General features: G+C 38.5%; 1 protein-coding gene and 1 pseudogene across 2 annotated transcripts; both read right to left on the bottom strand.

Moving 5' to 3' along the window:
• Nucleotides 1-160942: 160942 nt before the first annotated feature.
• Nucleotides 160943-193103, bottom strand: LOC101518731 (dihydroxyacetone phosphate acyltransferase-like; annotated as a pseudogene).
• A 55625-nt stretch (nucleotides 193104-248728) lies between these two features.
• On the bottom strand, nucleotides 248729-543148 carry PPP3CA (protein phosphatase 3 catalytic subunit alpha). Of its 2 annotated transcripts, XM_004594298.3 has the most exons (14): nucleotides 542472-543148; nucleotides 395717-395917; nucleotides 315667-315791; nucleotides 306160-306271; nucleotides 305047-305192; nucleotides 299788-299927; nucleotides 292441-292518; nucleotides 290834-290928; nucleotides 280241-280366; nucleotides 278187-278261; nucleotides 260717-260801; nucleotides 257504-257601; nucleotides 254439-254468; nucleotides 248729-251361 (listed from the first exon to the last, which is right to left on the bottom strand). In XM_004594298.3, exons 1-14 carry the CDS (start codon nucleotides 542527-542529, stop codon nucleotides 251165-251167), a joined length of 1566 nt encoding a protein of 521 aa, XP_004594355.1. In that variant the 5' UTR covers nucleotides 542530-543148; the 3' UTR covers nucleotides 248729-251164. The 2 variants fall into 2 exon arrangements, with proteins under 2 accessions (XP_004594355.1, XP_004594356.1); XM_004594299.3 differs by lacking the exon at nucleotides 254439-254468 and having other exon boundaries at nucleotides 542472-543142.
• Between the last annotated feature and the right edge of the window lie 33568 nt (nucleotides 543149-576716).

The following is a 576716-nucleotide window of genomic DNA, read 5'->3' as shown; positions in this document are numbered from 1 at the left end:
TCAGCTATATGTTGGCAGCGAAATACTGGGCAAATGAAGACTCTATGATGGACTGTATCAATCAGTGGATGACCTCATCGAGTGAAACTGGCAGCGATTCATAACTGGAGAACTATTAAAACCATTTGAGCAAGGATCTCAGAGCATGCCCCACATCCGGGACTTGGGGTGGGTGGGAAACTGGGTGGGGCTTCTCCGTCAATATCCCCCTTTACCTCAAATACATGATGAAAACAATATGGACATAATACTATTACTCACATCCCTATACCCCCTGAACCTTTTTTTTTTTTTTACCGTAATTAACTATGTAAAGATTGTCAACAAAAATACAATACAAAAAAAAGAACCCTCTCATTGTCCTTAAAGATTCTACAGCCTCCTAAGAAATAAACAGGCAAATAGACTATTGCAATAAAAATCGTTACACAGGGCAGGGTTATAGTACATTCCCTTAAGCTACCACTTTTGACATTTCCATTTCATGTTAGAGTGTCAGGAATATTATCAACACTATTTCTGATTAAATTTTCTTCTAGTTCATCTCAGATACAATAGATTATGAACCAACTACATATGAGCACCAGTTCATGTTCTAGCCATGCCACTTCCCATCCAGCTCTCTACTGTGGCCTGGGGAAACCAGTCAAACAGGCCCAAAGCCATGGGGCCCTGCACTCATGTGGGAGACCTAGAAGAAGCTCCTGGCTCCTGATTTCAAATTGGTTCAATTCTGGCCGTTGCAGGCACTTGGGGAGTGAACTAGTGAATGGAAGATCTTTATCTCTATCTCTCTCCTTCTCCCTGTAAATCTGACTTTCCAATAAAAAATGAAATAAGAATTGCTAGGAACTTGCAGGACAGGGGAACAGGAAGATATTATAGGATGATCAAAAAATTTCAGTCTAATAAGATAAAGATGCTTTAAAGATCTACTGCAGAACATTATACTTAGAGTGAGCTATAATATATTGTATATGTAATTTTATTAGAATGATTATTTCTGTAATAACTTATCAAAAAATATAAGTACTATTATATAATTACAAAGGAAGTGCTATAAGTACTCAGGAAGAGAACTACTGACCTGCAAATGTAGTAAGAATTATTCCACAGGGCCTGGCGCAATAGCATAATGGGTAAAGTCCTCAGCTTTAACGCACCGGGATCCCATATGGGAACTGGTTCTAATCCCGACAGCTCCACTTCCCATCCAGCTCCCTGCTTGTGGCCTGGGAAAGCAGTCGAGGATGGCCCAGAGCCTTGGGACCCTGCATCTGTGTGGGAGACCTGGAAAGAAGTTCCTGGCTCCTGGCTTTGGATCGGCGCAGCTCTGGCCAGTGCGGTCACTTGGGGAGTGAATCATTGGATGGAAGATCTTCCTCTCTGTCTCTCCTCCTCTCTGTATATCTGCCTTTCAAATAAAATAAATAAATCTTTTAAAAAAAAGAAAGAAACATTCCACAAGTAAATCTGGAACTTGATACTGAAGAATGAAAGGATATGCTGCATCAGGTGACTAATCAATGGCTTTGTTGCGATTGCACCAGTGAGTATGTTGTTGGACATCCAAAAAGAAACCTATACATTTATTTCTTCTTCAGAATGTAAATATTCTCCCATGCTCTGGTGAAACATTGGAGCTTCCTTTAGGGAGCAGAGAGAAAATGTATTTCTAAGGAGGATATTTCAGGGTGATTTGCTTCCTAGGAACTGATAACCTGGAGAAGGAATATGAAAGATGCGTGGATGAAGGGGAGTCTGCTGAGGAGAACAGTAAAAACGCTACTCCAGTGAGTCACAAAGAAGGTGAGAGGGCTTGTGGGAAGAAAGAGATTGGGAGGAAGAAAAAACAGGGAATTGAATTACAAAAATTTGGTGTCTAGAAAGAATGTGGTGCTCTAACAATAGGTAAGTGTGGGAGATTATTTTGCATCCCATTTACAAAAAGATAAAACAAAATTCCAATATTATTTCTCGTGAAGTCTAACAACAAATAGGATCTCTCTCAAGTAAAGTATAGTCAGTAGATTTGTGGAAGCTAATGAGTGACTTAATTAAGGCCTGAAAAGCATCCGTAGGATGAGATAAAGGGACATCCCTACTAAATGTTCTCCTTATATAGAATGGTATGGGCATTATTAATAATTTCTCCAGACATTTCCCATCCTAATAAATTACATGAAGGTTCACTTTAATATTTGAACCATCTTGTCAGATAGCACAATCTGGATTATCTATTTTTTATCCAGTGGGGGGGAAAATGGCTAGCCATGACAGGTTATTAATCCTTGTGTTGACTTCAGGAACAGTCTTAGAACTGAGGCTTTGCTGGAACAGATTGCTTTCTGAGACAGCAGATGGTTTGGAAATCATCGGCCATGACACATTGAACTGACTCAAAGCTCAATTCTCCCTTCTTGCAGTGGTGACAGGAAGGGCACATGTGGGAAATTAACTCTTCTGGTTTGACTGTGGAAGTGATGCCCTGCTTGGTCACAGCACAAGCTAAAATCAAAAATGAAAGATAAATGAGAACCAAATGGTAAGTTCCTAATTAACTCCAATTTACTTCATGTACATTGTTCTAACACAATATCATTGCACATGTGAGCAAAGTCGATTATGCATTTCAAGGCTTGGTTTTATAATTTCACTCCTGAAGAATGAGACAATCAAACAACAGAAGGAGTACATTAAATAGATACTTGGACTACAGTAACTCAAAGCAAGGTATCAAGTAATTGAATCTAGTCAGTTTATTCAGAGGAGGATGCAAATAAGCAATGTGGACTTCCTGAATGAGCTCCTCCAAGTGAAACGCCTTATAGAAAATTTGCAAATATTCAGGGCTGTTTAATAAAGTCTGAGAGTAGAGGACTGTTTACAATGATTTCATATTTCTATTTGGCCTATTATTATTATTATTATAGTTTTTAAAATGTTTCCCCTGACATCCTTCCTTCCTGTGTAAATGAATATGTCCCAGAGATACTCCAGTAAATGAGATGAACTAATGTAAAATATTAAATAATTCATGTCCTTGGAAACTACTGAGCCTTTTTAGAGAAAACAAACCAATGTTGTAACGGAGAGCAAAAACAGGCATCTGCATATGAAAATACCTGAATCATTTTCTTTGAAACTTAAATATATGCTCACAAAGCAAAAGAAAACATGTTAAGGGATGTTACAATCACCACATAAAATTAATAGTGAGAACTAACAGGGTATTGATTTGATTTGGGTTTTTTTTTTTTTTAGAAGAAAGGGCAGCTCATTTCTCCAACTTTGAATTATTTCTATGCCGTTAAATTAAACTGGAGTGAGAGTAGCAGATGAGCTGGTCAGGCGGGACGTGAAACAATGCCATGAACAGAGTGGTACATATTGTGAAATAGGAAAGGAGCATGAAATGAATAAAGGCCTGTGAGATTTGTGTCCAAGTCCTAACAAATTCTGTCAGCTCTGAGTTTGGGCTTTTTGCATAACTTCTCAGGATTCCTTTTTTCCTGCCAGTAAACATATATAATATCAATTGCACCAGGCTACAATGAAAACTATATTAGTTAAAAAGTATAAGAAGGCTGAAGTGTCTTGGTAAAGACAAATTTGGAATGTAGCTGACATTCCTTTCAATATAGAACCCTGTATGGTCAGTGTTGTCCTGAATGCAATTTCCAAATGTCACTCCAGCAGTAACAGAAAGAGTGTAAATTAATGGGGTTGTGAATTAATTTTGAAGGCAACTTTGACGCTGGTAACATGATAAGTCTTCATAAAACTTCAGTGGGTTTCAGTTTTTTTCATTTATACAATAAGGACAGTGACACACCTTATTAGAAAGTTTCAGGGATTAACTGAAATGACTTACATTAATAACAGCAATCCCAAGCGTATGAGAGATTCTAAATTTTATCTCTCATCACATATTGGCTTTCTTTACCTCAGTGCAGTGGTGATCATTTCATCTGTGACAAGGAACAAACAAAAGAGAATGACTTTTCTTTCTAGCAGAGTATCTCACCATGAAAGTAAGAAAAAAAAAGCCTGTACGATTTTCCATTTAAACATTCCTTGAAAAATGATTTGTCTCAGAAGAAACTCTTGCTCTTTTAGCAAGGAAGTCAGTGTGATTTCAATTACTGTTTCAGAAGCAACACTGACAGCTACCACTGGTACCATTTCAAACATAGGAAGGCATCAGAGATTAATCAAAAGTCATCAGTAATTGAAGGATAATCATCAAGTTTGAGAAAGTGAAACTGCTATTGCATTTGTACAACTTCTTTCTCATAGGTACACTGTGTGGAAAAGCTGAGACACAAGCAGAAAGCGTTACTGGCTTCCCAAGTTAGAACACAAAATTTGGAACTGCTGGAGTCCTATTAAAGGAAGAAGAGAAGAAAAACGCTTCATGACTACATAAATCATCTTGAGGCCCTGGGATGAAAGTCATATTCCATATGCAACAAGGTGACATTGAAGGGATTTTGTAAAAGTTATAGCTACAAGGATAAGGAGAGTGAGCCAAGGTTTCAACCGCTACCTACAGTTCCAGAATTGTTTGTAGCCAAAGATAACTGAACATTAAAGTGAAAATCAACAGTACTAACAAGTAGATATCAGAATTCAAAATGTCTCCAATATATTACTTATAAGTTCAGAATATAATACAAAACACATTACATATGAATAAACAATGTAACCAAAGTAAACAGTAAAGTGAACCTAAATCTGACATGTTCAAATAAAAAGTTATTTCAATGTTATGAAGGACTACTAACTCAAACAGAAGACAGTCAAAATGGCTAAATAGAAAGAAAAGCACTATAGGTAAGTGAGAAATACTTAAAATGAATAAAATGGGAATTCTAACATCTAAAATTAGAACATCTTAAATGAAAATATCCATAAATTCCAGGATATATAAAAAGAACAAGTTGAAAGTGGGATGAGTGGCAGTGTTGCAGAATAGTAGTTGAACCTACCACCTGCAATGCCAGGATCCCAAATGGGCACTGGTTTCAGTACCAGCTGTTTCACTTCCAAACCAGTTCCCTGCTGATGTAGCTGCAAGAGCCCTGGAAAATAAACTCAGCATATGATATCCTGATATCTACATCGGAAACCCAGCTCGTAGCTTCCAGACTCCTAGTTTCAGCCTGGTCCAGCCCTAACCAGCATAGCAAAGTGGAGAGTGAATTGATACATGGTAGATCTCTCTCTGGACCTCTCTGTCTACCTCCCCTTTTTTCTTTGTAACTTTGTATTTCAAATAAATCAATAAATGTTTAAAAGAAAGAACTTACTTTGGATCAGCATTTGACACAGCAAGTTAAGTCACCACTTGTAATGTCAGTATCTCGTATCCCACTGCCAGCTTGAGTCCTAGTTATTCTACTTCCAATCAAGCTTGTACTAATCTGCCTTGAGAGGCAGTAGAAAATACACTAGGTACTTGGTTTTCCTCATATGCACATGACTGATCAAACAGAGTCCCAAGCTTCCAGCTCAGACTGGACCCAGTCCTTGAAAGTATGGACATTTCTTAATTTGACATTTAAATACATAAACAAGTAAGTAAAAATACTTTTAAGAAGGTATAGTGGTCAAAAATCAGATCATTAAACTCAAAAGACTAAAATTAGGTACAAGGTCTCAGGAATAGTGAGAAAAACAGACACAAAAATGTGATCCATATGTGCAAAATTGACATTCTGAGACTTGATTATTGGTCATAGCCTTTGGGTATACACTTGAGGAGTAGTGTTGTTGTTGTTGTTATTGTTTTCACTCATTTTTGTTGAATTTGTTATCTAATGGAACACTAAGCCTGTGATTGCAAAATGAACTGAAAGTATGGCATTGTAAAAAAATTTTTTTTAAAAAAAGGAAGGAAAGAGGAAGGTGGGTAGAATTGTAGGCAGGAAGGAGATAAAAGCTATCACCATGCTACTAAATCTATATTGTGAAATACATGAAGTTTATTCACTTTGTATAAATAACATAAGTTCAAATATTCAAATTGGGCAAAAGATCTATGCAGACATTTTTCAAAACAAGAAATACATAAAAAAATTACCAGAACCATTAGCTGTCAAAGAGTGCAAATAAAAACCACAATGAAGCGTTATCTCACACCAGTTACAATAGTTATTATCCAAAAGTAACCAAAAAAATAACAAATTTTGGCAAACAGGCCGAGAAAAAGCAACAGTAACATCCAGTGGGTAGGAATACAAATTAATATAATTTTATGAAAGATATTATCGAGATTCCTAAAAGCCTAGCAGTGAATCTACCATATCACCCCATTGTTCCAATTTCGAGAATATATCTAAACAAAATTAAATCAGCATATAAAAATGATATGTGCACTCCCGTGTTTATTGCAGACCAACTCATAGCAGCAGAGACATGGTATCAGCCTCGGTGCCCATCAACTGAAGACTGGACAAGAAAATACGGAGCATTACTCAGCTGTACAAAGAGAACGGGTTCCTGGCATTCACTACGAATGGACACAACATTACACTAAGTGAAATCAGTCAGACTCAGAACAGCAAATATCACTGCCTTTCCATTATCTGTGGGAGTTAATGTATATAGACAGAGTGATAAAATCACACGAATATCTTATCATCTCTTGTACAAATCATTGTAAATATTGTCTTCCCTGAATTATACCTTCTCTTCTTAACTCACTTTGTGATCCTAGTCTTGCGTTCCCTCATTATGTACCATTAATATCCCCATTTTCAGGAAAAAATAGAATGTATATGTATAAATACAATATTTACTTATGAAGAAAATATGGTTAAATGTTAAAAATGATTAAATCTGAAAATCAAATCTTTTCTTTATTTATTTATTTATTTATTATCTGTCTCTTCCAAACCGGTCCTATAAAATCATTTTTATTCAAAAACTCATAATCAAAGCATACCAAATAATAAATAATAGTTTATAGCTCAAAAACGTTCACTAGTAAACAATGAGTAATAGGCAAAAAAATAAACCACATCATAGATAAACTGCTGAAAACCAAAGAAATAATTATCTTGAAAATACGAAGTATTTAAATATACAGGAAAATGAGTCATTGCATAAAGGAGGAAAATGATTAAAATGATGACTGACTAACCAGAAAGAAAAAAAAAAAACCTGGAATATATGTCAAGTGTCAAAAGAAATTAGATTTAGCCATCAATCTAGAATTCTATATTCAGCAATACTACCATTTGAAATATATGCCAAAATAAAGATATTTATTAGAGACACAAAACCAAGACTACTTATTGCTACATGAATTACTTCAAGAGGAAAGACATGACACCGAAGGGAAACACAGATTCACTGAAACTTAAGCAAAACAATAATGATGGAAAAGATGTAGACAGACACTTTATTTTCCGTAATTTGTTTAAATCTCTTTTTTACCTAAGAAAACCCAAGAATCTATGTAGAATTTATTACCCTTATGGATTTAACCTACATGCAAAAATGACAATAACATAAAATGGAACAAAAAATGGAACTAGATCCAGCATTAACATTTTATTAATAGACACTAGATCCTCATCTTGCATGCACCAGAATTTCATATGGGCGCTGGTTCACATCCTGGCTGCTCCACTTCCCATCCAGCTCCATGCTGGTGGCCTGGGAACGCAGTAAGGTTGGCCTAAACCTTGGGACCCTGCACCCATGTGGGAGACCTGGAATAAACTCCTGTCTCTTGGCTTCGGATTGGATCAGCTCCAGTCATTGCGGCTACTTATGGAATGGACAAGCACACGGAAAATCTTTCTCTCTGTATCTCCTTGTCTCTGTAACCTGTCTTTCCCCCCCAAAAAAATAAAGAAATCATTTTTAAAAGTGCTTTACCCTACCATTTTTATTTATTAATTTATTTCTTTTTGAAACAAATTATTTGTAAAATCATGATGTGTTTTTTTTTTGTTTGTTTATTCATTTATTTGAGAGAAAGTTCTAGAACTTACTTCCCAGATGACAACAACTGTCAAGTTTAGAGCAAGCTGAATCCAAGAGCTTGGACCTTAATCCAGGTTTCCTACAGGGCTGGGAGGACCCCAATTCCCAAGGAATCAATGCAGTTTACCAGGCTATGCATTAATACAAAGCTGAATTTGGGACCTAGAGCTGGGTATCAAGCACAGGTACTCTGTTATAGGACACAGGCACCTTAACCTCTATGCCACATGCCCAACTCTTCTTCAGCCAAATTTTGTCTCCAAGGACACAGAAAAATAGTTTAAAACATGAATAAGTAGTTCAATAGGATACTTATTTGAAAAGCAGAATGATACACAATGAGATAGAAGAGAACAGGGAGGATAGGAAAGGGAGAAAGAAAAGAGAGGGGGTAAGAGAGAGAGAGAGAGAGAATCTGTCTTCTGGTTCACTCTCCAAGTGTTCGCAACAGCCATGCCAGAAAACAGGCAGAAACCAGGAGCCTTGAAGTCCAGTCAGGTCTCCCACATGTGTGGTAATGACCCAAGTGGCTTCTACCGTCTGCCTCCCAGACAAATCTGCAGGAAACTCGCTCAGAAGTGCATGGGGGACTTAATCCCATGAACTCTGATGTGGCCGAACCCAGTTTTAGTTTAAGCTGTGGCACAACAGCTGCTTCATAAATAAATTCATAAACTTAAAAATATACATCAGTGGTTTCTGAATTACTGAGCCTTAATTTCTTGCTAAAACGGAGCATTACATGACCATTCACATATTTGAAGAATGAACAACATGACCAAATTCAGAACCAAACCCAGAAAGACACCTTTGTCAGTCCCCAGTGAGGTTTGTTTCTTGTGTGTGGTGCATGTACCCTGTTTGTTTCCTGCAGTTGTTGAGGTGACTCGGTTTGCTGTCTCTGTGGATTTGAAATTCCCAAGTTCAGTCAGTTACAAGTTCCATAAGAGTGATTTTTAATGAAGTTAAAATGTATAAAAATGCATGGAACCAGTTTACTAAACAAAAGGAAAGGAAGTTTAATAACATCAAAATACCTGAAACTGAAGTGAACTTTTGTTCATAATCTGTTTCTCCATGCTATGAGACTATTATAAAGATGTCTGTGGGCAGACGAGGAACGCAAGAAGAGGACCTACTTGGTCCTGGACACTACAGGTTGCTGGTAAAAGCCACTTGGGTTTATTGCTGACAACCAAGCAAAACGAGGATGGCTAGAGTTCCTATCATTCATTCTCTCCTGCACTTCTCAAGTATGAACAGATAAATCTTTTCAGAAAGCTTGAAGCTATAATAACCAAAGTTATTACCATAGCAACAAAGCAGGACTATGTAAAACAAGGAAAGGAAAAATACTCTGAAACATTTAATCTCAGGTGAAAATTGCCCAAATTTTATGAAATGCTATTTTTTGATCCGGATGTTTGTGTTAATACAAGGAGGTATTTAAAATGGAAACTGGTTGGATTATGTATTACATACGATAGAAGAATAGTGTGATAAAGCTGTGATTTAATTGCAAATCAAATGGCAGCACACAGTGTCAATGGAGAGTAAATGGAGGCAGTGTTGACTCACCTGATGAGTCAACATCATCCGAGTACTTTGCTCCTAGCAACAACTGCTTCTGCAAGCAGCTGCTCAATGCACCTCACTCAGTGAACACCTGACAGCATACGAACAAGTAGGAATTGCATGATCGGCAAGTATCGTCAAGAGTTAATGACATGAATCACATGGTTTGACATACATTTGGTAGGTCTTTATTTTGGGCATTGTGTACATCATTTATATTATATTTTTCAGACTTTTCAAAACGAGTTTGGTGTTTTCTCAATTGCTATGAAACTGTTCTCTCATTGTGCCATTGTAATTACAGAATTTTGAGTATTAGATCTCCAGCCAAAATACTCCATTGGAATGATGGAAATCTATTTCTGCATTTCACATTGAGAAGATTCATTCCCTGGAATTCCTTGTTCTGGGAGACAACAGCTGCTTTCTAACCACTGTTTCTTTTATATGATGTAATTGTTCTATCCAAAAGTGAAAAAGGTTTGAAGTCTTTTTACCAATGGTCATTTACTATTTTTTTTTATTTTTGTTTTTATTTTTGATGATGTTTACATAGCTGACCAGAGTGGGAAGGGTTGAGAACTGGGGGAAAGGGGGTGACACCATTGTTTCCAAATTTTTGCTTTCTTCCTCCTGTATTTGGGGGAAGGAGGGAGATTAGGGGAGAGGCTGCACCTAGCCTCCCAACCTCCCCTGTATCCAGGGATAAAGATTGGCCACCCAGGACCATTCAAGGGTCCCTGATCTGGAACATGCTCCCAGGGATCTACTCAAGTGGTTTCAATAGTTCTGAAATACTGTCTATCTCACTGATCTAAGGATGAGAAAATTCTGCCAAGGTCCATCTGCTGACACAGTGCATCCCAGAGACCCCCATTTGCCCAGATATTTTCTGTCAACACTTGGCTGCAGTAGTGAACCAATTTGTTCTCCTCTCCTTGCTCTGCTATGGCAACAGATGTCCTCTGCAGGGCCCAATGGATTGCCATATCCTCCATATGCACCTGAGCATACCAGCCACTACCCACTACTCCTGCTTAGCCACTGAGGAGGTCCAGTTCTGACACCTGCAATCCATGGTCAGACCACAAAGCCTAAGATTCTCCCCATGATTAGTTCTGAGTCCAGCGATTCGGTTGGAGGGGTCCCTGGAAAAACCCTGTCTGAAGTGATCCCAAACCTGACTCATGTGTGCTTGCCAGTATGGGGTCCAGTTCTGTCAGTCATCCACATCAGCCTACACACATAAACTGGTGGTTGAAATTGCTCAGTCAGTTCTATCTCCAGCCCCATCCCTCATGTAAGAAAATAAATGCTGTGGCTCATCTCAACTCTGCCAACCACTCACTCTGCCCTTCCATACACCAGCAAAAACTACATCCTAGTCAGAACAACCCCAAAAACCCCACACTAAGCCCACCCCAAGACTGATTCCTGTGTTTAACAGCACGTGCAGTAGACTGACCCTATCCCACATTCCATTCAGTTCTTGTGCACATCAATGGGTATTGAAGCCTAGTTCAACTGAACCAGTCCCACTATCCAGATGACACTCATGTTAGCAGGTGCCACTGGCTGTCTAACCAGGCCCACCCCTAGTCCTGGTTCTCTTGCTCATCAATGGGGGTTGCAGCCTATCAAAGAGTTGCTCACAGTTTCCCTACTAGTCTGACTCCCACTCCCAGATCTTGCACTCTTCAGGAGGTTCAGCGATCTAGCTTAACAGGACTTGCCCCCAGTCCCATCTCCTGCCAGCTTATGCTACAGCAAAGCCCAACCAGCCTGCACCAACTCTGGCTGATACATATACCAGTGGATAACATGGCTTAGCCCAGCTTGGTTCTCTCCCTAACCTAGTTCACATGCAGACCAGACTCACACATATGCCAACGAGTAATGCAACTCCACCTGGTCTGGGCTACCTCCAGCTTTGGTTCTTGTGCTCACTTGCAGGAACTGCATCCTGACAAAGGAGTTCTCCAAGCTCCTCTATTAGGTCTCTTTCAGTGCACAACAGTAGTTCCTTGGCCCAGCCTGACTCAGTCTACCTCCTGTTTTAGCAGGAACAGTGGACTTGGCCATCTGACCCACATTCATTCCAGTTTTTACTGTTGGGTGTTACAGCCCAGCTATACCTGGTCCATTCTCAGACACAGCTCTCAGGTATTTCAGAAGATGCTGAGATCTAGCCCAGCCCGCCTTACACCCACCCTTACTATCACCAGTGCTAGTGTGTATTAGAGTCAAGCCCAGTATGGCATACCCCAGACTAAGTTCACGTCCATGTTGAGATACTGAAGTCATGTTCAGTCCAGATTGCCACCCCCATTCCAATTCTCATGCTCACCAGAGGGAACTACAACACAGCTGTGTTGTCCCCTTAGATCCCTAATCTACCCTGTTCCCAGCCACTGATTTTGTGCTAGCCAGTTGTTCTAACACAGCTCAGCATCCTGTCCCTTGCCACCAGATGCTGCAACCTGACCTATTCTGGCCTGCCCCTAGTTTCAACTCTCACTGGCAATTCCTGCAACCTAACTATGTCCAATATGCTAATATCCTTGGCTCTTGCGAATGGTAGGTGTGATATAGCCTAACCCAGCATGTGCTACACTCCAGCCTGGCTCCTATACATGCCACTGGGCTAAGGTTTGGCCCAGCCCTGCCCAGTCCATCACCTCTCCAGAACAAACTCAAACACTCACCAATAGGTGGGCTACCTTGCCTGGCCTGACCAACACCCAAGTCTCAATCACATGCTCTCCTGCATGAGCTATATCCCACCAGGGGATTTTCCCAAGTTCCCCAACAAGGCTCACTCCTAGACCCATAAATCACATGTGCTCCAGGTGCTAGGTTCTTACCCAGTATAGTCTGCCTCCTCTGTCACAGCCTTTAATTGACCTGTTGGATGATGTGGCTTGGCCCCATCCAAACTGCAGTACCCATGAGTGTTGGCGGGTTCCATGGTCATGCCTAGTTTAGCCCATTACCACCCTCATCTCCTAAACAGACTAGCAAAAATTGCAGTTCCACTGGGGTAGGCCCACATATCCCCCACAGAATCTAACCTAGACTTGGTTCTCTCACTTCCTGGTTAGTGGTATGGCCTAGCCTAGCACTGCACCAATCCAACCCATGAAGATCCTCCAGTTACCCCCTTCCAAAACCGCTCGGTCTCAGCTGCCCCACTTGCCTGCCTTGTTAATGGAAGTCCCTCAGAAGTCATTCCTCACCTACAACATGCTCCTTCAGTGGTCTTCCATCCCACACATCTCCTTAGACCCTATCCTGATCAATTCATGGACCAAACACATTGGGAAATTCCCAGGCTCACTCCACCTGTCTAAACGTGATTTTCCAGGGCACTAGATGGCCCTATGGATGCCATCCCCCGGCCCCCCACAAGCCCACACCCCCCAGTCCCCAATGAGTAAGCCACTGGACTAGGCTTGTGGCACACAACAAAGCCCCAGAGCCTGCTACCTGGACTGGGCTGGGTCTGTGGCACACAATCTTTTTGTTTGTTTGTTTTTTTCCAAGTTATTTTTCCATAGACCAAGGTATCTCCCCTTCCACCATGCTCCCTTTCTCCCCACCCCAATGAAACTGTTAAAGATACATTGACAATAGGATGTTGGACTTTCCAATTTGTCTATACCTACAGCATCATGATAAACTTACATAGCAGAAAATGGACTTGTGACTGTGGGTGAAGAACTATACTGTTGTAACAGATGGATATTTTCTCAACTCAAATTCTGAAAACCTCAATTTAATGGGTGATCCATGTTTCTGTACTTACAAGCACTCTGTTTCCTGGGAGACAATAAAATTTCAATAATTATGATCAGGCAATATGAAAGCCCAAACATGACCAGGCCCAAATGCGCACTCACTGCTCCTCAACATTGCTTTTCATGCTCCACAGGGAAATAGTTTCCAAAAATCACTGGTAAAAAGCAAAAATGTTATGTTCAGTTGGAAAAGAGAGATGGATGGAGACTTTTCACCATAATTTAGAACACAAAGCTCAGTAAAATCAAACTAATTACCTTTATTTCCCTTGTATTCTGCCACCACGTGTAGTTTAATTGCTTCCCTTTCTCCCCTATCTTCCCCCTTCCTTTGATTGTACTTGCCCATAGCCTAAAATGGCATTGTTCAATAGTTACCACTAAGTATGCCTGTTAAGTAAATAAAATTTAAAATCCCATTTCCTAGGCCTACTAGTCACATTTTAAGTGTTCAACATTCACATTGGAAACAGCTACCATATTGAATGACCACAATAAACATTTTCATTATTGTGGATATTTTTATTGGACAATGCTCATCTCAATAAGTATAAAATCCCATTCTTCATTAAAAAAATGGGAAAAGTCTTCCCAGCCTGGCAATAATTATAGCTGTGGATGGTAACAGAACGTCTCTGGGTGATAGAGTTGGACAAGGCAATCAAATGTCTAGACATGTGGCAGTAAAATAGAGTAATAGAATTAGGGGGTGGGAATAGAATAAAAAAATTATACACACAAATGCTAAACTACAGGATCCTGTTACACTGATACAGTGGAAACAGTAATGCAGCATTAGAAGAAAATTTTAGAAGAAAAAAATAAACAGAAGTGAAGAATACCACTTAGCTGAAGGTTATATAGACACTCAAAGATCCTCTGCTCAGTGAAATGTTGTAAGCTTTTGAAAAATATTCAATGTCAGAAAATGAGGAGAAACACTATTTAGAACCATAAATTGTAAAGAATCACTATTGTTTGGGAAGATGGTGCTAAATACAGAAACAGCTTGTCCAAGGCCCACTAAGCTGACAACATACGATTCATAAGTTTCCCAATTCTATACAACATTCAATTTTCTGATTTGATAGCTGAGGTTTGTGTCTGCTTCTACTTTGTAACAGTTTGCCAAACACAATAAAAAAAGAAAAGAAAATGGCAGGTTAACTGAATTTCTCCTAGGTATATTTTTATTTTTGCAATGGCTCCATCTGCAATTTACAAAACAAAAAATAACAGAATTAAAGTCTGCTATATAAGCCATCTGCTATTGAAGGTACTGTGTTATTAGTTTCTATACCTATTCCTAAGGTAGTTTCCCAAGATACTACAATTTCAAATTTAAGAACCCAGATTTCAGTCTTATATATAGCAGCAAAATACTAGCAGTGGAAATCCTATAATACATACTTTTTAGTTTTGTATGTTTGGATGTCTTTATATTTGTAGCAAAGTCATTTTGAGGCCAGCACGTGAAGATGAAAGAGTAGAGTGGCACTTCAATTATTGTTAAGCAGGAAAGAGATAACTTTTTTTTTTTTTTTTGCTTGGAGTTTTCCACTTTTAGCAAGAGTAGATTGTGAGAAGGCAGTGCACACTGTCAGTTCCAGCAGGTTCAATTAATTGTTGAAACCAAACAAAAATAGCCTCTCATGTCCCCATTGTTTTGCAGCTGTTGACTTCATAATGCTGTTGTCTCCCTCCATATGACTAATAGTCATGATTGCCCAGTTTCCCGTCTTGACTTCCTCTCAGAAGTTGTCATGTGTCACAGGAAGAGAGGGCAACCCTCCCAGAATTTCTTTCCTGGCTTTTTGAACACAGCTATCCTGGAGTACTCGGCTTTTTCTCTAAGTCTCTGGATTGCTTGACCCATTTGGACTCAGAGGCTGTGTTTGTGAGCAAGCATGCTTCAGTCATTTGATAAGGCAGCCTAAGTGGCTTCCTGCTTCAAGGAGGTCAAAAAGATGTGAGTCTAAATAGATAATATGTGTATCTTAAGTCAAATACATCTTCTTTCTTGAAAAATCCCATTTTGTTTCTTACTGCTTTTTGTTGAACAGAGGTCTAAACTATTAAGTATATATTCTCCCAGAATTTGCTAGCTACCAAATGAATTATATCACATATATGAAGAATCCCATGTAACTGAATAGCAAAACTCTAGCAAATTAACTCTTCAGAAAATGAAACTAAATTTCAAAGTAAAGTGGAAAGATTAGTAATACAATCGTAAAAGTGCCATGCACAAAGACTCAAGTACATTTCACATAAAGAGGTTGTACATGTAGAAAATTATCTGGAATATATTAAACTTTAGATGGATGTTTGTGGTGTTACAAGACTGATCAGCTGATTTTACACATAAATCTAGTCATTTTAATCATCATGCTTCTCAGGGAAACAATTAAGGGACTACCAGTGTCATTTTTGGTTGATGACAAGGACAAAATGAGAATGTTGTTAAAATCTACATCTGAAATCTAGCTGCTAACAAATTCAAAAAAATAGGGGTAAGTGCCATGGTTTAAGGCTAAGTTTCAACCTATCTTCAGCACCCCATATTGGTGCCAGTTTTAGTTTAGTCCTGGCTGCTCCACTTCTGATCCAGCTCCCTAATTATAACCTAGGAAAGTGGTGGAGGAGAGCTCACATCCTTGGACCCATATGGAAAAACCAGTAACAGGCTCCTAGCTCCTAACATCAGATCAGTTCAGATCCAGCTCTTGTGGCCAATTGGGGAGTGAATCAGAAGATGCCTCTCTTCTCTGTTACTCTGTTTTTCAAATAAAACATAAAATAAAGCAAACCTTTTAAAAACATCAAACAAAAATGAAGTACTTGGCCCATTTAACTGGCTTAAGTATCTAGTATACCTGATCACCCTTTATAAACACCATCCCAAAGATGTTAGTGAACAATATTATCAAAAAGTGTCCTATTCATTTCATCTGTATAATAATTTAAGCAAAAGATAACACTGGATACATTTAAATTGAAGAGGGTAGGAATGAAGCCGCAAATAGGATTTTCAACAACTGTGTTGCAATAACAACTTAAGTTCATGAAAGTTTATTTGGTTCTTGATTAGCATTGCACAATCCATGACTGGAGTGGAATATATAGTCCTTCCCTCCCCATACTGGATTGTAAGAAGCCTCCTGTTGGCCATGCCAGAAGGCATACCTCCCCTGGTAGGAGCATATTCACCATAGATCTTAGACCAACATAGTACCATAGAATCAAAACTTTTCTGCATCAACATGGTAGATGATCTTATAATCTTGGAGATTAATGATCTGCAGATCATTGACAGTACACTGGCAGCTACCTTTTAATGTTCCTGCGGCATACAATGGCATTTACATTATTTTACTCATAGCAACTAATATCCTTTAAATTAGCATTAAAATTTATTCTTTTTTCTTCTTATTTTTTATCTTTATTTATTAGTATTATTATTATTATTTTATGATACATTTCCATAGGCTCTTTGGATTTCCCTTATCCCCTTCCTTAATTCCCCCCCACACACCAAGTTCCCCTATATTATTACTATGGTTCTTCATACACAATCATATGTCCATCATTGTGCGCATGGACAATGGCAGAGGGTCCAACATTCTATTATCAAGATACAGTAAACAGTTTCATTGTAAGTCCATCTTTGTCTGGAAGTGGAAATTCATACTACATTGTATCTTCACATCTGGGTATGATGGACTCCATTTCACAGATGCTGTACATCCCCTCAAATGAAAAGTCATAATACAAAATCAACAACAGGAAGAAAAGTAGAAATTTACAGTGCCATGGACTTAGAATACATGCTGCTAGATATGATAGTCACCATTACATAGTTACTATACATCCTCTTAAATGAAAAGCCACAAAACAAAATCAACAGGAAGAAAAGAAAAAGAAATTAGCAACACCATGAAGTTAAATAACATGCTACTAAATGACTAATCTGTCACTGAAGAAATGAAAAAGAAAATCAAGAACCTTCTTGAAGAAAGTAATGCTTCTGTATGATCTGTGAGTCACTGAAGAATTTAATGAGAGGAAAATGTTTTGAAAAGATAAACTAACAAAAACAAAAAATCAAAACCCATGAGATATAGTTTCCACTGATTTTTGTTGGTGAAATATGTCTCTTCTAGACAATAAATAGATGGGTTTTGCTTTTTTAATTCAGTCTACTAATCTATGACATTTGATTGAGCTTAAGCCATTTACATTGAGGGTTAATATGTATGGATGGCAGTTTGATTCTTTTATTTTAGGAATGGGTTGCTCATTGGTTTAGTCCTCTGTTGTCATTTTACTGGTATGTTTTTCCCGTTTGCCGTTGGTTTTCTTGGGTGCTATTCCTCTTTGTCAAGAGAACATCTTGAAGTATAATTTGTAGGGCAGGTTTGGAAGAGGCAAATTCTTTTAACTTTTTTTTACTATGGAAGAATTGTCTTTCATTTCCAAAGACAAAAGAAAGTTTTGCTGGATATGTTATCCTAGGCCGAAAATTTTTTTCTTTTAGAATCTGGAATATGTCACTCCATTCTCTTCTTACCTGTAGAGTTTCCTATGAGAGATCTCCTGTGAGTTTACGTGGCATTCCTTTATATGTCAGTTGACTTTTTTACATGCACATTTAAGGATCTTTTCCTTATTATGTTCAATTCAAGAGAGCTTGGTGATCATGCGTTGTGGTGAAGATCGCTTTTGATCAAGCCTGTTGGGAGTTCTGTGCCCCTCCTGGATCTTGTTTCCCAATTCTTCCTCTAGATTAGGGAAATTTTCCCTTCTTACTTCATTAAATATATCTGTAAAATCAGCTTCAAAGTCTTTCTTCACCTTCTGGTACTCCCATAACCCTTAGATTTGGCCTCTTAATTGTGTCTTTCAATTCTTGAATACTTTTTTTGGGCCTGATCCAGCTCTGCTTCCAGCTTTTTGTTTGTTTGTTTGTTTCCCCCTGATGACAGGAAATACCTTCCAATTCTGAGATTCTTTCCTCTGCTTGCTTCATTCTATTTTGGAGACTCTCCACTGCACTTTTAATTTGCTCTACTGTGTTCTTAATGTCTGATATATCAGTCTTGATTTGCTTTATTGTTGCCCTTTCTTGTGTAACATAGTCCTTAAATTCTTTGAACTCTTGTGTGTGCTTCTCATTGCTGATCAGAAGCTTTAAAATGAGTTTTTGAATTCCGTGTCCCTCATTTTCTCGATGTCTTCCTTAGTTACCTCTGAGGTTGGCATAGGTATATGCTCCTTTGCAGAGGAGTCTTCAGTAATATTCATTTGGCTTTTGTCTCTTCTTTTGCTTTTGGTCTTTGTACTTCTGGTTAACAGAGTCTTCTCCTTGGGGCAAGTTTCTAAGCTGTGTCACCCACAGGTCTACAGTTCAATTTTACTTACTGCAGTTGGAACACAACTCTTCGCTTATAGCCAATTGTACCACTCCTTCCAGCAAGTTCCAGGTCTGGGTTCTTATATTAGATTTCCACCATGGTCTCCGCAGCCCCAGCTCCTGACACCACTCTCTACTTCCTGTGATATCATGCTGAGGTTGCACTGTTGTCTGTACAACCTTTCTCCCACTTCTGGCTGGAGCAGGTTCCAGGATAAGGGAGATGCCAGGTGTCGTTATTAGCTAGGTTGTTGTTGGTGCTGATCTTGTCAGAACCTGTTGGACGTTAGGTCTGAGTGCCACATGGACTTATTTTGGCGCATACAATGCCACAGTTGGTATTATTTTCCTGTGGGACCGGTGCATTCCACTGAACACAGTGAGTTCTTGTGAGCTCAGCACATGCGCAGTTCACTGTTATCCCCTGCAGTCCTAAAGCTTCTGCCACAGTGCACAAAATGGCACCTGACGTGCCACTACTAAAATTCTTGATCTACTGGGTGATAGGTCTGAGGGCTACCCAGACCTGTCTTGGGTGGAACCTGTAGAATGCCACATCGCTGCAGTTCACTGAGTCAGAAATGAGTTCACTCCCAGCTCAGTGTATGCTCAGTCCTTTCCCTCGCCACTGCCTCTTTACTCAAAACGATGCCCAATTCGGCTCTAGGGGTCTGACTGGGTTCTGAAATCCACCCTGTTCTCATACTGCCTGTCTGGGATCTGCTGCTCTGTCTCTGCTCCAGGTCAAATCAAAGAGACCAGCAGGGTAGACAGTTCTTTTTCTGCATTTACCACCCAACCTCCCACTGAAAGTCCCTTCCCACCTGGTTGCTGGTGGAGTTGGAGTTCTGGCTGCTGGTGGAATTGAGATTGCCATTAGCTGAATGCCGCTGGAGTATCAGTCACTGCAATACCACATTGTTGTTTTTGCTGCTATCCTGTGTCTGTCAGTCTCCAGGTACCCCTCTGCTGTTGTTCTGTCCTTTCCTGTCTCCCAAAATGTGTCCTCTCTTCCTCATCCTGCTTAAATGTTTCTCTGTCCATTTAAACGTGTCCTTACCCTATTCTGCCAGCCTGAGTTTTTAAAAATTCATTCTTTTTGTGCCCAGAACGATAGCCTAGTGGTTAAGTCCTGGCCTTGCATGTGCCAGGATTCCATATGGCACCAGATCTAATCCCGGCAGTTCTGCTTCTGATCCAGCTGCCCAGTTGTAGCCTGGGAAAGCAGCAGAGCACAGCCCAGAAACTTGGGATCTTGTACCCATGTGAGAGACTTGGAAAATGCTCCTGGTTCCTGGCTTCGGATTGACACAGCTCCAGCCTTGGCTGCCACTGGAGAATGAATCAATGGATGGAAGATCTTCCCCTCCTCTCTGCATATCAAAATAAATAAAATCTTTAAAAATTTATTCTTTAGGTTTATTCTCTCTGAATCAAGCTAATGAACTATCAGCTAAGAGCCTTTTAAATTATAACCTGACTGTGTAGCATTTTCTAATGGATAATAGCTCATCTAGGCAAAATGAAAACCCAAAAAGAAGTGGATTAAGTAAAGTTAATTAAGGAGAACAGATTCCAGGTCATTCTTTGGAGTATACTTGGAAAACCATTATTAGGACCAAGCTGTCCCTCTGGAACATATAGCTCTGATCAAAAGGTTTTGCCTTAATGTCTTTGACAAGAAATCGAACTGTAAGCCAGATGCAAGGCAAAAAGTAGCATTGAAGACAGACACCATAAATCTGTTTATTACCTGTGTTACCAATACGGTACAGCATATTCTTGACAGTAAGAAATTGTTGAAGTTTTTCCACATTTTTTCTTAGAAATTCCATTTTATGGTTTTAACGAGCAAATATTTTCTGATTGCCTTATATATGCAATGTTTAACATAGATACTGGGAAAATATGAAGATAGAAATGTTAGCATCCAAAGAACTTATAGCATAGAGCAACATCACCCATAGAACTCCCAGTGTTGATGAAAACCTCGAGGTGCATTATTCAGTCAGATTGCCACATGACTGTGAGGCTGGTATATATGAAAATTTGTATTTTAATTGTAGTTGATTTAAATTGAAATAATCACATGGGGTTACTGCTTACCCTTGTAAATTTCTTGGTCTAGTTGGGGGAAATATCAAATTGTTTACTTTTATTACTTAAAATTTTGTAAAATTGGTCATGTTAGAAAATTACCTGGGCAAATATGATGTATTCTCTCTAATGTAAATCAACCTTCATTCAAAACACAAGATATATATATATATATATATATATATATATATATATATATATACACACACACACACACAATGTATCTTCACTTCTTGGTATGCTAGTCTTCTTTATACGGTCTTCTTTATACACACACACACAAACATGCATATATACTATGCATCTCTACTCTTGAATAAAAGATAAACTTCCAATGAAAGTATTAACTATATCCTGACTTTCTACCATTCTCTATTACTACAGTGTCAGGATACCCTTAAATAACAGAATGGTGGACTTGTGACTATTGTTGAAGGAATATATTAACATAATAGCCTAGGAGAAATCAGTGGGAATGAGGGGTAAGGTGGAGGGTGGAAGCAGAAATCACTGAGCGATGGAAGTGATTACAAACAGGGAATAAATTTTACATACGTAAATTTGTCTCTTAATTCAAGTTTTTTTATGTTCATCAAATAAGGTTTTCAGATTCAATAATTTTCTTCATTGGATCATTCTTTTATGCTTTTAGTCATCCCATCTTTCTACCCTTGTATTGAGTAATACCAATATTGCCACCTATAGGTCAAAATGATTTTTTAGTAGTTTTACCTAATGAAGATGAGAACAAATTAAAATACTTTGGAGAATGGATCATAAATCCTTCTGTATGTGTGAGTTTAAAGGTCTATTCTTTCATCTTTTTTCCCCATTAGTTTGGATGGAATGCTGTGTTAAAGAAACTATACAAGTTCCTCACTTTTAGATGGGTTTTGTTTTTTAATCCAGTCTATTAATCTATGATGTTGGATTAATGAGTTTAAGCCATTTACATTCAGGGTTAATACAAATAGGAGATAATTTGGTTCTGTCATTTTAGCAATGAGTTGTTCATTGATTTAGCCTTCTGTTGTTATTTTATTGGGTTGTTCTTCATATTTGCCTTTGGTTTTGGTGGCGTTTTTCATTTTCTCTGTCAAGAGGACATCTTTAAGTATCATTTGTAGGGCAGGTTTGGCATATTCTTTTAACTTTTCTTTACTGTAGAAGAACATAGATTAATAGACTGGATTAAGAAACAAAACACATCTGTTTGTTCCCTACAGGAGACACATTTCACCAACAAAGATCAGTGGAAACTGTATCTCATGGATTTTGATTTTTTTCTTTGTTGGTTTCATCTCTTCAAAACACTTCTTCCTAATCAAAATCTTCAATGACTCATAGATCATACAGTAGCATCATTTTCCTCAAGAAGATTCTTGATTTTCTTTGTCATTTCTTCAGTGACACATCAGTCATTCAGTAGCATGTTATTTAACTTCATGGTGTTGGTGCTTTTTTCTTTCTGTTGCTGATTTTGTTTTGTGGCTTTTCATTTAAGGGGATATATAGTAACTGTGTAATAGAGACTATCATATCCAGATGTGAGGATACAATGCAGTATGCATCTCTACTTCCAGACAAAGATGAAACTGCTTACTATAACTTGATAATAGGATGTTGGACCCTTCTGCCATTTTCCATGCCCACATTGGTAGATATATGACTGTGTATGAAGAACTATACTAGAGTAATGGTATAGTGGAACTCAGTGAATGGGTGGATTAGAGAGAGGATAAGGGAAATCCTGAACTGTGTCATAAAATGATAAAAACAAAAAGAACTTCAATTTAAGAGCAATAAAAAAAGAAATGTCGCAGTTGTTATAATATCATAGCTGATTCACAGCTCAGTTCCTAGTATTATAACATTTCGTTTCCTGAAGACTTTTTTGTCTCATAACCGTGAAGAATAAAGGATGTGGACAAGCAAGAACAAAGTGAATTAGCTCATTGAAAGACGAGAAAGTTCTAGGTAGATATGAGTGGCACCAATACGTGTTTCTACAGGAGGAAGTTTGTCGCATTTGTCAAGATATCTTTATTGCTGTTCTTGATATTGTTTTATGGCTTTTCATTTAAGGGAATGTATAGTGACTGTGTAATACAGACTATTGTATACAGACATGAGTTTACAATACAGTATGCATCTCTACTTCCAAATCAAGGACGGACTCCCAATGAAGCTATTGGATATAACTTGACAATAGGATTTTAGATTGTCTGTCATTGTCTGTATCCACAATGTCAGGAAACAGTCACATAACAGAATGCTGGACTTATGACTGCTTATAAAGGACTGCAGTATTGTAATATTGTGGGGGAAATCTGTTGGGGGAAGGAAATTGTAGGGAAGGGACAAGGGAAATCCCATAGCCTATGGAGTTGTATCATAAAATTCAAAATAAAATAGAAAAGAAAATTTTTTTAAAAAAGAAGCTACACAAGTTCCTCACTTCTAACCAAAGATGACAATCATCATTATGCATCATGCATAAATTTCATCCAGGTCTCTCAGCTGGGTAGCAGGAGTCCAAATGTCTGAGTTATCCCCTCATTTCTTTCCCAGGAAAATTAGCAGGGGGCTGGATCATAGGAGGGGCAGCTCAGACATAAACTGGCACCCAGTGTGACAGGTGGCAACTTTATTCACTACACTACAACACCAGCCCAATATTCACATTTTTCTCATCTTCTACAGTCCATCTTTTGCAGTTAGCCATCATCGAATCACTTATATCTTTTTTAGGTAAATGTACCAAGCATGATGCAGTCACTTCTGGGAAGAAAATTTAAGGGTCACAGTACAACATGCTACACTGCCATGTCCAACCTTAAGAAAACTAAGCTGTAGAAAAAATTTAACCAAGGTAGTGATTGACCTCAATAAGCAGAGACCCCACTAACATGCAGGAATGAAAGTAAAGCAAGAAATGACACTGATTTGATTTAGCCCCTGAGATCTGGGGATTTCTTGTTAGTGCAGCAGATCTGGTTTAATCTGAAAAATATACTACGTAGTACAACTCTTCAAAGTGTCAAATGATGCAACATATCCTCAAAATGAACTTTATTACCAGAACTATGTTTTGGGGGGCCTCCATGACTACCTTGTCATTTAAAAAAAAACTTTGACATTTTGGTAAGGCAAAGCTGAATGCAACAAGAAGCAAAATAGTAGTCAAGCTGGAAGACTTTAGTTCCTCAACTGGACTGAAGACAATAAAACTCTTGCAGGCATCCAAATACAATAGGGTGGTAACTATACATGGTATTGATTCACCTCCCTATCATGCCCTCCTCAGCACATCACTCCCATCAAAGCAATTACACACTGCTCTTGCTGCCCTCATAGGACTGGAAATTCATAATGTGTATGTCGTCTCACGTACTAGATGAAGAGATCAGTTCAAAGTTGCTACTGTTTTTCCTGAGAAGTTTGTTCTTTTCCTTTGCCTTCTGGACAACAATGGAAGGACTAAATTATTATTAGTAGGATTTAGGTTTTACTTCAGTCTCAAATGTGAGTCCTAATCTCTCTATTGAACAAACTAGAAGAAAATTATTTTGTTAGAAATGGACTAAAGGAAGGCAAAATTAATGATATGCTGGAGGACATAAAATACCTCTCTTTCTGACCAGGGATCAAGTTTCTAAATAAAGAAAATATCACAATGTCAATTTACTCTTCTAAAACAATAAGAAGAGAAAAGTCAACATGAAATCACCTCTAAACTGGCTGAACCACATTTTTGAAGACTTTCCAAGTCACCTTAATCTTTAATCTCTGTAGATATCCCACCTGCATAATCCTTGAAAAACCTAATCAGTGACAGTTTTGACTTAATCAAAAAGAATAAGAGGATGTTTTTTGCTAAAGCAGTAAATTACTCCACAGAGTAGAGATGATGGGCAAAAAGACAAAATCAGGCCATTCTACTCTGATATGTTAGTCTGTTCCAATGCTAGGGTCATTGGCAGAAAATTTGGTGGGCCTGGTTCAAGGCTTGTATACATGAGAACAGAGTAAGATGAAGTTTCATGCTCTACCAAAGGTCCCATGTTGGGAATTATCAGCGTATCTCTTGATTTAAAAAAAACTACCAACATATGTCTAGTACCATGGAAAAGGATGGAGGGTAGAACAAAGTATGCAACTCTCCCGGCCAAGCTTTAACAGCAAGTATCTGGGAGCACGAAAATGACAACTGTAATTTTGTATAGCGAAGTCTAGAGCTAGAAAAGTTATCATGGTATTACACAATAATGAAAAGATCAAGTATTCAAAAAATCATGATAATACTAAGTGTATGTATGCTTGGTGACAGAGCATCAAATACCTGAGGTAAATTGATAGAATTGTGAGGAAAAATAGATGATCCCATTATTATACCAAGTTTCCACATTCCTCAGTGACAAACAGACGCAGCACAGAGAAAACCAAGGACATGTCTGAACTCAAAACTGACATCCGTCAACTGAACGTAATGAACAATATTAGCTGACTTTCTCCAACATCAGGTGACTATACATTCAACTGAAGCATATATGAAACAGTTAGCAAGATGAATCACATTATAGTTCCTTGCTTTTAAAAGGTAATTGTGTAGTTCCTTACAAAACTATACCCTTACTAAACGATCCCCAGTGGCCATGCTCCTCGCTACTTACACAAAGAGTAATAAAACTTATCCACAAAAAAGAAAAAAAACCTCACACATGTTTGTAGCAGCTATTCATAACTGTCAACATTTTGAGAAGTATCAATGCATCCTTCAACAGGGAATGAGTAAATAGACTGGGTCCCTGATAATGGAATAGCATTCAATACTAAAAAAGAAAGAAAAGGGGAAATAATCTTAACTGTGTATCATTAAAGTGAAATGCATCTGACAAGGCTGCAGTAACTAGGAAATCACACATATGGTACTCTGAAAATTATGTAAATTCTTAGGTAAAACTTTTTTAGATAAAACTCTCAAGTAAGAAGGTCAGTAATTCCCTGGGCTTTGGAGAATAGAGGAGATGAATAGATAAAAAACATCAGCGCATTTTAGGACAGGGAAATCATGACAGCATAGTGTATGGTTACTACATATAATAATGAATATAGTGGTGGATACATGTCATCACACATTTACCCCAGACCATGCAGTGAATAACAATAGTATTGAATTCCTCTGTGGATATTAGCTGACAATGGTTTGTCTATCACTGTAGGATTCTGAGACATAATAATGCATCATCTGTTGCAGAATATTGACATTCAGGAATGTTATACAAGTAAGGAGGTAGGAGAAGTAGAAGAACTCCGTAATTTCTAATCAACTGTGTTGTGAAACCTAGACTTCTCAAAAAATTCTGTTTTAGAAATAAAAGTTAAAAAGTAAGAAAATGCTGCAAAACAATTACAAGGGAAATACTGAACTTGCAGTGTCTCATCAAACAACTATTTTCATGGAAATTTTGTATGCATTAAATCAGCCAATTAATGCCATCATTAATGGCTATAACACACGGCTAAAAACCAATTTTACAAAATAAGGAAACATATGACCATATTTCAGTGGAGGAGTCTAGATTCATTAACTTTACAGGGAGGACTCAGCTTTAAGACATTTTTCAAAAAAAAAAACCAAATTCAAATGGCTAATTGACATATATTTTAAAATGCTGAGACTTCCTAGTGTCAGGGAAATACAAATGAAAAATACACTGAGGTTCCACCTAACTCCACTGAGATTGGCTTACATTCAGAACTCTAATAACACTTGCTGCCATGGATGTGGGGAGAAAGTTACCCTCCTTCATGGCTGGTGAAGTGCAGGCTAGACTTCCACAATGGAAGTCAGTATGGAGAGTGCTAAGAGAGCTGAAAATTGACCTGCCATATGACCCAGCTATTCCACTCCTGAGAATATACCCAAAGGAAGTGGAATCTGCATATGAGAAAGGGATCTGTAATGCTATATTTAAATCAGCATAATCGACAATAGCAAAGACATGCAAACAACCCAGATGGCCGTCAAAAGAGGAGTAGGTAAAGAAACTGTAGTATATCTACTATGTGGAACACTAGACAGCCATTAAAAAGAATGAAATTCTACCACTTAAACAGAATGGTCCCAGCTAAAGACTATTATGCTCAGTGAAATACATCAGTCCAAAATGAACACATATCATATATTCTCTCTGACAAAAGGCACCCTTCATGCAAAATACAAGATTGATATCCCTTTCAATACTGTTTTACTACATCACAGGGCGTTTTGATATTTTGTTTTTACTCTCATTTCTTCAAAATGTTTTTTTTTCTTTTTAATTTCATCACTGACTTATAGGTCCAACAGTAGCAACATTTTATTCAAGAAAGTTTTCTATTTTACTTTTCACTTCTTCAGCAACACATTGGTCATCTAGTAGCATGTTATTTAACTTCATGTTGTTGTTAATTTTCTACTTTTTCTTCCTTTTTTGATTTTGTTTTATGGCTTTTCATTTAAGAGAATGTATAGTAACTGTATTAGAAACTATCCCATCCAGATGTGAAGATACAATGCAGTGTATATCTCTGCTTTCAAAGCAAAGAAGGGGTTCAAATGAAACTGTTAAATAAATCTTGACAATCGGATGTTGGACTCTCTGCTGTTGTCTATGCCTAAAATGTCAGGATATGCTTAAATAGCAGAATGATGGACTTATGACTGATTATGGAGGACTATACTATTATAATGATATAGGGGAAAGTGGTGAGTGGGAAGGCATTTGGGGAGGAGGAAAGGGAAATCCCTTCATCATAAAATAATAAATTTAATATAAAGAAGAAAAAAAGAAAGTTGTAAGAAAGTGGGCAAACAACCTCAACTCAGAGTAACTCTCTCCTCCAATTTTGCCTATCTTTTAAATTAACTTCTTAATTTATACCAAGGGAACAAATTTCATGTGTCTCATGCTTACAATTTTAGGAGCATAGAACTTCCCACCATAACTTCCCTGCCTTCCTCTTTTACTGCCACCCTCAGTGCTCCTGCTTTTCTTGTATTTCCTTTAATTTTTGTGATAACATACTGTAAAAATCCTTTAAAATCATAAGCTTTAATATCCTCTAAATAGAGAATTCAACAGCCAGTATTAAAAACATTGCTCCTCAAAGGCCTCAAGCTGTCAATTTCACTCATATACTTTTTTTTTCATATTCTATGTATTAGCTACCACAAATCAGGTAAAGCATAATATTCTGTTATTTGGGGACTGGTGAATTTCACCAAGAACAAAGGTCTCCAGTTGTATGCATTTTGTTCTGAAGACAGAATTTCATTTCGTGTTATGGATGACTATTATCATATACATTTCTTATTCAATCATCAGTTAAGCTACAATAAGCGTGATGCTACAGATAAGTCTTTCGTATGCTGATTTCATTTCCTTTGGACAATTTTCTAGGAGTGAAATGACTGGGTCACATGGCAGATCTATTCTGAGACTTCTGAGGAAACTCACCTGAAAAATACAAGCAAATAATATGCAATGTTCTTTTGTTTGCCTGTATGCTCCTCTGTTCATTATACATGCTACATAGTTAAGTACACTAAGTACACTTATACTGTAAGTATATTGGTTCCAGTGACAGATTTTTATACCTCGAAATAAGTATCTGGGCCCAGTGTGGTAGCCTAGCAGCTGAAGTCCTCACCTTGCATGCTCTGGAATTCCACATGGACACCGGTTCTAATCCCGGCAGCTCCACTTCCCATCCAGCTCCCTGCTTGTGGCCTGGGAAAGCAGTGGAGGACAGCCCACAAACCTGGGACCCTATACCAGTATGGGAGACCTGGAAGAAGCTCCTGGCTCCTGGCTTTCGGTCGGCGCAGCTCTGGCCATTGTGGCCACTTAGGGAGTGAATCAAAGGACAGAAGATCTTCCTCTCTGTCTCTCCGCCTCTGTGTATATCTGCCTTCCCAATAAAAATAAAATAAATCTTAAAAAACAAGTGCTTACTAGTATAATTATGAGTCAATAGAATATAAACAATAATGTAAAAAATACAACAAAAAATAAATAAAAAAACAACGATGGCTGGGATGAAGCTATGAAACACTACCGTAAAGAATGTGTAAATATAGATATGCCCCAATTTGAAATATAAAATTGAATCACTTGGAGATTTTCATGAATCTTAACATGCTTTTTCTAATTAATACTTACAAAATCTTAAAACAAGCAAAAAACTGTCCAGGTGACACATTGGTCAATCAGTAGCATGTTACTTAACTTCGTCTTGTTGTTAATTTTCTACTTTTCTATCTGTTGTTTATTTTTGTTGTACTGCTTTTCATTAAGGGAATGTATAGTAACTGTGTAGTAGAGATTATAACATAAAATGAGAAGATAAAATGCAGTGAATATCTCTACTTTCAAAGATGGATTCCCAATAACAGTGTTGAATGTACCTGGACAGAAGGATGCTGGACTCTCTGCCATTGTCCATACCTACAGTGTCAGCATACCCTTAAACAGCAGAGTGACAGCCTTCAAACTGATTATGAAAGACTATACTGTTGTAGAGGGGAAATGAGTGAAGGGGTGGTGCGGATATGGGGCAGAGGAAGGGAAATTCTGGAGTCTATAGATGTGTATCATGGAATAATAAAATACATTAATTAATGAAAAATAGAAAGGATGTTTTTCCTTAGATGTTATCAACACTATAATATGTAAGATCTGTAATTTTTTTTACAATGGCAGATAAAGAAAACCAGTGAAAAACAGAAAATCCATGTGTACAACAAAATGTAATATTTATAAAAGATAACATTAAGCTAATAATGAGTGAAAATTTCATTGATGGTATTTGAAAAAAGGGATAGCAAAAGAAAAATGTCAAAGTTATACTAGGCACCAAAAGAAATATTTGTTGGCACTGTGAAAACACAGTATGATCACTTATTTAACTTCATTTGTTGTATTATTTTTGTTTTATTTTAAAGGCAAAGAGACAGAACATTTTTCCATTTGTTGTTTCACTCTTTAAATAACTGTCCTGCAACAACCAGTTTTGCTAAAAGCCTCAAAATTAATTGGCATCTCTCATGTGAGTGGCAGGCTTAAGTGCTTGAACTATCACCCACTGCTTTCCAGGGTACACATAGCAGGAAGGCGGAATTGGAAGTAGAGCTGATGCCTGAACCCAGCATTACAATATGAGTTCCCATGTGTACAGTGTTAACTGTTGTACCAAATGCCTGTCCCCCCCAAAAAAATTCTTAATGAGGACATAAAAGTGTTCTAAATCTCCGAATTTAAAGTCATTAATGATATTAAAAATAAGCTTTTACAAAGATTTTATATACAAAAGAGGATATCAAACTACTAAAGGAAAAGATAGGAAGCACACTCCAAGATATAGGAACAGGGAAAGACTTTTTAGAAAAGACGCCTAAAGCAACGGCGATCAAATCCAAAATGAACAAATGGGACTATATCAAACTAAAAAGTTTCTGCACAGCAAAAGAAACAATTAAAAAAGTGAAGAAACAACCTACAGAATGGGAAAAAATTTTTGCATTCTACACAAGTGACAGGGGACTAATATCTAGGATCTACAAAGAGCTTCAGAAACCCAAGGATAGTGAAAAAATAAACCCTGTAGCAAAATGGGCAAAGGAAATGAACAGATGTTTCTCAAAAGAACAGATACAAATAGCTAATAAATATATGAAAAGATGCTCAGGCTCTCTAGCCATCAGAGAGATACAAATGAAAACCACCTTGAGGTACCACCTAACTCCTGTGAGACTGGCCTACATTCAGAATTCGAAAAACAACACATGCTGGCGTGGATGTGGGGAGAAAGGTACCCTCCTTCACTGCTGGTGGGAGTGTAGGCTAGTACAATCATTGTGGAAATCCATATGGAGAGTGCTTGGAAAATTGCAAATAAACCTGCCATATGACCCAGCAATCCCGCTCTTAGGAATATACCCAACAGAAGTGAAATCTGCATACGAGAAGGGGATCTGTAATTCTATATTCACAGCAGCACAATCCACAATAGCAATGACATGGAAACCAGATGTGCGTCTAAGGAAGAATGGTTAAAAAAACTGTGGTACATCTACTCAATGGGATATTATTCAGCTGTCAAGAAGAACGATATTATTCTATTCAAAACCAGGTGGTCCCAACTAGAAACTATTATGCTCAGCGAAATGAGTCAATCACAAAAGAATAAATACCATATATTCTCTCTCATATAAGAAAGCCAATATGGAAAGGTAGAGTTCATCAAGTGCGCATGGAGTTCTGATCTAAATATAGATTGCTGCAAGTCAGGTCCCACATCAAGAGATGGTGAAAATTCTCTGTTCCAGGCATGTTGGCATTTCATGGATGAAGTAACAGCAGAGTATATTTAGCATGTTGTGAACATGAATATGGCAAATTGGCAGTTTTCGTCAGTTGCTGGCAATAGTTTAGAGTGATGACAAATATTATTTTGATTTTTTGTGTGTTATTTAGTTATGCGGAAAGTGTATGGTAAGCAGTCCATTTGATGGTTTACTAATTTCCTTGTTGTTGAAAAGTCCGAGTTGATTATGTATTTAATATGATAACAATTTGTGTGCTGTGAATTGCATGAAGAGTTAGGTAGGGCAGAGATGATGCCTACTAAATGTACAAAATGGATTGATGAGATTAGCCAGTTAAATCTTTTCACCAGTAAGGCACTCAACAGCCCATGAGATATTTATTAAAAATGTCAAGTAAATCCTTTTATTTTTGTATCATAGTGTCAAACAGCAGTAAAATAAACATGTCAAGATCCTTAATCTACTGCTATGTTTCACTGTAAAATTTACCTTTGTTAAAATTTGCTTCTGTTCAAATTTGTTGAGATCGCACGTAAAAGTATCCTAATATTACTTTGGCTGGTATTTTCTAATTACTGTATAATATTTTGGGAATGTAAATTTTATTTGAATGTCAACTACAGTTAAGCATGTGCCGTTTGTTTTTCTTGCTCAGGTTTTGTAATTTGATTGAATGTTTTTATTATAGTTTAATAAATGTTTGCTTTATTTAAAAAAAGAGGAGACATTGACTGTGTGAAGATATTGCGATTAGTTTAGCAGTTAAAGGATCAGAATTCCTTGAATTCTTACTATGAATTCCTAAAAGTTCCGACAAAATAAAGAATTCCTGCAAGTCAAGCATCTGACAGGACAAGAAATTTTGAAAATATAACTAAACTCTTTACAGAAGTTACATTCTAAAGCCAGGTAAATATGTGAAATAATTCACAATTTAATCTCAGTAGTTATCAAAGGAATTCAAATATGCAATTGGCCCAAATTCCTAAGTGATAGTATCCTGAAATGTTGGTGAATAACTAAGGAAACAATCTGGTACAGCTATATTGGGAAATAAACTTACTATAAATTTGTTGCAAACTTACATACCTACATCCTAGCAATAATACATCATATATATAAGGGCCCAGTGCCATGGCCTAGCAGCTAAAGTCCTCACCTTGAATGTGCTGGGATCCCACATGGGCGCTGGTTTTAATCCTGGCAGCTCCACTTCCCATCCAGTTCCCTCCCAGTGGCCTGGCAAAGCAGTTGAGCATGGCCCAAAATCTTGGGACCCTGAGTGGGAGACCTGGAGGAAGTTCCTGGCTCCTGTCTTCAGATCGGCGCAGCACAGGCCATTGTGGTCACTTGGGGAGTGAATCAAAGGACAGAAGATCTTCTTCTCTGTCTCTCCTCCTGTCTGTATATCTGACTTTGCAATAAAAAATAAATAAAATCTTTTTAAAAATACATCATATATATGTACATAAGGAACTCTTCTTGCACAAGGAGATATTTAGAAAATTGTCCATATCAGAATTATCCATAATAGTGAATGACTTGAAACAATTTAGACATCATGAGTGTGGTGAATAAATAAATGGCAATAGTCACAGAATGTACTGGAAGACAATTGTATATAAAATATGACTCAGAAAAAAAAGTGAATTCATTCTTTGACAGATAAACCTGACATAGCCACTAAGAAACCAAGAGTAAGTCAGTGAAACCATCAAAACTGCTGATTGCATATGACTTTGCAACATTTGAAATGACTTCTTCCAAGGACATCTGTCAATGTGTCACAAAGAATAAAGCACACATCATGTCAGCACTTCTGGATCTCTCAGAAAAGTACTTCAGCTCAAAGCATGATTGGCAGTTTAAAAGTTTAATTTCTGTAGTGTCTTCTTGAAGTATTTTTAAAAAAGCTCATCATGTTCCTTATGCCTTCAAGTGTCCTGTTTTGTGATACAATCAAGCGTAACACTATAGCTCCTGTTCACAGTGATTATTGCCTTGTAGGTTTGTGTTGACCCCATCATTGACTATAATACTGAAAGGAGGAAATGCACTCATTAAGGCATAAGAAAGACTTTATTCCAATTAGTCATTTCTGTGCCTGAGAAAGAACTTACATCATGCAACTGACTTGCATTCATGACTAAATTTAGACATAGATAATCTTTTATCCTTTGGGACTGAAAGAAAATGGGGAAAATAGCTTGTTTTCTTCCCATTGTAAATACATCATCTGAAAATGTACCAAAGAAAGTCAACAAGAAATATGCTACAGAGTACTGTATAGGTATATTCTTTCTTTCCTTTTTGCCTCATACTGTTGACTCACAAATGAAAAACCTAGGTGTAGTTTAGGCTGAATAGTTTAATTTTCTTTTTCTTCTCTAAGCATCTATTCATCACAATTTCTGTACTTCTGGCATCATGTTACTTGCAAAACTAATTCCATGAATAGAAGATAAGAAACTTTTCTGCTTCAATTCCTATTTAGTGTTTGTTACTATCCATAAGATATTGTGTCCTACACACTTATTAGCAGTTTTACTGAGAATCTAATAATGCCTTAAGATATAAAGTACTCTTTCACTATTGGCCTGCCTCACCTCTTATTCCTTTGAGTGTGTAATATCAACTGATCTTTCATTCCTTTTCTTTGTGTGCCCCGAGAGATGATGTATTATATATTATTCTCATATTGGTAATTCTCATAATTTTATTCAGAAATAAGAAGGTATAGAGTAGAAATAATACTCAATTTCTCAAAATTCAGCCCAGTGGGAACAAAATAAAAGCAGCAGGACGGCTGTTGGATTTAAACCTTTAAGCTTCTAAGTCCTTAAGTCCCAAACCAAAAGCTTTATAGTCGGAAAGCAATTGAGTTTGTAAGGAGTTACACTGTCCCTTCCATGTTGTCTGCAGCAGTTGTAACAAATTAACATTGGACCCTGCAGCCAACAACCCTGATCTCAGTATTCAACCCCCGGGAAAAGGCCAACTTTTCTTGTCCTTAATTCACTTTAATATAGACTCTCCTGAAGATCCTGGCATAGCTTTCTCATTTGTTTATTGACCTCAGCATGTCCTATAGGTCAGCCTAACCACAATGGAAACTGTGAATTGTGTGAGTTTTGTTTTTTTTACATAAGAAGAGAATATTGAATTGTTGCATATCTAACAAAACACAGAAAATCTACCTCTATGAGATCAGTAAAGATGCTTCCATTTAGCTGATACTACCATGAAAGCTCCGGGTGAGCTGACCAGTAGCTTCTCACTATTTCAAGCTAGCAAAAAAACAGAGGCTCCTCTGGGCCATATCTAAGCTGAACTGTATCTACTATTGCTTAAGTTGCAGCACACCCAGCATTCTGAGTATAATCAAGTTAATTTTAGAAATCTAGGCTATTCATGTGAGTTATCTCTAAGTAGTCAAGTTTTCTGCTACTACTGCTGTGATCCTGTGCCCTAGCTGAAAGCAATGAGCATAGAAATAGACATCCTGGCTTGAATTCCAGATTGCTATTTATATGACTTTGGGAAAGTTACATCATTTCCTTTCTCTATAAAATTGAAATGACATTACACTTGGGACTTTATAAAGAATGCACTTGAAATACTGTGTAAAGCACTCACCAGTGTGCCGAGCATCTGAGCTACTATTTTTATAACTTTCATTGTCATCCTTTGCCAATACTGATTTATGCAATCATTAGGTACCTTGTCCTGTGTTCTCAGAGTCTGAATAATGGTCGACATTCATCTCTTTTAAGATTTATTTATTTTGGCCCCAGCACAGTAGCCTAGCTGCTAAAGTCCTTGCTTAGCATGCCCCAGCATTATATATGAACGCTTGTTTATGTCTTGGTGGCCCCACTTCCCATCCTGCTCCCTTCCCATGGCCTGGCAAAGCAGCAGAACACAGCCCGAAGCCTTGGGACCCTGCACCTGTTTGGGAGACCTGGAAGAAGTTCCTGGCTCCTAGATGTGGATGTGCTTGGGTTTGGGAAATCCTCTCTCTAACTTGCAGAGACTTCATGCAAAATTAAAACCACACCAAGAACTCGAAAGAACTTTTTTCTTTATTGAAGACTCCCACTTTTTTAAAATAGATTTTAGTGTATCTTAAATGTTCTACTATATCTAAAATCAAACACTAACATTCATTGAACAAATAAGTGTTCATTCACACTAATCACTTTAATGCTTTACATCAGTGGGTTTCAAACTAGTTCCTGGTTCTGTGTGTCAGCATTGCTTTTACCCAAAGCATCTCTAGTCTTCTCTTTGGGAGACTTGGTAATATCCCACTCAATGGGAACAATACTATCAAAAGCCATTACGAGCAACTTCACTTGGTTTTACACATTTCTAACATGAGTCTCGGAAAGACTAAAATGTCTAATCCTTTTTTCCATCTTACATACACTAGCTATTTCTTTAGAGATGTGGGGAATAGGAGGGTACCTAATGGCATTTTTTTTGGAAACTCTCTATTAAGTATAGAACATACCTAATTACAAACAAAACAAGCTCTCACTTGCAGGCCCCGGTCTCCCAAGGATTAACTCCACAGCTTAGCTTGTTTCTCAGAGGATAACAGGATGGGCAATTTTGGCCTGATACATCTAGCCACTGGCTTAACCACAAGTTCCTGCTTCCTATTTGTCAAGTTATCTGCCAAGGGATTGGATAAACACTGGGAGGAACTCAAGGGATTTATGGTGGCCACTTGAGGATTGGATAGACACTGGGAGGAACTCAAGGGATTTAGGGTGGCCACTAGAGGATTGGATAGACACTGGGAGGAACTCGAGGGATTTAGGGTGGCCACTTGAGGACTGGATAAACACTGGGAGGAGCTAGGCAGAGTATAAAAGAAAGCCTGGAGTTTCAATAAAGATCGATCGATCATTTTTTCGCATTTGGCATTCTGTGTACTACGTGTTGTCTTGTGTTGTCTCACTGTGTTGTCTTTTTTGTAACCCTAGTCCCTCCGCTCGGCTCGGGGTACGTGGCGACGCGGGTGTTGCCAACACTCACTAAAAGATGCTTATTTATGTTCTTTTCACATCACCAGATCTGGATCACCCCTCTTGTTATAAGGTGTTAATAGCCTCTAGAATTTCAGTTAACCCCATCTCCAAAATAATCATTAGAGATGAGATTTACTCCCCATTAATTTTTGGCTACACTGAAACCTAAATTGACTATCAAATAAATGAAATGCTTTCTTTTGAAAAAAAATTAAAGAACAAAGAATTCTATATCTTAATCAATCATTTAGTTGCATAGAAAATAGGTTTTTCCCTCAATGGAGTTTGAGCTAAGAGGGAATAATGAGAAATATTAAATTAGCTGTTATAGGGATTTGGAGGTATCTATTTTCTTTTTTCCCCCACCATCTTGTACCATGTTTATGAAACTCAATATTAAAAAACAGCTAGTGCAAAAAAAAATCCACCATTGGAACCCTTTTGGAATTTTCCTTAAAGTTATGCTGGTTCATGGATTGTTTATTAATTAATCAATTGTGTTTACTAGGATGTTTATCTCAGCAATATCTGTAACAGCAATAGATCCAACACGACTTACATGTAAAATAATAGAGCACTACTTTCCACTTAAATTTTTAAAACACGTGTTATAGGATAGAATTGATTATAAAAGGTATCATCTAGATTCAGTGGACAAATTTAGATATTTATTTATTTATTTTTAAAGATTCATTTATTTTTATTGGAAAGGGGGCAGAACGATATAGAGAAGGACAGAGAGAGAGAAATATCTTCCATCCACTGGTTCACTCCCCAAATAGCCGCAATGAGAAGAGGTTGTCAATTTTAATACAGAACAAATCTTAATTTTTTATTAAGAAAAGATGAATAACTAGCATATATAAAATACCCCCATATGCTTTTACAGAGTATTTGCATACACAACACATATATGCAATAAGGGCAAAAGACTGACAATATTGGCTACCTGCAACAAGGAACGTTGGTGAATTGACACAGGAAGATTTCATTTCAAGGCTTTAGAATTTTGTGTTGTGTAAATATTTTAATTGTGAAAATTAAGGAGTTGATATAAAAATATGCTTATATCTTTGTATTGTTAATATACTAACAGTACAAAGGTAATGCAATAATCTCAGAAAAATATGAAAGAGTTTTCCCATTTTGGTAAATATCTAAGTGTAAGTATTCTCTTTTCCCCACAGACTCATCAGAAAGTACTGTTTGTTGATTTCTATGTATAGTCCTTTCTCACCAGTTAGGTGGTGTCCCATTGAGGTTTTTATTTGCATTTCCCTAATTACTGGAAAACTTGAGCATTATTTCATGTGGAGATTAGCCCTTTCAATTTCATCTTTTGAAAAATATCTGTTTGTGTCCTTTGTCCACTTCTTAACTGAGCTACTTGTTTGCTATTGTTAAGTTTCTGGAGTTCCTTATAAATTGTGGATATTTGTATCGTATCTGTGGTATAATCCCATTCTGTTAGTTATCTCCTAATTTTATTTCAGTACAGAAGCTTGTTAGCTTGATGTGGTCCCTTTTGTTTATTTTTGTTTTAAATGCCTGTGATGTAGGGGTCTTCTCTAAGAAGTCTTTGACTATGCTTATGTCTTGCAGAGTGTTCCTGATGTTTAACTCTGGTAAGTTGATATGTTCAGTCATACGTTTAGACCCTTCATCCATTAGGACTGCTTTTAAAGGTAGAGTGCTTGTTTTTTGTTTTTGTAGGCATGTATTCAAATTTCCCAGCACCGGTTAAGGAGACCATTTTTTCTCCTTGTGTTGATTTCAGTTTGCTTGTAAAAAAGTAGCTGATTGTAGATGTAGAGGTTCACTTCTGGGATTTCTATTCTGTTCCATTGAACTTCAGATCTATTTTTTTTCACAATACCAGGCTGTTTTGCTTACCACTGCCTTGAAGTATGTCTTGAAATCTGGTATTGTGATACCTCCAGCTTTGTTTTTATTAAGACTCATTTAGCTACACAGGGTTTCTTGCATTTCCATATGAATTTTAACATAATTTTTTCTAACTCTGAGAATATCATTAGAATATTTATTGGAATCACATTGAATCTGTTGATTACTTTTGATAATTTGAACATTTTGATGATGTTGATTCTACCAATCCAATTTGATGTCTTCTGTTACTTTCTTTAGTGTTTTGTAATTTTTTTTTCATCTTTTACATCCTTGGTTAGATTTATTCCAAGATATTTGAGGGGTTTTTTTGCTTGTTTGTTTGTTTGTTTTTTGGAGCTATTGTGAATGAGACTGATGTTGCAGGTTCTTCCTCAGCCATGGAATTGTTTGTGTATACCAAAGCCATTGATTTATTCATGTCGGTTTTGTATCCTGCAACCTTGCCAAATTCCATAATGAGTTCCAGTAGGCTCCTAATTGAATCTTTTGGTTCCCCTATATAGAAAATCATGTCATCTGCCAACAGGGGTAATTTGACTTTCTCCTTTGCAATATATATTCATTTGTTTGTTTGTTTCCTAATAGTCCTGGCTGGAACTTCCAGTACCATGTTGAATAGCAGTGCTTAGAGTGGGTATCCTTGTCTGGTTCCAGGTATTAGTGAAAATGCTTTCAGCTTTTCCCATTCAATATGATGTTGGCATTGTCTTTTTCATGTATTGCCTTGACTGTGTGGAGGAATGATCCATTTATTTATGCATAATTTGCTTAAGGTTTTATGAGCTGCTTCCTTTGCATCTTTTGGGATCCATTGTTTTTGGGAATGTAAACTAATGCAACCACTATGGAATTTAGTATGGAGATTCCTCAGACAGCAGAAAACATACCTACCATATAACCTAGCCATCCCATTTCTGGGAATATAGCCAAGCAAAATGCAATCTACAAATCAGAGAGGTACCTGCAAACCCATATGTATAGCAGTGTAATTCATTACAGTAAAGATTTGCAAACAACCTAGATGCCCATCAACAGATGAACAGAAAAAGAAAATATGGCACATTGACTCCATGAACTATTACTCTGCTATAAAAAATGAATGAAATCTTACCATTTGCAACAAAATGGACCCAATTGGAAATTATTATGCTTAGTGAAATGAGCTAGACACTAAAAGAAAAATATCATATGTTCTCTTTGACTTCAGACAACTAATACACAGAATACACACACACATACACACACACACAACTCTAAACTCTACTAGGGAGATTAGCATGCTGGGTAATAGCAGATGTATACAACTAGCTCCCAGCTAGGCAACGACTTAATGACTGGATTCTGATCATGCACATGGGATACCTAGATTGATTTCCAAGATCCTTGCTTCAACCTGGCCCATCCCTGGCTACAGAGGACATTTGGGGGATGAAGTAACAGGTGAACAATTTCCCTCTGTCTCTCTTCCTCCTTCCCTTCCTTTTTTCCTTCTCTCTGTTTCCTAATGATGCTCAAACAAGTAAAAATTTACAAGTGGATTTTCTTATATAAAACATTACGTATTCACAGGCAAAATAATTCATGCCTCTTAAAAATTTCTGTAGATTCTTCTCTCTGCCTTAACTCAGTCAGATCATGATCTGATTAGAAGTTCATCAGACTGGAGCTCTTTATATACCTTCTGATTCACATAATCCAATGGAATGATCTGCTTTCTCTTTCCTGCTGAATGGAGTAGTCAAGGTGTGTGCTTCTTTCTACCCTATGGCCTATAATTAAAATGTTTTCTTTCTTCAATAGCAAACAAATAACTACACAATAGGATGAATCGTCACTTCTTAACTGCTCTATTCCCAACAATTGCGTGCCTACATTGTAACTTAGACTTATCAATAATGAGAACACAGAAAGAGAACAGAACATTTGTTGCATAATTTAAAGTAGTTGTATATAACGTAAGACCCTATATCTTCAAGGCATGTAAAAAAACATCTAAAGAAAAACCCATGTAAATATTAGATATTTACTAGGCAAATAGAAAGATGAATTTAATATAAGCATTAGCTTACTTTTAGGCTAAAATGCTATGAAGGAAATATGACTATTTATTGATCAGATCTGTTGCATGCATCCCATGTCACAGTGCCTTTATTCAGGTCCTGAATCCACTTCTGATTCAGTTTTCCAGTAATGTACACTCTGGGGGACAGTAGTGATGGTTTATTTCTTGGGAGCATGCGTAAATATTGGGCTCCTGGCTTTATTCAGGCCCAGTCACAGCTATTGCTGACATGTTGGGAGTAAGCCAATGAAAAAAGAGTACCTCTCTCTCCCCTTCTCTGTCTAGCTCTCATTCTTACTCCCTCTCTCTTTCTCTATACATGTATATCATTCAAATAGATAAAAATAAATTTTAATGTTGAAAATATAAAACTACGGGCCCGGCGGCATGGCCTAGCGGCTGAAGTCCTCACCCTGAATGTGCCCAGGATCCCATATGGGTGCCGGTTCTAATCCCGGCAGCTCCACTTCCCATCCAGCTCCCTGCTTGTGGCCTGGGAAAGCAGCCGAGGACGGCCCAAAGCCTTGGGTTCCTGCACCCGTGTGGGAGACCTGGAGGACGTTCCTGGTTCCTGGCTTCGGATCGGTGCAGTACCGGCCATTGCGCTCACTTGGGGAGTGAATCATCGGATGGAAGATCTTCCTCTCTGTCTCTCCTCCTCTATGTATATCCGCCTTTCCAATAAAAATAAATAAATCTTAAAAAAAAAGAAAATATAAAACTAACAGTTACTAGTATATAAACTTAATCTGTATTTATTAACTTAAACTATTAACTAAATCTGTAGATTCTCTAATCAAAGCATAATAGGAAGGAAAGATTGAGAATGTCTTCCCTTGTCCTAGATTCATCTCTAGGATAACTGTGGTATCTAGGGATAATTATTGCATATTAATGCTAGTCTGTAGATGTAAATGGCAAGCAAAACCTCTTGTAGATTTATCCAAGTGCTGCTAGTCACCTCACATCTTAATATTGGCACTCCTGCATACTGCTAAAAAGCTTGCATATTGTACAGTGGTGCCAGGGTGTAGGGTTGCATGTGGGTTGAAATCTACCCATGCTCAGAGACCAAGCTGTGCCTGCAAAGCTGTACTTACATGAAAGGAATTCCTTTGCATAACTAGCAAATACTACTACAGAGGGTAATGGCAGTTCTGTTCATCACCTTAATATACACATACCTGACCAGATAGTCTTCTGTTTGGATCTGAAAATATGTAAGCCTAGAAACACTCTTAACTCAGGCATTCAATTATAGAAATTTCAAAAGATACCAAAAGAAATTGTGAAGCTTCCCTCAAGACATGCACACCACACACACACACACACACACACACACACACAAACACACCCCTACAGATATGCATGTTGAGATAGAGAATGGATTCTGATACAGGAACAATATATTCTTATATGGATCAGGTTAATAATATTAGTTGCCCTGTTCCAGGATCAGGCATTCCATCCTAGAACGTGGGAGAACTCCAGAACCAACAAAGATACCCTGCTGATTCTGTGATGCTCTTGGATATTAGGATACATTTGGATTTTATGACCCAAACAAAATTAGCCCTTCAGAGTTCAAAATTGTTGGCCTAATTCTTCCACTCTGTTTGTTAATAGTACTTTGAACTTACTAAATAAGACTGTGATTTTTTTAAAATGACTAGAAGAACCTAATCTTAAAGCATTCGTTACCCATGAGTGTCTTCCAACAGCTTGTACAGTTATCAAATAGTTATCAAATATGGGTAAGAACAGACTGTCCAGTAAGCGGACTTTTCATTTTTCATTTTTTAGTTCATTCTCACCGCGTCATTTACTAGATTCTATTGCAAAACTGAGTTATAATATTTAGCAAAAATGTCCCTATTTTCTTACTCCATGTTTGATTTTTCTTCTTTTATAGAAAGAAAGCAGCTATATTTCATTGTTGTTCTGTCTGGTAATGAAGTGTTCTCAAAGCACTAACTCTTTTTTCTGAACTATTCATTTACCGCATCCAAACAGCAGCTATTCAGGCAACTTCTCAGCTTCTCTTGTCCTTGGTACCCTTATCAAACATAAAGGCACACACACACACACACACACACACACCAGCAAAGGCTCTAAAGAAGAAATCTACTTTTTGATAGACTTATTCTCTATTTCTCCAGCAATTAGGACTGAGATAAATAGAAGTGTTGTTATTAGAATTGGACAGAGAAGCAAATGACACTGTAATGAAATAATCGAGAACTATGTGGAAATTCTGAAAAGAACATATGTTAGGAAAGAAAAATAAATGGCTAACAATTGACATCACTATTTTATACTGGGTTGTCTGTTTTAATAATAAAATAGTACAGGAGTATCTATTTATATACCATGTAGCTTGCTGTCTGTTAAAAGAAATAATACAACAGCATTGTAGTTACTATGAAATATTTTAGTGCCACTAGAAGTGAAAATAGAATTCAAGGGTCCTGTGCAATGGCCTAGTGACTAAATCCTCACCTTGCATGCCCAGGATCACATATGAATGCTCATTCATGTCCTGGTTACTCCACTTCCCTTCCAGCTACAAGCTTGTGGCCTAGCAAAGCAGTAGAGCACAGCCTAAAAGCCTTGGCACCCGGCAGCCACGAAGGAGAACTGGAAGAAGGTCTTGGTTCCTGGCTTTGGATCGGCATAGCTCCGGCTGTTGTGACCACTTGGGGAGTAAACCAGCAACTGGGAGATCTTTCTGTCTTTCCTTCTCTATATACAATCTTCCTTTCCAATAAAAATAAGTAAATATTTTTAAAAACAGGACTCAAAGAGTAAATGGTCTTTAGTGATCAGAAAAAATTTAATGAACATGAAGGTGCATGAAATGAATTTTCAAAAGATTACAATTGAAATGAATGAAAGACTAGAGAAAATCATTTCTTGCAGGGATACAGCATGAAAAAACAATCTACAATATGTTGCAGAGAGCAAGGAAGATCACCCTTGATACAACAGTAGGATGTTAGGAGTCTTTATTGGTCAAGCTTAAGGGTAACGGTTGCTGCTATACTCCAGGAACCACCAACCAGCATGATTCTCATCCTCTCATCCTCTAATCAGATTGAGAGGTGCCCAGTACAAACACAGTTTCTGCTCTAAGTGCAAAACATTCAATTATCCAAGTGGCAGGAGGCAAGAAAGGAGTTTCCACAGCCCAGAGTTTCCATGCAGTTAATTAACCTAAAAAGCAAGGTAGGAGGCAGGAGACAGAAGGGGGGCTGGTGGGCGGAGACTCTGGAGTGATTTCTATGCTGTCAACTAATTTGAATGGGTGGGAAGAAGTAGGAAGAATGGGGCACTGAACCTCAGTTTCTGCACAGTCCCTACTGTTAATTAACCTGGCAAATGTGTGCTAATGATCAACTGGCTGCACCCCATCACAAACAGAGCTGAAGAAAATATGTGGGAGAAAAGAGAGGTGATGACTAAGCCAACAGAAACAGACACTATCCCATAAGATAAGATTGCATTCCTCAGATTGTATAATGCTGTAGCCATCTCTGTCTTCTTATTCATCTAACAATAGGAATTACACTATCCTCATTTAAAAATACACATTCATTTGTCTTTCTCAATCAGTATGAGTTACTTGTCTGCCAATAGTGATGTGTTACTGATGATTTCTTTGGTGGAAAGTAGAGAAACAGAAAATAGCTCAGTGTTCAAGACAGATTATTATTTTTTTATTTAAAAGATTAAAACATCAATGAGGTACCACCTAACACCAGTAAGACTGGCCCACATGAATAAAAGCACCAACACTTGTTGGCGAGGTTGCGGGGAAAAGGGAACCCTACTCCACTGCTGGTGGGGCTGCAGGTTGGTACAGCCTCTATGGAAATCAGTATGGAGAACATTCAAACAACTCAAAATCAACATACCGTATGATCCAGCAATAGCACTCCTAGGAATATATCCAGAACACTTGTTTTATGAGAAACCAACATGTACTCCTATGTTCATAGCACCACAATCAGTAATTGCAAAAACATGGAAGCAGCCAAAATGCCCATCAACAGAGGATTGGATAAGAAAGCTATGGTTCATCTACTCCATGGAATACTACTCAGCTATTAAAAAAAAAAATGCAGTTCTTTGTGGCCAAATGGGCCAAACTGGAAACCATAATGCTAAGGGAAATGAGCCAATCCCAAAAGGTTAAATACCACATGTTTGCCTTAATTTAAGATGATATGATGTTATGTATAACATGTTATGTTATGTATGTTATATGTTATGTATAAACTAAAATTGAAATGTCAATGAGGTGGTCACAGAAAGTGGCTAAGAACTCGCATTTACTTTTAACATATTGGTTACTCATTACTATGTCAATTAATTCCATAATGATGTAAATTTTTGCTGATGGTACGTTGGAGCTTTCAATTGACTGGGATGATACTCTGCTGGCTCTGTCTTCGGACCAGAGAGGGTATACCTAAGAAGCCGTTGAACTTGACTGGACAATAAGATGCTGGACTCTATGTTTGGTATACGCTTGCAATGGGGGAATCTCAACTGAACTTGAACTGTGGTTATGCAACAAGGTGGAGGAATCCACCATGGTGGGAGGGTTTGGGGAGGGGTGGGGAGAATCCAAGTACCTATGGAACTATGTCACATAATACAATGTAATTAATTAAAAATAATAAATAAAAAAATAAAAAAATAAAAAATAAAAAAAAAAAAGGTAAGATGGGAAGCAGATGTTTGCCTCAGTAGTGAAGCCACCTACACCTCATACTGTTGTTCCTGGCAGCAATCTTGAGCTCCAACTGTTAACTCCAGCGTCTGCCAATGCACACCCTGGGAGGCAGCAGTGATGGCTCGGCAAGCTTGGTTCCTATCACTCACATAGGAGACATTGATTGTGTTCCCACCTGCAAACTCTAGCCTCAGCCCAGTGCTAGAAATGGTTGGCATCATTTAAGGAGTGAACGCATCTATCTCTCTCTCGTTCTCTGCCCCTTTAATTCTGTTAACTAAACTTTTGAAAGGTAAAAATATGAAACCTGATGACTACCCAGGGTACTGGAGGGGAGGGGCTGGGTCAGGCTTCAGCCCAGAGCAGGAAGGGCCACAGGAGCCAGTTACATCTCCAGCTTGGCGGGATTCCAGCCGACCAGTGACGCACTTGAATGGACATTCCTTACCTAACTAGGGCATAGACAGCCCCTTTGCCAGCCCCCGTGTGCAGAGGGGTGTAAGACTCCCCAACACATATCTCGGTTGCCCTTTGCACTTCCTCCCGCGTCCCTCCGCACTGCACAAAGGGTGCTCGGGGGGGGGGTTTCCAATAAAGCTTCCCTTACAACTTTAGACAAGTTGCTGATGTTATTCCACCTGCGGATGGTCGGGGGTCATCATCTAACAAAACCATTGTCCTAATCGCACTGCAAGAACAATAAATGTCTTGTGTAAGATTGGGAACCAGTGTGCCTAGCAAAGTAATTGTGAGGGCCACAGATGTCCACTAGTTCTGAGAATGAGAAGCCACAAGTCTTCACTTGAATGCATCTGTAGAGCACATGTCCAATCATGAGAGTCATGGACAGGAAGTTGCGTGTCTCTTCTAGTAGGGGAAATGAGAAATATGCTAAATTGCATGGTTCTAAAGAACAGTTTCGAAGATGTATTAAAAGTAAAGCCCTTGTTGAACTTGACTGGACAATAAGATGCTGGACTCTATGTTTGGTGTATGCTTGCAATGGGGGAATCTCAACTGAACTTGAGCTGTGGTTATGCAACAAGGTGGAGGAATCCACCATGGTGGGAGGGTTTGGGCAGGGGTGGGAGAACCCAAGTATCTATGTAACTGTGTCACATAATACAATGTAATTAATGAAGTCAAATAATAATAAAAATAAAAAAAAAAAGTAAAGCCCTGCCCTTTTTAATCTGAGGCAGCAAATTTAATTTCTGTCTCCATAGCCCAGTTATAAGCCTTTTCAAAAGCACTGACTAAAGAAATGATTTTGTGAGAGTGGTTTGGGGCCCGGCGGCGTGGCCTAGCGGCTAAAGTCCTTGCCTTGAATGCCCGGGATCCCATATGGGCGCCGGTTTAATCCCGGCAGCTCCACTTCCCATCCAGCTCCCTGCTTGTGGCCTGGGAAAGCAGTTGAGAACGGCCCAAAGCCTTTGGGACCCTGCACCCGCGTGGGAGACCCGGAAGAGGTTCCTGGTTCCTGGCCTTGGATTGGCGCGCATCAGCCCTTTGCGCTCACTTGGGGAGTGAAAACATCGGATGGAAGATCTTCCTCTCTGTCTCTCCTCCTCTCTGTATATCCGGCTTTCCAATAATAATAATAAAACCTTTAAAAAAAAAAAAGAGTGGTTTTGATGTCGACCTCCAAGACAGATAAAGCCCTGCAAACGGAGGTTTGGCGCCATATTAGATGCTCACTCCCACTTCTTCACTTCGGTTACTTCCACATTCTTTGTACGTTTCATGAGTCAGCTCCTGGTTCCTAGTAAGGCCTCCAAAATGTAGACTTTCTGTCCCTTCTTCAAACCACATCTCCCCTAAACCCTAACAGTTAATTCACCAATCCCTAATGGCCTCATGTGCCCACTACTCACCCCACTGATAGGAAGGATACATTCCCTTTGTTCTCCCACTCCTCCCTTCCCTCTGCCAGGTACCACCACCTTCATTGCTGAAATTGTAATTGAGCGTAGTCATTAACAGCTCGCTCCCGCTTGACAGCGGACAGGGCACAGAAAAGGAGTTCCTGCACCCCGCGTCTCCTCACTCCTCTCGTGCCATTCAAGTTGATTGAAGGCCTGAGAAGTGCACCCTGCCCCTGCCTGCCGCACATTCAGAACAACAGACAGCCCTGCGCACCTGGCCCCTCCTGCCTCCTACTGTACTAGATTAGGTGAACTACAAGAAAACTTTGGACTCCGGCAACTCCCATCCTCTCTCATACACATGGAAGCTTTGTTTGTACTGTGCGAGTCTCATTTGATTGGAGGGTGAGAGCTTAAAACCTCCTGACTGGCGGCTCAGTGCAGTGGCTTCTGGAGTGTAGCAGGAGCCGCTGTCGTCAAGCTTGGACAATACAGACGTCTCCTTCAACTCTACACTTATGTCCGGCATCACCTCTCGCTCTCCATAACAAAGTTAAGACCTCATGTGTGACTTAGAGCATCTGGCTTCTTCGGGTTTGTGGCAATAAAAGCTAACTATTCAGATTGTGTATACCTTTCTGGAGCTGATCCAAGGACAAGGTGACGTTTGTTTTGTATTGGTTTTAGTGTTTTTGACAATGACTTTTCAATTGTGTGTGGGCTTGAAGAAAGCCAATGCATGCCAAAGATTGATGCTAGTGACAGCTTTGGAGACTCCTGGCATTTGCTCTCTAGTCCTCTGATATTTATGCTTCCACCTGGAATGTGTTGGCTCATACTCAAAGCTACAATTCTTTATGGCACCGTACTTGGCAGAAGAGTCTTGTCTGACTTGCTAATAGTGACACTATGCTCTTATCAGGTAGTTGAATCAAAGGAAGGCATAAATGTATTCTTTGCAAAAACCTGCCTATGTTGGAGCCAGGGGTACTCTCGGCAGGAATCTGTCAGAGAAAGGATCCCGGACACATGGAGGCTGTGGTAGATGGTGTTTCCACATGTCACTTCCTGGATCCTCAAAATGCAGCACCCGGAATTTAATACAACCGTATCTTAGTTCCACATTTCACATGAAACCTGTCCAACTGATAACCTGACCAGGATAAATGCCACCTATCTTTTCTATTTTTACTTTTTAAATTTTCCAAGATGCCTTTAATTTTCTACCTTACAAAGAGTACGTTTTTCTAATATGTTGACTTTATAGAGGTTTTTAAAATGGTTGTAGGAGATGTATAAAAAAAATGCTTTGTGAACTAGATTTTAAGGGATAAGAATTAGGAAGCTAATGTACTTTGAACACGGGTTGCCTTACAGATACAATCAAACATTTACATTGCAAGATTATAAAGTAATAGTACTAACACACTTGAAACTTAATCAAAATATAGTGCTTAGAAGGTGGGCTTACTGGCACAGACTTAGGTCATTGGGGTGGGCAAGGAACTTAGAAAATAGTACTGGCTGGAAGTTATGCAATTCAAGTTGAGTTGTGGGGGGCAGATATTTAACATAATGATCACGATGCCATTTGAAATGCCTATATCTCATACTGGAGCTCATTGCTTCAAACCCGAGCTCCACATTAAATTCCAGCTTTCTGCTAATGCATAGCATGGGACGTAGCATATGCCACCCATATGAGATGTCTGCACTGAATCTCTTACTCCATCAACCTGGTCAATCCTTCCATCCGTTGATTGACTTTCTTCCCAAATGTTTGTTACAGTGAAGGATTGTCCAACCAGGGAATTTACTCCATTTAAAAGAGTTACATTTCAGCTGGCAGATCAATGCCACAAATCCATGAAGCTTAACTTCTGGAGACACAAGGGTCAGCGACAATAATTACAACTGAAGAATCTACATGGAAACTACACTACTGAGCCCACTTGAAATAAACACCAACATAACCCAGCGGATACTCTAGAACACAATGCCAGGAGAGAAATAGGAAAGCCATTTCTATTTTACTGTGAAAGCCACTGACCAAAATTCATAAAGGCAACTCATCACCAGATGTGCAAATATGAACATGCAGGCACAAGATAACATGATGCCTACACAGAGTCATAATGCTTTTCTACCAATAGAGCCCAAAGATAAGGGAATTATGTGGTGAACTACCTGAAAAATAATTCAAAATACATTGAAGGAGACTTATCAAAATACAAAGTAATACAGACAAGCAGTTCAATGAAATAAGAAAAGCAAGGAATGATTTGAATGTGATATTTAACGAAGTGATTAAGATAAAAACAGCCCACAGAAATCTTGGAGGTGTAGATCAGCTTAATAAGTGGGAAAAAAAAGTACAATCAGGAGCTGCAACCAACAACAGATCAAGTGGAAAGACTTTCTGAGGTTTAGACAGGGTCTTTTTTTTTTTTTTAATGTAGTAAGACAAGAAGGACACTAGTAACAGATAAAACAGAAGAATAAAGAAAGCTTGTGAGCTTTCCATGAGACATATGGCACTAAACAAGTAAATGTTTGCATTATGGGTTTTAAGAAGAAGAAACGATTAGAAAAATGAGCTAGTAATTTAAAATGTACCAAATCTAAGGAAAAATACTACACTCCTATACAAGATATTGCAACAATTTTTCCCAAAAAGGACTTCTCTTAGGCATCGTACAATCAAACTGTCAAATCTTCAAGACAAAGGAGGAGTTAAAGAAGAAAGAAGAAAAAAAAAAATCAAGCCTCTTCATTGACAGCATATTTTGCAGTAGAAATCTTACAAGACAGAAGAGCATGGCAAGACACATTCAGATCTCTCAATTGAAAAATAACAATAAACAAACAAACAAACAAAGCTGAAGTAATTCACAAGCTGGAAAATGGCCTTACAATAAATGTATAAGGTAGGATTGAAAACATAATTGTCACTGCATTGGAAAATTACGAAAGTATGAAACTCTTCGAACCACAGAAAGATTAAAAGAAAAATTAAGCATTATCAATAGTGAAAATCACCAAATCACAAAGATAAAGAAAGGAACAAAAAAATGTGGAAATGTAGTGGAAAAAAAAAGAACAAAATGACAGGAGTATGTATATCAATAATAGGCTTGAAGATAAGTGGATAAAAATTCCGCAATTAAAAGATTTGGAATTGGAGCACACCAAATTAAGCCACCATTTGCACCACTGCGGTCTGTGTCTAATGGCTTGGTTGAGTCTCAGTTGAGCCACTGCCAGTACAGGCTACTGTTAGTGTATATGGGAAAGATGTGGTAGATGGAGCAAGCAGTTGAGCCCCTGCCATCTTCATAGAGACCAAGACGGAGTTCTTGTCTCCTGGCCTCTTCCTCACCCTACCCTTCTATTGTAGCCATTCAAGAGTGAACAGCAGGATAGAAGTTTCTCTCTGTAATACTGGTTTTCAAATACATAAATAAATATTTACAATAGAGGAAAACTGCACAGATGTGTAGAAATACAATAAGATAATAGAACTACTAACTGTTCAATGAGAAAATATGATGGAAAAGTTAAATTTTCACTTAAACAAATGAAAAGGAAGATGCTATCAGAACCTATGGCCTTCAGAAAAAGCTATATTCAGGGAGCTTTTCGTAGTGATGTACACCTATATTCAAGCAGCAAATAAACGAAAGTCAAGGAATGCCATGTGCATTGACTAGAAGAATTAACATTGTGAAAACTTCGGTATCACAAAAGTGATCTACAAATTCAAGGAAATGCCCATCAAAATGGAAAAGCTACAGGAAAAAAATCCTGAAATGTATATATTGTTATTAAAGTTCTTAGTAAAGACACTCAATAATCACTCATTGTTCTCTTTCTAGACAGTTCAATTTAACAGATGCATCAGTAAGGCTAAGCCAACGTGTATCATGATGAAATTAACTCATTCAGCTAAAGCAATTAAATTTTTTCTTTCTCACTCATGACTTCTGTTCCTTACAAGTTAATTAGGAACTCCATACCTTGTGATTATTCATGGATTCAGGCTAACAGAACAGATTTCATAGCAAACATTTCTAGTTGCAGTGCTTGGGTGATACATTTCTAGGGTATCTTACATCTACAATTATATATTTCTACCCGAAAGTGGCCTACACTACATCTGCTCACAACACATTGGTCAGAACTAATTAACAAGGCCAACAAAAAGACAAGTGGTGGGAATAACAAGTTTCCCATTCCCAGAACACAGACAACCAGAAAACTGTCGCAAGCTGCAGAAAGTCACAAACTGTGATTGTTTTAGACAATTTAAATGTTCCCTAACTCATTAGGCCATGGAGAAATCTTGCTTCAAATCAAGCAAAGTTTCTGTGAGTTTATTTTTAAGAACAAAGAGAAGCAATTAATCGAGGAAAGAGACGGTTAGGTAAATTGGGCACAGAAAGAATATAGCTAGGAATCAGCCAGTTCTGGAAGGAGTAGTTCTGGAATATCAAATGCAAATGTGAAGATAGAGCATTTTTAAAGATTGTAATCTCACTAAGAAATTGCTAGAATCACTAGAATTTTTCTTTTTTAAGTATTTATTTATTTGTTTATTATCTGGAAGGCGGATTTAAGGAGAAGAGATAGAGAAAGGGATCTTCCATCCACTGATTCCTCCTCAAAGGGTCACAACAGCTGAAGCTGAATCAATCCAAAGCCAGGATCTGGAGGTTTTTCTAGAGCTCCCGCATGGGTGCAGGGAACTGAATACTTGAGCCATCCTAAATTGTCCATAAGCAGGGAGATGGATTGAAAGTGGAACATCCTGGGTACAAAATAGTACCCATGTAGAATGTTCACGCCACAGGAAGTGAGTGGATTAGTGGAAACGCTAGAATTCATAAGTGAATTTTTTATTTTCTGTTCTCTAATCTAAAAAAAATTAAAATAATCACTATTTGAACATTTATTTCCAAGATGATTTCACTGAAATTATTCTACAGGATTTCTGATTTTATGAATATTCAACTTATGGCTCTGAGAAACATACTAAGCCACTTTACCAGTTGGTGATTCAGTAGGCAAGGAGCTCATGATATAGAGTACTGGAGGTGGTATGACCAAAAACGACTAGGTGTTTGGTGCATCAGATAAAATGCCTCTTGGGCAACCTACATCCTGAATAAGTCCTGGAAAAGCAGTGCCTGGTTCAAGCCCCAGCCTCTTTGTATCTGCTCTAGCTGCCTGCCGATGTATATTAAGGGAGGCAGCAGAGGACACAGGGATCTGAGTCTCTTCCCCAAATATGAGAAACCTAGATGGAGTCCTGGAATCCTAGCTGTTGTAGCCCTAATTGTTGTGGGCTTGGGGAGTGAATCAGTGAACAGAAGATAACTCTGTCTTGCTCTATCTTCTCAATTCTCTCTTCCACTCCCTCTCTTTGTTGCTGTAGCCTTCAATGAAATAACTACAGAAAAAGGGGACAAAGAGTAAGAGAAGATAAAGGAGAGAGGATATGGGTACCTGACCAGGAACCAGGAAGTAAAATCCTATGGCTCCAAGGCTCCTAGGTCACTATTGCAAAGTAGCAGAATCTGTGAGTTGCTTTGACTTCTTTTAGGCATGATTTCTTGCACTTATGTTTTAAAGATTTATTTATTTTTATTGCAAAGTAAGATATACAGAAAGGAGGAGAGACAGAGAGGAGAATCTTCCATCCTTTGATTCACTCCCCAGTTGACCGCAACGGTCAGAGTTGAGCCAGTCCAAAGCCAGGAGTCAGGAACTTCCTCCAGGTCTCCCAAGCGGGTGCAGGATCCCAAGTCTTTGGGTTAAAGATGTTGAGATATACCTCAAGTTTTTCCAGGACTTATTCAGACTAAAAGGTGTGGGACAGCAAAGTGGACTTTGTCACATGTGACAGCATCTTGCTCTATGAACCTAGGAGCCAAGGTGTTACAGCAGGATTTCAGTGTTCAGCTTTGATCATTGTCAGGAGCAGCAGATGGCGTTTGTTGCATCAAATTGCCTGGGTGTCTACTCTAAAAAGAATAAACTGGTAGTGTTCATTATTCCTCCTTTGGTTCTCCTACTCTAGGCAAATCCTAGAAGCTCCAACATCAGGGAAACAGACCAAGTTCAGCAGAATCGGCTTAGGACACAACAGGTGCATAATCCCTGCCATGTAGTTTTTCCAATTGTGTATTCTGCTTTTTGTGTTTCCACTTCTCCTAAAATGGGTATACTGTAACATTGCCTTTTAATGTCCAATTTTTTTTTTTTTTGGTCTTTCAACTAAGCCACTATTTTGAAAATGAGATTTCTTCCTAGGAAGAAAACATTTCCTGGGAAGAAGTTTTTGGCAGCTGGTCCCTTGACCAACATCAGAGGAGACAATAGCATTGTATGATATTGTAAGGTTGAAAAACTAATGATGTTTTTATGAGATCATTAACCTTGAAGCATTGCCAATGTGTTCTCACCAAATACTGGGAGGGACTGGAAGAAGTGACTCTGCTTCTCCCCCAGGGAAAGTGTCTGCAAACATTTCTCACTGATTTGTGTTATGAATACAACTCTGGGCAGAGCTCAGAAATGCTGGCACTGTTTACGAAGGGAGTTCCTGCTTCAGTTCTCCCATGCTCACCCCCATCCAGATAGCTCCTGTTAGGGGTCCTGCCTCAGCTTGACAAGGCCTGGCTTCACTGTCAGAGAATCACACTTTTCCCACTCATTCGGGGTACCACCTATAGGGATACCATATGCTTCCCTGGCCAGGAGAGGTTTCTTGCCTCCAACAATGAGCATAATATTTGGAAGGACTTGTGGTCAAATTTCCATAGCACATCAACTTGGCAGTAAGACTTTCCAAATTCTCTGTTCACCTGCCAGCAGAATACACCAGAAGTAGAGCAGATGGGTGGACCTTTAGAGTTGGCCTTGTTTTATTCTTATCAGTTTCCTGATAATCATGAGGAATTCAGGAGTTAAAAAGCACAAAACTCTGAGATGGCTTTATATGGACCTGGACCAAAGGAGAAGCACACATTTAAATAAACAGTCGTGATAGATGATAGATAGATACATAGGTAGGTAGATACATACATACATACATACATACATACATACATAATGGAGAAGTAGAGAGAGAGACTAGATAGATAGATGCAGACAGATTTATTTTGAACCTGAGAAATGCTATGACAAATGTTACCGAATGGGTGGTCCTGAAACCAAACAGGGTATCTCCTGAGTGTGTATTAGAAATAAATAATCTGAAGCTCTAGTCAAAATTTACTGAATCGAAATCTAATATTTTAGTTATTTAGACACATGTTAAGATTTAATAAGCAGTACTCTGAGACACAGTAATACCTTTTGGAATTTATAAATTGAAAGAATCAGGGATTTGGGGCCCAGTGGCGTGGCCTAGCGGCTAAAGTCCTCGCCCTGAATGCGCCAGCATCCCATATGGGCGCCCGTTCTAATCCCGGCAGCTCCACTTCCCATCTAGCTCCCTGCTTGTGGCCTGGGAAAGCAGTTGAGGACGGCCCAAAGATTTGGGACCCTGCAGCCGTGTGGGAGACCTGTAAGAGGTCCCTGGTTCCCGGCATCAGATTGGCTCAGCTCTAGCCATTGCGCTCACTTGGGGAGTGAATCATCGGATGGAAGATCTTCCTCACTGTCTCTCCTCCTCTCTGTATATCTGGCTTTCCAATAATAACAAATCTTAAAAAAAAAAAAAAGAATCAGGATTTGAAATTGAAAGATGGGTTCATGTGCTTCTTTTAAAGATTTATTTATTTTATCGGAAATTCAGATATACAGAAAGGAGGAGAGGCAGAGAGGAAGGTCTTCCATCCACTGATTCCCTCCCCAAGTGACTGAAATGGCTGGAGCTGAGTCAATCGGAAGCCTGGAGCAAAGAGCTTCATCTGGGTCTGCCATGCAGGTGCAGGGTCCCAAGGCTTTGGGCCGACCTCAGCCATGCCAGCTTGGGTAGAAGCATCCAACAGCACATGTGAGGTCCATTGCAGGGAGCAGGCCTGGTAGGGGAATTTGTGGAACTCTCCTGCTAGACACAGCTCCCACTGGTGAACACAGGAGCCAGGACTGGAAGCAGGCTAGATGGAGCTGGGCTGAAACATCCATTAGCCTATGTGTGAGCTGAGTCTGGTGGCAGGCCAGGCAAGGTCTTTCCACAGCCCATACTGGCATGAGTGAGATCAAGGACAGGATGTAGGTCAGGTTGGGTTGGACTGCAACATCCACCAGTTCACTTATGGGCTGGGTTAGGCCAGGTTGGGCCAGGTGGGGCTAAGCTGCTCAACTGCTAAGCTGCTGCACCTACTGGAGAGAGCTGGTATTGTGAGTGGTCTATGCTGAGCCAGGCTGTAGAATTTGCTGTTAAATGCCAAGACTGGATGCAAGCCATCTCAGACTGGGACACTGCATTTGCTGGCACACACAAGATCCAGAACTGGGAGTATGTCTTGGAGGAAAACATCAGGGACACACTTGCCTGGATGCTGCCTCCATTGGTGAACATGAAAGCTTGAACTGGGGTGTTTTATTCTGGTTAAGGGCCAGACTGAACTAGGCTGCTGCACTAACTAGCTTGCATAAGAGCCAAAATGGGTGCAGGCTAGCCAGGCTAGGCAGCAGCACCAGCTGGCAGGTGCCAGGATTGAGTGCAAGTCATGTCAGGCTGGACTGAAGTACCCTTCCCATCAGGAACAAAATCCTGGCCTGGGACATGCCTGGTGGGGAAACTAGGGGATCTCCTACTGGCCTGTATCTACCACTGGTGAGTATAAGAAGCGCTGAGGGAAGGCCAAGCTGAGCTAATTCACAGGTATGTGCAAGAGCAAGATGGAGTAAGGAGTGGGCTGGGCTAGGGAGCAAGAGTGACTGGAATGTGCAAAAAATGGAGCTGGAGGAAGCAGCCTGACATGGGTTATTGGAGATCACCCTGATGAGACTGTGGCTCCTGCTGGTATGTGTGAGGACCAGGTCTGTGGTAGGCTGCTTGGTCACAACACCTGATTGTGTGGGATATGGGGTAGGGGCAAAACTGACCAGGTAGCTTGCATCTACAGGTATGTGCATTAGTGGTGCAGGTGAGAAATTGCACTTGACTCTGCACTGGCTGGCACACACAAGTCAATTCTGAGGTCACCCCAGTGGATATTTCTTGGAGGACTGCCTGACTAGACTGCTTGATTCAGACCCTGGCCACAGGGAAAATCACAGAATGTGTAGTCTGGGATTGGAGTGCATGTATTGGAACTGGTCCTCCACTGCTGCTGATGCCAGTGTGGTAGACAGCATGTCCAGATACACACAGCGGGCATGACAGCAGGTCTATCTAGGCCAGCAAGGATGTCAACTGCCTCATCAGAGGATGGAAAGCAGAATAAATTGGACAATTCTCCTGGCCAAGCTTTGCAGTATGTTCCTGGGTCTGTGGATGCACTAAGGTGGATTTTGCCAACCAACAGACCTTGAAAAGATTTTCTCAAGCCTGGAGCAATGAAACCAATAACTTCTCAAAACTACCAAAACCACTCCAGTAACACTCTCAAAACACTCATCCCCACATCAAGGTCTCTAAGGTGATATCAAATGACTGTGTCCCATCCCCAGGTGCTGATGTAGTTATGGCAAGGAATAACTCCCTCTTCCTCCCGCCCCCGATATGTCCCACCCACCTTCTTCCTCACCTGAAACTTCCCACCCTGATCAGAAGACCACATGGGGATTCATCCCTCTAGATTATGTAAACAATATTAAAAGGAAATATTTTTTATATTTTCATTTTGAATTTTGAATTACGTGTTACAATTTCACATAGGCTGGGATTCCCCCCAAACTCCCACCCCTGACAGATTTTCCCCATTTTACTAAAATAGTGTGGTCCTTCATAAGGAATCATAATTCTATTAGTGTCTTATTTAAGTGTACCCCAACATTGTTGGTACAGACAATGTCAGGCAGTCCAGCATCCCATTGTCTACACATTTCCAACAGTTTCATTGGGAATCCATCCTTTGTCTGAAAGAAGGGATGCATGTTCCATCATTCCCCCACATCTGTATATGATAGACCCCAGTACTCCATCACTATACATTTCCATAATTGAGAAGTCATGAAACCAGGTCAACAACTGGTATGAGTTAGAACAGCCACAACAACAACATCCACAACAAATTTCAGCACTGTGATAAAATGCGCCACTGAGTAACCAACACATGAGTGACAAAAAGGGAACACAAAAGTCTCTAGGGAAAAATGATGCCACCGTGTAATCCATGAGCCAGTGATGAATTTGACAAGAGAAAATGAATTATTTGGAATAAACAAAGCTGAAATTAAAAAAAACACCAAAATGCATGGGATACAGCCAAAAAAGCAAACAAATCACCAAAAAAAAACAGTATGGATCGGATTATTGAAGTTACACTTACCATATTGGTTTCCTTATATAAGAGAGAACATATCGTATTTGTTCTTTTGTGATTGACTCATTTCACTGACCATAATGGTCTCTAGTTGAGACCATCTCATTGTAAATGGTGTAATTTCATTCTCCTTAATAGCTGAATAATATTCCATGGATTAGATGTATCACAGTTTCTTTAACCATTCTTCTTTGGATGCACATCTGGTTTCTTTGCATGTCTTTGCTCTTGTAGGTTGTACTGCTGCAAATATAGGATTATAGATCCTCTTCTCAATCTTTTGTTTTAAGGCCTATTGCACAGATCACTGCAATGGAAAAGTAGAGTTGAATCTCACCAAGGACTCTGAGAACTAGTGTAGAGAATGTGTCTCAGATTCACTTCAATCAGCAGGCAAGTGATTGCTTCGAGAAGGTCTACTTCCTTGCACTTCCAACCTGGATAACACCTTGTGTAGTGGACACTAGACAACAGGGATAGCCATGAATCTAAGAGCAAATGTTTATGTCAGTTGAGAGTCCTCAGGAAAGATCCACAGTGGAGAATTGAAGCACTTATTACTGTGGGGATTCAAAGACAGTAACTCTCCTTATAATGTTTTTTATTTATGTAAGAGAAACATATTTCATGTATTTACTATATACAGTTTTAACAACATGATACTTCCCTCTCTTCCTTGTTCCCACCCTCCTCTCCCTATTTCATATTACTTTTAAATTTAAAAAATACTTATCTAGATTTATCTGAAATGCAGATTTACACAGAGAAAGATAAAAACAAAGATCTTCCATGTCAAATGGTCTCAAAGGCCAGAGCTGAGCCAATCCGATGCCAGGAACCAGGAGCTTCTTTAGTGTCTGGCACATGAGTACAGTGGTCCAAGGTCTTGAGCCATTTTCTGCTGCTTTCCCAGGCTGTAAGCAAGCTACTGCATAGAAGATGGAGTAGACAACATAGGAACAGGTGCCCATATGGGATGCCAACACTACAGCCAAGAAAATTAGTCGGCTGGGCCACCATGTTAGTCCTATTTTTTTTTTTATTTTTATAATGACATACCTTCAACTTACTTTATAATCAGAAGCTTAATCTTATGCTCAATAAATAATTGGACAAGTAGTTGTAGAAAAGGAAAATCTTAGCTATGTAGTACCTCTTTGCATATGAAATATAAAAATAACGTTTAATATAACAGCCAAGACACTGTTAAAAGATTTAACCAAAAAGCAAATCATGACAATAGTTACTTCAGTAATTCACTGAGATGCTCTATTCCTGGATGGATAATATGTTAGGATGAAACTGATCATATAGTAGACTTCAAACCGTTCTCAATATTAGCTATCTTCTTCAGTGGTTTTAATCATTAAGTTAAATATGACATACAAAGATTTATAAATAATGTATATTTCTGGTTAAAATTAAACATGTGCTTATAAAGCCAAAGTTCCATTGACATCCATTAAATAACAAAATAGTTATGATAATATATGCTATGTATGGGAGATTGTATTATTTTTCAAAAATATTTTATGCTTCCTAATAAGAGGAAAATATATTACCCTTGGCAAGAGAATTGATTTGATCAATAAAATGTGACTGTGACTGACACTAAACACTTTCAAAAATGCAGTAAGAAAGATTTTTTTGGTTAGCCACTTGACTTTTCTCTCTGTCAAATAGAGAGATATGTCCAAATAGATACTGTCCCAAATAGATATATGTCCCAAATAGATGCTGCTCACCCTTCTATACTAGGTTTCAGTATGAAGACAAAATGGGACATCAATCTGGCCCAACAGGTATAGAGAAAATGGACAAGAAATACATTTCTATTATTTAAAGGTCACTAAAACTTACAGGGTATTTATTTTTCAGTATAATTCAGTCTCAGCTAAATGACTGACCATGAGTAAAACAAACAGACTCAGACCTGTAAGTCCATAATGCAAATTATATAAGTACAATTAGCTATTATCTAGTCAAAATACAAGGTTGTTACGTCTCAGGAGAACCCAGAAACGGTATTCAGGCATAAGTTTTAAGCAATAATGCTACCTATTTAGAAAAATAAAATAAAATTCCTACACATTATTACCCAACAATATATATGATTTTTTCGAAAATTTAAAGCAACACCCTATTAAAAAGAAGTAAAACCATTATAAGTTAGTATATTTTTCAATGTTATTACAGTAAAGTATCATTTATTTCAATATGCAAATTTAGACATGAACAGACATGCATAATTAAAAAAGAAACACAAGGAAATGAATGTACAGAAGTCCAGGACATTACTGAAATCAAAATCAATGCTAATACATTTAGTAATGGAGTCAACTTGTCAAGTCAATGAAGAGAAAAATAACCTCATCTGAAGGAATGATACAAAGATAAATTGAAGGCTGTCAAGCAAAGACAATGGAGGGGCTGGCGTGTGACTGTGCTTAAATCACAGTTGGAGACACCCACACGCTGTGCGGGAATGCCTGGTTCCAGTCATGCCTACTCTGCAGCTAATCCAGCTTCTTGTTAATCTACATCTTGGGAAGGCAGCAGATAATGACTCAAGTACAAGAGCCCCTGTCTCCCACACCAAAAGACCTGCTAGAGTTCACAGATCCTGACTTTGGGCTGGTCTACCATATGGGAGATTTCACTTTGTCTATCTCTCTTTTTCTTAGCTTTTCAAATAAAATAAAAATAAATGCACTTTTAAAAAATGAAATATAAGCATGTATTTTTCACATATAGATGTAGCCTTGACTTACAAGTATTATGTTAAGTCACTCTTCATATAACATGTTCTAGAGGTAAACAGAAAAAGGACAACAGGAGACATATTTTAAAATCTCAGCATGCAACATTTAATACATGCATTTCTTTTATTTTCAATAATTTAGGCATATCATGGAATAGCTGGAATTTAGTTGAATTTTAAAGGCATGATCCTGAATAAAAGAAAGCATCTCAAAAAGGTTATAAACTGCATCATCCAATTCACATGCTTTTTATAAACTCATTTATTCATTTTCATTTTATTTGAAAGAAAAGAGATCTTCTATTTTCTCTCAATAGCAAGGGCTGGATCATGCTGAGCCAGGACTGTGGAATCCATTCCAAGTGTCTAACACTTTGAACCATCACAAACTTCTTCCAAGAATGGGCAACAGCAGGCAGTTGGATCAGAAGCCAGTTTCCCCCAGATTCAGGCAACGCACTACTGCATGAGATGACGATACCCCAGGTGACAATCTAACCGCTGGATCACATGCCTATCCCAACATGACATGCTTATCAAAGACACAACTGCATTGACCTTGGCAGTAACTAGGTTGCTCATCACCAGGGACTTCCCTAAGGACAACCTGAAAGAGAGTTTTGAGCCTTAGAACTGTTCTGCACCCCAATAGTGAAGGTGGTCATATGAAACTGCTATATATGTTAAAACTCATTGTGTTATTTGACACACCAAACAAAAAGGAATCAATTCTATGTGTGTCAGTTAAGTTGACTGCAATTTTGTTGGAGTTATCAAGGAAAAAAGAAAACAGAATCAGCTATTATAGTAAATACATAAATTTATCATAAGGAATTGAACTGCATGATACAAAATCTGCAGTGTGAGCCAGTAAACTGGTGACCAACAGAGCAAGTTGTACAGTGAAGTTCAAAGACAGTTCTCCAGGATCTCTCTTTGAGGAAAATCAGTCATTTTGTTCTATTCAACTTTATCCACCCACTTTGTCCATAATTCACTAGCTTAAATTTATTATCCAAAACACTTTCCGTGAGGAATCAAGATGGTGGAATAGGGTAAGGACACGTTTATACAGATGGAAAAACATTTGACCAGGATGAAGCAGAGAGGACATATTTCAGGAAATAGGAAAGGACAGAACAACAGCAGAGGGGTACCTGGAGACTGACAGACACAGAAAAGCAGCAGACACAATGGTGTTGTGTTGCAAAGACTGATACTCCAGGACGGCGATCTGAACTCCACAGCAGCCGGAACTCCACCAGCAACCAGGTGGGAAGGAACTTTCACTGGGAGCTCTGGTGATGAACCCAGACAAAGAACTGTCCTTCCTGTAGGTCTGTTTGATTTGACCAGGAGCAGAGACAGAGCAGCAGATCTCAGACGGACAGTACAAGAACAGGGTGGATTTCACAGTCCAGTCAGCCCCCTAGAGCTGAATTGGGCGCCATTTTGCGTAAGGAGGAAAGGGCGAGGGAGAGGACTGAGCATGCGCTGAGCTGGGAGTGAGCTCATTTCTGTCTGGGTGAACTGCATCGATGTGGCATTCTACGGGTTCCACTGAGGGCAGGTCTGGGATAGCCCTCGGATCTGATGGCCAGCAAATCAAGAACTGTAGTGGTGGTACGTCAGGCACCATTTTGGGCACTGTGGCAATAGCTTTGGGACTGCAGGGGACAACAGTGAATTGCACATGTGCTGATCTCGCGAGAACTTGGTGAGGTCCAAGATTGCACTGGTCCCGCAGGAAAATAATACTGACTGTGGCATCATATGGGTGAAAATAGGTCCATGTGGCACCCAGACCTAACAACCAACAGGTTCCAGCAAGATCAGCACCACCAACAATCTAATTGTATAGGACACCTGGTATCTCCCTTATCCTGGGACCTGCTCCAACCAGAAGTGGGAGAAAGGTTGCAGAGACACTGGTGCAGCCTCAGCATGGTATCACAGGAGGAGGAGGAGAGTGGTGAGCCAAGAGCTGGGGCTGTGGAGACCATGGTGGAAATCTGACATAAGAACCCAGACCTGGAACTTGCTGGAGAGAGTGGCACAAGTGGCTGCAAGCAAAAAGTTGTGTACCAACCACAATAACTAAAATCGCATTATAGACCTGTGGGTGACACAGCTTAGAAACCTGCCAAAAGGAGAAGACTCTGCTAACCAGAAGTACAAAGACCAAAAGCAAAAAAAGAGACAAAGGCACAATGGATATTGCCGAAAACTCTCCTGCAAGGGAGCAAAACCCTATGCCAATCTCAGAGTTAACTGAGGAAGACAGAGAAAATGGGGCACACAGAATCCATAAGACTCATTTTAAAGATTCTGATCAACAATGAGAAGCACATACAAGAGCTCAAAGAATTTAAGGAAGCAATAAAGCAAATCAAGGCTGGTATATCAGAAATCAAGAACACAGTAGAGCAAATTAACAGTACAGGGGAGAGTCTCCAAAACAGAATGAAACAAGCAGAAGAAAGAATCTCAGAATTGGAAGGTATTTCCTGTCACCAGGGGGAAGCAAACAAAAAGCTGAAAGCAGAGCTGGATCAGGCCAAAAAAAGTATTCAATGAATTGAAAGACACTATTAAGAGGCCAAATCTAAGAGTTATGGGAATCCCAGAAGGTGCAGAAAGAGAAGCTGAGTTTGCAAATGTATGTAATGAAATAATAAAGGAAAATTTCCCTAATCTAGAGAAAGAATTGGGAAACAAGTTCCAGGAGGGGCACAGAACTCCCAACAGGCTTGACCAAAAGCGATCTTCACCACGACATATGATCATCAAGCTCTCTTCGATTGAGCATAAGGAAAAGATCCTTAAATGTGCATGTGAAAAAAATCAATTGACATATAAAGGAAAGCCAATTAAGCTCACAGGAGCTCTCTCACAGAAACTCTACAGGCAAGAAGAGAATGGAGTGACATATTCCAGATTCTAAAAGAAAAAAATTGTCAGCCCAAGATAACATATCCAGCAAAGCTTTCTTTTGTCTTTCAAAATGAAATAAAATTCTTCCATAGTAAAGAAAAGTTAAAAGAATTTGCCTCTTCCAAACCTGCCCTACAAATGATACTTCAAGATGTTCTCTTGGCAGAGAAGAGGAATAGCACTTACCAAAACCAAAGGCAAATGGGAAGAACATCCCAGTAAAATGACAACAGAAGACTAAGCCAATGAACAACCCATTCCTAAAATGATAGGACCAACATAACACCCATGTATATTATACTCTGAATGTAAATGGCTTAAGCTTAATCAAACATCATAGATTAGTACACTTGATTAAAAAACAAAACCCATCTGCTTATTATCTGGAGGAGACACACTTCAACAAAGATTAGCGGAAACTATATCACATGGGTTTTGTTTCATCACTTGAAAACACTTCCTTCTGATTAAATCATTCAATGACTCGTAGATCATACAGTAGCATCATTTTCTTCAAGAAGGTTCTTGATTTTCATTTCTTCAGCTTCACATTAGTCATTTAATAGCATGTTATTTAACTTCTTGGTGTTGTTAATTGCTTTTTTCCTGTTGTTGATTTTGTTTTGTGGCTCCTTATTTAAGGGGATATATAGTAGCTGTGTAATGGAGACTGTCATATCTAGTAACATGTCATGTAACTTCAGGCATTGTAAATTTCTACTTGTTGATTTTGTATCACGACTTTTCATTTAAGTGGATGAACAGTAGTTGTGTAATGGAGACGGTCATATCTAGTAACATGTCATTTAACTTCATGGCATTGTAAATTTCCTCTTTTCTTTCTATTGTTGATTTTGAATCATGACTTTTCATTTAAGGGGATGTACAGCAGCTGTGAAACGGAGACTAACATCCAGATGTGAGGATGTAGTGTGGTATGCATTTCTGCTTCCAGACAAAGATGGACTTACAATGGAACTGTTTACTATATCGTGACAATAGGATTCTGGACTCTCTGCCATTGTCCAGGCCCGCAATGATGGATATATGACTGAGTATGAATAATTATATGTTAGTAATGACATAGAGGAACTGGGGGGGATGGAACTGGGGAGGGGATAAGGGAATATGAAATGTACTATAAAATAATAAGAATAATAATAAAATGTATTAAAAATCAGTAATTGCAAAAACATGGAAGCAACCAAAATGCCCATCAACAGAGGATTGGATAAGAAAGCTATGGTTCATCTACTCCATGGAATACTACTCAGCTATTAAAAAAAACAAAATGCAGTTCTTTGTGGCCAAATGGGCCAAACTGGAAACCATAATGCTAAGGGAAATGAGCCAATCCCAAAAGGTTAAATACCACATCTTAATTTAAGATGATATGATGTTATGTATAACATGTTATGTTTTGAATGTTATATGTTGTGTATAAACTAAAATTGAAGTATAGGTGAGGTGGTCACAGAAGGTGACTGGGAACTCGCATTTACTTTTAACATATTGGTTACTCATTACTATGTCAATTAATTCCATAATGATGTAAATATTTGCTGATGGTATGTTGGAGCTTTCAACTGACTGGGATGATACTCTGCTGGCTCTGTCTTCAGACCAGAGAGGGTATACCTAAGAAGTCATTGAACTTGACTGGACAATAAGATGCTGGACTCTATGTTTGGTATACGCTTGCAATGGGGGAATCTCAACTGAACTTGAGCTGTGGTTATGCAACAAGGTGGAGGAATCCACCATGGTGGGAGGGTTTGGGGAGGGGTGGGGAGAACCCAAGTATCTATGTAACTGTGTCACATAATACAATGTAATTAATGAAGTTAAATAATAAATAATTTAAAAAAAAACACTTTCCAACCTTGAATACAAAATCCCCAACCATCTTTGTAATTTCATGTTATTTAATAGGCAAGGAGATTGAAATGGGATTGGAAAAAATAAATAACAGATATATTAACCTAAGTATAACTAAATAAACTTCAATAAAACTTTTATATTTGTTAGCTTTCCACTTCAATACTTAAAAACCATATAATGGAAGTAAAATATTTCTGAATAGACTTTAACAGAAATAGGTGATACTTCTTTATTTTGTCACTCTATGAGTTTAATGTTTAAGTTTAAATCAACCTCTATTTTGAATAAAATTCACCGACTCCTTCATTAGTGATGATTGTCAATTTGGAGGGTAGTGTGTTTCCAGAAACTGTGTGTCAGAACTCTGCAAAGATACAGTTTTGTTATGCATGTTTCAATTAACAGAGTCATGCAAAACTAAGACAGCCTGTGTATATTCAACTGTGACAGTTACAAATGCAAGCTGTAATAGGTGTAGGTTTTATCAGCTCTGATGCCATAAGTAGCATTATTGCTATGTCAATTTCCAAAACTGTAAATCATTTTTGGTAAATTAGCAAACATAAAAATTTTTTTCTTGGTCTTCATGCTACTTGCTTTCCTAGAAATTTTGATATATAGTAATATGTACAAAAATGTTTTATATTTATATACATATCTCTGGATTCCTATCTGCTAAATGACAATACAATTCCCACCCCATGCACCTTCCCATACTGTGATGTATGAAAATCTCAAAAATTTCCCAGACCCTTTTGAGGAATAATGCACTCCAATGGACTCTCCACTTACCACTTGAAGAACTGGTGCAGGAGTTGCAGTACAGTGAGTTAAGGTGTTACCTAAAATGCCTGCAGCCCATATAGCATGCCAGTTGAAGCATAGGCCACTCAGAATCTAGCTTTCTAATAGCTCACATTTGGAAACAGGAGGATGGACCACACGCCTGGGCCCTTGATTCTCCTACAAGACCTGAATGGAGTTCCTTGGACCTGCTTTCAGCCCTGAACATTGCATCCACTGAAAGAATTCATCAATATCAAGATCCTCTCTCTCCCTATTTCTTTTGCCATTCAAGAAGATGAAAATAAACATACTTTAAAAAAACTAACTTCATTAAGACTAACTACTTTGTATTTCAGCTGAATTTCAGAAAATGTACTTTTATTATTTAATGGCAGCAAAACAAATAACTTAAGGTTTAGGAAGTCCTGGCATTTAATCCTCAGTTAAAATTTCTCATAGGTCCTCAGTCCACAACTCAGAAAAAAAGAAAGATTTCTTTGGTTCATTTTATACAGCAAAGGCTCAATAAATTTAATTGAAGTCTGCATCAGGTAAAATTGGATTGGTTTAACAAAAATACTGACATTACTTATGGTAGTTTCTAAGCTAATACTAGTAAAAGGAAAATCATTCATTTAAAATTACAGATTTTCATTCTTCTTTTCTTGCTTATTATTTGTTTTTCACTGCTATGTTACATGAAAACCAGTAGCTTGGGGAAGACATTTGGCCTAGCAGTTAAAATGCTGATTGAGATGGGATGCCTTCAACCCATTTTGATGTACCTGGATTACAGTTCTGCCTCTACGCTTGATCTTTCTCATTTTCTTTCTTTCTAATGCAGATGGTGAGAGGCAGGAAGTAATGACTCAAGCAGGTGTGTCCCTGGACACAGGAAGAGACACTGACTGAGTTTGCAACTCAAGGCCTAGGTCCTGCTCTAGTAGTCACTTGGAGAATAAACAGACAGTTGTGAGCCCACTAGCTCTCTATCTGCTGTCACAATTAAAAAAAAAATCTTAAGTGACTCCTAAAAACTCTATTGTCAAGGTAACAAGCTGAGAAGAGCCTTTAGGGGAAGGTTTTTAGTTTTATACAAATCAATCTAACGACATAGAAAGTGAAAATGTTAGCTTTGAATTCAAAAGTTAAATGAGCTGTGTGATTCAGCTCATTGACAGCAGATAGTCTGTTATTTCTATTTGTTTAGGTGTAACCATTTCGCAATTTATATTTCCATAACACATTGTCAAGAAACTATAGTTATGATCCATGTATATTTGTGTTAGCCTAGTAAACTGACAATTTATTACTGTAGTTATGCTTCTGATAGTCTCACTAATTTTGGATTATTCATTTGTTAAAAACTAGACAGCCCTTTATTAAAAGACATACTGCCATGATTTCAGGGAAAAATAAAGGAAAATAAGAGAATGTACTTCTCAATGATTGTTTATCACTTGTTAATTAGAGAGCCCCTGCAGCCATTCTCTATGTCGAGAACTCTATTTTTTACCCCCCTCAGGAATCAGCAGTTCTTTGTTTTAATTTATTTTCCTCTTAAATATCTCCTGCTATTTAAGCAATAAATCCTTCTAAATCAGTTGTTAGCAGCAGTTAATGACTGGTTGGTTAATTAATAGCTCAAAGCAAAGCTGAGGGTGTTCCCTGCTCTAACAAACCAACAGATTCGAACTGGAGTGTTATTGTTACAGTGCCCTGTAATCAGTGGCTTCTCATAGCCTCATTGCCATTTATTAGTTTAACTAAAAAAGACGTGTTGAATAGTAAAGAGATGACAGGTTTACAAAATCAATCACAATAATATACAAATTTCTAAATTATTTGCATATCCAAGGGAATCATTATTTCCATAAGGTGTGTCAGGAAGCGGGGAGGGGGTGAAATATCAGCTTGTGCTGCTTAGTGAATTCCTGTAACCATAGCAGTTTGCTTTTTCAGTCCTCCAAGTCTCTCAGCCAGGTGTAGCTGCAAAAGCCTTGTGGCATTCCAAATCCCTCCTTTTGAAAATTGTCTTAAACACAGAGCTCACTGACAGCAGAATCAGCTAAAGGATGCTGCACATTCTCTGCCAGAGAAACATATGGCTTACTTAGTGACATCAGACATGCCTTTGTTACAGCTAATAAAGAGAATACACACTTAATAATTATGGCTAAAAAGCAAAATGAAACTCCTGGATTTGATTCCTAACACATTCCACCTTATTTTCACTCGGCAACTTTGTGCTTTGCATGCTAATATTTTTAATAATCAACCTAACTGACAAAGAAAATGGATATTCATCAAATCCATAATGTACTGCAATGCTTCAAGTTTTGTCTTTAGTAGAAATACATTTATAATCATGTTGCAGGAAAATAAATTTCAAGAAGACATTTTGTGATTTAGTAAGCAACATTTCCATTTTTCTATGACCTCTCTTCAACCTCAAGTTCCTTGGGTCAATATGGGTCAGATGATTTTGGATACATCATTTACTTCTCCGTGTACGTACAAGACTTTGAGATACAAACACAAATAATACCAAAACTAGTTAAGATGGAAGTGTATTTTTCCTTCTGTATTTCAATATGATAAACTATGAAATAAAAAAATCTCAAATACCAATTTCAAACGTGTCAAGGGCTTGCAGACATGGTAAGGGAGGAGAATAGTGGTGGAGCTGGAAGTAAGTGAAGGGCAAGTATAACCTGCTCATGGATAGGAAATATTCAAAAGGGGCGAAGATGTGAGTGAGCACTTGCAAAAAAAAAAAAGATGAATATTAAATAGATAGTATCATTCTTCTTGACAGCTGAATAATATTCCATTGAGTAGATGTACCACAGCTTTTTTAACCATTCTTCCTTAGACGCACATCTGGTTTCCATGTCATTGCTATTGTAGATTGTGCTGCTGTGAATATAGGATTACAGATTCCCTTCTCATATGCAGATTTTACTTCTGTTGGGTATATTCCTAAGAGCAGGATTGCTGGGTCATATGGCAGGTTTATTTGCAATTTTCCAAGCACTCTCCATATGGATTTCCACAATGATTGTACTAGCCTACACTCCCACCAGCAGTGAAGGAGGGTACCTTTTTCCCCACATCCACGCCAGCATGTGTTGTTTTTCGAATTCTGAATGTAGGCCAGTCTCACAGGAGTTGGGTGGTACCTCAAGGTGGTTTTCATTTGTATCTCTCTGATGGCTAGAGAGCCTGAGCATCTTTTCATATGTTTGTTAGCCATTTGAATCTGTTCTTTTGAGAAATGTCTGTTCATTTCCTTTGCCCATTTTGCTACAGGGTTTGTTTTTTCACTATCCTTGGGTTTCTGAAGCTCTTTGTAGATCATAGATATTAGTCCCCTGTCACTTGTGTAGAATGCAAAAATTTTCTCCCATTCTGTTGGTTGCTTCTTCACTTTGTTAATTGTTTCCTTTGCTGTACAGAAACTTTTTAGTTTGATATAGTCCCATTTGTTCATTTTGGATTTGATCGCCGTTGCTTTAGGCGTCTTTTCGAAAAAGTCTTTCCTTGTTCCTATATCTTGGAGTGTGCTTCCTATGTTTTCCTTTAGTAGTTTAATGGTTTCTGGGTGTAGGTTTAGGTCCTTGATCCAATTAGAGCTGATTTTTTTATAGTGCGACAGGTGCGGGTCCTGCTTCTTTACTCTGCAAGCTGCTATCCAGTTGTCCCAACAACTTTTATTGAATAGACCAGGTTTTTTACCTGGATTTTTTTCTGTTTTCTTGTCAAAGATTAGTTGACTATACATGTGTGAATTCCATTCTGGTGTTTCTATTCTGTTCCACTGATCTTCTTCTCTGTTTCTGTACCAGTACCAGACTGTTTTGATAACCACTGCTCTATAGTATGTCTTGAGGTCTGGAATTGTGATTCCTGCAGTTTGATTTCTATTTTTCAAGACAGCTTTAGCTATTCATGGTCTTTTGTGATTCCAGATGAACTTCTGTATCATCTTTTCTATTTCTGAGAAGAATGTTGCTGGGATTTTGATTGGGATTGATATTATTCTATTTAAAACCAGGTGGTCCCAACTAGAAACCATTATGCTCAGTGAAATGAGTCAATCACAAAAGAATAAATACCATATATTCTCTCTCATATAAGGAAGCCAACATGGAAAGGGTAACTCCAGTAGTCCATTGAGCATCTGTTGGCTGTTTTGGCTGTGTCCCAGATGTTTTGATGTTTTTATGTTGGTTTGTTTGCTTCCAAATAATTTCTTTTCTCTAGTGGAGTTCATCAAGTGCCCATGAAGTATGCAATGGCAACATACTTCCTAAGAGACTTCTGTGTTTCCATTTAGTTAAGCATGTGCTGCCTACTCAGTGGCACATTACTTAATCAAGGTGCTACAATTTGTTGTTGACGTTGTTGCTGTTGTTATTCATGCTGTGATTGATGTGGCTGTTATGAAATGATGTCAATCTGAAAAATAGTTTAAAAAATGTTCTAGATATGAGAAAAAAATGTCCTTGGTATTTTGAGATTGCAATAAGCTTGTAAATTGCTTTAAGTACGATGGGCATTTTGATGATATTAATACTTTCAATATATAGGAATTTGATTTTAACAGATAATTTTGTACTATGAATGCTTATTGTTAGTACAAGGTGTGAAATATGGCTTTTTGTTATTGTTATACTTTTGTTTTCAAAAGATTAATTTTTCTGGCCAAAAGTCTTAATTATTTTAGAGGTAATCTGTGACTACTTTGCCATGTGTGTGTTTTTCCTTTCTTCCTGCGTGTTCCATGAGGAAGATATTCTGACTTTGTAGATGAAACATGCTTATGCTTTATTGTACAAGAAGTCTTGTGTTTTTAAAGCAAATAAAGGTGTTTAAAAAAAATAAATAGATAGTATCAGATGTAAATCCATCAAAGGCCATGTCCACCCTGCTTCATTTGTTCTCAGAAGATCTGAAACTAATGTGTTTAGATGATTCACAAGGGAATAAGTTTGGGGGACTCAGATTTTGTGTCACCTGTTCTCCAATAGGAATCCAAACTATGGTTTTAGGCTGTTCACCAATGTTTTATTCAGGACTGACTGCTCATCAGAGTTTCAGTGCAGCTATATTTTATTATTTTCATGATTTCTAAGATCTCATTGTTCACTGAAACTGCCTTAGATTGCCAAGATAAGCAAAACATGCCGATTAAGATTAAATAAATTAAGATTAATAAAATTCCAGCAAACTTTCTACGGAGATGATTATCAACTTTAAAACTTCTAATATTAAAAAAAAATGACTTTTGAGCTAAACTAAGCTCCCACTAGATTACCCTCACATGAAACTACCTGTAATAATATCAGCTTAGAAATATGCTGTTCCCATTGAAAATATAATGGGTATTCTTGACTCTATATTGCTTCAAACATCCTTCCCTGATTTAGTGAAAGAAGATTTACTTAAATACTGATAGGGATTTATTTTCTTAACTTTATCACTACCATTAATGTTAGTGGATAATAACTTCATCTTTTTGAGAAGCTAATCTAACCTAAATGCTGGACTTCATTTCATTTCATCCTAACAATAAGCCAACCCGGTTGTTAATATAGTATATATTTGATTGTTATGAGGGACACTAAAATGCAGAGATTGCATGCTACTTAGCAAAGATCAATTGTTAACAGTTGGCAGAGTCTGCATTCAGGCACAGATTTACCTGATTCCACTGATCTGTTATGTATCATGAGCATCACTGATATCAGAATTTTATATCTGCCTACGTGAGTCCTATTCCTGATAACATAACCATACATTTTAGTATGTGCAGTTCTAGCCTAAAATGATATTTGTTATTTGCTTTCTTAAATTCTATCCCTTTCCTAAATTTTATGCCTTACTCCCCATATCTGGAGAAAAGGAACCATAGGATATAAAACCACCTTATTGATTTCTGCAGTCTCTTCTGAAATAAAGACTTGGTATCGATACTGAATCAGAGATGATCAATGAAACAGAATAAAAACAACAGAAGAAAGCCCAAACATGTGCAGCCAACTAATCTTTGACAATAATTTAAGGAAAGATTGGTCTTTTCAACAAATGCTGTTGGAACAATTGATATAGCCTACAGAACTAAGAAGCAGGTGAGGCCCCCATCTCTCACCATATACAAAAATCAGGTCTAAATTCATCAAGGACTGAAATCTACACTCAGAACCATCATACTATTACAGGAATATGTAGGAAGCACTGAACAAGCTACAGGAGTTGGTAAAGACTTCTTAGGAAAGTCACCAAAAGCACAGGCAGACAGAGCAAATAATAATAACAAAAAAAGAACAAATGGAACTACTTCAAACTAAGAAGCTTCTGTGCAGCAAAAGGAATGATCAACAAATTGAAGAATCAATCAAAAACCTCACTAAATGGGAGAAAATCTCTGTATATTACACCACTGATGGAGAACTAATATGTACAATTTACAAAGAGCTTCACAAACACGATGACAGCAAAACAAACAGCACTGTGAAGAAATGGGTGAAAGAAACAGACATTTTTCAAAACAAATAATTCAAAGACTAATAGATGTAGGAAAAACTGCTCAGGATCCCTAACTATCAGGGTAATACAAATAAAAACCACACTGAGATTGGCCTACATTCAAAAATCTGCTAACAACACATGCTGACATGGATGTCGGAGGAAAGGTACCCTAGTTCCCTGTTGATGAGAGCGTAGGCTAGCACAACCACTATGGAAGTCAGTATCAAGAATTTTCAAACAACTGAAAATAGACCTACCATATGACTCATCTATCCCACTTATAAGAATATATCCAAAGGAAATGAAATCTGAATATGAGAAAGTAACTTGTAATCCTTTATTTACAACAGCACAATTTACAATAGCAAAGACATGGAAACAAACCAGATGCCTATTGAAAGAGGAAAAGATAAAAGAAACTTGTACGTACACTCTATGAAAAAGAATGAAATTCTACAGTTTGCAACAAAATGGCCCCAAATAGGGAGCAATATGATCAGTAATATAAGTCTTCCCCAAAGGGCAAATATCATACGCTCTTTCTAATGTAAGGCAAAATTCCTGCAAATTATAAGATCATTAGCTATATGTATATATATATATGTGTATATATATATATATATATATATATATATATATATATATGGAGGAACTGTATAATGGAGGCAAGTATATTGTGAAGTAAAGATACATTGCAGTATGCATTTATAATTCTGAATAAAAGATGGACTTCTAATAAAAGTATTAAATACATCTTGACAATAGGATGCCGGACCATTTAAATATATCAATATCAAGATATACTTAAAAAAAGAAGAATGTTGGACTTGTGACTGTTAGTGAAGGACTATATTATTTTTTTAGGGAAAAACATTGTGGGGGAGGGAGAATGGAACAGGTAGAAGGGGAAATCCATGTGCCTAAGGAACTGTATCATGAAATATTAAAAAAAAATTTTTTTTGAAGAGTCATATGGTTGACCCTGAAATAGAATTGCCCATCTCAAATCTCTTCTTCACAACAGCATAGAAATCTGTGATCAAACAAACTTTTCAAAAAATGCTATTGTGCAGGACATATACTCAAGTGCCATAGGAATGTTCAGTCTTTCTTTACTATGTCCAGTAGGATTTCATGAGAACCAACCAGCAAATAAGCCTGCAGAGAAATGTCTACTAATTTAGCAGAAGGAAGACTGTACAGTTTGTTAGTGGCATTGATGTGTGAACAATGCAATAATGTGAAAGTTAACAAATCTTTAGGACTTCTAAATGATCTTTAATGTAGTTATATCATAGGGTATAGTGTTCTCAATCTTACACCTACATTTGATAAAAACAGGGGAATTAACGCTCTATGATATCTTATTTGTATCTAGTGTAGTTTCCTTTTTCAAAGGGGCTTTTGTTTGATGTCCACCACCTAGACATCTCTGGTTCAAGACAGGCAGGCACAATAGTCTGGCAGAGTTAATTAATGAAGGACTGAAGAGCTAAGCTGACCTTTGTTTCTGAGTCTAGGAGTAATGAGGTAAGGCTCTATGAGTCATAACAAATCACATAGCAGTGCTTCACTTGGTTAAGCTTTGTTTATGTTACATAACAATGCAAAAAAGAAACAAGGCATCCACAGTAAATTGATTTCCTGCACACAGCTATACTACATATGTGGCCTTTGAACCACATTAATTATTCTTGTGGCTGCAAATATTCAAAATATTGCATTGGTTGAAGTTAATACAATAAAAATAATTTTTACACATTTTTACATTCTGCAAAATTGCTCTGTCCATTCTTTTTCGTGAGTGATTACATTATAGTTCATAATAAGTTTGATCTCTACCACATTCTATTCAAATTGTATTTTCTATTCCTTCCCATTTATCCATTGGCAAATGACAACTCAAGAAAATGTTGAAGAATAAAAGAGGGGGTTGGCATTGTTTTATTAGTTATTTCTATTGGAGTAATATTTTGCTTGGTCTGAATTTGTGTAGTAGGACCACTTTCTTTTATTATTATTATTATTATCATTACTATTTTATTGTGTGATACAGTTTAATAGGCAGTTGAATGCCCCATCTCCCTCCCCAAGATCCCTCTCCTCCCCACCAATTTCTCCTCTAGTTTTATAATGGGTATCTTTCATGACCATTCATAAATCCATCAAGCTGCCATGGCAGTGTCTCTCGACAATGTAGGCATAGACTATGTTGGAGGGTCCAGCATCCTGCTGTCATATCATCTTCAGCCATTTCACTAGGAGTCCATCCTTGTTCTGTATGCATATATACTGCTCTCTGACTCCACCTCTGAACATATCAGCTTCTGCTACACTTCCATTATGCATCCTCTGAATACAGAACCAGTGTACACAGTCCACAATGGGGAGAAAAATGGTAAACTTTCATCAAAGTGAATTTAACGAGCATGCAACAAAAATACCTATGTGGTGAAAAAGAGTATCAAAGAGCTTCATGTCGGAATAGACGACAGCATATGACCCATGTGGTGCTAAAGAAATTATAACAAAATTAAAATATCATTACTCATGGGATGTAGCAGTAAGAGTGATAAAAGGGACATTAACAATTTTAAGTTTTACATGCAATCAATCTCTTATGGATGATCAGTTGATGACTCACATCATAAGAACTGAGAAAAAATGAATAACCAGTAAGTGCAAAAGGTAAAGTTCACTGGAAAAATAATTAGATTTGACACCATAAAGCTGCAAATTGAAATAAGAAAGAGCCATTCTCTGAAAAGTTGTGCAAAACATCCCCTACCCATGTTATCACTGAGCATCACCAGGGCAATCTCTTAAAATTAAATATGACTCTACCTTTGTTGCTTAGTATAAATGTGTTCTGTTGATTTTTTTCCCTTGATTCCTAGTAGTCTGCTCTCTGTAACATCCTTCGACTGTGGGGTTACATGAGTTTGTTATTCTTTTTCTTTTGTTTTTATTGTTGTTGTGTGTTTTTTAAGATTTATTTATTTTTATTACAAAGTCAGATATACAGAGAGGAAGAGAAACAGAGAAGGAAGATTTTCCGTCTGATGATTCACTCCCCAAGTGAGCCGCAACAGCCGGTGCTGTCGATCTGAAGCCGGGAACCAGGAACCTCTTTCAGGTCTCCCATGCGGGTGCAGGATCCCAAAGCTTTGGGCCATCCTCAACTGCTTTCCCAGGCCACAAGCAGGGAGCTGGATGGGAAGTGGAGCTGCCGGGATTAGAACCAGTGCCCAGCTGGCGCTTTCAGGGTGAGGACTTTAGCCACTAGGCCATGGCGCCGGGCCCTGTTGTGTGTTTTTGATGTATGTTATCTTTTATTACAGCAAGCATATGAAATCTGACCTTTTGGAATTAGCTCATTTCCCTTACCATAATGGTCTCCAGTTAATCCCAATTGGCTGCAAATGATTGTATTTCATTATTTTTAATGGCTGTGTAGTATTCCATTGGGTAGATGACCCACTATTTCTTTATCCAGTACTCTGTTAATGGGCATCTAGGTTGGTTCCATGCTTTTGCAATTATTGATTGTGCTGCAATGAATATAGGAGTGCATGTTGCTTCCTCATGTATTAGGTCCTTTGAATAAATTTCTAGAAGTGGTATTGCTGAATCATATGGTAGGTCAATTTTCAGTTGCCTGAGTATTCTCCATACTGACTTCTACAGTGGTTGCACCAGCCTGCAATTCCACCAGCAGTAGAATAATGTTCCTTTTCTCTGCATCTTTGTCAGCAGGTGTTGGTAGTTTTCTGTGTGTAGGCAATTCATACGGGAGTTAAATGGAACCTCAGTGTTTTTATTTGAATTTCCCTTATTGCTTAGGGACTTGGAGCGTTTTTTCATATGCCTTTTAACCATTTGGATTTGCTCCTTTGAAAAGTGTCTGCCTATTTCCTTTACCCATTTCTTGACCTGTTTGTTTTGTTGCTGTGATTATTCTGGAGTTTTTTTGTATATTCTGGATATTAGCCCTCCACTTGCTGTGTAATGTGCAAATATTTTCTCCCACTCTGTTGGTTGCTTTTTAACTTTATTTATTGTTTCCTTTGCTGTGCAGAAGCTTCTTAGTTTGATGTAGTCCTATTTGTATATTTTAGTCTTGACTTCATTTGCTTTTGATGATTTTTCTAGGAAGTTTATGCCTGCACCTATATCTTGTAGAGTATTTCCTACTTTTTTTCTAAAGGTATGATGGTTTCTGGGTATAGGTTTAGATCATTTATCCATTTATCCATGTTTGATCTTTGTATATGTTGAAAGGTGTGGATCTTGCTTCTTAATTCTGCAGGTGGCTATCCAGTTGTCCCAACAACATATATTGAAGAGATATTTTTTCCCTGTTGTTTTCTGTTCTCTTGTGAAAGATTAAATGGCTATGCATGCGTGGGCTCCCTTCTGATGTTTCTGTTCTACTCCATTGGTCTTCCTCTCTGTTTCTGCTCCAATACCAGACTATTTTAATAACTACCACCCTATAATAGATTGGAAGGTTTGAGACTGTGAGCTCTTCAGCTAGGTTCTCATTCTTTAGGATGGTTCTGCTAGTTGAGGTCTTTTGTATTTCCAAATGAACTTTTGTATCACTTTGTCTAGCTTTGTGAAAAATGTTCTCAGTATTTTGATTGGGATCACATTGAATTTATACGTCGCTTTTGGTAATATGGACAAATTGGTGATATTGACTCTGCCCATCTTGGAACATGGCATACTTCTCCATTTTTTAAAGTCGTCTTCTGTTTTTTAAATGTTTTGTATTTTTTCTCATAGAGATCTTCCACATCTGTAGTTAGTTTTATACCAAGGTTACTCAGTATCTTCCCTGATCTTTTGAAAGGTACCATAATGCTTAGTTCTTTTTCAGCCTTGGAGTTGTTTGCAGAAACTATGGCTGTTGATTTCTGTTTGTTTATTTTGTACCCTGCCACTTTCAAAAGAGGATGGACAGAACATCAGTGGAGGAAGCATACTCCTTGGTAAGTCTATGTTTACCTGTAAGTATTCCAATGGGTGTAGAAGTTTGAAGCTCAAACTAAATTATGTCCCAGACAATGGTAGAGGTATTCGGTGCCATCTATTCAATTAGGAGAATTACAGGTCCCATATCATTATCCATACAAAGTCTGAGAAAGAAATCAACCACTCTACTCCCTTTTATGTGACTATGAAGCATAATAAATGTGCCCTAGTCAAGAAACATCACAAAGAAAAAATCACAAAGAAAAAGAAGAAAGAAAAATCACAAAGAAATCTTCATGATTTATAATAAGCTAGGTCTCAGACTAAAAAATAATCTTTTCTAAGGAGCAATTTTCCCAACTACAACTGTCCAAAGGCTATGCAATTATAGGCACCAGAATGTATCCTGAAAAATTAGAAATATGTTACTAACCACAAGTAAACTGTTCACTTATGGTGTCACCAAGTAGTCTCAAATAGGCTCTGCCAGGAGGAATGTTTTTACTTATTTGTGAGTGAACCAACAAATGGAAGATTTTTCTCTCCCTGTCTCTCTATCTCTGTGTAAGTCTACCTTTCCATTAAAAATAAGAAAATCTTTAAAATAAATTAAAATCCAAAAAATATTTAAAAATAAGTAAAAAAAAAAAATTCTACTTCCAAGGTGCAGCTAGCGTGTGCTAGCCTAACCTCCAGTCTTTTCCATTCATTTTTGACTCATTAGACGGTGTGGAGAGAAAGACAGTTTCTGGGCTGGATGTGGCTAGGTAATCACACACTTCACATCTGTGTCACCTTGAGGATGCCCAGAGGGAGAACTTCATTACATGTATGCGTCTCTTGTGCCAATCCTAAGACAGCAATACAGAAGCCAAATTATTTTAAAAATATAAATCAAATTTTAAAACAAAAATATTTGCTTAAAAACATATTCTATCTTCCTGCCTATACAAACATCCTTCAAAACCACCTGAAAAACCAGAGTGGAATTTTGAGTTCCTGGGAAGGCCACAGGCTCACATTTCTATGTTCTGGGCTGTGAAACCATGGAAAGATATTTTCTCAATCTGCTCCAATTTTCCAATAGGACTCCAAAAATGTGCACATGAAAACATGAGCAGAATTTGTCTGCTTTGGAAAGAAAGGCAGTATTATCTGTTTTACACTTTAGAAATATATCTATTCAACATAGTTTCAGTACTCAAAAAGTGGGCTATGTTTTTTCTTTTTTTATTATATTTTTGACAATCTTTACATAGTTAAGTAGGGTAAAACGGTTCAGGGGCTATAGGAAAGTGGGTAAGACTATTATGTCCATATTGTTTCCTTCTTGTATCTGAGGTAAAGGGGGATATTAATGGAGAAGCCCAACCCAGTCTCCCACCCACCCCAGGTCCCACATGTAGGGCATGCTCCGAGGTGCTTGCTTAAGTGGTTTTGATAGTTCACCAGTTATGAATTGCTGCCAATCTCGCCACTCCAAGCACGATGAGGTCCCCAAAGAATCCACTGATTCACGTAGTCCATCATAGAGTCTCCGTTTGCCCAGTATTTCACTGCCAACATATAGCTGAGGTGGTTGATTGACCTGTTCTGTCTTCCGTCTTTTCTTGGTTAGGGTTCTGAGTCCAGCATTTCGACTGAGGGGGATCCCCAAAGAAACTTTGAGGTGTTCCCAGACCAGATTCTTGTATGTACTAGCAAGTACAGGGCCCGGCACAGCCCATCTACCCAATCAGCTGGTGGTTGCATTTGCTGGGTTGGTTCTGTTTTCAGCCCCAGCTTCCACTGGAACCAATGGGTGTTGCAGTCCAGCCTTGTTCGGCCCAGCACATACTCGGCCCTTGCATAAACCAGTGGGAGCTGCAACTCAGTCAGAGCGACCCACTGTGATGTGATGGGCGTTGCAGTCACATCCGGTACATGCAACCTCACCTTGGCATTCCGTATTGTGGACTGGTTTTTCTCGCAACTGAACCTGGCACAACCCACACTCTGTTCTGGTGCTTGGATTTGCCAGTGGATGACGTGAACTGATTTAGCCTGGTATGCCCCTTGTCCATGCCAAATGTATGCCAGTGGGAAACTTTCCATGACCTGTTCTGGGCTGTTTCCTATAATGTTTCTGCACTTACCTGCTGGGTCTGTGTCCTGTCAGAGGAGCTGCCCAGGCTCCTCCATCAGAACCCCTCCCAATGCCAGATTTTGCGCATACCAGGGGGTCTATGAGCCAGACCTACTCAGTTCACCTCCTGTCCTAGCAGGAACAGTGGCTTTTCCTGACTGGCCTTCAACCCAAACTCATTCTTGCTGTTGGATGGTTCAGCCCAGCCACGGTTCATCCATACCCACATATGGCTCACACATGGCTCAGTAGGGATTGAGACCTTGCCTAGTCCATCCCATATCTGCCCTGGTCCTCCAGGACACTGACAGTGTTGGAGTCTGGCTTGGCTCGGTGCATCCAATCCCAGTCCACACTTGTGCCAAGGGAGACTACAACCATATCCTGATCAGAATGCAGCCCCCATTCCAGGCCACGTGCCCCTTGGTGGGAACCTCAACTCAGCTGGGGCTGTCCCCTTAGCTCCCCAACTGGGCCTGTTCCCAGCCATAGATCACGCGCATGCCAGTGGTTGCTCTGACTCAGCTTGATCAGCCCCTCACCTGTCCCAACCTCTGCCTTAGACACTGTGACTTAGCATCCCTGACTCACGCAGAGCAGTAGGTGCAACAGCCTAGCTTGGCATGACCTGTGCTCCATCCTGGTTTCTAGTTTTGCTTGTAGGCTAAGGTTTGCTCAGTCCTGCCCAGTACATCCCATTCCATTACCAATTCACACATTAGCCAGCTGTTGGAGCTACTTTGCCCAGCTTGTCCGACCCCCAGGTCTGGACCACATGTTCACCAGCGGGAGTTATGACTCGCCAGGGAGTTTCCAAAGTTCCTCCATTTGATCCACTCCCAGACCCGGTTCTCATACATGCTATTGGGTTTTAGGTCAGTGCCCAGCGCAGTCTGGCCTTCTATTTGGCCCTGTATGAGCTGGTTGACATTGCAACCCAGCCCAGCCCACACCCTATTCAGGATGCACATTCGGGTGCTGTTGCCTTGACCAGTCCAGACTGTTATGGGTTCCTTTACCTGTGATTGATGGTTATCTCCTTGGTCACACCTAGCTTAGTCCGTCACCGCCCCCCCCCCCTAGAAAAAAACTCTTAAGCTAGCCAGTGGGACTAGAATTTACACAAGGTTTGGCCCACATATCCCCCACAGAATCTACCCCTGTATATGGTTCTCGAATGCTAGTTAATGTCATGGTCCTGCCTACTGTGACCCCTGTGCTGATCCATCATCATGCCAGGTAATAGGACATCCTGCTGGACAAGCCCCGAGCCATAGCTTTTGCATGGACTAGTGTTTGGGGGTTAGCATTGTTCAGTGATTACAAGTTTTTCAAAGGAAGAGTTACTGTCTTGGGAATCTTTACATTGGGTTCAACATGGAGCTACCTAAGCAGCAATTCGAAGAACCAAAACCCCAGAGTTTTCCAACCAGGCATCTGCCAGGCAGAGCCTGGTGCCAAATGGCGCCCTGGCCACCCGGGGACAGCTCACCACATGCACGTGGCGGCTGGAGCCAGGATCCAAGCAAGATGCCCCCAAGCCCAAGGTCGCGCCCCCCCCCAATCCTGTCCACTGTTCAATGAGAGTGACAGGTCCCCGGACCACAGGCCCGCCCAACCCAGCCCCGGAGACTTACCCCAAGGTAGCAGCCCCTAGAGCCCAGGCCGGCCCGGGGACAGCTCACCACGTGCACGTGGTGGCTGGAGCCAGGCTCTGAGCAAGACGCCCTGTCCTGAGGCCCACTGGGTTATGTCTTATTCTGAGAACTTAGAAAAGTCAGCTCAGGCCTGAAAATAACCAGATAAATATGAATTAACTAGACTGAGCAAGGATTGGGTTAGCAGCAAGCATAGCAGAACAATTTCTTGGCTCTCCCATGACTTATCATTGCCACATGGAAGTATTGGTTTCGTGCTCTAGTACACACTCTCCAAGTGTGTTATGGTTGGCAAAAAGACTATTTTTTCCTAAGGAACTTTCTGTATGGAAAATTCATATTGCCTATTTTTCCTCAGCTTGATTTAAATGTTCTCATTATTTTTGTTAACTGATTCTTCCAATACCTTTTCCTATACCCTGCAGGAATCTAAACAGATTTTTATAGGAAGATGAACTTTTTCCTTCAAGAGACTACTTATCTTATTCAATGGCCCAGGATCAAAAACTTACATGTGATCACATTATTCATGTGCTTTGAAAAATTACACACAACTTTTTAAAATGAAAAACTAAAATACAGTTATTTACAGAGACTACAGGGAAGCAGGAGTTCAGCTTTATAAATGAGCATTCAGCTTTATAAATGGGAAAACCACGTTCTCAGTAGAGCTGCAGTTTCACTTGTCTGTCTAATGCTATCAGGAATTATCCAGTCAGCCTTCTCCTGCTTATCACTAATTTATATTGAGTACTCACTAGGAGAAAGCCTCAACTTCGAGTTCATTATTGTATTTATGTCCTCATAAAACTTCAAGGTCTGCATAGGATCAGAAAGCTGCAACCCTCCTCACAGGAGAGTACTGTCAGAGACTAGCAGCTTTGCAAGAATCCCACAGCTAATTAAACATTGCTGCCTGGCTAGCAAAGGGTCTAATTCTATGTTCTGTGCGGTGTGTAACTCCATGTTGGTACCCAATAAATGTTAAATACAAATAATAGCTATGGTGGTAATCAGAATTCTTTTTCATATAAACTTGTTTGTCTCAACCTTGTTTTTACCCTGTGTCTTTTTGTAATTGTCTGGCATTTTCCCTGCTGTCCTTGTCTTTTTTAATTATATCCTACCGACATGATTCTTAAAGCATCTTAAAGCAAATGGAAGAAAGGCTTAATGCTTTCTACACAAAAGGAGCAGCAGGATGCAGGTGCCTGGCAGTCTGAATAATAAACTCAAAGGGACTTGGCAGGATCTTGCTGCCCTTCCTTACAATTGGAAAAAGAGAAGGTAGGGGAGCATAACAGTACGGGGGGAGACAACGGAATTACCCCAAAAAAGATTCCTGGGAAGGGCAAACATTTTGTTTTATTTTCTTATACATACGAGTATAAAGAGAAGTATAATGGGAATGAGTTAGTACACGATAATAATTCACAGCTGCAGTACAAGGCATTTGGGGAAGAGGTAAGAAGACGTGCGTGTGAATGTCTTTAATGGACAGATATTTCCATGTTATGCCAAACACATGTTTGTGACTCAGGGGAAAAACACACAGTTGAACCCATCTGCATGATCAGAGTTGATGCTGCTGATCAAAAACTCAGATGTTTTTAGAGAAACGCGGCCATGGTTGTAGGGATTCACCTCACAGGATTTTGAATTTCTGAAGTCACATAGACCTGAGAATAGTGAGGCTATGTTAAATATGAAAGCACAATTAAGTCTGACTTAGTGCAGTGGGTATTAGTGATAGCTTTGGGATGGGGCTGCTTATCATGTGGATCACTTGAATAGAGTTGCTCTGGCTGTAAAAGAAGCTTGAAAACATGGGATAGACTCTAACCCCCAAGTACGCACATTGCTTCCTGCATGTAGCCAACTTGCAAGCAAAGATTCTGAATCATTTTACAGCTTAGGAAACCAGCTACAAGAAGAGGCATGTGGGCTTCATTGTGGCATAGTACATTAAGTCAGTTCCTGACGTGCTCACATCACATATGGGAAATTGTTCATGTCCAAGGCTGCTGTTTTCCATCCAGCTTCCTCTTGTTGGCATATGAAAGCAGTGAAACTTGGCCCAAGTGCATGTGACCCTTCTCTATGTGAGAGACCTGAATGAAGCACCTGGCTCCCAGGCTTGGCCCAGCCTTGGGTATTCTAGCCATTTGTGATGTGAACTATTAGATGAAAACAACTACTACTTCTTCTTCTTTTTCTTTTTCTTCTTCTTCTTCTTCTTCTTCTTCTTCTTCTTCTTCTTCTTCTCTCTGTCCCTTTTGCCCTGTATCTCTCTCTGTCTCTTTGTAACTCTGATTTTTGTAATAAATACACTATTTGAAAAAAGAGAATGAGTAACGATTATAAAGTCATTAGAGCCAAGCCACAGTTTTCATGTGGTCTCTCTGGCTGAAAGTACTATCCCTCCTGTTTACAACTGCTAGTGACTGAGTTGAGAAAAGAACACAAGTTAAAACCTGAGTCCATTCTGTTCTGGCCTAGATGGGAATGAGACCCACACAATGTGATTCTGAAGAGGGGGGATAAGAGAAGACAGGAGAAGTGAGGTCTTCCAATATGGCTAAATAGTGAGATGTTAACATTGATCCCAGTTGGAAAGGTATGATGAAAAAAACAAATAATCATGTTCCCAGGGGAATGGATTGGTAGAAATTTTCGATGTACAGTAAATACAACAAAATAGAGACACAGGGGATAGCAAGGAAAGAGAATAGGACATCACTCCTGGCCATACCACCAGCCATCCCTGCATCTAAATGGCCAATTCATGGCTAAGAAGCACGTCAGGTTAAGTTGAGAAGAGGTTATCATGGCTCTTGTCACCAGCAGAGAGAATCTGCATTCTCCTCTGGCTTCTCATTTGGCCTGGGGAACTGCCTAAAGTTTGGATGACTATTTTGCTGCATGATGGAAGGATATATTTCCTGTGTCTTGTCACCCCACCAAATTGACAGAAACACACACAGATTTGCTATGGTGGAGTCACAACAGAGCTCTGTTACGACTCATGGACAGTGGTCAGTCCTGAAGACGGATAGGACAGCGTGCAGTGTGGAGAGTAGATCTCACATACCTCATGACAGTGGGAATCCTGGGCATAGGTGACAGAGCGAAGGATATCACGGGTTTTGCCTTTCCCAGGCTGATTGTGGAGACTCAGAGCTCCCTGCATGCTGGAGCCTGATCTCATGGAGACATTGGTTGGAAATACTGTGGTGAACATTTCTCTGGATGATGTGCACACCTGGCTGGGTGGGATATACTTGCATTATGAGCTCACTGTAGGCTGTCAATCAGCTGGTTCACACTGAAACAGAGAAGTGATGAAGCTATGGAAACATTAGCTGCCTTCAGTATCCTCAGGGGCATACCACCATGGAAATAAAAGAAAAAAACAGAAGAGGAGAGGCGAGAAAAGAAGAGAAAGGAAGAGGAGAGGAGAAAAGAGAGAAGAAAGAAAGAAAGAAAGAAAGAAAGAAAGAAAGAAAGAAAGAAAGAAAGAAAGAGAAAGAAAGGAAGAAAGAAAGAAAGAAAGAAAGAAAGAAAGAAAGAAAGAAAGAAAGAAAGAAAGAAAGAAAGAAAGAAAGAAAGAAAGAAAGTGAGGGGAAAGGAGAGGAGAGAAGAACAAGAGATGGGAATGGAGAAGAGGAGGAGAGGAAAGTGGAGGGGAGGGAAGGGGAGGGAAAGACAGGAAAGGGGAGAGGGGAGAGACAAGAGGAGAGGAAGGAAAGATAATTGTGGCTGAGGAAGAACTTGTAAGATCAACCCTATTCATAAGAGCTACAAAATACTTTGGGTTAAATTTAACCAAGGATATGTAACGTAACTACAATAAAAATTACAAAACATTAAAAGAATGAAATAGAGAAAATGGAAAGATCTTCCATATTCTCAGATTGGAAGAATTAATAGCTCATAATATTCATACTACCCAAAGCAGTTTAGACTCAGGACAATCCCAATGCACATACCAAGAACATTCTTCATATATAGAAAAAAAATCCCAAAATTTATACGGAAACACAAAAGACTATGAATATCCAAAGAAATATTATGCAATAAAAACAAAGTTAGAGGCATCATAATACCAGATTCCATAGCATACTATGAGCTGTTACAACCAAAATAGTCTTATTGGCACAAAAAAACAGGTGTGCAGAGCAATGCCACAGAAACTAACCCATATGTGACTATGTAACCTACAATGGACTAGTATTTAACAAGCTGAAATTGTTACCTGTGGACATGACAATCTGTTCAACAAATGATGTTGGGACTATTTGATTTCCACATGCAGAATCATTAAACAAGGCCGCTACTTAGTCTCTATACATACACAAAAACACACAAAATCAACTCACAATAGATCAAGACCTAAGACCTGAAACCATAGAACTACAGGCAAAAAACAGGAGAAACACCAAAAGAAATTAGCAAAGGAATGTGGTTTCTTGGAAAATATCCCAGAAACACAGGCATAATAAAAACAAAAATAGCGGCTAAAGTTCTCACCCTGAAAGCGCCAGTATCCCATATGGGCGCCAGTTCTAATCCCAGCAGCTCCACTTCCCATCCAACTCACTGCTTGTAGCCTGGGAAAGCAGTAAAGGACGGCTCAATGCTTTGGGACCCTGCACCCATGTTGAAGACCTGGAGGAAGTTCCTGGCTCCTGTTTCTGGATCGGCAGAGTACTGGCCATTGCGCTCACTTGGGGAGTGAATCATCAGATGGAAGATCTTCCTCTCTATTTCTCCTCCTCTCTGTATATCTGACTTTGTAATAAAAACAAATTCATCTTTAAAAAAATAAAAAATAAAAACAAAAACAAACAAACGGAATTACATCAAGCTAAGATGCTTCTGCAGAGCAAAAAAACCCAAAAAACAAAGCAAGCAAAAAAAACCACTCAAAAAACTGAAGAGGCAACTAAAAGAATGGGATAAAATATTTCAAAACTCAACTTTTGAAAAGTGATTAATATCCAGAATACATAAAGGACCCATGGAAATTAACAACAAAGCAAACAATCCAATCTTGTGTTATGGGTGCTGGATCTATGAGCCCCAAGGATGGGGGGGGGGTTCCAGTGGAGTTGGGTCACCTGGCCCGGGTTCTTGGGTTTGCTGTATGGTGGGTTCCAAGTCTGTGAGCCTCAGGGGTGAGGAGTCTGGTGGGACTGGGTTGCCTGGCTTGGGTCCTTGCACTTGTCTATACAGTGGGTCCTGGGTCCTTGAGCCCAAGCGGTAGAGGGTCTGGCTCAGGCCAGGTCACTTAGCCTGGGTGTTTGGTCTTTGGTCCATCTGCACAGTGAGTGCCAGGTCAATGAGCTCTGGGGGAAGGAGATTTGGAAGTGCCCGAGGCACCTAGCCCAGGCTTTTGCGCCCACCTGTAAGAACTGGCCCTCCTCAGAGGAACAGAGTAGTGGACGACTGGCTCAGATCCACATGGAGAATATGGCAGCCCATTGGGATCTACAGAGGACATCTGTTACCATAGCAGAGGAAGAATAATAGAAAAAATTGGACAACTACCCCATTCAATGATGACAGCAAATATCTGGGTGAATGGAGACTCTAAGGTGAACTATGTCAGCAAATGGACATTGAGAATGTTCCCTCATCCTTAGATCAGCAAAATTGACAACATTTCAGAACTACCGAAACCACCTGGGCAAAACCCTCAAAGCATGCACCACATTAGGACTCTGGGTCAACACTGGGTGGCCATGCCCCATTCCCTGGGTACTGGAGTGGGTGGGAAGCCAGGTGTGTCTTCTCTCCTTGACTCCCCACTCCCCCCAGATACAGGAAAAAGAAACAGAAACCTGGAAACAATGAACACATCCGCTTTTCCCTAACCTTTGATTCGTTCCACCCTGATCAACTAAATAAGCATCATTAAACATTTTTAAAAAGAAGTAGACAAAGGATATGAACAGATGCTTATCAAAGGGCAAAAACAAATAACCAACAGATACAAGAAAAAAACCTTTGCAATCATTAACTTCAGGGCAATGCAAATAAAAACTACAATGAGGGCCAGGTCCAGTAGCCTAGCGGCTAAAAATGTCCTCACCTTGAACTTGCTGGAATCCCAAATGGGCACCAGTTCTAAACCCAGTAGCCCCACTTCCCATTCAGCTCCCTGCTTGTGGCCTAGGAAAACAGTCAAGGATGAGGATGGCCCAAAGCCTTGGGATCCTGCACCCATGGGAGACCCAAAAGAAGCTCCTGGCTCCTGGCTTCAGATTGGCAGTTGCAGTCACTTGGGGAGTGAATCATCTGACGGAAGATCTTCCTCTCTGTCTCTCCTACTCTCTGTATTTCTGACTTTGCAATAAAAATAAAATAAATCTTTTTTAAAAAAGCTACAATGAAGAATCACTTCATCCCAATTAGACTGTCATCTAAAAATCAAAAGTAAATAAAAATCAAATGTGTCAAGGTTGTGGAAAAAATGGTATCCTAATGTACTGTTAGAGTACAAATTGGTATACCCATTATGGAAAAGATTGTAGAGATTGCTCAGAGAACTAAGAATAGATCTACCACAACTATCCCATTTCTGTGAATATATCCAAAGGAAAAGAAGTCAGCATATGAAAGTTATCTGCACTCTCATGTTTATACCAGCTCATTTCAAATTTGCTAAATCAGTGTAGGTATCCTTTCAATTGATGAATCTCTAAATAATATATATTACACACGCAATGGAATATTACTCACACAAAAGATATAATCCTGATATTTGTGAGAAAATGGACTAAATTGGATATAATTATGTAAAGTTAAATAAGCCCACATAAAAAAGATTTGAAAATCACATATTTTTCTTTATTTGTGATAATTAATGTATGGACAGCATGCAAAATTAAGCTGATGTCTTACTATTCATTATGAAAATTTATGCCTATTAATGTGTATAAATATAAATTTTATAGTTATAAATAGTATTTATAAAGATATAAATAAAGTTACTCTGAATCATACCCTGTGAATGACAGTGCCCTCCAGTTTTCCATGGTATAACAAATGAAATGGAGAGGTAGGGAATAATCAGAGTACGAGAAAAGAGTTTTTTTCTTTTCTGAATTTTGCTATTGTTTATGAAGGTAGTAAGAGGACAAAAAATTCACTTTTCACAATACACATGTGCATTTCTTGGTATGAATACTATATTTCTTTTTTACTTTTCTGTTTTTATTAAGATAAAGAGAACTGATTTAATGAAATTTCATTTGTGCAGTTCGAGCAGGCAATCACACTTTCCTTGTTGGTCCTCTGCATTCCCCCAACTCAGCCCTGTTCTTCCCTCCTATGACTGTTTGCCATCATCATAATAATCAACTTTAGATTCAAAAATTAATTTGCCACTAGTCATAATATTCAACAAGTAAATCACAATAAAACCACATTTCCTGTGTAGTGTAAACACAGGCAAAAAAACAGCAATTCTGTTCCACAGTGACCATTTCACTCCCACCTTTTCATATGTTCTGTATTGCCAGACACATTGCAGAGAAAACATGCCTGATTTTTCTTTCTGAGATTGGCTTATTTCACCAAGTATAACAGTTTCCATTTGAATGCATATTATTTTATTGTGGTTGAGTAGCATTCTATGGTGTATATATACCACTTTTTGTTTATCCAGACAACTGTTGATAGTATCTGCGTTGATTCATTATCTTAGATAATTTGAGTTGAGTTGCAGTAAACATGTTGTACAATCTATGGGGTGAGGCGAAATCTCATTGTGGTTTCTATTTGCATTTCCCTAATAGACTAATGAACCAGAAATTTTTATTTGTTGACCATTTGTAATTTACCTTTGAAAACTGCCTCTTCATGTCCTTTGCCCACTTTTCAGTTACATTATTTGCTTAATTGTTGAGTTCCTTGAGCTCTTCATAGAGCCTGGATATTAGTCCTCTATCAGTTGCCTAATTTGAAAATATTGTCTTCCATGCTGCTGCACACCTCTTCCCTCACTTGGAAGTTTCCTTTGAAGTGAGAAAGTTTCTTAGGTTGATATAATCTCATTCTTTTATTTTTTTCTTCAATTGTCTGTGCTTCTGGAGTGTTTCTTAAGAAGTTTTTGCCTGTTCTTATGTCTGGTAGAGCTGCCCTGATGCTTTCTAGTGACTTGAAGGTATTTGTTCATGCATTTGGATCCTTTATCTAGAGTTGACTTTTGTATAAAGTGTAAAGTAGATTTGCTTTTTGCACACCATTACACATGGAGATCCAATTTTGCCAGTACAATTTGGTAAAGAGACTATCCTTTCCCCCTTAATAGATTTCATTTGCTCATTTTTATTTGTCTACACTTAAAACAGTTTTTACTTAAAAATTTATTGAAAACCTGACATGGTGACCTAGTGGCTAACGTCCTCACCTTGCATGCACTGGGATCCCATATGGACAACAGTTCATGTCCTTCATTTCCAGCTCTCTGCTTGTGGAATGGGAGGGCTGTGGAGGATGTTCCAAGCCTTTGTACCCTGCACCCATGTGGGGAACCCAATAGAGATTCCTGGCTCCTGGCTTCAGATCGGCCCAGCTCTGGCCGTTGCGGCCACTGGGGGAGTGAACCAGTGGATAGAGGATGTTTCTCTGTGTCTCACTTTCTCTCTACACATCTGCTTTTTCAATAAAAATAAATACATCTTTTTAAAAATTATTGAACTATGGTATAAAATTACAAAGGAAATCCAGAGCAAACAATAAGAATATTAATGAAAAAATAAAGACAAATCATTACTTTTCACAAATATCCCTAAAAAATACAAAGAAGAATATTACAGAATGATTAGGGGATCAACTAAACAAGAAGAAGTGGTTAAAGCAAATATATATGAACCTAGTGCCAGGATACTTGGCTATTTAAAATAATTGTTAATGGAACTACAAGGAGACATGAGTTACAATACAGTAATAACAGGTGGCTTCACAAATCCACTTGCAATATGGATTGAAAACTAACAAAGTTATAGCAGAGCTAACCTATGCTAAGGAATAAGTAGACCTAGTTGATACCTACAGAATATTTTATCCCACAGTTGCAGAATACACCTTCTTTTCATTAGTGCTTTGGACTTACTTGAGGGCAGACCACACGCTGCATCATAAAGCAGGTCTCATCAAATGTGAAAATTTTCCACCTCTATTATTTAATGAAATAGACATGTCTGACCCTGCATGCTTTTTAGTAATGTGTGCGCTGGTAACAATCAAATGATGGATAGAATGGTTGGATCCTTTCCTCTCTGGGGCAGGTCTAAATGAAGCCTTTGCGTTCTGTCTTTGGCCTGGCCTAACCTCAGCTGTTGTAGGTATGTGGAGAGCACGCCAACAGAGGGGAGTCCTCTAGACATATGGATCTTTGTGCATTGCTCTTTTTTTTTCTTTGCCTTTAAAATACACTAAATTACATGAGCTATTTAATACTATACTGTAAAATGAGCTTTGTGTTATATAATTTTCTCAGTAATGGCTAATACATGTTTTCATCATGTTTAAAAGAGGTTAGGTTATACTTTGATGCTTGGTCGGTTACATACATCAAATGCATTTTCAACCTTAGGTATTTTCAACTTGCACTGAGTCGGTTTATTAGGACATAAATCCATTGTAATCTAGTAAGCATCTGTATAGACATGTGGTTTAAATTCCATTAATCATGCACACCTGTCAAAGCTTTGATTTGGAAGTGAGCTGTTAAAATTAGGAAGTTGTACTTCATTATTTTCTGATGTTATTACACAGCATGGAAGCTGTTGGTAGCAACAGCAACCATCTAAGCTTGTTCAGAGCTGAGTTTATCTGAATGCTTCTCAATACTAGACCTGTATCTCCAGGTCTCCCAGTGATTTTGTGAACAATATAATATTCGTTGATAATTCCTATTGTGTTTAAAGTGTTATTAAGTTCAGTAGAAACAATGCAGCCTCATTAATATATAGACTAATAATAAATTCATTTTAATGTATTGAACAATACCCATAGTTCACGAATGTGGAAACATGCCACCAAAAACAAAGGAAATAAACTTCAAAAACAAAGGCAGAGAATGTAGAAACTAACCCTAATAAATCTATTTATAATCACTTTCTAAGTGACAGAAAAAATGAAAATGAAATTTGTGTATATAGTTCTAAATTAACAGATGGAAAATTATTACATAACACTCACACTCACCCAAAATCTTTCAAGTTTTTTATTTTCTTTGAAGCCAGGAAATGACTGCCATAGCAAAGCTCATTTTATGAAGTGTGTGAAAGGAATCTGATGTTTCAACTGGTATGCATAAATTAACACATATAGCAATAGGTGTAATTACCTAAAAACAGGGATTCAGTGTTCCTCAAACTGGTTAAAAACGTAAAACATATAGCATTTTTAAAAATCTAAATGTTTTATAACTAACTCCTCCATGTTACATACATAATGCTCAACCTGCCACTTGAAATCTGACCAAAAAATGGCATATGAAAAAAGAAAAAGTTGAGAAATTTTCCCAAACTAGCAAATCAAGTTGCAAAGAATATTTTATTGTCGGAAGTTCAGGTACAAATTGTCTTACAGAAGGCTAATATTTATTTAGTATATTTAAATTATCACATTACATAAGGCAACATCATCTCCATGCCTGCATTGGTGCTTCCTCCCAACATCCTACAAAGAAAGAGGGTGAGAGGTCTGTAAGGCGGCAAATCTAAAACCTCGGCACCTCATTCCCATGCCTTTATCTTCCCTTCATTATCACAGCAGTTCTGTCCCGACAAAGGAGCTTTGAGCAGTAGCCTCTTGCCCATGGCAACTGATGTGCTTCTGATCAGACCCTGCTCATCCAGGAGTAAACTTTTAAAAATCATTTTTATGATTTTCCATGATACAGTTTTTGGGTATCAGACTTCACCATTCCACATCCTCATACTATTTCCCCATGTATTATTACAGCAATATATTCCTCCAGAAACAGCTACAAGTTCAGCATTCTGATACCCACACATACCAGGACTAAGAAAACCTAACATCAGATTACTGAAATATATGTAACTGTTTCACCAGGAGTCTTCCCTTTATTCAGCAGTAGTAATGTATACTACAAGGTATCTACCCTTCCCAGTATGCTAAGCTCCATTACGCAGTGAATCTATGAGAATATATGCAAATATTTTTTCTATCTATCTGTCTGTATTTTTCTGTTTTGCAGGAATGTTTCCTTATGTTGGAGAAAACATTCAATGTTTGTCCTTTAGGGATTTGCTTATTTCACTGAGCATAATGTTCTTTAGTGGGACCACTTTGTTACAAAGAGTAAAAATCCCATTCTTTTTAATGGCTGAACAGAATTACATGGAGTAGATGTTCCAATGTTTCTTTATCCACTCCTCTTTCAATGGGCATTCCATGTCTTCGCTAATGCTATTGTGTTACTATAAATATAGGGTTGCAGGTCACTTTCTCATATGTAAGCTTCACGTCCTTTGGATATATTCCCAGGAGTGGGATAGCTGGGTCATAAAGTAGGTCTATTTTCAGTTGTACAAGCACTATCCATACTGACTTCCATAATGAGTATATTAGATCACACTCCCACAAACAGTGATGTAAGGTGGCTTTCTCCACGTATTTGTGCCAGCAGGTTTTGTTAGTAAATTTCCAAATGTAAGCCAATCTCACTGAAGTTAAGTGGAACCTCAATGTGGTTTTTATTTGTATTTCCCTGAAAGCAAGATGTGTTCTTTTAAAAAAACGCCTGCTCATTCCTTCCCTCCTTTCTTAACGGGGTTTGTGGTTTGCTGCCACTGAATTTCTGAAGCTCCTTTTAACTCCTGGATACTAGTCGTCTATCTGTTGTATACTGTAGAAAGATTTTCTCCCATTCTGTTGGTTGCTTTCTCACTTTCTTGATCCTTTCCTTTGCTGTACAGAAGCTTGTTGTTTGAAGCAGTCCCATTTGTTTATTTTGGCGTTGACTGCCTGTGCTTTTGGCAACTTTTCTAAGTCTTTACCAATTCCTATGTCTTATAGAGTGCTTTGTGTGTTTTCCTCTAATAGCTTGATAGTTTCTGAGTGGATATTTAGGTTCTTGATAAATTTAGAGCTGATTTTTGTGTAACGTGAGAGGTGGGGCCATCTTCTTAGTTCTAAAGGCTGCTATTCAATTGTCCCAACAGCATTTGTTTAAGAGACCAAACATTTTCCTTGGATTATTTCCAGTTCTCTTGTCAAACATTAGTTGGCTGTACATGTGGGGGCTCACTTTTAGGTTTCTATTCTGTTCCTTTGACCTTCTCCATTTCTGTATGATAACAAGACTGTTTTGATAACTACTGCCCTGTAGTATGTCTTGAAGTCTGAAATTGTAATTCCTCCAGCTTTGTTTTTATTCTTCCAAATAGCCTTTGCTATTCATGGTCTCTTGGTTTTCCAGGAAAAAAAATTTGGGTCATCTTTCCTGTTTCTCAGAATGTTGTTGGGATTTTGATTGGAATCACATTGAATCTGTATATTACTCTTGGAAATATGGACATTTTGACATTGATTCTACCTATTAACAAGCATGCCAAATCTCTCTTTTAATGCCTTCTTATATTTCTTTTTTAGTGTTTTATAATTTTCATTATAGAGGTTTTCCACATCTTTGGTTAGGTTTATTCCAAGGTATTTAAGATTCTTTCTGCTATTTTAAAGGTGATTATCCCTACAAGTTCTTTTTCAGCTGTAGACTTATTTGTGTATAATAGCACTAACAATTTATGTTCACTGGTTTTGTAGCCCGATACCTTGCAAAGCTCTCTTATGAGTTCCAATAGTCTCTTGATTGAGTCTTCTGGTTCTCCTTTATAGACAATTATATCATCCACAAACAGGGATAATTTTAATTACTCATTTCCAATTTGAAGTTTGTTAATTTCTTTTTCTTGCCTAATAGCTTAACAAGGACTTCCAATTCTATGTTGAAAGCAGTGGTCAAAGTGGATACCCTTGTCTAGTTCCAGACCTTAGTGGAATATTTTACAGTCTTTCCTACTCAGTATGATGCTGGTGATGGGTTATCCCATATACTGCTTTTCTGTGTTTTAGGATGTCCATTTTACTCCTATCTTGCTTAAGGTTTTTAGCATTGAGTGGTGTTGGATTTTATCAAATGCTGTCTCTGCATCTATTGAGATGATCACATTTTGGTTTGTGTATGTTAAACTACCCTTGCATGCCAAGGATAAAATGCACCAGGCTTGGGTAAATAATTTATCTGATTATTTCTGGATTCTGTTGGTTGTAGGATTTTTGTGTTTGTCAGGGCTTTGGTCTGTAGTTCTCTTTTTCATGCTGCTCTCTAAACTGGCTTTGATATTATAGTGATGTTGGCTTCATAGAAAAATTCAGAAGGGATACCTCCTTTCTATTGCTTTGGATAGCTCGAGGAAGATTGGAATACATTACATTTTATATATTTGTTAGGGTTTCCCATCTGAAGCCATCTGGTCCTGGGCTTTTGTTTGTTGAGAGGAATTTAATTACTGATTCAATCTTTGTCCTGATTACAATGTTTAATTACATAATGGTTCAGGTTTGGTAAATTGTATGTGTCCAAAAATCTGTCCATTTCTTCTAGGTCTTCCAATTTGTTGGAATGTAGTTGCTTGTAATAGGTCCTGAATATTCTAAGTGCCCAAAGTATCATTTGCTATATTTCCTTTTTCAGCTTTGATTCTATTGATTCATATCTTCTCCTTCCTTTTATTGATTAGTTGAGTTAGTGGGGGATGTATTTTTTGTTGATTTTCTCAAAGAGCCAGCTCTTTGATTCATTGATCTCATGTATTGTTATTTTGGTTTCTATTTGGTTTGTTCCTTCATTTATTTTATTTCTTTTCTCTGTTAATCCTTGCATTATTTTGCAGCTTTGCTTTTCTAGCTTCCTGCAGGTGTATTTTTAGCCCAATCTCCTATGTCTTTCCAGTGTCTTGACAGAGACAGTAATTGAAATGAACTTTAGTCTTAAAATTGACTTGTTGGGGCCCGGCGCCATGGCCTAGTGGCTAAAAGTCCTCACCTTGAATGCCCCGGGATCCCATATGAGTGCCGGTTCTAATCCCGGCAGCTCCACTTTCCATCCAGTTCCCTGCTTGTGGCCTGGGAAAGCAGTCAAGGACGGCCCAAAGATTTGGGACCCTACACTCGCATGGGAGACCTGGAAGAGGTTCCAGGTTCCTGGCTTCGGATCGGCGCGCATCGGCCCGTTGTGGCTCACTTGGGGAGTGAATCATCTGATGGAAGATCTTCCTTTCTGTCTTTCCTCCTGTCTGTATATCTGACTTTGTCATAAAAATAAATAAATCTTTAAAAAAATTTTGACTTGTTGGTCTCCAGTTTTACTTCATGATGGTCTGAGAAGCCATATGATATTTTTCATTTTTTTTTAATTTGCTAAGGCTTGTTTTGTAGCCTCTATTGTGATCAGTCCTGGAGAAGGCTCCATGTGTTGATGTAAAAAAGGTGTATTCTGCATCTGTAGCATGAAAGGTTCTGTAGATTTTAAGTAAGTCCATTTGTTCAACTGTCTAGGTGAGCTCTGCTGTTTCCTTGCTGAGTTTCTCTCATTGGTCTGTTTACTGAAGTTAGTGCGGTGTTTAGGTCCTCCAGTATTATTGTATTGGAATGTATTTCTCCTTTTAAATCTGTATATATTTGTTTCATGTAGCTAGATGTCCCGGTATTTGCGGCATATTAATTTAATATCATTATTGCCTCTTGATAAATGGATCCTTTAATTAATATCTGGTGTCCTTCTTCATCTCTTTTAATGCTTTTCATGACACATACTGACTTATTTGGTACTAGAATGGCTACAGCAGATCATTTCCCCTTTTCATTAGCCTGGGATATCCTTTTGCAACCTTTCCCTTTCAGTTTCCCTGTATCTTCGTTGGTGAGATTTATTTCCTGTAGGCAATAGATTAGATGGGTTTAGTTTTTTAATCTGGTCTACTAATCTGTTTCTGATTGATGAGTTTAAGCCATTTAAAATCAGGTTTAACGTGTGATTTAACCCTGTCATTTTAGCTTTAGATTTCTCATTGTTTTATTTAGATTTCTTTTGTTTTATTAAAATAGTCTTCACTTTTCCTTTGGATTTGGCAAGTGTTATTCTTTATTGTCTGTCTGTAACACATCATTAAGCAACATTTGTAGGGCTGGACTGGTAGAAGCAAAGTCCAAGGGAATTCCTTTCCTCTAAAAATTTGATGTCACCAAGAAAATACTAGTTACATGATTCATTTTCCACTTGAGATTTTTTTTCTTTAGTTCTTCCAGGGCTGAACCTCTCTAAAAAATCTTTAATTGGTCTCAGAATGATCTGGCTCAATCTGAGTTCTCTGTCCAACACTCCAAATGTCTTTTGAATTTCTAGTGTGTATTTCCCATAGACCCTGACATAGTTCTTTTCCTCTTTCTCAAATCTGCTTCAATCTTGAGGAAGAAAGACAGGGCTCATAAATTGATTCTGATTTTGTTTTTCATTTAACTCTACCAATTTCTTTTCCTTAGTGAAGTGCTCCAAGGATACCAAAACAATAGGCCTAGAATTCCCAAACATCTAAAGGTTATTACCAAGCTGTAGGAATACAAGTTTATGTATTATTATCATGTATATTTACATACTAATAATATAATATATGTACACATTTAATATAATATCTGTACACATTAACTGAAATGTTACAAGCACAATTGTAGTGCCATATATAAGTGACACATGCTATTCACTTAATAAAAAGTGTTTTCAAGTTTATTGCATATTTCTCATTGTAAGGTAGTGGATACGAGTATCATCCTGTTGTTACAGAAGGATCAAGTATTAGTAAGGATCCAAAATATCAAAAGATTCACTCAGTGACACACAGTCAGTTGAAGGACCTGGGCCTCAATCTTTAAAACATTCTAATCCTAAGCTTCACCCTCCTGAAAAGTAATCAACATTTAAGGAAAATATGGTAAGCCTAATCCACTGAAATAACCTTAACCAATGATATTCATTCATACGTATTAGCCAAACAATTTCTGACAATTCAGTCTTAATGAGTTTTAAAGATCAGAGCAGGAAAAAATTTCATAAGCAAACAAGTTATTTATTCTCTGAAGTCCAAGACAACAACGTTGTGGTTTTGAAAAGCTCTAAATGTTTCTAGACAGTCTGAAGTTTATTTTTCTACATTCTCTATTACACATGATTGAAGCTGAATTACTGAAAGACCGATCAGAAATGTTTGTATGAATGTGTAATCTAAAACATTTGTTCTCTCTGACATGCAAAAGTTTATTCATTTCTTCCTACATAGGACTCATGCTACCAAATTAAACCTAAGCAGCTTATAGTAAAAAGTACAAATAACACAAAAGGCTGGAACAGAACTAAGTATGTGATTGGGAAACCCAGAGAAAGGAAGGAATTACTGTGACTGGGAGCAAGTCTCAACAAACTATAGTCCATGGGCCAAAAGTGGCACACCACATGCTCTGTACACAAAAATTTATGAAACGAAGACACACTCATCAATTTACACAAATTCGGTGAATTCCTTTGTGCTAGAAACACAGACTCAACTAGCACTACATAGACTTATTTAGGTGCACAGAATCTATCATTTGGGAAGAAATCCTTTGTAGATTACATTTATTGACTACGCATGTGCAATAATTGCTAGTTTTTATGGAAGCATAGAAGAACCATGTGTCACTGGACAGATGTGCAAAAGACAGAAATGAGAAAAAATAGCAGAAGGGACTGAGGCATACATGCAAGCAGTAGCTATTGCCAATGGATGATACAAGTAGCCAGCTCAAATGCGAGACTGATATTGACAACTGAGGGTACAGACATTTAAAAGCACACTGATACACTTGCGGGATGTTTTATGCTAGACAAATTAATGTTTCTAACAAAGAACCTTGGTGACAAGACACTAAATATGTAAGCCAACTGAATCCTTGTGTCCTTGAATCCCAATTCTAAATATAGTATAGAAGAATATAGTTCAAAAACAAAAATAAATAAACGTTCTATTTTTTTTGTAATTGTGTAAGAGCACTAAAGGGATTCCATTTGCAAGAATACCAACTCTTCTGATTGGCTGATATCTCTTTATCTAAGAAAAAAAGATTTGCTTATTTATGTGAAATCATAGTCACATAGAGAGGAAGAGAAAGAGCTTTCATTAGATGGTTCTCTCCCCAGATGCCGGAAGCCAGTTGAGTCTCCCAGGTTGTAGGCAGTGGCCCAAGCACAAGCTTTTTCTTCTTTTGCTTTTTCAGGGCATTTACAAGAGAGCTGGATCACAACTGGAGCAGCTAGGACACAAAGAATCTCCCAAATGGTATGTCAGCATCATAGGCAGAGTCTTTACCCACTATGCCACAACAGCATTGGCAGACACTTAAATGAAGGAGAGATGAGGATTAAGGAAATTTTTCCCAACGGTATAAAATATTTGCTTTGTAAAATATTTCAACATCCAAACTCTGCAAGACAAGCACACACATACACATACATACACAACTGCAGAAATTGGTGCAGTTGTTAGAAATGTAGTACGCTGGAATTATTCAGCAGGAGACTGTGATAAAATTCACCCCAAATCAAGGCATTTTAGCACTTGGCTTATCTGTAAGTCACAAAACAAACAGAAAAAATGGAATTTAAACTCCCACTCTGTCATTAGTTAACTGTTGAGTCTCAGACAAATTCCTTTAACCACCAGTATTTGTCCTTTTCAAAATGGGGACTATACCTTTCCCTTCAAGGCCACAGGAGGGATAATGAATGTATACATACAAATGCACTAAACAGAACTGAATACATTGTAAGCACTCAATAAGTGCTGGGTATATTTTGAAAAAAGAATATCCTATATCTATGAACTAAGCTGTTATCATTTAAAATCTTCAAATGAGAAGTCACCTCTATTCTTTTTTTCTTCCGGGAAATAAAGCTGTCTTAGAAGAAAAGCTGTAATTTGGTTCCGCACAAAGTTTTCTATTCCTGAAATAATACTGAGGTTATAACACATAGGCATTGAGAGTATTAGAAAATTGAGTATCTAAACAGGGTACTTTGAAGTAATTCTAATTACATTGTATACTCACATCTTATTGCCTTGGTACAAAATAATTAGACTCTTCAACACAAGATTTCCAAGTACCAAGTCAGCATGACTGAAATTATGTATGCTAGGTAAAGACGAAGTTTGGTGTTTTAAAATCCAGTTTCTTCTCTTGATCACAAAATCAACAGTTAAAACAAGGAATTCTAGCAGCATACAATAGCAGATAATCCCACTATGAGGGGAACAAGATGGGAGTAAGAGTGACTTAAACATTACAAACTCACCTGAAGATCTACTAATTTTTATCTGATATAAAAAAACAATTAGTAGTATTTATGTTTATCTTGGAAAGGAAATTAAGTGTCCTTCTATCAATATGCAAAAATTTAAAATCAGCATTCATGACTTTCCAAAGATTATGTATTTCAACAAATTAAACTCTATAAATAGTAGGTATTTATTTCTATGCTTTGAAAGGCAGGGAGAGAGGGAAAAAAAACATTGCCTCTCAGCCTTTTGGCTAAGATCAAGTGTGGAGAAAGGAAAAAAATGGAGTAGACAGAGTTCTTCCAACTATTGTTTAACTCTATAGATGTCTACAACAGCCATAAACCATGCTTCCTATGTGAGTGACAGAGACTAAACTGCTTGAATCGCCACCTGCTGCCCTGCAGAGCGCACATCAGTGGGATGCTCCAATCAAAAGCAGAGTCAGACCGAAAACCGAAGCAGGCAAATATGGACTTCCAATGCCTTAACCACTGTACCAGTTTCACATGCCCTAATTCTTAAAACTATTATTCCCTGAGGGAAAAAAAAAATACTGGTCATGTTATTCTGATTGGCAAGAAATGATTTATTTGAATTGATCTTTTATTCATGTTGATGTCTCTGTACCTTTGTTCCTTCTGACTGTGTCTTTATACTTTCCAAAATGTGTTAAGTCAACAACAATTTCTGACTTTCTTGCAACTGAGCAAGACAGATCACAACAACAGTATTGAAAAATTGAGCAAGATAGGGACAGTGTGTGTGTGTGTGTGTGTGTGTGTGTGTGTGTGTGTAACCTTGTCTTGACCCTCTCCTGAAACTTTAGTGGAACTTCTCCCTTGACACTTTAGTGAGGGCTATAAGCCACAGCTTGTCATTAACATGACCACTTTCTCCACAAAACCACATACATTTACATGCTCTAATTTTACTTATTTTTGTACCCCTCTCTTCACTGGGGTTGATTTTCTGTAAAAACTATTGTTGGCTAAGATCCCATGACCAACGATTTATCACTTCTCTGCACCTTCTTCTTCAGCTTGCATTTCAAGCAAATCCTCGTGTTCCTTCTCTATCCCACACACTGACACAGAAACAACACTATTTTTTTTTCTGCTTCCAAAAGTTTGCATAATTGCAAGAACTGTGTGTGGGAGCTGTGTTACCATGCTGCCACATGATGAAAGGCAATGACAATTTTTGTAATTCTGTTCCCATTTAGAAGCACGACCTGATACAATTACAGAAACAGACCTCAGAGAATATGTATGGCAGAGGTCACAAATTCAAACACCCCTTGAGTCCTCACAAGCAATTTATTATGTAAGATGGTTATAGATAAGCCAACAGAGCAGTAACTTGACAGCAATCACTGACAATTAAAGAAACAGTTCTATCCAGTGCTATCTGTGAGTGAGCCAGATTCTGCCATAGTGCCTGTTTGCCCTACGGCCTCAGTTCTGGTCAAACTGCTCTCTTCCTCCTCTTCATTTAAATCTCTTCCAAGATATTTAGAGGTGAAATCAACATGTTCAAGGAAAATGAAAATAAAATGCTTATTTTGGGGAGAAAATTTTGAAATCCAGGTTACTAATGTCTTTTAAAAGTTGGTAACAGGGACCCAGCTCAGTGGCTCAACAGCTAATTCTTAACTTTGCGTGTGCCGGGATCCCATTTGGGCACTGGTTCATGTCTCAGGTGCTCTACTTCCCATTCAGCTCCCTTCTCTACCCTGGGAAAGCAGTGGAGGGTAACCTAAAGCCTTGGGACCTGCACCTGTGTGGGAGGTCTAGAAGAAGCTCCTGGCTTCAGGTTGGCTCAGTTCCAGCCATTGCGGCCATTTCAGGAGTGCACCAGCAGATGGAAGATGTTTCTCTCTGTCTCTCTTCTCTGTAAATCTGCCTTTCTGGCAAAAATAAAGTAAATATTTAGAAAAAAAAGTTTGTGGAGGGGTAGATGCTTTTCATAACCAGGTAAGATGCTGATTAGAGCATCTTAATCCGCTTACATCAGAGACCTAACTGGGTTGCATTCTCAGCTCTTACCCCTGATTCCAGCTTCACACAAATGTACACCCTATGAGGCCTAGTGAAGGGCCTGGGTACATGGGCTCCTGCAATCCGCAGGGCACACTGGTTCAAAGTTACCAGTTCTCAGCTTTGTACCAGCACAGGGTCATTGGGGGAACGTGGAGAGTGGATCAATGAATTAGAGCTCTGTCTTCCTCTTTGCCTCTCAAACAGTTTTCTAACACTTAAAGTGTGTGGCAAATATGTATCACCAAAGAATCATGCATTATTTTACAAAATTTTTTACCCCAGGATAAACTGGCAGGGGAGGCCCAGCTCACAGCCATGTGCGCTTTCCAGGCAACTGGCTAGTGCTCAGGGATGACAGAGCGTGGTATGGTGGGAAGAGGGCCAGGACTCCTAGCTTAACCAAGCGTTTCATTAGCGCCTCTCTCCCCAGGTCTGCACGACTCCGTCTGGACCTCTAACCCCTGATCACCCTCCTCTTCTGTGCCCCCCTGTTCCCACGAATAGCTCCTGCTCCCACAAACCTGAAAACCTCAGATGGTACCACAGCCTATGGCACAGGGGGGCACAAGGGACCACCATGTGTGGGCAGGCACAAGGACACGCCTCTTTGCAGCTCTGAGGAAGATGGGGACACTGTGGGGACAGGGAGACGCCCCTCACCAGGTCTCTGCCAGGCTCCTGACTCTCGGGCATTGTCACTCACTCTGCAGCCCCAGTACTTCCCAGAGCCCCCTGCAGCAAACTTGGCCAAGGAAACTGCACAGTGGTTCTCATTAGCAAACAGGTATGAATAAAGAGGCATCCCATCTCTCCAGCAACATGCCAGGACCCAGCTGCCTACAGGAGCCTGTACAGGTGACAGACCCGATCCCTTGAATTTTCTACTTTTCCTTGAACTTAATAAAGCATCCTTGTATTCTTTCCATTTCATCTTATATAATGAAGTACTGATGTCACTTCAATGGTAAGAAAGTTCTCTGCTTTTCTTTTTCATGCCCACTATCTAATCCAAGGGAAAGACCTGAAACAAAAATAGTTTCAGGAATCATTTAATTCATTTTTTTATATACAGTTATATAAAGGTTATAATCACCTTGGGTTTTTTCTTAGTATGGAAGCCTTCTCTACCTCGAAAACTACAACACAACCAAAGAAACCATCATTTTGAATATGTTGGAATAGTATCATTTCCATGGCCAAACACCTAAAGGGAATTGAGTCACTCCTTAGGCTCCCTCTAAATTCATTATAATGTGACAAAGTTTATTAGCATTTTGTGTTCAGTTAAGATTCCCTATCTATTACTCCCATTTGAGTTCATCTCTTACATTAGGCAGGTTTGCTTATTATTCCAGACACCCACCACCGTTTCTTAATTTTGGCTCATCTTTCCTCTTTATCTTCCTCTTTATCTTCTCCTAAGGAGTTTCTTTATTATTTCCTTTCCCTAAAACTATGCCCCTTATTCCTTCAAAACATTGTCAAGTTCAACTGTGATGCAAAAATCTCAGACAAGCTGTACAGATGTTGATCTTATTAACCATGCAAGTTTCATTTCAGGCTTCTGCAATATGGATATTTGTGCTTCATAGAGATGCCCATGATTACTGGGATTATACAAGGAAAAGCAGGGATTAGTGAGTAAACATGCAGAAATTAGGCTTAGGCTAGGTATACAGCTCTATTCCTTACTAACTATGTAGCCTTAGATTACATTTTTTGAAGATTTATTTACTTATTTGAAAGACAAAATTATAGAAAAAGAGAAAAAAACAAAGTATCTTCCCTCCACTGGTTCATTCCTCAAATAGCTGCAATGCCCAGGACTGAGTCCGGTGAAAGTCAAAGGACTAGAACTCCACCCCTGTCCTCCCTGAAGCTATTAGGGACCTAAGTACATGGGCTATATTCTGCTGCTTTTCCAGGCACAGTAACAGCGAATTGGATCAGAAGTGGAGTTTCCAGTATGCAGGTGGCAGCCCAAGCCACTGTGTCACAACACCAGCACATACTGTAAATATTTATTCAATCTTCATTTCTGTCATTTCTGAAATAAGAATTGCATCATGACAGCCAATCATTTATTCAGAAAACATATATTAAGCAGCTAATTCTTGTTGCAAATTGCCAACACTGCTAATAGCATATCAGTAGAAATAAAAAATCTACTTTGATATCATATATATTAAGGTTTAGTGAAGTTTAGTAAGAATAAATTAGACAATATATTGGCACAAAGCTTCTTACCTAGTAAGCATTGAATAAATATTAACCACTAAGGATGTTTTTTGACTAAAACGTTATAGTGATTTGAAGGAATTAGAAAGTGCTAAGCACAGAAAATGCAGTATGATCCTAAGCCTGCCTCTGTACGGATTTGGTGAGGAATGAGTTTGGGTGGCTACATTGAAAGGCCTTATCGTAGTTCCTGGACCACAGTTAGTGACTTAGTAATTGCTAGTTCAGTTGTTGTTGCTGTTAGAAATGAAAATGTTCAACATATTCCCACCTTGAGCCTGGTACGAGAGAGTTCAGCTTTCTTAGTCTCTAATTTTATCATCACTAGTGTCTTATGCTGTCTTGAAAATGAAGGCTTTATGCTTCATTAGAAAAATTTCACCCTTGTCTCACCACAGCTATCCTTGTTATAATTTCACCATTTTAGTCTAATCATGTAATAATCATGAATATTTTTCTTAAAAATGCCAATCATCAAGCATCTATGCTAAATGTGTCTAAGCCAATTTCAGCCCAGTCTTTTAAGCAAAGTGCTGCCTATCCAGAAAGTAGAGGAACCAGAACAAAGCCATGTGTCCCAGAGATTCCATAAACACTATTGGAAATTCTGCCTATATTGTTTTGTTTAAAAACGAATTGTAAGAGAAGCCTTGATATCAAGTAACCACTTCTTTTTTAGAGCAAGGTCTCTAGGTTTATGCCCTTGGCTTTGAGATATGTAGTAAACATGAAAGTTAAATTTGTTTCACAGATAAGTAACCTAAAGGCAGAGGTAGGATGAGTTTGAGAAGCTGTCAGGTGCAATACTACACCAAGCTTGAGACGGCGGAAACCTGTGTGAGGCTATCAATGATCTCATCTGTGTAGGTCTCCTGACAAGCTCTCAACTCAGCTGCTTTCTGGGAAACCTGCCCACAAAACGAACCTGGGCTTCCTCTCCTTAGGAACCATCACTCTGTTCCTACCACCACCCTTTCTCTCCTTCCAGTGTGCACAAGTCATCTTTCTACTCTGAATGGATTGTTGTCTCTTTTTAATTTTTTCCCAAACATTGTTATCTATGCTTCGTAGGTCTACTGAGGGCCTGAATGTTTTTATTAGTAAGAGACAGAGAGAGAGAGAAAGAAAAGGAGAGAGTTAAAGAGATTAGAAACTCTCTTGCCTTTCTACTTTGCCTCAACTTTTAGTTGAAGCAATTCAACAGACCCAGTTACCTGCTTGAATTAAAAGAGTTAAAATGGTGATGAGCAGCAGAGGATTGGAAGAGACTAATTTAACCTTTCTTTAAAAAATTCTACCATATTTCCATAGGATGCAGATGTTTGAAACATGTTCTTGCTTTGGTTCATGTCATTGTATTTCACAGATTCTTTAAACTCACTATCTGTGGTCATTTTCTACCTTAAACCCACACAGATATTAAGGCTTATCTCCAATCATGGTTGTCATATGGTCTTTAGTGTCTTTTGAATATTCAACTAAGAGATGTACACATTTCCTCACATGGTATGTGTATAGAAAAGCAGTTTAGTCTAATGGTTAGCAGTGAACACTAACACCTAGCTTTGTCAACCACTGGCTGGGTGCTTTTGTACAAGCTTGTTAACCTCTCTAACCTTCTATGAATGTACAGGATAATAGTATGCCAGTCTCCAGGAGGTTTTTTTTTTATGAGGATTTAATGAACAAGTGAATGTAAATGTTAATACAGGATCTCTTACATGGTACACCTAATAAAAGTGAGTTTCTCTTATTATTTCTGAATTACTATCCATGAAATTTTGATATTCAGTCATAGCAACTAGAACATTTTGAGAAATTTTTCAAGACTCTTAGTATTGAAAATTACTACATAAAAATTTTAGTGTAACCTTTATCATTATACAAACATGCTTAGCGGGCATGAAGTCTATGCCATATTCTTTATGCTTTTGTAAAGTTTCTATGTTAATCTTTCACCTCACCAGTAAACCTACTAACCACTAAACCTGTTATCTTCTCCAAGACACCTAGTTGGAGACTAGATGGATACCACTCCTGCACCTATAGATGACTGTTTAACTAGGGCAGTGGAATAAATAAGCAAAATAAAATCTTGTTTCTCAGCATGGCCCATTAATAGCCATAATCTGTGATCCCCTATGCTCTTTCCTTTTCCAAGACAACCTGAGAACCATGTTGTATGTTGATTACCAACAAACTGGAGTGAGCCCTTAAGCTACCAGTCAGGTCCCTGCATCACCTAGCTCAATATGTTGTGCTCAGAATCCCAACTTCCTGCTAATGTGTATCCTGGGAGGCAGCAGATTATGGCTCAAGTAGCTGGGACCCAGCCTCCCATATAAAAATCCTGGAGTGAGTTGTTAATCCCAACTTTAACCTGGTCCAGTTTAGGGTATTAAAAGTATTTAAGGCATGAATGTGTAAATAACAGTGCTGTCTCTCTCTCTCTCTCTCTCTCTCTCTCTCTCTCTCTCTCTCTCTCTCTCTCTCTTTCTCTCTCTCTTTCTCTCTCTCTCTCCCTTTAATTGTAAATATGCACCCAAGACACAGGTGCTACAATATGGAACATGCCTGGGCTTCTTCAGCATAACAGGAACTACTTTAAATTTTATTGAAGACAAGAAATAAACCCCTGTTTTATTCAGTTTCTGGTTTGGATTTGTTAAAGTAGCTATTATGACATTAATTAATTCACTTAAGAGGCTAAGTAATTTCACTAAAGGCATGCACCTTACAACTGGGGATGCATGTGCTAAGTCCTCAAGTCCATGTTCTGACATCAAGATAGACCACAAAAACCAGAAAGGCTTTGTTTTAACTACCAAGCTATGTAGAGTAGCAACCATTAGAAGGGAGTGAGGTTGAAACATAGAAATGTCTAAATAGCATTGTTTTTGGAAGAGAAAATATATGAATCAGTCGATTCATGGGCTCTGGGGATTCTCACACCTATCAGCAGATACTCAGGCAGTGGCAATTTAGTAAGAAAACAATTTTGCCTCCAAAATCTGCCACTGATTGTCTAAAATCTGTAGTTCTAATGCTCTTTCCATGGGGCATGGAACGAATGATTTGTATGTTTGAAGCCTCTAATAAGGTTGGTAATGGTCTTATAGGCTCACCACGGAGCTCTCACACCTCTAATTGAAAATCAAGCTTCAGATGGGACAGAGCCTATATATATTCTGAAAGTGCGTGCTCATTGTGGCAACCGCTTGCTTAGAAGAATCCCTGTACATTCTCCCCGCCTGAGTCTCACCAGGCAGGCTCATCACCACTTGATTGAACAACAGCATAGTCAAGCCCAAAAAACAACATCTATTACAACAATTGCAAGCATTCACATGGCACATTACAAATAATGAAGTGTTATCGAATGCAGAATCTCAGCATCTTTGGATACAGCCTTTGGGATGCTCGGCAACATGCTGATAAGGTTCCTAAGAATCAGTGAAGTTAAGTGAGTCGGCAAGAGCACAATAAAATGAGATATAAACATTGGCCTCTTAACTCCAAATCAATCTTAAGGCTATTGCAGCTCTCTGGGTCTGAATTCTCAGGGATCCTAGTAAACTTGCAGCAACAAAAATCAATAAAACTGACTCACATTTCCAAATGCTAAAAGCTGACCCAATAACAAAACAATTGTAGCCTGTGGATGAGGATCTGTTCAGGGGTCACCCCCTCCCCTGTTTGCCAGATGCCTCAGGGGCACTGTAGCCCGTCTGCTTCTGCCAGATTCAGTCCCTTCACACCTGGACAACAGAACTCTCCCAGATTCCTCTTATACCTCGATTTGGCTAAGGTCAATAGATAGAACACTGGAGAAGGTGAAGAGCAAATGGTTTTCTCCACTCTGCTATCTCCCCCAAGGCATATCCCAGGAATATTTCTCCATACCAACAACAGAATCAGATTTGTGATTTTCCAAAAGTTTCGTTACCACCAGCTCAATCTCCACAGAGAAGAACTGTGAATCTGTCTTCCCACCTTACCACAGTATGTGGTGAAAAACACATCCAAAGATGAGCTAAAAATACCTGAGCACATGGATGACATTCATGGTAACGACAGAGCCAGCGTTCTGCACAACATGTCAGTCCTGATGAGTTAATTGCCCTAATTGAACATTAAGTGCATTGCAGGAAAAGGGTATGTTAATACATGAGACTTTGCTTTTTCACACATAAAATATAACTGCAAATGGAGGCTTAACATCTTAGGAAAACTTGTGCAAAGATAAATTTTAAGGACAAAAAAGACACTCAGATTTACAGATGAGGGTGTCTCATGAATAAAAAATTGTGCTTCATCAATTTTAGAAGAGTAAAAAAAAGGGAGTATTTAGCACAGTCCTATGTCTTTCCACTCAACATGTATTAGTGGAAAGAGTGAATGTCCTAGGATCAGAAAAACCTGAATTTCAAATTCCTCTGTCTCTCTTACAGATCATGTAGTAAGAACCATGAATTTGAAATTCTTGGTTGTTTCTTTTTTTAAAATTGTTATCAGTCTTGAGTTGTGTATATTGAATGTTGAGAATAAGGTTTACTTGGGCTGTTTGAGAAATTAAATGAGGTGATTCAAATGCACGCATTCACAGAACCTTGAGTCCCACTTAGTGCACAGTAGTTTCAGAAAAGCAATCATGCTTAAGTAGGATCTCATTGGCCCCATATAATTACCTTTCACCATGGAACTGGTCACATGACATCATCCAATGGTAAAGTTTATTTCCTGGCAGACATTACTTCTTATTTATTCATCAGTTACAACTGAACTGGCAGCGCCACCAAATATGTTGCTAATGAAGTAAGATTATTATTGGGAAAGAAAACAAACCAGGGGCATTCCACTCTCTTCAACATGAACACAGCTGCTTCATCTCTACTTTCAGGGCAGGTATCAGAGTTTTAACACTGCCAAAACCCCTTGAACTTGACTCTCTGGCATGGATGTTTGGCCTAGTGGTTCAGATTCTGCATCCCACATCAAAGCACTTGGATTCAGTTCTCAGTTCTGGTTTCTTACTGCAGCTTCCCACCAATGCGTGCCATAAGAGGTGATAGTAATCCCTCAAGTGTGTGGATCTTGGCTACTAAAGGGGAAGACCAGAATTAAAGTCAGTTTTCATCCCGGTTGAGCCCCAGCTGTTGTAGTCATTTGGATAGTTAAGGAGTGAACAGACAATCTCCACGCAAATAAACATGTTTAACTGTAAAAAATAATAATAATAATAATAAATGGTTGATTTTTACCACTCAATAAAGGTGATACCAAGTGTGGCTATTTTATGAGGCAAATTTCCAGAGAATTTTCACATATCCCATCACTCAATCTGAAATTTCACTTCCTTATGTGGACAGGAACTTTAACCACATATGAGCAATTACTCCCATATATATTATCCGGCATTTTAATAAAATATAAGTATGTCTTCTCATGTAATTTTATAATTTACATAACTGTAAGATGCTATCTGTACCAGATGTTCCCACCCCTTGGTGTACACATCTCGGTGTAAATGCCACCATAAATATGGACAAAATCTGTGAACATGATGGTATAATCACTCTGTGACTGTTACATTATACAAAGGCTTAGATATAACAGGTTGGCAAGATACTCTGATAACACTTTGAAGATGCAAGCTGCCACATTTTGAGAAGGCCACGGTCTGGTGTAGGAACTGCAGAAAATTAATAGAAGCTGAGATCAACCTCTGGCTTGCAACCAGCAAGAAAGCAGGTATCTCAATCCTAGAGCCCCAAGGAAGTGAATTCTACCAATAACCTGAATAAATTCAGAATGAACCCTGTTTCAAACGAGAGAATACAGTACATATCTTTATTCCATCCTGAACAGAGCATCTATCGATATAATGATGGGCTTGTGACTCACAGAAATGTAAATAATGCATGTTATTTTAAACCACTGAGTTATGCAGTATCTTGTTACACTGCATTAGAAATCTCATGGAGTGCTTTTTCAGTCTTCCTCTACCTTCTACGTCTCAGTTGGTATTACACAGATTTATATATATGTTTTGGTATTACTATTTATAAAATGACATAATATCTAGAATTTTGACACAGTCTTTCAGTATGTCATTTAGTGTTTTTTTAAACATAAGTAGATACGTAGGTATTCAGCATGCCCACATTTCTATATTGTATGTCCACGAGAAAATATCAGGAACAAAAGCAATATTTAAGTTACTCACAGAAATGAAAAGTATGTTTGTGCTGGATAAGTAATAGACATTTTTCTTGTCCCATTTGCTGTACCTTCTAACTCCCAATTAATGTGTCCGTATTCCTTTCTTTGCACAGCTGGCTGTGGTTGCAAAGATGGCCAAGGATGCTAACCACTCAGGCCTTGGATGTACTGTTGGGAGGAATCCCTTTATCTCTAATGCCACTAATTCTCTGACCTGTGTTACCCCAGTTACCAGCAGAAAACAAAATGACCATAAAATCAGCTGTTTGTGAAACTCCCAGGAGCAAACGCAAGCCATGTTCACTTTGATATTTGCACCAAGAGTTGATATTATAAATCAGTAGGAAAAAAGTTAAGCAAAATAAAATATATATGCTGTTAGGAGTCTACACTGAAATAATTGATGCATCTATCTATGTGTTTTTAATCTGTGAAATCTTTCACTGGAATACTTCACGATTAAGAGTGATGGTTGCATTCCCATTTAAATTGAAACAAGTAGATGCATAATATTGGCCATTTAGAATAAAACTTTCATTACCAGTATTTGAAGTAGACCTTGCAATCTGCTTCATGAGATTACTTTAGATTTCTGACCTCTCATTTTTTCACTTGTACAGATATAATGATGATGCCTAAATCACATGATTGTTTCCAAAATTAAATGAAGCAATGTCTATTAAACATCACTACTCTACTCATAGGGAAAGGGATTCTAACAAGTCAATTAATCCTAGAAGTTTATTATCATTTCCCAAGGAGAAAAATTAGCCATTCCAGACAAACTTGAGCATCTCAAGTCTGGTGATTGTTATTTAATGTTATAGGAAAATCAGTTCATACATGCAGAGGTAAAGTATGAATATTTATTAAATACCTGCCATTTGCCAGATCTAATCCATTGATTTGTATTACAAATAGGGGATATCAAGATTTACGGGAAAGTGGGAATCACTGACAAAAGATATACAATTTATTCTTCAAGAGAGATTTCCTTAACTTAAAGACTGTCTATATAAGTTATAATAGCAGCTATTTGGCCATCCGGAAGAACTGAACGTCCTAGAAATATATTCATGACAATGACATTCCATTGGAGTATTAGTTTCAAAGAAATAGTTGTTTTCTCAACTGGCTTTTTTTTAAGAACAGAAAAATCAGAAAGAGCCAAATTGTTATTCTAAAGTGAATATCTAATGATTTCTTGGAGAAATTTTTGAAAAGTAATCATTATTCAGTGAGAGAAATGAACTGGGGCACTGTGTCAAAGGAGGGCTTTGATGAAGTTTTCCCATCCATTTATCCTAAACCTTTTGTCCACTTGCTCAAAACACTCTCCTCGTAAACAGCTATTATCATTCTTTGTCTTTCCAGAAGGCCCACAAGCAAAATCCTTTGAACATCTGCCTCAAATTTTCCCATAACCATTGCTCTTGTACTGTTACCTTTGACATTGACAAGACCATTTCCCCTCTTGGAAATCATTTCTTTCATTTTGTCTTTGGGATGTTACAAGTAAAGCCATGTTTTCTCCCCTTATCCAATTCTTAAGAGAAGATGCCTCTAAATTGTAATTCCATTGGTTTCAAATTCCCATTGAGTGATATGTTCTGATCTGCAGCTGATCAGGGCACAGCAATTCTGATAACTATCAAACAGAAAGTTCGCTCAGCTTGAATTTTTCAGCCAAAATTGTGTAGATGAACCATTCCAGAAGTCTATGCTTTTGGGTAACTTTTATGGTGTTGATCATGAGTCCTCATCAATTCAAGCATTCACAAGATTAACTTTTATTTTGTCACAGATAGGCATGGGTGATCCACCACCGAATTCTTTATCTTCTATATCATTTATTCCACCCTAAAAATGAGTAATTCACTTATAAATTGCTGAATTCTTTGGAGTATTATCTCGATAGATTCATAAAACATCTGTGATTTTACCAGAGTCCCAGCCAAGCTTCAGTGTAAATTAGGTATCTTCCTTGCTACAATTTTAACACAATTCACATTGATCTGATAGAGATCCTTTTCTTTTTTTTCTTTCTTTTTTTTTCTAATGAAACTTTTTTATTATATTTTTGACAATCTTTACATAGTTAATTAGGGTAAAAAAAGATTCAATGGCTATAGGGAAGTGGGTAAGACTATTATGTCCATATTGTTTCCTTCATGTTTAAAGGGGGATATTAAGGGAGAAGCCCCACCCAATTTCCCACCCACCCCAGGTCCCGCATGTAGGGCATGTTCCGAGGTGCTTGCTCAAGTGGTTTTGATGGTTCACCAGTTATGAATTGCTGCCAATCTCGCCACTCCAAGCATGATGCGGTCCCCAAAGAATCCACTGATTCACGTAGTCCATCATAGAGTCTCTGTTTGCCCCATATTTCACTGCCAACATATAGCTGAGGTGGTTGATTGACTTGTTCTGTCTTCTGTCTTTTCTTGGTTAGGGTTCTGAGTCCGCCACTTATATTGGAGAGATCCCCAAAGAAACTTTGAGGTGTTCTCAGACCAGATTCTTGTATGTACTAGCAAGTACAGGGCCCGGCACAGTCCATTGACCCAATCAGCTGGTGGTTGCAATTGTTGAGTTGGTTCTGTTTTCCGACCCTGACTTCCACTGGAACCAATGGGTATTGCAGTCCAGCCTTGTTCGGCCCAGCACATACTCGGCCCTCACATAAACCAGTGGGAGCTCCAGCCTAGTTGGAGCGAACCACAGTAACCCCCACCAGGCCCGCCCTCTACCCTGGTTTGCCAGTATGTTTAGCAGTAGTCCAGTCTGTCCCACACCCCATTCAGCTCTCGTACATGTTGATGGGTATTGAAGCTGTTTCCTTCTAACCAGCTCCACTATGCAGCCCACACAGATGCTGTTGGGTATCTGTCTAGCCACCTCAGCCCCCTGTCCTAGTTTTTGTGCCCTCCAGTAAAAGTGGTAACCCAAGAGGGAGGAGCCCACTATTTCCCTCCTACGCCTCTCCCACTCCCGGATTATGCACTCTCCAGGTAGTTCTGTGGTTTGACTTGACAGAATTAGACCCCAGTGCCAGCTTCTGCCAGCTGATGCTGTGACTAAGCCGAAACAACCCTCACCCACTAATTGTGTTTGCACCAGTAGGAATAATTAGCCCAGCCTGGCTTTTTTCTGATCTGGTCCACATGAGGCACACAGTTGTTGTAGCCCTGCCCAGTCTGGTCTGCCCCCATCCCAGTACACACTCTCCAATGGGAGGAGCTGTCCAGTAAGGGAACCACCTCTTATTCCCCTGCCGGCTCTGCCCCCTCCATTCCTGGTTCTCACGTGTGCTGGTTGGACACTGCAGTCACATCCAGTACAGGTAACCTCACCTTGGCATTCCGTATTGTGCACTAGTTTTTATTGCGACTGAACCCAGCTCGACCCTCTCTGTTCTGGTGCTTGGATTTGCCAGTGGATGACGTGAACTGATTCAGCCTGGTCTTCCCCCAACCCATGCCAAATGTATGCCAGTGGGACACTTTCCATGACCTGTTCTGAGCTGTTTCCTTTCATGTTTCTTGTGCTTACCTGCCAGGTCTGTGTCCTGTCAGAGGAGTTGCCCAGGCTCCTCCATCAGAATCTCTTCCAATGCCAGATTTTGTGCTTACCAGGGGGTCTATGAGCCAGCCTACTCAGTTCACCTCCTGTCCTAGCAGGAACAGTGGCTTCTCCTGACTGGCTTTCAACCCAAACTCGTCCTTGCTGTTGGATGTTTCAGCCCAGCCATGGCTTGTCCATACCCACATATGGCTCACACATGGCGCAGTAGGGGTTGAGACCTTGCCTAGTCCATCCCACATCTATCCTGGTCCTCCAGGACACCAGAGGGTGTTGGAGTCTGGCCTGGCTCAGTGCATCCAATCCCAGTCCACACTTGTGCCAAGGGAGGCTACAACTGTTTCCTGATCAGAACGCAGCTCCCATTCCAGCCCATGCTCCCCTTCGTGGGAACCTCAACTCAGCTGGGGTTGTCCCCTTAGCTCCCCAACTGGGCCTACCAATGATTGCTCTGACTCAGCTTGGTTCAGCCCCTCACCTGTCCCAACCTCTGCCTTAGACACTGTGGCTTAGCATCCCTGACTCATGCAGACCAGTAGGTACAAGAGCCTAGCTCGACATGGAGATCCTTTACAAATTGAAGTTTTTACCCTTGTGCTTGCCTAAATCACGACCTTGTGGAGGCATATTATACCTAGTCAGTACTCACTGATCTTAGTACAAAAAATGTTGAAATTAGAGCTGATACCATAGTATAGTGGACTAAGCCTCAACCTATGGGGCCCGGATCCCATATAGGTGCAGGTTCAACTGCTCCACTTCCAATGCAGTTTCCTGCTTATGGTCGGGGGAAGCAATGGAGGATGTCTCCATTCCTGAGGACCCTGCATCCACATGGGAGACCTAGAAGAAGCTCATGGTTCTTGGCTCCTGGATTCAGATTGTCCTGGCTCTGGCCATCACAGCCACGTAGGGATTGAACCAGTGAGTGGAAGATCTCTCTCTCTTTCTCTCTCTCTCTGTCTTCTCTCTATATTTCTTCCTTTCAAAGTAAAATTTTAAAAAATCTCAAAGAAGAAAATATGGCATTGTGGATAATTTTCTTTATAGTAAACATTATTCACGAGATTAACATCATAGAACCAATAAGTGGCAGCTCTTCCATTCATTGTTGTATCAATTTTCAGAACCTAATTATTCATACTTTTCATCAAATGACTACTGTAACTTAGTAATAAATACTTACGTAAGCCATATTCACAAGGTTACATGACATTCACAATGTGCTAATCATGCCAATTCTTTCTAGTTTTCCCAGCCACAGCTACTTCTCTTTTTGTGGATTGAATTATGTCCTCCAAATACATTGCACTGAAATCCCCACTACCTAACTTCAAAAGGTGACCTTATTTGGCGATCTCATCTTTACAGAGATAGTCAAGTCATTAACGTTGGCCCCAATCTAATATGACTGATGTACTTATAAAAAAGAGAGTTGGGACACAGAGGTAGACACACATAGTAAGGAAATGACGTGCACAGATATAGAGAAGACAAACATCAGTAAGTCAATGAGAGAGGGCCAAATTAAATCCAATCCTGCCATCATCTTACTATTGAAGTTGCTTCCACAACTATGAGACAGTAAATTTTATTGTTTAAGTCATTCGGTTTTTAGTACTTTGTTCAAAACAGTCCTAACAAGTTAATATATTCCTCCACTTTTACCTTGCATATTCTTTGTTTGAGAAGTCATTGTAATCATACTCCAAGTTTACATTCAATGATTGTCTCAAGCAGTAGGTTACAACTTTAGGCTTATCTGAATGGGAGCTTTTATTCCATCTTTTTTACCTTATTTCCATCTCTCATTCTATCTCTTTCCTAATGTACATTTACCCATGGCTAGCAGGAATCATTCTGTGGTCCTATCACTGAATTTCTCTAAGAAAAAGTCTTTACAGAACATCCTGACAATGATTACATAACCCTAAAGAAAAGCAACAAGTAAGGCTATGCATACTAGGAAAAAAACTGGGGAATCAAGGAATGAACCAATCTCAGTTGACTAGAAAGTTCATACCCCAAGAACCAAGTTAGAGAAAATCAATGTGGACATACTTTGAAGTGCCTTTGGAGAAAATTGAACTTTATTCTGCAGCCATGAAGATCAGTGAAGAGATTTTGCTATTGTTATCTTCTTTTGTGTGGAAGAGAATTTTATAATGGTTGGTGTCCTTTAAGAATATACATTTGGCTAAAGTTTTAGGGGATAGATTGAAAAAAGGATCAGCCATGAAGATAAGGAGGTTACAAAACAAGTCTGAAGTATTAGCATATAAATAGTAACGATGCAATAGGAATGGGAAGAAGAGGATAAATGTTCAAAAATCTATATGATGGGCTCGGCAGCATGGCCTAGTGGCTAAGGTGTATCTTGAGGGGAAAGAGTCACTGCTTTTGGAGCATGACAATGTTCTTTATGCTATGAAAAGAACTTGCTTGTGCTTGTTTTAGGTTGGTTGAACAGATATTCATCTGGGCAACCAGAATGTATATGAGCATATATCCACACAGACACTCACATTCACACACATTCCTACAAGGTTTCCTGGAACTGTACTAGAAATGAGTCACTTCCTCAGTAATCTTCCTGGATTCCATGATGCTTACTAATACGAAAACATAATCTAATTAATAACCAGTCACCCATATTAAGAGAAGTCCTTAAAAGTCAAAGTTAACATTACTAGATTGCCTTCATGTAGAAACACATGGGAACAGTCATGGTTATAGTAGAAGGACTGCTGACCTCACATTAAAACCACTTAACTTGTCTAAGACCTAGATAAGCCATTACTTGTTTTCTGTCATTCCTTTCCTTGGACACATTTGATGCAGACAGAACGAAGAAGATGAGAAAATGACAACTGAAGAAAGCAGGAAACTGTCACTCATTTATCAATGGCAACTGAGGATTTTCAACCGGCAGAACAGATCTTGTCTCTGGCAAAAGCCCATATACAAGATTGTGAACCTCAGGATTCTGAACATGTTTCAAAAACTGTCACATCTCTGAAAATGAGATATATATGTATACAGGCCCTAAAAGCTATAAATTTATAATTTCTTGTTATATAACATCCCTAAATCTCAGTTCATTTTGAAGTCATCCTCCCAAGGTACAAAAATCACAAGGTTTTCACGAACTTCTTGGCCCAACCTCATGTTTCAGATTAGGCCAAGCAAGCACAGGACTTACTACAGTCTTGAAATGAAAATGTTTCTTTTCACTTTAAGAAAAAGAAATATGAAAAGAAACAACCTTTGAAAATGTTGATAAAATGTAACTTTTTTCTATAATAATATTCTGGCATTTATGACAAAGTTCCTCTGTTACTTACAACTTCCAGTGAATTTCATTCTTGGCTTAGTTACAACCCAGACAACTGACAGGGGAGGGATATTAATATGTCTCTGAGCAGTAAGCGAATGGTTTTTCAAGGAAGACAGAAGCAATGAGTGTTTGGAACACATCATACTTCAATGAAATCCAATTTTCTCTTACAGGTTTCATTTAGTAGCAAGCAGGTATCTCATTGCAATGCTTAGATTCTAATAGTGTCCATAACAGAAAAAAAAAAGACACTCAGCAACATGCTTAGGTTTTTCATGCTTGCAAAGGTGCTTTCATCTTTTCCAGTTCTAATAAATTCTAACTGCTGACAAAAGACTTCAAACTTCTAATTATTTGTAGAGAATTATGTTACCAGTAGTTTTACATATTCATCATGTATGATCCCTCTGGGTTTTATAGAAGAACACCGCCAGGGTTTTTTTTGGCAAACTGAGTAATACTTCATAGCAAATGATTCAGTGATAGGGATGGGAGTTTTCTACAGTATATGACATTGGAAATATGGATATTTTCCAACAAGGAAACATTATAAGGTTCCAGAAACATCACAGATTCAGCATATATCTAGTGTGCATCTATTGTATATAAGATCTTCAAATATTACACTACCTAGTCATGAAATCCCCTTAGCCTAACTGGAATAATAGGTGTTATGATTCATATAAACTTTTTCTTTTAAGTCATTGAAATACTAAGGAAAAACATCATGCATGGATAATGCTGTTTACGGTCACTAAGGTATCTCGTTGTTCCATTTTGTAGCCTATTATCATCAGATATACCCACTTTTAAATCTGACAGCTGAAAGAAGAAAGAAAGAAAGAAAGAAAGAAAGAAAGAAAGAAAGAAAGAAAGAAAGAAAGAAAGAAAGAAAGAAAGAAAGAAAAAGAAATTAATTTTCCAACTCCCTTGAATGTATTGTGAGTCTGTGGTAAGTTCATTAGCATTCTATTGACAATTTTAACATGGCTGAGTGTTAATCAAATTTGAATCTACATAAGTCCAAAATTAGATCTCAAGTAGTCTCTGTATTGTACCTAAAACATACCTTCGTTGAGGGGAGATCCTAAATTTATTTATTTGTATTTCACCTATATGTAATAAAACCTCACATATTTTATAACATCAATAAATCCCCAAAGTAACCCAGTAAGTTACATATGGGTACAGTTTGTGATTATTGATGCAAAAAGGCCATAATCCAACAGGTAAAATGTGTTAGAATTTGAATCTGGCAATGATATGTTAACAGATGAATTTCCTGCACCTGTTCTTGGAAACCTTGCTACTTTAGCTAAGTTTATTGGACAAACCATCTACATTAAAAAGTTATGTGTTTAGTAGCATGTACCTTAACTCCGTGATAATGTAATCTTGTTTTGTCATTATAATTCTTGTTGTTGATTTTATTTTATGGCTTCTCGTTTAAGGGAATGTATAGTAGCTGCACAATAGAGACTATCATATCCAATTGTGAAGATACAATGCAGTAGACATCTACTTCTAAATCAAAGTTGGACTGTCAATGAAACTGCTGGATATATCTTGATAATAGGATGCTGGACTGTCTGCCATTGTCTGTACCAATAATGTCAGTACACACTTAAGAGAATGATGGAATTATGACTGCTTCTGAAGGACTTTGTTATTGTAATAATGTGGGGGAAATAAGTTGGGGAGAAGGAATATAGAGAAGGAGGAGGGGAAATCCCAGAGCCTATGGAAATAAAAATCCCAGAGCCATAAAAGTAAAAATAAAATAGAGAAGGAGGGGGAGAGCTACATAGGGAATTCTGTAAAGACAGTGAAATTAAGCTTATCAATGAATTTCCCTCTAATATAAAGGTAATCACAGAATCAAGGTAAGTGTAACAAAAAGTTTCTGGGACTTTGTGATCAAACTCACAGCAATAGTGCAGTAAAGAACTGGCCAAAATGTACCATCTTTTACTAGCAATGATATTGTAGCATGAAGCATGATAAAATAATCATTCCCCACGCCCTGTCATAACAATAGTAATGAACTTCAGGAAAGATATTTTAGCCTATAGTTTTAATTACATAATAGCATCTGTTTGATTTTGCAAAAATATGCAGGTATTGTTTGAGAGAATGGGGCTTGCAACATTCTGTCCGTTTGGTTGGTTAGGTTGTTGCTGTTGTTTCAGAATAAGAAAAGTAAATGCTGGTGGATAAAATTAGCATAAATTTGGGCTTAAACAACAGCATCATGTACTTCTCTGGGTGTAATATATTTTTCCTTTTTTGCATGTTACAAAACTAAACAGACTTCTCCTTACGACCTCTTCCAGGTCCCTTCTTCTCCTCCCTCTTCTACTACACTGCTGGAGGGGATGATTGGCTTGGTGGATCTAAATATTCCCAGTTCTAATCACATTGCTCCAGAAGTTGCTAGTAAGATTGAGCTGTGACAGATTAGAAACATCTAAAAATTTTGTTTTCAGGGAAACCATGTTCTCTCTTTTTTAAACTCCAAGATACCTGCAGGAGAGAGAAGGAAAGCCTGGTAATGCAAAGACCTAAAAGGCTAAGCAGAAATGAAAGGAATGATGCTTTTTCTTGTTGGGTAAGAAAAATTCTTGGGAGTTTTCCTTCTACACGATAGAATGGTGCAGAATTGAGGCAGCAGTAGCAGGATTTCATATCTTGGTTTTATTAATCTGCGTGTGCATTGTGCTGTGATTAGCAGAAACTGCGAACTTATTGAACCAGAGCTTCTTCAACTACAAGGGAAGAGCAAATCAATGTCCACAAGGATGCCCTGTTCTCATCTCCACCTCCTTTCCCTCACAACTAGTACTAGTAACTCTGTTGGGCAACTGTACAGTTGTGATATGTATAAGAGCAGGAGCTACTCTGGGTCTCTTTCTTGCTCTCTCTCTCTCCCTGTTTGTGTGTGTGCAATAATGTCCCCTCCCAAACTCATCTTTAAATTTTAGTTGCTATAATAACCATATTAAGAGGGAAGATTTATTAAGAGGGAAGATTTAGGCTCTGTCTATATCTTCATGAACAGAATAACAGTTATCTTTCTATTTTTGTAACAGCATCTCAGTCCATTTTCTGTTATTAAAACAAAATACGAGAAGATGGCTAATGCATAAGAGTTTGCCGAGCTCATGATTTTAGACTTTAAAGTCCAAGATTAGGGCTTTCCATCAACTCAGTCTCTGGTCAGGGCCTCAGTGTAGATAGCCTCACCCTGGCAACATGACCACAATGTGAGTCAGAAAGGCACAGAGACTGAGGGTCCAGACTGGATCTTTTTATACTTTCACAGGAACTAACCAGTCTTGTGTTACCTCCACCTCTGCTGAAGATGATGACCAGGGCAAACTAATCACCTCTCACTGGGCTCCACCTCTTTGAAGCTCCTTCAACTTTCAGCATCACCACAGTAGAGACCAAGCTTCCCTCAAAGCACAACCAAACATAATGAGAATAAAATAAATTAAGTCTCTCTCTCTCCCTCTCTCTCTCTCTCTCTCTCTCTCTCTCTCTCTCACACACACACACACACACACACACACACAGAGATTTTCAACAATGGTATTCTATCCAGAAAGCACAATAGCAATTTCATAACCAATGACTGAAAGAGGGGAAAGGAGATGATGACAAGATAGAATTGTGAAAGTGTTGGACCATTTCTGAAACAATCACTCTGTAATAGATGACTTGCGCTGCAAGACAACAAATATCACATGCTTTTTGTACCGATTTGTCATACAAATCCTATGTTCCTTCTTTTTGGTCATACTTAGGTCAAGTGCAATACTAATTACATCTGTGAGAAAGCCATTACACTTTGCAACAATGATAACACAAAAAGCTTATTTTTGCCAAAAACTACAGAATCTGGTTTCACTAAAGCTGGTCTGGTCACTTGCTCTTCCCTCTTAAGGATTGACGGAAAACTTACTTTTACCCAAGGCACTTGAGGAGAGATAAATTAAGGCTGCTAAGACTTTGATGAAAATTGAGTAGTTTTCAGGCTGTGAATGATGTGATTTGTGGCTGGAAACCTTGATGAGAGCTTCAGTTGCAGAGTTCCACCACCATACATAGAGTCTGGGCAAACACTCATTTTCCAATCCAACCTTCACTTACAGAAACCTCTTTGATTTTAATTGTAAATGATCTACTTTGATTTATTCAATAGTTTTGCATTTTCCTTTGTTATAACCAAACATTTGCATTTCAAATATTTTTAAAAAAAGAAAGCAAAGAGATTCTTAGTTCATTCTAAATGAAATTTCTGAGTTTTTATAATGCAAATTTTTTGTGGTTCATATGTTGCTCAGGAATCTTCAGTGTTTCATATGATTCCAAACTTCTTTTGCTTAGAGAAACTCATCATAGACTAAGCTCTCTGGATTTATTGCTGATTTTCTTTCCACAAATTTGAATTATATTCAGCCAAAAGGAGGAATTTTTAAGTTGGAAATTGTGCCAATAAAACCCATATGTAATCTGAAATTTGGAGTTTAATCAGTGGTTTCAACTTTTTCACTAGCTAAATCTTTATGCCTGAATGCTCAGGAGACAACCCTGAAGTGTCATTAACATAATTGTGCAGCCAGCAGTATTAAGAGGAAGACAGGTCTTGGCTGAGGTCCAGCTCTGCCACTAACTATCCCTGTGACATTGATCCCAGTTATTTCATTTATAGGAGCCTCAGATCTTAGCTCTCTCATTTGAAGTTTAAAATGATTGAATACACATGCAGAATGCATTGTCACATACCTGAAACATGATGAGTACTCAAGAAGTCTTATTCTAACCTAATGTTATCCATCCTGCCTTATACTTTCATAGAATTTGAATGTCTGTCATTGACAAAACCAAATTGGTACAAGAATCCTTAGCAGAAAGATTGAGGTTAGCAATCAGCAGAGCAGTGCTTTCAACTTTCTGAAACAGTGGAACTTTTAAGCTAGATTTCTATATTCAACTAAATTACTCAAGTGATGTGTCAATTTCCAGCTGTCAAAAGTGGAACACACTTGTTGTCAAACAGATTGGTACCCTGGCACAATGGCTCAGAGGCTAAATCCCCAACAAGTAACCACTGGGATCCCATATGAGCGCTGATTTGTGTCTCAACTGCTCCACTTCCCATTCAACTCCATCCAACTCCCTGTTTGTGGCCAGAGAAAGCAATAGAAGATGGTCCAAAGCCTTGGGACCCTACACCAATGTTGGAGATGCAGAAGAAGCTCCTGGCTCTTGGCTTCAGATTGGCTCAGCTCCAACCATTGCAGCCATTTGAGCACTGAACCAGTAGATGAAAGATTCTTCTGTTTCTCTTTCCTTGTGTAAAATCTGTATTTCCAATAAAAATAAATAAATGTTTTTAAAAGAATATAGATATTTTCTATTTTGACAATGTAAAAATTACAATTGAGATGATAAAATCTACAGAGAAAAAAGTAGAAGAATCAAAAGGAGGTGAAAAATAGGAGAAGTAAATCACAAAACTGCAATGTGAAATTCAAAAAACCTAGGTAATTTGATGAAATAAGAGATAGATATGTTATACTCTGAGTTACAAAGTGATCAATACATGAAACAAAAATATGCTCTATCATCCCGAAAGAAGAGGTGGGGTGGTGGTGGTATAATGGGGCGAATTTTTATTTGTAAAAAAAATGAAAACACAATTACATAAGCATACTTACTGAAATTATAGGAGCAAAAAACCAGAAGAATCAAAATCAAATGAGTTAAAAATTGTTGGCTTAAATAACAGGTCTATCATCAGAATGGAATGTACCAGGGTATACTTATTCTACTTTCTGAAATTGTTTAAGAGTTTTGTGAATGAAGATTTGTGTGATATAGGCTGGCATTGTGATGCAGCAAGTTAAGCTGACATATCTTAAAAGGGACCGTTGGGATCCCAGCTGCTTCACTTCCAGTGCCGCTCCCCACCAATGTACCTAAGAAAGCAGCAGAAGATGGCCTGTGTCCTGGGCTTCAGCCTAGCCTGGTGGTGGTCACTGCACCCGTGCGGGGAGTGAGCCAGTGGTCAGATCTCTCTGTCTCTCCCTCAGGTTTTCTCTCTGTCTTTTTTCAAATGAATGAATGAATGAATGAATACATACATACTTATGTAAAATTTTTACAAGCATTTGTAATAAACTTCACAGATTTAAATAAAAATCCTAAAATATGAATTCTGAATTCAGTACATAGGTACCAGTCTCACAAAGTAAGGTTTTGAGATTGCATTCAATTTGTTTGTGTGGGTTTGAAAATTGGCTGACAGATTGTAAAATAAACAGCAACATGTTAATATTTAAGCTGGTTGTGATACTGCTTCAAGTTCGTTGAATGCACGACTTAAACAGTGTCCTCTCTAGGGTGATGATTGAACAAAAATTTACATAATGACATTTTTTAATTCCCTAAAACTTTAAGGCACCCATCTCAGCTACAATTGAATCAAATGGATTTGGAAGACATCCGATCTCTGGTTAGACTTAAAACATGAAAAACAACCTCAAGTAGGCAGTCTTAAAATAGTTCAAGTTAACAAATGAAATTTCCTTTGCTTTCCTTATTTGTTTCACTTTTTAGATGGACTATTGGTAGAAGAAAGAAAAGGCAAAGAGCCTGCCCCTCCAGCTTGGAAAGAAATGCCATTAGAGACACAGAAAGGAGGCTGTCCATGGGAACAAGTGTCAAAGAAAATAGTGATGGATGGGTGCTCAGACACAAGTTCACATCAGCATCCTGCAAGTTGTTAGCGGATGAAATGCATTTCCTGGGGTGGATCATGTAGCCAATTAAAGGTGAACATTGTTCATACCTGTTCCTTTCCCTAAGGCAATGAGGTTTGACAAAAGTGAAGACACTAGAATATAAGTTGTAGGTTGCTTTGAGAATCTGACTTTTTATTCAAAAAGCCACTGCTTTAATTATGTGCAATGCCTCAACTCTCCACATGTAACAAAGAAAAGCTGCCCCCACACAGTCTTCCCACACTTTGAAAGGTGCCTTTCCTCAGAGACAGGGATTGCATTAACAAGAGATTTTTCCCAACTTATTCAGCAAACTAAAAAAATATATAAGAATATTATGGTCGTTCAGCCTATCACCTTCATTCTAAATAAAATATAATTAATTTTGAAGTTACTTGTGGGAACAGCTTTGCAGCACTGCAAATAAAGCCTGCAATTCCAGCATCCCTTAATAATTAGGTGTCTGTTGACATCCCAGCTACTTTAATTCTAATCCGCCTCCCTGCTAATGCCCTTGGAAAAGAAGCGCAACATAGCCCAATCTCCATGCACCCACACAGGAGCCCAGGTGAAGCTCTGGCTTCAGCCTGACCCAGTGCTGCTTTTGCCACCACCTCAGGAGTGAACGAGGGGATGGGAGAGCTCATTCTCTCGCTTCTCTCTCTTTTCTTTCTCTCTTTCTGTCAATCCCTCTAAAACCCTAAATTTCAAAATAAATACATTTCAGAAGGTTACTTGTATGAAACAGATCTGAAAGTCTTTCTCAATAACTCAGTTCAATAAATCTATAAACTTGAGATCACATTCATTCTGAAAAACAGAGATGTGGGAAATGTTAATGCCCATGAGATATTATATGTGGAAAGAGCCCCTGCACTCACATGAGAGACCCAGGAAGAGGCTCCAGGTTTCTGGCTTCAGATCAGCTCAGTTCTGGCCACTGCAGAGATTGGGGGAGTGAATCAACAGACAGATCCCCCTATCTCATTCTGTCTCTCCTTTCTGTAAGTCTCTTTCAAATAAAAATAAATAAATCTTTTAAGAAAAGACAGGGAAAATTTATCATTTTGATACTTTATTGTTTCATAATTTCTTTTAGTCTTCAATTTCTACAGCAAGGTCTAGAATAATGTAAAACTCTTTCCTGTTTTTAAGGGAGCATTTAAGTTTGTCCCCCACTGTCTAGATGAACTAGCAGAAGATCAGTTGAACAGCAAGGAGGCAAGCAAGCTGATTTCTTTTTTCCTATCTTATTTCTCTGTCGGAAGTTAGTGTAGTTACTGGGTCAATGAGCTTCTGGAATCCATCAGAACACACACACACATTATTGTACATGTGAGCTAACATAGTGCCATAGGTTAGAGAGTCAGAAAGTTAATAATGTCCACCCACCAGGTATGTTGCTTGGAGAAGTCTGAACACTCTTAGGGATACTCAGGTTACTTCCCTACAAATAGACTCCATGTAGATAACCCAAGAACTAGAAAAGTACATAGTGTTATGTAAGGAAAATGCTACACACTGTTTTCACGGTTGGTTTTTCCACTTATGTGGGAGTATCCACAGACAAAAATAACAGCACTAAATGCATATATGGTAACACATATTAGTGATACCGTATTAAAAATTCATGATGTGATGCCTAACACATTTACAATGTTCAATCAATGACATTTCGCAAGGAAACACCCCGTTGGCTAAAGAAATATATTTCCACTTGTAAGGTTTATTTCTCATTTCACTCAGCTGAGAGAAAGAGTATAAGACATCCCACTTTTACAGTATATACCCCACTTTTACAGTGTATACCCCACACAACATTGGTGTACAAAAGGAGAAGATACTAAATTATATCTTTTGTTTGCTTCTCACTACCCACTCTGTACGAGATCTCCGAGCGCTTAATCTTGGTTTATAAAACATGATATAATAACAAGAGCCAGAGACTTAGAATGAACTTGACTTAGGTCTAAGCTATGCTCTGCAATGACTGTACCTTATACACTTAAGGCATCTATGACACAGAAATATTAGTACTTCCTGCATATAACTTTTGTAAGCCTGACATCACAGTGCATGTAAAATGGATCCTATAAAATGTCACCTGCAGGGAGTACTGAAATGTTTGGGGTAGTCTCTGCTGATAGAGGAGATGAGTAATTAGCTTTCTACCAGAAGAGTGGTGCTTACAAAAGCATCAGCACTGTCTGCTACAGTCCCAGTTAAAATGGCCAAATGGAGCTGTCCTCCCACTTAGAGTTCAAGTTAAATTCAAAGGCACCTTAAGAGTGCACCTACTGTCACCATTTCCCCAACAGTCAAATGGCAGACCTGTTACTGCCTTTTTTTGCAGTCTCATTCCAAACCCTCAACTTGTGGCTGCCTTCATTACACCCTGCAGTCTCTAAATTGCTATGCAAGATTGTTAGGAGGCTGCATCTGTGAGAACATCGTGGGATGCTGTATGTGTGCGTGTATTTGCACAATTAAGTAATGTAGAACTGGATTAAACCAGAAGGAATTACTTTTTCCCCTCAAAAAACATATTTGAGCTTTTAAAGCAATGTATTCTGCTCTCCTGCTAGCAAGGAACAATGAAACCAGAGCATTGCCTTCCCAGCAGCTCTTGTCTTTGAATCATGCAAAGCAGAAATGATCCTCAGCTTGTAGGCAGCAGCAGTCTCCAGAAGCTACAGGAACATTGCCAAGAGCCCTGAAAAACCTCCACTGCTAATTGGTAACCGGCTCATTAGTGATACGTTAGAGAGTCAGGTTGTCATTGAAGAGAAACGAAGGAGAACGGTGGGCGCTGTAGCCTGGAATTAGGTGGTGGGAGGGAGGGATGGTTCCTGCTCCTCATAGGAGCATTGCTGCTAATTTTCTCAGATGCTGTACTCAGCTGCCTCACGAGGCACTGAGCCTTGGAAAGCTGCCTCCACTATTCCTGAAATGCCACTCTCTTCATCCACATTAGGAGAAGCCTGTGGTCATTGCTAGGTACCCCAGATTAGCTTTGCTTACCTCAATGACCTTTTAATAGATTTTGGAACAAGTGTCTACATTTTTTCTGTAGCTAACTGGCAATGTTTTGTTTTATATCAGTTGACAATTTCATTGGCAAATAACCTCAAAGATAATTGTGTAAACATTAAAAGCCCACAAAAAGGAAAATGAGTTGAATAAAAATTTTAAAAATACTAGTTACATCAGGCTAACCCTCTGCTTGCAGTGCCAGGATCCCATATGGCTGCTTTACTTCCCATGCCACGGCCTGAGAAAGCAGTGGAAGATGGTCCAATGTCTGGGGACCGAGCATCCCAAGAGGAAAAACTTGCAGGACATTCCTTACTCCTGGAACCTGGCTTCAGATGAGCTCAGCTCTGGTTGCTGCAATCAGTTAGGGAGTAAAGCAGCAGATGGAAGGAAGATCTTTCTCTCTCTGTTTCTCCTTCTTTTTGTAAATCTGCTTTCCAATGAAAGCAAACAGATTATTTAAAAAGTCAATGTGAAACAATCTGGGAATGACCTTGGGATACAATTCTGGAGTAACAATGTGACTCATGTGATGTTCACGTAAAAGGTATTTTGGTGAGCTTAAAAGTTCATGTTGTAAATTTTCTATTTTTCTTTGCCGTTGACTTTGTTTTAAAGTTTTTCATTTAAGGGGATATGTAGTAACTGTGTAATAGACTATCACATACAAATGTGAAGATACAATACAGTGTACATCTCTACTTCCGAATCAAAGATTGACTCCCAATGAAACTGTTGAATGTATCTTGACAATAGGATGATAGACTCTCTGACATTATCCATGCCTACAATGTCAGGATACACTTAGATAGCATAAAAATGGACTCATGACTGATTGTGAAGGGCTATGCTATTTTAATGTCATGAAAGAAATTAGAGTGTGGGGGGGGGGGATGGAACTTAGGGAGGGAGAAAGGAACTATGGAATTGTATCATAGAATAATAAAGGAAATGCTATTCTTCTACCTTGTAGCACTAATCTTCTATTCATATAGGTGCCATTTCAAGTCTCAGATAGTCCACTTCCAGTCCAGATCTCTGTTTACATACTGGAAAAGCAGTGGAGATTGCCCAAATTGTGGGCCCTTTGAGTCTCCACATGGGAGACTTGAAAGAAGTTCCTGGGTCCTGTCTTCAAATTAGCTCATCTCTGGCCATTGTGGCCTTTCAAAAAGAAAAAGTCTTCAAGGAAAAAGCTCCAAAGGATATCTGTTGGACAACTTCTAGGAAAACCAGTTTCCATAATGAAGAGATATGGACAATGAGTTCTTGCCACTAAGCCTACTCATTTCTCTTCTAACTTTGAATAGACTTGCATGAGCACATGGTGTTTGGCACTACGCTACAGCCACCATGTGTGCCAATAGCAGACATTTCATCCACTGACAATGGCAGAAAAATGAAAAGTGTAAGAAACCTTGAAGTCATTTTGTTCAAGTGTGACATTTCACCTCCTAGCCCTAATTTTCTTCATTTTTTTTTTTTACTTTTTTAGCTTCCCTTTTTTTAGTTTTATTTATTTACATGAACCAGCAAGAGAGACAGATAAAGGTGTATAGAAACTGAGAAGTCCTATACATTTTTATTTTAGGGTGAATGGATTTCATATCTATCATACATAGAAATTTAGGATCGTAGTGAGACTTTCCAGCTTACTATCCATTCCTCCCACATTCCTACTTCCTTTATTATTTTTTCTTTCAATTGTTACAGTGGCATATTTTTATTTTACAGGCTTAATACTCTACTAGGTAGATAATCCCAAAAAATCATCATCAGAAAAAAAGAAAGAAAGCACACACTATTCCTCAGGAACATAGACAATGGCTATAAGCAACAGCCAAACCTCAAAATGTTCATTTCACTCCTCCACATTACATTTTCTGTACTCCATTTATTAGTTACCACAAATCAGGGAAAACATGATTTGCAAGTAACTTATTTCACTAACCATAATGGTTTCCACATGCATCCATTTTGTTAGAAAAGATAGACTTTTATTCTTTGTTATGGCTGAGTCATTTTCCACAGTGTATCTAGAGCACGTTGTTTTTATATTTCATCAATTGGTAGATATCTGAAGTCATTTCATATTTCAGCTATTGTGAATTGGACTGCATATACATGGGAATACAGATAATTCTTTCATGGGCTGATTTTATTTTGTTTGTGTAAGTTCCCAGGAGCAGGATAACTGAGTCATATGATAGATCTATTCTCAAATTTCTGGGAAATTTCCATAGTGTCTTCTATAGTTGTTCTGTTAGTTCACATTCCTACCACGAGTATATTTACTCCCTTTATCCATATTCTTTTCAACATGTGTGGTTTTCCTAATTTCCATATTAAAGCCATTCTAATCGAGGTGAAGTAATACATCACTGTGGTTTTTATTTGCATTTCCCTGATGGTAATTGACCCTGAGCAATCTTTTTCATATGTCTATTGGCAATTTGAATTTCATTCTTTGAAAAATGCTTATTCCTGTTCTTAACTGGATTGTTTGCATTGCTGTTAAGTTTCTTGAACATTTTATAGAGCTCTATCAATGGCATAGTTTGTAAATTTTTGTCCCATTTTGTTGCCTGCCTCTTCAGTTGGTTGATAGTTTCTTTTACAATGCAGAAACTTCTTAGTTCAATGTAATCACGTGTGTCTATTTTTGCTTTTATTTCCTATGCTACTGGGTTCTTTTCCAAGAAGTCTTTGCCTATGCCAATGTCTGCCAGAATTTTCACAATGTTTTCCTCTAGCAATTATATATCAGGTCAGAGGTTTATATACTTGATCCATTTCAGTTGATTTTTGTGGAAGATGTAAGATATGGACCTTGTTTCATATTTCTGCGTGTGGAGATTCTATCTTTTCAGCACCATTTGTTGAGAAGACTGTCCTTTATCCCAAGGGCTGGTTCTAACTCCTTGGTTGCAGTTGTGTGGCTGATTTCTGGAATTCCTGTCTACTTTTTATGCTAGTATCAGGCTGCTTTGAATATTATTGCTCTGTAGTACATCCTGAAATCTGATATGGTGATACTTCTGAATCTGATTTTTCTTAAGCAGGTGTTTAACCAAGTGGATAGGGCAACTGCATCATCTGACTGTCTGATTTGACAGATCCCAACAGATCCTTTGGCCACACTTAGGAACGATGCTACTTCTTCTTCCTCTACCCAAGAGTCAATTTTGCCAGGCCTCCTGATCGGTGCTTCCATGTAGCTTCATGGTTATCACCATTTTTGGCTGCTGCTTCAGTGGTAATAATCATAGAGGTCTGGTATAGTCCATCCACAGCAGCCTGCATTGTAGCCTGCATTGCTGCAAAATCACCTCCAGGCAAGATAGCTTCAGCTTCTGAAGCTTCAGGCTCCCCATTGCAGTAGCAGATCTGATGCTTTCCTTGCCTTCAGGCCAGTTTTCCAGGTCATGTTTTCCAGCTGACCATACCACACAATAGGGAATTCCTGATGCAGACTATAAAACTGTGTTTTAACAGTTACATTGGAAGTCCAACTTTTATTTAAGAATAAAAATGCATGCTGCACTGTATCTTTACTTCTCCTTATGCTAGTCACAAGACCATCATTCTAGTTAAGTGTATCATGGCATTGTAGGTATACACGCGGTATAAAGTCCAGCATCCTATTGTAAACATATATTTAACACTTTCACTGGGATTCCTCCTTCTACTTGGGAGTAGAGATGCATACTCAAATATACCTCACTGCTTGCTATACTCATCCTCATTATACAGTTCCTCCAGGTGAATACTTTTATACATGTTTACCAATATGTATCTATTTATTTTATATTTTACATAAAGGTTTCCTTATATCAGAGAGTATAATGTATTTGTCCTTCTGGAATTGGATTGTTTCACTGACCATAATGGTCTCTAGTTGGGACCATTTTGTTGTAAATGGTAGAATTTCATTCTTTTTAATGGCTGAGTAGTATTTCATGGAATAGATGTGCCACAGTTTCTTTATCTATACCTCTTTTGATGGGCATCTTTTGATTGGCTTAATTGTAGACTGTGCTGCCATACATATAGGATTAGAGGTCACTTTCTAATATGCAGATATCATTTCTTTTGACATTTTCCCAGAAGTAGGCTAGCTGGGTCATATGTTAGGTCTTTTTTCAGTTGTCTGAGCATTCTCCAAACTGGCTTCCCTAGTGGTTGTACTAGTAGTATACCCTCCCACCAACAGTGAAACAGGGTACATTTCTCCACATATCCATGCCAGCAGGTATTGTTACTAGAGTTCTGAAAGCAGACATCTCACTAGAATTAGGTCGAACCTCAATGTGTATTTTATTTGCATTTCCTGGTAACTAAGGTGTCTAAGTATTTTTCATATGTCAATTAGCCATTTGAATTTGTTCTTTTGAAAAAAATCTCTTCCCATTTCCTTTACCCATTTTTATGTTAAATGTGTCTTGACAATATTATGTTGGATTTTCTGCCATTGTCTATACCTACACTGACATGATACATACTTAAACAGCAGAATAATGGATTTTGACTTTGCTGAAGGACTATACTAATGTAACAATAGAGTGGAAGTCAGTGCAGATGAAGGGAAATGTGGAGGGTGGAGCGGGAAATCCATGAACCTGTGGAGTTGTGCCATGAAAAATTTAAAAAAAAAATTGTGTTTTGCCTGCCTTCAGAGGTGCTCCAGAAATGTTTACAATTTCTCTCAGCTTTATAGCCATCAATGGATCAAAATTCTTTCTTGTGGTTGGGAACTGTACCACATTATTTTCTTTGTCTTTGGAACAGATCATAAAATACACCCTTTGTCATGTATGCAGCAACAAGATCCCAGCTTCATCATTGCCTCACTCCCAGAAGCCTGTCTTCGGGACTCTGCATGCATTCCTTGTTTAAATATTGACATCAAGCACTAAACAATGTTTGGTTAATACAAAATAATATAGCTAATTAAGCATTAATATTATTTCCTAATGTGATCTTTCTGATCTTTGCAAATAGAATTTGTAAGTTATTTAGTAAATGTTTTTCAAGAAAGTTTTCTAAGGTCAAAAACAGCATAGAAGATAAACTTTGCATATCTCATTCTAAATTTAGAACTCATTTACTTGCATTTTATTTGATAAATGTCTTCCATCTGCTATTCACTCACTAAGGTCTGCTATGCCCAGAATTGGACCAAACCAAAGCTTGAGCCTGGAATACCATTTGGGTTCCTCATGTGGGAGACATGGACCCTAATATTTGAGCTATCACCTGCTGCTGCTAAGGGTGCATATTAGCAGGTAAGCTAAATCAATACCATAGGAGTTTTGACTCAAAAGAGGCACTTAAATATGAGGTTTGGGCATCTCAAGCAGTATCAGTGTCTGAGACAAATGCCAGCTCCTCTCTTCACAGATTTAAACCAGTTGCCTTGATGCAAATTTTATTTAAGTCTTCTTTTTAAAAAAGATTTATTTATTTTTATTGGAAAGAAAAATTTACAGAGAAAAAAGAGAAGGAGAATATTGTCTTCCATCTGCTGATTCACTACCCAAATGATCACAATGGCTAGAACCAAACCAATCAGAAGCAGGAACAGGAGGCTTCTTCCAGGTCTCACACATGGTTGCAGGGTTCCAAGGCTGTGGGCCATCTTTCACTGTTTTCCCAGGCCACAAGCTTTATGAAATCTTGAGTAGGCCTCGTGAATACCCCAGGAAAAGCAGATAATATCTCTAAAAATTACATAACCACTGGAAACTTCCCAAAACATCTCATGAGACTCATTTCCTGCAGAACATAATTTGAGAAATCCTGATTCAGTGTTAAATCTAACCCACAGACAGTAAATGTTTAAGCTTTTCCATACATTTTCTTTGAACTAAAAATACTCTATTGTGTTACAATTATTTGCAATTTGACCTTGCATTCAATTGTATTTTTATTCAGCCATCCTTTTATGATACTCTGGAGTTTATAATATTAATGTGTGTCTTGGTCTTCTGGCTTACTTTAAATAAGTCTCTAAAAATGGGTTTCATACAGTGCATTACCTAGAGACAAAAGACTTCTATGGGAATGCCCACCCCCTAAATTGGAGTGTGTGAGTTTGAGGACCAGGCTGACTCCCAACTCAAGCTTTCTTCTACTGCACACCTGGTAAGTGGGGACTCCTTTCTTGGTCTCAGCCACCCACATATGAGACTGGTATTTGGTTCCCTGTTTCTGATTTCAATTTGGTCCAATCACTCCTATCATGGGTATCTGGGGAGTGATCTTACAAGTTAGAGATCACGGTATTTGTTTCTCTGTGTGTTTCTTTCCCTCTTCATTTCCCTCAGTTAAATAATGAAAATGCTAATACCACTGCCTTTTGTGCTGGCAGCCCAGGGGCAGCAGGTTACTGGAAACCTTGGGGCATGGGCTTGCTGGGGGCCTGGGAGATGGCACAGGTGGAAATAAACAGGGATCTGGGGCTCACTTCCTGGCAGGCAGGCAAGTCTGGGGATTTCCCCATGTGTTTGGTCCTAGGTGGGGTGAAGAGAGAAGAGGGAAGAGCCCTAGATTAGCATGGCAGCATGGTGTGCTGGTGGACCAGATATGCAGAATATTGAATGGACCTGGATCTTGGGTGTGTGGAGGGGCAAGATCCCAGGCCAGCAAACATATATTCCAGGAGCTTGGTACACTAGTGGACAGCCAGAACACCACCCCACGGGAAGATGGGGCTTCGGAAAACCAGGCTGTGGATTGATCAGGGAAGGGGCTAAGGGGATGTGTTGGAGAGAAGACTCCTGAAGGAGTATGTTGCAGGTGCAGAATGACTTCTGAGGGACTTAAATAAAAAAAGTCGTTGTACTTGCAGGAAAACAAGAGGGCTGAGACTGAACAATTTGGAGAGGGGAAGTTGGAGGGCCTTTATGGGTCAGGCTGATGCACCAGCGTATGCAGGAGATCCAAGCTGGTCTAGTTAGCATGGACCACTGCCAACCACCACCCATTAGTACACACTAATGCTAGGGCTGGAGCCTACCTGGTAGGGCTAGATTACGGTACCTACAAGTGACAGAACAGGGAATGAGTAATGTTAGGCTGGGCCATGACACTAACCAACATGTGAGAGAACCAGGACTAGGGGCAGACTCTGTGGGGGATATGTGTGCTCCCCCTTGTGGAACTGCAATTTTTGCTGGTTTGTTTTAGAGCTGGGGTTTGTGACAGGCTGAGTTAGGCATAACTATGGAACCCTGACACTTATGGTTACTGGGGTTGGAAACAGGACAGGCTGGTCCAGGCTATGGCACCCACAAGCATACCTAGGAAGAGGGTGTGGGACGGGCTGGGCTGCAACATCTACCAACTCATGCAAAGGCTGGAACAGAGGGAGCAGACTATGCTGGGTAAGGATTTAGCAGCCATCCACACATGTGAGATCTGGTTCTGGAAGTAGGCCTTGTTTGGGAACTTGGGAAACTCCCCTGGTGTGATGTGGTTCCATCTGGTGAGCATGTGATTCAGACCTGGACATGCCTGACCTAGGTATTGGTCAGGCTGGGTAAAGCAGCTCCACCCATTGACAAGTGTGTGGGTTGGTTCTGAATGGGGATGGACTGGGCACAACTGGGCCAAACCTTAACTCACTGACATGTGCAGAAGCCAAGCTGAAGCACAGGTCACTTCAGGCTAGATATCACACCTACCATTTTTCATGAACCAGGGATGGAAACAGACTCGGTTGGGCCAGTCTGCAGAATCCACCAGCAAGAGTTGGGATTGGGGGCAGGTCAGCACAGGTCAGGACAGAAAAGGTTGAAGCATCTGATGGCATGTGCAAGATCTGTGTCTGGGAATAGGCCTGATTGAGAGGCTAGAGGAACCCCCTGGCTGCACTGTGGTTCCCTCTGGTGAGTGTGAGAGCCAGAATGGGGTAGAAATCTGGGCTGGGACATGACTGCAGTGTTCTATAAGGGATATTTTAATTATTTGCTAGTGATATTTATGTCTCCTTTTTAAAAAAAGATTCACCTTATTTTTTGTTGGAAAGTCAAATATACAGAGAAGAAACAGAGAGGAAGATGTCTGTCCACTGATTCACTCCCCAAGTAGCTGCAATGGCTGGAGCTGAGCTTATCCAAAGCCAGGAGCCAGGAGTCTCTTCTGGGTCTGCCACATGGATGCAGGGTCCCAAGGCTTTGGGCCATCCTCCACTGCTTTCCCAGGCCACAAGCAGGGAGCTGGAGAGAAATGGGGCTGCCGGGATTAGAACCAGTGTCCGTGTGGGATCCCAATGCATGTAAGGCAACGACCTCTATCCAATAGTCTCCTATGCTGGGCCTTGTTAAGTCTTTTACATCATTACTGATTTCTCCCTCTTTACGCTCAGCTATTGGTAAAATATTAAAATATTAAACTTGTATTAGTAATTTTCTTACATATCTACTAATTTTTGTCATGTATTTTTGAGTCCTATCATTTGGTGTTCACATGCTTAGGATTTTTATTTTTCTTTTGTTGACTTCATTTCTTTGTTATTCTAAAATAACACTGGTACCCTGCTAATTTTTTTTGCTCCAACTATATTGTGCCTAATATTAGTATAGTATATTGCCTTTATCCTTCTACTTTTTATATACTAATGGCTATATACGTACATATTAGTTATTTTTTGACAAATTTCAATTTTCCCTCTGACAAGGCTATGTACAGTCTTGACCTGTTAATGAAACCTTTCTAAATTAATAAAACAACTTTTATTTGCAAAATATCTTTTATGCAAGGTTCGCATCATTTTAATTTTTTCAGTGTAAGTGTATTTACATTTCTTACTGGTCTTTTTATAAATAATGTACGGAATTGTCTTGTGATTAGTGAATGGCTTTTGATTTCTAACTTTTCTGTGTTAATTAGATGAAATTTAGGCATTTCTATAATGTTGTACAGATGAGACACCTCACACCTGGTCTGCATGCAACTGGAAAAGGACATCAGCCTCAAATGAACACAAGAATCCAATGTATGTAAAGGGAGAGAGGTCTAAAGGCTGTAGCCATGTGTGGGTTATACAAATCATCAGTACCTCCAGACTTTCCATGGTTTACTTGTCCATGGCAGGCCGACCATGCTCAGCAGCTGATTGCTGAATTAAATGTCCAAATCATAGATAGTACACTAGTACATGCGCATTAATTACCATACTAGGATAGATCATTCAGTGTTGTTCCACTTAAGTCACTATCCCCCAAATCTCCTCTTGGAGTTCTTGTAGCTCTAGTTGATTGACTCATGGACCACCAACCAGAGAAGCTGTCCTTTTGTATTTGCCCATTATTTATTATCTATCTTTTCCTCTGTTCAGGAGTAACTAACTTCCTTTAACTCCAATTTTTTTGTAACCATTAATTCAGGCATCTATTCAAAAATAGTATCAAGAATAATTTCCAGCTTAGAAAACAAAGTCATGGGAAAAATACAGGTGATTTATATTTTAAAAAAATAGCAAGAAAGGCATCTAATTAACAGCATAAGAGATGAGTGCAATGGCATAACTGTTCAAGTTGCCACTTGCAACTCCAGCATCCCCATTTGGGCGGTGCTTTGAATCCTGGCTCCTCCACTTTCAATCCATCTCCCTGCTAATGCATGTTGCAAACAGTGAAAGATGGAGCAAGCTCTTGGGGCTTTGCCTGAAGCAGAGCTGGGTCAAGCTAAAAAATTTACTCAAGAACTGAAAGATACTATTAAAAGGGCAAATTTAAGAGTTATGAAAGTCCCAAAAGGTGCAGAAAGAGAAACTGAGGTTAAAAGTGTATTCAATGAAATAATAAAGGAAAATTTCCCTAACCAAGAAAGAATTGGTAAACAACATTTGGGAAGGGCACAGAACTCCCAACAGGCTTGATCAACACCGATCTTCACAAAGACACATGATTATCAAGCTCTCTTCAACTGAACATAAGGAAAAAATCCTTAAATGTGCATGTGAAAAAAATCAATTGACATATAAAGGAATGCCAATTAAATTCACAGGAGACCTCTCACAGGAAACTCTACAGGCAAGAAGAGAATAGAGTGACATATTCCAGATTCTAAAAGAAAAAAATTGTCAGCCCAGGATACCGCACCCAATGAAATTTTCCTTTGCCTTTGAAAAATAAAATAAAATTCTTCCACAGTTAAAAAAGTTAAAAGAATATGCCTTTTCCAATCCTGCCATACAAATTATACTGAAAGATGTTCTCTTGACAGAGAAGAGGAATAGCACCCACCAAAGGCAAAGGTAAATGTGAAGAACATCCCAGGAAAATAACAACAGAAATCTAAATCAACTAACAGCCATTGCTAAAATGACAGAATCAAATTATCACCCATTCATATCAACCCTGAATGTAAATGGATTAAACTCATCAATCAAATGTCATAGATTAGTAAACTGGATTTAAAAAACAAAACCCATTTATCTGTTATCTACAGAAGATAAAACTCACTAACAAAGATCAGCAGAAACTATATCTCTTGGACTTCAATTTTTTAAATTTCGTTTCATCTCCTCAAAACACCTTTTCTGATCAAACTCCTCAATTACTCATAGACATCAACAGCATCATTTTCTTCAAGAAGGTTCTTCATTTCCTTTTTCAATTCTTCAGTGACACATTAGTCATTCAGTAGGATGCTATTTAACTTCATGGCATTTTTAATTTCTTTTTTTCTTCCTGTTGTTGACTTTCTTTTGTGTCTTTTCGTTCAAGCGGATGTATAGCAACTGTGTAATGGAAACTGTCATATCCAGTAGCATGTTATTTAACTTCATGGCATTGTCAATTTCTGTTTTCCTTTCTGTTGCTGATTTTGTATTGTGACTTTTCATTTAAGGGGATGTAAAGTAACTGTGTAATGGAGACTGTATATCCATATGCAGTAGGCATCTCTACTTCCAGATCAAAGATGGGTTCCCAATGAAATTGCTAACTTTATCTTCACCATAAAATGCTGAACTCTTGGCCTTTGTTCACGTCCACAATGATGGACATATGACTGTGTACGAAGAACTATACTATAGCAATAATACAGGGGAACTCAGTGGCATGGGGAGGTAACTTGGGGAGGGGTTAGGAAAATCCCAGGGTCTATGGAAATGTACAATAAAATTATAATAAGAAGAAGAATTTTAAAAAGTTAAAATACATAAAATATATGAAACTCTGATGATTTTCTTTTACATTGCTTCTTTAAAAACCATTGTATTATCTAATTATATATCCTTCTGTTTTGTATATTCCTTTGTTATTTATAATCTGACTTGCCTTTCACTTTAAAAATAGGAAAGATTGGCAGCTGTAGCTTTTTCACTTGGACATGCTCTTTATGCACAACTTTGCTGCTGAGCTCAAAGAAACAAAATCAATATGCAACTGAAGTGCAAGCTTCCTCCAAAAAGTCATAATTCAGGTAGACAAGAGATCTTTTGTTTCAATATACTTATTTCTTTATTATTTTTCTGCTTTAGTATCAATCTCTATTCAATACCATAATGTCCAATCTCATGCCTAAAATATACAAACCTGATATTCTCTGCCTAGAATCTAGCTATTCCCTGTAACTTTTCTTGGAATTAGCAAACAAGTGAAATCATATTCTGTTCAGACTAACTCTCTTTAGTGTCATCATTGCATACCCCAAGAGCATAAATTTGCAACTGTACATTAAATGTTTCATTACAGTATGTGCAGCCTGACATGTTGGGTTTAGAGGTGAAGAATTATTGCAGTTAGTACCATAAGCTGTCTGTCTCTTATTTTAAAGAGACCATCAACGGAAAGCATTATGCACAAAAATAATTTAAATAACATCTGCTTCTGTCACTGATACAATCCTCTTAGAGACAACTGAAAGGATAATCATTTTTGTCATGTGAGAATTCAGTGTTCTGTTCTAAATGGGTTAAGTACATGCAGTATCAGAACACACAGGAAAGTCAGACTCGGAAAGTATGAATAGAAGACAGTTCAGCTATGAGCCTTTCAGTCTTATTTCATAAAAATAACAAAGTAATCCACAGAGAAACTTTTTCTGACAAGTTGTTATTAGACCAACCAAGCGTGAGGGTTTGAATCAGTTCTCTGGGCTGCCAATCATTACAGACTTTCTGCTTTAATTTTCTCTACCCATAATAACAATCATCCCAAGGATGTGGGCTCTCTAAAGGTTGGTAGCAAATTTATCAAATGGAGAATAAGAAGAATTTGACAGATGGAGGAAATGGAATGTTCAATAAATCTGAGAAAGGCAAGATGGGCTTATGTCTCTTATGTTCTACTTAATACTAAGTGCTTAGCACATAGCATCACCTACAGTGACACTTAATCACTGATCATTAAGTCACTCACTCATTCATTCACAAAACTGAAATATGTTCATTCTATGGAGGGAGGACATTGAGGCCCACATCATCAGTCATCACCTTTTTAGAAAGTCTAGCAGGGATAGAAAGATGAGGGTCAGTGATTGCATATTGGAGGAGTATTCCACATGCCAAGAGAACATTGAGACAGGGCCCACTAACATTGCCCAAAGGAGCTTCTAAAGAACAACTCAAATTTCCCAGATAGAGACGATAGAGAATTTAACAAATGGGAAGAACACACTAGATAATGAGAGATAGATGAGGTTCTCACACTTATGCACCATCTGAAGAGCATTTTGCAGCATATGCATGTAGGAATAATAATAGAACATGCAGGTGAGGTGTGTGAGATCAAATTGCAAAGGCCTTTGTACATTGCACTAAGGAGTCTGGTACTTCCGTTCACAGAAAGCTATTACCAAGGGGTAGGCACTGTGGTGCCGTTTGTTGAGTAACCACATGAGACACCTGCATCACATCTGAACTTTTATGCAAGCCCCAATCCAGTGTGCTTCTAATGTGCCTGGAAAGACATCTGATGGCGAGGCCTCTCTCTCTCTCCTTATCTTTCAAATAAGCTGATTTTTTTTTAATTTTAAAAGAAGGCTTTTAAGATCAGAATTAGAGCATTGCAATTCAATTTTTGAGTTGATATGAATTAATAAAATAGAAGAAGACTCATTAGAAATTCCCAGCATCATTTCAGTCAGTAAGTAGTGAGGTTAAATCTAGGATCTGGGGATAAAACAGAATTAAACCGACAAAGTTCCAAAATTTTGTGAGGATTTTAACCGGGACAGCAGAAAAGCATGATGAGTCCTCCAGTCATTCTCTTAGCTCTGTCTTTCGGGTCCTTCTCATCCAAGCCCTGACTTCTCAGAATAATTGTTGCTGCTAGAATACAACCTTGGTCCTCATTGTCAATTGCCATCATCCAGAGCATTGCTACATATGAAGGAATATAAAAAGTCAGAACTTGTCTTTTACCTCAAATTTAGACAATGCCAAAGCACTAGATACTATAGGGTAAGTGAAGCCTCCACTGCAATCACATTGTAGGTCAATTTCTCTCCCTGCACAACCTTTCCTTCCTCACTCCCTTATACAGGTGTCCCTCAGAACCATCACCTAAAATCTGCATGCAATCTGCCACCTTAAATTCTACTTACAGGGAACCTAATCAAAAATAATCAGGGCCAGGACAAGTCTTAAGCAACAGCCTATGAAGCACAATGTGGGAAATAACTCACTTGTCAAAATAAAGCAGTACAATTCTCTTGCTAGTGGTAGGTGAAGTACAAACAGTCCCTGGCATGCTTTGACAATGCAGGCACGGAATTATCACAACAGGTAATCCAGGATGAGATTACCAGGGGCCACATGGTAGAGAGAACGAGAAATACACTCCTTATTGGAACAATGACTAGCTGCACACTGATTGAGTGGAGAGATAACAACAAAATAAAGATTATTCATCAGTTCAAGATAAAATGTAAAAGTCAGCATGGTTCCTTGGCTGCATTTTAAATTTAACTCCCGGAAGCTGGAGGTCAGAATTAAAAACGTCAGACTGTAAGTGGAGCAGGGCTTCAGTGAAGGGGAAAATTCTTAGCCTCACAATTCTCTTACTCCAAGGCCGTGACCAAAAAATGGAGACAATAATGCAGACAGTTTAGAAAGGGAATATATATGAGAATGCAGTAGACTAAGGGACATACATGCTTTTCAGAGCACAACGAGTCTGAGACAAAGGCCACCAACCTCTGTTACTAAGTGGTAGATTTTTTTTTTTTTTTTTTTTTGCTTAAATGCCATGTAAAGGCTTCCAACAATGGAAGTGACTTATGCCACTTGACTTCTTTCTTTCAGAAATTACATTGTGGGTTGAAAATCAGACAATAAGAAAGATAAAATCCCAACTCAGGTGCTCTGCACCTGCTGTGAGAGGAAAGGAGATGCAAAAATGTGGGTGGCTAACTGCCAAGAGCTGGAGAGTATATACAAACAGGATGAAAGGAACCAAACATCATACAGGGACCTGGGCCAGGAGTGCCAGATACTGCACATGGAATTGAGTCCTGAGTGTGAGCTACTGCATAGATACTACATCCTGAGTCTGGGACACTGCCCACTAGAGAAAATCAACAACCATTCTGAGATACACACGTGTTATAATTATCTTTATCTATTCTGAGCTTTGTATTCTTTTTTAAATTAATGAATTGATTTATTTTATGATACAGTTCCAAAGGCTCTGGAATTTCCCATCCATCCCTCCCTAGGTCTCTTCTCCCTACTGCTTCCCCAATTTTATTACAATAATATAGTCCTTCAACAATAGTCCTACGTCCATCATTCTGCCATGTAAGTGTATCCTGACATTGTAGGTATCATGCATGTACATACAGTCATCTAGAGGAGCTGTGTAATAGAGACTATCAAAACACAATGTGAAGAAACAATACAGTGTGCATCTTTACTTCCAGACAAAGCTGGGCTCTCAATGAAACTGTGAAATATAAATTGACAATAGAATGCTGGACTCCACTTTTCATTCTTCTATTCTTGTTTGTTTTGTCTGCAAAAGCTCAGCTGAAATTATCAGTTTGATGAACCCCTATGTTTCTGGTGGGAGCAGACAAGAGCTTGGTGTCAGGAACATGTTTCAGGATTGAAACAAGAGTGAAGTGTCTCACCTTGTCTGATGCTCTCAGGGAATTTAAAACACAGGCAAATCCATAGAAATAAGATGTGTCTCATCCCAATATGACCTGATGTTGAATTCCTGGAATGCAAATGCAGTGCAGGTCTGAAACTCAAGAAAATCCTTCAACATTAATAATACCTAGATATTTCCTAGTTTGTTCCTCTTTGTTTCACATGGGGAAGGAATCTTCAGGCTTACTCTTCCTTAGGTTCACAAGTTGTGGAGTGAGTGAATTCTGAGAACACTACAAAGCAAGGACATGTTGTTATCAGCATCAGAACAGGCTCGGAGTGTAGGATAGAAACAGAAGACAGACGAATGCTGAGGGAGGGGATCTGGAGTTTGGCGTCAAGAACAGAAGTGGAACGCTTTAGGGAACAATGGCTCTGCTTACGGCTGCAGATGTGGGGTCAGCACTGTAACATTTATTGTTGTTGCTTATGAAGAATGCTCCCAACGTTCTCATTTCACTAAGAAGTTATTTAAATGCAAAGAATTCAAATTACCTCTGGGCTAGAAGCTGATTTCTCAAAATACCTCCACTAAATGGGTCTACATGGACTTTATTTTAATGAAGAAATATTATATATTCATATAGCCATATAATGGGTTATTTCTGTGAATGCTGTTTGCTAAATGTTATTCCTTGATTTTAGTGCCCAATTTTCTTTCATGTTACAACCTGAGAGTATAATTCTAACTTTAGGGAGTTATAAGGGGGAAGGGAGGACAAAACAAGTTGCTATAATGTGGGATGTGCATCAGGTAAGTGCCAATGAGATCATCCTGCCCTAAATGAATCAAGTTATCAGATGTTTGAGAACAAAAATCGGTGCAATTATGAGTGGTAAAACATTAAATAGTTTGAAAGGTGCATGTCTTAGCAGTCCTCACTATGCTTATTTTTTGAGAAGAAACTTAACAATCTCACAAAAAAATAGAATCTGCCACATTAATCTATTTTAATGGATTATTTATAATTTATAAAATCGCATTTTAATGCATGAATTTATGCCCAATTATATTTAAGTAAAAATTTCATTCAGATGATTTAGTGGGGAAAGTGCTTGGCACAGTGGTACACACAGCTTGGAACACCCACACGTCATATCAGCGCACCTGCATTTGAGTTCCTGGTTCATTTCTAGAGCAGCTTCCTGCTAACTGACATCCTGGAGGCAGTAGACGATAGCTCAGCCAATTGTGTTTCTGCACCAGTGTGGGAGACTTGGTTAAGTTTTGAGTTCTCGGCTTTGATATGGCATAACGTGAATTACGATGGGCATTTGGGGGGAATCAGAGTGCAGAAGTTCTCTGCCTGTTTCTCAATCTCTGTGTCTCTTTCAAACAAAATTAAAATACAGTTTTATTAACTTGTTTTGTTTGTTTGAAGTGAACAAATTGCACATATTTCACAGCACAGATTTAGGAGTTTAGTGAGATGTTCCACTCTATCCTCCCTCTGCCCATGTGCCCCAGCCAAACTGCTACTTCATTCTTTTTTTTTTTTAAATTGTAAAGCCAGATATACAGAGAGGAGAAGAGACAGAGAGGAAGATCTTTCGTCCATTGATTCACTCCCCAAGCGGCTGCAACAGCCAGAGCTGAGCTGATCAGAAGCCAGGAGCCAGGGGCTTCTTCTGGGGTCTCCCACACAGGTGCAGGATCCCAAGGCTTTGGGCCGTCCTTGACTGGTTTCTCAGGCCACAAGCAGGGAGCTGGAATGGGAAGTGGGGCTACTGGGTTTAGAACTGGTGCCAGGATTAAAACCGGCGCCCACATGGGATCCCAGTGCATGCAAGGCAAGGACGTTAGCTTCTAGGCTACTGCACTGATCCCTACTATTTCCTTCTTTCATTTTCTCCCTCTCTTTTAATTTTTACAGTGGAATATTTTAATTTCAGTATAATCAGAAGCTTATCACTCCAATGGGTAAATAATTTAACAAACAATAGCAAAGAAAAAAACACTATTCCTCAAGAATATAGATGAGAGATGTAAACAATATTCAAATCTCAAAATGTTGATTTCTACCATACACATTTTTTTTAAGATTTATTTACTTTTATTGGAAAGGCAGATATACAGAGATGAGTGGTCACAATGACCAGACCTGAGCTGATCCGAAGCCAGGAACCCAGAACCTCTTCTGCGTCTGCCACATGGGTGCAGGGTCCCAAGGCTTTGGCCCATCTTCGACTGCTTTCCCAGGCCACAAACAGGGAAATGGATGGGAAGAGGGGCTGCTGGGTTCAGAACCTGCAGCCATATGGGATTCCAGTGCGTGCAAGCCAAGGAATTTAGCTGCAAGGCTACCACGCTGAACCCACATTACATTTTTTGTACTCTGCATATTAGTTACCACAAATCAGTGAAAGCACATGAGGTTTGACTTTTGGGGAATGGCATATTTTACTAAGCATAATGATTTCCTGCTACATTCATTTTGTTATGAAAGACAAGATCTCACTTTCGTTGCTGAGTAGTACTCCACGGTTATACATAAATAAAAAATTTTAAAGTGCAGACTTAAAAAAGAACAATAAGTTCTTGAATAAATACAATTTTACAAGTTTACATTAATATGGATTAAATTGTCTCTAGTCTTAAATTGCCTCTAAAATTTACCTACCAATACTTAGTTTGTGAAACAATACACCGAACCATAATCCAAGGGTTCGTGAGCAAGGGGCTGGAGACAGGAAGAGGATAAAGGTCACAATGGGCAAGAAACAGGGAACCAGAGAAGTTCTAGAGAGAAGCATGTGTTAGGGAGGGAACATGACACGAAATCCACATAACTCTTCTCATATTTAACTTTCTGAATTTCACATTACACAATCTCAGCGTTTCAATCCAATAACACCTACTTATGCTTACAATATTTTTCATCATATCAAGTTTCTATAGTGGCTCTAAACCATAATTTTAGTTTTTCCGAATAAGCATTGCATTATTTAAAGGTTTGATATATTCTGGCTCTCCTTGTAACCAGTTTAAAAGTATATAAGCATGTTACAAATAATGTGCTGAAAAGTGACATAAGGCAATGTTATTATAGAAAAGGAACATTTTTGTTTAAGCAGCCATGTATCTATACCTTTAATTCGAAGAGGACTGTATTGATAAGTAATCAACCCTAATTCAGATATCTCTATTCATTCCTTAAAGCCACATACCTTCCTTTATCCCCTAACTTGTCACTTATCTAATGTGAATTTTTGAGTAGTTACAGAATCCAAATCTTTAATCTGGATGAGATGACAATAAAATTCTGTTGCTTCCCATTCCAATTTATGTCTTGTGTTTTTGTCTCCTCTGATTCAAACCAAGCTGCAGCCTAACTGATCTTGGACTTTTTGACTGGGCGGTGACCTCTCCAGCTTAAAAAGGCCTTTGAAATGGTCACACCAAGAGTCCATCCCTTCATCACCTCTGTCCTGAGACTTCTTCCCCATTAGAGGTATCAGTTTCATCAAAGAAAAGCATACGCTTGAATTATAAATAAATGCTGAGTGAGGCTCATAGAAAGTGCATTTACTACAAATTATTTATTGTTGTACTTGAAATCCAAATTTTACTAGGTTTCTGTATTTTATCTTCATTCGTAGAATTAGGTTAGTGGCTAATAGCCCTCTATCTTGCTAATGTGGAAAATTTCTCCCATGGTGTTCCTGATAAGCAAACTATTTTCTGACTCTGTTAACTCTAGCGCCTTACTTGGCCCACCATTCTGAAAAGTTCTGTATGTTTGGCATAATTCACCCTTTTCTCCTCCTGCCACTCACTCCCATGTGTCCTCATTTAAAGGAGTTGGTAAAAGTTGCAAGACGCAGTTATTATTCCAAGCCTGCATAGAATCTTAAAGCATATAATCCATTGATAGCATCCTTTTTTTTTTTCTGGTTGCAAAAATAATACTTGTTCATTTAACAAAACTGGGGCTATCCAGATGAAGTAAAAGCTGGGGCTCTCTAGACAGAATAAAAAGGGAAAAATTCATATTATTATCAAGGTTATCATTAGGACCTATCTTATAGTGTTCACTTACTTAGTAGTTGTAGCCTAGAATGGGAAAGGTCAATGTTTCATATGAATGAAAAGGTTCAAAGGGATGCTCCTAGTGGTCAATGAAGCATTGCATGTTGTTACTTAATAATAACAGGTATAAAACACAATAAATTTAAATGAGCATTCCTTCACAGTCTTTGAGTGTTGTGAGGCTTGAGATCCACCTTTCAGGCCACTTGTTCTGCTGGGAAAGGTGGATGGTCAAAGTTTACTCTCTACTTCACTCGACATTTTCCCAATATATGATTTACCAGATATTTCCTGTCTCCAAAGCTGTTTTCCACATTAAATAATCAACCTTGACAGCGTATTAAAGAACACATGTGTGATTGATGGACAGTGTCATAAGCACTTGGTTTTGAACTTGCCTAACACCACAGTGATGGGATTAGGGGCAGGTTGGGAATTTAGAGGGTGTGTTGTACTAGTCAGCAAATTCAGAGCTTCTAAGTTGCTCACTGTTAGAAATTCATCTTGGTGTGTTAAATATTTTTCCTATCTTATAGTGCAATAATTGGAAGGCATTGATTCTCTCTTCCTCTCCCTCTCCCTCCCCTTCCCCATTCCTCCCTTTCCCTCCTCTTCCCCTCTGCCTCTCTCCCTGTCCCTCCCATGCTGTCTCCCCATGCCCCCTTTCGCTGTCTCTCTCCATCTCCCTCTCTCTTTCTGTCTCACTACTAAACATATTTCAGAGGATCTTTACTAACGCTGAAGTTGCCAAGGACAATAATGGAGTAACTTTTCTATACCTAATGCAACATTGTGAGAAAACACAAAGGAGAGTGACACATTATCACATTTGAGCAAGACAGTTTCTTAGCAGAAGATGACACTTCTCACTACATGTTGTTTCAGCTGCGTCTTCTGAGTAGTTGCTTGTATACAGTTCTTATGATAAGAATAAACAGAGTATAGGGGCAGCCCTGTGGCAGAGCATGTAAAGCTGCTATAGCACCAGTATCTCATATGGGCACTGGTTCCAGTCCCAGCTGCTCCACTTATAATCCAGCTGCCTGCTAATTTACCTGGGAAAGCAGCAGAAAGATGGTCCAGGCCCATGTGTCCCTTAATCCACATGGAAGACTTGGAAGAAGCTCCTGGCTTCAGACCAGAGCAGCTCTAGCTATTATGCCCATTTTGGGAATAAATCAGTAGATGGAAGACCTCCTCTTCTATCTCTTCTGCTCACTCTGTAACTCAGCCTACCAAATGAATAAATAAATATTTATTTTTAAAAAGTTTTTTTTAAAAAGAATAAGCAAAGTATGCCTCCTGGTTTACTTTCAGCCAGGTTGACAATTCATATGCTTTGCACAAACTGAAGAATGAGTGTAGATGTGAACAAGTCTGCCGAGTGTTCCAGAAAGTTGTGTTGGACAATTCTCCCATAATTGGCATGGTCTACATCTCACTTCATCCCTGTTTTACCCTGCAGTCTTGGCAGGCTTTATCTGATCCCACCTCTGGCAATTTAGACTTGGTATCTGTAATTGGTCCCACTGGGGTTAGTTTCCCAGATCCACCTAAGAGACTTTGATCAAATTCTGACTCTGCTGGGCAGACTGCCTCAGATAGTGGAGCATGTTCTAATCCCATTCTCTTATGACTTGGCTGGTAACTGGGCCAAACTGGCCCAGAGACCGTGACAGAACACCCTGTGTCTTACTGAGACTCTCTGATTACTGAATGATATTCATTCCTCATTCTGCTCATCTTGATGTTCCCTACAGGGAAACCAGAGCATTCTATGGCTAGGAAAAGTTACAGTTAAAACAATATATAATACCTTTAATGAAAAACTAGCTGGCACAAACAAACTTTGGAGTCTATGTGGTTATTGGAAACGCAGAGCTCTTAAACAGCGATTCAGATGACAGCATTTCTGTCTCAAGTTACATAGCATTTGTTTTAAGGTCTTGTGCAAAGTCTCACTTTTTCCAAAGAAAACCACTAGGCTTCTCTTCACTCAATACCAAGTCAAAATTGAGCATATTCAGTTCCATTATTTCATTGAGAAAACAGAGGCTGCTGTTATTGACCAGGAGCTGGCCCCTCTCTGAGACCCCATTAGGGAATTATGCAGCCACCTGTTGTAAGAGACATGAAAGTGGTAATTACTAACCATCAAAGTGCTTTGACTAAGATGGCAATTACAAACAGATGAGTTATACAACAAACTATTTTGTTATCAACTGTATATAGGGTTCCCAAATTTGTGACATAGATGTTCAAAAATCGTTTTTCTCCTTTCTTTGCACTAATAAGTCTTAATTTCAAGGGCTTCTAACTTATTTCTTAAAAGACGTCTCTATCTAGTCTATAAGATCAAGCAGTCAACAGAGAACACAAGAGAGTTAAGGAGCATATTCAATACCACATGGCAGGAGGCCTAAATAAGAAACATTCTAGTCTAGTGGGAACTGCCACAGTTTTGGCACCAACATGATCTAGGTTTGATCCATGGCTTCATTAAAAAAGTTCTAATGTACCCATTTTATTGCTAACATTGCACACCTTATAGGAATACATCTATAGAGAGTAAACAAACATAATAGATCAAATCCAGTATCCATTTTACATCAGTGCCCATTTGTAAATAGAAATTTTTCATAAGAGCGCATTAGAGAGACTCTGAGAAGATCCCTAATGCCCCTATTCATAGGAAATCCAAATTAAGATCTTGACTTTGACTATCTGCCTAGTCCAGCCCTGATACTTCAGATATTCAGGGCATAAGGTAGCCAACTTGAAATCACACCATGTTTCTCTCAACTAGATCTATAAATGTGTAATTTAAAGATGTAGGTAATATTTCAATGTTCAAACCAGTTTGATTTTTGAATCTGTGCCTTAAACTTTCCCATCACTTACCTCATAATATACAATGAGATATGTTATATGTTATATTATATAGCAAGTGGAATTTTTTTGTAGTATCTTTAGTTCATTTACTTTTATTTTGTTAATATAAAAGGGGTCATTTTCAGACATTCCATGGGCACTGTTTCAAGAGTAAACACTTCTCTCACTGCACTGTTCTCCCCCAGAACCCGTCTCTTCTTTCATTTCAACAATATTTACAAAGGCATAATTTTTTTAATCTTATTTTCATTGGAAAGTCAGATATACAGAGAGGAGGAGAGACAGAGAGGAAGATCTTCCATCTAGTGGCCCACTCCCCAAGTGGCCGCAATGGCCAGAGCTGAGCCTATCCAATGCCAGGAACCTCTTTCAGGGCTCCCATGCGGGTGCCGGATCCCAAGGCCTTGGGCCATCCTCTTCTGCTTTAGCAGGCCACAAGCATGGAGTCAGATGGGAAGTGAGGCTTCCAGGATTACAACAGGTGCCTACATTGAATCCCAGCACATGCAAGGCTGAGGACTTTAGCTGCTAGGCTACCGCACTGAGCCCACAGGCATAATTTTAATTCATGCCATACTCACAAGCCAAACATAATGGTTTCTAGTTGAATCCATTTTGTTGAAGAAAACAAGATTACATTCTTATTCTTATTCTTATTACTATGATGATGATGATCTTTATACGTAGTTGATTAGGGCTCAAAGGGTCAAGGGCTATAGGAAACTGCCAAGCAATTGTCAGCTCCAAGAACAAGTCATACCATATACTCATATTTCCCTGCTGAGAACAAGTTCAAGGATTTCAATAGGTTCTGGGGAAATGATATTAAATGGATCATGCATGTTTCTGCATCTCTGTGAATTGTTTTATCTGCATAGGAGAAGATGGAACTTATCATATACGCAGCAATTGTGAGTAACTACTGAATAAAAATCATTGAATATAAATTGGAAATAAAAAATGGAGTATGATACATTCTTGGATTTAATAAACACAAAATCTGATTCAAAAAGCAACATAAAGAAATCATTATGATTACCAATGTTGTGGGAGAAAAAAATGGTTCTCCACTCACCAATGTTCCTAACCTTCTGTCCAGATTTGCCTTCTTTCCTCAAGCTGAAGAATATCATTTATCAAAATACATGGCATTTTTCTCTTCCCTGCTGTTTGAGCATACCAAAGAACATTCTAGTCTTCTGCACCGATGTGACCCACTCTATTGTGAGCACTTCCTCTTAAAGTTTTTGCTTTCTTCTTTTTTTGTTATTGTTTTAATTTATTTGAATGCCAGAGTTGAGAGAGTGAGACATCTTCCATGTGCTGGTTCACTTTCCAAATGTCTACAATGGTCAGGGCTGGGCAAGGCAGAAGTCAAGACCTTCATCTTGGTGTTCCATTCAGGGCTCCAAGGATTTGGGGCATATTTTCCTGCTTTTCCAGCACATTAGCAGGGAGCTGGATCAGAAGTGGAATACGTCTCAAATCAAAGCCTACATTGGATTCAGCTGTTGCAGGCCATGTCTTAACTCACTACATTATAATGAAGGCCTCAGAACTTTCTGTTTATTAGGCATTTTTCTTCACATTCATTATCATCTTTATTTTCATAGTAGCTTGATGCGAATTAGTTATCTGTGTTTTAAAAATGAGGCAAACCATAATCAAAAGTGAAATCGTTCAAGATAGGCTCCTGATTCAACTCCCTGCTTGTGGCCTGGGAAAGCAGTAGGGGCTGGCCCAAAGCCTTAGGACCCTGCACCCACACAAAAGACCTGAGGAAGCTCCTGGCTTCTGGCTTTGAATCTGCCCAGCTCTGGCTGTTGCAGCCATTTGGGGAGTAAATCAGCAGATGAAAGATCTTCCTTTGTCTTTTATCTCCATAATTCTGATCTACCTTTCCAATAAATAAATAAATCCTTTTTTGAAAAAAAAAGTAGAGTTGTGATGGGTGTTAGAGGGCAGAAAGGTTACTAGAAAATAATCAGAATTACCACATTAGCTAGAAGGGAAAGAAGCTAGAATATTTGAATCGAGTCACAGTCACAAGACTATAGACAACAAAATTTTGAATTTATACATTAATGAGCTATTAGATCATGCTATCTAAGAAAAAAAAAAGGTTTAAACATAGATGACATGACTGTCTTCAGTAAGGCAATTCCCAGAGAAGACTAATAGTTGGGAAATGTCAGCAACACTTCAAACAGTGGAAGAAAAGTCCTTCGGTCTTGAATAGGAACTTTGGTTGTACAAAACAGCAAACACCTCAGAGGCTAGTGGGTCAGACTTCCAGACAAATTCATGCACATTTGCAGCCATTTTATCCAAATATTCACTATGGTCATGGATTACCTTTTCAGAAAATATTCAATTTTCTTGGGCCTAGCGCGATAGCATAGTGGTTAAAGTCCTCGCCTTGCGTGCGCTGGGATCCCATATGGTCACCGGTTTTAATCCTGGCGGCCCTGTTTCCCATCCAGCTCCCTGCTTGTGGCCTGGGAAAGCAGTGGAGAACGGGCCAAAGCCTTGAGACCCTGCACCTGCGTGGGAGACCTGGAGGAGCTCCTGGCTCCTGGCTTTGGATTGGCTCAGCTCCAGCCGTTGCGGCTGCTTGGGGAGTGAAATATCGGACCGAAGATCTTCCTCTCTGTCTCTCCTCCTCTCTGTATATCTGCCTTTCCAGTAAAAATAAATTTTTTTTAAAAAAAAACTAGAGAAAATATTCTATTATAATAATATTCTATTGTAGTTTTTGAGGCAGCATAGCATCTAACTAAACAAAGAAGAGTAAATTAAGAGCAAGATAATATGGTTATTTGGCTACTGTTACACAAGAAATCAGTCTCATAGGCAGGAGCCTGCAATTTCAAAGCCTTTATTTTCACTCTCCTGCCATGAGGAAACACTGAAGAATAATTTCATTTCACATTTATGACTAAATCTAGAAAGCCCTCTATATTTTACCCCATTCAAAATTCCCACAAATTTGCCTGGGTTGTCGTTTGTCTTTTTGTCAAAGATTATTTGGCTGTATCTGTGTGGGTTTCCTTCTGGCGTTTCTATTCTGCTCCATTGATCTTCCTCTCTATCTTTGTGCCAGTACCACGCTGTTTTGATAACCACTGCCCTATAGTATGTCCAGAGGTCCGGAACTGTGATTCCCCCTGCTAACTTCCTGTTCTTCAGGATAGTTCTAGCTATCCGTGGTTTTTTGTGCTTCCAGATGAACCTTTGGATCATTGTTTCCAGATCTGTGAAGAATGTTTTGGGCAATTTGATTGGGATTGCGTTGAATGTATATATTGCTTTTGGCAGTATAGACATTTTAATGATATTGATTTTACCTATCCAGGAGCATGGGATATTACTCCATCTTTTGAGGTCTTGTTCAATTTCTTTTTTAAGCAGATTGTAGTTTTCTTCAAATAAGTCTTCTACATTTTTGGTTAGATTTATTCCCAGATATTTCATACTTTTCTCTGTTATTTTGAATGGTATCTTGCTGGTTAAGTCTTTTTCCATCTTGGGGCTGTTCGCATACACTATGGCTGTTGATTTTTGTTCATTAATTTTGTACCCTGCCACTCTACCAAACTCTCGTACAAGTTCTAGCAGTCTCTGTATTGAGTCTCTTGGCTCTTCTACATAAAGAATCATATCATCTGCGTGCTGCTGGGACAACTGGTTGATAGCCTGCAGAAACAAAAAAATAGATCCACATCTCTCACCATACACTAAGATCAGATCTAAATGGATAACAGATCTAAACCTACATCCAGAAACCTTCAAACTTTTGGAAGAAAATGTTGGAAACACACTGGAACACTTAGGGGTAGGCCCTCACTTCCTAAAAAAGACTCCAGATGCAGTAGAAATCAAGACCAAAATAAACAATTGGGACCTCATCAAACTAAGAAGCTTCTGTACAGCTAGAGAAACAATCAACAAAGTAAAAAGGCAACCCACAGAATGGGAGAAGATCTTCGCACACGACATAGGTGATAGAGGGCTAATATCCAGAATATACAAAGAGCTACAAAACAACCAAAATGTCAAAACAAACAAGCCACTCAAGAAATGGGCACGGGAAATGGGCAGACACTTCACAAAGGAACAAACCCAAATGGCAAATAAACATATGAAAAAATGCTCTCAAGTTCCCTGGCAATAAGGGAAATCCAAATTAAAACATCAATGAGGTACCACCTAACGCCAGTAAGACTGGCCCACATGAATAAAAGCACCAACGACACTTGTTGGCGAGGTTGCGGGGAAAAGGGAACCCTACTCCACTGCTGGTGGGGCTGCAGGCTGGTACAGCCTCTATGGAAATCAGTATGGAGAATATTCAAACAACTCAAATTCAACATACCGTATGATCCAGCAATAGCACTCCTAGGAATATATCCAGAACACTTGTTCTATGAGAAACCAACATGTACTCCTATGTTCATAGCAGCACAATCAGTAATTGCAAAAACATGGAAACAACCAAAATGCCCATCAACAGAGGATTGGATAAGAAAGCTATGGTTCATCTACTCCATGGAATACTACTCAGCTATTAAAAAAAACAAAATGCAGTTCTTTGTGGCCAAATGGGCCAAACTGGAAACCATAATGCTAAGGGAAATGAGCCAATCCCAAAAGGTTAAATACCACATGTTTGCCTTAATTTAAGATGATATGATGTTATGTATAACATGTTATGTTTTGAATGTTATATGTTGTGTATAAACTAAAATTGAAGTATAGGTGAGGTGGTCACAGAAGGTGGCTGGGAACCCGCATTTACTTTTAACATATTGGTTACTCATTACTATGTCAATTAATTCCATAATGATGTAAATTTTTGCTGATGGTATGTTGGAGCTTTCAATTGACTGGGATGATACTCTGCTGGCTCTGTCATCAGACCAGAGAGGGTATACCTAAGAAACCGTTGAACTTGACGGGACAATAAGATGCTGGACTCTATGTTTGGTATACGCTTGCAATGGGGAAATCTCAACTGAACTTGAGCTGTGGTTATGCAATAAGGTGGAGGAATCCACCATGGTGGGAGGGTTTGGGGAGGGGTGGGGAGAACCCAAGTATCTATGTAACTGTGTCACATAATACAATGTAATTACTGAAGTTAAATAATAAATAATTAAAAAAAAAAAAAAAATTCCCACAAATTATCAGGAGTTTCCTCTTTTCCATGAAATTTTACAATTTAAACACAAAATAACACAGTAAAGCTAGTTCTACCTCTGATGTGTGCAACAGAGTGAGCTACCAATTGATTTTTCACTTCAAATATATTAAAAGTGCTAGACATATTGTAATAAAAACACTTTTAAGTACAGTTATATTCTAAGCAAAGTACATTGCCTGATGTTAGAAACTAAGAACTCAAAACTGGAGCAGTAAGTGATTTCTACCCTTCCGTGTTTCCACATGGATGTCGCAATCAGACACAAGCCTGAAAGGCTGAATTTCATGCTTGGTAGAGGAGAGAGTGACAGCCATCTTCCCAATGGCTGGGCACTGTTTCCGTGCATTTTACATAAAGCCATGAGCTGAGAAATCATGATACATTCTTGAAGCAGAAATTAGTAAAAGCATCACTGTGCTAGGGATACGGCGTGGAAGCTAATTACCACAAACAGTGGGCAGGAAAGAGAACGGAGAAATCCCAAACCCATCTCTTTCCTATCTAAAGCTCCTAAATTCCAACTTGGGCAATTAAAACAAAACTGAGTCAGAACTGGCAAGCCTCTCAGTCTCAGGAAAACATTCTTTCAAGGATGATTCACAAACAAACACTAAGAGTAGAGGAAGAAACCGCCGTACAGTCACAAATGCAGTGCAATGAAGAACTCATACAACAAACACATAATACAGAAATCTGGAAGATATACTAAATTAAATGCATTTCAAGTCAAATGGGTTAATAAAAGTTTAACCACAAATAAGATGCAGGAAAACAACGGACAAACTTCACCTGAATTAAATCAAACAAAATTTGGGGGCTGTAAACACTGGGGATAGTGACCTAAGCTTTCACTTGGAATGCCCAAATTTCATGTCAGAGTGCTTCTTTTATATTTTGGCTACTCTGCTTCTGATCTGGCTTTGTGCTTATGTATATTCTCAAAGGCAACAGAGGATGGTTCGAGTACTTTTGTGTCTCTGCCACCCACAAGACAGATCCCAGAAGGATTTTGGAGTTCGTGACCTTGGCCTGGGCAGGCCCTGGTGAATTTAGACATTTGAGGAATGAGCTGGTGTGTAGAAGTCTATCTCCCTCTCCTTGTTTCAAATAAAATGAATATAAATATGGGTAACAAAACCTTGAAGGGAACTTTACATAGACTACTACGTGCAATAGAGAAAATAATCAATGAAATAGAAGATATATTTGCATGAAGTGTTTTGGTTGCAGAAATGATAGAAAATCTCAAAGAGAAATTAATAGGGAATATAGAAAAGTTTCGGGGATGTAGAAAATACAGCTGGCATCGCAGAAGGAAGTAGTAGAGAGAAGATGACCATCACACCATTTAGATTCTTCCTGGTGAAAATGCAAGACTAACTTTAAAATTTTTATGAATTATGATTGATGGGGGAAATGATATTGCAGCCATTTAATTAATCCTGCTTTTTGGTTATTTTGCACAATTAAAAATTCCTTTGTTTCAGTGATTTTTTCCATTGCTGACCATCTAAAAATAGCGTATTTTTCTAACTTTCACCAAGTTCTCTATGAAATGTATCAACTCAACCACATTAAATGTCAATTAACACAGTAGAATGAAAAACAGGTGTCTGAGAAATCATTATAACGTCATTGTGAATGGATGCACAAACTGCACTTCATTATTGATAAAATGTAGATATTCAAAGCTTGCATGTTTAACCTCCCCTTTAAAGGTAATGGTGACATGTTTATGATGAGTGAGAAAGTAATTATTTTATGAAAAAAGCCAACCTGTAGAAGGAACATTTGAGCAAGAATATTCCAAATTGTTTCTCTCATTATTTTCCTGAAGATAATGAATGTCACACAAAAAACTGCAGCACACTCTTTAAAACATTTTAATAGGATCTTCAACTTGAAGTTTGAAAAGTTTTTAACCCGTTTGTTAAAACATGTTTTGTTAATGCAACACCTCATCTAATTAGCCTGGAGGAAAAACTGAGTTATAACTGAGATGGAAATTTCCCACAAGTAACTTTAAAATAACCAAGGATCAGCATGATTGGTGAGTGGAAGTTACTGACTTAATGAGCACAACCAGTGTGTTTGCACCACTTGCTTTTGCTTTTGTATTTTCTTTGCAATGACATTTTAGCTACACAAGCCATTTAAGTCATATTGCAATAAACTAAACCATCATTTTGTTTATCACAAAGGACTAAATCAGATTTCTAAATAATGAAAGATAATCTGTCGTGTCAATCTGTAAACATTGTTACTACTAATAAACATCTTTTAACTAATTTCATCTTTATTATGTACATGAAAAGCATTTGACGTTTTATAATATATGTGTTAGTACTTATACAAATAAATACACATGTATTGCAGGTAAAAGCTTGAAGAGTTTTAGCAATTAAACTCTGAAATCTGAAAGGACCGGGGATCACTTCTTACCAATCTTTCTATTAAATGCTTCCCCTTGATGATGTTCATGATCTTGATCATCGGATCCTCACATCTGAAATTGTGCTCATATTTTTAGTGGGGTGAAGAGAGTAAATCTTACAGGGAAAGCATATCATTCTCCTCTACAAGCTGAAGAAACAACAACAACTCATCTATTCTTGACATATCAAAAAAATACAGAGGGGCTCTTTTCATTGGGCAAAGGTAGCAGCCTAGAAGTACAATGTGCTTTCATGTTTCCTGAAGTCTTATTGGGCTGAAGAAATGGTAAGGAAAGTGTGGCCATCAGAACACCTGATATCCAAGACAAGCTTGGTACAATAGAATGAGTAAGCTCCAGAGCACAAGGAATACATGGTTTCCAAACACATCAGTAATGAATTTGTTGGAGTTAATAATTGCCTGGATGTTCAGTAATCAATCTATAAAGTAGAAATAATAATTCCCAAATAACAAGATTACAGAGAGTGACACAAAAAATATATTCTGCTTTCTGAACTTAGGAAATGATAAGCCCTTTAAAATAGGAACTATCCTTCTTCAGATAGGAAAATTAAGTCCTTCAGGAAGGAAAATTTAGTCCTGCAATAAAAGTGCATTTTAGCATCCAGGGAGATTTTTTTCTTCTCTCATACCTTCTCTTACCCTCTTCCCTTTGATGTACAGACATTCATAGTTCTTTTTGGTATAGTTGACAAACAACAATACCACATACATAAAGGGCACCACTTGGTGATTTCTGAAACATCTGTACAGTCAAAAAGTTCTACACAATAGAGTTAATGAATATACACATAATTCCCAAAAGTTTTTCATGCTCATTTGTAACACCTCCTTATTTCCCTGTCCACTCTTCTCATCACCAGACAATCATTAATGTGTTTTCTGTCCTTATAAACTCTTTTGCAATTCCTTTGATAATGAATATATAGATTAAGGAGAATTTATAATTTAACAGGATTAAATCTTATGATTCAGAAACAAAACACATCTCTCCATTGATTTCTGCACTCATTTCTTACAGCAATATTTTATAGCTTTGCTGTATAGATCTTGCACTTGTTTTATCAAATCCATGCTCCTATATTTCATATTGTAGTGCTATTGTAAATTACATGTATTCAAACTCGAATGCATGATTTATATTCCAGAGTACAGGAGCACTATGCATCTTGTACAGTGCATATATACTGAATGATCAGCTCTAATAACTTATGTAAATTTCATGACTTTCTATGTTGATAATTATGTCCTCTGTGAATAACCACCATTCTATTCATTTGTGATTAATATGAAAGTTCTTTATTTCTTCATCAGAGAATTTGCAGTACTGTGTTCAATATAAACGATGAGAGAAAACAAGCATGGAAACACTTGGCTGTCTACTCTTTAATTAGGACAGTAGATATAGGTTTTCCCTGAAAGTCCCATAGCAGATTAAAGAATTTCCTTTTTATTCCTAATCTGACTATATTTTTATTTTTAGCTAGTGCTTGTATATCATCTACTGAGTTGATGTGTGTGTGTGTGTGTGTGTGTGTGTGTGTGTGTGTGTGTAGATTTTAGAAGGCTGAACTACACTGATTTTCAAATGTTAAGATAGTCATTTTACACTGGCATTCAGTATGGGCACCAGTTTGTTTTCCAGCTACTCTACTTCTGAGTTAGCTCCCTGCATATGGTCTGGGAAAGCAGAAGAGATTAGCTCAAGTCCTCGGGCCTCTATCCCTACGCAAGAGGCCTAGAGGAAGTTCCTGGCTCCCATCTTCTAACCGATCGGCTCAAGCCACTTGCGGTCATTCTGGGGAGTGAACCAGCTGCTGGCAGATCCATTTCTGTGCCTCCTTCTCTTTGTAACTCTCCCTTTCAAATAAAAATATATAAGATCCTAAAAATAATCTTGCATTTCTGGGATAAATTCCACATGATTATAACATACTATCCTTTTTATACACTGCTGGATTGAGTTGAACATATTGTTAAGAATTTTTGCATTTTATGAAGTTCATTGTTTTTATTTTTCTTGCAGTACTTTTTTAAGGTTCAGTACAAAGGTAACACTCTCTATAACGAGTTAGGTAGTAGTGCTTTTTCCTCAATTTTTTAAAAAATTTGCAAGAGTATATTCTTTCTCAAGTATTTGACAGATGTCATTATTTAAGATACTTTGGTGTTTTCTTCATGTCAACAATTTTAATGTAAACTTAAAAATATTACACAGATCTAAGACAATTCTTATTTTACATTTGTATCACTCAGTGAATTTATTCATTTCATCTAATTTGCAGATCACATTGGCACAAAATTGTTCTTTTGATGCCTCATTACTCATAACAAATCTAGAAATCTGTAGTAACGTCATCTCTCTAATTCATAATTTTGGTGTCTTATGTGTTTCCATTTTCCTTTTCTGATTTATTTCTATTGCAAAGGTACATACATAGAAAGAAGAAGACACAGAGAAAGTTTTTCCATCTACTAGTTCCCTTTCCATGTGGCCTCAACGGCCAGAACTGAGCCAATCCAAAACCAGGAGCCAGGAACTTCTTCCTGGTCTTCAGCATGGGTAGAGCATCCCAAGGCTTTAGGTTATCTTCCACTGCCATCACAGGCCACCAGCAGAGAGCTGAATGGGAAGTGGAGCAGCCAGGACGTGAACTGGCTCCCATACCGGATGATGGAGCTTGGAGGTGACAGATTAGCAAATTGAGCCAACACCATGGTCCGAGAGATTTGTTAATTGTACTGATGTTGTGAAAAAACTACCTGTTAGTTTGATAGATTTCTGTTTTCTATTGTATTAGTTACTATCACAACTTCTGTTATTATGTGCTCATTTGGTGTTCCGATTGATCTTCACATACTGTTTTATCAAAATACTTAATTAAAACTTTTATTTAAGAGAGGCATTTTCTATAAATCCTCTGCTAATTAGTGGTGTATTGCCAGTACATTGAAAACTCATGTTTTATTTTTGGTTTTATTTAAAATGCTTCCATTTGGATTTTTATTTCTTCTTTTTTTCCACAATTTAGAGTTGCTTTATTAGTTTTCAGATATTCAAGAGTTTTAGATGTCTGTTTTTTATTTAATGTTAATATTACTGTGGTAAGAAAACATACTTTGGACAACTTGAATTCTTTAAACTTTTTCAAGAATGATTATAGGTCAAATATAACCTCCCTTGGTAATTTTCCAATGAAAACTTGAAAAAAATGCAGGCTTTTTTTTTTTCTTTTGCTTGTTAGAATATTCTCTAAATGCCAATTAGGTCAGCTTGGTTTGAGTCTACCAAATCTTTAATGATTTTTCTATTTTATGAATAATTGAGAAAAGAATACATAAATCTCTGATAATTTCTACTTGTAGTTTCACCTGCTTAGGCTAAATGGATGCAAAAAAACTGCTTTGCTAATTTCCCTGTACCTTCGTGGGAAACCTGGAGGAAGAAGCTCCTGGCTCCTGGCTTCGGATCGGCTCAGCTCCAGTCGATCCAGCCGCTTGGGGAGTGAATCCGTGGATGGAAGATCTTCCTCTCTGTCTCTCCTCCTCTCTGTACATTTGATTTTCCAATAAAAATAAATAAATCTTAAAAAAAGAAAATGAAGGTGAAATTCTTGGCTCTAGAATCAGCTTGGACTATCTGGAGAGTGAACCAGTGAGTGGAAAATTCTTCCCCCCCCCTTCTCTCTCTCTCTCCTTCTCTTATCAGATAACTATTTTTAAAAAGATAATTTAACTCATCTCTAGACTTCTCATAATATATAATAAAATGTGGTTCTATGTAAGAAAGTTATACTGTATTGGTTACCAAATAATGATAAGGAAGAATACTATACTTGTTCAGTACACACACAGTTTGCTGAATGTCTTCAATCCGTAGTTGACTGATTCCAGAGATGCCTAAACCACAAAACCAGAGGGCCAGCTCTATGCTGAATTGCACACCCTACCTGTTTCTGGCCTTCCCAATTTCCAGTTCTGATACCCTGAGACTGTCCCAGCTTCTCTCACTGTGCTGGGACCCAGAAACTCAGTGTCATAGAAACAATCCTAGTGCTCATTCCATATGTTTCTTGGGACTCACGAAGGTGTGAGTTCTGGTGCTCATGTCTCCTGCTATCAAACCAGTCCCTGTTTTTCACCTTTGCCACAGGTGTGGATAAATCTGTTCCTTATTTTTCCATCTTTGCTACCTTTCTTCTCTGTGTCTTTTTATATAGAAGCCCCTTATTCAGTAAAGCATTAACCTTTTATTAGTCTAAAAGAAACTATCTCAAACATAAAAAAGAAATAAAAGAAGAAAGAAGGAGGATGAGAGGGAGAGGTAACAACATATATTCTTGGAATTTTATCTACAAACCACATTGAATCTTTCAAATACTATTTTTTGTTTATTTGCTTTAAAAAGATTGCTTTATTTTAAAATACAAGCTGTTAGATACAAACGCCCTTTAATGCCCATGGTAGTGGGGAAGATTACACTGATTGATCACACTGATCATTTCTTTATCTCTGTAAAATTTATATTGTCAAAGTCATATGAAGGAAGACAATCCCTTCTTTTAGTTCCCTTTCGTTGTATCAGCAGTCCTTCAATGATAATAATTATGTGAACAACTTTTCCATAATTGATGATTATTATTGAAATTTTACAAGTCTGATTTGCCTTTGGCTAACTTACATCCAAGCATCTCTTCTAATTTGGTGGTGGCAGGTTCATTCACAATGAATATATAATCATTATTGACTGTGTTCTTCTGTGCCACACCAAGCCTCACAGAAACAGGTATGGCACTTTCTGTATACCAGACAAAAATGCATCATAACAGTGAGAGGCGCCTTGACTAAGAAGCTGCCTTGTGAAATTTCTAGCAGTAGCCAAGTACTATTTCTCATTGAAGTGGTCTGCTTCTTCTTCTTCCAAGAAGTGCATGCAAATTATATAATATCACACAAACGGTGTAAAGAGTCCACTTCATCACCCAACATTTCCTTTCTCTGCATCTATACTGTTGCATATACTCCTTTGCATCACTCCCCATTTAAAAAGCAGGTAGCAACCTTTTTTGACACCGATGTGCTAGAAAGTACGTCTATCAATCACATTTAACTCTCCAGATTTTAATTTGAGAATCACCTGGCCTTTGACAGAGCTCTCTGTCTTGGAAGGCTAAAGGATGTGGGACTGGCCAACTGCTTCAGCAGGTTCATTATCAGGTCAGAAGAGAAGTCCTCGGATTGCCTGAGTTAAGCCTTTCAGCCATAAAGTCTTTTCTGACAGAGTGTTGAAGTCAGAATATGGCATTCAATTTGTAGAAGCATCATTTTGTAAGCAATGTCTGTGACAAAGGTGTGCATGCCCTCAGGCTGCTCCTGACAACTGCCCCTCGGAACTAGGTTATCTGAACTCCTACTCATCCCCACCAGAGGCCATAGAACAAAGTGACCCAGAGATTCCATAGTGTGTATAAATGCTTCCAAATCTTTCAGAAAAAAATCCTCTGGCTTTCAACCACCCAAATGTTGATTCCTTTGGCTTAGGAACTCCTAGAAAGAGCTCAGTTACATAAAGAATTTCTTCCAACATCTTATCACAATTGATGCTAATTGGAACAAGGTGGGTATCAAAAATCTCCCTTTGGGAAAATGTTTCCATTATAATTCTTAGGTGACCAAATTTAGGAGTCAGTGTTTTGGCAGAGCCCCTTTTATTCCCTTTGAGAAAAACTTGAGCAGGAACATAAACATTCCATAAGATGATTTTTGTTTTTACTTATTCAGAGAATACAGCTCAGGAGAGGTTATTGCCACAGAAGGTACAGCCAAGCAAAAAAGCACCCGACCTTCTACACCCATGCCAACCATCCTCATCCCCAGAAAGTCCACCACTGCATCTGTCACCAGCACAAGCAGATCATGGTTGTATAGAAGTGCCAATGTGAGAAAGTCACAGTGACAACAGGATGCTCCCTAGTTGGTCCATTGTAGTTTTCAAGTAACTTCTACATTTACACACACTTTCGAGAAAATTTATTTAAATATTTTGCTCAGGGCAAGGCCAAAAAAACCAGAGTTCCCAACTGTATTTTTCGCTAAATTTCTTCTGAGATCTCACAAACTTTTTTTAAGATTTTATTTATTTTTATTGGAAAGGCAGATATACAGAAAGGATGAGAGACAGAGAGGAAGATGTTTCATCCACAGATTCACTCTGCAAGTGGCCAAAATGACTGGAGCTGAGCCTATGCAAAGCCAGGAGCCAGGAGCCTCCTCCGGGTCTCCCACATGGGTGCAGAATCCCAAGCCTTTGGGCCATTCTCAACTGCTTTCCCAGGCCACAAGCAGTTAGCTGGATGGGAGCGAGGCTGCCAGAATCAGTACTGGTACCCATATGGGATCCCAGTGTGTGCAAGGCGATGATCTTAGCCACCAGCTTACCATGCCAGGAGCATCTCACAAACTTCTCAGAGAACAAGCTGTAGTGATTCCATGGAAAACTGTTATTGACAGTTTTATTCTATCCTTTCAGTATTGAGAGCACGTTTTTTTTTTTTTTTATCATTGTATGATACAGTTCCATTTGCCCTTGGATTTCCCTTATTGCCTTCCCAATTTCTTCCCAACTCACTGAGTTCCACTATATCATTCATATAGTATAGTTCTTCATACACAGTCATATGTCCATCATTGCGGGCATGGACAATGGCAGAGAGTCCAGCATCCTACTGTCAAGATATAGTAAACAGTTTCATTGGGAGTTCATCTTTGATCTGGAAGTGGAGATGCATACTACATTGTATCCTCACATCTGAATATGATAGTCTCCATTACAAAGTTACTATATATCCCCTTAAATGAAAAGAAACGATACAAAATCAACAACATGAAGAAAAATAGAAATTTACAACACCATGAACTTAAATTACATGCTGCTAGATATGATAGTCTCCATTACTCAGTTACTATTCATCCCTTTAAATGAAAAGCCACAAAACATAAACAACAAGAAGAAAAAAATTAACACCATGAAGTTAAAAAACAAGCTACTGAATGACTAATGTGTTGTTGAAGAAATGAAAAAGAAAATCAAGAACCTTCTTGAAGAAAATGATGCTACTGTAATATCTATGAGTCACTGAAGAATTTGACCACAAGAAAATCTTTTTAAAGAGATGAAACTAACAAAAAAATCAAAATCCATGACATACAGTTTCGCTGATCTTTGCTGGTGATATATGTCTCCTGTAGGCAACAAATAGATGGGTTTTGTTTTTTAATCCAGTCTACTAATCTATGTTTGATTGATGAGTTTAAGCCGTTTATATTCAGGGTTAATGCGAATACGTGGTAGTTTGACTCTGTCATTTTAGCAACAGGTTGTTCATTGATTTAGTCTTCTGTTGTTATTTTACTGGGATGTTCTTCACATTTGCCTTTGTTTTTCTTGGGTGCTATTCCTCTTCTCTGTCAAGAGAACATCTTGAAGTATCATATGTAAGGAAATTTTGGAAGAGGCACATTCTTTTAACTTTTCTTTACTGGGGAAGAATTTTATTTCATTTTCAAAACAAAGGAAAATTTTGCTGGTGCGATATCCTGGGCCAACAATTTTTTTTGCTTTTAGAATATGAAATGTGTCACTCCATTCTCTTCTTGCTTATAGAGTTTCCCGTGAGAGGTCTCCTGTGAATTTAACTGGCATTCCTTTTTATGTCAGTTGATTTTTTATCATGTGCACATTTAAGGATCTTTTTCTAAAAGAGAGCTTAATTATCATGTGTTGTGGTGAAGATCTTTTGGTCAAGCCTGCTGGGAGTTCTGTGCCCCTCCTAGATGCTGTTTCCCAATTCTTTCTCCAGATTAGGAAAATTTTCTCTTATTATTTCATTAAATATATTTTTAAACCCAGCTTCTCTTTCTGTACCTTCCGGGACTCCCATAACTCTTATATATGCCCTTTTAATATTGTCTTTCAATTCTTGAATACTTTTTTTGGCCTGATCCAGCTCTGCTTGCAGCTTTTTGTTTGCTTCCCCCTGATGACAGGAAGTATCTTCTAATTTGGGGATTTTTTTCTTCTGCCTCCGTCATTCTATTTTGAGACTCTCCACTGTACTTTTATTTGCTCCACTGTATTCGTCATTTCTGATATATCAGCTTTCATTTGACTCCCAGTTCAGTACTCACCCAGTCCTGCCTGCATAACACTTGCCTCCTTAAACGAAATGGTGCCTAATTCAGCTCTAGGAGGTGGACTGGTCTATGAAATCCACCCTGTTCACACACCATCTGGGACCTGCCGCTCTGTCTTTGGTCTTGGTCAAATCAAACCAACCAACAGGATAAGCAGTTCTTTATCTGGGTTCACCCCCAGAGTTCCCGGTAAATGTCCCTTCCCACCTGGTTGCTGGTGGAGTTCCAGCTGCTGGTGGAGTTCAGATCGCCGTTAGCTGAATGCCACTGGAGTATCAGTCACTGCAACACCACACCATTGTTTTTGCTGCTTTCCTGTGTTTGTCAGTCTTCAGGTACCCCTCTGCTGTGTCCTTACCCTATTCAAACATCTTGATTCCCCAAGAACACTTTTTTTTTTTAATACTGCTTGGCTTGTGAGGTATAGTAGCCTTGTAGACAAGAGGTAATGGCAATTCATTGCAGAATTCAAGTCACTGGCATGCCTCCTTTCTTCTAAAATATTTTCAGATTCATCCCAGTTAGTAAGTTCTGCTCTTTCAAGTAAAGAAAATGGCAGCTGAAATTGCTGAAGGTAATAAAGAAATAATTCGATGAACCAGAAGAATCCATGTACAGCCATCATCCAGGGTGCGGCCTGATTTATTGTTGGCTGCTTGCGAGGCCAGTTCTTCCCCACAAGAAGGTCCAACTTCATTTAACTCAGCAACACCATCTGTGAGTACTCCCCAGGACCCTGACCACTGCCATCTTAACCAAGACTGTGGAAGACTAATTAAAGTTTTAAGTAAGCTTTTTAAAACTAAAAAAAAAAAAAAAATGAAAATGTTAGGTGACCTTCCCAAGGTTGCCCATCCTAGGTAATAGGTCAGATGTATCTGGCAGGGTTCCAAGAGGAAAGAAACAGAATTCTAAGAGCAGGGATCATTCAGAGCACAAGAGTCCATAAGCTCACCTGATATGCAGGCAGATGAGGAGAGCAGGTCATGAACCTGGAAAAATAGCAAAAGGCGCTATTGCGTGCAATTTTCTTTTACATAATCATCTGAAACTTATTTTTGCCCACAGAAATATCAAGAAGATTGGAAATACCAATCAATCATTTGCAGACATTTGAACCGGTTCTAGAAACCACTTCTACTTTGTTTTCATAAGTGATTTACTCTATTTCTACCACAAAAGAAACATCGACCTTAGTATTTTTATTATGAAGATATGGTTGAGGAAGTAAAATTAATATATTCTAGAGACAGTTGATATTTTACATTCACAAGGAAGAATATGATAATTTATTAAAAGGTGCCTTTCTTGGTGGAATTAATTTGTGATTCAAGCCAGTCAGTTCAATTTAGTTAAGTCTTGCCAGTCAAACCTAAAAATGTCACTGCCTAAGTCTTAGAGGGATAAAATACAGTATGTACAAATGACAGGAAGACCTGCATGTGGTCTTTTAAAAACTATGAGACTCATTCTGAATTCTAAATGTGGTAGTCAATCTTATTTGGTTAAATACCATTTGTAACACTGAGAAGGTGGTAGAATAGGACTAGTTGGGCCTGGCGCGGTGGCCTAGTGGCTAAAGTCCTCTCCTTGAACATGTTGGAATCCCATATGGTCACCGGTTCTAATCCCGACAGACCCGCTTCCCGTCCAGCTCTCTGCTTGTGGCCTGGGAAAGCAGTTGAGGATGGCCCAAAGCTTTGGGATACTGCACCCATGTGGGAGACCTGGTGGAAGTTCTTGGCTCCTGGCTTCAAATCCGCACAGCACTGGCTGTTGCCGTCACTTAGGGAGTGAATCATCGGATGGAAGATCTTCCTCTATGTCTCTCCTCCTGTCTGTATATCTGACTTTGCAATAAAAATAATCTTTTTTAAAAAGGTAGGACTAGTTACTTCTACCTATTCTAAGGAAGGCTTAGAGCTTGACATCAATCCTTCACAATTTCAGAGTGCATAGCAATACACTCAGGTTTTCAAACACAAAACTTTTGCAAATATCTCATGGGAAAAAAATCTTCTGTGCTAATTACTTATGCTTCTGGAGACTTTTAAAATGAATATATCACAGTGAATTATGCTAGCAATAGATAGATGGTTCATTTATAAAGTTCATATAAATGATGCATTGGGAAAGGATTTTTTGTTCTGGTTGATAAGTTAATCAAATGCAAGATGGCATAAAGCAATTCAGCATAAATCTTCCACAGAGCACTACTTAGCCTCCCATCACACAGGTAGGGAGAATATTTGTCTGACTATTTCCAAACTCTTCCAATAAATCTTTGATTAAGAGAACCATATCAAGGTAGCTGAAAAATGGCTTGTTTTTCAGAACTCTTCTAGTAAATACATTATAAATGGCACCTCAACTCTTCGACAGCCTGCAAGCAGGGACATTTAAGCCTTCAGCGAGAAACATACAGGAGTCAAATGGAGAAAATATCTACCCTGGAGGTAAAGTTTCCCAATATTACCAGAAGTTCTGCCTTATATAAGGCAAAGGGAAAAAATATACTAAGACCAGGGTCTATAACACTTTGAAACTGCAAGATTGAACTTTTTTATGACTTAGGCTGAATACCAGATTTATTAGTATTGGTGTCTGTAAGCACAATAAAAATATATATTACTAACATTCTCAGATACTCAATATAGCCTGGGATGCCTAACTCAAAAGTAACTTTCTCTTTCTCTCCTTATAATTTCAGGAAGAGAAAATAGAAGTTCTTAGTAGCTGTGGTTTTACTACATGGGTGCAAATGATTGTGATCAGGGCATGTATGTACATGCAAACCAGTTGTTCTTCAGACTAATATACCTTATACATCCTGGTGAGGTGACTATAAAAAGTTCAATCATATGTGCTTTTAAAATTACTAAAATGGATATTGTACATGATGTGTCCTCTGTCATGCATCATCTCTGGAATCAAACTATGCCCATGATGTTCAGAGAAAAAATTCTATATTAACTTTTTTCCTTAGGATTAGGAACATCTAACTTACAACTAAACTTATCATATGTTTAGCCATAAGATATATCTGTTTGATTTCTGTCTCCTCACAAAACTGATTCAATGACTAGATCTGTAGTTTTGATGAGCCCATCAGCTCATTATAGGAGTTGATAATTAGTGAGAGAACCGTGTCCAGGACTTCTCATCTATTGTCAAGTTGAAGCCACACAATGAGTCTTTTGTGGCAGCACCTTTGCACCATAAATATGAGCAAACCGAAAGCCAAGAGAGGAGAGCAACAAACTTAAAAACAACATTATCTGTGTGAGAGCTGAACTAGAAACTGATCCTGGTTTCAATGAAACCCATATTCTTTCTGTCTCATTTTCATTAAACTGCTAAAGGCACTAAAGCAGTGTGTTTCTGTTTCTGCATATAACAAACTATGGCACTTAAGTTCTGACGTAGGAGGTTGAAATTTGGGGAGATAAAATGCTTCATGTTAAAGCTTGACATTTTCAGTATGAATTGTCCTATCTTTTCAGATTACCTGTTTTTCCTCCTTAGGTGAAATAAACCATGCGTCATTGCAAATCCTAACTTGTAGATTTAAACAAGAGGGTCCCAAACTGCATGCATAAATCAAACAAAGATTTGCAACTGCTTGTTTACTTAGTGCAAAAGAAAAAAGGTAACATGACATTAAATTCCCCTAACAGCTCTACTTCGTTTTTAAAAACATATTTCTCTGAACATTATATACTTAAAATATAAAAAGGCTTTTATGGGACTACCAATTCAAAGTAAAGAGGCAAAAGATCAGAATAATAAAGAATAAATCTTTTTCTATGTAAAATATATATATATGTATATATATATATACATATATATATATATTACTTGGTTTGACTGCAGAGTAATAAAGCAAGTAATATGACTTTCCTGCCATAGCTACAGTGATTTCTCTGTGTCTTTTAAAAGCAAGATAACATTTATCTTTTCTGTCTGCTGTTGCATTCAATTAAAATATGATCTTTAGTAAATTGACTGAATCACCTGGATCTGTTGCGTGTATTTAAGGCTTCACATATGCATCCCTCACCAGATTTCCATTTGGGGAAAATTAACCATTCCACAATTTAATTTCCTTCTACCAGAATGTCTTTGATTCCTTTTCAATGTTGAATGAGGAAAAATATTGATATCTCCAAGGGTCTAGTTCTTTTGATACATTTGAATTTGTTTGCTAGTCTTCTTCATTACTTTTTCTCCTCCACTCTGAGCAGAGATTGCATACAATTTCTCTGAAAATGGATCAGAGAAGGTATACTATCATCCCCCATGAGTTGGGGCTTTACTACATAGGGCTCCTGATATATTTTATCAAATAAGTTAAATCTGTAGGCCAGAGTGGAGATCAACTGATATTTCTCTTGAGTAAGAATCTAGGCTAATTATTTCCAGCTTTGATCTTATTGCTTTGGATGCCTTGACTGTTAGTGTTGGAGAGCTTCAGAAACCATTTAGGTCAATGTCTTCATTATTCTAACAATGAAACTGAAATCCAGATATTTGAAATGAAAATAGTGCAAGCAATTTAACAGTAAAACCTAGAGCGCCAATCTTTCCATGTATCTAGGGATTTGACTACATAACGGTAATGCCTCATTCACTTTTCTCATTTCTGAAAATTTTTGTATTTTCTTTTAGTCTCCTGAACACTAAACTAACTACACAAATACATATGTTATCACTATAAGACATATTATTCTATTTTCTAACCCTTCAAAATAGGGATGAGTCAGAGAAAAATAGAGTTGTATTGTTGCAGTTAGCTGAGTGTAATAACATAATTACCTACTCATGCACATTTATGGTTGATATTCTGGGAGCATAGCTGGACAATCATAGTTCTCTGACATCTGGTCAGAAAAGCACTGTAAGAGCTTTTCAAGGATTAATAAAAATGGTGGATGTTGAGTTTAATTGACTTTTCTGGTAAAAAAAAGACCTCATATCAAAGCATGCAAGATCAGTACAATTAAAAGAAATGCCTTACAGCTGTAGTTCTTGATGGCACAGAGTGATATTACTGGACATGATAAATGTCAGTAACTGAGCTGAAAAAATATTCAGAATATTTAGAAACTGTACAGATGTTTTAGGAATATTTCAACCAATATATTTAGTTTGTATATTCTATTTTGTATTTATATGCAAGTTGTATACTCAAGATGTGAATAAATTTCAAGTGAAAATTATAAATTGTAGTTACATTCTCAGGATTTTTTCTTTCTAAACAGCACACAAACCAATGAAAAATGAACTTGATGAAATAATGACTGTATTTACTTTATATGCAACATTGACTAGAGAAAGGGTCCAAGGCATGCTTTCAATCATAAGAACATCTTACAATCAGGACAGATAAATACAACACAGCAAATCCTTTGTAATTGTGATAGATCATCACGGATAATTAAACTGTATCAAATATCAGGTACATTCTATTCAACGCAGAGAAGATTTTGAGAGATGATGCCTTCTTGCAGGAAATCACTAGTCCATGAAATATGCATTGGATTTCAATAAGCCGATTGAAGATTGTAGGGATTTGTATAAATATTCTTCATCATTCAGGTCAACCAAATTGACTATGGATGACAGGTTGCGTAAGGCTGCTATATGCCCTAATGCATCATTATGCAGTATGTAAACTGCACTGAGGCACCTGGCTGAGTGAGGACAGAGGTAAGGACTAATTCCAGCCTTTATTGGCTTATCAGACAAAACATCACAGTGAGTAGATTCATTTATTATATTTTTATTTGAATGGTAGAGAGCCAAGAGAAAGAGAGAAGCACGGACCAAGTCAAAATGAGAGCTTGAAATTTAATCCAGCTTTCCCATAAGGAAGACAAGGACCTGACAACTTGAGCTATAACTGGAATAAGGAACAGAGCCAAAACTCACATCAGCCACTTGATAAAAATAAGTAGTTATGTCAAGTGGTTTCTCAGCCACTGTACTATGTGCCTGTTCCTCTGCCTTTCTGCAGTTGACCCACTCAGTGTTTGTATCCTTGTGCAGATTCTACAAAGGTACAAATTATGCTAATATAATTAAAGATGACAGATATTTTAGGCAGTCACTATTGTATCAATTTAGGGAGAAAAAATTAAAGCTGTTATGGGAGTGGGTAGAGTGTTGGAAGACTTAATAACACAAAATGTATGCAAAGTTATTAACAAGAAAGAGAATTGCAAGGATTGGATCACACAATACAGTTTGATTACTGGGGGAGGATGTGGTAGATCAATGCCCTGGAGAGTGCAGTCTGAAGTCAAGGCTTTTGACTTGTTCGTAAAAATGATTATTTGAACTGTAAATGATGCCCAGAAACTGGAATTTGCCTGACATCTAATATCTTCATGGTAGCACAGCCTAGTCAAATAGAAGAACAAGCAATTCTTACCTACATAAACCCAATTCTTACAAAATTTTTAATTCTAGACTATAATTACGGGAATACTGTACTAGAAACAGTGCTGAAAAGAAGAGCATGCCACATCATCATGGAGGCAAATGATGTGAGAAGGACCAATTGAGGACTGGAAGGTCAATGGGTTTTCTTAGAGATGACCAATATGCAGTAGGAGAGGAATACTTCATCATACTCATTCTGTGTGATGAGGAAATCACAACGTCACAAATGAGGAATTCAGAGGACCAAAACCAGTAGGAGTTCCTGAGAAATGAAGACTATTCACTAGACTGGGAATGTCTCCTAAGTGCTTTAAGTTCCAAAACAACACAATCATCTTTACATACAACAGTTGCTTTTTAAAACAAGAAATATTTGGAAGGCATGGTGGCATAACAGGCTAATCCTTCAGCTGCCATTGCCAGTCCCATCTGTTCCACTTCCTGTTTTTGGCCTGGGAAAACACAGTAGATGTCCCATGTCTGTGGGCTACTGAACACACATGGGAGATGCATTTTTCTGGCTCTCAGCTTTAAACTGCTCCAGCTTTGGCCACTGCAACCATTTGGAGAGTGAACTAATGGATAGAAGGCATATCTATCTATCTATCTATCTATCTATATTTCTTTCTTTCTTCTTCTCTGTAACTCTGACTTTATAAGTAAAACAAAAAATATTTTTAAAAGAAATATTACTAATTATCAAAGAAACTATCAAAAAATTTAAAAAGACACTATCAATCTAAAGATGGTAGGGGAAATGTGACTGACTGCCTGAAGTACAATAATTATTCTATGAATGCTAAAGAACCAAGACATTAAAATGTTAATAATTGATTCACTTTATCTGTTCCACGTTTTTCCAAAGATCTGACTGTATTATTTTCTCTCAATAGAATGTACCATGATCTCATTTTATGGAGAGGATGGATCCATCGTTTGACTAAAACCATGACAAGTTATATTTTTCCTGAAGAATAAGCAGATAGGACCTGGCTGAAATCAAGAGATCTGAAACTCAGTCCAATTATGAAGCAATGACAGAGAAAGAGAAAACTGAGGAGAGATGAGAACAGATGATTCAACTACAAGCACCAGGAGGAGATTCAACATAACTTCTAGGACTGTAGAAAATAGGCAAGGTCATAAAAGATAAGCCCCATAAACAAACTTCAAGTCAGTGAAATGTAGCATCTGCAGAAGTAGGCAAAAGGCATCAGGAAGTCCACTGACAGATAGAAGGTGCTTGAGTTCCTTCAGGAGGGGCTGCATTTACTAAACAAGGGAAAGCAAAGTCAAAGTGTGGCAAAGTCAAAGTGTGGCAGGTCTTAAGCAGGCTACTGAAACTCAGGCACATGGACCCAAACGGATCTAGGCTAAGTTCAAGGATGTGAAGGCAAGGAAAACATTGAGCTTCTGCAGCTATACAACCAGAGGTAGAGGGCATGGGAATTACACACAAAGGAGAAAGATTACACTGTCTACAAGGCAGCTTTCACGTTATGGGAATCACCATCCCTTCATCCAACCCTCATTTTCCTTACCTGTAACATGGGACAACTATACTTTCCTCATTATAGCTATCAGTTATATTGTTAACTGAGAAAGAAAATCACATATGGACATACACAAATATCCGGTCATTCAGAAGATCTTGAAGGAAACACATCTCATCATTGTCAATGGTAACAACGCAAAAGAGAATGGGAGGGAGTACTATCCTATTATGCACCGTTCTTATTCTTTAAATATTTTATGATGTGCATGTACTTGTATGTGAATTCTCGAGAAAAACAGACTTTGAAAGACCTAACTCAGGAATATCGTGAGATCTCAACAAAGTAATGTTTGTAACAATGGGAGGGGTTGCGGGTGGGGAGGGAGTCACAAGTTAGATATTGACAAACGACAGTGTTGTTTTTGTCACTCTTATTTCTGTGGCTAGCAAAGGAAAAGCAAACATCCACACAATTTGTAAGAGCACAGCTTAAGGAAAATAAAAGCAAAAGTGCAGTTAGGAACATAAACAAGCTATATTTAAACATGAGTACTGAGAAGACTGTGAAATGACTGCATATTTAAGGCAGAATGGAGTCCACCTGTATAGGCTTCAAGACAATGAAGAGATTGAGTTTATTTCTGAGGGTGGGAAGAGATGTGGGGTTGTCAGCAAGGCATGACATGAGAATCATAACAGCAGTTGGGAGACCAAAGATCTAACAATACCAACATATCTATCTTCTGTTACAGAACGTGTTGGAGATTTTCTATTCTATGCTCAAAGACTGCAGCAGGCAGAAGTTGTGTGAGGTCCTATAGGAGAAAAGCAAGGGAATGGAAAGGAAATGTGAATTATTTACATTGTGAATTTGTTATGAACAAGAGGTGGGGTGCTGTTGTGCTTGTGTAAGGTACTCCAGTCAGTGCTGTTTTACTCATATAGTGGTCAAAATAAATGATCCAGCTACTCCTTTCCCTCAACTTCCTCTTGGGGATGACATGATGCTGACCCAAGCATGTGGTCATTTAAACACTCCAAGGGTGGGTCTATGGTTCTTTATTCTCAGTTCTTTCTGCTTTCTTGGAATGGGATTCGGGGGAAGGCATAGTGCGATGAGTACAGATTTCTGCTATTGATGGTTATAGGGAATTACGGATTTACACCATCATGTGAAATACCATGGACAGATTTTGTGTACCATGACCTATGACACCAACAGAGTCATTAACTGCCAGGTAGCTAAGGTCCCTAGGTTCTTTTAAGTCTGGTCTCATATTTTTGCTTCCCCCCTCCCTACTTTTTTTGGTCAGCAAAGTTTTCTACTGAATAATGATCTCTTGTGAATTTCTCCCACAGGGCATAGCCTGTGTCACAACCTCCTCTTCAACAGATTACCCTGTCCTACCCTCTTGACTTCTACTTCCATTTTCAGGACACTGGTACATTTTTCTTTTGTCAGATCCTCATGCAATCTGCATCTTGTAAGACCCACTCAGTCATAAGAACCATACGAAAATTACTTCCTACCTGTTATTAAGTGTGTTTCTTGGCACACTCAACCTTGTCTTGGCCAGTATTAGCATAGACTCATGAACGCCATCTGAATAGCCACCTTACACTCCTTGACCCCATTCATTGACCATTTTTGCTTCTCTTGTAACTCCTTGAATAAACTTTCGGGTATGAGTCAGAGTAGAGAAAAAAATAGCACGGCAAATTCCCACAGGAGTGAGGTTTTATCTATCCCAGTCTCAAGCTTTACAAACCAAAACACTTAGCACAATTAATTGTATATGGCAGAAAAATATCAGCATCAGAAAACTCAAGCACAACAAAGAGGCACGCCACGGAAGAAGTCTGGAAAGAATCATCTTATGGATCATGGATTCTTTTGGATTTTATGGACTTACAGAGACACTTAGAGCATAAAGTAATTTCAAATAAGTAGGCCTTGGGTAACAATGAAAAATGCTTTAGCTTTTGCTTGTAAAAAATACAGTCATTCAGTAATATTTCATGTTGATCAACAGAAACTCATTCAGAAGCTCATCAGCCATCTCAATCCTGAAGCCAAAGATTAATAGCCTGTTCTGGCTACCCTAACATAGTAACATAGACTAAAAGGTTTAAACCACAAGCACTCACTTGGTCATGCCTACTGGTTGGGACCTCAAAGAAACTTCAGTAAGCCACAGTGCATCCTGAAATTTCTTTTTGTGACTTGTAGACAGATGTCTTCTTCCTGAGTGCTCCCCTGCTCTTCATAGGTGTATATATGGGAACAGGGAGAAAAAGAGAGAAAATATCAATTATCTGTCTTCTTTTGAGGACACTATTTTTGTCAGATCACAGCTTTACACTCAGGACTTCTTTGAACTACTGCTTCTTCCCTAAAGGTCCAATCCTTATACACACTCAACACATAAGCTAGGACTTCAATCTGTAAATTTGGGAGAGGGGAACAGAAAGACATATTCAGCACGCAACAGGTGTCAGAATGGAATGAACTTTCTTTTTTTTTTAATTATTTAATTTATTTGAAAGTCACCATTACAGAGAGAGAGGGAGGCACAGAGATATCTTCCTTGTACCAGTTCATACTCCTCCCACAAATTGTTGCAATTTTCAGAGCTGAGCCAGGCTTAGTTTAGGAGTGTTATTAAACTCTCCCACATGATAGCAAGGGCCCAATTACTTGAGCTATTTCCTCTGCTTTCTCCAGGCCATTGGCAGGGAGTAATCAGTTCAAGTAAAGGAAGACAGCCTCTCAAATGGTAGTTTTTCCTGCTAGACTACAAAACTGAGCCTAGATACAACATTCTAACAACATAAACAATATTTAAGAATTTAGAACTATGATTTGGCCTTTAGCACATTCCAAAATCTTTGCTTTAATAAGAGTATGGTAGGATTTTAATCAACAGAATATCAGGGAGGAAAAGATATGCTATCAATGTTGAGTCAGTTTCTCTAACAGCAGGAATTGGTAGTATAGGAACTGGATAATAGCTCTTATGGAACAAAGAGCAACAGGAGAATTGAGTTATGGGAGGGAAATTGGGAGGGAAAGCCAAGAAATTGACCTATTGAATTGAGAGAAAGTGTTTTAGTACTTGACATTTTCCATCCCACACTTTCAACTCAAAGATCATGAGCGATCTATTGGATTTCGTTTGAAACTCATGAAGGGGATAAGCTGATAATTGCTTGCCATCAGAGTGATTGCACCCTTTCTGGAGGTAGCAAGCCTTTGGAAATGTGTGGTAATGCTTGGAATTAAAGCCATCACCTCAAAGTACCCATACTTGATATCCTTATTGCAAAGGAAAGTTTCAAGGGTGGAGGATTAGTCTCATCCAAACACCTGTAGGATTCATCAATTTGCCTAAATCTCTGAAATGATCCTGCATTATTACATGTTGCTATTTATTAAATCAGTCATATAAACAATTATTAAATCCCTATTAAATATAGAAAAGTTGAGGTCAATCAGCATGAGTAAGATGTGGAACTTCAAATAATTCATAATCTATAAAGGCAAGTATTCAGACAACAAAATAAAATCTTTTATAATACATACTGTAAGAGTTGTGTAAGTAAAACATAGGGAAGAAATCCATTCAAACTGGGTGAAAATAGAGGAGAGGGTGTCACAGAAAACATTTGAACTGAGATAAAAGGACAATTAGAATATCAGCAAGTTGCCATTGTGCAGTCCTAGAGAAAACCATTCAAGCAGAAGATACATGCCCAGAGGATGAGAGTACAATACATGTGCATTTCAACCAGCACCACATGCAAAAGATAACTTTAGGTGAAATTTGAGATGTAGGTGAAGACTAGATTATGAAAATTCTTGGATATCATTCTGAGAAATTTAGAATTGATCTGTAGGAAATGAAAAGTATCAAAGGATTTTATTCCGGGAAAATGAATATTTAGCTAAGGAGCATTGTGCTAGCGCAGAAGAGAGAAGACAAAAAGCATGGTAAAATAAAGCAGGGTCAAACAGGCACTGAAAGTACACCCACAGTTTTCTAACTGGGAAAACACAGAAGGCATTCTGAAGAAGAAATCAACCTACTGCAATCATGGATATTTTTTTAAAGAAATCAAACATCACAACATCACTCATGTCTTCATAAAAACAGATTCCATCATGAACTCCAAACTTACGCAAACTTTACTTATGCAAGTAAATTCACACTTTCGGCAAGATAAATACGTATTTGTTTCTCATAACACATAGGTATGACCTTGTCCCAGCAAAGATGATAGGAAACTCCTCTCCTAAATTGCTTAACCTTAGCCAAGAAGTTACAGACTTAGAAAAGTTGCAGACAAGGAATTCACAATTCTTGAGCCCAGGACAATAGCTCACTTGGCTAATCCTTCTCCTTCAAACATCAGGATTCCATCTGGGTGCCAGTTCATGTCCCAGGTGCTCCACTTCTCAAGAAGCCACTTCTCATCCAGCTCCCTACTTGTGGCGTCAGAAAGCAGTATGAGATGGCGCAAAATCTTGGGACCTTACACCTATGTGGAAGACCCAGAAGATGCTCTTGGCTCCTCCCTATTTGTGGCTTAGGTCCAGTGGCTGCTGCCATTTTGGGGCAAATCAGTGGGTAGAGGATCTTTCTCTGTCTCTCCTTCTCTCTGTAAATCTGCCTTTCCAAAAAGAACAAATCTTTTTTTTTTTTTAAAGAAAGATCATTTTAAAAAGAACTTATAATTCTCCCCTATTTTTTAATTAAAGATTTATTTTATTTTTATTTGGAAGGCAGAGTTACAGAGAGAGAAAGATAAGAGAGAGGGAGAGAAGCTCTTCCATCCTCTGGTTCAATGTACAAATGGCCTCGAGGGCTGGAGCTATGCCAATCTGAAAACTGGAGCCTGAAATTTCCTCCACAAGGATGCTGTCCCAGAACACAAGCAGGATGCTGGACCAGAAATGGAGCAACTGAGACAGGAACTGGTGCCTATATGGGATGCAGGCACTACATGCTACCACGGCAGGCCCCCTAATTCTCACTTCTGATAGGAGAATGACTTATGTAAAATTAATTCTCATTCAAAGTTGTTCGTAATTAAAAATGACAGTAAATTGACAAGACCCATATGAATTCTCCTGAGAACATCATTAACACAAAGGGAGGCCATTTTATTTGAGTCATCACTCACTTGCCTCCAAAATAAAATATCCACCTACAAATATGCTTCCTGTTTCCTAGCTTCCTTAGCACAGACTCACCTGGCATTGGCCCACAAGGTGCCAGTACCTCTTTTCCTGGCCTGCAACATGAAGTTTAAATTTAAGGAACTTCCTGAATCTAAAAGCAAGCATTTGCCTGCATTTTCGATTCATGGCATTTTCGTTTTCACTTCATTTGCATTTCATTTTCATTCCAAAGCATTCCTGGAAATCAGGCTAAATATAAATCACACTTTGCTTTAGGTATCTGAGGGCTCGTTTCTTACAATGTGCCTGGTAATATGTCAGAAGAGATACAACAGTAAACCCTTGATCAAAATGTACTTGTCAAATTACATTCTAAACCCTAAAATCTGTTCTTTAAACAAAATTTTATTTATTTTTATTGGAAAGTCAGATATACAAAGAGGAGAAGAGACAGAGAGGAAGATCTTCCTTCTGCTAATTCACTCCCCAGTGGCCACAATGGCCAGAGCTGAGCCTAATCTGAAGCCAGGAGCCAGGAGCCTCTTCCAGGTCTCCCACGCAGGTGTAGGGTCCCAAGGCTTTGGGCCATCTCAACTGCTTTCCCAGGCCACAAGCAGGGAGCTAGATGGGAAATGGAACACCTAGACACAAACCAGTGCCATGTAGGATCCCGGTGAATGCAAGGCGAGGACTTTAGCCACTAGTCTACCACACCAGGTCCCCAAAAATCTGTTCTTAAATGTGTGACATAATGGTCATACACATACCCCAGGGTACTAAAAATATGCAGAGAAAAATAAAGAACTTCAATGTTAATATTAAGGAACAATAACACTACAGTTAGTATGCTGTCTATGACACTAGTGCCATTTGTAATAATACTCTCGTAGTTGACTGAAGATGGGATGGAAGTGGATGTTTAAAAGACCTGTTCAGAAAATTAAACATAATTTCCATCACCTTTCTTCCTTCCTTCTTATTTCTCCTTCCTATTCCATTACCCTCCCCTCTTTCTTTCTTCTGTGTTCCTGTTTTTCTCTGTGTTGTTTCACATTTCAAATGATTGGATAAATAGGATTTTTTTTAATCCACAGAAACCCTATTTGCTGAATACTTTCATATTTCCAAAACAGTCATTGTATACAGCAGCAAATGTTTTCATAGGTTTACTTATCCAAAATATATCATGTAAATTGAGTACTAGGTAGCTTTTTGTAATGAGATTCTTTCAATAAGCATGATGACTTCAAAATCCATCCATGCTGCAGTGTGAAAAGCACTTTACCGATTCTATGACTAAATAATAGTCTGCCACATTGCTGTACCACATTTTGCTTATTTATTCATTAATGTATGGGCACTTTATTGCTTATGCATTTTGGATATTATGACTAATGATGCTGTGAGCATTTAGTGTATAAGAAATAGAATATATCAAATAAATAATCTAATAATGCATCTCAAGGATTCATTAAAAAGAAAAGATGAACAAGAAACAAGAAGTAAAAAAAATTACAGCAAAAATACATGGTATTGAAACTAGAAAAACTACAAGTTGCAAAAAAATGAGCCTTTTTTAAAATAAGATGAGCAAAACGAACTTTTAGCCATACTAGCAAGGGAAAACGAGAGGAAAAACAGGGAAAATTAGAGATGAAAAAGAAAACATCTTAAATAACTTGTGAGGCAATATCTTTTGTTGAAAGAATCCTTTGATCATTATATAGTGTCTTTCCTCATGTCTTGTAACATTTTCACGTCAAAGTCTATATTATATGATATAAGGATGTCTATACCAGCTCAGTTTTCCTTTCCATTAACCCGGAATGTCTTTTTCCATTCTTTCACTTTCAGTTACCACATAATCTTTATTGGTAAGATGTTTCTTGTAGGTAATGATAGATGAGTTTTGTTCTTTGATCCAGTCTGCTAATCTGTGATGCTAAATTGATGAGCTAAAGCCACATACATTTAGGATTCATATATGTAGTAGTTTGGTTCTGTCTCTATAGCAATGGATTCCTTATTGTTTGATTTAATCTTCTTTTGTTTTGGTTTTTGTTCTGTTTTGCAATTTTCTCCATGTTTACCTTTGGTTTTAGTAGGTGCTCTCTGTCAAATGAACCTCTGTAAGTATTCTTTGTAGAGCAGGTCTGGAAGAGGCATATTCTTTGTGCTCCTCTTTACTGTAGAAGAATTTTATTTCATTTTCAAAGAGAAAGGTAAGCTTTGCTGCAACACTGTTCTGCTGTCTCTGCTGCTTTCCCATGTCCTTGGGTTTCCAGGTATCCCTTTGCTGTGGTCCTGTCTTCTCCTGTTTCCCAGGATCGTGTCCTCACACCTTCACCCTGGCTAATTCTGCATGTGCTTAAAATTCTGTTTTAAAGGCCTTTTCATCCAATGTTCTATTGGTCTTTGTAATATTTACATTTGCCAATCAGTTAATTGTTGAAAGACTTGAACAATCTACAGTAAGCTGACATATGTCCCCCTTTCTGCTTGCCCCCCACCCTGCACAGAGATCTTGATTTAAATATATCACACTTTAAAAATAATGCTGTATTTTTTCTGGCAGGTGGACCTTCTGTAGTACCCAGAAGAGATGCGAGTGAGAAAAGGTCTGAAAAATCACTGGAATCTAAACGATAGTCTTTTCCAAAAAATATTTAAATGAAAAAAATCATTTTTAGCATTGTCATTATAATGCAGAGATAACTCTTCCTAAATTCAATGGTTTGAAAACTTACTGTATGTCCACCAAAATATGTAAATACACATTAGTGGCAACTTTTTCAAAACAGTGTACCTACTTTATATGCTTTTCTGTTTGGGGAATCTGAAAGCTATGGATTCACTTTTCAGGAAGAGATATTGTGAACCAATGAGGAAACTTTACTTGTATTAGTGTCCAAAAGTAGTTCCAAAATCCATAATGTGTTAGAAATAAATATAGTCACTTCAGATTAAAAAAAAGCTTGACACCTTAAGTGATTCCCTATAAATGACTTGCCAAGTTATTTGTGATTTGAAAAGCATTTAATATTACTGCTTCTTAGAAAATTCTAACTCATCACTTATCAAAAACTTGGTTAATAACTATTTAGAATCATCTTTTTCTTTTTTAAAAAAGATTTGTTTGTTTTATTGGAAAGGTAGATCAGATTTATAGAGAGAAGGAGACACAAAGAGAAAGATTTTCCATCCACTATTTTGCTCCCCACATATCCACAATGGTCAGACCTGAGCCGATCCAAAGTCAGGAGCCAGGAGCTTCTTCTGGGTCTCCCAAGTGGGTGCCCAGGGCTTTGGCCCATCCTCTCTTGTTTTCCCAGGCCAAAGCAGAGAGATGGATGAGAAGTGGAACAGCCAGGACATGAACCAGTGCCCATATGGCATCTGGTGTTTGTATTGTGAGAATTTAGCCTTTGAGCCATCGTGCCAAGCCCCATCTTGGATCTTTAAAATAATGGAAAATTTGTTAGATGAGCCTTTTATGAACAGGACTAAGGATTCTTTTTCATTTTAGCTAGCATGTTTCATTAACTGATTAAAAAAAGAAAGACTAGATAGACCAGAGTATAAATCATACCTCATAGTTAGCAGCTGTAAATAGAAAATATCAAATGTTACTGAGAATATGAAGCTCCTGGAACTACAAAGCATTGCTGGGAAAAAAAAAATACAAATTAGTAGAATAACTCAGAACACTGGAATTATAAATTCGAACAAATTAAATACCTAGTTTATGCCTCAGAATAATTAGTTCAAATGGTCATCCAAAATGTATGAGCTACAATATTTATAAATGGAAACATGATGCCTCTTATCCTAATTAGTAAGAACACAGGTAAATAAACTTTGTATGTTCAAAACAAGTCCTACACAGCAAGAAAGAAAAAAGCAGATTACTGATACATGTAAAACATAGATTACTTTGCCAGACATTGATGATGAGGGGGAAAATATCAGATATATGGACATTATAGCTCCATTTATATTACATTCAAGAGCATTCAAAACTGCAGCCCTATATTTACAGCAGCACAATCTACAATAGCAATGGTATGGAAACAACACAGATGCCTATCACAAGAGAGATTAATAAAGAAACTGATACATCTGTTATATGGTATACTACACAGCCATGAAAAAGAATAAAATTCTACCACTTGCAACAAAATGGACCATTATGTTCAGTGAAATAAGCCAATCCCAAAAGGACAAATAGTATATATTCTCTCTTAGATAAGGTAACTTTCATGCAAAATACAAAATAAATAGATATCAGGTAAACATGCTTATACAAATATTCACCTAAAGGAACTGTGTAATGGTGACTAGCATACTGAGAAGTGAAGATACATTTGAGTATGCATCTCTATTCCTGAATAAATGGACTCCCAATAAAAATACTAAATACAAGTTTACAATATAATGCTGGATTTTCTACCATTGTCTATACCTACAGTGCCATGATACACTTAATTAGAAAGATGATGGTCTTGTGACTGTTGCTGACAAGCTATACTATTATAATGATATGGGGGAATCTAGGGGGAGGGGAGTAGGTGGTGCAAAGGGAAATTCCTGTGCATATGGAACCGCATGTGAATTTCTTTAACTTTAAAAATAAACAAATACATAAAGATTTGTCAACACTAAAAAAAGAGCAATCAAAACCAAACCAAAGCATTAGAAATTTATAGTAGTGTTTTCATTTCAGGGCATATTTATGGAAAGGGACAGGAGAGTACCCAGAAGAAGTAAAGGCATTTTCAAACTTTTTCCATTGTAAAGGAAATGGCTAAATCTTTTCCACCTGTAGTACAGTGGAGGCATGGAGATTGTGATGCGAATGTAGTCACAGAGCCACATTGCTGGAGAGTTAGGAGAGTTAATTCAAATGTAAGACACTTTTATCACTGCTTTGATGATAACTTGAACCCAACTCAAAGAAAAAAATTATAAACAAGATTTAGAGACTACAGCTTATATTTGCAATCAAGGGATACTTCATATTTTTCAGATTTTATTTCTTGTGGTATCTACAAACTAATTTCATATACAAAAATCAATCAATATTCAAGTTCAGCAAGACCAAACTAAGTCATATGTTAATTCAATTCTACTTGGCAGGCTTTTACATAATCCCTAGGTGAGGACTTTTAACAACAAAAATCTGTTTTCAGTACAATTCCTAGAACATTGCTAGCATTCAGCTGATAGTGTATACTATAATTAATATCAGAATAACAATAACACATAAAGAGAATATAACACCTCTTGCAGTTTGCAAAAATCCTGGATTTCAGCCAGCACAGATCCTTAATTTAGAATTAGCAGTGGCAAAAGAGATTAGAAAGTAGCAAGAACAATTATATTCAATAAGCTTACAAATTTTGCCTTAATATTCAGGGGGAAATAAGCTCTCTCACAGCAGACAACTAAATGAATCAGCATGATTTTGTGATCTTCATGTGTGTAAGTCTGGGCATGCACCTGAAAATGATCAACAGTATTGATACCTGGGGTAAGAGAGGAAGAAGAAATAATAAAATACTTCGCAACTGAAAAAATTATTTGTGCAACCAAAGAAATGAGTGGTTGCTTAGTCCCAATGTAGGAGGAACTGCTGGAATAACAAAGATTAGCAAACATTCCCCAAAGATATAACTTTTTATTTCTCCTCTCTTTGGAAAGAAGCCAGTATTCACTCTACAATCCTCAAGTCAGTACACTTCAAATTTTGCCAGGGAAAAAAATATATGTATATATATTCTGGCTCACAATTCATAGGAGCATTTGTCAAGCCCCAGAGTAAAGAGGATTTCCTCCAAACTCAGATTTCATCTGGAAGCCTCATTTTACAAGGCTCAATCAGTGGTGCCCAAAGTGTATCACCTGAGTAGCAACATGGCTATGACCTGCACTGTTAGAAACACCGCAAACAGCAACTGACAAACCATCAAACCACATCCAAGTTATTTCTCATCAGTTCCAAATCATCTTCCCTCACTAAGAACTGACCTAGATCTCTTATGATGTTGCTATAAATTTCTCTTCCTGCTGTTTTTTTTTAATTTTTATTCATGTTGAAGTCAGGGTTTCTATTTACCATTTTACACAAACATTCTCCCACTAGAGATCATTAAAATATTGAAAGAGATGTGTTTACCTCAAAATCTTGTCAAAATCCACCAAATCTTGTTACAGTCACCAAAAAGGACATCAGATATTCTACAATTCAATTCTGAGCAATGTTCTGGAACATAGCACCACACCAAGTCCTTCATGTCAACACACAACTCTGTGCAGTTGGTGAATCTGCAATTAACACATCTCTAGGCAAGATTCTGTCTATGGCTATGGCATTGAAATTTTCATTTTTATTTATTTCTTATTATTTATTTTGGTAATCTTTACATAGCTGATTAGGGCACAAAGGGTCAAGGGCTATAGGAAAATGAGCTAGACCATTGTTTCCACATCATTATTTTTTTTCTAGATTTGGGGTAAGGGTGAGATAAAGGAAGAAGCCCCACCCAGCCTACCAAACCATCCCACGATTCCTTACTTGGGGCATGCTCCAAATGCACTGCTCAAGTGGGTTTTGATAGTTCAACAGTTCTGAACTGTTGTCAATCTTACCATTCCAAGAATGATGATATCTCTCCAGAATCCACTTGCTGACCCAGTCCACCTTAGGGTCTCCGTTAGCCCAGATTTTCATTGCCAACACATAGCTGGGGTAGATATTGATTTGTTCTGTCCTTCATCCTCTCTTGTGGCACCAGGTGTCTTCTGTCCTATCCTCCATGTGCACCTGGATATGCTGCCCACTGCTCCATCCGAGCCTCTGAGGAGACTCAACTTTGACACATGCACTCCATAGTCAGATCATGGAACCTGTACTTCTCTTCACGGTTGGGGTTCTGAGATCAGCAGTTCATTTGGAGAGATCCCCAAAGAAACTTCATCTGAGGTGATCCCAAACCTGATTCCTGTGTGTGCATGCCAGTACAGGGTCTGACACAGTCCATCACCCCAATCAGCTTATGCATATGTTGGTGGTTACAATTGCTGGGTCAGTTCTATTTTCAGCCCTGTCTTCTGCATGAATCGATGGGTATTGCAGTTCACCCTGATTCTACCCAACACACACTTGGCCTTCATGCAAATCAGTGGGAGCTGCAGCCTAGTTGGAGCAACACACAATAAACGCCGCCAGTCCTGCTCCCTGCCTTGGCTCCCATGCCTGCCAGTATGTACAGCAGATTGGTCCAGTCTGTCCCACATTTCATTCAGCTCTCACACATGTCAATGGGCATTGAAACCTAGTTCTACCCAACCAGCCCCACTTTCCAACCCACACACATGCTGGTGGGTGCCATTCTGTCTAGCCATGCCTGCCCCAGTCCTCTTTCTTATGTTCTCCAGTGAGAACACTATTTCCCTACTGGGCCCACTCCCACTCCTGGATCATGTACTTTCCAGGTTGCTGTGAAGTTTAACTTGACACAATTAGCTCCCAGAGTCAGCATCTGCCAGCTGATGCTAAGGCAAAGCCCAACCAACCTTCACCCACTCTGATTTATGTTTGCACTAGTAGGAGCCATCAACCCAGCCTGGCTTTTCCCTGATCTAGCTCATGTGAGGCCCACAGTTGTTGCAGCCCTACCCGGTCTGCTCTGCTCCCAGACCAAATCATGTTCTCTAGTGGGAGTGGTGTTTCTGCAGCGGAGCCTCCATATTCCCCCTACCAGCTTTGCCAATAAAATGTTGAGGAAATAGTTGTCATGGGAAATACTTCAGCCAAAACCTTAACAAAGTAGGTAAAACTTTTCTACCAACTCTCTGGATACCAACTAATGGGAGCTCTGGTCCCAGAATAATATCTTTCAAATTTCACTGTGCAGCAGAAATACCTAGAGGACTTTTTTAAACTGCTGATTGCTGGATACCTTTTAAAAATATTTTATTTTAGTTTTTATGTTGTTTACATAGTTGAGAAGGATATAGGCCAATGTATGGAGAAAGGAGGGTGGGACACATGTTTCCAATTGTTTTTCTCCTGTGTTCACAGTGGGAAAAGGGGAGAGGGGTCACTCCTTACTGGCAAACTACATCAGCACCTGGGGATGGGAGATGGTCATTTGATGATGCCTTAGAGACCCTGATGAGGGGAGGAATATTCCAAGGGTATTATTTGAGTGCTTTTGGTAATTCTGAAACAAGGTCTATTGGTTGGCAAAGTTCACCTTAGTGCACCCACAGACCCAAACACTTTCTGCCAAAGCTTGGCTGGCAGAGATATCCAGCCTGTTGTACTTTTCATCCTCTGACATGGCACTCAGTTTTTTCTGCTGGCCTGGATGATCTGACTGCCATGTCTCCTGTATGCAGCTGGGTATGCTGTCCACTGCATGGGCATCAGAAACTAAGTAAGCCCAGTCCCGATACATACGCTCCAAGGTTGATTCACATATCCTGTAATTTTCCCTATGACTGAAGTTTGAGTCTATCAATCTAGTAGGAGAATTCCCAAAGAAGCTTCTCCTGGGATGACTATAGACCTGACTCTTGTGTGCACAAGCTAGTGCAGGGTTCAGTTATGTCCATCAGCCACATCAGCCTATGCACAGACCAGTGAATGCAGTTGCTTGTTCAGTTCCACCCCCAGCCACATCTCCCATGAAAACTGATGGTGCTATAGTCTATCCCGGCCCAGCCAACACAAATCCAACCATTATGTATACTAGTCGGAACTGCAACCTAGTCAGAGCAATCCCCAAGAACCCCCCTGCAAGCCTGCAAGTCTCAGTTTCTGTGCATGCTGGCACATGCAGCCATCTATTCAAGCATTCCCCACATCCCATCTGGCTCTTGTACATACCCATTGTTTGGTAGCTTAACTCATCTCAACCTACCATCACACCCAGCCCAGATGTATGTTTACCGGTGCTATTACCTTGTCCACCCTGGCCTACCCTCAGCCCTGGCTCTTATGCTTAACAGTAGGAGCTGCATCCGAACAGAGGAGTGCCCACAATTTCCCTACCAGGCCAACTCACAACTCCAGATCTTGTGTTTGCCAGGGCCACTGTGATCCAGCCAGACACAACTTACACCAGGTTCCGGCACTTGCCAATGGATGCTGTGGTGAAACCTGACTGGCCTACACTTACTTTGGATATTGCATATGCCAGCAGATGTGCTGGCATAGTCCTGTCTTCCCCAATACCCAACTCACATGAAGGCCAATGGGTTTTGCAGACCTGCCCAGTCTGGTCTGCTTGCATTCCCAACCCTCATAATCACCAGTGGGAGCAGTGGTCTAGCAGGAAAGTCCCTGATGTTCCCCTACCAGCCATGCCACCAGCCCTGGGTCTCGTATGTGCCAGTAGGTGCTACAGCTCAGTTCAGCATGGTTTGCCTCATCTCAGCAGTCATGTGAACTGGTGAGTGTTGCAACCCAGCTTGGCCCAGCCTGCACCCCATCCTGAGTCTTGTACCTGCCCTTTGTTACTGAGAACTGGCCCAGATTGGCCCACCTTCAGATCCGGCCCATATGTATATAGCTGGGTACTGTGGCCTGGCCTGGCCTAGGCTACCCCCAGCCTCAACTCTCACACTCACTACCAGGAGTTGTGGCCTAACAGGTGAGTTTTTGAAGTTCTGCTAATAGACCAATTCCCAGCTCTGGAGCTTGCACGCATCAGTAGGTACTCAGCCTGACACTGCCTAGCTCCAATTCCAGCATTCATGTGGGGTACTACCCCATTGGCCCACACCATTTCTGGATTTCATAGGTTGGTACTACAGTCTGCCCTGCCTAGCCCACCACCAAACCTGGCTCTCATGTGTACCAGAGGGTGTGCAACCTAGACTGGCCTTTCCCATACCCACTCTGATTCTCATGAGTGCCGGAGTGTTCTGGGACTTAGCCCAGTCAAGGCAGACTCTGAACCCAGCCCACACATGTCAAGGCTTACTGCAGAGATGTTCAAAACAGTCTGCCCTCAGCCCTGGCTCTTATATTCACCAATGGGAACTACAGCCTAGTGGGGGAATCCACTTAGTTCCGCCACCAGGCCCACTCCCAAACCTGGATCTTGCACCTGCTTGTGGTGCTCAGGCCCAGCCTGGCTCAGCCTACCCCCAGTCCCAACTCTCACCAGTGGGTACGGTAGCCTGGCCCTGCCCAGACTGCCTTCTTTCTTGCCTCTCATGTGAGCCAATCAGTGAAGTAGCCCAGCCCAGTGTGGCCCACACCTTGTTCTGGTTCCTGTATGTGCCAGTGGGTGTTAAGGCTTGATCCAGTCCAGCCCAGCCTAGCTCAGCCCACAGAGATACCAAATAGAGGTGTAGCCCTGCCTTGCCTGGCTGACCCCCAGCTCCAGCTCTCATCCTCATCAGTGGGAGCAGCAGCCTTAGGGGAGATCCACAAGTTCCCTACCAGAACTGCTCCCAGACCTGGATCTTGCTTGTGCTGGCAGGTACCAGGTTCCTGCCTGGCATACTCTAGCCCCAGTTCTACTTTTGCACATGCGGGGGGGTGCTGTTATCTGGCCCACCCTAAAACTGATCCTCAGTTGCACCCATGGATTCTGAAGCCTGGGCCAACCTGGCCTGCTCCCAACCCTTGTTCCTGTAAATGTCAGTGAGTTTTATGGGCATGCATAGCTCTGCCCGTCACTACTTCCAGATTTCATACAAGCCAGTGGGTACTGCAGACTCACAGCGGTGAGCCCACATATCCTCTACAGAATATCTGCCCCCCAGACCTGGTTCTTTAATGTGCTGGCTGGTGTTATGGCCCAGCCTTGCATTGCCTGTCTCCTGCCCTGATGCACACTGGCAGGTACTGTGGCCTAGCCCTGCCAGACAGGTGCCCAGCTTTAGTTTTTGTGTGCAATGGCAAGCAACGAATGATGTCACCAAGCTCAGCCCAGGTCTCCCACATAGGTAGTGCATTGGTCTGATTCAGACATGCCCTCCAGTTTCTCCTCTCTAAACCATTGAGTCAAGCAGGTAGGGTTGATATTCACAAACACTTTTGTGACATGAACAGCTACCACAATGGGACGAGAAAAATCTATGTATTTTTCAATTTAGATCTGAGCAAGCTCCACAGATATGTTCAGCAAATATTTCTTTCATGTGTTCTAGGCTCTATTCCAAGTTTGGGTTACAAAAATTAAACACAAAAAACAAAAAACAAACAAAAACATTGAATGGAGACTCAACAGTTTAAATCCCAATGGTGAAAGACAGGCATAAACAAGTAAATTTACATCTCTATATTCAATACAACAAAATGGAATCAGTAACAGAGAATGGTAAATGCATCTATGAACTTTAAACTGGATTGAGTTATCAAAGATAGTTATAGACAAAAATTATGCACACATGTTTTTCTGGTATAGAAAATGGGGGATGGGAGAGTCTCTGGTTCTGGCATTTCTCAGTAGGTTCCCATAAGAACACCTTTGCTTTGCCCATGTTTCCTCTGACAGAACACTTCAGGATGAAGCAGGCATGTTGACTTGGCTTCATCATCCAGTAGTGCATGCATTCTATATCCTTGTACTACCAGAGATGAAGGAAGACAGGTTCAACTCTGTCAGAGCATTTGGCCAATCTCAGAAGCCTGCGCAACAAAAATATGCTCCTGTTTTTGCCATTTTCTGTTCCTTCCTATTCCCCATTTTGAGCTTATCTTTTTAAATATTCTGACCAGCATCCTGCTTGACTCAGGATAATGTATGAGCTAACAGTCTCAGCTGGTTCACATCATTCACTATACGGCAATAGGTAAGTCTTTGCTAAGGCTATTCTCTAAATGAGAAAGTATTAGTGACTGCTTCATACCACCAGGAAAATTTCACAAGACAAATGAATATAACATATTTACATTGGAAAAATGTCAAAATCATGCAATTTCAATAAAGACAAAAATATATTCAATAGGGTGAGGAAATAGGTCAGTCATAGAAAGAATATTATGATTTAAAACCATAGGGTAAAAGTGTTATGGATTTTAGAATTTTTAAATAATGTTATTGTGGCAAGCAATTGAAGTTAAGGGGAAAAAAAGAAAGAGGGCACAAGTCAAGAAACTGAGTTAATTGTTGAATATAGTAAAGATGGTGATATTAGGAGCACAGCATGAAACGTGTTAAAAAATGTGAAATCAGTTGATGACCCTCTAAGAATATGAGTTTTTTAGTTAGATTCCTTTTAGCATAGAATCAAACATCACATGGTATTTTCTTCCTTTTTGACACCTATCTAAGTTGTAATTAATTTAACTTACATTTATACTAATGTTTATCTCCCTGTAAGATACTAAGCTTCTTGAATTAGTACCAATTATATCTTGTTTTAAATTTGTCGTGTTCATTTGTAAAATACACAGGTAAGTGGATTGTTGGAAGGACAAATATCATCTACATCCAGAAAGACAAGCTTCCATAATGAAGTCAACAGAATGAGTATCTGCAGAACAAAACTGTACCCAAGAATCCAGGATTCCTGAGGCATGGGCTACTCACTTCCTCCATACCACTTAAACTATCCAGGGATAAACATTTAACCTAGCAGGAGGTTAAATGCACTTCCCATCTTCATCTCAAATGTTTGGATAAATGAATGGGGTGCGATAAGGAAGCAAAAATGTTACCTATGTCTGTCTATCTATGTCTCTCCATCTCTTCTTCCAGAACACTGCTTCTGTATTCTCTTTTGTCTGAAGTTGTGTCTGCGCATTTTTATTTAATAGTACATTATGTATAATTCTGTGATTATCTATAGTATCTGACTCTCCCTCTATTCAGTCATCTTATAAATATATAAGTTAGCTAACTAATTAATTCAAAAGACTGTGAGCTAAATAGTGAACAAATTAGCACCTTTCATATGAAGGGACTCTCGAGGTTTTAAACTTTAGTCACAAAAATGACCATTTAATAACTCACAGATTCTTGCCACTCTATTAGATTGTGAGTACTTAAAAAACCAAATGGGGGAGTCTTTTAAAAAGAACATTCCTGTAGCATTAAGCAGATGCAATGTCAGAAACAGATGCTTGAATCAGAGGACATTAAGTTCAGCACATGTAAGTGACAGAAAACTGTTTCTCCCTTGATCTTCTTGGCCATAATTTGTTTTGGCGTGTGCACTGATATGATACTATTTCAGACATTCTGCTTATCGGTACCTGCTTTTGGGAGGTTGATCTATTTGATCACCGACCATAATGTGAAAAAACAGAAGAGAAAACACCTCAATAACCGAATACATTCTAGTGAAGAATGTGGCAAGAAGGTTTTGGGGTTTTGTGCCTTATGTTTTGTTTTGTTTTGTTTTGGGCCACAATTAGTCAAGACTAAGCTTCAGCCTGGGTCTTATTGATCCTCTTCAGTCCCCTATGGTCATTTCACCTGGAAATATCCCTGGCATTGATCTAACAGGTGAGCAAGAGACTAACTACAGAGTCATGGAAACTATACCTCAACAGTATTAGCTGCTCTCGCAATAGTGAAATAACTTTCATTAATATTGAGTTTTTATAAATGTTCTTATAACAAATATACACATATATATACATTCTAACCTGTGCTTGTGTGCCTTGTATAAATGTTAAACATCTTCCCCACACTTCAGTCTCAAAGTATGACTCTACAACAATACTGGTGAGTCAGGTATGGGATGGGAAAAAGTATAATTGGAAAGCCCAACAATCTTTAATATTAGGAATTTATTTTGGAAAATGTCATTTTAATGAGCATTGTCAAAGAAATTCTCTAAAAATGAATTTCCTTGGTTAGGATATTAAAGTTTTTCTCTATCCTAAACAGTAGATGTGGGTGGCTGTTCTGCATTATTTTTTTTTAATTATTTATTATTTAACTTCAGTAATTACATTGTATTATGTGACACAGTTACATAGATACTTGGGTTGCATTATTTTTAAAGTTGGATAGCCAGCTTCTGGGAGAAGAAGTGGGGTGGGGGGGAGAGTACACCTAATCATGTAGAGATAAAACAATGTTTTCTCTAAAAGAGATGGACAAAGAGGGAGATTAGTAAAAACAAAGGAAAGCTAGAGATACACTCATGATCAATCAGTGGCTTGCAAACTGCTTCTCATTTTTCAGCCAAATAGTTAACACAAGGAGTTAGATATCACATTCTGCATTTGGATGGGGTATTGTGTCACCATGGTAACTGGCTTTGCTTAAACATAGCTCTGCAAGTACGTACAGTCCAAATTAGCTACAAGAGAGAAAGATACACACACAACATGTTCCTTGAGATTATGTAAAATCAGCCCAGTTTTTGAAGCGAGATATTTAGACTCATGTTTGTAAATAAACACCATTTCTTTCAAATGTTCCTTTCTAGATAACCTGTCTCTGATACCTTCAATTGTTATGATCCTGAAAACAATATTACAGAAAAAATTTCAAGTGGTAATCAGCATGTGAAAAGAATAATTTGTTTATGCTTGCTGATTTGTCCCTAAGCCTTAAGTATGAAATATGAATTGTATAATCTACCACTTTAGCTTCTTACTTTTCAAATGCTATTTTATTTGACTCATCCTTATGGGATATTTTGGATCATTTTTCTTGAAAGATTATTCCCCAAATAGCATTTCCACTCCCACTAACTCCTCCTTATAATAAAACCGTGAAGAAAACAACTTAGGGAAATTAAAAGAACTTTGAAAAAGAAAGATATCCAAATCAAGAACTATCTCCAGCATTCCTTTAATATTTTTTACTTGAAGATTGTCTAAATGAAAAGAGAAATGATTTGCTATTCCAACTTCATTATGTGACACTGCAAAAAGCACGAGATTTCTTTGTGTTTATCAATTTTCTGTTTCTGTGGTTTGGAAAAAATTTTTTTCTGAGAAGTCAGATCAAGATGATACAATTTGGGAGGAGAGTTATCATTTGTTCTTTTCAAATTTCAGGACTACCTTGATTTTTTTTACTCTAAAACAGCATAGAATTTATAGTGTTAGTGGACTTTAGGTAAAGAAAGGACAGCAGATCATGATATTTTCCCCCTCCTAAACACCAGTGGACCTATCCTTATGCACTTGGTTACTTTCAAGATGTGTTCATACATTTTATCCAATGTCTGCAGCAGTGTCCTTCTGTTTAAAAGCAAATTACTACCATCATCTGAGTCCCAGTTATGTGCTAGGTGCTGCTGAGAAACTCAGCAGGTCATGTCCTCCAATTTCCACAAACCTTTGCACGTTGCCATCTCCTTGGCAGAAAAGGAAAATATTGCGCAGATAGTAATTTTCTCTGATTTACACAGCCTGTAGTTCAGCAGAGCCAAGATGCAAAAGTGGATTTAGAAACGCCATGCACAAAAGATACTCCAAGGACAGGTAAAAACCAGTGCGGACCTTCGCCTGACCAGCGGACCTTCGTCTGACTCCTGGACCTCTGCCTGACCCCCGGACCTTCGCCATATCCCCGGACCTTCGCCCGACCCCCGGACCTTCGCCGTGCCCACATTGCCGGCTCTGCTGCCCGCGACAGAAGCTCATGCCACCCTCATCTTATTTGTGGGTTGCTACAACAAAACATCTTAGACTGATAACATAAAGAATGGAATCTTAAGACTCGGAGTACCTGCGCTGGACGGTGGTAGCAGGCGAACACCTGGCTTTCCTGGCACAAAGAGCTCTTGTGACTGACCTTGTGACCGGCTGGGGACTCGCTAGCCTTCGGGGCCGTGGGCTCTGGTGGTCCGGACTCCAGCGATTCATTTCCAGTGCTGGCTGGACATCCGCCGGTGGCCTCCGCATGGACGTTGTGACTGCCGGGTCGGAGCCTGGGTCTGTGTGCGGGGTTGGGAGGGCGAGTGTGGTCCGGGACCTGACAGTTTGAGCTTGGTGATTGGGAACAGCTGCACGTGGAGGGAGTCGGGGACTCGGGGGGCCACCTTGTGTGGAGAGGCGCAGGGCGGAGTTGACAGAACGGCGCACAGGCCCCTTTCTGACTGTTTGTGCGGATCTGGTCTGGGGGTGGAGGGGGGCACTGGCTCTGTTCCCTCTGGGGTTGGTGTAGTACCTGGAGCTGAAAGCTAGCAGCTGCGGTTCTCCACCTGGAGCCAAATCGGGTAGCAGGATAGCAGGTGTGAGCCCTGAGTGGAGATCCAGAGTGGGTGTGTTGTTGGTTGATTGCGCAGAGCTGAGCCCACGGCAATAGTCTTGCAGCCTGGGGGGTCTGTGTAGTCCCTGGAGCTGACTGCGACAGCCCCCTGATCTTTCTGGCCACCAAGTTTGCCCAGGACGACCTCAGGAGGTACTTAGACGTGTTGGCTAGCAGGGGGTAATAAGCTCAGTCCTGCCTATAAAATCAGTGCCACGCAAAGCAATTATTTAGGACAGTTGTGTTTCCTAAACCCAGGGTACTGATTGAGTATTAAAGTTAATTTATACACCTGAGGTAACAGACCAGAGAGATGTCGTCAAACAGATTGACAATTTCAAAAGGAAAAAGACAAGAAAAAAACACTATGAATGTTACTAAAGTCTCTCCAACAAAGGAGCAAAAGCTTCGCTCATTCTCAGAGTTAACTGAGGAAGACATTGAGAAAATGGAGGACAAAGAACTTAGAAAACTCATTGCAAAGCTCCTGGTCAACAATGAGAAGTACAAACAAGAGTTCAAAGAAGAAATAGCAGTAATACATCAAATTAAGGCTGATATATCAGAAATGAAAATCACAGTAGAGCAAATTAAAACTACAGTGGAGAGTCTCAAAAACAGAATGAATGAGACAGAAGAAAGAATTTCAGAATTAGAAGATATTTCCTGCCATCACAAAGAAACAAGCAAAAAGTTGGAAGCAGAGCTAGGTCAAGCTAAAAATAATATCCAAAAATTAAAAGATATGATTAAAAGGTCTAACATAAGAGTTATGGGTGTTCCAGAAGGTGCAGAAAGAGAAGCTGGGATTAGAGGTGTATTCAATGAAATAATACAGGAAAAATTCCCTAAACTGAGCAAAGAATTAGAAAATAATATACAGGAGGGCTACAGAATTCCCAACAGAGTTGATCAAAAACGAATTTCATCACGACACATGATAATCAAGCTCTCCTCAGTTGAACAAAAAGAAAAAATCCTTAAATGTGCATGAGAAAAAAATCAAGTGTCATATAGGGGAACCCCAATTAAACTTACAGCTGACTTTTCAGAGGAAATGTTACAGGCCAGAAGAGACTGGAGTGACATATTCCAGATTTTAAAAGAGAAAAATTTTCAGCCCAGAATAACTTACCCTGCAAAGCTCTCTTTTGTCTTTGAAAATGAAATAAAATTCTTCCACAATAAAGAAAAACTTCAAGATTTTGTCTCATCTAAACCTGCCCTACAAATGATATTCAAGGAAGTTCCTATGAAAGAAAAAAGAAATAGTAACCATCAGAAACAAAGGCAAATGTGGAGAACATCCAACTAAAATGCTAACACAAGATCTAATTTAGAACAACAAACCGCCAAAATGACAGGACCAAATTGTCCTTTATCTATAATAACGCTGAATGTAAATGGCTTAAACTCATCAATTAAACGCCATAAATTGGAGGATTGGATCAAAAAACAAAATCCATCTATCTGCTGCTTACAGGAGACGCATCTCACCAATAAAGATCAGAAAAAATTCAAAGTAAAAGGGTGGAAAAAGATATTTCAAGCAAATGGTAAGGTAAGACAAGCAGGAGTAGCCATTCTTATATCAGATGACATAGACTTTGATGTGAAAAGCATCAAAAGAGATAAAGAAGGATACCATATAATGATCAAAGGATGCATCCAGCAAGAAGAGATCAGCATAATAAATGTTTATGCTCCAAATGCCAAAGCATCCAGTTACGTGAAACAAATATTAATGGGATTAAAGGGAGAAATAGACTCCAATACGATCATAGTGGAGGACCTTAATACCCCATTAACACAAATGGACAGATCAAAAAACCAGAAACTCAGCAAAGAAACAATAGAACTCATTCAAACTCTAGAGCAAATGGACTTAGTTGACATCTATCGAACCCTTCATCCTACTGACAGAGAATACACGTTTTTTTCATCAGCACATGGAACTTTCTCCAGAATTGATCATATCATAGGCTATAAATCAAGCCTTAGCAAATTTAAAAAGTGGAAATCATATCATGCACGTTCTCAGACCACCAAGGAGTGAAGCTTGAGACCAAGAATGCGAAACACCAAGGAAGACCTACAAACATATGGAGGCTGAACAATATATTATTAAATGAGCAATGGGTTAGAGAGGAAACCAAAGGGGAAATTAAAAAATTGCTTGAAACAAATGAAGGCATCAGCACAACTTATCAGAACTTATGGGATACAATCAAGGCGGTGCTGAGAGGAAAGTTCATTTCAATTAATGCCTACCTCAAGAAACAAGAAAAGCACCAAGTAAATCAGCTAATCTTACAGTTGAAGGAGCTACAAAAACAACAACAAAGCAACCCTAAAACTAGTAGGAAAAAAGAAATCATCAAAATAAGGGAGGAAATAAACCAAATAGAGACCAAGAGGACTATACACAAGATTAATCAATCAAAGAGTTGGTTCTTTGAGAAAATCAACAAAATAGACTCCCCACTAGCTCGACTAATTAAAAAAAGGAGAAAATACAAATTAATAGTATCAGAAATGAGAATGGAGATGTAACAACAGATACCTTAGAAATACTAAGAATCATCAGGAACTACTATAAGCAACTATATGCGAACAAATTAGAAAACCTAGAGGAAATGGACAGATTTTTGAAATTATACAATCCACCAAAATTGAATCAAGAAGCAATTAACAATCTAAATAGCCCAATAACATGCACTGAGATTGAATCAACAATTAAAGCCTTCCCAACCAAGAAAAGCCCGGGACCAGATGGCTTCACTGCTGAATTCTACCAAACGTTTAAGGAAGAACTAACCCCAATCTTACACGAGCTTTTTCAAACAATAGAAAAAGAGGCAATTCTTCCAAACTCGTTCTATGAAGCTAGTATCACTTTAATACCAAAGTCAGAGAGAGAAACAACAGAAAAAGAGAACTACAGACTGATATCCTTGATGAACATAGATGCAAAGATCTTCAATAAAATATTAGCCAACAGGATCCAACAATATATTAGGCAGATTATTCACCCAGACCAGGTGGGATTCATCCCAAGTATGCAAGGATGGTTCAACTTTCACAAAACAATAAATGTGACACATCACATCAACAAGTTGACTCATAAAAACCATATGATCCTCTCAATAGATGCAGAGAAGGCATTTGATAAAATCCAACACCACTTCGTGTTAAAAACCCTAAATAAGATAGGCATAGAAGGAACATTCTACAACATAATCAAAGCAATTTATGATAAACCAAATGCCAATATCATACTAAATGGGGAAAGACTAGAAGCCTTCCCATTAAAATCTGGAACTAGACAGGGATGTCCACTCTCACCGCTACTCTTCAATATAGTTTTGGAAGTTCTTGCCAGAGCTATTAGACAAGAAAAAGCAATTAAAGGAATACAAATTGGAAATGAGGAATTAAAATTATCGCTATTCGCAGATGACATGATTCTCTATATAGGAGAACCAAAAGACTCAGTCAAAAGACTATTGGAACTCATAAGAGACTTTGGCAAAGCAGCAGGATACAAAATTAATGAACACAAATCAATGGCATCCGTGTATACAAATAATTCCGCCACTGAGGAAGAAATTGTAAGTACAGTTCCCTTTAAAATACAGGAAAGGAATCTTAAATACCTAGGAATTAAGTTAACTAAAGATGTGAAAGACCTCTACGATGAAAACTATAAATCATTTAAAAAAGAAATAGAAGAAAATCTTGAAAAATGGAGAACCTTACCATGTTCTTGGATTGGCAGGACCAACATCATCAAAATGGCCATATTACCAAAAGCAATATATAGATTCAACGCAATCCCAATCAAAATCCCAGCAATATTCTTCTCAGAAATAGAAAAGATGATACAGAAGTTCATCTGGAACCACAAAAGACCACGAATAGCTAAAGCTGTCTTGAAAAATAGAAATCAAACTGCAGGAATCACAATTCCAGACCTCAAGACATACTACAGAGCAGTGCTTATCAAAACAGTCTGGTACTGGTATAGAAACAGAGAAGAAGATCAGTGGAACAGAATAGAAACACCAGAAGGGGATCCACACATGTATAGTCAACTAATCTTTGACAAGAAAACAGAAAACAATCCAGGTAAAAAACCTGATCTATTCAATAAAAGCTGTTGGGACAACTGGATAGCAGCTTGCAGAATAAAGAAGCAAGACCCGTACTTGTCGCACTATACAAAAATCAGCTCTAATTGGCTCAAGGACTTAAATCTACACCCAGAAACTATTAAACTACTAAAGGAAAACATAGGAAGCACACTCCAAGATATAGAAACAGGGAAAGACTTTTTAGAAAAGACGCCTAAAGCAACGGCGATCAAATCCAAAATGAACAAATGGGACTATATCAAACTAAAAAGTTTCTGCACAGTAAAAGAAACAATTTAAAAAGTGAAAAAACAACCTACAGAATGGGAAAAAATTTTTGCATTCTACACAAGTGACAGGGGACTAATATCTAGGATCTACAAAGAGCTTCAGAAACCCAAGGATAGTGAAAAAATAAACCCTGTAGCAAAATGGGCAAAGGAAATGAACAGATGTTTCTCAAAAGAACAGATACAAATAGCTAATAAATATATGAAAAGATGCTCAGGCTCTCTAGCCATCAGAGAGATACAAATGAAAACCACCTTGAGGTGCCACCTAACTCCTGTGAGACTGGCCTACATTCAGAATTCGAAAAACAACACATGCTGGCGTGGATGTGGGGAAAAAGGTACCCTCCTTCACTGCTGGTGGGAGTGTAGGCTAGTACAATCATTGTGGAAATCCATATGGAGAGTGCTTGGAAAATTGCAAATAAACCTGCCATATGACCCAGCAATCCCGCTCTTAGGAATATACCCAACAGAAGTAAAATCTGCATACGAGAAGGGGATCTGTAATCCTATATTCACAGCAGCACAATCCACAATAGCAATGTCATGGAAACCAGATGTGCGTCTAAGGAAGAATGGTTAAAAAAACTGTGGTACATCTATTCAATGGAATATTATTCAGCTGTCAAGAAGAACGATATTATTCTATTCAAATCCAGGTGGTTCCCAACTAGAAACTATTATGCTCAGCAAAATGAGTCAATCACAAAAGAATAAATACCATATATTCTCTCTCATATAAGAAAGCCAACATGGAAAGGTAGAGTTCATCAAGTGCCCATGGAGTTCTGATCTAAATATAGATTGCTGCAAGTCACGTGCCACGTCAAGAGATGGTGAAAATTCTCTGTTCTAGGCATGTTGGCATTTCATGGATGAAGTAACAGCAGAGTATATTTAGCATGTTGTGAACATGAATATGGCAAATTGGCAGTTTTCGTCAGTTGCTGGCAATAGTTTAGAGTGATGACAAATATTATTTTGATTTTTTGTGTGTTATTTAGTTATGCGGAAAGTGTATGGTAAGCAGTCCATTTGATGGTTTACTAATTTCCTTGTTGTTGAAAAGTCCGAGTTGATTATGTATTTAATATGATAACAATTTGTGTGCTGTGAATTGCATGAAGAGTTAGGTAGGGCAGAGATGTTGCCTACTAAATGTACAAAATGGATTGATGAGATTAGCCAGTTAAATCTTTTCACCAGTAAGGCACTCAACAGCCCATGAGATATTTATTAAAAATGTCATGTAAATCCTCTTATTTTTGTACCATAGTGTCAAATAGCAGTAAAATAAACATGCTAAGATCCTTAATCTACTGCTATGTTTCACTGTAAAATTTACCTTTGTTAAAATTTGCTTCTGTTCAAATTTGTTGAGATCGCACGTAAAAGTATCCTAATATTACTTTGGCTGGTATTTTCTAATTACCGTATAATATTTTGGGAATGTAAATTTTATTTGAATGTCAACTACAGTTAAGCATATGCCATTTGTTTTTCTTGCCCAGGTTTTGTAATTTTATTGAATGTTTTTATTATAGTTTAATAAATGTTTGCTTTATTTAAAAAAAAAAAAGATACTCCACTCATGTCTAAGGTGGCTGATTCTAACCATCAGCTGACAATGTTTCATCCACACCTGACTAAGCTGGATTTGGTACAACGTTTCCTTAAAAGCATCACTGTGATGGAGGATCATTACTGTGATCCATAATAGGACCATTGGGAGGAAGGAAGGCTCTTAACGGAACACATAACTCAAGTCATTGTTATTGTCTTTTTTCATGTTAGAGACAACATTGAGTGGATGTCTCCATTTCTACCAAGACAGGAACACACAAAGCACTTCAGAAAGTTCACAGGAATCAGAAAAGTAGCTGTTTCATGGACTTTTTTGGATGTTCTCATATGAAGGGATTTTAAAAAGTGAATACACCAAATAAATATATCTTTTTTGTTTGTTTTTGTTTTTTATTTATTTATTATTTTTAATTCATTAATTACATTGTATTATGTGACACAGTTTCATAGGTACTTGGATTCTCCCAACCCCTCCCCAAACCCTCCCACCATGGTGGATTCCTCCACCTTGAGCTACTAAAAGTACCTTGAGTAACCCTTTCTTCTTTCTCCAGACCTCAAACATTTAATTGTGCTGAAATATTTCTTGAAAACTATTTAAGGGCTTGAGACAGTCAAGTATCTATATGAAATGAGGAAAAAGACAGTACAGCTGTGTAGGAGTTTCTCAGAGCATACTATCAATAGCAGAGTCCAAAGATGTGGAAGCTGCATTGAAGGAAAGGTGTCTGTCTCAACCTCACACTGTACATTGGCCCAGGAGCAGGTGGAAGACACATGATAATGGTAGAAGCATGGCCTCATAAGGCTGAGGGGTAGAGAACTCAAGTCTGTTTTCTCTGAAAAGCACCAGAAAAATTACACTGATGTGACCAGCATGTGAAAGGCAGGGAACCTGCAGGTCTTTGAATGCCGGAGCTCAGAATGACCTCAAGAACATCCCAGAAAGTCCTGCAGAACTTCTTATGCAGTCCTCCCACAGGCAACTGAGGAGGCTTGGTCAGGGGACCTCTTGGGGAAGACCTCCAGTTGGGCACCCCACCTATTCTTTCATCTATAATGTCTGCATTTGTGCCAGCACTTTTGAAGTAATTTCTTAATTATTTGAAAGACAGAGATACAGCTACAGGGAGACACAAAGAGATTGTGTGCTCTTTCATCCACTGGTTCACTTCCCAAATGGCTGTAATAGCCAGGCCTAGGTAGGCTGAAGGCAGGAGTCAGCAACTCTATCTCAGTCTCCCAAATGGGTGACAAAGACCCAAGGTTTTGTGCCATTATCCACTGCTTTTCCAGGTGTATTATCAAGGAGTCAATGCCTCAATTATACCCAAAGTTATGGCTACTGTGTGCCTGGAGACCAATCTAATATAGAGATCCTATGATTATTTATTATAAGATGAGAGTTGAAAGATCAGCTTTCTACGCAACATGGAGCTTCTAAGGGTAGACTTGCCAGAGTGCTCTCTTAGGAAAGGACTGAGCCCCCCAAAAAACAAGTTACATGTGAAGCAGAATAATTATTTATGTTTTTAATTCAAAGCAAGAAGCTTTAATTGAACCAGAGAACTGAAATTGTACCAGCCAGGAGTGTGAACCCAACCTATGAATTTTTCTTATCGGAAGATGGAAAAAAATCCATTTCCCTAATTAATGTGCAAATGCTCCCTAAAAATCAGTTGCTGTAGTTTGAGGTAACAGGATGCTTTAAAAGAAAAAAACCACCATGGCGGGCATCGTGACATACATGGTGGGTAAAGCCTCTGTCTGTAATGTCAGCAATCTATATAGGCACCAGTTCATTCCCAGCTGCTCCACTTTTAACACAGCTTTCTGCTGTTGTTCTGGGAAAGCAGGAAAGGATAGTCCTGGCTTGGGGACTACCAACACCTATTTGGGACACTGACATGAACCTGCTGGCTCCTGGCTTCGGTCTGGCACAATAGTCCCCATTGCGTTCACCTGAGAAATGAGCCAGAGGATGGAAGATCTCATTCAGTCTTTGCTGCTTTCTCAATAACTCTTATTTTCCAATAAGTAGACAAATCTTTAAGACAATTTTATAAAAGAAGCTCTAAGGTTTTTTGAGTATGTGTTTGCTACCTAAAGACATCGATGGATAAGGCTAATGTGAGTGTAGGTGAAGGATGAATCCTGTGTGACTCCCAATGACAGAGTCACCAAACTTCCTGGCAAGCTTGGGGACTGAGACCTGGCTGTTCGGAGGGGAGAGTCCGTATGATCTGTTTGGGTTAGATTTATTCATCAGCCCATACGGGCTGTTCGCATAGAACATCACTTACTGCCATACGCCAATCCACACAAAAGCTATGGTTGAGGATCTATCTGGCAGGGTTGGATCCCAGCACCTGACTGAGTGTAGGAACAGAGGTGAGTACATTAGGAAGGGTCATGACACCAACCAGCACATGAGAGAACCAGGTTCAGGGGTAGATTCTGCAGGATAAATGGGCCTACCCTGTGGAAATACAAGTCCATCTGGTTAGCTTAAGAGTTGAGGTGGTGATGGATTGAGCTAGGAACAACTGTGGAATCCACCAACACTCATCGGTACTGGGGCTGGTGACAGCATGGGCAGGTCCTGGCTGCAACACCTGCACGTGCATCCTACCATAGGGTGTGAGGCGGGCCAGGTTGCAATATCCTCTAACTCATACAAAGGCTAAGACACAATGGCAGGCTAAGACAAGCAAAGACAGAGTAACTGCTGGAGCATGTAAGATTTGGGTCAGGGAGTGGACCAATTTTATAGAATAGTGAAAATGATAAGGAAAAATTGTATCTCTTGAGGATATGGTTTTATTCTGTTGAAATTGCTTTACTTTAGGAAATAATAACATTATTAGAAGCCTGTTATGGTGACATGTATTGCTCCTGGGTAGAAATTACAGCTTTTAAAATCAAAAATTCATGCGAGTTCTATTGAGATTTTGCTGGACCACGTCAGTCATATAGACTGATCTCTGTGTTCAGTCATCTTGCTAAATATATCCTTCCCTTCTTCAGCACAGGTTGCTCAAATCATCTTCCAGCTTCTGTTTTAGTACTTCATTGCCTATTTGTGGCCTTTGGGGCTATAATAATTTGCTAAAGATGACATTTTTCTTTTGAAAGCAAATGACCTAAGATGAGTAGATCAAACCTCTCCACTGGAAATAGTGCATCAATTTAGTGTCTTGAAATAAACAAGGTTAATGAATAGATGCATTCTATGTAGTCTAATACAATTAGTTTCAAATATTACCTGGAGGAAGTCAAGTTGTTGGCTGCAAGAACAGCATCAGGTAACAAGCTTCATATAGGGCCCAGCGCGATGGCGTAGTGGTTAAAGTCCTTGCCTTGCACGCACCGGGATCCCATATGGGCGCTGGTTCTAATCCTGGCAGTCCTGCTTCCCATCCAACTCCCTGCTTATGGCCTAGGAAAGCAGTCGAGGATGGCCCAAAGCTTTCGGACCCTGCACCCACGTGGGAGACCTGGAGGAGCTCCTGGCTCCTGGCTTCGGATTGGTTCAGCTCCGGCCATTGTGGCTGCTTGGGGAGTGAACCATTGACGGAAGATTTCCTCCCTGTCTCTCCTCCTCTCTGTATCTGTCTTTCCAATAAAAACAAATAAATCTTAAGAAAAAAGCATCCTATAGCCCAATTGTTAAATCATCCCTCTTCGTTAGAGAGAAACAATGGAATTTCCACTTTAATCACAGTGGAAGCTCAGGGCTGATGTGCACTTTCATCATAAATATTCACTGGACTCCTGGGTTTCATCATGTTCTCTGAGGTTCCACCTTTTACATAAGTCACACAGAGGAAGTCTGTTTTCTACATAGCTGTGTTTCCCCAGACTACAGTGTCAATTGGAGTTTTTTTTTCATTAATTTTGTAATAATATTTCTCTTGTCTTGAATCCTGTATTGATTTTGGGGAGACATTTGCATCCCGCTTCAAATGCCCTAACCTGGAAAGTATCTATTGAGTATCTGTCTCCCACAATCATATGTAATAAACACAACATTTATAGCCATTAACCAGATTCTTCTGTCTTTCCAGCATATTCCTTATTTAGATACTTTTATATGTATCATTACATTCTTCAGGGTCTCATGGAGACAACCTACATCACAACCCCTGGATAGGGTACTGTTTGCAATTCTTTCCTATCAAATCATACTGTCTGGCCATTTCGTGGTAGTTCATCCTCTAAGGCTAGACTTATCTTGCTCTACTTGCTGCTTCAGTGCCCAGATGTCTGCAACATTCACAGTAAGAATACAATTTTTGCCTCATGTGTGGGTAACAGGGAGCTAAGTACTTGAGTCGGCATCTACTGCCTCACAGAGAATGTATTAGCAAAAAGTTAAAATCCAAAGTGGATCCAGTACCTGAACCCATGGACTCTGGTATACAATGCAAGTATCCCAAACATCGCCTTACCCATTTTGCCAAACATCTATCCTATGAACTTCAAATTGAATTGAGTGTTCTGTATTTAGGTAATCTTATCTGAAATATGAGGATAGTACAAAAGGTTCAAGAAAAATATGGCATTAAAACTTAAGTTCATTCTACTGCAAAAAAACTAAAATTCTTTGTTGATGAAACTTAGCTTTAAAATAGCTTTTTGTTTATGCATCAATTATCTATAGTTATCTCTTCCATTTATTTGTCTATCAAGTATTTATCTGTCGTTCTATTTTTATAGATTGCACAGCTAAGTCAGGGAAGTTCTAGCCAATTTACCTGAGTATCAGAAATGTAGTAAGGTCTTTTACTTAAAAGATAGGCATCCATTCTGGGACCTTTCCCCTTCATACATTTGATTAATATACCCTCAACCCCAAGTCCCAAGTTCCATGAACTTTATGCATTGTCTTGATTGTTTTGGACATTAATTAACCAATAAATCACCATACTTGTTATCTCTATTCATCACTCATTGTTTTCTCTCTGCCTAGGGATGAGTCAACTGCCAGTAGCAGGAATTTGACCCTTTCTTTTTCAACAATAGAAAAATTAGGTCAATCAAGTAGGTGGCATAGAGTAAGGACATGTTTAAATGGACAGAGAAAAATTTAATCGGGATGAAGCAGAGAGAACACATTCCAGGAAATATGAGAGGACAGAACAACAACAGAGGGGTACATGTAGACTGACAGACATCGGAATGTAGCGGACACAACGGTGTAGTGTTGCGGTGACTGATACTCCAACAGCATTCAGCTAACAGCTATCTGAACTCCACCAGCAGCAGGAACTCCACCAGCAACCAGGTGGGAAGGGACTTTCACTGGGAGTTTGGGAGGTAAACCCAGACAAAGAACTGTCCGTCCTGCTGGTCCATTTGATTTGACCAGGAGCAGAGAAAGAGCAGCAGATCCCAGATGGGCAGTGCAAGAAGAGCGTGGATTTCACAGCCCAGTCAGCCCCCTAGAGCCAAATTGGGTGCCGTTTTGCGTAAGGAGGCAAAGGCAAGGGAAAGGACTGAGCATACGCTGAGCTGGGAGTGAACTCATTTCTGACTCAGTGAACTGTAGCAACGTGGCATTCTACAGGTTCCACCCAAGACAGGTCTAGGTAGCTCTCAGATCTGATGGCCAGCAGATCAAGAACTCTAGTAGTGGTACGTCAGGCACCATTTTGTACACTGTGTCAGAAGCTTTAGGATTGCAGGCGACAACAGTGAACTGTGCATGTGCTGAGCTCGCGAGAACTCACTGAGTTCCGTGGATTGCACTGGTCCCACAGGAAAATAATACCGACTGTGACATCGTACAGGTCAAAATAGGTCCGTGTGGCAACCTAAAGTCCAACAGGCTCTGACAAGATCAGTGCCACCAACAACCTAGTTATATAGGACACCTGGTGTCTCCCTAATCCTGGGGCCTGATCCAACCGAAAGTGCGAAAAGGTTGTACAGACAACGGTACATTCTCAGCACGGTATCACAGGAGGTGATACCATGATGCGGATCACAGGAGGTGGAGAGTGGAGGTGTAGAGTGGTGATCCAGGACCCGGGGCTACAGAGTTCTTTGTGGAAATCTGACATAAGAACCCAGACCTGGAACTTGCTGGAGAGAGTGGCACAAGTGGCTGCAAGCAAAAAGTTGTGTACCAACCGCAATAAATACAATCACATTGTAGACCTGTGGGTGAAACCTGCCACAAGGAGAAGACTCTGCTAACCAGAAGTACAATGACCAAGAGCAAAAGAAGAGACAAAGGCACAATGGATATTACTGAAAACTCCCCTGCAAAGGAGCAAAACCCTATGCCAACCTCAGAGTTCACTGAGGAAGACATAGAGAAAATGGGGACACAGAATCCATAAGACTCATTTTAAAACTTCTGATCAGAAATGAGAAGCATATACAAGAGTTAAAAAAATTTAAGAAAGCAATAAAGCAAATCAAGGCTGATATATCAGAAATTGAGAACACAGCAGAGCAAATTAAAAGTTCAGTGGAGAGTCTCCAAAATACAATGAAGCAAGCAGAAGAAAGAATCTCAGAATTGGAAGATATTTCCTGTCACCAGGGGGAAGCAAACAAAAAGCTGGAAGCAGAGCTGGATCAGGCCAAAAAAAGGATTCAGGACTTGAAAGACACTGTTAAGAGGCCAAATTTAAGAGTTATGGGTGTCCCAGAAGGTGCAGAGAGAAAAACTGGTTTTACAAATATATTTAATGAAATAATAAGGGAAAATTTCCCTCATTTAGAGAAAGAATTGGGAAACAAGATCCAGGAGGGGCACAGAACTCCCAACACACTTGATCAAAAGTGATCTTCACCACAACACATGATCATCAAACTCTCTTAAATCGAACATAAGGAAAAGATCCATAAATGTGCATCTGAAAAAAGTCAACTGACATATAAAGGAATGTCAATTACACTCACAGGAGATCTCTCACAGGAAACTCCACAGGCAAGAAGAGAATGGAGTGACATATTCCAGATTCTAAAAGAAAAAAATTTTCGGCCCAGGATAACATATCCAGCAAAGCTTTCTTTTGTCTTTCAGAATGAAATAAAATTCTTCCACAGTAAAGAAAAGTTAAAAGAATGTGCTTCTTCCAAACCTGCCCTACAAATGATACTTCAAGATGTTCTCTTGACAGAGAAGAGGAATAGCACTTACCAAAGCCAAAGGCAAATGTGAAGAACATCCCAGTAAAATGACAACAGAAGGCTAAACCAATGAACAACCCATTCCTAAAATGACAGGACCAAAGTACCATCCATACGTATTAACCCTGAATGTAAATGGCTTAAGCTCAATCAAACATCATAGATTAGTAGACTGGATTAAAAAACAAAACTCATCTATTTATCGTCTAGAAGAGACAACTTCACCAACAAAAAATCAGTGGAAACTATATCACATGAGTTTTGTTGTTTTTGGTTAGTTTCATCTCTTCAAAACACTTTCTTCTGATTAAATCATTCAATGAATCGTACATAATACAGTAGCATCATTTTCTTCAAGAAGGTTCTTGATTTTCATTTCTTCAGTTACACGTTAGTCATTTAATAGCATATTATTTGACTTCTTGGTGTTGTTAATTTCTTTTTTCTTCCTGATGTTGATTTTGTTTTGTGGCTTCTCATTTAAGGGGATGTATAGTAGCTGTGTAATGGAGACTGTCATATGTAGTAACATGTCATTTAACTTCATGGCATTGTAAATTTCTATTTTTCTTTCTATTGTTGATTTTGTATTATGACTTTTCATTTAAGGGCATGTACAATAGCTGTGAAATGGAGACTAACATCCAGATGTGAGGATACAATGCAGTCAGTATGCATTTCTACTTCCAAAGATGGACTTACAATGAAACTGTTTACTATATCTTTACAATAGGATTCTGGACTCTCTGTCACTGTCCATGCGCACAATGATGGATATATGACTGTGTATGAAGAACTATACTTTAGTAATGATATAGAGGAACTGGGAGGGGGGGAAATCGGGGCTTGGATACGGAAAATGCCAGGAGCCTATGGAACTGTATCATAAAATGATAATAATAAAAATAAAATAAGGAAAAATTAGATCACTATTTTCCCCACACCAGCCATTACTGTATCCTTTTCCAATGAAACAGTTGAAACTATGCTTTACACTAAAAGGAATTGTGAAATAATCACCCTACTGTAAACTCATCAACTTTGAGAAGTGGTTTAACAGCCCCTCCCACTCATCATCACCATGAACAGAAATCCGTTTCCTTTTATCTAGTTATTTTCTAAGATGTGCGCATTTGTTGGACCCCGCAATGTGGCCTCCTTTAGAACAATCTTGTCTGTGACAGACACAGTGGTACAGCAGCCTAGCCCTGGGGTAACACACTGCCTGCAGTGCTTGCATCCGATATGAGTGTCAGTTTGTGCCCTGGGTGCTCTACTTCTGGATCCAGCTCCCTACTAATGGCATGGGAAAGAATCAGAGGATGGCCCAAGTCCTTAGGTTCCTACACCCATGGAAGAGACCCAGAAAGGGCCCAGCACGGTGGCCTAGCGGCTAGAGTTCTCACCTTGTATGTGCCAGGATATCATATAAGTGCCAGTTCTAATCCCGGCAGCTCCACTTCCCATCCAGCTCCCTGCTTGTGGCCTGGGAAAGCAGTCGAGGACGGCCCAAAGCTTTGGGACCCTGCACCCACGTGGGATACCTGAAAGAAGCTCCTGGCTCCTGGCTTTGGATTGGCTCAGCTCCTGCCACTGCGTTCACTTGGGGAGTGAATCATGGGACAGAAGATCTTCTTCTCAGTCTCTCCTCCTCTCTGTATATCTAACTTTGTGATGAAAATGAAATAAATCTTTAAAAAATAAAAATAAGAAGACACCCAGAAGAAGCTCCTGGTCTCAGCCTCAGATCATCCCATCCCTGGCCATTGAGGCCATTTGGAGAATCAAGACTCTAAGTCTGCCTTTCAAATAAAATAAATTTTTTTAAAAGAAAAAAGAAAAAAATTTCATCCAAGGAGAATCCAACGAGGCTGAAGAACCTCTTATCTGTAATCCTACTATATTTGGCTTGTGTTTATTAAATTAAATCCCTTTTATTTTATCTGTTCCTGAAACTCAAAGGTGAGCTGATTCATTTCATTGCAAAACATTTCTATTTAGCAACTACTGACTAAAAGAAGCCATCAAAGGCTTGAGTGCTACAGAAATACAATCTGAAAAGTCGGGCTGGGACCTTTCAAGTTCTGTTTTTGTTTAGATGGGAGCCCTGCCAGTTAAGAACCCTCTTGCTGCAAGGATTCTCCATCTGTAGGCAGCAATCCATCTGCAGAAACAGAGCATGACTACATACTTAACTTGCCTTTCCAATAAGGAACCATATGTTCCCACATGGCGTTCTTTTGTCCCAGTATTAGAGCAGGGATTGCAAACCAGTTTCTAGTCAATTCTTAGAGCATTATGTTAAAGAAACTGTTCAGCTCATGTTCTGGCTTTGTAAACAGTTTTATACTGATTGGTTGTATTTTCCGTGGTTGGATGTTTGAAAAAGGTACACAAGCCTCGTATTATGGGCATACATTTAGACCTGATACAGTAACCTATTGGCTGAAGTTCTCTCCTTGCATGTGCAGAAATCCAAATAGATGCTGGTTTGAGTCCCAGCTGCTCCACTTCCATTCCAGTTGCCTGCTTGTGGCCTGGGAAAGCAATCGAGGATAGCCCAAAGCCTTGGGATCCTGCACCCACTTGGGAAAGCTGAAGAAGCTCCTGGTTCATGGCTTCACATCGGCTCAGCTCTGGCCATTACAGCTACTTGGGGAGTGAACCAGTGCATGCAAGATCTTTATCTGTTTCTCCTTCTCTCTATAAATCTCCATTTCCAGTAAAAGTAAACAAATCTTTAAAAAAAAAAAAGAAAGAAAAAGGGATACATTGAACACCTTGGTTAGCAACTAATTCCATATTGCTGATATGAGAAAGCAGTGATTCTAGCAGGTCAGTTTTATCTTCTCTTCAAACTAATTGACGAGTATGCTAGCTAAGCAGAGAGACAGTGTTGCCTTCTCCCTTATACCCCTAATCATAGTCATTTAACGATGGCTTGAACTATGGTTTCAGTGTTTACATCCTGCTGCAGGCAGTTTGGAAAAAATAACAGCTAGTCTTGATATGGAAGAGCAAGGCAGACCGTGCCTGGAATCTTGACTTCACGGACTGCCGACGCCTGAGACTGAAGTCAAATTCTATTGGCAATGATCCATGAGTGAGTAAAAGTCTAAGAACACAGTTGGGGCCTGTGGGTAAGGGTCCACAGTTGTGCAACAGTCAGACACCACAGGACTGTGTGCTTTAGGATATCCTTGAGACATTCATGTACTAACTTCTGTACTTGAGTCACAATGCTGCTTCCTGATCATCAGGCATTGGATGGTTGATGTCAACATGGGGCATAACTGTCAACATTCATGCCACATCAACTCGTGTAATTTGACTCTCCAAGTAGACCTACAAGGTGGACCTCCTTCCTCAGAGAAAGCAGCTTCCCTCTGACCACATGCTTTCTGTAGCCTTTATCCTGTGTCTGCCTTATTTCTTATTTTCTTAATTGCAAAGCATCTCCTCTCCAATCCTGTTCTGTCACAATGATCGTGGTACCTCCTCACCAAAATTTGCATGTTGATGTGCCACTCCTTTGGTTAGGACAGCTTTATAGTAGGGCATTCAGGAGATTATATTATTAAGAGCAGCTCCCCTCCATCATAAAAGTAATCCATGCTCTTATAAAGGACAACCTTTGTACCTTTTCTTTTGTGAAGACACAAACACAAGGCCCCATCTGTGAACCAGAAAGACAGCCCTCAACAAACATCCAGACAGCTGGCCCCTGACCTCGCATCTCATATTCTTCAGAATCAGGAGAATAAATTTTCTGTTGTCTACAAGTCACACAGTTTATGATACCTTTTATAACATCCCAAAATAGCCAAGACAACTTACTATACAACTAATTCTGCATCTGCTTGCTCACAGTCATATAAAGTGCATCAAATCCATCTTTACACTACATGTAGTCTTGGGCTAGAGAAATTGTTGGATGTGTGTTAAAGCAAGAGGAGAGCTCAAAGCCATTTTCCTCTGCATGTCATATTCTATACTAAGAACCCCATCCTCAGATTCCTTGAACTGCCACTCCAAACTTATAAACGTTTAATGAAATACCCTTTTTAATTTTGCTTATTCTATTTCTACCTAGAATCAGATGTTTCTGTAGAGATCGGCTCAATGTAAACTCAAGTGACAGTGAACACATCAAACTCAGCTCACCACTGTCGTCCATGTGACAAGCTCTTTCAGAACACATGATCCGACTCAAATGGATTGCTCTTTCTAGAGTAACTCCTCCGTTCTCCTGCAGTTTTCGTGAGTTTTTCCAGACCGGTTAATTCCATTAAATCCAGTCTGGGATTCCCAGGCAGAATTTGCTTAATAAATGGGAGAGACTCAAAATGAGAAATTAGTTGTTCAAAGGGACTTTTTTGACTTCCAAAAAACTGAGGTAACTTCATATTGACCTGGAAGTTTCCAGAAAGGTTCTTTTTAAGACTCCTAGAAATGGGCCTTGGTAGTTTCTGTTTCAAATGTCTCCTTAGATATAATATTTCCAGTTCCCCTGCGGTGCCAAGATATTAACTCTACCCTTGAGTGACCCTCCAGAAACTAGTAGAAGCAGGTTCTCAGGGAGTAGTAGCCTGGTAGTAAGAATAGTTTTCTCTTTATTGAGTGCCTGAGGTTGACCTAGATTCTGTGGTTGATTTGGAGTTTCTCTGGACAATGGCACTGAAGAAAATATGAATGATGGATGGGTTGAGTTCTAGACCTCACTCACCACATCCTGTACTCTGCCTATGTTTGAATCAGCCAAGAAAAATGAACACAAGTGCCACGTGGGCTTAAAAAAAGAAACAAAGAAAAGAAAAGTGCAGTTTTAGTCACAAGTCCTGCAAATTCTCTGGGTAGATATGTACTCTTTGAGTAGACCCACAAGTCAGAGCAACAAAGCCATTATATCAGTTAGGAAATCAAACGCTGGTGAGATAGAAATTAGGCTCAAGAATGGATCTTCACAAAGTTCTTAGAATTGTTGATTATGGGAAAATGATGCATGGGTTTCAAAGTCTTTTCACCAAAACAAATGTATCTTTTATTTATGTTTTCCATGAAGTTCCTTCAAATATCTGAAAAATCCAGATTTTACATTTTTATTTCCCTAGGCTAATGATACAGCCTTCCAGAGTGACAAAAGGTATCCAACTTAGAAATACCATTTGGAGAGTTGCCCTTTGCTGTGAGCTGCCATGATCTGATGCAAAAATTGTTTAACACAAAATACCTAAAACAAGTTTTCACTCTGCCATTTAGAGTCTCTCTGAAATTCACTGCCTTTAACTACAAAATTGAACTTTGTGCATATGTAGTGTAAGAGCTATCTAAAAATAACATTTGCATTTAGCATTTTTTACATTTTGAAAATTTATGAACATATGTCAGTGCATGAATGATCACACATGATATGATTTTTTAAATGTTTACCCCATTACCTCAAGTTTTTATCATTTCTTGTGGTGAGAACATATAAAATCTGTTATATTGAAATGTACAATACACAGTTGTTATCTATTGTAAGCATGCTATATTACAGACACCACAACATTCTTCCATTAGAACATTATTTTCACCCCATCTCTGGCAAATACAGTTCTTGCTCCATACATGAGTTCAATTTTTAGAAATAATATATATTTCATTTCACATAAGGAAAGTGACATGTTTTAATTAGTGCAGTTTTCCTTTTTTAAAATATTTATTTATTTTTATTGGAATGTCAGATATACAGAAAGGAGGAGAGACAAAGAGAGGGATCTTCCATCCAATGATTCACTCCCCAAATGACTGCAACAACCAGTGCTGGGCCAATCCAAAGCCAGGAGCCAGGAGCTTCTTCCAGGTCTCCCACATGGGTGCAGGGTCCCAAAGCTTTGGGCCATCCTCAACTGCTTTCCTAGGCCATAAGCAGGGAGCTGGATGGGAAGTGGAGCTGCTGGGATTAGAACCGGCGTCCATAAGGGATCCCAGGGCGTTCAAGGCGAAGACTAGCCGCTAGGCCACCGTGCTGGACTCTGACTGGTGCAGTTTTCAATTTCTTAACTAGCAGATGACATTGCAGGGAGATACATCAACCTGCCACCATCTTCATCAGTAAAACAATCTGTTTTGGTGTTCTTAGGATGCTCCAATCATCAAAGAATATTCAGAATATTTGGCAATGGCCCAGTGAGACCCATTAACTCTAAACCTGGAAAAATGACGCAAAGCACAAAACAATCAGAGCATGAGGAGTTTTCTCCCAAACCATGAGCTATGAAGAAAGCATACACTGAAACAGAAAACAATCTCAAAGAATACTCACACACTAACAAAACAAGGATGCTAGGTACTCAGGCCAGCATGACCTGGGTCCTCTTTGTAAAAGCATGTCTGTGGGCATCTGGGGAGATTAAACCCTGGCCAGGTGACCAGTGTACCAATGGCACCAGGCAAAGCTCTCGGGTCACCTTGTGGTACACTCTGGGGACTTGGGATGTGGGCTTACAGAGGGTCTGGGGGATGGCACAGATGGGAGTGAGCAGGGAACTGAGGGTTCATGTCCAGGTGAGAAATGGCTTCTGAGGTTCTTCCATGGACAAGGCCACTGTATTTGAGCAGGGCTAGGTCACGGAACTCACCAATGAGAGTTGGAACAGAGAACGAGTAATATGAGGCTGTTCTGTGATATTAACTAGCACATGAGTGAATTCAGGTCTGGGGGCAGAATCTGTGCGGGTGTATGAGGGCTCATCCATATGCAACAGCAATCTCCATTGACACCTGCAAGGTTTGTGGCTGGGGACAGGCCTGGTTGGGGAACTAAAGGGATGCCCTGGCATGGTTGGGGTTCCCACTGGTGCAAGAACCAGAATGGAAGCAGTAGGCTGGGTTGGTGATGGCTGTAGTCTCTCGTGGCAGGTGTATGGACTGGGGATTGGAGACTGGGAGTTGGGAGCAGGGGTGGGAAAAGAGTTCAGCAGAGCTCAGGTCATCTGGCCTGGGTTCTTCGGCTTGCCTGTATGGTGGGTAGTTGTTGGGTTCAGTGGGGCCTGGGTCACCTGGCCCGGATCCTCTGGCCCAAGTGTGTGGTGGGTGCCAGGTCCATGAACCCCAGAAGCAGGGGGTCAGGTGGAGCCCAGGTTGCCTGACCCAGGTACTTGAGCTTGCCTGAGAGGCGGGTGCTAGATCCATGAGCCCTAGGGGCAGGAGTCCAGTGAGGCCTAGGTCGCATGGTCCCAGTTCTGGGGTCTACCTCCATGGTGAGTACCAGGTCCATAAGACCCAGGGACAGGGGGTCTGCCGGGGCCCAGGTTGCATGGCCCAGGTCCTTGGACCTGCCTGTGTGGTGGATACCGGGTCCATGATATCCTGGGATGGGGAGTCTGGCAGGGCCCAGGTCATTTGGTGGGAGTCCTTGGACCCACTTGCACAGTAGGTGCTGGGTCTGGCGGGGCCTGGGTCACTTATTCTGGGGACTTGGGCCCACCTATAAGAATTTATTCTCCTCAGTGGAAAAGGCAGAGTAGTAGACGGCAGGCCCTGATACACATTGAGGATACGGAAGCCCATTTGGGCCTGTAGAGGACATCTAGCACCACAGAGGAAGGAGAGCAGAGCAAATTGGACAACTACCCCAACCAAATGATGACAGCCAGTATCTGGGTGAATGGAGTCTTTAAGGCTGACTATGTCAACCAATGAACACTGGAAGGGTTTCTTCATCCATGGATCAGAGAGATTGACAGCATGTCAGAACTATGCCAACCACCTGTTGGTATGTGAATGTTAAGTAATGAACAAGAAAAGGAGACTAGTATATGTTCAAAGGGTTCCTTTAGTCAAATCTTCTGAGTACTTGAATGAGATGGTTATGAGCCATAAAATCAATATGAATGTTGGTGACACTTACCAATCTAGAGAAATGTTTTTTATAAAGACATAAATAGAGGACATCCACAAGAATTTGGAATCAGACAAGGTATTCTAAATCAGTAACACCACTATAAAAATGACATAGCTAGAGAGGTAAATGTAAAATAGCTAAAAATGGGTCTAAAAATGAGGAAGATGAGAGAGGGAGAGCAAGGAGGGGAAGAGGAGAAGAATGAGGAGGAGGAGGAGAAAAAGAAGGAGGAGCAAAAGGAGGTAGGAGGAAGAGAAAATAGAAGGAAGAGTGGGGATAGAGGAAGAGAAGTGGTGCTCCCTGTCACTAGTTCACTGCCCAAATGCTTACAATGGCCCCTGGCTGGGGTTGCAATCAGGGGCCAGAAACCAAATCCAGGTCTCCATGTGAATGTAAGGAACTCTGCTGTCTGAGCCAACACTATTGCTTCTCAGGGTCTGCAGCACAAGGAGGCTGGAATCAGGAGTCAAAGGCAGGTGTAGAACCCTGGCTTTGTGAAATGCCCTCTCAGTAAGCTTTTGTGGCTCTTCTCCTTAAGCATCAAATATTATACCAATGTTGAGTTTGTTTTTTAGTCAACATTATTCCTCGTTTCAGTACAATGGCTGTAAACGTCTATATTACCAAAACTTAAATGTCTGACAGCCCTCTGCCAGGAGACATATTTAGCCATAGAAAAAGTTCAGTTCTAAGTTCATTGGCCCATCAAACCAAAGAAATATAAAACGTATGTCTAGATTTTTCTCTCCAAAACCTAATTATTTTTTGCCCTGATCTTTTTAGAGCATAAATTGTACCACTTTTCAGCCAGTTACTCACACCAAAGACTTAGTATTCCTATTTGGCATCTTCCCAAATTTAATCTATCTTCTGCAGAGTTTTGACATGGCGCAGGATCTGGAGGGATATGTCCCTGAATGCCAGTGCTGAAGCTCTCGTTTCCTAGTTCCATGCCATGTTCCTTGAAAAGCTAATACCAACTTGCTTCGTGAGAAGGACATTGTTCTGAGACAATTAAACATTAAGGGTAGAAACAACTATGTACAGTAAATCTGTAGTAATTATATTAAGCTGAACTTAAAAATATTTTGTGTGTCTGTTATTTCATAGGTTTGAAATGCTTAAGAGAAAAGGCATATTTGAATTATGGATATAATTATAATAATTACCTACACCTGTGACATTTCAAGTTTAAACTGTAAAAATGTTTATCACATATTTAAAACACTGTGTATCTATGAGTCTACATCATTAGAGTTATTAAGAGGTACGAAGATTTGTTGGCCACAATATTGAAATAATGAAAAAATAATTAAGTATCAAATGCATATGTGAAATATAAAGCAATATTAGGTCTCCTTAAAAGTGATTATTTTAATTCATCAGATCTTTAAGCAGAAAAATGAAGTTTTAACAAACTGAGTATTTTCACTTCTGTTCACTGAAAGGTGTAAAGAGACACAAACGCCCTTGTGCGGCACATTAATAAATAAGTGCCTGCCATAAAGTTATTTCTGACAGGTAGTTATTGAATGGAAATTTGAAACCAGAGCTATCTGAAAGAAATTTATAACCCACTGGAGATATAGGTATAGAATATAACAATTTATTCAATAAAGGTATGAACAAAGCTTTTATAGAGTATCAAGGTAGTGATATGTCTTATTAACCTTAAAATAGCAACCACAGAGTTGCACCCTATTACATCCTATTGCATCCCTGTTTGTGTTTGCTGGGCTGTCACACCTGAGAAGCAGAGACACGGATTTTACGGTAGCGGCATTTGCTCTGGAGAAGGGGTCTGTGTGCTGGACTGCCTCAAGCCACAGACAAACACTGAGATTTTACATTTGTGACCAAGTCGTAGAGAGAATTTCTTCACAAGCACTCCCTTGTATATTAACAACCAATCCTACTGATCATATTGCCAGTTTGATCAAGTGCCATAAATATTGAGTTTTTAAGCTTGGTGACATTTCAGATTAGACCTTGCTACTCTTATTTGGACAAACTTGCAGATCCAAACTTCGACCTTTCTGCTACTCCATGTAAGCTTTGCCTAAGCTTGTAGATCTAAGGTTGAAATGTTATGGTATCAGATGCTCATCTAGTACCACTTTATAGGAATCTCCCAGAGCTTAACCATTGGATCCAGGTCCTAGTACCAATTTTACACATTGAAAATGTTAGCAGGGTTAAAATACCAAAGTCTTCTCCAAACCAGACCTGGTTCTCTTTCTTCAGTAATCTGTATTTCTATGTTTAAACTTTGTGGATGCATCTGTTTTGAGTTACATAAATATACTAAAAAAAGCATTTTGTAGCAGGAAAATTTATGCATTCCATATTCTCACAGCTTGAAAATGGCCAAATTTATTCCCTTGAATAAATGCTCTGGGGATAAAATCAAAAGAACAACTCCAGAGCAGTATTTTGAGAGTTTTGCTAGCATCAGAGAAGGTACATAAAAATAGACACATGTCTATAGCACATATATTCTCATTTTTATTTATGCTGAGATAGGAAAAACAACAGAGATAATTCCAAATGGCTTGATTCAGAGTGGTTTTGGCATGAATTATACTTTATGCTAATATTTATACTTGAATATGGCTTTTTAAAAATATTCTTGAATTCAGTTGAAAGAAAATGTGAGAATTGGAAGAGCTCCAAGTGGGGTCATACAGGACACAGATTTTGTGCAGCACTTGTGTAACTGCTAGAAAATCCACATCATCAGATGGCATAAACATTGAGACCATCCGCTATCGCAGCTGCTGGCCACAAGGAGGGATGAATCTCTGACAATTTCCAGTTTCGGCTGCTTTGAGGAGGATGCGAGCCTGAGGCGGAACTCCTTCATCCACAATCTTGTCACCTTGCTCTGAAAGATGCTACAGAGAATTTCAACTAAGGGCAAAGACAGCGAGTGAACTGCAAAAATGGGGTTCCAGGGAAGGACTGCAGAAATGGTTGGAAAAGTTTTGATGCAGAGGTAGGGTGTGCTTGCAGTTCCAGAAATCCCTGATAATTTCCCAAAAGAAACCCCTAATCTCAACCATTAACTGGTTTCTACTCCTGCATCGTAGTACTTGAAGCTTTCTGTGAGCTCCAGTCCTCTGAGATATAAATTCTTACCCACAGAAAGCAGGGAGTCAACTCCTCCACCCCTTCCCCTATCTCTGTGGATATGCCTCATCCAGGAGCAACTGATACTGCCTTGTGAAGAAGAGCTTACACTTTCCTAATTTTGTCCTTTGGATACTGGATTCAGGATAATAAATGATGAACTTCAAAAGGTATGAAAATTTTGTACCCTTCAGTTTTAAAATGAATTTTGAGGAAGGGGATTATTTTTAAACATGTCTCTGTATAATAACTGAGCAGAAAGTCTCCAACTGTCAATGAAGGGGAAAATAAAGAACAGTATCACTAAAAATATCTATCATCAAACTCAGTGCAAGAGAAAGTGAGGGCAAAACATTTGAAAATAAGACTTGCCAAATTGCCAACGATAACCACACGATAGACTCTTCTTCCTCTTTTTGTTTTGAGGCAAATCCAGAGGCTGTTCTGTAGAAGGTCATGTGTGAGTTCTCTGTTATAAGCAAGCACTTTTCACTTACATAGCTTCTCCTATTCTGCCTCTTTTCTTGGATTTCTCAGGTGCTGGGGTCCTCGCCTTATCTGTGCATCTTATGTTTCACCCACCCTTCACTAATCTCTCTCTTGCTGGCTACTTTTGAAAGTTCCATTCCCATTAAAAAATCAGGTATCTGTCCAAGCCTGGGTGATAAAAAGAAAGTAGAAAAGGGATCAGCCTTTCAAATCAAAGGAGAACAAAAATTATTTGATATAAAATTGGAAAAAACAGCAATGCAATGAAATTAATAATAATAATAAAAAAAAAAGAAAAAAAAAAAAAAAAACAGTTGACATTCTCGAGTTACAAATGCCATTATTATTTCCAGAAATTCCTTAATGAATTTTCAGTTTTGCATTTCTATTGCTATATTTTTCTGAATATCTATGTATTATAAAAGTAAAATTAGTATTATTTTAAATGTGATTCATTCTTATTATGGTAATTGTATTTCACTGGAAGTATTCAATTTGTTATATTATTATAGATTTTATAGGTGTCTGAATACTGAGCTGGCAAACAATTTGTTTATGTTACAAAAAGGAATGTTACAAATCATATAACAATTTACAATGCAATCCAGCTTAAGTTGAAGTGTGCTTGAATGCACTTCACAAAACATACACCATCTATATTTCTAAGTTTACCAATATTAGCATAAGTGTGATCAGTTTTACCTCTCATTGTATCAGTTGGGATTAACTGCCACTGTTTTCATACAGAGAGTGAATTTGAAAGCATGGAGGGCATTCAATCAACACATATGTTTCACCTTTCTTGCACATTTACAGGCTAAATGAACTGCAAAGCAACTAATAGCTTGCCCTTCAGCTCCTAGAAATAAGTCACTGCTTATTTCATTAGAAATAATTTCATTATTTTCATTAGAAGAGAAGCAGATTTTTCACTTGTCTGGATTTCAAAACTTCTTGGAACAACATTTGGTAAAGTACAATTTGACCTGCAGCTTCTCCCCTCAAAACCGACAACTACATACCTCTAAAATTGGTTCTTACGTGCATAAAAATACGTTCCTTCAGTTTTGCCAATGATTTTTTTTTATTTACTGAGCAGAATTTGCTTCTCCAAATCCCTGAGGATTAAGTGTTCATCTATAGATAGCCTACGGTACTTGAGTCCTGCTCAAGCAGTGTAAATGTTTCACAAAGTTTAGAAGCAGTGTGAAGTGGACATACTTCTGTTTCATTCTTAAAAATCTTTAACATTGCTCATCAATCAAAACTTTAAGATGCATTATGTATTTGGATACTTCACATATATTTTAGAATTTAGGAGTAACCACTATAAACAATCCTCAAATAATTCTCACCAACTACGAAGCTCTATTGATTTAGTTCTTCTATGCTACAAGTACTAATTAGTTTAAATTTTGTCTTTGTTTCCGATTGAGCTTCCTGCTGACACACATGGGAAGGCAGTAGATGATGGCTCAAGTGCTTGGTCCTTGACGCCCATGTAGGACGCCCAGATGGAGTTTTTGGCTTCTGCTTTCTACCTAGCCCAATCCAACACTTGGGATATTTTGGAGTATAAACCAGTAGATGGAATGTCTCTCTCTTCCTACCTCTCTCTCTCTCGCCGACATCCCTAAAAATAAGCAATTATAAATTTAAAAATAAATACAAAGATATGATTTAAAAATCCATTCCTGAAAAGCTCACTTTTTTTTTTAGGCAGGATGTGATTAAGACCTGCCACCATGTGAAAGACACATGCAATCTCCACTTTGGCATGACCACATCCAAGCTGTGCCAGGCATTTTGGGAGTGAACCAACAGATGGAAGATCTCTCTCCTTATCTCTCTGTCTCTCTGTTTCTCTCTCACACATACACACTTACTTTTCTCTCTCTCAAGCATATGAAAATAAACATTTTTCTTAAAAAGGAATGAAAAATACAACATAAAGCAATTCATGTGTGTGAAGTCACCATAAGAAAGACATGTTAAGGAACAAACCCAAATGGCAAATAAACATATGAAAAAATGCTCAAGTTCCCTGGCAATAAGGGAAATCCAAATTAAAACATCAATGAGGTACCACCTAACGCCAGTAAGACTGGCCCACATGAATAAAAGCACCAACAACACTTGTTGGCGAGGTTGGGGGGAAAAGGGAACACTACTCCACTGCTGGTGGGGCTGCAGGCTGGTACAGCCTCTATGGAAATCAGTATGGAGAACATTCAAACAGCTCAAATTCAACATACCGTATGATTCAGCAATAGCACTCCCAGGAATATATCCAGAACACTTGTTTTATGAGAAACCAACATGCACACCTATGCTCATAGCAGCACAATCAGTAATTGCAAAAACATGGAAGCAGCCAAAATGCCCATCAACAGAGGATTGGATAAGAAAGCTATGGTTCATCTACTCCATGGAATACTACTCAGCTATTAAAAAAAAACAAAATGCAGTTCTTTGTGGCCAAATGGGCCAAACTGGAAACCATAATGCTAAGGGAAATGAGCCAATCCCAAAAGGTTAAATACCACATGTTTGCCTTAATTTAAGATGATATGATGTTATGTATAACATGTTATGTATGTTATATGTTGTGTATAAACTAAAATTGAAATGTCAATGAGGTGGTCACAGAAGGTGGTTAAGAACTCGCATTTACATTTAACATATAGGTTACTCATTACTATGTCAATTAATTCCATAATGATGTAAATTTTTGCTGATGGTATGTTGGAGCTTTTAATTGATCGGGATGATACTCTGCTGGCTCTGTCTTCAGACCAGAGAGTGTATACCTAAGAAGCCGTTGAACTTGACTGGACAATAAGATGCTGGACTCTATGTTTGGTATATGCTTGCAATGGGGGAATCTCAACTGAACTTGAACTGTGGTTGTGCAACAAGGTGGAGGAATCCACCATGGTGGGAGGGTTTGGGGAGGGGTGGGGAGAATCCAAGTACCTATGAAACTGTGTCACATAATACAATGTAATTAATGAATTAAAAATAATAAATAAATAAATTTTAAAAAAAGACATGTTAAGCGCTGACTGCATGTATTTTAAAATAAGAGAATAAAATTAGTAATATGAGTATGTATGAGTATCCTTCTCAATAAATCAAGCTATTGAGGTATATAAAATTGACAAATATAAAGCCATATATCAATTTTAAAATTTAAAGTGATTATGAATCCAGTAGACATACAAGAAGCTAATGGGAGATGGGCCCAGCATGGTAGCCTAGTGGCTAAAGTCCTGGTCTTGCATGCCCTATACCTGGGTAGGAGACCCAGAAGAAGCGCCTCTCTCCTGGCTTCAGATCAGCTCAGCTCCAGCCATTGTGGCTACCTGGGAGTGAACCAGTGGATGAAAGATCTTTCTGTCTCTCCTCTCTAATTTCTTCTCTCTGTCTAAATATTCTGTCTCTAAATCTGACTTTCCAATAAGAATAAATCTTTAAAAAGAAGGTAATGGGAGATTATTACAAATAATTTTATGCAAGTAAATTTTCAAGTAGAAATAAAAATACATATTTCACCAAATGACATTGGAAAAATAATTTTAGATCTGTCAATCCCGTATCTCTAAAATGAAGCAGATTGGTACTTAGCTCATCTCACAAATAAACTATGCGAAATTGATTCTGATTTTGCATCCAGAATATATACATGTAGTCTACAAATCATTTTTATAAGCAAGAATCCATTGTAATAGGAACAAGGAACACAAGCAATGACTTCACAAAAGAGTATATCCAACTGGCCAGGAAACCTGTGGGGAAATGATCAGTTATTTTTTTTATCCATCCATTGAGGAAATTTCAATAACAATCTCAATGAGACACCAGAAAATGCACCGAAATGGCTATACTAACCAAATAATTAGGAAGGGTATAGACAATATTGTCTATACAACCTAATATTAAAGCATAGAATAAGTGAGACATCTTGCATGGGAATACTTATAATACTATATGCAACAGTCCTAAATTAGAAATAACTAAAAGTTCATCAACAGCAGGATGAATAAATAAATTGCAATATATAAATCAAGTATTATTCAGGTAGGTTTTGGAGAAAGACTACTTTGAGGAGGGCTTAATAACCAGCAAGTGCTTCACAGAGTCTTCTAACATTCTGGAAATGTGTATTTCTGTGCCTAAGCAATGTACACAGGTATCTTCATGTTACGATAATTCAAGCCGTATGTTTTGTGCAAATTCATCTAATAAACTGGCCGAGAGAACTCACTGCTGTGAAAATATTCAACAGAACATTTCCCACTCTTCTATGGTTTCATACTCCAGTGAGTTTTCCTTTGAGATCTTTCCAAGCCAACCTTCCTCTTGAAAGGCATGTTAAGGGGTTAAAATTTGGATTACAAAATAATCACTGGATCTAGATAAAGCACTAAGCATTCTCATGAATTATTTAGTTCTATAATTTCAGCTTACTTTGGCTGCACATGCATGCCAGATAAAACACCCATTTAGGTTGATGCCAGTTAGATTTCTCGTTTAAATTCCCACTTCAGAGTGCTGACTGCTGCAATAGCATTTGGATCAAGTTACCTAGCCAAGTGATTTGAGTGTTCCTGCTGATCAGTCCTGTAGTCTGGTTTGGACCACGGTTAAAGAAAGGGACGGGAGATGAATGACAGATTTTGTGCGGCTCTGTCTGATTTCTTCCTTTATTTTTTTCCTTTGATGACCCCCAAAATGACCTGTTATGATGCAGGAAGAACTTTTCTTTTTGAAATGGTTGGCATGTTTTGCACAGTTCATCCTCATCTGGTTAGGGGAAAGGGAGTGATATTGTCAGGATATTAAGAAGTAATATATTTTAGTTAGAGGCATTTCTTGAGATAGGAAGATAAATTATTTCTTGTTAGTTGGGATAAGGAACGCTTCCAATCACATGTGTCCAAAGTTTATGCTTGACACTATGAAGGCTATTCTGGGTGTAAGTTATACATTCCCCCAAATAGTATGTGAGAGTATGTTTTCTGTTACTGTAACAAAATACCTGGTGCTGCTAATGTGAATAAACAAGAGGTTTATTTAACCCACCGTTTTGGAAGCTGAAAGTCTGAGATTTGACCCCACCAAGACAGCCTCTGCCACCGAGCTAATACAATGTGGCATTGCAGCACAAGTACAAGTGAGAGGGAGCTCAGAGAGAGAGAGAGAGAGAGAGACGAAGCTGGGCAGCAGGGAGGGACAGAACACTTTGAAACATACTAATCCTGTCACAAGGGGGTATCCCATTACCTATTAAACTGTGTCACATAATACAATGTAATTAAATTTAAAAAATTGTGTATATGGAAAAAAAAAAAAGAATTAGGCAGGCTCTCAAGAGAACCACACTTGAATTCTCTGAAGACAGCAGCCCCAGTGACCTAATTATTCCCACAGGCCCCGCCTCTCAAAACCCTCAGCCTGGTCCCAAGACAGCTTCACCGAGGACCAAATTCCAATGCTTGAATTTTAGGGAAAGGATGGTGCAAATCACATTCAAATGTAAATATTATAAATATTCTTTTTTTTTCCTCCAACATTCCAATAGGCAATACTAAAGGACTGTTCAAAACTGGCCCCCTGGGTTTCAGCCCTAGGGGAGGAAGGTAAGGAGAGTGCCCTGGCTGCTTGCTCTCCACGGGCACATCTCTCTTCCTGCTATTCAGGGTGTCTCTCCCATGGCCTTGGCCTCCTCCATACCTCAAGGGAACTAAGTGGAAGTTCTCATTTCCTCCCTGGGAATAAGAGTACTCGTGCCTTTTAGGAACTGTATTTCTGCTATAATGTACCTAGCTTACTTTTCCCTCTGGGACAAAGTCCAAGTTGTGGAAACCTGCTCGGTTTGTCAAAGCAGGGCAGGAACTCTGCTGTTCTGCATCCATAGTTAACACTGGAAAGCCCAGAACAGGGCTGGGCAGGGCTGACAACAGAAAAGATGAGACACTGAATTCCGGACAATGGAGTCCCCTCTAGGAACTACTGGGTGTCTAACCACAGCTGACTGCAGTAGGTGAGCAGTAGGGCTAGGTGCACATGGCAGTCGCTAAGTCCCACCATGCCAGGCAGTGTTGCTCTGTGACCAGTCCTGAAATTCTCTTTCGAAATAAGAAAGTGTCATTAAAATCTGGGAACATCTCAGGCTCTCCCTGCAGGTCCAACCGACACATTGAATTAAGGGCAGATACATCATGAGGCCACTTTGTGTAAAGGTAAAATAACGTTTTAAAACTATATTAATGGGTTTAAAGCACTGAGGCAGAACAGAGCTCCACACAAACCCCCGGTGACATGTGTGCAGAACCAGATCTGGTTGGAAAGAAGGTGAAAGAAACAGAAACTGTAATTGTAGCCAGCAAAATAAGAACGCTGATTGGAGGAGCACTAGCCAAACTTCTACCATTAAAAATACCAGAGCACAGCTGTCAAAAAGGGTGTTGGGACGAATTGCCAGAGGTAACTATTACATAAGGCAGAGCCTGCCCTGCCAATCAGCCAGAAACCACGGCTACAGCTTTCTGACTGCAGTTATCAAGATAGGCAAAGTTAACACTGTTTACCTGTTTAAAACTCTACCAGAAGGAATTGGTTCCCCCACAGGGCAGCAGAAATACACAACAAGACAAGGGTGATCTCCAGGGAGTGTTAATTCCACTCTGTGGGTTAAGAATTTCAGTGCAAAAAAATGCAGGCAAATAGCCTTTTAAAAATCACTGCAGTTTTCATGGGAGCGAGGGTAGGTAGGAGTTTTCCTTGTAGTGGCAGGTTTCTGTTATGCAGTTGCACATACATTTTTTTTCAGCAGATAAATGTCATTGAAATTGTTGTTCATTTTTAAAAGATTTATTTATCTTTATTGGAAAGTCAGATTTACAGAGAAAAGGAGACAAAGAGAGAAAGATCTTTCATCTGCTGGTTCACTCCCCAAGTGGCTGCAATGGGCAGAAATGCAAGCCAGTACAACCACTATGGAAATCAGTATGGAGAGTACTTAGAGAATTGCAAATAAACCTGCCATATGACCCAGCTATCCTGCTCCTAGAAATACACCCAAAGGAAATAAAAACTGCATATGAGAAAGGGATCTGTAATCCTATATTTGCAGCAGCACAATCTATAATAACAAAAACATGGAAACAATCCAGGTGCCCATCCAAAGAGGAGTACATCTACTCCATAGAATATTACTCAGCCATTAAAAAGAATGAAATCATACCATTTGCAACTAGATGGTCCCTACTAGAGACCACCATCCTTAGTTAAATAAATAAAACCCAAAAGGACAAATAGCATATATTCTGTCTAATATAAGGAAACCATCACGTAAATGAGGCTTTTGTGTTTTCATCAACCATGCATTGGTTATTCAATGGCATTTTTTTTGACTCTATGATACTGGTTTTTTTCCTTTTTTTGTTTTGTCTTTGTTTTAACTTCATATCTGTTGTTGACCTTATTTTGTGGCTTCTCACTTAAGGGAACGTATAGTGATGCAGTAATAGAGACTACCATATCCAGATGCGAAGACACAATGTAACTTGCATCCCTACTTTCAAATCAAAGATGGACTCCCAATGAAACTGTTGGACAATCTAGACAATGGGATGCTGGACTGTCTGACATTGTCTGTACCAGCAATGTCGGAGCACACTTAAATAACAGACTGATGGAATTATAACTCCTTATGAAGGACTACACTATTGTAACAATATAGAGAAAATCCGTTGGGGGGTTGAAATTGGGGCAGATCCCAGATCCTACATAGTTGTACCATAAAATTCAAAATAACAATAATAACAAAAAGAAATCATATGTAGATTGTTTGAATATAACCAATATGTTAGGCTCCTGAAACAGCAGGAACTTTTTCATTTTTTTTTAAAGATTTATTTTATTTTTATTACAAAGTCAGATATACTGAGAGGAGGAGAGATAGAGAGGAAGTGGAGCTGCTGGGATTAGAACCAGCGGCCATATGGGATCAAGGCGAGGACCTTAGCCACTAGGCCACGCTGCCGAGCCGAATTTTTTTCATTTTTAATTCATTTGTTTTAAAGGCACACTTACAGAAAAGATAGAGGAGACAGAAAGTGAGATATTTTATCTACTGGTTTGCTCCCCAAAGAGCTTCATGGTGGTAGCTGGACTGGCCAAAGCCAGGAGCCAAGGGTTATTATAGGTATGCCACATGGATAACATGGGATCCAGGTCATCCTCTGTTGCATTCCCAGACACACCAGAAGGGACCTGGATCAGAAGTGGAGCAGCTAGGGCTTGAACTGCTACCCAAACAGAATGTCAGTTCTTCAAGCAGTGGCTTAACTTGCTGCACCAGAGTGTGGGGCCACAGTCTACCAGCATTCCATATGGGTGCCAGTTCCAGACTCAGCTGCTCTGCTCTGCTTTCCATCTAGCTTCCTGTCGATGAAACTGGGAAAACAGTGCAAGATGTTGAAGTGCTTGGGCCCCTGAACCCACACGGAGGACTGAGAAGCTCCTGGTTCCTGACTTCTGCTTGGTCCAGACCTGGTAATTGAGGCCAACTGAGGAGTGAATTTGTAAAAGAAAGATCTCTCTCTGTCTTTCCCTATGACTTTCAGATAGATAAATGAGGCTTTAAAATTAGAATGGAGTTGAATAGCTGGCAGAGACACAGTCTCTGGGTGTTTTATAGTTTGGGGTTGGGCGTTGTTCCTACTGGAAAAAAAAAGAACTGAGCCAGTTTGAAGCCAGGAACCAGGAGCTTCTTCTGGATCTACCATGTGAGTGCAGGCTCCAAAGCTTTGGGCTATGCTCAACTGCTTTCCCAGGCAACAAACAAGTAGCTAGAATGGAAGTAGAGCATCTGGGATACAAACCAACACCCATATCAGATCCTAGCACATGCAAGGCCAGGACTTATCCTCCTATTACAGGACACAAGTGAAACGTCTTGCCTTTTACTAATAGTTCTTCCAACGATAACCCTGCATGCCTACATTCCATGGTACATTGATGCTATGGTTTTTCTCCTTTTTCTCCTACAGAATGAGGAAATCAAAACTAAGTGGGAACTATGTTTCATTTGTCTCGTGTATTCCCAGTGCCTGTTGAGCAAGGAAAAGAGATACACAATGACCCCAGCAGACTTCAGCCTCCTTCCTCTTCTTGCACCTTGAAGAAAACAAAGGCCACATAAGCTTTCTCATTTGAAGACATAGAAAACTAGAAGAAACACATCTGGAAGACAAGGGCATCACAGCTGTTTCAGGGCTTTGTAGTACCTGAGGCACTGTTCTCTTTGTTGCTGCTTTTTTGACATTTGGGTGAGAGTGCTTCACAGCTTCTATATGGAAAGATTTGAGAATGAAATCCTGAAGGATTAAATCAAGAACAGGAAGGCTCATAAACTGTTTGATTTCATGGCCTTTGCCCAAATGGATTTCATTTTTTAAAGCCTGTTGGCAAGGCATGCTTCAAGATGTATTAATGCAGGAAGAACATTTAGATAAGTGCAAACTGGGGACTTGGTTTCCATTAACAGGAAATGCAGAACCCTTCCAAAGAAAGAAGGGCTCCTGGACACAATGTAAGAAAGACATTGAGAGAAGAAATCCAGATTTAACCATAAGGATAAAAAACATGAAAACAATTCCTTGCTGGAAAGACATTTGAAAATTCTGAGATCTGCAGGCCAGAGTTTGCCATTTGGAACTGGCAAAGAAATAAGAAACAACTGACGTTCATTTTGCCTTTTGCCACAAGTGTGATTGCTTTGTGATTCTTGCCCAAAATCTCTAAGTGAGATGCTTGGTGTGTTTTCCAAAGTTGTTGCATCTTCATAAGCCCATGGAAGATACCACTGGCTCTTTTTCCTTTCTTTCCTGTGGAAAGAGATTTAGAAACCACGCTGCTTTGAATGATATGCTAAAAGTAAACTTTGACTTCCAACATAGGTAATAAACTGATCACTCTTTGTTAAAAAAGTCACAGCTTTAAAAACAGTGTTTTGTGTTAAGGAGGCCCTATTGTCTAGAAGAGAATATACGAGAGCTCAGGAACTGTCTTTAAACAAAAACGAGGAAGAAGCATATACACTAATGCAAGCATAGTTTTCATTCTCTTCTTCGTCCTGAGACATGCAAGTAAATCATTGAGAGATAATGGGGTGCAATATATCTTAAATGTCTTCTACAGAATCTACATGTAGTCAGTTTGGGGGTGAAGGTAAATAAAGAGACAGATGAAGAGAGACTAAACCCAGGAGTTGGGAGCTCAAATCAGATCTTCCCTGTGGGTGGCCAGAGCCTGATCACATGAGCTGTCACTGCTGCCTCCAGTGCATCTTAGGAAACTGGAGCAGATCCAGGAATCAAACTCGGGCAGTAGTATCTGAGCCTCCAGGCCAAACGCTCAGCTCTATTAAAACTCTTAGTTATCAGTTGAGTCCTGCGTCTCTCCTTATTTTTTGTATGCACTGGCATTGGACTTGGAATACATCAAATTACCATTTTATGGGACAAAAATGATCAGATACCAGCAATCACTTTATCCCAATAATAAACTAATTTCAAAGCAATAGAAATATTGTCTATGTGAGATCATTTTACATTTCGTCTTTCCAGTTCAAATCATTTCTTACCATTCCAAAAATAGACAGCTATGCCCATTTTACAGATGTGAAAATGAGACTTATGAAAGTTAAATTGACCAAGGACAAATATCTTGTAGGTGGAAAAGAAAGGTACAGCTCAAAATGGGTTGTGACTGGAACAGCCAGGTTCCACTACAATTCTGATGTAGAAGTCAGCTAGGTCATTTCCAACAAAACCAGGGGTTCTGATGTATCATGGAAAATATAAAGAACTTACACACACTTGCCAGGATTCTGCTTGGGATGAGTGTTATTTTGTGGCGGAAGTGCTTTGGTAGACTCCATGTTTTGAGGGCCAGTGGTGTGCAGACTGACAGCAGCTAAGAGGTGCACCCTGTGGGGTGCTGCAGCATCACCCCGTATTTCCCCTGTGCAGCACTAACACAGCCTTGCCATCCAGGCCACAGGTTCCCAGGGCAGGGCATGAGTGCCCTAGTTACAGCAGTCGGTTCCACAGCTCACCAATGGTTTGCAATCCATATCGAGCCCTGGGGCCTGAAAAACGATCTGGTACACACAGACTAAACCTGGTTTGTGATTATGTGCAATACATGCATATATGTATATGTTGCAAATGCTCAGAGTAGTCAGTGCTGTCAAACAGTTACGTTAAGCAAGTCCTTCACAGGGAAAAATGGCACATTTTGGCATTGAAATAGCTGAAAGCATATTGTGGCCAAAGATCCAAAAACATTAAAAACATCCCCAAGTGTTTCCCAGCCAGTCTTATTTTTCCACTGCTTCGAAGCCACTAACCATACTTCTCAGCTGCATTGGGGCGTCAACAACTGTTCCTCTCAAAATCCGTTGCTCCTAGCTGGAGCAAAACACACAGACTTGTCAAAGGAAATTGCGTGCAAGGAGAAAGGCTTGTCTCCAAATCTCCACTGTAGACAATCATCAGAACTTTAGATCTAAATTAGGTAAGGAAGCTCCCAAGGCTTATTGGCAGAGGCAATTCAATTCGTTCGACTCCACCACATTTGTCCTTGTTATTATAAAATTTAGATCTTGATAACGTGAGATGATGACCAGATAGGCCAAAAAAAAATCTCAGGGGAAAAGTAACACTATAGAACAGAAACATTACTCATGATGTCATACATGTAACCTTCCATCCTAACATCTCATCTGTTTCCTCCAAGCATATTTTTAGCAAGCATACTAACCAACAAAAGCAGTCACTCAGAACAATTTTACCTAAAAGAAATGGCCCCTTCTCTCCTCCTTTTACACACTTACATAGTCACATGTCCTTGGATTTTTAAAGCTGAAAATGTTGAACCAAATTATACAATGAATTTAGGAAGTAGAGTGTAATGAACTTCTCCTCATCTAATAATACCACCTAGGTAGCCAACAGTTAAACTTCAAAATGAAATGTGCTGAATGCTGAGACATGTGCATACAGCTTTTTGTTTTATTCAGGTTGTGGGTCTGCAAAAAGATTACTGTATAGGGGTGCATGCATAGAACTCCATGCACACTCATGCTGGATTTCGGCAATTAATGGCAGTGACATTTTCAATTCTTTGTTTCCATACCCTGCATTGATTTTAGAGATTAATACATGGAATTCCCCTAAACAAATGAACTATTGGGTCCCCTAAAAGATTGAAAATTGGGTCTGGGACAGTAGCCTAGTGGTTAAAGTCCTCAATTTGCACGCACCCGGATCCCATATGGGCAGTGGTTCATGTCCTGGCAGCCCCACTTCCCATCCAGCTACCTGCTTGTGTCCTGGGAAAGCAGTCGAGGATGGCCCAAGACCTTGGGATCCCCCACAAGGAAGACCTGGAAGAGGCTCCTGGCTCCTGGTTTCAGATTGACTCAGCTCCAGACATTGTGGCCATTTAGGGAGTGAATCAATGGATGGAAGATTTTCCTGTCTTTCCTCCTCTCTGTATATCTGCCTTTCCAATAAAAATAAATAAATTAATCTTTAAAAAAAGAATGAAAAGGCACTCAGGCTGAACCATAGCAATATGCCATGAAAAACCTTTCTTCATAATTAGTCTTTATTCAAAAGGAGGTTTTCTGTCTTCAGGGCTCCACGTGACAGCCAACCATTAAGAGATTCTGTCTTCCTTTGAGATGGGGTGAAATGTAATTACAGCCCAACTTCCCCTCACGTTTTCTTAGCAGCCTAGAGAGCTCTAAGACTTCACAGCATCTCCCTCCGGGTTGTGTGAGTGAAAAGTCACTTGGGTAAGGAGACTGGGGAGCTCCATATTTCTTCTTTTACATAAATCTTAATCAAAGTGAGGCCAAATCTCCATGATAGACAGGATAATCCTAAGCCGTCCTCATTAAATACCTCTTCCTCATTCACACATCCAGCCCAACTCAGTGAGCCTAGGAAAATAGCAACTAGCAATGTCAAGGATAATGCAGCAAGCTTTCCCATGTAATACCCCCAGGCAGGAGACAGCATCTGCCAATAGGCTTTGGGAGCTTACCTAGCATGCCAGGGAAGTTTCCAACATTCTACATGTCATTTAAATGCCACACAATCATTTGTTTCACTGAACCTGGTCTTACATTTAACCAAAAACATGTTGCCTTACTTACCTGGCATGGCCCAGTCTAAAGCTGCTCAACTATGTTTCCAGTGCTAAAGTTCAAAGTTTGCAAGTAGGTATTCCAAACCATACAGTCCCCCTGTGCCTAGAGCCCAAGACCACATTAGAAGTTTCCCAAGATACCTACGCAGATAAGGACACTTCCTACCAGGAAAAAATTACAGAACTCTGGAGAAGACCATGTCTATCAGCTGGCTCCATGCTCTGGCCCAGCTACAAGTGTTACAAAGGTCATATTTACTTATTTGGTGGTTTTAAAAGGTGTTTTAAAGTTGGGCATTGCGGCAAAATGGGTTAGGCAGATACTTGGGATGCCCAATTCCCATATTGGAATGCCTGGACTTGAACCTTGCCTCTGATTTTGATGAAACTGACCGCTAATGTTGACTCTGGGAAGCAATGGATGATGGATACATGAGTCCCAGCAATCAGCTTGGAAAAACCAGATGGCGTCCTCAGGTTCTGCGCAGCCCAAGCTTAGCTGTTGCAGGCATTTGGACTGGGAATCAGTAATGGAAGATCTCTCCCTCTTTCTCTCTCTCTCTCTCTATTTCTCCCTTGCTCCTGCCCTTCAAGGAAAAAAAAAAGTAGATTATGGTACCATTATCAAGACAGCAAAGTGTGGTGGAAATGCAGATCTACATGTATGTGAATGCAGCATGGTCTTTCATTTTTATTTATTTATTCATTTTTGGCTGATCAAATACGAAGGAATCTGAGCTCATTCCAGAGGACCAGCAGGTCTAGAAAACAATAATGAAAACAAAGACCATTTGCTCATGTCATTTCCACCTCCCCCACCATCTTCTGTATTAGACAAGGCTTTTCAAGGCACAAATGCATTTTCACAATAGTTCCAAAATAAAATCTCACATCTCAGCATTCATCTATTGTCCTATTTCATCAGCCTTCTTTCCTTTTCCCCTAATTTACACAAACAACTGCAAGGTAATTGAGAATCTGAAGTCTTAAAGGAATTACCGTTCTTCAAAATTTAATAGCCAACATCTGTGCTGTATTCTTTTGAGCATTTGGAAGAAGAAAGTTTTTATTAGTAATCAATAAATGCCAAGGAAAATACTGAAACATCCCCATCACCTCGAAGATTGGCATGTGGATGAGGAAAAGTCAGTGCCTTCCACAGTGCAGAAAGGAGAGTATGCAGAAATCCTACCAGGCTAAAATGTAGCACTTATCAGAAGATTCTTGTAAAAAAAAAAAATAAGTGCTGAAGTATAACTGATAACGTGGGGTGGCTGCTTGGCCTAGCAGTAACATAAGTTAGGACACAAACATCCCACACTGGGATACCTAGGTTGGGCTTCTGGCTCAACTTTTGATTCGAGCGTCCTGACAATGCAGCCCTAGGAAGACAGTGTTGACGGTTCAAGTAACTGAATTCTGGCCACCCATGTGGGAATTTTGGATTGAGATCTTAGCTCTCAGCTTCAACTTGGCCCAGTCCTGTTCACTGCTGACATCTGAAAAATGAACCAGCGGCTAGGGTGTCTCTCCATCCCTTCCTCCATCCCTCTGTGTGTGTGTATGCCGCTAATATGTAACTAAATAAATAAAATAGAAAATTAAAATATAAAATTGTGATAATTTTTCTTTAAAGATTTATTTTAGTCAAAAGGCCAAGTGATGAGTAGAGAGAATCCTCCATCCACTGTTTTACTATTCAGGTGGCCACACTGGCCCAGGCATGGGCCAGGCTGAAACTCAGAGCCAGGAACTCCATCCAGGTCTCCCATGTAGGTGACAGAAAGATCTGCTATTCAAAAGTTTCAGTCCCCAAATGCCTACAGTGGTCATCCAGGTCTGGGCTGATGTGGGAGCCAGGAGCTGGAAATGCAATCAAGGCATGCCAGGAGGATGGCAGGAACCCAATGACTTGAGCCAAGACAGCTGCATCCCAGGATCTACCTTGGCAGAAGGCTGATGTCAGAAGTCAGAGCCAGGAAACGAACACTGGCCCTCCAATATGAGATGCTAGCATCTCACCCACTTCACTGCTTGCCTTCTGCAGACTAAAAATATTTACATTGTATGTCATAAAAGAGAGTAGTCACATCCATTAGAAGTAAACATTGATATAGGTACTAAAGAAGAAAGATCTTAAAAAGTTCTGAGGAAAAATAAGTTTATGTACTATATGCCTATTAAAAAAGTATTATACATACCAACATAAACATGTATGTAACTTATTCCCAGGAGGAAAAAGACTAGAAGGCAACCATAAAATTTCCTTATCTTGTTTCAGTGAAGAACGTCTTTATTTCATTCTTTCATTTAAACTTTCAATCTTTCCCATCAAATACATGTCTTAAATAGTCACATACCATGCAACATTTGCTAAAATTCATTTTGAGAAAAATCTTTGAATTTATATAACAGTACAATAATAAATTAGATTCCCAAATAATCTGTGGTTTAATTTACTAATTCTTAACATTTTCCCATAAAAGTAGGCTGTGAATGTTACTGTGAAATATTTTCAATGCAAAATACATTATAAAGCGGACACACACCAACAATCCGTGAGCATGGTTTCAGAAACAGAGACCACCACCCTCAGAAAGAAGACTTAATGACAAATGCTTACCATTGATTAAGGTATCCAAACCAAAACATGAATGGTATCACTGAAGCCATCCTTGCAATTCAGGAAAAAAGCAAATTATACTGTGTAGGTGATGGATTGAACACATTCCAAATACAAATGAGAGCGTTAACTCTGAAGGATAAAAATAGTCTGTTTGTGCCTATAGCAAAGTCTGTGTGATCAGTCTTTGCTTCTGCATGTGGCTTCCTGCCTGTTTCCTTTATCGCAGAGCCAAATCCTCCTCAAACAACACAAGGTTCATAGGGCTCTGGGAGGAAGACAACCATGAAGACAAAAATATTTGATTTGAATGTCACCAAGATATTACCCTGTTTAGAAAAGACTAATGGAGAGAAATGGTGTAGGGACTCAGCCTAAACGCCAAAACAGTTCTCCAAGGCCAGTAGAGCAGATAGATTTATATTTCATTAATTTTTTTCTAAGATGGAGATTTAAATATTGCTTTTGAGGAGATCCAAATAAGGTAGTCTCAAGATGTCATTTGTAGTTGATGCACTGAACCTCTGTGTCAGTTCCGCAACCCCCACGTTTCTGTTTCAATGCTCCTGTAATGGAAAGTTTCCCATGCTTGCAGACTCATCTTAGTGTCCATCCCTAGACAACGTAGTATCATGTGCCCTTTGCCCTGTGTCTGGACATACAGCAGGTGTTACTGTGTTCTATGTACTAGCATGCTATAGGGATTTGGGAGAGCTTATGTCACCAGCATAAAGCCCTCAGCCAATGGAAATGGAGGATAAATACTTTCAATTCCTGGTACTCAAGGAAGGAAGTAAGGATAGGTCGGTGATGTAGTTGGTAGTTTTCAATTGCCTAGCAACTTTTTCCCTCTCATTTGTTCCCTGTCTCCTACTTTCTGATGTAAACTATCAACAACCCAAATTAAAATGCTTATTGTTCTTTTTGTATATAACAAAAGGTCATGGACATGAATGAAATGTAAAGATAAATTAATATGTTACATAAAAAATCCTTTTATAACCCAAGCATTTTTCTAATATGCCCTTTCCATAAACTTTCAGACTGTTTTGTATTTAATGTCTGCTTTATTTAAGGCAAATGGGGCTACCACTGTTTGCTTTACCCAAGACCCACACAGCAGGGACCGTGCTTACATTATCACCATTTCATTCTCAGCCCAGTCAGCATGATAACTACAGCAAAGAAATGTTAACTTAGAAAACAAAAGCAAAAGCAAGTAAACTTTTTAAAAAATCCTAAAAACTGAAACTCTGAAATGAAAAGATAAGGAATAACAATAAAATCTATTCCTTATTCATGTTTAAAAAGTGCTTCCTTTGTAATTACATAAATAGCAACCAAAACTCCTTTATTCACCTTGTCTGATTTCATAATAATTATCCTGAAATTTAAAGAAGAACCTGAACATCCAGAAGGAATCAGTTCAAATCTCAAAATCAAAACCATAAAAACCTAACAGGCTCAAATCTCATGCTCAGAACATTTCAAAACAGTTAGTAGGATCACATTCTCAGTTGTCTACATCGAAGTAGCATGGTACCAGTGGGCTAGGGGCAGTCCTCTCACCTTAGTGATGTGTCCTGTACAGGACATGCACCATGCATTGCTACTGCTCACAGGTTAACTCCTTCCCTCCTGGACTGGATGTACCCCGAAGAGCTGCTTTGCTTGTTGGGCAACCCCTGGAGCCAGAAACACTGGGCTTCTACCCTGGCAGTGGGCAGAGCTCAGTGGTTATCTGCTGAGTGACTCACAGCACTGCCGTCTTCACTTGGATGGTTTAATGACACTGTTCTGTATTAAGGATAACATCTGATAGGAGATACACAGATGGAAAAGCAGCAATGAGAGAGAAAAGGGAATAGAAAGGATGGGGGGAGGTCTGGGAGAAGGGGAAGACACACGAGGTAGGCGGGGGAGGGAGAAGGGCAGTCCAGGAGAGAGCAGCTTCTTTCTCAGCACCCTCTACCCATCGCTAGGAATCGAGTGGAGAACAGAAAGATTTCAGAAAATGCATCCAGAAAATGATTTTCCTTCTTACATCCACAGACAGATAAAATCAGAAAAAAAGAATACTTTTTCTCCAAACGGAACACTATTTAGGAAAGCAGCTAGACTATATTTAGAAGGAAGCCTCATACACCCTTAACTGACTCCTGATTTTTCTTATTGCCTGAATATTTAGCAAGCACAGTTAGTATGTTTACAGAGACAGTTTGCTTCTATTTATAAATGTATCTAAAGAGATGTAGCTTGTTCTGTCTCCTTTTCACACCTTCAGAAGGTGAAACAGACTGTTCTCACATCTGGCCTGAGGAGAGAATTTTTACTAAGTCAATTACTTGATTGGTTCATTAAGCAGTTTCTAAACTTATCATGAAAATAACTGGGAGTTGGGCTTGGCAGTGTGGCCTAGTGGTTAAGGTCCTCGCCTTGATCCCATATGGCTGCTGGTTCTAATCCCGGCAGCTCCACTTCCTCTCTATCTCTCCTCCTCTCAGTATATCTGACTTTGTAATAAAAATAAAATAAATCTTTAAAAAAAAAAAAAAAGAAAAGAACTGGGAGCTAGTTCTCAAGACCCTCCACATCTAATTTGGTTGCTTCTTGAATTTTTGTTGGAGACATTACTTCCTTCAACATTTCCCACCTTCACCTCCCTTTTTTTGGAATGTCTTCAGCATTCCGGCTGGTTTAGTCTGGGAGTCATGGAATCTCACAAACGCTTTTCTCAAGTCTCTGCTGGTTGGGGATTCAAGCCCACTTCATTTTTATTGCTCTCCGAAGGAAGAACTCCCCTCTAAAATGATGAGGATCCTCTGGGTTTGGCCAGAGCTGAGCAAGTTTAATTCAAGCATTTTTGTTTTTCAGTTTGTCATTTAGAATTCTATCAGGTGATTTGGGCATGATTATTCATTATTTGGTCCAACGAAATGTAAATATTATCAAAGCTTTCCTCTGTAGATGTAAACATTTGTGTCTTTTTCCTTCTTGAACGATCTCTGCTGTGTGTGCTTGTGTTTGTGTGCCTGTGGTTGGGTTGCGTGTGTGCATGTATCCGTAGGGGTGGGTGGGCGTCTGGGGGCAGGGAGTATGAGTTCAGAGGAGTGCTTCCCGAGCTGGGCCAGCCAGCCAGTCCCGCACTGCCTCGTGTGTCCTCCCTGCTGCTGCTGTCCTTTGATGACTTCTACCAGCTGAGAATGGCTTTATTTTTATATCTCCTTTTTGATCAGATTCCATATTTCCTCCCACAATTCTCCATCTCATGTGAATATTGTCTGGTACCTCTCCCAGTTGGTTATTTCTTTTAATGCCTGATGAGCAGAGCCCTGAGCATTGCCTTATCCATTACAGGGGTCTCTTATGCTAGAAAATTCCCTTTCATTAGTTCACTGTAGGTCCCACTATTCACTCCAGGCTGTATCCACACTCAGGCTTCTAGGGAACAAATTGTAAATTACTAGTGAAGATTACTTGTGATTAAATCATTCATTTTTTCCAATTCAATAGATATGTTCTAAACACCTAGCCTGAGAAATAACTGAATATTCTTCAAAAACTTGGATATTTATGTGCATGTTGAATTCTAGCAACTGCTCCACGTTTGTATGACATCAGATGGACTAAAGGAAAGTGTTATTAGAGAACTCATGGGATTGAACCGGAGACATCCTACTTGCTAAATCGAAGGAGGGATACCTGTCTCTATTGGGAAAGAATTGCCTCTGTAAAGACAGTTGCTCAAAGGTTAACTCAAAAACATTTGAGCTATAATATCCCATTCTAGCACACTCTACACACTGAAGCAGTCACTTGCAGAGAAACACACTGAGGAACCATAAGAAGGAAGGAGAAACTCAAAGCTGTAGGAGCTAGTAAGAGGAAAGGAAGATGGCCAAGCCACATGGGAGTGTTGGCCAAAAAGCTCAACTGGTAGGCTGGGACTGCCAAGTGACTGGTAAATATACAAGAGGTGGACAAGGCAAATGCTCAAGTAATTTTTTGAGGAAACTGCAAGAGCTGTGTTCTTCTGCTATTTAGATGAAACATTTAACCTGGTAAAGCAGTTGTGGCTTTTGTCTGGAGTTGTTAAAAGTTTTGTGAGCAATTCTTCCTTGCAATTTCAGCTTCCAATGTATTGTGTATCACTACCACATCACATTTGCTCCAGGATGTCCCTCTGAACAATGGGAGGAGAAGGCAGTTTCCTGGATGTGGAATTACCTTTTATCAGCTGTCTCTATGTAACGACACTAACAAACTTGTCTCATAATTAAAGCAGAACAAGGTCATAATTTTAGAATTTTTACTATTATTATTTAATTTGAAAAGCAGACTTACAGAGAAACAAGACAAAAAGAGAAGTCTTCCAATCACTATTCACTCTCCACATGGCTGCAATGGCCAGAGCTAGATTTGTCCAAAGTACAGAGTTAGGAGCGTCCTCTGGTTTTCCCAGCTGGGTGCTGGGACCCAAGGCCTTGGGCCATCCTCTGCTCCTTTCCTAGGCCATAAACAAGAAGCTGGATAGGAAGTGGAGCATCCAGGACATGAAATGGCACAAATACGGGATGTGAGTGCTGCAAGTAGAGGATCAGACCACTGTGTCTCAACTCCAGCTGATTTTAAAGGAAATTTTGCCTTATAAATTACTGGTGGTTTTAATTGTATCCATAATTACTGGAGCAGTGTTTAGTAACAAAATCAAGATATGAACATATAGCAATTATAAAGAATCTAAAATGGAATGACAAAATGTGAATATTAAGGTAGACAGCTTATGGCTATAAAGAGGTGAGATATAAAAAGCATGAGTCTGGAATATGTGTGACCTTCTTGCAGTGGCAGTGCTATGGGAAGGAAAGATTGGAAGCTCTCTGAAGAAATGAACCTGAACAAAATCTTAGCAAAAACAAAAATTCTTGAAGTTTTGAGAAGTATCTGGAGGCAAAATGATTCAGTGTTTTCATGTGAAATTCTAAGTATAATAGGGAAATTTTCCTCTATTCCTTTTTTGTATATTTAAAAGTTTGAGAGGAGCCGATGTTATGGCTTAGTGGGTTAAGTGAGTTAAGCTGCATCCTGTGTAAGCGCTGGGTGAGCCCCTAACACTCTACTTCCAATCCAGATTCCTGTAAATGTGCCTTGAAAAGTAGTGGGTGATGACCCTCGTGCATGGAGCTGGATCCAATTCCCACTTTCTTTTGCTGGGCCCAGCTCTGGCCGTTGAGCCCACTTGGGGGATGAACCAGTAAATGGAAGATCTCTGCCTCTTCCCACCTCTCTAACTCCGCCTTTCATATAAATCAAATAACTCCTTTTTAAAAAGCTTGAAACAACTTCTGTAATCAATGTAGTTGCAAAGAAAATCGTTAGGTGTGAAATTAGACTTTTTGGACCCGGCACAATAGCCTAAGTGGGTAAAATCCTCATCTTGCATGCATATTCCATATGGGCACTGGTTCATATCCTGGATTCTCCAGTCCCCATCCAGCTCCTTCCCTGTGGCCTGGGAAAGCAGAAGAGGATGATCCAAAGCCTTGGGACCCTGCACCCACGTGGAGACCTGGAAGAAGCCCCTAGTTTCAGATCAGCTTACCTCTGGCCATTGTGGCCATTTAGGGAGTGAATCAATGGATGGAAGATCTTCCTCTCTGTCTCTCCTCCTTTCTGTGTATCTGCCTTTCCAATAATAATAAATAAAACCTTAAAAAAAAAAAAGAAATTAGACTTTTGTGCTAATTTAAAACACAGCAAAACTCCACCTTTTTTTTTTTCAATTTCTATTTGATGACCTCAGTGGCTTAATTTACACATAAAATCTATGCTTTACAAATGGCCTGGGTAATAGGAGGTCAGAAACATTTCCTATGAAATAATTAACCACCTTCTAAGATGGTTCTCCAACGTATCAATTGTGTTCAGGACACAGGCTGAGAGAATTTTAAGTGGCAATGTTTCTCACAAGGGAAAAAGAATATTGCACAGAAATTAAAACTCAGAGAGAAAGGAAAAAAAAATAGGGCTTCAGCACAGATGGCCTGGTTTGTGGTGGGAAAGGAGGTCAGCAGCAATACAGCGTTTGATTCCGTTTCCCAAATGAAAAATACCTACGTTTTGGCAGGAAAAGTCTGGTCTTCGGATTCAGCCAGGAGGTCAGGTCAGAACTTTATCTTTTAAAGAAATAAATCACATAATTGGTTGCTTGAAAGTAATTGAAAGCTGGCACAACTGAGGAGGCATTTCCCCTGAAGACTCACTCCTCTTGACGTTGAGCAAATGTCAGAAGCAGACATTAGAAGCCTAATGTTTGTCTTCTAATTCTCAAAGCCTTTATTGTGTGTGTTTCCGGTGGACTTGTGTACATGAACTGCCCAGGCTTGTGTAAACGGCTCATACCAAGCTGCCTTTGACCACTGATCCCTTAAATGGAAGCAGCATTGCAGAAACTATTAGTGCACTCAAAATAGCAGGAAGGGTGGGAACACGGGTGTGTAACCCTAACAGAGCCACAGACCTCTTTGTATCGTTGTCGTTTTTCATTAGCATTTGATTTTTGTTAATTTTGTAATGGTATCCACAGGTCCATTGGCTCCGTTTTGATATATGCGTCTGAGTTTGAACACATTTATAATGTATAACCACTGCCAAAACCTGGTTAGGCATCATTTCCATCCCACCAAGTAAAAATTTGCAGAAAATACATCATATGAAAAAAATGATGCATGGAATTAATTTTTTTTTTTTTGCACCAGGATAGACGCATTTTTCAATCCTTCTGTCCATAAACCTTTTGAAGTACCCTCATATTCAGGGCACGCGTTAGTGTGGAGTCTTTTGAGACTGGCAGCTGCTGTGTGGTGATTATCTACCACGTTTCCCCACATTCGGTGACACTTTAGTTCCCCGCTATTCATTCTAGGCTCTCTGCTGTGAGACTTCACAAGGATGTATGCTAAAACAGAGTGTCCCCGTTGAGGCTGAAGGTAGGTTCATTTCCTGCCTAGGATCACAGAAATTATGTCTCCTTCTGAGGCGAAGCTTAAGCAGGTTTGTTAGGAGGCCCCTTTATAAGGCTGAACATTTTGTAATGTTGAGTTCTCCGACTATGACAAAAAATCCACCGTGAATTTTTCTGGGTACATCATTGCATTGTGTTCCTGGGTTGGTCAGAGGCCCAGGATGGACACAGAAAGGGCTTTCTTCAAGTCGGACTGTGAGTACTAAAGCCTTTGTCTCTGACCCAGCAGTCTCCACTTACCTTCGGAAAAAACACTTGAGTTATTTCACAATTCCATGATTTTAAGTAATACAGCCAAGCCAAGCACATTCCTCTGTGGGATCTGGAGTGGAGGTGGGGACGAGAGGCATAGTTGTCTGTTTGTCTGAGGTAAATATCTAAGAGCATGATTCCATGGCCACTTTAGCCTAACAGTGTAGGCTGATAAGAAACTGCTTATCAGAGAGGTTTGATCATTTTTAGATCAGGTCAGGAATGTCTGGGAGTTTCAGTGGCTGGCATCCGTAGAAGCACTTGACGTTACTAAATGGTGAGTGTTGTTCTGTGCTTGCAGGGTCTCTCGCCATTCGGTGTGCACTGGTATCTGACTGAAGTCTTAATTTGTGTTCTCTTCCTCCAGTGCCTCTGAGGTTGACCATCTTTTCATGGGCTTGTCATCTGCAAGTCTCGTTTGGTATCTTCGAAATTCCTCATGCTGAAACCAATTTCACGTGGAATTTTGGGAGATTTATACAGATTTGAATATTTTCTCTTACATTATTTTTCTCTCATTTTCTTAATAATATTCTTTACAGAGCAATATACATATATGTGTATATATATAATTTTGATAAAGTCCAATTTATCAATTTATTTTCTTTTAGAACTTGTGCTTTGGTGTCAGAGATGTTAATTCCTTGCCTAACCTAAGATCACAAAAATGTTCTATGCTTTCATCTAAAAGCTTAACATAATGTGTTTAAAACTTACATCTGGTCATTTTGAGTTACTTTTACATTAGTGCTGAGTTACCAGTCAGGTTCATTATTTTCTGAAAATGGATCCTCAATTGCTCAAGCATAATTTGCTGAAAAGCTTATGTTCTCTTTATTGAAAAATTTGTACATTTTTAATTGATCATTTGTGATCTGTTTCTGAACTGTATTCTGTTCTGCAAAAATTTTTTTTCACTTCCACATTCTTTCGATTACCATAAATTTAAAACAAATTTTACAATAGTTTAGTATGAGTCCTCAGACTTTGACTCACATTGCCAAAATATTTTTGGCAATTATAGCTACTTATTCATTCGTTATAGAATTTAAAATCAGTTTGTCTATATCAACAAGTAAATTGTGCTAAGGTTTTGAGTGAGATTGGATTAAGCTATAGATTCATTTGAGAAGAACTGACAGCTATGTTGAATCTTCCGATCCATGAACTCAGTATGTCTCTTCTTATTTTAAGGTGTTATTTCTTTAATCATTATTTAATAATTTTTGCTTTCAACTTGATGGAAAAAGTCTATTATATTTGCCCAGATCCTTATGATTATCTCTTCAAAATGTACCTGTAACACATCCCTATTTCTGCCAGTTTTGAACTATATAGTCACACATTTTCTACAGTCCTTGTTAAGGTGCTACAGTGTTGTGCTGTACCAAATAAAGTTGCCACCTGTGACATCAATGACATCTGTCCAAGACCTTGCTGCTCCATCCACTATCTTGTTTTTTTCTTGATCTATTTATTTTGTTGAGGATTTTTGTGTCTATACCATTCCTAGGAAAATGTCCAAAGGAAATGAAATCAGCATGCAAGAGACTGACCTGCAACCCTATAGAGCAGCACAAATCACAACAGTGAAGATATAGAGGCAACCCAACAGGCCTTTCAATCCAGTTATCTACTAGTGCATCTTGGAAAGCAGCAGTAGATGGCCCAAGTGTGTGAATCCCTGCACCCACGTGAGTAACTCAGATGAAACTCCTGGCTCCTGGAGTTATCCACTGTGGCTATTTAGGGCAGTGAACTAGCAGATGGAAGACATTTCTCATTCTGTCACTCAAATAAATAAAAAAAATAAATCCCAGACACAAATACTTCCATATGAAAAGGTCCACCTTGACTAAAATATCGTAAGTATGTTTTAGTTTCTCTTCAGCTAGATTTACTATGACTGTCAAGATACTGGCTACATAATCACCAAGCAATTAGCTGTACTTTAGCTTTGTTTTCCTTCTGGGTTGCTTTGGTGATATTTCCCAGCAAGTCAGCGTCGTGTAAAAAACTGATGACAGTCGGTGCTTTGAAACCACAGGACGACCCAACAGAAGAATCATGTCACTGGAAGAATGAAAAGAAGATGGGTCCATGATGATAGTGTTAATTCACCAAGCGAATTCTGAGATCGTTTGGTTCTAGATGTCCTTGTTCAGTAGTGACAAATAACTTTCTTCCCCCTATGGATCCACCTTCCTGGGAATGCACCAGATGCTGCTTTTTCCTAGCAACTTTTCCTGATGACACAAATAATCACAGGATCTTCAGCTATGGGTTAAAGTATTTATTATAAGCAGTCATGTAACTCAGCATGCTGATTAATACTGCAAGAAGAACTCACGTTTAGTGATTGCTTATTTTCTGCTGGGCAGGATGCCAAGTATTTCATTTGTATTATTTCTTTTAATCCTCATTGTCCTTTTTAAACTCTTAATAAAATATGAAAGCTTAAGAAGCTTAGAAAGTTTCTCAAGGTCATACAGACATTTGGCAAGTTGCAAAGCTATAAACATTCCAATCTGGGTCTAACTCTGGGCTGGAACTTGTACAGAGTACCTGCCACAGAAGGCAGCATGTGTAAACTGCTATTGCATTGTAGGACAGAGTAAGTCTTGAGTTGATTGTGCATTTTGTTTGCTGGCCATCTGTGCTGCACAGAAAGCCTGCCCGTTGGCACACCTGGCTAACTGCAGGTTGCACCCTGTTCGATGTGTTAGGGCTCTTTCCTGTCCTCCCCTACCCCTATGCCAGGCACAACTTTCTCCTCTCTGAAACATGTCCAACTCTATTAACTTTGTACTAGCCCTTTCTCAACTGGGATAAATTAATTCTTACTAAGATGTTAGCAGCTGATAATAATTAGCGGTTATGTTGATGGCTATTGTGTAACAAAGGTTTCTTTTCTCTCCCCCCCTTTTAAAGGCAAAGTATATTTGTTATTTACTACATAGTTTTGTAGGTATGGGGGTTGTTTCCTCTTCCCCCTTTCCTTGTTGCCTGTTTCCCCCTGAATGATGCCAGTGGTGTAGTTCCTGAGGAATAGCTACTTTCTAAATTTTAAATGTATCACGATATGGTAGATAAAGGTAAAGGTAGAAAATCCAACACAGGAGTCTTAAAGAAAGTGTTTTTGAGTAATAAATGAATGAGTCTCTCATGGTCAAATTTCAGGAACATTTTGTGTTAATTAAAGATGACTTATATTTCATCAAAGTCATGCATCATTTAAGAGAGGGCGTACTTGCCCAGTGTGGTTTTCTCATTGTCCAGAACCTTCAACTTAGGCAAACGTAGAAGACAGAGCTTACTCACTCTAAGTAGCCTCTGGACACAACCAAGAGACAAAGCAAACACAACATGTATGAGGCTGCCATTAGTATAACAGCACATTGCTTCCTAGTAATCTTTATTTTAGAATTAGCAGATGGGCAGGGCCATTCCTCATCTTTGTTCCTTTGTATTCCTCACCACACAAATTTCAATTTAGAAGGTTTAATCTTTCATCTACAAAAAGAACTCTATGAAGAACAGCAATAGTAGCTACTGCAGAGAAGAAAAATGGCTGATCCAGCACCAGTCTAATCTAGTTTTTAATCCTTGAAGAGACAGATGGAAAACTGGGTGCTGAGTTTGAACTCCATGACAGACAGGGCACTCTGGAGGTGGGCAAAGAAGACTGTGGACAGCAGGTTGTTTCTGTGTGTGCACATGCGTTCATGTGTATACACATGCATTCATGTGTGTGTGCAGTCAGAGCTTAACTGGCTGAAGCAAAAGCAACTCTGCAGTTTCTACAAAAGTGAGTGACACCCCGCCGCCCTCATTGGGTGGTAAATGGGATTGGGGAGGGGCACGACCTTAGGCCTGGGAGTTTAAACTTCCAGCAGCCTCCTGGCTGCTGGTGGGTCTCAGGACTGGGGGTCTCATGCCTGGATCCGAGATGCCAGCTACCATGTGCAGGTGGTGAGCTGTCCCTGGGCAGCCAATGCACCATTTGGTGCCAGGTTCCGCCTGCTGGCCTCCCAGCCTGGACCTCTAGGATTTTGGTTCTTTGAATTGCTGCTTACGTAGTTCCAGGTTGAACCCACTATGCTTCTGGGATGTGAATCAATCCTAAAGATTCCCAATGACAATAACTCTTCCTTTGAAAAACTTGTAATCACTGCACAATGCTAACCTCCAAACACCAGTCCATGCAAAAGCTATGGCTCAGAGCTTGTCCAGCAGAATCATATCCTGTTACCTGACATGATGATAGATCAACAGAGGGGTCACAGTAGGCTGGGCCATGACATTAACTAGCACTCGAGAACCATATCCAGGGGTAGATTCTGTGGGGGATGTGTGGGCCAAACCCTGTGGAAATTCTAGCCCCACTGGTTAGCTCAAGAGTTTGGGTAGTGATGGACTAAACTAGGTGTGACCAAGGAGCCTGCCATCAATCACAGGTAAAGGAACCAACAACAGTCTGGACTGGTTAAGGCAGCAGCACCCAAAAGTGCATCCTGAATAGGGGTGGGGTGGACCAGGCTGCAACATTCACCAGCTCATACAAGGTCAAAGGGAAGGCCAGACTTTGCCAGAACCTGGCCTAAAACCCAATGGCATGCATGTAAACTGGGTCTGGGAGTGGATCAAGTGGAGGAACTTGTGAAACTCCCCTGGCAAGTCATAGCTCCCGCTGGTGAACATGTGGTCCAGACCTGAGGGTCGGACAAGCTGGGCATAGCAGATCCAACAGCTGACTAATGTGTGAATTGGTAATGGAACAGGGTGGACTGGGCAGGACTGAGCAAACCTTAGCTTACAAGCAAAACTAGAAACCAGGATGGAGCACAAAACATGCTGAGCTAGGCTCTTGCATCTACTGCTCTGCGTGAGCCAGGAACGCTAAGCCACAGTGTCTGAGGCAGAGGCTGGAACAGGTGAGAGGCTGAACCAAGCTGGGTCAGAGCAACCACTGGCATGCGCATGATCTATGGCTGGGAACAGGCCCAGTTGGGGAGCTAAGGGGACAACCCTAGCTGGGTTGAGGTTCCCACGAAGGGGTGCGTGGGCTGGAATGGGGGCTGCGTTCTGATCAGGAAACACTTGTAGTCTCCCTTGGCACAAGTGTGGACTGGGATTGAATGCACCGAGCCAGGCCAGACTCCAACACCCTCTGGTGTCCTGGAGGACCAGGATAGATGTGGGATGGACTAGGCAAGGTCTCAACCCCTACTGAGCCATGTGTGAGCCGCATGTGGGTATGGATGAGCCATGGCTGGCCTGAAACATTCAACAGCAAGGATGAGTTTGGGTTGAAGGCCAGTCAGGAAAAGCCACTGTTCCTGCTAGGACAGGAGGTGAACTGAGTAGGGCTGGCTCATGTACCCACTGGTATGCATGAATTCTGGCATTGGGAGGGGTTCTGATGGAGGAGCCTGGGCAACTCCTCTGGCAGGACACAGACCTGGCAGGTAAGTGCAGAAACATGAAAGGAAACAGCCCAGAATAGGCCATGGAAAGTTTCCCACTGGCATACATTTGGCATGGGTTGGGGGAAGACCAGGCTGAATCAGTTCACGTCATCCACTGGCAAATCCCAGCACCAGAACAGTGTGGGTCAGGCCAGGTTTGGTTGCGACAAAAACCAGTCCACAATATGGAATGCCAAGGTGAGATTACCTGTACTGGATGTGACTGCAGCGCCCAACCAGCATGCGTGAGAACCAGGAAGGGAGCGGGTGGAGCCGGCAGGGGGATTAAGGGGTGGTTCCCTTGCTGGACAGCTACTCCCACTGGAGAGCGTGAGCTGGGAAGGGGGCAGACCAGACTAAGCAGGGCTACAACACCTGTGCGCCTCTTGTGGACTCGATCAGGGAAAAGCCAGGCTGGGCTGATTATTCCTACTGGTGCAAACAAAATTAGAGTGGGTGAGGGTTGTTTCGGCTTAGCCACAGCATCAGCTGGCAGAAGCTGGCACTGGGGTCTAATTCTGTTAGGTCAAACTACAGAACCACCTGGACAGTGCATAATCCAGGAGTGGGAGAGGCCTGGGAGGGAAATAGTGGGCTCCTCCCTCTTGGGATACCACTACCACAGGAGGGCATGAAAACTGGGACAGGGGCTGGGGTAGCTAGACAGACACCCAACAGCATCTGTGTGGGCTGCATAGTGGAGCTGGTTAGATGGAACTAAGCTTTAATACCCATCAACATGTACGACAGCCAAATGGGGTGTGGGACAGACTGGTTACTGCTAAACATACTGGCAAACCAGGGTAGGGGGCAGCCCTGGTGGGGGTTATTGTGGGTCGCTCCAACTAGGTTGGAGCTCCCACTGGTTTATGTGAGGGCCGAGTATGTGCTGGGCAGAACCAGGCCGGACTGCAACACCCATTGGTTCCAGTGGAAGTCGGGGTTGAAACCAGAACCAACCCAGCGATCACAACCACCAGCTGATCAGGGTGATGGACTGAGCTGGGCCCTGTACTTGCTAGTACATACAAGAATCTGGTCTGGGAACACCTCAGACAAAGTTTCTTTGGAGATCTCCCCAATCGAGCTTCTGACTCAGAACCCTAACCAAGAAAAGACAGAAGAAAGAACAGGTCAATCAACCATCTCACCTATATGTTGGCAGTGAAATACTGGGCAAACAGAGACTCTATGATGGACTACGTCAATTAGTGGATTTGTCAAAGACCTCATAGTGCTTGGAGTGGCAAGTTCGGCAGTGATTTATAACTGGTGAACCATCAAAACCACTTGAGCAAGAACCTCAGAGCATGCCCTACATCTGGGACCTGGGGTGGGTGGGAAACTGGGTGGGGCTTCTCCCTTAATATTCCCCTTTAAACATGAAGGAAACAATATGGAAATAATAGTCTTACCCACTTTCCTATATCCCTTGAACCTTTTTTACCCTAATTAACAATGTAAAGCTTGTCAAAAACATAATAAATAAAATAAATACTATTTACAAAAAAAAAGTGAGTGACACAAACCTGAGGGTACAGCTGATGAGCTGGACGCATTAGCCCTTTGGAGAAATAACTTCAATTATCAACTTCTTTGACAGACCAAATTTTTATGCAAAAACTTAGGCTATTATTCTCCTAAGCACTGACCAGAAAGACCAAGCAATACTCACATCAACTGCCGATTTTAATGTCAAATGTTTATTTCTATGCCATAGTTGCCTCAGCACAATTTGTAAAAGAAAGGAATCCAAAAAAATGATTTTTTTTTTTGTCAGGATATTTTCTCTGCAGTTATAAGAAAAGAAAAGAAACACCTCGGTACCAGAATTATTATTTCTTTCACATCGTTCTAGTAAGTTGCATCTAAATATTTTCTGTGGATATTATTTGTTTTTAGGACGGAAAAAATTCCACAGGAAAGAAAATGCTTGGAGCCATTAAAATAAACGTGGGATAGTCTTTATCAGAGAATATATCTAGGACATCTTTGTGTTGGTACACTATGCCACTAATTGCCATATTCTTATTACTTAATATAACAGGCTTACTTTATTACAGAAAACAAGTGCACTAAAAATGAACAATGTCAGAAACATATTGAGATTTGGTGTATCTTAAATCTTCAGGTGATTAGATATAAGCTGAAGCACAGCTATACAAATTTTGTATCTGTACAAATGCAACTCTCTTCTGTGATGAAATGCACTTAGTAGCCTCGTTCATTTTGCTCTGGCAGATAGGGTGTCCAATACAACTGAAACAACCTGATAACAATTTTTTTTTCAATAAAATGAATGCTCCGGTTTCTTAACTGGTTCTCCCATTTAAGGGAGCCAGAGACGGCACTGGCTCTTTAAAACAGATCTCTCTCATCTGGTTTGAGACACTAATCCACCAGGATTCTTACAGCAGAAGTAGGCACCACACCTTAGCTCATGAGGCCCTTAGAAAGAGGCCTGTCCAATAAATCTGCGGCGTGTGGTGGTGGGCCAGCACCGAGAGACGCCATGGTGGATGTGCCCATAATCCCTTCAGCCGACTCAGTGAAAGGATGAGAGTTCTTTAAGTTCATGCACGTTTTATTGAGTAGTGATATAAAATGCTTTTTCTTTGTCATTGTTACAAGTGCATGCTTTGATTGCCAACATTTCAGAAGTCAAATTACAAAGGCAAGGCTTTAGGCTGTAGTGAATTACTTGGGCACTTATACAATTGTTAAAAAATATGAGTGGACTTTTGTTGTGGTTGTTTTCAGAATGAACCAGTTGTAACCCGTAACTGATATACAAAGGGAAAAAAGTGAAAAAAGTACATATTTTGTGGCACATGACAGAACAGAACAAAATAACTAAACCGTTATGACATTAACAGTTACCATGCATTTAGAGCTTCACATGTAACTACAAACTTATTTAAATTTCACAAGGTTTGCTAAACATGCTAACCGTCTATGTGTGCACTGACAAGCTTATGTTAAAAACTTTTAAGAATACTCTCCCCTTTTGATTTTTTTCAAAGCTTTTTTGATTACAAAATTTCAAAGGCATTAAGCATTTTAGAGAATACAAAGTACGCCAGTATACATACATTTCCAGTATACGTCAGACCACTAAGCGCATTACAGTCCCATACAGGCCGATACAGCCATTTTTTTTTTTTCTTAAAAAACATGCATAGGCAGATTTTTTGTTTTTTGTTTTTTACAGAATATAGATGCTTTATCACTGTACTTAATATGGTGTCTTGTTCACTATACTTAAAAATGCACCACTCATAAATATTTAATTCAGCAAGCCACAACCAAGACTTGATTTATCAACAAAACCCCTAGTATAAACAGCAAAAAAAAAAAAAAAAAGATAGATGTAATGATTCCAGTTTTTTTTAAACTTAAAGAAAAAGATATTCATTGCCAAATTAATAAGAGAATTGTTCTCTGGAAAGAAGGGCATCCAAGCACACTAAAGGAACCTGAGGTAAGCTTATCTGCACAAAATTAAACTGTCCTTTTTGGCATTTTAACACATTTGCAACATCCTTTTTATTTTTTTTTTTCTTTTTCTGTTTTTTTTTTTGTTAAGACTGCCTAATTCAGTTTATAGCCATTGTCTGACAAGAGTAGCAAAACATTATCAATAAATAGTCCTTATTTAGTTTGTACATCATTTTGTTAAAAATGTTTGATGTCATCCATTTTTAGTGCTGCGACTGTAAACGTACAATAGAGTAAGAAATTAGACAAAGTTGTCATGTCCAGTAACAGAATAAAAGGCCTTTCATTAACCTATCTAGAATCCCCAATGCAGTAGGAAAACGTGTTCATTCCCCTAACATTGCAGTATATACTAGCATTAGCTTTCTTTTTACAATTTTTTTTCTCTAGAAGCATTTTTAAAAGGCATACCCAAAAGAGGTGTTTCATCACCACCCTCACTAAAATATAGTTATTTATCTCTCTCCCTCTTTCTCAATGATAGTGTAAACTGAATCCAATTCCTGGCCCCCAGAGCAAATAAGCTACCGTCAGAGGCAAGAACATCCAACTGCAGATTCGCAGCCATCCCCATTATGCCCTGCAGCTCAAAAAAAAAAAAAAAAAGAACAGGAAGTGGTCACTGGATATTGCTGCTATTACTGCCATTGCTGTCCGTGCCGTTAGTCTCTGAGGTGAGAGCCTTGTTGATGGAGTTAAGGTTGGCGTCAGAGGGCATGGCATCTCTTCGAGGCGGCATCCTCTCGTTAATTCGGTCTAAGCCCTTGGCCTCCTCGAAGCTAGTGATCTTATGTTGTGGTGAAAATCCTTTGATAGCTAAACAGAAAACCATTAAAAAAGAAAGACAGGGTTAGTCAGAGGAACACAAAGGACGAACTGTCGCACTGGTTGATGTTAGAGACTTCGCAGTGAGAGGGAATCCTTTAGTGAAGAACAAAGCGACGGGACCTGAACACAACACAACGGACTCCTTACCATACTCGGAAGTAACCAAAAGGTTTGAAAACAGCCAATGTCTCTTGCCAACCAAAATGTCCTCTTCAACTTAACAAGATGTAAGTAAACATTTCTCTTGTCTTTGTAAAAGTTTAAATCAAAGAAATCCCAAGTGGATATGTAAAGACAGAAGTCACTTCCAGGGACAGGCCTCCAGGGGTGGCTCAGACTGGTCACATAGTTATTAGCATGACTGCTGCATCATGTGCCCTGACCTGGACAGATCACTGTGTATCCTGTTGTTGCTCTTCTGTTGAGCTAATAATGGCAAACTCAGTAGGACCACCATATCTGCTCTAGCTAAAAATCTACTAAAGGGCTACCAGTAGCAAGGAAAGGAATAAACTTGGGCATTTCCAAGTCATCTCAGAATCCCAGAAAGACCCCACTCAACAAACAACTTGATGGTGACATGAGAAAATGAAACCATCAACTCCGGCCTCCCAGCTCCATGGGGAAGGCATGTGGAGTAGGTGAAAAGGAAAGAGGTACTCAGAAAAATAAAGATCAGATCACCAGCTAGAGAAGCGTTGCTTGCCCTTCAGCAGTGAACAAGTCAAACTGATGTTCATCTGGTGTCCATGACTACTGATAGCAAACAAAAATTCATTCTTAGACAATCAGTGTGATGGTTCTAGCACAAGAGAAAAAAACCCTTTCATAATTTTCAGCAGAAAGAATTAGACTGATCCCACTGATTTTTAGAACATGAAATTTTCAAAGCAGGAGCAGTATTTTCTTTCTTTTAAGTAATTCTTGGTGTGCTCCAGAGATGGATCAAGCTTTTGTACAAAAAATTTACTAACTTCTTCAGTTGGGTGCATCAACTGGTGGGCTGAAACTAAAGGACAGAACTCTGGAACCAATGACATCAGTTTGCTTTATTCCCTGTGAAGTGCAAGGTAGGTGTTAAGGGCCAATCACCAGTGCTGAACTGGGCTGCATCTCCATGGCTAGTTAAGGTCATTTCACAGTGAGTTTTTCCTCCCCACTTATTTTGGGGTGAGGAAGGTAAAAGGAGCTTCAAGCTGAAATTTCGCCAGCTACTCCTTCACGAATATGCAGTGTTTTCTGCTGGTCTGGGTGAGATTCTTACAAGATATAACAGTTACTCCAAAATTCATTAAATGGTGAGAAATAGTTTGTTACCCCCCTGCACTTTAAAAGTTAGCATAATGGTGATTAGTCAATTGTGAAAGAAAAAGGATGGGGAAATGGGAAAAGACCAAGGCCCAAAGCAAAGCTTCTTAATTCTTCTCTAATTTGGTAGTAAATTGCAAAATAATAGAGCTGTCTAATGAGCACCCACCCTGAAAAGTAACTCAGTCATTTTGAGGGGCAAAGTAATACACAAAGAGGAACTACTCTTTTTCTAAACCACTGTGAATATTATTTCACCATCATAATAAGTACAAAAAGTTTGTCATCATTATAATTTATAAAATAATCTTACTCATCAAAATGGTAAATGTGAAGGCTCTTGGCATTAAGAAGCCAATAGGGTGGGAACACAGACATTAAAACCTTAACTAGAATTGGGCTGGGGCTCCATTTCTCATCATTTTCTGTCCATTCAGGTATGGAAGAATGTGCTCTGCTGTAGTTGCTGGTCAGACAATGGGTATTAGCAATTTACATTGGTAGTATACTTAACACAACACAGAGTCACAGAAACCACAGAAAACAGCCAAACTATCAACAAGAATGCACACTGCAGATTAGAATTTGCCGAGAGGAATAGAGAATTCCCACATAAATAGCAGTTTGCTCACTGCTATTTAGGAAGCAGTTGTATTTTCTCTTACAGTGCTATCATTTCCCCTATCATATTCAAATCATGTAGATTGGAAGAAAAATGGCACTTTTTACACCATACCAAAGGACCATATATATATATATACATATATACACACACAATTTTGGGAAAAACAAAGTGATCTTGCAAGAACAAAATACAACTGAAGAATTTTGTTTTAAAGGGGAACTTCAAATTTTACTTTTTAAAAATTTCCAGAGGATATGACAATATATATTTATATACAATATTACAAACTATTTTGACATGTAGTTCTCTCATAATCATATATTTAGAAAGCACTCAATTAAAAAGCAGTTCAAATGGGTCACCTGTCGTTCCTGAGCAGTGCTGGGGCACAGTTTGAGATGTATACTTCTTAATTTCCCCTGTAGCTCCTAGCACGGTGCCTGTGCAGGTCACTCTGCCAATGTTACCCGGCTGAGTGATTCCTTGGTACTATTTATCGTTAGGGGCCACTTCCCAGTCACACAACACCTTTAAACGCCTTACAATGTTCTGCTGATGCTAACTGTCCCACAACTACCAGTGGACTAAAGTAAAACAGATAAGGCTAGCAGAATTATCTCATACCCCACTGTTTCATATTGAAAAATTTTTAGAGATATAAAATAATGCTGAACTACAACAAAGCACTATTCAAGTGAACATTTTTATTTACTCTAAAATTCTGAAGACTTGCATTAATAAAGCTATTCTTTATTTTTTCATTTTCAGTGCTACCTGAAAGTCATTTGAGGGAGGAACATGGTTCAGCTCACACTACAATTTTCTGTGTTAATTGTCAAAACAGCTGCCATAACCCCAACGCACATGATTAAAGATATATAATCCTTTGGTTTTCTGTGATTATGCTAGGTTCATTGTAGACAAGTCAAACATAGCTTTAAGGGAAAAAAACGAACAAACAAACCATAGAAGGACACTTTCCCCTTTAAAGCAAGAACATTTGGGTTAATACTGAGCCACAACTGTTAGCCCAACACCCACACACTCTGTACAAGCTACAGCAAAAAATGAATACACCCAGCAGAGCCCTTATCTGTTGTAGGTACAACAGAAAGGGGACTGGCCAATTTACCTTCATCAGCCTCAATAGCCTCAACAGTAGCTGAAGAGAAGAAAGGGGGTGCAAAATGAATGAGAAAAAAATGAGCAGAGGATTTTTTTTAAACTCTAAGAATAAATCAGCGACGATCAAAGGAGCTAACAGGATTAATGTTCCTAAAGTGCTGAATTCGGGCACAGACAACAAAACAGAAATGCTCAAAAGAAAGAAAAAAAAGCACAGAAAAAACAAGTTCTAGTTATGAACCAGACACACCTATGTGAGTGAACTGCCTTGGTTTCTGCTCACGAAGCAAATGACAAAACGAATAACCCTTAAGGAAAAACGTTCAGGAAAGTTTTCTTTTACTACTTGGAGTGAATTAATACGGGATTGGGTGAATGTAAAAATGCTTTTGACTCACACAGAGGCCTGGAACACCTTCCCTGTGCTTGCTCATTTACGATTTCAAAATGTCAGACCAAATAATGGAACTTTAGCTGATGCCATAGTGTCTGTGGGATAATTCACACTACTTAACATTAAATAATACCCTTTTCCTAATGTGATGGAAAAGCAGGGGCATGTAAATTTAAAGAAAGAATAAACTCAATATATCTAAATTAATAACACATGGGACTCTATAATGACACAATGGAGCTGTGTTCAGTGGAGCAGCGGTGTAGCAGGAGGTTATAGGAAAAAGAAAACAGCAAAGGAAGGATCATTATTGAGACTTCTTTGGTCAGCAATCCCAATGAACATTGGTTTTGTTTTCATTAGTGGAATATCAATTTGAGAAATGAAAATCTTGAACTATTACAAATCAAGTGGGTAACCTAGCAGTAGTGACAATAGTTCTACTAGTACTGTCAACCTAAAAGTGGAATACAATCTCAATATTTATGTATGAAATTTCATGCAGATATACTGAAATAGCACAGTTCAGAGTCAGAATTTTAAAAGCCTATTGCTTTATCAGCTGATTTTGTATATAACGAGGTCAGGGTCTGCATTTTTACTACATGGCTGTGTGTGTCTTGCTCTGCTATTAAAGCTAGTTGTTACTTCACCAATTAAATGTTAAAATGCACAACTTCTCTGTAACTTTAAAATGTCTAACAGTAAAATGCTACCACTTAAATTTACATTTTATTTATAATTTAAGGTTTTTACAGTCCAGCAACTGTTCAATATGAACTAATGTACTTACAGTATATTCCAGATTCACTATGACCAAAGTGGAGAATGGTTTCCACTCTAAGGAATACTACTCTAAGTAGTTTCCCCTTTGATACAAATGGAATGGGTTTTTGAGTTTCATTAAATATGTGGTTTACAATAAAGACTAAGTTTTTGAATTCTCAGGGCAAGTGAGAGTCCAAGTCATGTATCATGTATGTAGGTGTGTGTATGAGACAGTTTTCAACACAGAATATCACAGACTAATGGCCTTACAAAGGGAAAGAAAAACCTGAGTAACCTAAACACAGGAAAATGTCTGAAAATGAAACAAAGAACTGTAAGAATGTAAGTTCATAAGTAAATAATCTGGAATCACAGCATTATGGCCATATTAGAAATACATACGGTGCACTACTAGAAAGTAGCATGGCAGTACTATGGAAGCACATGAGGTGAACAGTTTCCGAAAGCACACTTGCTATGTCTTAAAAGCTTATCAGCAACTGTAGATTTCGGTCAATGCAACACACATGTATTTTGTAACTATAGGACTGATCCATTTAAGATAATGTTGTCATGAGTTTGTCTACTTTGGTGGGAAAACTTTTGTGTTTATATAAAAAGTCATTAAGATGACTTCTAACTAGAAATTTAAAGTGGAACCTAACTTCAATAATATGTATTTCCTGCTTTGAACTAAGAGTTCTTATCAATTTATCAAAACTCTTAAGTCACTGGTTTTGGAACAAATTCAGGTGAAAATACAAACACCTATGCCTAACGTAGTGCTGCTAGCATGGATCACCCAGGAGTAAATTTCATGTTCTTGAAGTTGACAATCACTCCTGATGATCACTAAGTATGTGTATACCATGAAATCTGGAGGACACAGGACTCTTCTAAATTGAAGGCAGGAGATAGAAAAGAAAATAAGAAAGCTTTGGAGAAAGATACAGGGAAATTAGCTAGAGGCTGAAATTTGCTTTAAAACCATTATAATGTACTTATTTTTGCTGTTAATTTTTAAGATATAATGAAATGACAAACTTTCCACATGATCTTGTTAAAATTATGGTATTGGCATAAAATGGATAAGAAAGAAAAACAATAAAAATGAAAGAATATGCAGAAATGTGCTGTGTGACAATGTAGCTATTAGATAGATGTGGCTTTTTAAATTAGATTTAATTAAATGGAAAAAAAAGTTAAAATTTTAGTTTCCCAGTTTATTTGCCATATTTTCAATGCCGAAGTCATTTGTTGACAGTGTCTTCTATAAAGATATAGAAACTTGTACTACCACACAATGTTGTGTTGTACAGCACTGGTTTTAAAATTCAAACACTTTTAAAAACTTCTACCTTCCAGGATCTGTAATCCAGCATTTTCTAACTAGCAGTGTAGTTCTAGTCAGTCTCTTCTCATATTTTGAATAAACAGAGAAAAGATCTATGACTTCCAAATTTATTTAGCTGGGAAACAAGACTATATTTTTCTTATATTTCTCCCATTTTCCACTAAAATCTAGACATGGATGCAAACTAATCTCTCTGTGTATGTTTACTCAAACATGTTGCCTTCACTTTTATTGCAAATGTAATTAGAACATTTCAGTAACTGATTGGGTCAAAGAAGTCCAATCTAATCCTGCATGGTTGTAACCTAAGGCAGTTGTCAGATGCCTCAGTTGGCACGTGTGGGCTAATACCTGGATGAGGGGAGTGGAGAGCAAGACAGCACCCCACAGTGAATGAGGGAGCTATTATGTTGAATATGACTCAACAAACTGCTCAGGGTTTCAGCCCTTCTTGAAGTCATGGAGAACTGAAGATCGAGAAGTAAGCAAGCCGGGGTTCGAATGATGGGTTGATTAGGGAGCTCTGGATGAACAGTCAACCTCTGGGCTTGCTTACCGCTTTGCAGGGTCTGCTTCCCTCCAGACAGCACTCCGCTGGGGAGCATGCCAGTCGGGGTCAGGCCTTTCAGCGTCAGCACACTCTCACTCTCTTCTCTGTAGAGCACAAAGGCAGGAGGGGAGGGGTGGGAGATGAACGTTTAATTTGGTAACAAGTAAATGACTCAAAGGGGAAAAAAGGTACATAACCACCATATTTCTCTATATGCTGGCTCTCAGAATTGGTTTTTGCTCCTCCAGCATATCTTAGGTATTCAGAAAGAGGTAATGCCAATGGCTATGATAAAGTTTGTATTATATAACTGTGCAACTATATTCTCTGCTAATTACTGAGCACACACACATTCACACACAAACTTTTCTGATCATGGAATCAAATGTCAGGACACAAAGTATCTTCCCTACATTCTCCAGTATATCCTTAAGTAGGCTAAGAGATAGCTATGTGGAGAGCAGCTCTAAGGTTCTCACCAAGGCACAGCAGAAAGAAGTAGAGCTGACTAGACCTGGGAGGGAAAACCAGACAGCATGTGGGAAACAACAAACAGATCAACAGAAGAGCCATCGTTAAGGAACCAGGAGCTATATTCAGGGGACTTTTAAGGAGTTATGACATTACATGATAAATGTACAAAATAATAGCAACAAGCCTAAAAAGCCAATGATAACATATCCCAGCTTTTCTTTTTCAGCCACTTCCCCACTGATCTGTGAATATAAAACTATTTTACTATTCATTATGAGAATTGTTTGTAACCATTTTAAGTATATAACTCTTTCAATTACATTTATTAAGCAGCTAGTATTTTTCTACATAAAAGATACTGCATTCTTATATAACAGGGAAATATTTCTAATGCATTCATAAAAATGTAGTGTTTAACATGTGTAACAACCCACATTTTTATGAAAAAATATGGCATGACCAAACCAGGATTTCTGAACTCTTTCTCAGAAATGGTACTATTTTCAGAATCTGTAACTCTGAAACTGAAAATTCTAACTACTCACAATTTCTTAAGCTAAAAGGGCCACAGAGTCTAGTATTTAAAATGCACCTCACAAAAGGATACCACTCACATTGCTCTTGCTGATTTCCCTGTTAACAGCAATGCCTTCACCACTATTTTCTACCTACGAAGAATTGGGCCAACTTCCATGGCTTACTTTAGTAGCAATCTCTTTGTCAACATCCCATTTAATGAAAACACAGGGGCTCTTTCCTATCTGATGCCATGGCACAAAATCTGTTCACATCTTTAGTGTACACTCTGTTGTCTTTTATTAGCCTCTCATCTCCATGCCTGCCATTGGCACTCAGCATCAGAACTGCCTCATTCAGTTCATGACACACACTTCATGCTCAGTCATTTCTCAGCTTAACTTCCCACTGGAGATGATCCCTGTGTATTTTGCATACCAGAGTGCTTCAAAAAATTCATGAAAACAAACACTTTTCCCATGAAGCTTCTGAAGATGTCTCATACTACAGTCGCTTTTGTTACTGAAACACAACAATGTATAACATTTTGCCATTTTAACAGTCCACATTTCTTCCGCAAATAATTAGATGTCAACTAGCAGGGAAGAGGCGGAATCTACCAATTTTAAGACACACAATTCCAGAGCATTCCTACTATTGCCTTCAGGTTGCTTAAAATCTCACTAAAACCTTTTTCTTTTCTTTTTTTTTTTTTTTTAAATTAGGAAAGGCTTCCCTGGGGGCAGGCATTTAATTCAGTTTTTAAGGCACTGGTTAGGACGCTGGTGTTCCATAGTAGAGGATCTGGCTTTGATGTTGACTGTGGGGCTTGACTCCACTCCAGGTAGCAGTGACGGCTCGCATTGCTGGGCTTCCGTCATCCACATGGAAGACCTAGCTGAAGAGTTAGGCTCCCAGCTTTCAAATAAGTATTTCTTACTAGGATTAGGCACCTTGCATAGATCAGCTCTGCGTCAGCCCCACAGGACACTCACATAATCACAGATGCCTTCTTGCAGGTCCTCAAAATCTTGCTTGTTTTTACTTCAAGATCGCTACACTTGCTACTGCCTTTGATTTGAACTCCTGTTTCTTCATGAAGGTCATCCATACTTGCTTGAGTGAGATTGCTCAGAAAGGTTTTTGCTGATCATAGACTAAAATAATGGTCCTATCTCCCGCTTGCTATTACATACAATGTGTTTTCTTCCTGATACCTAACCAGTGCTTTAAGTCTTATTATATTTACTAACAGCATAAATGAGAGTCTTAATGAGTTTACTTTTTGACTGTAGAGCAGAGGCAGCCTCATGCATTAATCCGCAGGAGTTATGACTAACTTTGATTTGGTGTCTTTGAGGAAGGATGGTAATATGTTTTCATCTTTCTTCTCATGGCTTCCCTGCTTTTGACATCAAGTCACTGTGTTACTCTCTGTGATTATATGAAGAAAAATCAAAGGCCCAATGTAGCTCCTCTTTGACAAAGAATGGAGCAAAAAAAAAAAAAAAATCCAGCAAAATTCAATCATGAAATTATCCAATCTACAGCCATGTTCCCATTTATCCTTACTAATGTGTCTTATTGTGACCTGGCTGAAAACTCCTTCTACATACACATACCATATTTGAAAATAACCTGTGGACAGACTCAGTTACTGTGCATTATCCAGGAATCAGTCATTGAATTTAAGTACAGTGAATTTCCTTCAAGAAAAATGCCTGTTCCCTAAATTCCATGCTGAACAGCATCATTGCTATCATTTAAAAAATACACTATCATAGAAGAACAAAAGCATTAAGTAACTTATTTTCAATGATTCATTAAGATAATATAGATACACATGAATGGCTTTATGGTTGATGCTTATTTCCCTGAAAACTTGTAAAATGTGCCTGATAAATGCATCTTTTACCTCACAGAATGAAAAGAGATTACAGTAGCCTTTTTATGTTTCATAAAATGTTATTGTAAGATAAGTGCCTCAAAATCCAGCAGCAAATAGAAGCATAAAATACGATGTGATCCACTTACAAATGCATTCTTTACAAAATCCCTTTAGCAGACAGCATGCTAACTAAAGTAGTGAGGAACAGGTAATTCAACTAAAAAGCAGTAACAAAAGAAAAGCCAATGTTTTAATCAAAAAGTCAGATAATCACACCAGCAGATTTTTACCATGTGACACCTCATGCCACTGAAAATACAACAAAAGGAAGAAGGTCCCACCTGAGGACAGAGAACACGCGGGCCATCTTGCCGATGGCGCGGATCTTGTTCCTGATCACCTCCTTGCGGGCCGCAGCTGTTGCTCCTGTAATTGGAAAACAGAGTTTAACAGTCATTGCCCTTTTATCTGACTAGAACTCTTTTATCTAATTATAATTCCAGTAATCTGTAAGCATAACTAACTACATTAAACAAAATCAGTTCCCTTTTTCCTATCAATGAACAAAATGTGTAAATCTATGCTTGTGACTTTCAATATTGCCTGTGATGCCTGAGTGGTTTCCACAAGCCAAACAGCAGTCTTGGGATTTCCAAGAGCAGGTGGTTAAGGAACTAACTGAAAAAAACAAATTATTAATCAGATAGGGTTGGGTAGCCACCCTCGTTCTCACCATTCTCCAAGTTTCCCTTCCGCCGCACTTAGGTAAGGACAGAATAAACAGGCAGGAAGGGTTAAGCAAGCCACCAGCATCTGCTACTCATCCTCATCTCCATTCTGAAGAGACTAATTTTTAAATTTTTTCTTTCAAAGAGTGGAAAGCAGGAAGCTTCTCAATTCCCTATGTTCCTGGGAACATCACCTGTAATACTTCATTGCTATAAAATATCTGTCATTGTACTTGAAACTTTTATTTTTTGGTTGCTTCATGAATCACAGAGAAAACAAAAATTGACATCATTTTCTTAAAACTACATAGTTAAGGGCCTGGTGAAGTAGCTTAGTGGCTAAAGTCCTTGCCTTGCATACACTGGAATCCCTTATGAGCATTGGTTAATCTCCCGGCTGCTCCATTTCCTTTCCAGCTCCCTGCTTGTGGCCTAGGAAGGTAGTTGAGGATGGCCCAAAGCCTTGGGACCCTGCACCCAAGACCTGGAGGAGGCACCTGGCTCCTAACTTCAGATCGGCTCAGCTCTGGCTGCTGTGGCCTCTTGGGGAATGAACCAATGAATGGAAGATTTTTCTTTCTATATCTACTTCTCTCTCTAAATATGAATTCCCAATAAAAATAAATAAATCTTAAGAAATACTGTTTTTATTTTAATTACATATTTTAGTTGGAAATAAATTCAACAAAGAATGATGGGAGGGCCTGGCGTGATGGAGTAGCAGCTAAAGTCCTCGCCTTTAAACGCGCCAGGATCCCATATGGATACAGGTTCTAATCCCGGCAGCCCCGCTTCCCATCCAACTCCCTACTTATGGCCTAGGAATGCAGTCGAGGATGGCCCAAAGCCTTAGGACCCTGCACCCATGTGGGAGACCTGGAAGAGGCTCCTGGCTTCAAATTGGCTCAGTTCCAGCCATTGCAGCCGCTTGGGGAGTGAACTATCGGATGGAAGATCTTCCTCTCTATCTCTCCTCCTCTCTGTATATCTGACTTTCCAATAAAAGTAAATAAATCTTTTTTTTAAAGAAATGATAGGAAAGGATTTTATCTTACTAGTCTGCAGCTCATACAGAATACCTCAGTTTATTATATGACTCCAAGCTCCTCATTCCAGCCTCCCAGTAATGTTGACCCTAGGATGGCTTAAGTGATTGGGTTTCTGCCACCTACATGGGACTCATGCATTGAACTTCTGGTTCCAGATACTGTGGACATTTGAGAAGTGGACCAGTTGGGTCAGAGCTCTTTGTCTCACAAAAAAAAAAAAAAAGAACCCCCTAAGACCCAAGAATCGCAACAGATATATTTCAATTTTTTCCCCAGTAGATTCAGGACTTTATATTTAATAAGTTTTCACAAGTTAGGGCCAGCTGTTACCCATAAATGTCATACATCTATTATTTCATACATTTACTTTCTTTCTGCTAAATAGACCTTTGATAAACATCTAAATCATGCACACATAACATAGCTGACATGAATCTACATCTTGGTATGATAATTCTTTTTAAGAGATATATATTTCGTTGGAAGTCAAAATACAAACAGATGGGGGGTGGAGAAGGAGAAACAGAAGGGGTTGGGGATGAGAGACAGACAGAGAGAGAGAGAGAGAGAGACAGTGAGAGAGAAGGAGATTGAAAATCTTTCATCCACCGGGAGAAGCCAGGCCAATTCCAGGAGCCACAAGCTTCCGTCTCCCATGTGTGCGGCAGGGCCACGCAATATAAATGATAACAAATCAAGCAAAGTGTGTATGCGACAAAAAAGCAAAGCTCCAACTCACTAAATCAAAGTTACCTGATCAATGTTGAAAGACATGTATTTTATTATGTAAAGAAAGTTAAGCATGGATTTGTCCAGTTACATTTTACTGCCTACTACATCTTTCAAACTAAATGCTGCTTTATTGCAAATAAACATTTTATTTTTAAAATATCTGAAAGATAGACAATCAAACTGACAAGAGAAAAACTTTTGATTTGACTTATTTCAATGTTTTCAACAAGCAGGGAGGGACAAGGCCAAAGTGGGAGCCTGAATTCCAGCCGGGTCTCCATGGCAGCACACATTACCATGAAAATGGATCAGTAGAAGACAAACTGGAAGCCTAGCCAAGCACTCCAATATGGACAAGGAAATGGTAACTTAACTACTGCAACTTAGCATCTTCCCCTATTTTCTGTGTTCTAAATAATATTATATGGTATTTAACTATTTCACACTATTTTTCTTCAATTCTAGGGGAATATTTGGAGAAGTATAAACAGAAAAATACTGCCGAAGAATAAGATAATCATTTTTCTACATGATATTGGTGCTTACACAATGAGATTATATTTTAATTCTACCACTTCTATTAGACATAAATATTCTTTTCAGATAATATCGACAATGTTCCTAATTTGAATAATTTAAATGCTGTTTAAACACGGTCTATGCCACAGAATATGATCCAAGACCGTAGTCTACAAACACTAATTGGTGTATGTGTTGGTCTTTTAATTTGTGATATAAACAAGCTTTCTAACCTTTTTGAAGGAAAGATTTCTGCCATTTCCCTAGAGGCTTTCCACAAATGCAATTTGGAATCATTTTTACTGCTAGGTTCAAAAAACAACTACTCCAATACGACCACAAGAAAGAAAACTTGCATCAAGACAGACACAATTTTGAAAAGGGTATAAAGGAAGACCTCTCTTGGTTCTAAGAAACGAAAATATAATGGGCCACTACCTTTGCCTGGACAGGCTACTTTACATTGGGTGGTGCCATGCACAGCATCATATGGGCAATCTACAGAAGGTGAATGCCACTTTGAAGCTGGCTTCTTCCTGTCTCCCTCTGACTTGAAAGCAGTCCACATTTTTGTCCATTTCTTCCTCTCTGGGGCAATCACACTAAGGTAGGTGCTTTTCAACATAGCCAATGTGAACACTTACTAATACCAGCTAATTTGCACAAAAGGGTGGAGGAAGTTTAAAGCCATTGTGAGAGACAGGAATACTCTGTGTATATATAGTTGTATCCTCAAGATATAATGAAGCAAATCTTATTAGAGCACTTACATGCCCTCCTTCCAAACACTCTTCCTAACACAGGTAGGATTTACTACTGTTTTAATAAAATCAGAATATGTTTATTCAAAAAACCAAATAATCTGACTTACAGACAACAAAAAAGGACATTAAACCTATTCTATTAGTTTTGTTTTAAGGATCACCTTCAACATTTTCTAAATAATCAAAATCAAACTGAAATTCCTAAGATACAATTATCACTTCGTAAGATTTTAAAATAACCTATCAAAATATCTGAATTAATCAGTAATTACATTTAAAGAAGTTGAACAGCAGGACAAAACTTTATTTAGAATCTCAATAACTTTGTATAGCTGGTATTCTTGGTTTCTAGTGTTTTCCAGAGATTAAAGTTCCGTGAAAAAACACTGCATATTCTCATTGCACAAATCAGCTGAAAGATCAAGCAAAGTACATACATTTCAGAACTTCACTATCTGCAACATATTCAGATGATGTCGTATTAGACATTGTTCAGATGTCAAAGTTGCAGAAATGTGGCACAGAAGCAGAAATAAGTATTCAGTGTTTTAAATAATAGGGACATATAAAACTCATTTTATATGGAAACTATGGTAATCTCTTCATTGAAAAGAATTTCATAGCTTATTTCAACTTAGCCCAAAATTGGAATCCAATATTTCCTATTAACAAAAATCACTAATTCATTTTCTGTTTCTAATCTCAATAATTGTCACATTTTTCAGACAACCTCACAATGTTCTGACCTTTTCTTATGCCTGGGGTATTATGTTACGATTTCCAGAATCTAAGCAACTCCACACAGTCAATTTTCCTTAAAGCAGGGGAGGCTCATACATAGACCAAGGGAATCTTTAAAGATTTGCTTTAAAAGCATGTCCTTCCTGCCCTTAACTCAGCATCTTGCTGATTTCTCGTGAAGTCTTAAGATATCCATGTAAGTGGCCTGCTGAGTGAGTGCGGCATCCCCATCGCGTAGATTTCAGCCTCCTAGAGGAACTGGAAAATGGCAGCTGCATCACACAGAGAAAGAAGGCCTGAGTGCTAGGTTGAAGAGAGTCTTACCCAGCAGAACCTGCTGCACATCACAGTGCTGCTGCTTCTGATTCACACTTACCGCGACAATTTACCATCCCAACGTCCTCACTCTTTACTGAATCACAGGTACACATACAGTGTTTTGTAGAACACAACTTGTTATTGACAACAATACATGCATTTACTCATGCAGCCCAGCACGCCTGTGAGTCCTACGCTATACAGTCAGTTATGTGCAAGCAACAGATACATAGATAAGGCATGGTCTCTGGTTAAGGAGATCATCTGCGGTGTGTTTTGGATGTGGGTCAAGTTTGTTCCTCAGCATGGTGATGTAAAGAGGTAGTGGGGCCTTTAGCAGGTGAGGCACAGTGGGAGGTCAGTGAACGTGCTGTCTTGTGAAGGAACGCATACAGCTCCGTGGGACCCTGGTTCATTCTTGTAAGAAGGTTATTATGAAACTTAAGCCTGAGCCCTGAACTGTCCATCTGTCTCACACTGGTATCTTCTACTCTTCTATGCATTTCAATCACGAAGCCGCACACTCACCAAGTCACATGGCCAAGGGGAGCTCTCTCCAGAATTAGATCTCTCAGGTCCAAACTGTTGTGATCACCTTTTCTTTACAAAGGATACAACTCAAGGTATTTTATTATAACAGAAAACAGACTAAGATCATGTAAACCACTACGATACACTGTGACAAACATTACAGTGGTTGGAGCAGGGGTGTGTTGGCTTCTGTCAACTGGCCAGCCATACTGTGTGTACTTCTTCCTAACTCTACAGTTGGCAAACTCAGTTTTGTGGCTGGGAATCTATACTACGGGTAGATTTTACATTGAGGAAACTGGCAAATGCTATAAATCAGTCTTCCCCCAAAAGGCAGGTTGTTAAACATTTGATAGTACATCACTGGAAGAAGGTGATAACAGCTTTCAAGGACAAGAAGACTTCTCACTGAAAAAGTAAGTATCATGAAGGTCAAATGACCGTCAAGGAGTAGAGAAAATAATCATTCTTCATAAAGAATTGTCAGACATGTGTAGGCAGCAGCAGTCCCTATCACGTTCAGACAATGAGTCAATGTCCACTGTGGAAGGAGTGCAGGTACTCTGGGGTGAGAAGAAAAGCAGGAAACATCTGAGACTAGCACAGCAGCACATGCAAACAAGAATTTTAGACATTAGCATCTGTGCAATGAGATAAGCTGATTTTGCCAGACAACAACAAACACAGCAACAAAGCAGAAGGTTGATATAAGGGTAAAGGGGCAGAAAAATGACAAACCTAAGACAAATGTGAGCTGCAGAAAGTGATGCATACACTGTTGATGAATATATGGTTCTTTCAGCTTCATATATCTAAAACACTTTAGTAAAATGTCAATAAATGACAGTGTAGATGGAAGAAACTCATTTCTCTGGGAAGAAAGAGAACCGCTTTGGGAAGAGTTCTCATGTCATCTAGCCCTTCCTCCATAGATAGGGTGGATGCACTGGCTTGCTAAAGAAATGATAAAGTTCTGTCTGCAGTGACATTTTTCAATATCTCCTTGGGTAATGTTTATATATGTACACATATATATATACACACATAATATATATTATATTTACACAGTTCAATATATTTCTGCTGGCTTCAATACATTTTTACAACTAGAAAAATTAAGACACTACATGAAACCTGCACACAAATACAGTAGGAATATTTTCATATTGCTAGAATATGAAATGGATTTAAAAAATCATTACTGAACTTTTTTTTAGTGGAAAAATTAGCATGACTTTTTAATTCACTACTATTCTGACCCCAAGTCTTTGGCTGTCATTTGGCTTTCCTTTTCAAAAGGCTTGACACTTATACACACATATTCACAGCACATATACTTAAAGGATATAATTTACAAAATAAATTTTGCTGGAAGACTAAACTTTCCTTTGTAAACTTAACTTAAATCCTAACAACAAATTTTTAACCATTAGTATTTTTCCAGTTTGTTAAAAGTTAGCGAAGTTTCCCTCTATAAGAATCTATTCTATTTGAAAATAAAAATCTTATGGGTCACCATTACCAGGCAGACTTCAGATTCCTCTTTAGATTCTATTTTTTGGCAAACAGATCAATTACGAAGTTTGAATAAAGGTTACTAATGGAATGAAGTGCTCTAGTATTTTGTTAGGCTTTATAAAAGACAAAAATGGTTTATATTTTCATTTAAAATCAGCGACTTCAAAATACAAACAATGTGAAAAGCAGAACATGACTTCAAGTTTAAAGAACACTTTGTAAAATCTGTCCTAACAAGTTTTCCCAGTATTGGTGAAAATCATATACGTGTAGAGCACCTTCTTTGGAACAGGAAGTAAATCTGAAGTAAATCGCACGCGATATTTGCTAATGTTGCTTCCTTGTATTTCCATATGAAACCTTGAGTTTCCATGTGCCAACAAAGCGATGCTGTTCAGAAGTTATTTAGAAATGATCCCGGTTTTGCCCCAGGTTGAGTTGTGAGAGGTACTTTAGTACATTTTACCTCATTACCAGGAACTTAGTCTGGATAATGTAACGATATCATTAAGTGCAGGATAGTTGCAATTTTTATTCATTTTGTTACAAAAGATCATAAACAAAAACTATTTCTGCTTACACACTTAAGTAATTGTAAAGGATAAAATATTGTAATTATCATCCTCATAAAATGAAATTGTTACATTAGATATAAACAGCACAGAAATATAGCAATTTGATATTCATTCATTTGAAAAAAATCTAGAAAAATCTTCATGTAGGACTCTTCCTATTATTACTATTTCTGAACTAGTATTTCCATTTCAATTCCTTCAGAGTTTTATTCTTATATATTATGTATTTGAACTTGAAACAATTTTGTCACCACAATGTACCTTGTTACAGTACACATTTAGACATTTCAGTTAAATGTATTTTTTATTCTTAAAAATAAAATTTAAATATTTTAAGACATTTTAAAATTTAAAAAAATTAAATTCTAAAAATTAAAAAAAATTTAAATTTCTGAAACAATTGGTTCTATGGTTTCAAAACTTCTTTGGAAAAAATACCATAATTAATACTGTATTACTGTTTCATGATTGAACTAGACAGCAAAATATTATAAGTATTTATAAACATCTAAAGTATAAAGAACAAAAAATGTATCATGTTTCTTTTAATGAAAAGAAAGGTACAGTTATAATACCTTGACTAAGGAGACTTCCTATGCAGTTAAAGTTTTTTTCTTTTTCAAAACTGGTTTTGTTTATTTATTTTGAAAGAATTACAGAGAGAATCTTTTATCTGGTGGTGTACTTCCCAGTTGCTACAACAGCCAATGCTAGCTATAGCAGGCAGAAGCCAGGCTGTGCTGTGGGTAAGGAGAGGCCCAAGAACTCGGGTCATCTTCCTTTGCTTTTCTCAGGCCAGTAGCAGAAAGCTGGATAGGAAGTGGACCAGTAGGGACACAAATCCGTGTTCAAAAAGACTCCAGCATCACACAAATCAGCTTAACTGCTAAGGGACTATGCCAGTCCTTAGATAGTATGCTTTTCAAAAGTTTGCTTGTAGTATATACCAGAGGTTTTCATAATAATGTTCAAGTGCTCATGGCTAGGGAGAACTGTGCTTCTGTTAAAATAGGATTAGTCCAGCCAAGAAAGAGGAGCTGCATTGCTTCCCCTCTTGCTAGGTCCCACCCAGATCTCAGGAAGACTACCATTAAGTAAGAGGATATATGAAGGCACAAGACCCAAGAATGAAGTGTCTTTAAACATCACTTGAAACATCACGGGTAACCCCAGTACATCAACATTTCAGTCTGGAGATTGTTTTTTGTTAAGAATTAGATGACTGGGGGCAGCATGGGGTGCTGAGGTTGAGTGTCCACTTGGAGCAACAACCAGTTCTGATCCAGTTTCCTGGAAAATACCCTGGGCAAGGAAACAGATCATGGCCAAATACCTGTGTCCTTGTCTCCCATAAGGAAAACCAGGATGAAATTCTTGTTTCTTGGCTTTGGCATGGCATGGACGCCTTTACAGTGGCTATTTCAGAAGTGCATGCTTTCTTTTTTCCCCGTTTCTCCCTATAGCTCTCCATTTAAATCAATCTATTTCTCTTAAAAATAAAAGAGAATAAGATTACTCAGTTTCTAGAGTTGTTAGAACTGGCCAATGAATATGAGAATACTCTGCCCATTCACTTTAGGGACAGTGCTGGTTAGATCTAATTCAAAAGACTAACTATTGGGCTCTGCAGAGTTGTTCATATATGTATGTAGCTTATTATTTTAGGTAGAAAAAAACACCTTCAGGATAACAAGTGGAGAAACTACTGTAAAAATTTAAGCTTCTGAAAATTAAATTCTTATATATTTTAGAATATCTAATTTGAATTCTAATTCTACTACATTGCACAGTGAAAGGTTATAAAATTGGAATATAATAGCCATTCACTCTAAACCACATATTCTGAATTTCTTCCATATGTTTTTTAGCTTTACTGAAATCTCAGCTTATAATAATGTCTGCAATGGTGTGATATTTGGCATAAAGACATTTAGTCTTATATTTCACTTTGAAAGCCATTGAAAGTTCTTTCAAATATGAGTTTTGAAAATAAAAAGTCTATTTGGAGGGATGGATTTTAAGGTTGGTATAGCATAAGTTATGTTTTTGCTCACCTCTCTGTTGTAAAACACAACTGAATATTTTGAATAGGAAGTCTTCAAAATGCAGACTACTGCTCCCAGATGTGCAATTACTGGCATTATTTGGCTATTTTCTACTTAGAAAATTTCTAGAAAATTTTCTACTGGTGATTTCATTTACCAGTTCTAATGTGGTCCTTGCACTGTTGTTCCTGGTGATGTTGTGTTCCATCTGTTCAATGACTCCTCCACAGAGCATAAAGGATTGACCAAAAATGTAACTTTAACAGGGATGACAACTGGAGACTTCCTAGCAGTTTAGAAAACCCCCATCAGACTTTCATAAATAGATCACATATTTAACTCATGCCTTAAAAGAAGGTCATCCCAGTTTGTTTATGGTTATAAAATTCAGAAGTTAACATAGCCTGTAAAACCCTAACTGTACCAAATCCTTTACCATGACTGAAACACATGACATTTATAGGCTAACAGTAGAAAGTGAAAACAAAATGGAAGGGATCAGTAACTGTCAGGTTAATAACACTGACTTACTATGTAAGAGGGAAGCAATCACAATGCTTGGGTATCTTTCACACGAACAACTCATTTGGATATAAATGGGGGCTAAAACCACGTTTATTAAGGACCTAACTTTGCTTATTTGCTTTGTGCTGTAAGAATGCAATAAGACACTTAGTATTTATATACTTCCCAAATATCAGAATGATGTTTAGATGCTATATTTAGAATTACACAAATTGGATGAGAATAGTGTACAAAAGTAGCATCATATATGGTTATTTATTTCATGTGCTGTATCTAGATAGAAAGTTAACTGAATATTGTATGTAGCACAGCTAAAAGCAGGCTCAAAGAAAAACGACAACTCCTTTCCTGATGATGTCGCAGGCACTGGTGTTCAGTGAGCTGATCTGAAACTAAGTCACCCAACTTCTGCTACTGCTATTTAGAACTGAGACAGAGTATTTTCTTACTTCATGGGAAATGCAGTACGGTTTTGCTCAAAAACAAGAAGCAGGAAAATGTCCATTAGGTTTTGGTCAATTACTATAGAAGCATATGTTAAAGATATAGAACATGTCTGCTTAGATGAATCAGAAATCTGTTAAATTCTTTATGTGGTGGAGAATTAATTCTGTGATTACAAACTAAACTGATCATATCACAAAAATCAATTTGGAAAAAAAGGAAGAGAGAGGGAAGAAGGATATTACATTAATATATCATTATGTGCTTAAAATTGCATATTATGAAACACATGAAATCTGTCATATTTAAGTAAAAATAAAATTTAAAAGAAAAAGAAATGTTATTCAGGCACAGAACAGCAGAGAAGAGCATGGCTGATTTGAAATATTTGCAGAATGAATGTCCAGAGGCCAAAGACTATTAAATGCCCTGTCTCCTCTGTGCAGCATTAAGTTTATGTATTTGGTTCACATACTTCTTTTGAGGCACATAGGTATGATGGTATAGCCAGGACAGCGTAACAACCTGTGTTTGTGCTCCAACTCCTGAATCTTAAAGAGTGATAGCTTAGACAAGTTACTGTAAGCTCACATTCTTATCCATAAATGAGGAATATTCTGAAAGCTTTATTTGCACTATTTCTGATAATCCTCATAATCGCCACATAAGGATAGTACTTCCAGCCTCTGTTTTGCAGAGGAGAGATAAAGAACAGAGACAGTAATAAGGCCATCACCTGGCAAGTTAGGATTCATTACAGCACTAGGCTAGCTGATAAACTCCATACATAGGTGCAGGAATTAGAGAGGTAAAATGGTCATTTTCAGTATTCAACAAACACATGCGCCACATCCTGCGTTTTGGCATGTGGTGAATACTCAAAAGTCCCTTTTATTATTGAGGAGAAAATGCCTGGTGCCAGATGTGCCTAGTTCAATGCTTCTAACAGTTGCATTTCCCTTGTAAATTGAAAGACTAAATGTGTGATCTTGGCATCAAGCTGCCCTGAGACGGGTCCCCATTTGTTCTTTGTGGCCACCAGGCAAAAGGCTGAACCCCAAATGATGGCACACTCATAGGTAAGATCAGCAGCATGGGTGATGTGGCTTGTTCTTCCCCCACAAATGGACTATCCTAGAAAGACGGGCTGAACAAACAGAATTAGTATTTCTATTTCCATCGAGTTTTAAAGAAACAGTTTCATAGTTTCTCTTGAGCCAAGAATAAAGAGGCACACGTGATACATTTTGGAAGAGCAAAATATCTAATAGAAAAATCTGTGTAAAATTTAAATTTTCTGAGCATTTATGATATTTTTTTTAGTGTAGTCTTTAAGTCTGCAGAGATTAATTCCCTTAAAGGTGGAATGTTTTATAAGTATTACATTCCCCAGAACAATTCTGCCTTGTCCAAGCAGTTAGTAATTATTCTCATAAAAAGTACAATCATCAAATTGAGAGCCTGCTTCAGCATTCATAGAAATCATGAAAGCTGTTAGAAAAAGGAGAATATATCTTATATTGTGCTGTTTTCAGTTAGCTGATTTTGCCCAGTTTTTTTTTCTGCAGATTTTCCTCATGTCAATTGCTCTGACCTTACAAAATCATGTATATAATACAAACAGAGAGCAGGATCTTAATACCTGTATCACTGCATCATTTAAGTCAGGATTGTAAGTAGTGAAAAAATATATGCTGGCTAACTTGGTATTATGCTCGGTCAAGGCTCCAGCATGTCTACAGTTGTGAATATGATGGAGATCATATGCTACCACCTAGTAAATATTGATGCATGCTATGTTTCAGCGTTAATGACATACTATACGTAAAGATTTATTTCCTTTTTAAATTATGAGTGTGATATAAGAACCGGTTACCTGTGATATAAAAGGAGTAAAGTAGAAACAGTGCATTGATAATAACAAATATGAATTAAGTTTTAGGCTGAACACTAAAATATTGGTCAAATGGAAAAAATAATAAACTGGGAAGACAAGAAAAAATATCTTTCCCAAAATACTTAACATAAGTACTCTTTCTTTATACACACACACACACACTTTCCCTTTCCTAATCACATCATGAAAATTCAGATATGATTTAAACAACAAGAGAATCTTATAGTATTAAAAAGACATCCATCTTTGCGGTTAATTTTCCTTGCAAATTATACGGATTTCTCACACAGCCAAAATGAAAACTATTTCTCTTTTGTCTTTCTGAAAATAGAAGAGGACAAGAAAGATCTTTTTCATGTTGATCCTTCAATATGAACTAGTTTATCTCACTCATGCCCTGAATTTTATGTTTTTGATTTATTTGGTGTTTTCATTTTTTGTTATTATTATTTATTTTTTTGGTTATTATAAACATCATTGTTGGCTTCCTCTCAGTAACCTAGTACTTGATACCCATGTCATGGTTTCAGTGCTTTCTTTTTCTGATCAGACTTGCAGCTCACATGAGCTTTTCTGTCCTAAGGGTGAACACTGTGATGGCTGCTGACTGCACTGCTACACAAACCTGAATCTGGTGCTCTCTCCCGTTCACTGCTGTGTTCCTTGGCTGTCTTTCTTCTCCAGCCTCACTAGCAGACATGGATTTCAAGGATTACTCTTTCATTGTTCACTTCCTTCTACGTAATTCACTCTTTGGTGCAGTTATAACTTAATTCCAAGACTCTGCCAGCAGCATAGAATTCCTTTCCAATCTCTAGGATTCCATTTGTAAATTCTACTTAGGCACAGCCAGAGTTGCTTGAGTCAGTTTTGCTCAAACTCATGTCCATAATGGAAGTCACCTATTCTGGGAACTTTGAAGTGTTTGTAAATGCCATCTTCCTCTGGGCACCTAGGTTTGAAAAGTAAGGATGGGTTTCCCTTCCTTCGCACCTTTGTCAAAATCCTGTGTAGTCCACAGTGCTACTCGTTGAAAATCTTTCCTGGGCATCTCCTTTTGATCTTTTTTCTTTCCATTGCCTTTGTCCCCATTCAGACACTCCATTCAACCTTGAGGTAACTTGTTAAGATCCTGACTTTGACCATGAGTTTTGATTTGTTCTCTTTCATCCTTGTGAGTTTGAGAAGGTGTCTTTGTTTCTCCTCTGCCAATCTACTTCAAGTTGATGCTTCAGGGAACAGAGCATAAGAACTGCATTGCCATTGCTTCTCAGGGCACTAGAAGCAATTCTGCGGCTCTATTATATATTTTTTAATGAAAATAACATATACCCCATTTCTCCAAAATAACTTCCAAGTCTGCCAATTATTACAGAGAAGACAACTGTGTTCTTTCGGACTAGCAAAACCTGAAATATGGGAGACTGAAAACTCCTTTGAGTATTTTTGAGTACTATCAGTTCTCATGAAAACTGCAGAAAAGCCCTAAGCTAACATTCTTAGTAGACATGTTGACAGACACACAAAGAAGGGACCTTTATGATGTATTTTTCAGAGTTGTTTATTAGTGTTAAGTGTCCCTCACCCGATAGCCATTTTTTTGCACTAGATCACTTTTTGCACTAGGTCAAACATTTGGCATGGCAAAGAAATATCTTTGTAGGAAATAACATGACCAAATCCTTACAGAAGCACTTCTTCAAGGACCAGTGCAATGCCATGTAAATCCCACTAATTTTCAGCTGTGCAATTTAAGAAGTTTTTTTGTGACTTTTGAAAGCTAGACCAAAATAAGTAGGGAGACACACTGGAATCTGTGATATTCAACATGAGGAATTATCTAATAATTCAAAGCAGACTACGGAGATACTGTTCTTGTATACAATCTGGACGTTTTGCAATAGCAATGTAAGAATCTGCTCTGATCCCATATTTAGTGACTTGTGTGTGGTTAACATTAGGATAAGGCAAAAATTTGACTAGAGGGTAAGAGTTCTACCATGTGGTTTGCTCTTTAGTTGGAAGTAGAGACATAAATTCTAATTCAATATAAAGTCTTTCCAGTGTGGCTTGAAACCGTATTTGGCTTGAAATGTTTTTACTATTTTTTTCTTTCTTATTCTATAGGATTTGGGTTTCTCTTCTTAACCCTTTCAGGCAGCAAGACTCAGCACATATTATAGTCTCAAACATAATTTTTACATGGAAAGATGATCTCACAGTCTATTTCGGGGCCTAAAAGAAATTTCCATTTTTTTCCCCCTCACAACAGACTTAAGTTTATTTTTTCCAGCTATTTCCCAATGACAGAGGCTTGAATCTGTGAGTACAGAACTCATGGGCATGAGAGCCTGCTGTACAGAACACACACTCCACTGTTTCACCTGTGCATAGGGTCCCATGTGTTAAGCCCTAGCATAACAGCAGACACCCCAAATTACCAAAAAATTCTAACTATGAAACTGTCATTAGGTTTCTAGTGCTTACCACTATTCCCTTATTAAAGTCATGAACAATAAAAAGAGCTCTGTAATGAGTACTACTTGATTACTCTCAGCTTCCTCTGCCCCCCAGCAATCATTTTGGAATCACTTAGTAATCCTTAGTCTGAAATGAGACTTCTTCATTTATGAGGATTAACTAGTAAATGAGATTCATCTTTCTTGAATTTATTTCTTCTCTAAAATGTCTGGGTAAATAACAACAGCCAATTGAAACCAGATTCCCTATCATCCAAAGTCACAACTGGAAATAGGAAATAAATTCCCCAGTACATGTCAAGTAGACTGGTAAAGCAGAATCTTTGGCCGTCTACTGTGTTCAGTTTATAGGATCAACAGAAGTTTCATAATTTTATTTTCAATATCAAAAAACCATAGGCCAAGTAAAAACAGCAATCCTTTTGGGGGGGGGGGAGCATTGCCTATCAAATTCCTTAATTTATAAAGCAGAAGCCAACCAGGGGAGAGTCATAATGTACTTTTTTCCTGCAGAAGCCAGTGTGAGCCAGAAATGTTTGACTCATTCAGATATACAGGTATTTAAAACACAAGACATCTGTATCATCTAGGAGAAGACTGAAGTTAAGTAGAATGAAGTTGTTTTCTTTGCCTTGATGTTTGAGGACAAAGAAGGGTATGGAATCTATTTTACATAATTTTTTAGGGAAGCTAAAATAAATGGCTTGCACATTAATGTTGCTCTGTTTGAAACACACATGACACTATTTCTGAGCGAAATATTTCAGACCTTGAAACCTCAAGTGTGGAAAGTTCAAAAATCTACACATCTGTACACTAAACTTACTGAGTTTTGCTCATTGCTAACACTGTCCATGGAAACTTAACACTAGTACACTGTGGCTACGTTAGAGAAGGATTGGTGATGGAATGATTGGGGAATCAAGTGAAGAGCTTGATTAGTACAAGTTGTATTACAAGTACTGCTTTATAGTCTGTAAATATGTACAAAATCTTCAATATAAAACAAAAAGAATCTTACAAAAGTAAAAAATGTGAGTGATCTGTGTATTTAAAAAAATGTCCACATATTTGCTGTAGTTCCAGTGGCTATTCTTAAGTTAATTTTTACCCAGTAAAAGTTTTTTACTCTTAATTTTTTTTCCTTCCTCTATTATGCCTCTTCAGCTCCCGCCCCGTGAAAACAACACAGAGAAAGCAAATTGAGTGCAAGCGATGAAGACAGGAGGACACATAACAGGCAAGGGTTACTGACAGGTCAAGAATAAATTGTATAGTACACATTTTTCCTTCTTCTTAGAGGCTTCCTCGCTTTTTAAAATAATTGCTACCCAGCAAGATGATGGACTCTCTGACAACGTCCATGACTATACTGTCAGGAAACACTTCAATAGCAGTATGATGGACTTGTGACTGCTCATGAAGGACCTCCATCGTAAAACTAGAGGGGAAATCAATGGGGCTGGGGAGGGAACTTGGGTAAGAGCATAGGCAACTCCAGAGTCTACAGAACTGTATCATAAAACAAAAGTTTTAAATGTGAAAAAAAATCAAAAATTTTGTCACTTAATATTTATACATACTTATAAAGATATATATAGAGAGTCATAATAATCAAATTGTGGCAACCAGCACCTTGGTTTCCTCAAACATGATCTTTTCCACATGCTGGGAGACCCTGGACTCATTATTTTCTAGCTATTTTGCAATATATCAAAGAATGGTATAAACTAGATTTATCTGTGCTACAAGCACGAATTCCTTGTAATCTGATATTCACGCCTAACACATCCCTTTTAGCCACACACTACCTAAGTCTCTACTGACCTCTAGTCTATCTTCTCGTAAGAGAGTGACATTTTTGGCTTCCACAGATGAATGAAGGAGTATGCAAGTTCAATCTTGGTGCACTTTAAATTTATCATATTATGCAGACCTTATTTACATGTGTGTAATAACATTTATACTTTACTTATGCCTGCAACATTAGGTAGTACGCATTTATAGTTATGACCTATCCAAAGTCTACATAAACATTAAATCCTGTCAATTGGTATCAACTTGCAGAAAGTGCTGCATTCTCTTTTTGATTTATCTTAGTGCAGTCTTCAATGGTAGCTAAGTGTAACCTTAAATAGTAACTCTCACTACAGTATGGTTTCTCCCAGCACCTTCATCCTTTGCTTTTCAAGTTGTCTTATTTTTATTAGTATCATCTATTTACATATCAGTCTCTGACAAGATGGCAATTTCTTAATGAAATAGGTCTTTATCTTAAAATGAGGTTTTCTCTTGTGTATTCCACCTCTAACTACATTTTCTGAACAGTTTCCACTTATTTTGAGGTAATTTGTACTACCCAGAGTAATTTTTCCTTTCATATAAATCCCTCTTGGGACTTTTGTCCTTGATATAAGAAAGTATAGTCTTTGGGAATAACTAAATGTCAAATACTATCTTAAAACATTTTAATAACCTCCTCATTGCCTGCTTATTTTTGATTGTTAAACACATGAAAATGACTGATTTAAAAAGTTACCAATATATCAATGTGCATCAACAGATTACCAAACAAAATCTGAATAACTGATAGGAAAAACTCAACTAAAGATTACTTAAAGAAGTTGCCCAATAAATGGCAATAACTGGTAGAAAGTAGTTTATATTTATACTGAGAATCCAAAAAATGTTACTTAGTAATGTAATGTACTGAAAGAGCATTATATAAATAATTTAATACTTCAACAATGTTCCCAAAGTGATGGGAAATCTAAGGCTTATGCTTCTTACGGCTCTTTAATGCAATCAGAAGACAAAATTCTATCATTCACAATAGCATGTTGTGATTTAAACACAATGGAAATCTCAGTATTTTAGAGAGCTAGCAATGAGATGCCAAGTAACGGTTGGCAAACAGCATCTGCACAAAGGAACAAGCTTCTTACCATCAAATCCATCTTCTTCTGACCCCAGTTCATCATCTGAGCAGATGTTGAGCACATTTACCAGCATCTCAGTCACTAGAAAAAGAAATAGAAAGAAAAGCACAAACTTTGCTTATAACCTGGTACCATTAACAAAAAGACTAGTGATAGATAATATGTCCAAACCAGTTAGTATATAGAATCCCCCAAAAGTGGTTACTATAAAATGTACATCCTACAGGCTTTTTGATTCTATACTATCATTATCAAATTATTAGCTCATTCCTATCTAGAATACTGATAACATTTCCTACTTGTAGATCAACAATAGGCAAATCAAACATGGGATGTGGATATAAGATGAATATGCATGGAAGAAAATGTTATTGTTGAATTTTTGATTATCTGCATAATGAAGATATTTGAACTACATTATACTAAATTTCTACACAACAGGGAAGAAACAAATACTGGAATTCTTTTTGCCTTCTTCAAAAATACATACTAATTTTCCAGAAACCAAGAACAAAAAAAATGGCATGTTTTTTTTTTAATTTCTAACTGATTTAAGAAAGGAATGCATTGATAAAAGCATCACTAAATTTGACTCCTGAACAAAGATTCTCAAAAACCTGAAATATAGGCAAATTAGAAACTGAGTTACATAAATATATGATACTAGTATTATCTGAAAATGTTGGACACAGAAGAGCTACCTTACACTGATGTGTGTATGATTTACATTTAATGTCTTTTAAAAAGTTTTTCTAGAAGTAAAAATAAATGACAAGTAAAATTTCAGAGTAAAATATCAATTCTCAACTTTAAGTTGTATTAATGTATTAATGCATTATTTCCTAAGAAATGCTCAAGATGTGAGTAATTGATGGAAACTGAAGTGCTCAGCAGTTTTTAGACAAACACTGCTTTAGTTTCCACAAAAGCTGATCGATGGCACCAACACCTGCCAGTGACTTGATCAGTGCAGGAGAGAGTCAAAAAGGACTAGGACTGGAACATTTATCAGACACCATAAAAGTTTACTTTTGACCTGTTTTGGAATTCAAAGCAAAGACTTCTTTGCAAGTGAACAATTGCTGTCCTTTGTAATAATCATTTAGAGCATTTTAATAGAATTTTAAAGAAGTACAAATACTGTAGAGTAAAAGCATGGATTTTTTTTTCCCCCTAAAACTCCTCACAGGGCATCATTAGTCTAAAACCTATGGGAATTCTTGTCTTCATTACAGTATCTGATCAGCCACTTGGGAGATGTGTGGAGAAATGCCTGAGGAAGCATATAAGTCTATCATTGCTAGGTCTTCCATCTACTAGCTCAGTTGCTGCAGGCTTTCCTTTCAAATGTAGGCTGAGGTTTAGGTCAAACTATGAAAGCAAAACAAAGGGGGAAAAGAAGGAAGATAGGAGGGAGCAACAGGAGGGAAAAAAAGCAGATGAAAGGAAAAAAAAAGACTACTGCTGCTCAAAGAGAGATCAAGGAAATAATTGTTACATGTAAATTTGTCTAATTTTATGTATCCTATATAGTACACTAATGTCTACTGTTTTAATGTACTTTATCCCTATTCTAATATATGTGTATATATGTTCTTATATACATATGAAAATATTATAGTCCTAAGCACCATCAAGAAATAATTCTACTATCAGCTGAGTAAGGAAAGTGTGGCTAACTCTTTAACTGGGTAGATAATTTGTAAAACAAAATAATACAACAATATAATTGAAGTACAGTAAATGGGGTAAGAAGAAAAGTAAAAACTGTTTTAAATCAGGTAAAGCTCATTTCTTATTTTTCAGAAAAATATTTTGAAACTGCAGAATTCCTTTCAAATAATACTTATTTCTTTCATGTGCTTTAACTTGTTCATTTTATCTTGTTAACAAGATACACATTATCATACATTCAAATCCCTTTTTTCATGGTGTAGTTTGTGAATTTCACTGGTTACAACAAATTGCTAATAGTCTCTGAGTGTCACATAGTAATCATATTTTTCCTAGTTTCCAGGGCCATTTTCAAATAAAGTACATTTTGGGATTTTGTAACCCACCTTTTTCTCCAACAAATGGCAGGGACCAAGTGAACACATCCATGAAATTTGGAAGCCAGTAAGGATGGGGAGAACAGTTGAATTGCCTGATATTCATAACGTTGTTCTCATACTTCAATACTGCAGCTGTAAACACAAACAGAACGTGTTAGAGTCACAGCACACATCTTGGGAAACATTTCTATAAAACAGCTAATCAGATGTCCATCAGGAATAAAACCAAGCTGCTGTTGCAGCCAAGAAGCTTACAGTGTTATTTACTCGGTTACGTTAATTAAAGTAGCATAGCAAAGTAAGTCTGAGATCATTTAATGATCTCCAAAACACCTTTATTTACTTCTTATTTAAAATCACATCTCCTCTCCCAGTATGACTCACAATAATAGTTGTAAAAATAGTTGAAATTAGATTGCTTGCTTGACTAACTAAAATGAAATGTCTGAACTGAATCTCACATAAATTATACGCTACATTCTGCGGGTAAATTCTTGAGTTGTGAAAAAGATGCAAAATCCAAGACTCAGAAAAACGAATTTGCATTTCATTTTGCTCTGTATGGTGTCTGGATGCAGATACATGTTAACACAGAACACTTCCCTTGGACAGAACCTGAGATCCAGCTAGTCTCATTTCTGCCTGGACCCAGAAATTCATTAGATGGTAAACATGACTGACACAGGATTGGCAGGTCCCTGTATGTCCTTTTTCAATACAGAAAAAGCCACCGGCTTTAATAGGTTGGCATGTTATGTTTGGTTGCACAATTTTAAGTTGTGGTGAATTCTCAGTTTGAGATTAAACCCACTTTTACCATTCACTGCTTCTAGTTCTACTTTCTGGAAAAATATGAAACATGCTTTTGCTTCATAATTGAAGCTTATAAATATTATGATGATACTTTTATTTCTTAATTCCAGAGCTCTGGCAAGATTTCACTTTTACTGTTCTTTTTATAAGATTTTACTTTTCATGATACAATTCCACATGTTGAGAGAGTTCCCCTTCTCCCCCCACTCCCCTCCACTCCCACTGTTTTCCTCCATATTATCATAATAGTACAGTCTTTCAGCAACAGTCACAAGTCCATCTTTTGGCTATTTAGGTAGAGCATAGCATTATAGGCATGGACAATGTCTATAAGAAGTCCAGACACATTTAAGTTTCACTGGGGGTTCATCTTTCATTCAGGAGTAGACATACATACTGAAACGTATCTTCACTTCTAGGTATGCTAGTCTCCATTAGACAGCTCCTCTTGGTGAATATATGTATATACATGTTTACATATATTGTTCTATCACAGTATCATCAGCACTACACTACTAAGAATAATAGAATCTGTGATGTAAAATGAATTATACATTTGGTTGAAATGAAATTTCATTACTTAAGTTCTTTAGGATGACTTATATAAAATATGTTGTAGCATCTGGTTATAGGTGATACAACAAAGATAGCTAGAATCTGCATACCGGAAAGCTACTGAATATTTATTGGGTTTTAGCACAGCAAAGCTTCAAAACTCCGCATTTGTTCTACGTGGAATGCTTGCTGAGGATTCTCTGTGTATCCAAATTCAATCCCTGGTTTCGAATTCAACCCAAACTCTGCCCCTTCGGTGAAACCTGCTTTGCTATCTTTCAGTGGATGCAATCCTTCCTTCCTCCAAAATTCACAGTACAATTATGATTTGACCATAGCTATTCTATATATTTATGTGGATGCCTAACTCTACTTTTAAGGCTTTACATTTGTGTCTCATATGGTATCAACTCAGATCAGATGCTAAAAAGCAAGAGACATTCTGGTGTTTCTCCTACATTTTTTGAAGCAATTTATTTGCTAATGCTTGCATCCCTCTTTCATATAACAAGGCTTTATTGACTCTTTCTTCATACTGCTCACTTCTCCTTTGGATCCATGCCAGATGGGCAATGTCTCCACTGAATAGTGTTGGAATTCATATAATCTTTTGGATGGGTTTGATCAGTACAAACAATTTGGAAGATGTACAGTGTTCTGTGGTTTGGGCATGACAAATGCCATATGGCAACCTAATGTTGTATTGCCGTTTCCAACAGCATTTATATAACTAAACTCATATTTGAAAAGATTAAAGCCTTTATTTTGAATCACAATTCTGGGTAATCAATATGGCTCCAGGGAACACAAAGTCATGGACACTGTTGGGAAATCAATGAATGAAGAAATTCATTCTCTTCTTTCCATCGGATTAGGAATATTGCATATGTTTCTGGATATTCATTCTCCTTTACACTATCCTGTCATTTATACCTTGTATCATTGGAACTAAGAACCCATTTACAGGACACTAGATACATGCAAGGTGAAAAAATAAACAAGGGAAATTACTACACCCACACCTCTGATGTTTAGAATGGAAATGGCAAAGTATTCCATGTCTCTGTTACAGGCTACATGAGCATCAGCTCCTCCTAAGAGGCCTTTAACTTTTTAAATGCATTTATTATTTATCATGACACAGCTTGTAGATATAGGAGTTCTTCCTTCTTCTTTCCTTCCCCACCATGCTATTATTCCCCAAATGACTATATTGGCATAGTGCCTTTGGTTTACTAAAAATAGCAATTATATATTTAAACAGTAGCCACAGTTACTATACGCCCATCAGTATGTTAGGCCTTCAGATCTTTACAACATTACTCAAAAGTGGCTCTTCCATTTGCCTTTTGAATGTAGGCAGACAGGTTCTTTTCTTGGCCTAATGTCACAGTTAGGAAATTCTGAAAAATTATGATCAGAATCTAAAGGTCCTGATCTTTCCAGTATAATGCATGCACAACATAAATCATCTGATGTTTATCATATTTTAGACATAAATTCTTTCTTCTGTTTAGTGCAATTAAAAATATCACTAAAGGGCAGTAAGCCAAAATGCCAGATAGATACTGTCAAGAATCACTCACAGGAACCAATGCCACTAAATTAGGTTTTTAACTGAATTACTTCACCCAGAAAGCATATATGACCTCTTCCAGACCCGAACAATGTTAACAAATTATCTTTAATTATACAGACTGTTAGGAAGACCCTCTCTCCTTTTTCTCTGATTAAAACAAAACAATCTAATTTAGAAATAAATATCATAACTTTTTGTTTACTAATACAACCTATTTATGTAACATTTTTTCTTGGATAACATATTGATAAATTACTCACATATTTTGGTATTTTGCGTAATAACTATATACCACACATGAAACATGTTCTAAACTATCTACAGTCACGAAATTCAGTTAATGCTTCATCTCCTACCTCCCACATCCTCCTCCCATGCCACCTGCCTCCAACTGTCACTGGGATTACAAAACCCAACTAGAGCACAGTGTGCTTTTCTCTGAAGTACCTGAAAAATGTTTAGTTCCAGTGTAATATAAATTATATGAACAGTGTATAGCAGGAATCACTTTAGATCACCCTATAACAACTTGTCTTGGAAATAGAGAAAAAAATGAAGCTGTGTCATTAAGGAGCTCCTCTACTCTGTTGACAAGTTGACATGACCTTGCATCACTAAACAATTGTATCAAAAAGTCTGGGAGAGGCTGTGACATGTAAATAAAACTTATTCTGTTAGCCGCGATTTAGGGCAGACCAGACAGCACAGAAATAAATGTTTTTCTGTTGTACCTGTAGGGGTGAAAAACAGAACAAAACTTTGCTAAAGGGAAATCCTAAGCCCATGAATCTTTGGGCCTGGTTGCTAGCTTTTTCCGATGTCAGAATTACAGTCTTAAAAATTAGGCAATTATGAAGTGGACAGGATCGGGCTGGACTACAACACCCATCGGTTCACGTGGAAGACAGGGATGGAAACAGAACTGACCCAGCAATTGAAATGACCAGCATGTGCACAAGCTGATTGGGGTGACGGATTGTGCTGGACCCTGTACTCGCAAGCACACACAAGAATTAGGTATGGGATCACCTCAGACGAAGTTTCCTTGGAGATCCCTCCAAATGAATTGCTGATCTCAGAACTCCAACCATGAAGGGACTATGTCAGCCAGTAGATTCTGAACAGATTTCATCACGATTGGAACTGCGAGACTGGCAGCAATTCAGAACTGAACTATCAAAACTGCTTGAGCAGGACCCTTGGAGCATGCCTCACATCAGGGACCTGGGATGGGTGGGAGGCTGGGAGGGGCTTTTCTCTTTGTTTCTCCCCTGACCCCGATACAGGGGAAAAAATGATGATATTAGTCTGAAAACCCACTTTCCTGTAGCCCTTGACCCTTTGTAGCCTAACTACATAAGATTATTAAAATAAATAAATTTAAAAAAATAGGCAATTATTTGTTCCTGTCTGCAAAGTTAAGCCTTAGCTGAAGATATACAATAGGTTATGAAGAGCCCATTCCCACTTGATGAAGCATAATAATAGCACAATAGTTTTCCTCCACAAAATAAAGTTCCAGGAATAGAATTAGAAAACTTGATGTATTGTTCTGTCTACTTGGTCATGTAACAGCATGCTAACCATATCGAAATTGGTAAATTTCATGAGACTTTCACAATGGTCCTCAACAAGTTCTCTACAGTTATTACCCTGGAAAGTTGTTGACAAATTAATGGATAATAGGCAAAGACCAACAGAGGGTTTCTATTTTAAGAGAAGCCATCAAAGCATTGGTATTAAGACGAATTGATTAGTTCACAACAAGATGAGCTCAGAACACTCCAGGTAAATTTCAAGAGCAATAGAAAGCAGAATTTACTGAGATACTCTTAGACTGGTATTGGTAAAACTACTAACATATGTCAGGCATTATAACATGAAGATAGAACCAAACAGATGTTTTCAGAATAAAATGCATATTACTTCTTTTCTCTCACTTCGACTTCTAACTGCCAGTTTCTTATCTGTAACTGACAAGTCATTCCTATCTTTAAGATAGGAAAGAATAAAAAAATCAAAGATGACAAGCAGCCAAACTGGAACATTTTAGAATCATTACAGGAATAAAAAGGCAGAACAGAAACAGCAATAAAAATTTTAAAATGAACTTAAAATGTTTTTCTCCTCTAATTTTTCCACCAGAAGATGCATTAAAAAAAAAAAAGGAAAAAAAACAGCATTATTGTGTTCTTTTGGCAAAGTCTTAGGATCACAAAGAAAGACACAATGGTTCAATGGAAAAAATTCCTGATGTACAAGCCATGTACTCATAACAGGATATAGCAACATTTTTTAAGAATGGAAAGCAGCTTGAAAGTATTTTTTGATTCCAAAGAGACACTATGAATTTTTTAATATGTTTCATTTTATGACACAGTTTCATAGGTACTGGGATTCCCCCATCCCTTCCCCATCCCATGCATTTTTAAAAAATCTGTACTTTCTGAAAAATACTATTCTGGAGAACACAATTTTCATTCATGTTTTCATAAAGGTTTTTTTTAAATACATGCATGTTTTCCTCTAGTATATATTACAGCATGCATGTTCAGTCTCTATTGATTCCTTTCATTCCCGATGCTTTGATGTCCATATCTAGGCTCTTAACCAACTACTCTTATTCACTAAGGAGAATGCCTTATCAGCAAATAGCAACTTTTTAGTCTTGGTATGTTCATCTTTTATATCTCCAAGTTTCCCCATCTTTATTCCAAGTCTCATGGAAAACATCTGACTAATGTTAACTATATGAAGATAGTCAACTATACTAGATATTTCTGTGCAACAACATGAGCCAGTCTTATGATCTGTGTGTGTCCATATGTATATATTTGCATTCTTTATGTAGTATCAGGAAATTCTAAACCAGGTTATATTTGAATCCAGAATTCTGGACTAAGTATGTGGGAAGATAAGGATAGAAGTAATAAAGAGGTACAATAATTTTTATTCCTGTGGAATGCTAAATACTGAGATATAATTGATGCTCAATCATATTACTTGCAGAAAAAGGTCTATGGAAAGCTAAGTGAAAAAGTGACAAGAAAAGAAAAAGAAAAAAAGTAAGACAGGACAGCAAAAAAAAAAATAAGAAGAATAAATAGAAATTTTCAAAACATAAAGATGCAACTTATCAGCATAATAAAAAAGAAACTACCTATATATGACAAGGAGTCTGGAGGGAGTATGGAGATATAAGAAAAAGCCAGTGTGCTAATTCAGAGGCTTTAACTTCATTTTAAAATTGCAAATATCTGAAAATAGAGATGTGTGGAAATCATACTGGCTCTTGCATTTCACCTCTCAAGCTTGTAAAATAATAATATATTTATCTTCCTATTTTCAAAATATAACAATCAAATAAAAAATAAATATCAACAGCATAAATGATACTAAGTATCATCAGATGAAATATTTGGCATCTGAGAAATGTAAAATGTTATCAGTTACAAATTCTTCAAGCAGGAGCCAGTTACTTATTTTTAAACATTTGCTGCTTCAAAATTTAATCTGGTATGTCACAGCTACATAGAGAGACACAGAAAGCTTAGGATCAAAAATACATCCTTGGATTTAGTTCAAAACAAGTCAAACATAATGAATTGTTACAATTTCAAATAAATAATCTGAATTTCTTCCACTGAATCAGTTATTTATTTTTAAATTTTGGATTACCTTTTCACAATTATATATGTCTTAAAACAATTGTATGTTTTAAGGGAGTACAGTGCACTATCAACAGATATATACAACATAAATTAAGAATATCAGGCAATTTACCTTTCCATTTTGTAGTTGTTCTTTTTTGTTTGGAGCCTAGCAGCTCCTTAGTCCAGTTCTTACATAGAATATTACATACAACAATGAACCATGGCCACCTCGTTAGCTGCATGGCTCCAGGACCTGTTCATCCTGTGCTCTGGCACTCATTAGCAACCTACACCAACTTCTCTACACCCTCCCAGGCTCTAGTAATGGAATTCCCATTTCTGTTTCAGGCAGAATTCACATATTATTATACGATAATCATTATAATTATATTTATAGACAGATGTGAAAATCATTAGTTAATAACTTGCACAAAAGACCGAAAATCTCTGATGACAAAAGTTACATCCCTACTTAAGATAGGCCTTAGTCCCCACAGAGATAGACCTTTAATGTAAAACATGGTTCATCAACAGCTTTTGATCTGTTGCAGGGAAAGAAGCAGAAATGTTTCTCAGGGAAGTCTGGGTACCAATTCTTTCCTTCTAGAGACCACTCATCTACTTGTCAACCAAGAAAATGGATCTCATCCAGTTGGTTTTCAATTTGACTCTCAAGCCAGTATAAAATTACAAGCTTGACAAAGACATGCCTAAATAGTAAAACAAGCTCTTAAGGAGAAAAAAAATTGCGATGTGATGTGAAATGAGCTGCTCAGGTCTGGGAACATGGGACACTGTGTAGACAGTGTCATTGAGGGTTCCTGCAGGGAGTCAGTGCCCCAAGCCAAGCTGTGTGCCTTCTAATAGCAAGACATGTTCCTTTTGGGTCCCACTGTAATTCCAGCAAGATTCTCACCTTGGTCTATCTGATTAGCAATTCAGTCTTTTGTTATGATGGTATCTTTCTGACAAATTATATATATATATAATTATATATATTCATATAATTATTATATATAGTTATTTATATATAATTATATATATAATACATATATATATATTAATTCCTAACTGGAATCTTCCTGAAGTACATTCCTATTTTTCAAGACATTACTGCATTTGCAGATACTGAAAATGTAGTTTTTAGTAAGCCTGAAATACTTTTTTGTCATAAATTTGATCAACTATCTAGCTTAAATTTATATATCTGAGAGGAAGACAGATGGCTAGAGAGAGCCCTTAAGTTGCTGGCTAACATGCCTGTAACAGCCAGCCAGGGCTGGGCAGGGCTGGACTGAAACCTAGAATTCAGTTCAGGTCTTAAGCATGAGCTAGGGAACCGACTGCTCAGGCTGTCACCACTGCCCCAGGACTCACATCGGCAGGAAGCTGAAGACAGGGAGCAGAACTGCCTGGAGAAACCTGGTCCCCTGACACAGGCATCTTATTTTTACAATAAATGCCAATGCACCAAATCTCCTCATTTAAGTGTTGTCATTCAAAAAAGACAAAATTTTACGTTTCCGTGCTAGCAAATAATGATTTTTCTGTCTCACTAATGCTGATTTCCAACCTTTTCATTTGAGAGAAAGTCCTATTTCTTTTTCATTCATTAATCAATTGCCCAGAACAGATGGCTAACAGGCCCAATTGAAGCCAGGAGGTGGGTATGGAGGGGGCAGGGACCTAACTACCTGAGTTAGCACTGCTGTCTCCCAGTGTCTGCATTAGCAAGAAGTTGGAGTCAAGGCTTGGAACTCAGAGTTACCTCAGGCACCCTGTCAGTCATGGGATTTAAATATCTTATCTGCAGCCTCAACATTTAGGCCAAACAGGTCCCTTGTCTTCAACTACCTCAATATTTGAATTGATTTATTTTTCGTTGTCATTTCAATATCTGGTCTTGGTGGCTAAATAACTTTTGTTGTCACTTAGATTTTCCTTTCAAATCCACAACTTCCTTAATTGTATTGCCTGCCAGTAGTTTTCCTCTGACTGAGCTGCACACCATGGGGTATAACTCACATTTTCGTACGTGCTGCTTATCCCTCCCCATCCACACTCCCACTTGCCACCAGACCAACAGTTCATTCAAACTACAGAGCACTGGACTCTCATAGCAATCCATATAATTTAGAATTCCCTGAAGAACAGATGTAGATCAAAGAGTGAAAAAAAAAGTAATGGTTTACATTAAGGTGCAAAGTACTTCCTTCCAGAGGTTCATGACAATTTGTTGTCAAACTGAACTATATAAATCAGTGTTCATTTCTCCCACTGAATTTCTCATAACCAGAGATTTGCATCACAGGTTGCTCCAATGTTACTTTCTCAATTCGGTGTTTCTAGTTCCTACAGACTAATTCCCACTTGCATTTCATACTACTGGTTTTCTGACAGTCATTTCCACAAATATCCACATAATTACTGATGGAATTATTTATTTAATGTATATCATATTACATTAAAAATACACTAGAGCAAAGCTCTATGTTCATGTAAATGTTGCTCACGCTATATTCCCAACACCCAACAATAGTGTTGGGTGTACAGTAGGTTGTCAATAAATATTTTCTATACATATATATATATATAGTGCTCTGCAAATGTTAAACTCCAGCTTGGAAAAGCGGTCAGCACTGATGTCCACAGAAGTAATGGGGGAGATACACAATGTTGACACGGTACGTTGGGGTTTGTTTGCTAACAGCTCCCAGGGAAGGGGGAAATACTTTGACCAGTGCTTGTACTGAGTGCCTGCCTAGCAAAAATTATGCATCTTGGCTGCACAACAAGTCTTCAAGAGCCTTTCAATGTGATTTGGCAGTAACAGGAACATATGGAAACAGTATCTTCCAAAAACTGATGAAGAGTGGGGAGGAGAGTAAGGAGAGTATTTCTAGAGAGCAGGGGAGTGAGAGAAATGTGGCTATCTTTTTGGAACCTGTGAAGCACAAGAAATCTATTCCCTTTCTACTAATAAAGATATTTTAAAAGTAAATAACCAGAGGAGGAAACTGGCCTTGCAGACACTCAAAACAGCTACTAATATATCTTCATGGCAACACAGGTACAGTGAATCTAGTTCATTTAAGGGAACAGAAGCCAAACCAAGTAGTGTGGATAGAAAGAAGTAAGTGGGAAAAGATACGGAGAAATAAGTTGCCCTGAGAATTTAGGGCAATATATAGGACAAGCTGGCTAAAGCAAAGGGCTCACCCAGGGAGAAGTAGCGGGGCATTGTGGCAGGCTGAGCCTTAAAGAGAAATGATAAACAAGACACTGGGGAAGAGGACTATTTTCCTGTCAGCTGTGTAAAGTTCTGCACCAGCATAAGGATAACACAGAAAGTATTCAGTGGTGAGAATAGCTTAATATTGAACTGAATTTCATCTCAAAGCAAGCTTAAATATTCTCATCTTACAGATATCACTGCACCTCCAACACATTTAAATTAGTAGGCTGTTAAATGTCCGAGCTGAGATTCCAACCAATGTCTTAGCCTCATATCAGAAGCATGGACACAGGTAAGAAGACTGTTAGCGCAGACTGCAAAGGATGAAACCCAATGACCCGGTGTGACCTTCACCAGGAAATGCAGCACTGAGGCCTCAGGGCTCTCCAAATGCTGCTTATTAACTCAGCATAAACTACAAATCACATTAGTATTATTTAAATGCATATTCTTTTTAAGAAATGCAATTCTGGACTACTTTCTATTCCTATTTCCTTAAAATTGTATACCCATCAGAGCAGCAACTGTCAACTTAGCTATTTGTTAGAATGTTCTAGAAACTGCAAAAAAAAAATATATCAGCTCCTGGCCCCTGCCTCTGACCTACTGAACCTGTATTCCTGAAAGTAATTGCAATATTTTAGATGAAATGACAGATTAAGAAATAAAGAGAAAAATAAAGAATGGTTAAAATGCTGAAGATCCAACAAAAATTTTACACAGAAAATTATACAGGATTGCAAGAGGGATTTAAAAGCACTTACCTTTGTTGTTGTATACATCTAAATAATTTGGTGCTGAAAAAATGGTAATTAGAGAAGGGAAGCCTGTTGTCTGGCTTTTCCTGTACATGCGATACCTAAGAACGACAAAGATAAAGCAAAACATAGCTCAGTAGCAAAAAAAAAAAGCACCAAGTTATAGACTGAGAAGACTGAGAAACATACAATTATCATTCCCAAGGGATCCAGTAATATAATAGTAAAATGCTCTCCCCAAAGTCCTATGATTCCAGAGGGTGACACTAAAAATATACAATTACATGTACAGTTTTCACACAGGTATCTTTTAAATTTAGCAAGTCTCAGGAGAGGGTGGAATTCAGTGGAATATCATAATTCACTTACATGTGTTCAACAGAGGATCTGGTTAATTTACTGTTGATAGAGAGCACTGTCTTTTTCAGAAAGTTGATGAAAAAAATATCAGATAAGCACATCATAAGCTAAAGTCTCAGTACTAATAACCAGGCCAATTATTCTACAAATCTCCAATGTTCTGAAGAATTAATATACAAGAATTTTCTAAAGCTAAGTGATTTTCTTTTCAAGGAATATTTAATGAGATTATGGATTTTACTAATTGACTCTGTTTCTACTTCAGAATTTTATTTATTACCAATCTCTGTGGGTATCTACATTTCAAAAATTATTGTCTCTGCAGGGCAATAGTTAACCAATCAGAAAGAAAACAGCACACCTGTACAAAATCTGGAAATAAATTAATAATTCAGTTAATTTTGTTATGCTAAGGCAAAAAAATCATAACACTTTAGTTCTCAGATAATTTCTTGCTGTTTTCTATCAGGATGAAAATGTATTCCATGACTTTCCGTGTAACAGATTTTATAAATGCCAGTTTAGCGATATCACTATGTAAGTTTTATATTTTTTTAACCAATTCTACTGTGTTTTATATCAGTTATTTCAGGGAGATACCCATGTCTATTAAAACTGAGCTCTAGAAGCAGTCTGAATACTACCTTTGGAAAGACCTTAAAATGCATAATTTTTAAAATACTCTGAGTCTTCTTTTTTGATTTCTTAGTATTTGTTATCATTAGTCTGTGCTTCGAAAATTTACTAGACAATAAAAAATCCATTTTATAAAATCATTTGGCAGAACAGGGTTTTCCCTGTCTATTTAAATGTCACTAGCTCCCTTCATAATCTTAAGTCATCAGGGGCAGCATTTCTTAAACGACAAGTACAGCATGCAATATCTGTCAAACATTTATGTATAATCACAGTGTCAACCAACACTGCAAAGCAGCTGCCAATGAACTCACTTGTGTGAGATGGAAAATGTAGGAACTGACAAAAACCAGAGGAAGTGGTCTTACAGTGCGTAAGAAATTAAGCTGAAAATTGATTCTTTCAAACTAACAATGGAATAACTTGGATCTTTCACATACGTACAGTCACTCATTTCCCAGCACTCTGCCATCCCTGTGTTTTCCTGAGATAATTGTAAGATTAGATTCCCTCTAGGAGCTGGTCTGGCAATGGAGAATGTGCACAGACTCAACAAAAGGAGGAAGTTCTGAGCAACAGGCAATTTATGGTTTTCACAGACTCTCAAAGCTACTCACCCTGCATCTTGGGCTTCATGGGCTCGGAGTATGGATAACAAGTTATTGTGCTGCAAGAATTCACATACAGCTGGATAACTGCCAGAGACAAAGAGAAGAGAAGCATCTGTCATGAAATCATAAGGAGCAGCACATTCATCTCTAGCATGCAAACCTACATGAACAGACCAACTTGATGCTAAGGGCAAGTTTCTCCCTATGAAAGAAAAAGCACCTACCAGAGAAAACAAATTATCAATTTAAACAATATTATGGATACCTTACACTGATTACATAATTGAGTATGTAAATAAAATTTAAAGAAATTCACAAAGACTTCAAATTTGTACTTCAAATCTGATCAACCACACTATGCAAGTTATTTATCTGGATTTAACAAAAAATGTCCAATAAGCACTCATTATGCTCACCTTTTAGGAAGCTCAAAGAGTTTCACTACAAACAAAAATCAAATGAAAAGTACAATATGAATTGCCCTTTACAATTATGCCTTTGCTCTAAGAATTATCAGATAAATGTATGCTATAAAAATGAGTATTCTTGGACATTTTCCGAGTAGAAACAGCAAACCAATATTTACATTCTAAATAAACTACAAATATTCACCTGAACATAAATTACACATATCAAGGAAATATTCATGATATTCCACATAAATATTTTAGTAGTGTATTTGGCTAAAATTTTATTATCAAAGAAAATGAACATAGTTCCTTTACTATACTTTTTATAATAACCCCTGGTCAACAGGTGCAAGATACCAGTAAGATTGTGTTTACCGACACACAGATGGTAGTTCGACAAAAATCAGATCAGAAAGTGAAGATTGTGTGTGCGTGTGTGTGTGTGTGTGTGTTTCCCAGAGAGAAAAAATGTTCATGAGGTTTCTATTAGCTAGTAGTCTTTGGTCATCCTGTTGTGGTAATAGCTAAGGAGGGGAACAGACTCTGGCAGTCCCAGCTGAAATGCTGCTGGACAGCTCCTTTCCAATGAGGGTGTGTCAGTGACTGACCCCTGTTCTGGTAGTATCCAACTTGCCTAGGGACAGCTGGGGCTGGCCTACAGACAGCTTGGATCAGCCTTCATGGCAAGTTTCCCTCTGTGTATTCTCCGAACTTTCCCCTTTCTGTGCACAACTCAAGCCTCCGTGTACACTGTGCAGGGCTAACTCCCACGCACTAGCAAGCCCTGTCCCTGTCTGCACAGTGGAAATTAAAAATTGCGAATGTGGAACCAGTGCTAGCTGGAAATAACGTGCCTACAACATGTAACAATTTCCCAGCTCACCATGATGTTTAGATCATTATAATAATCTTATCATGGGGGACACTGCCACTACACACATTTACCAGGACACTCCTTATGTTTCCCTAAACAGCACAGATTCGGGTTTTACTCTAGCTGCATCCCAATCTCTGCATTTTTGGAATAGTCAACTGAGTTCCAATTTGAACGCCACCCTCTGGTTCTGCAGGATACAAAGAGCAAGCCTAATTTTATTGGTGGGGAGGGTTTCACTGGTGAATAATTTTCCTTGGTGAAGGGTTATCCTTTGGGGCCGTTTTTTGCTATTTTAGCTGTTCATTAATGCTGAGTTTGCACTTTTGTTTTACTCTGTATAAACCCGTTTCCTGCTTACTTTTACGCCTCCGTAAATTCTTGAATTCTTTCAGGAGTGGAAGGGAGAACTTGTAAATAATCCTGGTCAGGAGCCCTACAGCCTGCCAGTAAGTAAAGCTTCCCACAGAATAACATCAGTGACCTTAGAAACCAAAGGCATAGAATCCCTCCAGAGAAGTTCACCCATGGGAAACAAAGAAGGGGAGCTGTCCAACCCAGGTCTTCAATGGCTTCCACTTTAAAGAGAAAGGGGGTTTTCGACCGTAATGTGTCACTGTGTCAGGAAAGTGATCCTTTATGGCAAATATTTATTTGGCACATGTCTAGCTATAAAACAAGGGTGGCACAGGGTAGATTCCTGATAAATGGTCCTTCTCCATCTCTCTGAGTCTTTTACTTACATGTTCTATGCTTTTGTGATGCCTCTGTGAAAGACTGTCGTGTGACCACTGTCAGGAAGAAGGTGTCTGCCTAAGCCTATAAGCTCTTTGCTCTCTTTCACTGCTTTTGGAGCAACCTATCCAAGCCATGTGAAAACGTCATATGAAAACATTGTCTTCATACTTTTAATACATCCTTCTGTGCTTCAGCTAAATTTTCCCCCATGGACACACATACTCGGTTTTTGATGAAAATCTTAGAAGAAAAACTTAGCCTAAGTTTTCTGTATTACCAGCAAAGTTGCAATGAGTGAGGAATACTTGCACTGTTTACACAGAGATAACTCAATTTGGAGAAAAAAATTTATATTAAAAACATACATAATCAAATACATTTTAAAAGAACTACCAACATTTTCCTAATTAGATTTGTAAAACATTTAATATTATCCAAATTTCCATTATTCATGACATATTTCTTGCCTAGGACACATCAGTCTTTAGTAACAATTGAAAAAAGCAAACTGAATAATATTTTTATGCTTTTGATTGGAATCAATCATAAAAGACAAAATGTTCCAACTGAAAAGTATTATATATATAAAGTATTTTATATATATATAGTATTTTATATATATATAAAGTATCTTATATATATATAAAGTATTATATATATATATATATATGCACACACACACATACACATATACAGAGCAGTAGGATAATCAGAGTTCCGAACAACTTACACTTCAGAGAGAAAAGGTAAACCACTTATTTTTCAACATTACTCATAGACTCAATGACATCTGGTTCTTTTTGATGGAAAACAAGTTAGCCACAGGGAGAGGGGGCATCATAAGCACATGGCATGGCATTTGTCCTAGAGTTATTTATAAGCAAGGTAGGAATATAGAATGAATATTTAAAATATCTTTAATACTGTTGAAACAACACAATAAAAAGTACAAGTTTTATAGAGACACCATAAGGGAATAAAGTATTCTATTTGAGAGGTGCCTTTTGCAAAGTACCTAGCTTGTGTTTGATGATAAAGAAAATGATATGTGTGTAAATGGAAAGTATGATAGAATGGATAGAAATAATATGATAGATTGGATAAAATGGATCGAAAGAGGTTGGAATTCAATCCGAAATGGGAGGGAGAGTTAAGAAGCACACGGAGTATGATTAAGGGATAATGAAGGTAGATAAGACAAAAATATGAAAAGTGGTAAAAAAAAAAAAAAACTGGCTTGGCAGTGGGGAAATAGCTATACCAGATTCACTAAGTTTATTCTGCCATGCTTTACATCTCTAGCATGTTAAATAATGTTTTACACCTTGAATTAAATCTCTCAGATTAAAACTCTAGTATTTAGCCAGCACATGTAATTAAGGCACTTCTATATGCTTCTGTGTCTTCACAGGTCTTCTTAGGCATTTTCCCCTTTGGCAAAGCCTACTCTTCTATCAAGTGCTAAATTACACTCTGTGATACCTTTCCTCCAAGCTTGCCTTACCCCAAGGCTACTATACGAAACTGCTACATGCACTGAAGTCCTAAACCATGTATGTATCCAACACAGCACTTAAGCTGAAGTGTACATTTGTTTACATATCTGTTCTCCGTCAATAATGAACGCTTTAAGAGAGAAACAGTTTTCTCATCTTTTTATTCTAAATGCTCAACAGCTACATCTCAATCTTCTGGAGCTAGATTCCAAATACAGAAGCAGTCTTAACATGGGAAGTCAAGTGGGTAGGAGTTGCAAAGGGTTTTATTTTTTTCCCCTCATGGGTACTTTAACAAGACAAAGGCAGCAAAGGCAGGCAACCTGTGGACCCTTGCCAGGGTTAAGGGCAAGAAGAGGACTCTGGGCGACAATATGGTGGCATGGCATGTTAAGCCACGGCCTGCAACAATGGCAACCCAAATGGCACCAGTTTGAGTCTTGGCTGTTCTACTTGTGATTCAGTTCCCTGCTAATGTTCCTGGGAAAGAGGTGGAAAATAGTCCAAATCTTTAAACCTCTGTACCCATGTGGAAACTGGGGAGAAGCTTCTGGCTTTGGGCTTTGGTCTGGCCCAGCCCTGGCCATTGCAGCCATTTGGGGAATAAACCTCTGTTTCTCTCTCTCCCAGTAAGTATACCTTTAAAATAAATATATTTTTAACGTGAGAGGTTTCTGTGCAATGGGTAGCACAGTAGTACGAAGGATCCTATCCAATCTTTTAACATCTTCTCTGATGCTTGATGACTGGTGGTGGGTAGTAAACGCTCTGAACTCCCCAGGTTTCCTGGATGCTATCAGGTCTGTTTCACATCCTGCCAGGACCAGTGACTTCTTTCATGTCTTAGAATACTACAAATAATTTGATTTGACATTTCAGAGAATATGTCTTACTTGCACCTGGCTTGTGGCTGCCTCAATGGTGGCAAACAATAGCTTTTGAGGCCACATTTTTTTTTTAACTGAACTAAAACATGTATACAGAAACTGGCACAAATCTGATGACAACTGGATGCCCCTACACAAAGTGAACCTTAGATAACTAGCATTTGGGTGAGTGCACAGACATCACCTGAACCCCAGAAAGTGCTAGCATCTCCTTCACCCTCCCCTCCCCACTGAGCACAGCCAACAGCTTGCTCTGATGCCAGGCTTTGACTCCAATGGAATCCTAACATAAGCACTGCTACTGTCCTACCTGCATTCTTTTCATTCATCATGATACTTGTGATACTCATCCATACTATTATGCTTATTCATTCTATTAAATACACACTGTTACTATTTCTTGGCTGATACTGTTACTTTAAGCAGTCCTGCACATAACTTTTTTGGCATGGATGTATACATTATCACTGAACAGAAGGGTTTCATTAAATACATGTTCTGCATTGGTAGATAGCATAGCAGGTGAATGTGATTTAAGGGTATGGAAGCAGTGGACAGTTAGGATGACCATCTTTATAGAGTTCCCGGGAATATTACTTCCATGACAATTGAAAGAATACCATTTGCTTTGCTTGCAGGCCCTCCCCTAACCACACTTCTTGCATATGTTATGTTATTCCCTTTCAACTCAAGTCTGGTAACAAATACTCTGCCATGAGTGGTCCCTTTAGCTCAGGTCCACCTCACGCAAGCATACGCATGCATGTGTATGTGTATGTGTGTGTGTGTGTGTGTGTGTGTGTGTGTGTGTGTGTAACAGCCGGTACATGTCTCACAGTAGTATTCACTGTGCATCTCTGTTGTTTGTTTCTATTCAGTAGTCTATACCACTTGAAGGCAGGGACTCCAGTTACCTACCAAATCTAGTAAAGGACATATACAATAGAACCTCAGCTAATACGTGTTAAATAACCCATGAACAGATAGTGTCAACTGGAGAAAGAGTAATTAAGGATACATAGAAATTGGGAGTAAACAACTCAATTGTGATGTCAAAAGATTAAAATTGAAGTTTTTGAAAACAGTGGAAGTAAGGGAAGGCAATGGTTTAGCTACTGGTAATTTTAAAAAGAAAGATGTGATAACTGTCTGGTGATCATTGCAATGCAAAAACAAAAAGGAAAATCAAAGATATTTGCTAACTTGAGTGGGAGCATGAAATGCTAACAAAATCAGAAAAAAAAAAAAAGAGGAATCTAGCAGACTACAGCAAGTGAGCAGGTACACAGTAATCCTTTTCAGGCAAGGTGACTTTGGATTATGGTGGAAACAGAAGTGTGGATAAAAGTTCCAATGTCTGAATTTAGCAAAGACAGATGGGGTTATGCCTAAATTCAGTAATCAAAACAGGGATTCTACTTTAGTTGCTAGGAAGTCAGGAGGAAAAGTCAAAAGCAGAAGTTAAATGAGGCAGTGGATGAAGCAGAGTGTGACAGACAGACTACGGCAGAGCCAGGCAGAAAAGAAGGATCAGAGAACTTCAAGCTAGAAAGGGGTTCATCAGAATGTCAATGCCTGCAGCAACTTGGACAGCAAGGAAATTGAATACTTTAACATGCCTTAGCAATAATTAACTTTACATTAGAAAGTTGAACATTTTTAATGACAGATTACTCTCAAATAAATTAATGAAAAAGACAGTTTTGCAGAAGTAATATATCATACTGCTTCATTTCACACAAAACAGACGCATGAGTCATGGTGCCCACATTTCCAAAACATAAATACACAATAAACTTTCTAATAACTATACTGAAAAAATTTTTTTCAGTAATGTTTAAAATAAAAACCACTCCTGTAGTGGTACTTTACAGTGTACAGTTTCTCAACCATATCAACAAATGGGAAAAAAGACACCTTCATTTTCCACATAAGGAAAACTTGGCAGATTTAATAAAACATGCTGCTTAACAGACATCCAATCATTGTCATAAAAAATGAGGCTATTTGTTTAATCGGGAGACATGGGACAGGTGGCTGAATGAAACTTGAAACATGTTCACAGCTTTGATAGGGCTTATTTGTCTGCACTGGGAACTACAGGAAATATCAGGTTTGGGGTGTGTGTGTGTGTGTGTGTGTGTGTGTGTAAGGGAAAAGGATATGTATGTATGCTGCAATTTAAAATTCTTCACTTGCTCATAACATCTTTTCCACTGGCAACTTCCATAAAACCTGTGTGCTTCATGAGAAGGGAACCAAGCCAAACTGAGCATAATCAGACATAGTAGGCTAAAAATGCAGTGGCATGTCACAAAAACCAGTGTGGACACAAAGAAACCCAACCGTATCATAGATTGCTGTCTGAATGAAGTGATCTGAAATGTTGTACAACAGGATAATCCCCAGAGGTCTGCAAATGTAAAACTTAATATGAAAGTATTTTCAAACTGGTGATTCCAGGTGGTAAAAAAGGTAGTTAGGTACCTTGCACCTGCTAACTGTGTTTTATTCAGCAAGCCCAAACTTCAACAAAAACAAACATAACTTTTAACTAATACAAATTTTTCTCTGATCTGAGTTATGAAAACTGATGAAATTTTAGATAAGGCTTCCTATTTGAATGAAAAACCAAAGTTGGCATTAATTTCCTTTTATCTACAGTTTTTGAAATGGAACACATTTCCTATTAATCCCAGCGCCCTCTTCAGCAGAATCTCTACTCACACATCCTAAGATTTTCTTTATCTTCTACAGTCTTCAGAGAAGTTCTGTATATATGATTAATTTATGTTTCATATATTTATTCACCCATTTATTCATATTTGTTTTGCATGTGTTCAGAAAACTTAACCAGACTTTAAAAAATGAAGCATCATCAATAAATCAAACACATGGACTGAGAAACTCAAGCCAAAGTCTTTCCCAGGTGAGCCCCCAACTCTCACCTGTAGAAGTATGAACACCCTCTGACCGTGTTGTGAGTGAAGTGTTCCTGAGTCTTCTCATTTCCAAAATCCTCCAGGGGGTCTGACCACAGGATGTCACACATAGGTCCATAAGCAGGTGGTTCTTTGAATCGGTCTAACTAAGAAAAATACAAGATAGAGAGCAAAATACTCGGAATTCAAAAAACAGAAGACACCAGCACTGTGCAACACCCACCTCACCCAGCTCAGAGTGAACTGCCCTCATCTTCTTCTTCTCACAACCTTCTCCCCTCAACTCAGCCTCCACTTGCCTCTGCTTCCTGATGAGCACATTATCTGTCTTTCTTTCACTCTTGATTTCCTTCTTGCCTATTTAACACTTACACTGCCTACTTGCCGTTCTCTTTCAATAATTTTATCTTCTTATCTATTAAATTGTTGTGACCATTGCCACTTAATGGACCCCTCCTGTGTTTGACCTGTGGAGGAAATACTTGTATTTTTCTCTGCAGAGATCCCTACTACTACTTCCATTTAACTTTGATGTAGAGGTCTGAATGAGAAATACTTGAAGGGTTTTATATTTAACAACATGCTTATGACAGCAGGTGGTTTCCAATTGCTATATGATATTTTGGATATTCATGCATGAGGAGTTATCTGTATGTTCAATTAAACTGCACATCGGCTGTACTTGCTCTTTCTGGACACAGATCTGAGTAACAATAAAGAAGTAAAATAACTTGAAATTTGGCAGTTCATTCTTCAACTTGTAAAATCTATTTTCTAGTTCTAATCATTTATAAAATCATATGTTCATTTTAAAAATTACACTTATATGAAATAAGCAATAAAATAACTAGATGTAAAATTTCACTGAAAAATTTATAGTACTGAAACTATTCTGATTTAACTGTCATTAACGAATCCTCAACTAAATAACATACATTATAATGTCTCTACAAAAGAAACATATTTAGTAAAACAGTAAGAACAAATATTGAATATTTCATTCTTAGTTTTTTTTTACTTTTTAAATGAACGTAAAAATTTCATATAGTTATAGGTTACTATGTCATGTTCTATAGAACAAGAAATTGTTCAGATGAAAGTAAACTTTTCTATCTTTTCAAAAAATGTATTGTTCCTTTGAAAAATCCAATAGAGACAGGTGAATTCATTAATCTGACCAACAACCAGATTTTCCATTTTTCCTGAGATATATAAGATGATTTAAGTAATAGTTACGCTACAAGAATGTTTTCCTACTCATAAAGGACAACGAAGTGAAATTTCACATTTTTAACACACACTGAAACAATAAAATAAGACTTTCTGTATTTCAACAATTATGTTTTCCCAAAAAAAGTCCACTTGCAAAGCTGGATTTTAAAATATTAGCTAACTTATATTTTTGGAGCTATTCATCCAAAACAATGCTTATTTGCAAAAACTTGTAATTCCCTTCTGAAAAATAAAAATCTATTACTAGGGTAGGAAAACAGGAAAGAAACACACTATGATTATACATATCCTCGTCTGGCAATGCAGCCAAAATAGAGAATGTATTCTGAAAAAATTATGATATATGTATTAGAAGTTAATACCAGCTACAGTAGAAATAGCCAAATACTAAAGTTATCAAATACTGTATGTGTGATACAAACTCTGTTGGCATATGCAAACCCAAAAATCAATTTATGCCTAAGAGTATATTTAATGATAAAGATGAAAATGGAACATGGTATTCAAAACATTCCAGAAAATGAATCCTGAGGACAGACAGGAGATATTTAAAACATTTATAAAGGGACTGGTATTGTGCAGTGAGTTTAGCTGCTGTCTGTGAACCTGGCATCCTGTATGAACACTGGGTCAAATTCCTGGCTGTTCTACCTATACTATAGCTACCGGCTAATGGTGTGGGTTCTGCACCCACACATGAGACCGGGATGGAGGTCCTGGGTCCTCCCTTTCTTCTGACCCTCTCCCGCCTATCAGGTCCTCTTGGGGCGAACCAGAAGATGGAACCTCACCCTCTTTCCCTCTTTCTGTAACTCTCTCTTTCAAATTAGAAAAAAAAAATTTTTGAAAATAAATGAATAAAATATTTTTAAATTTACAATCAAACATTGAGTTATTCAAAAGAGATAATGTAGAACAGTGAACTGATTGTATGAAAGCAGAATGAAGCCTGTATATGTTAACTCCATTACTATATTTCAGCATTATATCTCTACTTTAAGTACAGGGTAAGGACCAATGCTATGAATGCCACAATGTGAAATGTGCAACAGTCCCTGAAAAAAATAAACACAAATACACAGACCAGGGGAAAACAAACAAAAACACCTACTAATGCAGTTTGGTTTTCAAAACAAAAATCATGCATTTCCTTCCTAACAGGAGAGTAAAGAGTAGATTTTAAGAAGATATTCCAAAAGTTGAGGGTAATGCAATTAAATAACCTTATTTCTGTGAATATTTTTTCTTAGATCTATGCATACAAATAGTATTCACAAAATTTGTGGAAAATGGGTATTATAAAAAAGTAGCCATGCATTGAAAAAAATCTTTTTTCATGACAATAAGATTATCTTTAGAATACTGGTTTTTAAACTTATTTGAGAGGCACAGAAACACAGCAGGAGAGAGAGAGTGCAAGAGAGTGAGACAGAAAGACACACACAGAGCTGCCATCTGCTGGTTTCCTTCATAAATGCTTTCAATGGCCTAAGGCTTGGTCAAGTTGAACTGCAAGATGCAATCTACATGTGCCCTCTGGGGAGAAAGAACCCAACTGCTTTGAAGGATTCGAACTGCTGCCCACAGTCTACAGTGGCAGGAAGCTGAGGGCAGTAGCTAGAGCTGGAAACAGAACCCAAGTTCTCTGACATGGAACACAGGTAAATCAATTGCTGGGCTAAAAATCTGCTTCCAAAATTTCTATTGTAAATCTGTTTCTGAGGCAGATGCCTGGTGCAGTGCTGAACATATCCTCCATACCCTCCTCCTGAAAAACACAACTGGGGAGGCAGCACGTGATGAAGGCTCAAGGGGCTGGGGCTCACAGTTTTACAAATGAAAATTATAATTCTAAATACACTTTCCCACCTCTCAAAACCAGTGAACTTTTGAAAGAATACTGAGTTCATGGGAGTAAAGATTTATGATGGTGTATATAGTCATAATCTCATTATTTCTTTAACATCACAAGTTCCAGGAAGAAAAATATTAAATAAAATTAACAACAAACATAAAAAATGGTCATTCACTTTGTAGCAATGGTTTGTAGACTTTTTTGAAGACTTTTTTGAAGACTATCATGAGCAATAAACACCCTGGTGGCTCTAGCCTTTCTATCTGCTCTCTGTAGTACAGATTTAACAAGTCAGTTCTATTCAAATAATGAAAGTGTTATTTCAAATGAATTTTTCACTAATCTTCCTCTTCGGATGATACCTGGTACATTTTCCCTTTCCCATTCAAGACAATAAAAGGTAATCAAAGCAGAGTAACAAAACATAAACACATGTCCCACATGCTCAACATTATGAAAATAAGATAACTACATTTATTTGTACTTTGAACTATTTTATTTCCCATTCCCACTGCAGTAAGTGGTTATGAGGTTACTATTATGATTCATGGATAATGGAACACATGAACTATTCAATTTCCTTCTCCACTGAACACAATGGAAAAATACTGCTAATTCAATAACAACAGAGATCCGATAGAATGAAAACAAGATTCAATGTATATATTTCTGAGACTTACAGCCTAGTTCCCAAACTCAAATGGAAAAACCATTCAGTGACAGTGACTTAGACACATGGCACCAAAGGTTTCTTCATAAGATTGGCCTTTAATAAGCAACAGAATTGGAACTATGTCCATACATAAGTAAACCTATACTTTATCTAAAAAATTCTGTACACATTGAGATTAGTTATATCACTTTTTTGAAATCAAAGGACACTTACACATTAGGCTGAAATGAAAAAATACTAAATAGTAAGTATCTTTATAACAAAACTGCAAAATTATGATTTTTGTATTTCAAATAAATTAATTTTATAATGGGACCAACTTACTGTTACTGAATTTAACAGCAAAGTAATTAAAAGTTATAATCATGTCCATTCTTCTCTTTAGAATATGCTATAGGAGATTTTCTAGTCTAAAAGTGGAGAAAAGAAGGCCTTACCAATAACTTGTTTTCAAATTGTTCAAAACTAGAAAGAAAAAAAGTTTATCTTGGATTTCCTACAGTAATATGCTGATGGTGAACATTATCTTCCAAGCTCATAAACAGTATCATACACACTAAGAGCAAACTGTTATATTTGAGAATAATTCAAATCAATATTATTTTAGGGCAACTTGAAAAGGCATGCATCTAGCTTTGGGGATTTGGGCACTAAGGAAAATATGTGAAGTTTTTCCTTACCCTTTGGCTCACATTTTCCTTTACATTGTTTTAATGATCAATTATCAACATAAACAAAGAAATAAAATACTATCACTTGTACTACATAAAATCATCCTACGTATTATATTTTTCTTGTAAAAACTGTTTACACATACCATTAATTTAATTCATTTTTAGCTATATAAAACAGAAATTTTTAATGCTAAGTAGAAAAATGCTTCTTAAAAGATGGACTGTTGGGCTTGGCAGTGTGGCCTAGTGGCTAAGGTCCTTTCCTTGATCCCATATGGCCGCTGGTTCTTATCCCGGCAGCTCCACTTCCTCTCTATCTCTCCTCCTCTCAGTATATCTGACTTTGTAATAAAAAAAAAAAAAAAGATGGACTGTTTTTCATCAAGGCACTCAATACAACCAAGAGAGTATCAATTCCTTTATTTTACTGTCACTTAAAATTTTGAGCTGAAATAATCAATAGGTTTTTTTAAAAAAAAAAAAACACAATATGGACACATTATAAGGGGGTCAAGTTGAGATATTGCCCCAACCACAAATCAACAGTTTTTACATATCCCATATATACAGTTGATTGCTTGTAAAGACAAAGAAAACAAAAGGCATATTTTTTAAAGGTCAAATATCTTATATTTCCAGTAATATGTCATGTAGTAAGATGAACTCCAAGGCTTTGGAGAAGAAAAATATAAACATATTTTCCTTTCCAGGTAAAAATTTAATAGAGAAGAGACGCATAGATACTCAAACCATTTTTAATCGAAAATCATAATGTTGTAATGAAGGCAAGATGTTAATGTTTTCTTATTAGGGCAGCACACAGAACTTACTTTTCTGATATCATCTAAGGTGTTAATCTCTGGAGACAAGCCACCGTGCACACACAGAAACTGTTGGTTCATCAGGGCAGCCAGGGGAAGGCAGTCAAAGGCATCCATGCAGGCATCGTAGACACGCTCTGAATACTTTATTTTACCTTTTTAAAAAGTAATTATAAAAATGTTAACTTGATCATTTCATAGCTAGGATCATTCCATTGAATTTTTTTCACATTTTAAAAAATCAGGACCACACTGTAAAACTCCAAACCTTAATCAAACAAGGCAATTTGAATAGTAACCTCTATACCAATTTTTTTTTGCTTTTATCATTCATAGATTATTTTTATAGCTTCTTTAACTTTTTGTAGAATAAAAGAGTTTTTTTTAATATATATCCTGACTATTGATACAGCACAAAACTAAAAGAAAATGATGATGGAAGATCAACAGAAAGATGTTCAAAAGGCTTGGTGATACCACTGGACTACAACAGAGCAGATGGCAAGAAATCTTCTGAGTTCCTTCCTATTCAATACCTAGTGCTTTTCTTTTTTCTTTTCTTTTCTTTTTTTTTTTTTTGCAATTTAAATGTCTTTTTGAGAGAAGAGATATTTATGCTCCACAAAAGGTGGGAATAAGTGACAGGGAACAAAGGAAAATTAAGAGGAAAAAATGATATTGATACCAAGTATTTACCATTGTTACTATCTTCGACTAAAGGAGAAAGCCATCGTCCTTTATTTTGTAATATACTATTGCCTCTAATCTACTGGAGTCCCAAAGAGAGGAGCAGAGTTCAATCTAATCTCCATTTGCTTCTCTTGAGTGATGTGAAATTAACGGGCAGAATTATTATGCCAAACAGTAGTATTCAGACTGTATTTCACAAGCTCATCACCTATTTTTTCACATAAATCACATCAAAATTATTTCTAATTTTTACAGATAATTTGTAATTTAAGAATTTATTCATTCTCTTAGAAATCTAGATCATGTGAAACAGTGCCACTTGTAAGTTACTGACTTTTAGACAATGCATAATAACATGACATGCACTTGTGTCAACTAAAATGACTATTTACTGCACACAGAGCTAAAGGAAGAGGCATGAAATATACTTACATTCTTGTTTAAATGTGAAATACTCTGTTAGATGTCTACATTCATGGTTTCCACGAAGTAAAAACAGTGTTTTGGGGTAAAGAATTTTCAAAGCCCACAAATACAGCACACACTGAGAAACATAAAAGTGATATAATTACTAACCATTACATTTTTTTCGCAATGCAAAAATTATTTTATTAAATTGTAATACTTATTCTATAAGATTATCTCTGTTTTATATTGCTGTAACTTTAGTGACCACAAGATGATTTTCTAGTCACAATTTTTTTACCTTTTTCCATTTTTTTATTATATTTTTGACAATCTTTACATAGTTAATTAGGGTAAAAAGGTTCAAGGGCTACAGGAAAGTGGGTAAGACAGTTATTTCCAAATTGTTTCCTTCTCATATCTGAGGTAAAGGGGGATAAACCATTATATTTTTATACATTTCATTGCTCACATATCATGTGTCACATGTGCTATTATGAACAAAATCCCCACAAGATTAGACCTTACTAGGGAGGATACTGATAACTAGCAGGAACATAAAACAGACATATCCTGAGGATCACAGACCACAGAGAACAGTAAAGGGGCCATGGTCAACAGAAGGGAATTATGTGGCCTAGGAAAGTGGGAGAGGCTTTCAGAAAAAAAAAAAAAAAAAAACGGAAAAAGAGGTTTCCTAAAATTAAAATAGACCAGAAGTGAAAATATATTAATATAAAGTATAAGAAAATTCTGTTTAACAAAAATTCAAGCTAAAAAACACTTCTCCTTATAGATGTAATGACTGGTGTAGGCATTCAGCATAGTGGTTAATACGTCCTTGACCCACAGTGCAGTACCTGGGCTCAATATCCAGGTCTGGTTTCTCACTTCAGCTTCCTGCTGATACAGACCTTGGGTGGTAGCTGTGTTTGCTCAAGTGCTTAGGTTTCTGCCAACCAGCTGCTTTGGCCCAGTTCAGCCCAAACCTAGACCTGAAATTGTGTGCATTGCTAACGAGCCAGAAAACTAAAGTTGACTCTGCCTTTTAAAAATAAATAAAAAAAAAAACATGTAGAAACAATTATTTCTTTTCTCCTTTTTTTTGGGGGGGGGGGTTTGTTTTGTTAAATTAGCTTTAGGCAACAGTAATGGAAGAACTACAAACGAAGGGTAAAGAATGTTTAAAGGCAAATCCAAAAACTCAGGCCAATGTCAATCGTTTCCAATTTTCTGGTCAATCTCTCTTCTTTAATTTTTCCTAACCTTCTCCCCATCACAAAATCTTTTGCTTAATGTGTGGGTATATAAAACCTGGGTGTATACATTTATATATTTACAAATATATATATGTAGCTAAATTGAAAAGAAAGCATTTTTATTATACTAACAGCATAAAAATAACTTTCACAAAACATAAAATCCTCAAATTAGTAATTTGTGCATTGCAGCTTGTACGGAAACTATGGGATAAAGTTACAATGTCACCGTTCTCCTGCAATGAACACTAAAGATAATTGAAATAATCAACTACAACATTGATTTCATTATTCTTACCTTACTTTCATTTGAAAAAGCAAGTATGTTTTTTTCTAGTCTCATAAACTTTATGTTTAAAAGTGAAACTAAGGATGTACAGAAGCACAACTAAGACAAGTCTGATTCTGGCTAATAAAACTGAAACCAAAAATCACATGAATATTTACACTTGAATACTCAGCTTTCCAACTTACAGCGTATCTGGTTGAGTAATGTCTACAGGTAAAAGCTGCTGGCAACTTATTTGTTGTACTGATTGTGAAAACAACTCAGCTAGCTTCTACAATCATTTATGAAATGAATACAAACTAATTTCATTTTAATTCAAAGTCCAAGTTTTGGAGAAAACCACTACTTCTAAAACAAGCATGCATTACACCCTTCAGCCAAGATACTGTCTCCAACTACATAATTACAGTTTAAGCCAACACAATGGGTTGATATTAGATTATACACATGTTACTATAATCAATACTTCATTACAAATTTCTCATATTATTAGCTGAAGCTCAAATGAGTACTGATATAAGTATTATTGAAAGATTGGGCAGGTAGCATGAACAAATGATTGTTGAAGGACTATATTCTACTGGTATGTGTAAGGTTCCCTTTTATTTCAGTGGCAATTAATGGCTGAATGAGTCTCTCCCAGCTATACACTGAGTTTTATAGGTGCAGGCACACATTTTTTTTTAAAAGATTTATTTATTTATTTTACTGGAAAGACAGAATTACAGAGAGAGTATAGGAGAAACAAAGACATATCTTTTATTAACTTGTTCACTCCTCAAAAATGTCCTCTGTTGTCAGACCTGGACTGATTGAAGCGTAATGCAGCAGCTTCCTCCAGGTCTCCTGTGTGGGTATAGAGGCTGAAGGATGTGGGTTATGCTCTAGGTTTTCTCAGGCCATTAGCATGGTCCTGGATGAGAAATGAAGCTACCACAGCATGAACTGATGCTCCCATGGGATGCTGGTATCACCACTGAGCTACACTACAGGTGCATGCTTTAATAAAAGGAACTTGTATTGCTCAGGCTTGCCTAAGGATTAACAGGAGATAAAGCAACAGTGATTTGTCAGCAAGCAAAGAACTGTAGTACGTATCTCTACTCCCGAGTAAAAGAAAGGCCCCCAGTGAAACTGTTAAACATACCTTGGCAACAAGATAGTAGATTCTATATCACTGCCTATACCTATACTGTTCATGACACATGTAAATAGCAGAATGTTGGAACTGTGACCACAGCCGAAGGACAGTATTATTGTAAATTACAGAGAACAATGAGAAGAGGAGATTGGGAGGGAGGGAAGAAAGGAAATGGAAGGAAAGGGGGGAACCTTATATCTGCAAAACTGTATAATGGGAAAGAATGAAAAAACAAAAATAATGCAAATGAGTAAATAAAACACTGTTTTACTTTAGTCTGTCACAAATACAAGTTTATATATATTTCCAAAATTGGTTAACTTAGATTGTCTTATAAAATAGTACGTGAAACCTTTTAAAGTATTACATGCTAAAATGGATAAATTGAATGTATTTTCATATTTTAGGGGAGAGAATTCAAACATGCTTTAGTGGTATTTAGTTACTTCTTCAAATATCTGTTTATTTAGAAGTTCCGATTACAGCAATAGATACAGAGAACGAGTGAGAGAGAACAAGCAAGCTTCCATCGCTGGTTCATTCTTCAAATGAATGCAAGAGCCAGTCCTGGGGCAGGCTGAAGCCATCAGTCAGCATTTCCTTTCAAGTCTCTTGCTAGGTGACAGGTGCCCAAACTATTCAATTGCTTTTCCCAGCCCATTAGCAAGAAACTGGATTGGAAGTGGAGCAGCCATGTTATCAAGTAGTCCCCATATGGGAAGTTGCTATGCCATTAGGCCAGCTCCAAGCAACTACTTCTTTGTAAAGGTTATTTTAGTAACAGTATAATTTTATGTCAGTGAGGTTCACCCTGCCAAGTTGCAAAGTCAATATTTTTAATGCATGTATATTTTAAGGAAGCTACTGCCCACACACGGTTACATTTTATTACCCAGAAGGCTCTTTTGGACTTCTTCACAGTTAATATCTCATGGTCAAAATCTCTTTTGGGAAAAAGAATCGCGACTTTGATCTCTTTAAATCAATTTAGCTTGCAAAATTTATTCCAAAGCAAGAGTACTAAATTTCCAGCACAAAAACTTCTCATTAATTCTACTCAAATACCACAAAAATAACTTTGTATTTGCTGTTAAAGATCTCCTCCAAGAGTGATCAAAAGTATTCTATTTATCCATTCATATTTTTAAATGATCTATATCTTTTTAATGGGGTTTCCCATGCTATTTAATGATATAAAACATTTAGCATATAGGAAGATTAAGAAATATTAATTCCTTTCTCTAAGTGGAAAGGAAGGAAGAAAGAAGAGTAAAGAGAGAAGGAAGATGGGGTTGGGGGGGTAGAAGTGGAAGGTAGAGGAGAAGGGAGAAAAACAAAGCAAGACAGTAAGCCAGAAAGCAAGAATGAAGAAAATACTGGAATATCTAAATTCTTGGCTCAAAATACCCTAAAAATAAGGGCCCGTTTTTCACATTTTATTTCCTTCTCCCCTGTGGCAAGAAAAAAACTATCATTCCAAACACTAAGCAAAACCACAAATGCAGCCACTCTGGAAAGTGGCATGGTAAACGAAAGGGCATGGGCGGACAGGAGTGTGCAAGCCTGCCAACCTCACCCTCAACATCTGGTGGGGAGAGCTGCCAAGCACAACACTGTCTTGCTGGCAACAATCTTCCCATCTAAGTCCTAAGGTCCTGGCAAGCTGAAAATCTTAAAGAAAATTATAACCTAATATTAAAGAGAAAAAAGTAAAGTATAAGGTAATAAAATTCATAATCACAAAGTAGTGAAATCAGAAGGAAGTAAATAAAGAGCATTATTGTCTATCTAGTGTCAGATAGCTAATTAAAATAGAATTTTCTCTGACTTAACTGATAAAGATAGACATGGTGTACAACATTACAGCAGCCTCTTTGCTAAGTCAGATATAAATGAATTGCACTAATCACTTCTCTCAACCTCACCCCACCACCGTCTTTCCATTCTTGTCATTTAATTACATAACTGTTAACAATGTAATGTTTGTTCTCTTAACTATAGGAAGATTTAGGATCCTTTAAAATCTGTATTAATTTTTGTCATACATGGACTTTTCCTCTACGTAGCGACCATCCTCCACCAAGTGACACAAGGGATACCAATTTAACTGGCTTATGATTGAATAATAGTGATGCTTTACTCTGCAATTTATGCATTTTAAAAGTGAGTATTCTTAAAATAGTGCTCAGTAAAAAACATTAAAAGAAGATACACAAAAGTAAAAAAAAGAACTCACTGCATTAACTATATATCAATCAGCTCTGTCAAGTAACTGTATATGCTATGAAATTCCCAGTCAAAATGCTGCCTGTCAATCACTGGGCAATTAAGTGAAGCATGTGCACTGATGGGAAACAGATTCAAACCCTGCAAATGTCACACGGAGCTCATGGAAGACTACATTTGCCTGCTCTGACAAGTGAACAGTACAGTAGCCTTGGAACAGTGATACAACATTAAGACAACTGGCTACGAAGACAGGCCTGGCAATGTCTTCCTGGTGTTTATGGTGTTTCTCTGTGATCTTACACGTTCGTTGTACTCTGGCTTCTGATTCTCAGGCAAAAGCCTGAACACTGTCTGTCTTGCTGTGCTTCATTTTTCTGTAAGCGTTCAAGCTATAAAACACAACGACTCTTCACACTTAAATGTGCTTGAGGCTGGGGTGAGATCTGGATATAAGCAAGCATTAATAAAATGGCTAAAGAGAGCTTAAGGAAGGGAATAGAAGCAAACAGCTAGGCATGCTGCTTGCAATTCTGAGTGTTTCCACCATTTTTGGAGAAACACACTTCATCATGGACATAAATACACATATTCTCGATCAAAGCGATTAGGTAGTGAGTGTAATGCAGGCATCAAAACAGAAGTATTTAGTGTAAGACAAATTATTACTCCAGGCAAAATTACTTCTTTCATCATTACTCAAAAGCTTGCTTGTTTCACTGGGACTAACTTTGCAGGAAATGATTTCTGATCTTGGCAAAAAGAAATTGGAGGGTAGGGGAAGAGTGCATAAAATGGGCTTTATATTCTGCCCACAGCACATTACCTACAACCCATAAATACACCCAACAGGCTCTATTAGAACCCAAGCTGAGTCTTCAAAGCTGATTTGGTAAAAATTAACGTAAGTGCTCCTCTTTGCCCACAGGATAACCAAAGGAGAATATCTGTGTTGGATCCCTGAATTATTGAAATGAATGAAGAACGTTTTGAAGCCTGATAGCAAAACACAGGCTGTAACAGTGTGCTCTTGTTTTAGGATTTTTCTTGAACCAGCAGAATTTTACTCACAGAATATGTTTTATAATTAATGTCTTGAATTTCAGATTCTATAGGTGAGGAGATAGCTGTGTCTAAATATTTGGGCATGCATGGGTTAGTGCAACAGCATGTGCCAATTTATACAATACTAATGCATGCATTTGGGTGGTGCTTTTTGATACACCTAATGAAGATGGGCTGTGTATAAGTGAAGGTTGTGAGGTAGTGCAAACAGCACAGGCTTTGAACACCAACACTGCCTTTTACTAAGTGCGTGATCCTCAATGAACCTTGGTTTCTACACTGCTAAGAGGAAATCATTTATGTGTTCCTTGAAGCCCTGAGGAAGAAATGAGAAAATATCTACCACGAAAACAGTACCATTTACAACATCCAAACAATGTCAGCTTCCTCAAGCCAGAATAAAAATGTTCAAGGATTTCCCAGTAAGTATACTATATACAAACATCCAGGGCCCAGCAGCGTGGCCTAGCAGTTAAAGTCCTCGCCTTGAATGCCCCGGGATCCCATATGGGCGTCTCCCGGCAGCTCCACTTCCCATCCAGCTCCCTGCTTGTGGTCTGGGAAAGCAGTAGAGGATGGCCCACGGCCTTGGGACCCTGCACCCATGTGGGAGACCTGGAAGAGGTTCCTGGTTCCTGGCTCTGGATCGGCACAGCACCATCCATTGTGGTCACTTGGGGAGTGAATCACTGGATGGAAGATCTTCCTCTCTATCTCTCCTCCTCTCTATATATCTGACTTTGTAATAACGTAAGTCTTTAAAAAAGAGAAAGGTAACAGTTTAATGAAAATGGAACAATTAGCTATGCAATATTTTGTCACTTCTGTAAATAAGCAGCAAGTTCCTAGAGCTGTTCTAACCATGGAATTTCATGAAGGAGTTATGACTAAATGCAGGAACTCATGTATAAGGGTCTCTAAACATCTAGACATCCTCTGATACCTACACTGATAAGTGACAAATATTTCGTCTGAATTTTTTTTAAAGATTTATTTATTTTTATTGGAAAGGCAGATATACAGAGAGGAGCAGAGATAGAGAGGAAGATCTGTCTGATGATTCACTCCCCAAGTGACTGCAACGGCCAGTGCTGTGCCAATCCGAAGTCGGGAACCAGGAATCTCTTCCAGGTCTCCCACGTGGGTGCAGGGTCCCAAAGCTTTGGGCCGTCCTCGACTGCTTTCCCAGGCCCAAAGCAGGGAGCTGGATGGGAAGTGGAGCTGCTGGGATAAGAACTGGTGCCCATATGGGATCTCGGGGCATTCAAGGCACCGCTAGGCCACGCTGCCGGGCCCTAGTCTGAACGTTTGATTCTCACCTTAGAATCCCAACAGAGCTGATTATATAAAATATTGCAACTTCCTTAGTTTAAACATCTAGATTAACTGTAGACTAAAATACCAAAACTGGTAAGGAATGAGCTAAATTATGGCACTTTATTTTCTTTAAAGAAACTAATTCATATTTTTCAAAGAATGAAACATTAAAAATTCTCTTTATATTATTAAAAAATTAAAAATTAATTTAAAACAATTTTAAAAAGAAATGGAGCTCTAAAAATTCTAACTAGGAAAATTTAGGAAATTCCAATTGGCTTGAGGCTTGAATCCAGAAGCCTGCACTCAGATTAAACCAAAGGCAAATAAAGACCACTAGGACTAAGCAATAGCATTATCAAAAGATAAAATTGGACAATGTTCCACACATTGTTACTTTCTGCCTATCACACCCTTTCTCAAACTGGCTGCCTACTGGCATCATGTATGTTCACATTATGCAATTGAGGTGACTAGGCCACTTTTAGAAAACTTACACACACAAGAGAACACCCCCTCTCTTTGTCTTCCATCTTGCTGTGGAGACAGGATCATTGAAACTGGTGTGACAATTCTGGGTTACAAAGTTATCTTAGGAATGAGGTAATGCATCTCGGAACAACTAGGCAGAAGAGGTTTGGGCCCAGGGTCCAGTAAGGCCGCACTAGCCCTGGTTTGTCCACCTAAGATTTTTCCTGAGAAAGAAAATAAGCTACTATCTTGTTCAAACTAATATAATATAGGTGTTTCATTTAGTTGTTATCCTGGCGGATATTGATTCCAACATCTTATAAAGGTCTTCACACAATTTGTACTAGGGTGTCTTTCACTGCCAGTTAAGCTGGCAAGTTAGCTGACTGACAAAAGTGAGGCTTTAAATGCTCAATATTGTCTTCCTCTGTATTTCTGCTCACCTCAATTTCTCTCCTGGTTAGATCTCACTTGTTTTGCACTCTAGTCTTCCCCAATAATGCGTCCTCTTAGCATTCTCTCATTTTTCTATATCTCTAGACATCCTAGTTTTTATACCTCCTTTATTACAAGATATTTACAATCCATTCAAATCAACAAACTCTGGACGATTATTTATTCTAGACTTTGGATTTCAAAGAAATTTTTATTTTCCAATGTAGAGGTAGATTTCTGCAGAGCAATGATGTTATGTTAAAATGCAAATTCTCCATGGTCACACTCATACTGCAAACATATTTTAAGGGTTTGGCACTAGTGGATTAACAAATGAAGATATAGAAAATTATACTTAGATATGTTTACATATAGAAAATTATACAAAAGACTGGGGTTAAGTTGACATAAAGAAAGGTATGATTTCAAAACATTTTTTTAAGAATGCTATTTGAAAGTGATATGCTTTTCAACATTAAATATCCATTTGGTAAACAAGTCATAAAATAAATTAAAGAATCATTTTATATGATACTCAGCAACACACCATGTTGATACAAACCTTCAGTAAAGTTGATTTATATCATTAAGAATAACTGTTTTCCATTTTAGCGTTTTTTGCAGCACACATATAATTTCAGCTAGTATAAATGAGCTGAAAATTGATTCATATTTCAAACCATTCTCTAATGCCTACTGAGTCTTTATTATGTATGTCACCTTATGTCATTCACCTAGAACAACAAATATATGTATAAAACAAGGCTCTGCCCTTATTTTAAATGCTGTGTCTACTTCTCTAAAACAGAGGCAAATGGGAACTAAAGAAGAATCTCTGATCAGTGTTTTCCTATTTTGTTTTAAATAATGAGTTTGACAATAACCCTAGTAAAGTAACAGGTGCCCTCTCTACCCCAAAAAAATAAAAAATGAAAGAAAAAAAAAGACAAACATCTATAAATGTACTCATACATATAAACACTAAGGCATGCATTCGCATCATTGTCATACCTTTGAAACATCATTTAAATAAATTCCTCTTTACAATATCCAGTATTCACTTACTGGGAAATAAAATTATTCAATGTAAAAATAGGATGAATTTTAGCCTATTTGCAAATATAGAACATGCACAAAATATTAAAAAATCTTACTACTAAGCTCTTACCTGGCATACTGAAGAATTAAAAATCATTATGACATCAGCTGAAATAAAGATATACCACATCGCCCATGATTTGAGTGCATTAAAGACCATTAGTATAAAGATTTCATTTAGGTAATGGTATGTATCACTCTTATTTTATCAAGAAACAATGAGGTGGACTTACTTCGATACTGAAATACCCTCTGTCAACATAGTCCCCTAAGAAGAGGTAGCGAGTGTTGGCAGGAGATCCCCCCACTTCAAAGAGCTTCATCAAGTCAAAGAATTGTCCATGGATATCTCCACAAACTGAAAGAGACCAACAAAATCCATTTTATGGTCACATTTTGTTACAACTCTGAGTTAAATCATAACAGTGCAAAATTTAAGCCCTGAACTGGACTGGATTAATTTTGACCACAATATTGCTTTGTGAATTAGGAAAATGAGACAGAAAAGTGAAATACTCTGTTCAAGTTTCCATGATTAATAGGTGGCCGAACTGACTCCAGCATCCAGCATTCAAGTCCGCTGAGAACAGTCAGACTAGATCCACGTGGGAAATGACAATGAGCATGGCAATTATTCCACATTTTAAAATAATACATGAGGCACTGTGTTAAGAAATTGATATGGATGTTCTAACTTAATACTAACAATCTCAGGGGACAGGTTCACAATATGCAGTGATGGGCTCAGGAATTTGGCATAATCTATACACAACTGAGGTCTATAGGTAGGGCCACTACCAACTACTGGCTCCTGCGGATATCAAGATATTTCATTAAAAAAAAAGGTGCTTTATGGAACTTAAAAGGGAATTTTATCACATTTTATAAGCAACTAAGAAAAAAAGCTGAAATTATAGTTTTGAAGCTAAGATAATGCCAAATTACTGAGCTGAAAAGAATATTAAAAACTGTTACAGTACCACAAATCACTTGATATTGAAAACCAATGCACCTCTTTTTTAAAATTTATTTTATTTTTATTGCAAAGTCAGATACACAGAGAGAGGAAAGACAGAGAGGAAGATCTTCCGTTCATTGATTCTGTGCCAATTTGAAGTAAGGAGTCAGAAGCCGGGAACTTCTTCCAGATTTCCCACATGGCTGCAGGGTCCCAAGGCTTTGGGTGGTCCTCAACTGCTTTCCCAGGCCACAAGCAAGGAACTGGATGGGAAGCAGGGCTGCTGGGTTTAGAACCAGCAGCCATATGGGATTGCAGTGTGTGCAAAGTGAGGACTTTAGCCACTAGACTGGTATGCCAGGTCTCCAATGCACCTCTTTAAAGCTAGATATTTTGATACAATTACTTTTTAGCATCTTTCTTTTGCTGAACTTTTTGGGAAAAGATTTATTTACTTATTTATTTATTTATTTACTTAATCATTTTGGAAGAGTAACAGAGAGATGCACACAAAGAGAAAGGAGGCCACATCCGTTACAGCTAGGACAAGCTGAAGACAAAAGCTTCATCCATTGTGCCTACATGGGTAGCAAGGCTTCAAACACTTGTGTCACCTTCCAGTATTTCCCAGGTCATTAGCAGGGAGCTGGATCAGAGTGAAGGGGCAGGTACACAAACCAGCACTCATAGGGAATTCCAGCATCATACGTGATGGCACTGTTTGCTATGTCACAACACTAGCCCCTAAGAGTCTGTTTTTAAAACCCACTTACTCAGGGCCAGCACCGTAGGTTAACAGTTTAAACTAATGTGGAATACTACAGCCCCTATTAGAGTGCTAGTCCTTATTTCTGATCTAGCTTCCACTGATGCACTTGGAAGACAGTGGTGAAGGCTTCCTCTCTCACACATGAAGAGAACTGAGTACATTTCATGGCTTCTGGCTTTGTTCTGGCCCAACCCTGGCAACTGGGGAGTGAACGAGGAGATAGATGCCCATCTCTCCCTCTCTGTCTGCCTTTCAAATAAGTAGAGAAATCTTTTTTAAAAGAGGGAGGGAGGTACTTATCTCATGCTTACTATTTCCTTACTAATTTGATAGTGCTAAAAGATTATATTATAAAGGTGAAGAACAGTATAGCTTAAACCGTTTCTGTTGCCTGGAGGTTCATTGTTAAAAAAATGATATTCAGTGCTTAAATTCAGATTTTTTTTCTTTAATATTCATTTATTCATTAATTACATTGCATTACATGACACAATTTCATAGGTACTGGGATTCCCCCCCCTTCACCCCAAACCCTTCCCCCATCATGAATTCCTTCACCTTGATGCATAACCACAGCTCAAGTTCCGTTGAGATTCCCTAATTAAAAGTTTACACCATACAGAGTCCAGCATCCCACTTGTCCAGTTCAAGTTCAGCTTTTCTTCTCAAGCAGCACATTATATCATTGGATGTTATGTTTTAAGATATACATTAATATATATGTGGATATATATATTACTATCTATCCAAACGTTATGCCTAAATCATGAACATGATGTAGCCACTGCCAAAACAATAAAGGTGGATGAATTCAGAAGACCAACACATAGTATGTGAACACAGTGCACACTGCCATTAGCAACAGGTTATTGAAATTCTTTCAGATGTATTCCTTTATCTGACAAAAGCTGACAGAATAAGTCTAAGTAGTTTACTGAAACAATTATAAAACAATGCATGGAATAAAAAGATCATGTAAATCCTAATTTTTATCATCATAGAACACCTAATAACGACGTACAACTCCATAAAATAGAAACAGCTACAGGTGGGTCTATTTTGTAACCTTATTCGGAAAAGCCATCCTATCGAAATGAATATCAATAAGAACATAAGTAACATGGAGACATGGAGTAGTAACTATGAATACGAATCTTTGGATTCCAAACACACAGCTTCTTCCTTCTTTTGAGCAAAGATACAAAATATACACTGTAGAATTATTTTTTCCACATTTGAAATAATGCTTAACATAATAAGTATGCATTTTTATTCTTTGGGAGAGTTGAGGGTCTTGCAATTAGACCTATTCCTACAATGCAGTTAAGAGATCTGGCCGTGGAGACATGGCACCCTAATGCACCCTCTCTTAATAATATGCAGTACTGTAACTGAAGGAAGGGAAAAAAGGCAAAGAGTGGTAAGCTTCAAACATCACTAGGATGCATTTCACTTGTGGAAACATGAAATAATAATGTAAGATGGTATCCATCCTAACATACATATGATGTACTGGCACAACTTGCTTTACTAAAACTTTTAAAAGGCATGTCTAATGGCCTAATGGTTGTTAGTCAACAAGTAATAAAATAATCCATCTTCCACTGATTGACCATTTGTAGCATGTTTAGTGTGGATTGTTTATCACAAGCATCAATTTCACTCAAGTAAGAATTTTATACAAGCCAAGTACGTCTCAAACTCCAAAACAAAGTTTGGTTGGAAAATATGTTAAGACATGGACTGAGGTAAGGAACTTTTAGGGGAAAAAGAATGAACCAACACAGTTTCTTTTACGCAGCTCTGTCATATGTAAGTACCTCTGACCCTGACCCTTTCACCTGTGGCTGGGACAGGAACCAGTGCCCATATGGGATGCTGGCACATTCAAGACAAAGATTTAGCCACTGAACTATCATGTTGGGCCTATAAATACCATTTTTCATGAACTTTTGAAGTTGCTTTGTATTAAGACATTAATTCAGGTTGTGAACCACAGGTTAGGAATTAAGCGTCTGTGACAACTGACCCAAACTGTATTAACATAGCCTGCTAGCCAGATGGAAAACATACATATGTAAATAAGTTGGCTATAGAAAGTACAGAAGTATATTATCATTAATATTCACTAAACTTGTCTTCATGTCCCATTATAATTTTTTGGCAATACATCTCATTGGTAAGATCATTATGGTTATTGGATCTTAGCTCGATGACTGGATTTTCACAATGTCTCCCTTCAATTCACTAGATCTTCAGTATATGTCACATGCTTAGAGAGATAAAGAGCACCCCATTTAAATAGCTAATTCTTCACTGTCAGGAAAGATCTATTTGATGTCTATGTATTCTTCTTTCCTCCCTAATTTTTCTTGTTCACTCTGTCCCCAATGCCTAGAACAGGGCTTGCACACACCCACTGGGCACAAAAGAAATACGTGCGCCTTAGGATCCTTTCAGTTGGCCTTGCCCTGCTTAATCTTGAAATTCATTAACTATGAAGTCAGAGACTGTGAGGCACCTTTGAGATTGATGGAGATGATGACAGGTTTATGGAGTTTGCTTTGGCAGTTTCTAAGAAAATTAAACTTACTTGAGATGCCGATTGTGTTAAACCATTACATCACAGACTTTGAAATAGGGTGAGGCAAGGCGGGTGGAGAACGTGGGATGTCTTTGTATCTTATGATGGTTGACTCACCTGGTTCAACATTAGAATCACTTGGAGGAGGTTTTAAAACTATAAACTTTTGGGCCCTGAATTAGAATCTCTAGATTAAAAACAAAACCAAAACCAAAACCAAAAAATGGTTAAAACAGTAATACAAGGTCAAGTGTTTGATATGGTAATTAAGATGCCCAGGAATGGCCCATATCCTATCTTGGGGTCTGCAGTTACGCATCCTGAAATCACTTCAGATTCCAGTTAACATAGACCCTAGCAGTAGGTAACAGCTGATGTCTCTAGTGGCTGCCTTTCTGCCACTCACTGGAGACATGTGGATGGAGTTATTGGCTCCTAGATTTGGCCTGACCCAGCAACAGCTGTTACACGGATTTGGTGACTGATCCAGATGATGTGATTTCTGCTTGTCTCTATTTTTCCTTAAACAAAGATGGCAACAGATACAGATTGATTAACATATTGTTGGGTGACCCTAACCTTGCGTGTCTGATTAACTGGACTTGGACATTTCAGACTACGTTTTAGCGTGCCCAGCCCTCATTCTGCATGTTTTCATGGTTCCACTTTGCAGAGGTTTATTGAAACTTTAAGAAAAAATGACTAGCCACTGATCTCAAAATTATTTTGCGCAAAAGTAAACTTGGCCTTCAACTCTATTTTTTTAGAACTTTTGGAAATACTCTCCTATGAAGCAAGGGTGTATATTTGAAAGGCAAATTTTCATAGTTCACTTCAAGTAGATGTGAAATTAGGGTCTCATTATGTGAAGGAATCACTCAACGAGGAAGAATGAAAGCTAAAAAGGCAATAACAAAAGGACATTTCACTCAACCCTTGTGTACTGTAGCTTTAAGTTAGGATTATTTATCCTAATGTCCTGATATCTGAGAACCTTCATTGGTTTGACATCAAACTACAGGAAGAAAACAATCACTCTAATGAAGTATGAAGAGAAATTCATAGATAAGTACTTAAGAGAAGGGAGAGTGGAGCTATGGAGATTACACAGCATGGCAATATCCTTCACTTACCACTGGCCCTCACTTTCTACTCTCTTTCTTCTTGGCTATTGAGACACTGATACCCAAAGAGAAGTACCTGTACCTACCAGAATCCAACAGAAAATGCAAGCTGTTAATTTGGTTGCGCCAAGCATTCAATACTCCATGACACTAGGTCCTTTCACTTTCAACTTCACTTGATTTTACAGCACTTCTAAATCAAACAGCCTTTGGTAAGTTCTATTATACCTTCAAAGCAAGGCCATGCTTCCCTGGCTTATGTTGGTTTCCCACCTTCCTCTGGGTTCCTAGTACAGGCTTTTCATTGCCAACAGAGCACTACTGTTTGGTAATGTATCTACTCTGAGGGACGAGTATGATAAACCTCTGATGTGAAAAAGGTGTGTGGACAGGTACCATTTCACATTAGAGAGAAGGAGTAAAGTTCTGCAGTTTCCCACATAAGCAGAGTGACTCTAGTTAGTGATGCTGAACTGTATATATCAAACTAGCCACAAAGAAGCGATTAAAATTTAAAGTGACTATATGCTAATTATTCTGATTTGATCAGTGTGCACAAGAATATTACATTATACTCTATGTACAGCTAATATGCATCAAACTAGAAATTTAAAAAAGGAAAGAGAAGCAACAAAGACAAAGACATAGAAGCACAATATAGGACATAAAAACACTCCTAGGGCTCTATAAAAACAACCATCTATGTGGCTCAACATTTGGAAATAATCATAATATGATTTTAATTGGTTAATAGAACTGTGCAAATTTGTTTCAAAATGTCAGCAAGTTATATCATTTACTAATGTAAATTCATGAAATATAGTGAAATAAAATAGTTTTTTTTTTACTGGACCATTTTTATTCCTGTCATTAACAACCAATATGGCAAGACATGATAGTGCTTTCCCGTGCATCAGTAAGAACTACCAAATACACTGAACAGTCAAATATATTTATCTGGAATAAGTATTTGGTTCTAAACATGGTTACAGTAACACAGAGACAAACAGTGCAAAAATGACCAATATTTTAGAATGTTTACACACCATTACTATCTCTTACAACTAGAGAATATGTATATTTTACCCAAATAATAAACTATTTAGAAAGGTGTAAGGAATAACTAACGCTGTGTAACAGCCTTTTAATACTGCTTTCTTCTCTCCATGACTCCCTGCCCATATTAAATAAAACTTGGAGAACTGTTTTCACAACTCACAGATCTAAATTTTCGATCAAAGCTGAAGCTTTTATTGTTTTTTTTAACACTTCAAGTGGGAAGCAGAAAAATAACATGCAGAAAAAAACTTGCTTTTATTTTTTAGGAGTAGGAAATAAACAGCTTTTCCCCTAATATTGCTAGAAACACTTTTATTTACCTGAAAGAGCAAGAAACAAAGAGAGAAGCGAAAGAGATCTTTCACCTGTTGGTTCACTTCCCAGATGGCCAGGTTGAGTCAAGTGGAAACCAAGAGCTCCATCTGAGGTTCCTACATAGATGGCAAGGCCCCAAAACTTGAGCCACTCTCTGCTACCTGCATTCCTCCGCCATTTAGCAGAGAGATCTAGAGTGGAACAGAAGGGACACTAACAGGTGCCAGGATGCCAGTACTACAAGTGGTAACCTTGTCCACTCCGCCACAATGCTATCCTTTATTAACAATCATTCACAAAATAAAAATGCACATAAGCCCACCTACCATAAAGGGTATATTTAGAGACTAATGATGAGGGCAGTAGTCAGGGAGTCAATAGCGTAAACTCATGACTTGATTCACTACGGATTACAGCGAAGGAGCACTGAAACGAAACGGCAATAAACAGCTAGCGCAGTAACAAAGGGCTCTTTGTAGCTGACTAAGTTCTCGTGACACACAAATTGAACAATGAGTCAGTCACAAGACAAGCCTAAGAGTCTCCTGCACAAGTTCAATCCCTGTAGAGACAGTAATGACAGAAGATTGAAGACAAAGAAGCCCTTGAGGAAAGAATTTCAGGCAAAGAAATGGGGAAGCCCAAGTTATAAAGATAACAGAGACCAGAACTAGGTGTTTGCCTTGCACCTCAGACCAGAGACTTGATGTTCTTTCTAATGGGCAGTCATTCAGAAAAAACCCATGGTCAGATCTGTTAGCTGTATAAATCTAAAATACATTAGAAAATCTGTCCCAAAAACTTTATCATGTCATTATCTAACGATTCTTTAAAAGAATTCCATTATTTCTAACTTTATATTGGCAAGTACATTACTGCACGGAAAATGCAATTCAATGTACATGGCTACATTCAACTCACCAGGATGAGGTCCTGGTATAACTGCTGGGCAAGTGATAGCTTGTGCAGTAGTTGTAACTTTTAATTTATAATTTAGCTTGTTCTAAAGACATTTATTTCCTCCAAAATACTGTCATTTGTCATCTTGGAACACTTGTGTGAAGTAAAATAACTTCTATAAGTTTTTCAAATAAACTAAAACATTGCATTTTTTGCTTTAGAAGAGACATTACTGAATCACTGAGCAATTTTTGCTGTATTTCACTCTTACTTTCAGCTCCATTTAATTCCACCTCATATTTTTTACCTAGTGGACACATTTTTCCCCAAGAATAAAATTCCTAATGCCATGGGGCTAAAGTTATGTCTAATTCTCAGCATGCTGAGAGTAAGTTATTGAATTCGATGGCCTTGTTTTTGAATGTTCTAGTTATCAGAACTTTTTCTTTTCCAAAATCTACAATTGTTTAGAGAAAGATTGCTGTGTTGAGATGTTTTGATAAAGTTTAATCACAGTGGACCTACTAAAAGTACAAATATCTTTCTTCCTGTTGATGATCCAGGTTTATGTAGCCTTTGGTGGACAGTAGCAGACACATAGTACTCTGGCCAAATATGTGGAATTCATTAGCAAAATGTGCAAACAGTAGAAATTAGGCAGTTAGTAACATAAAAGTGAGACTGGAATTTTTTTGTCATTTGCTTGCATACAGGCATCAGCATTATGTGTACAATAACCTAAAAAGGAATAAACTAATGAGTGTCCAGTTCACTAACGAATTATGCCTCATAATATTAATATTTTATCTCACCGTGAATATTTACAAACATTAAACATAAATACTTTATAACAAAGCATGAGTTCTTAAACAAATCACTCTATTATATCGCACACTACTAGTGTTTTAATCAAGATGTGGTGAACAGAAATTTTAGAAATTTTAGAGTTTTAGAGTTTTAATGAATAACACAATATACTTAAATACAAGAAGTAGCAGTAGCACTTGGACATTTTACTAAGTAATAATTACCAAGTACAGATTAATAGCTATAATTTTGAAATTATTTTTACTATTTTGTGGTGATAAGAAACCATTTACCAAAGTCAATGAAAGATTTTACAGTGCAATTTAAAAAAAATAGTGGAATATAAAATAGATTTACAATAGATAACTGTGATGACAAAAATACAGTACTAAATACCTAATTCCCTACATAAACTTCAACCTGTGACTTCATAGCTCAAAAAAGTATTAGAACAGCCTGTTTTTCAAACCAGTTTACAAAGGGAAAAGTACAAATGTGATCACAGTTTTTATACAGCTCATTAAAATTACTAAAAATCAATTACTAAAATGTAGGTTTGCTTTTTTTATCCCAAAGACGAGTGTCCTTTCTGTTAATTGTTTTTTCTTTAAAGATTAACACTTTCAAAACATTTTGTTTACCAGAAGAATGTAGTTTATTGAGTAAGAACATACTCATTCCATCCTTACTTTCCATTTCAGCACCCAGAGTACAAAAAAGACACATACTTATTAAGAAACACTAACAAAATTTGTAAGTCACAGTCATGGCTATGATGCTAATAAACAGTAAGTCAGCAAGTATCAAGAACATGCGAAGCCTTAAATAAATGTTGTCATTTCTGTGTTCATGGGTTTAATGAGTTCAGCTAGTTCACTGAGACTTTGTATCACCAGTCGATTACATTTCAGAATCACATGAACTTCCCGCAGACACTGAAAGATCGGCTCTTACTGTAACCAGTTCTTTGGTGTTGAGCTCTGTCATAATGTTTTTTTAAATTATTATTATTTTAATGTATGCCTCAATGTCTATGGTGTTCTTTCAGTCTGTTCCCCCCCTAGGGAGAAGCAACCATGGAGAGAAGTTCCCCACTTAGGGAGTGCCATGGTTAAGAACACAAACTGTGAAGCCAGAGTGGCTCTAAAGATGACCACTGTCTTCATTTGAAGCTGCCAACCAGCTGAAGTACCTGGAGAATTTAAGCTAGTCTATCTTGTTCACGTTTCTTCATGCGTAAAAATAAGTCTTAAGATAGCACCTTCTTCAAAGGATTATAATTATACCCTGCCCCTAACACAAATGTTAAAATAAATGTCTGCTATTATCCTTCCATTTTTCACTCAGAATTTTGGGGGCATATGCATCACAGTAGCTCATTGTTAGTTTAAGGTTTGCCTGTGTATGCTTCTTGCTTGACTTTAGTCAATAAGCTGTGAATTCCCTCCTCTTTGTTTATTCTCACTGAATCAGCCTTTACCATAAATCAAAGGAATCATACCATTTTTGAATCTGCTTCTCCCTATGTCCTCTTCTGCTCATACATACTATAGCATTACACGTTTTAAGGCTATGACCATCCTGCTGTATAATTACCACTTGTGTAACCTGATAAACACAGGCCTCACCTGCATTAATACAAAGAACTTCAAGGTGTACCACTTAGGATTTAAGGAATAATAATTTAATGGGTTAAGCTACCGCCTGCAGTGCTTGCATTCCATTGTCCTTGCTGTGCCACTTCCGACCCAGTTTCCTTTTAACGTGCCTGGGAAAACCAATGGATGATGGTCTAAGCCCTTGTACCTCTGCCATCTATGTAAAAAAGCTGCATGAAAGCCCTGGCTCTGAGCTTTGGTATGGTCCAGATCTGGTCACTGCAGTCTTCTAGGTAGTGAATCAACAGATGGAAGATCTATATATTTATCCATCCCTCACTCTTTCTGTAACTTGGCCTTGCAAATAAATAAACCATTCAAAAGAAAAATAAAGCAGGAAAAAAACATTAGCATACAGAAGGTAATAATGCAATGTGAAGCAAAAGTGGTAGTTAATTCCACGGACATCTAAGAAACATTTAGAATGTTCTGCAAGATAAGTAAACTCATTATCTGCCATCAGTGGAGCTGTAAGTAAAACACATCAAACTAATTCTATTTTTTCTTTTTCTATTCAAACGTATGCAGTCATATATTGAAAGCTCTTAAAGCTGAAATCAAAATAGTCTGGGTTTCAAACTCTAAACTCCCCATTTTCTAAGTGAAGAAATATCTCCAAATAGCTTCAGGGACATTAGCAGTTTTTCAATAAGTGGCCCCTGATGAGTTCCCAGCTAATCTATTTTCTTTTGTAGCGGAACTCACAAGTCCACTCTACTCCATGCAATGCAATGGTAGTAATAATGTTTTAAAAATTGAAAAGTTAAGGTTGATGCTGTAAATGGAAGAAATGTTAAGATGTTTCCATAAAATGCATGAAAAGGAAAACAAAAACAAAGCCCTCTCCCTTGTTAGTTTTCTATAAAACTTAAGAAAAATCTAAGGAGGGTAAAAAAGTCACCTCTTATTTTTGTCATGATATTCTTCAAATTTTGACAAAGGGCTGTTTTATTTGTAATATTTTAAAACTTGAAACAACCAAGCTAATAACTTTCAATTCTAAAGTCCACAAATTTATTATTAATTTGGAAATATTTTGCATTAGGGATATAAGTAGAAAGCTTTTACGCCAACACTAACTTTCAGATATATCATGCCCACTAGTAAGTGAACAAAATTAGTAAGTGATACTTACGAGTGGAAATGCTTAAATGTATTAATAAAAACAGGGCCGATTTGATTATAGGTTACCATATCCTCTGCAAAAATATGTAAACTTTGTTGTTACATGTAATATATTTAGAAATCAAATGTTTACCTGCACATTGGCAAGTTATTAGTATTTATGCCTTGTGGCATAAATAAGTACAACTGTGTCTGAATAAACAAAAAGAACAATAAAATATGTGAGAAACACTTTAGAAAATATTTATTTGAAAATCAGTAAAAACTATTAACTGAAAAATAATTCAATCAAAAGTAGTAAGTCCACTTGTAGGCCTAACTCCTTTTACACAGCTATCAAATCCTATGTGTTTTTCAGTAAGTGGATATTCTATTACTCAGGTAAATATTTGAAAAAACTAAAACACTGAAATATGAAATATTCACTAAATGTGTTCTATTAAAGAAGTAAACAACATGAGTCCTCTAGTATGTGTGCTAGATTAGACTGGACAATAAAGAAAACGGAAAGCATGGATCAAGACCTTCCCAGCACACTTGGAAGGCATCAGTGAGCACATGATAGTACTGAAAAGGCTGGCTTCCTGAGAGCAGGTTACCCACTTGATTGGGAAAACTCCACGAATTTGCTTATTGCTATATAAAACTTCACTATTAGTCTTAAATCTCCTCTTAATAATTAAGTTTTTTATAAACAAATAATTTCATTGCCAGTGAAACATGTAAATTTCTTAACTGTATTTTTCTGAAGCCATTGTTAAATTTGAAATTTTACATATTTTTTTTAATTTTTAAAGACATTGTGTTGTTAGGGTTTTTTTTTTTGCAGGTTCAATGTGATTTTTTAAATGTGTAAGAATGGGTTTTACTTATAAAACGTTGGTCTAAATTTTAGAAATGGAGAACTTATACTATATTATCTTAAATAATTATGTCTGACATAATAATGTTTGTTTATTCAACTGAAGACTCTGCTTTCTGAAGTTTTTAATATGTCAGTGATAAAAACATGAGAAAATTAAGGCAACATTTTACTAAAATGACTTAAGTCACTGAATACAGAAAGCTTTCACATATTTTATTCATCTACCTGCTCTTGTCTTCAATTGAAGCACCAGCCAGGTCTAATGTTTCTTGTTTGCTCATTATACTTCCAATATATAATTTATACAAAAATAATGTTCATTTACCATGTTAAATATGGCAGATTAAATGATCATGGGAAATTAAGGCAGGTGTTTGGAAAGCATAAAGTAACATGATAATTCATCATAACTTATGATTCATTAGTAAACATAATTTCAAATTTAGTTTAATTTTTGTCAATTAAAAATGATGAATGCTTATAGCATATTTGAATTACTAAAAAGAGCAATCAGGATTGTTAATCAATTCTTCTCCCTTCCTTTGACAAAATGCAAAAAATTCAGAAGTGCATTCATATTACTTGCTTGATATAGAACTAAACTTTTTATTAGGAAAAAGTTTTTTCTTAAAATCATATAATTCCAGATTGTATTTCTACACTGAGCATTTCATTAAATTTCCTGAATTCCTTAAGTCTCTATATCCATTGTTTAATTACTTTTAGCAAAAGTTCACTTGTTCTTCATAGGTATAAAAATGTATGGTAAGTGTAAAAATCCATTACTATTCATATTACTAACCTGAAATATATTTTACACAAGAACACTTGATTTCCATGATATTGTGCCACACTAGAAATGTTTCTGTAATTCTAGAAACAGCTAAATATACAAGATATTATATTTATATTTAATTAGCAGGTAGTTACTAAGTACCTGCTATGTAATAACTCATGTAGAACTTTTAAAATATTAATTACTCTCCGAAACTGGTAGGAAGAAAATTTACTTAAACATGAAGTTAGAGATAACACGTAGTTTCACAGTAAGCCGATTAAAGATACAACGGGCTCCCCTGAGAAATGTAAGAGTTCACACGAGCTATACAAATTTACACTTTTGAAGAGGGTTCATCAATAAAGTCAGTCTTATCTTTGACCATGGGTTATGCTGTGTGACTTGTAAATACAGAAAATGGAGACGACTAAAAATGTTCATAGGGATCTTGCCTGACTCCTTTGAACTTCAAGTATCTCGGAGGCAGAGAAACAGGCAACAACCACATTGGACTTTCCATGCCCTGTTGACACATCGTGAGAAGGGGTGGGAAGTTAGAAGTATGGGTTTAATGTTTATGGGAGGAGTCATGCCAACAGTAACTCCTTTTGCAATGCCTTTTGCTTTTGACCTTTCCCTTCTAACAGAAACACCAATCAAAGCACTAAGGGTAGCCAAGGAGTGCTTCAGGCCAATACTAAAGGAAAGTCTACCTTATAACCTTATTATGTCTGGGATTTCTTTCTGGATCTGTGTGCATACACACATGCCCACGTATGAAAGGAATATAGTGCAGGGGTAATTTTGACCCTTACAACTTCTTCTGCAATATTACTGATTAAGTCTCGCAGGGAATCAGAAATTACTGAAGACTGGCTAACATTAACAAAGAAAACCTCACAGATGGAAGTAATTTTCAGTGTAATAAACTGCAAGTGGGAAGAAGAGACTTCTTGACAAAAGGTAAAAAAAGAATCAAAATAATTATTTTTGGATTGCTTAAAGGATATTTATAGAATACAGGAGACACGGTAAGAAAGATGACGTTAGATTATGAAGGGTGTTGGATTCTAGCATGAAATGTTTTTAAAACAGCTGTTTGAAGGCAAATCTCACAGCTAGAGCATACAATCAAAAGCATCTCTCTTATATCAGTTAATTAAATTCATTGCATTAACACAGTCACAGGACAACAAAGGGACAGTGTGAAAGGAAGAAATAAGAACATAATCAATGAGGCAATAAATGAAGTCATGATTTGCACCCTACTGCAGCAGATACTGAGCGTAAATGGCATTCTTACATTATCCTGTTGTGTTAGACCCTATGAATGTAACAGAACAATTTAGATGAACTCAGTGCTGTTATGAAAAGAAAACAAAACACAAAAACCAGACATAAATAGAAAAATCACCTGATGAGGAACACCGAATTAAACATGTAATCCCAGCAGAGTGCAAGCTATATAGACAGAGATTTCTCTTCATCTTCTTAGTTTACTGTTGTATTTCTAGTGCCTTGCATAATGCCTGACCCATAGAATGTATCAGCAACAAATGTCTGCCAAATGAACAAAAAAATGGAATGACCACTGTGGCCATGGTGAAGCTTGCTGGGAGAAGTGGAACTTCAGCTCAAACCTGAAGAATGAAGAGCTGTTAATCACAGGATGATTGCACCAGGAACAGGTAACATTGCTCATAGCAGAAGCACCATCATGTGACACATTTTGGGTAGTGGAAGAATAGCTGTGAACTTGAACTCTAGGTGAAGAATGAAACAAGATGATGTTGTAAAGATTAACAAGGGGCAGATAATAAAAGTCTCGTCATCTGAACTGGGAAGCCTGAACTTTATCTAAGTAGTAGTCATGGCAAGAATCTGGGCAGGAAACAAATTCAATCTTAAACCTGGCAAGTCATTCTACCCCTCAAGTCCCTATGTGCAGAATCAGCAGTGTGACACCATGCAGCAAGGTGGGAAACACTAAAGCTAATGAAGTTGTGCTAACGTGCACATGCTGGTGATTGAGCACAGGGTGTAAGTTCCCTCTGACTTCCTACGACTCTGTTCTGCTCCACCTGACCGGATGTTTTCTTAAACCTGTATATGAAGGTTTCTTAAACCTTTTCTTAAACCTGTATATGAAGCATCAGAAAATCTTTCTATTATGTAACTGAATAAATAATTAAAATAATGTTCCAATACTGAAGTATCACTAGTATTTGCCAATGATTTTAAGATTTTCACATATCCTAACATAGGCTTCTTTTATTTAATGTTAAGTCTATGTAGCTGATGTCCCCGATTTTACAACTATAGATGCAAGATGCAATCAACGTAACACCGCTTTCAATTTGTCTCTTTCCATACAACACAGCAGAATCAGGAAAAAAATACAGACATATTTAAAGTATAAATTACATACAAATAATGTGGAAATTACTATTCAGATGCTGAATGGCACATTTTTGTTATTGTACTTTTAAATTTTCATTCTTTAGAGTCCTTTAAATGCTACTCATTATTATGATGTACAAGTAGCTAAACATTCAGATTTCTGAAGTATTCATTGGTTTACATCGCTGTTAACTATTTGTAATTATAATTTTATATAAAATTGAGCAAAGGGTTTTCAAAGTATTTTAAAACAGAGATTCAATAATTCATTAAAGCCTTAATGATAATAATAATAACCTATATGCCTGACAGGTTAGAGGTAGGAGGGTATAAGGCATAACAAATCCTTAAGACATAGGAAAGAACCTCCCCTCAAGATCTTCAAAAATCTCTCAGTTCATAAATATTGCTATGCATATGCTTCCTCTATAAAATGCAGCAAAATATAAGTACTGGATTCGAATAAGAAAATGAACAGGTCTGGGTTTACACGAAGTCTTTCTTATTTTCCCTTTTTGGTAAGTTTTCCTATACACTGCTTTTAATTGGACCCACTGTAGCCAGACTTACTCTAATAATCTTAAAAATCATATCATACCAACTTTTTGATGTCACATGAAGGCGGACAAACCAATTCTAGCAAAGCTATACTATGAGCTACGAAATAACTGTGATTCACTCATGAATAACTTTGGTGCTCAGGGAACACAGTACTCAGAATGGGCAATCCTTAGTCCTGTGCCAACCCCCACATTTGACGGAAGGCGAAATTTTCAATTTTTAGAAGAGGAAAGGGAAGTTCGCTTTGTGAAGGGTGTCAGCCCAAGAGATGGAAAGTCTCAGGAATTATGTACCCAATAATGGAGAGAAGGAAAGGGAAGGGGGAAAAACATGCAAGCAATAACTACAGGGTTTATACACTAAAAACAAAAAGCTAAAATACTTATATCTTCCTTTATTGTAAAGACCACTTCAGTATCCATTCTAGTGCTTTGGCTACAGTTTAAGTTCTTACTTCAGCAACATTATCAAAACCTAAAAAACTCATTGAGGGCCCAGTGCAGTGGCCTAGTGGCTAAGGCCCTCGCTGTGAACACACCAGGATCCCACATGGGTGCTGGTTCTAATCCCAGCAGCTCTGTTTCCCATCCAGCTCCCTGCTTGTGGCCTGGGAAAGTAATCGAGGATGGTCCAAAGCCTTGAGAACCTGCACCCATGCGGGAGACTTGGAGGAAGTTCCTGGCTCCAGGCTTCAGATTGGTGCAGCACCAGCAGTTGCGGTCACTTGGGGAGTGAATCATCGGACGGAAGATCTTCCTCTTTGTCTCTCCTCCTCTCTGTATATCTGACTTTGCAATAAAATAAATCTTTAAGAAAAACCTCACTGAAACAGTATATTTCACTTCACATTGACTTGTACATAGTTCATGGGGATATGAATCCCCAGATCCCAGAAGAATATAACATGCTTCTCTCTTTTTATTATTATTTCTTTAACCTTAAGATATTCTTTTTGGCCTAAGGTATTTACCTCTTCTCAGTTCAATGGGATTAGCTTATCTTTAATTGGCATCTTTAAAAATAAAACAAAACAAACCAAAACAGGAAAAAAAAAAACAGATACTATACAGAATGAGGTAGCAGCTAGAGCTAGAAAGTATAGGTGAATATACACTTGACACCTAAGGCCAAAGACATTCCAATACTAAGGGATCTGCCAAGTAGCACATGGCTATATTAGTACAAACCATAAACCACTGTTAAAGGTCACATCTTAGAATGTGAAAGCTGTGAATGCCAAGAGACTACTCTTCTCCTACCGTATCCTGTGATGTCTAAAACATGGTGAAAACATTTTCAGAACCATGACTCATGTCTCTGAATATGGCAGCAGTTTTCATACAAAGATCAAGTGTTAGCAAGGCTTGGAAAACTGGAAACGAAACAACTACATAAAAACCCACTTGGGGATGATCTAACCTTCGTTGATTCAAATTCCTGTAAGGATTAGAAAATTCTACATTAAGTATAATTTCCATATTTCTCTTTCCACAGTCGTCATTAATATGGTATTTACAAAAGACTTTTAACTAAAACACAAGAGATGAGTTTCTTAATAGTTTCATCATTATTGTATCTTATTGTATCCTCTTTTGGGAAACAAAGACTGGTTACTCTGGAAACATTGATAGTGTAGACACTTTTACTATGATGATGAAATTCTCTTTGTGATTCATCTTTTATCCATAATTTCCCTAAAAAATTTAAAATACAAAAATCTTGTACTTATCCATCAGGACAACACCAAGGAGCAGACAATTCCTAATGGTTGCAAAGAGCCAACTTGTAGCGAAGTGTTTCAACCAGAAAATAAACACATTCTCATCCCTAAGAGACTTCAAAAGCATCTTACATAAGCAAAATCTAACTATCTGTGTTGGAAACTGGCCAGGCAACCCAAACCTATCATCCTGAATTTGGAAGATGGTTAAAGCTGTATTAACACCTCCAAGTTGTCAAGATGCTGTTTATTCCATGTTTGAGGAGAGGCACTTCCAAAAGCGAACCAGCTCCTCAACGCCAACTTCTAATCTACTGCTTCTATCTGTGAACCACAGTGAGTGCAGTTCACTCTCTACTTTAGGTTTTAAGTACAACTTTCTCCTCCTTCCCTGAGGTACTGAACTCGCTTTCCCTTATCTGAGTCCACAGGTTGGTCTGCACTGCATTACTTACACAAAGAAACTTCCATGGGACACTGACAAGTTAAACCTCAAAACATTACCTTTGCTAAGACCTTCCACTACCCTTCTACATTAAAGGCCACATTGCTTCTATCCATTTCCTCCGCTGTTAATATTTGTATTCTGTTAATACTTCTATTCTACAGGTTATGAGCTGAATTGTGTTTTTTCAATTCTTTCTGTGAATAGGGTTTTGCATGTGTAATCAGGATAACATGAGATTTTCTAAATTGCAGCGAACTCAAATTCAATGTATGAGCAGTGTTTTCAGAAGAGGGAAATTTAAACACATCTCTCTCTCTCTCACACACACACACACACACATCACCGCACCATACCATAGAAAAATTGAAGCAGTTACTGGACTTTAAGCCACCTTACAATTTTTGGACATGTAACTAAATCATAATAGATTTCAGAATTTGTATCTCAAAAATGGGTATCAAACACCCACTTATTACGTACATATAATTTAACTTATCTAGAACTAAAAAAGTAAACTACAAGTATTTTACTGGAGGCAAATATTCTAAATAGCATATAAAATGAGAGACTAAGTCTAAGGTTTTAAGATACCCTTTCAAATGTCATCTGGAACATAAATGACAGGGTGAGGCTCCCAATTCTTTGAACTTCTTGCATAATTCTATTAAAGTTACTAGCAGGTAACAGAGGACAAAACATTTTTTCACGCTCTATATAATATCTAAAAGTATACCTTGCATTTGAACATTTTAGCTCAAAATTATTTGAATCCAAAGATAATATGAGAAACCATATATTCCGTACTTAAACTGTGCACAGTAAATCTAAAAAAAGTGAGGATAGATTTAAATAGTGTAACTGATCTTCTAATCAAAGTAGTTTTTACTTTTTCTGTATCTTACTTATTTTTATACCATAACTACTAACAGACAGCATGCATGGCTCTGTTTCTGACCAGCTTCAAATATGCCTTTTAAATGACTGCTCCAATTAGAAGAAAGACTGAAATAAACAGGATAAAGTAAATAGGATAAAACAATTCATCATCAGATTTACAGAGAGAAGAAGAGAGAGAGGAAGATCTTATATCTGCTGGTTCACTCCCCAAATGACTACAATGGTTGGAGCTAAGCAGATCCAAAGCCAGGAGCCAGGAGCTTCTTCATGGTCTATCATTTGGATGCAGTGGCCCAAGGCTTCAGGCCACCTTCTGCTGCTTTTCAAGACCAGAAGCAGAGAACTGGATGGGAACTGTAGCATCCAGGACACAGCTGACATCCATATGGAAACCTGGAACTTGCAGCAGAGGATTAGCTAATTAAGCCATCGCACTTCTTGCACTGCCACCTCATCTTTTATAGCATTTTAACTTATCTAACTTAAATGGCATTACAACATAATTCCAGATTTTCCTCACAAATTGTCTTTTGCAATGAATTTCCAATGATGCTTTATAGCGTTTTTCATATCACACTAAAGTAGTTTCAATATTTTTTTGTTTACAGATTTATTTTACTCTTAAAGTCAGAATGGGGTGGGCACAGAGAGAGAGAGAGAGACAGGAAGAAAGAGAGAGACAGAGAGAGAGAGAGAGCCATCTTTCATCTACTGGTTCTTTACCGAAACGGCCATCATGGCTGGAGACAGGTCGGTCTGAAGCTGGGAGCCAGAGCTTCTTCTGGATATCTTACATGGACACAAGGGCCCAAATACTTAGACTGTCCTCCACCACTTTCTTCTTCTTCTTTTTTTAAGATTTATTTATTTTTATTGCAAAGTCAGATATACAGAGAGGAGGAGAGACAAAGAGGAAGATCTTCCGTCTGATGATTCACTCCCCAAGTGACCACAACTGCTGGTGCTGCACCAATCTGAGGCCTGGAGCCAGGAACTTCCTCCAAGTCTCCCACATGGGTGCAGGTTCTCAAGGCTTTGGGCTGTCCTCAACTACTTTCCCAGGCCACAAGCAGGGAGCTGGATGGGAAACAGAGCTGCTGGGATTAGAACCAGCACCCATGTGGGATCCTGGTGTGTTCACAGCGAGGGCCTTAGCCACCAGGCCACTGCACTGGCCCCCCCACCACTTTCCCAGGCATCACTAGAAAGCTGGATGAGAAATAGAGCAGCCAGGACTCAAACTGGCAGCTATATGGGATGCTGGTGTCACAGGTGGAGGATTAATCTACTATGTTGTAACACTAGCCCCGCCCGCCCCCCGTTGTTCCTATATACTTCGTTGTTGTTGTTGTTGTTGTTGTTTGTTTGTTTGTTTGTTTTTTGCTCCTTGAATTCCTGCAGTGGCCAGGACTGGGTCAGAGCTGAAAATGGCAGACAGGAATACAATGCAGCTCTTCCATACGAGAGGCAGGAACCCCATTACTTAACCCAACATTCACTGGTCCCCAGGGTACGTCCTAGAAGTAGGCTGTTACCAGGAGTCCCAGTTAGGAACTGAATGCAGACACACCAATGTGGGATGCAGCTGTAAACAAGTACAGCAAGAATTCTTCACTCTGAGCGTTATTCTATTAGTTTCTTTACATAGGCCCTTTTAAAAGGGCAATTGCTAATTTACTAAATGTCATTCTGTTTCAGTTTGCTAAGAGCATTTGTAAAGATTGTTGTCTGCAGCAAAGATGAACTCACACTTTTCTCTTTATCATCCCCTATACTTCTCAAATTCCCCTGTCAACATCTCTCACTAGGATCTTTGTCACAATAAATGAACCACACCCATCTTCCACCATTTCTACTCAAACCTGGTATCCATTTCACTCTCTAAGCCTCTTGTAATGGACACACTTATTTCAAAGTGTGACTAGATTCACACCAACAATATTATCTGTTTCTTGCATCTTATCCACAGAAAATGAATGAAAGTGAGAAGACCAGGATTTCAGCTTACATTACCTAGGCATATTAAGCAGTGATTCAATAGTAGCGCTTTCTCACAGTACTGAGTAACTGTGATTAGTAGCTCTTGATTCAAGAAATGGTAAAACACAATGGAGACAGAAATGACAAAATCTCAGAGTGCCTAAGGCCAAGATTTTGTTTCCTGTTCAAAACCCTGCAGAGGAACCCTGTTTGGATTAAGTAAAACCTAACGGCCTAAATATTCTTGTCCCCTGGCTCCTTCCCTAACATGAGCTTACCCCTCTCAATCACTAAGGATGCTTTCTGCACAATACCCTTGCTCTGAGGATCCCTAGGCAATGCCCAGCTCAGGGCGTTTTGACATCCTCTGCTGCACAATTCCTGCCCTAACCATGTGCTCTACTCTCCACTTGTTCTAGGCAGTGCTCAGATGAAGTATCACAGCGAAGCCTGCCCTGAGCCCGCTGTTACATTACCTACCTGACACTTTCCACTGCTTATCTACTCTAAGTCTTCTCATAACACTGTTATTATCTCATAGAGTATGTACTTTGAACTTTTTAAAAAAAAAAAAAAACTTTTTATTGTAAAGTCAGATATACAGAGAGGAGAAGAGATAAAGATTTCCCATCCACTGATTCACTCCCCAAGTGGCCGCAATGGCTGGATTTGCGCCAATCCAAAGCCAGGAGCCTGAGCCTCTTCAAGGTCTCCCACACAGGTGCAGGAACCCAAGGCTCTAGGGCCATACTCAACCGCTTTCCCAGGCCACAAGCAGGGAGCTGGATGGGAAGCAGAGATACCAGGATTAGAACTGGCACCCATATGGGATCCTGGCACCTTCAAGGTGAGGACGTTAGCCACTAGGCTACTGTGCCAGGCCTGGAACTTTTAAACTGTTTGAGAGACACAGAGTCAAAGAGGGCAGAAAAAAAAACCTCGTCTTTATTTCACTCTCCAAATACCTATAGTAACTTGCTTTGGGGTAGGGCTGGACCAGGAAAAAGAAGCTGGTAATGCAATCCAGGTGTTCCACTTTGCGGGCAGGAACCCAATTACTGCAGCCACCATCGCTGCCTTCCAGGGACTGCATTAAGTCAGGAGCTTGAGTCAGAAACTGGAAGCAGGAATCAAATGCAGGTACTCTAAGGAAGGATGTGGACATCTTAACTTATAGGATAAACACCCAAAGTTTAAAAACGTTATCTACAACTTTATTTATCCCACTGCTAGAAAATAGTTTCAAGAGAAGAGTTTATTGTGCTCACTCCTGTATCCAATAGATTCAACAATGATCTCCCAAAACATTGCTAAGTGAATGGATGTATAAGATGTGTGATGCAGAGATGGTCTCCCTAAGAAACTGTTGAATTTATCTGGACAATAAGATGCTGGGCTCTATGCTTGGTATATGTTTGCAACAAAACAATCTGGACTTAATTTGATCTGTAATACTGCAACAAGGTGGAGGAATCCACCATGGGGAGAGGGCACGGGGAGAGGTTGGGGGAATCCCAGAGCCTATGAAACTGTGTCACATAAAGCAATGTAAAAAAAAAAATAAATAAATAATTTGAAAACTCTTAAAAAATGTGAATTTATGATCATAACACAAAATGTAAAAATGATTTCACAGATCCAGATAGTTGTTATACAATGATACTTAACATCAGCATGCCAATGGTAGAAAAACAGAACAAAAACTATCAATTGCCAAGCATTTGGGATCACTTAGAGGATAAAACATTGCTTTTACAAAAAGGAAAAGTTGTTTTAGTTTACTATAAGTTATCTAGTTAAGCACAGAAACATGGACAGTAGAGTCAAGGCACTGATCAAAAATTTTTAGAAATGCACAATATACTATAAATTTCCTGGACACATTTTAAAATATGCATATAAGCAAAGTATTTGATAAATACTCAACTGGTCTGCCACCTGACAGTCCTGAGGAAACAGGATAGCCCCTTACCTACAGCTGAATAACATGCAAGGAAGAGCTCGTTAGGAAATTGCAAATGACAGGAAAGCAGAGATGTCAGCTGAGTTGAAGAGATGGTGAACAGGAAAGAGCTAAATATAGCCCAAACACACACAGAAAGAATGCCAACAATGATAATGAAAATCACATCTCTCACTTACTGAGTAGGAGGTTGGCACTGTATACTCTGCACTCATCATCTCCTTCAACCCTTACAATTAGTCTCCATTTTTAAAAGCTAAGTAGCCTTTTAAGATTTTTTTAAACAATGCATTCAGGTAAGGGAGCTGCCAATAAAAATGTAGGCAATATCATATGGGACTCATTCTCAGTTACCCTAAAAAAAATTAATTAGGGATTCTCTCAGTATTTGTTGACACTAAAGGAACAAGGTCCTCACAACAGTGACTAGGGCTGGCAGTTCCCCGCATGCTCTCTGCTAGATACAATGACCCCAACATGAATCCCAGTGCACTTTGCACCGTCCCTCTGGTGACCTATCTGTCTTTCCCAGCTACCCTTCGACAAGACTGTTATCTCTCTGTTCCTCTGTCTAGCATGCATCTCTATTACCCTTTGCTGACTTAGCAATCTATTGTTTTCTTTCAAAACCTAGACCAAAAGTTACTGCCTCTTGACATGCATTCACAAAGGTGCTCCTGCTGAGTTCTCCACTTTTGCAAATAGTTCCTGCTTCACAGTTTCCTAATTTTATTTCAAAATATGCCTCCTCTAGTAGTCTGTGGTATTGTTCATAAGATTACATATTTACCAATGCTGCACCAAAAGATTCTAGAAGTATAACTGCCCAATAAATACAAGTTACACAGAAATTTTCTATTTGATTCACTTGAATTCATTTGTAGATATTCCTGAGGTTGACCACTTACATATAAGAAAAGTTCTTCACGGTGTTTCCTATGCTATATTTCTCTGAACGACAACAATTTTATGTGAAGTTTTACACTTGAGGTAGTGTTTTCCGAAGTTATTTGAGAAAAAAAAAAAAACCAAGGTAGTAAGTATATTTTACATAAGACATTACAAATATTCATATATTTAAATACAAAAAGGGACCTTTTCCTTATTCTGTGTAAAATGCTGTTTTATTTCCTATTATATTTTTTACATTAAGTATAAAATACTTGAACATAAAATTGTTTCGATATTGCAGGAACTGTGATGTCTCATTTTAAAAACCACTGTTACATATAAATTTCCAAATAAAATATCTTAAGAAATTTGACTTTCTGAGTGAAAACATTGGTTTTTATCTAACATCTAACTAAATAAGTTACTGAAAGGTATTTCTTTTTTTCTCTAAACTGTGGGAAAAACACATGTAAGCAAATGGAAAATCATAGCATATTTAAAATGAAATAACAAGCTACTTTTTGAAGTTGAAATACAGCTATAAAATACAAAATATCTGAACATCCTAATATCAAGGAATATATATTTCACATATTATTTTGTCTGAAAAGAAAAAGCACTGATCATGAAATTTTCAAAAAAGATTTCAGTATTCTCCAGATCTAAATCTAAGGAACTTACATTAAGGACAATTCAGGTTGCTTCCTCGATTCATGTCCAGTTCACCTACGTCCTGTGGGTTAGTTTCTGCTACTCTACAGTTTTCAAGGAGACATAATCACTATTCACTACCAAAACACCTTTAAAAAGAACAGAGATTACAGCAGCTCTACGGGACAACTAGCATTTATCAAGTATTTCTGTATGTCAGGCAACACTAGGCACCCCATACGTCATTCATAACTTTCACAAGAATCCTAAAGATCAGCGACATGTACTAAGAAGCAAAACTAGAATCAGAAATAAGGAACGTATGTGCTTTCTGCGTAGTCACTTGTTTATTCTGCGCAACATCCCTTTAAAGTACCATTTCAAATCCCCATTTTTGTCATATTAGGAGACCAAAGTACAGAAAGGTAAAATAATTGCTACTATGGCACACAGTCAAGAAGTGGTAGATACAGGGCTTAAATCTTGATTTGTCCACAAGTCCTGACTACTTCCAATGGACTCTCTACTATTAACTGTAACCTGCTGAATCATCAAATACTGATAAGGTAATATGGCTTCACGTTCTGAATTTTCCTTTTCTGACAAATACCCATCTCTTTTTTCTAAAAAGCACACAAAGTTGCTATAATTTCCTTAACATGCTATAAAAGGTCACTGCATTATTAAATACTCTGAAATGAATTTGAAGAGTGAGCATTTTTCAAACATGCCATGAGTGAGAGTGTGCTGCCTTGCTGAAGTGATGATCAAAGAATTCAGGATGTCTTTTATCTGAGACTATCAAAGGCCACTAACTATAAAAAGACACAGAGTTCCTATTACAGAGAAGAGAAAAAGCTGAGTGCACTGAAATACAAGACAAGAATGTTGGCATACAGGTGATTCGCAGATACTATTACCTTTGCTACTTGAACCTCAACCAATTCGGATTCTTTCCAAGGGCTATTCTTTTGAAAATATAACATACACAACCCGTTTGCTACAACTGTCACTCCTTTCCCTCTCCATCTTCACTTTGTATTCATTCTCTTTCTTCTTCCTTCCCTCTCTCTTACAATCAAATCAAATGCACAAAAACTGCCCTGCTTCCCTCCCATTCCTTCCTGGTTAACAACCTGTATTATAAAACTGATGGCATAAAGTGTTTGAAAATGTAATATTTTTAAATTAACTATATTATCTTTCACAATTTCCACAGATCTCTACGAACTATGAGGGAAACTAAGTTATTTCTGAAATCTATATTAACGTGGCTTTTCTACAAAGATCCATGTTTCTGCTTAAAGGAGATACAAATAATTTTGCTGATTTGAAGCATTTTGCAGGCAAATAATACTTTCTCAAAATATTAATCTTATCTGTGATCCAAAATACAAATGAAAGAACAATTTTCCCCTAGGATACATAAAAAAGTAGATTTATGACTGAAAAACAACAAAAGCTAAATTTTGCAATGATACCAAGAAAATCTGTTCTTTCCAAAGTTTTAAAAAACACTTGGAAAAAAATGTTTCTATTCAGATAATTATAAATATTAGCTAGGAAAGGTAAAAGCAGCTGTACTGCTCAAAGGTACATACAGTTTAAGAAAAGGCACATAGATAAGTACTGCCACTAAAATTTGCACTATCTTATTGTCCCTCAATATGACTTTTTCATGAGAATTTTCCTGAATATTTACTCAGTTGCTCTATTTATACTATTTATTTTGAATGCCTTTATCTTAGAAGCTAACTGATTATGCTAGTCACATGGAAACATTATCAGAATTTATACTTTATACTTAATAGGCAAAAGTTTCTCTGTAATATGACTTTCTTGATATGACTCATAGGGTAGAACTAATCATTTGTTTTACTGAGTTAATTTTTAAGTCATTATACTTCATTTTTAAAATTGTTTTTATTAATAGGTATAGAGATTATCCCCATGCCTTATCATCCCACTATTTGCTAGCCATATTATTACAGCAATATAGTCCTCCAGCAACAGTGAAAAATTCACTATTGTGCTACCCATGTGCACTATGCATTGTGAGCACTGACAACGGCAGAACATCCAGCATCATATTATTCAGGTATATTTAACTGTTTCGCTGGGATTCCTCCCTTTATTCAGGAATTGAAATTAATACCACAAGGTATCTTCACATTACACAGTTCATCTATGAGAATACATGCAAATACTTGTTCACATATTTGTTTAATGTTTTGCATGAGTGTTTCTTCATATCAAAAAGAACTTACAAAAAAAAAAACAACTTACGATATTTGCCCTTTTGCTCATTTCATTGGACATAATAGTTTCCAGTTGGGACTATTTTGCTGCAAATGGCAGAATTTCATTCTTTTTATTGGCTGAATAATATTCCAAGGAATAGAAGTACCATCGTTTCTTTATCCATTCCTCTTTTGACAAATATCTTGATTGTTTCCATAGCTTCCCTATAATGGATTGGGCTTTTATACATGTAAGATTTCAAATTACTTTCTCGCATTCAGATTTCACTTCCTTTGTATATATTACCAGGAATGAGATAGTTAGACCATATGGTGTATAAATTTTCAGTTGTCTTAGCACTCTTCATACTGACTTAGATAATAGCTGCATTAGCCTATACTAACACCAACAGTGAAGCAGGCTACCCTTGCCCTCACATCCGTAACAACAGATGTTGATAATGGAGTTTTGAATGTCGGCAGTCTCACTGGAGTTAGGCAGAACTTTGCTGTAGTTCTCAGTTACATTTACAGAATAGCTGGGGGTGCTGAACATGCTTTCATATGTCTATCAGCCATTTAAATTTGTTCTTTTGAAAAATGTAGGCTCACTTCCATCATCCATTTTTTATAGGGTTGTTTGACTGTTGCTAAGTTTCTGAAGCTTTTCATTAATCCTGGATATTATATTAGTCCTCTATTGATTGTGTGGTATGCAGATTTTTCTCCCATTGTGTTTGTAGCTTCTTCCTTTTCTTGACTGTTTCTTTTGATGTACAGAAGCTTCTTGGTTTGATATAGCCCATTTGTTTATTCTGGCTTTGAATGCTTGTGCTCTTGGTGATTTTTCAAAGAAGCATTTACCAAATGAGCGTACACATTTTAAAGTAGCAGCTGGACCGCCACCTGTTTGGATTTTGATAGCACTTTATATGGTTGCAAAGACCTCGGTATGTCTTTTACCTCAGATAGTAAATACAACCATCAAACTTATGAAAGGATAAGGAAAATACAATATAATGAAAGGATAGAGGAGAAGCTTATCTCAAAAGTACCACCGTGTTATAGCACAACCAGTTAAGCTACCTCTTGTGTTACAGCTGCTATGGTCTGAGTCAGCATTCCTTCAAAGGGGAGGGCAGCAAAAATGGCCCAAGGATTCAGGCCTCTACTTCCTGTGTGGGAGATCAGGAGAAGGTCGCTAGCTCCTAGCTTCTGGCTGGCCATTCCTAGATGAAGCAGCCATCTAGATAGTGATCCAGCAAATGGAAATCTCTCTCTCTCTATCTATCTATGTATGTATCTACCTACCTATCTCTGTCACTCCCTCTTTCTTGCTCTGCCATTCAAATAAACAAATCTTCAAAAAAATAATAGCTATAACAGTAATGATTATTTTAATTATTAGCACACCACATTAATAATATGTTATATATTTTTAGTCTTGTTGAGGTTTCCAATATCTTAAAAAGTCATAAAAATTTTACTTTCAGATATTGGTACTTCTGAAAATGTTGTACAAGTAAATAGTTACATTCTTTCATTAAAGACAAAATGTTATTAAGAATGATAACATTTATTGATTCTTTAATATGTGTAAGGCACTCTTTCTTACACTGCACATCACTAACCTCGGTGACACCATTAGTAAACCGAAGAAGCCATGTATCACACAGCTTAAAAAACAAAACAAAACAAAAAAAAAAACCTTTAAATTCAGTTTCCTCGACAATTCACCTGTCAGTGTGAGAAAACATCACTTTTAAATCTACTCCCTATGTAAAGAGCAAATACATCTAGAAGTCATTAAATAAGAAAATGAAACTATTTTATTTTCTAGTTGTATAACAATAGCAGAATTTAGCATTCTACATTAATTCAAAGGAGAAAGTCAAATATTAACCTAAATCAAGATGCTTTTTTAGAAGGTAGCTATTAGTTGGGAAACCAAACCAAAACAATGGTAATATGAATTTGTGTGGTTTTATGTTTTTCACACTATGTTTTAAAAGCTCATTATGCTTCATGAAACAGCCAGACTAAAAAAGACATATCAATTTTTCCATATATATGGCAGTTAATATATAATACCAAAAAAGTATAGAAAACATGGTAATTTTACAATATATATAAAGACCACATTCATCCGAGTCTGTAATAATGATGAGAAATCAGTTCAAATACAGTAATAAGAATTCTGCTAAAATTCAAACACAAAACAAATTAATGATGACTTTTAGTTAGAAGAATGGTAAAATTACTGATGCTCAAAATTTACAGGAACAATGCTCAAAAAAAAATCATAAGATCACAACTAACTGGTTTCCAGAAGGGATCATACATTCTCTGAACACAGAGCATGAAGTGGCAGACCATCCATAACAATTTATAAGGAAAAAATTAATTCTATTCATGCCCTAATCAAAAGGATTAATGATGAACAGCAGAAGCAACAAGGAAAATCACTCATAGACACACACACAGACACACACCACTCTTAAACTGATTTAGCTTACACAATTCTGATCCCAAAAAAGTAAAGTGTGTGCAAACTTCAGGGTGAATGGGAGTCAAAACTGTTGTGCAAAAGCCATGGGGATTTTAAATGAATGGGATTGAGATACTAAAGCATTTTCTGAAGAAATTAAACAGATTAAACATGCTTCAGCAGTAGGATCCTAAAGACAATCAACGAATGGCTAGCAAGAGGTAGAAGTGGACCCTGCACAAGGGCACCAGTTATAATGGAGTGTGATGTGATGTTCAAAGCATTTTCTTTCCTGATTTTCTAAAGAACCAATAAACAATGACATCTGATTATCAAAACAGTAGTTTGAGAAAGTGAGCCAAACCAGTTTGGAAAAACAGCAACAACTACAATAAATCTTTCCAAGATTTACTGACCATGACATTGATCCCAGTCACTCCTCTAATGAAACAGGGAAAGTTCAAGAGTTTCAGTGGAAAACCATTAGACATTCACCTTATAGTCTGCATATGTCTGCTTCTGATGTCTTTTTCTTACCTAATCCTAAGAAAAAAATCTAAAAATGATCCCCACTTTCCTTACATTAAAATGTAAAGAAATAATGTGCTAACATGATGAACTTCACAAGACTGTCAGTTCTTTAGGATGGCCAAAATGGCTGGTATTATCACTTTTCAAAGTGTCTTGGACTTTATGAAGCTTACCTGGAGAAACAACATCTACACAAATTTTTCTAATTTTTTATCTTTTCATCCCATATCTATAACTATGTGTTTTATTATGTAGCAGAGAATAATTAACAAATCAATAAAGCAGCAAAACCAAATCTAGTATCTCTTCAGTGCATTTTCTGGTTCTATAAATTCACCTCAATCACTTGTTTCTTACATTCTTACAATACTCGATTTGTCATCTGGAAGTCTATCTTGTCATACATGCATATGTATTATTTGTCAAAATAGCTGTTACATTTCCTAGAGTATTAGTTATCGGGAAGACTTATCACGGATATGACACTTTTACATCCTTCAAGACTATAATCTACAAGGCTAATTCATTTATAAACGTTGGTAACTTATAGGTAAGCTCTCAGTCATATGCAGGCTTGAAATATAAAAGCATTAACAGATACATATGTGAACTGCTAAAAATTTAGAACATAGGAATATTTTACAAATATTTGCAAAGGCTGAAAAATTATTTTAAATTTTATTTTAAATAGTTATAACTTAAATCTATCACCAAAGCTCCCTTTAAGATAACTGAATCATTCTTATTGTTAAATTGACTGGATTGATAATTAAAATGGATATAAAAATGTACATTGATATTAGAAAACAAATACAGCCATCCAGGATGATATGTCCTAATTGGAGTTTTTGTGAAGCCTGATAACCAACAGATAATATTTTACACTAACCAAAACAACTGCTGATAAGTAAAATAATACATCTCTAGTGCTTTGCCATGTTTTAAGATTTTTCATTCCATGTATTATCTCTGAAAATTGTCATGTTAGGGGCAGGAGTTTGGTGCAGCAGTTAAGACGCAGCTTGAAATTCCTGCATTTCTTATGGCAGTTTCTGGGGTCCTTGTCCCAGGCTATACTCACAATTCCAGATTCTTACTAAAACACACAATAGGAGCCAGCAGGTAATATTCAACATATTTGGGTCTCTATGTAAGACCTGGATGGAGTCCCCAGCTCCTGGGTTCAAGCTGGCTCAGTCCACGCTGTTGTGGGTTTCTAAGGTGTGAATCAGCAGATAAGAGATGTCTGTCTGGCTATCAAAATAAAATAAAATAAACCTGTAACAATCATCTTTCTAGACTCTTTCCAACTCATCACATTCTAATGTAATAGGTATTGAATGAAAATTTTTTACTTCACAAGCTCACGGGATGTTACAAGGATGTCTTTATAATCTATATTTATAATCTAAATTCAATTTATAATTTATAAATTTATAATGTAAACTAAAAAATCAGGTCATTACTCATCTAGGTTATATAACATGAATACACTAAAATGCAGCAATGTTAATTCAAGAGTTAACTGTACTACAATCAGATTTCCCCATCATATGGTTAAGTCCTTGCATGAATTTTTTCTCTGTACCAATCAAGTAGTCAATCAGCCAGTCAGTCATCAAATATCTGAGATAATTTAACATGTGGCAGGTGCAGCATTACACAATGGTGAGAGTTGTAGTCCTGACAGACAGAAACAATCTAGAAGGGATCTGACGAATACAGGTCACTGTATGTTCCATGAAGAGCAGTTTAAGTGCACTACTCCCACCAAAAGGAGGACTGTGAGTGCAGCAGACTCCATACTTCTGTGGAGATAGAACTGTTCCCCGCAGAGCAGCATTTAAATGGAGGCTCAAAAGGCAAATAAGATTTTCTTTGTTAAAGCAGAGCCTGACACATTTCATGAAGATTGGGTTATCTGCTAAGACAGGAGTCTGGAGATCAAGGGGAAAGGACCCAGAGTGGGGCTAGAGAAGAAAGCAGCCCTCTGGGCATTCTGAGCTGTGGTAAAGAATTTGGAGTCTACCCAAAATGCAACGAAAAGCTTTTAAACAGTTTTGTGCAGGGGCACTGGCCTGACCTGTATGTGCAGAAACTGCATGCAGGTCTGAGTGAGGCAGACTCAAAGTGGAAGAAAGAATGCAGTCTTTTCTCAACAAGGAACCGAAACAAAGCATTGTATTATACTCCAAGTTCAACTATTAGTTAGAAACAAATTGCCATGTTTATTTTATCTGATTTTAATAACAATTTCAACAGCATGCATGCATCTCAAAAAGGTATCATATTAGTGGCAAAGCAGAATTTGATGTGGGCATATGAAAAATAAAAGTCTAGTCACCAGCTCATATTTGATTGTTTCACTGCTGGAAGACTTTTGAACAAAAAAAAATCCAGTCAGCAGAAAGAATATCAAAATATCAACAGAAAGAGATCTGACGATAAAGCTTAATTAGGGCTTCCAAATAGAAAACCAAATGAAAGATTCCTTTAGCATGAAACTAAGTATTCTGCTTGTTGAGGAAGAACAAAACAGCACACACACATTTTACCCATAAAATAGTTTTATGATGATCTCTTACTGATGGCTTTAAGACAACAATGACAAGCAGCTGGATAAATTATCCTCAGAGCCACAATATGTAACTACTGTGTGTTCAGGCCCAATTCCAGCTGTGTCATCAAGTTAACCACCACAGTTTATCTTTTAATACAAGAACAGATTTGAAAGTATGTACAGCCATGTCTACTTCTCTTTGGTGAGAGTTGCAAAAGTCATGTTTTCTTTTTCTTAAACTTATATATATGTGACATAGTTTCATAGGCTCTGGGACTCCCCCAACCCCTCCCATACCCTACCCCCATGGTGGATTCCTCCACCTTGTTGCTGTATTACATTTCAAATTCAGTCAAGATTCTTTCATTGCAAGAGTATACCAAGCATAGGGTCCAGCATCTTATTGTCCAGGTAAATTCAACAGTTTCTTGGGGAGACCATCTCTGGTCTGAAGGCAGAGCTGGCAGAATATCATCCCGATCAATTTAAAGCCACAACATAACATCAACGACAATTAACAATATTATGGAATTAATTTACATGGTATTGAGTAACCAATATGTTAAAAAAAATGCAAGTTCTTAACCACATCCTCTGACTACTTCATTGACATTTCAATTTTAGTTTATACACAGAACCGGCTGCTATTCACCTTAAAATGGCTATAGGGTACTATTCAGCTGTCTCATGTTTATTTTCATTTTAGTATTTAGCAGTTTACAGTGTCACACAGATTAGAATAGATAGGCAGAGAACAACAAGGAAAGCTTAGAACCAGACAGGAAATGATCAGCATGGACTCACACATACCTTACTAGGTAGGACACAAAGATTAATTACTCCTCACTAAGGTATTGAAGATTTCTCTGCACACACCTCCCAAAACTGTTCTGCACCTCAACTGTTGACATATGCCTTGTTAGAGTTATAACCCAGTTTAGACTATCCTAAAATCTGCTAAGTTCAGCAAAATTATGCTTCAACACTATGAAAGCCATGTTTTCAACATATCTAAAATTCATAGAGCTTTCTATAACAGGGAAACATTTAAATTCCAATCTCTTAATAATCGGAGATAATACAGAGTGACTAATTTTAGAAATTGCTGGTTAGAGTCTATCCCAAAGTTCCCTAATTATCATGATTATTCCACCTAACATATTTCTACCCTTCCATAAGATTCTCCAATGACTCAAATGCTTCCATTTTATGAATTTTAAATATACATTGCATTACAATTATTCCACTTGGCATGGAGCTCTGCAGGTGTAACTCTGTTTCAGACTGCATTCATTTCCAGAAGAAATATTTTAAATTTTAATTTGATGTGCTATGCAAAAATATAAGAATTTTAAATGCTCCCGAACCTCAAAGCTAAGGACTGAATTTCTTTCTTTCCATCCCTAAGCATGGTGCTTGTCACCAGGTACACACTCAATAAATAGTTAATGAAGTGAATGAATAATACAAGACAGGTCAAATATATGAATGAATGTAAGCAGAGGAAAATATCTACAGCACGTTAACGGGCTCCCTTCCTATAGAAAAGCTTAGATAGGCTTTTCTTTCTGCATCAAAGACCTCAGATCAGCTTCCAGAACGGAAAAAGGCCTTCCTACTTTTGCTCTCCCATCCACTCTCTTTTCTTTTCTTTTTTTTCTTTTTTTTCTTCATGGGAGAGGCACTGGCAAGCCAATGGCTCAGCAGGTGGCAAGCTTTCCTTGGGAATCAGTTCAGCCTGGACAGTTTCTCCTGGGCACAGATCCATTTGGCCCTGAGCCTTTAAGAGAAGGAATAATTACATGACTAACAGAAAGAATTGTTAAGCATAAATGATACCTTTGTTATAAGTTCTCACTAAGTGCACTAAATGCTTCATTACTACTTAAGGGTAGATTAGATGAATTTTTATTTTAACTAGAGATAGGTTTCCTTTTCAAAGCTGGATTGCTTTAAACTCATAATTAAATGCGGTGAAGTAAATGATGAGAGGAAAAAAACATAAAAATCAGAAAATACCTACAACACTAGTAATATTACTTTTAATATCATAAACAGCATCTAATATCTACAGAGCTCACAGTATATACCAAGTAGTATTCTTATACTGATAATCATGTCACAGGTAGTCAACAGATATGTTAATCATACCCAATGAGAGCTACAAAAACTATACTCAGGTCAGAAAACTGGGAGGATTCAGAGTAAGGTTTCACACCCAGAAAATCTGATTCTAATGCCTGTTCTCTGATTCAATAAAGGCTTTGCATTTAAAAACAGGATTCCTGCTTTAGCCAATTAAGAAGAAATCAATGACATGCAATTCAAGAATGACTTAAAACAACTATTTTTACTTGGTATGCAGTCACTAATTGACCTTTTTTTTTTAATTAGTAAACACTAATAATGGACAAATGGCACTCACAATTTGTCTTTGGAATGCTTTTTACATAACAGGGAGAGTTTCAGTAGTTCAACCACTGAATTCCAAAGCAAGGCCCAGAGGACCTGAACACTAACTTTTAATGTAAATTTAAAAAAGAAAATAAGATTTGAAAGTTGTTTGAAGGAAAGTTTACAGAAAAGCACAGAGGTAGAAAACATTTACACTCCAGGGGCAAAGAGCAACCCAACCTCAATGGATCTGAAAGCTGTATGAAGGAGAACAGAAAATAGGTGGGTCAGGGCCAAACCGTGGAAGGCCAGACACCAGCTTCATTAAGGCTTTTGAATCAATTTCTAAAATTAATGGTGAGTCACTTCAGATTTTTAAACAAGGGGCAAGGAATGCAAAATGAAATTTTAACAACATTAATCTAGCTGAGTCTTAAAATGAATTAAAAGAGAGAGACAAACTACAGGCAAAATAGGAAATAGCACAACCCCTTAGCAATCAGATTTAACGTTCGCAATTTTAACTTATCCCAAGCGATCTTCAAATGTTCTCATTTCTAATTTTTCTAGGGCAGTTACGAGAACGGTTTGTGAAAGCAAGCTGTTAGCTAGTACCATGCTTCTCCTTCCCAGTGACATTTGCCTGCACTCCCCAGGCTAGCCCAAGCTCCTATGCTGAGTCTAACTCATCAAATGCTGAAAATGCTTCTTTATGCAAAGTGTCACCATGTAAACCGCACATGCAGCTGAAGAAATAAACAACGAATTACTGGAAAATAATGAGATTGGAGGTTTCATTATGAAAGTTCTGCACATTTTTCCTTAAAAATATACAAGCATTTCATACTTTTTCACATTCCAAGCATTCTTGACTTACGTAGGGAAAAAAATGCAGCAGAAACAGTTCAGAAGATGAAGAGTATAAAAAGATATCAGAGACAAGTAGCAGGATGAAACACTTGACTAGAGATGGGAAATGAACAAGGGAGGAAAGGAAGTCTCCAAAGTTTCAAACCTGGGAGACAGGGACCAAGACACCATCGAGAGTAGAAATAAATCCTAGAGGAAACCTAGCTTCCAGAAAATGAATCAAAGAATATACGGACTGCTTGAGGTGAACTGCTGTCCGAAGGAAGTAACTGCTGGAAAATCTCGGGGATTTTTCAAACTTACTCAACAAGATGTGAAGTGGGCTAAATACATCTGATTTTTCCATGCTGCTGTTATGAAATATTCTTAATGCTTTGACTTTCAAATTTGTAACTGTACAGTTTCTGCCTCGTATTTCAGAAAATGCTTCAATACATGAATCCCTTACCTTTCTGGCACAAAAATCCCCAGTCATCATAAAGAATTGCTAGATCGGGCCCGGCAGCGTGGCCTAGCAGTTAAAGTCCTCGCCTTGAACACCCCGGGATCCCATATGGGCACCGGTTCTAATCCCGGTAGCTCCACTTCCCATCCAGCTCCCTGCTTGTGGCCTGGGAAAGCAGTCGAGGACGGCCCAGAGCATTGGGACCCTGCACCCATGTGGGAGACCCAGAAGAGGTTCCTGGTTCCTGGCTTTGGATCGGCGCGCACCGGCCATTGAGGCTCACTTGGGGAGTGAATCATAGGACGGAAGATCTTCCTCTCTCTCTCTCTCTCTCCTCCTCTCTGTATATCTGACTTTGTAATAAAATAAATAAATCTTAAAAAAAAAGAATTGCTAGATTGTTTAATTTCAATTAGTATCTCAAAGTTACAGGTGTTTAAACTTTCATGCATTTAAGTAACAGTGCCACACTGAAATGCACCATAACAGAGAGTGGCCACTGATGAAATGAGTGGGGTGTTTATACACTGCCCTGGCAAGAGAAGGTTCAGAATGGCAGAGAACAATAGCTACCAAAAGAGAGAGAGAGAGAGAGAGAGAGAGAGAGAGAGAGAGAGAGAACCGAGAGCAGGAGATAAAGCGACAGAAACCTGAGAATTAGGACCCACAGAAGGATGCCCAATAACATGGGTCGCTATGTGGGTGCTCATTTCCACCAGTGGGGATGGCAGTCCCAGAGAAAAACAGCAGTGGGCAGACAGTACGTAACTTCAGAATAATAGCTACCAAAAGAGAGAGAGAGGCTCATAAATGAAGGCTAGTGAGAAGAGAAAACTTGAAGAAGTGAGCAACAGGACAAATGCTTCAGAGGTTTAAGTGTACAACGGATGAGTTAAGGGGATTCTTGGTTCAGTTCAGTGTGCAGGGCGCTGGGCCACTGCACTGCAGGACAACTAAATGCCTGCGGGAACCAAGTGCCCCATGACAAGCAAGGTTTTCCGAGCTTCATGGATCCCTACTGTGACCTCTACAGTGAGGCTGCATAGCTGGTGTTCAACGAATAATGTCTGCACGAATCAGTCAAAGGTAAGGTTCAACAGCCAAAGAAGGAAACCTGTGTTCCCTATGAAACAGTTACTGTATAATAAACACAACATCGTGTCACTCGAACGTTTGCCTTTTGCCAAAGGCAAGTTGATTTTAATCATCTGAAAGTTACTTCACATCTCAGTAACGCTGTCAAGTTTATCCAGTACCCTGATACTTTATCCAGTACTATGCATTTTATTTCTTATTCACATTACTCAAGATACTCTAATTGATGAATCAAGAACCTACAAAAGCTCATAATGCTGAAGAAAATTTTTTCAAATATATATATATTTTTTAATTAGAAAGGCAGATTTACAGAAAAGAGAAACAGAAAGCTTCTCTATCTACTGTTACGCTCCCCAAGTGACCACAGTGGCCGGAGCTGAACGCGTGTGAAGCCAAGAGTCAAGAGGTTCTTACGGGTCTCCCACATGCGTTCAGTGACCCAAGACTTTGGGCAATCCTCTACTGATTTCCCAGGCCACAAGCAGCAATCTGGATGGGAAGTGGAGCAGCTGGGACATGAACCGGTGCCCATATGGGATGTTGGCAATGCAAGGTGGAGGCTCAGCCAACTGAACCATGAAGCAAGCCCCTGAGGGAATTTTAGCATGATAATATTTTCCTGCTTGTTTTACTCAGGTTATGGAGTTTTTAAATTCCCTAAAGAAGAAACCCTTACTGTTCCCCTTTGCCAAGTGGCCCAATTCGTTAAGGTACAACATGTCAAGAGAGCCAAAATGACAGCCATTCCTTGCATTCCGGCTCCGAGCCCACTCATTAGAAATAGAAAAAGGGAAACATCTGAGTACAGGTGATTCCGGAGTCATGGTTCTTCCCACAAGTAACAGCTTTTCTCCATGTCTGTCCTTATCACCCACGGGAACTCTTTTCCAGTCCTGGCCCAGGACAAGAAGAGTAACTAGTGATTTCCCCTGAAGTTTCTTATTCTTAGAAGATGATACCAGAGACACACACTAACTCAACCTTTCAACCATCAACACCACCACCTCTAGAAAACCTCAGGCTTAAGACGTGGTGGCTTTTTTTTATCATAAGAATGTTCAGTTCAGTAAACTGGACTTGGCCTTCTTTCTGGTAGCAATACAAAGACAGCTGTGTTTATTAACGATTAATAGTTATCTAATAGTTAGCCTTGATTGTAGCCCAGAGCTAGATGGCAGAGCTATCTATCTCATAGCTTTATGCCCTTATTTTTATTCAACTGGTATTGATGTTTTTTGACGTGGGCAGAGCTTTGAAGTGTCGGCTTTTGCTATGTGCGTATTGAATTGAAGAGTGGGTAGGTGAAGGTTGTGCTGGTGGGTTCACTTTCCAAGGCCAGATTAAAAAATTATTTCCTGTAAGTCTGGAAGTAAAGAATGAAAAAAAAAAAGAAAAAAAACAAAACAAAAAAAAAAAATAAAATAAAAATAAAAAATATTTTTAAGTGAAATTGATTCAGAAACCCTCATACTGCCTCCAGTTTTTAAAACTATTCCTACATTACTGAAACCACTTTAAAAACCCACAGAACATACTCTTATGACAGGATTGCACAATTCTAGAAATAAATCTTTCAAAAATATACATTTATGGATGTAGGGCTAATTCTAAAATAGGTATCAACCAGGACTGCCTTTTTCAGCTTGTTCTAGATACCTGAAATACATACATCAAAACCATCTGTACACAGAAACGGGGCCACTGCTACAGGCAATGTTATTCTTAGAGTTAAAAAGTTGGAGCTACCTCAAAAATAATTCCATCTGATTCTTATTGAAAATAGCCAAACAGAAAAAAAATTCATGCATTCATAATTATAATGATCCACATAGGGTAAGTCAGTGGCAACCTTGGCAAAGAATAGGATAGGAAAGTATGATTGGTACATGCCTAACATATTCCAGCCCTGTTTTAAATGGCAATAATCTCACCTAAATTAATAGTGTGTTAAGCACTAACACTCATAGGGACAGCAATGACAAGGTATTCTATAAATTTCTCAAGTGGTTATATTTATTTTTCTATAGCAATCCCATTGTCTAAGACCATTAACAGCCAATCAATCTGAGTCCATACCGACAAGGTTTCCTTCACTTTCAGTAAATAACTTTTCCTCATGGTTCAAAGTTTTTCATCTGATGAAGCAGGAAAACATCCAACACGATCTCTTAAGTGGCCTCAAACTTAAGTACTCATCAATCCAGTCAAGAATAAGAACTTCACAACTAGTATTGTGTCACAGCCACTGGTTTTGGGTCACCACTGCTGAACTTGAGATCCAATTCCCTGCTAATGCAGCTGCGAAGGCAGTGGAATACAGTGCAAATGCTTGGGCCCCTAGCACCTACATGAGCCCAAAGGCGGTCCCAGGCATGGCTTCAGCCTCTCCCTCTCTCTTTTTTTCTCCTGCTCTCTTCCTTCTTCTCTCTCTGTCTTGCCACCCCTCTCTCTCTCTCTCTCTATATATATATATATATATAAATCTATCTGCCTTTTCAACAAATAAATATAAATCTATTAAAAAAGCAACCTTTATATATAAGTATGTGGGAGTCCAACCATGTTATATGTACAGAGAGAAGATACTATAATTCAGTAAAATCTTTAAAAACCAAACATGTCCTATAAGATGATTAATGATCCTGTAAACCAAATTTCTACTCAAAGTACTTAAAACAGGCACATCAATCCTCCAACGCAGCAAACACCTTTACGTAACTCTTCTTCAAGAAAATATGGTGGCAGGCATTTATTTGACTTCCCTAAATTATGAATCTTTCTACTTTTTTGCACGTCCAAATTGTATCTCTTTTTTAAAAGACTTTTTTCAACTAGGCAGATGAAAATATTCTTTAGAACGTCAATGCAGGTGAAAGCATTCAAACAGATAATAAGAGTCCAGGTTTAATGAATACCAATAAAACGAACTTGGAAAATTAGATGTGCTAACATCAAGACAAAAAAATCTGAATGCTTGCTGAAGTTCAAAACAACGACCCAAATGTCAAAGGCTCATTCTTCTTGCAAAAAGAAACAGCAATGTGACCATTATTATTTGGACCAGTCTCCCCCAGCACAATGAAAGCATGTCATCCATGGATCACTTCATAGTGCTAGAAGACTTTTCTGGTATAATTCATTAGACATTTTTTAGGGTATACTTTTGATAGTTAATGAAGCAAAACAGATTCCTTACAAGAACATTTATCAGATGGGAAAGGGCAGGCTGTAGGCTTCCTGCTGCCAAGTGGGAAAGGATTCACTAGCTCTTGAAGGCTGGCGGTCTCAAGAAACTATTTAAATATGACATTAAGAAAAAAAATGCTCAGTGATAAGATTTTACACAATCTCAAAATCGATTTTTAACACATAAAGGTGACAGCTGAACAAATCTTGCAATATATCACAGAAGATTCCAAGAAATTCAGAGACAGGTATACATTTCTGAAAAACACAGTCAAAGAAACAGATAAACATGAAGAGAAAATTCATGTGTTTTCAAAAGAACACAGAAGGCCAATGTCCTCACCACCAATCTACAAAAGCAGTGGCCCTGATCATGCAAGTTTTTATTTTTTACCACAGGCAAGGATCTGTAAATGACTTGGTTATACATGTATTATACATGAAGATTATACCTTGATAACCTACATTTTTTTGTTTTTTTAAGTAGGAAACATCAGCACTATGTAACTTACTTATTTGATGCTTTGTGGGGGAAAAAAACTGACTCTTGTCCAACACTTGAAAATAAATTTAAAAGTCAGCAGATGTATGCTTGAGATTAAAATTACCCTTTGGTAATTCATCTTCACCCTAATAACTTTCACTTACCCCAGCTGCAGGTTGTCTTGTACCTAGACAAGTGTTACGCTGCTGAGAGAAAAGCACCCAAGGCTGGCTGGTGGGCATTTTGGGCCTGGTTAATGTCAAGTTTGTGTTAACTATACCAGTGTGACAACAAAGTTACCTATTCTATGCTATGCCATGCAAGCCATGTCATGCTATACTATGTTATTCTTTTTATAAAGATATGTGAAAAAGCAGGGAACACTAGGCTAGGACATGCAACCATGGCCCCTTGGCAGAGGGGAGAGGGGGCTGCAGACCACCTGGGGAAGGGGGCCTGGGGATGTACTGGAAGGGGAGTGATACGAGCATGTTTGACAGGGAAGGAATGACTTCTAGGTCTTCCATGGAACAGGCCACTACACTCACAGGTAGCCAAGGGAGTTGAGACACAATGGTTTACAGGAGGAAACCAGAGCATGTCAGGATCAGGCCAAGGCACCCATCCATGTGGGAGACCTGAGTTGGGCTAAACAGTATCACCTGCTGCCTGCATGCATGCAAAAGCTGGAGTCATGCCTGGCTGGGCTAGGCCATAGTACCCACCCAAAATTGTTAGAACAGAGCTGGGCAGCAGCACCAATCAGAACATGAAACAATCAGATCTGGGGACATATTCTGTAGGGGAATGGTGGGCTTGCCTCTGTGGAATTGTATCTCCCTTTGGTTTGTGAGGAGAGCAAGAAGTGGTGACAGCCCTAGCCAGGCTGGACCATGGAATTCACCTGACACTTGTAGAAGTCAGTGCTTGGTAACGATGCAGCACCTGTAGGGACTGAGGGCAGACCATGAGAAACAGGGACACAGCACCTGCCAGCACATGCAAGATCCTGAGCCTGGCAGAAGAATTTAGGGGACTCCCACACTAGTCCATAGCTCCTGCTGGGGAGCACAATAGCTGGGGCTGGTGGTGGGTCAGGCCAACCAAGGTTGCAGTGCTTGTCAGCACTTGTCTGGGCTGGCCTGAGGGCAGGCCAGGCTGGACCAGGCTACAGCACCCACCAGAAAAAGAGCTGGGACTGTGGGTAGGCCATGCCAAGCTGGGTAGAAGCACCCACGTGCAAAATCCAGGGCTGGTTATGGACCTGGTAAGAGGACTTTGGGGACTCACCAGCTAGGCTGCAGCTGGGGGAGTACAAGCAGTGGGCTGTGGCAGGCCAGGTTGAGCAAGGCAGTAGCACCCATTAGAATATGTGTGGGTTGGGTTTGGAAGCAAGCCAGTCTGGGCTGGATTCCAGCACCTGCTAGCACTGGTGAGGAGAGCCAGAATGGGTGCAGGACAGAATGGGCAAGACCACGGAACCTACTAGTACACAGGGGGAGCTAGAATGGATGAAGTCCAGTCAGGCTAGGTTGTAGTACCTGTCAGTGAGTGCCAAGACTAGTGGCTGGCCATATCAGGCTGGGTCACAGCACATACCAGCACATGCAAGATTCAGGGCTAGGAGTAGGCCTGGTAGGGAAATGTAGGGAACTCTCCTGACTGACTGCAGCTCACACTGGTGAGCACAAGAGCCAGGTCTATGGGTGGGCCAGTACACAGAACACACTGGTGCAACTGAGAGGCAGGACAAGGTGTCAGCCAGGCTGGACTGGCCGCCAATACCTGCTGGTTGACATCAGGGCTTGCAGTGGGTCAGATTGGGCTCGGTTGCTATACCCTCTGGTGAAAACTGGGACAGGTGGGTGAGCTGAGCTGAGCCAGGCTCTAGCATGCACTGGCAAACACTGAGACTGAAGACAATCATCTCAGGCTGGGCTGCAGCACCCACTAGCATGTTCAAGACCTAGGCCTTGGAAGGGAACTTTGGGGACTCCTGTGCTGGGCCACTGTATCCAGAGTGAAGTCTCAGAGCTAGGACTAGAGGTGGACTGGTCTGTGGGCAGGCCAGGCTGGGCTAACCTGCCTCACACTGATGTGCATGAGACAGAATGCATATGGGCTGGATGGGATAGGCTGCAATACCTGCTGGCAAGTGCTAAGCACTGGATGCAACTTGTGTGAGGCTGTACCACAGTATCCCCTTGGTAGGCACAGGATCTGGGGCTTAGAGTGGGCCTGTTAGGGAAAGTATTGGTACTCTTCTCCTAGGTTGAGGTTCCTGCTGGTAACATGGGAGCCCAAGCTTGTGGTCGACCAACTGGGCAAAGCAGCACCACCTGTTGATATGCATGTGGGCTGAATCTGGGGAAGGCTTTTGCTGAACTAAGCTGCAGAATCCATGTGTGTGCACAAGAGCCAAATTGGATGTGGGATGGATCAGGTAAGGCTGCAACACATGCCAGCATATGCAAAGACCAGAGTTGGGTCAGGCCTGGTGCGGTTATTAAGGGATCACCCAGGTTATTAAGGGATCAGCTGTGCATTAAGATCAGATCTGTGGTGAGCTGGGCTGGGCTGGGCTAAGTTGTAACACCCATCAGTTTGCATGAAAGATGGTGCTGGGGACAAAAGTGACCAGGAAGCTGCACTGACTGGTATGTGCACTGGTTAGTACAAGCAATGTATCAAACCTGACCCTGCAGTGGTTGACACACATAAGGGTCAAGTCTGAGGTTACCCCAAGTGAGGCTTCTTGGGTGTCTCTCCAACTAGATTGCTGGACACAAACCCAGCCACAGGGAAAATTACAATATATGCGGTCCGACCATGGAGTGCATGTGTCAGAACTGGGCCTCCTCAGTTGCTGATACCTATGCAGAAGTCCGCATTATGCCAAGGGAAATGAGTCAATCCCAAAAGGTCAGATATCATATGTTTGCCTTAATATGCGATGTCAAATCTAAAATCAGTACCTGTAAATTGTGTTTTATCACACTTCCTAGCTGTCTGCATCACATGCAATAAGATCTTGTGATGTAACCTATGAATCAATAATTAATGATTGCATATGATCACCTGCGATTATTAATATCCCTCTTTCCACTCTTATTACTACTACCCATGGGTAATGATGATCTACTCTGTACTGTACTCCCTTAAGAAACACATGGGTCACACACTAATATTAATTTTCCAGGAAGATATTGGACACCTCTTGCACCACCCTAGTATCACACTGACATCCCTGCTATGGGTTCAACAACACCATAGAGATGAAGACTCACTACTTTATTTTTTATTTTTTCCTTCTCAACCTGTGGTAGACTGTACCTAAGGGGAGGTATAATAGAAGTGCAGTGGAAATAAAAACGTCCATACGCAGAAACAGAGAGAAAGATATCCACATACTGGCAACACAAGGATGGTCTCACAGCGAAACAACAGATAAGCCCCTACATTGTTGGAGACACCTCAGTGACAGTATGATGGACTTCTGAGGGCACTTGAAACACACCTATTGAAAAATTGGAGAGGAGAACAATGGGGGGATGAGAGGTGAGGGAAAACCCCAATGCCTCTTCAACTGTGCCATAAAATAAAGAATACGAAAAAAAGAAGAAAAAAGGTTCTGTTACATAAATATCAATAAAATCCTCATAAGTAACTGATTCTGATTTCTCTTTTGCACCGACACACCATACCTTCCACCCAGCTCTCATTTCTTACAAAGATTTTCAAGTTCCACAGAATTTATGATTCAACAAACCAATATTTAAGTATGTTTTCTTAAGGTACTACAATTGGGAAATATAACTCAACTTATAAATTGGGTAGACTGACATACAATACTTACAAAAGAATCACTGAAATCAACCATCCAATGGCTCCAAGAATCTTGGACTTTGCAGGTCAATAAAATACCCTCAACATCAGAGAGAAGGCAGTGAGGATACGATCATATCAGAACTGCCAATTGCGGGGGGAGGTCAAGGAATTTGACCTGGTGGTTAAGATGCCTTTTAAGACACATGCATCCTTTACTGTAGTCTAATCTTGGGCCTATAGCTCCAGTCCTGACTCCACTTTCCTGTAATGTGTGTTCTGGGAGAGAACAAGCGATCCACTCAAGTAGCTGGCTCCTTCTCACCCATACAGGAGACTGGGATTAAGTTCCAAACTCAGGAATAATCCAGCAGGCAAAAGTGCCATCTTTCTGCTTCTCTCTCTCAAACAAATTAAAAAATTATAAAAGTATTGCCAATGTACTCTTTCGTTTTACAGAAGAGCTAAAATAAAACAATTATTAAAAATAGAATCAGACCACCAAAAACTTAGATGGATAACAATCTCTGATGAAACAGCAGTTTTTCCAGAGAAATATGGTTGTCTCAGACACATACATATTTACATAGGTCCAAAAATATATGTAAATTACTCTATACCTCTCTCATTTTATAATTGATCTACTGGTTAGAACTGACATTCTGGGATGGCAAGATCTTGAAGATTATGGGACAGGAATCCCTGAAAAAGTATTCTTCCGAGATGGTTACCCATGCTGTGGAAGTCACTAACACACAAGACAGCAACACACTCAACTAAAGCAAAAGAAGCTTCTTTCTGGATGGCTCACAGAGTAGAAAATACTTCCTTGCATCCCTTTTGGGAATTAGACGAAGGTGTGTATGATTGATAAATAAGAGCAATTCAAGAAAGACAGATATTCCACATTTTTATTGGCATAAGTACAGTCTTTCTCAACAAGTATCTCAGAATAATATAATGCCATTTATTCATACAGAATAGTTATTCTCTACAAAAGCAGTAAACTATTTCCTTTGCAACTTGTTACCTACCCAACCTTTCAGACAACCATAAAAACACCAACTGAATATTAATCTGAGTGTCCTTCTTCTACCTCATTTATTTTTTACCCAATAAGGCATCATTTTAACTTCATGTCTTGATATTAAACTATTTAGCCAAGAATAAGAGGAGAAATCTTCATACCACTAAATTTTTTGATACCTAACTTGTCCAAATATCATAAGGCATGTGTGTGCCCATCAGATAGTTTTCTAATCTTAATAGAATGGAACACATGCAAGCACTAAGAAAATCTTTATGTGGGCCCGGCGGCATAGCCTAGCAGCTAAAGTCCTCACCTCGAACGCCTCGGGATCCCATATGGGCGCTGGTTCTAATCCCGGCAGCTCAACTTCCCATCCAGTTCCCTGCTTGTGGCCTGGGAAAGGAGTTGAGGACGGCCCAATGCATTGGGACACTGCACCCGCGTGGGAGACCCGGAAGAGGTTCCAGGTTCCTGGCATCGGATCGGCGCGCACCGGCCTGTTGCGGCTCACTTGGGGAGTGAATCATCGGACAGAAGATCTTCCTCTCTGTCTCTCCTCCTCTTTCTGTATATCTGACTTTGTAATAAAAATAAATCTTTTTTTTTTTTTTATTGTAAATTTCTTTTTTTTTTTTTATTAATTATTATGCATTATGTGACAGTTTCATATGCTCTGGGAATCCCCCCACCCCTCCCCACACCCCTCCCCCCTGGTGGATTCCTCCACCTTGATGCAGTATTACAGTTCAAATTCCATCAAGATTCTTTCCTTGCAAACATATACCCAGCATAGAGTCCAGCTACTCATTGTCCAGATGGGTTGAACAGTTAATAAAAATAAATCTTAAAAAAAAAAAAAAAAAAGAAAATCTTTATGAAACACCGGGCATTTTCTCTCTCTCTCTCTCTCTCACACACACACACACACACACACACACACACACACACATCAAATCATCATCTAATATTACTGGAAAATACTGAAACCGGCATTAAACTTGCTTAGAGTGAAAGCCTGACAGAAAAATTTTAAAATTTTAAGTAACAGCATTAGTGATTTCTATTTTAAGATAAATCTCACCCAATCACCTAAAAGATAAGCAGACTGTAATGATGCATGACTAAATGTAGATGCCAGATTTGATAAATCACAAAAATTATTTTTCATGACATAATGAAGTCCTAAGAACACAACTGGATAGGGCCTGAGACACATATTCATGATTCAAAGCGATCTTTGAACTTGCATGAAAATTCTTACTTGAAGTATTTGAAGATGAGATATATATACCAACTATTTAGATAACACAGTACTCCTAGGCCAAGGAATTTTTTCTGCGAGTGGCAATCAAAGACCAATGTGTTCTCTTCCATTTCATTTTATCAGACTGGATTTTCACCTCCCTTACACCAGCCCATATGAACCACACAAGTCTGTAGTATCTGAAAACTCATTTCTGCACCAAAGTTTTGTTTGTCTTAGCAGGAATATGAACACATGGCTCCCTCAACTCAACAAAACAGAGGTTTTCATGCAACTACCAGTCCCAATGCAAACATTCCAAATTTACTGATTTTAGCCAATTTACTTTGACATCTTACACTATTTTCTTCTGAACACACCGCCATAAGTTCCTTAAATAATGAGCAAAAGATAAAACCCAAATTTAACTCCCTGCATTTAGCTTTGCATTGACCATATCATATTTCCAAATGGCTTGTCTTGTCACAATGAATTCACATTGGGAAGCTTATTTCTGAAGAGACCACTTTTGTTATTTTTTAAATTTCATGATGCCGATTATTTGGAAAGCACTTAAGTTATAATTTAAAATAAGGACAAAATAAGTAAGTTTTGCTTTTAAGGATTTCACAGCAACAGTAACAGGAACACACATTTATCCCCTAAAATCTATGATTTTATTTTTCTCAGGGTACAGAATCTGAAAGGCCTTATTCAGGAATGCTCTGTTGACCTCCCTAGAGGAAAGTCACTAGAGGGTTTTGAGCAAAGAGTCGTGTGGTCCCAGGCGAGGGATCAAGGCAGAAGGTAAAGAGTGCTTTAGGCACCGTCCAGTGCAATCACCCAGGCAAGGGAGCCTGGACTGACTGGCCACAGAGGAATCTGAGGTCATCAAGTTCGAATTTCGACCATATTTTAAAAACAAAACAATACAGATTTTCTGACAGACTATATGGGATATGAAAGAAAAAGACCAGATATCAAAACATATAAAGTGTGCCAAGACAGAAAAGGCAGCACAGAGAAAAGACGACTGAAAGAAGGTAAGGACTTTAACTTGGGGTGTGTCCCCTTATGAGCAAGTGAAGCTCAGAACCATCAAATTGTACCTAGATGAAAGGACTGGGCTGAAGATGTAGACATTTAGGAAACAACAGATAAAATTTTTACAAGCAAGAAAACAGATGAGTTGCCCAAAGGGAGTGAATATAGGTAGAGGAAAAAAGATATCTAAGCAGAAAACCTTGGGACATGAAGAAGTATCAGAGATACCACATTAAAACGTCCACAAATAAGTGGAAAACAGAAGAGCATGCTATCTCGCAAACCAAGCAAAAAAACCATTCCAAGGAAGAAGGAATGCCGGTTTGTAGGGAGGTTCAGTAAGAGGAGGACGAAAACATTGCTGATGGAAATATATATATATATATATATTCAGATGCTGTGAAATGAATTTTATCTATTAAGACCACAAATAACAATCCTTGGAAATTAATATTGAGCAGCTGTGCCACCCTATTTGCATGCTAACAGGCAATCCCTTTATGATTATATTATATATCACTTTTTTTTTACATTACATACAGCTGTTTATCCAAGGGTAATGCAAAAAGTTCATGGAGAAGTCTATTGTGAAAAAAAATACTGTCTTCAGATTTCAAAGAATTTTGTATCAGAATAAATATACTTTTCTTTCCACTCCTTCATGGATTTTTGAAGTATCTTCGGGGGGGGGGAGTGGAGGGTGTGGGTGTGTGTGTGTGTGTGTGTGTGTGTGATGCTATATATGCCAGAATCATTATCCTTACTTGATACATCCCAAGAAGCAATTAATGATATTGCTATCTTTGCCTTCATAGTTATTTATTTCCTGGATAATCAATATTATGTACAAAATGAAACCATGACAAAACTAATTCCTAAACTTCAATAACATATGCAAACAGGAAATTGAAATGTTCACTTTCACACAAGGGCACAGGAAACTACAGATAAGCAGCTATGCAATTAAATTTATATACAAGGGTCAACAACCATGCTTGCTTCCTCACTAAAGATCAAACTGGGTGCCAAGTATGATAAACATGTGTATGTAATCTAGGAAACTGGATATATTCTTCAGATCTCTATTAGGCTTCTAAGTGAAATCTATCTCCTGCATCCTTTACATGGATTTAGCATAGCATCTAAAGAAGGTGTTTCATAGGCAGTGCAGAACAGAACCTGTGCATGCTTAAATCCATTACAATTGATCATGTGGGTTATCCCCAACATCACTCCAGGGGGCGCTACTCACTAGGCTACCAAATCATAAGGGGCATGGCAAACACCTGCCCTGTCACAGTCCTGGAGAGCATCAGTCAACTTCTGATGGTACCTCAAGTTCAAAAGCCATCACAGTAGCAGCACATCTATGTATTCTTTGAGAGCAACACAGACTCAATAGGCCAGAAGACAACACTGTGGCTACATGCTAACATATGTGTTTAATTATTTTTTCTTGCTATAAACTATTTGATTATAAACTGCTAAAAGGCAGAGATCAATGAGTCCAGTGCTATATCTCGGTAATAGTAAACCACTTTTTAACATCTTCATACATGATGTATGAGAGCAATGTAGAACAAAGGCCTTTAGAGAGGCTGATCCAGAAATCATTTCAAGACAGGTTTTTACAACTTACTGGTGGTTTCTATTCTCCTAAATTTAGGGAGTCACTATTGATTCTGAAAAGATTATTTTACAGTTAATGCCATACAATGTCGAATTCTGCCAAATAGAGTCAAACTGCTTGGCTCTGTCAACAATTAGAGAAATTTGCCTATTTCTATACTGTCCTAGGTAAAAAAAATTTTGCTTGGCATTCCTTTCTGATCTGCAGCATCCTCAACTACGTTCATTTAAGAATCATAAAAAATGACACAGAAACAATTTTAAATTACTGAGATAAGTTCAAATTTGCTGAATACTGACTAAAGCTTAAGAAGATACTGGCTGTGGGCCCGGCGGCGTGGCCTAGCAGCTAAAGTCCTCGCCTTGAAAGCCCCGGGATCCCATATGGGCGCTGGTTCTTATCCCGGCAGCTCAACTTCCCATCCATTTCCCTACTTGTGGCCTGGGAAAGCAGTTGAGGACGGCCCAATGTATTGGGACACTGCACCCGCGTGGGAGACCCGGAAGAGGTTCCAGGTTCCTGGCTTCGGATCGGCACGCATTGGCCTGTTGCAGCTCACTTGGGGAGTGAAACATCGGATGGAAGATCTTCCTCTCTGTCTCTCCTCCTCTGTGTATATCTGGCTGTAATAAAAAATGAATAAATCTTTAAAAAAAAAAAGAAGATACTGGTTGTAAACCACGAGTGGGCGGGGGAGGGGGTCATCACTTAAAGCTCCAAGGCATTGTATTTCCCACACTAAACAAAAAATACAGAAAAGTAGAAAAAATATTCCTCCATCCTGTTAATGAAAACCATCCACAAAATTCCAAAGCCAGAATACAATGCAAAATTCCTGAAGATATTCAGCTTTTCTCTCTCAAGCCTGTATGACTGCAGTTCCTCCTGTGGCTTCTTAAGCTACAGCTACTCACATAATGAGCAAAGAGCACCAGCTAGCAGCGACAAACAAAAGTACTGTGCGGTTTATACATTATTTCAAGTAATTAAGAAGTACACTACTTAAAAAGGAACTAAGAACGAGGAAAGGGTACCATAAGGATAAAGTGAGCGACAGCAAAATACAATGAGATTTTGTCAGATGTGTTCACCAGGCCTTAGTCAACTTACACCTACTCTCATCACCAGGTCCCTACACTTTGCTTAATATATTCTGCCGGGATTTTTCTCAAAAAAAAAAATAACAATAATAACAGAATTATCACTGTAGGCTTCATTTCCTTCACTAGAAAATTCCCAAACAAATTACGATTCATCCCTCTTATTCCTTCTGAAAGTTCATAAAACTTCAAAAAATCATTCAGTTCAAAGCAGCTGTTATTTACCAAAAAATCTATTAAATACCAATACATCAATGTCACTGGCAAAAATCCCCTGTCGATGGAGCGCTCATTGTATTCTTGGGTAAATAATCATTTTTGTATTCTGAAGAAGTAATAAAAACAAAATTTCACTTGGAGAATCAACTGCAGTACACTGGGTTTCTCAAATATCTATGTTTTTTTGTCTGCATGTTTCCAAGCAATGGTCAATAGTTACTCAAGGACAGGTCACACAGAACAAAGTTCTCTCAGTGGTGTTAGTGGTTTGTATTTCACGTGGGCAAAATCCTTTCTATGTCAACTGAAAATCATCAGTTTTCAGCTTTGAGTGTGAATCTGAATTATCTGTGAAGCTTTTGAAAAAGAGAGCCCAGACTGCCTTTGTAGACACAATTTTTTAAACACCATAGTTGCTGCTGATGTACACTCCAGTTAAATTAGATACTTTAAATAAACTCATTGTAGAAAGTAGACACCACAAGTGGGTATTACTGGTAATACATATTTTTGAAAGTGTTAACTCCAGAATAATAGTAACAGAATAAGAGCAAAAATTTCTTTGTGAACTTACTGTATATTTTACACTATTCTGAATTATTTCACAATATCTCTTCTTTCAGCCCTTGTAAAATTATTACTCTCCCTATTCCACAGAGACCTGTATGAGGAACCTGGACAGGCTAAGGTACCTGTGTAAAATCCTCAAGTCAACTGAGCACAGGGCTTGGTTCTGAACCGCGGTGAATGGCACTAAAAGCTTGTCTGTGCTCTGTCACCAACTCGGGCATTCATTCACTTAGTAATTAATTCTCATGGCAAACAGCAGCAGGTGTAAGAGATACAAATGCATCAGAATTTTTCCTCTGTACTACCTAACATAAACATAAATAATTATGTAATCTGTTTAAATTCCAGCTAACACTTTCATCAGTTACTACGTCATTCCCTTACTTAGCACAGTGACTAACGCATGGTGGCAATCAATAGCTAAATATTTGTTGGCTGAACAAATGATAGTTCGTAAATTATAAGTGGGCCTTTTCCACTGGTTAAGTCATGCATGTAAACAGACTTAATCAAGTGTATCTGCCCTGCCAAAGTATCAACGATGAACAGAGAGAGACAGAAAATACCAAACTACAATCCATCATAATCACATTACCACTTGATTCCAACAAAAAAACCCATGCAATAGTAAAGGCATCATTACTGTATTTTGTAGGGGAAATCCATCAAAAAAAGAGTCCAAAAATCTGTTACTATATTCCTCAACTTTGATGTGCAGAACCAGAGAGATTTGTGTTCAAATGCCACTTTGATATTTCTAGTGGTGGCCTTAGACAGACGTTATCTGCAAACCGAGGTCTACAGGAATCTATTTTGTTTTGTATTCATTATACAAAGCATTGCATACACTTAAAACAGTGCCTAGCACATAGTTGATGGTTTCAAACATGAAAACATGTATAAAAGCATGTAGCACTGTGACTAACATATAGCATTAGCCACAGTACTCCTGTGACTAAATGTCCCTAAAATGCTATTCCTACTTCCCCTTTCCCATTAAAATCTTCAATAGGAGTCTTTGTTCCCCTTCCCCACTTCAGATTCCCTCAAGGCACATGCAGCTCCCCAAAACATGAGTCTGAAGAAAGCAAAACCTATGTCCATGAAATTATCTAGCACAGCAAAGTGAAATGAGCCAGCATTTAAACTGCCAATCGGGGACACTGACTCTATGATCTAGCAGGTCATTTGCTTTTTCATTATCAGAGGACATGTTAAGAATAAGCCTGTACATTCTTCCTAATAAAAAGAATGTCATCCCTTAAATGCTTTTTATAAGGATCCTGTAAAAAGGTATACAAATTTTAAATGCTACATAACTTTCAGCTTTCAGAGTAATAACAATTCACTACATAGTTAACCATTAGATTTCTCAGGTTTGGGCAATTAAAAAAATAGTTACCAGAACATCAAAATTCAGTGCTCCCAGAGATTTGTTTTGTTTTGCTTTGTTTTTAAGATTATTTGAGAGAAAACAAGACAGTGACTCCCAAAATGACTGAAATGGCCAGAGCCTAGCTGATCCGAAGCCAGGAGCCTCTTCTGAGTCTCCTACATACGTGCAGGGTCCCAGGGTTTTGGGCCATCCTCTGTTGCATTCTCAAGTCATAAACAGGAAGCCTGTATGGAAAATGGAGCAGCCAGGACATGAATCAATGCACATACGGGATGCCAGTGAAGGGGAGGATTAGCCTATTGAGCCACAGCACTGACCCTGCTTCCACAGTTTTGATAATTCACATGTATAGTGAGTTCCACTAGCCCACTTTCCTCCTCTCTCTCCTGTTCCCCAGTTTTGCTTCTTGGTACTGGAGCAGTCACGGCCAGTGCAGATGCATGCTCACGATTTTTAAAAGACAGATTCTGGGCAGTGACATGACTTTCAGGGATTAAGGGACCATGGTTTTTCTTTTGACGGCTGATTTGGATTTGTAAGAGAAAATGTCCTGTACACCCAGTTACATTCCTAGGAAGGTCACATGGATATGTGCTAGACAGGATGATTATTTAACCTTACCACAGGAGGACGCAAAGACTGCGCTCAGATGTTAAAACGCCTGTGAACCTGGTGGCTCAATTTGAGTGCTATAGAAAAACAAAACCCCAACCTCTATGGAGCTATTTTTAAAAGAGTAAAATGAAACACTAAATGATTATTACAGCTATATTCAGCTACAGCCATTTACACTTCTACTGACATCAAAACAGAACATTATTATTTATATACAATACAATTATCTTTATATTTCAGCAAGGGCAGTGATGTCAGGATTCATGACAGCCATGACAATACAGGCACAAGCCAGCATGTAGACTGATACACAGATGACCTGTGAGCAAAAGCTATTTGCTCTCTAGCTGAGCGGTAGAGAAACACTGAATGAGAGCTTCCAGCCACTGGCTCACTGTCCAAACGCAGCTGAGGAAACATTTAACAGCTAGAAACTCCTCTCCACCACACAGATGAGGAGTTATCACCCAGTGCTACTCACAGTCTGCACTAAAAGAAGCTCTGAGTCAAGAGCCAGGGCCAGGACTTAAACCAATCCTCCACGGAGGGAACCACACACCTTTACGATGAAGGTCAAGTAATTCATGCTGGACATAAGTTTTAAATGACAGTTTGGTGAAGACTGTGCCATTCCCACAATTTTAATTTTTTCCTTGATTAATAAGTAAATGGATACATTAATACCAACAAATAAATGCTACTAATAACTGATACTCAGTGATGTAATAGCATCACACAAAAAAATCTAGGTTCTTGTAACTAGCTGGTATCATGTGTATTTTACAAATGAGAAAACCTTATCTGTAAAATAAAGTACAGAGATGTAACAGGCAGACTCAAAATGTAAACCAACCTATGTCAACCTAACTACAGTCTCGGCTCTTTTTAAAAAAATTAAAAAAATACATGATGTTTTTCAAAGGAAATGGCTACAAATACACACAACCATAACACGTCTTGCACAGGGGAAACGCGGAATGAAGCACGGACATCATGTTAATCCAGGAGTCACAGCAGGTTATTTCCACACCACTGCAGATACTCATTGGCTAAACAAACCTGTAAGGAAAATGAAACCCAGGACCTCAGATTTTTCAGACACAGAATGAGAGATGAATGGAGGTTCCTGTTGCCATGTCCTTTTCTTTCTGGTCTTGGCTGAGAGAAAACGACTTCCTATTTCCAGTCACCAGATCATGGTCTTTGTGTTTCACATGTGGAGCTTTACACAATATTTGTTTTTAAAAGGCATGTGCTGCTAACAAACAGTCGGAAAATCACCGGGTTGGATGACCTTTAGGCTCTTAAGCTCTTTCGATACTGTGCGTCTCTACTTAAAGCGTGTACTTCTCTATGACATCCGCATCAAGATCACTCAGTTAGTAACAGCCCATTACAATCATGAACACAGAAGATGTATTTTTCAAGGTCGTGAAACAAATAAAGATTAAAGATTAAACTTTTCTATTAAGACATTACCAAATTAATCAGGACTAAGGAATAATTCAATAAAGAGTAAACACTTCAGGTATATTTTACTTTTTAAAATGAACTTTATATAAATGCTTTGACATCCACAAATATTTACCAAAACTGGTTTAATTTTTTTTCTAAAACTTGTCCTTAAATTAAATACAATTCCTCCCCAACATTTGTGAACACTGGAAGTAGAATGACCTTTAGGGTGGCATGAGAATGATATTCTGTATAAACCTAATTATGAAATACATTTTGAAGTATTTAAGGAAAGACTGCACGTATCAGCACATATATACCTTCTGATTTGAAAAAGCACAAAAGAACTTGAAATCTAAGAATGGGAGGTGTAGACCTCTCTTTGGTCCAGAAAAATAAGGTGAGGAAAGGGAATAAAGCTTGTAGTAGTATCACAGCAGACAGCACTCAGCACACGTGTGCCAGATGGTGCTTCCAGAGCTCTGCAGCTCCTAAACCAGTTAATCCCCACAATACACTATGGGCTAGAGGCTAAAACAAAGACCATATAAGTGACCTGAACATCTCAGAGATGAGAGCTAAATCTAAATCTAGGCACCATGGCTCTGTGGCACGTAATTGGGAAGGACTGCATTTGTGAAATTAGAGTAGACAGAATGGCAGAGGAATAGCAAAAGATTAAAATCCTGATAAATATTTGGGGAGCTGACCAAAAAAAGCAAAATCTAAAATAATATGCAACAACAGAAAATGGGATAGGAATCCCTTGAAAGCAAATACTGAAACCAAGAATAAAGAAAGGAAACAAAGAGACCCCAGCAAATAAGACAGAATAATATCTTTCTTGCTTTTGAAGACAGAGGAATCAAATAGAAAAAAAAAAGGTCCTACTTGTGGAAAGGTAAAGAAAAATTATAGCAGGTAGCATGGAGAGAGAGAAAGAGAGACAGAGAGAAGGAATGATCAGATACTTCCTGCATGCTTTTGGCTGATTTATATTATCAAGCAAACTGAGGCATAATGAGTTGAACGGACTTGCTCTGAGGACTGTTCCAGCCGGAGAGTAGTGCATCCACCACCGTTTTCACTACTGCACCTGAACTGTTTCTATACTTTAAAAATTTTTCCAATTCTAAAATTTCTTAATGCCTTCCAGTGGATGTGTGACAGGGAACACCTAGGGAGAAAAAAATAATCTATAACGCACACATACTTTGGTCTTCTCTTTCTGCATTTGGATACCACAGTAAAAGACATGCGCAACTTAATATGCCCTAATGCTTGATGAGACAGAAATAGCTAGGAAATGGTGATCTTAAATGTATGAAACTTCCTCTATTCATGACAGAGGGATGCCCAAGAAGAATCCTCAACAGCAAGTGAGACAGAAGGTTGTTTGCTCTTCATGCACAAATATAATGAACAATGCTGATTCTGCCACTCAGACAACTTAAGTCTGGGAAACTAAAACCATTCTATTTTATTCCATTTTCCACAGGAAATGACAATAGATATCTGCAGCAGACTCCCATTAGCATTATGTGGTCTCCACAAAACCCTACTTTCTCAAATCTAAAGATGTTTAACAGTAATTATGGGGGAAGATGAGGAAAACTTTCCTAACAGTTAAATAGGGATAATGCTGGAGTACACAAACAGCACGCCTCTCAGGTCATTACCTCTGTCCTGCTGCCAAATGTGACATAAGAAACAGGGGAAAGGTCCAGGCCAAGGACAAAATGAGAAGAACCTTAAGGGATTACTCTATTTAAAGGTCAGTGGCGAAAACTGAGTTAACATGAATCTATAGGTCAGGTGAGACTAGAACAATTCCAATCTATTGCTAAAATGCATTAAAACAGAGGAAATTCGATTAGGGCCAATACAAGTTAAATTGGAAAGGTAACATTAACATGCTATAGAAGTGAAATCCGTGAGATTCTCCACTGTTGTTCAGAAAGAAATAGACCAAAAAAACCCAAAACAAACAAACAAAAAAAAAAAACCAGAAGGGCAGAGGGACATGATGCAGAGGAGTCCCGAGGGTGTGCAGAAGACCACAGTTATAGCCCTGGCAAAGCACCAAGAGCTGTGACTCAAACAGCCAACTCCCCAGTTTATCCAACTTCCTCATATGGGAGGCCAGTGGTGTGGTTGTTCTCTGAGGCTCCCAAAAGGAAACTGAGCCAACCATTCACAGCAGGAAGATTATCACTAAAGCACTATTTTTTTTGTGCAAACATTTTTAAGTCCAGAATTTAAGAAGATGGAGTTGATATGAACACTTGTGAGATACACCTGCAAATCATTAGTTCATAATTACAACAAAATGAGCAATGGAAGTGTACATTAAGTTAATTACTATTAAAAACATACAACTACTACAAAATCTCCTCTGTCTCTCAGAAAACTACCGTGAAACTTGGCCAAAACGCAATGCAACAGCACCAGTAATGGGACACATTGTCGTATTTTCTTTATTACTCAAGGCTGAGAGGGATGAGAGGGTTACAGAATATCTCTAAAAAATAGAGGAAGCAGGATACGGCTCATTAATTGCAACAGACATACTAGTCTGAGATGGCAAGAGGCGAAATGCAGCAAGACACATATGCAAACTTCTTGTATTAGTAATTCCAACTTTCCTAAATTTCAAACTTTTTTTAAATAGAAGGTTAAAAAATAAAATTCATGAAATCATTATCTTTTCACTATATTGTAATTATAGATGCACAATAAAAATTAGGTTATAAGCCAGTTGTTCAATTACTGTTATGAGAAGAATATAACACAGCATTTATCTGAAAGAGAATAAGTATTTTGGTGAAAGGAACTTCCTATATTTTAAAGAAAAAATGCTTGGAGTGGAAGGGAGGTTAGAGTGATTCTATCATGGAAGAGGCTATGGTCAATGGCAGAAATCATCCTGGATACAAAAGAACGTACCGTCAAATAGTACTAACGCCCCTGAATGTTCACGGATCCCTTCTACTGCAGTAAATTAAATAATACCAAAGTTCAAGTTATCGCTTACATGAACACATTTAATATTTTTAGAAGAAACCTGGTTGGGCTAATCAAATGCTAAATTTGGATACTCACTTTGAGATCATGTGATAATGCAAGAAATCTAAGTAATGTAAGTAAGAAATGCATTCATAGTGTCAGGCCTGGAAAATGCTAGCACAGTCTCATGAATTACAGGAAGATAGTGTCAGAACTGGCACAACTTCTGAGGACTCTTGCTGCACGGAAATGCTGTTCTTTGCCACGCTGTTTTTACACAAGTTATCACACACACTTTCATTTTCATCTTCAACTGCCCATGGGGTCCAGAAAAAGCAATCTTTGAGTTTAGCAATGATAACAAAATCCTAAGTGAAGTAACCATATATGATTTTCCTGGAAACAAAACAAATGTCAAAAAATTCATAAATGAGTCAGATGGAAAGTGAAATTCAGGTGCTAAGAAATCACATCAAAAAAGTAAAAGTTTCTATAAATTCTCAGAATTCAATTTCTGCATTTACTATCATTATTTTAAGGATGTCTGATTTGCACTAAAAGGGCAACTATGAAGCAAGTGCTAAATAAATAGCAAGTCAACACTGACTACCAAGGATAACTATTAAATGTAACAGAAAAAAATAACACAATCCCCATGACAAGGACTATTATTATCCACAGAAAGGCAGGACGCAGGAGAAATGCGGCTTCAGTCTACTACCACAAAGCTATTCAGCCTTCTTTTTCTCACTTTCTCATGGGAAGGAACATCTACATTCTCCAAAGTTCCCCCATCAACACAGATGCTTCTTGTGATATAATCTTTTTCCTCTTTCTCCAACAACCACTCTAAATGAGAAAACTACATATAGTGAGTCTTGTTCTCCTATTCATTTTACCACCAATCTATTTCTGAGAATGAGCATTTGCCATTACACTTACCTGGGCATAAAAACACACATCTTAAAGACCCCAAATGTCTTAGAGGTCCCCCTGGCATATCTCTAATGGAATCCAAGTGTCCACACTGTCCTTCCTGAGCAAGTTGATTAGATTCAATGTAACCACACATGAACCATTTCTAATAAGTTCTTTCCTCAACCCTCAAAAGTAGCATTCATTGGGCCCTGCACCATAGTCTAGTGCTTAAGTCCTTGCCTTGCTTGCACCAGGATCCCACATGGGTGCTGGCTCGTGTCCTGGCTGTTCCGTGTCCCCTCCAGCTCCCTGCTTATGGCCCGGGAAAGCTGCAAAGACAGCCTATAAAGCCTTGGACCCTGTACCAGCATGGGAGACCTGGAAGAAGCTCCTGGCTCCTGGCTTTGGTTTGGCTCAACTCCAGCTGTTGCAGCCACTTGGGGAGTGAACAAGCAAATGGAACCTCTTTCTGTCCCTTCTTCTCACTATAAATCTGACTTTCCAATAGAAATAAAAAAATCTTTTTTAAGTAGCATTCATTAGTACCCCTCATCCACCAAATTTCCAGGACACCTGGATAACTCCTAGTAATTCTTATGGCATGGTTTTGGAGCTATTGATAGTCATTACTGCATGGTATTGGATAACTGGGCAATGTCTTAGCTTCTATAATCTTAGAAATCCATGTATCATACTCAACCTACTTCTTCCAGCTCATCCCTTAGAGTCACCACAGAAACAGAAAGGTGCAGGACAATAGATGTCCCCACTTAGATTATCTCAGTTCCTAGAGAACAGCATGTAGAACACAGAGAGAGAGCTCTAAGATGGGCTTAAATTCTTTCTGTGGCCTTACTACTTTTGAGGGAAGGTTTACCACCTTTGGAATATCATTCCTAGAAACTTATCACACAGTTGAAGTAGTCTGAACAAAGTCATCACCTCATTGCAGAAGCTTTTCTGTTTGCTCCTGAACTGAACAAGCCACCACTGGCATTCACTGGAACTATGAGAAAGCTGGTGCGTTACTACACAACCGCACCACCCTGACATGACTGCGGCCGCAGCAGGGAACACAATAGCAGCAGCCAAAGCTGCAGCTGCGTTTCTGTCTCCAACAATTTGCTGTATCTGCCATCACCCAAAATCTTTGAGAGGCAAAAAAGGAAGTGAGTTGCATCACTACTATTGTGTTGACACCAGCAACATACACTAAGAGCAAGAGGACATCCTTCTAGGCATGCACTTGGCACAGTGCATATTTCAGGTGAAGAATCAACAGGAGGAATTTCTAAAAATATTTGAATAATCTGTATTAACTTATACTATCATCTGTTCTATATATTCCACCATGTACAAAAGACCTTCATAAAACTAGCATTATCTTGTTGTAATTTCAGACAACTGTTTGGTCCACTCTGTCATTATTTTCCTATGTTTCCAATATTTTACTGTAGTAGCTTCAGGAAAATCACACACAAGTCTACATCTGAATACAAACATTCTCAAAACCCACATATTAATATGAACATTATTCTCATCTCATTAATTCAGATAATCATAAACTTCACTGGTTGCATACCATTCTGTAATCATCCACAGATAACAGGGCAATGATCAATGTGCACAAAGTTAAATTTTCAAATTGGTCATTATTAAGATTCTGTAGTCATATTTAATGTAAATTAGCAGCATAAAGCAGGGGCCTTGACGGAAAATGACCAGGGCAGCATTTCGTCCTGGTTTGATTCGATTCACACAACCCCTGATCAAGTGTGTTTTTACCAATAGCATTTTCGTTTGCTTTCATGTGCACTGGATTGAAAATATGCTCCATTGTTTCAAAGCTTGCCTTGGCATTCACACATATCAGCATTTAACCTATTGCACTTTAAAGAGGCCAACCATTACTTAATACATCTGTGAATCCTAGTAGTGAAATTATATTTTCCATTCCTTAGAATTACATGTCATAATTAAATTATTAATGCTTTGCTGGGAACTACTGAAAACTCAATTTCAAAGAAATGATTCCAATTGTTATCCTTCCATAATGATAAAGGTGATGATGAAATCAATTGTAGACTACTCATGCAGGAATTTAAAATCTACCTATAATGAAACTAAGAGAAAAACGAATGTCCAAGTCCCTGTTTGAAAAAATACCCCTATGATAATTGTCTGGATTACTGTTTCAAACTGTGGATGTGGAATAATATTGATAAAAACTTTCACACTTTTCCTTTACTTTCTTTTGATGAGAATATTTTTAAACTTATAGAGGTCCCAAGTTTGTGGTCATCATTTAAAATCCAAAGAAATAAACACAGTAAACATCTCTAAAGATTATAAAAAGTATGTTATTGACTGTTATAAATATATTGATGACTACTGAGTATATAAAATTAGAGAAATCAGAGAAAATATTAAGCATTCTAATAATCCAAGGATACTTTCTCCAAAAGGTTCTCAAGGAATATTCAAAGCCAAAGGAAAATGGTATGTCTCAAAACTAAAACAGAATAGAAAACCGGAAGCAAAAATTCTTAAAAAAAATATTTATCGGAAAAAAGAGGAGACACCTGTTTTAAGCAAATCACTTTTGCAATTTCCGTCAAATAAACATAATCTGGAATGCAAAAGACTAACAAATCCATTATACTTTGTAGACTGTTCTAAAAACACATCTAACCAAAATAGAAGTCTATCAACAATTTGTTGATTTCCACCAAAGAACTGGGAACAGGGTTGGAAGAGACAAGATACTCCACAATAAACATTAAATAAAGGCATAAATAATAAAATGTAATGGGAATTACAGGAAGAGGAAGTTCTTATTTTTCAAGAGGTAGACAAAATCTTCACAGAAGGCATAGGACTGAATGCTGCTCTCGAGAAATAAATTCAGTTCACATCAACTGAGATGATAAGTTTGTGTAGTTTATGTACTCTTGTTAGGATGAACAGCAACAATCTGCAAGATATTAGTGGGTTTACACTCTACATCAGAAAAACAGTCACTAGAAATCTTAACATCCAGATGTGACAATGCTTGAACATAAGAATATTTTTTCTTTTAATACAAGCAATTAGGAAAATATGACAAGCACACAGAACAATCACCCATTGTTACTCTTCCATCCTTAAAATGATATTCTTCCCCTGGCTAGAGTGGCCTGCTGAGCTCTTGCCATCTCAATTATGTTGGCCAGAAGGGAAAAGGCAAACAAGGGGAGCACTACCGTTCATCTTTAGTTACACAATCTGCAAAGAGGTACACACAAATTTTCTCCATATATCACTGACAAGTACTCAAACACTCAGCTGTATACAGTGGCAAAGGAAGGAGGAATTTATTCTTCAGCTGATTGGCCATGGGAACCACTTACAAAAAAAACTGGGAGAATACACATGTGGAGACAATAAATACTCTATAGCTGATTCCTTTCTATACATCAACACTTTGAGATGTTACATATTGAAAACCACCATAATCTTTCGCCTCACCTTTAACTAAATGTGACATCCTAAAATAAAGAGTATTATAATTAAAGCTATATTAAAGCATTATATAAAAATACCCTAATTTGGAAAATGATTGCAAATATGTGTATTGTAATACTATTATGAACAATGCATCTCCTTTCAAACCCAAGATTGTGCTTTTTTTCCTGCTTTTGTTGTTTTTCTGTAACAACAAAGTCATTGCCATAACTGTACTGAACTGCTTTATCCACATTCTTGCTTCAGTATCCCACTGATCTAACCTACCCAACTATGAGGTGCTTGTTTGATGAGCCTTACTCCATAATGCTTTGAAAATCATTACCGTAAGGACAAGCACTCAGACATGATTACAAAGAAACCAAGTGGCAATAAAAACAGCACTTCAATGAAATTAACATGGTGATTTGTGTAAGATCACTTAGGAATACAATATGAAGTATGTGGGAGGGGACAGACCAAAAGCATGAAACATAAAATATAACTTCTCTCAACAGTAATTACTATGTGCTATACTTTGAGGAGGCCTGTATTAATAATTAGGAAATGATAAAAATCAGCAGCTTAAAAACAGAAGGCAAGGGACTCTCATTGACTTCTGGGATCTATGACTTAATGCCCATGCACCCAATACAGAAAATAATCAGAGATGACATAATTCAAGATCACAGATTCAACTGAAACAAGCAAACAAAAACAACAACAACAACAAAAAAAGGAAATATCAGAACCTATCTAGCCTGGTTAGATGTGATACAAGAAGTTAGACTCACAGGAGAGTGTACAATTCTGACTGGGGACTGGAGGAAGAAACCAGGTATCCAGCTCCTGAGCTGATATAGTAAGCTGCACAACAGCTAGGAACGCAGACTTAGTAACCTACATGTGAAACTACACTTCTGGGACTACTAAGGCTATATTGAAATTCTGTCACTTGCTAAGCTTGTGCTTCTTTATCTGTAACTATACTCTCCTAACAAAGTAGCCCTAACCACTGGTGACAACTGAGCAATCCAATATGATGCAATATAAATGCAGGCTGAGTCTGAAGAAATGCAAAATATTGTGTTAAAAACATTATATGACAGCATGCAAAACTATTTTGGATGGGGCCTGGTGCAGTGGGCTAGTGGCTAAAGTCCTCACCTTAAACGCGTCGGGATCCCATATGGTCGTCGGTTCTAATCCCGGCGGCCCTGCATCCAGCTCCCTGCTTGTGGCCTGGGAAGGCAGTCGAAGACGGCCCAAAGCTTTGGGACCTGCATCCACGTGGGAGACCCGGAAGAGGTCCCCGGCTTCGGGTTGGTGCAGCATCGACCACTGCGTTCACTTGGGGAATGAATCATCAGATGGAAGATTTTCCTCTCTGTCTCTCCTCCTCTCTGTATATCTGACTTTGTAATAAAGATGAATTTAAAAAATCTAAAAAAAAACTATTTTGGATGGTTGAAATAAAATATTAAAAAAATGATTTTACCAGTCATTTTGTAAAAAATTTGAACGGCAGTTACAAAATTTTAAATCGCAGGTGACTTTTGTACAGTTCCATTACACAGACCTGATCTTTAACAAACAGAACAGCTATTTTGTAAAGTCTCACAACAGAATGCTTCAAACACTATTAGGCACAGAGAAGGTGACCAAAGAATGCCAACTAATATTCACACTCAAAAGGCAGAGAAAGACTATAAACTAGGTGCTGCTCCCATATCTTACCCCACCCCTGGAGCAAGACAAGATATATGGCTGGAATCAACCATGGGGGAGTAAGCTGTAGGCCCACAGAAATGGAAGAAAGAACAGAAAGTAGAAGGTTCGCGTGATGTAACAGATAAACCAAAGAGGTAGGCCCCCAAAATCATACTTCTAGAAAGCTGCTTTTTTGGTGCTTAGTTCTAAGGGTGGCCTTTAGAAAGAAGTCATGTGGACATAGTGAAAAGAACGTAAAAACTGCATTTCACTTCTAAAATATTAACTGGCTCTTTAATTTGTCCCAATTTTTTTTAAAGATTTTTTATTTTTGCAAGGTCAGATACACAGAGAGGAGGAGAAACAGAGAGGAAGATCTTCCATCGGATGATTCACTCACCAAGTGGCCACAACGGCCAGTACTACACCAATCCAAAGCCAGGAATCCGGAGCCAGGAGGCAGGAACTTCCTCCAGGTCTCCCATGCGGGTGCAGGGTCCCTAGGCTTTGGGGCCATACTCGACTGCTTTCCCAGGCCACAAGCAGGGAGCTGGATGAGAAGCTGGGCTGCTGGGATTAGAACTGGCGTCCATAAGGGACCGTGGTATGTTCAAGGTGAGGATTCTAGCCACTAGGCCACTGCACCAGGTCCAATTTGTCCCAATTTTTAATTAACATCAGTAAGTATGGACTGCTTACTCTGCAGTTTGATGATGTTGAGGAAATAATTGGAATGCCTACAGAAATAATCATATCAATTAAAACACATTTTTCGAAGCAATAGTTCAAAATACTAGAAGAATTTTCTACCCAGCAACATTTTATTCAACTGCTTCAGGGCCACTCTTCCTTCCTCATGAGAACTGAGTTTTGTAATAAATCTGAGATGGAACAATACATATAATGAAGAGCCAGATACCTCCAAACAATGCATATACCCTGTCTGTGACCCTGGACAGCTGTGTAATCTCTCCATATATAATTTTTTTAATGCATCAAGTTGACAAAGAGTTTCTTCTTTGGCACTGCTGCTGTGACATAGGTTAGGCTACCACTGTGATGACTGCATCCTATTTCAGACAGTCCATGGGCATCCTGGTTTTTCAGCTTCCTGTTCAATTTCCTTCTCATCTGCCTTGGAAAGCAATGGATGATGGCCCAAATACTTGAGTTCCTGACACCTATGTGGGAGATCTGCATGGCGTTCCTGGCTCCTGGCTTCAGTCTGGAGCAGATCTGCCTGGGATTCGGTTACTGCTCAGCCTATTCATTACTTGAAATAGGACATGAAATTTGAAATGCTATCTACCATCTGAAACAGTTTATATTTCTCTGTAATGTAATGAAATAGTAAAAGTATGTTTGAGACCCATCAATTTTACATGGTTTTGATACATGATCCCTTAACCTGCAACTTCTCCATTTTTCCAAATGAACTTCTCATATTTGCATATATTATCTCATTCACAACTTTAACAGAACACCTGAGCCTTCCATAAACAAAGAAGTACACAACAAAAATCCTTAAATAGCTTAGAGTTGTCAGCAGGAAGGAGAGAAAGAAAAACTGGGAAATCATGGAAAACATTTTCTGATTTGAGATGGAAAATAATCTGGGGGAATGTAAAATCTAGATAATGTACACTCAATTGGTAGTTTCATGAACTGTTATTTCAAAAGTTAACCACACATATTTAAGTGAAAATGCACCTGTGCCAGAATTATTCTCAGCCATCAACTAGGAGGCAGCATGGCCACCTAACTGCCTCATGAAGAACGGGTATGTAAGCACTCTGAGTTTAAAGAGTAAACCTAATGCAAGAGCCAGACTAATCATTTCTATCTTTTTAATTAATATCTCAAATTTCATTTTTTCATGTCCTTCTATTTTGCACACAAAGATCATAAAAATTGTTTATAAAAGGAAGGTCTTTGCTTTAATTAAACTGAACTTCATTTCAACCTCAGAAAGCCTGAGCTAGGGATAGCTGCACCAAGAAACTCTCCGTTCTCCTTTCCATTCCTTAGTCCTTTGAAAGTTTTTCCTTGTATCCATAAAATGTAAAACACAAGGTCTGCTATATCACCCAGATTGATAGAATTAAGAAGTCTGTTTACTTCTAACCACCACATATGGATTACAACAGAGTTGCTGTATCAGCTTCATAACAGTAATAGCCAGGACAAAAGCACTTACAACTATACTAACAATATGGTTACTTTGTATTGGGCATTTTATTTGTGATGTGAGTGTAGCTCTTCCACTGAACAAATGAGAAGCCTGAGAAAGAGATTAAATGACCTGCACAGAGGTTCACAGAATCTCTGTATCAGAAGCAAACCCAGATTCCAAACGAGACAGCAATCATTGTAACAGGGACTCTTATTGCCTAGGGTAAATAAAGTAACTGCCTGTCATTAGGAGACCGACTGCAGAAGTACATGGCAAAGGCTAGATCACACTTGCTTTCTCATCTTTTCCCATCCCACAAATCTTTCCTTTTTTTTTTCTTCCCTTTTCTTTTTAAGATAACTTGGAAGGATGAAAAATTTAGGTATTTTCAGAGAATGCTCAAAAGGGCATTGTGCGAGCAGAATCTATGAACTAGCTTCCTGCCATGATGACATTACCGAATTTAGCTAACTGGGCCACAAACTATTCTGAAAAAAGCTAAAAACAAAATGAAAGTCAAATATTTCTAACATGTTGTAAATTCAGTTTTGACTGCAATGTATATTTTATATCCATCACACAGAAAATTGGTTTCGCCTAGCCATGATGCAGCTTTAAAAAATACTACCAGCTTATTTGTTAACTAAATCAAAGAAATCAGTGCTTAACATTAAGCTAAGATTCACCTTTGAAGGTATCTGCTTCTAATGTTTAAAGCATGAAGGAAACTTTTCAAATGAAAAACCTGTACTTAGGATTTTTTTTAGATTTATTTTTATTGCAAAGGGAATATTATTATACAGGGAAGAGGGGAGACAGAGAGGAAGATCTTCCATCCATTGATTCACTCCCCAAATGGCTACTAAGGCTGAAACTGAGCCGATCCAAACCCAGGAGCCCAGAGCCTTCTCTGGGTCTCCCATGCAGGTGCAGGGTCCCTAGGCTTTGGGCCTTCCTCGACTGCTTTCCCAGGCCACAGGCAGGGGCTGGACCGGAAGAGGGGCTGCCAAGATTACAACTGGCGCCCATATGGGATCCCAGAGCGTTCCAGATGAGGACTTTAGCCATTAGGTTACTGTGCCGAGCCCTGTATTTAGGATTTTAAAAAGCAGGGTATTGAGTTTTTACAAATGGAGATTGTGTTTTCAAGAAAGGATCACATTAGACTTATAAAGACAACAGAAAATAGGTATATTACTATAAGAGAACATAAAGTACAACTGTTCCTTCATTTGAAAAAAAACTAATGCTTTTGCATGTCATTTAAAAAAATATTGCTCCTTATGAACTATAAAGGACACATGACTACAATGGCAGATACAAGTACAAGTAGATGTGACAAGCACATACCAGCAGATGGCATCTCAAATCAGATGGTACCATCACAGATCCTGGGAAGTAATAACTGCATTTCTGAAATCGAATCAAGTTCAAAAATTTTAAATTGATTATTCCATATTAAAATACCTGACACTAACCAGAATATTTAAAGAAACCCCAATAGTAAAACTGTCTTTTGTAAATACACTTTGAATAAAAATACATGAATGTGGGAAGAAAGGCAATGCAAACAAAATGATGACCTTGAAAGGAAATGAACACACTATAAACTGGAGCTATATAGAAAAAAAAGTAGAATTAATCTCTTGGGTTTCCTTCATTTTTATCTGCAATTTTTTTGTCAATAATACTTTTATCCTTGCCCAGGGCTTTATTTAGTAATAAGAAGAAAAAAACACTTTCCAAGTAAAGAGTGTTAAGAATAGCTTAGGGCCCGGCAGCATGGCCTAGCCAGTAAAGTCCTCACCTCGAACATGCCGGGATCCCATATGGGTGCCAGTTCTAATCCTGGCAGCTCCACTTCCCAACTAGCTCCCTGCTTGTGGCCTGGGAAAGCAGTTGAGTATGGCCCCACAGCCTTGGGACCCTGCACCCGCATGGGAGACCTGGAGGAAGTTCCTGCCTCCTGGCTTCGGATCGACACAGCACCAGCCGTTGTGCTCACTTGGGGAGTGAATCATTGGACGGAAGATCTTCCTCTCTATCTCTCCTCCTCTCTGTATATCTGACTTTGTAATATAAATAAATAAATATTTTTTAAAAAAGAATAGCTTAAAGAAAGAATAAAATAGGTCGTTTATTTTACCTATGTATGAGGACACTTTTAAAAATTCATGGAAAATAAGATTACACGACATTTATTTTGTTATAAAAAGTTTTAAAATACATTTATGGATTTTTTTCACAGTATACATTTCTCATGTTCTTTCTGAAGATCCTTTATGTGCATGTATTTCAAACAATTTTGTAAAATAAACTTTTTAAACAATTATTATTTAATTTTAAACATTCACTTAATGATTTGAAAGGCTGGGAGGTAGTGACAGAGCAAGTGACCTATTCTGGCTGCTGATTCACTATCCAAATGCCTGCAACAGTTGGGTCCGGGAAAAACTAACACATTAATACCAGGATGTCCCTCAAGGGCTTCCACATGGACAGCAGAAACTCAAGTTCTTGAGCCTGTTTCAAAGGTGCCTTAGCAGGGAGCTGCATCAGAAGCTGAAGAGCTGAGATGGGAACTGGCACTCCAATACACAAAGGGGCCATTCCAAGTGGCAGGTTAGCCCACTACATATACCACACATGTTCCTCCCAAAATAAATTTTGAATTTCATCTACTTCCACTGAATTTCATGAACTTTTGAAGTTACCTTGTAATTGACTCTCACAAATTTGAAGATCAACATCTTTGGTATTCAAATCTTAAATGAGTTAAGAAACACAATGGAACAATGCTTTCTCAGAATGGCTGACAGATGTACCGTGATGCAAAAATGTGAACAGAAACTAATTACAGAGAACAAAACAATAAACTGGTGTCAAAAAGTGATCATAATATTACAAATCGCAATCTTGTTCAGAATCTAATACAATGTAACACTACGTGAAGCTGGAGGGGGGAGCTAGCCTTTGGATATGAATTTTTGGTTGTTCCATCAAGCATACAATCATTAAAATACATTTTGTATGTATTATTTTCATGCGGTGGAAGCAACTTACAATACAGTAATGCGTGCTATAAGTTTGCTGTTTCTCTTTAGATAATAATTTATAAATATATAATTTTCAACAGAGACCTTTTTTGTTTAATATGAAGAAAAAAACACTGAACTTCCCTCCCACCTCAACCCACTTCATCAAAGATGCATCATTCCAAGGAGCTTTCACATGACTGTAAGAGCCAATGTCACTCATTGAAGCAGGTTGCAAGCTGCACCAAACCCAGAACAAGCTATTTGACCTAGGAGGCAAGAGCAAAGGCAGGATGGAATGGCCATGAGGTTATCCCTTAGCTAGCATATTCTCTCACTAACAAGATGTCTACAAGTAAATGCTTTTAAGAGACAACTGTTATATTCCAACAAAGTAATTTTAAATGGTATTAAGCAGCTGCTTCACAGTTAAATAATATTTTTCCTTACTAATGTGCTAATTAAATCACAGTTTTCCCATAAAAAGTGATTTCCAATGAATGCAAGTATTTTTATTGCGATATCTGATACATTCAGAATATTTCACAAAGAAATCAATAAACTTAATAAAATGATTCAGAAAAAAAATGAACAGCAAGAGATAATCACTATTCCAACAACTGCACTGATACAAGAATACATATACATGCATAGTCTACTCATTCTCATATGTATTAATTTGATTATTATGGTAATGTGTTTAGATTACATTACCTGGAAAGATAAGAATGCCCACAAAACCACAGCATCCATTCTTAGGTATTTAACATTTTATTAGGATAACACCAGAAAAAGAAAAACTAACGCAGGACAAAATAATTTTTTGTTGTTGGTGGTGTTGCTGTTGTTTTGTTATATTATTTTTTATTGATTACATTGCTTTATGTGACACTGTCTCATAGGCTCTGGGATTCCCCCAACCCCTCCCCATACCCTCCCACCATGGTGGATTCCTCCACCTTGGTGCAGCAGTACAGTTCAAATTCAGTCAAGATTCTTCCATTGCAAGCATAGAGTCCAGCATCTTATTGTCCAGATAAATTCAACAGTTTTTTGGGGAGACCATCTCTGGTCTGAAAGCAGAGCTGGCAGAATACCATCCTGATCAATTAAAAACCACAACATAACATCAACATCAATTTACAACATTACGCATGCACACACACAAATTGGAATAGAGAGAGAACAACAAGGAAAGCTTGGAACCAGACAGGAAACGGTCAGTGTGGACTCACACATGCCTTACTAGGTAGGAAACAAAGATTAGTTACTCCACACAAAGGTATTGAAGATTTCTCTGCACACCGCTTCTAAAACTGTTCTGCGCTTCAACTGTTGACATATGCCTCGTTAGAGTTATAAGCCAGTTCAGACTATCCCAAAATCTGTCAAGTTCAGCAAAATTAAGCTTCAACAATATAAACTGCTGAATGCTAAAATGAAAATAGTCACGAGACAGCTGAATAATACCCTATAGCCATTTTAAGGTGTATAGCAGTCGGTTCTGTGTATAAACCAAAATTGAAATGTCAATGAAGTAGTCAGAGGATGCGGTTAAGAACTTGCATTTTTTAACATATTTGTTACTCAATACCATGTCAATTAATTCTATAATGTTATAAATGGAGGACAAAATAATTTAATACCATGCCATAAATGATGACTCCCACACTTAATAATTCCATGGGCATATGAAGCTAGTCTTTACCTCCAAATAAAACAGGAATGGACAAAGCTGACCTGCCTGAATTTTCATCCAAGCCTGTCATTTTCTAACTGGGTAACCCTCGCAAGAGACCACACCTCAACTGAACTTCAGTTTCCTAATTTGTACAATGAAGTAGACAGCAGGACATCCACAGGGCTATGTGAACATTAACAATCAAACAATACGGTGTTGATAAGGCTGAATGGAAGGAAACAAGAACAAATGTTACCTAAACCGCAAAAGCAACTCATTACGGCATCCTGAAAAAGCTATTACAAGTCATGTGATGTCACCGTATAGAAAGACAGCATCGTGCTTAAAAGAAGAAACCGAAGTTCCATCTGGACCAATGAAATGTTGTCAAGGACCAGGCCCTGTCTGTGAAAGCATCTGGGATTGTTCAAAACTTAAGACATGTGCTCCTCAGAAGGAAATTAAAAAGAGAAGGTACTGACATCGTTAGGTGTACTTCAGCAAGAAATTAGAGTGACACAAGATTGGGAATATGAATAAAAGCTGGACAAAAGGAAACATTTACATTTTTCTTATAAGGAACCTGATATAATGAAATACTTCCATGTCTCTGAAAGTCCCAGAAATACTGATTTTAATATGTGGTAACTTTTTTCCTAAAACAATGAGAGCATTACTACTGTAAGACATCACTTATACATTTTAATCATTGTTGTGGGGATGTTCATCTTCTATGAAAACAACTACAGCCACTGTCCTTCCAAAAGGGCTTAAACATTTCACTATTCTTGAAAAGTGAAAATTCAGAAAAAGATGAAAAAAACTGTGGTATGGGGCCCGGTGGCGTGGCCTGGTGGCTGAAGTCCTCGCCTTGAACACCCCGGGATCCCATATGGGCGCCGGTTCTAATCCCGGCAGCTCCACTTCCCATCCAGCTCCCTGCTTGTGGCCTGGGAAAGCGGTCCAGGACGGCCCAATGCATTGGGACCCTGCACTGTGTGGGAGACCTGGAGGAGGTTCCGGGTTCCCGGCTTCAGATCGGTGAGCACCGGCCCGTTGTGGCTCACTTGGGGAGTGAATCATCGGATGGAAGATCTTCCTCTCTGTCTCTCCTCCTCTCTGTATATCTGGCTTTGTAATAAATAAATACATCTTAAAAAAAAACTGTGGTATGATATATCTTAAAGTAATATAAGTGCTCTTACAATAACAACATAAAAGTAATGACTGTCAAACGCTTCCTATAGATGGTGTTACATTTTTGAGAGATTACTACTGACTTGTACAAGCAAACACTGAACTACTATGGCTTAGCTATTAACAGACTACTGTACCAACCAATTCACTTTAAGATGCTTTTCATCGCTATTGCATCTGAATTTTATACACCTTTGTGTTTGTTTGTTTAAAGATTTGTTTGTTTATTTGAAAGTCAGAGAGAATCTCCCATTTGAGGTTCACTCCCCAAATGGCAGCAAGAGCCAGAAGTGAACAGGCCAAAACCAGGAACCTGGAGCATCACCCAGGTCTCCCATATGGGCACAGGGACCCAAGGACTCAGACCGTTTCCCACTGCTTTTCCACATACATTAGTAGAGAATTGTTGGGACTTGAACCAGCATCCATATGGGCTGCTGGTGTCTCAGGGGACAGCTTAACTCACTATGCCACAACAGCGCCAGGAGTAGCCTTCTAGGGAAATTTCCACAGAGTTTATAAAGAAAACTCTGATTTTTTTTAACTGGAAAAAAATATTCACAAAAATGGTATCAAATATGCCAAAAACACAATTGCTTTGATTTCTCCCCTCGGTGTTAAGAAACATATTTTATTTAAGATTCAATATATCACAATCAATGGTCAAAATAATTCATTTTTAGTTTTCTCAAGCTTTACCATTAATATCCTTCCTGTTTTCTTCAGTAATCAGCAACAACTGAAGGTGCCTGACATCTACCTTATCATACAGAGGGAAAACAGCTAGTGCAGCAGGGCGTGAGTGACACAGACGAATGCCTGACGAAGCAGGATCTGCAGCTTACCAGTTCAGAGACCTCAGAGCAAGGACCTAGGCTCTCAGCTCAACAGCATTATCACTGCCTGGGAACTTAGCAGACATTCAAACTCTCACCTTCTCCTCTAAATTGACTAACTAGTGATTCTGAGCTTGCTCAACTTCACTTAGTGACTTTTTTTGTCTTCTCATGCATAAAATCACTTTCGTGGCAATAACCATGACCAGAGCGACGAAGAGATCAGGAAAAAGGACCCTGACTCTCATTAAACTGTTGTTTGTCACTTAATTATTATTGCTGAAAATCACAGGCTGAAATGAAGGAGAATGGGGCATCCAAGTGCTGTGACAGACTGGGACTGAATTATACTGACTTCGCAGCAACCAGCCAGGAACCAGAGCAGGCCTCTGACTGTAGAAGAGAACCTGAAAATCAAGCTACAAAAATCACACATGGGCAAAATGCCCCAGAAGCAGCATTTTGTCCCCCTAGAAACTAAGGCCATGCCGTTTTATAGTGAATAAGCGTAGTATGCAGAGAAATAACATTTTTGGTCCCCAAAGACACTGAATTCCAATCCTTACTACACTCTCCCAGGAGACCAGGCAAGGGGAATTCTAATTGACGTCAGCTGCTGTAAGGGAAAGAATGTCATGACCTTAAACTTGGCCAGCAGTCCACTCTCATATCCAGGAGCGGAGCCAGAGGTCTCCCTGGCCACCGCCTGACGTGCTAAATGGCAGGCCCAGCCACTGAGGGAATCCTTTGCTGCCCCAGGGACAAATCCCCCACTGCAGGAAACAGACAAACGGGAGAGATTAGCAGCCTGCCCAGCTAATGCTGGCTGATTCACTCCACCCAGACGCAGAAAATAAATTCCAAATCACTCTATTAAAAAAAGAAAAAAAAAAGTAATCTTCTGGCTTGCCTTTGCTTTACAAATGAGTGGAATGTTCTCTGTTGAGTGAGAAGGAAAAACAGGAAAATATGAGAACTTCAAGAAGAAATGCAACAAATTCCTAAAAAACCCAACTTGGCATATTCACAGTCATTAATTTATTGATTGTAAACATATAAACTAATACTGTCTTTATATCAACCTTAAAAATCGTTCATTAAGACGCCCTGTAATGAATCCTGAATCCAATGTCCACAATCCGTCAAAGTTTGCATTATGGCTACCTTGGATTAAAAGCAATTCCTCCCCTACGAGTTCCTCCCCTAACATCCCTCCCATCCCATGAAGACATTCATCTACCCACAACTTGATGCATTAACTGCGGCTTCCCAGGGCTTTCAGAACAGTATTGCAAGGAACATTTTCAGCGCTACCTGACCCTGTCCTTTGCAAACTCAGTACCACTCGTCCCTTATCCACCTGTCACAGCCTTCAGAAACTTTTCCTCTGCTCATCTTCAAAAATGAGCCTTGCCACTTGATATTAGCAACAACAACAATAAAGTTCCTGTCCTAACCCATGGTCTCTGCCTAGGCCTTGCCCAGCTTTTGAACACAGTAAAAATTGACTCACCCTACATGTTCAGATTAATGTCAAGAAACCTTCTGAGATTTTCTCTGCTCCTTGTTCCTTCTTCTAAATTCCCATACCTGATTTTTCAGCACCTGCACTACAAACGTCACACATTATATGGTGAGTATGTCTATGTCTCGGCCTGCCTCACCAGAACTCGAGCGTCCTAAGCACAGACTATATTTCATATGCATTTCCACCCATGCGCCTGGTCTCCAAAAAGAACTCTCCGTTCACTTCTAGAGCAGGCGAAATTTCAGTCAGCCGACAGGATCTTTTACTCCAATGAAACACTGTGAAGGAACTAATAATTTAAAACTTATGGAAATTTTATAACTCTAAATTAGCTATATCAAATCCTTCCATCAACAGTTTATATGCTTATCTTTGCATAAATAGCTATTTTCATTTTTCCTGTGGTATTGTTAGCCCTTGCAGGACACAGGCCAGGTCTTGTTCACAAATACGTAACCCAGACTAGGCTCACCTTTGTGAAGTCAATGTCTAGCAGATGTATGAAAATGAATTATCAAAATGGGTAATTAAGCAGGTAACTTTGGAAACTTAAAAAAAAAATGTTTCATTCATATATGGGCAAAGACACAAAAATAAATTCAATTCAATTTTCAGGAAAAAATTGAGAACAGAAAAATATTTTTATAAAATGCCCCCAAGCCAGAAATAAAATTTTAATGTAAATACCTGGAAATCTCCCTTTTTAATCATTCAACCATGTTTGGAGCAAACAGCAGAATCTGTATCATGGTGTTCTTGCTTTGAGTGGGTTCTGACTGAGAGTTTTATAGGTCAGAAGTGGGCCCTTCTAAGCAGCCATGTGAAAAGTGCCCAGGGGCATTCTTGCCCCTTGCTGTAAGCGTGCACACAGATGAAAGCTCCATCTATAAACACTAAGCCTGCTGGACTTTGATCTTAGATTTCCCAGCCTCTAGTCCTTAATAATTTTCTATTGTTTATAAGCCATTTAATTAATGGCATTTTTACAGCAGCCCTAAAGGACTATGACATTAACTTCCTGGGAAATGATACAACAATGTTTTTTCCACTTTATCCAGTTGTTAAAGTAATAATTCTACACTCAATTGCCACTAATATTCCATATCCTTATAGTATCGGAAAGAGGGAGAGGGGTTAGGCTAGACAGTAAAGAGACCACTGCAATGTAACCTACCTGAAACTCCTTAGACTCTTGCTTTCATTATGAAGGTAAATATTCTACTAAATAAAGGTTTTCCCTGTATGATTCAAACTCCACTAGGGCTAAAGTGCTATATATTCTGTGATGTCGTTTTAACTACTCCTGTCATTAGCTAAAAGGTTTTTCTTCCTTCTCCCTTTCAAAATTATACTTAGCTGAGTCCTGATCCCCAAAGTATCTTCATATCGGGATCCTAAAACTTGTCAAATTATCTGCCCAAATCTGAGCCAGGTGCAAGAAGCAGGTGTGGCCTCTACTGAATGATAGGACAAATAGATTCCAGGAAGGCAAAGGTTCAGGGATAAGATATTATGAATCGAGCTCATCCAGATTTTTCCTTAATGTTTCCTTAGTTGTAATTACCACCTCAGTAACACCTACTAGGCAATTAGTGGATTTCATATGAATTCTTCCCTAAACCTCACAGATTATCATGACAAATGGGAATGAAGAAGTCAATATTATGTTGCTTATTTTTGTCATAAAGAAAACCTTAATTATAAAGATACCACATAAAGCTAGTATTTTAGTGGAGTCCTCTATCCTGCACTTCCCACTGCACCGTTGGATTTCAAAATGGTATTTAGGTACTGAAGCTCATGAAAAATGGAGTTAAAATTAAGTTTATAGAAGCCGTTGAACTTGACTGGACAATAAGATGCTGGACTCTATGTTTGGTGTATGCTTGCAATGGGGGAATCTCAACTGAACTTGAACTGTGGTTATGCAACAAGGTGGAGGAATCCACCATGGTGGGAGGGTTTGGGGAGGGGTGGGGAGAATCCAAGTACCTATGAAACTGTGTCACATAATACAATGTAATTAATGAATTAAAAATAATAAATAAATTTAAAAAAATAAAAATTAAAAAAAATTAAGTTTATTTTCAAACCAAGGAAACTTGAAAATCATTGGAAATATTTTTATAACACATATTTTTAACGATCTTTGTAAAACACTCTGGCTGTAACACACAACACAGAGTAAGTCTATAGTCTAATTTATTCACCACTGTCAAGAGAGTTAATAAAGCTATAAGCCAATTTCTCCTGATGGTTGACTCTACCCCCAGTCATATTTTCTGAATGATAAGCATGAAGCCTAGCTTGCCAATCAAAAATAAAAACAAAAAATAAAAAATAAAAAAAAATTAAAAAGTTCTTTGAAATATGAATCCTTACACAGCATTTCACCAAGGAAGGTCCAACATTCAAGAGAGTTTATATTTTGCGTGATAATCACATTCAAATGTGAATTTGAAGAACAATAATATGGTAAAAACATGCAGATTGGGAAAATGAAACAACCATTAAGATATATGAAATACTTTTACGTGCCTCTTTATTAGAAAAATGACAATATTTGATGTTTAGATGTTTTCCCTTTGCCAGGTTGAAAGTACATAAGGAGAAAATAAATACTTACAGCTTCCCTAAAAGCCTGCCAAGTCTAACAAACTCCACTAAGGATAGAAATAGATCAAAAATCACTAGTATGAGCTGTTGCATTTTCCATTAAAATTCCATTAAAATTCACTTTGGCCCATTGAAAGCAGCAGGACAAAAAAAAGTCTAAAGACACTTGTAGCAAAATGCTATAGAAAAATGAGATATTTAGCTTTCTCCCACAGGTTCCAGGTAGGTATGCAGAGCCTCAGGCCAGCATACCACATCGCCAGAAGACTGGCCTTGGGAACCTGCATGCTCATGGGCATGGGGGCTGTAGACTGCTCTGGTAACGGGGTATGGGATGTGTGCGAGGGAGGACAGCTGAAGCAGAATGGTTCATGTGAAGAATGACTTCTGGGGAAATTCCACTGACCAGGCCACTGCACCACTAGGTAAGCAAGGAGGTTGAGACTCAGTGATTTGGAGAAGGGAAACTGGAGGATCCTTTGGGTCAGACCAATGCACCCACCCATGTAGGAGACCTAAGTTAAGCTAGTTCAACCACTGCCCACTGGTGCACATGAAAGCTAGGGCTGGAGGGCCTGCCTGGAAGTGCTAGACCACAGGACCTGCCAGTGAGTAAAGGGGCAGGGAGTAGGCCACATTAGGCTGAGCAAAGATACTGACACAGAAGATAACCAGATCTAGGAGGAAATTCTATGGGGGTGGGTGGATGTATGGTCTTACTCCTATAGAATTGCAATACCAACTGGTTTGTTTGAGAGCTGGGGGTGGTGACAGACCGACTTAAGCATGACAACAGAACTCCCACTGCCACTTATGGGAACTATGGTTGGGATCAGAGCAGGCTGGTCCAGGCTGCAGCACCTGTAGGTGCACCCAAGAATTGGGTGTGAAATGGGACAGGCCTCAACATCTACCAGCATATAGAAACAATGAGAGAGGGGAGGGAGGACAGACTAAACCAGGTAGGGGTCTAACATGTGTCAGATCTGGGCCAGGGAGTGGACATGGTGGGAGAACTCGGGAACTCCCCTACTAGGCTACAGTTCCTACTGGTGAACAGAGGAGCCAGAAATAAGGGTGGAAAACTAGGCTGAACATGGCTACAACATCCCTTGACAGATGTGTGGGCTGGGTCTGTGAATGTGCTAGACTGGGCTGGACTGCATCACTTGTTGCGGCTCATGAGAGCCAGAGTAGTTCTGGGTTAGGCTGAGGTAAGTTGCAGCACTCACTGATCCATATGAGAGCCCAGTCTGGGAGTTGCCCAGGTAGGGCAGGGCTGTATCATCCGCCAGTGAGAGCTGGAATGGGTGTGGGCTATAAGGCATGGCCGCAGTACCTGCCAGTGGTCAGGACTAGAGGTCGGCCAAGTCAGACTGAGCCAAAAAACCCACCAGTGTATAAAATCTGCCACTGTGAGCAGGTCTAATAGGGGAGCTTGGGGAACTCCTCTGTTAAGATGCAGTCCCAGTTGATAAGCACAAGAACCAAGGCTGGGAGCAGTCTAGTCTAGCAGGGGAGTGAGGGAGGTCCTCTGCTGGGCCACTGCTCCTACTGGTGAGTGTGAGAGCTGGGACTGAGGGCAGATCAGGCTGCAAAAGATCCTTGGCAGGGCTACAACAACTATCAGCTTGCATGTGAGCCAGGATTCAGGGTGGGCTGGACTAGGCCAGGCCACTGCATGCACTGGTATATACAAGGGCCAGGATAAGTGCCAATTGGCCAGGCTTAGCCATAGCACTCTCTGGCAAGTGCTGGGACAGGGAACAAACTGTATCAGACTGGATCACAGTACTCCCGGGAAAGTGTAAGACCCAGTTCTAGGAGTGACCCACAGACGGAAACTGTGGGTACTCCTCTGCTAAGTTGCAGCTCTCACTGAAGTTCATGAGAGCGAGGGCTGGAAGTGGTCCAGGTTGGACAAGGCGTCAGCATCCACTGGTATATGTATGGGCTTTTCTTGGGATGGGGTGAGCTGAGCTAAGTTGCAACAACCTTAAGTGTATATAAGAACATGATTAGGATGTGGCACAGACTGGACTAGTCTGCTGCACATGCTGGCATACACAGGAACCAGGGCTGGGGCAAGCTTGGTGGGGATAACTGGGGGTCATCCCAGTTAGGCTGCAGTTCTCACTGGTGTACACAAATGCCAGGTCTGTGATAGGCTGGGATGCAACACCCATTGGTTTGCATGGGAAGTAGGCTGGGGATAGAACTGACAGGCAACTAAAATCACCTAAAGAACAACTAAAAATGTGTATGCATAGGCTGATATGGGTGACAGATTGAACCAAACACTGTACTGCCTGATACCTGCAAGAGTCAGGTCTAGAGTCACCCTAGACAAGATTTCTTTGGGGAATCCCCAATTGGACCACTGGACTCAAAACTCCTGCCATAGGGAAAATCATAGAATTTGTGGTCTGACCTTGGAATGCATTTATGGTGACTGGGCCTCCTCAACTGCTGATGCCTATACAGTGGATAAGAGCCCAAGTGCATAAGAGGAACATGACGGCAAGCTCATTTGGGCCTGCAGAGGACACCAAGTGCCATGTAAGAAGATGGAGAGCAAACAGGTTGGGACAACTCTCCTCACCAAGATTTACCAGCAAGTGACTAAGTAAGTGGTTGTGCTAGGGTGGACTCACCAATGGACCTTGGAAGGGTTTTCTCAACCTTGAAGCAGTGAAACCGCATCTAGGAACTCTCAGAACTACTTAAGCAACAACCTTGGAGCATTCTTCTCCACACCTGGGTTTCTAAGATGACATCAAGTGGACATTCCCATCCCTGGGTGCTGATGTAGTTTGGCAGCTAGAAGCAGTCCCTTCCCCCTCTCTCAGCCCCACTCCCCCACCAGATATAGGAGGAAAGGAAAGACAAGGAAAATTGGAAGTGTTTGCCATATCCACCTTCCCCTGTACCTTGACCCATCCCACTCTGATCAGTGGTCCTCATGGGACCTGCATTCTTGTCAACTATGTAAACAACATCAAAAATAAAATATTTTTTTTAAAAAAGAACAGCCCAATCTTGTAGATACTACATGCATGAAAACAAAATTATTTTATATACACATAGTATCCTCAGTCTTTTATGTACAGATTAACTAAAATCTTTACCTTGAGTAAGATGCTTGAAGACACACAGGAAACTAGAACCTTAGATATGATGTTATAAAAAAGCAGCTGTGGGCTGTCTATATTCTTTGGACTTACCTGTGACTGGTGCATCAATATCCAGCAAGTTTTTTTCCTGTCGAAGAATTGAAGCACCTTCTGTTATTATCCTCAATGCAACACTCTCTTCCAGCCTGCCCTCCTTCATGAGATGTGCTTTTAAGATATCCACACGTGGTTTCCCATCATTATCAAACACTTCCTTTGCTGTGAGCCGGTGACTTGGAGGAAATGGGACAGCTGAAAGGAAAAAAGTCAGATTACTACATTAGTCAGAGTTCAACAACAAAAGATTCAATATTAGCCATCCCCATCACTAACCCCCTAATGGACCATTTTAAAAGTCCCACCATTAGAACAAGATCAAAAGCTAGCACAAATTAAGGAGTGTCTCCTTGCTTTCACTTTAGAAGCGAGGTGATTGCTGAAAGGAATTTTACAATTCTTATTCATTCAGTACTATCTGTTGCATCTGAAGGATGCCCATGGTTTAAAAGAGATAAAGGCATAAAAAAACAACTTTCCTTTGGGCAATAATCAATTCTAGAAAAGAAAATTGTTTGTACACACAGAATCATAACTGACACCGAACCATAACTGGCTGCACCAAAGGCATGTTCCCTATGTACAGCAGGCTCACCATCTATAGAGATTAAAAAAAAAAGAGAGAACCCAACCCCCACCCACAGCCGCCCCCGCCACCTCAAAATTCCCTGCCCTAAGTAGAAAGCAGGAATCTGAGCACACAAAGGCAACTGCCCACTTAGAAGTTAAAAGTGAATGATTTGTACTAAGGGAATATTCTGAAGAGTAGAGGGAACAGAATGATGTTAGTGGGAGTCATAATGATTTGGGAGAATGCTACAAAAACAAACTCCACTCATTGCTCAAACATAGAACACCTAAGCTCTCTTCCAGCATCCACCCCTTTCATCCCTACCACTCGGAAAAGTAGCAACTTCTTGCACAGCTGCTGGATTCCTTCACATCTGTGAGTACATTCAATCAGACCACAGTCAACAAGAAGATGTATCATGAAGGTTACATTTCTGATTAAATTGCCAATGAGTCAGCTACATTGTTTTAAGCCTTATTTATTTTCATCTATAGGAAAGGCAGCCACACACAATAGAAACAGGGGTAGAGAGAGAGAAAGCAAAAAAGAGTGACAGGTCTTCCCATCTGCTGTTTAATTCCCTTGCATGCCCACAATAACCATCACTGAAATGGGCTGAAGCCAGAGGCTAGAAACTCTCTGTGGGAGGCAGGCACCCATGTACTTGAACCCTCACCTACTGCCTCCCAGGGAGTGAACTAGCTGCAACATGCATTGAAAGCAAAGAAGAGACTTTCTTAAAAGCAGGCAACTGATGGAGTGCCTGCATTAGAAGCATTCTTACTAACAGTGCCACAACGCCAAGCCCAAGGAGCCATTCAAAACCCTCCTCATTCCTCTGTTCAATGACAGGATTCTTGAACAGGACAAAAAGCTTGGATCCTTCAGAGTTATCTGGCAAGCAGTATCAACACCGTTCCATATAACTGCCAGGTGCCATATGCACAACTCCACAGGCAGAAGAGCACCCCCAAAGGAGGGAGCCTTTTGAAGGAAAAATACTTGAAGTTAAGGAATACACCAGGTCCTCTCACTTCCTTAAAATGTCTCTCTTTCGAACAAGACTGACAGTAGACATATGCTAAGAAGTTTGTGTAATCCAATAGCATATGTTTGATTTCTCTATGAAATTGTAGCTACTTAAGAGAAAAGAAAAACCAGGAAGTGAATCTAAATGGTTCGATGCAGGAGTAATTTTCCTAACAATCCAACCACATCTATTTAACTCTGCTGCCAAAAGTGGCAGTGACAAACTCAGTGGGTGTGCAGGATGTAGCTGGGTAGAAAGCTTGGCTCTGCCCATTCCCCTGCTGCACGACCTTGGGCCGGTTAAATAACTGCCTGCGACTTCAGCATCATCTGTAAGTGAAGATTTTATCAACCTGAGAATTATTAGACTAACCAATGTAAATAGTAATACAGGTAGCCAACATTTACAGAGTACTTATTTTACACCTCACGTTGTTTGGACAATAAAATCAGACACAACAGTAAAGCTGATAGAGGGGTAAGGCGCATGTATTATGATTATAAATAAACTACTTCAGGCCATATAACATTAATGTGAAAGAGAAACCTGGGACTCAAAAATACTAAGCACCTTGTCCAAGAAAATCACCTGCAGTTTGACCTGCAGAATCACTGCATTTAAATCAGGTCACCTAAATCCAAAAATCAAGTATTAACAAAATAACTACACTGCCCCCAAGAATGTATTTAAGGCAGCTATTAATAATTAAAAAACAGCTGGAAAACCACTTTTCAGAAATAGAAATGTTAACAAATGCAGAAAAGAACGTACTTACAAAACAATTGTGTTTTCAATAGAATAATTGGATGGATATATGACAAGAGAAGTACTTTAAAAAGTTTAAATAAAAGGGAATTACGATGCAAGCTTATTTGATTAAAAAATCCTAAATGAACCCATAACATTTTCATTAATACGCAATTTTCATGAACTGCTCGAAGACCAGTCATATGTATGGCTTGTAAAAACCTTTTGCACCAAAATAACCTTATCTTTTAATTCCATGTTCCTGAACCTTTCAGTAACCCCACATGATGTCAAAGTACAGTATAAAATAAAGACAAATACATAATGCCAAACTACAGTCAAAATAACAGAAAACCCAAGAATTAAATGATGAAAGGGAAGAAACTAGGTCATTAAACTCAAGACATGTGGAAATTATTTCGTTTCTTTGTCCCCCGCTCCCTCCTTGTCTGACTAATACAACATGCTTAGAAAATGTGGCAATTTTTTTAACCTGCATTCTTATGTGTGTTTGGAGAGTATAAAACATCTGACTTAGCAACTCATCAAAATTTCCAAAGGAATGGAGAATGAAAGGGAGAAATCATCAAAAAGAAACTTAACGTGGGCAGAAACTGTCTATTTTTTTTTTAAGTGAGGACTTCCCAAGCTTTGAATTAGGTAACTGACAGTTTGACACAATTCAGTAAAATTATCTGGCAAAGAATTACAGGAAAGGCAGGGAATCTGACTTATTGGTAGGCAGATAAAAGCAGAGGGGCCTGTGACGTGCATGCACACACACACACACACACTCATTTTATTAACCTTGATGTAGATCAAAGCATTAAATTTGAAAGTGCTGAAACACTTTAAGAAGGTGAGAGGTAAACAACCATCTCCCCAGGGAGAGTATCATCTTTAGGAATTAGACTTTGTCCCAGTCCCTGGGCTCTCTCCAATGCCAAAATCACCATAATAGTAGATGCTCCGCTCCTCACTGCAGCACTTCTACCTTCCAGTAACCACCAATCTGGCTAAGGTAAAGCCACCTGCTCTGACACACTGGAACTGGTCCCAAATAAACAGGGGTGAGAGAGTAGCAGCAGCAGCCCATCAGAGGCATGTGTTTCCAACTGCACCACAGAAACACTGATGAGAGGGGTCCTTTACCAGTTAAACAGATGGCAAGGCCCACAGGGAACTGAGAAGGATGCCAAAGTCTGAATGCGAAACACTGTCAATCAGAGAAGCTTCCTGGATAAGACTAAGAGCAGGCTGATATTTATGTGTTTGTGCACTTTTGACTTCATTAAAAAAAAAAAAACAGCCCTACAAAGGTCACATTTATTTGCTTTCTCTGTTCACTTAGTCTTACAGTAGTAGATATGTGCCAAATACTGAACCATACCTGTTTAGAACAAACAAGCCAATGAGTTTAAAAAACGTTTCTCTCACTAGCTTTCTGTCATAGAAGCTACACTTAATAAAACTGGATTTCCACTTCTTTCCTTTCCTTGGAATGTTACATGTTGTTTTCTTTGACACACACACATGCCAGGACTGTGGAAATTATGTCTGTACAAGCCACTGGAATTTCAGAAACACTTATTGATATTTGGGATGCTTTCCTTCCCAAACAATTTTCTTGTAACTGGTTGTGAGTACAGAAAATAGTGTTATAAAACTTCTTAGAAGCATCCTAGTGGAGGTTGTTGGACTAAGTGAAGACACCCACATCCCACATTAAAATGCCTCACTTCAATACCCCGGTTCCTGTTCCAGACTCCAGCTTCCTTCCTGTCAATGTAGACAATGAGAGGCAGTGATAAAGGCTCAAGAATTTGGGTTCCTGCCAGATGTGGGAGAACAGGGCTGAGTTTCTATCGCCTTGCTTTGGTACGGCCCAGCCCTACTGACTGGAAATTTGAGGCATGAACCCCTCTCTCCACCCCCTGCTTTCCTCTCTCTCTTCCTCCCTTCTCCCTGTCTCTCTTCTCTCCCCTTTGCTCCATCCCTCACTTTCACTGCCTCTCAAATATATTAATTTTTTCTCAAAGAAGCATCCTAAAAGTAGAAATATGCAGATTCCTCCACTTCACAGCTTCCACTCAACATCATGTTTTTCCCTAATTTAAAGCAGAAAAGTAACTAGTATTTGAGGCATCTATGTCTTTGCTAACAAGAAGCATCATACAAGGTTTTACAGTCAAATGACATTCTGGACTAGGACCACAAGTTCATGTCACTGAGGAAACCTGGTCGAGAATGATTTTCACTGGCCAAGATCATTGTTTCTCTTCTATTTGCTGGTTTCCCAGGAGTTTATCTGACATGGAGAAAAAAAAAATACTTGTCAAGGATCCAAAATTGTACATGAAATACTTCTGTCATCTATAAACAACTATTGAACAATCTTCACTTATCCATTCACCTGAAAGAACTACCTTCCAAGTCAAAGCTATTTAAATATTTGTGGCTAGAATAGCCTTGGTCGTCAAATAAAAGGTCTCTTTCTGAGTTTTTGGTTAGGTCAATTTTAGACAGTTACGTGTGGTTCAGCAGCCCTAAGTGATATTACTGATCTTGGAGGCAGAGCTTCAATCTCTATTTTTCTGATAACTGATCCACTATGGTCACTCCTGAAAGGATTTCTACTGTTAATAGAAAACATTTGAGAATCAATGCCATGGCAACACCATCCTTTGAAGGAGGAATTTTCATGTTTAATTGTCTTTTAGCAGATTCAATATAGCTGTATTGAACTTATGGCAGCTTCCTCAGCTTGCTTCTCCGCTCTGACGGCTGCTAAAGTATTCTCAAAAATCCCACAGCTGCAGTAAGGAAAACTAAAAAGCTTCTTATCTGGACTGACATCCCACACTAAACAAGAGAAAAGTAAAATCCACACAGTGGAAGAGTAAACTGCCCAACATGGAAGGATTAGCCAGTGATAAAGCCACAACAAACATGGCTCTTCACTTCTATCACAGCACTTCACCCTCTAGGCCTGCGCTGGCCAAAGCAGTATTGACTAAGCTACAAAAGACCCTCAAGCATTTAAAATCCATCTTGGTTCCAAACCAAGATGTTCTACAAATCTACAATAAGTTCTCGATTTACTAAATCAGATATAGGAATAAAGTAAAAAGTGAAATATCCAATAAATATCTTTTTATATTTATTCAATCTTAAAACAAGATTTAGTGCATATGCTGATGATTTCAATAAACTCTATTACTAAACTTAATACCACCTATTTACTTTTACTCCTTAAACTATGGCTACAAGAACATTTCGCATTGCATGCATGTCTTCCTCTTACAGGTGGGATCTTACATGGTGCATCCTTCTTAGCAAGTGGGATTTACATCCCTTAGGATTGCTCTCTTCTAAGTTTGATTCCTACAAAACTTTGGAGTTTCTCAGAAGTAGCTGCACCTTGGAACTACTTAAACAAAACAATGATGACCTAGTTCCACATGCAGAGATTCTGAGTTAACTGGATCGGCACAGGGTCCTGGCACTGGCATGTTTTGAAAGACTTCCAGATACAATATTATGAAGTCCAGACTGAGATTCACTGGTGTCTATCATACGGACATGGAAAGAACCTGACTGTTAGATTTCTCCACAAACAGGCTCACTACCAGTCAATCCAACACAGCAGATGCAATTTCTCTGCAAGTCCAGACATGTTTATTTCATCTCTCTCTATACTGAGAACATGTACAAAAACAGCTCTTGTCCCATATTTCATGCGACTACTGTCTGCACTGAGCTGTCAAGGAAATGCATGTCAGCACATGGAAAGAAAAGAGCTCAGGGATAACACATGTCAAAATACAAATTAAAACCCATTCTATTTTGACCTTCTTAAATTGGTATTCTTTTATTCCCCCTAACAGAAGTTTCTATGGTATCAATGCAGATGTCAAATTTCTAATCACCATAAAAATTAATCTATTAATCACAGAGTACCTATTATGCACCAACCATGCATTAAACCCCATGCCAGACAGTAAGAAACACAACACAGAAGTGAACAGTAAGACCAAACATTAACATCTAGAATCTGAAGAATGCATGGTGTAATTGTTACTTTTGCTGAAATAGTTGAAGTAACTTACACTGCAAAACTAAAAGATCAATTCAAATAAAATGTAGGCAATTTAAAAACAGTTTCTTTAACAAAAGGTATATCTGGCTTTCTAGATAATATGATCCAGTTGCATATTTTTTTCCTGCATAAAGCATGTAATAAACATCTAATTTTGTAATGCAATTTTATAACAATTCCAAGATGCAGTTCGTTTTTTGCAGTAAATACTGAAAAACGAAATGTGCCTATTCAAAAACTGCAAATTAAAATAAAAAGTGTGCGCCAGCATGGTGGCCTAGTGGCTAAAGTCCTCACCTTGAACGCACTGGGATCCCATATGGGTGCCGATTCTAATCCGGCAGCTCCACTTCCCATCCAGCTCCCTGCTTGTGGCCTGTTAAGGACGGCCCAAAGCTTTGGAACCCTGCACCCGTGTGGGAGACCTGGAGGAAGTTCAGCACAGCACCAGCCAATGTGGTCACTTGGGGAGTGAATCATCGGACAGAAGATCTTCCTCTCTGTCTCTCCTCCTCTCTTTATACCTAACTTTGCAATTTAAAAAAATATTTAAAAAATAAAAAATAAGAAGCATTTTAACTTCAGCCACCAAATATGTGAAACTGTCTTTTACTGTTGAACAAGAAGTGAAAGGACACATCAAAGTAGCACACTAAGAACTTTTTACTAAATTTTACGTGGGTTATAATATTAAGCAATTATTCTATTGGCTTCAAAAAAAATCTGTAAAGTAAGCTCAGGACTAGCTCTTTACACATGCAGAGAACAGCAGCATGCACAGTATAGAAACCATGCTGTCTGGAGACAGAGCTAAAACTGAAGTGCAGGCAGCCTCTAAAAAGACCTGCAGGAACACATTTCCCACAGTCCAACTTAAGCCACCCCTGCAGACACTTGCCACTTGCTTTTCTGAAACTCTCACAACTTTCACTACTAATATTATAGATGCTCATCAAATTAAAATATGTGTTCCCAGATACACGTGGTAAGTATTAACACAGGAAACAGAAACATCCCCAATTTAAGCTTAGAAGTATGAATCTTCTACCTATAAATAAAAATAAAATACATTAATTGACGAATTTCCATCTATTATTATAACAACATCTTCCATTCTCGGCAGGCATCTTCTTACTTCTACACTCTAAATACTATCATATAGGTCTAAAGCATAAAATGTATTCGATTATGGGCTTGTTTTGGCAGCACATATTCTAAAATGTATTAGACACAGTATATGCCATTTTTACTGGTGAGCTTAAGAACTAATTTGGATCTCCTGAAAATACAAGCAAATACAACACAGGGTTATTTTATGTAATACCCCAAATATGTCAAATAAAAGGATACTGCCCACTGACACCTAAAGCATTTACTAAAATAAACCACCACCTCTCCTCCTCTGGATAACTGAGTATATATTTTGCACAGTATCTTCGGTACCTAAACCTAAAATACACTGCAATCAATTATTTATTAAAAATCAGATGTTATTAAGAGAATTTCTTCCAGCAATCAGGGGAAAATAAAGAAAATGAATACTCAAAAAGAATTCTCAGCACCTATTAACCAAATTTCAGAATGATTTTACTTGTATATGCTTATTGATGTATCTCTTATCTTTCCATGTGTAACTTTCATTATATTGATGTCACAATGAATTCTTGTATTCAAGAACCCAAGGACGCATAGTACATGCCGTATGAGGAAATTCTACCTTAGAACTAATTTTTGGCATTTTGGTAAGTTCCTTTCATTACAATTGCAAATGAATTATATAATGGATTATATAATAATGAAAACATGTAAGTATATTTGACAAGGGTTTTAGTTTAACATATTCAATGTGTTTTAGCACTACTGAAAATTTTAAATAAAACTTGGCTTTTGTGTTGTTGGTAAAGCTTATACCCACAAATCAAGTCAAGTAATTAATATAAAGGTCATGACAACTATATAATTTCACAAGTAAAATTATATTTTCTAATCTTGAAATACATGCTGTTGAATATCCAGAGAACCAATAATTTCAATTAAAACCTTTAACAATTAAATTCAAATTAAATATTTTTCATAAAATTCTAAACAGAAAAGCTGCAGTTATATAAAGTGTTTCCTGATTATATAAAGTATAATTCTGTGATTATACACAGTGTTTCCTTTTATATGGATATTTACACAAACATACAGTGACATGTTCAGTAACACTATAACATACCCCAAATATACTGGCTCTCTGTACCACATGAAGTGATAACAGCTACATTTCCAAGAAATCATAGAGTAATCTACAGAACAACAGACTTAGAAAAATGCAGACTCTTACTACCTATATAAATTAAGCCAGAGAGGTATTTATATACTTATATATCTAGGAAAAATACATACTAAAAGGATATTAAAATCATGATTCAAACAGGGACACAGATAGGTTAAGATAAGCTGAATTTATTTTCCAGGCTAGCAGGTCCCTTAAAGCATACTTATCTCTCTAGCAACAAAGACTACCCAGGGATTCCAACATTTGATTTAGTGCAAGAAACACTTTATCATTCAGAGTTCCTAACACCCTAACTAAGATGCAAAATACAAGCAAGGGCTTTTACTATACTGAAGCTCAACCATTTGATTAGAACTTGTAAAGAAAAATATGAAGCTTAGAAATTTTCATATTAAAAATACGCTTAACACTTAGTCCTCAACACATAATTTGTAAATCTTTATGAAAAACTTCTTTGCCCACACCTACCTCTTTCACAGCATCATTCAATAATAGCTATCCACAACCTCGTGTCCACCCACCAACCTTGTTCACTTTGGTTATAATGCCTAGAAACACCATAATTTTTTTCTGTTTTTAAAAACTATTATCTTTTTAAAAGAAGATGGATAAAATGGCCAGTCCATGTTCAAAACTATAAAAATTAACACACACCTGAAATGGCAATTTAAGGATCCCCCGGTTACTGTTTTTGCCACTAAACAGTGATCATTTAAAAATAATAAAGCTGAGTACCACAGTGAAGCAAAGCCCTAAATATTTTGCCTGGGAATCACCCTCAAGAGAGCCTAGGAGTTAAATCCCCAGATTTGTATTTAATTCTCCCCTGGCTTGGCAATGTACTCCCTACTCCCAGAAGGCTTTACAGCAGGGCACAGTAAAACATTAGGCTCTTTGGGGCCTTCAGAGGCCTCAGTAAAGCTTATGCTATTTGTCTCATTCTGATGATCTGGCCTGCTGTCATCCATTGCCTCTGCTCTACCATTCCCAAGAACTGCTCGATCTGTCCCTCTCTGAATCATAAACGCATTCTTAATTCATTGTACGGCACCTGAAATCATCACAGGTGATTTCATAATAAGTCTGCGACAAACTGACACCGCACGCTCCATAAAAAAAGAAACATACAGGCAATCTTAGGAGATATTTTCCACTGACTAAGGGCATAATTTAATATAAAAAGAATATGTACATTTACAGGAAATCCCAAATCTCACTCTACCCAATGAATTAATCAATCCAAGCTAAAAAAAATCAGAATTCATTAATTAAGCTTCCATTGAATGTCTACTCCCAGCAGCTTCCCCTTTGACGGATTTCCAAACCAATCTGACAGTGAATGGATTCTTTCTCTCGCTCCTTACAATTTGAGTAAATTTTCTGTAGCGCTAAAACTCTAATACACAACTTTGCTCAATTCTAAAGGTATATACTTGCAAAGAATGACAACCAAACAGACAAAAAAACTTAGAAACAAAAAAAATCTCCAAGCAATATACATCTCTTAAAGAGCATAGGAAAGGAAGGAGAGTGTGGATGGTGAGGAGTGGGGCCAAAGAGATAGCATTATCAAACATAAGCATTGGCACACTGAGAAAAGAGAGGAACAAAGACCATTTTATAAATCTTGAAATTCCCTATGTGAATACAGGATCACAGATAAACCTACAATCTTTGATACAAAATTAACAAAGTAACAATAAAAACGTTATTTCAGTATAAACGTGCTTCAGTGTTTTCAAGCTCCTGGTGTGTTAATGCTATGAGTTTCAGTTTATGGAAATACAGTTTAAATATTTCCATAAAAACACTATTTTCTAATTTGTAACATGCCATGGACACCTATTTCAGAAAGACAATGATAATTATTTTAAATTTGCACTAAGTGGAGCATTACCAGACATTTTCTCAGCACTTTTTGGGTATCAGAAACAGATTAGAAGAAGAGTTTTTCTTTGCTTCCTTTTAATACTTGCACAACAATCTACCAGTAACCAGCCAGACTGAATCCTAACTTCACATTAGCCACAAAGGAAAAACGCACTGTGAAATGCAGCTGTCAAGAATAGCTAAAAACCAGAGTATCAGATTCATTCTAAACACATATAGAATGACTGAGTAACATAATCCCCATGATGTGCCTTTAGGTTACAGTTCCTCAAAACATCTAAAAAGCTTCAGTTCCACCAGTTTTTTTACTTCACAAGTTAAAGACATTCAGGCATGATGGTGAGTCATTTAGTCAGCACTGCGTGCTTTTACTAAAATTACATACACAGAATGCAGAACTGAGAGAATAGTTCTTGTTACCATATACTTTCAAATCACTAAATGGCCTAAAATCTCCAGTCAAAAGAAACCACGATTAGAATTTAGAACTACTCTCAGATTAACACAAATCTAACACGAACATCACATTTCCTAGGAAAGTAACCACGCATGCACACAAAATCACATAGTATTATAGTGTGTGCTACTCCAACAACTGAGTTGTACTTTAATCCCTAGATACATGATAATGTTCCCTTCGCAGCTCTGGTTCCCATCATCTTCACTAACCACAGTGCAATCCTGTACCTAGAGAAAGCTGAAGAATCCCCACCACAAAATTGATGTCTTCATTCCCTATGAAAGTAGTTCTCAGCACATTATACAAAATGAGACGGTGGCCTGGCATAACTGAATACTACTTGTATATTGCACAACAGCCCTCTGGGACACCAGGGTATATCCACGCTGCTGTGACGGTACACAGTTTCCACTTCATAAAGGCCCATTCCAGATCACGAGGTAGGGCACACTTGTAAAAGCAGGGTAAGGAATAACACAATTTCTTTGCTAGCATTAAACAGAATTTTCAATTACTTAATGCTTAAAAGAGATATGCCTTACTTATTTGATAATTTTGCCTTCCAGGAAGTATAGCCTTTCCTGATTGCTGCACATAAATAAAATGTTTTTAATAACTCTGAATTCTTTTTCAGACTCTCATTCAAATCAAGGCAAATTTCACATTTTAAAACATCAAATTTAGTCATTTATAATGAAATTTAAAATATTTTTCAGAGAGCAGGCAATTGGTCCCATGGTTAAGAGACAGGGGGAATACCCACCATAGGTACAGTACCAGCAATACTGATTTCTCACACAGCTAAAGGGGACCAAATTATTAGTCATGCACTTGGCGAGAAACAACACAAACAATAATCAGTCATCCAATCTATTCTGAACTCCCTTGCCCCTAGACTCTAATTACCCAGATGGTTTCCATCCTCAAGAGACCAAAGAATATGTTCTAGAAGTAAAGATTATGTTCCTGCGTCTGATTCTCCCACAACAGGCCATGTAAGGTGCCTTTTAGAAACAGGACTGACACCTTGTTTTTAATGTAAATAACTTTTAATGTAAATAGTTTCCTTGGGCCCCGCATGATAGCACAGCGGTTAAGGTCCTCACCTTGAACATGCCAGGATCCTATATGGGCGCCAGTTCTAGTACTGGCTGCCCCACTTCCCATCCAGCTCCCTGCTTGTGGCCTGGGAATGCAGTCAAGGAAGACTCAAGACTTTGAGACCCTGCACCCATGTTAGAGACCCAAAGGAGTCTCCTGGCTTTGGATTGGCTCAGCTCCAGCCATCACGGCCGCTTGGGGAGTGAATCATCAGATGGAAGATCTTCCTCTCTGTTTCTCCTCTCTGAATATAAGCCTTTGCAATAAAAAATAAATAAAACTTTTTTTAAAAATTTCCTTAATAGTGTTTATAAATAAACACAGACTGATGGTGTGGGCAAATGTAAAGGCTCCTGGTCACAACATCTTCCATCTCATTTGGATTAAAAAAAACAAACAAAAAAGAAAGAAAGAGAACTATGGTTGATAACATTGCAATCACTGATGTATATGCATCTGTGTTCTTGAGACACAGTTGCCTAGGTCTTGCTCAACAGAACCGTGATAACCATTCAGTCTAGCCTTCCCACTTTTGTCTGGATTATTTCACTAATGGCCAACTAGTTATTAGCCCATGGGTTGTGTGGTTATACAAACTCATGTTAGGGCATGGAGATTATTAGGGAAAAACAACAACAACAACAAAAAACTCCAGGCAAAGAAAATATACATCCACAACATATCAATGATCAATATGATTCAATGAATCCACTTTTCACAAGTTTGTTTAGGTATTTAAATCAGCCACACATATTCCAAAGCTTTTAAAAAGATGGCTGATCATGTCTCACCTCTCAGGCTTACTTCCCATAACTCAGACACCCAATTATTTTGATAAGTAAGCCAAACAGCTCATATAAACATGAATATTCATCAGAAGATTAGTAAAACTGGCTGGAAGTATTAAACATACACATGTTTATTTCTTTAAGCTAAGAATCTACCTTATCAAATAAAAAAATAGTAGAAAGCTGGCTGTCTTTACATTTCTACTTATGTATAAATATATCTTACTGAAGAATATATTGCCTGTTAATAAACAATAACATATTTTACTCTACAATGAACAATACTTAATTGTATGAAACGTCACACACAACACTGGGTTGACAGGCATGGTTCACAGACAGTAAATGGTTTTAGATATCTTAAAATCAATGATTGATAAGTAAATTCTATCCTTCCAATGAAACTGTGCTCTACCTGTCTAACAGCTATACTACTCCACAGAGAAAACTTTTATCTTTGGGAAGAAAATAATTTTACAAAGAAGATTTTCCACACTAAAAGATTCAATTATTGGGGCTGCTGTTTTGGCTTAGGGGCCTTTCGCAGCTGTCTCCACCAGCAGCATTCCATGAGCATCTGGAATTCATAAGCATGGTTATGCTACTTCCAATCCAGCTACCTGATGGTTCACCTGGGAAAGCAGCAGAAGATAGCCCAGATACTTCCATCCCTGTCAATCCTCCACATGTTCCAGGCTTTTGCTAGGTCCCACCCTGGCTATTGTGGCTACTTGATAATCAAGTAACAAATGAATCACAACACTCTCCTTCTCTCTCTCTCTCTCTCTCTCTCTCTCTCTCTCTCCCCCTCTCTCTCCCCCCCCATACGTGTGTGTATGTGGTGTGTGTCTGTGTTTCTCCCTCTCTGTGTAACTCTGCCTTTCAAATAAATAAATCTTTTTAAAATAATTAACTATTGGGCCTGGTGTTATAGCCCAGTGGCTAAAGTCCTCACCTTGCATGTGCTGGGACCCCATATGGGTGCCAATTCTAATTCCAGTGGCTCTACTTCCCATCCAACTATCTACTTATGGCCTGGAAAAGCAGTAGAGGATGGCTCAAAGCCTTGGGAACCTGCTCCCATGTGGTAGACCTAGAAGAAGTCTCTGGCTTCCTGGCTTCAGATTGGTTCAGCTTCGGCCATTGCGGCCACTTGGGGAGTGAATCAATGGATAGAAGATGTTCCTCTCTGTCTCTTCTCCTTTCTGTATATCTGATTTTCCAATAAAAACAAATCTTTTAAAGTTAACTATTAATTTAATAATTAATATTAACTGTTAATATTAATTAACTAATTATTAACTAATATCATGTTCACTGTACATTTCTGAAATGCTTTCAGATGATTTCCTTAGATCTTCACTGACTTATGTCTGCACATGATTTCATTTAATCCCCAATGCAATTACCACACTTAGCATTTTACAGATCAAGACTGTGAGCATGAGGTCACTAAACAAGCTGGAGATATCACAGCCAATGTGTGAGGCCAATACATTATCCTGGAGTCCTGACTGCAAATCTCATGCTATCTCCACTAAGCTCACTGAATTAATCTGAAAATGCCTGTGAGTTATGTGTTGTCAAAAGTGGTTGCTAATTCTCTTTAAAAAGCTAATTAAGTAAAAAGGAAATCCAGAATATCCAACCACATAAAAGAAAACATTTGATTTTTGGTGCTGACAAGGCTCCCACAGCCACAGGCAACACCCTCACTACCCTTGATGTTCATGTCCAGTGCTATGCTACCCAACGCTACGTGACCTCAATCTGCGCTTCGGGAAGCAGCCTGTGCTTTCAAAATAAAAATAACTAATATATCAAGTGTTTTAAGCACTTACTCAATTCAAATGTAACATATTTTTCCTCAAACAAGAAATCTCTTATTTTATGGTTTACATTAAGTACATTGGGGTTATGTATCTGTGCTTTTGCACATGTATCTTAAAATTCCACGCAGTTCAAATTCTTCATTATTATTTAATAGGTCTGGGTCTCTGAATAAATTATTTAAAAATCACTCTGAGTTTCCTGGTCAATAAAATGCAATGAGGGTACAACATTGTTGTGAAGATTTAATAGTAATTTGCATTACAAAAGAACAATGCCATACAAGTAAAAAGGGCTCAAAGATGTTTGGTGTTACTAGGAGACTTGATAAAAACAAGACAAATATTCAGGATTGGCAGGTGACTTCAGGGAACAAATACTCTTGTGTCTGTCACTGGAGTGAAGCTTAAAACAAAGCTCAAGGGTTTGGCGCGGCATGGCCTAGCTGCTAAAGTCCTCTCCTTGCATGTGTCAGGATTCCATATGGGCACTGGTGTTCTAATCCCAGCAGCTCCACTTCCCATTAAGCTCCCTGCTTGTGGCCTGGGAAAGCAGTGGAAGATAGCCAAGCCTTGGAACTCTGCACCCATGTGGAAACCAGGAAATAGCTCCTGGCTCCTGGCTTTCAATCAACGTAGCTCCGGCCATTGTGGCCATTTGGGAAATGAAATGAATCTGCAGACAGAAGATCTTCCTCCTCTCTACCTCTCCTCCTCTCTGTATATCTGACTTTCCACTAAAAATAAATCTTAAAAAAAAAAAATTAAAAAAAAAAAACCTCAAAGCTCTAGAATAAAACTCCCATAATACAGTGATCTGTAACTGCTCTCTCAGCTGACTTATGTGCTCTGGGAGGCATTCCTATAGGCTTATAAAAACAACCAACAACCAAATCATCCAGAATATTTTCACTCAAATAACCAATGGTCAATGTAACTGGAAAAATTCTACCATAAATGTCCTGTGCAGGTTAGTCCTAACTGCACAGAAATCCAAAACTACTGATAAACTGATTAGGTATACACTATATACATTTTCCCTTTAGTCCCATTATTTTCATTTAAATTAATGTTAGTCATAAGCCAAAATGAAAGAGAAAGACACTGGAAGAACAAAACCTATTGAATCAAATATCAATAATCAAGTATTTCTTTCTTACAGTACACCATTTAAACTATACAAATCACTGGAGCCAGTGCCACGGCATCCAAAATGAGCACCAGTTTAAATCAAAAGCTGCTCTACTTTAGATCCAGCTTCCTGATTCTGTGCCTGGAAAAGCGGAAGATGGCCCATGGCCTGGGACCCTGCACAAATATGGGACATTCAGAAGATGCTCCTGGCTCCTTGCTTCTGACTGGTCCTGCTCCAGCCATCACAGACCTCTGGGGAGAGAGCCAAGGATATAAGCCAGTGCTCTCCTTCTCTCTCTATCTTTCTTTTTCATGTGCTTTCCCTAAACACTGCCATGCTGACCTCAGTGTGCTGTAAAGGAAAATCACTTTACTAGATGTAATACTAGACTTCAAGCCAAAAGTATGTTTGTCCTGAAAACTTAAAATTATGTAAACTACCACGAAATTAGAAACAAAATTCATCCTATGGGCATAGAGAAATTAACCCAAATATAACAGGACATAAATAAAGTGCTTTTTAAAGAAAACTTACATGAATGAGGTTATTATTTATAAGACAAAATATTGTTATATCAATTGTTGGCTAAATTCCTTATTTCTGATATTAAAAAGAATTAATTTTTTCTCTATTTTCTAATTATCTAATAAATAACCAGACAGCCATTTAGGAAAATACAATTCTGTCTTAATTCATTACAACACAAGCATTCTCCTCAATATGGAAAGAATAACTTTACAACTTTACAAAGTATGAGGAAAGTTAAATCTAAGTGTTAGAGTCAAGAACTTCCATTCCATAGGTCTAATCCTAAAGTTAAGTAAACAAAACTTTTTAAACAATCATTTTATAAACTCCTAATTTAATAAAGCAAATAAAATTTATTCCAGAACAAATCTCATATTGGTGTACACCAAATTTTCTCTAAAATACTACTAACCTTCTTTAGAGGAGTGTCACATCTCACAATATAGTGTTAAAATGAATACTACCTACCTAATATTTTAAAATATAATATGACTGGTTTGAGATTAAAATTGTCAAGACAGGACATATTCAGTACATGACACTGCATCACCGTTCTATTTAAAACATCTTTGATGAAATAATTACCTGATTTAACTAAGCCTCTAACTCTTCAACTTCTATGCTGAGTGAACATGTAATGGAAGAACCTAAAAATTAAAATGCATTTTGAGGTACATGTTCATCTGACCTACATATTACTACGAAGAAAAACATTCTACTTTGAATAAATTGTATAGCATTACATCTGATTTCTCACTTGAAAACATTATTCAACCAACATACCATTTAAAGGAAATGGTACTATAGCCCAGAAATGAATTCCAACTATACAAATTGTTTTTATCATATTTGTAACAACAAATGGCAATATCGCAAAATAAGTTGTGATGACAAGAAGTAATTCCACTTTTGGAATGCTTAAGTTCTTTACTTTTCCCAATGTGTGTGTGATGAATTATACAACCATTATTTCATCAGTAGTCAGCTACAAGGGCATTGCAAAAACATTAGATTCTCCAAAGGTACGATCTCAAACTGCTCCAGTTTCTACAAAAATGCCCTGCAGATCATAATAACCTACTTCTTAACATGAAATAAAATTGCCACAAACATCTTTGATAAATTAAAACAGGAACCACTGGGAAAGAGAAGTTACACTAAACCCCTTTCCTAAATTCACGCACAAATTATTAACAATGTATCTTCAATAATCAGACAAAATAAAAATTTGCCCAGTTACAGAAGAAATGGATGTTATTTTGGAGCACAAATAAAGAAAGCATAACATTTATTGAAGAAATGAGCTAGAATAATGAGTAAACTGTAGCTAGACATAACCTATGAACTTTATTTCCTCCTGGAGCATATTGTATTGGAAACAAAAGCTTTAAAAATTCAAATTTCAGATCTGGCTCTAGCATGCTACAAATTAAGTAGTCAGAGTTCCCATTTGACAGATTAAAAAAAGAGATTAAGTACCATGTTCAGATACACCATATTAACTGACCAAGTTTGCACATATATCGTGGCACATCCAGTTTGAAATTTTTATGCAACACCACTTTAGTCTAATTAAAAACAACTTGGCACCCTAAGTAACTTTCAGATAAATACTCAACTTTTAGAGTACCAAATCAAATGTCAAAAAATGTCACACGAGGAAAACAGTATGGTGTCAAATTTACTGGTTTTCAAACACAGAGAGAGGGATCCAGCAAAGGATGTGCCACTCACTGACTACTGAAGTGCGGGTGTTTCCCTTCACTTCTCAGTTGCTCAGTTTCCTATCCTGCATAATGAGGGAATGGCACCTGGAATCTCCAACTCCCTTTCCATGTCCAAAATACAAGCCACGGAAGTGTTTCATGTGTGATATATACAGCCATTTCTCCTGGTCAATGAATCCCAGGGCAAACCACAAGGCCACAATGATATGGGGAACGGTTTAAAAACAATAATCAGCAAAAGGCCTAGTGCAGCAAGTATAGCAAGGTAACTGGATGAAGCAAAAACCAAGGAATGAAAATACTAATTCTGCTAAATGACTGAAACACTTGGACTTTTCCAGTTCCTTCATGGAGTGAGCACAGACCAGGCAGAGGCCCTGAGGATCTGCAAATTACAGGATTAATCAAGGTGGGACAAGAAATGCAGGGAGCCCATTACTCTTATTCACTTGATGAAACGGAGATGTAACCACCTGACTTGGAATAGCCCACCAAGAAGGAGCTGCTCGATAAACTTGATGGAAGACAAACAGAAGAATGAGAAAATAACAAAGAATATGTGAAGGCAAAGGTCAAAGACATAATACAACAAAAAAAGCAGAAATATATCACTGCAGCTATGATGAAAAAACTAAGGTCAATTTGCAAATTCTGAGATTAAATCTGACTTAGCTACTTTTTACCACTTTTGAAAACATTTCCTTAAAACTTCATTACATGGGAGTTACTGAATACTACAGCGGGAGGGGTAATCAAAACGTGGAAAAACTGAAGTATACTTCCCACCCTTTTCTATTCATTCCTACAGTTTTCTTTGCTAGATTCAAGTTTTCCCAAACTTCATTGTATACAGCCAACTTCTGTTTTCCCAAAGTTAAGAAAAGCCAAATAATTATTCAGTTTTAATTCCTTTCTAGTAACAATTCATTTAGAGAAAACAAAGGAAAACAGCATATGAAACAATGGAAAATACTGTTCATCAAACATATTGATAAGACAGGAATACAAATAGTAGGACTATTTCAGCAGTGTGGACAAGCTAAAAGCCATGATCTCTAGGTAAAGGGAACAGACAATAAAGGAAATCCATGGAGTAAAAGAAGCATAACCATAAATTTTTCAGATTCTTACACCATACATAAGTACTCTGCAACTGAAAAAGAATGTTTTTCTAAGACTATTTTCCCTAAATGGTTCCTCCTAAATATGCATTCCTTCACTGCACAACTAAGCACAGAGTCCTTCTGAGAAAATCTGGTGATGACCTAACTCCATGCACAAACCTTCAAAGCTTTTTAAAGTGTTTGTTATGAGCCTGACACTGAGATACATGGCTTGGAAGAAATGTGAAAATTCCCACTTCCCTGCAGGGGAAAGAATAGTAAAGCAGGAGGGTTAGCACTGTGACATAGCAAGCTAAGCCTCTATGGCATCCCATAGAGCTTCCAGGTGTCCCAGTTGCTCCACTTCCAATTCAGCTTCTAGTTTATGCCCTGGGAAAGCAGCAGAGGCAGGCTCAAGCCATGGGCTCCAGTGCCTGCATGGGATATAGAGAGGACCCTGACTCCTGGTTTCAACTACACTCCAGCTTGGTCTGGCCACTGCAGCGGGGTGGAGGTTAGGGGGCAGTGAACAAGTGGATGGAAGCTGGATTCTCTTTTCTGTCTTCTATCTTCTGTATTCTGTCCTTCTTTCTCTCTCTCTCTCCACACCCCCACCCCATCTTCAAGTAAAAGTCGATTTTCTAAAAATTAAATAAATTAAATAAAATCTGAATAAAACTAAGTACCCAGTTTTGTTAGAGATAAAATAAATTATTGAAAACAAATAGGAGAATGTGAAGGTTTTCAGCTTTATTATGGAATTCTGATAAGCCAGATTTTATGGTCATGTTCTAAAGTTTCCTAAATATTCTATCAGTACCTCCGGAAAGTGTTACTATTTTAAAAAACAAAGATGAATTAATAGCATCGGCTCACAAAATAAGAAGAAATTAATTAGAAAAATGATGTAGTAAGAAATATAATTTAAAATGCAGTTAAGTCATAGTTCGTGCTATGGCACAGCCAACTGTGCTGACACCCCATCTGGATGCTGGTTCAAGTCCTGGCTGTTCCACTTCCAATCATGCTCTTGCTAATGTACCTGGGAAAGTTGCAGAAGACAAATCAAGTGCTGGGTCCTCTGTACCCACATGGGAGAAGATGCTAGCTCTTGGCATTAGCCTAGCTCAACCTCTACAATTGCAGCAATTTAGGGAGTGAACCACAAGATGGAAAACATCTCTCCCTCTCTCTCTTTCTCACCTCTCATTCTATCACTCTACCTTTCAAATAAAGAGAAATAAATCTTGGAAACATGCACCTTTGTTTATGACAAATACCTTTGCACAAAGCAGCAGCAGCTCTTAACAGAAACACACAAAAATGCATCACAATACAAATTCAAGGATGAAAATGGTACCTAAAATAACAATGGTGTTTGCATGTACACAATCTCTCTCTCTCTCTCTCTCTCTCTCTCTCTCTCTCCTGCTTCAGTGACAATCATTAGATCAATCTGTGATATTTCCAATTCATATTTTCTTTTTTTTAAAGATTTATTTATTTTATTACAAAGTCAGATATACAGAGAGGAGGAGAGACAGAGAGGAAGATCTTCCGTCCAATGTTTCACTCCCCAAGTGAGCCACAACTGCCAGTGCGCACCGATCTGATGCCGGGAACCAGGAACCTCTTCCGGGTCTCCCACGCGGGTGCAGGGTCCTAAAGCATTGGGCTGTCCTCAACTGCTTTCCCAGGCCACAAGCAGGGAGCTGGATGGGAAGTGGAGCTGCCGGGATTAGAACCGGCGCCCATATGGGATCCCGGCGCAGTCTAGGCAAGGACTTTAGCCGCTAGGCCACGCTGCCGGGCCCCAATTCATATTTTCTTAACAGCAGTTTCAAACACAGGCTTTCCTACTTATGTAACTACTTCATGATGAACAATATAAAAAATCTGTTTTCACCTCACAAGCAAAGAATTCTATCATATTCTGAAGAATGAGACAGACAGAAATACAGTTAAAAGTGAAACGCCAGTATTTTCAAAAGATATTTTCTGAGTCAAATATTGAGATTAATACATGCGACTACCATGGAAGTAAAGACAGAGAAGATGCTTAATAAATACTAGATTGTGACAATAAAATCTAATCAGTAAATTAAATATATATATATACATATTGTTTCATCTGTATTTTAACCAATATGAAAGCCACCCTTAAGTTTTTTCCAAGGGAAATGATAATGTGTTATTCTGATGCATCCACAGTGAACAATAAAGCTTTTGTTCCTGGAGCTCTAAGTTAGACCTATCTCAACAGCAGTGAATACCTAGGATGAAAGGAATATTCAATACCCAATGCAGTCTTTAACATTATCCTCTAAATCGAAAGTGGTTAACATATGACAATCTGTATAACAATGAAGATAGGCTGCCTAAATGTATTGTTTAATTCTAACAGGAAAATAATTACTCAAGTTCAAAGATTTTTCAAATCTCCTTAATGAACAAGACATACAAATCCATAACTATGCAACATTAAGAATGGAACTTTCACATAACATAGCCAAATGAATGCCAGTGAACCTCAACAATGATCATGTTCCATAAAGCTAAGTACTCAATCACAAAGTTTGGTTAACACATTCTGCTTGCTTGCATGCCATGCCATCACTGTGATCAGAACACTGGAAGAGATCAATGAAGTACAAAACAAGGGATCTCACTTAGCAAGCAAGCATGTGGCCCTACCACTGATACAGCAGGGTTACACACACACGTTAATATTCTCATTAGAGGAAATCAAATTATTTAGTAAAAATCTAATTTTTACAGCACACTTACAAATTTTCAAATCCTCTGAGTGTGCTCTTAAAATAATACTATGGATTCTCAATGATTTTTTTTCATAGTTATTAAACAGCACTAGATATTTTTCCTTCTGTTTATTAAATCACTAAAATAAGTCAAATGATAGAGATTAACCCATTTCTTTTCATTATACATAGTTCTAAGAGTACTTCCAAGTTCATATTTCTGTATTATCAAATTAAAATATAACCTCTTTCAGTAGATAGTGTTAATACTAACTTTTATTTAAAACAAGATGCTGCTTAATGTGGTTAAATGGGTTTCAATAAAAGATCTTTCTGCTTATGCTCTAAGAAAAATTCTTATCTAGGTACAACAGCATCAAAGAAACTATTTTATTTTCTTGGATTTAATTCTTATTATTGTTTATATGAAAATGAACCACTTTGGGCCCGACGGCGTGGCCTAGCGGCTAAAGTCCTCGCCTTGAAAGCCCCGGGATCCCATATGGGCGCCGGTTCTAATCCCGGCAGCTCCACTTCCCATCCAGCTCCCTGCTTGTGGCCTGGGAAAGCAGTTGAGGACGGCCCAATGCATTGGGACACTGCACTCGTGTGGGAGACCTGGAAGAGGTTCCAGGTTCCCGGCTTCGGATCGGCGCGCACCGGCCCGTTGCGGCTCACTTGGGGAGTGAATCATCGGACGGAAGATCTTCCTCTCTGCCTCTCCTCCTCTGTGTATATCTGGCTGTAATAAAAAAATGAATAAATCTTTAAAAAAAAAAAATGAACCACTTTGGATATTTCAGCTTCTCATGTTTTCAATTCACTTAAAGATTGTTTTAATCTAATTTCCCTCTTACACATTTTGTATTAATATTCACCTACACACACACACACACAATGATTTACAGTGAATTATGCCAAGTTCTTTAAATTTACAGTTTTATTGTAAACGCAGCACTTAAAACTTCTGGCTAAAGCCAAATGAGCACTTTACCCTAAATGCCTCCAAGGCTTTCACTGAAACTGGGTATTTTTCGAGTTAAAACATTAGAAATTTTAAATATTCTATTACAAATCACTCAACAGCAGTCTTGTAACAGAAATTCCAGCGAAGAAGTAATTTTGCTATTTCATAACGGGCATGTAGCCTAGCATTCAAGACGTCAGACAAGACCTCTTAGTCACATTTATCTATTCCTGGGTTTGAAAACTGGTTCTGGTTCCTGACTTCTGATTCCTCTGAAGCAGACTTCAAGAGACAATGGTAGGGCTCGGCAGTGTGGCCTAGTGGCTAAGGTCCTGGCCTTGATCCCATATGGCTGCTGGTTCTAATCCCGGCAGCTCCACTTCCTCTCTATCTCTCCTCCTCTCAGTATATCTGACTTTGTAATAAAAATAAAATAAATCTTAAAAAAAAAAAAGAGAGACAATGGTAGTAGCTTAAATGGTTAAATCACAATAGCAATGAGAAAAATGGACTGTACTCCCACCTTGAACTTGAATCCCAGCTCTATAGCCACACTGCAGGCCTGCAATATAAGGTCTGCAAATAAGAGGTCTTGCTGAGTGGCTGTCTCCCTCTGCTTTTCTCTCCTCTCAGAGGAAAAAAAAATTATAAAACATATCCAGAAGAATGAAATGATTCTGAGGAAAACATTCATAATTTGCCTGCCTAATTTGGCCTATGAAATAACTTCATATATTGACTGAATGTTTCATACACATTTTTTCCTTGGTAACTAAGCAGTAAGAAGCATTCACTTCAACTGTACACTGTAAAAATGTGAAGTGTTAAGTGAGATAACCCGAGGACCACAAAATTAATAATCATATGGTACCTCTTTCAAGTGACTCATAAGAGGTACACAAAAGGTGTAACTAGTCTGCAGTTGTCATAATACAACAAAGTCTGTGCACATTAACTTACTTAGTAAAATAATATTTTAAATCAATATTAAAAATTTCTAATTCAGTAAGATTTGATATGTCTAGGTCGTACTATTTAAAAGGCCAAGTCATAGAAAAGATGTATTTAAACATATTTGGAAAATTAAAAGACATTATTATTAGCTTCATTTCATATACCATAGCATGTAATCACATTTTTATTCCAAAACATAACTATGTCACCATTTCAAGTAGAGTAAATACCCATTCACAACTTTTTTTTAACTTAAATCAGGGAACAAAATACTTTCCCCTGGAAAAAAAATACACATCTTAGTCACTACCTGTAGTAAACATAATTGAAATGTACACTTTTTTCCTTCTAAGGACAGACACATTTGAAAATAAGAGATAAATAACTAATCCTAATTTTGTTTTGTTTTGTCTCTAGAGATCTCTAGCCAATAGTTTTCCATTCCTTCTCATTCATAAATAAATAAATAAATAAATAAATAAATAAATAAATAAATAAATCTTACATTCAAATTAAGGAGCCCCAATTATAAGTGAATTTTGGAAATATTTTAAGTCACCAAAATCATTCACCAATTTTTTTAAATATTTGGTATTAATCAATTTTTTAAGACAACCCGGGCAGCTGGTATTGTGGCACATAAGGTAAAACTACCACCTGGGACACTGTCATTCAATATGAGTGCTAGTTTTGTCCCAGCTGCTCCAGTCCTAATCTTGTTCCCTGATAAAACCCTGGAAAGATTAGCAGAAGATAGACCAAGTGACTGAACCCCTGCTAGTCATATGAGAGCTGGGATGAAGCCCCTGGCTCTTGGCTTCAACCTGACAGAGCCTTGGCCATTATGCCACTGCAGTCCTCTGGAAGTGAGCCAACAGATCTCTCTAAATCTCTCTCTAAATCTCTCTCTCGCCCTCCCCCTCTTTCTTCTTGCCTGCCTCTTTAACAAATAAATAAATCCTGAGCAGGAATAACAGGCCATTTAGAAAAATCATCACTCAGTTCACAGATATTACTTCAGTAATAATATGAAGTAGCAGAGGAAGCTTTATAGCAAACCAACTGTGACACAAATCTAGGAACTTTAACAGTTCTTTGCACCGCTTATTTAACACAAAATGATAACCCAGTATTACCAGTCTAATGAATAAGGCACAGTGTTTGACGCTTTCATCATACAATATCTGATTTATTCTCATAAAAACCATACTAGTTTTGACAACAGCATTGTTACTGTATCTCAAGATATCACTATCTATTGGCCGATATCCAGGAAGGGATGATTCACAGCACTGGTGAAAATGTGACACAATGAGAATTAACTCTAAATCAAACAATGAAAGTAAAGATTAACTTTCATTTTAAAAAGGAATATGCTCTCTCCCCTCTTTCAATAGCCAATTTTGTTCCAATATTTCCGACTAAAGCTTTGTCCTATGCTGAAACATAGTTATCACACTAGATTAGCTGAAAAGACACAGTTAAAGTTTAATTACTCCTGCCTCTCATGCAGGTCACTGGTGTGCATAATCCAAAACCATTTCTATGCTAAAGGAAGACATTTGGGAATCTCTGACAGCCTATTAAAAGAACACAATATGTTCAATAAAATAATTAAGTCATTCAGAACATTCTGCATAGATTTGTAGAAATCCCAGACTCATCAAACCATTCTCATGAACTCCTCCTGCTTTCCTCACATGCAAGAGATGAGCTAAGCTTTCTCCTAGACTAATGGGAAGATGGACTGAAATCTGACCTTGGCTCCCTTTATAATTATCTGATTCATTCCTTAGGGAAAAGAGGTAATTAACTTACTGGTACGAACTTCCTTCGGAAAGAAATGTAACTGTCTCACTTAAAAGGGGTTTCCTTGCTTCTGCAGATCCAAGGCAATCTCTTATTTAGATGGAAATTATCATTAATAAAATTATTTCGAACAAATCACTCCAATCAACATCCCAAGGATTTAGTTGAGGTGAGGACATCCAGTAACACAAACAGGGTAACAGTGCTAAAACCATAACGCCGCTAAATGGAGAAACAAAGACCAGAGTTAAGGTTTCTTCACTGAATTTAGTTCTCTTCCTCTAATAACACAAGTATTTGTCAGTGAGCGCATTGGCGATGCTAACAGGTCAGTAAATTTTCACACTGATATAAGGTAACAAGTGTATCTGGACATACATATTAATTCATCCATTCCCAACGTTCCCTTTTCAATGGCACCTTTATTTCTCACTCCAATGTCAATACACAAACCAAAAGCCTCACCTTTCTAAACATTACAAATGTAACAGCATCATAATCAGAATATATAGCCATATAATATTTTAACAATAACAGAAACCACATACAGCTGACAATGTGAAATAGTCTCTTACTTGGGGGAAAAAAAATCTGTTAGAATAAACTTCTGTAGGAGTATGTCCTAAAATAAGAAATACACATTCTTCTAAATTGACCGGAAAATGGACAAGCTCCAATCTCTTTAAATACAAATGCATAAACTAGAAACATGGGAGGGGATTTTTTAAAAAGAGAAAACAGAGTATGGAACTTATTTACACCAAGGTATAAAATGCAATTATGAACCACTACATTTGTTGACAATAAGTATATTCTTTAATCAAACATATCTTCAGAAATAAGACTGCTATACATAATTGTATTGGGATCACAGGCCTAAGACAGAATGGGTGGGTAAAAAAAATAAGAGCAAGCTGTTCACAAGGTGAATTTCCCCAAGGATAGAAGCATCTAGGTTTGAGTTATTTTTTTGTTCTGTTTGTTTGTTTTGCTTTCATTTTTGGGAGGTCATAATATTTTATTCTTTAATTTTGCATTACTCTTACTTTCTTTTTCCAATCCAGGAAAATATGAGTCAATCCCCTTAAGTCTTTGATCAATGTGTGCCTTGTTTTCCCTACTAATGCCAAAAAAAAAAAAAAATCATTAATTTGAAAGTCTCTTTTAAAAGGCATTGCTTCTGCATCTCAGTTTGATGATCCCTATATTAACTTTTTAACATATTATTGTTGGGGCCAGCTCAGTGACACAGCAAGCCAATCATCCAGCTGTTATGCCAGCATCCCAAACGCAGGATAGTTCAAATCCCACCTACTTCACTTCATTCCAGCAACCTGCCAATGGCCTGGGAAAGCAAATGAAGATGGTTTAATGCAGTACCCACATGGGAGGCCCAGGTAATACTTCCAGCTCCAAGCAGCTTCGGACCAGCTAGCTCTGGCAGTGGCAGTTGCAGCCTTTGAGGAAATGCATTAGCAGATAAAAGATCTCTTTCTCTTTCTTTCTCTCTCTCTCTCAGGAACTGAATTAGTGCATAAAAGATCTCTCCTGTCATTCTCTCCCCCCACCCCCACAAAGTACCATGATCAGAGCCCTGCAGAAGAAGATGGCCTTCAGGTTTCTGCCTACACTAATATACTGATACACTGTTCTATATCTAAAGTCACGAACACGACACTTTGTAAAAGCTGCAGCAGCTAATTTGAGCTGTATGTAACAAATGTATAGTCTTCTGGAATTCAATATTTTGACTAAGTAAGAACATTTGGGCAGGAGGAGCAGAGGAAGAAAGATCAGAACATAGATAAGAACAGTTTATCACACAGTGTTTCCTTGGGAATTCTGGAGACTTCCTCTCCCTATGGTATTCCCAGGGCTTCTCAGCTCCTGCAGTGTAAAGACAAAGCCCTCCCAACTACAGCCAACTGCTGCTCTTCCAGCACTCCCTGCACATTCACTCTGCACTATACAACCAAACTCCAAAGGCCTGGCACAGCCACGTGGCTTCTTAAGGGTTTTAGGATTTTCTGAGTCTGGGACAATTACCCCACGTGAGCACACAGCTGAACTCTCATCTCTTTTAGATTTCCCTGCAAATGTCAAAGCCCTGAGATCTCCCTAACAACTTCATTTTAAATTACACATGTCCAGAGCTCCTCAATTTCCATTCTGTATGTGTATTTACCCACAAAATCAATGTGATATATATTTTTCAGACACATGTCCACTGAAATGTTAAGCTTCATGAAGCACAAATATGTATTTGTGGAATGTACTTACCTATGCATCTATATCTCCAGATACAGAAAAATTACTGGCCCTTTAAAAAATGGATCAGATCAGGATAATCATTTCTGAATAAACAAACTATTAATCTACAATAGCTAAATGAACGAGGCACACAAAACAGTCTTAACAATCTAGCACAGTGCTCACGCAATTGTCTACAAGTCAGTTTCCTGAATAAAGTTCACACTTTGACAAATATCCCTTTGTGTGTCCGTGCAATACAGAATGTGCTAAAACACATTTCTTCCAGATTGTCATAGACACAGTAAATTAAGAGCTTTATTACGCATTTAAGTCTATCTCTAAAAGTAATGTGAAAAAGTTACTGACAGTAAAGAATAAAATATAGAAAATAAACATGTCTGTTACAAATATGTATATAGAAAACATAGCAAAAAATACATAAAATACTAACAGGAAAACAAAGACTTTTCCTTTTTTCTTCTCTAAAACATCTGGGATAAATTTAGATATAATAGAGGTTACTTCGTGTTACATTATACAAAAATAGTAACGTGAAATAATGGCAAATGGCAATCACATTTTTAGCTTTCTGTATACAGACAAACTTTTTATTTTCTTTTCTTCCTTTTTTTTTTTTGGTCTCTTAATTTATTTTATGATACAGTTCCCCAGACTCAGGGATTTTCCCTCCCCACTTCCATAATGGTTCTAGTGCAACCACTATGGAAGTTAGTATGGAGAACGCTAACATGCTAACAGAACTGAAAATGGATATGACATATGACCCAGCTATTCCACTTCTGGGAATATATCCAAAGGAAATAAAATCTGCATATGAGAAAATTACCTGCAATACTATATTTACAGCAGCACATTCGCAATAGTGAAGAACATGGAACTAGACTTCTTGTTTTGTGTGGGGAATAAGAGAAATGGTGGGGAGAGTCTTATGCCATAGTTTGTAAAGCTGGCAAGCTATATGAGTGTCAGTTCAAGACTGGGTTGCTCCACTTCTGATCCAGCTCCCTACAAAGGACCTTGAAAAAGCAGCAGAAGACAGTCCAAACCCCTGGGCTCCTGGCATACAAATGGGGGATGCAGCTGAAACTCCTGTCTCCTGGCTTGTGGCTGACTTCAGCCATGAGTAAACCACAGAAATAAATCAATAGACAGAAGATCTCCCAGTCCCTGCCTCTCTATAACTCTTCCAAAAATCAATAAAATAAGTTTTTTAATAAACAGAAAATAGGCCCAGCACAGTAGCCTACTGGCTAAAGTCCTCGCCTCTTGCACACAATGGGATCCCATATGGACACTGGTTCTGACCCTGGCAGTCCTGCTTCCCATCCAGCTCCCTGCTTGTGGCCTGGGAAAGCAGTTGAGGCAGCCCAAATACTTGAACCCTCACCATGATGGGAGACCCAGAAGAGGCTCCAGGCTCCTGGCTTCGGATTGGCTCAGCTCCAGCTATTGCAGCCACTTGGGGAGTGAATCAGGGGATAGAAGATCTTCCTCTCTGTCTCTCCTCCTCTCTATATATCTGATTTTCCAATTAAACACAAATAAATATTTTGAAAAAAAGAAAAAAATGGTCAATGTCCTTGCGAAATCAGTATTTACCCTCAGGAGAAAATATTCAAACAGACACACACACACACACACACACACACACACACACACACACACTCCACATACACCCAGACAGCTGTTTCTGAGCTTTCTTTACACAATGTGTTAGCACATCTAGTACTCATTAAAATTTCCCCCAAACAGTGACAAAATCAAAAATATAGGATGTCTTGCTATTGTGGTTGGGAAACAGTAATAATTTTAAATAGCCTAAATATCAGTGCACATCTGTGATAGCAATGACTAAAGTCAGAGGCTCAGGATGTTGATACCCACCAAGAGTTATGCTAGATAAACCAGATTCCACAAAGACCAATTAACAGCCTTCAAAAAGCAAAGCAAGTGGAGACATTAGGAGGTCAACAGTTAAGATGCTACTTGGGACACATACATCCTATATTGCAATCCTTGGGTTGCAGTTCTGCTTCTGATCCAGCCGCATGCTAACACATATCCCGAGAGGCAACAGAGGGTGGTTCAAGTACATGGGCGATCGCCACTCATGTGCAAGGCACTGATGGGATTAAGGACAATGTTATTGGTTGCCATGAGGGTTTGGGAAGTTGGTCACCTCTGCAATTGAAACAATTAAGTATTATTATTGTTATTATTTTTTTTAAAGTCATGACAGTAGCAGAGAATAGGGATAAAGATGTCTCCTATCCAAAGCTTTATTCCCCAAACAGCTGGCCAGGAGCCAGGAACTTGTTTCAGGTCTCCCACATGGGTGGCGGGACTCACAACACTTAGATCATCTTCTACTGCCTTCTCAGAGGTATTAGTAGGGAGATGGTTTAGAAGTAAAGCGGCCAGGTCTCAAAGGGACTCATATTTGAGATGACAACATTGCAGGCACCAGCAACAACTCTGGTTCCTCCTTTGTTGCTGTTTCATTTGCACACAAAGTTAGACAATTGTAACAGCAGTGAAATCAAACCCTTTACTAATAACCATAGGACAACAACAAACAGCAAATAAACAAATACTATCAAAGGAGAAATTCCATTAAACATGTCTTGAAGTAGATATAAACTTATACAAATACAATCTCTCCTAGAAGGTTCATACAGTGCTATTATTTTACATTTTGGTTTTGGCTTTCCACCTGACAAAATGTGAGCGACTCTAGCAAACTGGTTTTTGATTGAACACCTAGCATATAAAATCCTGTAACTTCACATAACAGCACTGAAAGAAGCTGCTTCTACAGTAATACTATGTGCATTTAAATGGCTGGTTGTAAAACCTAATGATAGACTGACTCTAGTAAGTTTCTTTCCTCAAACATGTGATGCAAAGTGGTAAAAAGGACACTTTTTTTTAAAGATAACAACCAAAAAATAATTTAAGACTGTTTAACAACCAACCAACCGTCAAAGAGAAGGCATCCCTTGGGGAATGTGTGCATGCACACACAGACACACACCGCGAGAGAAAAGGACCTGTACCTTTGAACATAACTGCAAATGTCCAACCACAAAGCCAAGGGGCTCTGAGTCTCTAGGCTAGTGCAAAAACGCAGTTCTGCTGCTGCTCGTTCATGTTTTGCAAACAAACTGACTGTTCTTCAGGATTCAATTACCAAGCATACAAGAATCAGATAAGCCTTCCAGCAAAAATATGTGTTTCTGTGATAGCCTCTTCTCTCTAAATTGCTGCTTTTCAAGAACCATACTTGCATCCTATTTTGGTCTACTCTTCCTTGCAAAAGTAATCCTCAACTTCATTAAACAAGGGAGTCTGGCAGCGTGCTGTAAGGTGAAGAAAGTGAATCTAAAGGTGGCAACAATACAAATTGAACCCCCAGGAATTAATCACAAGCTAGTCAGTCTCTACTAAAATCTCTAAGGCCCAAAGTTGAGTTAATTGCTCCCCTCTGGATTGCATATGAGTCCCAGCTTTGTCCACAAGGCAGAGGGTAAAACAGGCAGTTGGAAAGGGGACAGACAGATAAGGACGGAATGCAAGGGAGATAATGTTTTCAGAATGATGACTATTATATAAACAAATCAAGCATAAAGGAAAGTGGGGAGATAACTGGGAACTGAGGAAGATCAGACAAGAAAAAGCTTTAAAGAATAGAAAAGAGAAGGAAAGATAGGGGAGAGGACTGCAGGGGGGCGGGAACTACACTCAAAATTAGTTATCCACTGGTAGATTTAAAGATGAAAAGCTGGAAGCCAAGGTGGGAGGACAGAAATAAAGTACAAGAAGCAAGGGAGGGAGGAAGAAGGGAAGAGAGAGGGTGGGAAAGCCACAGGCAGGGAAGGAGAAATTCTTTGTTCATTAGAAACACTTTTTATCAGTCTCAAAATTCAAATTACCTTGATTTTATGGGAGTTGGATTTCATTTTAAAAACATAGATGAGCTGAATCACAAACTCTTTAATATAGGTCAAAACAACCAATTTAATCCATCAGCTAGATTTTCCTTCTCCAGAAATCATTCTTCAGTTCTATCCATAACTTTGAGTTATGTTTATGCCAACATCATTCCTACCTAGAAAGGTTTACATGGACGCCAGGGCTGGGCAACATGATGGCTCAATTATCTAATCCTCCCTTTTCAAGTGTTGGGATCCAGCATGGACACCAGCTGCTTCAATTCCCATCCAGTCACTGCTTGTGACCTGGGAAAGAGAGAAGGATGACCCAAAGTCTTGGAGCCCTGCCCCCAAGAGAGAGACCAAGAAGAGGTTCACACCTCCAGATGAGCCCAGCTCCAGCTGTTGAGGCCTTTGGGCGAGTGAACTAATGGACAGAAGATCTTTCTCTGTCTCTGCTTCCCTCTCTGGAAATCTGTCTTCCCAGTAAAAAATATGTAAATCTTTTTTAAAAAGAAATTTTTCATTAACTTTAAATATTATCCGTGATTAACTTATAACTTGGCATCAATTGCAAATTGAATCTCAATTTCAGGCCACAGCTTAAAAGCTCCAGAACAGTGAGCAACTGAAGAGATGTCGGACTCTGGTCTATACGAAGATTTCTATGAGAAAAGCAAGAATTGTCAAAGGCAGCAGTGATTTAGTTGCTCTAGGGCAGATTCTAAATCTCTACCAGTTTGTAAATTGGACTATTATTCTACCACGTATTTATCTTAGAATCAGAAAGCCAAAAAATGAAATCCATGGGAAAGAAGGTATAGTTTATTTAAACCAAAAAATTAATTCACAGCCTTTCTTATTGAAAGGATGCATGATTTGCCTTACTGATGGAACAAATGGAGACTTGCTTTAGCAATAATTTAACATTAAGTGATGTCTAAAGTATATACATAACATGAGCAAGAAATAACATCCTTTCAGAGGCACTGTCACATTCAGCATACCTTGTTATAAATACTAACAGGCATGTCTCCCTCCCTCAGGCTATGACTTACTTAAAAACTCACAGTGTGTCAGACATCTCATATTCTCTCAAATATTTCATTCATTTTAAATACTCAATACATTTCTATGGCTCCATCAGAACTGTAATTAAATATCCTTATGTAAAATTCCTACCAAAAGGACAGGTATTTAGCATAATGGTTAAGATGCTTACACGTTTATTGCAGCACTCAGACTGAATACAGTCAGTCACCCACATGGAATAACTCCACCCCTGCACCGAGTCCCTGGCTCCCAGCTTCAGCTTGATCCAGTACTGGCTGCTGTAGGCATCTGAGAAATGAACCAGGAAATGAAAGTCCTCTGCATTGTCTCTCTCCCCCTCTATTTCTCTCCCTCTCATCCTCTTCTTTCTGTCTATACAACAAACCTTTCAAAACAAGCTTCCACCACAGCACATTAGTAATAAAACTACTAACCCACTGTAATTACTCACTGCCTCTTGTGAGCTGCAAATGTATACTACCTCAAACTCACTCAGCATTCCGCACCGGAACATTAACCCATATATTCCATATTTCAAACAGATCATAAGCTTCTCAAAACCCTTATCAAATTAAATCCAATATCTGAGGTAAATCTTATTTGACATTTTAAAATGAATTAATAAGTTAAAATGAGTCTATTAACCTTTGCTCTTAAAAACAATACCTAATGTAACCTTATTGCTGTGTGTACCGGTTCAGGATAGAGAGAATAATTTCTAAAAAGGAAAAGTGCTGTCAGTATTTGAATATGATTCCACTGACTCCCAAGCAAGGAAGGTATACCGACTTCTTTTTCCAGCAATAAGGACAGATTGTGCTGATTGAGCTATGTGGTCTCTCCTGCGATCAATGGCATGAAATTTTTAAGTAGCCTGCCAGGATTGTAAGGTAGCATTTTTGGATAAAGAGAGGATTATTTTTTCTGAAAAATTTGAAGCTTTTTTACTTAAAGGGATAATACTAAGTCTAACATGAGAGAAACAAGATATATGCAATAGTAACTGCTTTGCCTCTTTTTGGAGACCCTTGGATTGGCCAACTCTGATTCCCTCAATAGTAAACTGAGTTTTCGATCTCAATACTTACCAACCAACCACATAAACCAACATGCACTAGAATTTGTGCTTTCCTTTTTTCTTTTTTTGTTTCGTTTTGTTTTGTTTATTCAGAGGACATTCAACAAATGAGCTTTGCAGAGAAAGGAATATCTTATTAATTCCAGTTTCCATACAAAACATCTTTCCTAGTACTTTCATGTTTTAACTGTGTTTCATGAGTTTACAAGAAAAAACTTGTTACTTCTTATTCACTTATTCTAAATTATTTTAATAAGTTATATTCTTCTATTTTTAATAACTATGTTTCAGCCTTCCAACAAGAGGAATTATTAATAATAAATAATACCATATGCATTTACTAACATTTAATAAAATTTTACCAAGTAATTAATGCTACTGCTGAAATAAAATCAGACCTTTTTTCATATTCGTCTGAAGGAATCACATGTAAAACCAATAAAAAATTCCAAAGTAAATTAATATTCTACTTCCGTGAAATGTTATTTATATGAAAAAACACAATTAAATTTAGTCCATGATTATCTTATTAATTCCTATCATTTTTATTTCTTGCTTAATAATTTATCATTTCCAAATATCAGATTGCTATTCCCCAAAATAAATTATCTACACTTAAAATGAATTACAAAACTAAGAATCATATTTTGGTATGGCTTTTTTGCTACCCTACAAATTATACTAAAAAATAAGGACCACTAAATAATGAAAAAATTACTAGAAGATATTCCATTCGAAATATAAAATCATCTCATCTCAAAAAATTTCATATTATGAAGGATTTTAAAATACACAGATAAATAACAGCTATTATGAAACATGAACCAGGGCTGGTATTGTGGCATAGCAAGTTAAGCTGTTGTCTGCAGTTCCAGCTTCCCATACTGGAACTGGTTGGAGTCCTGGATCCTCCACTTGCAACCCAACTAGCGCACCTAGGAAAGCAGCAGAACCTGGCCCAAGCACTTGGGCTCCTACACCAAAGGGGGAGACAACAATGCTTCTGGCTCCTGGATTCAGCCTGCCCCAGCCTAGGCTGTTTCAGCAACCTACGGAGAAAAGCCACAGGTGGAGGATATCTCTCTGATTCTCTACCTGTGACCCTCTGACTTTCAAATAAATACATATTTTCAAAAATGAGAATAAGAGCAATGAATCTGAAGATATTGTGGAGAAAAAGAAATTTGATTTGAAGTAGAAAGATTTGATGTTAGAGTAGCCAGAGACTTTGGCTTTGAGATTATTTGTGGCAATATTTTCCCTGTACATGAGACTTCAGTGGTAACACAAGAATGGCAAACTATACCCACTGACCATCATACTAGTCTAGGTAAGTACATACAGGTTCCCACAGGAGTAAATGGCAAGTATACTATAAACATTTTAAAGAGAAAACAGATGCATTCGACAATTAGGTTCTCATTCTTAGTAAGTTCAGAAAAACACTTATTTTGTTTGTTAAAGAAACTATACATCAGTTCTAAATGGCTTTGAAGCAGCCAGTTATGGAAAAGTAGGGAATTGGGATGACAGTGTTTTCATTTCACTTTCTACTAACAATGATAACTGTTCTTTCAATATGAAATTAAATGTCAAGGAAAATTAAATTGCTGGAAAAAATTAGATACTTAGCTCAAATTAAAAAGTTGTGAATTCCTAGTCTAGAAATTTTTAGATTTTTAAATTGAATTTTCTGATTAAATAAAATCTTTTCATTTTAAAATTAAACACTCATCAAATTTTTATTTATTTATTTGTGTTTGTTTTACAAAACTGCTTGTAAAATTAGTATCAGTTAAAACCCAAATTCAATTTACTAAGAGTTAAGGCAGTTGGCAGTCAAACTATCATACACAGAGAGACGGACAATGCCAATATTAGCATAACATAGTTACCTTTCACTTAGTCATAGTTTTCTGCTCAAGAAAAAAATTCTCTACTGCTTCATTATATGTAAACTAAAAGAAATCTTCAAAAGAAAAAAGAATAAAAGGACTGAGACCAGCACCATGACCTAGTATGTTAAACACCAGCATCACATATGGGGCTCTGGATCTTATCCCTGCTGCTCCACTTTCAAACCAGCTCCCTGCTTGTGTCCTGGAAAAGCAGTTGTACTCAGGCCCCAGCACCCAAGTGGGAGACTCAAAAGAAGCTCCTGGCTCCTGGCTTTGGATTGGCCCAGCACTGGCTGTTGCGGGCTCTTTGGAAGTGAACGAGTGGATGGAAGATTTCTCTTTCTCCTTCTCTCTATAAATTTACCTTCCCCCCCAAAAAAATAGATTATTATTAGATAATAGATTATTATTTATAAATAACATGTTTACAAAGAAATAAATAACAGAACCATTTATGAACAAATCCTACAAAGTGGTTTTGTTGCAAGAGGCTTTTTTTCTTTCTGTCTTTATTTTTATTGGAAAGGCAGATTTACAGATAAGGAGAGACAGAAAAATCTTTCATCTGTTGGCTCACTCCCAAGTAGCCCAAATGGCTGGAGCTGAGTTGATCCAAAGCTAAGAGTCAGGAGTTTCCCCCAGGTCTCCCACTGGAGTGCAGGATCCCAAAGCTCAGGGGCATTTTCTACTGCCTTTCTAGGTCATAAGCAGGGAGCTAAATTAAAGTTGAACAGGTGGGAAATGAACCGATGCCCATATGTAATCCTGGTCATTGCAACCCAAGGGTTTAGCCACTAGCCTATCACACTGGGTCCAGAAGAGGTTTTTCAACCATATATTTATTACTATTGAATAAAACCAGTACTTGAATTTTTTTTAAGAATTTAACTATTAATGCATGAAAGATAATATTTGAAACATTACTCCTAAAGAATAAAATGCTTTTTAAAGATATATGTAAATTCAAGACCACCATTCTTTTATTTAAGCATATGCACCTGGGATCACTGCTAAAGGACTCTACTACTGCAATAACATTAATGGGGAGGGTGTAATAATGATAAATATGGAGGATGGAAGGGGAAATCCCTGAGTCTTTGGGAACTGTATCATGTAAAATAAAAAATTTTTTAAAGACACATGGAAATTCAAATTACTCATATCATATAATGATTTATACAACTGGAAAAACTAAAAATTTTCACAACCAGCTGGATCAATCTAACCCATCTTTGGTCTGGAATGAACTGTCTTGGGAGCAAATGAAAATGAAGCTGGTTTTAAATGCATCTGAGAGTAGGCCTCAAACAATATTACTGAACTGATCCATCTTAATTTCATCTCTCAGAAAAGCTTATCCAATCTATACGAACATGAGCAGTACACATATCTACTACACAGAGACATAAAATGTGTACATCTGTATCAAAGTTAGTATTATCATGAATGTAAAGTGGCATGTACCACAATTTGTTCGTTCAGACACTTCTCCAAACACAATAAATTCAATGTCAACTAAAAACTTTTCTCCTCACAGAACATGAAGTTCTATCAGGATCAGAGATGGCTGTGCTTCTCTATGTCCACAGAACCTGTGCATCAACCCAATATTCAGCTAATATGTTTAATTAATATGCATATATTATGACCATCATATGCATCTTCTGGAGTAACTGTTAATGGCAAATAGTTAGGAACCTTATTGAGCAAATGGTGAAATTAATCAAATTTCTAGTTTTACATGTAGTATTTAGCCCAAAATAGCAATATAATCATGTGACAGTCAATGCATCTATAATTACCTTAATTATGTTTGGCTCCTCTCATTGATGTAACGGAAGTTAAAACACTAACTTCTAAATAAAACAAGTATGACACTTTTTTACAGTAAATGCCTTCTAACAATAGGTGGGGCATATAATGTGTTCCAGTAACAAGACATTTTTGTCTGTGTTTAAATTTAAAGCATTTTTCTGCTCTTGATGGGCCTAAAAAAGGAAAGCAAGAATGAAAGTCAAAATCACCATGGCTTGTCTAGAAGGACCATCAATCATATTGCCACAGCTGTTGAATCATTCAAAACAATCCTCTGTTGCCGTGCTCTGACCCAAGGGCTGAAGAAAGAAGGAGGAACAGACAGCAGCCCTGTACTCAGGGTGGGACACCTTGTGTAGGACCTAGGCAACAATAAGACAAACCTACAACACAGTCACGAATTCTGGCAAGTACTATGAAGAAAATAGGGTGTGAACCTAGAAAAGGGGAAACCAACATTAAGTAATATGGTCAGGACAGGTTCTGCTGCGGAATTGACACGTCAGTAGATATCTTAAGGACGAGAAAAAGTCATGTGAAAAGCAAAAAGAAACACATTCTAAAAAACCACCAAATTTAAAAGCATCAGGTGGGAAAGACCCTAGCATTTGGAAGAAGTGAAAGAACTCTTACTGACTAGTGCAAAGTTGAAGGGATGTGACTATGAACACCATCTGTGGCTGGAGAAGAAGGCATCAAAAAAAGAAATGTATATTCAGGTGCAAATTGCCATAAGACTTAGGCAGAGGGTCAAGAACATCCACAGGGCACGGCGGCATGGCCTAGTGGCTAAAGTCCTCGCCTTGAACGCCCCAGGAACCCATATGGGAGCCGGTTCTAATCCCGGCAGCTCCACTTCCCATCCAGCTCCCTGCTTGGGGCTTGGGAAAGCAGTTGAGGACGGCCCAAAGATTTGGGACACTGCACCCGTGTGTGAGACCTGGAAGAGGTTCTAGGTTCCCGGCTTCGGATCAGCACAGCACCGACTGCTGCGCTCACTTGGGGAGTGAATCATCGGACAGAAGATCTTCCTCTCTGTCTCTCCTCTCTGTATATCTGACTTTACAATAAAATAAATAAATCTTAAAAAAAAAAAAAAGAACATCCACAAAAGACACCATTGCCAAGAGGGGAATGGGAAAGAGGACTGAGAACAGGGAGCTGACTGACGATGCCCAACATACTGCCTTAAGGCTCACCAGCAACAGTAAGCGAGAGAGCACTTCATAAAGTTGCTTCTTCTCTTCAAAACTGCAAAACATTTATAAGTCATTTCTGATTTTTTTCCACAATCCCATTATTATGCCACTAGTCATTATTTTGTTTACATATAAATCAATATATCATTAGGAAAATCTGACTCATAGATTTAATTTCTTAATTCTAGTTCACTAGCCATTAGAGGACTCTAGTAAGTCTCACACTGTCCTCACTAGTAAATGAGAATAATAGAATTTATCAGACAGAAATAGTATGAAGATTAGATTATAAAATGTGTGAAAATTCTCTCAGAAGAGTACAAACTAATAACAATTCACAAAAACTGGATCATTACAATGAGAAATATTAGTTATTGGCATCTCACTTATAATTGATATAAAAATTCACACTAAAAATCTCCCCTTTCTTGGGTCACTTCTTATTTCAAAATTGTAATTTCCACTGGCAGCTCAGGTCCAGCAGAAAATATCACACCTGTAATTGTGATTTCTCAATTAATCAGATGTAATGTGTAATAGAATAACACTTCTCTAAATGAGATGAATGTATTATTATCACTGAAGCATCTCAATTGGAATTACTCCCCATGCATTCTGGGGAGTGAAGAGTTCAAAGTTCCTGTGGAAATTCAGTTACTGAAAACCAAAACAACATCCACACAAAATAGCATGAAAAATATAATACAACATATCTCATATATACTATTCTCAAAGACTTAATTCTCTGTGATTAGGAATGATTTGAATGTCTTACACAATTACTGCGTTACAAGCACTTTGGTAAGTCATAATTATTTTTAGGATAAAAGTCTCAAGGAACTATACTCTTTTCAAACAGTAGTATGAAATATAACTGAGACACGCACATCCACTTACATCAACTCTACTAACTTTCCCCACTTCCATGCACTATTATTCAGAGAAAGTCAGTCTACTAAAGGTTGTGAAACAGATTGTAAGGAGTTGCTAGACCATAAACAAAACTTTAAATAAAAGGGTTTTTTTGGGCGGGTTGGGGGGATTCCCCAATAACTACATATGCATATGGAACTTGGGAGTGCACTATATATATATGCCTTAGTAAGTGCAAATTTAAACATCACCTTTGTCAACAGCAAATAAGTAAGTCATGTTCTTAAAAAATCACAGCCTCATTATATTCTACTTTCCAACAAAATTTAGACATTCATTCAATTTTCTTCCTAAAAGCACTAAAAACACTTTGATGTCACTGTTGATTACTCTTTTTTCTTTTTCAGTAAAGTGATCTCAAAATTCAATTGCCCAATTTAAGGCAAACAATCATGTCAACAAACGAAATTAATGTATTTAAAACGCTGGCAAAAGAAAATCAACTCCAGAAGAAAACAGTTCTAACCATGTATAGAAAAGGATCTAGGGAAAATTAGGACATCTAATCATCATAATCTTAAGCAAGAATCCATGAAAAACCAAATGTAAGTAGGTAGTGCACATGAAAGTAACAGTCAGGTACAGATTCAAAAAGAACACAAATACTACAAAATGATCATCTTTGTGTCATCTCTGCTTTCCCAATTCTTCTCAAATAACATTAATTTTCAGATATTGCTTATCTTAGTATTTTTGAAAGGAAGAAAGAGATACAGATTTTTTCCTTTGTTAGCCCACTCCAAAAATGTCCACTGGAGCAAGTGTAGGCTCAAGTCAGCAATGAGGAACTCAATCAAGACGTCTCAGGAAGGTGGCAAGGACCCAAGCTCTTGAGCCATCATCTGCAGTTTCCCAAGGTTCACACTGTAGAAGGTGAATGGGAAGTAGAGCAGCAGGTCTCCAGCAGGGTTCTTACACAGCACGCAGGCATTTTAACCACTGTTCCAAAGGTCCACCGCTCCAGTCACACTATTATCGTAAATCTAATGATGCAGTGAGACTGCTATGGGACTTGTACGCAGAACAGGTCCGAATAAAGCACACTCATCAAATTATCCCTCTTTTATTCAATTACATCTGATATTTCACACAAATGTCAAGGTAGCGAAACTCACCCTTAGACACAGTAAAAGTCAAAAGGCAGTTCCCTGCATGGCAAAGGTCTAAAATACAGTTGGCTGCATTCTGACAAAAGTACTATCTAAACAAAAAAGATGTGAAATGGTTTGAATCAGTGGCTGAGAGTGAAAGAAGGCAAGAGTCACAGCTCTTACAGGTCACAAACACAGGAAAAACTGGTTTGTGTATCGTCTTGCGCCACAGTTCTACGCCTAGTTATATTCAGAGTAGATGAAAGCATTGATAAAAGAGTACATGCAAGATCAAATCCAGAGTGAAGACACAATGTTCTGAAAGCTTTGGCCCTTTAAAGTTTACATTTAAAAAAATCTGTTTTTTCCAGAGGATACCACTTCACAAAACCAAGGGGGTCTACCCGCTTTAAAAGCAGCTACTGGGAATTACCAAGTTACATAAAATTAATGAGATGTGGCTCTTGGCAATGAATAAATTTATAACTAAATGATGAGTGCTTTACACTTTTTATTCCACAGGGTGGGCTGCTAGAGTAATCAATTCAATCAGGTCCATTACAGAAACCCATTACTCCTCTGATGGGCAGCTTTACTGCTTCTCACTCCTTATTCAGCTTCTTTTTGCATTTCAGGAAACATTAGCACGTTGGTTTTTGAGGTTAAATTTCAGGATGCTAGAGAAGCATCTGTGAAAACAGGAAAAAATAGAAGAAAAACTAGCATTTGGGGAAAAAAACACAAAAGGATAAAAGGAAACATCAGAAATACTGTAACGCATTGGATATAGATGAAATATTCTCAAATATTTCAAGTGTAAATCTTGATAATATTCAAAACCTTTCCAAATAGTAAAAATAATGAAATACTGTGATGCAACCTTTCAAGAATTCAAACCAACTGGGAGACTTGTCTTAGGTCCAGGGAACCACAAGTAAAACTCTAGAGGCAATAGTTAGTTCCACAGAAATGTAAGCAAGTTTCTTCCAACAGGGAAAGGAAATGGTACAGTGAAAAGCCAAATGATCTGGGCTTTAAGTCCTGAGATAAAATATTGTACTTTGTGAAAAGTTATATCCCTAAACACAAGTTACAGCTCAATGCATCTGTTTGAAACATAAAGTGTTCAACAAACATTCACTGAATGAAAAAAATTAAGATTTTAAAATCCCAACACTAATAGATCCTTACTGTTTTATATTGCATGATTATGTTATATTAGTATTATATTCTGGGATATTCTAGGTCTCTATAATCATATTCAATATTAAAACAGTACTTACTAGTTGCCATATCCTATTTTGATACTAGATACTTTAACCTAACAGCAATTCCACGAAGCAGAATCCGCTATTAAAGAGGCTAGTGCTAGAAAACTGTTTTATCTCAAATACAGAACTTAGAAATCTCCAAGTAATGATTTAATATATTTTTTTTCCAAAATCTGGCCCTATGGACCAACTTTAAAATTAAATTCATTAAATACATATATTCAAGGGCAACTCCTACCTATACAAATGTTACAGGACATAACCAATAGAGCAGATTAAATTAATTCATGATTACTGTTAACTGTAGTAAATGTTCTACATTCAATAATTTTCTTGAGCCAGGTCCAATGGCTCAGTAACTATATCCTTGCCTTGCAACTGCTGGGATACCATATGGACACCAGTTCATGTAACAGCTGCTCCACTTCCCATCCAGATCCCTGCCTGTGGCCAGGAAAAGAGTAGAGAATGGCCCAAAGCCTTGGGTCCCTGCACCCACATGGGAGACCAAGAAAAAGCTCCTGGCTGCTGGTTTTGGATCAGATCAGCTTCAGCTGTTGCAGCCACCTTGGGAGGGTATCAGCTGGTAGAAGGAATCTCTGTCTCTCCTTTTCTCTGTAGATCTGCCTTTCCAGTAAAAAATTGAATAAATCTTCAAAAAAATAATTTTCTTACACTCTGGAACCATCAAATATCAATCACAGAATATCATAGAAACTATACAGCCTCTCTCTTTCATTCTCCTGCCTTCCAAATAATTTCTTCTCTAGGCTTCAAATACACTAAGTGGAAATCTGAACTATTCTGTGCAGTTGTGAAAATTATTAATACTGAAACTCAAACAATCACAGTGGAAATGCCTAGATTAATGAATATTTACAGTAAGCCACTACTTACTGCTGCTAGGTATTATATTAAGAACCTGAGTAAAAACTTTATACCAATTAAAGACACAACCTTGCTCAGCTACTTTTTTTAATCAGTTATTTTAAAAGTCTAATCAAGATATAAATCATATTTACATTAGATGACCTGGAAAATACATTTTTAAAAACCACTGATCTCTAACAAAAAGCTAATACGCAAATAGTTGAATATACAAGTCCTGATGACAAAGAGCAGTAGCAAGTTATAGGAAGAAGTGTCAGGGAACAGAAATCAAATTCAATTATTCCATGTGCTTCAGACTATTAAGAAAAAACATAGCATAAAAACCATAAAGCTAGACACGCTGTGGCCGTGAGGACCGGCGGTGATCGGGACCTGCTGGCATCTGCTCACCCTGGTCACCAGGACCCGCCAGGACTCCCCCCGCTGCGTACACCAGGACCCTGAGTCACCGGGACCCGCTGGCATCCGCCCACCCTGGTCGCCAAGCCCCGCGGGGACCGCCGCAGCCTCCAGGTTCCACCCGCCTACACCCGCCGAGACCAGCAACAGACGCAGTAGCTGAGAGACACATCCGCGGCGAGGGTTCCCACCAGAGGAAGAGGCAAACTGCAAGAACCTGAGGTTTGAGTGAGATGGGTGGGGACAGTGGTGGGTTGGAGGCTTCGGGAGTTGGCCCCCCAGGGGCATGCACAGAGCCTGAACACAATTGGTGCTCGTCTCCCCGCCCCTCCCCGCCCCCCCGAGACTCCAGCGTCTAGAGACACCGGGAGAGTGCCTTGAAACTGCCAAAGCTGTGTCTGGGAGAAAGGCAAAAGGCACACTGAATACTGCCCCGTGCCTTTGCGGTGTGGCACTCAGCTGGGCGGTGCTATCCCACAGGAACCCAAGCACGCCTCTGTGCTGGGCAGTCCTGTGCTAGCGCTGGGGCGGTCAGTCCCCTGCAAGCGCTGGGGTGGGCGGGCCTGCGCAGGAGGCGCCTCCAGAGAGCACCTGGAATACCCCACGCCCTATAGTCCCGTGCTCCGAGCCTTGTGATCCTGCGCACAGGGGGCGCACACAGAGAGTGCCTTCACTCCCCCACGCCCTGTGGTAGCATACCTGTAGGGGACGAGCTGAGAGTGCGCTTTGAATCCGCTGGACCCTGGAAGTGGCGCCCTGAGGTCCAGTGTTCTGGAGACGCACCAAAAGTGCCTTGAAAATTCCCACACCCTGCTACTCCACGCCTGCAGACTCCGATCTCTACAGGATAGTGCTTGGAGACCCCTCAGCACACTGGTGCCTAGGTCTCTCAAAAAAGAAACACTAACACAATGGGAAGAAATACCAGAAAAGGTAATGATCCAGATGAGAGTGCCAACACCCTACCAATAAAGAATCAAAAGCCAATGTCTATTTCGGAGATGCGAGATGAAGACATAGAAGATCTACCAGACAAGGAATTCAAAAAAATAATGTTAAAATATGTCAGAGACAATGAGAAGAACTGGGAGGACTTCAAGGAATTCAAGAACCATATAACCTCAGAAATACAACAAATGAAAAGTAAAATCCTTGACTTAGAGCACAAAATTGAGAGCCTAACCAACAGAACAAATACAGCAGAAGAGAGGATCTCTGAAACGGAAGACACACAAAACGAACATACCCAGTTCATTAAACAGCTGGAGACAAGTCTGAACAAAGCCAATAAGACCATACAAGAAATGAAAGACAACCTCAGAAAATCAAATATTAGGATTATTGGCCTTCCTGAAGGAGCGGAAAAAGAGTCAGGAATGCAAATGGTGCTCGACGAAATTATACAGGAAAACTTCCAAAACACTTGGAACATGAACCCAGCCCAAATCCAGGACGGTCAGAGGACTCCCAGCAGATATGACCCAAAGCGATCTTCACCCAGACATATGGTGCTCAAGTTCCACTCCAATGAAGACAAAGAAAGAATCCTGAGACAAGTACGAAGCAGAGAAAAGATCACATACAGGGGAAAACCAATCAGGATCACTGCTGACTTCTCTGAAGAGACTTTACAAGCAAGAAGAGAATGGACAAATATCTTCCAAATCCTGAATCAGAACAACTGTCAACCAAGAATATTGTACCCAGCAAAGATCTCATTCGTATTTGAGAACGAAATCAAATACTTTCACAACAAAGAGAAATTAGAAGAATATGCCAGCACAAAACCAGCTCTACAAAATCTCCTTAGAAATGCACTAAATCCAGAAAAAAAGGAGGTGAATCATAAGCAAAGATGGCAAACAGGAAGATCTCCCCACTAAAGTCCACACAAGGAAGGGCAATTACACAGATATCAACACCCACAAAAACAAGTATGGCAGGGCAAAATCACAACCTCTCAATTTTAACTCTTAACACAAATGGCCTGAACTCACCAATCAAAAGACATAGATTAACAGAATGGATTATCAAACAGCACCCAACTATCTGTTGCCTACAAGAGACACATCTAACCAGAAGAGATTCAAAGAAGCTGAAAGTGAAAGGTTGGAAACAGATATTTCATGCCAATGGACGAGAAAAAAAGGCCGGGGTAGCTGTCTTAATTTCAGATGATGTGGACTTCAATCTGACACACATCAAAAAGGACAGGGAAGGACATTATATATTGGTGAAGGGACTGATCCATCAGGAAGTAATTACCATTGTGAACATATATGCACCAAATTCAAACGCACCTAGCTACGTGAAGCAATTACTCACGGACTTAAGGGGAGACATAGATATGCACACAATAATAGTGGGTGATCTTAACACCCCACTAACAACAATAGACAGATCAACAAAACAAAAACTCAACAAAGAAACAACAGAGCTCATACAAACAATAGAACAACTGGACTTGGTTGACATTTATAGAATTTTTTACCCTAAGGCCACAGATTATACATTTTTTTCAGCAGTGCATGACACCTTCTCCAGGATCGACCACATGATAGGACACAAAGCAAACCTAAATAACTTCAAAAAGATAGGAATCATACCATGTACCCTCTCAGACCACCATGGAATGAAGCTGGAAATCAGCAATTCAAAATGCCCCAGGAAATACAGAAACTCTTGGAGGCTGAACAATATGCTATTAAACGAACAATGGATCAGAGAAGAAATTAAAGATGAGATCAAAAAATTTATGGAAACCAATGAAAACTCTGACACAACATTCCAAAATTTGTGGGACACTGCCAAAGCAGTGCTATGGGGTAAACTCATAGCAATTGGAGCTCATGTCAAGGCCCAAGAGAGGCGCCAAATACAAGAACTAAACACACACCTCCAGGAATTGGAAAAACAACAGCAGAAGTGCCCCACACACAATAGGAAACAAGAAATCATCAAAACAAGGGAGGAAATCAACCAGATAGAAATAAAAAAAACCATACACAAAATCAATGAATCAAAAAGCTGGTTTTTTGAGAAGATAAACAAGATAGACACTCCACTGGCCCGACTGACAAAGAAAAAACAAGAGAAGGCAAGAATTACCAGCATCAAAGATGAAAAAGGCAACATAACAACAGACACCGCATCCATTAAGGCCATAATTAGAAATTACTACAAAGCACTGTACTCCAACAAATCAGAAGATCACCAAGAAATGGAAAAGTTCTTAGACTTCTACCACTTGCCAAAACTTAGCCCAGAGGCAACAAACGACCTGAACAAACCCATAACTGAAGTAGAGATTGAATCAGTGATTAAAGACCTCCCAACAAGGAAAAGCCCAGGCCCAGACGGCTTCACTCCAGAATTCTACAAAACATTCCGAACAGAGCTGACCCCAATCCTCTACAAACTCTTCAAAACAATAGAAAAAGAGGCAACCCTTCCGAACTCATTCTATGAAGCCAACATTACCTTAATCCCAAAACCAGACAGAGAACTAACAGAGAAGGAAAACTACAGACCTATCTCTTTGATGAACATTGATGCTAAGATTCTCAACAAAATCCTAGCCAACAGAATTCAAAAACACATCAGACAGATCGTTCATCCAGATCAAGTAGGATTCATCCCTGGAATGCAGGGATGGTTCAACATTCGCAAATCCATAAATGTGATACACTACATCCAAAAACTGAAAAACAAGAATCACATGATAGTATCAATAGATGCAGAAAAAGCTTTCGACAAAATCCAACACCACTTCCTACTAAAAACCCTAACCAAGGTAGGCATAGATGGAAAAATCCACAACATAATTAAAGCCATATATGAAAAACCCAACGCCAGCATCATACTGAATGGAGAAAAGCTGGAACCCTTCCCACTGAGATCTGGAACAAGACAGGGATGTCCACTTTCTCCACTACTATTCAACATAGTCCTAGAGGTACTCGCTGAGGACATAAGACAAGAAAAAGAAATCAGAGGAATCCAAATGGGAAACGAAGAAGTCAAACTCTCACTATATGCAGATGATATGATTCTTTATGTAGAAGAGCCAAGAGACTCAATACAGAGACTGCTAGAACTTGTACGAGAGTTTGGTAGAGTGGCAGGGTACAAAATTAATGAACAAAAATCAACAGCCATAGTGTATGCGAACAGCCCCAAGATGGAAAAAGACTTAACCAGCAAGATACCATTCAAAATAACAGAGAAAAGTATGAAATATCTGGGAATAAATCTAACCAAAAATGTAGGAGACTTATTCGAAGAAAACTACAAACTACTTAAAAAAGAAATTGAACAAGACCTCAAAAGATGGAGTAACATCCCATGCTCCTGGATAGGTAAAATCAATATCATTAAAATGTCTATACTGCCAAAAGCAATATATACATTCAACGCAATCCCAATCAAATTGCCCAAAACATTCTTCATGGAACTGGAAACAATGATCCAAAAGTTCATCTGGAAGCACAAAAAACCACGGATAGCTAGAACCATCCTGAAGAACAGGAAGTTAGCAGGGGGAATCACAGTTCCGGACCTCTGGACATACTATAGGGCAGTGGTTATCAAAACAGCGTGGTACTGGCACAAAGATAGAGAGGAAGATCAATGGAGCAGAATAGAAACACCAGAAGGAAACCCACACAGATATAGCCAAATAATCTTTGACAAAAAGACAAACGACAATCCAGGCAAATGGGAAGGTCTGTTCAATAAATGCTGTTGGGACAACTGGTTAATAGCCTGCAGAAACAAAAAAATAGATCCACATCTCTCACCATACACTAAGATCAGATCTAAATGGATAACAGATCTAAACCTACATCCAGAAACCTTCAAACTTTTGGAAGAAAATGTTGGAAACACACTGGAACACTTAGGGGTAGGCCCGCACTTCCTAAAAAAGACTCCAAATGCAGTAGAAATCGAGACCAAAATAAACAATTGGGACCTCATCAAACTAAGAAGCTTCTGTACAGCTAGAGAAACAATCAACAAAGTAAAAAGGCAACCCACAGAATGGGAGAAGATCTTTGCACATGACATTGGTGATAGAGGGCTGATCTCCAGATTATACAAAGAGCTACAAAACAACCAAAATGTCAAAACAAACAAGCCACTCAAGAAATGGGCACGGGAAATGGGCAAACACTTCACAAAGGAACAAACCCAAATGGCAAATAAACATATGAAAAAATGCTCAAGTTCCCTGGCAATAAGGGAAATCCAAATTAAAACATCAATGAGGTACCACCTAACGCCAGTAAGACTGGCCCACATGAATAAAAGCACCAACAACACTTGTTGGCGAGGTTGTGGGGAAAAGGGATCCCTACTCCACTGCTGGTGGGGCTGCAGGCTGGTACAGCCTCTATGGAAATCAGTATGGAGAATATTCAAACAACTCAAATTCAACATACCGTATGATCCAGCAATAGCACTCCTAGGAATATATCCAGAACAATTGTTTTATGAGAAACCAACATGCACTCCTATGCTCATAGCAGCACAATCAGTAATTGCAAAAACATGGAAGCAACCAAAATGCCCATCAACAGAGGATTGGATAAGAAAGCTATGGTTCATCTACTCCATGGAATACTACTCAGCTATTAAAAAAAAACAAAATGCAGTTCTTTGTGGCCAAATGGGCCAAACTGGAAACCATAATGCTAAGGGAAATGAGCCAATCACAAAAGGTTAAATACCACATGTTTGCCTTAATTTAAGATGATATGATGTTATGTATAACATGTTATGTTTTGAATGTTATATGTTGTGTATAAACTAAATTGAAGTATAGGTGAGGTGGTCACAGAAGGTGGCTGGGAACTCGTATTTACTTTTAACATGTTGGTTACTCATTACTATGTCAATTAATTCCATAATGATGTAAATTTTTGCTGATGGTATGATAGAGCTTTCAATTGACTGGGATAATACTCTGCTAGCTCTGTCTTCAGACCAGAGAGGGTATACGTAAGAAGACGTTGAACTTGACTGGACAATAAGATGCTGGACTCTATGTTTGGTGTATGCTTGCAATGGGGGAATCTCAACTGAACTTGAGCTGTGGTTATGCAACAAGGTGGAGGAATCCACCATGGTGGGAGGGTTTGGGCAGGGGTGGGAGAACCCAAGTATCTATGTAACTGTGTCACATAATACAATGTAATTAATGAAGTTAAATAATAATAAAAAAAAACCATAAAGCTAGATTTTCCACTTATCCTTTTGCTAAGGGCTCATGATACCACTCAATCTATGTCTTACTACACACCAATGGATTAGCAGCAGCTAGTGCAGTGAGACAGTACTAAAGTTGTTCCCTCATACTCCACCTTTCACCACCCATAAGCTAAATACTTTGCTGTTTCTTCCTTCTGTCAACTTGTCTAAACTGTCCAATGGCCACCCCTCACCTCTCACAGATAACTATCTTACTCCTGTACATAGCATATACAAGCATACATTCATAGAAATACACATCTTCACAGACATGAGGCACAGTGCACGCTCTTACTTGTATATCAAATAATACAAAAATTATCACTCATCTTGAGTAAAATTATCACTCATCACTTACATAAGTTCTAGGCAGAAAAAAAAAAGCACAGCAGGGCTCAGCACAATAGCGTAGTGGTTAAAGTTCTCGCCTTGCACGCCCGGGATCCCATATGGGCACCGGATCTAATCCCTGCAGTTCCACTTCCCATCCAGCTCCCTGCTTGTGGCCTGGGAATGCAGTGAGGACAGCCCAAATACTTGGGACCCTGCACCCACGTGGGAGACCCAGAAGAAGTTCCTGGATCCTAACTTCTAATTGGCTCAGCTCCAGCCATTGCAGCCACTTGGGGAGTGAATATTCAGACAGAAGATCTTCCTCTCTGTCTCTCCTCCTCTCTATATATCTGACTTTCCAAAACAAACAAACAAACAAAAAAAGCACAGTAAAATATAGTGCAAGGCTATAAAACTAAACGTATGGTTAAGAATTGCACATCAGTAGTTACACATGCTGAGTTCTAATTCCAGTCCTTCCTTACTTGCTTGTGTGGTCTAGAAAGGTTATTTAATCTTTCTGACCATCACTTTTTTCATCCATCGACTTTTCAACAAAGAAATTGCTAATATACTTCCAACCACCACCATCAACCCTACAGATCTTTTTTTTTCTTTTTTTGTCAGATCTATTTATTTTTATTGGAAAGGTAGATAAACATAGAAAAGACCTTCCATCCACTGACTCCCTCCGCAAGCCACAAAGGGGCTGAAACTGAGCCAATCGGAAGCCTGGAGCTTCTTCCGGGTCTGCCACGTGGGTGCAGGGCCCCGAAGCTCCAGGCCATTCCCTACAGTCATCCCAGGCCATGAAAGGGAGCTGGATGAGAAGTGGGGCGGCCAGAATCAGAACCAACGCCGATATGGGATCCTGGAGTGTGCAAGGCGTGGACTTTAGCCATGAGGCTACCACGCTAGGCCCCAACCCTTCAGATTCTTAAATGAAGAAAACAATTCAAAGGAACATAGAGAAACGTTGATTCACATGAAAAGAGCTAGTAGTTTCGTGGCAGGACCAAAAATCTTTAACCTCATGATGACTGGGATCACAGTCTCATACTGACTTACACTTTGGCTTCTACAAGCCAATAACAAGATTCCAAAACTTCTCAAACATTAGCTGCATTTGAAACAGAGGAGGAATCTATCAGTCACTTAGTGTTTAAATCAACTTGGGTTTAGCTCTAGATTTTCATTTTTTAAGACATTTATTTACTTGAAAAAGTAACAGAGGAAGATGGAGAGACAAATAGACAGCTGCCATTCATTCTTTCACTTCCCAGTTATCCACAACAGCTAGGACTAGGCAAGGCCAAAGCTCCACACAGATCTCACATGTGAGTTGCAGGAACACAAGTAGTTGGGCCATTGTTCACTGTCCCTCAGTTACAAAAACAAGAAACTGGACTAGAAGCAGGACTCGAACCAGAAAAGCTCAGATATGGATGCAGGTATTCCACATGGCAACTTAAACCTTCGTGCCACAACGTCCAGCCTAATATTTTATTTTAAGCCATGCTTTCTGTACACAAATTTATTCTTAATATGGCCTCTGTAGAAAAGCCATGTAAAGAATATACCTATTCTACTTTTTTACCAATGTCTACTCCTTACCATGCACAAGTTACTTCAAATCCACACTTCTGAAGGACCCCCTGCTTTTTATTTCCTTGGTCATTGTTGTAAATGTAATGGAGAAGAATTAAACAGGGAGTCCAATGATTAACCTTGTCAATCTACAAGTTGAACAACCCAGAAACAGTACACAACGTCGTCAGCACATAGACTATTCTACTGAGAGCACATAACTTGCTGATTTTAATCAAGTCCATGAAACAAAACTAAGAAATCATTTCCTCACTGTAGTGCTAATGAAGACTAACAGCACGATAAGGATATGCAGACAGAAGCCAAGAGCTCAGGCACTCAAGCTGGAAAGCAAAACAGAACAGATCCCGTTACATGATGATATGACACACTTCTGCTTTTTAACAGTTCAAACTATTTCAGTAGCTTCTCCTTGAATTTGTATTACATGACATTCAATGTAGTTATGCATGGAACTAATCAATATATAATTTGTCGCTAAGTCTAGTTGGCAAAAAGAGTTCTTTGCTATGCTTTCCATAGCAAATGCCTACCTAAAAATGTTTAGAGATGGCAAATGCATAGCTGCATGTAAAGCAGCTTGGAAGGAAACTATTTAAAGCCAAGTCCAAGTTATGTCATGATCTCACCCAAATCACTGACAAAGGGGAGAGAAAAATTGACACTGCCTACGAAATCAGGATACCATAACCTTCAACTCACATCCATTTCAAAAAGCCCTAGTGAAATTCCATAAGATTAGCAAGTAGTATGTCCATAGCTGTTTCAATGGAATTTTTTTTTTCTATGCATCCCATCAAGGATTTCAAAACTAAAAAGAGAAGCAATCTGTACAAAGGAAAAAAATGAAACAGAAAAGAGAAGGGGAGGGGAGGGAGGTGGAAAGGGAAGGGAGAGTAGAAGGAGAGGGGAGGAGAGGAGAGTGGACAGAAGGAAAGAGAGAGGAGGGGAGGGTAACTAAGGGGAAAAAAAGAAGAGCAAAGGGAGTGGAGGGGAGGGAAGGTCACAGACAATTTAGGACAATGTCCATTTCCCAAATCATCACTAGCCCTCCTATTCCCACTATCAGTGACTGCACTTAACGTATATTTAAATTCACTATCTTCTCTCATGCAGCATTAGCTCCTCTTCACTGCTAGCTCAGAGTACACTCCATCTTCTTGACTAGAACATTTAATACTTGCTTCTGACTTTCTACTTTTTTTTATCCCTATAAGAGAAATACGAGCCTCAACGTCACTATCACATTTTTATCTATCACTTTATTCAATGTAGTATATTACCAACCCTAGAAGTGATTCTCTGGTCATTTGCTCATTTGAGAAAAGTAGGCTTTCCTTTTATCCTCCAAAGTCACTTTTGCCTTCCAGACTAGGCTGTCTTTGGCCACTACATTGAGCCGCAAGTATTTCTGTCCTTGACTTCTGTGTAACCAATTTATATCCAGAAGACACATGTTCCAGAACACTATGACACAGGCACTGTAAAACTCATACTTGATCACATGCAATTTCTACTAAAATATTTCCCAAAGTATATTTGGTTATCCACCCTGCCCAAAATTGGAAAACACAAAACAAAACAAAAAACACCCACCAGCTTTCATACATTACTATGTTTTTCTTTTTGCCTGGTTCCTTTGCAAAAAGCAAGAACATAAATTTTATACTTTGCTCTCAAATGACTGTATACTGTATCAATGTAGGCACAGTAATACATACCTATATCTACATGATATGTATACACATACAATATAGACAATTTGAGGCCCTATGCTAAAAGAAGAGTAACTGTAGTTTATAGATCTGTAGTGAAATTATAGCTGTGATAAGGAAAAGGTGAAAGGGTTACCCCTTCTGATCCACTTAACTTGGACATGAACTTCTAGACTTCATTACTTAGCTCTGTCTTCCTGCTGCTGCCCAAACTAATAAAATAAAATTAATCTATCAATCTTATTTGAAGCTAATATAATATGGAACTAATTATAATATAGTAAGTACAATAAACGTCCTTCCTTTAGAGCAAATAGAATTAGTTTGCAATGTAATACAACTTTCACACAATCCACAACCAGAATAATTACATTAGTGGAATACTTACAGTGGAATATTGGACATTAAGTATTTCTAATCCTAGCTGAACAGAGATGTGGCAATGTCCCCTTTCAGGCTGGGAAGACGTACCTTTATCACAATACATGTGTGCTTGCTCCTCTTACCTATGAAGTCTGTGTCATATAACATTTTGCCTTTTTGCCAAGCACAGCCCTAATATAATTTCTGCAATTATTATCAAATAATAAAAAAACTATTCATTCCCTTTGTGATTTATTTTGTATATATTAAGATACAACCAGAAAATTAGAAACAACAGGTACTTCAACAGATGAAATGTCATTTAAAAAGTGGTTATAGGTATTGCAGGTCTGAAAAATCAAAAAATTAACACTAAAGTAACACACACAAAACAACAGCAATAAGAAATCATTAAATGGTGAGTACCATGTTTTTAAAAAATTGTTTATTTTTATTGGAAAGGCAGATTTATAGAGAGAAGCAGAGACAGAAATCTTCCATCCACTGGTTCATGCCCCAAATGGCCACAAGGGCCAGAGCTCAGCTGAAGCCAAAGACCAAGGAACTTCTTCTAGGTCTGGGCCATCTTCTACTGCTTTCCCACGTAAAAAGCAAGGACCTGGATGGGAAGCGGAACTGTATGACACAAAGCAGTGTCCATAGGGAAAGGATTAAACACTGAGCCAATGCACCGGCCTGCAAATAAAGAAGACATGGTACTCACTTCAACAGCACATATACTAAAGATGCAAAACTTAAAGTAAAATAAGACAGATAGATAGATCCGATATGTGTATGTGTTACATATGTCTTTACACTCACATGCATTCATATATCTATATGTATCTGTACATATGGAACGGTATAACAAATATCCCTAGAGAGCAAATGGCTAATCGATTCTCAATGCTATCACACTAGATCTTGGAAACAGCAAATTCATAAATCAGAGAGCTAAAGATAAACTTTAACCACCCAATACTTTTACTTGAACATCCACAAACTTTGTAAGATCCTCTCAAAGTTAGAGAATGACAGATTTTTTCACTAGATAACCAACAGTCTATGATTCTGTACCACTCAGAATGTAAGCCATCATATAAAGACAGTATGAAATAAAAACATCTTGCACTTCACAGCCAGAAGCACCTAACTACATATTCAGTGGCCAGATTAGAATCCCAATAGAATGCTGGACTTTCCACCATTGTATATACCTAAAATGTCATGATACATTTAAATAGAAGAATGATCAACTTGTGACTGTTGCTGAAGGATTAAACTATTGTTCCAATATAGGAGAAAACAGTGAGGGAAGGAGAATGGGAGGAAGCAGTGGGTTGGGAAACCTCTGAACCTCAGGAACTGTATCAGGAAGTCAAATTGCTAACAGAATCTCCTCCTTATGTTATTATGTTAGAACTGAAAAATTATGCATTTCAAGCATGTAAAACATAATTGGTATGCAATAAACAGCAATCAATAAATTGAAAGAAAATCACTTTTCTTCAGAGAAAACCAGCCACATCAAAAAGTGTTAGATGAATTCTGATCTTTTAAACGTATGTATGTATCCACAAGAGATCTTCAAAAAGTTCACAGGAAATGTATTTTGTGAGGAAAAAAAGCATTTTTTTCATGCACCAAACTTTTTTCTTACAGCCAATTGTCCAGGCACTTCTTGAAGGATCCTTTTGAATATCACATGAAATTCCTCAACAGGTTTTACCTTCACACTAACCAACTGACCTTCAGATAAGCACAGCAGCACTGCTGATCTTCTTGCATGTCAGATTGCCACTGTGTCTTGGCTTTCCCAAAGATATTCCTGATCCAGATCTGGATGTACACTGGCTATAAACAGCCTAAACAGCCAGATTTCTAACTAATGGAGCTTAATTTTTGGCTTGTCCCTTATTATTAGCTAATCTTTGTTATTCAGACCTGAATCAAACCGTCCTGAAGATAGTGTTAGAGATTCTTCATTCTTGCTTTCAGAAGTTTTAAAATGTTTGACTATAAAAAAAATTGCAAAAAGCTAGATGGCTTCAATTTACTCTCTTATCTATACTTTAACACACTTTAGCAAAACTTTAAAATGCTCATACAAAAATAAGGCAAAAAAACTTAGCTTTACATTATTATCTTACATATTACAAATCTTTCAAATACTGCCTTTGCTTGATAGCTTATCCTAGTTTTAAACCATTCCTTAACTTCCGCTTACTGGAATAATACTGCTGCAAATTTTTCATCTACTGCTAACGAATCAGCATATGTTTCTATTTATTTGCTTGTTTGTTTAGTAGACCCACCCTTATTGAAATGTCAAACAAACACAGAAAAAATGAATAAATACAAACGCTAAAGAGTTAGAATTTCCTGAGTGAAACATTAAAATATGAACAGTTAAGTTTCTGATTATATTCACTTCAGTAATTGGAACTAACTGGGTTTTACTATACAGCAAACTTTTTCAGTTTTCAATTCCATCTGCCACAAAGTTTTTAACATACTGGTATTTATTTTTAAAGTAGGACAGAAAATGCTATCATATTATCAATCCTGTCTATTTCTGTGATGTATATTAAGTTTTAATGTGGCAAAGCCAAACTGTCACAAAAGAAAGTACATTTATATTGTATCCAAACTTCAAGCAAATCACATCAATATTTTGGAACATAATACAAAGCATGAAGAAAATAAAGTTCTAGTTCCTCTTTCAAAAATTAGAGCAATTTATGCTTCTCTAACTTTTCCACTGCTAAAAGTCTAACGAAGAACATTTTCTCATAAGATTTTAGAAGACTTCAGACTATGATTCTTGAACCATTACATATGATATACGGTATCAGGAAATTGTATTGAACATTACTTATTACATAACCTCTTTAGCATGTTGGTTTCAGTTTAAAGATAAGGAGGAACAAATATATATGTGTGTGTACGTGTATATAAATATATATATATATATATATATATATATATATATATATATATGGTTTCAGAATTTGAGAGCTAATGAGCTTGTTAATTAGTCTAAACCCTCTCTCTATGGATTAAGAAACTGTTCCTTAAATAAGTTAAGCCTCTTAACCAAGGTCACATAATTAATATGGTATGGTCAGACAGTCCAGAATTTAGAGTCAGACACACCTGGGTACTAATCTAAACTCTAGTAATAGCTGCAACTGAACATGTGACACTCTATTTCACAGCCTTAGTTTCTCAAAATGGTATAATAAGCTGAATATTTTCATGGCACCCAAAGGAAGGTTTAGCGTATGTGACCACCTATCACTGTAAGTACAGGTGTCTTGTCTGTTGTCTACAACAGACATATATGACCTTCTATAACGTACAGGTACCCTTTGAACCTAAATATATATCAAAATAGAGTAATCAGCTGGTCTGAAGTGATTTTAATAAAACTTTTCTGTTCTAGTCATTAGCTCAGCATTTTCTCCCGTGTGGAGTCATTTTTTTCAAATAAAAAAATTTAGCAGGATTAATGAGCAAGTGTACTTCTCTTTATAAATCTGATTTGTTAGTATTATGTTAAAGGGAAATAAAACTTTTAAGATCACATAAAATGTCTGTGATGACCAAGTAGCCTTTCTCTTGAATAGTTGGTTTAGAATGATGATTTAAAAATGAAAAAAATTATTCTTTCAGCTAAAGTATCTTTATATCACATAAGAATGGTTTCAGTTTCATGATAAAAACTGTACTCCCTCCTAGCGAAAAAATGTTTCATACTTCTTATCTTCACCTTATTTTTAATACTTTAATATTGCCTTAGAAAGAATACGAATGTTCAATGTATCATAAAATTATGTTTCCACAGGGAGACAAATGTGGAATAACCAAGATAAACGAAAGCTGCAGATAGTCCTTTAGAGTTTCATTATTCAGATTAAAAAATGAAGGCCTTATTTTTGCCTATATTCTCCCAAAGATAACCAAATTAAATTCATAAATGAATGATCTTGGCTTTGCTTGTCTTGCTAACTATAAATCCAACTATATCATTTCCAACGATATGAAAGATGTCTATATAGTATTCCTAGTTGCTAAAAGTTAATGAGGACATCTATATAAACTACACAGGACAAAAATTAAGTTGGATCTAACCATGGCAAGCTCTCTGGAATACAGTAACAATATTTCACCCTGCAGAACCAAAAACCATTTGTTAAACATAGTATAATTACTAGCCATGGGGATGCTATAATGCATCTGAATAACAAACACAAAAATCTAGTAGCATTATGTAAGGCCCAGAAGAAATAAAGGTTCACAATGGCAAACAGCCATTACATTAAAAACACATTCTAATCACCTGTCATTCCTTTCCCAATATGTTCAAAGATGAAGTGTACATTGACTCCACCCAGCTGGAAGAAACTTCTGACATTTCTAAAAACTGGAAGGTATACAGAATCTCAAACAAACAGTAACTGTGCTTGTAAACACTAAAGTTGACCACAGCAATGGGACTCACAGGACAGGTATAAACCAATACCTACTTCTTTCTTGATTAAAGTTTAAATGCTTATTTGTCAAATAACCCATAACCAGATCCTGCCAGAAATGGAGGTGCTTATTTCAGAGAAGCTAGACAATCATGAAAGAAGCAGTATACACACAGTTCCTACTTCTTGTTATTATTTCAAGACAAAATTTGTCTTCAAAATTCAGCACTACTCTCTCCAATTCCCAAACAAGGAAACAGAAGTTTGAAGAACATATTCACGTACATAATAACAATCAGTAATATAAACAAACTCCAGATCCAAATTCCACTAAGACTCCAAAGTTTACGTCCTGAACCAAAATGTCACACCTTCTCAATATTACTGACCTATTGCCATTTTAAACCATTCTTAGCTTTCACCTTAGTCCCAATAGAGCTAAAGTAAGCATGACTAATTTCTTGGATTGGCTATCCAATAGAGTGTGATAAGGTTGTAAAAACAGCCAGAAAATTACTAAAGGAATACAAATACCCACTCAATTAAAATAATATTTTTTTTACCTTTCTCTGTGATTTAGATAAGATTATTCCACCTTGTCAAATACCTCAACAATGAAAGTTAAGATGTACTGTCAAACCAATGAAGAAAGAGTCTGATGGAAAATCTCTTCACATTCATTTGTCCCTCCATGGCAATGCTTCTATCTATCTATATCTACACACATAAAATGTTGCTTGGAACTTTACAGGGCCCAGAACCCCTGAAATGACACATTGAATGCATATAGGTCCACACATAATCCTGTTTTAGGAAAACCTAAAAGTACAAAGCAAAGTGTTATTAACACAAGTCTTTACACAACTTTGCAGCCTGCCTCAGCGTCTAAACATCCATGTCTGTATATTTTTTCTCTTTTTAAAACACTTCTTACTTATCTCCTTGTTTGACAAACAATTGCTCTCATGTCACTTTCACTCCACCATAAACACACTTTCAACATCTGGGTGAGATGAAACAGCAGAGGAGGGTGGTTGTTATGCTGTTGCTGACTCCTTCAATTTGCTGCTGGCTTAATCCATGCCTCAAGCACAGCAAAAAGAACTCCCAGAGACTGACATCAACCTTTGGGACTGCAAATTCAATCCTTGAAAGTCAGGAGAGTCAGCTGTTGCTTTGAAAGAGTGGCCTGGATTTGTCCTGTATTCTGTGTAAAACAAAGAAACCTCTCATGCTCTATTTCTTCTTTTTGAGTAAAAATGAAGCACTGTGGGCCTGGCATGATAGCCTAGTGGCTAAAGTCCTTGCCTGGCATGTGCCAGGATCCCATATGGGCAACATTTCGTGTTCTGGCAACACTGCTTCCCATTCAACTCCCTGCTTGTGGCCTGGGAAAGCAGTAGAGGACGGCCCAAAGCCTTGAGACTGTGCACCAACAGGGGAGACCCAGAAGAGAATCCTGCTCCTGGCTTTGGATCAGCTCAGCTGGGGAGTGAACTGGCAGATGGAAGATCTTCCCGTCTCCCCTCCTCTCTGTGTAACTACATTTTCAATAAAAATAAATAATACTTTAAAAAAATGAAGCACTGTTTAATCAAACTTCACTGATTCCCCTGAACAGCTTAACATGAGCCTTGGTGAACAAATACACAAAACTTGTTTGGTTCAAATTTAGGGTACAAACCATTTCCGTGTCAAAGCATTTACTTAAATCCAACAGACTTTTCTGAGATTCCTAGTGACTGAACAAATTTTCACCAAACATGACAACAGCAGTGCATAAATGTAAAAACTAAACCAAACCACACACATACTGAGACGTCTCTTAAAACACAGTTTTGCTTTCAGTTAATAAAGTGATCCAAGCTGGAATACAATATTCCAAAAGGCATAGCTTTCCTGAACAAACACAAAATAGGAGATCCTTATCACATTATTTTTCAGTAAAAACTTGTCAAATTGCATATATGAAAAGTAGGTGGTAAATTTCAGCTTAATACCATTCCAGCATCTGCTCCTGTATAGTCAGGTTCATCATGTTAATCAAAGATTAAAGGAAAAAACAATTATATTGTTACAACCAAGAGTCACCTTCAATCCTGAACTTTCCCAACATGGGTAATACATATACCAAGCAACATCAGGTGTAACAACTATATGGTGCTATAAAACATGTTTTAATTTCATTTTCTTCAATGGAACCCAAATAAAGACATTCATTTCTTTAATGTCACACAGGTATTTTTAAACAAAAAACACATGAAGAAATTAAGAAAACATATGCTTTACAAAATGGACATAGTAAATATACTGCATAAGCAAAGGAAATTACATAAAAAGAAAACCTACAGGGCCCAGTGCAGTAGCCTAGTGGCTAAAGTCCTTGCCTTGAACATGCCAGGATCCCATATGGGTGCCGGTTCCATTATGGCAGCTCCACTTCCCATCCAGTTCCCTGCTTGTGGCCTGGGAAAGCAGTCGAGGATGGCCCAAATAGTTGGGACCATACACCCGTGTGGGAGACCCAGAAGAGGCTCTGTGCTCCTGGCTTCGAATTGGCTCAGCTCCAGCCATTGCAGCCACTCGGGGAGTAAATCAGTGGATGGAAGATCTTCCTCTCTGTCTTTCCTCTTCTCTGTATATGTGACTTTGCAATAAAAATAAAATAATTTTTTTAAAAAAAGAAGACCTACAGATGGATTCTGCAGCACATCTTCACTTTCTGGAACATTAGTCTCTGTTATACAGTTCATCTATGAAAGTATATCTACATACGTCTTTACTTATATATCAATTTGCTTCACATTTTGCATGAAGATTGCCTTGTATATTTTCTTTTTCATCATATGGTTCCATAGGCACAGGGGTTTCCACTTTCACCCCCTTTCCCCCTCCCCACCTGTTATCCCCCTTATTACTGCAATAGTATAGTCCTTCAGCAACAGCCACAAGCCGTTCATTCTGCTGTTTAAGCATATATGACATTTCATAGACAATGGTAGAAAATCCAGCAGCCTACCGTCAAGATATATTTAATAGTTTCACTGGGAGTTGCCTTATATCAGAGAGCATATATGGTAACTGTCCTTTTGGGATTGGCTTGAGGAAGACTCCAATAGCTTGACAATTCTATACTAAATTTTCTACCATTGCCTATACCTACAATGCCATGATCCACTTAAATACCAGAAGATTAAACCTGTACCTGTTACTAAAGGACTATTCTGTAATAATAATAGAGGGGAAAATGGAAGAAAGGGAAACGGGGATGGGAACAAGAGAGCGAGGAGGGAATCCCTACACGTGCAAAACTGAGTCATGAAAAATAACCACAGTTTTTTTTAAAAAGGGAGAAACGCTACAGAGCAGAAGTGCTCTTGCTGAGGTTCTATTTATTAGTGGAGATCATTAACTAGCCTAATGAAGAAGAATATATGCAGCATGGTAGCTTAATGCCAAGTTACAGCACAAAAGTGGGCTCCAAAATATATTTTCACCACCATATAACCTTTCTTTTCTAAATAATTTTCACACTTAAACAATTTTGGAAAAAAATTACTGTTCATTAGATTTCATGAATTACAATTAGAACTTATCCTTTATTTTAAAATAATCCTCTCTGAATTCAATAAATATTATTCTTCACACTAAGTACAAGGAGATAAGATAAGCTTATCTTTATAAAATTATTTGTCATATAAATACATTAAAATGCTTAAAAGTGATTAGTACTTGAGACCGAGTCGGATGATATCCTAGAAACAGAGATTTGTTGAGGAACAACAATAAAGCTGGATACAGTGCTTCATACGCCAGGCTAGAGTCCTGCTTCTGTATCTATCAACCCTTTTAGCCTCAAAACATGCTACCAAAAGTTGTAAACATAATTCACAGGGCCTTACTAACATGTACAGCAAAAGCCACTTTCTTTATCCCAACTCTCTTCCTCTCTTTCTCTTATTCTCTCATTTTCATGTTTAACCTCCCAATCATTACATATTTTCAGGCCAGAAGTAAATTTTCCCAGGTACTAGACCCCCTCTCCTCTCCCAGTAAACACCTGACAAGCTAATTCAATGCCACTTCCTCTATCCCCAGTCCTTCGCTGAAGGCAACAGAAGATAGAGGAGGCAGGAGAATGGGAAACCCATAATTCTTAGAAAATGGGGAAAGTCACACCAGATGAGGTCATATGTGAGCCAAGGTTCCATAGTTTCACTGGCCTGACTTCATTATAAAACAGAAATTCAAAGTCACAACACAGAGCCATGACCTGAACACACTACATTGTATACAACATCACTGATGTCCAAGGTTCTGGCCTTGGCCAAGGGAGAAGCACCGCAATTGGCTCTAGTCTCTAAGCTGCGAGAGAAAGAAGGTAAAGGACCGAGAAAGGCATCTAGCCGGCAGAGCCAGCACTCAAACACAGGATTCAAGTGAACTGCCGACTCTTGGGTACATACTATTCAAAAAAGAAAATGCACTGGTAATCTCTACTCATCTATCAAATCCATTATTTTTAAACAATGATTTCTAGTCTATCAAAGTTTAGAAGGTTCATATACAATAATCCATTATAAAATCATATATAATTCCAAAGCTTATTGCTTTACACAAATTTCTTTCACTTGAACAATAACTACTTATCACAACTCTGACTTTCTGTGTAGACTTCAAATTTCAAGATTACAGATTATCTGATTATATATTACAATAATGTTACAACACCATAGTGGGCTTTACAATGAATGAATTCTTATCTGAAATGTGCGTACATATAAAAGAAAGAAAGGAAAAGTTACCACCTGCATCTTAGAACCTTCATTAGCAAAGGAGAAATCAGTTTTCTCTGTACATATATAGCAAACAGAATACTTAGAAAATTAAATAATACATGAGTTACTATACCCCGATGTGTATCCTTAGGCTTTTGCAACTTCAATTTATAAGGAAAAGACAAGTTCTACTGTAACAAAGCATCTTGCAGTGTACTCACACCAGGTAAAATCATTGTGTCTTTGAAGACAGGCATTCAAATTGGCCTTCTCAGTTTGACTCAGTCCTCAGCAACTCAGAGGAGTTTGCTCTTCCAGTTACAAAGAAGAAAAGTGTACTAAGCTAATTGGTTTGCATAGCTCCCAGAAGCACTTTATTGAGCTCCAGGACTGAGGCCATTTATCATGTCTATATTTAGCAAGAGCATCTCGTACTAAGCACTTAATGAATAATGAAATAATCATCATATATAATCCATATGTTAATTTCAATTAATATACTGTGTACGTACATGTGTGCTCAGCAAATAGACTACACAAACTGTAATTACAAAAAATTCAATTTTATCTAACTGCCTTGCATTTTAGATTTTATAAAAGCAAAAGACACTAATTGGTCAATTATGTTATAATTTTCTCCAGATTCCAAAATGCTAATTATTATAACAGCTAATACTGATCATTCTTGGCAATATCTCTACCAATAAAGAATTAATGATATAATATATATCAAAAAAGAAAAGTGATCTCTCATATTACAAAAATAGAAGTTTCCAAAGACATCACCCGCACAGAAATGATCAATTAGCCAAAAAACTTGGCAGATCATCTTTACTTAGAAGCTGAGATAAATCAGTATTCATTGACTGCTTCCTTAATTAGTGTAAATGTTGTATCTTAGGTCTTACCTTCTGCAAGTTTTCCATCTATAGATACTAAAAATTCTTTCATTCAATCACTCATCAGTGCTCAGTGAATTTTAGTTTGAATTTAACCCTAAGCAGCAAAGTTCTTAAATACAAACCCTGGATCCAATGGATCTTTGTATCTGCATCATGCACAACATAGAGCCTTACATGCAATTAACAGGAAATAAGTATTATGTAAACAAGTGCATATCCTATTGTGACAATGCTGTAAATGTGAAGTGCATGAGCCCTAGGATCAAGATGTGTATTTCATTCTTTTTCAAGAAGGCAGACTTCATATTAGGGATCAACGCAGCAGGAAAGTCTACCTCTTGTGACCTCCAGTTTCATTTCTCCCCTGTGGAAATCACTCTGGCCCAACAAACATGTCACTTTGCCAAAACTTTACTTCCAACAAACCTCCTAAAATTTCCTTATCTATAATCTGTCATGCCTATTATACATGAATCTTAGAGACAGAATATCTAACAAAGAAAAAGGAAATTGGTGAGGAGGAAACAGCAGAGCAAGGGAGGAATCCACAACTGGAAGAGAAGGCACTCAGACCAGCCTGGGCATTTAATTTACAAATTGACAACCCCTCTTACTGTCTCTAAGATCCCTCCTCTGAAGTCAGTAATTTTGTTTTATTTCATCACAAACTAGAATTCTCTGTCATCTCATAGAAAAGGTAAAAAGTATATAGTTTCCACATTATGTCTGCTGCCTGCAAGTGAAAATGACATTTTTCAGTTATTACATTTTTCAATTTAACATCAATAGCTAACCTAGCCTTATTGAACAAAAGCTCTGCCACAGAAGGATAACAGTGAGGATGAGAAATCAGACACAGAGCCTTGCCTCCCAAAGCACCTACATCATATCAACAATGATAAGTTACATTTTACATTAATACTAAAAGCAATTCTAATGTCTTCTTCTCAGCTAAAATAACTGAGTACTGCAAACAAATAACCAGTCCATTATTTAAATGTGAATGTTGTGAAAATAAAGAAAAATTTTAATATTTGCTCCTTCTTGTTTTTAAAATTTACAGTTTTGAATGATATCGTGAATTTAAACACTTCATTCAACAGTGAACTGAAGTATAATGAAGGTGTTCAGCTTGCCTCATTCTGTTACTGTAATCATAGTTGGTACTGTTACTGCTACTTTTTCCAAGGAAACAATAACCCAGAAATCTACTTAACTATTTTAATTTCTGTTCCCCTCAGCTCCATTCTTGTAGGGAAAACAATGAATACTTTAAATTATTCCCTCTTCATCTACACTATGATCACCGGATGGCTAAAGCACTTGGTAAATCATGGCAGTAAACAACTCATACTGTTTTCTGCCAATGGATGTGAGCTTCCATCCACTGATTAACTAAGTGGTCGCGATGGCTACCACTGGACTGGACCGAAGACAGGATCTAGTAGCTTCTTTCAGGTCTCCTACATGGGTGCAGAGACCCAAGGACTCGAGCCATTCCTCTACTGCTTTTCCTGGCCATAAGCAGGCAGTTGGATCAGAAGTGAAGCAGCTGGGACATTAAACCAGGGCCTACATGGGTCTCAGTGAAGCTCATATATAATTATTTTTATTAGAAAAGCAGATATACAGAAAGAAGCAGACATACAGAGAAAGATTTTTTATCTGCTGGTTTACTTCCCCAAGTAGCCGTAATGGCTGGAGCTGAGCCTATTCAAAGCCAGGAGCCAGGAGCCAGGGGCCTTCCCTGGACCTCCCATGCTGGTGCAGGGACCCAAAGCTTTGGGCCATCCTCTACTGCTTTTCCAGACCTAAAACAGAAGCTGGGTGGAAGTAGAGCAGCCGCGATTAGAATCAGCAACCATATGGGATCCCGGCACATACAAGGCAGGGACTTTAACCACTAGGCTACTACGTTGGGCCTGAAAAACTTTTTAAATATCAAACTTTTTATTTAAAATGCTCTCAAATATAATAAAGGTGCCACAAGCATGGGATTCTAACAGCGATTCAACTCTAATATAGACTGTGTTATTCTGCAGCCAGCCTAGACTCAGTCCACAGAGTTAACCTTTGAAAATCATCTAATACCACAAAAGATGCACACCAAGGAGGGAAAAGGATGTTATCTTTCAAGTTACAATATTCAAGTCAGAAATGTATAATCTTAGTTATTTTTCATTCTGGCAAATAACCAAAGGTAGAAGGAGTTCCAACAGGTTACCAATTATACAATAGTACATCAACATTGTCAGAAACTTCAAATGCCCAGCTGCTAGAAGTACAGCTACATGTGCTTTAAGAAATTAGAGCTATCATGATCCCCTGTCAACCCCAAAGGCAAATATTTGCCCAACAAAGCTGCCTGGTCACTAGTGTTAGTACTTAGTGATATCAAATCATATCTACAACAGAAATTTCCATTTAAATGGTCATTAAGAAGTATGAAGTTAAAATGAGATATGATCATTACAGAAGTTCACTAATGGAAGCAATCAACAGTTTTGCTACGAAACAACTCTATCTCCTGGGAACGTTTGCCTGTGGGACTGTCTGGTCCCAGAAGCAGTAGTATTATTTTGTATTCCTGAGGCAGTAGTTGAACTCAAAGAGACTAAGAGAAACAACAAACATAAAGGAAAAATGGCATTGAGTATGTGCCAACTAGGAAACAAAGCACTTAACTGAACAGTTTCAAGAATATTATTTTGTTTGGCACTCTTGTTAATGTTATAAAGTTGTTTAATTGCTGGTGCTTTTGTTTTGTTTTGTTTTTGTTTTTGTTTTTTTTACACTTGAAGAAATGGAGACTATGCCAAGCACAACCAAGTAGGGAAAAGGTGCCATTTGAATACAAATACTCACGATTACAGAACTCATCCTTTCCTACTATGGACCCTTGCAGAGATTGCTTAATCTTTCTGAGACTCAGGTTCTACTTTTTACCCCAAAGTATGTGGCACAGCAGTTATACCTACACCTCTAGTGGAGTTTCAGAATTTGACACATCGATCAGGCCCTGGGTTCCTACTATTGTGGACCTTACGGATAGCAATGATGGCTCAAGAAACTAGGACCCTGCCACCTAGGTGAAACAAAGAACCCAGTTCACAGCTTCCTGTAGGCCAGTCCCCGCAGTTGAGGGAATTGGGACTGGAATACAACAGAAAGGAGTTCTCTTTCTCTCTCTACTCCTTGGGTTCTCAAGCATATTACGAAAAATAAATAAATAAATAAATGAAAAGGTAAAGACAAAATTAAAGGATATTTCCAGTTACTGTTTATTTCTGATTCTTAGCGTTGTTGTCCTCTTCCTTATTCCTTTAGGAACACACGGCATAATGTTACTTAATAGAAATAAGCTTTAATAAAGTTTCAAGGAATAAAACATGCAAGAAGTGTGTTTACTCGTTCCCTTCCACCTGGATTAGATGTCAACACACACACACACACACACACATTTTTTAATATTCCATATTGAAAGGAGAATCTAGTAGGCAGAGCTCATTGGCCATATTGTTTGATATTTACAACTTGTTACTAGTTTGTTGACAGGTCCACAAATATTTATTTGAGTTATGTTGTCTGTACCAACGGTGAGTAATTTAGGGAAGACCAGTTTACCATACTAGCAGTATTTATCATTCATGGTTTTTCTGGTGATTAAAATAATCAATAGGCATATAACAGGCATTATGGATCCAGTATGATCCATAATGTGCTTGTTTTTTATTATGTCCAATAATGTGCCTCTTCATCCATGAGACATAAGCCATTACATGAAACACTGCCAGTAATATCAATTAATTATATTATTGTCTGCAATAGATAAGAATATCAATTGTACTCTTAAGAATTCAGTTACCATAAACATACTATTTCTTTTTAGACTAAGAACATTAGATACCGATTATGCACTATCAGTAGTTAGAAAATACCCAGGGAAAAAAAAAGAAAATACACCCAGGAATATATTCAATTTCTTTCCCTACCACTGATCAGAATTCCGAATGTATTTTCACTATTTTCAGAAAGTGAACAAAAACCAATTTCCTTAAAATCATGTCAACAAATGAAACACTACTCAAACTACACTGATTAGTATTATGACCCAGTTGTTAAAAGGCAGGAAACTATGTAAAATTAACATAGGTAGTAAGTATTCATAAATTCTTGCTACAAGAACAAAGAAATGAATAATTTTTTTAAGATTTATTTTTTATTGCAAAGTCAGATATACAGAGAGGAGGAGAGACAGAGAGGAAGATCTTTTGTCTGATGATTCACTCCCCAAGTGGCCACAACGGCCAGTACTGCGCCAATCCGAAGCCAGGAGCCAGGAACTTCTTCTGGGTCTCCAACGCGGGTGCAGAGTCCCAAGGTTTTGGGCCATCCTCGACTGCTTTCCCAAGTCACAAAGAGGGAACTGGATGGGAAGTGGAGCTGCCGGGATTAGAAGCAGCACCTAAATGGCATCGCGGTGCATTCAAGGCAAGGACCCTAGCCACTAGGCCATGCCACCGAGCCCAAAATGAATAAATTTTAATGGAACAATTTTAGTAGTAGGAAGGCAGTGAAAAACAACACAAAATCAGCTAGAGAATAAAAATTTTTCCCAAGCTTGGTCAAGAATGTTACATCCAAAACACAACAAATTCTAACTTACAAACTGAAGTTGACCATAGAACAGAGTGGATAAGTGAAATGCCACATTCAAGTATATAGTGCCAAGGATCCTTAAGAAACTAACTCAAATTGCTCATTAATGAGACAAATCAATTATGATATATACCTCTCACAGGCAACTAATTCTACTGAATCAATAGCAAACAAAAAGGGAAAGATCAATAGGTCCCACAAACCAAGGTGGCTATGTCACCACACTGCAGTATTCTCATGAACAAGAAGGTAACGCACACCTGCTCATTCCCTCAAATCACTGATGTTGCAGACACTCACTAAGCTGTAAAAAACAGCCATCTAAATTAGTTAGCTCATTAATTTCCTCTGCTTTGATAGAAAGATATAATTCGTAAAAAGATATTTATTTTTACTGGAAAGGCAGATATAGAAAGAGAAGGAGAGATGGAGAGAAAGATCGTTCATCTGCTAGTTAAATTCAAGTGGCCACAACAATCAGAGTTAAGATGATCCGAAGCCCAAAGCCAGAAGCCAGGAGCTTCTTTCAGGTCTCCCACATGGATGCAAGGTCCCAAGGTTTGGGGTCATCCTTCACTGTTTTCCAAAGCTATGAGCAGAAAGCTGGGGTGGACTGCCAGTGCTTGCAAGTGGAAGTTTAGCAAATTAAGCCATTGCACTGGCCCCAGGAAAGATAAGGCTTTAATAAAAATTAAGCACACACACAAATACCTATATTCTGTGGAATATTTCATTTCTGTGCATTTTTTCATCTTTTTCTGCTTATCTGCCGTTGAGATCAACCACCTCTCTGCCACCTTTCATTTCCTTATGTTCTCCTCCTCTCTCTCCCTTAAGGAGTCATGGTGAGTCTTCCTGTGATAAAACTCTAGAAGGAGAATTAGTAACCTTGGTTGTTCTCATGTCTGGCATCGCATCTTCCATTCTCTTTCTTGAAATAAATCAAATCTCCGGGAAATTAAATCTCTCAAAGATGAAATAAGACAAGCAAATTTCTGACACTAAAATCCAAGAAACCTTTGCACGTCAAGACTGTTACCCAGGTCTTCCTGGTGCTCAGGGGGGTGTACAGCACATGCTCAGTCAGAAGACACAGTTTCTGTTTTTGACCCTTCAGCTGACTCCAGCCAGACATCAGATAATACCTCTTAATCTCTGTTCTGGATTTCCCCATTTACCAAAAACGGGAACAAGAGGTTTTCTGCAGTTTATATTTAAATACTTTTATTACTGCAAACACTTCCTTCTCTTTACTCTGAAGAAAACAACACAGTAAGTACTCCCCTCCTTTTCTATCATCACCCTCCACCAACGTACATGCCAACTGTTTCCTCTCATGTGTCCTTGAGATAAACTCCATCTGGAAAGCAGTCAAAACAAGGGTCATGAAATCAGCTGATCGGAATCTGAAGGCCCAGCACTTTTTTTTTTAACTCCCATGTCTTCTTTCCTTCCCAGTTGGCAAGTGGGCAAGTTTTCTTTCACCAGACATTCTCTGTGAAACTCAGTGCTACACTACCCAGACCCACCAAGGAGATCAATAAACCCCATTAACTGCTATCCTGTTGTACTTTCATACACCAGCCGCCACAGCAGAGACTGTTACACCAGGTAAGAATTTTTTTTCCTGAGAGTTAAATATGAGGCATCTCAGTACAGACTCAACATACATGCTCACACGAGAGGCTAACTGGCACGACATGAAAGTAACCTGACTAGGATCTTCCAGAGCATATTAGTAGAATACCAGCCATATTGACACGATTACTCTAAAATCATTATGCTGATAACAGCATGTAAATTCTGAAAAGTGTTTCAGTTTCCTGGATTGGAAGATAAACCAAAACACTGCATGATCCCAAAAGAAGCTAATGTTCCAACAGAACAACAGAGCTACACTGGCACATTACCACAAGTATGTAGATCATATACCATATGCCTGAAGTCTTCTAAATGTGCTACTCTATGAGCTGCAGGTCCCTGTGGTCTTCTGTATTATCCACACTACCTGTATCTGAAGTATATACAGACTGTGTCCTCTCATCTGAAAATACAAAGTGCTCAGTCATTCAAAATTTTAACATACTCAGATGCTCAAAAGTCCAGGATTTAGGAGCATTTCAGGTTTGGGGGTCACAGGATCCAGAGCCAGTATGCTTTATGCAAATTTTCTCAAAAACCAAAACTCAAAAGCTGAACCATTTCTGGTACCCAAGCTCTATTGCTAAGGGATAGTCAACCTCTCCACAGTAAAAAAATGAAAGAGCTATCAAGGCACAAAACAAAGTTCCTAACTTATCTTAATTCTAATTATTCCTTCCTTTTAAGGCAAAAACGGCTGTTTACTGCCTCAGCCAATTTTAGCTAGATGACCAGTTTAGAAAGCATTACAGTAAAATGGAGATTTATCTATGCCAGTTTTTCTTAATGACTCATCTTCAGCTGCATGGGCTTCAGAAGACAGAACCATTCACATCAGTAAGAATGGTGCAAACACTGTTCTATTAAACATCATCTCAGCATTACGGTTTCACACATCTCCAAGTATTCCCTCAGAGAAGTCTGATTGCAAAGAACTCTCATGCATGTATACAGTTTCAGAAATACAATAACTTAGAACCCCCTTAATGCAACAACTTCCTTTCTGGTCATATGGAGGAGCACTGCTTAATGTAAGAAAGATAATTCTAAACCTAATATGAAATTTTAGATGATACGATGAAATCATTCATCAAAATAGCCTATCCAGTTTACTGGGATATCTTACTTCCCCAGTACCATCACTAGAATCCATTTGGGAAAGTTCAAAGTTTTTAGAAGGATAACAATGTCACATAAATAAATTTTCCTATTAGATTGTTTTCCATCAATAAAATCAAGCCCTGTTTCAACTTGAAGAGTGAAATTATTTTTTTTATTTTTAATTCATTTATTACATTGTATTATGTGACACAGTTTCATAGGTACTTGGGTTCTCCCCACCCCTCCCCAAACCCTCCCACCACGGTGGATTCCTATATCATGTTGCATAACCACAGCTCAAGTTCAGTTGAGATTCCCCCATTGCAAGCGTTTACCAAACATAGAGTCCAGTATCTTATTGTCCAGTCAAGTCCAACGGCTTCTTAGGTATACCCTTTCTGGTCTGAAGACAGAGCCAGCAGAGTATCATCCCAGTTAATTGAAAGCTCCAACATACCATCAGCAAAAATTTACATCATTATGGAATTAATTGACATAGTAATGAGTAACCAATATGTTAAAAGTAGATGCGAGTTCCTAGCCACCTTCTGTGACCACCTCATTGACATTTCAATTTTAGTTTATACACAACATATAACATTCATAACATAACATGTTATACATAACATCATGAAATTATTAAGCGAATAAGAAATGACAGTAGCATCCTGAAACTCACTAACACACTCTCTCTCTCTTTGTGTATGTGTAAATCCAAATTCACTTTATTTTCCTGAAACACTGAAACACCCACCTTGTTCTACAAACAGACCTCTGACAATCTGTGATGAGATGTCAGTTATCATCACATAAATTATCCTCCTAAAAGATGTTAACTTCTGTTTCTAATTAACATTGTCACCCCCTTTTGAGTTACTACTACATAGAATAAACAAGGAGAGAAAACCCCTTGAAGTATACCATTTATTTACTCTCACTGTCCCAAGGAATCTATGAGGCCTGAAAAGAAAGAAAAAAAGAAAAAGAAAAAAAAACATGGATAAGAGACAGCACTTTCACGAAGACAGCACAGATAGATGGCTATGCTATTGACTACATACTATTCACTACACAGAGAGAGAGCACACAAGCAAAATAATACCATTGTATACATTGCAGAGAAACACTCTATGTATATCATTTACCTAACTTTCACAAATCCCTATGAAGCAGACACCTCTGTATCTACAGTTTGAAGATAAGCAAATTGACGTCTGGCAAAGTAAATTACAAAAGCAACATGGAGGCTCTTTTAGAACGAGGAAATAAAGCCTTCAAAAATGCTAACAATCTTTGAGCCCGACCTGATAGCCTAGCAGCTAAAGTCCTTGCCTTGTGCGTGCCATGATCCTATATGAGTGCTGGATCTATCCCAGCAGCCCTGCTTTCCATCCAGCTCCCTGCTTGCGGCCTGGGAAAGCAGTCTAGGACAGCCCAAAACCTTGGGACCCTACAGCCACATGGGAGACCTGGAAGAAGCTCCTGGCTCCTGGCTTTGGATCAGCTCAGCTGTGGCCACTGCAGCCACTTGGGGAGTAGGTCAACGGACAGAAGATCTTCCTCTCTGTCTCTCCTCCTCTCTATATATCTGACTTTCCAAAAGAAATTCTAAGTCTTCCACTTTCTAGTCATAGGGAAAGGATATTGTGGAAAATTCCATAAAAGCAAGCAACTATGTATAAAACTACCCTTGAGCATTTCAGAACCAAACCCTTAAATCTGAAGACTTACTACTAAATTTCTTTGGTATTTGTAGCAAGATATTCTCTCTACCTTAATGTACCAGTATTGTTCCACACTATTTATACCTGCTCCAGATTTTTACAGAGGATGTTTCAAATAACCACATTTCTCCTAAAGCATTTACAAATACTTCATAACATACTACCTCAGTCTGAAAAACGCAGTATCTTTTATAAATTACCATTACAGTGTAATTATTCCCACCTGAAAGAACAAACAAGCAAACAAACCAAACAATTTCTTGTCGGCGAAAGTATCAACAATCTCATTGCAAAGCACTGGCTAGAGATTTATCTTACATAATAGTTTAGAAATATCTAATTAACTATGGGTTCTGGAAATTCCCAACTTAATTACCAAATCATCATGAGTTTTCTCACCCATTCTTTTAAAGATCCCATCTCAAAGATGCATACTCTGTGTGTGTCTATGTGTATGTTCAACCTCACTTGCCCCGAAGCAAAGGACCAAACAATAATGTTTATTCTCCCCAGACATATTCATATTAAAGATATTCTATTCTCAAATTTTGTAGCTTTCTATAGGACTAAAGTAAGAAATATTTAGAGCTCATTAGTCTTCCTATATAACAAAAATTACTGGCAAAAGTTTTCTAACAAATATTCCATAAATTAAATATTAACTATGACATATCAGAACATAGACTACTTTTTACACAGGTGTTTTTACACTAATTTTTTTTCTGTGAACAAGAAAAAAAGCAATACACTACTCACTCTGTACTTTACTAATAATGTTTCTGCACCTAGGCAATCAAAAGCAGTGTCACCTGTATTTTTGGAAGCATGTAGAATTGAATAAAAAAACAGAATACACACATGCATCCATGAATTCTAGAATTCTGGGATCTCAATATAAGACAAACACACATTCCAACTAAAATACCCTGCCAATTAAGGGTACATATCAGAGTATTTTTAAAAATTAACAAATACAATGAAAGGCTAAGTTTGTTTTGGTAGAAAAAAAATTGAGATCCAGCCAAGCTTTCAGTGATATGTCATTTCCATTAACTTTCTGAAGAACCTGTATATACATGGATTTCAAACATAAACTTTTTAAAGTATTGTTATATGAAATTTTCTAAATCAATGAGTGATTAGCTTTGGGCTTGATTGACTTTGGGCTTGAAGCTAACGTACAGTATTTGAGAATATGCAATGTTTCACCTCAGAAAATTTTAGCCTTATAAATGACTTATTTAGTCAAATGGCCCTTAACCCTGGTTGAACATTAAAAGTGCCTGAAGAGCTTACATGAAATATTAATGCCTTCATGTTATCCCAGATCAATTAAATTACAATTTCATAGACTAGGCATTTATGCCACCGTTGTCCCTGGTTACACGTTACACCACGTTCAGCCATTTAATGAACAACAAAAATTTTAATATATTATTCATAAAAGGCTAATAGGTCTCAAAAGGCAAAAAACAATTTTTCCTTTTTTCAAGAAACTAGTGTTCTAAATTTTGGGGTTTTCTACCAACTTTAGCTATTACCTTTGATATCACTAGGTGTTTTTCTCAGATGGCAAAATTCCATTCATCCCGGACACTCCCCAGCCCACCTGCCACAATGAGATAGCCTTCTCCACACTCAAAGCAAGTATCCAAACTGAGAAGGGTTCATTAATTTCAAGTCAGTTTCTCTGTTCAAACAAGGAAATTCCATTTGAACGAGATATCATCTGACCCAGACTAGCTCTGCTTTAAATGGTATCCATGAAAGTATCCCTCATGGGCTTCATTCAAAAGAAGCCCAGGCCCGGCGGCATGGTCTAGCAGCTAAAGTCCTCGCCTTGAACACCCCGGGATCCTATATGGGCGCCGGTTATAATCCAGGCAGCTCCACTTCCCATCCAGCTCCCTGCTTGTGGCCTGGGAAAGCAGTCAAGGACGGCCCAAAGCCTTGGGATCCTGCACCCGTGTGGGAGACCTGGAAGAGGTTCCTGGTTCCCGGCTTCAGACTGGCGCGCACCGGCAGTTGTGGCTCACTTGGGGAGTGAATCATTGGACGGAAGATCTTCCTCTCTGTCTCTCCTCCTCTCTATATCTGACTGTAATAAAATAAATAAACCTTAAAAAAAAAAAAAGAAGCCCAAATCTGGATGTGCCAAGTGAACTATCTTGCCTTAACTGTTTTTCACACTCTAGAATTTACAAAGTCAAGCCAGGTACATCAGTAGAGAAGCTGGTAACCAAAGTGCTCTAACTGGTATCATACAAGCACTGGGAAAACTCCCTGCCCCAAATCATCTCCCCACAAGCTTATCACAAGACACTGATACTCCTAGTAATTAGCAATTCTGCGCTGAGATACAGCAGGGGAATCAATATGCCGTCACACAAAGCACTGCATTCACAATAAGTAAGACAGGAGTCCTATCAAGTCTTCCTATCCACACCATAAACTCTCGACAGGATGAGACTATTTCTGCCTCTGTCCTTCTTTTCTCTCATATGTGTATGTGCTTTAACAGCACATCGTTTAACTGATAAATGAGACATTACTGTAGCTCATAGCTGTATTTGACAATATGTTTACATAAAACTTGAGTCTTATTTTTGTTTTAAATGAAAAGGTAATTTAAATTAGGAAAGAATTTTAAACGAAATAAGCAAAGAAAATTAGGGGGGAAACTTCCTCTGTAACTTTCTTAATGAACTAGTTTTTGGAAAAAAGCAATTATCGTCGGGATTTTGCAAAAACTTTTGTCCCTCAGTATTAGTGCTAATCAAGACTCGAAACGCCATGTTGCATGGACCACCAAGTCAGTGAGCCTCACTGTCTCACAACACTTTTTTAAATTCAAGCAATTGTTGAACAGGTGACTTTTAGGGTCAAAGAGAAAAATCTCAGGAAAAGGAACTGATCATGTACCTTCCTAACATTTTCCATAAGCATTATAAACTTAGTTTGCATACATAATTTAACAATCTGTTAATCACATGCAATAATATGTGAGCCTGCTTAAAGTTTTCTTAGTGATGTGTTCTGAATTCCTAAAAATATATAAACCATAAGCACAGAAAAATCTGAAAAGCTTTTTGAAGAATGAGGACTCAGTAGACATATAACTAAATATGAATTACTTGGAAACACAATTTCATATACATTAAGTTTTGTTTACTCACAACATTTTAAGATAAAATCCAACTGAAAGGTAAGAAGTAAATTCCAGAGACACATGATAAGCTAAATAAAAACCACACAAGACTGAAAACGGATATATAAACACAGGCCCAAATCAACCATAACCCACTTAAGGTGATCTCAAAAAAACAGCTTTAGTATCACAAATTGCATGTGTACTCAGATTACACATTCCCCACTTGGTAATAAAAGTAAATAAAACACGTAAAGCTACATGGAGAAATGTATACATAGAAATATAACTCACTTGTTCTGAGAAACAGCACTGCAGTTTTCAAATTTTAGTTTTTGAGACAACTATGACAAGGACTGTGGAATATACATGTTACTTCCGCTTGCAGATCCAAGACTTTTACCTATACCTTGTATATGCAAAGATAAAGTAGAATAATCTCATACATCAGTTTCACAATAAACAATGAATAAATCCAGTTTGTTTCTAAAGATTCTCTTTTGCTTGTTTTGCTTTTTTCAATTAAAGATTTTTCTTTTTATTTAAAAGCACATATACAAAGAAAAATAGAGACAGAGGGAGAGATCGTCCATCCACTGGTCCACTCCCCAAGTGGCCACAACAGCCAGAGCTGAGCCGATCTGAAGCCAGAAGCCTCCTCCAAGTCTCCCACATGGGTGTGAGGTCCCAAGGCTCTGGGCCATCAACTGCTGCTTTCCCAGGCCATAGGAAGGGAGTTCAATACAAAGTGCAGCAGTCCGGATGTGAGCCAGAACACACATGGGATCTAGGGTCTTGAAGGAAGAGGATTTGCCAATTGAGCCACTGTGTCGGGCCCCTCTAAAGCTTTACCATTCCCATTTACCCTACTTTTCACCCAAACATCATTTGTCTTTATCAGTCTTCATATTTTTAATGTTTTGATAAATAGTGTCAAAATATATAAAGCCACTAATATCTAAAACAAAGCAAAGCAGAGTAGTGGCTATGTACCTTCCTGTAACTTCATGCTATGCAGCATTGTAAGTACAAAAAAGTAAGAATAGTGGAACCTGGCTAGCATTAAGATGCCACCCAAGCAGCGTGCACCTTCTATCAGAGTGCCTGGCTTGGAGACCCAATTTAGGCTCCCACCTCCAATTTCTACTGTGGAAAACTTAAGGGCAGCAGTGCTAGCTTCAATAGTTGGGTTCCTGACACCCATGTAAGAAAACTGTAATGAGTTCCTGGCTCACAGCTTTTGCTTCAGCAGAGCTTTCTTTCTTTCCATTTATCTATGTACAGCAAATAAATGAAATTTCAAACTAAGCAAAATTATAACATAAATGCATTTTAAAGAAGTTATTATGAAGAATGTTTTGGGCAATTTGATTGGGATTGCGTTGAATGTATATATTGCTTTTGGCAGTATAGACATTTTAATGATATTGATTTTACCTATCCAGGAGCATGGGATATTACTCCATCTTTTGAGGTCTTGTTCAATTTCTTTTTTAAGTAGTTTGTAGTTTTCTTCAAATAAGTCTCCTACATTTTTGGTTAGATTTATTCCCAGATATTTCATACTTTTCTCTGTTATTTTGAATGGTATCTTGCTGGTTAAGTCTTTTTCCATCTTGGGGCTGTTCGCATACACTATGGCTGTTGATTTTTGTTCATTAATTTTGTACCCTGCCACTCTACCAAACTCTCGTACAAGTTCTAGCAGTCTCTGTATTGAGTCTCTTGGCTCTTCTACATAAAGAATCATATCATCTGCGTATAGTGAGAGTTTGACTTCTTCGTTTCCCATTTGGATTCCTCTGATTTCTTTTTCTTGTCTTATGGCCTCAGCGAGTACCTCTAGGACTATGTTGAATAGTAGTGGAGAAAGTGGACATCCCTGTCTTGTTCCAGATCTCAGTGGGAAGGGTTCCAGTTTTTCTCCATTCAGTATGATGCTGGCGTTGGGTTTTTCATATATGGCTGCAGGCTGGTACAGCCTCTATGGAAATCAGTATGGAGAATATTCAAACAACTCAAATTCAACATACCGTATGATCCAGCAATAGCACTCCTAGGAATATATCCAGAACACTTGTTTTATGAGAAACCAACATGCACTCCTATGCTCATAGCAGCACAATCAGTAATTGCAAAAACATGGAAGCAACCAAAATGCCCATCAACAGAGGATTGGATAAGAAAGCTATGGTTCATCTACTCCATGGAATACTACTCAGCTATTAAAAAAAACAAAATGCAGTTCTTTGTGGCCAAATGGGCCAAACTGGAAACCATAATGCTAAGGGAAATGAGCCAATCCCAAAAGGTTAAATACCACATGTTTGCCTTAATTTAAGATGATATGATGTTATGTATAACATGTTATGTTTTGAATGTTATATGTTGTGTATAAACTAAGATTGAAGTATAGGTGAGGTGGTCACAGAAGGTGACTGGGAACTCGCATTTACTTTTAACATGTTGGTTACTCATTACTATGTCAATTAATTCCATAATGATGTAAATTTTTGCTGATGGTATGTTGGAGCTTTCAATTGACTGGGATGATGCTCTGCTGGCTCTGTCTTCAGACCAGAGAGGGTATACCTAAGAAGCCGTTGGACTTGACTGGACAATAAGATGCTGGACTCTATGTTTGGTATACGCTTGCAATGGGGGAATCTCAACTGAACTTGAGCTGTGGTTATGCAACAAGGTGGAGGAATCCACCATGGTGGGAGGGTTTGGGGAGGGGTGGGGAGAACCCAAGTATCTATGTAATTGTGTCACATAATACAATGTAATTACTGAAGTTAAATAATAAATATATAAAAAAAAAAAAAGAAGTTATTATGTTGAGATATGGTTCTGACTATCCAATAGTTACTAACACGCTACTAAAAATCAGTTTCAATATTATATATTGACTGACTATCTCATCTCTCTCATTTAAAACCACAATGCTATTAACACAGTATACAGCAAATACAGCATAAGGACAAAATTAAAAATCTATAATTAACAATGATCTAATAAAAATCCAAAGGAAAGCCATGGCTGGGACTAACAGGAAGAAATAGGCCTAACAGAAATAGAAGATATGCTAAACAATAGAGGTACAGCCCACACTGAAGTCTGGCAACTAGATTTGAGTCTAACTAAAGGGAGAATTCTACATTGAGGGTTATGTCTTTCATATACTTGATACTCCAAAACTCATGTACTCCAGATGCTAACAATTTAGTATGAAAGACAATTAAGCCATCCAATAATAAGTCAATAACTGTACCACGAATTGGGTTTTGATAGCGAGACACAGGTATGAGGTTTAATCATGGAAATACAGGAAACTCTAACACTATCAAGACCAAAGGAGGGAAAGAGTGTAGGGGATTTGCAGAATGACTTCTAAAAGAGTTTACACCTAATCTGGCAAAGAAGTGGAGGGGAGTGTGTACCAGACAGAGTAAAGACCATACGCAAAGTATCTGAAGCAACCATAGACCCGGTGGAGAAGCAATCAGAAACCAGTAATGGCAGGAGATCGAACTTCATCCTTTGCAAAAGAGAAGCACCAAGCACAACCAAAGGAATAATGTGTAAGGCTACTCCTATGATCCAACCACTGAACTGTCCAAAAAAACTACAAATTAAATAACTGCCTAACAGCTGAATCCATGTGACACCCACATTCACACTCCAATTACTCTTTATGATATGACTCACATTTTTAAGCAAGGAACTGATCAATAAATATTTTGTGCTATGGAATCACCAAATAGAACCATCCCAAATTCAAACAAAAATGTTGAGCTTGAATAGTGCCCTGGAAAAGCCAGTAGCAACAAACTGCAAATCAGTCCATGAACAACACACAGAGTAACACTGCATTTAGTCATTCACGGGTGAAAAATAATAAAATTTCAAATATCTATCATTTTTGTAACTGTTCCTAAGGAAAATTCAAATTTTGGAATAATCTTAACAGCACACATCATTTATACATGTTGAATGGCATTGTCTACCAAGTGTAAGCAATCTTCATAAAGTTCCAAATATTCTGCACCAAAATAACATTTTTAATTCTACTTCTCCACAAATCTTTTTTAATTACCTTGATACAAGTCATACATAAGCCGAATGTCTGAAACTAATGGGCATTCAAGTTATCGTCCATAAGCAGTATGGAAGAAATCCAAGGACAAAATTATTATTTAATTTCTAGGTTGTGTTCATTAAGCTGATCTTGGCATTTGATTCTTTTAACTGAGTTGACTCACGGTACAGCTTGAAACACATTAGCATCCCAAAGTCCATAATTTGTAAAACCTAGGAGAAAACTGCTATAAAAATGAAAGAAGGAAAGTCATTAAATTGTTTAATGGCACTGACTTTGTTTGCATTTTTCCTTTTTATTATCACCTTTTAAGATTTATGTACCCTGCTTTGAAAATTCTGCCAAGAAGATTGAGGTCTTTTGCTGTGAGATATCACAGTCACCCTCTCCAGCAACTCAAAACCACTGTATTTCCCCCACTGAGCTATTCTTTCCTGCCTTTCTTTGGATTTTCAGCATCCCCTCCTCCTTGAAAAAGCAAATATCTTAGACCATCTATGGACTTAGTCCCGAATTGCCCTCAATCCAGGAGCTGGAACGGAATCAGGTTTTCCTTGTGGCTGTCAGGGAACCAATGACTCTGCCGCCTCCAAAGGCACTACATCACAGGGAACCTGGAATCAGTACACAGCCAGGATCCCAAAGTATCCTGTTATGGGATGTGGGTAGTCAAAAAGGATCTCAATCACCAAACCGAACATCGTTCAATCTGTTATATCCCCAAAGTCTGAAAAAAATCCTAATTTTGATGAGCTCTAAGTAATTCTTTGCCAAGTTATTGTAAATACAGGCATATTGTGCACACATTCTCTTTGGTTTACAACTGTGAAACAGAGAAGGTACACTGTTGGCAAAACTAAGCATTTAAACATAAACATCCCAAGACAAATAACACCTAAGTGTTCATAAGACCAGGGCCCAACCACAGCACTGCTCCACAAAGTACAGCACAGTATTGCAAGGAAAGCCTTTACCCAGACAGCATCTGTAAATTGGCCATTTTTTTTTCTTAGAACATGTAAACATTTCAAGAGTTATTGCTTTTCCAATGGTACCCTGGCATGGAATTGGCTGGTGAAAACTTCATTAAACATTAGAAGCTCCTACAAATGAAGTTAAGAGGACATAAAAAGTGAGATGGTAATAAAAAATAGACTTCACATGCTTTAGGGAATACTACACTATTATCAAAACCTTTAAAGACTACTCTGTAATAAAGCAATTTTTAAGAGGCCAAAAAAAAAGGGTGCTGAATTTGTAATATTTTATTATTTCACAGCAGTCTCTTTTAATTAGTTTGCATACAGCCACTGCAAAAAAGGCCTCCAGGAGATCCACAAAGAACACACAGCACCTGGACAACCAAAAGAACATGCTGCAGGTCCAGCGGTGGCCTAACGGCTAGAGTCCTCACTCAAATTGAACGCACCAGGATCCCATATGGGTGCCAGTTCTAATTCTGGCAGTCCCGCTTCCCAAAGCAGTTGAGGACAGCCCAGGGCCTTAGGACCCTGTACCTGCATGGGAGACCCAGAGCAGGCTCATGGTTCCCAGCTTCAGATCAGCTCAGCTCCAGCTGAAGAATCATAGGATGGAGGATCGTCCTCTCCCTGCAAGCAAAGACTTCTAATGTATGTCTCATTCTGGTCTTCTCTACAAGCCTGAAAAAATTCCTACATCAGGTACTAGATAAACACAAACTAAGATTCCCTCCAGCTCTGAGTTGCCCAGTAACATCAGTTCATAATGCTTTAAGTTCCTAAAAGTATTAGTAAGTACACAAAATATTTGAGTGCCAATGTGAAATGTACTATGCTACATAAAATAAATTACCAAAAAGTTGTTTTCAAATAGACCTTCTTAGTTTAATTAAGGTATTATAATTGAAGTATGACTTCATAATAATTGGCACATCTACATACTGTGAGAAAAAAAGTCCGTCCAATTCATTTGCTTTCCCTTTGTTCAAAAACTATGCTTCCAAATTTACAAGTTAGCTCTCCCAGTCCCTAATCATTTACATAAACTTTAACAACTTTTATAAGACCTATTTTTCCTAACAATATCATCATCTGCATTTCAATATATCATAGACCAAAAAACCCTTTCAGTAAAGTGTGCTCTCCAAGCAGAACAATGAGACTGAATGAACTCTGGAAAATGGTTCCAGTAACTACATGTAAAATCAACCCTTCATTTTTCTTAGTTAAACACTAATATATGAACAGTGAATTTCCTGGTGCATTCCAGGACAGTAAATACCTGAACTTTTATCAAGAGTATTATACAAACTCATTTTACCTATAACATTCTTCTTGAGAAAAAGAAAAAAATCTATTTTGTGGCTAAATTTATATAATAGGTGTTACATTCTTTTTTAAAATATGTATATATATATTTACTTATTTATTTATTTATTTATTTATTTATTTATTTTTTACTGGAAAGGCTGATTTTTACAAAGGGAATAAAAGAGAGAAAGATATTCCATGCACTGGTTCACTCCCCAAATGTCCACAACAGCCAAAGCTGAGCAGACCCGAATTCAGGAGCCAGGAGCTTCTTCCATGTCTCCCATCTGGATGCAGGGTCCCAAGGCTTCGGCCCTCCTTGGCTGCTTTCCGAGGTCTTAAGCAGGGATCTGAATGGGAAGTGGCATGCTGGGACATGAACCCATGCCCATATGGCATCCTGATGCTTGCAATGAGAAGAATAGCCAATTGAGCCATTGTGCCCGGCCCAGATATTACATTCTAAAGATCAGGGGAAAAAAGAAACAAAATCTATGCTTCAAATGTGTATAAAAAGGTGGTTCTGTCACACTTAGTTGTATTAGCTAATCTCACTTATGGGTAAAATTACATACCACATCCTGCATGTATTCCTACATCATTTATTACAAATTACAGAATTTATGCAACACACAATCACCATTATCCAAGATTAGTGCTCCCCTTATCTTTTCAAAACTTCCGACTGTTTCTTCTACGATTATGTATTTCCCAAGCCACAATAATTAAAAAGCAGCATTGAGTCAAAGATAAACTTACAGCAAATATGAACAATTCATGCATTTAGCTAGAATAATGATTAATCTAATTTTATCTTATGTAATTAATATTTTCTTAAATTCCATGATTCAACCAATGATTAATAGTGCCAGTTATCTATTTCCACATCTGTGCAATTAATATAAGTAGTACTTAGTACTGTATGTGTGAATATATTTATCTTTCTCCTGATTACGGAAAGCAAACATAAATAAAACAGGAAGCAATAGGAATTTCTTGTCATTTTAAAACCAACTGGCCAAAAGTGAAATACAAGTGAAAATGCAATAGTTAGGGACAAACATACCATGGCTTACTAATATATCCCAGAAACTCCTTGTAGTTTTGTATCAAACTGTCTCTCCCAGTGGGACAAGGCTCTTCCTCCTTCCCCTTCCCATCTTCAGGAATCGCCTTCGCCTGCCTTCCGGTTGCTATGTGAGTCAGCACCACCGGATGTGAACAGCTTCCTGTTTTAAGAGCAAAGTCCTCTACTCACAATCTGACACATAGCAGCAAAACCACAATGCAGACAACAGATGGGCCTTAAGGAGTGAGGATAATAACAAAATAAAACTAACCAAAACATCAATATTAAACAAAAAGTGTATGCTGCTCATTGACACAACTTGTATTTATCTTAGTCATTCCTAATAGCCATAATATAATAAAATAATTATTAAGCCACTAATGATATGGAATAATGTAATTTTCTTTATTATTAGGTCTGATTTGCTCGGAGAAGCCTTGGTGGCATTCCACTCTCTATACCTGTGAGTAAACATTGTGTCACTTGCCAGTAGGTACCTTACTATGTGTACTATCCTTAGTAAAATTATAATACTAAATGCTTTTTTTTTTATATTAGCAAATGCTACCACTGGACCTCTGACTGATGCCCTCCAGTTACAGCACCTAGTCTATACACCACTTATTAAAAACCTTCAACATACTCAACCTGCATTATTCATGATTTTATGCAGTCCTAAAATTACCTTATAAATCAGTTCTAGTTCCAATTCATATTCAAAGACACAATTTAACAGTTGTGAACCATTAGAAGAAACATAACTAAAAGGTAGCCAGGAGTAAAACAGGTCTTTAAAGCACTGAAGCCTTTCTAACTCCCACAGGGTCAATGCCCCATCTTATCAAAATGTGCATATTAACAGGGTAACCATTAAAAAAAAACCCTAATTATCCACTATAAACTCATCTAAGACAAGCTTGTTATCAACATTTCTGAATATTATCAAACCTCGCTTGTTACCAGTGAGGTATAACCACACATCCTTAAGATTTACTATCTATTTGATAGGTAGAATCAGAAGCACAGAGCGAGAGACAGAGAGACTGATCCCCCATCTGATGGATCCCTTTGCAAATGACCACAACAGCTAGAGAGAAGCCAGAAGCGTGGATATCCATTTTAGTCTCCCAATGGAAGGCAGGGATCCATGACCTTGAACTCTCACATGCTGCATCCCTGCAGCATCAGCAGGGAGCTGCATCAGAAGCAGAACAGGCAGAACTGAACCAGCATGCATACGGAATGACAGTGTCCCAAGCACAGCTTAACCCGCATATCACAATGCCAACTGCCAGCAACACACATGCTGAGCGCAGCTTCTCAGCTAAGCTCTCAGTGACTGTTTCCTCACTTGTGTTACTGCAGAAGATGAAATGAGTTTATATGTGTAAAGTACTGAAAACTGTAAATGGCATACTAGGTAGGCGATCGTTAACATTGCTATTCAGGGCCAAGATGATGGCAAAGACGGCTAAGCCACCACTTGTGATGATGACAGCATCCCATGGTGGAGCACCAGTTAAATTTCAGGCTGCTCTGCTTCTAACTCAGTATATTCACTAGTTCTTTCCCCATTTTTGTGAGTTTTTTACAAAGCAGTTTTACAAACATCAATACTTGGATCCTGTCTTCAACCATCCCATCATGTCTTCATGTACCACGTAACTGGCAATTTTTCACTGAATTTGCCCAAGAAACAGGGTTTGCTCTTACAGGAATTTATTAATGTAATAACAGATTTTTTTTTTCCAGAGCACCTTTAGATTTACAGGAAAACTGAATGTAAAGTACAGAGTTCCCAAACACCCAGAAGTCCTCACATATAACTTTCCCCTATTATTCTTGTTGTATATTAATGGGGTACACTTGTTACAATGCATGAGTAAATAAGTATGTATTACTATTACACTCAATACTTTCCAATGGACTTGAATTCAAAAACCATAAGATAATTTTTTTGCCTTATAAAGTTAGTTGCCTCAGCTATTTCACCATAGCACAGAAAACCTAATATAAATAAAATCTCTAATTTACTGTATGTAACTGTGTCTTACAATGCCCTCCTTCAACAGGAATTTCCATAAAAACCAATGCAATAAATCATTACACAATGCGATAAATCATTATACAATAACAGTATAATTTTATAAGTACTCTAAATAGCTTTCAGATTTGCCTTGTTCTGAAAGAATATGTAAATTCAGAAATCCATAAATTACAGCAGTAAGCAGCTGATATGAGAAAAAAATACCTTTGTTTTACACAGAGAAAAACCTAATTGCTAATTCTAGCAACAAACATAAAAAAATAAAACCACCATTAGGGCCCAACACAGTAGCCTAGTGGCTAAAGTATTTGCCTTACACATGCCAAGATCCCATATGTGTGCTCATTCATATCCCAGCAGGCCCCACTTCCCATCCAGCTCCCTGCTTGTGGCCTGGGAAAGCAGTTAAGGACAGCACAAAGCTCTGGGACCATGCACCCACATGGGAGACCCAGAAGAAGCTCCTGGCTCCTGGTTTCAGATTGGCTCAGCTCTGGATGCTGCAGCCATTTGGGTACTGAATCATCAGACGGAAGATCTTCCTCTCTCTCTTCCTCCTCTCTATATATCTGACTTTCCAACAAAAATAATTTTTTTAAATTACTAAAAAAAAAAGTTGTTGAAACTGAGTTTAATAGTAAATGATGTAGAATAAATTAAACATTGCATTCATTTTGACCTGTAAAATTTTCTGAATTATAAGCTTATCGTAAATAATGCATTTTTTAAAATACATAATTTCATTTAAAGATTATTTTGCTGATAACCTCACTGTCACTTGAGAGTTCTCTATCACTCCATTGTCCAAATTTTGTCTCACGCTTGCCCTCAGAACTGGGTCCGATAATCATCCAAAGAGGGATCCAAGCTCCTGAACAGTACCTGCTCTACCGCCTGCCACCCAAGTTGGGAGCTAGAAACAGTACCTGCTCATAAACGGATTTCACAGAGCTCTCTGAACTCTTTCATAGTTTTTATTTATTCTCATCTTTAATTTGAAAAGTAGGGCAACAGATCAAGACAAAGAGAGATCTTCCCACTGGTTCAATTCCCAAATGCCTGCCATCATCAAGGCAAGGCCAGGTTTAAGCCTGGCCTCAACAACTCACCTCAGGTCTCTCACACGAGCAGTAGAGACCCATGTATTTGAGTACTCACTGGGTTCTTCTGAGGGTACACATTAGCTAAAACCGGATTGTAAGAAGAGCCAGGGTCAAACCAGGCATGAAGTAGGGCATGCAGGCGTTGCCAGCAGCAGCTTAACACTGTTCCTGCACTGGGCTCCCTGCTTCTCTCACTCCACTCTAAAGCGGACCGTCAATGAGAGGAGCATCAGCTTCCATGTTTCCTAAGAAACAGCTGACTCAGAGGAGCAGCCAGGACTACATATAATCTCAATATGTGTGAGTAATACCAAGGGTACTGTTTGTTTGGGCAGGCCCAATTTATGCTTGTCACTTCATCATTAAAGCGCCATAGCTTAGAAATAAATGAAGTAGTCACTCCAGGAATAACTGCACATAGTCTCCCTATTCACTTTGTGTTATTTCTCAACATCCTTTAAATATTGTCCCCTCTGTGTCACTGGCTTTCAAAAGATGCCAAAGCTCTAGCGACAGGATTCTATACCCACCATTTATTTGCACATTATATTCGATGAAGGACTGTTTTTAAATGTGACATGCTTGGTTTATAAATCTTAAACTGCTGCTCAGATTTTTCTAAAAAAAAAAAGACATCGAAATACCTTACATCAGACTTAGAAGGCTGTAGTCATATGTAGGAGTTGTAAAAACAAATCACAAACACCTTCTGTTTTAAAAAAAGTTTGTTCAATGTCTCAAAGTCAAAATAAAAATTAATAAAGGAGATCCAAGATTAACAATTTTTAAAAATGAACACCTAAAAATCAGGTGAATCTTAAAGAATCCTAGCCACCAACAAACAGGAAAAAAAAAACACTTCACAATTTCATTTTTACAGGTGACAAAACCAATTAAATATGTGATCCAGGAACAACAAAGGCATGAGTAAGGGTACAGTAGAGGCTCAAGGCGGGAAATGAGTTTTGGACAGATCAATTACAGCTCTGATGAAGGTCATCTAGAAAACACGATGAAATAATGAACAACAGAAATGCTTCAGGAGACACTGGTGGTGTCGGAGCAGAGAGCGAGCCAAAATCAGACAACCAGCAGACCCAAACCCTGACTATCTTGTGCATGCAGGAGCAGCCAGCCCTCATTCAGGACTTCCCTCCAAAGAGACTGAGGAAATGCATCCTGTGCTTTGCATGTGGTCATCGCTGAACCATTAATGGGACACACAGTTTGCTTTGTGTCAGAATCAGTGTGGCCCTAGCAAAGATAACTTGCAGAGTCATTCACCAGCTTCAACTGAGCAGCCTGATTGAAACCAGCTGAGTTAATGACATCACCACTGGCTTCCCCCCCTTTCATTTTTTACTATAAAAAGGGCAAGCTCTGTGAGGTCAGGAAGCAGAACTAAGCTGTATGAATAGAAGACAAAGTGCAACCAGCAGAGCCAGGAGAAGCTGAGAGGAGGCGAGACTGATTCCAAGAAGCAGCTAGGATGAGCAATTTGCTTAGACAGCTGCTGAAGAGCAAGACGCACAGTGGAAACTTTCCTATAAGAGCAGGAAAGTGGCGGCTGCTACTCAAGTGAAGTCTCACAAGTGACTAAGCTCTTTCAGATTTTCAATTCTGAAAACTGTACTAGAACTATCAATATCGGCTCTGGCGGCGTGGCCTAGCGGCTAAAGTCCTCGCCTTGAAAGCCCCGGGATCCTATATGGGCGCCGGTTCTAATCCAGGCAGCTCCACTTCCCATCCAGCTCCCTGCTTGTGGCCTGGGAAAGCAGTCAAGGACGGCCCAAAGCCTTGGGATCCTGCACCCGTGTGGGAGACCTGGAAGAGGTTCGTGGTTCCCCGCATCGGATTGGCGCGCACCAGACCGTTGCGGCTCACTTGGGGAGTGAATCATCGGACAGAAGATCTTCCTCTCTGTCTCTCCTCCTCTCTGTATATCTGACTTTGTAATAAAAATAAATCTTAAGAAAAAAAAAGAACTATTAACATCAACTACCATTGTAATGATATCCCCTCATCTTTTCACTCAATATATACTAACTGAGCACCAAGGAACAAGGTCTATGGTAGCAACTGGGAAAACATTTCTCAGTAAATCACATCAGTGCATGAATAAAATAGGCAAATTCACTGCCACCTTATACTACATATTCTTGGGATAAAAAAATAAGCATTAAACAAGACACAGAACATCATTAGCAGCACTGAAAAATGTGGGTGAGCTGAGAGTGCAGATATTTGAGTAAAGACTTCAGGAGGTAGAGACAAGATATGTGGGACTCACAAGAGGGCCCAGCAGACAGAGGTCACGTCAAATGCAAAGCCCTTGAGCTACAAATGTGCCTTTTGTGTGAGAAGAATGTCAAAGAAGCCAGTGATGCTGACCAGCACAAAGAAAAGGAAGAGGATATTAAGTTTAGACAAGTTAATTTACACAGCCAAGTGCAGGTGTCAGGCAGGTATCAGCAAATCAGAGACCCACCATGAGATGAGAATGGGTAGCATCACTCCTGAAGTTCATTACAAATCAAAGTGAAGAGCATCCCATTAACAAGGTTGAAGAATCAGGAAAACTAGGAAAGAATGGGAAAAATCCAGGGAATGTTCAGGCTGGTATTTGAGTGAAGAAAGTCTTGCATGGAGGGGATGTGATCCACTGTGCAAAAATGTTGGTGCTAAGTCAAGTCAGATGGGCCACAGTTATACTTGATAACACAGAAGATACTGGAAACCTGGAAAAGTGCAGGTTCTGAAGCAGAAGGAGCAAATATGTTCTGGAAGGCTCAAAGTAGAACAAAGGAAAGGAATTGAAGATAAGGTGTGTAGACACCTCTTTTCAGGAATTTTGTTCCAAAGACAAGCGCAATATTGCCTAAGTAAGAACAAGGTGTCAGAAACATTTTAGTAGTTTACAACAGTAAAAATAATAGCACGTTTCTGTACGAGTAGGTAAGATCCATTAAAGAAAGAAAATGATGATGCAGAAAAGAAAACAACTTCCTTGGGCCAGATTCTTGAATACATAAAAGGGGGTAAGATCCAGAGAAGCATTGTTGGTCCTTCCCTGTTTGAAGTGAAATTTAAAGTGCTAACATTACAGGGTAAGTTTGCTTCTTTACATGTTTTTATGAACTAAGACAGCTATAAGGATTCCGGAATGAGAAAGAGTCCCAGCTATGATGCAGCTGATTTGTCACAACAATGAAATGTGCCAATAAGGATGTGGTACAATACTCAGGAATGAACATGCATGTGGTAAACCACAGAGCATCAAACTCAGGTGTAAAAAGAAACTACTATTTAAACTTCTTTTTCTACTCCTTTTTTCAATAATATTATGTCAATTTTATACAATGAAAGAAATAATCTTCCCTAAGTTAAGGAAAATGCTGGATTTCACAGAAAAAGAATAGGCCTGCTACCTCTCAGGAGCCTTTCTGTCTTTGCTGGTTTCCCAAGCCACAAACAAGGCCCAAGAAGCAGACTAGTATAAGTACAATTAAACCTTTTATAAAGTATGTTCACAGAATTTTCCACAACTGCAAAAGCTGGTATTTAATATTCCTTCACTTGCACATTTCCCTAGGAAGACTTCATCTAGACAGCAAAAATATATTACTATCTTCTCATTCATGGGAAGTTTAATATTGTCCTACAGGGCCAGTATTATGGCACAGAAGGAAAAGCCACCAACTCTGAATCCAGCATCCAATCAGGATGCCAGTTCAAACACAGGCTATTCCACTTCCAGTACAGCTCCCTGCTAAATGGCCTGCGAAGAGCAACACAGACAACCCAAGTGCTTGTGTTTTGGCCACCCACAAGGGAGACCTATATGAAGCTCCTGGCTCCTGGCTTCAGCTGGCTCAGCCCTGGCCTATGCAGGCATTTGAGGAGTGAACAAGTGGACAGAAACTCACTCTCTCCCTATTCCCCTCTTCTCTCACTCTCTCACTCTCTTTTCCTCCCTTTCTCCCATCTCCCATTATGTAGCTCTGACATTTTAATTAACAAAAATCATTTTTAAATGACATGAATAAGTAATTGGGAAAAAAAACACTAAACCAAGGTCATTTAGATTTGAACTATGAAAGCCAATTTGAAGTGGAAAGCCGGATATACAGAGAGGAGGAGAGACAGAGAGGAGGAGAGACAGAGAGGAAGATCTTCCATCCGGTGATTCACTCCCTAAGTGAGCCACAACGGCCGGTGCTATGCCAATCCGAAGCCGGGAACCAGGAACCTCTTCCAGGTCTCACACACGGGTGCAGTGTCCCAAAGCTTTGGGCCGTCCTTGACTGCTTTCCCAGGCCACAAGCAGGGAGCTGGATGGGAAGTGGAGCTGCCGGGATTAGAACCGGCGCCCATATGGGATCCCGGGGTGTTCAAGGCGAGGACTTTAGCCGCTAGGCCACACCACCGGGCCCGAAGTGGGAATATTTTTGACAATCTATGCCTTTGATAAATATTTCATACTCCCCTAGTGAAAGCTCTAGCCAAGGGAAGGGAGGAGAAGGGAGAAGAAACATTTTTTCCTCCTCTATCCATAAAAACCAGGATGGCAATGGAAGTTAGTATGGGAGAAATGAGGATATACCTCAATAGATTTCAGGTAGGTACTTAAATCTGTGTGTTGAGTTTTCTCATACGATCACTTCAAATTGGTATAATGACATGGAAAATCAGACCTTGAGTTCCCTAAGCTCCATTCTACGCATCCAACACACACTCTGTCTTCGATTTGATCTCTGCTCCTGTTTGACTCACACAACTTGTCTTCATCTCCATTTTTTCTCTATGTTATAGACCTATGCAGTTTTTAGCCCAACTAATTTGCTTCAGAAGACCAGTAAGACAATTAATTTAACATAATGAATGCTCAGCTTGCTGCCCTTCCCTAATCTGCTAAGGTACAAGGAACAAAGGAAAGCCCTATTCACCTCAAACCACAGAAACGTGGATGATGGCAGTCTGCGGGGAAATCTTCAATACATTCATCATGGCATTTTAAATAGCCAATCAAACTCTAGTGTAAAATCTAACTTTAATATAAAATCAGCAGTCATTATACATGAGTGTGTTTACTTCATGCTTTTTATGTTTGCTCTTGACTTCCTCAGTTCAAGTATTACTTGGCTCACATGTATTTTTTAAGAGTGATTTTATTATGTGATGCTCAAAGTACATTCAAGCTTTTAAAAAAATCCAAACAAAATTTCTCAGATCTCTCAGAAACTTACAGCATTACCACCTTATAAGACAATATTAATTTACATATAAAGCATGTCATCTACTAACTTTTAACATCTAGTCTATTAACAATGTTAAGTAGTACAACAGCTAAGCCTTGGATTCCTCACCTGCACAGACAGCCCCGGCGCATGTGACTCATGCTGTTGTTTTTCACTGTAATATTTGTGACTTCTGTCTATACCACACTAGAAATTATTGGTCATTCCAATTTTAAAATACAATTTTAAAATGCAACTCAAGGCTGACTGGAATTAATTCAGATTAGCAATTTTTTAAAAAGATGTATTCCATTTTTATTGGAAAATTAAATGTACAGAGAAGAAGAGAGATAGAGAGGAAGATCTTCTGTCTGATGATTCACTCCCTAGGTGGCCAGAACAGCCAGAGCTGAGCTGACACAAAGCCAGGAGCCAGAAGCGTCTTCCAGGTCTCACATACAGGTGCAGGGACCCAAAGCTTTGGGCCATCCTCGACTGATTTCCCAGGCCACAAGCAGGGAGCTGGATGGGAAGTGGGCCTGATGGGATTAGAACTGGTGCCCATTTGGGATCCCGGGGTATTCAAGGCTAGGCTACCACGCTAAGCCCCAAAATTTGCAATGTTTTAAAATTACAAATATGGTGCAATACAAGTAAATTCACAAAACTGCCATGTTTAAGACATATTTTTCATTTGAAAGGCAGAGTTATAAAGAGGAGAAGGAGTCAGAGACAGATGAACGGAAGAGTCTAGCTGATTCACTCCTTTATGGTCACAACCACCAGGCCTGAGCCGGAGTGAAGCCAGGAGCCAGGGGCTTCATCCAGGTCTCCAACTGTGGGAGTCAGGGACCCAAGGACTTGAGCCATCTTTCATTGTTTTCATGGGTGCATTAGCCTGGAGCTGGATTGGGAGATAAGTAGGCTGGACTCAAATCAATGCTCACATGGGATGTCAGCAACAAGGCAGTATCTTAATCCACTGTGTCACAATGCTGACCACAAAATAAGCCTATTTTAAATTTGGAAAATCAGGGGTTGGGAGGAATAAATAAAGACTTCCTTTGAGTAAATGTGGCAGACAACTCTTGAGACAGTTGCACATATTTCCTTCTTTGGGAACTGTCATCAACTCTCCTGTATGTAGACAGTAATTCTGCAAACGCCGTCTACTGATGACTGATTGGAGGGTTGCACCTGTGTGAAGACAACAGCTCCTCTCTACCTTGAATCCTACCTTGCCCCTCACCCTCAGCAGCCCTGAAACCTTGGGAACACCACGGCTCCTGCCTACCTTCCCTAAACTGACAGAGCTGTTATCCCCAGGAGTTCTTTGAAGGCCAAGGGGAAAAAAAAGATTAAGATGAAATAAAATGTAAAACAAACTTTATTCACTGAACTAACCATACTGCAAGTGCTCATAGCCATATCTGACTACTGGTTACTAAGTGGAAAACCTAGAAATTTGGGGTATTTCCATCACCAGAAGAACTTCTGTTGGACAAGGTTGCCTAGCCTCATCCGATGAACTTCCTCTTTATAAAACTCCTTGGATCAGGATTTGACCTATTTATACTTGTTTTTTTGTTTGCACCCCTGAAATCCTACATCAGGAAGTATAAAACTCACTTTTCAAAAATCTTTTAAGAGATTTCTGGGTACTCTGAAGGATTTTTTTTAAGATTTATTTATTTTTATTGCAAAGTCAGATATAGAGAGAGAAGGATAGACAGACAGAAAGATCTTCCATCCATTGATTCACTCCCTGAGTGCAACAGCACGTGCTGTGCCGATCCGAAGCCAGAAGCCTGGAGCTCTTCCAGGTCTCCCACGCAGGTGCAGGGTCCCAAGGCTGTGGGCCATCCTCAGTTGCCTTTCCAGGCCACAAGCTGGATGGGAAGCTGGATGGGAAGCGGGGCTACCGGGATTAGAACCGGCAGCCATATAGGATCCCGGCGCGTTCAAGGTGAGGACTTTAGCCTCTAGGCCACCTCGCTGGGCACTACTCTGAAGAATTTTAAATCTTGGCATTAAGGCTACATCAAAATTGAACACTTCACTTTCACTATTTTTGGACTCATTCTCAGTCATGGAATCCTGGAATTCAAGAGCTTGGAAAATCTTATCAAGTATCTAACTAAATTTCCTAGTTTTGTGCTTTGTTGTTGTGCTGTTGTTTTTGTTGTTCTTCCTCTTCTTTTCTTTAACACAGGAAGACAGATTCAGAAAGTTGTAACCAGCTTTTGTTTCTAAACAGGAATTAAACTTGGTTTAATAGACTAACACAAATATGATAGCAACTAAAATGTAATATACAACTTTGAAAATCTCATGATTACACAGTAACAAAGAGTGAAGTTTAAATATTTATTTACCCAACAAGCTGTTACTACACCAATTCCTTCCCACTCCCTATCCTCACCACTCTTTTCTATTTATTCTGTAAAGTGCTTTTGCCATGGTTACCATTGTTTTCAATGCCATAGTTCTCCATATCTAAAAAGCACAGAAACATTCTGTACTTTGAAGTCAGGCAGCAAATACAAGATCTAGTATAATTTTTATTTTCAAGAACTTTTATGTTCAAACCTTACACATGATTAGCCATCTGTATAGACGGCAAACCTGGATAGCTGGAGATGCTTTTTAACTCACTTCTTTTAAACAAATAATAACCAAACACCATTTAAACTGCATAGATTAAAATGTCATACCTGTTCATCACTAGATTTTAAACTTGCTGAAACAAATTATTTCAGTATCTTCATAGAGCAACACAGTATTTCTAAATACTCTCCTCTCTCCCACCCAATCCCCCCACCAAAAAAGAAGAATGTACCATCACAAACACAAATACTGACATGAAGCAGGACTCTAATTGAACTTGTACTCAACTATCACATGTTATTCTTCCAGCATACAGAGTTCACAAATTTTCTTCAAGAAAACACAGAATACTGTTCTATTTTTGCTATAAAGTATATTTTAAAACCATTAAAACTACTTTACTTGCTTTCTTGAAATCAAATGTTGCCAAATATTAGGAAAGAAGTTTATAACCTCACAACCATCCGTCCTAATAAACTATTTGTACTTATTCCCTCTGTAAAGTTATATTTAATATGACTTGTCCAGGAAAAATCGACTACAGTAGTTATGATGCCAACACATATCAAATCACTGAAAACCTGTTTTTTGTATGGTTTTTCTTTCTTAAGTGCAAATTAGGAAAGATTCCCCTTGCTTACACCACATCACACACCAAATGATCCTATCTTCTAAAAACAATGACATGCATTACAAAAACTTAAACAGAACTATTTCCTTTCCCTTTTCCTGCAAACTCTGCAGTGGTTCTACAAGCTTCACCAAACCTCCAAACACACAAGGTGCTGGCCACTGCTAGCTTGGGGAAATGCCCCTCCCAAAAGGGTCAAGCATGACACACAAAGTCAACATGGCCAGACCCTGAACTGATCGAAGGCCACTGCCTTGAGTCATGCCATTAATCCATGCAAGAGTGAGTCATCACAAAACAGGTTTAGGAAGCAGAGACCAAGAACTGGCAAGTTTGGGCTGATGGCTAACACAATAAAAACAAAAAAAGCAAAACAGGCAAAACTCCAATACCCAAACTGCTCTAATAAAACATATGCTCCTTACAGAAAATGTGCCAGACAGTACATATACCTTAAAACAAATGAACACAAATGCCAACCACAATCTTGGAATGGTTTTTGCACAGACACCTGTCTCTCTTAAAATACTTGCACACCCGCTGTAAAGAAGCACAAATTATTCAGGTCATAAAGTTTAGCACCTGGTAATATTTACTACACTAAAAAGTTTTACCATAAGGTAGAAGCAGCATGGCGTCTTATGAATGGAAGCTATGGAGCTCATTATTTTCATAAAACTCAAGCCACTGATTAGAAAACAAAATTTCTGTACAAAGTTAAAAGGGCTCTAAAGCAAACTTAGAGCACCAGCAGGCCCCATAGCTGTTTCAAAACTGAAATGTAATTAGGGATACTGTTACAAGTTACTATGTCAGAATTTTGCTGAAGGATCATTTGAATCATTATTCCAAAACTGAGGAGTTACACTGAAGCTATAAAAATGTAAGTGTAGGAGATTTGGCTTCAACAGCCCAGCTGGTCATGACAGGCCATCTCAGGAGAATCCAAGACCTCCACAGAAAGAGCCTGGTCCTTTAATAAGGTATGAGTAAGTGGGTCAGCTGGCACCTGTGCAGGCCCAGCCTCTCACAGGAGAGCACTCCACTGCAGCAGCCCAACATCAGTTTCCAACATCTGGGACTTGGAAATTTAGGCTTTCAAAAGACTTTAGCTATTCTTCCTAGCTGAAAACATACATATTTTCCCAACACATTCTAAGTTATACCATGTGTGTTGGGAGTGTACAAACCATCTGCTGGGGAGTACACATACATGTTTAATAGAATTATTTTTCTGCATCACAAATTACATGGATCACAGGAGATTAAAAAAACTAAACACAACAGTAGCTGATTATCATTAATCTCATCTCACTATTTTTCTCAACTAAAATGAGGAAAATACCTAAGTTTTCAAGGGCAAACTTTATTTTTACAAGGACCCCTGCAAAGTTTGTGGAAAATGGAGTTGAAATATCAATTATTTTAAAGAAAAAAAAAACCTGAAACCCATGCTTGATTTTGTTTCAATCATCTTGATTTTCCATAAGCTTTCTGAAAACCTCTCATCTGCTAGTTTCAACCACATTACACCTTCTTTCCCTCATTGCCCCAACTGTTGAAGCTGGACAGGTTGAGGGCACCATCACCTTCAAGTAAGCCCTTTGCCCTGCCAGCTCAGTCATGCCAACAACCAAAGTAGAATCTGCTATAAAAATAGGAGTCTAAGGAATCCAGAGAAGGCAAAGCACATTGGAAGGCCAACAGTTTACACTGCCCTCCCCTCTGGACGATAGACACTTAAGCCTGTATCTCAAGGAGCTACAGAAATAAAATCCCCTGACAAATTATCTGATAAATTAATAAATCACTACAATGGCCAGGTGTTTAGCTGACAGACCAGAGTGGATTATTTAGTGATGTGGAGTGACAGTTGTAGGATATTAAACTTCAACTTTTTAAATAAGTCTTGGCATACACATAAAAACCATTTAGTCCATTGAGATAAAATCAATAGTGACCCCTCCACACACAGAAAAATCACCATGTTATCACTACAGATGTAACAGATTAGTGACTAGCAATCAATTACTCTCAGGCCTTCTGACATTTTCAGGCACCCTACATTCAAATTCAGATAACAATGATTTAAAAAGAAAGTGACTGATACAAAAATAGTGCTACCAAAAGCAGAAATAAAGGTAAGCAGGCTAGCTACAAAGGCACAATAATGTCTATGAGGTAGTAAAAATATTATCTGTATATTTAAAAAAAAATAAAGGAAGCAGCTGTCTAAATATTTTAGCTTTTCTCCCCCAAAATGTTTATACATTGTTCTGAGGATAGAAACAACCCAAGCTGAGTCGATGCTTTAACCCCTTAGCATGCACATGTACATGCACGCACACATACTGACCCTCATGCGCAATTAAGTGGCCTGTGTTCTTTCATCCCTCAACTTCTGATTTGCAGCATTTCCTGCCAGCTTGGCTGCAAGAAGGAAATCCCAATAGCAAGGGTCATCAACACTGTCTGTCTCTCTCCAACTGCACAGGAAAATTTTAAAAAAGGAAAATGACACTGATCTGCTATCTATTGTAAGCCATTATAAACAATGTCAAGTCAAGATATGCTGACAGCAAACACACTAATAATATATAATTTACAGGACATTTGGTCTAGCACAGTCAAGGGGCTCACACCCCATAAAGGAGCAAATGCCGATGCAGAGACTAGAAGGCAGTAAGGATAGCTCAAGTTGTTGGGTCCTACCAGCCTTCTTGGAGAGCAGGTTTGACTTCGCAGCTCCCACATAAACCCGGGCTGCTGCACACATGAGAGGGTGTAACAGCACACATGAGTGCTCCCTTTCCCTATCTCTCCAATAAATCTAGGTACATAAAAAGATAAAATTTACCAAAAAAGTTCAAAATGTTAAACATACATTGTACTCTCCATCCTATTTACACATCAGAATACATACGGATTACATAGTTATCATGATGTACGTGGCAGTCTTCTACATTTTTACTGGACATGTCATCATAAATGTTCCCATATGCTCCATACGTTCGTAGTCATAATCTTTAAGAATTCATAAAATTTCACAAAAATCAACCTACTATTCATTCACTTTTCCTCTTTCTTTCTTGTCTTCTTACTGAATGTTCTGAAGACAGAATCACATACACAGGAGTCAGACTGTCATGATTTCCATTGTCCTGTTATGAGATACTCATGATGATTCCTATTTGTTTTCTACCTTTTGCAGGAAAGTCTACAATGAGTCATCTCTGGGTAATTATACCTCTCTTTCTGTTGAATTATTTCTTTAATAATTAGTTCTCAGGTGGGCCAATTAATCAAAGGCTACAAACACTATTAGGAACTATTAAATGGGATTCCTTTATAAAATGTTCACACCCATTTATAACACCAGGAGTAGTAAAATAAAACAAGTTTTTCTCTTGAATTAAAAAAATAACTCTCACCTGAAGATAAACATCAAAAAGTAAAATCAATATTCTCCCAACTCCAAAACTGCCATTATAACCAGGTATGTATCTTTTCACATTTTGCTATGTACACCTAAGCATATACAGGAGTTCTTTAAATTTCTTTCTCATTTTACAATACTAAATCTCTCCCCATCACCATCCATAAGCTCATAATGACTCCTATGAATCTGACTCATACATGTTTCTTGATTCTAGTTACACATTCAATTTAGCAACTTGACAAAGATTAGACAGAAACTTTCAATTAACTGTCACTTACATTTAACCTAAAACAAAACTTAATCCAAAAATGTCAGGTGGGAAGAACAGAATAAACAGAATTATGTTCCTAAGTAATTTTAAGACTAACAGTAAAATGGGCTTGCATGCTCACAGATCACGCTGTTGGATGGTACAAGAAACTGACAGGAAGTAAGCTATTTTGACAGTAAAATGTACCAACCATATGTGGATAACTGAATGTGTGTAATACCAGTACTTCACCTAGTGAACAAAAGTAGAGGGGACTCCAGTACTAACAGAGGAGTGACATAAAGTCAAAAGTTCATACTCTAGCCAGGAAGTAGCTATTAAGAAACTTGCAAATAATGATTTCTCCAAAAACTACTAACTTGTGGTCATTTGCTTGTGACACAAGATGCAATGTTAACAATATTAATTTGTTATTTCTGTCACACTTTCATTCTGGTGAAGTCCCAGGAATTGCCTTTGGCAAGCCACGCCATTCTTGCATAAAAAAAGAGCAGGAAAGAGAATGAAGACTGACCTTCCATCCAAATTTCACTGCTCTCACATTTTTCTGTCCTGCCATCCTGTTTTACCTGTAAAAACAATAACCACTACTTTCCTGTTTTATTATTTAGTATATGTACTCCCACATGAAAATGGAAACATAAGAAAGGAAGGACCTGCCGCTCTATTTTTTCATTCAACAATATTTATTTACATTGAATTTACTGAGCATTTTGAACATTTTGAACAAAATGTTTGAAGCAGTAATCAAACAGGCCAAACTGTATGCCCTCAGGAAACTTACATTCCAACAGAGACATACAACACACTAAAATATACAGGTAAGATACCTGTAAAATATACAGGTGGTTTGAAGGTAGTCAGGGTTACAGACTAAAAGACATAAAAGAAAAACAGAGTATCAAGGTGAAAGTAGAGATGAGAGGCTGTAAATTTTTTGTTTTTAAAGACTTATTTCACTTTTATTGGAAACTCAAATATAAAGAGAGGAGGAAAGACAGAGAGGAAGATCTTCCATCCAATGATTCACTCCCCAAGTGGCTGCAATGACCAGAGCTGAGCCGATCAGAAGCCAGGAGTCAGGAGTTTCTTCCTACTCTCCAATGTGGGTGCAGGGTCCCAAGGCTTTGGGCCATCCTCGACTGCATTCCCAGGTCCCAAGCAGGGAGCTGGATAGGAAGCTGGGCTACCGGGATTAGAATCAGTGCCCACATGGGATCCCGATGCATTCAAGGTGAGGGCTTTAGCCACTAGGCTACCACACTGACTGAGAGGCTGTAATTAAAACATTATCTGCAGGGCCTAGTAGATAGCATGCAAATTTCAATAAATGGTAATTTAGGGCAAGGAGCCAGACTAGCTAAAACCAATAGCATATCCCAAATACTTGACTATAAATGAAGGGTCTTGAGACATGCAAATAAAATGAAAGCCATTCAGAAATAAAATGACAAACCACCGCCCCATTTGGTCTTAGGAACATGTCAGATGTGGAGCTACTACAGTCATGGCCCTACTAGCAAAGCAAAGCTATCCTGTGAATAACATAAGGCAGAGCTAAAGACAGAAAAATAATTCACACTGGTTATACATCACTTACTGGCTTGCTTCCAGCTTTACCTGAAGCTTTCTGGTCCTTTGCTGGATCATTCAGTTCCTTGATTGAAGCAAAAGTGTCTAAATAAACTATATCAGTTATTATTTGTGGGTCAAATAACTGCCTGATTAGCTTTCAAACAGAAATTCTATTAAAAGGTCATTTCTTCATTTGTAACAGAATTGATAGTGATTTTGTTTATTACAGTAAGATTTCTTGTTACCTACCACCTAATGAATCTCTACCAACATGCATTCTAATTTACTGCATTTATGTTTGTTAACACAGATTATCTTGCTACAGCATGTCATGCTCTTTGGTGTGTGCACACAAATTAGTATTTCCCCCTTCCTCCAATAAAAAGTCTCACCTGGAGAGGCTCTCCTCTCCCACCACTCCACTCTGTATATCCATCTCTGACAAAGCATTCGCCTATTAACCCATGCATTATTCATTCAGTCATTAACTCTAATAAATGTGTAGCTGGCACTGACAGGCACTGAGAAGAAAACTAATAAAGCATTGTCCTTGTTCTCAAGGACAACTCAAGAGAGAAGGGAAATTCTTGAATAAAAATGTACAAAAGCAAATGCAGGCTAATGATTATTTGAAGAGAATGGCAATGTTTATGGGGCAATGAAAGTATAAAGGATGAGATCAAATGTGTCTCTTGAATGGTCTACAATTTCCCTCTTTCCTGCAGGCTCCCTAATAGAATAACTTCTTTTTTACAATGCAAGGACTTCAAAGTGGAACAGATCTCTTCCCTGAAAAGTTCTAAGGTCTTTGAGGGCTGAACTGTGTCCAAGATCTCATTTTATGGCTCCCAAATTTTCTAGCATTTACCATACAGCACGTGTTCAACAAACATTCACGAAATTCAAATATGGGTGTTTTGAACTCAAAATTTGCGATCAGGATCAGGATGTCATTTATTTGCAGCCCTTGTTAAGTTTTATTGCATTCAGACTACCAATTTTCTCTTATCTGTTTTGACAGGTGAAAGCTTATCAGACAAGTTCACAGTAAACTCTAAACTCTATCAGTGCATTCACCTCCACCCTGGCATCTGCACTTGGTCCCTTATCAGCTCATTGTGGGTCCAAATAATTTCCTGCTTTGCCTTCAATAACAAGGGTCCTCTTAGGAGCCAAGCAGATAAATACAAAATTTCACTCAAACAATACATACAGGAGTCACTCTGCTATGGCCCTGAATTGGAAAGACCACTTTTAGGGCATCAACACTCCTTAATGAAGCTATTCTGAATTTTAAAACAGGTTAAAAACACTACAAAACTAACAGTTCTTCATACTCAGGATATATTATAACAACATACAAACAAAAACGCAGGAAAAAATAGCATGGAGAGAAGGCAGTGCAGTATAATACATAATAAAATTTTGTAACTTCTAAAGACTAAATGATTAGGAGTGGGAAAGACATGTATTTCTCATATGAATCTTGAATGCATTTGATATTCAAGTGTTTTCCATATAATCACTTACAACGCAGTTTCCACATAATAATCTCATATAATACATTTTTTAAAAATATTTTTCTTAACCTATGATGCCATTACTTTCAAGTCTGAGAACTCAATTTGCTAACCATCTTGACCAAATCCTTTCCATTGTTTGAAACAACTAAATTAGAATTTTGGTTTCTTTAAACAGCTAATGCTAGAAGCAAGATGCATGGTTGATGAAACAGACTCTAGGGTGCTAGACATAAGGCATAAGGGCTCATCACCTGCTCTGTGGTCATGTACTTTAGGTCAAATAACTTGAATTCCTTAACCAAAGTAAGTCTTAGTTGAACGAAGAGACTGTTCATTACTATTGCTACCACTTGCCAAATAGTCCCAAAGTTTTGCTTTTAGTATTTGCTCATTTGGCTTATTCTGTTTCTCTTCTGTTGCACTAGGGCAGGTACAATGTCTATCTCACTACCAGCATGAGTAGACACCCACGAGGTGTCCTATAAATCTAAGCAGGAAAGCCAATATTTCGGCATTTTAAAAGCAAGCCTATTAAATCAACAGGGAAAGAACAAAGACATACAGACTTAGTTCAGCAGTTACCAATTAACTGTTGCTCGAGGGATGTCAACCTCTTCAAGCCTGCATGCAATGTGAGGTAAAGGAGAACACTCGTCCTTCAAGAGCAAGTAGAATGGCGATGGGTTGTGAGGTTGTAAGAACCACTTATAGAAAGCACTCACGTAAAGTGAGTGAGTTCATAAAATGTATTGCTTGGACTCCGTCTTCATAGTCCAGCACTAGCATGGGATTCCACACATTGCTTCCTGGAGAAAGGTTATCTCCTCAAGCGTTTCTGATGCACTGAAGCCTAACAACAACCCAATTATGCACTCCTGGAGGCAGCAGGTGATTGTTCAATTAGCTGCTTTCCTAATACACAGGTGGAAGAGGTGGATGTAATTCCAGGCTTTTAGCTTTGATTTGCCATATTCCTTGCTATTCAGGCATGTTGTAGACAAGCTAGAGTATAGCTTTTATCTATAAGTCATTCTCATTCATATTGTCTCTCTCTCCACACATAAAAACTGTAAAAATAGCCATTTGCTCTGAGGTGACAGCAAAAAATTATATGCAACAACAAAAAAATATTTAAATAGTACTTCTGTCATACTTTCAATCTACTTTTCTGTGGTGTTTAGTTACTCTGCCTCAATGATACTGACAAGTGACAAATTCTATAAGCTTCCCTAATCTTTCCTATTTTTTCATGGCTATCGGGAGATTTATTCCAGACAATAAATCTCTCAGAGATGTGCCTAACAGAAAGTACATCAGGAAACTCTTGTTTCAAAAGAAACTAAAGCATAAGGTAAAACTAATCACAATCATAATCACTGACAATGTCCCAAGAGAAGGCCATATGGACATCAGAAATAAGTTATCATAACAGAGATCACTGCTTAGCCAGAATACCGTCAACAGACTATAGATAAGGTGCTGGAAACTGGCCCAAAGCCTCTTCAGAACCACACATTTCAACACTTAGCAACTAGCAGCCAATTGCCTTAGCTACTGGGAAGAGGAAGCAACTGTGTGACCTGACCTGGAAAAATGACAAGCATCCCAGGCCATTCCTATAGCCAGCTGTTGGGAGATAACTGTGAACATGCTGTACCACAACAGAAGCTTCTATATGGCTCTCTCCAGATAGAAATGTTTGTCTCAGCAAGAGGATCTGCTTCTGTAACTCTCAGATACGAAGGTCTGCTGCACTCTGTTTCAGTTTATTTTAAATAAAACCACAAAGGTAGTTTTGTTTCACTGGCTTCTCGTGCTTTATCATAATGTTTTTGTTATTCTTCTGCTGGAATAGTTTCACTGTTTTTGCTTTTTTTCCCACTGTTTCAGGAATGATAGCACACTACTGGTGTGAAGTAACAGAAATCGGGGTGCTAGCTCTTAAACCAACCAGCTCTGCTCAGAACTCATTGGATCCCTGCCCAGACTTCTCCAATAAATGACTCTATATGATTCTCTTAATGCAAAAGAAGCAAGATTCTGGTATTCCCCCTACAAATCCTAGAATCAGCACAAGGGGTCTCTGTTGCTTCTTGCCTAGCATTGCACCCAAATGGCCTTAGAAGTGTCCTTAAAGTGAAGCATAAGGTCATCCAGCACCAAAAACTCTCATTTTGCTTTTTATGTTGTTCATAAAGTTTCATTTATTTGTTTCTTTAGAAGGCAGAGATACACACAGAAAGATTGAGGCCTTCCATCTGCTGGTTCACTCCCCAAATAAAAGCCATCACAGCCAAGACCAGAAAAATGACAGAGATTGTAACTCCATCAAGTGGAAGAAACCCACGTACTGGGGTCATCATCTCATGCCTCCCGGGCACTGAAGCTGGAAGCTGGACCCCAAGCAGAGCAGGATCCAAACTGGGTCACTCAGATTTAACATATGGGCATCAGAATGGGTGACTGACCCTGCTGGGCCACAACGTTCACCCCTCAGGCTTCCTTTCAAACTGGACTAAGGAAAACAAACAAAAGCACTTTTTCCAAGGTCACCTAATTAACTGCCTGCCAATAATCACAAGGTGAGTGGCTGGAGTGGGGACAGACACATTAACACAGGAATAAGTCTCACAAACCACATCGTATGTATTCCTCATCTATATCACTGCAAAGCTGGAGAACAGACATTTGTCTTTCTTAATACCACACTGTAGCAAACATGTAATCAGCTTCAATACAGGATAAAGAAACTTATAATTCCCATTACAAATCTGACTTATAGTCATCAAATTATAATCAGCAGATAAAGACACTTTTACCATCTTGTCTTCCTTCTATCATCCAGGCCTAGCATTCTGCAGGCCTACAGCTACTTTTCTCCTGAACACCTATATGTGGCCAGCCCTGTGTTTCATACCAGGTCTGCAAATTTGAGTAAAAGTTTCTACCTCAAAGTATCTACCTCCAGAAAATAATTTAGTAGAAGAGAAGTAAAGGGAATAAATAATAGACTGCTATTTGAGAGACAAAAATAATTTGGGTCATAGGGTAATAACTTGAAATTTTACTAACTTTATTTAACACATACAAATTAACCAGATTACTACATCTACACAGTAAACATTTCCTAAGCTGTCAAGTACCCATGTAAATACTTACATTCAGAAAATACAAATCATGCCAATGCTATAAAACAGCACTACAAAACTTCAATCTGAAAAGTTGCTGTGATCCAGTATTGGCAAAACCACACATGTTGACTTGATCTTTCCTAACTCCTAAAGCACAAGGATCAGGTCAAAAACATAATCTGTGGGCCCGGCGGCGTGACCTAGCAGCTAAAGTCCTCGCCTTGAAAGCCCCGGGATCCTATATGGGCGCCGGTTCTAATCCCGGCAGCTCCACTTCCCATCCAGCTCCCTGCTTGTGGCCTGGGAAAGCAGTCGAGGACGGCCCAAAGCTATGGGACCCTGCACCCGCGTGGGAGACCCAGAGGAGATTCCAGGTTTCCGGCATCGGATTGGCGCGCACCGGCCCGTTGCGGCTCACTTGGGGAGTGAAACATGGGATGAAAGATCTTCCTCTCTGTCTCTCCTCCTCTCTGTATATCCGGCTTTCCAATAATAATAAAATCTAAAAAAAAAAAAAAAACATAATCTGTGACAACAATCTACTAGTAATAAACAGTTGATGTTACCATAGTGATCACTTTCCTCATTACTTTCAAATCAATTACTTTCCAATTAGCTTATGTCTTTTAAGATTACATAAATGTTCTTAAAATGTTCCTCTGAATTTTCGCGTGTCTGTGAGTGAGTATCCTCAAAAGTAATGTCTCAGAACAATTTACAGCATACTTTATATAATGCCACTATTTTGGATAATTTGGTGGAGAAAAGGAAAGGAAAGAGATGGCACTAATTCAAAAAAAAATTCTCAATCTAAAGACTGAGACAACTCAAGGCCTAGAATTGTACATTAAGACATTTTAAACATCCTTAACAGAAGTCTCCAATAACAAAATTATCTCAAATGCCATCACAATAAACTAAACAAATTATATATCCTTACAAATTCACATTTACACAAAAGTATATCAAAATTTCCATGGAAAAACTGACTTAAAAGTTATTTGTTTTGATGGAAAAAAATACTTAAACATACACTTTTTAATAATGTGTGCTTTGAACAAAATCCCTGAAGATCCCTCCTATATGTGGATTTCAAAAGTTTTTATACCATGAGGCTACATTTTTGCATACAGGCCAAAAAGCTGGTTGGGAAACCCACTTACAACATCCGACTATCTGGGCACAAGTCCTGGCTCCAGTCCCAATTCAAGCTTACTGTAATGAGCATCTGGAGAGTAACAGATGAGGACTCCAGTATAGTCCTTACTGCCGCTAAGAGAGGCCTCGACTGAGTTCCATGCTCCTGGCTTCAACCTGACAGAGCCCTGGTCATTGCAAGCATTTGGGGAGTCAATCAGTGGAGGCAAGCAAGCAGCTGCACTGCTTTTTCAAAAGTTGCTTTTCACAATAATGAAAAATCTGGACTAAAATAGACTTATCTTTTCGTTACATTTTCACAAACTGTTTCAAGTATCCCAACAAATATAAACAGAATGTCTTATTTATACAATGCATGTAGTATAAACACATAGAACATGCATATTTTAGTGATATATAAAGGAAGCATTCATATTTTCAATTGCCCAGGATTTAAACTATGAAACACAAGCCATTTAATAACAAATAACAATAAGAAACCACCTACAAAATACTAAGCCATTCCTATTCAACCATGTCCAATAAAGTAGGTATTATGAATTATTTCTGGCTTTTGAACTATAAGAAAATCAAGTTGCAATGGTATCTTGTTACAAGCATCTTCCTATTATACATATTCTAAACACATGTGTAAATTTTTCCAAGTCAGCAAAGTGTTATAAATCATTCTTGATCTTTAATAAGTTTGTTACAGCATCCACTAATCAGAAGGCAAGAGAATAAAACATGTGTCATTACAATTCACTTTTACATGGAACAAGTAGTTAGTTCTCAATATTATTACTCCCAGCGAAAAGAAACTGAATCTCGGGGCCCTCAGAGTGAGCTAGCCCTCTGTCAGCAAGATAGAGTTCAACCTGACATAACAGAAGTGTCTGGCTCTCAGCCGCAGCCTTCTGGGAGTTAATGCAATTCAGCCTCCCTAATCACTCTAAGGCTGAGTTATCCACTAAGCACAGGAATCAAGCTGAAAATCTCAAGGCTAAATGCATGTCTCACTCAAAACCTGACAGAAACCAATAAAGATAGCTTGAGTATTAATCAAAACTATATTCCAATTCAAAATTCACACTTCCATTAATAGCTGTCCGGAGGTTTCAACATCTTCCAGGTGAGTGGTGATGCTCAATGCCACCATATCAAAGTGGGAGGTAAACACAATGGCACAAAAAACCTACGGCCATGAATGTTTACCTACAATACTTTATTCATAAAATGTTCAATTCTGCCTGCTTGTTCCAAACAACATGTTTTCTTAGTGTGAAATGGCCAAAATTTAAATTTGGGCCTGTATAACTTTCGCTGGGGCAGACATTCAGCAGTTACAATTCCCACTAAGAAGTCCTCATGCCATATTCCATACTCAGACCCAGCTTCTGATTCCATTTTCCTGGCAACACAAGTCCTGGGAAGCAGCAGCAATGCCTCAGGTAGTTGAGTCGATTCACATCAGAGATCAGGATTGAATTCCCTGCCCCAACTGCTGCAGACTTTTGGGGAGCAAAACAGAACAGAACTGTCTCACAGCCTTCTGAGTGAAAACAATTAAATAAATAAAATTTTACTGGCACTTTGAAATTAAATGTAATACTCATACTTACTCTATCTCTACCTCTCCAAAAAGCTACATTAAATCACCCAAAGGAAACAGCTGCCTTTCATCTATGTATATATAAAAATAAACAAGTAGTAAATAAAAAATAAATTTCAGCATTTTAAGATAACTCATCTTTTGTTTGTAACATAAGATATGATAACTACATAGATGGATATATAAACTGCAACCATATTTACTTAAAAATTACTGCATATTTCAATGAAAGAATCTTAATTTAAACTGTAATGCTGCAACAAGGTGGGGGAATCCACCATGGAGGGAATCCAGAGCCTATGAAACTGTGTCACAATATGAAATGTAATTAAAAAAAAATAAGTCACTGAAATGCAAGTTTGGATCTTGTAAGAAAATAAAGAAAAATTTTAAAAAACACAAATGTTAAAACGCAATATTATATTTTTAAAATTTCAAAAAAAACCTGTCTATTTCTAAAGTATATAGCCATTCCACCATCTTTAATATAGCTGCACAATATCCCATAGCTTAATATATAATGCTTCATTTGAAGACTTTTCAGTTTCTCAATAAAATGCACATTTTTAAGCAATTAACTTTCATTAACAAAATCCATCTTAATATAATACACATCTGTGTACCGTCCTTATGTACTTATGTTTCCTACGGGATGCATTCCAACAAGTAGGACAGGATCACTAACACAAAGGTTAAGTATATTTTAGCTGCTATACCTTCTTATAAATGCTACACAAAAATGTCACTTATCTAATGCTCTCACCACAGCAACCATTTTATGTCTTTTTAAATCTGCCAAATTGATGGGGGTAAAAATGACATTGTATTCCTTTCATCTGCATTACCCTGACCATTCATGACAGTGAACAGAGTTGATTAATCTTCATAGCAATAGCTACATTTTGTTCCTGTCCTTTCGAAACTGCTTTCTTTCTATCGATGTTTTTGAATCCTTTACATACTGATTACTCTTCTGTCATTTGTTACAAACACTTTCTACTCACCTGTTACCCTTGTCTTTCATGAATGAGAATGTTCACATTTTACAGAACCCAATCTACTCATTTTTGCTTTATGATGAAAGTTTCTTAACTACATCTACAAAAACCACCTCCAGGGTACTGAGTCTTACAGGTGGGTGGAAAGGGTCCAAGCACTTGGGCCATCCTGGGTCACCTCCCTGCTACATAAGCAGAAAAGACAGACTGCAAATATAGGGTGGACTAAAAAGCCTCCCTGGCAGTCCAACATGGCATGTTGTTCCAGTACAGCTGTCCCAAAGTGGCTTAACCTGCTGTACCACAATACCCATGACTTCTAACATTTTTTATTTACACTGATTTTTAGTTTTAGTTGTTGTGAACATACCTGAACATACATATGGTATCAAATACAGCCAGAAGCTGTACCGTATTATTCACTGAATGATACAAACTCCTCTCATTTAACTGAAAGGTTTCTTTATCGTTTCATAAAGTTTAATATGCATTAAAACCTGCTTCTGGATTTTACTCCATGATATCCATTCCTGTGCCAATGCACTGTTTTGAGGTTTGTAAGATTTAATTCTGGGTATAGGGATAGCATTCTTCTGTAGTTAAATTTTTACCTTTATTTGCACAGATTAAAAGGTTTGCAATTAAGGCTTTTAAAGTTAGATAAAAATAGAAATGTGAGAACATAGGACATTTTATAAACTGTTGAGGTTTGACTATCTAAATACGCAAGTCATTGATCAATTTCCTAAATTCTTCATGCCATGACTTTGACATCTGATATTCAACAATGAACTGAAGTACACATGTTCACATATCTAATATAGTTAATATAAAAACTTAGAAATCAGTATACAGGTTCTAAACTCCATACGTAACTTCTTAAATTGGCAGTGCAAACAAGTAAAGAATATGAAAGATAAATTTTCCTACATCCTTATATTTTTTAAGTAAGAAAGCTTCCAGAATCTCTAATAAATAAGCCCTTTCACGTGCTACATTTTATATGAGACTGCCTAACTTTAAATAAGCCAGTTAATTTGGCCCATTTTAAAGAAAAACATTGAGGCAATTGAAAATTAACTGAAATGTCAACCCACTTTAGAAGAAAGCTATTAGTACAACAACAGTGAAGTTGCAAGCACTTGTGAAGAGCACAATAAAATAAACAATGAGACCTATTCAAAGATACTGAGGAGATATTCAGGCTTTGCAGGGTTAGAACAAGAGACAGCAAAACCAGTTCCCATACGGGCAAGAGTCTGTTTTCCTATTTTACTTATCTGAAATTAGAGCAAATGATGATTCCAGTGGAGAGGAAAGGCTTGAAATTTTCATAGCTTTCAAGCAAGGGAACTCTTTTGTTTCTGTGAATGGTAAAGCTCATGATTGAAAACTGAAATATCTGAGACCACAAAATATCTTTATCTCATCCTGTAACATTTTCCCATTTTTATGAGTAACTCCAAAGAAATATTACCGTGTGCTTCTGATGTAACTTTGGGAATTATTGTACAATGCTATCAATGAATCACCACGGAAATATATATATAGAATTATTGTGAATTACTGTAGATTATATTTCTTTTGGAGGACAAAGATGGAGCAAAACTGAAAAACAACCCACTTTTCACACACAAGGTTAAAAACAATATGTTCTTTCAACACGAAAAATTGAGATCTATACTATCAAAGTTTTTTTTATTATTCAGGTATATTTTGAAATGAAATCATTTGGTATATATTTAGTTACTTCAAAAGCAGAAAACAGTAAGTTATCAAAGGTTGAAAGAGCTTTAGGAACAATCAGTGATAATAAACTTCCATTTCTATACATCCTCTAACAATCAACAGTATGAAAACTGTTGCTCAAGCATATACTTTAATAACATCTAAACATGCCTACCCTCTAACACTGTTTTAAGTATTTTTTCATGATTCACAATAACACTTGTTATTCTTCTAATAACATCAAAGCATACCTACTCTATAAGTATATATACCTACTGTTATAAGTATTTTTCCATGATTCATAAGAATCGTTTGTTCGTGACTCTTAAATGTTGGATTTGTATTCTTCTTAAGTACTTAGGACCTTCACTACCCATCAAATCAGTTAATTTCACAGTTTGACACAACGCTTTGAGAAGGCAGGATGTGCTGGAACACACAGTTTAGTTCTATTTTGCTTTGTTGCAAATCAGGCATTCATAAGGGGAAAAAGTTTTAACTCTGCCCTCTAGAAAGAATACACTTTCCCTTCATAAAATGACAAGCAGCCCATCAAAACACAAGAGAAAAATGTACAAATTGCTTAGTGCAAGAAAATTACCTCTCTGTCAAGGCCATGGAACACCTATTGTTTCGTTGGCTTACTATGGAAGGGTTTCTAAATTTGTTGGCTGTCGTTAATGCAATTGTATACTGAAGCTGCTAATTAGAAGGCACCTTTTTGCTTAAGAAATACTGCCTCGGGTAAGGCTTGAATTAGTAGCCAACTTTCACCCCACACCCTCACTCACTCCTCAATCAGTGCTCTGTTTGGAACACCTACCTCTCTACTTTTGGAATGCGGTCTGCCTCCCCCACCTGACCACCAAGGTTCCCGCTCCGGAAAGCCACAAATTACAGTGTTCAACTCCAGCCAGCAGACGACACTGGGAGGAAAAGCCAAGAGGAGAGTACAAGAAAAATTTCCACTAAACAACCAACAGTAACGATAGGTATGTAGCCTACAGAAGTCTACAAAGTGTACACCCACCACTATCATAGCTACTCAAAACAGAGGGACAAAGTGGGGAAAACAGGCACATACTCTACCAGGAAGGGAAAACACTTGCAAAAGTCAACAAATACAAATATATATATACATATATATATATACACACACACATACACACACACATATATATATATATTCAAGTTAACCTGCAGATTTTATTCTTTTTGCTATGTTTGGCTATGTTTCTGAAAATTTACTAATGGAACCAAATGCAATTCCTTTTTCTCAAACAGATTGCTGGGGTTGTGATGGTGTGTATTGATTTTGGTTTTGGGTTTTCTTTTTTGCTTTTATCAGCATCCCCCTTAGTTATGAAGTAAAAATCAAGGCATGGACGAAGAAGACAGAAACACTGAGCCCAAGGTCTCGGAGACAGAAGGCAGGCAGGAGGCGAGGGCGATGGCTGCTCCAGAGCACTCACTGAGCAGGCAGGCGCAGACACACCTTTCTCACTCTTCAGTTCTGATGCCAGTGAGGTGCTGTGGCAATCGCAACTCTACCAAAGCACAAATATTTTTTCCCAGTAAAGCATGTTATTCTGAGATCATAGTGTACACACCAAGAATCTAAAATGAAACTAAACTGCTTTCCTAATTAGATTTTTCAGTCAGAAAAATAAAACAAATGCTGTTGGCATACTGCTTTTATACAAATGACCCCAACTTCTGTGCAAAACGACACCTGAAGGTAGAGCTCTGCTATTTAAAACTTTGCTCTTTAAAACTTTGCTCTTTAAAACAGTACCACATGTTGCCATTACAGCTTCACTTTTCTGTTCCACAGGATCTTAAACACAGAATACGATGAAATGGAGATGAATAATCGTCATATTTCCAGCGCTTGGAGATTTTTACTTCTGCAAAACAATTCTGAAAATGTAGATAGGTCACTATGGTTGGCTGATCTATCAGCTAAAAACAAATCATTGGTATTCAAAGTCTAATATACTAAACAAGCTAATAAAGAAGTTAATTCCAGGGCCCGACGGCGTGGCCTAGCAGCTAAAGTCCTCGCCTTGAAAGCCCCGGGACCCCACATGGGCACCAGTTCTAATCCCGGCAGCCCCACTTCCCATCCAGCTCCCTGCCTGTGGCCTGGGAAAGCAGTCGAGGACGGCCCAAAGCCTTGGGACCCTGCACCCGCATGGGAGACCTGGAAGAGAGTTTGGGCTCCTGGCTTCCGATCGACTCAGCTCTGGCCGTTTCGGCCACTTCAGGAGTGAATCATCGGACGGAAGATCTTCCTCTCTGTCTCTCCTCCTCTCTGTATATCTGACTTTGTAATAAAAATAAATAAATCTTTAAAAACAAAAAAGAAGCTAATTCCAATAATGTTTCTCCAAACAAATTACTTGTCTTGATTAGAAATTGCCATCTTTATTGCCCAACGCAGTTATAGCTAGTCATGTATCAAGGTTAAAACACAATCAATATAAAACATTTATTGGTGAAATGTTCCCTTCCATTGCTAATGTGGCCAATGTGCTTATGGCCAACACTGGACACTTGGTGCCTAGCATGTCAAACCTTCCTCTGGTGCAAACGTTATGCTTAACACGAAGAAGACCAAAACTACCAAGGAGGGCAGAGGTCACAACTGCATCACTCCCTGCTATTTTTAGGACAGACTTCTCTTTTCAGAAAATCCTATTTGTACTCCAACTCTATGGTAAAGTAGGTTTCATTAAAGGATATCAACTTCCATCTGACAACATGAATCCTACTATGACTTTAGTTTGTTCCTCAAAAATAATTAATGATAAAGGAAGCACAATGGTAACTGAATAATGAAGGCATAATTTCCTAATTACACTTTACATATGTTTTGCCCTTTTCATCTATGGGTGTGTCCTGCAACAATTTAACAATGCTTCTTGCGGTGAGTCATGTCTACTTGTTACAATAACTCCTATTTGTGCTTCGAAAGATTCACACACTGTGAGTCTGGCCTAGTATGCGAACTTAAAAGTAATTCCTCAGGATTTTTATGTCCTTTTCACATGTAAAAGTGTTTACATGAGGAAAGTTGATATGTTCTGAAATCTCCCTCCAAGATGAGCCAAAGCAATCTGATTTTAAAGCTGGAAGGAGAGACTGCTCTATAAAAGTCCATATCTGTTATCATTCCACAATACATCCAGTATAATGGTCATCACAATACTTGGAACACAGAACATTCACAAAATGTACTTAATGTGACATTTCAGAGTCATTTTGAATATGAAAATTTATTACACAAATTACTTCGTAATCATCTCATTAAGTAAAGCTTATTAACCAAAATATGAAACTTTATTCACAGGCACACATGAACTTGCACATTAATGACAGAAAGTTACTTCCCAAAAAAAGCAATACACAGTTTACTAATCAGGAGCTCCCTCAGCCCCATCCTCTCCTTTCTTCTGTCACTGCCTTTCCACACTCTGAGACCAAGATCTCTTTTATCTATGACTCATAAAAACTGAAGGAATAGAGAGGGGAAGAAAAGGAACCACACATCAGGTTTATCTTGGTACTTCCTGTGGCTTCTTGTTGTAAGGGGCTTTATCCCTGTGGATATTATAAAATGGCAAAGCTTTCTACTTGACAATCATCCATAAATAATAGAATAGAGGAACATCATTCGCCTGAAGTGGGGCAGCCTGCCTTCTGAGGCATTTGTGTTGTGATTGCACTTTCAAACCCCAAGGACAAACCCTGCAGCCTAGGGGAGTATTTCAACAATTCCATAAACTCAGGTGGTTCCAGGGCTGAGGGCAAACATTCTTCAAATGGCCAGCTGGAAAACTAATCATAAACAAAGAAACACAAGTGTATACCAGCCACATAGGCACTAGGAAGATTCTAACTTCACTTAAAAAGGAAAAAAAAAAAAAAAAAGGAAAGAAAGAAATTCAGATGTATCCACATAAAAACAGACTCCATTCTGCTGGTCTATTCTCTTTCAAGTCTATGCAAGAATGGTCAACAAGAATACTTGCTCTAAAGACACCCTGTCCTCTCAGGCGTAGTTCAACTGAATGTCTTCAGAATTCCCCACATTTGGGGGGAAAAACAGAAACAAAAACAAAACAAAACAAACAAAATGTCACAAACCACTCTGTTTTTAAAAGGTAGCATCTATTTATAACTTACCCCAAAAACTTTAATCTGTACTCTATGTCCTCAGAAAATTGATATAGCATTCATATGAAAAGTAAATACATATGTTTGCTTATTAGCTAAATACAACAAAGAGAAGCTAATCATCTTACCTCAAACCTACTTTGGTTTAACAAAAATGTCCACTTTCCTCAACTGTAGTTTTATTACTGACATTAGTAACACAAAAGCTTCCCATGCGTAACTTTCTGGTTTTCTACAAACATGCTTAGATTTCACTGTCAAAATGTTTCTAAATACATCACAATGTATAATGAACAACTGAATTCCCTGACAAAATTCAGTGCATTTAAAGTTTCAGCAGTTACTGCTATAAGGATCTTGTAAAAATTAAATTAAATTTGGTGACAAGATAAAATAAAGATAATGTATTTAAGATGAAAGCAACAAATTCTTCTGCACCCTAAAGCTGTGAGTAGAATATATATTTATTTTTTATTTATGAAACTAACATTTTAGTTCTGAAAATAAGCTTCATAAAGTAGACCAACTTAAAAATGAAGGACAGGCTATTTCTCATTTATGTTAACAATTTGTATCAATAACATAGATAACTTATATTTCTTATTTGCCTGGGAATCCAGTTATTTCTTTGATTTGCAAGACACCAATTTATGTATTTTAAAAATTATGAAAGCACAGGTCAGCATTGTGGCACAGCAAGTTAAAAAGTTGCCCAGTCACAGTTCTAGCTTCTCCACTTCTGATCCAACCCCTTCCTAACGCATGTAGAAGGGCTGCAGAAGATGGTCCAATGCATGGGCTCCTGCACCAGCATGGGACACCTCAATGGAGCTTCAGGTTCTCAGCCTCTGCTTGGCTGAGCCCTGGCCATTGGGGCCACTGCAGCCACTTGTGCGGTGAACCAGCAAATGGAGAGTGTGAGTCTCTCTCTCTCTCACACACTTTCTAATTCCCTCTTCACCAAAATAATTCTTCAAAGTTATGAAAATTACTGCTACAGAGTCAATTTGTTCTTGTATTACATTCCTACCATTTTTTTCTCTTCTCCTTACTACAAGGAAGACAGTCCTTTCTTCTTACATGAACCTTTTGAAAACATGTTTTGAGTAAGATTATACCTGCTTTTCTTTTCAACTAAAAACATGATGAAAAATATAGGTACGTCATATATTCATTGCATTCTGCATATACTACTACAATTACATAAAATGGGTCTTCACAGCAAATTCAATTTCATTCTCACTGTAAGTTATACAGTACAACTTGAATTATATATGATACAGAAAGCTAGTACCAATCAATACCACTTTCAATTAGTTAACAGATTAACTTACCCAATGGAAAAGATTCAAAACAATTTTAGAAGAAAATATCTATAATTTTATCTTCACATTCTTCTACAACATTTATTATTTTCATTGACAGAATGACTGAGCAGTCATTCCTTCTGTTAATGTACATAATTGTATGTGAAATGTAACAGCTCCACCTTTAACAAAACCGGGGAAAATACAGCATGTAATTCTTTCCCAAAAAGAATAAACATCATTAATTATCAATTTTGGAAAAGAAAATGTATATATTAAGTCTATAGGACTGTGTGAAAGATAATCAAACTGCGAAGCAACTAAGTGTAACAGCTTTATTCTGTACCAGATACGTCACTGAGGATATTCAGAATTGGTTGCTGGCAACACCAGCATCTTTTCACCAACTAACATGCTAAGTGTGGAAGACATAAAAGCACTTAAAGTATGTGCTAAAGTATAAGAGAAGATACTCAGAAAAACATTCTGATATATTTTCAAAGGTTTATTCTTCCTTCTCATCTTCCAATACAACCAAACTTAGACCTTTTAAGTTCTTCCATTTTCTTGACGTTTCAGCATTCTTTGTTGCCACAGAGCCCTTGAGCAGGACTACATTTCTCCAGTACAAAACACTCCTATAGATTTGTAATACCAAGAAACCTAGTTCATGGAGGACCTAATACATAGAATTGTTCTCTAGGACAAACCAGTAACTCAATACTTTCAACCACACACACACACACACACACACACACACACATAGTCCTTAAATTTCTTCAAAGATAAAATGAAATAATTTAATTCATAATACAGTAAAAATTTTCCTTTGTCTCATTTATTTATAAGAAGTTATTAGATACTCAACATCCTTATCTCTATACCAATTCTAAAACCCCCAATCCTTCCAAGTTTTCTTTACACGGTCCTACTTCATTGTTTCAGTATTCGTTATTCTTTAGATTTAGAAAAATTTCTAACATTCATGACAAACTGTAAAGTTCAAAATTAAACCTAAATTTAGTATTCTATCAAAATATATTTGCTGTAACAATTTTACTTGTTATCAGATGACATTTGGATACCAACAACATTGTTCCCTGTGTATTTTCAAAAACGCACAGCTGGATTGTTACGGAGGTAAGTGACAGTCTCAGCAATCTATCAGTCCTCTGAGAGCACGTTACATCACAAACAATGGGCTCCATAACTGGTCACTGGGTTGATATCCCAGTATCGTGATCTTATAATCTCAGTTACCCTGGGCACTCAGATACTCAATTTTTAAAGTCTGTATAATGGAAATAATAGAAACACATGAAATCTTCAAATCATTCTGGGAATTAAATAAACTGCTACATGAAAAACAAGGTGCAGGCCCGGTGCAATATCCTGGTGGCTAAAGTACTTGCCTTGTATACTCCAGGATCCCATATGGGCGCTGGTTTGTAACCCAGTGGCTCCACTTGCCTTCCAGCTCCCTGCCTGTGACCTGGTAAAGCAGGAGAGGAAGGCCCAAGGTCTTGTGACCATGAACCCGCATGGGAGACCCAGAAGTTGTTCCTGGTTCCTGGCTTCAGATCAGCTCATTTCCAGCCATTGCAGTTGTTGAGGAGTGTTTCTTCCTCGCTCTGTAAATATGACTTTCCAACAAAAGAAAAATTTCTTGAAAAAAAAAGTTGCAATAGTACCTAATACATTATTTTTCATTTTGGGGGAAAAAATAGATGCAGAGTAGTATGAGCAAATAACACATCAAAGCAATCACGGAATATAAACTGTTGATTAAAAATAACAACATGCATATTTTGCAAATTGAAATTATCTTCTTTAAGAAATAGATCTACTAGAAATTTCAATCAATCACTGGCTAAGAAAAATTACCCTTGAAAAATCTAATAACATTTATTAATAAAAGGTATGGCCTCAACTCTTGCCTCAGTTAAAGAACTTCTTTTAAACTAAGTTTATAGCATACTTCATAAACAGAACTTCAATAATTACATTTCTTTTTAAAGGAAATTGGCTTTCCTATGAAATAAAAGTGAAACGTATTTTGTTCTGTGAATAATGAAATATTTTAGAAACTGGAAATGATAAGCCAATTGCATTAATGATGTGCTTAGATTTCCAACAAATTGCTATGACAGGAAGCACACTTAACAACTTTCAATTAAACCATTACTTTCACAGTGGGTTAAACACTGCTTACAACAAGCACTGCTGTACAGATAGTCACCACTCGACACTGGCATTCCATATCTGAGAACTGGCTCAAGTAACGACCTCTTGGCTTGCAACCTAGCTCCCTATTAATGCACCTGGGAAAACAGTAGCTGATGGTCCAAGCACTTGCACCCTTAACACCTATGTGGAAAATCCAGATACAGTTCCAGGATTCTGACTTTGTTCATAGTTGTGATCATGTATGGAGTAAACCAATGGCTGGAGAATCAATATCTATTTCTCTTCCTTCTCACTCATGCAGAATAAATATTTATGTGCATTCCTCTCTCTCATAAATATTTTATTAAAAAAATAAGAATATACTTACTACTGTAATTCAAAATACAGTACAAACATAACAATATACAGTACACCTTTCAAGACAGAAATAAAGGAAGTGTCTTCCATTGGCAGAAGAAAGTATGTCTAGAAGTATCAGTTGTTCAAATTAGTTTTACGCAAGAGTATCTGAAACTTTCACAAAAAAAGCCACGCTACTTAATGCAAATAAAGCCTTCTGCTTTACAATTAACTCTTCTATTTCAAATGGGCAGCAGACTAGGTGACAAGAAACAGGCAGTAATCATCACAGGATAGCAGTTCTTTCTGAACAAATAAAAAACAGTCCTGAAAGGAGAAAGAAAAAAAAACTGTCCTAATAGCTGAAAGACTTTATTGAAGCACTCATTCAGCAACATTTACAAAAAGTTTGAGAATAAACGGGGTAAAGTCCATGAAATTATTTAAACATCCTAGGGATAAGCTCATATCAATAAGCCTAATTTAAATATAACTAAATAACCTACTAAGAGTGAAAATGCAGACCCAGCAACAATTAGTCATGTTTAGCTGTGTATTAACCAGTTGGTGCGGATAGCCCAGGCAACTCATTTTCCTAATCTCACATGGTGATAACACCTGTTTCCTAGGATAATTCTGAATACATAAAATAGTATGTGCATATAAACTTCGTATAGCCTGTCACTGATTTCCACAGGAGTCAGTGAACTGAGACAAGGGGGGAATCTATATACACAGTATTTGTAACTTTTTTAAAGATTTTTTTTAAAGGCCTATGTTTACAGGGAGGTTTTCTATCCACTGGTATACTCCCCAAATAGCTGCAACAGCCAGAACTAAGCTGTTCCAAAGTTGAGAACCAGAAGCCTCTTCCAGGTTTCCCATGCGGGTAAGGGTCACAAGGACTTAGGGCCTACTCCACTGCTTTCCCAGGCCATAATTAAGGAGCTGGATTGAAAGCAGAGCAGCCGGGACATGAACCAGCATTCATATGGGATCCTGGTGCTATAGGCAGAGGATCACCCTGTATGCCACCAGTCCAAGCACTTGCTATTTATTTTTTTTAAATCCAAAAGTAGCTGATCCTAAAATTTAATTTCGAAAGAAGGGTTTGAGATAATATAACAGCATTAAGGAATAATAAATAATTTTTGGTAATAAAAATTATCGAAAGATAGCTACCCTAAAATGTAATCAATCAAAACTAAACAGTTCACTTATTAGACTGCTATTAAAATAACATGAGTCATCAAAAAGTGCATAAAAATGCATATTTTTTAAAATCATGAATTTCAATTTTTTCACCAAAACAATCTTACTTCTACTTCCATTTTTCCATAAATTTGCTGAAGTACCGTTGTATATGCTTAAAGGAAGATGGTACCTTTTTAATGTTTTTTTGTGGTTTTTTTTTTTTTTAATTGGAAAGGTAGCTGTATAGAGAGGAGAGACAAAAAAAAAATCTTCCATCCACTGGTTAAATCCCTAAATGGCAGAGTTGGGCTGATCCAAAGCTAGGAACCAAAAGCTTCTTCCAGGTCTCCCACATGAGCAATGTCCCAAAGCTTTGGGCCAACTTACACTGCTTTCGCAGGACTGAAGCAGGGAGCTGGATGAAGTGGAGTCGCCAGAACGCAAACCAGTGCCCTTATGGGATGTCAGTGCACAGTAAGTGCTTCAGTGGTGTATAAATCACAAATCCAATATTTACTATGATTTGTGATTTCTTTACAGTGGCACAAAAATGATATTCTTGAACTAAAAACTATACTTCCAATTTTGAATTTGAATCGTTCCACAGGGCTAACAATATACAGGTACAACCTACAATGGATTTATCAGAATGTGAGCCCATCATACATCAAGGAGCCCTGTGTATTTACATCAATCACAGAGTGTTTCTCAGTGTACCTCCTACAGAAGAGGCTCCTATTTCTCAGGTGCTAAGAGACTGACCAACACGTAATACAATCACGGATGCTCTTACAGTCTAAAATACTGTCTTCAATAAGCAATATTCTCAACTGTAATTAAGCCACCACTATTTTATAAACAGTCTAACTTAATGGTCTCAGACACTGACTGACGCGGACATAAAATAAAACTTGCATCTTAGGGAGTGGTTATAACATTTCAATGGAAACTGGGGTCAGGGCTCTTCTAAATCTTAAGTGACAAGCCTACTAAGTCCAGATCTCTGAGCAGCTATCTTTGCTCCAACACAAAAAAAGTCCGTGCAACTACAAACTCAGGAGAAAACATCACAGAGTAACAAACAGAACATGAATGTGCACGTGTCCTTGAAGCCAAATCTATTCCCTGTACTTCAACAAGATATTTTTGGTAAGATCTAAGTAAATCCTAACAATCAGGAGACAGTTGTTCTTCTCTACCTATCAGTCATCTCAGTGATACAAAATGGTGATTGTTTTTCTTATCTGTGTTTTACAGATCATGCCCATAAATAAAATACAGGATAGCATATCTATAAACTAGTCCATATATGTTTGCTTACATCCATTTTGACAGTGGTATTAAAACAGACACTAGTCCTTTAGTAATCTGACTTACCAGAGTTAACTTTATTTTTCTAAAAATGGGTAGGGACAGTGCTGGGCTGTAGTACTAGGGCGAATCCTCTGCCTGGGGTGTTAGCACCCCATAGTGGCACTGGCTGCTCCATTTCTGACCCAGCGTTCTGGTAATGGTCTGGGAAAGCAGTAATGAATGGTTCATGGTATTGGGACCCTACACTCCCGAGGATACCTGGAAGAAGCCCCTGGCACCCATTTTCAGATCACCCCAGCCCTGGCTGTTGTGACCATCTGGGGAGCAAACCAGCAAAAGGGAAATCTCTGTAACTCTCCGTCTTTCTTTCTCAATTGCTGTCTTTTAAGTAAAATATTTGTTCTTAATAGACATAGCATAGAAAGCACAAGTATCTATTTGAAGAAACAAGAGCTTTTCTGTTAGGGGTTAAGCAATCCTTGTCCTACCAGAGTGCGGACACTTGGCCTGGAGGCCTGTGAAATCATTTGGTCTGGCTCTGCCAAGGCTACCATAGGTGGAACTGGAAACTCGATAGATCTTCAGAAGGCTAATATTTTAGCTCATCATTGCGTACAGTCCACTAATGATGTTACAAATATGTAGATGGCCCTTGACAGAGAAATTCTCCCCAGCCCTGTAAAGCTTACAAAAGGTGGCAAAGAAGAAACAGTCCTTTGGGCAAAAATATATGCCATCCCATCTATATACAAAGTATAAAAAAAGTGATGATGTATATGAGCAAAATTCACAATGTGAATTTTGATTATTGTTTCTCTTTTTTTAAAGATTCATCTATTTTTACTGGAAAGTCAGATATATAGAGAGAGAGGAGAGACAGAGAGAAATATCATCCATCTGATGTTTCACTCCCCAAGTGACCACAACGGCCAGTGCAGCACCAAAGCCAGGAGCTCTTCCAGGTCTCCCACGTGGGTGCAGGGTCCCAAAGCTTTGGGCTGTCCTGGACCGCATTCCCAGGCCACAAGCAGGGAGCTGGATGGGAGGCAGGGCTGTTAGAACCGGTGCCCATATGGGATTCAAGACTAGGACTTCAGCCATTAGGCCACACCACCGGGCCCGATTATTGTTCCTCTGGAGGAACAGAGGTGCTTTTACTTAGTACTTGCTGAATTCTTTATTAAGTGGAAGACTAAGCTTGTGATTCTAAAACAAATTACATCAGTATGAAAAAGCAAACAAAAGCAAGGAGCAGCAAGGGTGGAAGCAGTACCAGGAGAGCGGGTGCACTCTAAGATCTGTATGTATGAAATACATGAAATCCATTCACCTTCTATAAATGAAGAGACTGCAATTTTCACCCCCAAGCAGCTATGTATAACAGGACTGAGCAATAGAATTCATTTGTTGTCATCTGGCTTGAAACAAGGAAACCCTTCTAATCATATTAAGAATCAGTGAAGAAACCTCCAAGATGGTAATAGTAAAATAAAAACAAAAGCACGGAGAACAGCACAAAGCTCCGCATTTTCAAATATAAGGGCAAGAGAACAGGGACAAACAGCAGTGCCCAAGAGTCAGAAAAAAAGGTGTTTTTACCAAAAATACTCTGAAGTAAGAGGAAAAACAAGCTGGCCTAGTGGCTATTGCAACAGAATATGTCTTAACTGCAAAGGCCATTTATAGTCATTTCCCCTACAGAAAGCTGGCCCTTGCCCTCAACCCTAATTAAGAATAAAATATCCTTGCCTCATTTGCCCTTTAATATTTCCCCAGAATCCTTGTCAAAAGAGCACTTTGGAATATATTTAGGGTTTCTGGTTAAATGTTAAATAAATAAGAGCTGTCTCTTCACACAGCAATTTTCTTCTATGCCAAAAACTTGCTTAATCTTGCCACCACCACCCCCACCCCACACCAAAAAAAAAGTTTGCCTAGTCTATTCCAAAATGAATGTAAGTCACTACTACTATTGTCGGAATAGTGTCCCCTCAGCATTCCTTAAGCTGAGATCCTCTCCTTCAAGGTGATGACATTAAGCAGTGGAGCATTAGGTCGAGAGCCCCGACTTTACAAAAGGAATGAGTGCGCATATGAGAAAAGGGACACAGAAAAACCCCACTTTGTCATGTGAACATACTGCAAGCAATAAAGTGAGTTCTCACTAAACACAAGACAATAAAACCACTGACTCTGGGCCCGGTGGCGTGGCCTAGCAGCTAAAGTCCTCGCCTTGAAAGCCCCGGGATCCCAAATGGGCGCCGGTTCTAATCCCGGCAGCTCCACTTCCCATCCAGCTCCCAGCTTGTGGCCTGGGAAAGCAGTCAAGGACAGCCCAATGCATTGGGACCCTGCACCCGCGTGGGAGACCTGGAAGAGGTTCCTGGTTCCTGGCATCGGATTGGTGCACACCGGCCCGTTGCAGCTTACTTGGGGAGTGAAATATCAGATGGAAGATCTTCCTCTCTGTCTCTCCTCCTCTCTGTATATCCAGCTTTCCAATAATAATAAAAAATCTTTAAAAAAAAAAAAACTGACTCTGTGATTTTGAGCTTGCAGCTTCAAGAAACATGAAAAATCAATTTCCATTTATACAATATTGCTTTCATTGTATTTTATTTACAGTAACCTGAATGACAGTGTATGTGTGTGTGTGTGTGTATATATATATATATAATCTAGTATTATGCATATATATATATATATATATATATACACACTAGGGATCTTGCAGCTTTGGAAAGAGAAACACAAAAACGCATACAAAAATACTATAGAAAAATACTCAAAGTTGCAACTACATTATTTTTGTTGTACTCTATATATATGTATGTGTGCATATACACAAAATCTAAAAAGCACAGTATCAAAAATAAATAGGGCACAACACAGTAGCCTAGCGGCTAAAGTCTTCCCCTTGCACGTGCCAGGATTCCATATGGGCACCAGTTCTTATCCCAGCAGTCCACTTCCCATCCAGCTCCCTGCTTGTGGCCTGGGAAAGCAGTCGAAGACGGCCCAAAGCCTTGGGACCCTGACCCGCATGGGAGACCTGGAAGAGAGTTTGGGCTCCTGGCTTCCGATCAACTCAGCTCTGGCCGTTGTGGCCACTTCAGGAGTGAATCAATGGATAGAAGATCTTCTCTGTATCTCCTCCTCTCTGTGGAGTTGTGATGGGTATTCCTTAGCTTGTCTTCAGTCAAGCATGACCTGATTAACCCACTTACCCAAAATGCAGTAAGTAACTAAAATCAGAATAGATGTCTGAATATCCTCTGGAACATTCTTTGGAATCCCAATTTTTCAGAACTAAAAATCCTATTGTAACCTAAGAAATCCTTCAAATGCTAATGTTATTACATTGAGTTTATGCTTTTCTATATGTGATTTTTCTATTTAAGGTATGGACAACAGCAGCAGTGATGCTACCACTTACGAAGTACTACCTATATGCCAATCACCTTTTAAATCCTTACACATGTAGTAAAATCACGTAATCCCCATAAATAAATCATAAATCCCCTTAAAGGTAGGTACTGTTTTATTTATAAGAAACCCGAGGAATATAATTAACATGCCCATAGGCAACTAGTAAGCAAGCAGCAGCATCAGGATTCAGTGAAGGAAGTCTGGCTCTAAAGCATGCCCCCATCTACCTCTCAGGCAAAGCAGCACAGACATACTTACTTTCTCTCCATGGTTGTCCAGGTCCTTCTTGCTACTTCCTTCACATGGAGACATTAAACAAGTATTCAAGTAATGTGGCCAAAAACCAACAAAAACAAAAACAAGATGCCTGAAACTGAAGGGCTTCTAGGCAAATAACCATAAACTCATATGAAGAGAAAGCAAGTAACAAAATAAAAATTAGAATACAATACAGTATAATCATGTCTGTTTCTGTCCATTTGTAATCTCACATCTCCTTGCTACCTCATTCTTCACTGAAAAGAGCAAAAGAATAAAATAAAAAATAAATAAACCTTAGCAACACCTTGTGTTTCAAAAAGTATTATTCATTTATTTGTTTACTTAAGAAAGAGAGTCGGTTCACTGATTGACTTCCCAAACGGTGAAGTTTGGGCCAGAGACAGGAGCCAGCAACTTAGTGCAGGTCTCCACTAAGGGAGCAGGACACCAATTGCTTGGGCCATTACCTCTGGCTGAATGGTCAAGTATTGAACGCAGCTACTCTGACAGGAACCAGGAAGTCTTATCCAGTAGCCTAAACAACCACCTCTAAGTATTCACAAAATTTTCATTACCTAGTGATGAATACAAGCAATGGTGCTGAGTCTTGCATAAGAGAAAACTGCTCTCTACGTTACCAGTGAAAGGACTACACACAAGCCTAAGCTTTCTCTCCACTTCAATTCTTACACAGCATCATTTTCCATACATGATTTACAAGGTAAAACGTGCAGTGCATGGGGAAATGCTAAAAGATAAGAAAAAGAAACTGGTAATAAAACAGTATATTGCAAAATGAAACTCTAGGAGGCAGGTGTATCTGCGTGTGTGTATGTGTGTAAAAATATATGTGTGCACTTATATATTTATATGTGTGTATCTACACAGTACTCTCATCATCTAGAAAATCTAATTAAAATAAAATAAAGCAGGAGCCAGCATTATGAGCACAGTGGATAAAGCCAGAGCCTGCAATGACAGCATCCTGTTGAGTCCTACCAGTTTCAATTTCAGTTCAGCTCCCTGTTGATGTCCTGAGAAAAGCAGTGGAGGTCAGCCCAAGTACTAGGCCTCTGCTCTTGGGAGGCACACCTGGATGGGCTTCCTAGCTCCTGACTTCAGCAGGACCCAGCCACCAGCCATCACAACCAGCTGGAGAGTGCATGGAATCACTCAATCTATCAATCAATTTATCTCTCTCTCTCTCTAACTCTTTCAAAATAAATAAATGAACCATAAAAGGAGGAAGGGGAAGTACTGTGGCACAGGTAGGCTTCCACCCGTCCACTTGTGATGTCAGCACCCCACACCAGAGGGCCAACTTGAAGCCCATCTACCCTGCTGGATTCCAGCCCAGCTTCCAGAAATGAGCCTAGAAAGGCTACGGATGATGAGCCAATACTAGGGTCTCGGCCACACAGGTCAAAAACCTGGATGGACTCCCTGCCTCCTGGCTCCCTGGTTCAGCCCCAATCACTGCGGGCATTTGGGGAGTGATCCACAGACGGAAGATCTCAAACTTATTCCCCATGCTGCCACCTGCACATCCTGTCACTCCACATTTCAATTAAATAAGTCTTTACAAAGAAAACGATAATAAGCGGATGCAGATAGTCGATCTAATTGGTCAGGCCAAAGCTGAGCATCAGCAGCTCTAAACGTTCTCATATGATTACAACGTGCAGCCCCATTACAATCATTCATTGTTGTCAAGCACCGTTAAAACCCACTGAGGGCTTCTCAAGCTCTATTCCATATGCAAGCAACCTAGCAATCCTATCTAAAATGTTTATTTCAATTTCAAAGGCCTGAGGTACAGCCTGAGGTGCTGCATTTCTTCCATGCTCCTCGGCAACACTGATGCTGTTAGACTAGAATCACATTCCTGAGCAGCCATGGAGTATCCATCGATATTAAAGGCAAGAAGAGTGAAAAACATTATGATTCAAAGGCAGGCAGAATAATGTTTCATTCTTGCATAAAAGAAACATCAGTTTTTGGAAAGCAACTTGAAACAAGAGATGATTCTAGAATATAGGGAGAGGCTAGGATGGAGAACTAATACATATTAACTATGTATAAGGAAATGTTCCTAGTGCACAGCCAGTACTCGATAAGTATGGTTATTTCATTACTATTGTATTAACAAATGAGTAGCAAATGATGACTAATAATCACAAAGGAACTGATAGCAGACACATTATTTGTCTTACAAAAAAGCATGGTTCCCATTCATCCAGAGTCCTCATACTATATCATGCAACAGTTGGAAAATTAGCATAAAAATTGAAACCCACCATCAAAATTTGTTCATTTGGTAACAAAATGTCTGGAATTTGCTTCATAATGCTTCTATGAAAAAAAAATGAAAGAAAAAATTGGGGAAAGTTAAAAAATGTACCAAATTTCTGTAATTAATTTGTGGGGCTGTGACATAAGGATTAACTACCCTTTCGTCCTAACTTCCCCATGCAATTGAAATTTCTTGAAACAACTGCTAATCTTGGATTCTCAACTTCACCCCTTACTGATTCTGTGATCATAAGCAAATAATTCAACTTCTCTGATTCACAGACTTCAAAATAAATTCCCATATTAACCACCTCAGAGTTCTCCCACAGGATTAAAGGAACTGTGTTTGTAAAAATAATTGATACCAAGTAGGTCACACTGTAAAACTAAATTGAATTTTAATACAAATGGATCCAATTTAAAGAGAAGCAAAAGACATGATTAAGTGTTTCTAAAGTAGAAACAGGTGAGTCTAGGAGACAAGAGACAACATGCCAAGCCCTGCCATGTTGCTATTTTTATTATCATTACCATTATTATCATTATTTTTCTTCTACAATTCTTCTAGACCAGCATTCACCAGAAACATCAAAAAATAGCACTTGGTGAAGGCTCCTCTGAGCCATGTCTTGAGGCAGGGATTTGAAAAAACACAGTGAACAGTAAGTCAACTAATGTTGGCCTACAGACACCACTACTAACTCTTAAATTGCTTTCCTGTCCACAGGTGAGCTTTTCCTCCCACTCATTCTGTTCAAGGAAATTCCTGAACACACTAGGATAGCAGCTCAGAAGGAAAATACTATCCTTAATACAGGCTAATAGTAAAAAGTAGAGCATTAATTCTGAAGCTGTTTCTTCACAGGATAGAACTACAAGTAAGAACAAGTGGGTTCTTCATTAATGACACCACAGGAAAATTACATAACTAAAACACGTACTATCAGTGATAGTTTCATAATTCTGAAAAACTTCCTATACGGAAACTTTGGAAAATGGAAAGAACATAATTTCATCCACGATCACAGCATATAGGTTAATATAAGACTGTAAAAGAAAGTATTTATTAAGAAGAATACAAGTACTGGGCCAGGGCCTGTTAGTAATAAGCTAAGCATATGGATGCTGATCCCATGAGCACCTGTTTGTGTCCCAGCTGCTCCATAAACATTCCAGCTCCCTGCCTGTGGTCTGGGAAAGCAACAGAAGACAGTCCAAGTACTTGGGACCCTGCACCCACGAGGGAAACCTGGGAGAAACTCCCGACCCTGACTTTAGATTAGACCAGCACCAGCAGCTGTAGCTGGTTGGGTAGTGAACCAGTAGATAGATCGATCTCTCTGTCTCTGCAATTTTGCCTTTCAAGTAAAAATAAACATTTAAAAAAAACAGAATGCAGGTACACAAAACAATTTATGTACATTTCCACTTATTAACAGGCAGGTAAGAGAATGCAGAGTATTCGTTTTTCACAAGCCACTGTGATGGAATGTAACTTATCCACAGGTCTTACATTTAAAAAAAAATTTAAAAATTAGGTCAGGAATGTCCTTCTAGTCTCCTTTATTAAGGTCAAGATGGACAAAAACAATGAAGTGGGTCCAAGTTTTACTTGCCTAAGGAAACTGAAAAGAAGCATTCTCTGTGCTCATTTCCTACTTTATAAATTTTATTCTTAAAACAATTTCATAAGAACAATTAAAAGTATGTTTGTTACCTATTCTCTCTCCTCCTGTTTAAGATTTAATCTTAATTCAGAATTTCTCACTATCTCAATGAACATTGCTACAACCAAACAAAATAAAGCCATATTTAAAGTAGAAAATTCACCAACACAAAAATTTCAGTGGGGAATAAAAGACAAGAAAAAAAGTATAAACCAATAAGATTCCATCAGAAAGTACATGTTCCCACATCGGAGGTATTCATAAAGAGAGAGTAAAAGGTCCCACAGGAAAACAGAATTCACTGAACTTAACCCAGTGACTCAAAGCTGGGTACTGAACTTCCCTTACAGCTAAGACTATGAACCACACATCCTTCAACCACAGAATTCTTCCGAGTCCTATCAGGTCCAACTGGATTACAATGTGTTTAGTAATCACAGGCGCGCACATGCGCGAACACACACACACACACACCCCCACACCCATTTCTCCAATCCCCTACCTTGGAAGAAGCATTAAATTCTGACTCATCATCATCATCCTCATAAACAATCAGTTTAAAATGACACTGAATCAGGACTAAATATTCATCATAGTCAGTAAAAGTAGTAAATGAAAAACTCAGCTCTCAAAACAATTCACATTTGCATCTAAAATGTTACAGTGAAACCACATAACTCGATCTCAAAATGTTTCATGTGATGTCCCTTGAAGTGGCTTTCACTTTAGCTACATGTGGCTTCTTTTATTTGCTTCAGTGCAAAAATATGAAAAGGAACACAAGAAAAACCAAGTCTCCAGAACCAAGGCTGAGAGAGGCAACAGGTACCAAATTCCTTTTCACAGTTTCAACCTAAAGGAAAAACAGAAAATGCACTAATGGCTTCTTCACGTGATCAGTACTCCTAGTTCTGTTTTGGGTTTGTGTTGTAACGCCACGGCATGGCCAATAATACCAAATAAAGCCTAGTTCACAGTCCACCTCCATGTCTATGACTTTGTTAGATATTTCTAAAAAGACACACACACACTTCCCCGTACAAATACCAGATTTTGCTCCCATAGAAAATGTCACTGCTATTCCACTAAAGCAACTTCCAACAGCAACAGGATATTACATAAAAACAAATCCCTAATACAATCTGTCTTCTACTAAGTTGCTGATATTCTGTAATGAATTTGGACTTCATAGCCCTCAGGTTAGTTACACTGTAATGCTGAGAAACTGAAGTTAAGACTATATAAGGTCCAAATACCTAACCCATCTCTTACCAGATGACCTTGTCCAAGGCACTTAAGATCAAGTAATCCACAAACAGGGCACAGAAACGTTATTCACATTTTTTTAGAATAGAAAACTAGAAAGATACAAAAACATTTCATTATACAGTTAGACCAAAACAAACAAACAAAAAAGCAGCAAACCAGCCTAAGAATTAATTAAGTGTTCTCTTTAAATAAAACATGAGCTAGGCATTTGACCTGGTGGTTAAGATGTCTGAGGCCCACATCACAGCACTTAGGTTCAACACCCACTTTCAGCCCCTAATTCCAGCCTCCTGCAAGTACAGCCAGCACCCATCGCTTCAGTAACTGGATCCCTACTGCATCTGTGGGAGATCTAGATTGAGTTCCCGGCTTCAGAGACAGTTAGGAGCCTTTACAGATATCTGGAGAATGAATCAACAGATGGGAGCTCACTCTTGCCTCTGCCCAATAAAATGGGTGTGTTTGCATACATGCAAGCACCAAATAATATATATTACAAAGCAAATGCCTATAACAAACGTAAAAAGCCACTAATCATTATCCACACAAAACTCATTTCTTCTTTTTTTAAGACTCACTTATTTTTGTTGGAAAGACAGATTTTCAGAGAAGGATTTACAGAGAGAAAAAATTCCCATGTGAAGGTTTATTCTCCAAGTGTTGGCAACGGCCAAAGCTGAGCTGATCCAAAGCCAGGAGCCAGGAGCTTCTCCAGAGTCTCCCAATTGAATGCAGGGTATCAAGATTTGGGCCATTTCCACTGCTTTCCTAGGTCACAAGCAGGGAACTAGGTGGGAAGTGGAGCATTTGGGACACAAACTGGCACCCATACGGGATCCTGGCACACACAAGACAAAGATTTTAGCCACTGAGCCATCACACCGGGACCAAAATTTCATTTCTTCTAATCTTTGAAATCACCAAAGGTTAAAATGAACCTCAATGCAGAAAAAGCCATAAGAATTTTTTGGAAGACATGATTCCAATGTACAACTATAGAAAGACATTCCAACTAGCTATGGAAAACATCAAGGACAGTAACCACTCAGGCAATTTCTTCTTTCTCTATGGCTTTGGAAGTCACATATGCAGAACCCAAAAGTAGTATTCGTACATACAGTCATTCAAAATCACTACACCTCTAGAATTCAGTACCAGATTTAGGTAAAGACCTAAACAAATCCAGCAATGACATATGCAGCAAAAAAAGTAAGAAGAGTAAGTTAAATTTCCAGATGCTTAAAAACCGTCTAAAAAAGTTAGAATCAGAGAACAAGATAAGATTAAATAAAAACTGAGCAGTAAAACGTTAAAATCCTGTGCTTAGAATTATAAAAATAATTACAAAGTTCAGAGTGATGAATATGTGGCTTCATCAAAAAATGCCCTGGGAAGCAGAGGAAAAGGTCAAGTATTCCCTAAATCAAGATTATTAGACAAAGTAATCAAATTTCAGCTACATTAATAGAAAGCATGACCCTGGAGGGGGAGAGCACTGATACTATCATTATGCTTTTGTGATAGGAATATCTCAGCTAGCCAATCTGTTCTAAGTAGGAAGGAAGGGAGGGACCTCAGGAGGGAGAGCATGCCAAGCACTGGCGAGATCAACAGGATAAGCTCCTGCCCTCAAAGACTTCGAATGACAAGACATGCTACAAACTCCAGTTAACACAGTGGATATGGAAGGCACAATACATAGCAGACTGCTATTCCTCAAGAGTACATCGGAGGTTTACAGAGGAGACAGCAAAAGTGCTCCAGATGAAGCTAAAGGAAATAAACAGCCAGGAAGGTCTAGCTGGGAATTTTAAATAGTTCAATTCAATCAACTTTTCTACTAGCATAAACACAGATAAAGACTCAGACTATAACATACAAATAAAATGGTTATTTCCTACTCTCAAAAACTTATATTCTAATAAACTAGAAAGACTTCAATTCAGTATAATGTAGCATACGATGTAATATATTTTCAAAAATCATAAAAGAGTTAAATTTCATACTAATACAGAGTATCCCTAAAAGCCAATAAGAGAAGACCAACAATCAAATAAGGAATTGGAATGATCAGATGTTTATTGTAGAAAAATCACCCTAGCAACAATGTAAGAAAATCAATGTGTCAGGAAAAAAAATGTATGAGAAGGGACAAGGTTGAAAGCCAAGAGAACTGACTTTGGAAGATTCGTGCCACTCTAAGCAAATTCTTCAAAAGGTCTGAAATGAGTGACAAATCTACTCAACAAGATGGCTAGTGATAACCTCACCTAAGATCAGAAAGAAAGAACAGATAGCACATTTTATTTTCACCATACCTACCCACAAACCACTTGAACATGAAGTTGGAAAGCTAGTCCCAGAGAAAATACTATGTTGTTAGTCATTAGTCTACAAGCAGTAATCAACGATGTCCTGGGAAGAAAACTGCCTGGACTAACAGGGGCAATGAAACATCAACATTTAGGATGGCAAGAGCAGCTGGCAAACAAGTCAAAAAAAGAGGAAATCTGTGAAAACCAGGAACAGCATTTCAAGAAGTGGTAGGTCATCATGTCAACTACCACAGAAACCAACAATTGCACAGCCATTGCTGATCTTTGCAAAACTGTCTCTATAGACTGGTAGGAGCTAAGGAAGCAAACACTTTGATGCAAACTATTTCTAGAAGACAAAGTTTGGCTTTCAAGGGAGCTGTCCAACAACAAAATACCAAGTATGTGCTGGGCTTCTTTCTGTGCAGGCACCAGACTAAACATTTTATATACATAACTATTTCACCTTTACAACTTTGCAAAATATCATCATTTCGAAGATTCATTAAGAAATGGATTCAGGATGGCCACATGACTTGCTCCTGCACAGAGAGCTGGCAATTAGCACATCAGGATTTAATCCCAGGTTTTGCCTGGCTTTAAACTCATGATCTTCCAGCACTCTGATGCAGCTTCTCCATTACTGAAAGTTCTGGGAGAGGGAGACATCAGTCTGTTAATCATCTAAAAAAGAATATATTTCTTTTTTACCAGCTAGTTGAGCTACCGAAGGCAACTCCACTTTCAACAGCCCATAATTCTCCTGCAAATACCATGATTAAAACAGTTACAGCAGCCCAGCACAATGGCTCAGTGACTAAATCCTCGCCTTGTATGTGCCAGGATCCCATATGGGCGCTGGTTCAGTCTGTGTCCTAGCTGCTCCACTTCCCAGCCAGCTCCCTGCTTGTGGCCTGGGAAAGCAGTAGAGGACAGCCCAAAGCCTTGGGATCCTGCACCTGTGGAAGAAGCTTCCTAGTTCCTGGCTTCAGTTCAGATCAGCTCCGGCCAAGATTTTTCTCTTGGTAAATCCTTCTCTATGAATCTGCCTTTCCAACAAAAATAAATAAATCTTAAAAAAAAAAAACTGAGTTATAACAGAATTCTGGACATAAATGCTGATCCCTCCTTCAGCAGCAGATTTTACACCGTATTCATTTTAAAATAAGCTCAACATGCAAACACATACCTCTATATGCTACACGCTGAAAAAAATAATATTGGTTCCATTTGTTTTTGCAAAAATAAAAAGTAGAATGATGACAGTTCGTCATTCCATTACCTATATGCCAACATGTTCTATATTCTGCTACTAATTACAATTACCCAGTGGTTTACTTTTGCATTCCACGTGTCCTGGGATTGTCTTACTTCAGGCTAGGCCCAAGTTCATTATGTTGATGCATACTTGGGCATAACAGAAGAATGGCAAAGTAGATAGACGGATGTGTCGGAAGGTGGTTTCAAAGTGAGAGAAGGATTTTCAACAGTCGTTTTCAGTCAATGTAATAATCTATTTATCAGCAGAGGTGCTGCATCATCCTGGCTGGCAGCAGGTAGAAAGCAAGCAATACGGAAAACTGAGTGCTGTAATAGTCACAGAATATAGATTTAAAAGGAGAAAACGAAGTCCAAGATTTTTCCTGGATTTAAAATTACTAAGGAAAAGAAAACTTAAATTAGCCAATTCACAATACTACATATTAAAGATCAGTTACTTTTGAATCTTCTATCAAAGAAGGCCAATCTTATCATATGTAAATTATGAATCATACAATTTTGGCCATGATACTCCCTGAGAGATGTTTGAAGAAATGTTCATTCAGCATTTTGAAATCAACCCAGACATCCCTATCTAAAGGTTTCAAGATCTACATAATTCACAGACCTGGCTAGTAAACGTATATTCTTCATTGCAGGTCTCAATCTTTGTTCCATAGAGATGTACACGTCATGCCTTTACAAGACAGAACAGTAACTTGAGTTAATCAAGAGGCTGATGATAAGTCACCAAAACTGTACAGGGAAATACAGTAAATTTTCACTAATTAAAGGCATATCAGTAAAAATCAAGCACACTTTAAGTTATGCATGGCTACTATAACTCCAGTCAGTCACATTAGAATGAAACTTCAAAAATGAACTTGGATCTACTTTAAACACAGATATTTTTAAATTGTCCCCTGCATGTTTTCTTCAGCATCCGTTAAGGCCTCAGAGGTAACACAACAATGTGTTTTGACACCACAGTTGGAAACCACTGATCCCCTACTGGTATCAGTGAAACTTACACTAGTTATCAAATTACAATTCAATGCACTAGGTTAACTAAATTCAATGGCCTTAGGTGTTGTTTATCAACAACTAAGACCCGGCATGAGTAAGGACAGATGGTGAGAAAGGGTTGGCTGTGGTTAAGTAGGGTAACCAGCTGCCTTTCTCTTAGGATTTAAAAAGTAAGCAAGGCATGTAACCTCTCATTACCCCACAAATACCCCAAGGGTACCAGACTATCACCCTATCTTTATTACTTGTGTGTACTGTAAATAAAAGGTGAAAGGAACACCTCTAGGAAATCACTGTTGATTTCCTGGGATGTTACTGCTTAACAGGGCAGACAAGGTGTGTCAAGAGGACAACCAAAACTGCAAAGGGCCTGGGGGAAAAAATGTAAATTACAGAATTTCCATTAGAAAGTTATGAGCTCAGGCTGTAAAGGTTAAAGTCCTTGCCCTGAAAGCAGTAGGATCCTATATGGGCGCTGGTTCTAACCCCAGCAGCCCCGCTTCCCATCCAGCTCTCTAATGCAGTCAAGGACCGACCAAAGCCTTGGGACTCTGCACCTGCGTGGGAGACCTGGAGGAAGCTCCTGGCTCCTGGCTTAGGATTGGCGCAGCTCCAGCAGCTTGGGGAGTGAATCATCAGACGGATGATCTTCCTCTCTGTCTCTCCTCCTCTCTATCGGCCTTTCCAATAAAAATAAATAAATCTAAAAAAAAAAAAAAAGGTATGAGCTCTAAAGGTTATCATCACAGTGCAATACTCAGCCAAGCAAGGGATATCACGGGAAGCTGGATTGGGGTCACCCAGGAGAGAATTTTAAGTCCCAAGTAGCTTAAAGGTCAGCATGAAACCACTGAGGAAACTGAGCTGAAGGTGTTCGAGGTCCCATGGAGAGAGTAAAGCCAAGATGAACCTTTGCCTCTGTTTTCAAAGGACTCCCTAACGTGGAGTCAAAAAAGTTACTAAGATAACAGAGGGAGCAAGAAACCATCCCGCTTTGGAGAATGTCTAGAACTAAGAAGAAAAAAGTTGGTTTCTTTATCCAAGGAGGTCTTTCATGAAAAACACTTGCGGTTCATTCTCTGAAATCCAATGGGGCAATGTTAAGAATACCAAATTGAGAGAGAGTAAGGAGCTCTCTCTCAGTAGATGTGTACATCTAGTGGCAGGATAACCATGGGTCAGGAAGGCAACAGGAGTTTCCATGTTAGGGGTGGACTGAACTACAACTCTAGAGTACATTCAGGGTTCTAGGAATCTGTCTGGCTCAAACACAAACAAAATAAACACTCAAAAATAAACACTACCCCTCAATCCCCCAACTCTTCTTCCCAACATACAGTCAGAAGATTAGATGCAGGCTAAATTAGAAATCAGATCTCCAAGGTTCCTTTCAGCTTCAAAAATCTCATGTCAGGTTTAAACTATTCTTTGGTGCACAAATGTGCTCAAATCACAATCAAAACAAATGAGAATCAGTTATTCTCTCCATCTAAACATGCCCTATAAACTACTGTAGTGTTAAGTGACTGAAACCAACACCAGTAAAATGTCTTTATCCAGATAACTATTCGGGGTTTTTGTTTTTTTGTTTTTTTTTGTTTTGTTTTGTTTTTGTTTTTTTGGTCTTTGGTTGTTTTTTTGTTTTGTTTTGGTTTTTATTTTTCCTAAGTTCACCTAACTCTGATACCTGCAAACACAGCTTTTTCTTCAGCTGATAGGGGTTACAGACATGTGGATATGATCCACTGTAGGAAAAAACCATTCTAATACTTGAAACTTGCAGTTAAGAATCACCATTCAGCCTTCCTTATTCATACTGCATAATCTTTTACAATTTAAAATTCTTTAATCATCATGAGGATTTTTTCTCTTACACACTCCAAAATTTTACACGTAAAATGACAGAAAAGAAAAGAGACTGAGAAATGAGACAGAATTCTGATGGGAAGTGAGGCTAACAGAGATTCCCTCTTGGTTACTGAATGCTGCAAATTAGCAAAACATCAACAGTAAGACTTGATGTAAGGAGCTACAGTTTCACTACACTGCATTCCTTGAAAGGAAAATATTTCTGCACTGGGGAGACACTGTCAGTCCTGGTCCCTACAAGTGACTGAAAGGATTGCTTCAGAATGAAATTAAAACGGAGTCTGGAACCCTTCAGCTGATCCGCGTTAACTGGACCCATACAACCAACTCCAAGCAAGGGCAGGTTCAGTGGCCATCTGAGAGGACAGGACTGACAGTGGCTACCTCATTGTACGTCCTCCGTGTTACCACAGATTCCAAGGCTGGGCTCTTTTAAAAGCACTGACCACACAGACAGACCATCAAAGGAACTAACTCAGGACTAGTCTTACTCAGGTGCTGGCCCTGAAGATTTTACCACTGGTGTTTAGTCATCCATTCACATACACACAGTATTTCACATCTCTATTGTAAATGCTAACCCTGCTAATTTTCATTTGTTTGCATGTGGCCATTGACAAGTGTAATCCTAACTTTCCAGCCATTTGCTATATAGCTCTCTGCCAGCTACACAGCTCTCCCCTGATTAATTATCATCACTGCTCCTGCCCACAGAGAAACCATCACCTACCTTTGGGGGAAAAAAATCAGCTCATATACGTTTGGACTGACACCAAAGCACTGAAAATCAAGCGCTCTGCCTGGAAAGCCATTCCTGTCAGCTACGTACATTATTAAATAAAAGCCATATAATCCAAACTAACAAAATACAGCATTTCAAAACCTCACCTGAAAATCTACTGATACAGCACTGGAGATTACAAATTCTAAAAATCATTACATATTTGTGAGCTGACCATGATTTAAGATCCATAAAATTTCAAAATATCAAAGTCTATTATTTCAAAATGTAAACCCATCTTACTTTTTATCTATAATTTTATTCATTCAACATCCAAATAGCCAATGCCTATCCTGTGACAATTCATGTACCAGAGGTAAGGATACAAAGATAAACGGAACCAGGCTCCTTTCTGGAGGGCTCTCCAGTTGCTGGGGACAAGAGGCAGCTAAGTAAGCAAATCCTCCCAGCAGCATGCTCTTGGCCAGGTGTCCTCCTGAGAAGGAAGAGCCTTGTTCCTTTACTCCAGCTGAAGGTTGCAGGAGCCATCAGTCCCAGTGGAGATGACAACGGAACTGGAGAGTAAATGAAGAAAACTGAATGATGGGAGACTTGTTCAATCGCAATCATCAGGCCACACAGAAGAGGTATGTGTAGATTTTAAGAGCATAAAAATATGTAAACAGTATCATTCTTTTTCAGTTTATGAAGAACAAAAATACCTTTATAAAGAAAAAAAAAGCACAAGCCTGAAATCTAGACTCAGGTTCTATCATATGAGCAAGAATATATAGTGCTTTTAATTCAATTAGACAGAATGGAGCAATTCACACGACTCTTAAAAACAAATAACAGGATGGCTCACTGCCACATAGAATAGTAGGCGTCAGTAGAGTTGGTGCCACCCATGTCTTCACATCGGATAGCATACAATGACATTTTGGGGGCCAAAGGAGGGCAGGAGTTCTTTCTAAATTACAGAGGAATTACAGAAAATGATAAACTGAGATGTAACAAAAAATTTTAGGGGATAAAATTTCATTGGCTTTTTGTTTTGTTTTTTAAAGAAACTTCCCAGGTCACGGTTCTTTTGGTTAACATATGGGCAGTAACTAAAATGCACGGATCAAAACCAAAAACTATACTCTTCTACTGACCTAGAAGAGCCATCATTTCAAGGGAGGAGGTACACCACATAATATATGCGTAAGAATACATATGCTTTAAGTGTATGGCAATGAATCCAGCACTGAATGGTTAACTTTTCTCACTTGTCAAAAATGGATTAGCCTATGAAAAAAACTGATGGAAAGGCTTAAGTTTAACCTAAACCAAAAGAGGTTTATCACCTTTTCTCACTTCCCATAGGCAGAAATCCAGTCCACATAACCAAACAACAAAACATCCTCAATCTGTTACCTTACTAATACCTCCTTCTCCCATCCCTTTTTGTTAGAATAGTATGTATTCTAATTTACCAGTCATTAAAAGAACCACTTACACAAAAGCAGAATCAACACACCCAAATAAACATTTAATTTGTGGCTTCAGAAGGCATGTGAAAATGTGCACTGGCCAAACCATGCAACAAGAATCTATTCAATCCATAAGATATTTAGCTGGAATCCACCGGTACAATGGCTATATTTTCCAAACTATAATTCTGGATATACAAATTAACAAATAGTTTCATATAACTTTCAAATGTATGCAAAAGGGAGACAATATTTAAACACTAACATATTAGAATTTCAAAAACACTTTAATGTTACACAGAAACCAATAAACATTTCAAACTAGTAGCTAGCTTATTGGAACTAGTAAATCCCACCCACCCCACTCATCCCACATCATGCCCCCAAAAAAGCTTGGCAATACAACTAACATAACAAATAAATTCTCTTTAGTCTCAAAATCTTAAGAGCTGATGGGAATATTTTGTTTTTAATTTAGCTTCTCATTTGGTTTCCTAACTGCAGACAGCATGTGAGACTGATAAACATTGTGAGAGTGTATGTCATAACCTACAATTTTCACAAATCACTGATATATATTGGTTTTATTATTTTGTAGACACATGCAGAATTTCTCCTTACCAAAAATACAAATTTATGGAAAGTCAGATAGCACCTCTTTAAAACAAATGTTATAAGAAATTTTACCAAAAGTTAAACTCACGGATTAGAGTAATGAATGAGGGGATGAGGCTTTTTTTATGATGATCTCACAAAGAATCCACCTTAATATCAAAACACAACATTTTAAACAATTTGCTGTCACTTCCTCAGTTGAGTCTTTTTATCTGTTTGCTTGCTTGTTTTAACATCTGGGAAGTCTACTGTCTGCATATTCGGGAAAAAAGAGTTTGTGATCCCAGCAATGGATCAATTCTCCATCTGATTTAAGCCATTATTCAGAACACTAACCATGGAGTGATAACAGATTTTTTCCTGTTGATTTCTTATTTTATATATATATATTTACATATATATTTATATATATTTGTATATTTTTTATAAATATATATATTCTGGGTTCATGTAGGAGATAGAAGTGAACATGGAAATAAAGTAAATTTAAAATGTTGAAAATATCAAGAAGACTAGAGGCTTAATTTACAAATACTTCAGTGGCTATATCACTCCCACTCTGTTCTTAGAAGTGTAATGAGTATGGGTTGATGCTTTAACAAAACTAGCAAAATTCTTAAGCAACTGCAACAGTGTGTTTCATTATCTATAGCTAAGGAGACTTACCACAACAACATTCAAAACAAAAGTAAAGCAAACTCCTTCACAGGAGAGTATGCAGTTCCTGTTTCCTTGTATGTGTGTGCATATATCTATATATTTTTCCTGAATAAAAAAACATTTAGTAGTACTTCTTTAGTGAGCCTCCTGCCAAGATCAAAGGAGATTGTAACATGTATCACAATGCTAAATCCAAAACTATATTTAGTGAAAAATAAGGAGCAAGATGTAATTATAAACATAGCAAAAAACTGTCAGCAATCAATAATATTTTCAAGTGAGATTAGTTTCTCTACTAAAGGGGGAGAAATGGTTATACTTATTTGCACTCTGGCTCCATTAATGATCATTTTATCCATTCTATCATTTTATTATCCTATCTTTTTCTTTAACAATTAAAGTATGTGCCATCATTAAGTTACCATTGTAGACACATGATATTCACAGCCTTCAGTGTCGATAGGTCACTGTTCTTCACTGATCTGAAACACGTAACACATCGTCATCTGTGATCATGCCAGCAAGTACATGAATCCCCATTCCCAGGGGAAGAGAGCAAGTACAACCCCCTACTCTCCCATATCTCATTTAGGATTAGTACTCTTTTATGCATGGAACCAGCAGCCTGTGTATTTAGCTACCACTACAATTAGACAAGGTGAATGACAAAACTATCAGTAATAAGCAAAATTCCAGAGCATGACTTATGAACCTTTTAATAGCTGTGAAGGGGCTCAGCAAATTCCAACAAAACTTTCAATATAGCAATTTAATCAGATTAGATAAAGGAGAAATATCTCTTTAAAAAATACAGGTTTTCAACAAAGTCAGTCTAAATGGATTCTTTTTTCGGTTCATAAAAGGAAAGGTGTAAGAGGCCAACTGCTGAAGTTACAAGAATCCATAAGATATGGTGGGTATATCAAAGTCTTACTTCATGCTTTTAAAAATACAAATAAAAACATATCATAAAATGAAAACAAAATTTTGGAGCTGTAAACTTTTTTATGTATTATTTTCCATGCTACAGTTTTTTAAGCATAGGGGCTCACTGCTCCTCATCCTCTTTCTCCCAACAAGCTTTTTTGAAAAAGTTATACAAATGCTGGAATGAATTGTATTAACTAGAGTCTAAGTTGTGAGCCTTTTAAAATTCAATGGAACATTTTAAAATACACTGTTCATTTAAAGTAAAACTTACGCTACCTAGAGTCCAAAAAATACTATCTTTAAAATGCAGATTCTGGGCCCTGCATGGTAGCCTAGCAACTAAAATCCCCACCTTACACATGACAGGATCCCATATGGACACTGGTTCATGCCCTAGCAGCCCCACCTCCCATCCAGCTCCCTGCTTGTGTTCTCAGAAAGCAGTTGAGTCGGCTCAAAGCCTTGGGACTCTGCACTCACGTGGGAGACCTAGAAGAAGTTCCTGGCTTCTGGCTTCGGATCAGCTCAGCTCTGGCTGTTGTGGACACTTGTGGAGTGAATCAGCGGACGTAAGATCTTCCTCTCTGTCTCACCTCTTTTCTGTATATCTGACTTTCCAATAAAAATAAATAAATCTTTAAAAAATGCAGATTCTTCTAATCAAAAGTTTTTAAAATCACTGAAATTTCCCTGAATCCATCTCAGTGACTGCCCTATACCTTAAGTTACAAAATGTTTAAAAGCAATGCACGTTTTGTTTTTATACAAGTCTTAAAAGGAAATATTAATAAGTAGATCCACCTCATTTGTAACTAACAGCATGAATGTGCTTGTTCTTCACTATAAAGTGAAATAATTTGCACTCTTTAAGTACATTAGCCATGTTGCAACTATGTTGCTTACAGTATTAGATTAGCAAACTCCTTTCTTCACATCTACACTAATATAAACTTCAAGCATCCATCACTTATGTTTAATCACAAATTAATGATACTGAATTAATGAGGTTTCACTAAACTGAAATGGAATCCCAGATACATGCAACAGTTCAGCTGATGGTAGCAAAATGCCAGTCAAATAAATTTCCAATGAGCACATCTTAGGGTATCAGAACGAAATGGTAATTACGACTCCATTTAAAGAGCCTAATATGACATTTACTTCAGGTGTGGGATAACTTCATGTTCCTTTAAAGAAGGCAGCATTACCAGTCCAACTCAGAAATACTGGTAATTTATCCTTATTTACAGAATACTTTACTCACCCAGCATCTTCTTGATTAAATGCCTTTTTTAATACATACTTTTTATAATTAATTTTTCATGATACAGTTCCTTAAGATCAGAAATTCCCCTTCCACCCTCCTATACCCCCATCCCCATTGCTTTCTCTTATCTTGTTATAATAGTTCAGTTCCTCAACAACAGTCACAAGTCCATCACCATGCTATTTAAGTGTATCCTGATTTGTAGATATAGTGAATGGTATTAAGTCCAGCATTCTAATGTCAAGATATATTTAACAGATTCTACTTTTATTCAGAAGTAGAGTTGCATACTGCGATGTATCTCCACTTCAAGGTATACTTGCCTCCATTATATAGATTCTCTAGATAAATAGATGTACATACACGCTTATCTACATATCATTTCAGAGTTTTCCTACATGTATTCTGTCAACATCACGCACACAGAAGCAGATAACATAAAGGGAAAACCACCAGTTACCAGTAAGCAAAGCAACATTAAAAGGAGCACCACTCTGCACTAGGTAACAGAGTCCCCAAAATCTACCCAGGAATTCCTCTCTCAAAAACATGCCACGATAAGAAATTTCTACCACTTGAATCAGTTTGGGTTAAGTTTGTTCAAAAAAAAAAAAAGTATATTGCCAAAGGCCAAGACATGTAACAAAGTAAACACATACTCTTCACTACCTGAACATTCATTTCCAGTACTGCTGTCACGCAGCAGAGTTCTAAGTCACTACGGAATTTTAGGGCCAAAGCATTCCAGGCTGGAGCAACCAGAGTGAAAGAAAAGTCAAAGTTTGGACTAAAGACTGCAGGAGAACCAACGCTGAGAAAAATCTGGTCATAGGGAACATTTAGGGAAAAAAGAGATGGTTATGTTAATTATTACCCTCCACCTTTTGCCTTATGGCTATGAAATACTTATTTTAAAATACAAGGCAAAATACTTAAAAGATCAAATATTTCCCACAAATGTCAGTACCAAGACACTTTCTCTGAATTTCATGTTCCATTACTTTTTATCCAACAACAGCCCAAATGAAACCACGCCAAGTTTGCTAACTGAAGTTAACTTTTTTCTGAGGTAATTTAAATAAATGTTTTGCATGCCCCTTGCCATTATTCCTTTCATTTTTTAGGATTAAAAAATTGATGAGAGGGCTGGTGTTGTGGCATAGTCAGTTAAGCCACATCCTGCAATGCCAGCATCCCATATGGGTGCCAGTTCGTGCCCCTCTGCTCCATTTCCAACTCAGCTCTCTGCTAATACGCTTGGGAAAGCCGCAGAAAATGGCCCAAGAGCTTGGGTACCCAACACCCACATGTAAAACCCAGATGAAGTTGCTGGGTTCTGAATTTGATCTTGTCAGGCCCTGATCAGTATAGCCATTTGGGGAGGGCAGCAGTAAATGGAATTTTCTTCTCTCTCTCTTTCCCCCTCCCCACCACGTCTCCTCCCTCCATTTCCTACTCTCTTCGTAACTTCAAAATATATAAATCTTCAAAATAAATAAATAAATGAGAAGGTCTCTAAACGCATTCACATATTCTACAAAATCTACAGATTCAAAAATGCCATGGTTGAGACTTAACTCACACCACCTTGTTCATGCTGCATTCTGCAAGTGTAAATCCAGAGTGTGTCAGCACGTTACTAGGGACAAAGCCACTAGGACAGTGCAGCCCTGTAAACAGCAATTTGTTATACAGCAAAAGCCAAACAGCACTCCTGAAAGTAACTGCCAGCAATGCCCTTGGCATACCATGGCAATGATGTTCTCTGTATTTCTTGCTCTTATAGACAGGTAAGGTTAAACATAATATTAAACATACTTTGTAAAAGGAAAAATACTCTAAGGAGCACAAGTATTTCCTCAAGGATTATCTTCCTGTAGTAACAAATGAATTAAATAATGATCGCCGAGATGAAGGTCTAACAAAATTTATGAAAGTCATATTGTCATTATATATATTACCTAATTTGGGCAATATAAAAAGTCACTTGATAATGTATTTTCCATTTAGCACACAGGTGCTTTTCAATCATTAAGCATGTATATATACATATACACTTGCATATAGCTGTATATGTATAGACAAGTATAAGTATTATTTTGTAAAAGGCCAACAATCAAAATACATTTTCATCTCAAATAATTATGAACAAAACACTGTTTCCAACCTCAACAGCATAACAAATATCAGCAGTGCGCCTGCCCTGAAATTTGAATTCATCAATAAAACTTCTCTATGAACAGAAAATACTAAAAGGAAGGTAAAATTAGCTTTTCCTGTTTTGAGTCTATTACGCACATTTATGTTCCATTGCATAAATACATAAAACAAAATTTTTGGAATTATGGATGGAAGTGTGTAAAACTAGACATCAAATGGTTCTTGTAAATACACCAATAAAGACAGAACATATGAACAATTATTTTTACACTGTTCAAATAACAATGTATATGCCTTTCTATTAAGAATCCACATTTTCTGACCAGGGAATGAGACTGTGCACACATAAGATTTACTGTGTTTTTTATTTTCCCAACATATTTGCAGGTATCATTTGAACTGTAGACTTCATAATGGTTGTTTTGAAACATGATTTAAGCTTTCAGATTGATGCTATACCTAAACAAACTTCAAGCACTAGGGAGTCAGTTGTTATTCTCTGATATTTCAGCAAAAGGCATTAGGTTTCTAAAATGTCCAAAGAAGCCTTTAATACAAAATACGTCTTTTGCATAAATTTGAATACACTATTTACATAAGAATCCATGCCTGCAGAAAAAATAAAATAGATGTAGGCATTTCATTTTTTTGCAGCCCGTTTCAATTTAAATGAACCTATGAAATCTGTACTGAGGCAGATTCTAATGTAACCAAAACAAAATCAGAAAATTACTGTTTCCCCTTCTCCTTTCTCCTCTCTCCCCCCCCCCAGCACTGACCAGCCCCCACACACACACACACAACTTAGCAAACCTGCAAGGGGGAGGGGACACTTCCTAAACCCTGAGGGGGTTCATGTCTTTAGGCTGCTAGGTTACTTCTAAGTGGTCTTGGTGCAAATGACTTTACCAGCACACACACACACACTCTACACCACCAGAATTATTTCGGATTTCAGAGACTGGCTCCTCTTAGTCATGGCCATCCCTGCTTTGCTGAATGTCCAGATACCAGGAATGAGGGCTCCTACTTAATTAATCCTGGTGGTTCTACCGTGTTGCCTCATTCTTCCTAGATTTCCAGGAAGGTTCCTCCCCGACTCCACCTTGGAAAACTGAGAGGACAGTGGGTCTCCCCTTCAAACTGACTGGATGACCATGCCTGTCCCACTGTCTGCCCCCCACGCATACCACCTCTTCTGGGCCAGTTAACCTCAGAGCCATCCACTCCCGGGAGCACACACTCCAGGGGGGAGAAAAGGCAACGTTGGAATCAAATAGTGCCTTACAAGGGGTGGGTGGCAGGGGCGTGGAGGAGGCTTGACAGCAGAGGTTACCCAGGCAGAGGTGTGCACGCGCCAGGAGCCCTTCAAGAGCAATGACAGGTCAGCGGGGAGCGCCAGGGGCGGAAAGGAGGTTGGAGCACTACCTTTCCCGTCTTTCCCCGGGCATGCAGGGGGGAATCCCAGCCCGGCAAAGGCAGCTGGCAGGTCGTTCCCGCCTCTCGGGCCCCCACGCAGCCCTTTGGGCCCCCTCCCGCTGCGGCCGCCCCCTCCGCGTGCGGAGGAAGCACCGGGCTCCCCCCTCCTCCCCAACACACGCTCTCTAGCTCTCTCGCGAGTGCTGTGCAGGCCGGTCCAGGGGGAGGCGAGGGGGAGGGGGCGCGCAGGGAATTGCTGCAATGGAGCGCTGCCGAAAGCCCTGCCCGCGAGAGGCGCTCGCTCCAGAGCCACGGCCACACAAAAATGCCCTATGAATTTTTTAAAAGCCATAAATCAACAACAACAACACCCCACACACCAGCAGCAAAAAAAGAAAAAAAAAACATAAACCTGATCCTATGCAAGCCTGCGAGCAGCCACCCACTTCCTATTTCTGTCACAGCAGCTACACCCTGCCAGCAACCACCACCACCCCCCCGGCGCCCCCTCCCGCCACCGCCACCGCCTCCCCGCGGCTCAGCCATTTGCCAACTGACGCCCCCGTCCACACCGATGTCCCCCCCGCCCGGCGGGGCAGGGCAGAGCGGGGCGGGTGGCGTGGGGGAGGGGGGCTCGCGGGTTGCACAATATCCTAGAAGGTCCGCTCCGCGGCGGGAGCGGGGAGAGAAGCCGGGCCGAGGGGGAGGGGAGGGGAGGCGAGGTGAGCCGCCCGGGCGCCTTGCGGCACTCGGTGCAGCCCGGGCGGCCGCGGCGCTCAGCTTACCTTTCACCACCCTGTCGGTCGTCGACAACTTGGGATCAATTGCCTTGGGCTCGGACATCTCCAGCCGCCGGGGGACAGCGACACGCTGCTCGTCCGTCCGACTGCACACCCCGACCGGACCCGCGGGCCAGACACTCAGCGCCGCCGCCGCCGCCGCCGCCGCGCTGCAAACCGCTCGGCTGGAGGTCTGGGCTCTGAGCTGGCTTTAAAGTTACTGCCTTCTCCGCGCGTCCCTCCTTCGCCGCCGCCTTCACTCCTCCTCCGCCGCCGCCGCCGCCGCCGCCGCCAGCCCCGCCGACTCGCTCCAGGCTGCGCGCGCGCGCGCGAGTGTGTGTGTGTGTGTGTGTGTGTGTGTGCGCGCGCGTGGAGAGGGGGGTATTTATTTATTTTCTGAGCACGCCTCCAGGTTCTTCTTTTATTCTTGGAGGGGAGGGAGATGTGCAGCAGAGGCGCACACACAAGCACCCACCCCGGCACGGAAGACCGGGCACCGCGGAATGGAGCCCCCCCACGCGCGCACACGGCCGGGATTAAAACCGGTCACATGGGGAGGGCCGGGGGCGAAGGAGGAGAGGCAGGGCCGCCGATGTCAGTGCCACCAGCCGCGCCTCGGCGTCCCCGGCGGCGGAGAGGCTGCTGCTCTTGCTGCTGCTCTTGCTGTGGCTGCTGCTGCTGCTGCTGCTGCTGCTGCCGCTGCTTTCCCCGCGAGCCAGCGCCGCCGCCGGTGCCGCGGCCGCCGGAGACGTCCCGCCGCTGCGCTCTCCCCCGCGCTAGCCGCTGCCTCCTCGCGCCGCTCCTCCGCTCTCAACAGGCAACGGCCGCGGGGCTCCGCAGATACAGTCCCGGGGAAGACCTACCCTCCTCCGCCTCCGCCACCGCCACCGCCACCGCCGCCTCCTCCTCCGCCGCCGCCGCCGCCACCGCGCCCGCCTCCGCCTCCTCCCCTTCCTCCTCCCGGCCCCCGCCTCACGCGCGCCGCCAGCCGCCTCCTCCCCACCGAGCCCGGCCCGGGCCGCCCGCCCCGACGTCGGGGCTCCGCGCGCCCATTGGCTGGCGCGGACGTCACTCTCGCCTCCCGGCTCGCCCCGCCCCCGCTCCTCCTCGCCGTCCCCGCCCTCCGCTCTGTTTTCTCTCAGCTGCCGGGCCTGCTGCCTGCGCTGCGCGCTGCTCAGGTGTCGCTGAGGCCGGCGGGCCGGCAGGCTGGCCTGAGGGCAGAAGAATAGGGGGCAGGGGACAGCAAGGAAAAGAGGGACTCCCCAGGTCACCGCACTCTTACTTGGCCTCTTTCCCCGGACCCCACCCTCACATCCTGAGCGCGCGCACACACACACACACACACACACACACACACACACACACACTCACACCGTGCCTCTCTGGCAGCCATGCATTGGTCGGCTAGGTTACGCCACAGTGTGAGTAGCCAAGTGCGGAGAGTGTCCGGGGTGGTGTGTGCGTGGCCCGTGACTGGGCGAGAAGAGGAGGCGGGAGTGGCGAGCCTGGGTGTGGGGGAGGCCGAGCGCGGGAGCTCGGGCCCGCGACGCAGCAGCTGAGCTGCCCAGCTGTCCCAGCGCATCACCCGGGCGCCGGCCGAGGAACAGCTTTTACCTTGAGGAGCAGGCGGTGGGGCCTTGCGTGGCTTTTCGCAGCGGGATAGCAGTGTAGCGGCAGCCATCCCCACCTCTTGCGTGCATACCTTTAGCATCATGCTAAGGAGGTACCAGGCAAGGTGGGCAAGGCTAGGGGACAGTGGGCACATAGCCCTTGAGTCACTCGGGGCAGCCCTGCGGGTCTCCTGGGGGAAGTGAGAGGGGGCAGGCCGAAGACCAGAAGCTGCCTTTTCCCCTGTTCCACACAGTGCCCCTGAGGCCGGGGCTGCCTCCTCTTCCAGTCTTTCCAGTCACTGGATTCCCCTTCTTGCTGCTTCTGATGCCAGGCAGAACCTTGGAAGGCAAGACAGCCCCCCCCCCCACATACACACGTTGGTTTCTCCTGTGGGAAGGAAAAATTAACCCCTGGAGAGGGACACAAAGTGGTGTGGCCCAAATGCCTCTCTCTGATCTTTCTGCCACCCCACAGAATGGAAGGAGTGTCTCTCACATAGAGACTTGCAAGGAAGTTTGAAATGTGAGGAACGTTAAGAAGGAAGCTGGAAAAACAGTTGCTCTAAATCCTCATTCCTTTCTGTTTCACTTACACATGCACTGTCAAGGAAGAACTAAAGAAAAGGTTTGGGTTGCAAGAAAAGGTTTAAGGGACAGAGATTGAACTCAAAAAATTAGTTTCAGGAACCAAGTGACAGCTTTAGGGCACAACTTGAGTAGTGTGGGCCTGCGCTAGGAACAGGAATTCCCACTGCAATTCCAGTGAGGCTTTGGAAAAGGAGCAAGTGTGGAATGCAGCCCTTCAGCATGGAGGGTCTGCTGCATTTCAAACCCCAGAATAGTGTGGTACTTCCCTGTTCAATACATGGATACCCTACCCCTTTGATTTATATGCCATGCACTGTGGTAGGTAATATGTGTGTGTGTGCTTGGGTGGATGCATTTGACAATGGTCCTTGCCCTCCTAAAGCGCTGAGTGCATTCAGGCTCTCAGAATACAAAAATGGTGAGCTCGGAGAGGTCACTGTCATCTCAGGAAAGCAAACAGCCTCCTGGGCACGGGCAGTGCTCGTTGCCGAGGCAGGTTGGGGAAGTTGGTCCCTGGCCAGTTGGCACACAGAGAGGGCTGCCAAAACATTTGGGGAAAAAAAAAGCCTGCGTCAGGACAGATCAGGAAACCATGGCCTGGGATGTTGACTACCCCCAGCCAAGAACTCTCCACCTGCTGCAGGCACACAGCTCCCACTGTTATTTCACTCACATTGCAGCAGGCATAGGAAAAACAGCTTTGAACCAGGATGGGAACGCTCAAAATGTCAGCACCACAGCAAGGTTTTATGATCCAGATAGGAAATAAGGGCACACCTCTCAGGCACACACCCGTCAGTCCGCTACAAGTCTGAGGCACCTCCTCACTGAGGTATGCATGGGAAAAAAACTGATGAATCATAATCACTTTACAACGCATTCTCAGCAGGCACTTTCATCAGTGCTTATAGTTCCCTCACTGTTGCAACACAGGCACTTCTTAAAGGCAGAAAAATAATCTTCACCATATTTACGAGGGACCAATTTTGTCCCTACATTTGCTCTGTTAAGCATTGTGGATTGGAAGTCATGTGCATTTAAAAGCTGGTGCGCAAATCACCCTTTTTATTCAGATGTCCCACTATGGGCTACTGCTATTGTTTTTTTCTGCCCTACTAGACTGACTGCCCAAACAGTCCTTGAGTATATTACCACTTATATAAGATTGCCTTACATTTGCAATTTACATTTGCAGTAAGTTACTTCAATTCCCACAAGATGACTTTGACAATGTCCTCTGCTCATGAAGAAAATTTCAAAAAGAAGAAGAACCTGGGCAAAAGATAATGTTTTGTCTACCAAAAGAAATTGTGTTTCCCCTTTCTTAGCATAATTCTCTCTGGAAAGTATCTTTCCAACTGGGGATTGTGTTTCTCAGCCCAACCCTACATTCATCTAAGTAAATCACTGTGACTAGTTCTAGTCTCTGGAATGTGCCTTGAAAAGTTCTCTGTCTTGTAGGCCAACACAGTTGCACAGCAGATTGCTCAGAGGAATGGAAAGGCTGTTCCTGCCCAGGGCATTTAGAATACCAGGTGCCTGGACCCAAGTCTCTGAGTTACACATAAAGGAGTGCTGCCCACAGAGTAAGAAAGAAATCAATGTGAAACCTGACTTAAAATAGAAAGAAAATTTTGTGTTACTGTATTCTGGGGTTGTGTTTTATAGAGTTGCTAATATTGCCAAGTTAACACAAAAATTATGTACTAAGTTAACTTCAGAAAGCAAAATCAAGAATTACTGTGTAACTGCTATGTTATAGGACTATCAGCTAAAATTGTTTCCATTTCTTTTCATAGATGAGCATCGAGTCTCGATTTTCTGAAAATGAGTTATTCATTCACCGGCTGTGTTTTGAAGACCTGAGCAAGGTACTGGGCCACAGGATACATAAACATACTGACAGAAGAAGGGTTCAGTGGTTTGGCTCACTCAAGGATCTCAGCATCTTGCTATATACGATTGATAAGAATATTGTCATTGCTAACATTTAAGTGTAAAGTACTATTTCCTCTGTCTTCAGTGAAACTAGTAATACAGATAAAAATGTGGGAAGAGAAAGAATACATTGTGGATTTGAAGTCATGTGCATTTAAATGCTCCAAAAAGCTCACTTCCATTGGCACAAATCGAAGTAAATGAAAAACAGTTTGCTTTGCTATTAAGTTCCAATTCCAGATTCAGAGGCATTTCAATTACATACATAGAGAGAAAAGAAAGATGAGGTGCTTTATATGCTACAATGAGAATAGCCTGCTTTTCAAATTCTGGATTTTGCTCTTTGTAATTATTTAATTTCATTTTCACTATTGTTCACACAGTTAGGAGCACCCCCATGTAGGCCTCCAACTAGGGCGGGGAAGGTTGAGACATGGAGAAAGGTGGGTAGGACAAATGTTGCTGTTTTCTTTCCCATCTTTTTTTTCCCTCCTGTGTCCTCAGATGGGTAAAAGGGAGGGCTGTTCCTTGCTGTTAGACTAGATCAGCACCTGGGCATGCGGGACAGTCATTCAAGGATGCTTTAGAGACTGTAATTGTGGGGTGTTACCTGAGGGTTCTTGATAGTTCTGAGACATTGTTGGCTTCATTGTACGAGGGTTGAGAAAATCCCTTTAAGGTCCATCCACTGACCAAATCCACCTTAGTGCATCCATACACCCAGACACTTGCTTCAAGGCTTCACCAGAGTTGTCCAACCTGTTCTGCTTTTCATCCTCTGACAAAGTACTTGACTAGTCTGGCCTAGGTGATCTGGCTGTCATGTACATTGTTCATGCTGTCCACTGCACAGGCATCATCAACTGAATCAGTTCCCTGTAATATTCATAATTATTTGTCATTATGTGTTTGTAACTGTGTGTGTTATATGTATGTTGTATTTATTTGTTTCCTTGTACTAGATGATATGAAACAAGATTGAATCTCCGGAGTCTATGATATGCCCTATACATACTAGGAGCTAAATATTTGATTATAAATAGTTAATATTTGATTATATATTTGATTATAATGGTATCAGTAAATTTTGATTTTTCTCAACAGTTGAAATAATGCACTTAAGGGGCCAGTGCAATGGCTCAATAGACTAATCCTTTGCCTGCAAGTACTGGCATCCTGTATGGGTACCAGTTTGTGTTCCAGCTGCTCCACTTACCATCCCGCTTCCCACCTATAGCATGGGAGAGCGGTGGAAGATGGTCCAAGGCCTTGGAATCCTGTACCCGCATGGGAGACCCATAAAAAACACCTGGCTTCTAACTTCGGATCAGCTTAGCTCTAGCCATTTGAGGGACATTTGTGGAGTGAATCAGTGAATGGAAGATCTTTGTCTCTCCTTCTCCCTATAGATCTGTCTTTCCAATAGAAATAAATCTTTAATAAAGATAAAGAGAGGGAAAAATTTAAAAAATATATGCACTTGAAAAGATTTGTAGGAAAAATTAAACTTTCATGTTTAGCTTTTAAATTTCCAAAATCAATTGTCAGAGAGTGAAGACAGGTGACTCAGGCCTTCAAGATGAGACATGCAATGGGAATTCGGGAGTTTGGTTTTTAGCACGAAGTGTGTTTCTCACCAAAGGAATAATCACTTGTGTAAATCCAGGGGAGGGCATAGTATTACTCATATTTCCTCTTTCTCCAAACACACAAAGGGTTCAATTGTTTGCAACATCTAAACTATTCCCTGATGATAAGTTAGACCAGGCATCAGCAATTTTTAGGGAGGAAGTGAGCAGAATTTGAGATGTGGTTGTTTTAACATCTGTCCCTCAAAAAAGCTTGCTTCTTTCTTCCAGGGTCTATGTGCCTCACAGTACCCATTCTGCCCACACCCCTGTTCCAAGTATGATGTCCCAGTCCCTTCCCCTGCTGTGTGATAATCAGGTTACAGTGTCAGGCACTGCTGTCACAGGCGAGGGGGTTAACTTGGGCCAACATCTAAGTAGAGGCCACACAAGAGCCATTATGTTTCACTCCCCTAACCTATTTTGAAGAAGCAAACTAGGCTAATCAGCCACCCTCTGTGAAGGCCTTGAATTCACCATTCAGAAGAAAGCTGGTCATTGAAGGGAAGACATTGCAGGTTGGGACTAAGGTGATCATTGGCATGTGACTCATGTGCAAGCTGTGTACACAGAAGATGCCATTCCAGACATGGCAGCAATGTATCATATTGGTGTGGTGACAGCAGAGCAAGAGAGAGAGAGAGAATTTTCAAAATCTGTGTTCCTTTTTCTCTCTCCTAAGGCCTAATTGTTTATATTTTGTCTGGATATATAAAATCCTTCCATATCTATGCAATACGGTTTGTTTTGTGGAACTGGGTTCAGGGTTGTGTTGCTTACTATGTGATGTTTAGCAAGACAAGCTAAAAAGATCAGCTAAGTTTATTATTTTGCTCTCTTTGGTTTTCAGTAGGTTTTTGATAGGTGATGCCTTCTAGTTCTGATGCTGAGGGAATCTTTTCTTCATTCAGAAAGTGCCTGTATTGTGCTCCTGTCCTTCCTTTTCCTGTATCCATGGCACATCCTTCCCAAAAACATAAGTAGTAAGTCAGTATAGCTGGTGAAGGATGGAAAGAGATACACATGGAGATTCTAGGTGGGAAGTCTTGGTAAGTTTGGAGCTATAATTTATAACCTTTTCCCTGACTGTTTCCATGTTACCATCAAGAGGTTACATGGCCTGCTAATAGAATCTGAAATTCTCAGTAACTTAGCAAAGTCTGAGATCCTTTGCAGTCTGGGCAGAACTCCAGGACACCCAGCCTCGGTGTGCTGACTCAGCATTCCGGCCTGCCATAGTTAGCACAAATACCAACACAAGTTTTCACAGTCCCCCAGCAGGGAGGAGAGGACTGGAGCTGTGAGCCCCAGCGATCAAGTACTGTTGCTCAGAAGTAAAAATCATGAATAACTGCATTCACATTTCATTGACTTGAGCTCATCATTTGGCCACACCTAATCCCAAGAAAGCTAACTTTCTTTTTTTATTATTATTAATTATTTTGCATTATGTGACAGATTCATAGGCTCTGGGAATCCCTCCACCCCTCCCCCCTAGTGGATTCCTCCACCTTGATGCAGTTCAAATTCAATCAAGATTCTTTCCTTGCAAACATATACCAAGCATAGAGTCCAGCTACTTATTGTCCAGATGGGTTGAACAGTTTCTTGGGGAGACCATTTCTGGTCCGAAGTTAGAGCTGGTAGAATATCGTCCCAGTCAATTAAGAGTCCCAATATAACATCAACAGCAGTTTGCAATATTATGGAATTGACATGGTTTTGAGTAACCAGTATGTTAAAAAAAAAAAAAAAAAGCAAGTTCTTAACCACAACCTATGATTAGCTCATTGACATTTCAATTTTAGTTTATATACAGCACCGGCTGCTATATACCTTAAAATGGCTATAAGGTACCATTCAGCTGTCTCGTGTCTATTTCATTTTAGTATTTAACCATTTGTTGTGTTGAAGTATAATTTTGCTGATCTTGGCAGATTTTAGGATAATCTAGACTGGTTTGAAACTCTAACAAGACATTTGTCGACATTTAAGGTGCAGAACATTTTTTTGGGGGGGGGGGTGTGCAGGAAAATCCTCAACACCATGGTGAGGAGTAACTAATCTTTGTGTCCCACCCCTGCCCTCCCTCGCAATGACCATCGGGATTGCTTCGAAAACCCCTCACAGCAAACAAACAATCATACAAACTAAAAAAACCTAAAATAAATAGACAAACAATAGAAAGTAGAGCTTGAAATCTGACAGGAAAGAGCTGGTGTGGATTGGCTCATGCCTCGCTGGGTGGGACACAAAGAAAGCTAACTTTCAACATTAGAGAGAAAATAAACATTTACAAAGGATAATAATGACAACTAAGATTTATAATTAGGCAGTGTAACATCCCAGACCTCCAGTCTACTGTCTGATATTAAGTTACTGGGGCACAGGCCTCTGCTTCACACACCAAGTTAGTCCTGGAGTTATTATGGTTTCTGATCTGTGCATTGGATTGAGCCTCACCCTGTGTCCCTGTTGCATGTCCTATACTGGTGTAATCTGATACATTGTAGTTGGTCTGGGTTGTGGTGGTACTGTCTTTCCTGAGACCTTGAAATCCTGTGTCAGATTCCTGTTATTTTGACACTATGTATTGTAATTACCTCCAGCTCCCCCACAGACTAAGGTTTTACTTTTCCTTCCCTCTCAACCATCTACTTACTGGCTCTGTAGTGAGCAGTTTGGAGGCACTGGTCTTTATTAATGTTATAAAAAGTTGATTGAGGGAAATGTCTCCTTAGTATGTCTTAGCTACAAATGGCCTAGAAAAGCAGTTGATGATTCTGCAAATGATTTGGACTCTGTTACCCATGGGGGGACCTGGAAGAAGGTCCTGGCTCCCTGTTCTTGCTTTAGCCTGGTCTCTCAATCTCGCTGTCTCTCTCTCTTCCTGTCTCTTTCTCTGTTACTCTGGCTTTCAAATAAATGAATCTCATTCAGAACGATTCTAAACTTATCATGTTAAAAAACTTCTTATAACAGGCCATGACTTACTCTACATGTTTATATATACATATAAGTACATATTTATAAATATATATATATATATATTTCATATGTGTGGATAATATGCCTGCATTGCAAGCAATAGCTTTACCCACTATGCCACAATGTCAGGCCCAACCAGTTTGTTTGTATGTAAACATAATGCATAAATATGAAACTGAAGGAGTTTCTGTGAATGTCGTATTTTAATAGTATTTTGACATAGACATGTATTTTCTTATTTTGTTAGTTCTTCAGTATTATGGTTAGGGTTCTGGTTCAACCCCAGTGTTACTGGGTGTTACTGGCAAAGTGGTTTGTACCTATGACTGAAACTTACATCAAAGCACTTTAAGTAAGGGAGATTGTGAGCAATAGTGTATCAAAGAAGGCTGACTAAAGGCAGCATATGTTCTGCTCCTCCACAAAGAAGTAATAAGAATAGGGGTCAGCACTGTGACACGGTGAAAAGAACTGTCACCTATGACACCGGCATCCCATATTGGCACTGGTTAAAGATGCAGCTCCCTGCTATGCTCCTGGGAAAGCAGCTGAGGATGGCTCCTATATCCATATGGAAGACCCGGATAAAGCTCTAGGCTCCTAGCTTCAGCCTGACCCAACTCAAACTGCTGCAGCCAGTGGATGGGACATGTGTGTATGTGTGTGTGTGTGTGTGTGTCTCCCTTCTGCCTTTTGAATAAATAGATAGACCATTTTTTTTAAAAGACAGAAAAAGAAATCTCAATAGCAGAAGAGCACAAAATAAACACCTGCTATGCAGCTGGAAGAACTGAGAGAGCATCCCAGAGCATACTACAGATGGAAATGGAAAGAATGGTGCACAGACATTCCCGTCAGCCTGGGAAAGATGGGAAAAAAGTGCCCAGCATCAGCTTTGTCACTGCCCCAATTTAGGCAAGCTTGTTTCAGCCTTGGTCCAAAAAAGATGGGAAAAAGTAACTAGAGGTACACAACTGTCCCACTGATATCACAAATACCTGACAGAGATTTCTGTGACCTACATATAACAAGTGCACTGGGGAGAGCTATCAAGGAATATGTACATGACAGTGCCCAGAGGAGGAAAGCAGATCACATCCTAACCCAACTGCCTGAATCTTCACAGTGCGACTCTGAGACTGAATTCAAAATGAATAAAATGTGTAGGAATAACTCTAACCAAGGAGCTAAAGAAAGAGAGAAAAGGAAAGAAAGAAAAAAGAAAAGGAGAGATTTCCTATTTTCACAGATCGGAAAACTTAATAATGTAACTTCATAAGCCTCAAAGAAATTCAAAGATTCAGGTAAATCGCTACATATCAATGATGGTCTTTATAGACAGAAAAAAAAAACTCTAAAATTAATTTGTAGGCATGAAAGACCCGAAATAGTGAAACCAATCTTGCAGTCAAAGAAGAAAACCACAACCGTTACATACATGGTCTTAACATGTGCTAAAGACTATAGTTAGCAAGACAATACAATGCTGCCATAAAAACTGACACATAGACCAATGTAACATGATGGAGATCCTGAAAATCATGTTTATACAGACAACTCATTACTCAACAAAGTACTTTGGAGAATGCCTATCTTCAGTAAGTGGTAGTGGAAAGTCATACATATGCATGTAGAAGGGCCAAATCAACTTAAAAAGGATCAAAGAGCTAAACATAAGACCTAAAACCATGAAACGGCTAAAAGAAAACCTTGGGGAAAGACTTTAAGACTTTGGTGTAGACAATGATCCTTAGACAAAACTTCAAAAGTACAAGAAACAAAAGCAAAAGTAACCCAGACAGATTTTCAAATCATTCTCCTGGCAATGGATTAATTCAAGTAGATTAAAATAATGAACATCAAAAAACCAAAATAATGTAGCTCAAATGTGAGTAATGATGTGAACACACATTTCTCTTTTAATTTTTTTATTATTATTATTATCATTTTAAGATACAGTTCCATAGGTACAGGGATTTCCCTTACCTCTTCCCCAAGTTCCCTCCCTCTCTCCCCAGCAGAGTTCCCTTATATTATTACTATAGTATAGTTCTTCATAAACAGTCTTATATCTACCATTGCGGGCATGGACAAAGGCATAGAGTACAGCATCCTATAGTCAACATATAGTTAACAGTCTTATTGGGAGTCCATCTTTGACCTGGAAGTAGAGATACTCACTGCATTATATCCTAACATCTGGATATGATAGTCTCCATTACACAGTTACTATAAATCCTCTTAAATAAAAAGCTATAATACAAAATCAACAATAGGAAGAAAAATGAAATTTACAATGCCATGAAGTTAAATAACATGCTACTGGATATGATAATCTCCACTACACAGTTAATGTACATCCAATTAAATGAAAACCCACAAAACAAAATCAACAACAGGAAGAAAAGAATAAATTAAAAATGTCAAGGGTTAAAAAACATGCTACTGAATGACTGATGTGTTGCTGAAGAAATGAAAAAGAAAATCAAGAACCTGCTTGAAGAAAATGATGCTACTGTATTATCTGTGCATCATTAAAGAATTTAACCAGAAAGAATTTTGAAGACATGAAATGAAATTTTAAAAAAATCAAAATCCATGAGATACAGTTTCTGCTAATCTTTGTTGGTGAGGTATGTCTTCTGTAGGCAGAAATAATTAGATGGGTTTTGTTTTTAATCCAATCTACTAATCTATGATGTCTGATTGATGAATTTAAGCCATTACATTCAGGGTTGATGTGAACAGGTGGTAATTTGGTCCTGTCATGTTAGCAATGGGTTATTCATTGATTTAGTCTTCCATTGTTATTTTATTGGGATGTTCTTCACATTTTCCTAGTTTTGCTGGGTGCTACTTCTCTGTCAAGAGAACATCTTTGAGTATCATTTGTATGGCAAGTTTGGAAGAGGCATATTCTTTTAACTTTACTTCATTGTGGAAGTATTTGATTTCATTTTCAAAGACAAAGGAAAGCTTTTCTGGGTACATTATCCCGGGCTGACAATTTTTTTCTTTTAGAATCTGGAATATGTTGCTCCATTCTCTTCTGGCCTGTAGTTTCCTTTGAGAGATTTCCTGTGAGTTTAATTGGCATTCTTTTATATGTCAATTGATTTTTTTCACATGCACATTTAAGGATCTTTTCCTTATGTTCAGTTGAAGAGAACTTGATAATCATGTGTCTTGGTGAAAATCACTTATAGTCAAATCTGTTAGGAGTTCTGTGCCCCTCCTGGATGTTGTTTCCCAATTCTTTCTCTAGATTTGAGAAACTTTCCCTTATTATTTCATTGAATACACCTTTAATCTCAGTTTGTCTTTCTGCACCTTCTGGGACTTCCATAAGTCTTATATTTGGCCTTTTAATAGTGTCTTTCAATTATTGAATACGTTTTTTAGCTTGACCCAGCTCTGCTTCAGATTTTTGTTTGTTTCCTTCTGGGGACAGGAAGTATCTTCTAATTCTGAGATTCTTTCTTCTGCTTGCTTCATTCTATTTTGGAGACTCTCCACTGAACTTTTATTTTGCTCCACTGTATTCTTCATTTCTGGTATATCAGCTTTCATTTGACTCATATCCTGTGTGACATGTTCCTTAAATTCCTTGAACTCCTGATTTACGTGCTTCTCATTGTTGATAAGAAGCTTTATAACAAGTGTTTTGAACAAGTGTATCTCCCATTTTCTTGATGTATTCTTCAGTGAACTCTGAGTTTGGCAAAGTCTTTTGCTCCTTTGCAGGGGAGTTTTCAGTAATATTCATTGTGCCTTTGTCTCTTCTTTTGCTCTTGGTCATTGTACTTCTGGTTATCAGATTCTTTTCCTTGGGGAAGGTTTCTAAGCTGTGTCCCCCACAAGCCTACAGTTCAATTTTTACTTATTGCAGTTGGCACATGGCTCTTTGTTTGTAGTCACGTGTGCCACTCCATGCAGCCAGTTCCAGATATGGGTTCTTATGTTAGATTTGCACCATGATCTCTGTAGCTGCAGGTCCTGGCTCATCAGTCTCCACCTCCTGTGATACCGTGCTGAGACTGCACTGTTGTCTGTACAACCTTTATCCTGTTTCCTGTTTGAGTAGTTTGCAGCATTAGGGAGACATCAGGTATTGTATATAGCTAGATTGTTGGTGGTGCTGATCTCACCAGAATCTATTGGCTCAACGCATGCGCAGCTCACTGTTGTCCATGCAGTCTTAGTTTTTCCATACTGCACAAAATAGTGCCTGATGTGCCGCTACTGGAGTTCTTTATCTGCTGGTCATCAGATCTGAGGGGTACTCAGATCTGTCTTGGGTGGAACCTCTAGGATGCCATATTGTTGAAGTTCAGTGAGTCAAATAAGTTCACTCCCATTCCATTGCATGTGTAGTACTGTCCATAGCCTTTGACTCCCTATAGAAATGGTCCCCGTTTCGGCTCTAGAGGGTGGACTGGGCTGTGAAATTCACCCTGTTCCTGCATCGCTGTTCTTGGCCCTGTCGCTCTGTCTCACTCATGGTCAAATCAAACAGTCCAGCAGAATGGGTAATTCTTTGTCTGCATTCACCTTCTGAGTTCCCGGTAAACCCTCTTCCTACCTTGTTGCTGGTGGAGTTCTGGCTGCCAGTGTAGTTCAGATGGCTGCTTGCTGAATGCCACTGGAGTATCGGCCAGTGCAACACCACACCATTGTCTCCGCTGCTTTCCTGTGTGTGTCAGTCTTCAGGTGCCCCTCTGCTTTCATTCTATCCTCTCCTATTTTCTGGAATGTGCCCTTTCTGCTTCACATTGGCTAATGTTTCTCCATCTGTTTAAGTGTGCCGTTGCCCTATTCTGCTGTCTTAATTCCGAATAGACATTTCTTAAAAGAAGACATGTAACTAGCCAAGTGTATGAAAAAGTTCTCATTAAAGAAATGATTTTATTTCTATTGGAAAGTCAGATATATAGAGAGAAGGAGAGAAAGAGAAGATCTTCCATCCATTGATTCACTCCCCAAGTGGCTGCAATGGCTGGAGATGAGCCGGTTGGAAGCCTGGAGCCAGGAGCCTCTTCCGGGTCTTCCACGTGGGTTCAGGGTCCCAAGGCTTTGGGCCAACCTTGACTGCTTTCCTAAGCCACAGGCAGGGAGCTGGATGGGAAGTAGAGCTGCTGGGATTAAAACCGGCACCCATATGGGATCCCGCAGCATGTTAAAGGTGAGAATTTTAGCCACTAGGCTATGGTGCCAGGCCTCAGAAACTTTTTGAAATGTCCTTGTATTAGTGAAAGTCATTGATGAAGACTACTTCTGGAAACATGAATTGATAGGCATTCCCACTCTCCCCACCTTTAGGCAAAGACCAGAGAGGTCTGAGGACAGCTTTTTAAGATGTTTCTGAAAGCAAACAGGACTGCTTTGCATGGAAATAGGAACTGGCCAGAGAGGCTGTTGGTGATAGCAATGAGAATATCTGCTGATTAAAAAGTAAACGACTTGGATTACAGGGATGATGGTACCTGAAAAATGACTGATCACCTTTTGGAGGGATGCAGTGGGAAATATTCTGTTACTTCTCATGCCACTTCACACTCGCCTTCTGCCACCTACAGGAGGGACTTACCATCCTAGAAACAAGTGTAACATGATCTCATGTCTAGAAGGACCCAGTCTTTCCTCATTTATGTTCCTGAGGCACACCTACATGATGGCTCTTCCGGTTCATTAATGGAGTTCATTTTATGGTAAAGTTGGTTGAATTTCAACTACAGCTAACCAAAGCATAATAAATAATAATTTATTTGCAACTGCCAACATTTGGAAGAAGTCCAGGTGCCCTGCAGAAAGTGAATTGCTAAATAAAATGTAGCATAACCAAACAACAGAATATTACTTAGATTAGAAAAAAGGCTCTCAAGCCATGAAAAGGCATGGAGAAATACCATGTAATAAGAGAAGCCAATCAAAAAAGGCTACAAACTGAATGATCCCAATTATGTAACATTCTAAAGGATGTAAAAGTATGGAAATCATAAAATATCAGTGCTTTTCAAGAATTAATAGTGAGGACGGGATAAAAATGTATAACACAGAAACCTTTAATTTAGTGAACAACGTAAAATGATTATAATGGTGATATGTGTAACTATATATTTTCTTTTTTTTAAAGATTTATTTATTTTATTGGAAAGGCAAATGTGCAAAGAAGAGGAGAGACAGAGAGGAAGATCTTCTGTCCGATGATTCACTCTCCAAGTGAGCCGCAACAGCCAGTGCTGTGCAAATCCGAAACTAGGAGCTAGGAACCTTTTTCCAGGTCTCCCACGTGGGTGCAGGGTCCCAATGCCTTGGGCCATCCTTGACTGCTTTCCCAGGCCACAAGCAGGGAGCTGGATGGGAAGTGGAGCTGCCTGGATTAGAACTGGTGCCCATAAGGGATGCCGGCACGTTCAAGACAGGGACCTTAACCATTATGCTATCGTGCCGGGCCCAACTATACATTTTCAATGTCTTAGAAATTACAATATCAATAGTGATAATGATGTAAGAATTTGGAAGTAATGTCAGAAGAGACACATATTTACATGTTGTTTTTAACTTTAAAGAGCAAAATCAGAGGCTTCTTTTTGTTGAATAAAAATCTACTTTAGATTATTGATTTCAGAATTAATAATGGCTTCTCCAATTAAGCCTTAGTGGACATTTTCTCTAAATTCAATTTGCCACTCTAACATTTTTATAAAATAATAACCTACAAGTACAATATACAATATTCTAGAAACTAGCATTTATATTTAGTAAGTTTTCAATATAAAGCTGTGCAATCAAAAATATAATAAACAGTATTTTGGAGGTACTCAAGGGAAAACTATTTTATGCTTCTAGGTTCATAAAAATGTGTTCAACCAGACTTAGCCATTACAATCAAGGCAGTCTAATCACACTGTTTTTTATTTCCAGACTCTTGAATGACTCATGACCTCAAGGCCACAAGACTTAGGCTCATTAGCCTAGTAACCTAGTTATAAAAGTACAGTCATCCTTCCATATGTATGAAGGATTGGTTCCAGGACTCCCAGGAGATATAAAATCAGTAGATGCTCACAGCCCTTAGAAGAAATGGCATAGATTTGAATATAATATACACATTCTTCCTGTGTACTTTCAGTACTCTTCTGTTGACAATGCAATGTAAATGTCATGAAAATGGATATAGCACTGTATTGTTTAGAAAACAGCACAGAAAAGGGTATGCAGATATTCAATACAGACATAATTTTTCCTGGTATATTGAAATTGTGGATCAAGAACCCACAGATAAGAAGGGCTTGCTGAATTTGCTATTTTTCATGTTTTGACATTTGAGAGGAGACAAGTTCACAGGTTACCAAAAGATGGTAGATTTACAAACAGTGATCTTTACTTGCTATGTAGTTTTAGGTAGATAAAGATTGAAGTAACAGTGGCTCAGCAGCTAAATCCCCACCTTGAATATGTGGATCTCATGCGGGTGCTAGTTCACATCCTGGCTGTTTCACTTCCCATTTAGCTTCCTGCTTGAGACCTGGGAAAGCAATGAAGGATTTCTCGAGTCCTAGGAATCCTGCACATGCATGGGAGACTTGGAGGAAGCCTCTGACTATTGGCTTTGGATTGGTTCAGTTCCACACATTGCAACCACTTGGGGACTGAACTGGCAGATGCAAGATGTTTTTCTCTGTCTCCCCTTCTCTCTGTAGATCTGCCTTCCCAATAAAAATAAACAAATCTAAAAAAAAATTGTTGTAGTCTACAGTTCATGAAATGTTTCATATACATTTGTTCCATTGTTTCTCATAATATTTGATGGAGTTTTGCCTTAAGTTAATTAGATGCAAAGCCTTAGATGCTATTTTCAAATGGTTCCTTAGGGAGTGCCTCCAGGAAAAGGGGGATGGTAAGACAGACAGAACAGGACAGGAAGTAGAAGCTCAGCAAGAGAGTAGTCTCTCTGGTCATCAACTTCTGTCTAAGCCCAGGGAAACATGCTGAGCACAAACTGCACCACAGAGCTGGAGTGCCCTGACCTGAGGAGCTGGCCTTTCATCTCTGTGCGAGGCCTTGGTTAAGATCTCTCCGGAAAGCTGGAGGGTATTTTGGTCAGTTTTCTCTGGAGGGCCATTTCAGCTGATACTCACATCACATGATGATGATGCTCAGATGGATCACAAAGGGAACCTGAAAAGAACACTAGCAGTATCTGCAGCTTTTTCTTTACGAATAAAAAAACCAACCCCAAAAAAGATTGTCTCAGTCCAGGGTTCTACACGTAGTAAATGATAGAGTTACAATCATGATGTCAGAGTTTTACCCAATGGTCTACTGTTTTTGCCCAGTCTTTGTAGTCTATGAAGCTAACCAGTTGATATTTACCAACTAGTCTGAAATCTACTAGGTCTGCTCTGGGACACAACCAGGTGCTCTAAAATGTTCATGGAAAGTGGAATTTACACATGTTTTGTTACAAAAATTTTCTAAGGATAGGAGGAGCTTTCCAAAATTTATGGGAGAATTGTATTGTTAAAAACACTATACATGAATTATGATTTTTCTGCACTAGAATAAACTTACCTTTTAAAAATATTTATTTAAGAGGCAGAGAGCTCCTTAGCTGGCATTTTAACTGCTAGGCAAAATGCCCACCCCCCAAATTTTTTATCTCATTTTCCATGAACTTAGTGAAGTACCCTCCTACATCATTCAAATATTTGACTAGACAGGTGTCTTAACATTAATGTCTGAACTTCTGAATCTAAAGAATGTGGGCAATAATTGTTGCTCATAGTGATGCTATGAGTAGTAAAAAATATGCATGCAAAGCATCTGTTTTGGGGCCATCTGTTATACACGTATGCCTAAACACTCATCTTTCTTCCTTTGCTCTTTATTATGGACAGGCATATTAAAGCAGAATAGAGAATATACTGGATAACACATACATGCAAATGAAATTACTTGCAGGGCACATTGTCAAGTTGATTTGGCTTTCTAGAAAGTCCTTCTTGTCCACATTACTGTCAGAAAAGCTTTAAAATTAACTAATATAGTTTAGTAACGCTTCTTCCTTTATATGAATGCCTATACTTTAAAAAAAGGCTCTTGAAATAATGCAAACAGAAGAGTACAAACGTCATCATAGTATAATAAATCATTGCAATGCAAACATGTCTCTATGTAAACTCTACCCAGATCCCAAGGAGAGCCAATACTGGAAGCTTTCAATCACCCATCCTCCATGTTGGACCTCTTCCCTCCCACTTATGCCTCCCACTGCCTAAGAAGTACCACCCTTGAGTTTGAGTTTTATCCACCACAACATGGTGGATAAAATTTTGCTAGTTTGAAGTTCATAAAAATGGAACTTGAACACATTGTATATACTTCTTCTCAAGCTGTCCTTTTTAAAAAGATTTATTTTTATTTTTATTACAAAGTCAGATATACAGAGAGGAAGAGAGACAGAGAGGAAGATCCTCTGTTTGGTGATTCACTTCCCAAGTTACTGCAATGGCCGATGCTGAGCTGATCCAAAGCCAGGAGCCAGGAGTTCCTCCAGGTCACCCAGATGGGTGCAGGGTCCCAAGGCCCCAGGCTGTCCTCGACTGTTTTCCAAGGCCACAAACAGGAAACTGGATGGGAAGCAGGGATGCCGGGATTAGAACCGGCACCCATATGGGATCCTGGCACGTTCAAGGCGAGGACCCTAACCACTAGGCCAACCTGCCAAGGTCAAGTTGTCCTTTTTTTAATGCATTACTCAGGTTTTTTATTTTTATTGTTGAATAATATTATATGTGTGCATATTTATTTAATATATTATCACTGATCATCATTTCAGTTGTTTAAAGCTTGGGACTATTACTTGGAATACTAGAGTGAATGCAGTTGAACCTGTTACTTGCTATGCATGCATATGCATTTATTTGGGTATGACCCTAGGAGTGAAGCTGCTGAATTATGAAGCATGTTTATTATCAACCTGAGTTAACATGCTAAACAACTTTCCCACATTAACATAAGGTTTGATAAGAATTGTGTTTTTGTCATTATCATACATTTGCTGTGACTCTGAGAAGTTCCTTATTTAAGTTGCTTAAAACATTTTAAATAAGAATAGAAATGCACTTACCTAAACTCTCATTGTCCAAAGAGGGAAGCATGGAGTGGAGACAGTGAATTCAGCAAGTGCTTAAGCAGCCAATCACCCAGCAAGGCAGCCAGATTCTGGCTCTACTGAGTTTGTTGATCCAGAGCTCCTCCTGTACCATAACCAGTGGCTTTCTGGGCTTGTCCATCTCCTGTGATGCGATGCCTGTATTTACCTGCATCATTTAGGAATGATAACTAGAGCTAGCAAGTGTTAATTTGTAATATGCATCGGGCATTGTGCTGACAATCTTACACACCTGACCTCATTCAGTCATCCAAACAATCTCACGGAAGTATTATAAGGTAGAGAAATTGAGGCACAGATATCTTAAGTCACCTACCTACACTTAGAAAATTGTCAATCATTCTTTAAATTTCTTTTTGAAATTTCTTTGAGAAGGAAAGAGAGAGAGAATGCCAATAGAGACTAATGCAAACTGCTGCTGGTTCCTCATCCCTGAGCCCCCGCATCCGGGTGCGGTTCTCAATCAGGCTGTAGTCTGCAGCTGGGGACACAACTCAGTCCTCTACTGCCGGTGACAGCAGTCCACTCTCCCTAGCGAGTTGTTCTGCTGCCTGCCAAGCTCTGCGTTAGAAGACAGCAGGAGCCGGAGCCTGGTGTGGATACCCAGCTTCGAGACCGCTAGACTGAATGACTGCCCCCAAGTGGTGGTTTTACATCACAGGCCTTAACTCCAGAACAATCTATCCCCTTTAATACCAGGTTGATTTGTTCTAACTTGTAATGTCTACGAAACCTCTGATCGAAGTTTCCATTGTCATTGCTTAGTCAAAACATTACGACAAGAAAAGTGAAGCTCATCTTTCCCCATCTCCCTCTGAAAACTAAGACAGTTACCAGTGACAGCAAGGGATTTATAATGGATTATTGTGTACAATAATAAAAATCACGGAAATTTTGCTTCTTTATAACAAAAATATAATGATAGTATAGTATAAATCTTACTGTCTTAAATTTGGTAATTTTATTTGAAAAAAGAGAGAGAGAGAGTCTAGAGAGAGGAGTGAAGAAAGAAAGAGAGGGAGGAAGGGAGAGAGGAAAGGAGATCTTCCACTGGACTTGAGCGTAGTAGGCAGGACTCAAACCTGTCTTTCAGTGTGGGATGCAGGCCTCCCAAGAGGCAGATTAATTCACTGCACCACAATGCCCACTTCATGCTATTTTAAATCAAGTACATCTTTTTGCATTCTGTAGCTGTACCATATTTTCTTTTTTTTTTTTTTAAAGATTTATTTATTTTATTACAAAGTCAGATATACAGAGAGGAGGAGAGACTGAGAGGAAGATCTTCTGTCCGATGATTCACTCTCCAAGTGAGCCGCAACGGCCGGTGTGCGCCAATCCGATGCCGGAAACCAGGAACCTCTTCTGGGTCTCCCACGTGGGTGCAGTGTCCCAATGCATTGGGCCGTCCTCGACTGCTTTTCCACAAGCAGGGAACTGGATGGGAAGTGGAGCTGCCAGGATTAGAACTGGCGCCCATATGGGATCCCGGGGCGTTCAAGGCGAGAACTTTAGCTGCTAGGCCACGCCGCCGGGCCCTGTACCATATTTTCTAAAAATAACTAATAAAGTAGAATTATTAAAACTGATGTATACTTTTAAGAATATAAAAAGCAAATAATTACTTAAAGAAAATTATCCTGGGCATAATGCTTAATGCTGAAACATTATTAAGGCAAAGAGTGAAAAACTTTTACTAAAAATCTACTGACGTATGAACTGTAAGTTGTCGTAGCCTCAATTGGCAATCAATTAAGTATTAGTGCCTCTATTTTCTTGAAAGGAAAAACAAAAACATATCTCTTTGCCCAAAGTAATCAGTCTAATATCAATACACATCTAGCTGTGAAAACAAAATTGATACATGAATTTTTTTGCATTTTTTCTCAAAGAAAATGCTGTCGTTTTTGCTAAGACTTAAGCATATTTAAATGTGATAGAATTCCTACCTGTGGTGTTCCTTATCCTTTGCAGAATTGAACATGCCCGGTGTGGTTCCCTCTTGTTTCTCCCTCTGCTCGGGAGCTCCTGTGTGCTCTTCTACATCACTGGCGCACTAAACTCTGATGTGAATAGCAGCCCCTCCCCACCAACTGTTCCTTCAAGCTTCAGTATCAATTGACATTTTGTGATTTAGTGAACTAACTGAATATTGAGCAGCATTGTACCACTTCACATTATCTGCAACAGCTTGACGATTCTTTTCTTACTCTCTATTATATTTTCTTCTAAAAGCCTAGATCCTTCCATGTGTCCTTCCTCTCTGCAATCATATCCCACCTCCAGCTGATTCTCTCAAGTGAAGGAGCCCTACCAGGCTGATTTCTTTCCACTTTTTTCACAGAATGTCAGTAAAAAATCACAAGTTTTGAACTGCAAGATATAAATCATCCACATCCTTTGGAATAAATGCCCCTTTCTTTTTATTTAAAGCAATTTTAAAATAAGGTATGTCACACATAACTAGATTGAATTCATTATCTAAAAGTCACAGAGGTAATATTTTTAAACTAAATTAAAACAAAACAAAACAAACACAGCTCAGGAGGAGGCTAAGTGGCCAAGTGGTTAAATAGGAATACCTCGGTTCTATACTTGTTCCTATTTCTCTCTCTCTACCTCTCTCTTCTGTCATTCTGCTCTCTCTCTATCTGTAGATACAGATAGATGGAAGCTAGTCTTAATCATGCCTCAAAATATTTTCAACAACTATGATAAATTTTATACAAAAGAAAGAAAAATCTTCAAATAAAAGGGAGGGAGAGGGATTTAAGTCTGGAAGCTGCTCTGGTCTCTGGAGTATGTGAGGGTGACTGACTACTTTTGTGGGAAGGTGAATTGAATATATATATGGTAAGATAAAGTTTCTTTTTTCAGCAATGAAGAAATAAATTTAGAAACAAAAAGCATTGGAATAATAAAAAGCACTCTTGCAGTCAGTGCTAAGTAGAAGAAATAAATCATTGCAAAGACAATCAAAGGCAGCAGTGGATTCTGCTTTATTACAGTCCTTTGAATTTGGCTTAACTCTTCTGAATATTTTGTATGTCTAATATATGCACATGATTCAAATAGTATAAGCAGCATTATTTTTGCATATTTTATAGAAATGCTCTTGAAGCCATATTCTTTAGCAGCGTGTTTTTTTTCATCAGTGTTTTTAAGAGTTATGTGTATGCCTTGATATAGTCTAGTGCTTTCATTTGAACATTTTTTTAGGCTTTTATGAATAAATAAACGCTTTTGTAGCATTTCCACTAACAGATATTTAATTTTCCTTTCAGATTTACTTACTTATTTAGCTGGTAAAAATCAACACTGCTTTGAATACTTTGGTTAACTTGTTCATGCATGTATGTGTGAATACTGTATACTTTAGATTTTTAATTGTACTTTATTTGAAAGCTAGACTGTATATGTGAGAGAAAGATAGAGAGAAAGAGAGAGAGAAACAGAGAGAGAGAGATCTTCCATTTTCTGATTAAATTAATGAATGTCCACACAAACCAAGACTGGAGCAAGTTTGAGCCAGAAACCCAGAACTCAGTCTGTATCTGCTGCATGGGTGGCAGGGAAGTATGCACCTCATGCCTCACTGTCACCTACAAGGTACACATTAGCAGAAGCCTGGACTCAGTTCAAGCACTCTGATACAGGACGCTGGCATCCCATGTGGCAACTCGATCAATGTGCCTAGCGACTACTTCCCTTAATTTATTTTCAATCTAGTTGAACTCATCTATACCCTACCAGAAATATATTATCCTTATTGCCATTTTCATTTTTTAATTGCATTCTTAAGAAACAGCACCTCACTGTATATTTGCACTGCATCTTTCTAAGAGTGGAGTTTAGCATCTTTCAGAGTGTCTGCTGGATTTTTGGTTTCCCCTTGGGTAAATGGCTTATTCTATCTATAGTGGTTTTGAACTGTTTCCATGTGACCAGGTTAGAAGTGCTTACTAGAATCTCCTTCCCTGAATGACTGCACTTAGAACTGACTAAAAGAAAAATTTCTAAGAAACTTTTAGAGGTTAAAAGTGAGAAAGCGTAATTTTGCTTTTAGGTTATTGAGGCTCAGTGTAGTAAGAGAAAAATATAAGAGGTGTCACTGTTTTTAAAGTTACCGTTGAGTCTTTCTCCCAACTTCTCCATCCTTGCCACTATGTTGAGGCCTTCATGATGGCTGGTGATGACACCAAGTTCCCCAGGAGATGCAGAGGAAGCAACTTGTACTGACCTCTCCGCCTGTGCTCCTTTGCTCTTTGCAGCAGGAAGCACCTGGCTTCGGCAAAGCTGGGAAGTGGCTTTTCTCTGATTTTCCAATTTCAACTTTTAGAATCTAATTTCCCCAGTTTTTCCTCTTATTTTGTAAGCTCTGTTTCTATTTTTAAAAAAGGAAACAAAACAAAATTAAGCAAAACAAGTAGAAAAAGTAGAATCTGTTGAACAACTGATCAGCAAGTAAAAACTCAGGAGGTTAAGATCTAGAATGGGTCAGATATCTGGCATAGCTGCTTGACTTGAAGCATTTGTAAAACCTTAAGTGTCTCCATATTTCAAAGAGATGACTATCATAGAAGCAGAATAGAGGAGAAATCACATGGAGCGTAGCTGTGAGGCCAAAAAAGTAATCAAAACTCATGATCCTAGGAATATAATAGCAATAAAAATTAAACCTGGAATTCTCAAAGGAGAATGGATTCCGGAGCCATCTCTGCATTTCAACTTGGTAACTGAAAGATGATACTTTAGGAGTGACTGCTAACAAGAAAGAGGATTTTCAAAATGGAAGCCTAGCTTCAAAGTAGTTTAAATCATGACCATCAATGTGGCCATGAGCAGGTTAAGCCACTTCTCATGATTCTGCTACCCCATATCAGAACACTGGTGTCTTACTTCTGAACCTGTTCCCTGTTAATGCATCTGAGAATCCAGTGGAGTACAGTTCAACTGCTTGGATACCTGCTGTTTATGTAGGAGTTCCAGATGAAGTAGAACATACAGAGTCCCTCTCTCTCTTTCTCTCTCTCTCTTCTACGTCTCTCCTGTGTTTAACCTCTTCTTTCTCTGTTATACTTCCTTTCAAATAAGTATAATAAATCTTTAAAAAATTCAAACAGACTCTCAATGCTAAATTACATTAATTAGAAAAAGTGGCAGTAGGAAGACTTCTAATTTTAGGCATGTGTAAGAAGCATAAACACCTTAACAGGAAATTCAGGAAATAGAATGGAACAGCCTGTGAAGTCAATGACTATTATAGGGTATATTTGGGAAGTAAAACCTCAGGACAAACACATGGCCTCAGAAAATCACAAAATATCAAAGGAGAAATCTTCATAGAAGCTTTCATTAGAACCTGTAATAAATGAACAGTTTAGTAAGAACATTAGAATTATAGACTTGTCCAATCACAGATAGCATTCACACTTTCATGAAATTTACTTCCAGGATCTTGCCAAAGTTCTCACAAGTAATGACAGAAAGATCAGCTTGTGCTTCTGACAGGTAGAGGGAAAAGGAAGCATTTGAAAAGCATCATCCACAATGTTCTGTTCTTAGTAAGTCTTCCCTCTGAATAAGCTTATTAGGGGCTGGCACAGTGATGCAACAAGATAATTCTCTGTGTTGTAGCACCACATCCCATATGGGCACTGCTTTGTGTTCCAACTGCCCCACTTCCCAAAAGCTCCCAGCTTATGATTTGGGAAAGCAGTGAAGGATGGCCCAAGTCCTTGGGCCCCTGCACCCAGCAGGAGACCTGGAAGAAACTCCTGGCTTCCAGCTCACCCCTAACTGCTGTGGCTTTTTAGGGAATAAACCAGGGGGATGGAAGACCTCCTCTTTCTCCTCTCTGTAAAAATCTGCCTTTCAGATAAGAATAAATGCTCTTTCTTTCTTTCTTTCTTTGTTTCTTCCTCTCTGTCTCTCTCTCTTTCTTTATTTCTTTCCTTCTTTCCTTCCTTCCTCCCTCTCTCCTTCCCTCCCTCCTTCCCCTCTTTTCTTTCTTTCTTTTAAATAATGGCTTGTTGTTTTTCTCCGTTGTCTCTCAATGTAGCTTTGGTATGAAGGTGGTATTGGTTTATGGGAAGAGTTTGGAAAAATTGCTTCCATTTCTATCATTTTAAATAGCTTGTAGAGGATTGGAATTAGTACTTGAAATGTTTGGTCAAATTTAGCAGCGAAGCAGTCTGGTCCCGACCTTTTCTTTGTTGGGAGGGATTTAATTACCAATTCAATTTCTGTCCTGGTTATAGTTCTATTGAGAATTCTAATTACCTCATGGGTCAGTTTTCGTAAATTGTATGTGTCTTCCGATTTGTTGGCATGCAGTTACTTGTAGCAGTTTCTGATTATTCTACATATGCCTAAGGTATCCATTGTTGTTTCCTTTTCTTGTCCTGGTTCTATTGATTCATGTCTTCTCTATCTTTTTTTTTTATTAGCAGTGCTTATCTATTTTGTTGAATTTCTCAAAAAACGAGTTATGTATTGTTATTTTTATCTCTAGTCCTCCCTTATTTTGATTATTTCCTATTTTTCTGTTAATCTTGGAATTATTTTACTGTTGTTCTTCTAGCTCTTTCAGATGTAGTGAGCTCATTCATCTGGTATAAGCATTGATTGCAATGAACTTTTCTCTTGGCACTGCCTTGACTATGTCCCTTAGTTTGAGGTGTTGTGTTGATATCTTCATTTGTTTCAAGGAATTTTTTTTATTTCTTCTATGACCCATTATTCATTCAACAGGATGCTGTTCAATTTCCAGGTATTTGCATATCTTTTCCGGTATTTTGACTCGTTGGTCTTTAGTTTCATTCCTCGCTGGTCTGAGACGATTTTGATGTTCAAAAAATTTGCAGAGGCTTGCTTTGTGGCCTATAAATATTCCTGGTGAACATAGATACAAAAGTCCTCAACAAAATACTTCCCAACAGAATGCAGAAATGCATCAAACAAATCATTCAATTTGACCAAGTGAGAATTATTCCTGGCATGCAGAAATGGTGTATCACATGCAAATCAATAAAGGTGATACACCACATCAGCAAAATGGAGAGTAAAAACTATATGAACTTCTCAATAGATGCAGAGAAGGCATTTGATAAAATCTAACACTGCTTCATGCTAAAAACCCTAAGCAAGATAGGCTTAGAAGGAACATTCTACACCACCACCAATGAAACACACATACACACACACACACACACACACCCCAATGCTATGATCATAATGACTGGGGGGAGACTGGAAGTTTCTCTAATAAGATCTGGAACTAGACTATGATGTCTACTTTTATCAATGCTATTCAATATAGTATTAGAAGTCCTCACTAGAGCTATTAAGAAAAAAAATTAGAAGAATTCAAGTAGGAGAAAAGGAAGTCAATTCATCCCTCTTTGCAGAAAACATGATTATACACATAAAAGAACCAAACTGCTTAATCAAGAGACTGTTTGAAATCTTGAGAGCATTTGGCAAGGTAGTGGGATACAAACTCAATTAACATAAATCAATGGCTTTAGTATACACAAACAACTCCATGACTGAGAAAGAAATTATAATAATAAAATAGCAGAGTTCCTTTTAAAGTAGCAAAGAACCTTAAATATCTTAAAATAAATCTAACCAAATATGTAGACGATCTATATGATGAAAATTGCAAACCATTAAGAAAAAAAATGAAAAAAGACATTCAAAGGTAGAGAAACTTACCATGTTCTTGTATTGTCAGAATTAACATAATCAAAACATCCATACTACTGAAAGTAATATACAGATTCAATGTGATTCTAATCAAAATAACAACAGCATTCTTCTCAGAGCTGGAAAACAAAATAGAAAAATTCATCTGAAAACACAAGAGGCAAAGAATAGCCAAAGTTATTTTGAAGAGCAAAAATTAACCTGGAGGAATCAAAATGCTAGGCCTCAGGACATACTACAGGGCAATGGTAATAGAAACAATCTGATACTATACAGAACGAGAGAAGAATATCCATGTAACAGACTAGTAATATCAAAAGTAGGCCCATACCTATGCAGCCAACTAGTCTTTAACAAGAGCCCTGAAAATAAGCTAGGGAAAATGGTTGGTCTCTTCAACAAATGCTGTTGGGACAATTGGATAGCAGTTTGTGAAACTAAGAAAGAAGACCTCCATCGTTCACCTTATAAAAACATTAGCTCTAATGGATCAAGGACCTAAATCTGTACCCAGAAACCACCAGATGGTTAGAGGAAAACATAGGAAGCACTCTACAAGATATTGGTATTGAAAAAGACTTCTTTTAAAAATCACCAAAAGCACAGGCAATGAAAGACACAATAAACAAAAGGTACTACCTGAAATTAAGATTTACAAAATAGTTGAGAAACTCAACAACAGCTGCTGGTGTGGATATGAGAAAAAAGGTACGGTAATTCACTGTTGCTGGAAGTGTAGGGTAGTACAGCCTCTATTTAAGTCAGCAAGGAGATTGCTTAGAGAAGTAAAATTGATCTACTATATGACCCAGCTATTCCACTCCTAGGAATATATCCAGTTCAAGTGAAATCTGCATGAGAATGCGACCTGCAACCCTGTGTTTAGAGCAGCACAATCCACAATAGTGAAGACATGGAAACAGCCCAGAAGCCCCTTGAAAGAGTAATGGATAAATAAACTGATACATTTATTCCATGGAATGCTACACATCCATTAAAAAGAATGAAATTCTACAATTTGCAAGAAAGTAATCTCAAATGGAGACCATTATGCTCAATGAAAGAAGCCAGTCTCAAAGGGACAAATACATGTTCTCAAGCAAAACATAAAATAAACATATATGAGTATTTACATATATTCCTTTAAAAATATTTATTTATTTTATTGCATAGGCTGTTAACAGAAAAAAGGAGAGACAGAGAAGAAGATCTTCTGTACGATACTTCACTCCGCAAGTGCCCGCAACAGCCAGAGCTGAGCTGATCTGAGGCTAGGAGCCAGGATCTTTTTCTGGGTCTCCCATGCAGATGCAGAGTCCTCAGACTTTGGCCGGTCCTTGCGTGCTTTCCCAGGCCACATGCAGGGAGGTGCATGGGAAGTGGAGCAGCCAGGACACAAAATGCCACCCATATGGGATCCCAGTGCATGCAAGGCAAGTATTTAGTCACTAGTCTATTTGTGCCAGGCCTTTACATATTTATATTTTATAGGCCAATTGTATAATGGAGACTAGTTTCACTTCTCAGTGAAATGAAGCTACAATGCAATAGGTGTCTCTACTCCTGAATTAAAGGACTCCCATTGAAGTAGTTAAATATAGTTTGACCACATGATATTGATTTTTTTTACCTTTGTCTGTAACTACAACTCCATGCTATACTTAAACAGCAGAGTGTTAAACTTATAACCATTACTAAAAGACTGTACTACTACCATGATAGTATGGAAAACCTGGTGAGGGAGATAGTGGAGGGAAATCCTATGGGAACGAATCCCTATACCTACAGAAATGTATAATGGGAAATAATAAAACAATTTTTTTTAAATAGAGCTGTTGACACCAAAGCCTAACTTGGCTCAGGAGAAGAAAACTGCAAATTAAAACACGTAATACCTTTCCATGTGAGGAGAGAGAAATTCCAATGCAGCCAAGTTCAAACAGTCTGTCTCATCTCAGAAAAGAGGAAAACTTCAGAATCAACCATGAAGTTGATGGCAAGAAATGTAGAGTTGCTAAAACTTTGAAACCTAATCATAGGACTGATTTGATAGAATACTTCTGCTCCCTCCACATCTTACTACCATTTTACTAAACATCTACTTACAGGAGTTATTTTAGCCAAGACTTCATATTTGTGTCACAAGAATTAAAAAACATAATAAGAGACTAAAACTACTTGAAGGAAACATGGCAATGATGTTGTAAACATCAGATTTGGAATTTAAAATAAATTATTAATAACCAAAGGGGCTTAATGGAATAGATATCATATAAAAATATATAGAGGATGTAAACAGAGAGATGGAAATTTTGAGAAACTATTGAAAGGAAATGGTAGAACTTTTTTTAAAGTAACAAATGAAAATGCTATTAATATACTTGTTGGAAAATGGAGTACAGCTAGGAAATAATTTGTGAGCTTGAAGACATGGCAATACAAATATGCAACATGGAAAACAAAGAGAAAAGAAATATATATATATATATATATACACACACAACAGAGCTGAATATTGAAGAATGTGGGACAACAGCAAAAGGTGTAGGGATACCAGTGGGAGAAGGGAAGAAGGAGAAGAAGTGTTTGAAACAAGTATGAATCAGATTATCGAGCAAATCACAGATCCTGGAAACTCAAAAACACCAAGCTGGACAAATGAAAACACAAACATGCAACAAAGACAAAGTATACCTAGGCATCCAACTACAGATATTTTAAATTTAAGGATCAAATCCTGAAAGAAATTATCTTGGGAAGGAAAAATGCTATATTTATAGAGCAATAAAGAATCGCTTGAGGCTTATGTTCAGAAATCATAAAAGAATGAAGGGGGAAATATTCAGTGTTTTGAAAGAAAAAGCCCAGCAACCTAGAACAATATTATCCCTTAGAAAAACAACCTTTAAGGGGGCTGACATTGTGAGACAGTGAAGGCACCACCTGTGGTGCTGACATGCCACTTACGTGTAGGTTTCAGTCCTGACTGCCTTAGTTCCTTTCTGCCCAAGTGTGTGGGCTCCTGCATCCATGTGGTAGATTTGGAAGAAGCTTTGTGCTTCTTGCCTCAGCCTGGCACAGCCCCAGCAGTTGGAACCATGTGGATAAGATTGTTCCTGGAAAAGATCTCAATAAAATGACAGACCTCTACACAGACTATTTAAGAAAAATGAAAGTGAAGGCAAACCAATTTCAGAAATGAAAGAGGAAACATCACTACAGATCCCTTGGACATTAAATTGGTAAGAAAGGAACAATTCCCATCTTCCCAAGCTGAAAGAGTATCTAATGGATTTACTAATAAATTGCAACCCAAAACTTAAGAAATTGTACCAATTCTCTACAATTCTTTTTTAACATTTATTTCAGAATAGTTTTAAATTTATGAAAGAAAAATTTCTATGTAATGATACAAAGTATTTCCAAAATCTTTTAAAAGATAAAAATAAAGGGAATATTTCCTATCTCATTCTATGTGAGACTAACATCACCCTGAAAACTAAATAAGTTAAAAACTTCAAAAGCAAAGATAAAACTACAGGTTAATATTTCCTACTAAAATAGCTGAAAAATTCACACATAATAACATTACCAAGATAAATCTAATAATGTATAAAAATATATACATCACAGCTAAATAGGGTTTATTCCATTTATGCTAGATTGCTTCAACATTGACAAAACTAATGCAATCATGACATCAACAGGATAAATAGGGAAAATTACATTATTATATCAATAGATGAAGAAATCGCATACTTGAGTTAAAAAATAAACTCACAGTATAATAGAAGTGACCTTCCTTTGCATAATTCTAATTATCTGCAAAAGCCCCAGAGCTAACTTAAGAATTAATGGTGTGAAATTTGAGGCTTTCTCTAAGAACAAGGCCAGACTGTTTTCAATAAGCATTGTGCTTTAACTGAGTTCAAGAATTTCTTGCTAATACATTGAAAAGAGAAGGAAACCAAAGTACAGAGAATAGGAAGGAAGAAATAAGATGATTTTCCTCATCGATTATGTAATCATCTATGCTACAGAACTGAGAACAGATTCATGCTACTAATTCAACAATGCTGAGAGATATAAGGCTAATATAGCAATCATTTGTTTTATGCCAAAAATGAACAAGTGGAATTTGACATTAAAAATTGAAAAAAATGCAATCTTTTATCATCCTCAAAAATGAAATATTCAGGTACAAATGTAATGAATGCTATGTGAGATGTGTATGAGAAAATGTGTGAAAATTTGATTAACAAAATCACACAACTTGGGCCTGGCGCAAGCGTAGTTGTTAAAGTCCTCGTCTTGCACGTGCCAGGATCCCATATGGTCGCCAGTTCTAATCCTGGCGCTCCTGCTTCCCATCCAGCTCCCTGCTTGTGGCCTGGGAAATCAGTCGAGGACAGCCCAAAGCCTTGGGACCCTGCCCCCACAGGGGTGACCTGGAAGAGCTCCTGGCTCCTAGCTTTGGATTGGCACAGCACTGGCCATTGTGGTCACTTGGGGAGTGAACCATCGGATGGAAGATCTTCCTCTCTGCCTCTCCTCTTCTCTGTATATCTGACTTTCCAATAAAAATAAATAAATCTTTAAAAAAATCAAACAACTCAATATATTTCTTGTTTATGGATAAGGTTAGAGGCGAATATGTCAAGATTTTAGTTCCTCTCAATGTTATCCACATATTCAATGAAATCTCAATGAATGTCCTGTTATTTTGTGTATAATGACAAACTGATTTCGAAGGTTATATATAGAGAGTGGTAAGAGACTCAGAATTGCCCACACAGTGTTGAAAAAGAAGTAAGGAGAAGTAAGGAGAAGGTGAAGAAGGAGAGAATGACACAACTGGTTTTAAGCCTGGATATACAAACTCATCACAGTAGATGATGGTATTGATAAAAACAAAAGCAATTAGATCAATGAACGTGAGTGTGGAAATAGATCCACACAAATACTGCTAATCAATCTTTGTCAGAATAACAAATAGAACTACAAGAGTTGAACATCTATGCCAGCAATGAAGCTAGTAAAAACAACTGAAAAATGTTTTCACAGTCCTGAAAATGAAAATGAAAGATTTTAAAAATCACTAATAGGCAACGTAGGAAAAACTCAAGGTGACAGTGGGTTTGGTTGTTACTTTTGATGCATGATACTAGGTGTATAGTCCATGAAAGACAGAATTAATTAATGTTTAAATCTGTACATAGTTATTAAAAATAATATGAATTTTGGAAGACTCCAAAAATTTCAAATTTTTTTGCATCAAAATAAATTTATCTTAATTCCACTTCCAGGAACTTGTTGAACTACCCACATTAGTGCAATTTATTATTTAGAAAAAGAGATAAGAATATTGGGAAAAATCAAAGACATGAAAGTTTGAAATTTTTATAATTTTATATTTATAAAGCACAGTGCATGGGATCAGCATGGTAGCCTGGTGCCTAAAGTCCTCCCCCTTCCACATACCAGAATCCCATATGAGCGCTGGTTCTAATCCTGGCTGATTCACTTACCATCCTGTTCCCTGCTTATGGTCTGGGCAAGCAGTTGAGGAAGGCCCAAAGCCTTTTGACCCTGGATCTGCATGGAGGACCCAGAGGAGACTCCTGGCTCCTGGCTTCACATCGGCTCAGGCCTGGCCATTACTGCCTCCTGACCAGTGAACGAAAGATCTTCCTTTCTTTCTGGCTCTCTTTCTCTCTGTATATCTGCCTTTCCAATAAAAATAAATAAATCTTTAAAAAAAATCACAGTGGATTCAAAGCAGGATGAATACGCAGAATGCCAAATGTAGAAATATTAAATAAACTTTCTGAAAATCTAGGGAGAAAACTGTCAAAATCAACAAATAAAGTACCAGAAAATATTTTAAAAGGTAACTTGGCAAGTGGAGACTGAAATTTATAAAGAAAAAGATTTTAAAATAGCTGAGATATTCTTACAGGAAAGAATAAAGTAGAAAGGCGCATATTAGTCAATGTGAAGACTTATAAAACTTGTTGTAATTTAGATTGTGTTTACAGGTTTGAAAAGAGTAAAAAAAGGGGTGGGTGGTTTTGGGGTCAGTGTTGTGGCGTAGTGGTTAAGGCTACCACCTGTGACACAGTCATCCTCTTGATCCAGAGCTTTAACAGGCCTGGGAAAAGCAGTGGAAGATGGCCCAAATGCTTGAGGCCTAACTACCCATGTGGGAGACCTAGATGAAGCTCCTGATTCTTGGCTGTGGCCTGGCCCAGCCTTGACCAGGGCAGCTGTTTGGGAAGTGAACCAGTGGGTGGAGCATCTTCCTCTCTGTCTCTCCCCATCTTGATAACACTGCCTTTGAAATAAATAAATAATTCTTAAAAAAAAATAGGTTTAAAAGATAAATGGCCTCATAAGGTCATCGTCACATGTGGACATTTGAATTGTGTCAAAAGTGACTCCAAAAAGACATGAGGAATGAATTTTTAAAATATATCCTGATAGATCAGTTGACTATGCCTTCAGGGTACCAAGAGGTATGATGCCTAGCTCACAATCATTTTGCATAGCTGATGGATATCAATGTGAAAGTAATAGCAGTAAACTTGTGGATAGAAAACACCTTTACAATAGGAGCATGGAGATCAGTTTTGAAACAGAACATTGATAAGTAGCACAACATTAAAATGGTCTTCATCAAGAGATACCATTAATGGAGTGATACAGCCAAGGCATATGAGAAGATACTGCAACTCTGACTAAAGACAAAATTATAGGAACAGGTGATTGGCACAGTAATTAGATGCTGCTTGGAACGCACATCTCACACCAGCAGGTGGGAATCCTCTCTGTGCTTCCAATTTCAGCTTCCAGCTGTAATGTCCCACCTTGTGAAGCAGCAGGTTTACGTAACGGAGTCTCAGCCACTTACATTGGAAAACGACATTTTAAAAAGAAAATATAGGGCCCAGCACTGTAGCCTAGTGGCTAAAGTCCTCGCCTTGCATGCACCGGGATCCGATATGGGTGCTGGTTCTAATCTCAGCAGCCCTGCTTCCCACCCTGCTCCCTGCTTGTGGCCTGAGAAATTGGTCAAGGACTGGCCAAAGCTTTGTGCCCCTGCATCTGCCTGGGAGGCCCAGAATAAGCTCCTGGCTCTTGCCTTCGGATCACCTCAGCTCCAATATTGCTGCTTCTTGGGGAATGAATCATCGGACGGAAAATCTTTCTCTCTGTCCTCCTCTCTGTATATCTGACTTTCCGATAAAAATAAATAAATCTTTTTAAAAAGGCAAAAGAAAATTCAGACAAACCAAATGGCAAATAAGAGATATTAACTAGCATTTTAAATGTTAGAATAACATGGTGAGCAGTATATGTGATTAGGCTTCTGCCATATTTGTCCTAAGGGAAACTGAAACAGTAATCAGCAGATTCTTAGAATCACAAAGTCATACCATTCCAGTAATGGTGAGGACGTGTAATAGATCACACAGCTGAAAAGGGTGGAGAGTTCTGCTTCCATCTAGGTTGTGAAGAGCTGGCAAGAGTGTTGTCTTTACTCAACACCAAAAAAAAAAAAAAAAAAAAAAAGATCGGAAGTTTAAAAGTCATTAGTGAGCTGAGGTATTAG

Source organism: Ochotona princeps, chromosome 7, assembly GCF_030435755.1.
Source record: "Ochotona princeps isolate mOchPri1 chromosome 7, mOchPri1.hap1, whole genome shotgun sequence".
Classification (NCBI taxonomy): Eukaryota; Metazoa; Chordata; class Mammalia; order Lagomorpha; family Ochotonidae; genus Ochotona; species Ochotona princeps.
The sequence above is the reverse complement of the archived record's forward strand: the minus strand, read 5'-3'. Positions and strand labels throughout refer to the sequence as shown.

Excerpts from the sequence above, each read along its gene's own strand:
- PPP3CA (XM_004594298.3), bottom strand. The coding sequence starts at position 542,529 with ATGTCCGAGCCCAAGGCAATTGATCCCAAGTTGTCGACGACCGACAGG. Across the intron at positions 305,193-306,159 it reads TTTCACATTTAAACAAGAAT|GTAAAATAAAGTATTCAGAG; the intron begins GTAAGTATATTT and ends CTTTTTAAAAAG. Across the intron at positions 278,262-280,240 it reads GCCATTTGTTGGAGAAAAAG|TGACTGAGATGCTGGTAAAT; the intron begins GTGGGTTACAAA and ends TTCTTTTTCTAG.